The sequence below is a fragment of the Chionomys nivalis genome, chromosome 18, assembly GCF_950005125.1.
Source record: "Chionomys nivalis chromosome 18, mChiNiv1.1, whole genome shotgun sequence".
In the NCBI taxonomy this organism is placed as follows: domain Eukaryota; kingdom Metazoa; phylum Chordata; class Mammalia; order Rodentia; family Cricetidae; genus Chionomys; species Chionomys nivalis.
In genome coordinates this window covers 25068743-25645458 of record NC_080103.1, presented here as the reverse complement: position 1 = coordinate 25645458, position 576716 = coordinate 25068743, and the positions used below count along the sequence as shown (strand labels likewise).

Sequence of the window (576716 nt, the reverse complement as noted above, 5' to 3'; positions counted from 1 at the left end):
ATTTAATGTGTCAACTTAGGTAGGTTATAGTACTCAGTCATTTGATTATTTACTAATCTTGGTGCTGCTGTAAAGGCATTTTCTAGATGTGGATAACACCTATAATCAATTGACTTTAAGTAGATTACTTTCTACAGTCCTGGTCTCATCCAATCAGTTGAAAGTTTATAATTATAAAGCTGAATTTTCCCTGAGGAATTATGGCTCAACATGATAATATCACTTCCTGGCCAGATGTCTCTGGTCTGATAGACTGTCTTGTAGATTGATGTCTTACTAAATTACATAAACACATGAGCCAATCAATGGGTGAATCTGAATTGACTTACCTCTCTCTGTCCCCCCATCCCTCACTCCACACAAACAAAATCTAAACCATCATCAAAGCAGGTAGTTATTATTAAATAATTATCCTGTACTGGAATATATAGATTTCTCTTGTCACTTTTCTCTAAGCAATACAGTACGTTATTTATTTTTATGGAATTTACATTACATTGGATATAAGTAATACAGAAATATTTTATAGTATACAGGTGATATGCATAGGTTCCAGTATGTAGTGCATGCTTTTATAAATATTACAGGGGTTTCCATATTTTGATTTCCATGTTGGTGACTACAGAAGCTTCCCAAGAAGATAAAGGGGCATAATTATTTATATGTACTCTTCTCTTGGTTGTCTGTGTATTGAATGCTGAATGATACCCAGTAAAAGAGATAAAGCAAGAAGAGGAATATAAAGATAAAGATATACGACAAGTTACTTTCTCATATTTCTTTTAATCCTGTCCTCTGGCAAGGCATTGTGTTGTTCAGATGGTCTGCTCAGTCTACATTTCCACGTCTGGAGCTGCAATACAGCTGTAGTCATTTCTAGAATCTTCATCTGTTGTTTATAGGGAAAATGATTAGAGATATAGACAAAAGTATTATCTAAATGAGAAAATGTTACCTGGCTATCCCACTTGAGATTCAGATAAAGGCCTCTATGTCACTGTGTGAAGAGGGGCCAATTTGTATCTCTGTGTCTCTCCATCGGAGGCTCACTGTTTCCAGTGGGTGCATCCTCACAATGCCAGCTTCTGCAGACACAAAAACCCATTATAGCTTAGTTTTTCACCTATTCCCACACTTGATGTTGATTCAACTTGTTATGTTTTATTGAGGAATTCTTTCTTAATTTTGGTAAAGAGTAGGATGCCTATAGAACCGCATGTGACTTGCATTAACTTTTCATATAGAAGTAGACTGCATACATACCTTACTTCCTTTGTTTCTATATACCCAATTTCTTTTAATGACTGTTGTTTGTTTTATTTTGTTTTTAATTTTGATATGGAGCAGTAAAGATGGTAAGAACCAGAAGGGATGAATGACACCAAAAATTAAGAACTTCCAAACACAAGAGGACCAATGCACATACAGACTCAAAGAAACTACAGCAGCATAAATAGGACTCACATAAATCTAAGCCAGATGGGGCTTTGGAACTGAGAGGGAAACTGGATGTTAGACCCCATACCTAACTTAGAAGATAACTATAATTGAAAACAGCTCAAAAAGGAAATATCAGTCAATGTGTTTTCAGATTTTGTGATTCTGTGGTGTGCATGCACAAATATGCTTGTGCAAGTGTGTGTGTGTGTATGTGCAGGTATTATGTTTACTATTCTTTTTATGTCTGTTTGCTTTGTTTTATTTTGGTTATATTTGCTTGTTTTCTTTTTTGTTTTCAAAAGAGAGCAAGAATGAAGGCATATAGTAGGATGGTTAAGGATGGTGAGGAGAATCTGGGAAGAGGTAAAAATTCTTATAATTGCATACATAACAACATATACATATATTCTCCTTTAAAAATTCAAGACACAGCAGGGTAAAATCCATTTTATTCAATTTTAAATTAAAAATATTGTGTCATTTTAAATTAAATTGAAAAATACTGGGTATTTTATTTTTATTGAGATTATAATTACAGAATTTCTATATGGGCACTCTTCAATATTTCACTCTTCTTCTTCTTCTTCTTCTTCTTCTTCTTCTTCTTCTTCTTCTTCTTCTTCTTCTTCTTCTTCTTCTTCTTCTTCTTCTTCTTCTTCTTCTTCCTCTCCAGCTTCTCTCATATCTTTCTCACCCCAGTTCAAGATATTTTATTCTTCAGTCATGATTGTTATGCACACACACGAGAGAGAGAGAGGATTCTATGCATATATCTACTTTATTACTCTACTTTGTGAACTAAGTCACTCTTTCTAGGAAACCTTAACACTTAGCCTCTTTAACTACGAACCTTCTACCAAAAGTTTGCTATTACAAACTTAGTACTTCAAACACTCCTTTTAATGTTTTAATATATTTCTTTAAACAGTTATCTATTAGTAAAGATGCAGCTTTTAAAATACTTTGAAAGTACTTTCTTGTAGCGTTATGATGGTTAAGCAGGTGAAGGCACTTGCTTCCAGGCCTGAGGCTGTGAGCTCTCCTCAATGTTTAACATGAAAAAAATGCAAAACTGATTCCTGATAGTTGTCTTTTACCTCCACCCACAGAACAAGTCACACTCATGATCACACAATATAAATACAAAAATTTAGCACAATTAATAAATTAATAAAAACTCAAGAGATGAAAATTGGTGTTAAGCTGTTGTTTTGGTTTTCAGATATTCAGGTTGAACTCAAATTTCTCTCTCTAAGTGTTTATTAATTATACTTCAACAAAATATTAAGTAAAGTATAAAATGAAAGTTCTTTCCTTATGTGAGAAAATTTATCCAATATATAGCCTCAGTTATCTTACAAAAAAAATACAGATGCAATTGTTATGGAAAATATACATATAAGTGTTGCAGGAATTAATATTTAGTAAAATCATAAGAAAGCATACCTCAGGAATATAGTAGGGATATTTTCTAAGCACGTTGTTACAAAAAGCAAAATTTAAGACACTCCCAAATTGCTTTATAGTTTGAGCTTCATATTAAGAAGAGTCAAATCCTTATAGTTTTCTAAGTAGAATAATTAGGCTCAGGAAGTTGAGTACATAGTAAGCTTGTGTTGGAGTAGGTGACAGAAGACACACACATTGAGTTTCCAGAAGCACAGAGGACTAATTAAAATTTCCAGCCTCAAAGAAAACTGAGAGCATAGCGGACCATCACTCACCCATAGAGATATGCTCTGAGAAAACAATCAAAATGAGTTAGAAATTGCAGAGACCTTGACCTCATTGTGTTTCACTTAACTGAGGACAAAGTATCCCTGAGTGCAAGGGGATGAACAGACATGACTTCACCTTTACATAAATCAATCTCCACAGGATGCTCACCTGCAAGAGTGAGAGTCTCTTGTGTGCATTCATGAATAAATGTTAATGCTAATGAGCACAGGGACAGTAGTAATTCCACATCTATCCATACTATCTCTGAGAAGTCCCTCGTAAGAAACATGGTTATGAAATTTGGGCTCGGCCGGGCGGTGGTGGCGCACACCTTTAATCCCAGCACTTGGGAGGCAGAGGCAGGCGGATCTCTGTGAGTTCGAGACCAGCCTGGTCTACAAGAGCTAGTTCCAGGACAGGCTCCAAAACCACAGAGAAACCCTGTCTCGAAAAATAAAAAAAAAAAAAAGAAAAAAAGAAAGAAAGAAAGAAAGAAAGAAAGAAAGAAAGAAAGAAAAAAAGAAAGAAAAAAGAAATTTGGGCTCACATCCCAGTTTGAAAATGAAACATATCAGAGGGTCAGCACACAGTAGCTCCCTTCCCTATTGTGTAAAGATGCTCTGTTTCTAAATACTGTAAGTCAAACTAATATTTTCCTAAAGGAATCTCATAGTCACAGTTTATGTTTGTCATACAGAGGAGATATGGAATGGTCACAATCAATGCTGCCTTGGCATGCAACACAACTGTCATTGTACACAACATGCAAACAAATGTGAAGCACTATAAACTTATTTAATATTTTGTATAACAAATTTGTATATAACATTTTTCGATTAAATAATATCAAGAAAGGCTCTTCTAAAATAAAAATAATCAAACTACACTAACATAAAGTAGACCTGTGTCTTCATTGGTGGATTCTATCAGTGTCCAAATTAAGGGAAATAGAAATTCTCTATTATATCTTCCATGGAACAAGAAAAGTACAAGGTGATTTTTCTGACTATTGCGTCAAGGCCAACATTTCTCAAAGAACTAGAGATGTATATTACTCAACAGAAATTATATGTTCCCATAATTCATAAACATAGCTGTAAAAAAAACCCTGACAGTAACCAATAGGAGATACATCAGTAACATATTATACATTCACCAGAAATAGACACATTGTTATCAGATGAAGAAAAGTAATTGTGTTTAGAAAAGTGAATCCTGTAATAAATGTTGCTGGAACACATGGACATTTATACTCACAAATGCAAAGGTTAATCACCAGAGATAAACTTTTCCCCCACAGAAAACTTCTCAAAATGTACCATTGACTAACAGGGCCTGCAGTTTTGGTGGGCTTGTTGCTGCTGCCTGTTGTGCAATTGCTATTTCTCCAGGGGTGGGGGGGGGGCAGGGGGTGAGAAGATGCAGAGGCAATGACACAGACTCTGAGAGATTCCAATGTAGAGGTTCTTTATTGTAAAAATGTCTGGGGGTTTTATGGGGTTAGGGAAATTAGGCTGCTGCAAGAACTTTTCTGGTTGGTCCTTTTGAAACTGACAGCCACTGCTGGTGTGTTGCGATTGTCTCATAGTGTGCATTATTAGTTACCAAGCTTTTGGTCTGCTAACAGGTTGTCTTGGTCAGTTTTGCTTACTCATTGTGATTTTGCATGCGCTTGCTTGTGCTTGCGCTATTGTCCTGCCTCATCTCACTCTTTTTATTTTATTTTTATTATGCACCCTAGTGGGAATTATGGATGTTTATATCCTCATGAACCACTTAGTATTTTGTGCTGTGCCTTTCTTAGGTTGGTCTGCTGGACAGTCTGATACCCATCTTTGACTACCAGTCTTCGAAGAGCTGTTTCCCCGAAGTTCTCAAAAAGTCAGAAGCAATACTTTTAGGCAAACAAGGGCTTTAAATGTCCTCCTACATTTGTGTTAGTCAAGCACGGACCATCTCCTTTGGAGGTTTTGGTCCAGTGTGCTCCATAACCACTAACACCTGGGGTGTTGCCTTTTCACCTGCTGTAGTCAGGATCGTAGCTGTAGGAGACACTTAAGCAGAAATATGAGAGCCACCACCACCCCTCCCATTAGGCACCATGCAACAAGTTTAGAGGTGTCCAGCAGGAACACACACACACACACACACACACACACACACACACAGAGAGAGAGAGAGAGAGAGAGAGAGAGAGAGAGAGAGGACATATCTGAGAAAAATAGTAATTTGTGGCAACAAAAGTGAGTTAAATCACTTAGGAATCATCTCCTCTATATGCTATTATCCCTTCCCTTCACTGCTTATTCATGGCAAAAATATTTCTTGAGTTCATATATTTCTTCACCATCTTTTCTATACTCTTACAAAAGCTATATTTATGAAACAATAAGTAATTACTTACCATTATGTATGGTATTGTAAACAATGCCACATCTATAGTAATGCCATGGGTTGTCATTCATTTTCTAAGCTTCAGGCAATTCAGAAAGACAAAGTCATATGATGGCAATTTTCAAGCAACTTCAAAGATTGTATAGCCAATCAGATTATCAAGCAATGCAAAATATTTTTGAAAAAATGGATGCATAATAATAAGAGCAAAGCCTAATACAGCCATAAACATCTTAAAGTATCTTGATATCATAAGCTAATTATATAATCATCTTCCCTTTCTCCCTCTAATATCTTCCAAATTCAATATCTGCCCTTGTTACTTTCCAAATTTATGGCCTTTTCTACTTTAAATGTTGCTAAATATATATGTTGTGCGTGTATGTGTGTGTGTGTTTATGTGTGCAAACAAACCTGCACAATTCATATAATGTTTCACACATATATTCCAGGGAAAACCATTTAGTATTGTAAAACCAATTTGTTTGCTTTTCCTATGGAAAACCATTTTTTTCCTGTCCTCATCATTTATTAGCTGCCTCTAGTTCTTCCTTCTGGTTTGTGGCTAGATGAACTTTCCCCCTTCCACATTAGCATTTCCTGTGGTGTCCTCCTTGTTGAGCTTATATTTGACAGGCATGTTAGTGAGAATCCTTTGTATAGCTTCTTAAATCCCCAGAACACACAATGTTGCAAGCTTCTCCCTTTTCTTCTGGCTCCTGCAATCTTTCTGCCTGCTCTTTCTCAATGATTCCTGAGAATTATTAGCATCTCTATACTTGGATCTAAGATTTGTTCAATAAAAGGGAAGCCATACGTGATACTTTATATTTAGTCAACTACCATAAAGTCATGGATCTTGGAGGAGAACCTGCAATCATCATTTTACTATATCAACAGAATGTCTTACTATACTCTAAGTATTTGTTCTTATATTCACAGAGAAGTGTCATTCTTACCCCTCATTAAAGAAACTTTTATTTGAAGCAGACAGCTTAAACTTTATTGTGCATCAGTACAAGGGAATACAAGATAACAAATATCACAATCATAGGCAAGATATTGACACTGGTAATGACGATGTAGAAGAAAGAAGAATCAAAGGATTTGCTGTATTCAAATTCAAACGTTTGCTGACCATAAAAGTATTCAAAAGTTTTAACTTACAAAAGCTTAGAAGTAGATCGATCACCTCCCACCACTATTAAATTAAGAAAATTTACATACATACTAGATTATGCCCTTTCTTATAAGTCTATATACTAATGTTCAAGTAATGAGACACCAAAGTGATGATAAGCAAAATATGTTTTACCAATTCTATGAAAACTGAATACTAAAAAAATTGTTATTTCTTTTCATATTTTCCCTTTAAAATTTATCTCATTCATATACAATTTCTCATTGTTCTGAATTGTGCTGCTACATTATTTTTGAGCACTATCCTACTTGGTAGGTGACATATAATATTGTCTTTCTTTGAACATTTTTTGTAACAAAAACTGAATGAATACACTTCTGGAATCTACTTCTACAGATTCTTTGTCTCTAAAGTAATGCTCATTCACCAAGACAACAAAAAACACTGAATCTGGAAAATTGTGTTAATGGATACTAATGGATTATGACATTATTCTCCTAAGTAACAAAGCTGCTTTTGAAATGGGTCTGTCTAAAGATGCAAGGATATGTGGTTTTAAGTGTAGAGAAAAACACTGTGGAGAATAATTATAGCTGGAGGAATTTTATACAATGACTGTTTTTTCTTCCCCGCCACCACCAAAAAAAAAGAAAAAAGTTGACCTTTGAGGGCAACTTTTCTAAGAGAATATTTGGGTAAGGAAAACAAATTTCTTTGGTGGTGGAAACAGTGTGACAATAAAATTAAGCCCACATGTCAAGCCTTGAGACAAACTTTGAAAGCATTACTCTCTATTGGTATATATTCTATACATGCATATATATGTTCTAGTTCATCTGTAAGGTAATTAATGAAAAACATAAAAGTGTTACTAGAAGTAAAATTGTTACAATTTTTATATTCTATCATGCTTTTCTAGAAAATGTGTTGAGATTCATTTCAACTTTTTTATTGGAATGCTTGATTTTTCATGTAGTATTCTTTTTATATAGTCATATTCCTACTGTGAAATCAATGGTTAAATGTTTTATACAGAATCATTAATTTCTTTCAATAATTTACTCTGACTTTGTTTCACAATTTGGATATTTTGAAATCCCTACTCTTTGACAAGAAGCAGTTGGAGTGTCCAGCTATGTTGCTGGTTTACTGCATGCCACATACGCTTAGTAGCACATCTGTCTCCAATCCCTAAGCTTCTATCAGTTGTCTCTGCAAAGAAACACATGCTTACTGTTTTCTTTGCACTCATACTGTGATTATTTTCAATCCTGTGTCTGAATTATTTCTCAGTTTAGAGTGGATTCTTTTATATCCAGACAGTTGGAGTTCGGATACTCTACAGTTCCTAACTTGACCTCAGACACTGAACAATGTGTGGCTAATGACTGTGGAACTTTGCAAGTAAGAGACAATGCCCAAGATGAATATCCTTCAGAAAAAAAATAACTGAAGAATTTATATAAAAGGTCAAAGATAATGTGTGTTTTAGCTCTATTGTAAGTCTCATCTCTAGTAATTATTTCAACAATATATAAATAGCAGTGGAAAAAATGTTCATTCTTTTTTTTAAGCTTTAATATTTCTTTAATTTAGCAAATATTGATAAATTTCATCCATGTCCAAATACTACATTCAGCTTTTTATTATGGCCCACCCATGTGCTCCTTGTAGCAATAATGTAAGGTAAATGCTGTGTTGTTTTCTGGATCATTCAAACGGGAAAATTGAAACACTAAAGAAATTACTTGGACAAATTTACAAGCGACTAAATAAAAAAGCCAGGATTTTAAAGTAGGCAATCCAGTTCCTGAGCTATGGACTTAGCATTGTACTATTTTAATGATGCTCAGCTCAGAAACAAAAAGTCCAGTTTTTAGGTGTGCATTTCTTTTTTTTTATTATTATTAATTAATTTATTTAATTATTAAAGATTTCTGCCTCTTCCCCGCCACCACCTCCCATTCCCTCCCCCTCCCCCAATATAAGAAGGTGAACCCAAAGAAAAACATATAAGCATCCCCCTGAATATTAACCTTCATCAGGCGATGAAAGAAGACAGAGACAGAGACCAACATTGGAGCACTGGACTGAAGTCTCACGATCCAAAGGAGGAGCAGAAGGAGAGTGAGCACGAGCAAGGAACTCAGGACTGCGAGGGGTGCACCCACACACTGAGGCAATGGGGATGTTCTATCGGGAACTCACCAAGGCCAGCTGGCCGGGGTCTGAAAAAGCATGGGACAAAACCGGTCTCGCTGAACATAATGGACAATGAGGACTACTGAGAACTGAAGAACAATGGCAATGGGTTCTTGATCCTATTGCACGTAATGGCTTTGTGGGAGCCCAGGTAGTTTGGATGCTCACCTTAATAGACCTGGATGGAGGTGGGTGGTCCTTGGACCTCCCACGGGGCAGAGAAACCTGCTTGCTCTTTGGGCTGAGGAGGAAAAAATATTCATTCTTGAAGTGAACCCAGAATCTTGTGTTAATATTCTCCCCTACAGGTCTCTGTGATATCCATTACTGGTACAGCCATGGCAGGTGACACTGACTACATGGTACTGGTGAACATTTTCTGTAAATAAATTGTAGGAACTTGTGCTCTAACTTTTCCTGATCAGACTTATATGTGTCATTTTTTTGTTGTTTTACATGTAGTTTTTATCAAGTCAAAAAAGAATTTTAAGTGCAATGTTTATTACTTACTGTCAAATAAAATTTAACAACTGAGAAATATTAATGTTTTCGTTGTACGTATGTAAGACAGTAGTTACTATCCTTCAATGCTGTCAGGGTCATGGGATACAAACATATGACTTTCTCTTGTTTAGTCCAAGTACACTTCATGTGAGATAAATTATGTCATATTTTGACATGAAATAAAACCACCTAGGCAGAATTATCTTGATTAAGTTCTCATGTTATACCACCAAGTTTTTATGTGACAAACACCAAGCCAAAACATCCACCAAAAGTAACTGAGTGATTAAAACATTGAAACAAAAATTCTCTCTTTTATTGAGGCTGTGCATCCATAAAGAGAGTACTAGAGGTTAGGTACGTGGTGAGGGTACACCCTTTGTTCATATATGGTAGCTTATAATAACTCCTTTTTCATTGTAGAAATGACAAATGCTTTAGCCTACAGAAGGAAGTGCTAGTCAGCTCTTCAGTCCCTGTGTAACAGCACAAGTCTACCATGTACACATGTAGTGTACAGACATGCATGAGGCAATGCACCCATTCTCATAAATAAGTCAACCATTTCTTAAGTCTCAGGGTTCTACAGTTTAAGTATCAGTCAACGGATGGAGAAAAAATCACTGTATTTATACAATAAAGTTTTATCCAGCCATAAAGAAGCAAATGATAACATATACATCTTAATCATCATAATCAACTTCTTCAGCTTGCATAATGAAGAGTAAGGTGCCACATAAAAGAGGAATGTTTATGTATACAGCATATGTAGTTAGGCATAAAGTGATACAAAGAGATAGATGGTTTATTCAAAAACATTCAACTCACTTCATATGCATATATTGCATGTTAATAAAACTTTGCTTACTCACTGAAGAACTAGTTGTCAGAGTGTGACAAACTTTCAGCATACTGTCAGAAGCAAGATGACTGTATAAATTCCAGGGATCTTTAGATTGTCAATGGATTTCCATGAGGATACACGTGTGAGCAGGAAGCCAACTATGGAATTCATATTTTTAACCAAGTCATCTCACATATTCAAATCTCAATAGTATAATTTAAGAGGGACTAAGTTTTTGATAAACTGATACAGGTTTCTGAAGACAAAATATACAGAGAGCAGCACAGAATGGAAATGTCCACATATTTGAACAATTAATCTCAAAACAATTATCAGTGTATTTTGCATTCTTGTAAAAGATAAATCCAGAAGAACACTGGCATTGTACGAGAGCTGACACCAGCTATATAAATTGACCTAAGATTTATAAGGATTCTAAGAATCTCAGATGTAGAGATGGCTTAGAGGTTATAAGCAGTGGCTGCTCTTCCAGAGGATTAACTTTTTGGTCATAGCACTTACTTGACCCCTCGTAACTGTAACTCAAGTTCCAGGGCATCTGATGCCATCTCCTGAGCTCTACAAACAATGTACACATGTAGTATACAGACATGCTTGAGGCAATGCACCCATTCTCATAAATAAAAATAAATCAACAATTTTTTTAAGTCTCAGGGTCCTACAGCTTAAGTCAACAGATTGATGGAGAAAAAAAAAACACTGTGTTTACACAATAAAGTTTTATCCAGCCATAAAGAAGCAAATGATATCATATACATCATAATCAGAAAATAGATGCAATTATTGGTATATTAAATAAAAAAGTCAGATCCCAAATGACATATATTACATATTGTTTTTCAATGTTGCTTCTAAGTCATGTGTGTATATGTGTGTGTGTTCATTTGTGTTTGTAAACCTGTATTTGTTCATAAATGTGAAAAGGGGGCTATTTTAGGAAGGGTACCAGTGAGAGGTGGATAGGTAAGTAATGGGAGAAGATAAGGGGATAATTTGGTTTAAAATCATATTATACATATATAAGAATGCCATAATAAAACTAGTTCATTACACTGGGCAGTAATAAATATAATATAATTAAAAATGCATTGATTTGCACCAGATCCTATGCATATATGTTCTAAATATTAGCTTAATTGTGCGAGGCAATGGGTCTCTGATTCTTTTGCCTACTCTTGAGACTCTGTTTCCTATTGGGTTGCCTTGTCCAACATTAATACTAGGACTTTTGCCTTGTCTTGTTGTCTCCTGTTTTGTCCTATTTGGCTGTCATCTCCTGGAGGCTTGCTCTTCTCTGAAGATGAAGTGGAAGAGAGGAGGACCTGAAAAAGACTGATAGTTGGGTGTGGGGAGCTACAAGGAGTAGAGGGAGAGCAAATTGTGGTTGAGTTATAGTGAATGAGAGAAAAAATTATTTTCAATAAAAAATATGCTGTGACAAAATTATTTTACTGAATCATTAACAAAAAAGCAGATAGAAAGATATTCTGATTGTACTTCACAACACCTATATTGAGCAGAATTCAGCCTCTGTATGGAAACATCTTCTGTCCTCTGAGAGCTGTATTTAGGTACACATAACCAAACGCAGGAACACAGATATAAACACATGTCTAAAAATGGAATCATTAAAATGTACTAATTGAAGAAAGACATATGAATTAATGCAAATGCTTTTAGTTTTAGCAGAAAGATATAATATGCAAATTTAGCTAAATTTTGTGAAATTGCTAAAGAGAAATGAGGATTCTGTTAACAGGTTTCATTCAGTCATGATGTTTTGGTTTTCATATCCCAAGAATGTGTCCTTTTAATGATATTCAGAATTAGTGTTTCAGTTGGGAACTTTGATCTCAATCCTATAATAAGTTAGAATCACAAATTCATCTGCAATTTGTCATGTGTCAGCCATGAGAATTTCCCATACTCCTTACTGTATTCCTTCCTCCGGAGATGCAATCACAATCTTTATTGTGTGACTGACAACTTTGTTTTACCCTTTAATGTTTATCATTGAACATCTTCCATTAATAATTGAGATTCCAAGTTTTTATTATCATGTGATTCGAATTTTAACAATTTTCTATCATCTCTGGCTATTTTCCTGAATAATAATTACTCTTCCTTCTATCATGTGTGCTCTTTGATATTAATATAATATTTTATATTAGTGGTTTTATTATTCTTTTTAAAAAACATTTTTTTCTTTTATAATTATTGTTATTATTAAAAATTTCCACCTCCTCCCCTCCTCCCATTCCATCCCCCATCCCCCCACTTCCCCTCCCTCTCCCTCTCCAGTCAAAAGATCAGTCAGGGTTCCCTGCCCTGTGGGAAGTCCAAGGTCCTCCCCCTTCCATCCAGGTCTAGGAAGGTGAGCATCCCACAATGCCTAGGCTCCCACAAAGCCAGTACATGCAGTAGGATCAAAACCCAGTGCCATTGTCCTTGGCTTCTCAGTCAGCACTCATTGTCCGCCAAGTTCAGAGAGTCCGGTTTGATCACATGCTCCATCAGTCCCAGTTCTACCTACCCTAGGCAGAGCTCTACATTAGATCAAAGGATTTGCTCTACCCAGGTCTAATTTGGTGAATCAACGAACTTGCTGTGCTTTCTTATAAGTAAATTGGTGAAGAAGCCTTGTTTAGCGTTGATGTAAAGGAGAGAAGGTTGATCCTTCCTCAACTTGATGTGTCAGGCCTTGTTGAATGCCTTTGGGAAACTTTATCCTTTCTGAGGTGTGGATGGGGGAGTAAGAAGGGAGGTGGAACGAACGAGATGAGAGAAGGAAGGGGAAATTATGGTTGATATTGAAAAAAAATAAAATTATTTTTTAATTAATTAATTTATTTATTTATTTATTTATTAAAGATTTCTGCCTTCTCCCCGCCACCGCCTCCCATTTCCCTCCCCCTCCCCCATCAATTCCCCCTCCCTCATCATCCCTAAGAGTAATCCGGGTTCCCTGCCCTGTGGGAAGTCCAAGGACCACCCACCTCCATCCAGGTCTAGTAAGGTGAGCATCCAAACTGCCTAGGCTCCCACAAAGCCAGTACGTGCAGTAGGATCAAAAACCCATTGCCATTGTTCTTGAGTTCTCAGTAGTCCTCATTGTCCGCTCTGTTCAGCGAGTCCGGTTTTATCCCATGCTTCTTCAGACCCAGGCCAGCTGGCCTTGGTGAGTTCCTGATAGAACATCTCCATTGTCTCAGTGTGTGGATGCACCCCTAGCGGTCCTGAGTTCCTTGCTCGTGCTCTCTCTCCTTCTGCTCCTGATTTGGACCTTGGGATTTCAGTCCAGTGCTCCAATGTGGGTCTCTGTCTCTGTCTCCTTTCATCGCCTGATGAAGGTTAATATTCAGGAGCATGCCTACATGTTTTTCTTTGGGTTCACCTTCTTATTTAACTTCTCTAGGATCATGTATAATAGGCTCAATGTCCTTTATTTATCTCTAGAAACCAAATATGAGTGAGTACATCCCATGTTCCTCTTTTTGGGTCTGGCTTACCTCACTCAGGATAGTGTTTTCTATTTCCGTCCATTTGCCTGCAAAATTCAGGAAGTCATTGTTTTTTACTGCTGAGTAGTACTCTAATACGTATATATTCCATAATTTCTTCATCCATTCTTCCACTGAAGGGCATCTAGGTTGTTTCCAGGTTCTGGCTATTACAAACAATGCTGCTATGAACATAGTTGAGCATATACTTTTGTTGTATAATAGGGCATTTCTTGGGTATATTCCCAAGAGTGGTATTGCTGGGTCCAGGGGTAGGTTGATCCCGAAATTCCTGAGAAACCGCTACACTGTTTTCCAAAGTGGTTGCACAAGTTTGCATTCCCACCAGCAATGGATGAGTGTGCCCCTTTCTCCACAACCTCTCCAGCAAAGGCTATCATTGGTGTTTTTTATTTTAGCCATTCTGACAGGTGTAAGATGGTATCTTAAAGTTGTCTTGATTTGCATTTCCCTGATCGCTAAGGAAGTTGAGCATGACCTTACATGTCTTTTGGCCATTCGAACTTCTGTTGAGAATTTTCTGTTCAGCTCAGTGCCCCATTTTTTAATTGGGTCGATTAGCCCTTTACGGTCTACTTTCTTGAGTTCATTATATATTTTGAAGATCAGACCTTTGTCAGTTGCGGGGTTGGTGAAGATCTTCTCCCAGTCAGTGGGTTTCCTTTTTGTTTTAGTGACAGTGTCCTTTGCTTTACAGAAGCTTCTCAGTCTCAGGAGGTCCCATTTATTCAATGATGCCCCTAATGTCTGTGCTGCTGGGGTTGTACGTAGGAAATGTTCTCCTGTGCCCATGTGTTGTAGAGTACTTCCCACTTTCTCTTCTATCAGGTTCAGTGTGTTCGGACTGATATTGAGGTCTTTAATGCATTTGGACTTGAGTTTTGAGCATGGTGATAGATATGGATCTATTTTCATTCTTCTACAGATTGACATCCTATTTTGCCAGCAGCATTTGTTGAAGATGTTCTCTGTTTTCCATTGTATACTTTTAGCTCCTTTATCAAAAATCAGGTGTTCATAGGTTTGTGCGTTAAAGCTAGGGTCTTCTATTCAATTCCATTGGTCTACTTATCTGTTTCTATGCCAATACCAAGCTGTTTTCAATACTGTAGCTCTGTAATAGAGTTTGAAGTCAGGGATGGTAATGCCTCCAGAAGTTCCTTTATTGTATAAGATTGTTTGGGCTATCCTGGATTTTTTGTTTTTCCATATAAAGTTGATTATTGTCTTTTCCAGATCTGTGAAGAATTTTGATGGGATTTTGATGGGGATTGCATATGATAGTATACATAAGCGATCCCAAAAACTCTACCAAAGAACTCCTACAGCTGATAAACACCTTTGGGAATGTGGCAGGATACAAGATCAACCTCAAAAAATTAGTTGCAGGAAGCAGAGAGGGATATCAGAGAAACATCACCTTTCATGATAGCCGCAAATAGCATAAAATATCTTGGGGTAACTCTAACCAAGGAAGTGAAAGATCTATTTAACAAGAACTTTAAGTCTTTGAAGAAAGAAATGGATGAGGACACCAGAAAATGGAAGGATCTCCCTTGCTCTTGGATTAGGAGGATCAACATAGTAAAAATGGCAATTCTACCAAAAGCAATCTATAGATTCAAAAATAAAAATTATTAAATAAAAAGTATGTCTCTTTGATTTTTTTATAATTATTCCATCTTCACTAACATCTTTTTGTTAATGAACCATATCGTTTTCTCTTTCTTCCTTTCTTCCTTCCTTCATTTCTTTCTTTCTTTCTTTTAATTTATTTTGTTTGTATTTTCTTTAGTAAACAAATTAAAGCCAGTTGCTTCAGAGTCTTTGGTAATATTGAAGCATGGTTTTATTTAAGATTTGGCTCTTGTTATTTTCTATTTTCTAGGTGGGTCATGATCCTGTATTTTATTTTATTTCATGTGCTTCTGTTAAAATTTAGAAAGTGGAAAACTGTCAAGCACTTTCAGATAGTTTATGTGTAGAAGAATATCTCTGTTAACCAGATGACAAAGCACAATCTTGGTTCTCCCAGCAGTCCTGTGGACACAGAATCACTGTATATGTGCATTTCTTTTCTTCCCTCCTGCTGTTTGTAATTTTTTTTGATTTCATTGAGAAACCCATTTCTGATACCTCTCAGTGTTTTGTATTTCTTATTTCTTGTTTTTTTGTATTCATATTCACTTTAATCTTCACACAGCAAAAAAGTTATCAAAGATATATTCCACTAAAGGTCAGAGGTATAATCAGCTCAATACTTTTTCATACAAGTTCCATGTCACAGGTTTCTTCCTCTGTCATGTACCATAGAGCCCAAAGCTGTTTTAATAATTTGTAACTTGTTATCAAAACCATGATTGGGTTCCTGTCAATCCCCACCAGTTTCTGAGGCAGTAAAGATAGCCAATGATCATTTAAGAAATTCCCAAGTAAGTGAGAATAAGAAAAGGATCCAGTTGTACTGTGAGAAGAGCTAGGAATCAGCTGTGCCCACATCCTTGCATTGGTGAGTCACTTGGACTGCAGGTAAGAAAAGATGAAAGAGCAGTGGTTGAGAAATCAACTGGTTTGGGTGAAGTTTCTTGTCAATTGGGTGTTTGTTTGCTGTGCCTTCTTAATTGGCATCTACTGTATTCAGAAATGATTTTGAGTCCTATTTTGCTTATCATTTCAGTTCTTGTATTCCCTATTTACACCATTCAAAATACACTCAATAGTTCTTGGTGGACAGGAAGATTATGATACACTAAAGCAATCTTAAGAATGCCTGCAAAATGTGAAAGGCTTTGTACAGTTGTAGCATGCCACGGCTCTGTCAGCTGTCATGTTTTCAGGGTCTGGCACTAAGCCCGTTGCCGCCATTTGCTAGTTGTCCCTAGTTAGTAAACAACTTCTGCGCATGCTTGCCACTGGCCCAAGAGTGGTTTGAATTCCACTTATCAATTGCTCACACGTCTTGCTCACGCAATCACATCAGTGTGGGCCGAGCCAATCAAGGAATGACACATCATAGGCGGACCAGCTTGGGGTCTTTTTGCCTCCATCTTATCTTCAGTCTTCTGCGCTCCAATAAAGTACGTTTCAAGAAGAATCCTGTTGTGGTCGTCTTCTCTGCTGGCAGAGTTGCGCGCCACATACAGTATTGTATGTAAAATTCTTTCATTCTCCATGGTTTTGTTTTCTACCTAACTAAATAAATTATTTAATGTTGCATGTTCTGCCATATTATTTAATCTTAATTTTGTAAAACTCTGAAATTCTAGAAATTATTCAAATTTATAGTACACAATTTATATAAGCATTTAAGGTAAATTTTAAACTTTAGTACTACTAATATCATCTTTATGGATTATAAATATTGTCATTTTATTGATTATGCAAAGAACAATTTGTCATTATGCTATTGAGAAGAAATGAAAGCAATGTAAATAAATAAAAATGAGATTTTTTTACCCAGTAAACTTGGTTGCCACATTGCTGTGCATTTTTGTTTTATTATTTGAGTTGTAGAGTAAAGTACTTTCTGACTTTTTTCCAAGTGTTACTGAGAAATCAAGGCCATAGTTTAATTCATTGTCAATCCTGGATTTCCTCCAAATCAAACCAGAGTGTCAAAAAAAGAGACATGTGACTACAGGAAGACAAAAACAGATGTTTATGGAAGAATTTTTATCCTCTAAAATGTTATACATTTTCTAAAATGTTTCTTCTCATTAATATCATTTTATTACCAGTAAGACAAGAAGATAAAGTTTATGAAATCATAGATAGAATAATCTCTCTAAGGCAATGGGTGGATTTTCCTGATGAAAACAAACATTCGGACCTTTACAATTCACCACTAAACAACATAAAATTATAGGTTCCAGCATGGTTATCCAGTAGATTTTTTTACAGGACTACAAGATATTCAAGTAACCTTCACTAGGAAGGCCTATATTAGTATGAACAATAATGTTGTGGGATAAATGCTCTTGTACCCTGTAGATCTGTCACTTGCATTGGCTTAATAAAACACTCATTGGACAGTAGCTAGGCAGGAAGTATAGTTGGGGCATCCAGACTGGAATTCAGGGAAGAGGAAAGGCTCAGTCTGCAGTTACCAGCCAGCTACAGAGGAAGTAAGATGAGTATGCCTCACTGATAAAAGGTGCAAAGCCATGTGGCTAACATTGACAAGAATTATGTGTTATTTTGGGTTGTAAGAACTAGTTAATAATAAGCCTGAGCTAAAAGGCCAAACAGTTTATAACCAATATAAGCCTCTGTGTATTTTGTTGGGACTGAGTGGCTGCAGGACAAGTTAGGACAGAAGTTTGCATCTACACAATAATGTCACACAAGACACTTAAATGCCTTAACTAATTTTGACCTTCTATAAAATCAGGTATTCCTGGTTTTATACTATTCCTGATTTTATACTGAGAACAAGGCAGTTGATGGACAATAGTGAATGAGCAACTAGAATCTCATTTGAGGGTCTGGCATTTCTACCTCTCTCCTTCTGGAAAGAATGTTGACAGCATCATCAAAGTGCTAACTGTCATTGTATAGCTGTTCTTACTGTGTTCTCATGGATAAGGAGCCAATGTAATTTACAGGTTTTTATGTTCTTTCACTAACATGTACAAGCTGTATCAAAACTTGATGATATGCACTACAATCTACGTGTTTCTATTTTAATAAAAAATTTAAGCAAAACCATTTAACATGTTTTTAGTAATTGTTTTTAACCATTTAACCTCATATTATAGATTACATATTATTTTCAAGACTAAATACATAGTGAGCATGACTTTCATAGTTGGCTCTCAATCATTACATATACTGATTCTTCAATTAAAACGAATAATATTGCTTTAGGTTTTATTTCTAAATTACTGCACATTATTTTCTATTTTTCCCAGATTCATAAAAATGAATAATGCGTACTTTCAAAGAATACATTAAGTTGAAATTGGCTCAGCTCAATATGTTAAGGAATATATAATTTAGTACCAATTACATTAAAACTTAAAATGTGATAAAGCAGAAATTTTAAAGTTTTAGAAGATATTTTGTTATCGGTTACTTTCTGTTTTTTTACAGCTTTTTCATAATTCTAAGATATATATATATATATATATATTCCAAAAGATAAAAAGTAATCTTATATTATTTAAGCACAAAATATGTTGACATATTAAAAAATAAGTTATTGATTAAAATATCACAATTATATTTCTTACCACTTTACTCATTGCAAACCCTTCTATATATCTCATCTTAATTGCTTCCAAATTAATAGCCTCCTCTATCATTAATTGTTGTAATCTGCACATATGTGTATGTACATACATGTATGCTCCTAAATATAATGTACTCTGACTATATAATGTTACTTGTATGTATTTTTTTTCAGGGCTAACCATTTGGTATTATATAAACAATTGGTAAACTCTTCCTTGGAGAAGACTTTCTCCCACTGTCATTATTCCTTAGATTTCTGTAACTTATCTGTATGTGTGTATATGTGTGCATCTCTCTCTCTGTCTTTCTGTGTCTCTGTGTATCTCTGTCTCTGTCTCTGTCTCTCTCTCTCTCTCTTGTGTTTATGTAGTATGGATGTCTGATGGACTTTCCCCTATCAACCTATCAACTTTGGCACATCTAGTATTGTTGTTCTTGATCCGGAAAATATAAGGTAAAATTGTCCAGTGTTTGGCTGGGAGAGAGAGGCATCAACAGTGAGGAAGAGGCAGCTATTCTGAACTATATAAAGAATTGTTGAAATAAGAGCTGTGCAGAATGTGAGTGAAGTGTGTGTGTGTGTGTGTGTGTGTGTGTGTGTGTGTGTGTGTGTGAAGAACTAAGGAAGACTAAAAAATGTGAAGAACTAAGTGGGCAAAAGAATGAGTTAGTGGAGATTGGGTGAATCATGTACAAGTATTGTTGAGTGTGTGTGTGAGAGAGATGTGTCAAAGAGCTGCTGTTACACAGAGAAAATGTGTAGAGAGTTGTGTGAGAGTGTGTGAAGGAACTGGATGAAGTACACAGCTGTGTGGAATTTTGTGACTTGTGGAAGCAAGAGATATGAAACTGTATAGAAAAGAGATGTAGGAAAAAGATTTTCAAAATGAAATAAAGAAAGTTACCATCAGAAAGTGTGGGTATTTCCTTACTTTTCCTTCAGATAGGAAAAGTCCAGCAATCAGATAGATAAGAATTTTTCCTACCATTAGCTAGAGAAGCTCAGTTTACATCATATTCATGTTTTTTTGCATACCCTGGTACAGACTGGGGAGTGGGCCCCAAGTTAGTCATAAGTTTCCATTATAGATTTTCAGCACTCTTCACACCCTAGAGAATTTTTTAACAGTTGTAGGCTTCATGGAGTTGGATAGATAGATCCAGATATTATCAGGGCTCCTGCATAAAATTACACTAATAATTCTTTTTCTATAAAAGAAAAACAATTTTGGTATAACGCTTTAACTTACTCTGGGTTCTGTATAGGAACAGAACAAATTCATATTAAATGGGAGATTAATTGAATATTGGGTAATTAAATATGATTTGGCAATGCAGCCATGGCTATCTTCACTGTGGAGAAACTGAGAATCAGTAATTGTTCAGTCAGTGAGAATGAAACATAAAACCCTAATTTGACTTTAATGCCTTAAAAATTTCTGAACAACAGTTGACATCACTTAGGTTGGTTTTTCCATGTCAATTAATCTAAAAACAAACTCTGTCAAACTTATGCCTGGAGTTTTTTCTTTTAGTTAATTAAAAATTCAGTGAAGTGTGGTTCCTAAAAGGAGGGAAAAAAATCAAGATAATGTTCATTTCAGTTTTGCAACTATAGAAAAGCCATCAAGTGTGAAGTTTTATATTTTAATTTAGAACAGTAAGGTAAATGTCAGAATGAAATTAAAAGACTAGAAATAAAATTTAAATTTTCAAAGGCAAATCTTAAAAGAGTACCAATAAGAAATATAAAGTAAGTATGTAGTTTCTTTTCTTAACTAATTTAGGAATACCTAAACCCATTTAAAAGTAGCCCTGAGGAAGATTTTGTGCTTTTATGTTTTTCTTTATGCCATAAATGTTTGAGAGGGTATAATAGTTTCGTGGAAGAAAACATAAAATATAAGGATTAGAGTTTAGAACATAAACACAGTGAAAACATACATTAAGGTAAACCTAAATATTTTCTCCTACAAAACAATAGCAATGGAAAAGATTACTGGGCCATTGTACTTCCTACAAATAGAAACCAAATAAACCACTAAAAGTTTAGATGTTTAATTAAAGGTAATGTTCTATCCTGTAATTTAGTGGAAAATTAACCATATCTGCATCAACTTAAATGTTTTATATAAAATTCATTAAAATTTCTTATTTATAAGAAGAATCTGAAACATTCAAATAATGTGTCCCTGTCATTTGTATTACCAGCCAAAGTATGTTCTGAAAAGTTTCATATGAGTATCACGGTTACTGAAAGCTGCATCAATTATTAAATTAACAGACCTTTTTTTAGAGTTATTATTAAAATAATCTCAAATTATATTCCTTCAGTAGAATGGTATCAGAATTTTTACTTGGCATGGATAAGCAATTTCTTTCTTCTGAGTATTAAGGTTTACTTTGTTGAAATCATTGCTTCCTATTAACAGAATCAGAGATGAACAGGGAAACACTACCTCAGGCACAAAGTTAATTCAGAACATGTAAGGCAATTTTTTAAAAAGGAAAATTCAATTAAGTTATAAAATCTAAATGAAATGTAGGAGTTTCTAGATACATTACAAATAAAGTTTGTATCAAAATGTTATCTACTAAGATCATATTGGCTTTATCTCAGAGATACAATAATAGTTTTAAAATCTTGCATCAGATTTTTTTTTATTTTTTTGGTTTTTCGAGACAGGGTTTCTCTGTGGTTTTGGAGTCTGTCCTGGAACTAGCTCTTGTAGACCAGGCTGGACTCGAACTCACAGAGATCCACCTGCCTCTGCCTCCCAAGTGCTGGAATTAAAGGCGTGCGCCACCACCGCCCGGCTAAAATCTTGCATCAATAAATATAATAATTCATAGAAATTAACTTAAAGACAAAATTATCTTACCAGAGCTAGAAAAGTCAAAAAAAGACATATACACAAATCAATGGAAGCTGTATCCATGGGATTTCAACAATATAGTTGCCTAAACAAGATCTACATAATGACAACCTCAGATAGAGGAACAATAAATCCAAGGAGAAAATTTCATGAGGCCCAGATAGATGAAAAACTACAGGTAGTCAATGACTTCATAGGGAGACATCAGGTTTCTCCAGGGTTGAGTCCCCTGAGAAGTTAACTAATCCCAAGTATTTAAGAACACATGTACACAAGAGGAATACTAAATGGACTTTGTAGAATGTATATGGGGATTGTGGGTGCAAATAGATATGTGTGTGTAAAAATCATAATTAAAAAGACGTAAATTTTAGATGACATGAGGGAAGACACAGGAGTTGGAGGGCTGAACACATATAAATGAGTACTCATTTATGTAATTGAAAAATAAAAACATTAACGTAAATAAAAATGGAAAGCTTGTAATCCATTCTTGAAAAAAAAAAAGGGTATAAGGAAGTGATCAAGTGGTCCTTTAATGAAGGAATCATCACGAGTAGGCTCCTCTTGGTACTATTTATTCACAACAGAGCACAGTGACATCTTATATTTCAAGCCTCTGTCCGTATGATAGGCTCAGTGCTGGAAAGAGCAGCATGGATCCCAGGATGCCTTCTGGATAGCCCTAACAAGCTTCCCATGTGGTAACCCCTGGACTCTACCTCCTATACTCCAGAGCAGTAATCAGTCCCTGTTGCAGTTCCCATGAGCCCAGGAGTAGACTGGGTCTCTTCTCACGTGAACACTGTAAGAAGGCTTGTCTTGGACATGTGGGAAGCTGACTGACCTAAATCAATTTATTCTGGGATTCATTTGTACTTTTTATGTTTATTTCCATTTCTGGAATATACACTTCAATTCTGAAATCACATATATAATTTCTAGCACTGAGCCTATAGTGCAAAAAGTGGCCAGAAATATGTGATGTCATTGTGTTCCCGCTGCTTTGAAGAAAGCACTAAGATGTTACGCATCTTGATTCCTTCATTGATGGGTAACTTGGCCACTTCCTTGTAATCTTTTTTTAGTTATACATCTTCCATTTTCCATATTGTATCTTTATTTATGTCTACTAACAACTGTAGTCCGTTATGCCATGTGTGGTTTGAGATAGCCTGTAAGATTCATTATTAGAACATGGTAGCTAGGATTGATAGTTTTCCCTGTGGTTGCTGTTATTTTTAAAGTTTACTTTAAATAAAGGTATGATAGCTACTATTTACACTTAACTATTATTTGGGTTGTTCAAAGTTTATCCATCATCTCATGAATACATTATTGAATGCAAAGACTCCCTAAGAAATCAAAAGTACAGAGGAACTGATAATAAAAACAACCTTTGGGGGGGGGGTGGTGAGTGATGGATACTACAGTCTATTTTAATGCTTAGAATTTAAAAGATAGTTTGAGACCTATTACACAGTATTTATTTTAAGAAACTTGTTTGACGGACTCTGTGATCCAGAAACTATATAAAAAACTGAAAGTATGAATAGGGAGTACATCTGAAACTCATGTGCCATCTGGAGAAACAAGCTTTGTGGATGGTTTACTGTTAAGGGTTTGATTAATTATGCCACTGAATTGGAAAACAAATTATTCCATGGTCTTCATCTCTATATCTAGGGGTCTCTAAATTAAATGAAGGAACATGCTAAATTGTAGGGTCTCAGAAAGTTTTGATGAATAAAGAAGAGCAATGTTCTCTTCTCCCTTGATATTTCCACTACAGTTTCCCTTATAAAAGGAATGGGTGCTTTGAAATACAGACCCCAAATTGGTTCTGATATGATAATATTGCATTTCAATATTTTTTATCTTTTGTGTACTCAGAAATACTAAAAATCAAACACTTTTGAGTGCTTTTTTCCCTATTCCCACAACGAGGCTTTAAACTGTTTAGTGGTTTCTAAGCAAGGTGGTGTTGCGGCTGCTTTGTGTCATAGCCTTAGGCTGCAAATGCTCAGAGTTCCCAATTTTATCCTTCAAAATTATTCTGACTGCTCTGAGCATTGTGGGGCAGCAGTACAGACACAGACATTTGGGTGAAAATAAGTGAACATTTGTAATAAATAGCAGTTGCCTTAACTTGTAAGTAACATACAGTCTGAAAAGAATGGCCGTGCTGAACTCGCACATGGGGACTTGCTGGGTACATGGGTATTATTAATTGCATATTATTTTAAATCTATCACCAACTGAATAATTTAAGATATGTGTAACTGGTCCTTTTAGGCTTTTTAAACGTATTTTTTCCCTCTGATGACAATTTTTTTTAATTTTTTTTTTTTTTTTTGGAAATGATATGTTAGAGTAACATTTTCTAGATTTTTCTATTTCTTCTTCAGAACATAATGGCTTGGGACATAGAAACATGCAGTCATGGAGACATACAGACACAAACACACACATACAACTAATATGTGAAAACCACACAAATACATAGACTAGTTCAGTATAAAATTATACCTGTAAATTTTATGGGATAAAGATTTCACTGGTTAAAATTGTTTAAAAATTCGATATAATATTTGGAAAGATTACAGTAAAAAAACATAGTCATTTTCTTATAGAAATAAAAGTAGTCAAAATGTTTAACAAAACTGAAATTTAGAGAAATTGCATTTTGTAGGGTTTTTTTTTTTTTTTTTTTTTTTTTTTGAGACAGGGTTTCTCTGTGTAAGAGTTCTGGCAGTCCTGGAACTTGCTTTATAGATCAGGCTAGCTTTGAACTCACTACAATCTGCCAGGCTCTGCTTCCCAAGCTGTGGGACATGAGTTTAATCCCCAAAATACATTTTTGGACATAGTAATTGTTATTTTTTCTTTAAAAATTTAATACATGTATGAACTGTATTTCTATCACATCCATTGCATTTCATCTTCCCAACTCTTTCAGGAGTCCATGAAAATATGTCACCTGCCCAACTTTATGTCATCCTTTAGATTGAGTAACACACGGAATACAATTAATGCTATTGGTACAGGGCCTGGGAATCCAGCCATACATTGGAATATGGTTCAATTATTAGTAGGCACAACTACAAAGAAAAATGACTTTCCTGCCTTCAGTAGCGTTAGTTTTCAAGGATGCTATATAATTGTAAACACATAGAAGAGCCATCAGCAATGTATATTTAAAGCTCTCCTAAGACTCTTTTGTCAATTCTGAGTGTTTATACATACATGCAATATGCATATATGTATAATTTACGATTATATTATGTAATAAACTTAAAATACAGTTATAATGTGTAAAATCTAAAACATATGCAAGTATTTAAGTATATATGTGTAATGATAAACATACAGAAGTAAGATATTCAATTTAATGATCTTAAAATGTTTATATTTTAAATTTGTAGGCATAGCTGTATATTATATGTATCTTGTATTTATATTTGTATGTTTTATAAATATGTGACATATAAGTTTGTCATATAAAAATATATAGTACTCATTATGTATACAATATATGTCTTATATAAAACAAGCCTGGTTTGGTGAAGATTATCTCTATGTTTAGTTTAACACAGTTACATATTTATCATTTATAGTTATAAATTATTGTTTGTCCAAAGAAACATTTTAGAATATTTTTAGTCACTTGTGTTAGGCTAACTTATTTAAAACAAAACTTGCTTAAAATATCTTTAAAAAAACTGTCAAATTCTGTGGATTATCTAATACTTATTTTTTAAATTAAATTGAAATACATTGACATACAAATACATATAGAGACCAAAAGATATTTTTATTTCACAAAGACTTACCATGCATATAACTTTTTTTCCATTGAACTATACTCAAACTGGCAAAAATGGTAAATATAACCCCCCCCAAAAAATAGACCAATTTGGAAAATTGTAGATAAATAAAATACCTAAATTAACAAATTTTGCACAGTAAGTATTCTGAATGTTTGAGTTAAACCCTCTTTCATTAATACTTGTAGGTATTTTGGATGCATAAGTTTCTGCACACCACTGTGTGTCTGGTGCTGTGCAATTAGCATATAGGCATAGGATTGCCTAAAAGTTTGTGTACTATCAAGTTTCTGAACTTAACCTTGTGTATATTACCTTTGTACTCTGGAAGCTCAGTCAGTTCTCTAAACCACTGAGCCATCTCTGCAATCCCATGATACTGCATAGTGTTTTATTTGAAAATGTTTTCTTTGCTGTGGAGAAAATTAATAACTAAAAGATACTTATACATGAATAAGTAACACAGCTTCTAAGACTTTAAATTAAATGTATTGAAAAGAAAGACATGGTATTGAGGAAGCTACATTCGTTCCTATATATAATGCTATATTTATGTAAACTTGGCACAACTTTAGTCATCTGAGAAGAGGAAATCTCAATGAACAAAATACCATTATAAAGACTGAACTGTTGGTCAGCCTGTAGAACATTTTCATAATTAGTGATTTACAGCCACTATAGGTGTTGCTATCCTTGGGATGTTGGTCTCAGGTTTTATAAAAATGCAGGGTGAACAAGCAAGCATCTGGAGCAATCAAGTAAGCAGTATCCTTCCATGGCCACTCCACCAGTTCTTTTCTCCAGGAACCTGCCATGTTTGAATTGCGGTCCTGGCTTTCTTCAGTTATGGTCGACAGTATTAAAGCATAAGTCAAGTGTACCCTTTCTCCCCAACTTGGTATCTGATAGTGGTGTTTTCTCATAAAAATCGTAACTCTATCTAAGGCTCTGTGTGTATACAGTTCAATCTTTATTCTTACTCATGTATAATATCTTTTAGTTATAAATTTTCTCCACAGCAAAGAAAACATTTTCAAATAGATTAATATTTGAATAATGATCATGGGGTTTCAGAGAAGGCTCAGTGGTTTACAGAACTGATTGAGGTTCCAGAGCACACAGAAGGAAATAACGTATTTTTTTTTCTCTCTTTTCTCCCTTCCTCCTTCATTTCTCCCTCAGTCATTGACACAGCATCTCATGTAGCCTTGGTTTTACTATATATAGACAAGGATTACCTTATTTTTGATTCCTATTTTGACACATCCACTCTGGAATGGAAAGACCCCAGGCACTAAGCTCTCCTTGATAATGTATTTTTTTCAAAATTAAACTTGAAATAATATTTTCAAAATAATTTAAAATAATTTTTATTTGCATCACTTCTCCCTCGACATTGTGTGATCCATAGTCATCTCTTTTCTGTTCTCCAAATTTTCAACTATAGCCAGGGATACCATCCTTAGATAGAAAATTGAACAATCCCTTATATTACATCATGAATCCAGAATGAAAATTACTCAACGATAACCTAATTCTTGCATGAAATAAGAAAGTTAGAGAAATAGTCATTTAACTAATGGACCATTTAGCAAATTAATACAAATTGGCCATTTAGTGAACTAACTGGCAAGAACTAACTTGGATCAATGAAACTTGTCCTGACAATTCTATAAACATAATCTCTTAACACTTAAATAGAGAAGAATTAATAAAATGAATAGAATTAGCACAAAATACACAGCAAATAAAAAAGAATGTGGATGCTATAAACACACATTCACTTAAAACAAAGACCTGTGATGAACAAACCATATGCTACAAACTAAAAGAACTGCAAATATTCTTGAAGTCTCAATCACTGACTTGAGATAAAACTGTCAAAGCTTTCTAAAGGATTCTCAAGGCTTAAACAATTCAATGTCTCCAATGAATCTAAAACACATTTTAGAATACTTCATCCCCCTGAATACTACACAGTTAACTTTGATAAAAATCAAGCCATAAAATAGACCACAAAATAAGGAACACTGTCTGAATGGAAAGTAATACAATATGATGAGAATACAATTATTTAAAAATTATCATTTATCATCATGTATGCCATGGCAATGCCTGAGCATGCATGGACATCCCATCTATGGCGGTTCTCCAGCTATTTCAATTCTGGGCAGTCCTAGATGTATATGTTATTATCATATCCAATGTTCCACCGTCATCCATTATTCGATCTAGGATTTTGGGGGCCGTCCTCTTTGTTTTTTTCCATGCAGTCCTCTAAACCCTGATATCTTAGGTTATTTGCTTTCATTTATTCTCATAACATGGCCAAAATATCTCAAGCACAGTTGCTGCATTCTATAGTTTACTTTCTTCTGTAGTTGGAGATATTTCTTAATGTTATAATTGCACAGTCTATCACTTCATGTGTCACTGATAATACTTTTGAGACATGCCATCTCAAACTTATTCAGCTGCTGTTCTGAGGAGCATTCCATTGTCCAGATTTTGGCATTATAAAGAAGGCACCTGAGGGCAAAAATCTCATATACTTGTAACTTTGTTGTTGTCGTTATGTCTCTTGCTGACCAAACCTTTCCTAGTGCCTGGAATGCAGCTATCCATAACTATTACTATTTGCCTTTTGATGTCTGAAATAGTTCCCTCCTTTGAACTGAGGTTTCTTCCCAGAGAGACAAAGTTGACTCTTTGCTTGAGGTTCTGATTCTTTATTATAGTGTTAAAATCCTTACGTGCCCTTCCTAAGTGTTTGTCTCAGTATTCTCAATGTTTACTTTCTTACCCATCCAAATTCTCATTCCCTCCTCCCATTCCCTCCACACACCCTCTACCCCACCCCATCCAATCCTAAGAGAGGGCAAGGTACCCTTCCCTGTGGAAGGTCCAAGGCCCTTCCCCAATACACCCAGGCTGAGCAAGGTATGTATCCAAAGACAATAGGATCCCTCAAAGCTAGTACATGCACCAGAGACAAATCCCATTGCCACTGCCAGTAGCCCTTCAGTCTGTCCCAGCCATACAACTATCAATCACATTCAGAGGGACTAGCTTGGTCTTATGCTTGTTCCTTCCCAGTTCTGCTGGAGTTGGTGAGCTCCCATTATCTCAAACTGCTTCAGTGGATGAACCTCTCACGGTCTTGACCTCTTTTCTCATATTCTCATTTTTTCTATTCTTCAATTGGATTTTGGGAGCTCAGTCCAGTGCTGTGCTGTGGGACTCTGGCTCTGTTTTCATCTGTTGCTTGATGAAGGTTCTATGGTGATATTTAAGATAGTCATCAATCTGAATACAGGGCAATGCAAGTTCAGGCACCCTCTCCACTACTGCCTAGGGTCTTAGCTGGGACCATCCTTGTGGACTCCTGGGAACCTCTCCAGAGCCAGGCTTCCCACCAACCTCACAATGACTCTCCCAATCAAGATATCTCTCTTCTTTATCTCATATCTGTCCCCACTCTATCTTGACCATCCCATTCCCCCAAGGTCTTCTCAACTTACCCAAAGGGAAGGGGAAGGAGAAGAAGAAAAAGGAAGGGTTAAGGATATATAATTTTATAGAAGCAGAATTTCCTTAAGAAGGTAGTAAATAACTTGAATATCTCTCATATTGACCACTGCACATGCTAAAAGTCTTGAGATTCCTGTAATAATTGGACAATTTGCATAGCTTTAATAATTACTAGGCATAGGTGCCTTGGCATCATCCCTTCCCATATATGTAGGGATCTTCCAATCATTATTCAACTTAATATCTGACAACTCAGTTCCAAAGTTCCATTGGTTTCCATTTGTCTAAGCCTTCTCTCTAGCAGCTATCTTCTATGTAAAATTGTTTATCATGTGAATGTGTGTTCATTATAAAGGAATAGCATGTGAGAGCATTAGATAAGGTTCAGTCTAACAGACAATCCATGGCCAGGATAGCCCTACTGAAGACATTATATAAAAAGAAATAATACCTATTTATGAGTTGTGTGTGTATGTGTGTTCAGTGTCATAGTTTTGTTTATATGCAAAGTGATCATACTATTAACACAATTTTGGGTCATATCCTGTGCCTTAACAACCAAGGTTTAGTTTCAAATCATTAATAAACAAATTAGAAGAGAAAAATGCAAGTAAAAGGTAGAGGGAGAACTTTTAAATTCAGACACATTGTAGAAAGACAATCATATGGAGTGACTATTTTCTATTCAACTTCTGGGTCTTGAAGTGAGGTTTACATTTAAATACAGAAAAGCAGTCTCTGTCAAGCTGTGATAATGCCTATCATCGAAGCAACATCATTTATGTAAGTTTGGAAATCTATTTCCTTGGGAGGAAAGTTTCAGAGAGAAAAATTTCCCCCTTTTTGGTCTACGGTTTTCTTCTTCCAGTGTGAGGTGTACAAAGAAATTGTAACTGTGGGGGATCCATTATTTAATAGGTTGATAGTTATAGTGTTGTTTTATAATGTATTTATTTCAGTCAGGCTGCTTACTTTAGCATCAATATAATGGTCACTGTGATTTTAACAAGAAAGAAGACTGGCACTATCCCGGATGAACTTAGTTGCAGATTAATCACAATGGTATACTTGCATGTTAATTAAAAGATGTATCAAAAAGATTATTTGCTGATATTAAATTGTCTTTTCTCAGAGATGAAGCAATGGTTCAACACCTAAGTAAATAAACATAGCAAATCAAATAAATGTCTTTAAAGATGAAAAAGCCTATGGTAATCTGAATAGGTGCAAAATGGGCAGAAAAAAAGACATGTGTATCAATGGGCACTGTATTAGTGGAATCTCAACAACATGGTTTTCTAAGCAAGACTTATATAAGGGAAAGATCAGTTAAAGTATATGCTGACTAGTTTCACGTCAACTTGACTCAAACCAGATTACTGGAGAGGAGGGAGCATTAACTGAGAAGAAAATGCCTCAATAAGATCAGGCAATATGCGGGCATGTAGGGTACTTATCAATTAGTTATTGACAGAGGAGTGCCCAACCCATTGTGGGCGGAGTCATCCCTGAGAAACGGTTGGTTTAATTTTTAAAAAAGCCACTCCAGCGATGCAAAGAACTCTAATCAAACCAGATTAGACTGAATTAAAATGCCCATATTTAATAAATGTGGCACTCTCAGGTGGACTGAAGCAGCATGGTAGGGAGGGATCCCACCTAAACCGGAAACCCTGTGTTCCTGGTGTGAGCCTAAATACCCAGTGGGATTGGTCCTGACCATCCGCGGGGAGGGGTCAGTACTTGGCAGGCTGGTATTGGAGTCCAAGCACACGGCAGGCTGAGAATTGGAGTCTAACTTAAAATGTATTCCAGACTCTTTGGATATAGGGACTGTTAGAGGGCTGGGGTCTCACTTTTGACCAAACATCCCAGAGTCCTTGTATATAAGGGCATTGGCTCAAATCTGGCTAGTTCCTGCAGGCATGAGGTGACATGGAAAAGGGGAAAGCTGGGAGTTCATGTGCTAACACTCAGTGAGAGGTGTGGCTGGAGCAGCATCTGGTTTGCTGTCATCCAGGTATATGAGAAGGCAGGTGGCTAGGAGAAAAAGATATTGTAATTATTGACCCCGTGAAATGGGGCTAGCCATTGGATGAGGCACAATAGCATATAACCCCTGGGTTTTTAAAAAACAGACTTTTGTTGGCAGGTGTCCTTAATCCAGAAATACTTTACCAATGGTGAAGTCCCAGGAGCTGGTTCAGGTCCTTTGGTGTTGACTGGGAAGCACTTTGTAGGTTGGTCTTCACTCAGGCAGCAGGAGTGGCCTGCAAAATATGCTTGAAACTGGCTGGGGTTGGCAAAGGCTTTGGAGACTGTTATTGTTTGTTTGCTTGCTTTTGTTTTTTTAATTTTTTCCCAGACCTGATTTTGATACAGCAGTAGAATTTTACCAGGAACCTGTGAGAGAAATGGAAGAGATTTACATTTTGGTGTCATAGCAAAAGGCTATTGCTTTAAGTTAAGACAATTAACGTAATCAGGAACCCTAGATTTTTAAGATATACCTGAAACTTGTTAGGCACATCTGTTTGTCTTTTAGTAAGAAACTTTATTAAATGCCATGGATGAAGTAATAAGTTAACAGTACCTTAAGTTATCAAATGTCATTAGACAGATCTGAGAGGGATAAATGAGCAAAAATAAGATAGCATTTTACTTATGCAGGCAATCCCAAAGTCTCTTCTTAGTTCTTGGAGAACACCAGTCTTAGAAGCTGTGCTTGCCATTAGCTGCTGAGCACAAGAGACCCAAAGATTTTTCCTGTGGAGGAAGATTTGGTCTACCTGTCTTGGCAGGATGAAAAGATCTATTTGCCAGGTGAAGAATCATCCAGGAAGCTGAAGAGGTGAAAGGCCGCTTTTTGCTGTGTGGGTTGTTTTACCAAACCCAGAGGCAAGGCCTGGCGGTGGAAGGTCTTCTGACTTCTCAGAGCAGCTAAAGGGTGATGCAGAAGCTGCACGTCTGTGTTAGAAGCTCTTGTTGTTAAAATGCCATGCCCTCAGATCTGTAAAGGCATTTGAGAACTAAGTACCATTACCTGTTATTTAAACCAAGCATATAAGCTAAGCTTAGGCATGTATTTTTATCTAATTAGTTACAGTTTATCAGTGCTGGTAGATGTAAGAAGATTAAAAGGAATATTTTAATAAGTCAAAGAACCTTAAAATGAGCACATATACACACAGAAACATTTATAAACTTACACAGACATACTGTGGGCACATCATTAGACAGACAAACAAAACATTTTCAGAAACCTGTGTTAGCTTACCAACTTAAAATTTTCATGTATTTATGTGTCAGAAGCCAGGAGGGTGGAAGGATGGGGGAAACTGATTTATTTTTTTAAAAAATTTTAGAGTGAGACAAACAGCAAACAGCTTAAGGAAGCAGAGAGGGGGTGGCAGGGCAGGAGAGTGTGGCAGAAACCATGAGCTTTTGGAGTCTTGCTAAGTTAGGTGTTAGTCCCAATTTAAAAGGATTTTTTTTTTTTTTTTTTTTAAAGGCTGCCTAAGCAGCAAACAGCAGGGAGGGGGTGGGAGCAGAGCAGGGCTAGAGTGATTCTGGCATAGGCAGCAGAGGCCAGGAAAAGAGCTTATGGGTGAGTGCTGTTCTGAGCGGAAGGGCAATGGCATCTTCTGCTGTCCTTGGCTGATGGAAAGTGAGTTGGATTTAGATACCTGAATCTGAAACAGGACAGGAGCTGGCCGCATTTCCAGGTGCTTCTCGGAGTTCCGGAGCCCCATGGGCTCCAGAGAGATGGAAGTGGGGGCAGGACAAACCACTGGCCATGAATAAGCAAAGAGACAAAGAGACAAATGTGGGGGCGGGATGAGAGCATTGTTAATTTAGGTTAGATAGTCCCAGTTTAAAAGGATTTTTATAAATGCCGTCTAAGGGCATTTTGGAATTGGATTGGAATCACAAGAAACCCAATAGAAACACATGCTTGTGTGACTCAAGCCTGTTGTCATGCATGCACCGAGCAGAGCCCTTGAGTCAGATTGGGGGTGCATGAGAAATGATTGAGGACATCTCCCCACACCCAAGTCCCATCTCAGTGAAAGCCCCTGACTTTTGCCTGTTGATCAGGCTTCCAAGCTTCAGCGGAAAATCCGAAAAGTGAATGGGTCACCGCAAGACCCTACCAGCAATGCAGTTTAAAAGAGGAACTCATCAAGTGAAGCCAATCTTGCCTGAGGAGGGCACACAGAAAGGGCGTTTTCCAGCAGGCAGAGGGGGGTGGGGTCTGGGACTGCGGGGGGGAGGGGGAACAGACCCTTTTTGGTGAAACCTCTATCTGTTTGGTTTAACCTTAAGAAAAACCACTCTTCCTATGCACAGAACGCCAGTCAAACCAGATTAGACCAAATTAAAATGCCCATGTTTAATAAATGCGGTACTCTTGGGAGAGGAGTTTAAGGAAACCTAAAACCACGTGTTCCTTTTTCCTGTGCCAGCCAAAATACACTCCGTGGAAGTGGTCCTGACCCTCCGTGGAAAGCGGTCAGCACTTGGCAGGCGGGAATTGGAGTCCAGGGCTTGGCAGGATGGGAATTGGAGTCTAACTCAATATTACAAGAAGGTGTACCTTGGTTTGGTAAGAAAGCTGAGCAAGCCATCAGGAGCAGGCCAGGAAGCAGAACTCCTTCATGGTCTCTACATCAGCTCCTGCCTCCTGGTTCCTCTCCTGTTTGACTGAGTTCTTGCCCTGACATCCTTCAATGATGAACAGTGATGTGGAAGTATAAATCTAATAAACCCTTTCTTCCCTGAGTTGCTTTGGCCATAATGTTTCATCCCAGCAATAATAACCCTAACTAAGACAAATATGCAAACATCAATGGTAGAAAATTCACAAGGCTTCACATCTAGATGAAATGTGATGAGTAATTGATATAAATAATAACAAACCTTACACACACACACACACAAACGCACAAGTTGTAGAGAAGATGAGATGATGTAGGTCAAGATCTTAATTACAATTTATCTTGTGCTATCTTTAGCAAACCAAGAAGATATTTCTTGCCCACCTCTAATTCTGATCTAATGTGACTAACATATAAGAACAATTGAAATGAATTAACTTATCAAAATTTAACGGGGTTTATTTTGGGGTTAAGCCCAATAAACCTCTCAGGGTCATGAAATATTTACTATGCCAGGCCAAAACCTGCCTAATTGGGTATAAGTGTAGAAAAAAAAAATCAGCTCATATACATTACCACTACAAGCTTCATTCCTTGGAAGGAAGGAGAAGCAAAAAGTAGCAGTATAAGGTATAAGGGGTGATCTCTACAAAGCTTTCAGTTTATATAGACATACATACAACTTCATAATCTCCTAGGCGGTAACAACAGTGTCAAGCATGCATTTTTATAGAGTCACAAAAATTCTGTGAATCTGATAAGGAGTCACCTTATGTCTGGAAGGGACATGGTTGTTAAGTTTTCCTGTTGCTGGGAACTCAGCGTTGGTAGCTATACTAACCTGTGGGCTTGATTTGCATTAGTGTGTAGCTGATTGAATTAAAAGGAATCTCTTTTGGAAATCTTGCTTTTGACTCCAGCAGGGTGCCAAAGTGATTTCTCTCTCTGAAGCTAGTTTAAGTGACGCAGGCCTTTTTCCTGTATAAACAGTTAGTTTCCTGGGTTATGATCGTATGTTGAAACCAAGGTGAAGGGTAAATCCATAATTTAGTAAACTGTCAAGTTAGAACAAAGGGTTAGTAGATTATACCTACCTGCATCTGCCTCTTTTCTTATCAGGGAGTTCTGTCAATAAAGATTTGTGGAGGACCCTTTTTTTTTTTATGCAGATCTTTGTCTGTGAGAACAAAAGGCTTGACTGAGTGAACCCTTTTCACACAGCTTTATGCTGTGAGGGAGGTATCTGGTTGTCCTACAGGAAAAGTCAGGTTTATACGCTGCTGAGATATTATAAAAGGGAGAAATGCCATGATTTCACAAGATTTCTACAGAATTGGCAGTGACTTATCCAAAGGACAGGTGAGCCCATAGCTCTGCAAAAACGGGTCAGTCCAAGTGGCTGTTTACATATACAATTTCCATTGATTAATCCAAAAGACCTGTCAGGTGTACATTTACTGTATAATTCTTGTGGGCTAACCACAAAAACAAACAAAGAAACAAACAAAACAAAACAGAACAAAACTCTTTATTTCACAGACTATAAAATCTTCAGGGAAATGTCCCCATGTTGGAACATAAATTTGAGGTAACCTAATTTTGTATTCGGGGACTGTAGTCACTCACATTTAGTTTCAGAATAAATTACTTCTCATTTCCTTAAGATACAACTTGTACTTTTTAACCAGCAGTGCTGGCACACAACTTTAATCCTAGCATCTGGGAGACAAAGGCAGATCTCTGAATGTGAGACTAGCCTGGTCTACAGAGTGTAGTTCCAGGACAGTCAGTGCTACACAGAAAAACTATTTCAAAATATAAATAAGCAAATGTGAGTTCTGTTTTAGTGCCTATATCATCCCTCATTGAGTTACATTTGCAGCCCTAATATTTTAGGGTTTTATGTTACTCCATTAAAATAAAATATGCAAGTGGATTTTTAAAATATTTTAATATTTGCTGCATTTAACATGCTTAACATTTTTTTTGCCATCATGACTATTTTTCTGTTGTAAGAATTTTTTTCTTTTGAAACTGCATACATTTGCTTCATATAACATTCTTCATTATTCTTTAATTGTTTAATAGAATAATAGAATGAGGAAACTAAGAGCCCACTGTAGTGTCTGAAGATTCTCCTGGAGATCTAGCATGAGACCCCATTACATGAGCGTGCTTAATAGGCAGTCAAGTGAAGAGTGTGGATTTTGCTTAGTTGACAGTGTTTAGGTTCTTGATTCTTTTGTAATTTAAATTCCCCCTGCATGTCTCTAGAGGACAATAACTCAGAGACCTCATTTCAGCTGCAGCCATAGTACCTTCCTGCAATCATTCAAGTGGAAGTGAAAGATGATGCCCCAGCTATTATTAACCTGATATTTTGTCAAATAAACAGACATATAAATGGTTCTACAGAGTATTTAAATAATAAATGAGATGAATTCTCGATGAATACATTGTCCTTTAAAGCTAGGTGAGTCTCCTTCCTTAGAGAAAATGTTAGGACTCTTCATATTAACTTGTTAGTGTCAACAAAAAACTGAGATTGTCGAACAAATTTTAAAAAAATACAGTTCACATGTGAATTATTCTAGCAGAACAAATGCATTATATACTTTATTTTGAGACACAGAGACAGATACACACAAACACACTCTGCCATATCAAGCACTTCAACAAATGTTCCTTACATATTTTAGGATAGTTCAAGTATGAATAATGATTTCTAGATTAAGTATCTTATGTGGGAACATCCTGCTATTTACTGAATAGTACTGAATCTTGAATTAAATGTAATCAATACACTTAATCTAATCTATCAGTCATTTAATTCTCCAAGTCACAGTTATGTAGGGTTTTGTTTCTTAGGTTATGTTTTCTCTCTCTTTTAATATAGAAAAGGAGTTAACAAATCAATGACAAGGGCTAAAATGAGGATCTTGAATCAATTTTACAAAAACATGAAATAGTAACTTCTTATGTTTATTATTCTTTCGGTTGAACGCATTTATTTCTTAGAAGAATTCAACAAAGCTAACGACAAGTTTTCATTGGGTTTACACAGCTCATACAATATAGATTCTACTTGGTCTTTTTGTTCAATGCTGCAACTAAGTTGAATAGGCAGCATCAATTTCTTTCAAGAATATCAGGCATTGAAAGCAAGGCAGGACCTCACGTCAGCTGTAACAGGGCTTCAACTGCCTCTTGTGTATTCATGTTACTCCTGACAACAGCTTTTGAACATAAACTCGCTTCTTGAATTAAAATTTGGGTCAAAAGTAAAATGTTTTAAAATCATGTTGCTCTTTAATAATGAATCGGTAGCTGGATGCAAACTCCACATGAAAAGCACATAACAATATCAATATATTAATTTTATTTTCATTAATATAATATTTTTCAGAGAAGAGATGTAGGTCAGTTGTCAAAGTGCTTTCCTTAAGACATGAGCTGAGTTTGAGTTCCAAACCCAGTAATGTGTATTGCGGTTCTTACCTATGAACGCTGCACTCAGGGGAATTAGTCAGGAGGACCACTAGTTCATGGTCATCCTTAGCAATATGTTTATTTCACAGTCAGTTTGCCCTAGTGATAACCTGTTTCAAAAATAGCAATTATTATTATAGTAATCTTTCAGCTCCAGTAAATAATGTCACCCAGTTAAGTATTTAACATCTCTGCTTTTGTAAACTGTTTTCCTAAAACTTATTGGTAAACTAATCAAAAAATGGTTATTTTATTATCATCTTTTTCAATAAAGATGTTTTGCTGGAAATGTTTAACATATTGTTTGGTTAATTTGCTGAAAATTTCTTAATGATTGAGTCTGAGATATGTAAAATTTTAATTTAAAGTAAATATATTTTAGATATTTCAAAGGATTGTTATCTTAGGACTGAATATTTTAAATTATGGCATCCATAAACTTTATAATGAAAGTGCATTGAAACTTCCAACCAGTCACTCTTTATTTTATACAGTTAAAATTTCCATTGTCCACTGTCACCAAACAAAAGTGATGAGGTGGGTAGGTTTATATATTTCCTATAAAAATCTCTCTCAGCTGGTATCTGTAATGTAGTGCTTATCATATACATTTCCCTCACAAAAATTTCTCTCATCTTTTGCACTGATATTTGTGAAGGTCATTCTTGTTTGTCAACTTGACATAGTAACCATAGCTGAGGAAACCTCAGTTGAGAAATTTCTTCCAAAACATTGGCCTGTGAGAATGTCTGTGTGATTTTTTTTATATATATAATAGATTCAGGAGGATTCTGTCCACTGTCATGGTACCATCTCTGAGCAGTAGGTCTGGGATATATAGTACAATCGATGAATTTTGCCTGGGAGCAAGACAGTGAGCAACATTTCTCCATGATTTCTGCTCCAGTTCTTGACTCTAGGTTTTTATCTTGAGTTCATGTCTCAACTTCTTTTGTTGATGGTCTGTGAATTGTAAGAAGAAATGAATGTTTTCCTCTCCCAATTGCTTTTAATCAGTGTTTAATGACAGCAATGAAAAGAAAATTTAAAATGGAAATTGCAACAGCAGTGGAAACTTGCTGCGATAGACCTGATCATATGAAATTTATGCCTTGTAAAGTTTTGTGGGAGGAAAGTGAAGGATTTGAAAGCTTTGGGCTTCAAAAGCCACTGAATACTAAGATCATAGTGGACTTATGTAGGAACTTGGGAGATAATACTGAAACCAAACCCCTAAGTAATGTTCCCTTGTGGATCTGTTTCTGTTTCCTTCCTAAGGTATTTCCCTTGAGCTCTTTCCTTGACCCTCCTATATGATGGGCTATAACAGGTGAACTGTCATAAACCAATTTTTTTTCCCAAATTAGTACCTCTCAATGTTTTACCACAGCACCTGAAACCTAGCTATGTAGAGGAAACATAAAGTCTTTTCATATCCCTGAACAATATATATTCTATCTTAAAATCTAGTCACATGGGTTTTAGTTCATAATATAATACTCTTTGTTAAAATCTGAAGATTTCCTCAAATTTCTGAGTCTTATCAGTAGCATAGAATGAAAGGCAACGAAATGTGCCTTGAAAAGATGTTGGTAAGACAACAAATTAATTTAATTAAAAGTATTATAGTGACACGGTGTAGCATGTGAAATCACATTCAGCCAAATCTAATGATCTGTGTTCAAATTCTAGAATACACATAAAGTTGGTGAGAGAGAATTAGTGCAACATACTTGTTCTTTGTCCTTGAGTGCCTTCACATATGCCCCTATATATAATGATGATGATGATGATGATAATAATAATAAATGTTTAATAATTAAAATAATAGTACCTAGGGAATTACATAGGATAACTTATACTATTCATTTTAGAAATTAATCTTAATTTGAAAAATTCAATCAATCTTATTCTCTGAAAGCAATGTTTTGTTCAAGTTTGACACATTTTGTGTTAGTCCATGGTTGTTAATCTAAATATATCTGACATTTTAATTTTATAGATATTCTCAGTTTAGTCTCAGAAGTCTAGTCTTAGCATTTAGTCTCAGAAGACACTCAATTTTTTAAGTAGTGTGGAAAAATTTAAAGACTGAGAATTTTAGAACTTGTGTTGAATGCATTTTACATCTGAATTATATCTTCTTAGCTTGTAATATTTTTCAGTAGAGGACTTTCATTGGAAAATATTTATTATTAACATTATAGTATCTAGGATTACTAGAAAAGGAATCCCATGTACATGTCTGCAAGAGGATTAGTTATATTAGTTTAAGTTGAAAAACCCACTGACATACATGCATGGTTTTATTTATATGAGTGTTTTTGCCTCCTCCTATTTTGCTTTGTTTTGCCATGTTTGGTTGTTGTCTCTTAAAGACCTGCTCTTTTCTGAGGGGAAATGGAGGGGGATCTGAACTGGAGGAAAGGAGAGATAAAGGGGAGCTTGGAGAAGTAGGGGTGGGAAATTGTTGTTAGCATGTATTGTATGAGAGATGAATCTATTTTCAGAAAAACAAGTCAAGGAAAAATGTTAACTCAATATAAGCAGTCATCACTCTCTGTTTCCTACTGTAAATGCATTTATTTGGGTCTTCTCTACTATTTTGTACTATTGTGTCCCCTTGAGCTATAAGCCAAATTAATCTCTATTTCCTATAATTTGTTTCAGGTAATATATTTTGCCACATTCCTGAAACAAGTAACTAACTTATCCCTCTTCATTTACATCTGATCTTAGATGAGCTTATTTTATTAATTGAGAAATCCACATCTTTTGTGTGTGTGTGTGTGTTTCTTGTTTCTCTATTAACTGCACTAGAGTTAAGCTACTTATGTAGAAAGCATACTTTACATTTCAATAGGTGGAGGACAGTGAGAAACACTAAGCAGATTCCCTGGATAATTTCATTTGTTGGAATGTCTTATAAAATAAGACAAATCATTCAAAGATGACATATAGTTTAGTTTATCCTATCTATGTTAGTAATGGAAAAGTTAGCATCTTTTCCTTTTTAGAGATTTATTCTTATTTTTGTTTATGTGTTCATGCTCTTTTTTTTACTTGAGCGATTGTGATATGTGCCTGGGAACCAGAGTATAAGGCCAAATCTCTGGGAGTTAATTTTACAAGTAGTTGTAAGCTACATAATGTGGGCTCAATAAACCAAATTTAGACTCTCTAGAAGAGTACCAGGTGCTCTTAACCACTTGAGCAATGAAGTTTTATCAAAGTATTTTATAATTGAAAAGTTGCATTTCAAAATGCCATTGCTTTGAGTGGAAAGTGTTCTAAACTTACATATTAATATTTAAATGTTTGCTCTAAATGGTTGTTTTTGCTACTTTTACATAATTACTGTGAACCATAGGAAAGAGGGTTAATATTTACGGGAAGCATTAAAATTGACGAGCTGAAGAAAATACCACAAAACAGTTTATCTACAAATCCCTTCTAAAGAAGTTCCCAGATAATCTTAAAATAATACAAGATGATGATAAGTAGTATTTTTTTTTTTTTGGTTTTTCGAGCCAGGGTTTTTGATAGAAATACAGTTATTTAAGTCACTATACAGGTAACAATGCTTTATTATTGAGCCAGGTAGATTTACATATACTCATAAGGTTATCTTTGGATATATCACGAGTTTGTTCTTAAATTGGTCTACATGAGATTTCAGTCTAAAGAAATTATATTTGATCATTCTACTTATTGCTCAATGCTAATATTCAATGTCTGTGTGTTATTATAGATTGAGGTAAAAATCTAACCTTTCTCCTATCCATCACTTTTTATAGTATAATGTGCTTATTCTGAGTTTCTTAACCTCCTAGTAATCAGGAACTTTCATTGGCTCCTTCTCAAAAATGTATACTCAAGTGACCTTAGATTTTCTTTTCTAACCTGAATCTCAGTTCAAAATGCCTAAGGCTAAAATATTACTTTCTGCCTGTAGCAATCCTCTGCACCTTGCCTCATCTTGAACCATCCTTACTTTCCCCATCTCCCAACACGTCCATATATCATGCTTGATTTTTTTTAAGCTTAATGCAAACTCTAGGTTAAGGTCATACTTGAAATTTTCAGTCTTTCACTTTCTTTTTCTTACTCTTTTCTTTATATAAAGAGACTAATAATTTAATTTGTAATGTGTTTTTTACTTGCTAAAGCCTCTTTACTATTCCCTTTAATGATGAATTCTTTAATGATTCTAAGATTGATGCCTTGTGGTTTGTTCATTATTCTCTGTAGAACTGTAAACCAAATAGAATTAGGTGACCTTCAACTTCAGATCAGCCAGAGTTACACTGAAAAGAGTAGCTATGTAATTCTGACAGTAAAGAGTTCTTAACACACATTTCCTCCATATTTAGATATTAAATTTTATATTTTATGTTTCCCATAACTTAATACCAATATTAAAATAACATTAACATATAGCTAAATGATAATGACAACATCTAATTTGATTTTGAAATAAAAATAATGACAATTACAACAAGACTATCTGGAATAGTCTTCAACAATTATTAAGGAAATAGTAGAAGTTATGGTTGTAGCAATTTTATAACAATCATAGCCTGCAGAAAAGCTGATTTCTTGAAAAACAATATTTAAATTTATTTTTATACAACAAAGGGAAAATTGTCAAAATTCATAAAATATGTAGTGAATATATATTGCTATTAGTTTTTCTTCTAATATGTTGTTACAACTGAAAACTACCTTTCTTGAAGACCCCGTCAAATACTATTACTGTATTTTAAAACAGAGTGTTGGAATATTTAAAATATACCTGTTACATTTCTATTTTAGCAGAAGGTGAACAAGAACAGATTTATAGGTCAATTCGTTCTTCAACCAAAGTAATTACAAGAAATATCAATACAGTCAATCAATTTGTAATTATATGTTTGTGAATTATCCAGTTGATTAATTACCAAACTGATTAGTTCAAATTTTTTTATCTTCTCAATTAGCTTGCCTCTAATAATCCTGGAAATTTCTGACTATGTCCTGGCTATTGCTTTATTAAAGGGATATTTTAAACCTTGGACTTCCCACAAGGAAGGGAATCCTGACTGCTCTTTGGACTGGAGAGGGAGGGGAAGGGGGATGGGGGGAGCGGAAGGGAAATGGGAGGAGGGGAGGAGGTGGAAAATTTTAATTAAATAATAAAAAAAAGGAGGAAAAAATGCCTAAGAAATTAACTCAGAGTTCACCTATTACTAAAGTGTGAGTCTCATAGTTTAAATACTTGAATATCTAGTGTTTTTAAGCACTGAGAAAAACAATGTTCCTTAGAATGCTATCTCTTCAGCAACAGAGTCCCATTCTCTACTACTGAGAGTCAATGCAAGGAATTCAGGGTCTGATCTGAAATCGGTTTTGCAGTAGTCTAAGTTTCTTGCTTCCAGAAAATTAAGTAATGAAATAAAACGCACAAAACTATGAAAGTTGACAATAAAGAGAAATGATTAAATAGTAAGACCAAGCTATAATACCGAAAAAATACACAACTACCAGCACTGCCAGATGCACATAGATGTTCAAGAGACACTCACAAACCATAGCTGTTTAATTGAACTAAACACACACTCACCAGGAGGGAAATCATCTCTGGTAAAATTCTGGCCAACTTCCCTGGGCTCATCAGGTTATGGACTAATTTGCTAGATCATGTCCTGACTACATTCTAAATTTTATCCTTATGCCCACAAACAAGTGCATTTACCACCCATTTTATCTTATTTTATTTTTTTAAAGATTTATTTACTTATTATGTACACAGTGTTCAGCCTCCATGTATGCCTGCAGGCCAGAAGAGGGCGCCAGATCTCATTATAAATGGTTGTGAGCCACCATGTGGTTGCTGGGAATTGAACTCAGGACCTCAGGAAGAGCAGTCAGTGCTCTTAACCTCTGAGCCATCTCTCCAGCCCCTTTACCACCCATTTTAAAGAAGCCTTTCTTCAAGCAGTAGGGATAAATCCTGGTCCCACTGCCAGTGTCCCAACAGACTTCCCCAGCCACACAACTGTCATCCACATTCAGAGGGCCTAGTTTGGTCCTATGCAGTTGCCCTGCTGTCAGTCCAGAGTCAGGGACCTCCCACTCTCTCAGGTCAGTGATTGGTATATGAGATAATATTGTTTTAAAAAATAAAGCCATAAATAAAGGACATTGAGCCTATAATTCGTGATCCTAGAGAAGTTAAATAAGAAGGTGTACCCAAAGAAAAACATATAGGCATCCTACTGGATATTAACCTTCATCATGCGATGAAAGAAGACAGAGACAGAGACCCACATTGGAGCACCAGACTGAAATCCCAAGGTCCAAATCAGGAGCAGAAGGAGAGAGAGCACGAGCAAGGAATTCAGGAAAGTGAGGGGTGCACCCACACACTGAGACAATGGGGTTGATCTATCGGTATCTCACCAAGGCCAGCTGGACTGGGTATGAAAAAGCATGGGATAAAACTGGACTTGCTGAATATAGTGGACAATGAGGCCTACTGAGAAGTCAAGAACAATGGTACTGGATTTTGATCCTACTGCACGTACTGGCTTATTGGGAGCCTAGGTTCTTTAGATGCTCACCTTACTAGACATGGAAGGAGGTGGGAGGTCCTTGGACTTTGCACAGGGCAGGGAACCCTGACTGCTCTTAGGCCTGATGAGGGAGGGGGACTTGATTGGGGGAGGGGGGGAAATGGGAGGTGGTGGCGGGGAGGAGGCAGAAATCTTTAATAAATAAAAAAAATAAACACAAAAAGAAAAGAAAAAAATTACAGTAAATGTAGAACATCACAAAAGACACACCTGGACATAATGCAAAGATGACAGCTAGACAAGAACCAGCAGAAAAATCTACATGGCAGAAACCACATCTATGGCTTGGTTTGCATCACAGAAGACAGGATGAAAGATTTTAAGAGCTGGAATACCAAGAGGCCTGTTTTTAAACACTCTTTCTTGAAATGGTTCACTTAACAAACGCAGCAAAATCAATGTCAATGGACATGTTAACATGAAAGGAGAAAAATCCCACATGTAACTTTGTACTGCTGGGAGAAGGAGAATTAGGCTCTCCCAGGAATGAGCCCCTTTATTGGTTATCCAAACACAGAGAAAGCAAAAATAGACTGGACAGAATATATACATATATGTGTGTGTATCTTCAGTATACACATACACACAATCTATATATGGTTCTAGCAAAAATAATCAAAAACAAGGAAGCTTTTAACTTGAGAGAATATGGGATAATGGGAGGTGTTTAAGGGAGGGCAAGTGGGAAAGACTGGATGGAGAAAAGTTATATAATTATATCTCAGTTAAAATAATAATAATATAATACTTTTAAACAGAAAGAAAGAAGGCTAAGCAGGTCACAAAGATCAAGCCAGTAAGTAGAATTTCTCCATGCCCTCTGCTTCAGTTTCTTCCTTCAAGGTCCACTTGGAGTTCCTGTTCTGACTTTCTTTAATGATAACTGAGACCTGGGATTTGTAAGAGAAAAACATCCTTCACTTGCTCAAATAAAATAAAATAAAAAAAAAGATGAGAAAGTTAATTTCTCTTTCAGATTAGTGTTGAACAGTGATGATCGAAATGTAATTTTATCTGAAATAAAGAATCCATCTTGTTTGTGCTTAAATTTAATCTAAAATTTCAAAAAATGCAGAATATTTTATGGGAACATTTGGGAAAGAAAAAAATTATTGTATGTTTCTACAACTATGTGACATTTTTCTACATACTGAAAATACAATAAGAAAATTCATACCAACGTATTTATTTATGATTATTAAATATGCACTATAATCAAGCATAGATATAACTATATTAAAATTACTCTAATGATCCAGTACATCAAATACCCATTTCCCTTACCACAGAAATTTAGGTTATATATTAATGATGTAAGCGATATTATCATCTTAAAATTTTATTCCAACAAGAAAGACCCCAGCATTTGACTCATGATCATTATATGCTACACTTTCATCATACACACTGAAGACACAAAGCATGAACTGTAAAAAAGAGGCATGTTTTCTTTTATTCTCCCTGGAATGTTATCTACATAAGGACTATCTCTCAGGAATCCCAACACTCAGAAATATTAGTATTAGCTTCATGTTTGTTGCAGTTAGGGGGAAGATGCAAGCATCATCTTCTTCCCAACCAACTTATGGCTCTCTCAGGCCCTCTGTGGGTCTTAGTTTCCAGCACTGAGGGAAAGCCAAGGAAGACCCTGAGGCAGCTAATCACTTTGTGTCTGTAACCATTAGGAAAGAGCAATGAATTTATGCATGCTATTGCACAATTCTATTTCTCCACTTTTATGTCCTTCAAGATTTCTGCATATAATAAGTGTCTTGACACAGTTGATTTGTTGATCTTCTCACATTAATTGTATTAATTAAGGAAATCCAAGCCTGGTGCTGGTGCTGTGTGAATACCTGCTATTCCAGCACTCAAAAGGCAGAGGTAAATATATGCATAGATTCAAGGTAGCATTATCAACAAAGACATTTCTTTTTTCTTTTTTTATTTTCCCACAGATCTTTTTAATATAAAACAATGATAAAACACATCTCAATTCTGCAAACTGCCAGCATGTCTTGTTTCTACAAGATGCACACTAGACTGAAGACTACATAGCAATAAGTCCGTAAGAGCATTTGGTTGGGAAAAATAGAAAAAGCAGCTCTCCGGGGTGCCTGGGTGCAGCCGACCACTAGAGCAGTCCTTGTCTTTTCAGATCCTCATATGTTTTCTTGTTCACAACATTTCCACTGGAGTCTTCATACTCTTCCTCAAAAAAGATATTTCTAATTAAGCCTGGGCTACATAACTATACACTGTCTAAAAACAAACAAAAGAAATGAAATATTACAGTGTCACAAGTATCCAGAGGCTCATTTTGTAGGTAACTCTTAGATTCTAGGTTGACAATACCATAAAACCTCCACCCTGTGCCAACTTGAATTCTCAACTGCATCACTTTTAAGCCATTATATATTACCCTTGGGGACACAGGTTTAAGTTCATGATGTAATATACATTACATTCACTTAGATTTTAAAATGATCTTTGCCGGGCGGTGGTGGCACACGCCTTTAATCCCAGCACTTGGGAAGCAGAGGCAGGCGGATCTCTGTGAGTTTGAGACCAGCCTGGTCTACAAGAGCTAGTTCCAGAACAGGCTCCAAAACCACAGAGAAACTCTGTCTCAAAGAACCAAAAAAAAAAAAAAAAGAGAAAAAAAATGATCTTTTACAACTTCAATAGTATATGAGTCTAAAGTGTTTTTACTTGAATTTCTATAAATGAAATATAAATAGAATATCCCCAACATATAATGACACAAATTACATTATTTTAATTTCGTTTATTACAAATAATGCTGCTATGAACATAGTTGAGAAAATGTCTTTGTGTTATAATTGTGATCCTTTGTATACAGGTCTGGATCTTGAGGTAGATTTGCTCCCAGTTTCCTGATAAAGATGAATTAATAAAGAAAATGTGGTATATTTATACATGGAGTATTAACAGCATTTAAAAAAATATTATCTTGGAATTTGCAGCCAAATGGATGGAACTGGAAATTGGCTTGGTCCTGCCTCATACTGGTATCCTAGACCTTGTCGATTCCCCAAGAAAGGCCTTACCTCTCTGATGAATGGATAGGGTATGGGATGGGGGAGATGGAGAGAGGAGCAGGGGAGGGAGGGTGAATTGTGGCTAGTAAGTAAAATTCTAAAAAATTTATAAAAATTTAAATAAAAATACTTATTAACAAAGAGTAATTTTATTTCAGAAGGAATGGTTCAGGGCATTAGAAAAATCTGAAGCAAAAGTCAACAGAACTAATTGTAAACCTTGCAGCTCCATGTCTTAACTCTCAGGATCTTATTGTAATTTTCCAGGCTTCTGATGGCTTAGGCATCTACACCTCTCAAGTACTGTGACCTTAAGCATACATGGCATCTTCTGTTAGTCTGATAAATCTTATACCTCAGTTACCTTAGTACACATTCTATGATTATCGTAGGAGATCACTTGTTTGATCCCAGCTGCTCAGCCCTAAAGTAATCACACAGAAACCACATTTGCAATAGTGTTAGTCCAACAGCTTAAGTGTATTTCTGGCTAACTCATATATTAAATTAACCAGTCTCCATGAATCTGTGTATTGCCACGAGGTTGTGGCTTACTTGGTAAAATCCTGTCTCCGGCAGGGCAACATGGCTTCTCTGTGACTCTGCCTTCTGTTTCCCAGCATTCAGTATAGTATTCCCCCCTAGTTTTATTTTGCTAACCTACTAGCTGAAACAACTTTTTTATTCATTAACCAATAAAAGTAACACATAGACAAAAGGAACTCACACACCATTTCTTATTTTCTGTTTAAATAAAAAAGAAAGCTTTTAACTTTAACATAGTAAAATTACTTAAGCATACATGGCATCTTCTCTAAGTCTGATAAATCTTATACCCTTAGCTACCCTCAGTAGACATTCTATGATCATGACATTTCAAGTACCTTAGAGTTTCTACCACAACCAAAGTCACATCTTCACAGAATCCAATAGCCTCTCAGGATCTTTCAAAAGGGCCACTGCCTACTATATACTACAGAGGTTCAGTTTCGCTCCACGACTTATTAAATCCTAAGATTTTCATGGCTATAAAAATAGTACAACTTGGTCAATTTTGTCAGTTTCTATTGTGATCCTGAGACATAGCCTGGCCCCATAGAATCAAAACTCTACCAATGTCTGCGTGCAGATGCTGGGAAAGCTTTTCCTTGCAATTGTTGTGAGAAGTAAACACTTTCAACAGGGCTCTCCTCTAAATTAAATTGAATTTTCACAAGATTAGGCCTCTGGTGGATGGTTGTTCATCTTCAAGAAATCACCTCTGTTGCGCCAAAAAAGATCCGGACATTTCTTATTTAGTGGTGGGTGGTTACCTCTTTAATCAACATAACTATGTTATTCAGAAACAGAGTGAATTCTGACCAGTAGTGAAGTTTTGCAAACCAAATTAGTCAATGATCTGTAAAGCTGACTTCATTCAGACTCTCAAGACATAGGCAGAGTAAAAGCAAATTCTGGTACAAACTATTGCTTGAATGACTGCCAGCCCAGCTCTAGGCAGAGACCCTGCTCTCCACTGAAACTTCCTGAAGAGTCTCTTCTAGTCACATTTTTCCAACCATTATTAAACTTTTAACCTCCTCCGTAGTAGCCCACCAAGCTCTGCTTACAGCATCCAACTTCATTTTCAGATCAAAGTTCCAAATTCTTACAAACTGCTTCCATAAAATAGCTCCAAAAGACTTAAGAGTCGCATGGTCCACAACAACACAGTCACAGCAAAGACACCATTGGTTCCACGTTATGTGTTAATTTTCCTTTTCACTATAATAAAATATCCTGAGAAAAGCAATTTAGGTAGAAAGAGGTTCATTCTATTTCAGTTCCAGGTTATAGTTCATTATTGCCAGGAATGCAAGTCATTAAAGGTTTGAGTTTCCTGAGTCTTACTAGCCAACAATCCTGGAAAAAGAGAAAAATTTTAAGAAGATAAAATAACTATACTCCAGAGTATAAATACAATACTCTTTTTGTTTTTGTCTATATAGACAATTATGAGAAGCATGGTAATGAAGGAATCTTTGTTATATAATAGCTGGATGGAATGTACATGCTCTTTTATTTTGGAATGAAAACTAATGCAATGGTCACAGTTTTGAATAATACAATGTTTTGATACTTAGAAGGGTGTGAGTATATGTATATATAATATTTGGATGAGAAATCTAGGCTTGGTTTAGCTGAGATCTCTGCACTTCAATATCCCTTATTCAGTTGTTTCCCTTATAAGGAATAGCTTGAAAGATTTTTTTTGTTGTTTTTCTGTTTACATTTTTCTCTTACTACAGAGCAAAATATAACTGAATACAACATAAAACACCCATTTTCTTTGCTTTGATCATATTTGCATCTTTCATGAATTTACCAAGAAATATAAATTCCCTATAGTTAGAACCATTCAGACCATCAGTAGGGTTTCTTAGTGTTGATGGAACTATCGATCATATAAACATTAAAATGATGTCTGCTGTAGCAAATGCCAATAAAGTAGTTGTACATTAATCAGAAAATCGATACTTTGGTCAATAGAAAGGTAACATTTGACAGAATGCTGCTGCTGCAAGACCTAGTAGCAAAGGGTCAGAAGCTAAATAACACAGCAAGTGACCCATTTATTTGGCTTCAAGCTGTTTTCAAATTGTATACAAAGAAAAATCAACTACTGAACCAAATCCTCAGAAGCTCTACAGTCATTCATTTGGAGTCTGTTTTGGCAAAGTAAAGGCTAATTTTCTGCTGTAGTATACTTTATTTGTTTAATTTCTAAATATTTATATATTTCTTATATTGTATATTATGGTTTAACTACTTACTCTAAATATATTACTCAGTTGGAAGATCAAGTAAATAAAAGTTTTTGAATAAATAGTCCTTTAGAGAATAGATGTTCAAATAATTCTTTTATTTTTATTATGGTATCTGTTCTGTCAGGGCTTATTAAAAAGAATAAGAAAGAATACATTTTTACAATAAAAGTCTTGAGGCTCTATTTCTTTAGTTTTTCTACATACTCTTAGAGTCTAAAACTTGATTGTTAGTGTATTGATATTAATGTACTGTATATAGGTGTGTGAATCCTATAGTCCGGGTCAGTTTACAATAATTGTTCTATTTAGAAACATTCAACAAGTATTTATAATGTAGCAACACACTTATTGTCTTTAAAGATTTGCTCTGTGTGTAGCAGAGTCCTTAGACTAGACTACCTTTTAAATAATATAGAAAGCATAGAATTGACAAAATTCCAGGTTTTTGTTTTAAGTGTCACGTGGAAATAATTGAAAATAAAATAATGTTTAAAATTATTAATCTTATAAATACATTATAAATAACATACAATTTTACCATATCATAATAAGTCTAACTATTTAAAGAACTTTTAGTTTTCAAACAATATAGTTAGAACCATCAGGCAAAATTTGTTATAAATAGAGGCCCATATAACTTCACACGGTTGGGCAATTATTGATTGCACATTACAAAATAATATGTGATTCATTACTTTTTATTCCCCTATAATATGGAAAAGGAAGCAAGGAAATATATGACAATTCAGTAAGGAAGTTGGCTTTATTGTTGTTAAAAATTATATTTTATTGTATTGTGACTGAATTACTTAAAATAATCACAAGCTTGTTAAAGAGATGGTTATGTGTTTCCAGAGAAATTTATTACATTTATATCTGTTCCTTTTTATTCAAAACAAACACTTTAGATTTTAAAGATCACAGATCAAGGATGACTTACCAATGACAATGGGAACAACTTCAACCTAGTAAATTATTATTTGAGAAAAATTATCATAATGATTAGAATGAACACTTACATCAATTTTTCAAGTTCAGATTGTAAGTAATAATTATATTCTACAAAAACTACTACTGAAAATAACTGGAATTAACAACCACTGGTCATTAATATCACTTAATATCAATGGACTCAATTCACCTATAAAAAGATGCATGCTAACAGAAAGTATATGAAAACAGGATTTAACCTTCTGCTGTATACAAGAAAGACAACCTCAAAGACAAACACTACCTTGAAGTAAAGGGTTGGAAAAAGTTTTTCCAACCAAGTGGACCTAAGAAATAAGCTAGTGAAGCTATCCTAATATCTAACAAAATAGATTTCAAACTAAAATCAATTCGAAGAGATGGAGAAGGACACTTTATTCTCATAGCAAGAACAATAAATCAAGATGTACTCTCAATCCTGAACATCTATGCCACTAATACAAGATCACCCACATATGTAAAAGAAACCCCCACACAATAATAGTAGGAAACATCAACCCCTCATTCTCACCAATGAACAGGTCAACCAGAAAGAAACTTAACAGAGTAATAAAAGAACTAACAGATGTAGTAAAACAATAACAGACATCTATAGAACATTCCACCAAAACACAAAAGAATATAACTTCTCAGCACCTCATGGAAACTTCTCTAAAATTGAGCACATATTCAGTAACAAAAAACTTCCACAGAAACAAAAATTATTTGGGAGGAGGGGAGGAGGTGGAAAAATTTCCCTCCCCCTCTCCCCTTCCCCTTCCCCTCCCTCTCCAGTCTTAAGAGCAGTCAGGGTTCCCTGCCCTGCGGGAAGTCCAAGGTCCTCCCCCTTCCATCCAGGTCTAGGAAGGTGAGCATCCAAACAGACTAGGTTCCCATAAAGCCCGTCCATGCAGTAGAATCAAAACCCAGTGCCATTGTCCTTTGCTTCTCAGTCAACCCTCATTGTCAGCCACATTCAGAGAATCCAGATTGATAACATATAACTCTAACTTCTTATCTGCTAACTTTTACATCTTAATTTAACTCACCTCCATTAGTCTGTGCATTGCCACGAGGTTGTGATCTACCAGCAAAGTTTCAGTGCATCTGTCTCCAACAGCAGCTCCATGGCTTCTTCCTGACTCTCTGCCTCATTTCTCTGAGAATTCAGTTTAGGTTTTCACTACCTAGCTCTGTTCTACCCTATCAGACCAAACCAGTTTCTTTATTGACCAATGATATTCACAGCATACAGTGAGGAATCCCACATCAAGAAGAGACTAATCTTTAACCTAGGTAGCAAATTAGAAGTCAGATCCTCCAAAAAGAAAATCCAGATGCAACTGGTGGTGGTGGTGCATGCCTTTAATTCTAGCACTCAGGAGGAAGAGGCAGGCAGATATCTGTGAGTTCAAGGCCAGCATGGTCTGTCTCCAAATCTAGTTTCAGAACAGGCTCCAAAGCTACAGAGAAATTCTGTCTTGAACCCCAGCCCCCCTAAAAAAATAATCAATAAAATAAGCCTAGATGCTAAGTCTGTTAAAACAATTGCAAACAAAGAAAGTAAAACGACATAAAAAACATAGAGTAAATTAAGTACACAAGAACCCATGAAAAGAGATATATAGGTCAAGATAATCAGCTTAGTTAAAGTAGTATTTTTTCTTATTTATATTTGTTTTTATTCCATAATTGGGATTATATTATGCTGACCTTCTTTTTAAAAATAAATTTATTTATTTATTTTTATAATTTTATATATAAGCACCATATTTATAGTATTTCTAATTCTCTCCCTAGTCTACAACCCTTTCACATTTTCTCATTCTCTCTCAAATTTATGATTCCTTATTACACAATTACTAACATTAAATATATGAATATGGATATATATGTGAAGACATACACAGTTTAATATATTTAAAACCTACTAAACAACTTATTTTTTCTCATATACATATGTCTTTAAGACTGGACGCATGAGACTGGATGACATAGAAGAGAGCATATCCCTGCAGAAAACTGTTTGTCTCTCTCTTAGATTGATGGTCCGCATCTGTCATGTTGGAGGAGGGCCTTGTGGGGTTCCACTCACCTACATGAAAGTGAGAGTTTTCATGAAGTGAGTCTTGTTTAGCTAACCATATTGTTGGTTGTTGGTTTCATAGGTACAGACATGTTATCTGTTATTTCTAGAAGATACTGTCTCACAGTAGGTATGCTGATCTTCTGCATCTTACAATATTTACTCTCATAACAGTTCCACAATTTCCCCTGCACCTTCAGTGTACGAGTTGCATTGCAGATGATTAACTTGTCCTGAACACTCCATAGTAACTTACTGGTCATTTTTTTCAATTGTTGATATCTGTCATGTTCTCTGTTGTTAAAAGATTCTTTGATTTTATGTGAAAGCCTCACATTCCTGTGAATGCAAGGTATTTTGAATACAGTTAGATATTTTATTGGTTTAGGAAGGTGACAGAAGTAGGCTCTTCTCTAGAATCTATGACCTCATCAATTACAGGTGGTTGGCTAGGTTTACGGAACAAGGCATGAATTCCTTTTTGTTGAGAATGTCTGAAATCTAGTTAGACAATTATTGGTCAATTCTAAATTAAAGTGCAACTGCTGGGAAATTTAGGCTTCTTGCCACTCAGGTCATTGTTTTGATTCTCAAACTTTATATCTGGATAGGATTGTTGCCTAATTTTTTTCTCTTGGAAATTTTCATATTATTTTTCAATACCACAAGAATTAATGAGAAACAAGTTTCCCTAGTCAGTTCCTGCTGGATTCTCACAAGTTCTATCTCTGAAGTATGTAGTACATTCAGCAATAGAATTTATCTTCATTTCCCAAAACACAATCAAGGGTGATGGTAATGGCTCATATTGTTTGTCGAGTCTTTTGAAATCCTCTAGTCAGCAATAAAGGGAGGTTTCCTTTATGTGACATAGGCTGAAGTTAGATAGTTTATTATGCTTGAAGGTTACAAAATTCTATTTGAACTATATATAACATATTATATAAGCAATTTTAAATGAGTTTCCAAAGTAACATTTTCTTATGTGTTTTTTAAACATCCTTATTGTTATTTACATCCTGACTTTGAACTAAACTGGAGTCCTGGACATTGATTTCCTCAGGCATATTTTTTTTCCAATTTTATCAACAGAGATGATTTGATTCTTCTTTCTTTAAACTTGAATATAACAGTTGTCCCTTGTCATATTATATACCAATCACATGCCCAGAAACTCTATGTCAAATTGTATATAACACCAAGTGGAAACCTGTAGGTATAATGGGCTAAACTAGTAATGGGAATAAATTGTAATAATGTCCAAAAAAAGATTTATGAGTTGCAACTTAAAGGAATTGTGCATATGTTAGCAAATAACATTGTAGAAAAGGTTGCATACAATTTTAGAGTTACTCTAATATTAATTATTCATTGACCATGAACAAAAATAAGGGGCTTTATTTATCATCAATATTAGGAGCATAACTATAGTTAGAAAGAAGTAAGTAAGGCAAATTAAAATGTGAACCATACACCACAAATCTAGCTATTCATTTACCTTTTTAATTGAAATACAGCAGACAAATTAATTTCACTGCTTAAAAATATATACACAACATTACAGTCAGCTTAAGGAGAAAACATATTTTGGGTCTCTTTCTTCAATTATGTCATGACTTTAAAATAAAAGAAATAATACTTATTAAAATATAGCTTGTACAAATGTTATTCCATTTAAATTCTACAGGAAATTTAGATTCATATGACATTATTTATTATAAAGAGAATAACTAACAATTCCCCACCAGTACCAGAAATAATATTTTAAAAAAAACTCTCATATTTTTGTATGGGTATAAACCTGTTATCTAGACACATTTGGGATTTATGTTTAGCATAACTCAATTTTCTACATCTTCACTTTTTATAAAACTAATACTACCAGGAACCATTTCAGAATCTGAATGACTGACAATCACATTCAGTAATATATATATATATATATATATATATATATATATATATATATATATATAGCTAAACTATGTGCTTACTACGGGGATATTATATTAAAATAATTTAATCTTGGCATTACATTTCCTCTTCTTAACTCTCAGAATTGTCCGTAAATTTTAGATACACATTTCCTTGTAATTATTTATTACGTTTGCAACTGTCCCTTATAACTAGTGAAACTAATGAACTTGTAGCTAAAAATATATGATATATTTTTACTGGACTGAAAGTAAATGTTACAACAGTACATTACAACAATAAAGTAGATAAAGAGTATTATTTTTCAGAAATGGCAAAAGTGCCAAAACATGCACACACATAAATGATGTAAATGAGTACTTTCATATTTTAGAGGAAACAATTATTGTCAATTATCAACCTGAATAATCTAACACCTGGGAGTTGAGCTTTTAGGCATGGGGAATTATCTTCTATTTATTAATTTATGTGGAAGCCCCACCTTGACTATGGGCATAACTATTCCCTTGGCAGAAGATCCTAGATTTAAAAAATGAATAAAGCAAGCTAAGCCTTATAAAACATCTTATGCTCTCTTTTTCCTTACAGCAAATTTGTAGAGAGTAGAGGAATTACTGACGGAGTGAAGTCCTAAATAAATTGATATTTTGACATGGTCGAAATCCCATGAGGACTCAGAGATCATTTGGCCCATAAATAAAATTATTAACCATATGGCCAAGGCTCAAGATAAATTCAAGAGTTCCTGCGAGTTTCTTCCTGCTCTCTGTGTCTGGCCTCTGGCCTCTAGCCACTTCCCTCGTGTCAGGGCCCCGAAACGGCAATCTGCGCTTCTGCCTCAGTCCAAGAAACCCAAATCGGCTCCTTCCCCGAAACTGGAGGACAAGTCTGCCTCTCCCGGCCTGCCGAAGGGAGAAAAAGAACAGCAAGAAGCAATTGAACACATTGACGAAGTACAAAATGAAATAGACAGACTTAATGAACAAGCAAGTGAGGAAATACTAAAAGTAGAACAAAAATATAACAAACTCCGCCAACCATTTTTTCAGAAGAGGTCAGAATTGATCGCTAAAATCCCAAATTTTTGGGTAACCACATTTGTCAATCATCCACAAGTGTCTGCACTGCTTGGGGAGGAAGACGAAGAGGCTCTGCATTATTTAACCAGAGTTGAAGTAACAGAATTTGAAGACATTAAATCAGGTTACAGAATAGATTTTTATTTTGATGAAAATCCCTACTTCGAAAATAAAGTTCTCTCCAAAGAATTTCATCTGAATGAGAGTGGTGACCCATCCTCAAAGTCCACTGAAATCAAATGGAAATCTGGAAAGGATTTGACAAAACGCTCGAGTCAAACACAGAATAAGGCCAGCAGGAAGAGACAACACGAAGAGCCAGAGAGCTTCTTTACCTGGTTTACTGACCACTCTGATGCAGGTGCAGATGAGTTAGGAGAAGTCATCAAAGATGACATTTGGCCAAACCCCTTGCAGTACTATTTGGTTCCTGATATGGACGATGAAGAGGGAGAGGCAGAAGATGATGATGATGATGAAGAAGAAGAAGAAGGCTTAGAAGATATTGATGAGGAAGGAGATGACGGCAAAGAAGATGAAGATGAAGATGATGATGAAGGGGAAGAAGGAGAGGAGGATGACGGCGAGGATGACTAGCACAGAAGACTGATGGATTCCGACTCTTTTTTATTTTCTTTTTATTTTTTAAATTTCTCCAGTCCCTGGGAGCAAGTTGCAGTCATTTCCCTCCTGTCCCCAATCCCTCTTGTGCTCAGTCGCCCTGTTTCTGAGGTCTCGCTTCTCAATACCATGGTTCTCAACTTATTTTTGGGGAAATGTCTTGAGCAAAATACAATGGGAAAAGAATCTCCACTACTCTGTTCTACATTCATTTTTATCTTTTCTTGTCTTGAACTGTGGATTCAACACCACCACCACCGTGCTCTGTGGGAAAAAAGAAAAGCCCTCCAGCCCCTTTGGCTCTGCTGGAGGCTGGGGGGTGCTAGGCCCCTGTGTAGTAGTGCATAGAATTCTAGCTTTTTTCCTTTCTCTGTATATTGGGCTCAGAGATTACACTGTGTCTATGTGAATACAGACAGTTAGCATTTACCAACATGAAAAAAAAAAAAAAAAAGATAAATTCAAAATTTTTTTTTTTTTTTGGTATTTTAAGTATAGGTGTTTATGGATTATTGGTCAGTGTGAGCTCCCATTAGTTCAGTCCCATTGTCTCAGTGAGTGGACGCACCCCTCGCGGTCCTGACTTCCTTGCTCATGTTCTCCCTCCTTCTGCTCGTCATTTGGACCTTGGGAGCTCAGTCCAGTGCTCCAATGTGGGTCACTGTCTCTATCTTCATCCATGGCCGGAAGAAGGTTCTATGGTAATATGCAAGATATTCATCAGTGTGACTATAGGTTCAGGCACCCTCTCCTCTGCTGCCCACGGAACTAGTTGGGGAAATCCCCTCAGATACCTGGGAACACCGCTAGAGCCAAGACTCTAGCCAATCCTAAAATGGCTCCCTTGGTCAGGAAATCTTCCCTGCTCCTATATCCACCCTTCCTCCTTCTCAATTATCCCCCTCTCCCCAATCCTCCCCTTCTCACTTTTCTTTCACCATCTCCCCTTTCCCCAAATCCAACCCCACCCCTCTGCTCTCAACTTTTGCTCAACGATCTTGTCAACTTCCAATATCCAGGAGGATAAATATATGTTTTTCTTTGGGGACACCTTCTTATTTAGCTTTTCTAGGACCAAGAACTATAGGCTCAATGTCCTTTGTTTATGGCTAGAATCCGCTTATGAGTGAGTACATACTGTATTCCTCTTTTTGGGTCTGGGTTATCTCACTCAGTAAAGTGTTTTCTATTTCCATCCATTTGCACGCAAAGTTCAAGATATTGTTTTTTAGCACTGAGTAGAACTCTAAAGTATATATGTGCCACACCTTCTTTATCCATTCTTCTATTGAGGGGCACCTAGATTGTTTCCAGGTTCTGGCTATTACAAATAGTGCTGCTATGAACATAGTTGAACCTGCTGCTCTTTTGGATCCCATGATTCAAGCGGTGAAGTGGAGGATTCTGATTTGTGAGTTTACCCTTTAAATAAATATCTCGATTCTGAGCTAGTGTGGGATTTCTTTTAAGCTTCCGACATCATAACAGCTTCCCTGGAGATGAGAGGGAGAGGGGAGCTAGCCACTAGTTAACCATAGAGGCCAGGGATTAATAACACATACCTTTAATCCCAACATTTGGGAGGAAGCAGGAAGATCAGGCGTTGAAGACAACCTTAGGCTACATGAGACTGAACCAGTATAAAAGAGAAACAGTCAGCCAGTGGTGGCTCAAACCTCTGATCCCAGCACTTGGGATCTTCTGTCTTTGATCCCAGCACATGGGAGGTACATGCCTTTGATCATAGTACATGGGAGGCCCACACCATTAATCTCAGCTTCCAGAGGTAGAGACAGAAATATAAGGAGAGTGGAGACAGGATCTCATGCCCATTCATTCTGAGGATTCATAGTGACAGGATCACCCCCATTCTGCCTGAGACTTCATAAAGATAAGAAACACAACCCAAGGAGATCCGGGGTTGGAAAAAAGGAAGAATTCAAAGTATTTTTCTTTGCAGATGATATGATGGTATACATAAGTGAACCTAGAAAATTCTACCAGGGAACTCTTACAACTGATAGCAAAGTGGCTAGACAAGATTAATTCCAAAAATGCAGTAGTCCTTCTGTATGCAAATAACAAACAAATGGAGAAAAAAATACAGAAAACAACCTTATCTTATTGATGAAAACATTTCCCATACTCGTGGACAATTAGGATTAACATTGCAAAAATACCATACTACATGTACTGGATGTCTTTGTGTGTCAACTTGATACAAGATAGACTCATCAGAGCCCCAGTTGAGGAAATGCCTTCATGAGATCCAGCTGTATTTTCGCAATTAGTAATCAGTGGGGAAGAGCCCAGTCCATGGTGGATGGTGCCACTCCTTGGCTTCTGTTCCTGAGTTCTATAAGAAGGTGGGTTAAGTAAGCCAGTAGAAGCAAGCCAGTAAGTCTATCCCCATACATGACCTCTGTATCAGCACCTGCTTCAGCGATCTTGCCCTGTTTGCTTTCCTGTCCTGACTTCCTTCAACTATTAACAACAATGCTGAAGAGTAAGCCTAAAAAATCCTTTTCTCCCCAACTTTATTTTTAATAACAGTATTTTCATCACGGCAATAGAACCCCTAACTAAGACACAGGTCTAATGAAACCTCCATTGACATTCCAACACATTAATTCAAAGAAGTTGAAAGGACAATTGTCAACTTCATGTAGAAACACGAAAAGCCAGCATTTTTGATCAATCCTGACCCTGAACTATAAAGGAACTGTAGGAGGTTTCACCATTCCTTATCTCAAGGTATATCACAAAGATAGAGTAATAAAAAAATGTTTAGTATTGACATAAAAACAGAAAACCTAAGCCTTAGAATTGAAGTGAAGAATTAGACATAAACCTACACACCTATGGACACATGATTTTTGATAAAGGAATAAATACACATTGGTAAAATAGAACATCTTAACAAACTTTACTTGTCAAACTTTATGGCTGCATATATAAGAATGGAAATAGGTCCATAACTATAACTTTTAACAAAGCTAAACTCTTTATGGACCAACGACTTCAACACAAAGCCAGGTACACTGAACCTGATAGAAGTAAAAGTAAGGAATGGCCTTGGACACATTGACCCAAAAGACTTCCTGAAATGAACGTGGTTAGCACAGCCCTGGGATCACTAATTAACAATGGTACCAGAAACCTTCTGCACAGCAAAGCACACATTATCCACCATTTGAATAAAGGGCAAACTACAGCAATTGAAAATACTTCCATCAACTCCTATCACACAGAAGGCAAATGTCCAAAATGTATAAAGAACTTATAAAATTTGAATTTTAAAAAGTAAATAAATGAATCAATTATAAATGGGATACTTAGCCAAACAGAATTCTTAAAAGAGGAATCTCAAATAGCTCTGAAATATTTAAAGAAATTTTCAACATCCTTATCCACTGAGGAAATCAAAACTACTTTGAGATTTCCTTCTTAAATCTATAAGATAGGCTAAGATCAATAACATATATGACAGCTATTTTTTACACATTGTTGGCAGGGCTCTAAACTTATACAGTAACTATTGAAATCTGTATGGTGGTTCCTAGATAGATAGGAATTAGTCTTCATACCACGAAAAGGATACTTACTCAACTATGTCAACTATAGCTCTATTTGTAATAACCAGAATCTGGAAAAATTTAGATGTCCCTCAGCATATAAATAGATAAAGAACATATAGTATATTTACATAATGAATTGTTACTCAGCTCTTAAAGAGAATGACATTATGAATTTTGCAGGCAACTTAGTGGAACTAGATAAAACTATCCAGAGAGAAGTAACCAATACCTAGAATAAAAATATTTTATATTTGCTTATATCTGGATATATTCCATTAAATAAATGATAGGCAATCTACAGTCTATAAACCCAGATTGTTTAGGTATAGCAGAATGGTGTAGATCAGGTTCCTTCTTTTATTCATATGGATGTCCCTGAGATGAGGAAATGGAAATGATTGTATGGATGTACTGAAGTGATTGAGGGAGATGAAGAAGGTCTGGATAATCAGGTATTTAGGGGAGGAGAGATGGTATTAAGGGTGGGTTTATTCAAGAGATAGCAATAATTGAATGGCATTTGAGGGTGGTATGGAAACTTAGGGCAATGGAAACTTCCTGTAATATATAATGTTGATACTAATAAGGGAGAGATAACCAATACAGGCTACCTCTTGTCATCAAATGCAGCTTCCAGAACTCGGAGTAAATTTCATGCAATTGAGTTGTTTGCCGAAGGGGTACCATGGTTATCCCCAAACAATTTAAGACAATGGGTAACTCTTCACAAACTGACAGCAAGTCCATGTTTTTGTAAATGACACCCCCCACACACAAAGTATTCAACATGAACAGGTAAAGCTGTTGCCTAAACTGAGGCTTTATCCCCATGTTCTAGGGTCTATGATACAGCAAGATATTCCCCAAGCTGCCAAAAAAGGAAAGAGAACATCAAGCCAACTACAAAACATTTGATATACAATCTGCCATGCCTGCAAACTATGCTAGGGCAATGATGGCACAAACATACGGGGTAATCAGCTTCCCTGATTTGAGTGAAGGTCTATTCCATGAGATGGAACCCGTACCTCACACTGCCGGAGTGACCATGAACAAGAGACAATAGCCCAAAGACCTAGATTAAACCCAAATATTACAGATCTTCATTAAAAAATGTAACAGTAAAAAGACTCATAAGACTGTTATATTCATAGATCAGAATCTTATTCAGAATTCATCAGAGAGGATTCTCTTTCAGCAGATTAAAAAACAGAGATACACACACACACACTCTCTCTCTCTCTCACACACACAGAGAGAGAGAGAGAGACAGAGACAGAGAGACAGAGAGAGAGAGAGAGACAGAGAGAGAGAGAGAGAGAGAGATCGTGCTCTTGGGACACACAGCTAGAAATGAGATGTCTTCACAAAACCCTTCACTTCAGAGCTCAGGGATCCCTGTGAAAGAAGTGGTATAATGAGGTGGGCAGAGAGAGTGGACATAGGAAAACAGGAGAGCAAAGCCCTCTAAAACAGCTGGTTCAAGCTCATATGAACTCAGAGGCTGAAACAGCAATCACAAGGCTACACAGGTCTGTACCAGTTCCTCTGCCTATATACTATAGCTTTCATTTAGTACTTTTATGGTACTCCTGAATGTATAAGCAGGTGAGTCTCTAATTCTTATGCCTTTCCTTGGGATTCTTTTATTTTTCTAGTAGGTTGTCTTCTCCAGTTTTCATATGATTTTTTTTAATCTGATTATATTTTATTTTGTTGTGTTTTGTTTTATCTCCTAGAGTCCTGTTCTTTCCTAGAGACTGAAAGAAAAGGAGCAGATCTTGATGGGAAAGGTGGTTGGGAGGAATTAGGTGGCATAGAGGGATTTTGTATGAGAAAATAATCTGTGTTTAATAAAGAGGGAAAATAAATTCTACCAATAATGAATTAATAAACATAAATATATATACAATGTATGTTTATACAATATATATATATATAAAATATAGAAGTCTGCAAATTATAATGTTACTTTTATGGTTCACAAGTTAATTATACTAATGTTGTTTTATAATAAATATGTTTAATTCTCTTAACTATATTAAATGCAAATGCACAGATTATTAATCATAAACAAATTTTATTTATAATATAACATGATACTAAGTTATACTTAACAATGTTGCTAAAATTATTATAATATCCTCATTCTGTGGTGAAATGCATTAGAAAACCTTCAAAGAATCTTTTATATTCTGTTATCTTCATTTAATTTTCAATATTATATGTAATTAAACATGTACCATTGGTGCAGGACAATTGTCTTTATTCTGTTAATTATGTTTTAAATAAATGCTGATTGACCAGTAGCCAGGCAGGAAGTATAGACAGGACAACCAGACAGGAAGTAGAGGCAGGTCTGAATATGTGTTCTTATGTGTACTGGGTTTTTATTTCAAATGCGGATGATTCGGTTTATTTCTCAAAGTGTTGTATTATACGAATATGTTAAAAGAGTCACTATTCTACATTTGGGGGAAAACTCTTCAATTTGGTATTTTGTTGTATAAAATGATATAATTTCTGGCTGTCACTAACCATTAAATCTAAGCAATGTACAACTCTACTTTAATCACTGAATATCTAACATACTGTAAAGCGCAAGGAGAATGGAACTAGAGTAGAAAAAGTTACCTTCACTGTAAAATGTCAGTGCTGTTGATTTGGTCTTTAGTGTGTTCTAATCCTCAATACCAATTAGCACATTTTATGACTCTATTTGGATGCTCTCCAAACTTGTCTGTGCCACTACTCTTCATAATGACTTTATTTAAAAAGGCTGCCTCAGCCTTTGCTGTTTAGAGGTGGTCTGCTATCAACTGCTGGAATTGCTACATATATTAAGCAGATGTCTCTACTACATATTTTTAATTAGTTGAAGAGTATTTGTAATTTTCCTCATATTTCCAATGATATTAGTCATTCATTGCCAGACCTCCAGGTCATCATTCAAATCAAACAGAAAGCACCCAAGGGAAGGCAGCATCTAAGGCCGAGCATATGTCTTGGTACTTTCTCAACTTAACAACTTATCAATGACGGTTCAAAAAAAAAAAAAGTAACAAATGAGAGGAAGAGGGACAGGAACAAAGGAAGGAGAAAACGAAGGAGGAAAGAAAAAGGAAGGAAGAACGAAAGAAAAGGAAAAGAAAGTCAAACATTTCATTCTCAGTTTATAGTTTATGAAAGAATGCTTAATAATCACAGTTTTCTGAGAATGACCCTTATTATCATTCAGCTATTCCAGGAAGAAAATATTGATAAAATATTTGAGTACCCAGATGATAAAAGTAAGATTTTGACTGTACAATTGGCCACAAACCACCTGGTTGAAAATGAGAGAGAGAGATAATATTTATGATCTACATGAAAGAGTGATCAGGAAGTGTTTAAGATGCTCATCGTATGTGAAATTAAAGATTGCAGAAGTACGTGGTAACTACATCTCCTAATGGTTTGGAATAGGGTGTGGCATGATCAGTCATAGCTTTTACTTCTTCCCATTGCCTTGTTTTATATGGGGTTATAAAGATCATATTATCACCTTCATGTGAAAATTTAGTGCACAGAAAGTACAAGCAAAGTGCTGATTGTTTAACATAAAACATCATAAATCCCCATTAAAATTTCCCCTATTGAATCTTTGTTCTTTGGAGAGAGTTGTTTACATCCATTTAAAAATCAATCTCTTAACCAATTGGTGACAGATTTTGGTAAAAATTGGCCAAAACATGATAAAAAAAATGCCAACACACAGACAATGTAGTACACCATACAAATGAACATGCATGCAAAATCTTTGGAAGAAGATGGCAGTTTTTCATTTTTCAATTGAAAAATTCCAAATCAGATTTTGCATATGATTAATCAGAAAATCATGTAAAATGTACAGCATAGTTTCTGACAAAATCAAATAATGATTTATTTTATTTTCTCTTGATGTAAATGCTGAAACTAAGGTTTAAAAATACTTCCACAGAGGAAACATTGGTAAATCTTGTCAAACTGATATTTTCTTTATTTGTTTGGGTATTACCAGTTTGGGAGTTCATAATATTTCCTAGTTTGCTTAGTGCATGTTTGGTATTTATTTTATTGATTTTATTCAGGGTTTTCTTTATTTTGTCAAGTGAAGATTTTTTTCAAGTCCAACCTACATGATGTTCCCCATGCTTCTTGGTCATTGTTAGGCTCCTTCTTTTTGTTGGGGTAATTTTTTTCTATAATTTTGTTGAAAATATGTCCTGTGCCTTGACTTGTGTTTCTTTTCCTTTTTCTATTCCTATTATTGTATATGTTTGGCCATTTCAGGAAGTCCAGAATTTCATGAATATTTTGTGTCTGGAATTTTGCAGATTTTACACCTTTTTTGACTGTTTTATCCACTTTTTTTTTTAAATCGGGGATTCATTACCTGATATTCTCTCTTTCATCTCTTGTTCTCTCGGTGAGGATTTTTTCTGAGGTTCCTCTTCGAGTTTCTAAATTTTACATTTTCAATTATAATTTATTTTGTTTTTTTTAGTAATATTATTTTTACTTTAATGTCTTAAAAAGTTTCTTCAATTCATTCCACATATATTTAATCACATCCACTTTAAGGTAAGTAAAGTACACAAACTAGCTATTTTGAAGTTCTTGTCTTGAGTTTCAACTGAAATGAATTTGTCAGAGGCAACTCTAATAAGGTTACTGGTTTCTGGTAGAGACCTGTTGTTCTGGTTGGCATTAATGGTTTCTTCACTAATGTCTAAGTATCTGTGTTTGGTATGATTATAATTCTACATTTTGTAAGCTTATCTTATGTTTGTTGAGTGCTTGTTCTGTTCCTTGATTTCTGTTGTCCTGCCTCATTCTTAGGAGAATGTGGTGGTTGTTGGTTACCTGGAAAAGAATACTTCTGAGATCTTGCAAGTTGTGTCACTTTGGGATTCAAAGTAGAATATATTTCTGGTTTTTGGAAGTAGACATGAAGTGATGAGAATGTGCTATAAGGGAGGGGGATTTAGTGGGTCCATAGGAGGGAAGGAAAGTTGCATCTGCTCCAAGGATCTACAGAGTCCCTAGGTAGTAGAAGAGAGAGAACACAAGCCCCTGTGTGTAGTCTATTATGAGGCTGGGATGGGACTGGGGATTTGTAAAAGAGGACCAGGAAGGAAACTGGGGATTGACTACCTCATTCTTAAGCCACTACTAGCTGATTTGTTTTCAGGATAGAGAAAGCCTCCAGTGAAAGACAAAAACTTGAATACACGTCCAGAAACAAAACACATTTTTTTGCTTCATTCTATTGTTCAGAATCCATTTTCCCTTGCTTCTTAAATTTGGCTTCTGTATAGAGATCCACATAGTGTTCAGTGGGTATCCTGCAGTTATAAGGAGTCACACACATCCCAACTGTCCATACCTCTTCATCTAGGAGCAGCACCTTGTTAACAACACCGTCACCCACACTGAGATATGAAGTAGTCTTTGTTTTATACTGAAATTGTTTAGTTTAAGTTTACAGCACCAAGCATAACTCCCCTCCTATTCATTTAATCTTGGATACAAGTAAACAGTTTGGATTATCTCTAAGGTAAAGGGCCACTATTGTACCATTAAAAATATTATACTGGGAATTTAATCAGTCAATAAATTTCATCTTTGCTTCAATTTTAGACTCTTTCCTATCTTGTAAGTAATTAGTTGGTGAAGAAAATTATCACATTCCGTTAGTGGCTATGATATACTGAAAATAACAAATAGTTTCTCTAAGAAGGATAGATAGAATACTTAAAAATAGTGATACATGCTGCACTAATACTGGCATGTCAAAATAAAATCAAGTTCCCAATAATTCTTTCTGCAAATTAAACAGGGGTCCACCTTACAAAACACCAAAAAGAGATAGGTAACTTGGTGATGGTATCAGCTAATTAAACATGCTTAATGGATTCTATATTCCCTTAGATTCTTGCCAGCTGCAATGATAAATACTCTGACTAAAGCTCATAGTTGAAGTTATAAACCATTATGGAAAGAAATTCATGTGAGTAGAAACTAAAGACAGCTAGCAGTTTTACATTCACGATTAATAAACAGATGGATAAGAGCTGTTTTGGTAATGTTCAACTCTCCTTCCTCCAAGATTCCAACCAAGTAAATGGAGAGCACTCACAAAGGACTGTTAATGAGCCTCAATTGATAAATTAAGATAAATAATAAGATAAAACTAAATAAAGATATTCTTTTACAGGCATGCACAGAGGTCCATTGCCTAGTTTCTGTCAAGTAGATAATAAACACTAACTATACTGTTGTCCTAAACAAAGCATTGAAAATTATATTGAAGGCTTCATGATTCTAGATACCTGAAAGAAAAACTTAATTATTTTTAAAGATTTTTGGCACTATTGGGAAGATATATGCATGTCATTATAACTACAATCTAGAGGTTATTTTCCCTTTAATATATTCCAATACTTTATCTTTCTTAGAAATGTTCTTTTGTGTTGTTTTGCTGTCTCTTCAATAATCTGTTGGGCACTGGAGTCTCCCCCCCCCTTCTCTCTCTCTCTCTCTCTCTCTCTCTCTCTCTCTCTATATATATATATATATATATATATATATATGTGTGTGTGTGTGTGTGTGTGTGTGTGTGTGTGTGTGTGTGTAAGTCCACATATACCGGTGTGTAATTTATATGGATTCTAGATACAAAGACTGATTCTCATTCCTCATCAGGAACTATCAACTTTACTTCCTGAGAAAAGATCACTTCCTGGGACTTGGAACTCAAGACTTAGTATAGGCACGCAGACTAGAATATGTGCAGGATCTTCCTGTATTTGTCTATACATAGTGATTGTTTTGCCTATTTTTTCCTTACTTAAGAGGTATGTAAATTTAGGTTGCCAAGATTTTGTGGTAAGCATTTTCCAGCTGAGTTATCTCTTCTAAACCCCTCATTGTCAATCTGAAATAATCAGTATGATCTTCTCTTACAGACTCACTCTTACACGCAAACATTAAATTGGTAAAGACAAATGTTTTTCGAGACCAGATGCAGTTATTAGAGAGCTATGCAAGGGTACCTGACAATGAGGTCATTGTTATCTCAGCTCTTCAAATTAAAAATATTGGTTTCTGCTTTGCATTTTAATCATGTGCTAGCATCATCATAGATTTCAGATACCTCATGAAAAAAAGCTCGTTTTTTGATGCCAAAATTAAGCATAATAATATGCTGTGGCATTTTTGTTGTTGTTGTCGTTCTCATGATTTGATATCCAGAGAAATGATATTCTGTCTTCCTGTTACCAAAAGAAAGAATTTTACCTTATTTCAAAATGATGGAGTTTTGAAATTTATGAAAATGATAAGTTTACTTAATCTCAATGATGTTTTTAGGCTGAAATTGTTCGTGCTTGGATAGATAGGGTGAGCTCAGAAGAAGTTATAGAAAACTGATCTTTAGTCACAATATCATAAAGTATTAATATTTAACTAAATACATTTAGTAAATGTCTTATTTTGTAGAGAGTGTTGGAAGAATGTAAATATTTAAATGTAATAAGAAAAATTTCTCACTTTCTGATTTCATTTGTAAAATAAAAGAAATACATTCTTTAAGCATAAATATACAAATATTTTGATATTACCAATTCTATTATTTTTCTAAAATATACATTACATTAAGAATTATCTTTTTGACTTTAAAATTGAGTTCTCTTTTAAGGAAATAAATATGCATAGAAAAATTTGTCATATTTTAGTGACATGAAGCACATATTGCTCTCATGAGATCTGAGCGTTTAAATTTCTGTCACTCAGTGGGTCAGCTAGATTTGTAGAAGATTCCCACCTTTAAAAAGAATAATAACATAGTGTCATGAAATAGTTTAAAGCTGTGTATCTATTATAATTCACACACACATATATATTAAAATGACTAAATGGTTCATTGTACCATTAAAAAATAACATTGAAGAAGACAACACAAAAACAGTGAAAAGTAAATTAAGACAATGAAAAAAATAAAAACAAATAAATTATATTAAATATTCTATGTTACAGTCATTGTGCTCTCTTGACATTGGGGCTCAATCCTGAAATTCATAGTTTCTTCCTATGAGAAGGCACTCTTGTCCTTGCCTTCATTTTTCCTGACATTTCATAATAATGTCCATTTGATAAAATGAGGATACATTGTGCTTTTAACCTCTAGAATCACTTTATCAAGTTTGAATAGAGATGAAATAAACAAAATGTCTATTTATGCATTTTATATATTTAATTCATAAAATATAAAGTTGGAACAAAAAATGAGAACTCAGACATCTCAATGCTTCTCCATATCCATAAAACTTAACACTTAAAATGTTAATTTAAAAGATTAACAAATGCTTGGATTCTCTATAACTGTTAGCTATGGACATTATACACATCGAATCAACTATTTTCACAGAAGAATTCTACAATTAATAAAATCCCACGAGTTTATTATAACTTCTACTTATTTTCATCAATTTCCTTCGATAGTTGTTTATATGTATTAGCTTAGTATATTAACAAAATTATTGATAACCATGAAAATAAAGTTAGAACTATATTTTATCAAAAATAGTAATTATAAAATTGTTAGTCATATCATAATAATAAATAATAAAGAGTAATAAAACCAAAATAATTTGCAAAATTGAAATCCCTATCAAAATATACTTAATTTTATTAAATATTACTTCCATTTTAAATAACAGCCTGACTTAAATTTCCATCTTTCAATTGCAAGAGAAGAGCTCTCTTTAGGGACTGGGTAATACATCTCCTTCCCTTCTTTCATAAAATTTTCAAGCAAAACGTACTGAAAATATGTTGAAATGCAGATGACTTATCTACAACAGATTACACTTCATTGTTATTCATTCTTCAGAAGAAAACCTTTCAGTCCTGAAAGTGAAATAATTTCTTGGGCACAGAAGCCAGGCTACAGTGTTTCCTGCTTCCCTCAGCTGGGAATCAAGCTTTGCAAAGGTCAGACCCTCCTTTCCTAGCTGTCCTGAACCTTAGAGGATTTGACTCTCCATGAACATTGGTTCCTAACAGTTTTTCTTGCTTGTCTGCTTGTCTGTAAATAGTACAACTTTTACTCATACCTAAGTGAACGAAGTGGTAATGCAAGTGATAAATGTATATTTGATTAGGCAGCTGGCTATGCTGTGAGATTCAAAGCTTTAGAAACTCTGATAGAATTCTGGATGCTGAGTGCATGCAATGTATCCTTTCAGACTTAGGAGTCTTTAGGAAGGCAAGTTACTCAGAGTCTTCCTCTGAGACAGGTAATTATGGGTTTTCCCAAGTGCTGATAGCTGTGCATGTATGCACTTCTACTAAACAGCAGTATCTCACTAAGTTAGGTACTTTCTTATTTATTTACTAGTCTTCGGATATTATCATACCTATGTTCAAGTTTCTACATGGTTTTTGATAAAGCATCTAAAATTGTGTAATTAACATGCAGAAATTTTAATTTCTATTTAGTCTAGAATTTATATGTTATTTACACAAATTGTAAATACATTTCAGAGCTCTGTAGCTACTATCTTTTCCTTCATTCATATTAGTTTCTTTGAGGAATGAAAAATATTTAATAGAAATGTAATATTGGCAATCATTTACAGACATATTTATTTTTCTGTGTGTGAAATAATTCGATGCTCTACAGTAACAAAACATTTTCCATATATCTTTGAAAATGCAATTGTTTTATTTTCACAGTTAGATTTTTTAATTACATTGCAACTCTATGTTCAATTGTGAAATTTGGCAGGTCTTTAGAGTGTTATTAAATTGTTTCGATATTTACACGGCAAAATCTATAGCTAATTCTGCTCCACAGAACTCAGCACAGCAAATTACAAGTAATTGGACATATTCCTGTGTGCTGGGATTAAAGGCTTGAGCCACCACTGCCCGACTATGATTACATCTTTTATTCCTGTAACTTCATCATTCTCTACATGAAATAAATTATTTCCTAATAAATTATTATGTCATATACTTATGAGGTCCTGCCAACAAGTGTTATTTAATAACATAAATTAGAGAAGGAATATATTTTATTAAAATTTTTAATACATTTTTTCTCATTTTACTTAGCTATCCCTGTTTCCACTCCCTCCCCTTATCCTTCTCCCCTGACTTTGCCATCCACTCCTCAGAAAAGGTAAGGCATCATCAAAGTCTGACCCCTCATAGGCAAGACAAAGGTTCTCCCACTTTCTTTAGACTGAGCAAGGTATGTCTCCATAAAGAATGTGTTCCATGATGCCAGTTCATACACTAGGGAGAAATCATGGTCCCACTGCCAGTGGACCCACAAACTGCCCAAGACTCACAACTGTCCCCCACATTCAGTGGGCTACTTTGGTCCTATGCAGGTTCCCCACTACCAGTCCAGAGTCAGTGTTCTCTCTCTAGCTCTGATCAGCTGTTTCCATGGGTATCCCCATCATGGTTTTGACGATTTACCTCATATTGTCACTTCTCCCTCTGTTGGACTGAACTCCAGTAGCTCGGCACTGTGCTTTGCTGTAGATTCTGTATCTGCTTCCATCAGTTGCTGGAAACTCTTTGTACAAGGAAACAGTTACCCTAGTATCCAAATCACATAAGAATAAAACTAAGAAAGAGAATTACAGACAAATCTCCCTCGTGAACATTGATGTGAAAATACTTAGTAAAGTACTGGGAAACTAAATCCAAGAATAAATAAAAAAACAATAGTCTACCATGATTAAGTTGGCTTCATCCCACAGATGAAGGGATGGCTTGACATATGGAAATGTATCAGTGTATTCCATCATGTAAACAAACTGAAAGAATAATACCATATGATCATCTTAATAGATGCTGAAAAAGCATTTGACAAATTCAGCACCCCTTCAAAATAAACGTCTTGGAGAGTTCGGGGATACAAGGAAAATCTTTTCTAATGGCAAGATATTATGGACACAGGTATTTTATTATTTTATACTATCTAAATATTTATGTCTGAAGTCAGAACAGACTTTTCCCTTTATTTGTTAGTTGATAACATCACTAGATTCAAGCACCCTTTACAGGATGACAAATGTATAGTGACATAATTTCTGCTAAGTTCTAGGATGGAGGACCCAATTATTTACTACACATATTTATCAAGATAACAACTTTTAATGATTTCTTTCCTTTTTAATTTTAAGTTTGTGTACATTGGTTTTGCTTACATGGATGTCTGTGTGAGGTGTCAGATTCCCTAGCCCTGGAAGTTACACATAGTTGTGAACTGTCAGTTGAGTTCTGGGAGTTGAACCTCAGTCCTTTGAAAGAGTAGCCAGTGCAATCAACTGCTGAGACATCTTTCTATGCCTGTTTACTATATTCTCCTGAAATTCATGTAGCAGGATTCTCTAAGCACCCATGTATTCTCCCGTAATAGGTCCTTTGATTGAAAGTCCTCGCCTCACCATTATTTGTATAATTTTAAGCTTAAATAGAAATATTAATTCTACCACTTAAAGTTTAAAATTCACTCCACCATCAAATGCATACATACATATGTCTGATGTATATGCAAATAGCATATGTAAGCAATATGGCTATATCACTCATACATATATATGTGTGTAAATATAATTTTACACCTATCATCATATGTTTCTGTTTATAAGCAACACCTCTACACACTTGTATCTTCATTCAGATTTTTTCCTTCTTGTACATGAATACATTGTATATCTTCCAATGTAGATTCAATTATTTTTAATTTAATTAGAATTTTTTAATGTTTTTTACACACTGACCATAGTTTCTACTCCTTCATCTCCTCCTGTTACTTCACCTCCTAACTACTCCCAAGTAGTCATCACAATCGACTCCTCCTCCCTTACTATTCAGAAAGGGACACAACTCCCATGGGCTCCAACAAAACATGGCACATCAAGTCGAGGCAGAACTGAGCTCCTACCGTTGTATAAAGGCTGGAAGAAGTCCTCCAAAGCCAACTAAGCTCCAGGGACAGGTCCTGATCTTACTGTTAGGAACGTTACAAACAAATCAAGCTACATAATTGTCCACACACATGGAGAGGGCCTAAGTTAGTCCCAAGCAGGCTCCCAAATTGTTGGTTCAGAATCCATGAGCCCCCAGGAGCTCAGGTCAGCAATCTCTGTGGCTTTCCCTTTCATGACCTTGACCCCTGACTCCTACAATCCCTCCTCCCTTTCTTTAGGAGGACTCCCAAGCTCCACCCAGCACTTGGCCAGACCTCTGTATCTGTTTCCATCAGTTACTGTATAAATGCTCTCTGATGGCTAGGATAGTCCCACCTGATTACAGTAGATGGCCAGTTGCTAGGAGAATTAGCTGGTGTCATCTTTGTGAATTTTTGTGGGTTTCCCTGGCACCAGGTTTATCCCTAAACTCGAAATGGGCCCCCTATCTCTTTCTTTACTCTCCCGCTTCATCTCAACCACAACACATCTCCCTCATTCAGCCTGCCCAAACTGCTCCCTCAATTTTCCGTCTCCCATCCCCCCTCCCCCATACTCACCCTCTGTTTTCCCGAATGATCTCTTTGATTTCCCCTCCCCAGGGAAATCCAAGCATCCCTCTTTGGACCCCCCTTATTGTCTACCCTCTCCGAGGCTGTGGAGTGTAGGTTGATTATCCTATAGTATACTCCTAATATCCACTTATGAATGAGTACATCCCATATTTGTCTTTCTGTGACTGGGTTAACTCACTCAGCATTAGTTTTTTTTCTAATTCCATCCATTTACCTAAACATTTCATGATGTCACTGATTTTCGTACAGCTGAGTAAATTGTTCACTGTTTAAATGTAGCATAGTTTCTTTATCCATTTTTTTTTCAGATGAGGGACATCTAAGTTATTTCCAGGATCTGGCTATTACAAATAATGCTGCTATCAACATAGTTGAACAAGTATCTTTGTGGTATGATTGAGCATCTTTTGAGTATATGCCTAAGATTGGTATAGCTGTGTCTTGAGGTTAATTGATTCTCAAATTTCTGAGAAGCTGCCATACTGATTTCCAAAGTTGCTGTACAAATTTGTACTCTCACCGTCAGCGGAGGAGTGTTCCTCTTACTCCATATCTTCTCCAACATAAGCTATCATCAGTGTCTTTGATCTTAGTCATTTGACAGGTTAAAGATGGTATTTCAGAAGTTTCTCAGCTTTAGGAGCTTCCATTTATTAATTGTCAATCTCAGTGTTTATGCTACTGGTGTTATAATCAGAGAGTATTTGCCTGTGCCAATGCTTAAATGATTTAACCATAAAATTTACAAAAACCACTTTCCAATAAATGTTTCATCTAAACACATTTTCAAGATATGAAGTAGAATATCTGTTTTCTCTTTCATGTAACCAAACATAGCCTGTACATGTAAGACAGGGAAAACTCATGATATCCAGGTTTCCTTTCAGGCTTTTTCTGCTTGTCTGTTGTAACATAACCTAACAGCAATAAAGTACTATATTTATCACTCTTCTTAATATCAAAGACCCACATAGATGCTGTGACTGCTGTAATACTTTGCAATTCAACTACTGAGAAGCCAAAAATAGGTAGTTTCTTGTGCTTTTTGTGTACAAGTCTAGCTAAGTTGTTGATTTCCATACTCAGTTAGAAAACCAGTGAGGAATGAGTAAATAGGAACACTGTCTTCCAAATAAACACACTGTGTGTATATACATTAGTGTGTTTACATAAAACTACTTTAATGGTCAAATAAATATATTTTCAATTTTATAATAACTTGTAAATTGAAAATTAACATTATAGGCATGTGCAAATTAATGGAGAGATTTTATTTAGCCTTAAAGCCTTCCTCACTAATTTTAATTTGCAAATCCATAGTATCTCATCTAGACCAGAAATGTAATGGCATCAGTTCAACAGTAGATCCCATTTAATTTTATCAGTTTCATAATTATTCATATATATATATATACATATATATATATAAATTTCCCACACATGCATCATTGTGAAAACATCTCCAGAGTCAGGGAATGGAACCACTCTATTTCCACTCTAGAAACAGCCACACATAGTCCATAGCTGCGCTCCATCTCTGCACTTCCATTGTCTTGAGAATTTTATGTAAGTGAATTGCACAATATGGAATATTTGTAGACAGGGTTGCACATTAATTTCTTTAGATAAGTGCAAGTTGGAACACTTAATAAGTTATTGTTTTTTATTTCTGAAGTGTTCTGTTGTAAACGTGTATCTCACATTAAGAACTGATGGATTTTGACATTTGTGTTATTCTCAATTTTGGATTAGTATGAGTCTGATTTTTCTGAATTAAAATGTGTCTGGGAATGTTATTTATATGTTGTATAGTGAGGACAAATTTTATATGTGATGATTTTCAAATACTTTTCAGAATGGCTTTAGTAACTCACTTTCTCATTAGTCAAGTGTGATTCATGTATTGACTGTATTTTTGTCAGTATTCAAATTATTTTATATAATTAAATTTAAAAAGAAACTTTGGTTTTTCTAAGACTATATAACCAAAAAATGGACCCATCAATTATTATGTTAATATTTGTGTACACACATGCACACAGATAAATAGATAGATAGAATTTAATAGATGATAAACAGTGTATATGTGGTATATAGCTATATATACAATATATATATAGAAACGCATGTATGCATGTAATAAAAATAATCAAAGAAAATAGTCTAATTTTTGAAAATACAGGGTAATGTCAGATTATTAATAAGCAAGACCTGGAAGAAGGAAATATTATTTAGGGTGAGCCCTTGACAATTATTTTCAGGAATAAACCTCTACATTTTCTCATTTTCTACCATTTGTTTGCTCTAAGGTAAACAACTTTGCTCCACTTAACTCTCACCCTGCCATGACATTCTGCCTCCCTACAGCCACAAAATAATGAGAATGCTAACCATGAGCAGAAATTTCAGAAATCATGAAACAATTAAGTGCTTTTTTTTTTTTTTCTCATACATACTCACAGTGACATAAAGCTAAACCAAACAGTTGAGATCTTGCCTGGCAGGTTTCTTCTCTGCAGGGTTACCCCCTTGACTTCTTAAAGCACCTTTAAAAAAGACAATAGCCATGCAATGTCTACAATAAAGGGATAAAGATTATGGTCAAACATTTCCTTTTGAGAATTTCTGCAAGGGAAATATGCTTGTTTTCCTATATATCATATGTTGTCATGCATACTGCACAAATTTATGTTCAAAAGTTTATTACATCAGTATGAATTCAGAGATGTATTTTACATTTTGGTTTTCATTACTATTGTGTTGTAAAAATGGTTTCAGCTACAGTTACAGAAACCTCTTTCAGGTGACACATAATTACACTAAATATGTCAGCTTCATATTATGCCTTTTTTTTCACTTCTCGTAGTCTGGGAGGCAGCTGGTTCATATCAAGTATTTGTTGATACAGTCTTTGAATGGGCCATGTCTTTAAGAAGTGCTCTTCAATTTAACTCTAGAATAGCTTTAGCAGACAAAACAGAGACTGTCAATATGCTTATTTGTACTAAAGTGTCAGATGTGGTCTCTTACCTGAAAGACCAAGCAAACGTGTTCTCATTTCTGTCAAAGTATAAACAAATGTAAGCACATCTATTTCTATATGTCATCTATAATTCTCTTATAGTATTAATGTAAGCATGTACTTACACTTGTATTTATAATTCCATGAAACATAATTCTGATTTCTAATATTTTATAGGCACTAAGGGATGCAAAACAATGAAACAGACATCATATTTTCAATATATATATGGATAGCACAAGCCATGGGTTTATTAGACTAAATATGATATATTGAAAAGACTATAATCTTGCCACACAATTTACTCGGCATTTCTATCAAAATAATCAGCCTACATATGTCTCACTTGTTTCTGTTTCTCTTTTTGTCCAATTAAATTTTTGTCTCTAATTTCATCGTGAGCAAATTATCATGACTAATATAGCTTCATATGAAACACATTGAAATGATGTAATGTAGGTCACTGAACTATGCTCTTCCCTTTACCAGGATTATACCTTTTACTTTTTTACATGTGCTTTAGAAAATATTTTCCCTATCACAAAAATAATATCTTAAGGTGTAATTGTCAGTATGTTCAAATCAATAAATAAATTTGAGTAACAATAATAACTTAGTAATATTTTGAAACATGAATATCTTTGATTTCTTTCACAATTTTAAACTTTTGGTATGTAAATACTGTGCATTAAATAAGTATAAAAGAGTCTTAGAATCCAAGATCAAAATAACATACTTAACTAAAATTTAGATATTAGCAGGGCTACATTTTGTCTCAGAGATCTAGGTTGAATATTATTTTTTCAATTTCTGGTAGTGACTTGAATTATTTTGTTACTGTTCATTTTTATCTTCATACCAACAACTGTCTATTGAGCACTTATGAGTTAGTAGTTCTTCTTTCTTCAATATTTTAATACACTTCTTTTTATTTTATGAATTAATATGACTGCATTCCTATAATCAAAATATGTAACAGAAATACCTTACAAGAAGAAAAGATTATTTTGCTCACAGGTTCAAAGATTTGAGCCAAAAGTGTGAAGAACCCACGGCAAAGCAGAAATGCTTACATCATGGTGGGACAAGAGACGGAAGGAATGGGGCTGGATGTGAAATAGTTGACTCTTCACATTTTAATGTGTCTGTACCCCTGCTTATGTGATAATGCCATAAGAAAGTACTATATAAATTTTGTTTTAAGTGAATATTTCTGGAAAAATCCTCACATATCCACCAAGAAATGTGTGACACACATCTGCTGAGATATTCTAAATGAAGTCAAATAGACAATGAAGAATAATAATCAGGATATTGACTCTGAGATAACCCAGAATAATCTATGTCTCAAACTCTTGTGAACAGTAATATGTATCATATTTTAGTTCTTTGATAATTTTATACAATATTTTTGATAATATTCACTATACAGCTACTCCTTGATCAATTCAAGCTTTTCTACTCACCCTACTTTCTGCCCTCCTTTATATTCCTTTATAACTTGCATGTTAATTGTTTCAGAATTTCACATTTAATTTCTCTCTCTCTTTCGCTCTGTCTCTCTGTGCATATGTATGTGTGTGTGTAGTTGTGAATTCAGATGTAGAAATTAGAGACTGAGTTCAAGAGGTTTTTATTATTATATATCCACTTAATTAGGTCTTGCCAGTTGGCTAATCTGACTGACCAGGCAAGGCTTTTGAACCACTCTGTCTTCATATATAAATTCTGAGATTACATAAATGAGCTACCCTGCTCAGATTTTTATTTGGACTATGGGTAATCAAAACACAGATCTCTATGCTTACAGAGAGAGAACTTTAATGACAGAGTCAACTCCCCATTCTTGATTTAAAATTTTTAAAATTATAATTATTTGTATATTTCCATGGTTGGAGAGACTGCTGGAGAACACACATGGAAGTCAGAGGTCAGGAGTAAGAGATAAGAAATAATCAGTAACAATAAATTTTGTTTGAGAACATCATTTTAAAACAGTGTGTGGCATGCTAAATAAAATGAAATAATTGAAAAACTATAGGAGATTTTTAACTGAATATTCTATTTTGAGGAATATAGAATTAAAATCTGCTTCTATTTGTACTCCCATTACTGAGTCCACTTGCTTATAGGTTAATAAATTCAGGATGAATTAAAATTATTATTATACTTACTTACAGAAAACTTCATAAGTCTATACCAGAGTTGGGAATATACAAATATGTATACATTTTCCATTCATCAGAGTTTTTTAAATCATACAGTTAATTAACAATAACACTATTTTTATGTGTGTGTATGTATGTAATGCTAATTAGTGGTAAACAAAGAAGCCATGGATTTGAAAAAGAGCAAAAGATAAAAATCTATTAAAACGTCACCATTTTTCTGGTGTACCTGTTATTATGTAATACATACCACTGCTAATCAACAGCAACAAAATTTATTATTATGTATTTGTTTCCATTTAGGTGACAGAGTGAAGATAACAAATCATGACACATTACAGAAAACTTAATGGAAATCTGTGGGATGCTAATTGTTCTCTGCTATTGCTATGTGATAATGTCTTACAAAAGCTCTTTAAAATGAGTCCAATAAGACATGGTGTAATTTTCTTGGTACTTTGGCTTCTATACAACTTTTCTAAATGCTCCAAGAACAGTTAGTGTTAAGAAGCATGCTGCTAAAAGTGTGAGTTTTCGTTAGCAACTTGTAAAGGGAAAGTAGTCACCAAAAATTACAATACATTTTATAATAATGTTTTACTAATTTGAGTCCATTTGTTCTGATTTTACCCGACTTCGGCTAGAAACATTCATACATATTTGAATACAGGTCTGAGTTCTGAAATGTGATTATCATGATTTTATTATTTTAATAAAAGGAAAACAGCTAAGATAAAAATCTACTGAAAGAAAAAGATTTGAAGTCACCTTTTCAATTTAGTGAACCTGGAGGCTGAAGAAAAGCAAGTAGGCCTGTCTCTATCTCCATCCATCGCTAGATGAAGGTTCTATGGTGATATGCAAGATATTCATCAGTATGGCTATAGGATAGGGTCATTTCAGGTTCCCTATCCTCAGCTGCCCAAGGAAATAACTGGGGACATTGCCCTGGCACCAGGTAGCCACTCCAGGTTCAAGTCTCTTGCCAACCCTTAGGTGGCTCCCTTAACTAAGATATGTGCTTCCCTGTTCACCTATCCAACCTTCCTTTATCTCCAATCATCCCATTTCCCCAAGTTCCCCCCATCCTCTCCTTCACACTTTTCTCTCCCCATCTCCCCTTACCCCCATCCCACCCCACCCCCAAGATTCCAATTTTTTGCCCGACAATCTTGTCTACTTCCCATAGCCAGGAGGATAACTATATGTTTTTCCTCGGGCTCACCCTCTTATTTAGCTTCTTTAGGATCACAAATTATAGACTCAGTGGCCCCCATCCACGGCTAGAAACCAATTATGAGTGAGTACATCCCATGGTCTTCTTTTTGGGTCTGGGTTACCTCACTCAGGATAGTATTTTCTATTTCCATCCATTTGCATGCAAAATTCTAGAAGTCATTGTTTTTTACCGCAGAATAGTACTCTAATGTATATATATTCCACACTTTCTTCAACCATTCTTCCATTGAAGGATATCTAGGTTGCTTCCAGGTTCTGCCTATTACAAATAATGCTGCTACCGGACTGAGCTCCCAAGGTCTTAATGAGGAGCAGAAGGAGGGAGAACATGAACAAGGAAGTCAGGACCATGAGGGGTGCACCCACCCACTGTGACAGTGGAACTGATTTATTGGGAGCCCACCAAGGCCAGCTGGTCTGGGACTGAATAAGCATGGGTTGATTCTGGACTCTCTGAACATGGCGGACAATGAGAGCTGACGAGAGGCCAAGGACAATGGCACGGGGTTTTGATCCTACTTCATGTTCTGGCTTTGTGGGAGCCTAGACAGTTTGGATGTTCACCTTCCTAGACCTGGATGGAGTGGGGAGGACCTTGGTCTTTCCACAGGGCTGGGAATCCTGACTGCTCTTGGGGCTGGAGAGGGAGGAGAAGAGGAGTGGGGGGAGGGGGGAGGGATGGGAGGAGGGGGAGGGAAATGGAAGGCGGGGAGGAAGCGGAAAATTTTTTTTTTAAAAAAATATAAAATAAAATAATTAAAGTTAAAAAAAAAGAAAAGAAAAGCAAGTAGAGAGAAACTATGTAAGCCGTGTTAATGCTGTATGAAAGCCAAAAAAAAAAAGTTCAAATGTATAACCTGAAAGAAAGAAGTCATTTACACTACATAAGAAAATTATTTTAAAGACAAGTTTATTAGCATAAGACATGAGAAAAAATCAAAGTATTTGGTTTTCTATTAAGTACATTTGCTTAGTTGAACTTTTATTTTTTTAAAGAGTATGTGTTGTTAGATAAACAATGTTTTTTTTAATTTTCAATAGTTAATATTGTTTTATAATCTTAAAGGTTAACTGAACTTACAATGACAATATGCTAAAAATAATACTGATAAAATCCATCTTTAGTTAAAATGTAGAATAGATCACACAAACATATAAATAAGTAAGAATCCTATATTTTTTAAAAATATTATTTTATTTGCTTTTTAGTTATAGTTACATCATTTCCTTTTCCATCCCTACCTTCGTCCCTCCCAAATACCTCTCCTTGGTATCTCATATTCATGGTGCCTTTGACAAATTGTTACATACATGTATGTGTATTTCAGAATCTTTACCTGTAAAATCTCACTAGCATGGTTATATATGAAAATAATCACAAGGCCAGCAGTCAACAAGACAAAGCTGACAGGCTAAAGCCTATGAGGCCTCAATACCACACAAAGTACTGTAGTAAACTGAGGAATGCCGAGCACAAGAATTGATCTTCCCTAGAAAAACTGTGCATCTATTATCAAAGGTCAGCCCTGAAAGCATGCATATTGGTAAAATCATATAAACTATGATGGTTTTATTTATGTATTATAGTATTTTTAAAGAAACATACATTATATTAGTATGAACTTTAACATATATACTTATAGGTATTTTATATAATGAAAACAATTTATCATAGTTGACGTTCAATTCATGGATCTCTGGTTAAAGTGGATTATAATTTTATTTTATTTTAACTGAGTAACTCTGGTTACTCAGTTTTCTGAGATAATATCTACAGATAATTTATCTTTTGGTGATATGTTCATCATTTCAGCCTTCCTGTGCTTCCATCCAAATATTCCTTCTTTCTTTCTCTTAAATTTATAGTCTTTTGTTACACTAATGGTTGCTATACACATAATCTATACATATTACTAATATATTTGGAAATACAACTTATTCAATATGTATAATTTTACTATTATGTATGTTTTCAAGGATGATAATAATATGATATTGGATAATCAGTTCCTTTGATTTTCCCAAGGAAGAATATTTCCCCCACTCCCAGAATTCTATTTTTTTTTTTTTTTGGTTTTATTTTGTTTTTGGTAAGAATGAGAAATTGTTGTCTTTCCTCTATCCATTTTTATATACCCATTGTTCTTGGGTTTATTTCATTTGCATTTACAATTTATTAGCTGTTACAGAAAGGTTCTGTAACAAATCCTTATTTTATTTTTATTAAATAGTATATAAGCCAACCCTATATTCATTTTGAACAATATGACAAAATTTGAGCTAAAATGACTTTGGTAGTTTATAATCCAAGATTAAGGGTAGACTGACTTTACTTTAAAAAAAAAAGTGGACAGAAGACATTTTGTTCTAAGAGACATTTTCTACTAGGCATATAATTTAAAAGTTATCTAAAGCTAAAACTACTTCATATGAATTAAATATTCTTAGGATTGCAGAAGGTAAAAAGTTTCCATCACTTTGAATATGTTTTTCTCCTCTGTTTACCATAGCATATTCTGGCAGGAATTGTTAGCCTTTTTAGAATGGGAGATAAGTAAATTTTGGGTGTGTTAACTCAGTGAGATTTTGAGGTAGTGTGTTAGTGTATTACAACACACTAAATCACAATATTGTATATCTTTAGTTACTTTAAATGTGTTTTGTAGGCACAAAAAATGTTAAAAAAACATTTAATTTGATCCTAAAACTTATTGTCTAGTTTATTTTTATTCTATTGATTATTGTCTGTATTATTTTCTCCATGTGGTACTCCATAATGAAAGTTTTTTATAACTTCATTGAAACACACATTCGATTGCAATTAAATAATTAAAATGAATTGATACCAATGTTTGGATTATGGAGATATTTTTCTTGAGTTTATAAAAATGTCAAGTTGGTATTATCATGTTGGAAATGAGCAACATAAAATCACAATGGAAGATAAACTAGAGAAAATAACAAGTGCTTCAGAGACACTTATACATTGAGTAGTAAAGATATTTCAAAGGGGAACATCATGGACTGTCAAAATTAAAAGAATAAGACATACAGAATTCTACGCATCAATTAGTGAACATTGAATTGGTAATTACACTCACTGCACGATAAAAGTTTCCATCATTTCTACATATTATGCTGACTCCTTGGTCTATCATACTAAAATAATACTACATCTGTATTACAATTATGATTTTTACACATTAAATATTTTTTGATTAATATAAGCCAAGAAAACTGTGAGGTTTGAAAAATAGGTCAGTGAATCAAGGTGTTTGCTGGGTAAGTCTGACAATGTGAGTTCAATATCAAGTGTTCAATTTAAGTCTGACAGCTTGAGTTCAATCTCAGGAACCAATGGTAGTATATAAGAACTGATGCTTAAAAATGACTGAACTTGATTAATTTTAATTTGGGATTGTTAAAGGGAAAAATTCAATACAATAAAACAGTAAATCAACAATAAAATATATTGTAAAGGAAAAATTATTATATATTATTATAGAAAATAATCATTATTACAGTTAATATTCCTCTTTTTCTCTATTGTTTTCCTTTTCTTTCAGTTTTCTTTTGAAAGGCAAAGAATTTAGACTGTAGTGTAAATGAAGAAGAGAAGACAAAGGGTCATGATTTCCACAGGAAAGTAGCTTTCTCCCTACAGAGACCAGTGTTCATCAATTGGGGTCATTTGATCATGACACTGATGCAGAAATCAGTGAAACAGAAAATAGTTTTAATGGAAAGGTGCTGCATTCTTAACAGTAGGATTCATTAGTATATCCCTCTAAAATTGGGAGGGCAAATTTCAGTTGTTGGAGGTTAATTAAAAAATAGATAAATATAGATATTTTCCCTAGAGCTGAATGTAATATCTCAAGTCTAAAATATTCAGATATTAAATATCCATACATTGACATAGATATTTTTATTATAAGTAAGAGAAAATAGTAGATATGGAAGTGGGATTGATCTTAATGTGTTTTTGTCTTTTTTATAGTTTGTGTTTAATTTGTCTTTGACATAAGTAAAATTAAACATGCTCATTAATTGCAGCACAAATAGCATATGTGTATTATGACAATATTTTGATAAAAGCCTAAATATTAAAGTGACATTTTACTAATAGTTGCATATAGTGAGTAATTTTCACTTTTATTAAAGAAACTCTTAAAAATATATAAGGTCTCTATATTCTTACCATAGCTAATTTTATTATATCCCTTTATTGTGTGATTATTGGAAAGTATATATTTTATCTGGCTAAATTTATAAATAAAATAATGGTTTTAGCCAATATTTTCTTGTTTCATTTATACTTATTTATATGCATGTGGTTGAGTGGGTTTTGCATGTGTATATAAGTGTCTGACAAGGAAAGAGGCACTGGATATTCTGGAACTAGACAGAACAAATGACCTGAGTGGTGGGTGGTGGGTGCTTGGTATTCTGGAAGAATAATATACTTGTTTAACTATTGAGTTTTTTTTCTAGCCCTAGTATTATTTCTTTATTAAAATGCATTTTGTTCATGTTTAAAAGTTGGTAAAAATAATAATACAAATATCTGTCTTGGTTTGGAAGAAAGTGGCCCCTAAAGGGAGAGGAAACTATTAGAAGGTATGACCTTGTTGGAGGAAGTGTGTCACCGTGAGGCCTCTTTTGCTTAAGCTTCCCTGGGTGTGACAGTAGGGTGGCTTTCTGTTGTTTAAGCTCTCAGATCTACCTTTCCATTGCCATGCTCTCTTCCATGATGATAATGGACTGAACCTCAGAACTGTAAGCAAGCCTCCTCAACTCCTCAACTAAATATTTTACTTTATAAGAATTGTTGTAGTCATGGTGTCTCTTCACAGAAATAAAAACCCTAACTAAGAGAGAAGTTGGTACTAGGGACTGGGGTATTGTGATAGGCCTGATCATGATATTGTTTGAAGCAATATGGACTTCAGTAGTTTGAGTTAGAAAGACAGGTGAATGGTTTAAACTCCACTTAATGGACCATACTCGTAAGAACATGGAAGACAGTGGTGCTGCCTTTAATTTGATGAACTTTTGAAGGTCGAATCAATAGGATTCAGAGAAGAATTTTATTATGATGCCTAGAGATCATTCATACGATATTTTGTTGAAGAAAGTGGCTGCTTTTTGCCCTTGTTTGTATGAATCTAGCTGAGGTAGTGAAAAATTTTGGATTAATTACATTGGCAGAAGACATCACAAAAGAACCCAGAATAGACTCTGTCATGTGGATATTAGTAGTAACTCTAATGAAGATTTATAGTGAAAAGTAGCAACATCATCAGTGTAAATTACAAAATAATAATTTTTATGTGACAGAGCACTAGGAAGTAGAATAGAGCTAACCTCTATGGTCAAGAAAATAAACTGATTAAGAAAGGGAATAATGGATGTAGTAACCTCAGGACAAAGTCATGCCCATCTATATTTCCAGTTATTGAAAAGGAACTAAAGAAAACCTTAGAGGCAAGTGTGGTAGGGCACACCTTTACTTTCAGTATTCAAAAGGCAGAGGTTTGTGGACCTCTGAGTTTGAGTACAGCCTGGTCTACAGTGGAGGTTTCAGGATAGCCAAGCTTAGGCAGTGAATGTGAGTAAGCTGGTGAAGATACAAGTGAAACAGGACCAAGTTCCAGCCCCAGTAATCAACAGAACTTGGCAGCTTTGGCCACATGTTTCTGATTTTAGAGTTAATGATAAAAGAAATGGGCCCATTTTTAAGGAAAATTACTAAGGCCAGGGATATTTCAGGGGTGCCTTTGAATGCAAGCTTCATATAGAGGTCATCTCCTGAAGCTGTGAAGTTGAAGCCTGGATTAGAAGATAAAGAAAATCTGAAAAAAAAAAAAAAAAAAGGATCACAGAATTTTAGCATGATGATATAATCTAGAATAACTTCTTTTTTCTTTTAGGACTGTGTTGCTGTGTGATTTGTCTCTTAAATTTTCAGGGATAATAAAGGAAATGTGGTAATACAGATCATTATTTGTGTAATTTTCTCTCATTTATGCAATTTGCATTAGCTTTATCCCTTTCATATAGACACTATACTGACCTGCATTCCATCAGAGAACAGAGAGCTCACACTCATTAAGACATGTGGAAGAATACAATAAGGAGCTACTTGCAAAGCTTTGCACATCATATAGGCAAGAACACAAAAGAGGGCTGCAGCCATGGAGTTACATTAGTTTTTTAATTATCATTCCAATGCCCATGAGGGATAAAAAATGGTGTAGATTACTGCTACAGGAGAGCATTTTGTACAAATGTTATTTTGTAAGGGTAATGATCTTCAATTAAAATGAATAACCAGTCAAAATGAATCCCAGAGAGAGAAGATATAGATTATTTAAATATCACTCCTCTCTTTCCCATACCATTTTCCCTTTTCTGTTTAAATAAAAAGGAAGGTTTTAATTTTAACATAGTAAAACTACATATAGCAAGAGAGGTATCAAGTAAAATTAAAGTTACAATATTTATATCTACTTTATATTTTGTCATAACTGAGGAAAATTATGATTATAAGTGTCTATTTGTTGACACCATCAAAGACTCCAGAAAGATATATTACCTAAGTTAACCAGAAGTGCATTATAAGCAACTTCCAATATATCTCTCTGGATATATTCAAGTACAACAAAATTGAACAAGAAGGCCACTAGTTCATTCTCCCCTGCCCAGACCATAAAATAATCACTGAGAAACTTTATTATTAGAAACACTGTTTGGCCAATAGCCTAAGTATATTGCTAACTAGCTCTTATATCCTAACTAACCAACCTCCATTAATCTGTGCATCACCATGAGGTTGTGGTCTACCAGCCACGTTTTGGTGGGCTTCAGCGAAGACATTTGACTCCAGCAAGGCTCCATGGCTTCTCACTGACTCTGTCTACTGTCTCCCAGAATTCCACTTAGTTTTCTTGCCTTGCTCTATTTTACTCTATCACAGGCCTAAAAAGTGTCTTTATTCATTAACTAATGAAAGCAACACACGTAGATAGTTAGAATTGAAAGGGAGTGCAGGGTTTGGGATGGCAGGATTAACTGAGAAGGAGGAGAGAAGAGGTGTATAAGGGAATGAATACAGGGAAGAACAGCTAAAACTAAGGGCCATTTGTTGGATGATATGGAAAACTGACATAACCAAAAATTTTAAAAATTTATACAATGTAATCATAATCATCAAATAAGGAGCAGAGAAAAACAAAGCTCCAGATAGACATTTATATGTAACTGTCTGCTAATATTAATAATAAAAAGATCTAACCTTCTTCTCTAGTCTCTTACTCTATACCTAATCTCTGCATGGATTTTATCCTTATTATCCAAAATTTAACAGTTAACATTCACATATCAGCAAGCATGTAACAAATTTGTATTTTTGGGTCTGGGTGACCTCACTCAAGATGATCTAGTATAGTTTCATCTATTTACATGAAAATTTCATTTTGTCATTATTATTATAGCAGATTAATATTCCACTGTATAACTGTACCACATTTTCTCTATCCATTCATTCATTGATAGACATTTGAATTGTGTTCATTTACTGAATATTATGAATAGAACAGCAATGAACACCAGTGAGAAAATAACTCTGTGGTATAGTAATTTGTCCTTTGGGTATGTGTCTAAAAGTTGTATAGCTAGATCTTGTGTCAGATCAATTCCAAGCTTCCTGATTAGTCATCATACTGATTTTTCATAATGGTTGTAAAAGTCTGTGCTCCCACCAGCAATAATTCCTTTATTGTAAAGTAACAGATATTAGTTGGTGAATAAATTAATTTGATTAAAAAAATAAGCTAATGTAACCATTTTACTTCTGATAGTTTTGAAAAGCTAAGAACAATCCTAGAGGATAGACATTAAGCATTATTCTATTTTTCTACTTGTTTGACTTTTAATGAGATAATTATTCCTTACAATAAAGGCTTTATTTTACATCCTTTCCTTGAGGTCATGTTGGAAAAATCTAATTATTCTTGAATTTGTTAATTACATAACTTTAGTATATTTTTCATTTTATAACAAATAGAAAAATTCATAATCATAAGGATAGTCAGTATAATTTAATTTAAAGTTATCCAGGGATTACAAATTATAGTTCTGAAATATGTGTCAAATTTCAATTCAGTCATTATATTTATACATTTTTGTATGAAAAGATAATTTGCATTTTTAAATGAAGCAAAATAGCCAAGTTTCTTACTAACTTGTTTGCATTCTTACTTTTGAAAGCTATTTTGAAATTTTTTTTTTCATGGGACCTCGCCTTTTATTCCTCTTTCCTTTTCAAATTTTAAATTTTTCAAAATTTGCAATATATTTTAATCACAATCTTTTCCCTCCCCAATTCCTCCTACATCCTCCATACCTACCCAAGCCCCACTCCCCTCCCCCTCCCTCTCCTGTCAAAAGAGCAGTCAGGGTTCCCTGCTCTGTGAGCAGTCCAAGGTCCTCCCCCCTCCATCCAGGTCTAGGAAGGTGAGCATCCAAACCGGCTAGGCTCCCACAAAGCCAGTTCATGCAGTAGGATCAAAACTCAGTGCCATTGTCCTTGGCTTCTCAGCAGCCCTCATTGTCCACCATATTCAGAGAGTCTGGTTTTATCCCATGCTTATTCAGTCCCAGTCTAGCTGTGAGCTCCCAATAGATCAGCCCCGCCGTCTCAGTGGGTGGGTGCACCCCTTGCGTTCTTGACTTCCTTGCTCATGTTCTCCCTCCTTCTGTTCCTCATTTGGACCTTGGGAGCTCAGTTCATTGCTCCAATGTGGGTCTCTGTCTCTATCTCCATTCATCGCCAGATGAAGGTTCTATGGTGATATGCAAGATATTCATTAGTATGGTTATAGGATCGGGCCATTTGAGGCTCTCTCTCTTCAGCTGTTCAAGGACTTAGTTGGGTACATCTCTTTGGACCCCTGGGAACCCCTCTAGAGTCAAGGCTCTTGCCAACCCTAAAATGGTTCCTTTAATTAAGATATATACTTCCCTGCTCCCATATCCATCCTTCCATTATCCCAACCATCCCATTCCCCCAAGCTCTCCCCATCCTCCCCATCTCACTTTTCTCTCCCCATCTCCCCTGCCCCCATTCCACCCCACCCCCCAGTTCCCAATTTTTGTCCAGCAATCTTGTCTACTTCCAATATCCAGGAAGATAACTGTATGTTTTTCTTTGGGTTCACCTTCTTATTTAGCTTCTCCAGGATCGCGAATTATAGGCTCAATATCCTATATTTATGGCTAAAACCCAATTATGAGTGAGTACATCCCATGTTCATCTTTTTGGGTCTGGGTTACCTCACTCAGGGTAGTGTTTTCTATTTCCATCCATTTGCATGCAAAATTCAAGAAGTCATTGTTTTTTACAGTTGAATAGTACTCTAATGTGTATATATTCCACACTTTCTTCATCCATTCTTCCGTTCTAGGTTGTTTCCAGGTTCTGGCTATTACAAATAATGCTGCTATGAACATAGTTGAAAAAATATTTTTGTATCATGATAGGGCACAGGAGATCACTTACTATGTATAACCCCAGCAGCACAGACATTAAGGACAACATTGAATAAATCGGACCTCCTGAAACTGAGAAGCTTCTGTAATGCAAAGGACACTGTCACTAAGACAAAAAGGCAAGCCACTGACTGGGAGAAGATCTTCACCAACCCCACAACAGACAAAGGTCTGATCTCCAAAATATATAAAGAACTCAAGAAACTAGATTTTAAAATGCTAATTAACCCAATTAAAAAATGGGTCACTGAACTGAACAGAGAATTCTCAACATTAGAAATTAAAATGGCCAAAAGACACTTAAGGTCATGCTCAACCTCCTTAGCGATCAGGGAAATGCAAATCAAAACAACTTCGAGATACCATCTTACACTTGTCAGAATGGCTAAAATCAAAAACACCAATGATAACCTTTGCTGGAGAGGTTGTGGAGAAAGGGGTACACTATTTTGTAAATTTAAAAGAATAGACATTTTAAGAAATAGCTATTTGTAAAATGGTAAAGAATATAATTGCTGTGGAGGAAAATAATTTTGAATAAATCATTATCAGTTGATATTTCAACCAAATATCTTATATTTAAATAATTAAGAGGGACACACATTGAGGACCCCAGGAAGGAAGATAGTTAAGATTTTCTGTGTTACTGGCAGAATGGTAGAAGGGAGGGGGTAGGAGCATGAGGAGTTAAGACTGAGTAGGAGGAGAGTCAGAAAAGGAGAGCAATGGGAAAGATATCTTGATAGAAGTAGCAATTATGGGCTTAGGGTGAAACATGGTGTAAAGAGAAATTGTCAGGGGGGTTGGAGAGATGGCTTGGAGGTTAAGAGCACTGGTTGCTCTTCCAGAGTTCCTGAGTTCAATTCCCAGCAAGCACAAGGTGGCTAACAACCATCTATAAGTTCTGGGGCCCTCTTCTGTTGGGCAGGCATACATGTAGACTGAACATTGTATACATAATCAATAAATTAATTAATCAAAAAAAGAAATTATTTTTTTTTTAGAAAAAGAGATAAATTATCAGGAATCCACAAGTATGACCCCCAGCTAAGAATCTTAGCCATAGTAGAGAGGGTGTCTGAACGGTTCTTACCCTTTAATCAGATTAGTGGCTATCGTAATTGTCATCATAAAACCTACTTCCAGTAACTGATGGAAGCAGAAGCAGTGACCCACAGGCAAGCACTGGTCTGAGCTGCTGAAGTTCAGCTGAATACAAGGAGGGGGGATTATATGAACAAGTTGGGTCAAGAACATTATGGAGAAGACCACAGAAACAACAGACATGAGCCAGTAGGAGATTAACGACTATGGACTGACAACTGAGGAACTGGCATGGAACCGTACTAGACCCTCTAAATGTGGGTGACAGTTGTGTTACTTGATCTGTTGGGGAGGCCCTTGCAATGGCACCAGGACCTATTCCATGTGCATGAACTGAGGTTTTGGCATCCTTTCCCTAAAGTAAGCTACCTTGCTTAGCCTTAATAGGGGGTCATGACTAGAGTTCTGTCTCAAGGTGGTATCCCAGACCTTGTTGACTCCCCAAGGAAGGCTTTATCCCCTCTGGGGAGTAAATTGGGTATGGAAAGGGGGAAGGTGGGGTTGAGATAAGGGGAAAAATTGGGGTTGTTATGTAAGATAAAAGGTAATTTTTTAAATAAAAAATGAAAAAAATTCACTTTGCAAACCAATGCAAGTTACCCCTTCCTCCTATTCTCCCATCCACACTTCCCCATCCCACCTCCCATCCACTCTTCAGAGAAGGATTAGTCATGGCTACATCCATATTTCCTCAAATTTCATAATTTAACTTTTATAGAACAGTGCTATTCCATTGTATATATGTGCACATGTTCATAGTCTATTCACCAATGATTGGAATCTTAGACATTTCCATTTTGGGGGCTCTTGTTAAGAGAGGAATAAATATTGTGAATATTTATTAAAAAGTCAAATTTATGAGAATCTACCTATAAAAAGAAAGAATTGTACCACTTCTGAGAACAGTCTCTAAAGACTCCATATTATACTAAGCACTTCTTAAAAACTTCAGCTGCACCATTGCTAGGGATAACACGGTACTTTCTGCTTGCCTGTCAAGTCTAAAACTTAAGCTGTGTCATTACTATTATATATGCGGTACTTACTACTTCCGCTGCCTAGTCCAGCATGGTGGAGCCTCTGAGAATCACACACACCATCCCAGTCTCAGGCACACAGCCAGTCCATGTTGCCATTAAGGGAGCTGCAGGAGTCTGCTCACAAACCCCATCTCAAGCTCCATCTCATGAAAGAGCCAGCGGTCATGCTAGCATCATGGCCCATGGCCAAGAAGCTGCTGTTTTGAAACCATGTGGCTTCTACTCCTGAATCAGTAAGACCTCTCTTAAAGGAACTGCAGCACGATGCCAGTACTTGTTCTTCCCTGTCACATGGATAGCTTAGACCTAAAATAGTCACACAGAAACTTTAATAATTAAATCACTGCTTAGCCCATTAGCTCTAGGTTCTTATTGGCTAACTCTGACATTTTAATCTAACTCATCTCTATAAATCTGTGCATCACCACAAGGCTGTGGCCTACTAGCAGAGTTTCAGCACATCTATCTCTGGCAGAGACTTTATGCTTCTCCTCTTTCCTCCTTCTTCTCCTATGCTATAGCCTAAGTCAGTTTTCTTTATTCATTAACCAATAAAATCAACACATAGACAGAAGGACCACCCAAACCATTAATATAAGTTATATGTTCTTGAGACATTGGCAACTTCATATCCTCACATTATGCTAGTGACTTCAATTTTCTGTATTTTACAATTTTACTCTATATAACTATTAAATTATCTGAAATAAGTCAACCTCATAGGCTGATTTTTTTTGTCCTGCAACCACTCACAAATAATCATTCATTGGCCTAATATTACTTTCAAATGCTTGGCCAATAGCTTAGGCCAATAAAATCTAACTCTTTCATTTAAATTAATCCATATTTCTTGTGTAGCCCATGTTTAACCAATCTTTCCTTTCTACCTTCTGTCATTCTGAGTTATCTTTTCTCAGTAAAACACGCTTATCTCCTACTTCTTCTGTCTCTGCTGGTGGCTTCTCTCACTCTGTCCTTCCTCCTCCCAAGTATTCTGTCTGTCCCAGAGTGTCTTACCCAATCCCTTCCTGCCTCGTCATCAGCCACTCAGCTTTTTATCAATGACATTTATTAACATTGAGATACATATTTACACGTTTCCACAACACAGAGTCTTATGAGTTTTTTATGCATTGCTGTAATACTCGGCTCTGTCAACAATAACTATTACTGCAACATTGTCAAAGACAAAGTTAAAGGATGTAACATTTGCAGAATCATTGTTGTTGACCTAAGAAATACTAACATTATTATCATGCCTTTTATGCATCAAATTCATTTTCCAAACAGGCCATTTGCCTTCATTTTATATTTGAAAAGGTCAAGTCCCCTGCTTTAAGAATTATGAAACAATAGCTGGTGTAGTTTAAATGTTTCTAGGCAACAAAAACTGATGCCTGAATCAAAGGAAGGACGAGTCTTTTAAAACAAAGATAACATAAACCATGAAGGACGAAGTGACAAAGCAGCTGGCCTGCTATCCTCTGCTGAATCAGTTCTTGACCTATACCCTGTGTTTTTAGTAGCCAGATGGTCTGAGAATTATTTTTAAGTGTGTGATATCAAATAGAAGTCAAGAAGGAATAGGGAATTACAATAATACCTATACAGAATATTGAAAAAATTGGGAAAATAAAAGGAAAAGTTGGATTTGATACACAAAATAATAATTTTTAGCAACTCCTTATGGACATTACAACTTAAAAATTACTATCATTTTGCATCATATTGGTCTCAGAAATACTAGAATTTTTCTTTTTAATAACTCTTTCAATGATAATAGCTTAATCGCTTGGCAAATATGAACTATCAGTAATCTCATTTATATGCATTTTGCTCTTCTCCCAAGATCCTGTTACTAAATTAATAGATTTTATTGTAATGAATCTGATAATAAATCTCTCTTTGTTAAAATGTGAATTTCACCATATTTTAAATGAATAAACACATGTAATAAAATTTTGTTGCGAGATCATTCCACTCTCATTAATATTAACGAATTTATATGTTAAATATTGTGAAAAATCAGTTGGAAAAACAGTTTGCACTCAACTTTATTCCATTCCCTAATGCATAGTAATAGTCTTACTTGACTAAAATTTATTCTGATGAACTGAATTAATGGAGAAAACAAGATGTTTAAATACAACATGAAAATTTATAGTTCACAAGACAAAAACATTTTTATGATATTTGATTTGTTAATTTATGAAATCCTCATTACTATATAAATGCTAATTAGTCACTGTTGTTATGAGACATAAAGAAATATTAGCATTAAATACACAAAACTGTTATTTTCTGTAAAACTAATTGGTACTTCTATATTTATTTCTGTTTTTCTAAAGAACACTCCCATTTGAATAATAAAGTTGTAGAATATTACACTAGACTCCATTTCAAGACAATATGTATAAATTAAGCAAATGAGGTCTATTAATAATTAGTACTCTATAATCCTTAACCATCAATTTGGGTTCCAAATACCACACAACAGATTATATACTTAGTTTAAAGTATTGATGTAACAAAATGTTTGAATATGACAGTATACATCTTTCAATCATCATGTTCAGAAGTTCTGTTAATGCTGGGGCATGAATGAGACCTCTATTGAAGGTCTAATTTTCAATGATCAGCTCTAATGTATACATATGATGCACTTTGACCTACATGTTTGTATCCCATGAAGTAAATGCAGCTAGAGAGTATGACAATATTAATTAACACTACACTAAAACATTTAAATAAATAAAGCAAGTTATATGTAGTATTGCTATACATCACTCAGAATTTCTAATTTTACTGTACCAACTTTTTAAAAAGATGAGACAACGCTACGGCTACCTGAACATTGAAGTATAGTACATGACATGGATTTTATCTACTGTTGACTTTTGTACTTGGATGCAAGTGCAAAAGAGAACACTGAGTGACAATCAGGAAGCTATGACTACAGGTTGTGAAAGGTTGATATATGAATGATTGATACTCCAGGTAGGAGAAAGGAAAGTGCGAAATTTTATACTATTATATAAAGCGACATAAAATTTGAATGTTTACATATGTATTAATTTTTCATCTTTCTATTTAAAATTTTGTACTATAGTTCTCTGAGTAACAGAAATAATATACATTATTTCTTGATAACAGTGAAATACAGATAGGATCAAAGACAAAAATTATTTTGTTGTATGAAATTATGTTGATTTACCAATTTAGTGCTTCTAAGTAAATCATGGGAGAGCATTGTATAATCTGTATTTTTATATAAATATATGTATTTATAAACCTATTTTTAAATAAAAATTATGAAAAAATGTAGAACTCAGCTTGTACATAGTGTCAATGTTTTATGTGATATTATATCTAAGTTATATATATATATGTATATATATATCAGTTTCCTCTTAGAGACACATTATGTTTGTATTTTGTATTATTTATAGTGATTTTATTGACTAATTTTATTATTATTGTGTTTGTATAGTTTAATGACATTCTTACATTAGCTTGCTTGTTTATCTATTTTCACTCCTTTGCCATTTTCCTGACACCAGTGAGGATTTTGATTTGTCTAGCCTCACATGGTAGTACATGCACTTAAAATCAGAACTGTCAAAGCAGAGAAAGAGGAATCTCTGTGATCTTGAGGCCAACTAGGGCTAGATAGTAAGACCCTTTATAAAAACAAAAAAATCCCAACAATTTTAAATTGCTATTTTGAAAATACATAATAATTCTTGATTTTTTGATTCTAAGACCTATAATAATTATATTTCTATATATCTTTTTACATATACCTATCTGTGAATGTCTGTGTATATATGTATGTATGTGTCTATCTGCCTTTCTATCTATATTTTCTTTACCTATGTAAATGTTTAGAACTTCAAGTAATATATCTCAATCATATAATTCTTAGTACCAGTAATTTATGATATTTATGATACATATCATATAAAATACAGTAAAATTCTTAATTACTTTATGATACATTTAATACATTTTATCAACAGGTGTAAATATTTAACTAAATAGATGGTAGGTTTGATATCATACTTACCCTAATTCTGTCCTTCCTTCTCTAAAATGCATGGTTTTCTGTGCTATAATTTGTCTTTCCCTTAAAGGAAAAGTATCTATCATTCGTTTTAGAGCCAGTCTGTTTTTCTCTTAGTGTTTATTCATTGGGTAGAGTTTGTTTCACTAAAGGAATTTAATGAATATGCAATTGTCTATTGATGTTCATTTTCTTTCGATAACTTAATGATATTCCTTTAACTCTCAGAGGACAACAAATTTGTCCACATTATTTGTGCACATGTGAGTTCTCAAAACTTGGGTTTCAGTATCCAGATATTCTTCTTAACTTGAAGAGTAAAATGATGCAGTCCATTTCTCACCTTACACCCCAAAGTATGCAGATATCAGCTTTAAGTTATGACTCATCTGATACTATATGTATAAGAAACTAGATATCTCCATATCTGGCTCTTTATTTTAAAGGAATTTCTTCTCCATGGCCTGCTTTTGCTTGTTTGCTACCAGAAAATTAAGACTAATTCAATATTTATTATTCAACATTCCAAATACTATGTATGACTTGGTATTCCTATCACTATTAAGCAACAATAATGAAAGCAGAATTAACAAAGTAGTTTTCTCCATATTCTGAGTCTTCTCTTCACCACTTTTCTGTCTCCAGCACTTTCAGTGCTTCTGTTCCTGCACATCAGCAAAATGACACCTTGAACAGATCTAGAATTCATACATAGCCACAGGAGAACAAAGAACAACTTCTCTTAAAGGAAGATATGTTGTAAGATAATATTCTCTAGTTGGTTTTGCTGACGGTGTCTATTACAAAGTTTCACTTTCAAAGAGTTTTTTGACCAGTGCCTTCGAGACAAAGCAGAAAAAGGCAGTAGATTCTATTTAGATTTATTTTCAAATTTTCACTAGTCTTCCTTCCACCCTCTATTATTTTCTTTTTGGAGTACTAAGGAGGCATTTATTTTTTCATCTATATTTCACCCAGAGTTTTTCTATCAATAACTGAGAAAAATAAACTGTAGCGGTTTCAATCAATCTTTGACAAAATCAGAATCTTATCACCATTATTATTTAATGAATAACTATTACAACCAATCAGAAATCAGTTTTTTTATCTTATAATTAATGGTTGTTTGAATACATCCAGCGTTTCTTTCAGTTGTTCAGTAGTCTAAAATAACTTTATGTTCTGTCTGAAAAATTAGTATTACTTTTATCTCACTAAAATTGAAAAACTGGATTTTCTCCTTATTTTAACTAAGAATAAGGTTTATATGCTACCATATTGATTAAGACTAATTAAAGTTTACTTAATTGCATATGACATCTACATAAACCACTAGACTTCTGAAATATAATTGTCCCAACTGCAGTAATAGCTAAATATTGTGCAACTGATTGCTTGTAATTGAGACATTCCTGCTTGGAAGAATTTCTAGCCTTCAGAAAGTAAATAAAACATTTTTTTTTGAACTTTAAGACACCTTTTCAAGAGGTTCCTGAAATTTATAGGATGCACAATTTTACTTCTCAAAGTAAGTATTTGTTGGGAAAAGGAGAAGTTCTTATTGGCCAAACTACCTGCAATTTTATGTGGAGATACAGAAATGTAAGTTGTCACCCATGCTGACATATGTGTTTTTGGCTATGGAGTAGCTGTCACCAATGCTTCTATGCATAATCATCATACAAGCCTACCCATGGCTTGATTGTACTTCCTGCCTACTCAAGTAATATTATCTCTCCTCTCAGTCCTTTGATGGATTAGATAGTCATAGTTATCTTTCTCTTATGACTTAGCTAAGCCATTTCCAATGCAAGACTTAGATTCCTTAGGATAGAATATTTATGAAAACATATACCATGTGTTTCTTCCTTAATATTTTTAATACTGGGTGTAATTCTAATTTTATACTTGGTATATGTTCCTAGTGTATATAGTTTGTTACTGGTTTTGGAACTCTCTTATTTACTCAAAAGGGGGAAGTGATGGGGAACCTCAGTCAGCCAATGATGTTTAAAAGGTTGGACCAGGATAGGGTGTGACCTTTGGGTACCCAGAGAAAACCCCCTATCTTCCCAGGGCTTGCTTTCTCTAGTTCCCATGCTACAAAACTGAGATTGGACTTTTTGTTCCTGTTTTGTGAGTTACCCCTTAAAATAAAGAAAATATAACGAGAATATTTTGGAGTTAGATTGGGATTCTTTGACCTGCATCCTCACCCCTCAACAGTTGGCCACTCTTTTTAATCAGATCTTACTCTGGAGAGACTATAGTGCTGTATAGAATTTATTCTTGAAGACATTAGTGACACAGATTTGACTATCATTAGATAAGAAATTATAATCACTGTCTTGTAACCAGAAAGAAGCACAGCAAACACCCAGGATCCCTTTCCTCTCTCTACATTTGACCTAGGTCTCCTGTCCATGAACAGTCTCTTTACAAGACAGGTTTCAAGTGAATTTCTTTCTTTTTTCAGGACTGCAAGCAGAGAAGCCTGAATAGCTCTTTACTACATTCCTCATTTGTACCCCATGCCAAAGTTACACGAATTAGTGATGAGCTATGAGAAGAATCCTGCCTCAGAATTTTGCATGTAATGTTCTTTTCACTCTTCTTGTAGAGCCAGGAGAAGACAGCAGAGTATTTAAAAGCAAACAACAATTCAAATGTGCTCCCTAGTCAGTATTTCTCTGGGATGGAGTTTATTGTCTCTCTGTTTATGGAGAGGTTATTTAGGTAACTGGTAAAAAATATCACACTAATTTTTGCTCTTTGAGTAACTAAGAATAAAAATTAGTCTGGCAATTAACACTCACACAATCACACACACATATGTGTACCATAAATCTTATAATGAATATTAGCATGGAGATTAATTGCTTTGAAAAAATATTGGTTTTTTAATTTTATTTTTTTTTAAGAATAGCTCATGTTTTGAAATTTCTTCCTCTTTGGATTTTTCAATCAATGGTTTCAGTGAAGAATATCTTTTGTCTTCTTTTTTTTTATTTATTTTTATTTTTATTCTTTTTTAATTAAAATTTCCACCTGTTCCCCGTTTCCCATTTCCCTCCCCTCCTCCCAAATATTGCCCCCTTCCCCCGGTCCCCTCCCTCTATCCCCACTCCTCTTCTCCTCCCCCCTCACCATTCCCCCTCCCTCTCGATACTGAAGAGCAGTCCAAATTCTCTGCCCTGCGGGAAGACGAAGGTCTTCTATCTACGTCTAGGAAGGTGAGCGTCTAAACAGGCTAAGCTCCCACAAAGCCAGTTCATGTATTAGGATCGAAACCTAGTGCCATTGTCCTTGGCTTCTCATCAGCCTTCATTGTCCGCCATGCTCAGAGAGTCCAGAATCAACCCATGCTTATTCAGTCCCAGACCAGCTGGCCTTGGTGGGCTCCCAATAAATCAGTTCCACTGTCCCAGTGGGTGGGTGCATCCCTCGTGGTCCTGATTTCCTTGCTCATGTTCTCCCTCCTTCTGCTCCTCATTTGGACCTTAAGAGCTCAGACCGTTGCTCCAAATTGAGACTCTGTCTCTACCTTGATCCATCGCCAGATGAAGGTTCTAAGGTGATATGCAAGATATTCATCAGTATAGGATAGGGTCATTTCAGGTTCCCTCTCCTTAGTTGCCCAAGGTACCAGCTGGGGACATATTCCTGGACACCTGCGAACCCCTCAAGAGTCAAGTCTCTTGCCAACCCTAAGATGGCTCCCTTAGATAGGATATACACTTCGCTGCTCCCATATCCTCCCTTCCTATATCCCAACCATCCCAATCCCCCGAGCTCCTCCCATCCTCCCCTTCTCATGTTTCTCATCCCATTTCCCCTTTGCCCCATGCCACCTCACCCGCAAGATCCCAGTTTTTGCCCTGCAATCTTGTCTACTTCCCCTCTCCATGCGGATGACTATATGATTTTCTTTGGGTTCACTTTCTTATTTATCTTCTCTAGGATCACAAATTATATGCTTAATGTCTTTTATTTATGGCTAGAAACCGATTATGAGTGAGTACATCCCATGTTCCTCTTTTTGGGTCTTTTCAATTATAATTAAAAATAATTACATGATATTCCTTTTAACTCTTCTCTCTTCAATAGCTTTAAATCTTTCCATTAATTTTCCTTTTCAAATACAGAACTATTAATGTTTCATCTATCACCTATCTACCTATCTTTCTTATCTATCTGTCTATCTATCTATCTATCTATCTATCTATCTATCTATCTATCATCTATCTCTCTATAAATTTGTATATATAGCTATAAAAATAAATATATAAATACAATTTTCAATTACCCTTAGTGTTCTTTTACATATATATTATGATTGACAAATTGGGATTGGGCCAATCTCTGGGGAAGACATTATCTTTTCTCAATGAAATTAAATTGCCTGTAGCTTCTTTCATAAAACTTTAATTTGTTTCATTCTTTAGAAGGTTATCTCAAATGTTCTCTCAAAACTGTTTTCTTTTTTTTTTTTTTTTGTAGACCAGGGTGGCCTTGAACTCACAGAGATCAGCCTGCCTCTGCCTCCCGAGTGCTGGGATTAAAGGCGTGCGCCACCACTGCCTGGCCTGTTGTGTGTTTTCTGTTGAGAACTTAGTACAATCAGTTCTTTTGTGAGTTACGGGCACTCAGAAGTATCAGAGTCTTTGGATCTTTAGAAATAACAAACATTGTTTGCTAGTTTGCAAATATCATGAAAGGAAGATCTGGTTCCCACTCCATGTTTTAGTAACAGCATAAAGAAATTGACCGACTGGTTTGGGTGAAATAATAGTTCTCTAATGTCCTCTATAAAATTTCATCCAACTCCCAATATCATATATATTAGTAAAATTCTAAGTGATGTTTAGAGTCTAAGTATTATGTTCCCATTCAGCATCAGTTATAATTTTAACTTCCTAGTTTTCTCTAGTTCCTCAATTTAATCCAGTTCAATAGATATTACTGTTAACTAATATATTTTCTCTTTATATCTGCTATTTTCTTACATTTCTGTTTAGTTAGACATGTGCTAGACATTTTCTAAACATTGCTTAAGTTAAACTGCTATATGTATCATTTATTTCAGAATTGGAAATAGTTAATCTTTTTTTATTATTAAAATAAATTATTAAATCTGATTGCTATTGTTCCTTTAGGAGGAAAATGACCATTTTCAATGAACAAATATCTAGATTTTTCCCAATTGTTCAGTGAAGTGAACCTTCTGGGGGATAACTGCATGCAGACAGGTGGTGCTGACAAGGAAGGCACTTAAAAATGTAAAACAGCTTCTCAGAAGAATAAAAGATATTAAATTTTTGAAGGTCACATCTGTACATTCTAATAGGAGGGCAGATTGCACTTCCTCCCATACCCCTGAGACTAGTCTGTATCAAACAACAGCCATTTTCTCCTAAACATATTTTATTACCACTCTATACATTAATAATTCTTCCTCAATAAAATTATGCATTCGATTGGAGAATATTTCAGTTTGAAGCATTGCCTTTTACTTTTTTCCAGGTTGTGAATCTGGATATCTCAGGCTATACAATTTGAGTTCATTTTCCATCATGATTTCTTTTTGAGGCTTACCATGGCAATGGTTCAATTATGAATATGCAAACAGCATGAGCAATGCTTTGCCCTTGCAAATATTTCTGAGAGTTGCTGCAGCTGATGTTACCTTACAAGTACTATTACTTTTTACTTTAACTATTCTATTGAATATAGAACTTTAAATGCTTAATATGCATTAAATCATTTTGACTGTATTGTATCTCCTTTAACTGTTTTATTGAACATAGGACTTCAAACGATTAATAGCTATTAGAACATTTTGACTATATTGCATCTACGTTAACTGTTCTATTGAACATAGGACTTTAAATGATTAAATTAATTAGAAAAATTTGACTGTCTTGCATCTACTTTTACATAATTTATATATAATTTCAAGGCACTCAAAATTTGTGCTATCCAGTATTCTGTTTAACATTTCTCAATTTTTAATGAGATAGTCACCATAGGTTTATGTTTGAATACTTGGTTAAAATTCAGTGGAACTATTTGGAAATAATTAGGAACTTGGCCTTGTTGGAGGAAGAATTTTGCTGGTGATGAGTTATGAGGTTTCAAAAGCCTACCCCAAACCTTGTCAGTTGTCTCATTGTTTGGGCCTTCAACCTGTGACTCAGTATATCTACTCTCAGATACTATCCTAATTCTATGTCTGCCTGCTTCTATACTATCCTATGATCCAACAATCACATAACCTAAGCCTCTGGAACCATAATAGCCAATAATATTTGTATCCTTTATAAATGGCTTTGGTCATTTTTAAGTAGCTATGAATCCAGTAAAATGATTTAAGTCACTAATTCTGTGTATTTGAGGGTATTAGGACCTCAGTCTCAGAGTCTTCCTCTTTTATTTTCTAATATGTGCATAATTTTCTCTATCAGTCTTTTGCCCCAACATCATAGTCCAAATGCAATAGGCCCAAGTGTTTGATCATTCACCAAAATTTTAAATCCAAGATAAAATAAATTTTATTTAATTTGGTTTCCCAAACAAAGACTTAGCTGACACAGTTAACTCTATTTGTGTTTTATAATGTTGTACGTTCTCACAACTTATGGTTCTTCTCAGTAAAAGTGAAATATATTTCCCTTGTCTTCATTTTAAATCCCATGTACAGAATCTAAATAAGAAGTGAATATCAGGTCTCTTCCCTTGGGCTCCATACTAGGTCTTAAAACAACAATAGCCATATGGGAGACCAGGTTGATCTTAGAAATTTCTCATAAGACAACGTCCACTGCCCACATAACCCATTTAAAATCTTCCCAACAATCCTAGACTGCACATCCTCCTGTGTCCCCATCTTCTCCACCTTTGGCTCCATGTCCCAGTCTGCAAGACTTGAAGAAGTCTTCTGCTTCATCAGACGCCAGACTCTATCAAGTGACCCCGCAGGTCTACAAATTTAGAATAGTTCTGCTTTACCAGAGGCCAAGCTGAATCTAAGGACCCTAACAGCAGCAGTTGTCCTGGAGACCAGGCTAGTATTACAGACCCCAGAGGCCAGAAAAGATCTAGGAGCCCCAGTCTGTACCATATCTTCTTCTACAACTTCAGAAGAAGACTTTGGCTTTACCAGAGGCCATTCCAGATACAGCGATCCCAGCAGACTGAAGACAACCTAGTCACCAGATACCTTAGCAATTTAGGCAAAATTTTCAGATAGTAGAGAGAAATCAAGGAACAAAACAACCATATGCAATGACAGTCACAAGAATCCATATCTAGACTTGTAACCATCCAAAATCCAGATGTTTAAATGGCAGCATAAGAACACAATAAATTACAGAAAAAGCAAAACTAGGAAACAAAAGCATCACTAGAGCCCAGTTATCCTACAACAGCAAGACCTGAACAATTCAACTGATGTAAAAGAAAATGACCCTTAAAATTACTTTAAGAACATAATAGAGATCCTTAATGAGGATTTGAAAAATACCTTTAAAAAATCAAGGAAAACACAAAATGAAATTGGAAAATGGCCTATCCTCCTGTAACCTCAGTGAAACTTTGAAACACAGCTTGCTCCAATACTGAGGGGACTTAAGAGGTGAGTGAACAGCCACACAGCAGGATGTCCCACCCTCGAGGTCCTCCCCAGTGGGACAAAACTCTGGCCAGTCCCAAAAACTTCCTAGGTTTTTCTAGCCAGCCAACAGGGAGTTGCCTGCAGACAGGCTCCCCGAAACCACAAACCCCTACAGCCTACTAGCCACACCCCGCTCCCAAACCCACCTATCCACCTGCAACCTAGGTGGAACTCTGAAGCACAGCTTGCTCCAATACTGAAAGGATTTAGTTGAATGAGCTGTCACAGGGTGGGATGCCATACTCTCTAGGTCCTCCCCAGTGGGACAAAACCTCAGGCCCCTCCCCCAATTCCCTCAGAGTTCTAACCAGCCAGCAGGGAGTTTCCTATGGCTAGGCTCCTGCAAAACCCAAACCCATCCAATAGACACCCTAAGCTAATAGCCACACCCCACCAAAAGCTGAGAGCTTGCTATAATACTGAGGGAACCTAGATCTTGCTACAACACTGAGGAGATTAAGAGAGAGCACCAAGACAGCACGAAGATCAAGCAAGCAGGCTTATAGAGACCTCAGAGGCTTTCTGAGACAGACATTGACAGTACAGAGCAGATCAAGAAAAACTCCCAAACACTTAGACAACCACTGCAAAGATTGAACAAAACAGTTATAGGGAGAGGGCAAAATTCATCAGTCATTTTTCTCTGTGTCTTGCCAAATACCTGTCAGAATCTTTTGTGAAGCAGGAATCCTGAAGGACCATCCCACCTTGTATTGCAAAGTTCAACAGTCACTTTCCTGAGATTCCTGCATGTCCAGTTTATACAGCATAATGTCAAGCAGTCAAGGCAAAAACAGTTTCTTGCCCAAATGGCTACTCTTGTCACACTGAAAGAAACTCTTATGAAGTTTCCTTGACATCCATCATTTTCTCTAAAGTAAATTTTGTTGTGCCGTGAGCATTTACGCCTCATTGTCATAAAAATCTTATAATAACAAAATATTTTAAATGTCATATTCTTTTTGTTTTTTTAAAGATTATTGATTTTATTTTCAAAAATTACAGGACACAGTAATATCCAGAGTTAAGTAAATATTACATTCCTAAATGCTTTCATTATGAAGCAAAGTCACCACAGCTGAATACAATTTCTGTTTAGGTTCTTTTCTTTTTTTAAAAAGTAATTTTTATTGAGCTTTATATTTTTCTCTGCTCCCGTCACTGCCTCTCCCCTACCCCCTTCAACCCTTCTCAAAGTTGCCATACTTCCAATTTACTCAGGAGATCTTGTTTGTTTCTACTTTCTGCTTCCCATGTAGATTAGATCTATGTAAGTCTCTCTTAGTGTCCTCATTTTTGTCTAAGTTCTCTGGGACTGTGGTTTGTAGGCTGTTTTTTTGTTTTTGGTTTATATTTAAAAACCACCTATGAGTGAGTACATGTGATAATTGTCTTTCTGTGTCTGGGTTACCTTACTCAATGTTTTCTAGCTCCACCTATTTTCCTGAAAAATTCAAGATGTCATTATTTTTTTTCTGTTGTGTAGTACTCCATTGTGTAAATATACACATTTTCCTTATCCATTCTTTGGTTGAGGGGCATTTAGGTTGTTTCCAGGTTTTAGCTATGACAAACAAAGCTGCTATGAACATACTTGAGCACATGTCCTTCTGGCACTGTTGGGCATCCTTTGGATATATACCCAAAAGTGGTATTACTGGGTCTTGAGGAAGGTTGTTTCCTAATCTTCTGAGAAATTGCCACACTGGCATCCAAAGGGGTTGTACCAGCTTGCATTCCCACCAGCAATGCAGAAGTTTTCCCTATTCACCACAACCTCTGCAGCATAAGTTGTCATCACTGTTTTTGTTAAATGCCATATTCTATAGAGAAGAGGTTTCAAGAATGGACTGGATGGGTTAGGATGAAAATCTGAGAGATCAGGTATTGGGAACCAATGAGGAGAGTACTGAAAGAGACTATTGAAATGGGGACAGATTTCAGAATTAGGTAAAAATCTAGGCCAAGGGAATCTCCCAGGAATCTACAAGGAAGAGGAAAGACCAAAGCTTAGACTCCTAGTCATAGCAGATAAGTAGCCTGACTGGGCATTTCATCTAACCAGATTGGTGCCTAGCCCAAATATAATCAGAGACATGGCATCTAGCAACTAACAGAAACAGATGTCAACTCATAGTCAAACATTATGTGAAATTTGGTCAACCTAAGTAACAGGAGGCAAAAGGATTGTAGGAGCCCAAAAGGTCATGGACACCATAGGAGAATTCACTGAATCAGCTAATCTCGGCTCATCAGGGCTCACAGAGACTGAACTGACAAAAGGGGAGCCTGGACCGGTCTTACCAAGGTACTCTGCATATATGTTATAGTTGTGTAGCTTGGTCCTCTTGTGGGACTCCTAACAGTGAGAAGAGAGGCTACTTTCGACTCTTTTACAGGCCTTTGGTACTCATATCGGGCCACTTTGCTCCACCTTAATATGTGGGAAATTGTTTAGTCTTATTACATCTTGATTTACTAGGTTCGTTGAAACTCACGAGACACCTGCTCTTTTGGGTTGCTGGGAGGAATAGAGGGGAAATGAAGGATAACGAACTAAAAAGAGAAGTGAGAGGGAAATCTAGGGTTAGAATATAAAATAAGTTAATACAGAAATTTATTAAAAGAGTGAATCCCCAGTATCCCTGGTCATTAGGCCACACATTAGTTTAGATTTTAAAAAGTTTCCCTCCAGACTTCCAGCACTGGATTTATATCATTAATTACATTTTGTGTATAAAACATAATTTTATATGTAAAAAAAATAGTTCATAATTGACATTTTTCTCAGTTTATTTAAAGATAACATAACATGTCTTTTACCTAAATGCTTTAATCTTTAATTCCAACTCTAATAATATCATGAAATTTGAAGGCAAATGGATAAAGCCAGAAAAAAATTTTTGAATTAGGTAACCCAGACCCAGAAAGGCAAACATGGCGTGCAATTGGAACACCAACCTAACCACATAAGCTTTGGTCCTGCTTGTGGAATGTGCTAGGATAATGGTGGTACAGAGGTTAAGGAAGTGGCCAACTAGTGACTGGTCCAGGTTCAAATTTATGGCAATAGAATGAACCCACTGCTGACACTGCCTGGACTGCCAGAACCCAGAACTTGGATGGTCCAGAGACCTAGGATAGAACCAAGCATGATAATAGAAGAAGAAATAAAGTCAAGTTGATAAAGCCTAATGATATTCTGTTATACTCATAGATTGGTGACTACTCCAATTATCATCAGATAGGCTTAATCAAATAACCGACAGAAACGATGTAGAGACACACACTCAAACATTAGGTCAAGCTCAAAGAATAGTGATGGAGATAGAGAGGAAGAATTGAAGGAGACAGATGGGTCAAGGTCACCACAAGAAACCATACAGAATTAAATAACTTCAGCTCAGAAGAGCTCACTGAATCTGAAACAACAACCAGAGAAACTGCATGAGACAGACTTAGGCCCTCTACATATATATGAAAGGTTTGTAGATTGGGCTACTTACAGGACTTGTAGCAATGGGGGCAGGCATTATCTCTAACACTTTGATTCTTGGGAAACTATTCCTTGTATTGCCTTCCTTTGCTCAGTCTTAATAGAAGCAGAGGTGCTTAGTCTTACTGCCACTTGTTATGCCAAGATTTTTGCTTTCCATGGGAGGGCTCCCCCTTTCTGAACAGAAAAGTAAGAGAAGATTGGGGTGGGGGAAAATAAGGGAGGGACAGGAGGGAATGGAAGAAGAGGAGAAAGGGGATATGCAGTTGGAAGTATAAGAAATAAATAATTTTAATTAATAAAAAATAAGCACTTCTATTTATACAGTATGTGCCCTTGTGTTCTCAGAGGACTTAATTTTCTCCTGTAAAATGCAGTCAGTTAGGGAGAAGCTACACAAGATACATGTGATACTTAAATACTCAGATTTAAAGGGGTGCTTAAATGCCTTTACATGCAAAAATATTGTCTTAATTGAAAATAATTTCTCTCAGCAGATCTATTAGTTAACAGTGTGAAGGGGTGGTGAGATAAGAGTGAAAAGTGGCCAAGATGGAAATTCATAAAGTGACACATCTTTAGGTGACCTACACAAGACTCACTTACCTCTTTTTATGACTTGTTTCCAATAACAATGTTTTGCATTCCTGTTACACCTCCTGAAACGGAGCATCTTATTGCCTGGAATGCATCAATAAATGAGGGACTTGAAAATATTCAAGTTCATCCTGCAAATGCGTGTTCTACTGCATGTTTACATAGAGATCACAATGTAGGTAACACAGACATTGTTTGAAGGATATATTGATGTGTTCAATACTCCAAAAGGTACAGAAAATCCCCTTCTGGGAAAAGAATGAGCTACTTTTAGTGTGCACAGAAAATGCAGAATGAAAAAATAGAAAGGAACAGTCCCTTTACTAAGGGAGTAATTTTAACTCTTCTATATTTTGGTCATCATTTCAACAAACTGAAAGACAATGGCCAAGGCGAAGCAATACACGATGTTTTCGCTTGTAATACCTACCAGTTTTGGTTTTTGCTTTTGTGCCATTGTGAAGTAAAACAAAATTACATTCGAGTAATTACGTAGGTGTGTGTGTTTTTAGCCTTCATATTAATTTCCAATAAAATAAAATATTTATCTATGACAATGCCAATTCAGAAACTTTTATCACTTTTGAGGTATGCCAGGACTCTGTCCCTGGAGTACAACTTCTAATCTTGCTGTTTTCAGATGTTAGATAATGAGCTGATAGGTTCTAATCAACTTGTAAAAGAGTAAAATGATTGTTTGCACTATTGTTTTATGAGAAAATTTTTGAAAAATATTATGGAGAAAATTTAATTTGCTATCATAAACATATTTATCATTCCTATCCAGATGAGCAAAACATAAGATTTGTGCATATATTTGTGGATTTTATCAATATTTACAAATATATCCAAGATTATGGAGGTTTATATCATACTGATAAAGGGTTACAAATAACTTTAAAAGTTACATAACATTTTTTAGTACTTTCATTCTCAACACATATGATCTAAAATATTGTCAATTTAATAGGGAAAGATGTATGACTATCTCAAAAACATATCATAGAATTATACAAGATATAAAATACTTTCAAAGAATTTAAAGAGTAGAACTAGGTAAATATTGGCATTTTAAATGTTCATGAAGACTCAAATTATTTCAGCCTATTTTGAATATAAATTTAACATTTTATCAGAAACTATAAAAAAGCTTGTAAACATATAATCATTCTTATCTGTTTTATATATTGGTCAAATTCTCATTATATGTACACAAAATTATATTATATAGGCAAAACTTACCTATTTATTAAAACTCATTCCAGGCATATGCAACATCTCCACAAATATCTACAAATGTTCTCAGAGGAAGTTTTGTTTCTGAGAAGCTATAACTCTTTTTTAGTTAACTGACTATTTATTTATTCTTTATTTAACCTTAAAACCACATATTCTTGACATAAAAGTACTCTGAAAAGCAGAGAATGAAAATGGCTATTATTATGCACTTGTTACAAAGTTCAGCATGTAGTATAGTCAATGAATACTAAAGAAGAAGAAATAACTTTGCACACTAAATTTTCAAGCAAATTCTTAATTTGTAAAGATCATATTTACTATCTAGCCTAGACTACCTATCATGTAGGAAGGGAGAAAGGATGGAAAAGATGGAGAGACTACAGGTAGAATGGAAATACTTACATTTCTCAATTCTAGTAATATTTTAAGAATGTTAATTCATATATATAGTATAATAATTTATAGTGATAAATTAATAACCATATAGAGCAAATTATTTGAATAAGTCACCAAAATTATAAAAATCTTAAGTATACTACTTGCTACTTTTAAAATCAAAACAATGAAATCACTTTGATTTCAAGTAATAGGAATTCCCTAAAAAATAAAAAAAGAACTGTTTATGTCAATTCAATCCATAAAAATAACCTCAGAAATTTTGTACAAAAAATGAACTTGAAGGCACAGTTTATATCTGGATTCCTAAGGAATAAGCGTTAAACTATAGTATGACAGGGAAATAAATATTTAAAATCCATATAAAATTTCATTTGGTTAACCCCTCCTTTACAACTTTATCAAGAAAAAAATCCACAGTGAAACTGGCTTATAATTAGAAAGAAATATTAGAAATTAGAGTTTCTTTAAGAATTATGTGTACTAATATAAACTTTGGGCATGTGATTAAATTATGAAACTATATTTTGTATATGAAGATGCAGGAAAAGGCAGAGTGTTTCTAAACTAAGATTATTTAAGAATATCAAATCATGAAAACAGTGTATGTAAAAGTCATACCTTTTGGCTCTCCACCCTTCTTTCCAAAAACCAGAGACAACAGATTGGAAACTGTCAGAAAACTCCATATTTTTCTTATACTTTTTTCCAGTTATGAAAAGACAGAAAAATTCCTAAGTGTGTCTACATTTGAAACCCAAACAATCATTAAAATAACAAAGACAAAAGTAAATATAATGGACCTTAAGGAAAATAAAAACCATGTTAGAGGTTAGTAGCTAGATGTGACAGGTAAGAGTTTATTTGGCTTCTACAATCTCAATAAATCAAAGCATGAAGTCTATGCCACGGGATAATTATCGCTGATTTGCTGCTGAAGGATTATTCATGATTTTCTATAAAATATGCTGTCAAAAATCTCAGTAGTATTTATGGAGTAGCTTGACTTTTTAAGTGCCTTCTGCTAGACAAAATTTTTAAGTAGGGAAAATAAAGTATGTTCAGCACTTTCACAGTCAACAGGTCTGGTGCAATTTTTCATTGATGTGAATAATTAAGGAATGTGTGAATGATGCCTAGACTTATTATTTGTTTACTTGTAAACAATATTAACTAGACTTAACTAAACTATCCCATTCATCTTGCACTCTTCATAAGCAAAATTATATTCAGATAAGCTCATTGAGAAAGCTGTTTGGAAATTATTTAGATATGTGGATGACATGAAAGTTGGTTTAATGCTAATAAACTTATACATAATTTACTGATAAATATTGTTTTACAATATTTCAAATATAATTGTCATTGTGACTGATAAAGTTGTTTCTATAATGTGTAATTATTAATTTTGCTAATGCATTGTCATTCTTTTAGTTAGAAGAGAGTTGAACTAGAAATTTCATTTATTCAATGAATTTGTGACCACCTAGAAAGAAATAATTGTATTTCTATAGAAATCAAACATGGAGAATGCCAAAATATTGGTGTAATTTATCATAATTAATGGCAACATATAAAATAAAATCATAGAGCTAGTGACTTTACATATTATATAAAATTGTCTTATTCTTTACAAACAAACAAATAGGAAACAAAATAAAATGAGTAACTAAATCATTTTTTATTTTTATTTAATTTGTGTATTTTTGCGTGAGTTTCTAAAAGAGTTTTGTCTGTGATTTCTTTCTCAACTTCTTTATCATTTCTATATAGGAGGGATATATATATATATATATATATATATATATATATATATATATATATCCTTGATGTTGAAGTGTGTCTCCTTGATGTATCAGAAGAAAGAATTCTGTGGTTTTATCCATTTTTTAGTCTATGTAATTTTTTTTTTATTTTTGGAGAATTGAAACCATTGATTTTGAAGCTAACTATGACTAATGATGCATGATTACTGTTAAATTGTTATTGTTTTTGCTGCTGCTGCTCTGCTAGTGATAGTGGAAGTTGTGGTGTATGTGTGCTTTCCTTCTTTTGTTTTTGCTGTTGTGAGATTATTAATTTCTTGTGTTTTCATGGGTGTAGTTAACCTCTATTGGTTCTAGTTTTCCTTCTAGCATCTTCTGTAGAGCTGGATTTATAGATAGAGAGTGTTTAAATTGAATTTATAGTGTAATATCTTATTTTATCAATCTATTGTGATTAAAATTGTGCTGGGTATAGTAGTCTATACAAGAATCTTCAACCTATTAGAGTCTCTACTGAAAATTTGAGTGTAATAAGGTGGCTTTCTTTTCTGGTCCAATCTATTTGTTGTGTCCAATCTATTTGCTTCTTCTACCTTCATAGACATCTCCTTTATGTTATGAAATTGTTCTTTTGTGATTTTGTTGAAAAGGTTTTCTAGATCTTTGACTAGGGATTCTTATTCTTCCTTTTTTTTTGTATTACTCTTATGTTTGATCTTTTCATATTGTTCCAGATTTTCTGAATATTTTACATCAGGAATTTCTCACATTTAACATTTTCTTTGACCTATGAAATTATTTTCTCAATAATGTCTTCAGTGCCTGATATTGTCTTTTTCATTTCTCATTTTCTGTTGGTGAACCCTGCCTTTGAGTTTTTGTTGAAACTATTACAATTTTCATTCCAGATTTTCCTCTGTTTGTGTTTTATTTATTGCTTCTCTTTCCATTTACATATCTTCAGCAGTCTATTAATTCCCTTCCATTGTATGTTTGAATTTTCATGATTTTTCTTTAAGGAATATATATATTCTCCTTTGGGGAATCTATTCAGTTCCTTTCATTGTTTGTTCTTTCCTGTATTATAAGCTAATTATTAATTTAATATTTAAGGACCTATATAATCTTCATAGAGTTTATTTTATTTATTTATTTGTTTGTTTATTTATTTATTTATTTGTTTGTTTGTTTGTTTGTTTGTTTTTCAAGACAGGGTTTCTCTATGACTTTGGAGCCTGTCCTGGAACTTGCTCTGTAGACCAGGCTGGTCTCGAACTCGCAGAGATCCGCCTGCCTCTGCCTCCCGAGTGCTAGGATTAATGGCGTGCTCCACCATCGCCCTGCTCATAGAGTTTATTTTAAGGTATTTCTTTCTCTTGTGTTTCAACTCTGTTGAAATATTCAGAGTTTCTGTGGTATGACAGCTGAGCTGTAGTGGAGATATATTTACCTGACTGTTAGTGATTGTTTTCTTAGCTTTGCATCTAGGCATCTGAGTTTGAAATAATCAACGGTCTTGGTGCTCACTTCTGGGTTTGCCTTTTGTGAGAGTGTTTTGTTCCTTCTTTTCTTTCTCGTTTCTTTCAGAGAAAGTCCTAGTGATATGTCTCCTTCTCAGCTTCTCTGTTCACAGGGAGTTTCCTCTGGTGCTGGTGCTGGTGTCAGGAATGAAGCTATGAATGGGAGGTTTGGAGTTAGTTGCTCTGGACCTCAGAGGGACAAGGTTCACCAATGTTATTTTACAGCACTAGTGAGGAAGGAATGACTGCATCTAGGGAACAGAGAGGAGAGAGAAAGACAGAGAGAGAAAAAAGAGAGAGATAGAGAGAGACAGAGAGAGAGACAGAGAGACAGAGAGAGCAGGTGTTTCCTTGGTTTGGAGGCTGAGATAAAGGGATGAGTGATGGAAGGAAGTTTAAGAGGGAATGGTGTCTGTGATCCACAGGAGATGTGGACATTAGAGAAGGGAGACTGCAGCTGGTAATCTCTTGTATCACTAGGGATAAGACTGAATTATTGGGCTCCAGGAACAGAAAGAATTCTGTAGAAAGTGTTTTCTATCCTTCCAAGTCCTGAAGCCACAACAGTTCACTTCCAAAGAAACACACGGGGACCTACATTATTTATAAACTGGTTGGCTAATTAGCGCAGGCTTTCTTTTTAACTCTTTTATCTTATTTTGACCCACAATCCACATGGCTTAGAAACTTTTATCAGTGAGGCATTTTCATCTTGCTTCCTCTGCATCTGGGTAAAGACTGCAGACTGAGCCTTTCCCAGAATTCCCCCCTTTCTGGTTGCCCAGTCTATATGTCCTGCTGTGCTACTGGCCAATCAGCATTGTATTAAACCAATACAAGAGACAGATCATTACAGGGTATAAGACCATTGTCACACAATAGAATTCTGAAGAACATTTAAAAACACTTTACAGTAAGATGCAAATATTTACAATAAATAGAGTTATTTGCATAACATAGTAAAGTCAGTTTTCCTGAAACAGTGTATATGCTTAATTTGTTAGCACAAATCAACCTAAGGATTTTTACTTGTATTAAGTTATGCTGTGATCATTGTTATTAGTTTAAAATATAAAGAAGTAGTGAATATTGTACATATTTAAAATACTCTATTGGTTATGTATATGCAGGTGTTTGTACATGAATGTTTGAACACACACATACATGCCTTGCATTGTGGAATCCAGAAGAAATTCCACGGTGTTAAACTTCAGCTGTTATCTGCTTTTCTTATTAAATTTTTATTAAAATATAATTATATCATTTCCTTTTTCCCTGTCCTCCCCTAACTCCTCTTTCCATTTAAAAATAAAGTTTTCTTTAATTATTATTATTATTATTTACACACACATGTAGACAAACACACATTTATCTACGTTATTATGAAAATACAGCCTGATGAATAGTATAATGTGACTTTTGCATATATTATTTTGAGGCTGACTACATTTTATTAGATAGCTAAGTATGGGCCTCATCCTGAGTCTGGGCTTATTATCTCTCTCCCAGCTGTCATTTACATTTAATTCTTTGTCTGTGAGCAAAAAAAAAAAAATGATGACATTTCCAACTTGCACATTAGCATGACTATTGATTTTTTCATTGTTTAAATTTTACTTTGTCTACCGTATTGTTGAGATCATGGTTGTAGTTTCCCTGCTATTTCTAGGAGACACATTCACATGGTAGATTAGCTGGTCCTCTGGCATGTAAAACTATCTGACCTACTCTTCCTGGATGTTCCTAGAACCTTAGTGGCATGAGTTGAATTGGAGATGTATCTGTTGTTGTTGGGCTTCCCAGAATTTGTTGATCTCCATAGAATAGTCATAATATATGTTTTGTTTGTGTGTTTATTCTTGGTTTATAAAGGACTTCTTAATTGGCCTGAAATTTCAGAGTAGACATAGTTGAACCCCAGTCCCAGAAATCTCCTGATCTCTGCCTTCCCATTTTGGAACTGTAAGAAAGTGCTAATTTAAATGACTTTTTCCCCACATCAGATTTGTATCCTATCAATGTATATGAATTATAATTTTAAAAATCATATAAAAATTAATAATATAATTTTATCACCATTATAGAATTATATATTTTAGAGTTCCTTGGAGTCCAAAACAAGAAGTTAAGTTACATACCATCAGCTATATAATGAGGTCTTAATACTTTAAAAAGAATAAGTAGTCTGACAGAGAATGCAGTGTACTGTCATGCTATATAAACAAATATTTTAGAAGTATGTTATTTATATAAACTGGATATCTTGACAAAAATCTTTTTGCATCTCCATTGTATAATGTGTAGTAGATGAATAAAGAGGTTCTTGAGTTTAATCCATACTCCACTGTGCTTTCAATCAATCCCTTTTAGATGGCAATCCTGAGTGGGCTATGAAGATATGAGGAGTCTTAACCTGAATAACTAAGAGTTAAGAGGAGTCTTAACTTGGATGCTAAGCTGGTCTATCAGGTAGTATCGAGAAATGCTCATGACTAACATGTCTAACAGTTAGTCTCCTCCCCTTTAGTACTTCTGTGTGTAAGAAAAAGTCTAAAGCAACAGTCTCACTTTCACTGTTTTCTTTAGGTAATAGGAAAAATTGATAATCTATATACAAATATGCCATGGGATATAGAATTGTTTCATCTCACATAGAATTAGTTATACAATGAACTGTTTTCAGAAGTTTATTTAAAATATTAATATACTTTATTTTAAAAGAAAAAATGTGAACAAAGGAAATGAAAACAAATTATTCTGAATTATTTTGACATACAACATATTTTTTCTTGTTATAAAACAACCAAATGATTTGAGAAATGGCTCTCAGCAAAAGTGATAAATATATAATATTGGTAAATTTTCTTTAATATATTAATCATATTTTCATTTCAACCTTTGTGACATACATATATATGTATGTATAACAAAAAATAATTTTTACTCTGGAATCAGAGTTAATCTGTTTCTTTGGAATTATTTCAAATTATTATAATAAATGGTATTTGATAAAGTCATCATGTTTTTTAATATAATTATTAATTTTAGTATAATTTAAAAACTTGCTACTCACTGAATTTCATTTGTTTTACTGCAGCATTATGTATTTATAGTAAAAATGAATATAACTTTAAAAATACAAGTAATTATCTCTTTTTTCTCATACTGTATATTTATATAGAAATGTGTGTGTGGATGTATATTTATGTTTGTAGATAGTTCTCTACAATGATTTTAAATAAAGTTTCTATGAGGCTTCCTATACTGTAATAATTTTTCTATTTGTAATTTGCAAAATGTATATTCTTAGTAAATTACCAAAATATACATCTTGAAAGCTACATGAAGATTAAGTGTCTAAGGTGAGCTTCAACATATTTAGTTCCTATAACAATACATACTGTACACCCAGATTAGAGAAGAATATAATATTATGTAACTTTGATTTTAAAATTTTATGCTTCATACAAGGCAACCTATGAAGACGATAGAAAGTATTTTCAGGTACTAGGAATATTTTTCTTCTTTCAATGATACATTTTAAGCTAATGATTTTTTTCCTTCTTCAGTCAATGCAACCCTGGGTGTTTTAGGAGGACATCATAGTGGTTAATTGATTGCCACAAAGCCTCTCATACACTAAAAGCATGGTGTAATAGATTGGGAACTTAAATCAGATCTACACTGACTTTAACTTTGCTTTCATCCTTGTAGGTGGTCTAACCACCTTTGTGCTTTAAATATCAGCTTGGTAAGGCAGAATTAAGATAAACTCATTGGACAGCATTATTGATTGATCTCATTTGGGAATGAAATTGAGACAGAAAAGTTTTAAATGAGACATTCCTTTCAACAATTTGCTTGAACATACATAGAAACACTTTTATACAGCACAAAATGACCTTTGGAATAAAGAATTCAACATGCTGTGTGAGTTTTCTTTTTGTTAATATGAATCATGCGGCTGCATGATGCAATTGACCTGAAAAAGTAACTCAGAGCTGTGTAGAAATAGCAATTCAATAAATTTGTGAAAGAAAAGCATATGAATTTATTTTAAGTCTATTACTTAGCACTTTTCTATGTATGAAATTTCAGATTTAATGTTAAATTTTTATGATATTAAGTTTTATGTAATTGGTACTATTTTTCATTGAAATTTTACATCAACAATAAAAATTGTTTGAACAATAGATGTTTTCATTTATTAATGGAACTAAATTTGATTACAATATTCAAGCCAAAATAGTAATCAGCCCACAATGTATACTAAACATATATCATTATATAATATATACTAAAACAGTTATCCTTGAAATTTTCTGTAGCATTCTCTTACAGTCTATGTCATAATTTGTGTTCATTTCATAGACTTAATCACAAACATTTCCAATATGTCAGTCTATAAGAATACATTTGTAGCTAATGATTTAGTGCAATGAAATAAGTAAATTATTTTGAAAAAAAAACAGAGCTGGAGAGGTTGCTCAGAAGCTAAAAGTACTTGTCATTCTTATAGAATATCCGAGTTAAGCTTCCAGCTTTAACATGATGCCTCATAACTCTAAAAAACTAAGGTTTACATGCTCAAACTTCATTTTCCAAACTCTCCATGATCCTGGCACAAATGTGATCCATGTACATATAAGGAAGAGAGCATTCTTGACATGAAACTAAATAAAACATCTTGAACAGCAAAAGAATGTTGTGCACATATTTTGTAGGCAGAGACTGCTTTTTTATTTCCCGACTGCACAAATTGTAATAACCACAAATAAACTAATTACAAGACTGTTTGGCTAATAACTCAGACATATTTCTAGCTAGCTAGTATGTTTTTAATTAACCCATTTCTATTAACCTGTGTATCACCATGAGGTTGTGATCTACCAGTAAGGTAAGGTTATGGTGGGGGTCTGTCTCCTTTGGCAGCTACATGGTGTCTCTCTAACTCCGCATACTCTCTCTATGTATTGCTGTACTGATTTCCATCCTAGATTTACTCTGCTAAGCCATTGGCCAAAACAGCTTTATTCATTAATCAATAAAATCAATACATATACAAAAGGATATCCTACACAATCTCCCCATTTCTGTCTAAATAAAAAGAAAGGCTTTAACTTTAACATAGTAAAAATTACATATACATATACAAACCAGTTATAAAGCAAGAACTACAGTTATAATATTTCTTTGTGAGTCTAAAATTTTATATTTAATTTATCTTTTTATCATAACTAAGAAGCTCTATAACTGTCTGTCTTCAACTCTTCAAAGACCCCAGAAGGAAATAATATGACCTAAGTAAGCAGGAAGTACAATGTAAGCATGCTAAAGCTCTAGAAATGACTGAGATGTCACCCTGCCTAGACAGTTACCCAAAATTCTTCTATTATTTTGGGGCATCCATCTTCAGCCTATAGATCCATAGTATCTGGCAGGCTTTTTCATGAAGCAGGAAATATGAAAAGTTATTTCACCTATCTTGGCAGAGTTCATCAGTTGCTTTCTTCTGTGTATTGCAGAATGTCTGGAAAATTCTTTTGTTAGGCAAGAATCCTCAAGGACCCTCCCCCCCCCAACTTTTGATGAAGCCGTCACTTTTCTATGGGTTCTGTTTGTCCAGTTCATACAGCATACCATGAAGCAGTCCAGGCAAGAGCAATTTTTTTTCCAAAATGACTAGCCTTATCATATTTAAGGCAAATTCTATAATGATTTTCTTCAATGCCCATCAACCTCTCTGAAGTAACTGATGCTGCCAGATGTAGACATGTCTCACTGTTGAGAAAAGTCTAAGTTCCTAAAACATTTTAAATGCCATAGTCCATATAATATTATAATAATATTCATAATCCAGACTCACTATGTATTTTTCATCTTTATGTGGCTCATTTTTTACTCCTTTAGTCTATGACTATCTGTACTCTTTTATATTACTTTTACTGTCTCTTTAAAGACTTTTATTCTTTAAGCCTATTCTTTTTAATAACTGTCTGCACTCTTTTACTTCTTTCTCCTAAGCCTATATACATTTATCCAACACTCTGACCCATTAAGAGGTTTATTTCTGTCTAAATCTGTATTTATAATGTATCACTACTCATTTTCAGACCAGAAGCTAAACTTTTTTAAATGCTAATCAGGCATGGCTAACACCAATTTCACCGCCCTGCCTGTTTATTCTAACATGGTGGAGTTATGTCCATTTGTCAGATCTGCGAGCCATGCTCACCGCTCCAGCTTCAGTGACGCAGTGTGTCTATGTCACCATTAAACAATTTGTAACAAGTTGTTCACAGATCCCATTTAAGTGCTGGACCTCTTAAAAAAGCCAGAGTTTACTCTCTCAGCACTAGTAAAGAAACTGGATCTTAAAGATGTCATCATTTTTTTTTACCACTAACAATGAGTTGGGAAGATTTCTCTTAAAGAAGCCCTGCCTCTGCTTTCTTCCAGCAAACAGAGTCTATTTGAAAAAATATGGCTACCAAAAAGCTGTACTTTACTCTGTTCTTTCATTTCTAGGATTCCTTCCCAAGTTATCTCATGTTTTATGTGAATGTAGTTTCCCCACGTTTGGGCACCATTTTAATTATATCACTGTTCATCCAATAACTAAAGCACATTTCTAGGTAGCTCTTACATCTTGAATTAACCCATTTCTGTTAATCTGTGTATCAATACAAGTTAGTGGCTTACCAGTAAGGTAAGGTTCCCATGGGCATCTTTCTCTTTCTGTAACTACATGGCGTCTCTCTGACTCTACCTACTCTCTATATATATACCTTTGTTTGGAATTCTCACCTGGTTTTACTCTGCTAAGCCATTGGCCTAAACAGCTTTATTCATTAACCAATAAAAGCAACACATATGTGAAAGGGAATACCACATCAATATTTTAAAATTCAGCCCCAAAAATCAACAGCTAAGAATTTCAGTGAACACAGTAGTAAATTATATTTTAAAATACTACTGAAACCCTTGTCAATCCTTTTCCCATTTCACAAAATGACAGATTTAATGACTGTGTTTGGATCCATTGCTATGCCAGAGAATTTGTATCATGATGTATTATTTCTATGTAATCTTTTCTGAAAGTAATTTTGTTTACATAACTTCTTATTCCATGTAACTAAGGTGTTTGAAGAAAAATTGATAATACAAAGAGTGAGTTAGGTGCGAATTTTGTGAGGATCAATTTCCCAAAGTACTCTACAGTTTGTATGTGTGGATTATTTCTGCCACATATTTAGAACATCAAGTATAATTAGTGACACCAAAGCTTTACAGGAAAAGACCATGTGATTCTTTGTTTACCTAGTTGGAGAGTTAAATGAAATGAATGGGTGAAAATATAGGTAGTAATTTGTGAATTAAAACAATAAATCACCATTATCTAAATAACTGTTAAATCCTGAAGCCAGGAATAGCTTGAAGAGAGGGAGGAATCAGCTGTCCTAATAATATGCACAGGAACAAGTGGCTTCAGTTTTGTGCAACATTGGTTAATGGATACTGAAAAATGGCATGTCTCATAGTTTGATGCTGACTGAAAAGGAATTTGCTTTGTTCACAGACATTGGCCGTTCTGTTACTAGTATATGCACAGTTGTTTATGCATTCCATTCACAGATGTATTAGCATTAAAGTCATATATTTATCTTAAAGTTCTCCATGGTGTGGACTTTGTAAATTCTAGAAAAACTTTATGTTTATCCCTTAAAGTTGGTATATTCAATTATTCTTTTATTCTCTTACAATGAACATGTTTCAAAATTATATGCTAGAAAGATTTTCAAATTAAGACAACCTTTACAAAATTATATTAATAGAATTATTACAATCAATATGTGATTTTTAAGAAATGCAAAGCAAATAGATATTTCCTGGAGACTAATACATGGGAGTGTTTAAATACAGCACGTATCTAAAATGTCTCATCTGTAACTTATATTTGCTCTTGAAATAGCATTTTCTGCTATCTTGCTAAGAATAAACTATGCATCAGAAATCATGTACCACACACACAGAGAGTTAAGGTAAATATCATCCTTATTGGTTATTACTTTCAAACAAAATGAGAATATGATCAAGAGGAACAAACAAATTGAGATTATTTTAAGCTTGTATTATTGCTTAAAATAAAATTTATATAAATAAGTAGAAATAGTTAATTATTTTTACGCAAGTATTTGCATGTATATCTTCTGCTTAGGACATTTAGTAAATGTTATACTGGATCATACATCTTAACAGATAAGTACAATTTTGTTTGAGAGGTTTCCTCTATAAAATACACATGATTTGTTTTCCCTCAATGCCAATCAGTACTGATTTACTACACAGATAATTATGGATGAATGTGTGAAAAGTCTGTCTAATAGAATTCTGTCAATCAATGCCTAGTCCAACTTTCTCATTACATGTTTGCCAAAACTATATGATGGAATTTGCCTGGTGACATTTCAGGGATAGTGACTTTGATATCGAAGGAAATGTTTCAGGTTCATTTCATTACCTTAGAAAAGTAAAAGCAAATTTGCCTTATAAAAAGCAATTACTTCTTAGCTGACCAGGGCACAATAGCAATATAAGAGAGATTTCTCATTCCACTATTCAAATCCTGAACCAGCAAACTACTGTTTGATTTTGCTTTAAGCCAATTTTACCATGTTTGAATTGCAAAAGCATTTAATCTTCATAAAGTAGGTTATTATAATGGAGATCATATTGTATTGGAAGGGAATACCATCGAGGAGGCAGTGGGTATTGGGATAATTTTAGTATTTGTCACATTTTAAAAGCATTGTTAGCTAAAAATATTTATGAACACTTCGAGTACTTATTATAAATTGGCACTGCACAGTTTTTGAAGACAGGCTTCTATTTCAAGCTGTTAATTATACATATTTTAAATTAGATTAGCATTAAAATATTTTAAGAATTCCACCAAACAATGGCTATTCTGACCAAGATACTAGAGATATATTATTAACAAGTTATATATATTCACTTAGCTGCAGTCCTTTAATTTTACACTTCATAATATAAATCATTCATATATGCTAATTTGAGGGTACATTACAAGTTATAGAAATGTGGTAGGTAGGGTGTTCTATACCATTAAGTACTTACTATATTCAGTATGAAGACTAAACAGGGACAGGTGAAATTTTTCCATCATATATCACCAAAAAAAAAATCGAAAAACCTAAAAGTTGAGATCATGGGAAGAATTGTGAAATTTAGGTTAAATAACAGTTTTTGTTTGCTTTTAATCTTGATTAAGCAAACCTTGTAAACATATTTTTTTAAGTAAAGCCCTAGTGTAAAGTCACAAAGCAAAAGAGAAGATGTTGTAATGAGTGCATGGAATGTAGAGAATGTGGTTTTTGAATTTCCAGCAGCATTAGAATTAGCAAAGATAGCAATAAAAAAAAAAGGTAAAGTTTAGGATTTAAAAATTGGTTTCTTTGATTTTGTGAAACAGTTATATTCTCTATATAAGGCTGGCTGCCCTCACACACACTAAATTATACTTGCCTGTGTTTTCTAGACTTCTATGATAATGGCTATGAGACATCAAGCCTGTAAATATAGATTTAGATATAGATATAAATATAGATATAAATGATATAGATCCAGATATAGAGTGTTTTAAAATTTATAATTTATAACACTAAAATTAAAGATTTAACATTACAAAGATAATAACTTTGTATTTGGGATTACTACAAAATGAGAATGTTAGTATATGTTTACAACATTAGGAAGTTTGTCAATCACTGCTTTACAATGATTGTTCACTTAATTACTTTACCCATTCTAAATATTTGGTGCTCTTAACATGTTCCCTCTTCTATTTGAAAATCTCAAGGCATAAAACACATTACCTATATGGGTTTTACCAGGTCTTCTGTGTATATGTTATAGCTATTAGTTTAGTATTTTTATGGGACTCTTGACCATGAAAAGAAGTGGATCTCTGAATCTCTTGGCTGCTCTTGGGAATATTTTCCTGCTGTGTTGTTAACATCTGCAACTTTGATATGATGGTTTTTGGTTCATCTTATTATATGCTATTTAGTCATGTTTGCTTGTTGTCTCTTAGAAGCCTGTTCTTTTCTAATGAGGGACAGAAAAGAAGTAGACTTAAAGGGATGGGGAGGTGGGGACGAATGGGAAGAAATAGAGGGAAGGTGTTGTGAAATAATCTTTTAGTACTTTGTAAAGACACATTTTTGCCGAGGCACCTTTGGACTGTCTTAATAAAGTGCTAAATAGCCAATAGCTAGGCAAGAAGCATATACAGGACTTCATTATTTTGTACTGTTAAGTCCCTAAGACAAAGAACAATTACATATGTCATCTAACATAGAGGCTCAAAAATTTGCTTAAGGCCTGAGAAGGTTTTCTGATGACTGTGGTCTCTTAGTTAGGCTTGCCTACAGAGGTGTGGCTCGTTTAATAGGCTTTGCCTAGCAGAGGAGCAATTGAGCAGTCAACACCTGGTACATATATCTGCCATATATGGACTCAAATTCTCATACTAGGGCAGATAAATATACTGCCAGGGTCTTTACCTGTCTACAGGAGGTTAGGCTATCACAGATCTGAGTGGTGGGGGCAGTTAGCCATCAGCACCTCTATATGTGGCAGTCTAGCTTTCTAAGGGTTGTCCTCTATGTTCAGAGGATGCTACAGGTGCACAATAAAGTGAAGTCCAGACCGAGAAAACCTCTAAACAGATAATATATGTTTAAAATGTGCTTAGATGCCCTTGCTTTGACTGCTCACAGTTTGCTATACAAACTGGACAAGCAAGACACAAAGAAAATTGTCTACCACCTTTGTCAAAACAAGGTATGATGGACAATCAAAAGCCACTTGATCAAACTTGAATACTGCGTTGTTGTAGAAAAAATTTGGTGAAACATTCTAGTCTGCCATGTGTCTTTGACATTTTTTTGTTTTGGAAGTTGCTTGCTCAATACTTCCTGTTTAATCGGGTAATTTTATGTCCTTCTTGACTCTTTGACGAATTTAAATTTGGATAGTTGGTGTTAGTGCTTCCATAATTTTGATATAGTATAAATCAGCTATAAAATTTTGTAGTCATCAAGATAGGATAGATAATGGAGTATTTAATTTAAAAATGTCAAATATTAATGGGCTAAACATTGTGAATGCATTTTCTTCTTCTTCTTCTTCTTCTTCTTCTTCTTCTTCTTCTTCTTCTTCTTCTTCTTCTTCTTCTTCTTCTTCTTCTTCTTCTTCTTCTTCTTCTTCTTCTTCTTCTTCTTCTTCTTCTCTTGACCGTGTTTCTCTGTAGCTTTGGAGCCTGTACTGGAACTCAATCTGCAGATGAGGCTGGCCTCAAACTCACAAAGATATACATGCTTCTGCCTTCTGAGTACTAGGATTAAAGGCATGTGCCACCACCACCCTTAATTAATAATTTTTCTTATATTATAAAATTTTACAGTATTAGAGTTAAAACATTTTCTTTTTATCTAGACAAAAATGTGGAAATGTTTTAAGAATAATCTTTTTGCACACTCTGAAAATGTGTTTTTGCTAAGGTGCCTTCTGATTAGTTTAATAAAGAGTTAAATACTCAGTCTCTAGGCAGGAGGCACAGACAGCACTTCCAGGCACAGAGAGGAATCAGGAATGACATAGGGTAAAGAATCCAGCCAGATTTGGAATGGTTTGGACACACAAAATGAAATAAAAGTAAAAGTCATACTATGGCACATTAATAAAAATATGGCTTAACTTAAGTTGTAAGTGTTAGCTAACAACAAATCTAAGCTATAGGCTGAGCTTTCACAATGCGTAAGAAGTCTGCATGTCATTATTTGTGGGCTGGAAGTGCTGATGAGAAGTCCAGCTACAGGAGTGGAAACTGTTATCAAGATGTATTATATAAGGAAATGATATATTTTCAATAAAAAAAGAAAATCCCAAGGTGAATAGAATTGCTTTGCAATATTTGTAAAAACTTGAAGTTATAAATAATCTCACAAAGTAATTAAATTAAATTCATTATTTCCTTTGAGTATGAATGCACTGTTTTGTATGCATTAGGAAAGTTTCATTTCTGAGCTAGGAGTAGCTCATCTCTCTCTTTTTCTAGACTCTTCAGGATAATTAAATATTATTTAGTACCATTTATAGAAAACTGGAACTTTAGGGAAAGTATAACCAAGTGATGGAAGTTTCTTACAGAAAATTAAATTTACAGATGGCATGTGAGCACAATTTAACTATATTTGATCCAGGTTTGCATTATGTTTTCAATTGAAAGGCATCCTAATATTTCATGTGCTAAAAGCTTGGTTGTTAATACAGAAATGCTGGAAAGTGGACATTCCAGGAAGTGATTGGATAATGAAAGATATGACTTCATATCGTGGTTATCTTATTGATAAAATTTTAAAGTTGTGAACTTAGATGAACTTTCAAGGTAGTAAAGCCCAGCAGATGCATGAGTATGTATCTATAATCTATCTATTCATCTATCTCTCTGTCTGTCATCATCATCAACTAATCACCTGTGTATCTTTCTATTTCCATCCAGTCTAGCCTCCCCACTCTTTCTCTCTTACTTGCTGTGTTATTCCATGAGGTTCTCTGCCTCTTCCGACCAATGTACCAGTCACCAGAATGATATTTTCACATTTTTATAGGCCAAAATATAACTCAGAAGAAAAAATCAAAATGTGAACCAAAGTATTTATTTCTCATTCAACAACTTATTCCCAGACATATTAGCATAGAGCTGAATGACAACAGAGTCAACTGATCATGACAGAAAACTGCAAAACCTATGAGGCAAAATATATATATTTCTTCTCTTAAATTGCTTCTTTCAAATATTTCTCCCAGCAACCAACAATAGGAAAACTATACCATTTTCTCTAATAATATTTTATATATAATCTGCATTATTTTATTTCAATTCAGACCATCTTTCTTAAAGACATAATTTATAATACCAAGAATATGAATGTTGAATATCTGAGAGATCAAGAACATGAAAACATATTTCTGAAGAAAATTATTTTGATTTAAAATATTGTTGTTTACAAATTTATTATGGTATTTTAAAAGACACTATAACAACACAAAATACTTTAAATACCACATAGCATGAAAAATAATAATAAACATTGATGCATTTAAAAGCAGTGAGCTATAATAACAGTAGCCACCCAAGGATTTTATCACTACTCTTCTTTCCATCCATTCTTTGGAAGACTGAGTGATTCAAGTAAGTGTCATACAATATCTTTACTTTTCTCAGTGACACCTTTGGTTTACCATCACTCTTATATTTCACTTATTCGATGATATACCTCAACATTTTTCCTAGTACATCATTTTTTTTATTCTATCTTGTGTATATGTCATCTTTTGCTTATTTATTTGTGTACTAATGAATATTGATAAAATTTGCATCTTTTAGATTTATTAAGTTAGGGTGCATTGTATGTACTTATTAAAAAATTTCATAGGTATGACAGTATAAATCTTGGAAGTAATAATCATCAAAATTAATTCTGTTTTTATATATTAAAAGAAATGGTATACTGGTTTCCAATGTCACTCTGCCACTTTATTCTTCTCCCAAGAATTCTAAGCTTTCTAATATCTCCCCATCTTTGTAGAGAGCTATTTCCTAATTTATCTTTTACTTACAATTGCTCTCATGGGTTTGAAGCTACATGCCACTTTTGTTTGGCTTTGTTTTGTCCGATGATGGGTGACACTGTGCAGGATTTTGTGTTGTCACTATCAATTAGAGATCTTTAGAGAAATGTCTTTTCACTCCTTGGTGATTGTTGATTTTGATTGATGTTTTCACATTGTGGAGTTTTGTTTTAAATATTTTTTGGATCTTTCTTCTGTAGCAAATGATCTATAGATAGTTTCTCCTTTTCCGTGTGTATTTGTCCCTTTTAAATACCTATAATCACAATACCTAAAAGAAAAATTCGAAGAAGGGGAAGGTATATGGTGTCAAAAAGTTTCAATCCATTACAGAAGGAACAGCATTTTAAGATAGTTCACGAAAGAAGGAATGTGTGAAAGAGGCTATTTCTATCACAGCAGAGAAGAATACAGAAATTTCAGAAAGCAGTGGGTCACATCTGTTTAAAATTTTATCGTGGTTACCTAGTTATGCTGACCTGGCCATTCTTACAGGTGTAAGATGGAATATCAGAGTTATTTTGATTTGCATTTCTCTGATGATTAAGGATGTTTAACATTTCCTTAAATGTCTTTCAACCTTAAATGTCTTTCAACCTTAAATGTTTTTCAATTTCTCTGTTGAGAGTTCTCTGTTTAGGTCTGTACTCCATTTTTTATTGGATTATGGGTCTTTTTTTTGGATCAGCAATTAATTTCTTGAGTTCTTTGTATAATTTGGAGATCAGACCTCTGATGTGGGGTTAATGAAGATCTTTGCCCATTCTGCAGGCTGTCTTTATGTCTTGTTGACGCTATCCTTTGCTTTACATAAGCTTTTCAGTTTCAAGAGGTCCCATTTACTAATTGTTTCTCTCAGTGTCTGTGCCACTGGGGTTATATTTAAGAAGTGATCTCCTGTGCCAGTGCATTCAAGAGTACTTCCCACTTTCTCATCTAAAAGGTTCAGTGTAGATGGCTTTATGTTGAAGTCTTTGATCCATTTGGACTTGAGTTTCGTGCACAGCGATTGATATAGATCTATTTTCATTCTTCTACATGTTGATATCCAGTTATGCCAGCACCATTTGTTAAATATTCTTTCTTTTTTCCATTTGATATTTTTTGCTTCTTTGTCAAAAATCAGGTGTTCTGAGGTGTGTGGATTAATATTCGGGTCTTTGATCTGGTCCCATTGGTCCTCCTGTCTGTTTTTATGTCAATGCCAGGCTGTTTTCAGTACTGTAACTCTGTAGTAGAGTTTGAAGTCAGAGATTGTGATGCCTCCAGAATTTCCTATAGGAACTTGTACAGGATTGTTTTAGATATCCTGAGGTTTTTTGTTTTTTGTTTGTTTGTTTTTTTTGTTGTTGTTGTTTTGTTTTCCTTATGTAATTGAGTATTGCTCTCTCAAAGTCTGCGAAGAATTTTGCTGGTATTTTGGGATTTTGATGGACATTGCAATAAATCTGTAGGTTGCTTTCGGTAAGATTTTTATTTTTACTATGTTAATTCTACCTGCCCAAGAGCATGGGAGATCATTCCACTTTCTAGTGTCTTCTTCAATTTCTTTCTTCAAAGATTTAGAGTTCTTGTCATATAAGTCTTCTACTTGTTTGGTTAGAGTTACTCTGAAATATTTTATGCTATTTGTAGCTACTGAGAAGTGTGATGTTTCTCTGATTTCTGTTGGTTATACTTGTCTCTGTAGTTCCTGTTTATTTACCCAGATTTTTCATTTTCTGAGTTCCCTTGGTTTATGTTTTCTTTATTACCTCTATTTCTATCTTCATGTCTTGAACTGTTTCTTTCACCTGTTTGATTGCTTTTGCTTGGTTTTCTCTGAGTGATTTATTAATTTTTTCCAGCTTTCTGTTTGTCGTCTCCTTTATTTCTTTTAGGGAGGGCTAGAAGGCAGGCTCTCTGCTGGCAGCTCAAAGTGCTGAGGGACTTTGGGAAGGGCCCCTGGCTTTTCACCCACAGGGAGATGTTAGGGAGTTGGGGGTCCAGGGCCATAGGACCCCTGCCTACATGCCTCCTATGTCCCCCAAGTTTGGACGCAGGACGTATGGGAAGGGTCCATGAAGCTCACAGGAAACGGCCATCCAGAATTTCTTTTTTACTTGTTATTCACATCATTCAAATATATTCAGATCATTTTGACATTCTTTTCACCAGTTAAAAATATTATACTATTTTACTATCCCACAATACTCAGGTTCAGGTTTCCTCAACGCTGAAGTTTTTGTTTTTTTCTTGTTTTCTGTTTTTCTGGAGTCTTTCCAACTTTATTACCGGCATATGCCTACTATAGACCCTAAAATATCTTCTTAAACCAAGTAAATAGCAAAAATTAATAAAGCACTACATCAGAGTTTTAGATGTTTACATTCATAATTTTCTCTGTTATTTTTTTAGAAGTTTTAGTCATATTAACTTTAGCATGAGACCAGTTCAAAGATTTAGAATATTAACACAATCTATGATTAAGACTCAAGACACTTGGGAATGACTGGGGAATAAACTTCTAAGTATCTTTAAGTTGTGTCTTACATGTACGACAAAAAATCATGTTCCCTAAATTAAGAAAAAAAATGACTTGAATAAATATTGTTTTCCCTTCAAAGTACATGCTTGTTGTTATAATGAGTCATGTGCACAATTGCTTAGGATTCAGAATGGTAGCTGAAAATACACCATGCCACAGACGCTAGTGTAGAAGAAAAAATGAAAAAGCAAATGTTATGATTTTTATTTAGACTCTTTTCAAAGGAGAGATGAGACCCAATTGAAGAAAAGTCACAAGACAATTAATAAACACTACTTTTCATCTCACTGCTTTGCAGTTATTACCTCATTTTTTATAGCTTTATGGGTTTGTTCTTGCCACCCTAATCTTTCCCTCTTGCAATTTTGTGTTGATTTAAACTCTGCTTTGCGATGGCTCTTTTAGGCTAGGGAGTTCTCCATTAATAGTGTGCTTGCCTAGCATTTTCTCTATATCCTTCGCTGCTCTATTTAAGAGTTAAAAGAGTGTGTGATAAAATTGAAATATGTCTTTGTAAAAATGAAATAGGGAACTTGTTGTAGTATATTAAGAAGATTAGGCAACATTAAGAGAGTTCTAGAATGTCCAGGTTTTAGCGACTGCTTGCTTAATTGCACTCATATCTATAAAGACACTTGGTGATACTCGATTGCATCCTCCCTCAAGGTCATATTGTCCTAATACTGCAGGTGACAAGCACAAAAGAAATTCATGAGGCAGTACTGTGCCTGCATGCATTTAGCTTTTTCTGTCAAAACATCTAGGAAATGCTTGCAGACATGCTTTTAAAAGGTCTAATGAATTATAAATGATAATAAGTCTGTCTTGATTTCAAAGGGATAAGCCTTTTACCCCTCACAATTTTACTTGGAATTTTAAGGATTTTTTTTTACTTAAGTATTTTAAGTTTAAATATATGATGCATTGTGCCAAAGTAGTATTAGCAGGAGTCAATATAGCTACTAAGTTTTACAAATCACATATAAGATAATCTTTTTAATAGAAAAAAAAACCCACAAACACACACAGAATTGCACATAAACACACAAACACACATCCCTACAAAACCATTGGCACTGTCTTAGTACTGTTATATACATATACAATAAAATTTTTACTTTGAAATTTTCAAATAAAATTTGTAAAATCAAGGGCATAATCATCATACAATGTGAGAAGTATTAATAATTGATTTTAATCTCTCTATATATAATTACTCCAAAATGAGATGACACTATATATATAATAGAAAACTGAATATCTGAGTTAACATGATTATTATACTTGATGTGGGTTAAAAATAATGCTTAATTATTAAAGTATATATCATCATGAAATTGCATTAGAAATTAATAAGTGGTATACATCTCCATCTATTTTATTTGTTCATTTTATGAACTGTACAGGTGTGATGGCTATCCTAGGTTGCCAACCTAACAATATATTAAATTAACTAAAATACAAATGGTTGAACACACCTAATAAAGATTTATCCTCCAGTAAATTATTTGAAGTGGAAAGACCTACTTCTAATCCAGATATTGGAGTTGGGAAAGTACAGTTTTAATCCAAACCTTTTGAGGGAGGAGTATGCCTCATACATATGATAGATACACTTCTTCTACTCTCAACATGTATAAATGATATGGAAGAAGGAAGTTGGCTTTCTTTTTACCTAATTTTCTTTTTTACTTCAAAGTCTACTCCACCCACTCCTTCCTTTACTGCCATTAGAACCTACCAGTGGGATTCCAACAGATAATGAACAACAGTTGAGACATCCGGCCTCAAGGACTGGGCAGCTACTGGATTCTTGGAACTTCCAATGGTAGGCAGCAATTGTTGGACTAACTGGAGAACAGCCTATAAGTCACTCTAATTATATATATATATATATATATATATATATATATATAGAGAGAGAGAGAGAGAGAGAGAGAGAGAGAGAGAGAGATACTATTTCTATGATATAGGCTCTGCTAGAAAACCATGACTATTACAATGGGGAAAGTCACCAATATGAATCTTCTGATTTCAGCTTATGTTTGAAGTTACCATGATTTTTCATATTATGAAACATACAGCTTTTGAGAAATCTCAATTAAGTTACACACTTGTTCAGCCCATTTTCTATACTGTAGCATTATATAGCAAGCTTTATAAATTTATAATACTCTGCATCATTGGGAATTACTATAAAATGAATGGGAATTATGTATATTAATATAATTTTTACTCTTGGCATTTATTTAGTATGTAAAAACACATATGCTTTTAAAGTGATTTATATATTTTCACATTTTAACCTGTTTTAAAAAAATCTATGTAAAGGCCTTCTATATACAGAAAATATTTTGTAAACAAAAAAAACGCCTAAGAAGTCACATATTAGTATAAATTCCCAGTTAATATTGAAGAGGGTAATAAAGAGATTGTATCTTTGTATTTGATTTGTATTAATCTCATTTCTCCATGAGATTGTGATACATTAAATGTCAAAGAGAAACATTAATTACTATAGACCAGTGTCTTTATGCTATGATGCATAGAGTTGAAAAATATGCTTTCATCCATAGTCAATTGACAGGCTTTGTTCTGAATAGCTTATTATTTTGACAAAAAATTTTAGTTAATATCTCCACATAGTCATTAAGTAGCAACATATTAAACTTTCATTTGAACCACATTTATGTTTTTTGTGTCTTTAACATTATTTTACATCTAATGAAAATAGAAATGATAATGATTTTAATTTTTTTATTTTAAATTTCAACTTGCTGATGATTCTTATCTGATCATCAAATACACACCTGCATGAAAATATGATAATATCTAGAGAAAGTGGGAAGTGCCCTACAACATATGGGCAGAGGAGATCGCTTCCTATGTATAACCCCAGCAGCACACTCATTAAAGGCAACATTCAATAAATGGGACCTACTGAAACTGAGAAGCTTCTGTAAAGCAAAGGACACTGTCACTAAGACAAAAAGGCAACCTGCTGACTGAGAGAAGATCTTCACCAACCCCACAACAGACAAAGGTCTGATCTCCAAAATATATAAAGAACTCAAGAAACTAGACTTTAAAAGGATAATTAACCCAATTAAAAAATGGGGCACTGAACTGAACAGAGAATTCTCAACAGAAGAAGTTCAAATGGTCAAAAGACACTTAATGTCATGCTCAACCTCCTTAGCGATCAGGGAAATGCAAATCAAAACAACTTTGAGATACCATCTTACACCTGTCAGAATGGCTAAAATCAAAAACACCAATGATAACCTTTGCTGGAAAGGTTGTGGAGAAAGGGGTACACTCATCCATTGCTGGTGGGAATGCAAACTTGTGCAACCACTTTGAAAATCAGTGTGCTGGTTTCTCAGGAAATTCGGGATCAACTTACCCCAGGACCCAGCAATACCACTCTTTGGAATATACCCAAGAGATGCCCTGTCATATTACAAAAGCATTTGTTCAACTATGTTCATAGCAGCATTGTTTGTAATAGCCAGAACCTGGAAACAACGTAGATGTCCTTCAGTGGAAGAATGGATGAAGAAAGTGTGGAATATATACATATTAGAGTACTACTCAGTGGTAAAAAAACAATGACATCTTGAATTTTGCATGCAAATGGATGGAAATAGAAAACACTATCCTGAGTGAGGTAACCCAGACCCAAAAAGACGAACATGGGATGTACTCACTCATAAATGGTTTCTAGCCATAAACAAAGGACATTGAGACTATAATTTGTGATCCTAAAGAAGCTAAATAAGAAGGTGAACCCAAAGAAAAACATATAGTTATCCTCCTGGATATGGGAAGTAGACAAGATTGCCGAGCAAAAAATTGGGATCTTGAGGGTGGGGTGGAATGGGGGTAAGGGGAGATGGGGAGAGAAAAGTGAGAAGGGGAAGATGGGGAGAACTTGGGGAAATGGGATGGTTGGGATAAAGGAAGGGTGGATATGGGAGCAGGGAAGTATATATCTTAATTAAGGAAGCCATTTTAGGGTTGGCAAGAGACTTGACCCTAGAGGGGCTCCCAGGTGCCCAAGGCGATGTCCCCCCAGTTAGTTCCTTGAGCAGCTGAGGATAGGGAACCTGAAATGGCCCTATCCTATAGCCATACTGATGAATATCTTGCATATCACCATAGAACCTTCATCTGGCGATGGATGGAGATAGAGACAGAGACCCACATTGGAGCACCAGAATGAGCTCCCAAGGTCCAAATGAGGAGCAGAAGGAGGGAGAACATGAGCAAAGAAGTCAGGACCGCGAGGGGTGAACCCACCCACTGAGACAGTGGGACTGATCTATTGGGAGCTCACCAAGGCCAGCTGGACTGTGACTGAAAAAGCATGGGATAAAACCGGACTCTCTGAACATGGCTGACAATGAGGGCTGATGAGAAGCCAAGGACAATGGCACTGGGTTTTGATCCTACTGCATGTTCTGGCTTTGTGGGAGCCTAGCCAGTATGGATGCTCACCTTCCTAGGCCTGGAAGGAGCGGGGAGGACCTTGGACTTTCCCACAGGGCAGGGAACCCTGACTGCTCTTTGGACTGGAGAAGGAGGGGGAGAGGAGTAGGAGGAGCGGGATGGAAATCGGAGCCTGGGAGGAGGCAGAAATTTTTTTTCAATAAAAAAAAACGATTATATCTCATTAATATCAGCAATTATTTTGTACTGATAAAAGCTTTAATTATTTGTAATAGCAAAATAAAATAAAAATGTGAAATTTATACTGAAATCATTATCTCTAAAATATTTTTCCTTTAAATTTATCATCAAATTACTTATTTATAATATTAAAAATTTTTGTTTTCTGTACTTTAATTTAAATAACAGGTTGGAAAATGTGAGAGAAAAGTAGCATTGCTAAAATGTCGCTGGGGGGGGGATTGTCTGTACTTCAAAATATTATTGTTAAGAAATTGGTAGGGCTTCCCCAGGGATAGTTGGACTCTGCAGCAGGGGATCTGATGCTGTCCCTCTTGGAAGAGAACTCTAGAGAGATGGCCACACCCCTCACCACAGGTAGAGGAGAGTTGTTGCCAATTACCTGGAACTGAGACATCTGGTTTTGCCCTCTCCTAATGGCCTGGAAGAACCAGTTCAGGTACCACCCAGTGATTCATTGGAATGAACATTTTGTGGGTGGGACTGCTTGGATAAAAGGTATATCCTGCATGACACACAGCAACACCTGATTCTACTAATGAATGAAGAGGTGTTGAGAAGTTGGAGGAGCGAGATTTTTTTTGTTTCTTTGTTTTGTAATTATTTAGTTTGAGGGGATACTGCAGAGTTAAAGGTGTGTATGGAGAGAATGGGAGATGAGCAGGATCGGGGTACATGATATGAAATTTCTAAATACTCAATAAAGAATTATGTTTAAAATTTTAAAAAAAGGGAAGGTAATGGGGAGAAAGACTTCCCTTCCTTCCTTCCTTCCTTCCTTCCTTCCTTCCTTCCTTCCTTCCTTCCTTCCTTCCTTCCTTTCTTCCTTCCTTCCTTCCTTTCTTTTATTCTCAATTCCCCAAACAGAGCTTTCTTGGAAGTAAGGCACATTTTTTGACTTTTCAATTTAAGTTTCTATGTCATCTTTTCTCAGAAATCCATATTTCATGCTAGCATGCTACCGCTGCTTGGTAAATATACAAAACCATGTATCATTGACACTTCTGGCAGTAATTGTTTTACTTTAATAAGCTAATTTATGGAATTATGGGTATTACCTAGATTAAAGATGGTTTTATTGAAAAATTAGTATTATTCAAATTTAGTAGTATTCAAATATGTCTCAAGATGGGACAATCACGTAGGTAACCTTTTTAGACAGAATTTTAATGTAACTGCTACAATATTGATGATTCCAGAATATCATCTACTTATATTAATGGACATTTGACTGAGCACCATGGGGTAATTCTATTCATTTTTACAAGGGAAATATAATTATTTATGGTTTTATTAGTTTATTCATGTTTAATCAAAATGGATTCATTTTTCTGACGTTTTACAGGTTATGTTTAGTAGAAGTACCTGTTAAATATTTTCCAGTGAATACCAGTGGAAGGATGGAAGATTTTAAGATTATTTTGCTGTTGGTTAGAGAGTGCTATTAGTAAGGTTCTCTCCTAAGACTTTTCAGTTTCTTTTTTAATTTTCTCATCTGTATAAAATGGTCTGATCACATTAAAAACAAGGCGACTATTTCTTACCATGTCACTATTAAACCTCTGTGTCAATCGTTATGATGAATGGGGTCAATTTACATTATGATTTTAACTTTTTTTTTTTTTGAAAAAAAATTTTCCGCCTCCTCCCGCCTCCCATTTCCCTCCCCCTCCTCCCGCCCCTCTCCCCCCCACTCCTCTTCTCCTCCCTGTCCAGTCTGAAGAGCAGTCAGGGTTCCCTGCCCTGTGGAAAGTCCAAGGTCCTCCCCCTCCATCCAGGTCTAGGAAGGTGAACATCCAAACTGGCTAGGCTCCCACAAAGCCAGAACATGAAGTAGAATCAAAACCCTGTGCCATTGTCCTTGGCCTCTCATCATCTCTCATTGTCTGCCATGTTCAGAGAGTCCGGTTTCATCATATTTAAATATAATTCATCAGAATATATTGCTAGTTGTCAGAGTGGAAATGATAAGTTTTAATCTGTTCATTAAACAGTGACAACTCAACTTCAAAAAGGCAGCCAATCACTTGAGGACATATTCTGAAATTCAGCCAATTGGTAGCTATTCTTTAATGGTCAATATTGTCTTAAGATCACTCTCCTAGACTCAGATAAATTTGATATAAAATAGAAACTTATATAATTCATGTTATGAAGACTGGGATATACTTACCTTTACTGCAGTTTCTACTTTTGCTGGTACCATAGCACTCCATGCCTTTATTACCACCTTTTTTTAAATAAGCAGATAAACATTTTAATTACCTCTAATACTCTTTAGTATAAGCAAATAGAACTTGTATTAAGGTGTAGAGAGATTGAAAGTTCACCATTTTTTTTTTAATTACCATGTTTTTACATACTGAAAAAGTTGCATTTATTTGGGTGGTGGTGGCGCACACTTTTAATCCCAGCACTTGGGAGGCAGAGGCAGGCGGATCTCAAGGAGTTCGAGGCCAGCCTGGTCTACAAGAGCTAGTTCCAGGACAGGGCCAAAGCTACAGAGAGACCCTGTCTCGAAAAACCAAAAAAAAAAAAAAAAATGCATTTAAAACAAGTCATACAATTACATCACATATGGACACTAACCTCTAGTATCTTTCAGCCCATTCAACTGTTATCATCCAGCAACACATTTTAAAAATTAAATCTTTTTTAGTTTCATCATATTCCCTTAACTCAACTCCCAACACTTTTCTCATCCACACCCTTTACTATCTACTAAAATTGTAATTCTCTCTTTCCCATCAAACCATTTTTTCTTATTGAAAATACTTCTTTCATATAATATATTCTGATCATGATTTCCACTTTACTTTCTCCCAGACCCTCCCCAAACTTCCCAAGTTTATAGATGCATACTCTTCCACTGGAGCATGTTTGACTTACAAGTGATGACACACTTAGAAAAACATGTCTCTCATTCTACAATGTTATAAATTTCCAATAGTTATGAATTTAGGGATGGAATTTTATACCAAACTCCACTATCTATATATTCGCTTTGCCTTGAATTTAGGTTTTGCACATTCTGTCACTACCACTGTGAGTCTACATGTCCATTCATCTTGAGATGTCCAGAAGACATCTTTACTTATAATCATCCACCACTTCTGCCTCTTATACTATTATTACCAATCTTCTGAAATGGTTTCTAATCCTTAGAAGAATGAGTTGTATATATTTTCCATTTAGAGCAGGGAATTCCTTTTTTTTTATTCTCTGGAAATTGATAATTTGTAGGCTTCTGTGCTATCAGAATCTAATATAAATAGAAGCTTCTCCTCTGAGGATTGACAGATATATTGATCAATGAGCATAAAGTCATAACAATAAGTTTAATTCAGTGCTGAGCTAGCAAAATAATAGTATGTTATCTCACTGGGCGGTGGTGGTGCACGCCTTTAATCTCAGCACTCGGGAGGCAGAGACAGGCGGATCTCTGTGAGTTCGAGGCCAGCCTGGTCTACAAGAGCTAGTTCCAGGACAGGAACCAAAAGCTACGGAGAAACCCTGTCTCGAAAAATCAAAAAAAAAAAAAAATAGTAGGTTATCTCCTAGGACATATAAACTGTATCCCCATAGGGTTTTGGCAAAGTGATGTTGCCAGTTACAGGTTTTATCTTGTGAACTTTAAATTCAAGTAGAACATAGTTGGTTACTTCCATAATGGTGTAGCACTATTGCACAGGTAAGTATGTCTTGACAAGTAGTCATTATTGTAGCTCACAGGTGGTCAGGTGGTACACATGATAATTACTTCTCTCTTCCAGTAGTGCGCATAGTATCGTCTAACTTCTTTCAAACAAGTCAGATCAGGGTGGTAGTGGCGCATGCCTTTTTAATCCCAGCACTCAGGTGGCAGTGGCAGGTAGATCTTTTGAGATTGAGGCCAGCCTGGTGTACAAGAGCTAGTTCCAGGACAGGGCCAAAGCTACAGAGAAATCCCGACTCAAAAAAATTCTATAAAACAAAAAAAACAAAAAAATAAATCTAGTCAGTAGAGATGAATTCCAAAATATTCTCTACTTACTATTTTCAGAGAAACATAGAATCACAAAGATATTATTCTAAACAGCTTGAAAATATTACACAAATGTGAACTCCTCCAATACTTTGTTAATAAAACTATTAAAGATAACAAGACAAGTCAGAAAATTATTTTAAAGTGATACAATTGATGTATTTAAATAGAAATAGTATATGTAGATAAATATATATTATATTTTGAAAATCATTTTCAAAATACAGATATATTTCCAAGGTCATATAGTTTAATTGTTTGTCACAGGTGTTTTAGATGTGCTATTTCTAAGTAACTTTTAAATATTTTCACTTTATTCTGTATTATTAGTTTATAGAAGCATGAGCATATATATGTGAGTATTTATGTGTGTATATATGTGTGTGCGTGTGTGATTTTTATCATTTATTTGAAGATTTTGTAGTTAGGGAAAAATAAAAGGTTTGTGAAGCTACATTTATGAAATATGTATGTATTTCAAAATAATTCGAAATTATTTGTTTCAATTTTAAATAATGCAGTGAGTAGGTATGTGAGAGTGATAAACTTTACAGCCTGTTTAGGTGGAAGGATGCCATTCTGCATTATCATCATCATCATCATCATCATCTTTCAACCAGAATGCTGTCTCCACTTCTTCCTTTCCTCCCAGTCCTTCCTCCACCTCCTCATTAATTCCTTCATTTGTGCTCAGAAAAGGGCAGGCCTTCTATTGATGATGTGGAATGTTCTTCTGTGTATGTGTTGCTCTTATTGCTTAACGAATAAAGCTGATTTGGCTGATGGCAGGGCAAAATATAGCAATATTGGAAGAGATATAGAAAGAGAGTAGGCAGAGTCAATGAAACACCATGTAGCTGTCAAAGGAGGAAGATGCTAGAACTGTGCCCAGTAAGTCACAGCCTCATGGTGATGGGTAGAATAATAGAAATAGGTTAATGTAAGATGTAAGAGATAATCAATAAGAATACTGAGCTAATAGGCCGAGCAGTGTTATAATTAATATAGTTTCTGTGTGATTATTCAGGTCTGGGAGGCCGGGGATTGAATGAACAGCTTCCAATTATACATGGATATCAATAAGCATTGCATATCAAGTTGCAGGAAGACTAGGCACCTCTCTTCCTATTAAGGCTGGAAAAGGTAACCAATTATGAGGAATAGGGTGCCAAAGTCATCAGAATGGCCATAGATGGGTCCTGGTTCCATTGTTAGGATTTCCACAAGAAAACCAAGATATACAACTGTCACATATATGCAGATTACCTAAGTCAGTCCCATGCAGGCTCCCTAGTTGTCAGTTCAGTCTCTGTGAGTCCTTATGAGCCCAAGTTAGTTCATTTGGTTGGTTTTCTTAAGGTATCTTGAATCATCTGACTCCTTCAATTCTTCCTCTCCTTCTTCCTCATGATTCAGGAGCTCTACCTAATGCTTGACTGGGGAGGGGGAGGGGTCTCTGCATCTGTTTATATCAGTTGCTAAATAAAGCCTCTCTGATTACAGTTGGGATAAGCATTAATTTATGAGTACAACAAAATATCAGTAGGCACCATTACATTAATATTTTATTTTTCTTTTCTTTCTTCTTCATGTTTTCTTTCTTCCTTCCTTCCTTCCTTCCTTCCTCTCTCTCTCTCTCTCTCTCTCTCTCTCTCTCTCTCTCTCTCTCTCTTTCTTTCTTTTCTTTCTTTCTTTTTTATTCCAGCTGTGTGTGGTTCTTTTTTTTTTCTTTTTTTTTCTTTTTTTTTTACTTATTTATTTATTTTTATTCTTTTTTAATTAAAATTTCCACCTGCTCCCCATTTCCCATTTCCCTCCCCTCCTCCCAAATATTGCCCTCCCCCCACTTCCCTCCCCCTATCCCCACTCCTCTTCTCCTCCCCCCACTCCATTCCCCCTCCCTCTCGATACTGAAGAGCAGTCCAAATTCCCTGCCCTGCGGGAAGACCAAGGTCCTTCTATCTACGTCCAGAAAGGTGAGCGTCCAAACAGGCTAAGCTCCCACAAAGCCAGTTCATGTATTAGGATCGAAACCTAGTGCCATTGTCCTTGGCTTCTCATCAGTCTGGCCCATCCATCCTCTGGGTCCCAGTGTTCCAGGCAGCATCAGTAATGGGCTCCCTCTTGTGGCATGATCAAGAAGTATGTTTTTTTGTTGTGTTTATTGTTGCTGATTGCTGTTTTATTTTGTTTTATTTTAATTCTAATGCATATTCCCCTTGTCATAAAGTAGCATAATAGTAACATTATGTTACATAAAGTAATATAATAGAAGCTCTTTATTAGTCCTGCCAACATAAATTTAAGAATGCTATTTTAAGCAAACTCAGTAAACACTGGCTCCAGTAACAAATGCATTTCACCTTTATTATTGTAAATTATAGTTTTGTAGGATAGTGCTGTGCCTGTACACTTACTATTCCCTCTGTATTCCTTAATTTTATTTTTACCACAACACCATATGACTCTCTAGCTTTAAAATATCTTCTGTATGATAGTTTATAGGAAGTCAAAAGTTTTCCCTGCATTAGTCTAACCTTAGTTTAACAAATGCGACTTTTTGTTAATTTTCAACACACTGCAGACAATTAATTTTCTAAGTACAGTAAAACAAAGTTACTTTATTGGAAATAAGGCATGCATGTAACTGATTCATCAATGTCACCTTCATATTCATTAAGGCTTCGACATCTTCTAATTCATTTGTATCTGCCAGTGAAACAATTGTTATTTCATAAGATTATACCTAAGGCATTTAATAGATCCAGTGGAGATATGCATATACATATATATATATTATATATGTATACACATACACACACACATATATAGTCACACACACACATATGTGAATTTGAAAGGAAATGAGCTGTATAAGAAGGATTGGGGGAAGCAAAGGAGGAGAAATTAAGTAAATAAAGTAAACATATGTTGCAAGGAACCGCTTGTTTGTCTCAGCCTCCCAGCTAGCTTAGCCCCGAAATAACCACACAGAAACTGTACTAATTAAATCACTGCTTAGCCCATTAGCTCTAGTTTCTTATTGGTTAATTCTTACATCTTAATTTAACCCATTTTTATTAATCTTTGTATCGCCATGTGGCAGGGGCTTACTGGCTAAGTTTCAGAAGCATGTCTTACTCTGGCAATGAATCTATAGAGTTTCCCAGACTCTGCCTTCTTCATCCCAGTATTCAGTTGCATCTTTCCCGCCCACCTAAATTCTGCCCTATCAACAGGCCAGGATAGTTTCTTTATTCACTAACCAATGAAAGCTGCACATGTACAGAAAGGCCTCCCACACCACACATATTTTAAATAAAAAGAAAAAAATACATGAAACCAATAATTCCCAGGAAAAGGAGATAATTGGAATTGCAGCTCCCTAACCATCTGTTAATAATTTGTCTAAAACATGTATGCCTTTCTTTACTAAAATTCTGATTTGGAAAGGAAAATCTATAGTGATAACATAATAATAATTGTAGACAGCTTGAACTTAATTAAGATATAGTGCACTTAGAGACTAGTACCTATCATTAGTTTATAGACAGAAGAAACAACTTTACTATCCATATACCCAAATATCAATCATTGTGGCTTCTGAATTATGAAAAATATAAGGTAATTCTCAATAATACTGGCCATGAAGAATTCTAAACATTCTTAAACCAAACCTAAAAGTAGTCCTTAAACAATTAATGCATCTTTCAATGATGTTGCTCTCTAAATTTAAGCCATGTTTTAAAATTTCCATTCACAAATGAAGAACATATAAAAGCAAGGATACAGTGACCTTTAAGATAATTTGCCAGACAATAAACTGATGCTTTGCTCAATACACAATCTTCTCGTACCAGCCGCCTTTCAGAGGTGAGTTTCATTTATGGGGTATCACAAAATATTACAACCATTGTAATTGAGATAAAGTTTATAACACCCAAAAGCCTTAATGCAGGTCACTTGTTTTCAACCTCATCTGCTTTTGTTTGAAAAATACTCTTTTTTTTAATCTTCTACTTTGTAAAAGATTTAGAAGTCCTTCACGAAGACAAACAAGAATTTTAGATATAAGGTGTTGGGGACCCTTCGCCAACTTCCTCGGTTATGGATGACCCTGGGTAGTTCCACAGAGATCAGGACACAGGGGATGCAGAGTAGGAGATACAACTGCATTCTTTGTTGCAAAGCCAGTGCTCTTTTTATAATACTCAAATCACGATTCAAACTAGGTTCCCATAATACAGGAAAATAGTTTCATAAACTAGTAACTTGGTTGCAAATAATTTCAAGAGCTTTGTGCCCTAGTTAATCTAACCAAAAAGCCTGGTGTTATGGGAATAACTCTTGTTGTAATATAACATGTAAAAACATCTCATTAGAAGGCAAACCACAGCCTAATCAGAGCCTTTGAACTACAGTGCACATCTGTGTTCTCAAGGACTGACTATTGGCAAGGCACTCTACTGATGGGAGAGGTTTGCTTCCTTCCATCTTGGTTTGCCAAGCCCATCAGAAAGAATGCTACCTCAAGTCACCCCTACACGAGTTCCTATGCAGTTCAAATCTGGCCCTCTACAATAAAGTAGTTGAGTCTACATTATAATCTGTGTAAAGGGAATCATGTAAAATTTTGGAAACACAGTTTACGTGGACCCAAATACTACTTATTTACTGGGGAAAATATCATCAAGTGACTGACATCTACAGTTATGTATATTACTTATGTAAATATTAGTTATTTCCTATTGAAAATCTATATTTCGTTGATTAATATAACAATGAATATTTTTATTTATCTATCAAAATAGGTTTTATGTAATAAACCTAAAAACATATTTTCAAATAATTTTAAAATTAACTGAAATTGATTAAAGGACAAAGTTGAGTACTTACAGTAGAATCATATGAATATAAATAAACATGAATATGTTTTGAAGTTGTTTAACAACTTAAAATGACATTTAATCCTGTCTCTTATACCAATTAGTAGTGGCAATCGTTTAGATGAAGTCATGTAAGAGAGTGAGCTTACAGAGGGACTTAAAAAAATTAACTTACAATGGCATTGAAAAACTATTTATCAACATTCAAGTTTCCAAAATTAAATTATAGATTGTAGTCTAGATGCTTTGAAGTAGTTATTCTTAGAAGGGCATTACTGCCAGATGGAGTCCTAGAGGTAAGAGAAGAAATGGACACACACTCCCATTCCTAACCAAGAAACTGTCTCCAACTGATAACCACTTGCAAATGAAAATTTACTTTCTTCTAAGTGATGCCCATTGGGGAGACAAACCGCTCTTAAGGGTAGGCCTCATGCACATTATACGACCACCACCACCACCACCACAACAAATTCGACATCTTCTTTTGTGTTTCTTTTTCTCATTAAACATAAGGTATTTTCATTATTTTCATATTTTTATTTTGGAATTATTCTCTTCCTCCCTCTCTCTGTCTCTCTCTATTGCTCTCTTCCTCCCTCCCCCTCTCTGTCTCTCTGTTAAACATAGAGATCCTCTGAGTATATGTTTAGTCTTGCAGTTTTGTATATTTTTATGACATTCCTGAGTGTGCGAATGAGTGGATCTCTGTGTCTGTATTTTGTCTATATGTTTTCCTTGTGGAACAATTTAATATTTGAGAAAGATGACAGAATGATTGGGTCAAATACACCAACATGAAAGCCTAGGATGGACCGCCTGAGGCTCTAAGGACAAAGCATGCTCATGACCAGTGATGATAGACTGAGTGGGACAAATAGATCCCAAATCAGGTCCAAAGTGGACCATCGTGTACTCTGAGGAGAAACCATGGTCCTTTTCAGCACCATGATGGACTGACTTGGGCAACTAGACGTTCTGCTCTGTCTCTAGTGGAGAAACCCAGCCTTCCCTTGTGGCACTAGTCAGACATGTCCTGTGCCCTACTACGGTGAGCAAATGTGTTGCGGGGAGGGGGGGGCGAGAGAGAGAGAGAGAGAGAGAGAGAGAGAGAGAGAGAGAGAGAGAGAGAGAGAGAGAAATGGTTCGTGTGCTATGGACAAAGGTATATGTGAAGAGGTAAAAGCAATGAGAAGCGGGCTGAGATGGATAGCTTAATTGCTATGTAGGGCCATGGTATATCTGGGCCTGGACTACTCTGCCAGATCCCACATCTGGGTTTGTGGCCCTGGTGTAACAATGGCCTGTGTTGCAGTCTATGACTCTTCATACCACCAAAGGATGAGAGGATAGGGCTATATAGAGTTGGCCCTACCTCTCATTGGCAACAACGCAACTCTAGTGAAAACTGGTCCAGCCCCTAACTGCCTGAGGCACTCGGGAGAAAGGTTTTATACCTCCTGTTCACAGGGGCATGGAAGAGTTGGTCCTGATACATGATAATGGGAGATAAGATCACTCCACTCTTGGCTGCCAAGAGGAGGCATGGGTGAGGAAATGATGCACTCTTTCCTGTGCCTTTCTCAAACTGAAGCAGGTGGGGATCTAAAACACCTTACCAGGTGAATCACTCCAGAAAATGGGCTATGAGATTCACTTGGTCACGGTTATAGAGTTTACCCTACAGACAAGGGTGCAGATGACTCAGCCCTGAGGGTGTAAGAGGGTCTTAGCTGGTACCGTCTTCTTTATTTGTGGTGTGGTGTAGCAGGTGATCAAAATATGCCCTCACCCTGCTCTTGCCATCTCTACCTGGTGAGGCAGCTGACACTACCCACTAGGAAAAGTAGGCCCTGCCCCTCATGTGGGCAGCACAGTGGAGATGACCGTGTTGACAGGAAGGTGAGCTGTCCCATGAATATGAGTATGAGAGGTCTGCGTTGCCCCTCATCTGTCACGTGGTGACATGGGTGGGGGAGAGATCCTACACCCCTCTGCACATGGCGTGGGTGGTATAGCTGGCCCTGAGGTCATAAGAATGGAAGAGCTACTCCTACCCCTCATCAGATGCAGCACTCAGGAGAGCAGGCCCTGCATCTTGCCTGGGCAGTACAGTAGAATTGATCCCCTTGTTGGAGGTGTGGGTGGGCCAGCCCTAAAGTTTTGTGTATGGGAGAGCTGTCCTCACTATTATTTGTCATGTGGACATGTGGAAGATGAAGAGGTGCCTCCTTACTCCTAGTCCATAAATGTTTGTGACTGACAAAGGAATGACTATCCCAATTACCATTTACAACACTCAGCACAGAAATAAGGGCCCTGCTCCTTCCCTGGGCATCAAAGTACATCTGATTCTATTCATGAACTAGATGTGAGAGTGAGATAACAGGCAACACCCTTCTTGTCTGCCATGTGGTGATGAGGGTAAAAGAAAGATGCCCTCTTTCTTTGTTCCTCCTTTTCAACCCTTCTCCATTTGGAACTCTCAGGTTCCAATCCTACATCCTTTACCTTCTACTCCCCTTTCCAGATTACCAAGGAGATCGTAATTAATTTTCTCTCAATGGGACATACATGTTTGTCTTTCTTAGGGTCCTCCAATTTACCTGACTTTTCTAGGCTTGTAGATTTTAGCCTGGCAATCCATTGCTTTACATCTAATATCCACTTCTCAGTAAGTACATACTGTGTTTGTCTTTCTGGGTCTGGGTTTCCTAACTCAGAAAGTTTCCTTCTTGTTCCATTTATTTGCCTGAAAGTGTCAATATATTTTTTTCATCACTGAGAAATACTGCATTGTGTATATCTACCATGTTATTTTTTTCTAATTTTCAGTTGAGGGGCATATAGTTTTATTTTTCCAGGTCCTGACATTTACAAATGATGCTGCTATGAACATACTTGAGCAAATGTCTCTGTATATGATGTTGTATCCTTTGGGGATATGACCAGTAGTGGTATTTCTGAATCTTGAGGTAAATTGATTCTCCGTTTTCTGAGAAACTGCCATACTGATTTCCAAAGTGGCTGTTCAAATTTGCCTCCCACCAGCAATGGAGAAGTGTTCCCCTACTTCACATCCTCTCCAGCATAAGCTGTCTTCAGTGTTTCTTATCTTAGCCATTTTTTAAAAAAAATTAAATATTTTTGTATTTTTGAGAATTTTATTCATGGGTGCTGTATTTTCTTCATATTTACCTCTTCATTCATATTCCAATCTGTCCCATTCCCCTCCAATAGATATTATTAAGTCTTATATTTTTAAATATTACTTTTATTGTACTGAATCCTGGGTACTCTAACATACTAGATAAATACTTTAACTCTAACCTACAATTCAAGAATTGTTATCTAAACAGTATTGAACTTTTCTACCTTGATAATGATCTATGTTTACATTTTATTTACAAGTTCTTCAAATCCTTAGAGATAATAAATATTTTTTGTGTTATTTTGTTACCCATTTTGAATGTTTAAGATTTTGGGTAAGTTGTTTCTAATCTTGTCATCAACTTTTAATGCTATTTTAGATGATAATTATTTTCATGTACTTATATAATTAGTAGTTATCTAAAAGCATCTGCTTTTCCAAAAGTCATCTTGTAAACATAACAAACATATTTTTGCTATTTACTATGGAAACTCATTCTGCTATAATGATATTTGAAACAATAACATTAATTATTGATTAGGTAAATGAGCGCTACATTTATTAGGCTATATTTAGTACAAGGAAACCTTGAATGAGTATCATTGAACATCAAACAGTTTAAGAAAACTCCTACTAAAGTAGTATGCTTACCTTTGGTATAGACCACACAAGTTTAGCATACAACATATACAGAGATATTTCAGAACAAGGAAAATGATATCTTGTGAACACGTGTGTGTGTGTGTGTATCATGTATTTTTGCACTATTTCTCAAGTTCTCAGGAGTATATCATAAGAATTAATTGAAGTGGCTATATCACTGCTGCTCTTAAAGTGGAAATGGCTAATTATGGGAAACAAGACCTGAGGTTGCTAGGTGCTTACAAAGGACAGCAACATCATTTTGATACAAAGACAAAAGCTGTCATAATGTAATGAAAAATATCTAAATATATTTAAATATATAAGATAAGAAATTCTCATGTTTTTGATTCAGTTGGAAGAAGCCTTGAGGGACTTTAGGGAAGGGGCAAGTCTTAAAGAAAATCAGCGACTCCAGTTACACAATAGTCCTACAGAATATGATGTCTTAATTTTTGACATAAATAACATATCCGAGACAGGGTCAGATTTATAATACAAAGAAAATACAGTCTAGTGGATGTGATCAAAGTGTATGTGACACCTAGTGGTGAAAGACGCGTTCAGTCTCTTGAATTTTTGTTGAAAGAGAACTTGGCAGTAATATTTTCTAATCCAAGCAAATTTGAATGAAGAATCATTGTGGAATAATAAAACATAAACAAAATATTGATATTACTTTGATATTCTTATCAGACATCAAATAGCAATTGTAGATTAAGTGACAGATTCTCAAAGTCTTGGTGTCCTAGAACAAAAAGAGCTTTCTGTCTCAGCTCTGGTGATCAAAATTCAAAATGAAGGTGGCAATAAGGATGTGCTCACCCCTAAGTATCTGAACTTAGCTCTATACATCCTAGTTGTTGCTGAGATTCTTGAGCTGTGTACTTGACATGAAAGTGTCTGACATTAACTTTACAGTATTGTCTATGGACACTAGTCTTCATATATAAAAAACATCTGTAATTTGATTTATTATCCACTCTACTCCAACATAGTAAAACCCTGTATGTCTAAAAAAATATTGGCTGACGTTTAGATATCTTGAAAAGGATAAAAGATTAATGTCTAAAGAACATATCTTCAGTCATTATCATAGACTATGGTTTTCAATGAGATTTCCTAAGACAAAATTATATATCCAGTGAAAATAAATCTCAGGATCAAACCCCAAGTACCCCAATATTTATAAGCCATTAGTTGAGAAGTAAGTCAATCAATCTCTATGGAGACTAGAGAATCAGAAACAGTTACAGAGATAATCTGAAGAAAGCTGGAAAATGGCACAAGAAAATAAATCAATAATCAACTCTGTTAAATGCATCTAGTAACATACACAAAATAATAGAAAAAAATAATCACTTTTTATTAATTTAATGACATATGAAAAATAAAGACATTCACTAGTCTGCACTAATATTTGTACATCACTGATTGTTTTGACAAGACTAGTTGTCAGGAGATATAAGACAAAATATAACAGTTATAAACACCAAAAAGAGCATCCATTTAATAGAAATAGCATTAAGTCAGCAAGTTTATAAATAAAGCATATGGATCAACAGTAGAATAATGAAATGGGTTTTACTTTTTTTCTCTCTCTAAAAGTTGATAGGATACAGAAACAATTGGGTTCAACCAGATTCCAGAGAGCCCATACAGAAAAAAATTACAAATGGCTGGATGGAAAGTATAATCATCATTTATTTTTTCTTCACTAAAGAGAATATATAATTTTATATTAATTGAGTGAATTTGAAGAAGATGAGAAGTAACTTACATTAAATATAAAAATATAATATTATTTGAAAAATAAAAGTCTCTACTCACAATGTAAGTTTGAAAAGAGTAGGAGTCCACCCAAGACGTTAGAACAAAAAGAAAGAAACGTTAAGCAGAGGTGTTGGTAAATATTATACTTAATACTTTGACGACCGCTTATCGTTTTTCCTAATTAATTTGCACAGCCTAGTATGTGTATTTTACAGTTCACATTTCCCATGTCATATGGAGACATATTTCGTCGACAAATATTTCATTTTTAATGAAAACAGTGTAATCAAATTTTGCAGTTAATGAGTAATCATAGTTCAGTATAAAACAAAATATCAGATTTCTAACTGTTTGGATTATAAATTTTCAGTATAGTGTATAGTGTATTTACTGTTTGGCATTTTTTCATATCAACATCTACTAATCTCCCTAAGTATCACATAACTTATGTATGTGTTATTAAATTCTAAATTTATAAGCATCTGTCTTTTAATATGAAAACAACTAGCAAAATTTAACCATTTAAAGATAGAATGTTGTTTTGTGAAAAGTTGCAAATAATTGATATGTTACTGGAAAAGTTGATATGTTCATTGGTACTAATCATTCAAAAAATATAATCTTTTTCCCCCAAATAACATCAAAATAAATCAATGCTTTACATGTTTTGCAATAAGCTATTAAAAATAGATGAAAATATCTTATGAATAATGAAAATAGTTTCAAATAACAAGTATTGTTGTTAAAATGATTTTATGCTTATGATATTTTTCATTTTTCTGTCTCTCTCTCTCTCTCTCTCTTTTTTTTTTTTTTTTTTTTTTTTTTTTTTTTTTTTTTGAGACTTAGTTTTCTCTGTATAACTGCTCTGGCTGTCCTGGAATTTATGTTGCAGATCACACTGACCTTGAACTCACAGGATGCTCCTGACTTTGCCTCCCAAGTACCAGAATTACAGTTGTGTGCCACCAGGTGTGGCACACACCTTTAATCCAGGCACTTGGGAACCAGAGGCAGGCAGATCTCTGTGAGCTGTGAGTTCGAAGCCAGCCTGGTCGACAAGAGCTAGTTCCAGGACAGGCTCTAAAACTACAGTGAAACCCTATCTTGACAGCGGGGCTAATCTAATGGGAGCTCACCAAGGTCAGTGGGACTGGAACTGATGGAGCATGTGATCAAACTGGACTCTCTGAACGTGGCTGACAATGAGGGCTGACTGAGAAGCCAAGGACAATGGCACTGGATTTTGATTCTACTGCATGTACTGGCTTTGTGGGAGCCTAGTCTGTTTGGATGCTCACCTTCCTAGACGTGGATGGAGTGGGGAGGACCTTGGACTTCCCACAGGACGGGGAACCCTGACTGCTCTTTGGACTGGAGAGGAAGGTGGAGGGGTAGTGAGGGGAGGGGGAGGGAAATGGGAGGAGGTGGAAATTTTTAATAAAAAAAAACAAAAAAGAAACCTTGTCTTGAAAAATCATAACAACAACAAAAAAAGTTATGTGGAACCACACCTGGTGACGTTTCTTTCAATGTAGATATGACTTTAATATGTAGTGATCTTTTATTTGTATTTTAATAAATAAAGCTTTCCTGGAGATTAGAGAATAAAACAGCCAGACAGGTCAGTGGTGACATATACCTTTAATCCTAGTAGCTACATTAGTTTGCCATAGAAACCCGATGGTAATGTGCACATCTTTAATCCAAGCACTAGAGAGAAATATAAGATAGGAGAAGACAGCTCTTGCTCTCAGTCAGTCTTATTCTGAAGATTCCTGGAGACAGAATCACCATTTGGAATGAGGTAGAAGTAAAAGCCTGGCTGCTTTGCTTTTCTGACCTTCAGGTTGAACCCTGATATCTGTCTCCAGGATTTTATTAATTCATGCTACATTTATATTCAATCTATAGATTTAATAAAATATATTTGAACTGATCTGATTTAAGACCCACTCCAGATACAGAACTTATACCTGATATTGCTAAGGTGACCAAGAACCTAAAACTAGATAGCCAAGGTATGTAAAGCGTACATACACGTTATTTCATATATTTTATTTATGAAATCATATTTTCAATATTTTATTTTAAAGTGTGTTAAATTTATTATATTTTTATGCATGGTTTAAAAATACTCACTGAGGTTAATTAAAGTTCATCTTGTATTTTAATTGAAATTTTTATAACTTAATTGGAAACTTTATTAACTTTAAATTTGCAATTTCAATTTATTGAAAAATGAAAACATGACTGAAATCCACTAGTACATTTAACAATTGTTTATAATCAAAATTTCCTAAGGCATAAATTATTGTTTCATCATGACACTTTGTTTATTTCTCTTCCATTATATTATATTTTTATGTATTTTCTCACTTTAGTATCAGGTTATTATACAAACTTTAATCGCACAGTACCAGTTGTGTCCATACCTTTTAATTACTAAGGAAAATTTCTCCCATATCTTTGTTCAGGACGAGTTGTGTATGTGTGTGTGTGTGTGTGTGTGTATGTTAAAAATAACTGCAAATTTTAGGTAAAAGCTAATCCTTGAGACTCACAAATAATTTAGATCAAATAGCTGTTTAATTTATAAACCAAAGAAAGCAGAATAAAATTAATGTATAAGACACATTACCATGCTAAAATAATATATTTATATTTTGATAAGATTTGGGTGGTCCTTGGACTTCCCACAGGGCAGGGAACCCGGATTACTCTTAGGGATGATGAGGGAGGGGAACTTGATGGGGGAGGGGGAGGGAAATGGGAGGTGGTGGCAGGGAGAAGGCAGAAATCTTTAATAAATAAATAAATAAATAAATAAATAAATAAAGATTCATGTATATCCATGGGGAATGGTAATTTCAAAAGAAATTTTCAGGACATTTGAATTTATTTCCATAAAAATTTGTTATGAAAGACAGACTGTGACATGCCTTCCTTCCTGTGTCTGCATATATTTGATCGTGTATGTATCTGAGCACCGGCATCATATCTGATCTAGCACAAAGCTGGTAATGCCTCTGAAGATTTTTCAAAGCATGGCTTAAAGTGACTGCCACAATGACAGGCTTCATTTTCTCACAAAGCTTTCCAGAGCCCTGTAAATGCTCAGCTAAATGTTCGGAATTTGACAGACTGCACCTGCAAAGGGGATGTTTTATTTCTCAATTACTGTTCTGTAGACTCTATAATATTTAATCTTTTAAAACACAAGGGTAATACAGAGAAGATAAAGTTGAAAGGCTTATTTTCCAAAAGGCAGGGACTAAAACCTATCAAGCTAGAAAAACTAGACAGTTAATTTCCTCCACCCTTTGCAAAGGGAAGTTTGCCACTCGCTTGTGACTAGACCTTCCCCTACCATAGACAACTTGAGACTGGATGTTTTCCAGACATCATTTCCTGGCTCTGTCTGTTCGATAAGACATGATATTGTTGTGATAGAATGTACTTTTTAAGGAGCAGCAAGGTATTCCTGACTGTGCAAAAGAACTAATCAGCATCTATGAAAATAAATATGATATATGAGGCTGAAATAAAACTTAAATGTTTTAAACCTTCTAGCGAAATCTCTATCAACTCTGAATTAAAATATCAAACTGTTAAATAACCTGAAAATAAATTACTGCAAAGCTGTTTAGTCATAATTAATGTCAATATCTCTTGACTGCTTTGGTTTAAGAAAGTTTAGACTTAATACAAATAAGAACAGATACGGTGTTTTCTTTAGGAAAATTAATAAGTTGAGACTGTAAGATTTAAATACAAGACTGTTTGGTAGGAGATTATGCCTTCAATATATAAAAAGTAAGCTGCACCTAATCAGATTCTCTGGGTTCAGTCACACACAGAGACATTCAGTAGATCAAAATTACATGTAACTTAAATTCAGGTAACCTCTGCTGATCTTCAAGAGCACCTGTGATTTTTTTATACTTATGTATAAAATAAAAATATGATTTAATCAGCTTCTGTGATAAGTCATCTTAAAAGTAAGTACTAATAGGTTTTGACTAGTGCCCATTTTTATTCTCTTTTGGCAAAAATGTTCATTAATTCAAATTTTTTATTAATTTACAGGACAGTGGGCAGTTATCACATATATTAACAGTCCAGATAGTATATATACAATATTATATAGGTAGAAATTTGCCTTGCCTAGTAATATAAATAAACTTATATTCACTAATAAAGTGAAACTAACCACTTTCTTTTGATTGGGTAATGGGAAGAAAATAATAAATCATTTGGAGAGTGTCTTTATATTTTCATTGGTTTTACATTTAATTTTTGATAATTTCATCACAATCCATTTCCTTTCCAAGTCCTCTACTGCCCTATATTCCCTCTCAAATTCATGACCTATTCTCCTATAATTATTGTTACATACTTACAGACAGACATGTGTATAAAAATGCATTTCTCATATATGTATTTATTTAAGGTTTCCCAATGGGGAATCTATAATATTGAGGTGTTCATTTCTGGTGAAAACTGACTCTAGATCTCTCAGAAGCCATTAATTTTCTGTTTTTTAATTAATATTACAATTATTTATTTTCTTTACACACAACACACACTCAATAATATACCTATGGAGATGAGACAACAACTTACGAATTTTGATTCTTTCCTTCTACAAAGTAAGCCTCAAAAATTGAACCCCTGGTGTCATTATTGGAAGCAAATACTATCATCCACCAAGCGCTCTGGTTGACCTTTATTTTTTTTTATTAATATACAAACTAAAGGGGTTTTATGCAAAATTCCACATACATTTGCTTAGTATGCTATACTAACTGATATAACTAACTAGAGATTTATTTTCCAAAAATATATTTTTATTTCATTGGGTTATGTTTTAAATATTTTTTTGATTCAGAAAATGATATTTGACTTTTTCTGTATTTGCACAGAAAAAAAACCACCAAAGATAATACTCAAAGATAATTTTTCTCTAAGTCATAGGTCAGTTCCTCTACTGCTAATGCCATCAATTATTCCATCCATTAGCATTCAGATACCATATGGGGGTATACATCTCACTTCTTACTGTTTGAATCTCCCACTTCAGCTTTATTCCAATTGATTTCCTCATATACATCAAATATAGATACTAAATCAGAATGCTAATAGGTTCCAAATTTGTGATGTTAACATCTTTTCTTTCTGTCCCCTAGACACAGGCACTGTTACACATTAGTGAGCGAGCAAGTTTATCTTTCTACCTTATTCTCTAAACATAATTTCTTCATCATGTTTTCTTAACTATGGGATTTATTTGATCTGCGATGTTATTTTTATGATTCATTTAGTCATATGTGATTTTTTAATAAGGAGAGGATTACTTTTCATGAATTTGCTTTAGAGTTATTACAGTACCAAAATTAGAGATATCAAATTTGTCTAATATAGTAATTTCTTTAAAAGGAGAGAAATATTGGCAGCTGTGTTATTCCAGAGGCTCAAAACACAGTATGAGACAATTTCCAGTTCAGCAATCAGAAGCTTGTTAAGACATCAGGACTAGAAAGTAAAATAATTTATTTTATCTGACAATGATAGATTGAAATTAGACTATAAATGAATTAGAAAAGTTGTAGATAATTAGTTTTCAAAATTCCACTTAACTGAGGTGTCAGGATTGCCATACAAATCACATTTAAAAAAATTATTTTCTGATTTTCCATGGCAAACTGATGAGCCACCATCAGATAAATAAAATTACAAAATATAATTTAAAAATATATTCTTTGTAGTCTTTAAAACATTATAAGCCAATTTAAAATATTTTAATCTGACAATAGAATAAACAATAACTAACTCTGAAATATGTTGACTCTTAAACCATGATGGTCCACACAATGTCACAGGGCCTTTTGTGTCCTTAAAATTTTATGTGAAATTAAACTCTCAAATCATTTTGAGACTACAATCACTTGCATTAAATCCTTATAATTTAATTTAAAATGATATAATAGCTTTTTAATTGTCTTTAAAATCAATGAATTTAAGATTCTCAGTTAATATAATAAATCTAAATATATGAAGTATATTACTAAAAATTTATGGACTTTTTTAATAAAAATTTTCACAGGTTTGTCATAAATAGTCATAAATACATGCAATCCTTGTACTTGGTAGGCAGGAGATAAAAAAATTAGAATTCCAGACAAATACTCCAAGTTATAACAATGCTGCCACGAGCCTGAGCTACGTGAAACTCGCCTCCTACATATCTATCTATTTATCTATGTGTGAATGTATAGACACATGTAACATAGTGTGAAATATGAAGACAAACTATAGAAATTTTAGGCATTCTTCTCCTTCCATAATATGGATATTGTAGCTGGAACTCAGGTCAACAGGTTTGGCAACAAATACCCTTACCTTCCATCTTAGTTACTGTTCTGTTGCTATGAAGACACACCATGACCAAGTCATGTTTTATAAAAGGAAGAATGTAATTGGGAGCTTGCTAGGCCTGATAGAAGAGTATGTAGAGCCGCAGTCACATAGATCAGACAGTCTCTAGATCAGCTTCACTTACCCAAAAATTTACTTGTCGGGATACTGTTGCCAATACAGTTGTGAATAACCGAGAGAATGCCCTGTTTCGTACTTGCCCTTCCCCACTAATATTCAGTTATCATCAATATCATTTTTAGCCAAATCAAGTGTATCAGTCAACCTGCCACAATTACTTGTTGCGATTTTTTATCCATAAAATTTGACATTAGAAGAACACATGCTGTAGGTGATGGTCATATACTTTTTGTGAAAAAGAAACTATTCTCATACTTTTTGTACGACTGAAGCTATCTCTTGGCTTCATAGTCATGCAGGTGCTGGAATTCCCAACTCAGACCCTCATATGGAAAGAGAGTAGGAAGCATTCCAACTGCTGTTTTCCCTCCTTTCTCTAATCTCAGTCCCCAACCCCCAGCACATTTCCTGGCCTCCCTCTCCATCCGCTCCTCTGTTTCTCTCCAAAAAGCGGAGGCCCCACAGGAATATCAACAAAACATGGCATATAAAGTTGCAGTAAAAGCAGGCACATATCCTGATATTAAGGCTGGACAAGGCAACTTAGTCAAAGAATTGGGTTCCAAAAGCAGGCAGAAGAGTCAGAGACAGCCTATGCTCCCACTGTCAGGAATTCCACAAGAAGACCATGCTGCACAACTGTGACATAAATGCAGTGGGCTTTGGTCGGTCCTATGAAGGCTCCCTGGTTGCCAACTGAGTCTCTGTAAGCCCCTACGAGGCCACAGTTTAGATGATTTTTTGGCCTTTTTTTTTTGTGTGTGTGTGTGTGTGTGTGTGTGTGTGTGTGTGTGTCTGTGTGCTTAAGCCATTGGTGTCCTACAATCCAGCAGCCTGCCTGAGTTCCAGAGCCCTAATGTTTGACTATTAGTCTCTGCATCTGTTTCCTTCAGATGTTGAAAGAAGCCTCTCTGGTGAATATTATAACTGGGCTAGGCACCAATTTATGAATATAGCAGACTATTGTTAGGAATCATTGCACTGATTTTTTTCCAGTCTTGTTTGGTTCAAAGACTAGACTCACAACCAAAAATACTGTTTTCATTTTAATTAATATTTAGTTTTGTCACCTTTTGTTCTCTGTCTCTCTATATTACTGTCTTACAGTCTGCCTGTCTGTGTGTCTCTCTTTGGTGTGTGTGTATGTGTGTGTGTGTGTCTCCCTGTCTATCTATATGCCTCTGTGTGTTTGAATGTTGACTGTGAAAAATATCAATCTAATAATTACATTTAATACCTGTAAAGAATGGGGACATAGTTCAACAGAATATAGATAATATAGTTTATCACAATAAAATTAGATTATATGAATTTAGATTGTTCACTTCATAGTTTAAAGCTAGTATATATGCATTATATATGGGGGTTAGTTGTCACGACCTTTACTAAATGACAAAGCTGGGCAATGCTCAGAGAGTCTTTCCACAGAATATTCTCTCCTATTTGTGCTGTAGACAAAATGAGTACAAGACATTGAAATGTAAAGATTTAGTTCGTAAGTGTCATTCTGGTTAACTTTTTGGATATAGGATCCCATGAGGAAGTTGTAAAAACACATCACTCTGCCCTGTTTTGAGTTACTGATTTGTTGGTCTGAGATGCAGGTGGAGAACATTTCTGAAGGGATTTTTCAGGAACATGCTGGAAAACTAAATTGAGAAATAAAAAAATATGACTTTTTTATTTTATTTTACCCCATGTAGCACTTATATAGTTGCTTAAATCTCCTGCATTTATAGTATGTTTAAAAACTTTAAGACTTTTGCCTTCAAGTTTTAAGTTTTGCTTTGTTTGTGCCTTTCCCTGAAATCTCTTGCATGTCTTAATAGGATTTAACCATGGTTTCTCTTATTGTCCTCCACGTTTGTTGTTGCCTTTTCTGTATTAATATCCGCTCCTTCTCATACTCAATTCGTACAGTCCCTGCTCAGCATCTTTTATTCCTGGTGACAGCAGCTCTTAGCTCATTCATGTTGAGTTGGTGTATCTGACTAGTGTTTGTGATTATGGAAATACGCTGCTCTCACCAAATGCTTGCAGGTACAGAAACCTAAATCAAAGAAGAATGCTGTCTACAACTCAGACACAGTCAGACAGTACAGGATGCAGATACACAATATACATGGCTAGGAAGATACAATCATTGACTGATGATAAATGAACCAAGTGATAGAAATATATATATACAGACATCATCCTTCTAATGAAAATTTTCCACACAGCTTCCTTTTCTCAGAATATAAATATGAATGCTTTTAAATGCCCTACAAGTCCCCAGATGTTTCACATTCTCCAGCCATATGCTTATATAAGTCTCATTCCACTTCCCTCTTTGTCTTATTTTGCTTGAAGACCAGATGCTTTTCCCAGCTTCTACATTTTAATGCTGTAAAAAGTTTTGCTCACTGGATTCCATTGATTGGATTTGTAAACTTCCAGTCATTATTGTAGTGGACATTTTAAAATTAGCATTGATCTGTTATTTCTCACCTTAAGAGAAGACTTTCCATTCCTTCTAATTTCCTGTCCATCTCTTCCACTATGAGTGATCAGCTTCAATTTTGTTAGAAGGAACCCATTACTTATGCATTCCTCCTTGCTATGAATTCCAAGCATGTTTTGTTTTATTTTCCTCAATCTGAAAGCACAATTACTAAGTAAAAATACCGTCATAAATGCTTCAGAGACTAGGCTTCCTTTATATGCAACCGTGATGCTGCTATCTCCTTTCTACTCTCTTACTTCCAATTTCAGTGAGATTACTAAAATGTTATCTATATAATGATATGAAATATTTTATTATACAAACAGTATAAAAATAATATTAAAAGGTATCAGATATTTTCCTTTAAGTGGTTATTATTGCTTCTTGAAAGTATATATATATATATATATATATATATATATATTAAAGATTTTATTTATTACATATACAATACAGTGTTCTGCCTCCATGTGTGCCTGCAGGCCAGAAGAGGGCACCGGATCTCATTTTAGATGGTTGTGAGCCACCATGTGGTTGCTGGGAATTGAACTCAGGACCTCTGGAAGAACAGTCAGTGTCCTTAACCTCTGAGCCATCTCTCCAGCCCCCTGAAAGTATATTTTTAACAGAGCAAAAAACATATATTACTTATTTTGTCTTTATCACTTAAATAATATGTTTGAATTATTGGTCTATTTCAATTACCGTGCAGTTATTTTATGCTTCCTTTTATGTATCTGTATGCACACATGCACACAGACACACACATATACAATGTATATGTTATTACCAATTGTTATTTTGGATCATTTGCCTTTTAACCTTCTCAAAACTTATTACAAAATCATGAAGATTTATTTCTGCAATTTCTCTAATTTTTAGAATTGATATTTTAGCTCTGAATTAGAGATTCTGTTATCTGTTTTAAGTTCTGATCATGATTTTGTAAATAGTGAAAGCAGTAAATGTGTCCTTATCTCTCTTATATCACATGTAAGCCTTATTAAAAATAGATGAATAGGGAGTAGAAGATGCTACTGAAGTTAATAAAAATATGAATACATTTTTCTGTTCTTATTTATTTATTTATTTTATAATTTCCTTTCTCATTCTAATCACAGTTCTTTTTCTTCCCACATTTTATGTTCCACGATGTAAAAGAACTGAAAATACTTTTGTTGGACAAAGCTTTCATTCTTTATTTTTAAATCTTAATCTAAATACCGAGAGAAATATTGTTTGAAGGAAATTGCATATGCTGTCAGTTGTTTTGTGATAGGTGCCTAAAATTACTTCTCAAAAGTTTAAGATTATATGTTCTGTTTGTTTAATATTCATTATAAAGTGATTTTAATACATATGTGTATGAATGTGTGTTAATTTTCTCTTAATTTGTTTAATAGTCCGCGAATGAGGAAAACATTTCAACATTAAGTGTTGTTCATGGTATGAACATCTTTTCCTATGGTTTTCACTTTTAATTTTATTTCATATTATTCAATGTCTATAACTAATATCCCTGCAGCTATTATGTGAACCAGATACGTGTAGGAGCTGTGGAGGCCTAAAGAGAACACTGAGCTCCCTGGATCAGGTCTTACAAAGGACTATAAACTGACATCTGATACTGGAATGAACCCAGGTAGTCTGGAAGAGTAACCAGTGCTTGTAACGCAATCTCTTCATCTTCAGGTTTTTCCTTTTTACTTCTTTTATTTCTGGGGTTTACAACCAGCCTATAATGGTCTTGTAATTGCTCCATTTAATGATGATGCAGCCTAAAAGGGGTGGAATTCTCAGCTCTGTGGTGAACTTTTTATTCCTAATGGTTGTGATGTTTTAAGTAATAGATAATCCTTAGCACTAAAATAATACTGACTTTCAGATTTTATTAAGCTTATATTCTCTTAATTTTCATCACATCTTTATTTTTTTGTCAGAGCACCACGTATCCAACACTAGTTTCTGCTTTCTACATGCTCTGCTTCTAATGGAAATTCTTTGTTTTTCTGTATATTGACAACACTGCTCTCATGGAGGTAATTTCCAACTGGTATATGTCTTCTTTTTCAAATTCTCTTGTCTGTATTGTACAAAATGTGTTGTATCTGTGTTTCTCACATAGTGTTAATAACTTTCCTATTTATCAGTGATGTTTGAGTGTTCTCCATTGTATTTGTTATGTTCAAATACCAATGGATATGCAAGTTAATCAGAACTGAAGTCATTAGGTGTCTACTTACTGAATAATAGCACCTGAAATTATGGAAATCTGTCAGAAGAATAATATTATAGATTTGTCTCATGGTGAAGACATGTGAAATATGAAATATCTACTTTTATTCCTTTCTACATCCTACCTAATGTACTTTCTATAAATAGTAATGTCTATTTATCAACTAGTATCTAATGTGTATTTGAGATTCATTGAGAACTTGCTTATATTCTCATAATACTTGTATAATCCATCTAACTTGTTAAATAATATTTTCAGGAAAATATTTGGGAAAAGTTATAACTTCAGCTATTTAAAATGTTCATATTATGAATGCGGTAAAAATAAGAATTCTCACTGATTATACTTTCTCAGGGTAATATTAAAATAAACTAATTATTTTTTTAAATATTAATGATGTATACAAAATTAATTTAATTCACCTCAATTTGTTTTATCTTGAAGTATTGTAGATCTCATATGCACTAATGCCTCTAAGAAACTATAATAGTAGAACATAACAAAAATATCTATATACTGAATTTATGAGCCATAGGAATGGTTTATGTGATGCCTTAATATACTCCTCCTCCAAAATACATATGCTATGAAAGGTAGTAAAAAAAAAAAAAGAGAGAGAACGTTCTAGCTTCACTCTCAGAAATGAGAAGGCCATTGCTGCATACAAACAGACCTTTTAAAACGAAACACAGTGTTTTAATTGAATGGCCTGCTGAGCCGAACAAAAATCAAGTCTCTCCCAGACTCTAACTGACCGTCATACACTTTAAGTAAAAGCAAGCGAAATGCCACTCCATGATTCCAGAGAATGTTTTGGCTCTCACGGTGCTTTGCAAAAGCTTTCAGCAAGGTTTTTTATAATTGTATTTTCACTCCGTGTTAAAAGAAATCTCTAATCAAAGTGTTTTTCTAATCTCTCAGGTACTTCCCTACCTGGGCTGCATGGGAGATCACTGTGACTCAAAGGGGAGCCTTCGGTGTAAAATTTAAACCAATTTTGGCAAAGTTCAATGAAGCAGTAGATAATTGAGTTTCTTAAGTAGTGAAACTGCCTTTTAAGAACTTTCCTAAAAAAATGCTTAGTTTTTTATAAAATATTTTAAGCTTTGTAACTATCACAATAAAATCTATGCTGTATAAATGTTGCATTTACACATATATTAAATAGTTTATTGGACATGTATGCAATAGATAGTTCTGAGTACTATAAATGTAACAAACTCGGGAATAATTAGAGACAATTTTAAAAACTATGCTAAAATATTTAATGCATAAAGAATAATATTAAATATTTTTTAAGATACGAAGGAGTGTAATTGACAGATTTCAAGAGAGGATTCATGTCCTCCAATCATGGTTAGAAAATAGGACGTTTGATCGCCTGGTGAAGGTTAATATTCAGGAGGATGCTTATATGTTTTTCTTTGGGTTCACCTTCTTATTTAGCTTCTCTAGAATCACGAATTATACAGAGACAGAGACCAACATTGGAGCACTGGACTGAAGTCTCACGATCCAAAGGAGGAGCAGAAGGAGAGAGAGCACGAGCAAGGAACTCAGGACAGCGAGGGGTGCACCCACACACTGAGGCAATGGGGATGTTCTATCGGGAACTCACCAAGGCCAGCTGGCCGGGGTCTGAAAAAGCATGGGACAAAACCGGTCTCGCTGAACATAACGGACAATGAGGACTACTGAGAACTGAAGAACAATGGCAATGGGTTCTTGATCCTTTTGCACGTAATGGCTTTGTGGGAGCCCAGGTAGTTTGGATGCTCACATTAATAGACCTGGATGGAGGTGGGTGGTTTTTGGACCTCCCACAGGGCAGAGAAACCTGCTTGCTCTTTGGGCTGAGGAGGGAGGAAGACTTGATTGGGGGAGGGAGGGAATGGGAGGTGGTGGCGGGGAAGAGGCAGAAATCTTTAATAATTAAATAAATTAATTAATAATAAAAAAGAAAATAGGACGTTTGTACATATTTGCACATCTATTCTTCATCATAATACAGATCGCTATCTTAATGTCAAAATTCCTTTATGAATTTTGGAGTGAGATTTATGTTACTTTTAATCTAGTATGTTGTATATAAGTTTTAATACATTAAGGCTTCTTATCATTTTTGAAGTTAGAAAAATACAATACAAACATGCTAATCAGAGCATAAATGAAATCCATAATAACATTATGACTCTCATTTCCATTAATATTTGGATTGGCTCATTAAATGTGAAAATTCAGATAATATTTTAAATTTTTTAGGGAAAATGCAAGTTTGTTTCCACAGAGATTTTACAATATGACCAAATGTGTGCTATAGGAATCATATAAAAGCTATTGCTTAAGTAGGTGGCTGTCTCCCTTTACGCAAACAATATTTTTATCATTCTAGCATAAAACAATTCTCTTATCCATCTTCTGACAAGAATAGTCAAAGGGTCAACCTAAATCATAACTCTAGCTCAAATCTATTCTATTGTATACCATTTCAGGATCCTATGAGTATTGTCTATATAACTTTCATTAGTTTAATAATTTACAAATAAAATATCTTAAAGTCCCTGTATATACCCTTCACTGTAATAATATAAAATAAAGATGGTAGTGCAATTGTATTATTAAAAAAGAAAACTGTAAAATCTTAATAGCGATTTGCACATTGTCATAGAAAGATTATGAGACAAGAATTGCAAAGAAAGGTGTCCTGTAGGTACATTAATATACTTGGCTTCATAAAGCAATTATTTGAAAAAAAGATACTTTAAAATTAAAAACATCATTTTACATATTTACAATAATTTTATAGAAGGACTGTTACTGTGAAATTATATTACACCCTTGGAAGAAATTTCCAGGAAATTTTCTTCAATGAGTTTCTAGTAGCACACCACCATAGTACTTTTTCTCTTGAGAATTGTCCCAGCATTTGCCATAATACTGATATCTCTGTTGCAAAACTAAGTGCATCTAAATGTGAAATATATAAATGAGCAAAATTTTCTACATGTTAAATTTAAAATATATAAATGTAATGCATGATATATAGAATAAATTATATAGGGTATATCTATTATATATGTATTCACAATGCACATTTGTGTATATGAACACACAATATTTTATACATATAAATACATATATGTATGTATATGCTGTTCTCATCCATTATTAATCATATGGAGTCTAATAGATAAATGACAACATATTAAGTTGTCTGCAACCAATGAAAATTTGATGCCCAACACCAAATAATATAACTATAAAAATGACATTGATATATATCAATGAGAATACAAAATAACATGTTGGTAGGGATGGGGTAAAAGTCATAAGACTATTGAAAATAATTTATTCTGAGCTACAGATTATCAGGCTTTTACCAGGTCTATAATCTCTAATGAGTTATCTAATCGTAAGTGGCAAATCCTACACACACACACACACACACACGTAAAATGCAGAGTCCGTTTAATGTTTTTAGTGTGAAACGTATAAGCGCCTATCTATTTAAATATATAGACAATTCAAGAAAAGATTTTGAATTTGAGAGTAAGTAGGGAAAATACAGGAGGATATAGAAAAGGGAAAGAAAGAAGTACATAAAGCATGATGTATAAATGTACTCTATGACTATATACATAAATTTTACATATATAGTACTCATTTGTGTAATTCTCAAAAATACAAAAAAATTCTTAAAAAATAAAAAGGTGAATATAATAAAAGAAAATTGGAAAATAAATGAGTATACATACTTACCAGAAAATGGTATGTAGAAGAACTAAAGTCAGTAGATCACATCCAATTACTAGTATTTAATTTAAGTTGTTAAAAAGTATTAGAAATAAATAAGTGATACATAAAATTAAACTTAAGGCAGAGTGATACATTTACTAGTTAATATGTTTAATTATATGAAATTTTAGTTTTGTAACTAGAAAGATCTTTTTTAAAAAGATAATAAAACATGTCATTAAAAACAAAAATCAATTGGGAAGCATAATTATAGCTAATTGTTTAAAAACATGTAATAAATGAAAAAATAAAAAGTATATTAATTGATAATTTCAGTTTGGTAATATATACTTTATACATATTTGTATTTAAGTACAATTACCTGATAACACATTATAATGTTTCCAATGAAATTTATTAAAGCAAGGAGAGCTAAGTGAAAAATTTGCAGGGAGAGGAAAAAGGAGAAATTATTTAACTATATTTTGATATCAATAAATGAATTTATAATTCAAAGTTTTTTATTAGATTCATAAAATAAATATCAGGTGTAATCTCAGATTATACCACATATCTATATACCACTGATGGCCTGTGAATAAATGTTATTTTCCTTAAGTAATCTAAAATATTTACAATTCTAATGAAAGTTGTGATATCATTTCTTCCACAAACTTATTGTGAAGATGTCATGATTTGGGTCTGTAAAATTTCCATAACATAGCCTCAAGGGCATCATGGATTTAACTATCTTTAAATACATACTTTAAATTAATGTTATAACCAAGTTAAAGAAAGGTTGATTAATAAGACTATGAAAAGTGATGTCATTCATCTTTAACCCATTTTCCTCTTATTTCTAAGTAAATATATGAGACTTATATTCCAAACCCACATTCAGAATTCAAGAAGTCTACAAAATACCCAGCAGTAAAAAATGCATTAACCTCATGGATGTCTGTGAAAGAACTAGGGAGGAAAATAGGTGATAAAATTATATTGCCTGTGCCTTTCAGTTTTAGTGTATCCATTACTGGCATGGGACTAAGGTTCTTATGGAGGGGGCATTACAGCCAACTATGTTTACACTGAGGTTGATAAATCCATATTATCAACTACTTATAGATAATAGTTTAATACAAAATAAATACACCTTTAAAAATATGTTCAGTAAAGTATGTTTCTTAAACTCTAAAAATGAGTAATTCGTCACGGGTAGAATATTTGTATTTTTAAGTCCTATTCACGTTGCTGATGAGAAATCCCCAATGAAGACGACTAAGAAATAAGAAAAACTAATGCACTTAACATTTAATATCTTACATCATTGGAAACATTATTATGTGTTCTGGGCTTTTGAAAAATTATATATCAAGTGCATAGTCCACACTAATGTAGAATCTAAAGACAACTTCAGTCGTTAATCCACTAAAATTTCATTTTCTGATTGATTCAAAGTAGGCAAAAATGATGATAACAGTAGACATTTTAGAATCACAAAGAAGCAGGTAGAACCTAACAAAGCAGTGCTCCAGAACAGGTGACACCTCCCAGGAAAGACACCAAGTGGAAATACCTGACATTCCAAACCATTAGATAAAGTGACTAAATGTCCCGAAAACTTGGACTCACCCACACCCAATTGATAAGGGCACTGACTTCCTATTTTTTTGAAATTCCTTCATGGTCTGATAGCTAAAGTAAATGTGGGGTATTTACTATGTAAATTTGACTATTGGAAGAAAGCATGAATGTTATCACTATGAGGTCCATGGAAGGTCCATTGCCTGTACAGGAATATTTTGGGAAATGAATCCCATTGTGCAGGGAAGAATCAGGACTAAACAAGGTTTTTACAGATTTGACAGTGACTTTTCCAAAAGACAAGTGTTATCAAAGCACTGCTGAATGGGTTTTCCATGTGGAGTGTCCATACCGAAATTACTTGGCGTGAGTGAGAAGGAACCACAAAACATGCCGCAAACCCACTTAGGAGTTTATTAGACAGAGTGCGCACAGGCCTGTGGAATTGATTTGCAGAGAGAGAGAGAGAGAGACAGAGAGACAGAGAGACAGAGAGACAGAGAGAGAGAGAGAGAGAGACAGACAGAGAAAGAGACAGAGAGAGAGAGAGAGAGAGACACACGGAGGGAGCATCCAGCTTTTAAAAGCTGCCTAGCACGTGCACACAGGGATTGGTGTGACTACATCATACACAGATAACGAAAATCACTTATTTTCGCGAGGGCATAGCTGAGTCATACAGGGATGTAACTAAACATGCATGCATGTGGGTCACGCAGGGGTCGTGCTTTAACATTCAGGCACTTCTGACTGAGGGCTTGTCTGCACGTGCCTGGCTTAGAACCCCGAAGTGCAGGCTTACTTGTGGCTAAATAATTACACATACTCCCATGTATTAGTCTAATAAATCTGTGAGCTGTATATTTACTGTATAAAACTTGTGGGCTCACCCCAAGGACTATTACATGTTTGGTTAATGATGAAGGTCTCAAAAAATTTTGTCCATATTACCAGGATTTTTAGCAGATATCTGAAGTGGGAAATCAATAGATATGAATTTTGAAGAGTCAAAGTCAGATTTAACTAGCCAACGAATGATTTAGTTTCTCTTCTCAAATCTCTCTCTAGACTCTCAGCTACTCACTTTATCCTAACTACTCTTTATTTTGATATTTTAAAACATGTAAATATGGCTATGGTCTTGAGTCTTAACAATACTTCTAATACTTCAAGTTGGTATATTGTCCAGTTATAAAGGTTTCAGGAATTGTCATTGTAACCAAAGAAAACTAAATAGTGTGTCATTTTCACCATAAAAGGCATTTTTAATTATGTCCCATAGGTATCTACATATTATTAGTACTATTTCTTTTTTTTTTTTTAAATATTTATTTATTTATTTATTTATTATGTATACAATATTCTGTCTGTGTATGCCTGCAGGCCAGAAGAGGGCACCAGACCCCATTACAGATGGTTGTGAGCCACCATGTGGTTGCTGGGAATTGAACTCAGGACCTTTGGAAGAGCAGGCAATGCTCTTAACCTCTGAGCCATCTCTCCAGCCCCATTAGTACTATTTCTTATACTATGTTGTTTGTTACTTAATTGGAATTTTTCTACCTTCTGTTAGAAAGATATGAAGAGACTTCAGTTACATAGAGCTCCTAAGTAATTTCAAAAGACTTTGTATTTCACTATATATAGTAATGAGCCCATTAGATAAATTTCTTAGAGATAATATTTTTCAAGTGTGTGATTATGGTTGATTGTGATGTTGAATCCTCATTGAATGTGATGATGAATCCTGAATAGAGGACAAGTCAAAGCAATGTTGGTGATAAACTGAAAACTGAAGTTTGAAATTTTTGAGGTATCACTACAGATAAATAAAGTTGTTTTGGATTAAAGGATAATTAACATTAATGATAATACATGGAAACTGTGAATAAACAATTGGGTGATACAAAACATTTAGAATTGGGAGAAAAATACAATTGAAAATACTTATGGCTAAACATCGCAACAAATAACTATGAGTAGTAAATTTATATAAGAGTTTCAAACTGGCCTTCAACTCATTCTATAGTTTTTCCCAGCTACAAATGTGCAGTCCTTCTGCATTTGCCACTGTAGAATGCTAAGCATGCATATGGCTCAGTTTGAGGTAGTGACATTAATGGATTATTTCAAATTTTAATTTTATGTTTGATTGTTAAAGTACAACTATATATATGATGTACTTAATTCTCAAGGAACTTCTTGAAAGAAGGGGAAAGATTGCAAGTCAGAGGACTAGGAACTCTGTTGATAGACTGTGTCTCCTAGAAATTGCTGCATAAACAAGATCTGCACACTTACAGTATTAAAAGACATGTTACTGCAGAAGGGGGAAATCTCTATGTGGCCAACTGTTATATAAAATTATAAAGGTAGAAATGCTGAGTGTGAGTGTATTGGTTTTCATCAGAAAGAGGACACCCCAATGGTTATCCAATGCAAAGTAGTCAACTAGAAATCATATATATGCAAACAACAAAAATAGATTCGGCAGGTTTCATTTACAAATTTGTATGCATATGTATGAATAATAAAAAAAAGAGAAAGTGTCAATTTGAGAGAGAATGAGAGGAACTAAATGGTGAAGGGGTTGGAGAAAAAGAAATTATATACTTAATATAATTTATACAAACATATATATTAAAATCAATTTTGTATACACCTTATATAGGGAATTCACTTCAATGTCATCATTTATGGAAATGTTAATATATTTAAAATTTAAAATATTTCTTTTTTTCCTACAACTGTTTAGGCTCAATATTGCATAAAATTTCTAATAGAACACCAATAGGAAAACTCTTTTTACATTCTATGTTACTTAATTGTTAATATTTCATGTGATATTTAGCTTGAACTAATCATATTTGGTTATAGCCAGAGTCTCGGGTAGTCACAGGCTGGCTGAAAATTCACTCTCTATGGATGGAAGTATGATGACCATGAACTACTCATCACTCTCTTTCTACCTCCTGAGTTCTGGAGTTACAGATGTGCCTGCATCTCTTGCTTTTATGCACTGGGTGGAATGAACTGAAAGCTGCTCAGGCGGGCAGTTATCCACTGAGCTCAAGTTCCACCCTTTGGGTATTTTTATCTGAGTAATTATAGCAAATATTCTTCACTATTAACAATTTGCTATGCTTAATCCAGGTAAAATTTTTATTTATATCATATTATTAATTTAGATTAGGACAGAAAATTTCAAAAGAATAATTTAGTTTAGATCTTTTCAGATCTCAAAATTAATTAGTAGAATTTAAGATGTGTCTCCACAGATCACCTAGGTATTGAATATTTGATACCTGTAACTATTGCAAGTAATTGAGAATTCAAACTAGTTAGTGACTATGAGAAAATTTGCATTCATTTTAATATATTAAGACTTCAAAATTAACATTTAATGTTCAGAACGGAGACTTACAATGTGAGTGTGGAATCATGATTGTGGCATTTGGACTTGATTAGTTGAAGCAAAACTTCCCTAGAGCCCTTTTCATTACACCTTTCTAAGGATAGTTATACATTTTTGATTTCCAATTTCATGGGAATCAGGATCATATTTTAACAATTTGTATTCATTTTCCAATGTAAGAGTTAGCAATACACAATAAATTGCATTAAATACATTATTTTTAATAATAAACAAAGGCTGCTTAAGTGGTATTTAAAATTATTTTTTATATTTGTAAAAAGTTAAAAGTACAGAAAATAATAAAAAGTAATGTTTAATTAAAACTTTATCATTTCCTATTAGAAAGTTTCCTTAAATTTTAACTCAAGTATTTTAAGCTTTGAAGAATGTCCTTGATAAAGAGAGAAGGATGGTCACAATGAGATTAAATATGCCAAAGGGGCAAATTAAATTATGTCTCCAGACCACTTTGAACAAAAATATTTACAAAACAAACATGTCATATTGATTGTCTTTGCAGAAAATCTTTTTTTTATTAATTAATTTATTTAATTATTAAAGATTTCTGCCTCTTCCCCGCCACCACGTCCCATTCCCTCCCCCTCCCCCAATCAAGTCTTCCTCCCTCCTCAGCCCAAAGAGCAAGCAGGTTTCTCTGCCCTGTGGGAGGTCCAAGGACCACCCACCTCCATCCAGGTCTATTAAGGTGAGCATCCAAACTACCTGGGCTCCCACAAAGCCATTACGTGCAATAGGAACAAGAACCCATTGCCATTGTTCTTCAGTTCTCAGTAGTCCTCATTGTCCGTTATGTTCAGCGAGACCGGTTTTGTCCCATGCTTTTTCAGACCCCGGCCAGCTGGCCTTGGTGAGTTCCTGATAGAACATCCCCATTGCCTCAGTGTGTGGGTGCACCCCTCGCTGTCCTGAGTTCCTTGCTCGTGCTCACTCTCCTTCTGCTCCTCCCTTGGATCGTGAGACTTAGTCCAGTGCTCAAATGTTGGTCTCTGTCTCTGTCTTCTTTCATCGCCTGATGAAGGTTAATATTCAGGAGGATGCTTATATGTTTTTCTTTGGGTTCACCTTCTTATTTAGCTTCTCTAGAATCATGAATTATAGTCTCAATGTCCTTTATTTATGGCTAGAAACCAAATATGAGTGAGTACATCCCATGTTCCTCTTTTTGGGTCTGGCTTACCTCACTCAGGATAGTGTTTTCAATTTCCGTCCATTTGTATGCAAAATTCAAGAAGTCATTGTTTTTTACTGCTGAGTAGTACTCTAATATGTATATATTCCATACTTTCTTCATCCATTCTTCCATTGAAGGACATCTATGTTGTTTCCAGGTTCTGGCTATTACAAACAATGCTGCTATGAACATAGTTGAGCATATACTTTTGTTGTATGTTTGGGCATCTCTTGGGTATATTCCCAATAGTGGTATTGTTGAGTCGAGAGGTAGGTCAACCCGACTTTCCTGAGAAACCACCACACTGCTTTCCAAAGTGGTTGCACAAGTTTGCATTCTCACCAGCAATGGATGAGAGTGCCCCTTTCTCCACAACCTCTCCAGCAGAGGCTATCATTGGTGTTTTTGATTTTAGCCATTCTGACCGGTGTAAGATGGTATCTTAATGTTGTCTTGATTTGCATTTCCCTGATTGCTAAGGAAGTTGAGCACGATCTTAAGTGTCTTTTGGCCATTTGAACTTCTTCTGTTGAAAAGTCTCTGTTCAGCTCAGTGCCCCATTTTATAATTGGATTGATTAACCTTTTACGGTCTAATTTCTTGAGTTCTTTATATATTTTGGATATCAGACCTTTGTCAGTTGTGGGGTTGGTGAAGATCTTCTCCCAGTCAGTGGGTTGCCTTTCTGTCTTAGTGACAGTGTCCTTTGCTTTACAGAAGCTTCTCAGTCTCAGGAGGTCCCATTTATTCAATGATGTCCTTAGTGTTTGTGCTGCTGGGGTTATATGTAGGAAATGTTCTCCTGTGCCCATGTGTTGTAGAGTACTTCCCACTTTCTCTTCTATCAGATTCAGTGTGTTTGGACTGATATTGAGGTCTTTAATCCATTTGGACTTGAGTTTTGTGCATGGTGATAGATATGGATCTATTTTCATTCTTCTACAGATTGACATCCAGTTTTGCCAGCACAATTTATTGAAGATGCTCTCTTTTTTCCATTGTATACTTTTAGCTCCTTTATCAAAAATCAGGTGTTCATAGGTTTGTGGGCTAAAGTCAGGGTCTTCTATTCTATTCCATTGGTCGACTTCTCTGTTTTTATGCCAGTACCAACCTGTTTTCAGTACTGTAGGTCTGTAATAGAGTTTGAAGTCAGGGATGGTAATGCCTCCAGACGATCCTTTATTGTATAAGATTGTTTTGGCTATCCTGGGTTTTTTGTTTTTCCATATAAAGTTGATTATTGTCTTCTCCAGATCTGTGAAGAATTTTGATGGGATTTTGATGGGGATTGCGTTGAATCTATAGATTGCTTTTGGTAGAATTGCCATTTTTACTATGTTGATCCTCCCAATCCAAGAGCAAGGGAGGTCCTTCCATTTTCTGGTGTCCTCTTCAATTTCTTTCTTCAAAGACTTAAAGTTCTTGCCAAATAGATCTTTCACTTCCTTGGTCAGAGTTACCCCAAGGTATTTTATGCTATTTGTGGCTATCGTGAAAGGTGATGCTTCTCTGATTTCCCTCTCTGCTTCCTTATCCTTAGTGTATAGGAAGGCAACTGATTTTTTGGAGTTGATTTTGTAACCTGCCACATTACCAAAGGTGTTTATCAGCTGTAGGAGTTCTTTGGTAGAGTTTTTGGGGTCGCTTATGTATACTATCATATCATCTGCAAATAATGAAAGCTTAACTTCTTCCTTTCCAATATGGATCCCCTTGATCCCCTTATGTTGTCTTATTGCTATTGCTAGAACTTCAAGCACTATATTGAAGAGGTATGGAGAGAGTGGACATCCTTGTTGTGTTCCTGATTTTAGTGGGATGGCTTTGAGTTTTTCTCCATTTAATTTAATGTTAGCTGTCGGCTTGCTGTAAATAGCTTTTATTATATTTAGGTATGACCCTTGTATCCCTAATCTCTCCAAGACCTTTATCATAAAGGGGTGTTGAATTTTGTCGAATGCTTTTTCAGCATCTAATGAAATGATCATATGGTTTTTTTCTTTCAATTTATTTATATGGTTGATTACATTGATAGATTTGCGTATGTTGAACCAGCCCTGCATCTCTGGAATGAAGCCTACTTGATCATAATGGATAACTTTTCTAATGTGTTCTTGGATTCGGTTTGCCAGTATTTTATTGAGAATTTTTGCGTCGATGTTCATGAGTGAGATTGGCCTGTAATTCTCTTTCTTGGTTGGGCAGAAAATCTTAATATTTAGCACATTTAGATTATCTTTTAAACTTCTTAATCATGAACCTTAGTAGTCATCTGTGCTAAACAAGTGTTCAAATATTAACATATCAACTCTTAAGCTGTTGCAGATTTGGAGTTTTTATATTTATGTATTAGTGTTTTGCCTGCATACGTATCAGTGTATTATCATGTGAGTGTCTGAACCAGAGAGGTAAGTAGAGGATTTTAGATGCCCTGAAATTGGAGTTACAGATGGTAGTAAGCCAATATTTTGGTCCTTATCATTGAATCTGTTTTTTTTTTTTCAGATCCATAGTGCCCTCAACCACTGAGTCACCTGACAACCTAATCCATAACATTTCCACTAAATGAGAAAAAAAAATACGTAAGTATTCCAACTGCTTTCTTGTTTGGATAATGATGTATATATCTTGACAATAATGTTCTTCATTGAATTTTGCTGGGAATCTAAGAAGGAAACATTGCTGTCTCTCATTACAGAGGTTCTTTTTAATTGAATTTTGTTTTTATACAATAAATTCTAATCATGTGTTTTATATTTGCCAATCTTCACTAATCTTCTCCATCTGCCTACCCATCCAACTCCACTTCATTTCTTTCTCTAATAAAGCAAGAAAAACACAGACCAAAAAAGCAAACAACACACATGCCACACATAAAATCCAAACAATCAAAAAATTAGTAAAACAAGTAAATGTATGCAACATCCCATATAAGATAAAGAAACCTACACAATACCATTACACCATTGAGTTTGTTTTATGTTGGTCATTCTCCTGGTGTGGTATTTAATGTACATAATAAGTCACATTCTAATTTTTTTTATAAGCAGGTTCCAATTGCAGGTAGATTCTTAAGGATGGAAAACTACGCCAGTTTGATGCTCTTAGTGCTGGATACCATCTGGCTTGGACCTGTGCAGGCTTTGTGTACACCCTGTGCATGCTTCCACAGTCTTTGAATTCATATGCACATGAGTCTTACTATGTCTGGAAGACACTATTTACTTGGAATCACCCATCACTCTGGTTCTTAGCAATCTTTTTCCTCCTCTTTTTTACAGACCTAAAAGACCTGAGAGTTTGATGAAACATTGTTCTTAGGAATGAGTGTTCCAATACCTTTTACTTTATACACATTGCCCATTTCTAAGCTATGCTAGTTCCCATCCAAGAGAAACTTATCTACTGTGGGTTTAACGATTCACAAGAAAAAGGTTACAAAAGCTACAGATGATGCCTATACACCAGGAACCTTGAGATCAGGCATTGCCATGGTTACTCATACACCTCAGATGAAGCTTTTGTAACCTTATTATTGAAAGAAGTTTTTTGTTGAATGTGTATATATAAGCTAGGTGAAGGAAAAAGTGAGAGAAAATTGGAGTAAGAGAATTAGAGCTGGAGAATTGAAACTGGAGAATGAGGGCTGGAAATAAAATGAGCTTTATCCTCAGATTGCATGTGCGAGTCTTTTTCTCTCAGATAGAAATTTATTCCTGAAGACCTTTAGATGAAAAATATCCTAAGCCCTGATGCTCTAAAGGCGTTCTCTCTACTGCTCTAGGTGCTTCCCTCGGATCTGGACTCACAGAATGTGGTATTAATAAACAAATATTCAATGCCATCTCATGAGAAGAGAGACCATGTCCCTTCCTTGTTTTAAAAAATAGATACTACACACGTGCACACACACACATACACACACACGAAAGTATAAAATTCTTAATGCATGTACATACATCAGAGGGCTACTTTGAGACTACTTTCACCTCTAAACAATTGCCCTTTGTTACTTAATTCCAAACTAGCTCCTTCTTCAAATATTACCCTCATATTCAAACACACCCTTGTTTAATAAATTTCCAAATAACGCAATTTTCTGTCTAAACTATTTGAATAATAAAATACTAGGTGTCCTTTCATTTTATAATCTTTTTCAGCCATCTCCTTAATCTTACAACCATCACTTCCAGCAGTATAAGAAAATATTCAGTTCATTAGACCTGGCAGTCAGGAGCTTTCAGACCTTTGCTTATGTTCTGGTTGCCTTCCTGTTATAGTCTCTTCTATTTGTGCAGAAAGTCATAATTTCATGGTTAACCAAATTAACTGTGTGGAAACCTGCAATGTTAATTTTCCAGTTAGCCATTTCACTTTCATGTTCAAGTTCTTCTTAAGCATATTTCGTATTTTAACTGTGGCTCTTGTAAATGGGTCATAAATCCCACAGAGGCACGGAAGGTTACATCTCTACTTAAACCTGCTATTTTAGTTCATTTCTGGACTATTCTACTCCTTTCATTCTTATATTTTCACAAAGTGGGAGAACTTACAACAATAATTGAATTTTTTCTCTACTTAAAACATTAGACTAAATATATTTTAAACTATTTTTCAGTTTGTATGGGGAAATAAAATTTTATGTGTAAAATAAAGCTACTCATTTAAAGCCATGCAATACTACAGAACGCAAAAGCCATACTATACTCTCACTTATGCCATTACATAACATTAACTTCATTGCAGTTGAAAGATTACGATCGATGAGAATTAAATATTAATAAATGTATTTTGAGTATAATACATCTTCAAAATTTAAAAATGAAATTTCAGGATAAGAGACAATTTTGAATATAGTTAAAAGGAACAGGAGTATTTTAGCATCTTTGTGTGACATTTTTGTAGTAATTCCTCCCCTGTGGTTTGTATTTGCTTGTTGCTGTAGTAGGTACATTCTTCTTCCCATAGCTGCATAGATTATGTTTTCCTTTTTTGCTTATCTCTGCTAAAATTGTAACACACAGCTGAAGTCACCTGTGTCAACTGCAGGCCACAGAAACTTGGAATGGCCATGTAGGTAAACCTCTCACACGTGATTTGAAGAGAATAGAAATGCCACAAAAATTTTTCAAACCACGGTTTATTGCATGAAACACACAAAAAGTTTACAGCACGAGGAGTTCCTTTCTTACACCAGAATGATTGCTCTACACATTGAGAGACAAGTCCAGGCAAGTTAAACTGTCTACCAGGAAATGCTAGTAACTGTTCTTATCATCATGTTCTCAAATACAGACCCAAGAACAAGATAACTTCTGTCCCAATAACTTACTGCCATACTTTCCTAATAAAATCAAAATCTTTTCTTTGATCTTAGAGTATAGTAAAGACCAACTTATCCTGAATATGTTTTCCAGACTGTAATCCATATTTCTGTTCAATTTTATTTTATCTTATGTTTAATTAATTGGCCGGGCGGTGGTGGCGCACGCCTTTAATCCCAGCACTCAGGAGGCAGAGGCAGGCGGATCTCTGTGAGTTCGAGACCAGCCTGGTCTACAAGAGCTAGTTCCAGGACAGGCTCTAAAACCACAGAGAAACCCTGTCTCGAAAAACCAAAAATAATAATAATAATAATAATAATAATAATAATAATAATTGTAAGTAAATAAATATCTTCCCAGCATATATCTATATGTGTTGGGTGTGTGTCTGGGGCCGATCGAGGTCGGAAGAGGGCAACAGATCACTGGAACTGGAGTAAGAATTGTTGGAGACATCCTGTAACTGATCAAAATAAAATTTGTATCCTCTGCAAGAGAAATAGTTAATCTACATTACTCAATCATCTTTCCAGAAGTCATTTTAAAATAAATGATACTTTGTTGAAGTTCAACTATGCATTATTCTGAGAGATCAATTCTTAAATTGAATATTTTTTCCATTACTCATTATTTCTTTAACATGTTTAATTTATTTTACGACCTTGAAGTGACACTAAAATAGATGATATTTAAACATTCTAAATGTAACCAAGAATATTGTAAGCATGGAAATAAAATGACTCTTCTGTTTATTGCTTCACACTCAGCAGCAGCTAGGATATGCCCAAACAAGCTATGTCAGAGTGTTATTTGAAGAGGTAAACTGTCTTCAATTCACAAATTTTGGTTCATTAGTATTGTTTGGAGTGCCGAAATTCCTTTAGGCTTTAAAGAAAATAATGTTGAACAATTATTTAAATGTCTTTCCACCATTTGAGATTTTTCTGTTGAGAATTCTATATTTAGATCTCTACCACATTTTTGAATTAGATAATTCGTTATTTAGATGTCTCATTTCTGGTGTACTTTATATATTTAAAGGTCAAACCACTGTCACATGTGGGGTTGGTGAAGATCTTTTCCCATTTTGTATTACTGATACGTCCCTTGCCTTACAGAGGCTTTTCAGGAGTTCCCATTTATTGATTATCAATCCCAATGTCTGTGCTACTGGTGTTTCATTCAGGAAGTAGTCTTCTGTGCTACTGTGTTCAAGGTTACTTTCCACTTTCTCCCCTATCAGCTCAAGTGTAAATGGGTTCATGTTAAGGTCTTCAATCCACTTGGACTTAATTTCTGTGTAGGGCAATAGATAAAGGTCTATCTGCATTCTTCTACATGCTACTATCCAGTTATTCCAGTATTATTTCTTGAAGATGTTTTCTTTTTTCATTGTATATTTTTACTGCTAGAAATAAAATAGTACCACACTAGCCTGGAATAGAGTATAATAAAGGTTTCTTTACTTAGCAGTGGACACACAGATCATCAGTTCTCTGTGACCATGACAAAAGTAGGCTAGTATCTTAAAGGTTATTGACTGAAAAAGTTTCCTAGCGTGTCTCCCTTTTGTCTAAATAAGAGAGTTCTAAGCCCAAAACAAAACTATATATAATAAAAAACAAAAACTAAGTTAAAAAGTTAGAATTGCAACCAGCATAAACAATATCAAGCAAGAAACATATGCTAAATGTTTCAATAGTTAACCTATCCAAAGGAATCTTATTCATATATGAGAATTGACTTAGATAAGTCATCAGAGGAAAGCAACTATATCTAGTCTTCAGACTTATAAAAGACCTGAGAAGAGAAATAATAATATTTGAGCAAATAGGAAGCAAAAACAAGCAACTTCCAAAAGGTGCAATAAATGACAGAGATAACTGGCAACCTGAACAATCATCCAAAGTTGAGGCAACTAATTTTGGCTAAGGTCTAGAGTAACTGACAGACCATTTTAGAGGCAGGAAAAATTTCAAACCCATCGTAACCTGTCTTGGCAAGGTTTGGCAGTCTTTTTCCTTGTATCCTACTTTTCCAGTCTAGATAGCATGCATTTTTGTCAGTGGTCAAGGAATGAGCACTTCTTTGACCAGAGGTCAGTTTTGCCAAGAATAAAGCAAGCTCCAAGTGGAGTATCTTTGGTGCCCAACATTTTCTTGGGAATAGATTAGTGCTGCCAGGAGCAATTGTGTCTCACATCAAGAGAATCCTACAGTTCTTTGAAGTGAATGAAGATTACCTATCATAGAGATTGTATCTCACAGTCTCTGTGCACCTAAAGAACCTGATTAGACTAACTATGACAAACACGGATGATTATTGACCTCTAATTCTTAACACTTAGTTTAAAGACTAAGGCTTCATATTAGAATATTAAACAATCTTCAAACAACTGTGCAGCAAATGAGGACAGCGACTTCAAAATGTAAACAGTGTTTAAGTATATTGATCAGAGGTAGAAATGTATAGTACAATATGATAAATATATCCTAAAACTGAATCAATACAGAAAATATCTTTTTTTTTTTTTTTTCGAGACAGGGTTTCTCTGTGGTTTTGGAGCCTGTCCTGGAACTATCACTTGTAGACCAGGCTGGACTCGAACTCACAGAGATCCGCCTGCCTCTGCCTCCCGAGTGCTGGGATTAAAGGCATACAGAAAATATCTTAAGAAGAGGTAGAAACATGCATGTATACAATGTGACAAAATAACTTTGCATAGGTCACAAATATTCTAGACAAAAATAGGAGCATATTCAATACAACAAATATAATTTGAATTTGTTTCAATATACATGAATCTATACCAACATCATTTCTCCAAATTGATTGGTTTATCACCTTGTGGATTGGAGCTAACAAATATCACTTTTAGATACCATTGCCATCATTTTTATAACTTTGAAAATACATGTTGTTAAATATTTAACAGTTACTAATATGATAAAATATATCTAAATTTTAATTTCTTTCCAAAGATGAAGACTGCATTTCCCAACCACGCAGACCTGAATAATCGCACATGAAATTTTTTAATTCCAACACTGTTTGTTCAAAGTCAGATGATATTCTAGATAGCTCTCATATCATAAATTAACCTATTTCTATTATGTTCTAATTTTCCATGAGATTTGTGGTTTGCTACCTCTTGGGGAGGGGGGGCAGCTACATGGTATTTCTCTGACTCTGCCTATTCTATCTGTATATTTTTTCTGCCTGGCTATATTCTGCCATGCCATAGGCCAAAGCAGCTTCTTCATTAACCAATAGTTAAGAAAACAAAAACAAAAATAAAATCATAGCTTACAGAGAGTAATCCCACATAATCTTACCTTTTCTGTCAAAATAAAATTGAAGGTTTTAACTTTTGCATATTAAAATTACATGAAACAAAATAGGTCAAGTAAAAATTACAGCTACAATATTTAGTCTATTTGTATCTGGAAAGTATTATATCTAATCTATCTTTTATCATAACTAAGGAAAACTATAAATACAACTATCTGTGTTGAACTCCATCAAAGACCCCCTAAGGATATAATAATTGCCTTTTCTTACACAGACCCACATACTGCAGAAACAGGAATAAGTTTTCAAACTAAAACATCATGTAACGTATCAGGATGTGAAGATGAACATTTACCAGTCATATAACCTCAGTAGCAAAGACACTCAGAGCAACTATAAATGAATGGAACCTCCACTGAGAAGTTTCTGTAAAACAAAGGACACAGTCAATAAGACAAAACTTATACACAACCTAAAGAATGATATGCTTATGAAGGTATAAGAAGCTTACAAAACATCAAATAGATTGTACTAAAAAGACAATACCCTTGCCATATATTAACCAAAACATAAAACATAAAAAAATAAAGAATATTAAGAGCTGCAAAGGAAAAAGGCCAAGTAATACATAAGAAAAACCTACCAGAATTACTGACTTCCCAATGGAAACAATGATAGTCAGAAGCTCCTGAAAAGATGTGCTGCAGACACCAAGACACCACAGAAGCAAGCCCCGTCTACTATACCTAGCAAAGCTTCCACTCACAATTGATGGAGAAAACAAGATATTCCATGGCAAAACAAATTTTAAATACTACTTACTCACTAATCAAGCCTTACAGAAATTACTAGAAGGAAAACACCAACTGAGGGAAGCTAACTGCACCCACATAAACACAGGCAACAGACATCCACACACCAGAAAATCCCAAAGAAGGAAAACACACAAAACATCAAAAATTAACAGGAATTAACAATCACTGGTCATTAATATCTCATAATACCAATGAACTCATTTCATTTAAAAAAAGACACAGTCTACCAGAATGGATACGAAAGTAGGATCCATCCTTCTGTTGTACAAAAAAAACCACACCAACACACCTCATCCTCAAAGACAGACATTGTCTTAGAGTAAAGGGATAGGAAAAGATTTTCTCATCAAATGGACCCAAGAAACAAGTGGGTGTATCGATCCTAATATTAATAAAATAGCTTTAAACTAAAATCAATTAGAAGTTATGGAGAATGACCTTCATACTAATGATAGGAAAAATTCATCAAAATGAAGTCTCAATCCTGAACATTTATGTCCCAAGTACAGGAGCACCCACATATGTAAAAGAAACATTACAAAAACACAAATTGCACATCAAACCCCACAAACTAATAATAGGAAACTTCTTTCCCAATGGACAGGTCAACCAGACAGAAACTTAACAGAGAACTAAGAAAATAACAGATGTTGGCCTATCCTCCTACAACCTCGATGTAACTCTGACACATAAATTGCTCCAATGCTGAAGGGACTTAAGAGGTGAGTGAACAGCCACATGGCAGGTCGCCCCACTCTCTATTACCTCCACAGTGGGAAGAAACCCAGGACCCTCTCCCAGCTCTCTCAGCTTTTCTAGCCAGCCAGCAGGTAGGTTCCTGTGGCTAGGCTACCACAAAACCCAAACCCAACCACTGGATCCCCCAAGCTACTAACCACACCTCACATAAGAGCTGAGAGCTTGCTATAATACTGAGGGGGCAACGAGCTTGCTACAACACTGAGGTGATTAAGAGAGAGCACCAAGAGAGCAAACCAGAAGAGAAGATCAAGAGAGCAGACATATAGAGACCTCAGAGGCTTTCTGAGACAGACATTGACAGTACAGAGCAGAACAAGAAAAACTTCCAAACAGTAACTGCAAGGATTGGATCAAGATACAAAGACACTGTGGCCTCGTTTGAAGAAAGAGATGGGTAGTATTGTGCTGAACTTTGGTAACTCTGAGGAGTAGATGGGAGGTGGAATTTGGGGGATGGAGTGGGAACTTGGATTGGTCTGTAAAATGAGAAAGGATAGTTATTTTAAAAATAAATATTTAGAGAAAGAAACGAAGAAAGGAAGGAAGAAAATAAGGAAGGAAGGAAGGAAGGAAGGAAGGAAGGAAGGAAGGAAGGAAGGAAGGAAGGAAGGAAGGAAGGAAGGACAAAAAAAAAGTAGGTATGCGAATCAATTGATATGTCATTCTCTGAAGTATTTGTTAAAGGATAAAGTGTTGGTTACTTGCTTCCTGAACTGCATTTCAATCAGTATTCCAGGTCCACTGATTCGGAACTAAGTACTTGACATACAGTACAGAAAATTTAAGTAACATTACCTAAGTACATTAGAGCTTTTTCTAAAACGCAAACCTTCCTAAGACCTTCCACTCACTGATTGTAGTTTAGCTTACTGTTTATTATTCATATTTCTTTGTCTTTTTGTGATTGATTTTCTTTTCAGGGACAGCACTTCAGCTCACCAACTTTCTCTTTTATATTTATTTTAAGCTATTCACATGCAGAGATGCTTTGCAAGTCAAGTTATTCTTGACTTAATTTCTGGGGCTAGATTTTTCAGTCTTTTAAATTCTGATTATGCTGTTTTGACTAAAGAATTATTGAGACTTTTAAATACTAAAAATCACATTTTAATATATCTCTCTTTCTCAATATATTCCTTCTTTTCTAATTTATATTTGGCATTTACAAGGAAAAAATCATTAGCTGTATCTTTTCTGTCCTATGTCCATCTTGAAAAAGCTAGTGATTTTGCAATAACTGTATTCTAGTTCCTGACAAATTTGAGTTCCCTAGGAACTTAATTTACCAATAATTTGTTGCTAGTTTTATGATATTGTACTTTGCACATGCATATGGAAATCAGAAGACAACCCATAGAACTTACTCAGGATTAGCTGAAAGTTTTAAAATGATATTCATAAGTGATTGTGTTAAATTTTTCTTCTAGGGGAAACCCGAATTATAACATTCATTTTCCGGTTATATCTTGAACTCCCATGCATGACGGTGTAAAATTGTTCAAATAGGATTGGTTTTATATGTGATCCAGTTTTGCTCCATTGAAGACATTTTGAATATAAAATATTAGGTAGTAAAAGTAGTAAAGTATTGAATTTATCATGTTTACTAGCACTGAGTGGGAGTCTATATTGGATAGATGTAGAGAAAATATGACACTGATTCATTCAAATAGTACTCGAATCAAAAGCTTCACTTACCCATTAAACCCAAATACATACACATCAACACAAATAAGTCCTTCAAGAAAAGCACTATTCATATTCTTACTGTAACCCCACTCAAAACAGCAATTATTACAAATAATGGTACTGTTTTAAAATAGTTCCTGAAAATGATGTAATTAGAAACAATCAAATTAGTGCTTAGTGAGGTACTGTTAAAAGATTCATGACAATGAAAGAGCTTGGTCAAAAGGACAGAGTTTTCTGGCTTGGTTATTATCTACTGTGTAAGACTGACTGCCTCTTCATTCAGGACACACTGGGTTAATTATTCTAAATGCAGGTCTTATTGAGTGATATTATTCCCTATTCTTTGTGACTTGGAATGTTCCTATTACTCTTTCCCCTTTCTGCAATCAGTTGAGTCATCACAAAACCCGCATCCAAAATATTGAGGCAGTAGTTTTAGGTCTCAGCCTCCAGAAAAATAAATGACATAAACGTTAAAAAAATAAATAATTAGGCTGTGAAAGGTATCTTATGTGCAATTATAATGTCATTCATATTATTAGTGGCCATTTAGAGCATGGCACCATTATATCCTTAAAGAGTTCTGAGAAAAAAAAAACTCCCTCTAAAGTCTTATATAAAATGCTACCTTATTGTGGTAACAGAGGGTTAAGAAAATTGATTTTCACTTGTAGGTAAGTAGATGGGGTAAGTGGATGTATTTAATTTTTGAAATTAAATACTCACATTAAGAGCAGCATGTAACACACTTACGAAGGAAGACTAAAACTGTTGGTATAGCTTAGCCATAGTACCCTGCTAGCTTCAAAGGTAAGTATTAATCAATATTAATAATATTTTATCATTAACAATTATAAGAAATGCATTTCATATATAAAGACAAAATATGTAAAACATATAGTTGTTTTCCATCGAATGAATGAATATAAAAAATAAAATAAAACAAATACTTCAGACATACAGGAATAAAAGATATGCAAATGAATGTTGTTCCCTGTTCTTGTAGAACCTGAATGGTCAGTGACTGTTCTTTACAATACCATTAATATTTTACCAGAAACATTCATTAGTTTATGGTTTGTTTCTCAGATGGAAGGAATGCTAATCACATCTCCATAAATTTGTTTCTATGTAAGCCAGGTTAGGCATGATCAGGACCTATGACAGCTGCAGGCAGACACTTGGTTGGATCCTTTTGGCCTGGTAAGCCTTAACTTCCTACATATGCATCATTTTTTTATTTTTTACATGGTTGCTAAGCTGGAGCCAGAGTTGTTTGCTCAGATTTTATTAACCTCACTTCAGGAGGGCTCAGCAACTGGACGATTTCTGTTTTAGTATGGCCCGCCTAACAAGTTTTTACCTGTCATTGACTAACAGCCCTGCATGAGCATTCATTCCTGGAGAGCTGCTGCCAGGGTTGGAGAACTAGGAAGTAGCCTTTTGAATTTCAGATTAACAGACATGCATAATCTCCTGCAGAGGACTGCAAGAAGGATGCCTAAGAGCCATTCCTGAAGAGTCACCTTAGTTGCTACCTGCTGATGTCAGATCTGCTGCAGGAAACATTTAAAGAGAATAAGGATTAACAATGCCATCAACCAATTAATGCATATGTGAGCAGCTAGGAGGGATCAAATAGCCTTTTCATATTATGACAAAATTTTTCAAAACATGAAGAGTCAAAAGCCTTAACCTCTGCTTTTAATAAATCATTTTTGCGGGGAGGAGGCAATGAGAGCAATAAAGGGGAGTACATACATTACCCATTCTGGGTGATTTTCTCCTTCGTGGAAGCTGGCTGATCCATGGTCGGGTGCAAATCTCTTACCAGGAACCATATTGGCAATGTTGTAAGGGGGAATTCAGGTTTGGTTAAAGACATTTCATCCCAGGTTGACTAGGAAGGCTTCTGCTGGCCTTCCAGGAACGAGATGGAGGTTGCTGCATCATTGGGGGTTATACCAAAGTGTGACAGAATTTCTGCCTTCAGCTGCAAGTGGACATTGAGGCTCTTTACTCCAAGAGTCTGGTAGTGGAGGGGTGGAGGAGTGGAGTGGAGTGGCAGGAATTGAGCTAACAGGGAAGCTACACAGGTGATCTTAACTGTGGCTTCACTCTCCTCAGCATATTTGGTTGAGTTAGAGCTGTCTGCTCCCTTATCATCTGTTGCAAAGAACTTCTTGTTCATCCTGGCCACCCAGAACTAAAATAACCACACAGATTCTATACTAATTAGATCACTGCTTGGCCTATTATCTCTAACTTCTTTTTGGCTAACTCTGCCATCTTAATTTAATCCATCCATTAATCTGTGTGTCGCCACATGGCTGTGGCTTACTGGCAAGATTTGGCATGTTTCACTCTGGTGGCGGCAGCTCCATGGTATCTCTCTGGTTCCAGGCTTCTTTCTCCCAGCAGTCAGTTCTGTCTTCCCTGCCTACCTAAGTTCTGCCCTATCAACAGTCAAAGGCAGTTTCTTTATTCATTAATGGTAATGACAGCACACAGAGGGGACTTCCACATCATTCATCAGATGTCATAGAGATATAAGACACAGAAGTGGTGAAGATAATGGATTGGTTACCCATTTTGTAGAGGGAGAGAGCAGGCAGGCAAGAAGTCAAAGAAAATATGGCAGTCAACAGGGGTGGAAAATTGTCTCAGGCCTTCATGTTTTATGCTTAGTAGAGGCACAGGATGAACCCAAACAGAAAAATGTGCTTTGCCAACTAAACAGGCAGAAAACACGAGAGACAACACAAAAGAAGGAAAGGATTGGGTTCCAATGCTTACCTGTCAAAGGGACCGAGAACACATTGAGGGGTCTTCTCAAAAAAATACAATGTACTGGTGGTGTTGTTCAGCACCACAAGTAAGGAGAGGGAGATGACTAATACCAGTTTCAGGCACAACCCAAAAATTATAGCCTCAATGAAGAAAGGACTCTGACCAGGCAAGTTCAAAACCTATGTTAGAAGTCACAGTTCTGGGTACCAAATATTGCTGGATCATAACAGTTTCCTCAGTGGAGGGGTGAGAAGTCTCAGCATCCAAGTCACAGATGCAGGCAGTCAAGTGAAAGGAGAACAACAGACTCATTTATTTATTAATAGGCAGAACCTTATATACTCTCCCAGCACCCAAGTGTTTTGACCTGTTGACATTGCATGTTCACCCATCATTAGTTAGGCACGCTCAGGATCTCTGACAATCCTTAGGCAGCATTGTGTGGTTGCTACCTATTGGGTAGGCATGATCAGGCCCTCTGATACCAACAAGCCGGTTCCAGGTTGGCTCTTTTTGGCTTTATAGGCCTTAACTCTCTTCAGGGCTGCAGATGGATTTTCCTGGGAAGGGAAAAGAGATTTTGATGGTGTTCTGGTCACAGATCAGGGGGGAAACTGATGGCTGTGGGTGGAGGGATAGAGGACTGGGACAGATGACTGGAATTTGGGGGCATTTTGGAGGTGAGGTAATAACATAGTGCAATGGGACTCCGTAGAAATCTATAAAAGTAACTGTAGTGAAAAGTCTTAGTAATGGGAGATAAACAGCCTGAACTAGCCATATACTGTAACCATATGAGACTTCCAGTAGTATAAGACTGGAACCTCAATTCATCCGTGAAACCTTAGATCTTCAATTTGCCCTGACTGCAAGATGTGCAGGTAGAGCAGTACTTGTGGGTGTGGACAGCCAATGACTGGTCCAGTTTGAGAGCCACACCATGAGAGGTGGTCCAAGTCTGACACTATCTGACTGGCTGGGAACCAGAGCTGGATAGACTAGAGATATAGGATAGAACCAGACATGTCTGACAAAAAAGGTCAATGAAATAATTCCTAAAAATACCCTGCTATACTTGTAGAACTAAGCCTAGAATAGTCGTTATCAGAGTGGTTTCATTCAGAAACTTATGTGATCAGATGCAGAGACCCAAAGCCAAACATGATGCAGAACTTTGAGAATGGTGTAGAAGATGGGGAAAAACATATAAATATAAACCACATGAAAAAAATTTACAACCAGAGAATAAATGGTGCACAAACATCCTGCCTCAGTTTCGGAAAGGAGACAGAGATGGAGAAGAGCTTAATTGCTATTCTAAGTGATAAATTCTATTGACAGATACAACGGGCTTGTCACAGAGCACAGAAAACCCCCATCACTTCAAAGATAATGAAAATGAGAGAAGTGGTATTTAAACTAAGTATCCTATTTACATGTTAACTTCTTTGAATGCGCTCATATTTACAGTACATATGTCTTAAAAAATCTTAAAAGTCAGGCTGCACTTACTGAGCAATTTGCAATTTTTTATACAAGAACACAGCAACAATTATAGCATGCATTTTTCTTGAGAAAAAAGTGTACTCATGTGAATTTTGTGACCTGGTTTTAAGCTTAATGTAATATATTGTAGTAGAGATAAAGCAAAGTTCTTTTCACTGGCATAAAAAAAACGTACTTGTAATACATTTAACAGATTTCTATCCCATTTTGAAAATAATTGCATGTTTCAATCAATTTCCCTTTGCATATGAAAAGAAAAAATCACTTGAAATTTATTTGAAATGGAACCAATCTTAAAGCAGTGCAAGATAGTCATTTGTTTAGGAATGGTTGCAGTAGCAAGAAAAAAAATACCTAAGATGCTTATTTAAATATGAAATTACTTTAAAATGGTACATATAAAATCAAAGTTTAAATTCCCATAGTTAAATTTAGTAGTACATAAAGGATAAATTTCAATTAATTAGGTGGGTTGTTTTAGTAACAGGAATACATAAATGAACAAAAGTAGAAATAGGAATATTAATGTAGTTCTTAGTGGAGACATAAAACCACAAATTGGATTTACTTTGTTGAATTCTGTGATAATCATTAGCCTATGTCATCTAGGATATAAAAGAACTAGCATCCAAGAGGAAACTGGTACTATGAGCATGAGAAATTTCAAGGATAACCAAACCATGACATACAAGTGTGTTCATTTGTCTGTAATACATTGAATGAAGCCTGCCAAAATATTACTAATCCAATCCCTGTCTTCTCTCAACCTAAAATGAATATACAAGCTTTTAGTTTCTGAAGATTCTAATGACAACTAAGGTAAAGGATAGATGATACCTTTTACTTTTTTCCTTGAATTATACTTTTGAAGATCCCATAAAGTTATTTCAAAAGAACATATGTTATTTCAGGTATAGATGGGAGAGTGAAAATCATTTTCTTTGATTTTATAATTACAAAATAATAATAAATATAAATAAATAATTAGCAGATGCTGTGGAACTCACATTGACAATTTCCTCACTTGATCATTGACCAGGAAGGTTAAAATCTGGGCTATAGTAGCAACCTCCTAGATACTTTGAGTATTGTGAACACATTTTTTTTTTCTCAATTAATCACATGAAACAATAAACGCAAATGATTGCAATACAGCTAAAATATATTCAAATGCATAGCTCAATGTTTGTTATTACTTATTTTATGTAATTACTTATTTTAATAAAGAAGATTGTATGTGCAACAAGAGCATAAATTTAACAACATTAAATAAGTTTAAGTATTTAACCAGGCTAAAACTTTTGCTATTATTGTTAGTGCTGTGTCAGGGTCTTACCATTTTGTAATTATCATGTCTCAGACTCATAATCTTCTGACTTCTGCCTCTAAAATGCTGAGGTTACAAACATCTAGCTCTTCCTGCCTTGAACTTTAATAGGAATGAAAGTCTAACGACATCTCCAATGATATGAGTGACACAACCTCTCCTATTTCATGTTGAAGGTTTTCTTAATGAGTCACAATTTTGTTTATTTCCAGGAAGTTTGAACATCTTTAATCACTACACACTGAGTGTCTGGAAAATCTGAGAGTTTAGAACAAAGCACTTAAACACGGTCTCTATTCTCAAAAATCACACAGCTGTATCATGATAATAAAAGAGCTGCCAAGTACTGCAGGTCTCAGCTTTGTAGAGGATAATAACCAGCTGTGGTGGGCTCATGAAGCACGTCTGTGGGGATGCTCTGTCTAAGTGGATTTACTTAGAAAGGTGAATCTGATTATCCATAGGAGGCTAAACAGTAACTTCAAATTCAAAGTTCTGCTGCATGCTTTTAATTGTGTATCAAAGTTAGTCACTTGAAATGAATCTTTATGAATTAAATTAAATTATATTACTTATTAGAAGTTATTAAGCAATAAAGGTTAGGATTAATAAGTAATTACATTCAAAAGTCTTAGAGAAGACTTAAGCTGATTGTTGAATAATAAAACAAAATGTTAAATAACATTTTTAAAAAATTCATGTAAATTTAGAATTTGCATTTGGGGTCAACACTGCCTTCAAACAAGACATGCATTACATTGTTCACAAATGGAGATGTCATGTTGCCAAGGTCAGTTAAAAGTTAAAGGTATTATAAAAAGTGTGCATTTTTAATATAATATGCTATAATCACCATTATATAGTTTTAATATATATATATTAATTAATAGTATTCATATTTTAAAAGTTGAATAAAATATGGAGTTATGACTTGGTCTTTTAAAAATGTTAAATTAATAAAATGAATATAATGTGTAAATAAATATGTATTTTTTGAACGTGAGTTTCAACTTCTAACTAGCTTACATGTCATATTTATATTAAAAATTATCTAAGTATATATTTGTATACATATATATGCATAGGTCAAGTCAAAGTAATTATATTTATATCTCCTTAATCATGTTTAATGGTTCTATAACGGTATAATAATTGTAATTATGATATAAAGCAAAGACATGGATTTGTGAAATGTCATGTTAAGAAAAGAAAGAAATATGATCCTTGCTCTTCATGTTCCCTCAGTCTGCTCAATAACAAATAAGGTGTGTGCTTATGCGTCTCTCTTCATCACATTGCAGTGTTGTTTTTTAATATTTGGAAGACAATAATTTTACAGTGACTGAACTTGCAATACACGCAGTGATGATTTATAAGTGCTTCCCTATTAGAGTGGTCTTTCCAGTGTATTTAACTCTGTCTATTTTATAATAACCAACTAAACTTTCAAATAGCACTATGATTTGATTTGTATCTAGCAGATGAAATGTAAACTTTGCTTATTTTTATACGGATCGCAATATTTCAATGAGTAAACATTATAATGGTAAGAAGAAACTTTAGCAAAACTATTTTTGTGCGTAAGAGGAAGCAACCTTTTGTGATTTTATTTGTAGATTCAGCATTAAGGGGCTCCTTCTTTATTTTGTACTGAATATACTTTAACTTAGAACAATAAAACTTGAAACAAACGAGCTTAATATTATCAAGCACAAAGATAATGAGATAAAATTACTAGAAGGGTTTAAAAAAAAAACTTTGTGGCACTTTTTTTTCAAATTTCTTTCCTTTTTTTAAAAAAAAAGAAAGCAAACTATCTTTTTCATTTTACATAGCAATCCCAGTTCCGACTCCCTAACCTACTCCCATTTTGTCCAACTAACCCCTACTCCATCCAACGTGGCACTTTTTTTATGAAGCTCTGAAATGAAATACATAATGAAAAATACCTACATATTTGCTTATACTGTTAATTTCAATGGGCACAGCTTTCTAGGCCTGGATAGGCAGGAGGACCTTGAACTTCCCACAGGACAAGGTTCCCTACCCTCTTTCAAGCAGGAAGGGGGAGGGAGGAGGGTGAGTAGGAGAGTGGGAGGGGAATTGGAAGAGGGGAGGAAGTGTAAATTTCTGAATGGAAAAATAAAAATAAATAAAAAGATGATTCTCTTTTTTGGTAAGCAGGGAAAGCTTATTCATCTAGAATATTTTAGAAATGCCAGTGTATGGTTTTCAAAGATAGATTTCAGTTCACTTTTAGTTTATTTTCCTGCAGATGAGATTCTCAATGTGTATATCATAAGCTTGCTGCTGACTTATTTGATAATTGTCATTTTTGTCCTTTTCATTTCTAAACTAAAGGAAAATTAGCTGTAAATATTTCTCTACAAGTAAGTGCATTATCATTTGAATTTATTTTTCTGGTTAAAGACTACAGCACTGAGTAGTGGAAATTGCTGCAGGTATATGTTTAATCCTTTTTTCCCATAATAGCTAAAAGGTTATTCAACGAATTCATGTCATTTTACATTGTATTCATATATACAAGAATGGCATTGTGCTGAGAACACCTGTGGCTGTGTCCAAAAAGTAGAACTTAGGTTATTTGTTGTATTTTTAAATAAAACTTTTAAGTAAAATAAAATATCTTAGACTCCAGGCTGAAGAATATTTGTTTTATTTAAAACACTATGTTTTGTGACTTCTAATTGGTTTTTAAATAAGAAAACAGGTGTCAGATATTAGGGGGTGAAAGCTGAAAGATGAGAGAAGCAGAGCAGCCAGTCACTAGTTGTTACCTCTATGAAATTCTCAGACTGAATGGGGTTCCTCTCTCTAAAAGTCCTCAGACTCAATGACATCTCTACAAAACCTCAGAATGAAACTTCAGCTAATGTCTCCTTCCAACTAATATTCCTCTCCCCACTCAGCCATATCCCTTAACTTCTCTACTTCCCCAGTGCTGGGATGAAAGGTATGAGCCACCACCATCTGGCTCTGCTTCTCTTTGAGACTGATTAATATTGAATAACCCATTGTGACTTTGAACTCACAGAGATCTGTTTGTCTTTGTCTCTCAAGTGTTGGGATTAAAGGTAACTACCAACAAGGTGCTATGACTAACTAGTGTAGCTAGCTCCACACTCTGATCTTCAGGTAAGTTTTATTTCTTAAATCAAAATCAAAGTATAACCACAATACTATCAGTTAAGTTTTACATAATAATTCTGTAATTTAAAACTAAAATTTTATAATATACGTAGTTTAAAAGTGATTACATTTCATTGTATTTCAGCCAGCAATGATGGTGCATGCATTTAATCCCAGCACCTGGGAGGCAGAGACAGGCAGACCTCTGTGAATTCTAAGTCAGCCTGGTCTACGGGAGCTAGTTCCAGGACAGGCTCCAAAGCTACAGAGAAACCCTGTCTCAAAAAAGAATCCCCCTCCCCAAATTTTTTCATTGTATTTCAATTTCATTAAAAATGCATAATCACAAAATTTATGAAATGATGAAAGTATAGCATGTTACATAAAATGCACAAATAATAATTTTAATTTAAAATAATAGTAATTTATAGTTTATGATTACAGCAGTATGTGATCTTTAAACATGTTTCAGCCTATTCATTTTGTCTGATAGCTGTCAGGCTTCTGTGGGGTCTGAGTCCTACTACAGATGATGTTTGCCCCTAGCCAAACATTTTAATTGGTATCTGGTCCTCTTGTTCTGAAAATGCATAAACTTTTAAAGGTAACATACAAGGAAATATTAATGTAAATACATATTTAATTATGTCTTATTCACAAGTTATACAGAGATAATTCTTTGGTTTTATGTTTGAGCATGTAAAATATATGTCATGTATTTTGTAGTTTTCTAGGTTTATTTCTTCATGTGTGAAGTCAAAAATTTCAGAATGTCTTTTTGTGGTCAACATGAGAGACATGAGACTAGTCAACCACATTTGACCCTATTTCTGTACATTTAAACCTTTGTATAAAGCTTTCTCAGGTTTTATATCTATGTATGTGGCTCTAGATATTGAATGCCATTCTTGTTCATTAGTTGTTCTCAAATAAACACACTGAAGCTTATATTAATTGTAAATGCCTGGCCAGTAGCTCTGGCTTATTATTAACTAACTGTTAAATTTAAATTTAGCCTATATTCTTATTTATGCTCTGCCACATGGTAGTACCTTTATTAACATGATGCATTTATCTCCTGCTCCCTAGGTCTGGCTGGTGCCTCCTGACTTTGCCTTTCTTCCTTTCCACATTCTCAATTTAGTTTACCCTGTTCAACTGTTGGCCAGTCAGTTTCTTTATTAACCAATGAAAGTAATTCACATTCATAGTGTATACAAGGATCATTTCATAGCATTCAAATTTCTTTTTAGATAAGAAATATAGGAGAATCCAAAGGACTAGTCGATTCCTCAATATGTTCAGAATTTAACTGCTCGTGTACCAGCTCTTCCAGTGCCTGGAATTTCTCTGAGTTCAAAGGTCATTTTTGTTAGTTAACAATTTATAGGTATGGCTGTTGAAATCTTTGAAAGACCAATGATTGCTATGAACTGCTTATTTTATCCCAAATGATAGGTGGCATTCTTGACAATGCCTTTAATAATTCTCTCAGAAGCATTCTTTATTTTATGTTTTTTTTCCTGAAATTGGAAGAATGTTAATCTGTGTTTTCTATTCCTGCAACAATCTATGTCCCCATAAATTCATTACTATGCTAGCAACAGGCTAAACATGGCTTTAAATTTCCTATTATTCCTTCTCCCCCATACACTCAATCCAGCTTGTACTTTGTTTTTACCTGAAATAAAGTTCAAATCTGAGAATCTGAACATTAACCTCCTGAAGGGGCCAATCTGAATGCCAAGACTTTCCTGAAACCGTTGTTACATCTATAACTGTGTCTACCAAGTCTTCAATTATAATACTATTTATTTGTATTTTTAACTTTAGTCTTTGATCATTTCTATAAGTTTGTCACAGTACTTGCTCTATAGTATCTCCTGAAAAAATTGCTTCATCTGCTAAAGCTGTTCTGTCATCCAGAGCAATATAGATTTAATAACTTTTAATTAATTAAAACTTTTAATTGCTCTATGAATGAGCTTTTCCAATATTTACAATGAATTATTGAACCAAATTTGATATTAGAATCTTCAGAAAATCTCCTAATGCATACCACATGAAAGGACTGTTTTCTTTTTTTTTAATTTTTTTTTATCAATTTTTTATTTATTTTACATTCCAGCCATCGTTTTCCCACCATCCTCTCATCCTGCTTCCTTCCCTCCATCTCCTTTCTACTCTTCCATTCACTCTTCAGAATTTGAGTTCTTACTTATTTTTATTAATTTAAATTTTTATTTAAAAATATTTTTTTTTTCATTTTACCTACCAGTCCAAGTTCTCCCTCCCCTCCTCCTGCTCTTTCACCTTCTGGATTCTCCACCTCCCATCCACTCCTAAGAGAGGGTAAGTTCACCCATTTGAGTCAGCATAGCATGGCATATCAATTTGAGGCAGGACCAAGCTCCTCCCCTTTGTATCAAGACTGAGTAAAGCATCCCACCATAGGGAATACATTGCAAAAGGCCAGCTAATGAATCATGGAGAAATGCTGGTCCCACTGCTAGAGGCCTTACAAACTGACCAAGCTACACAACTGTCACCCCTACATGCAAAGGACCACAGTCAGTCCCACACAGACTCCCCAGGTGTGGATCCAGAGTCTGTGTGCTCCCATAAGCTTGGTCACCTGTTTCTGTGGGTTTCCCAGTCATGATCTTGACCATCCTTGGTCATATAATTCATCCTCCCTCTCTTCACTTGGATTCCCGGAGCTCAGCCCAGTTCTTGACTGTAGATCAGTTACAGGGTGAAGTTTCTATGAGGACAATTAGGGATATTAGATATAAAGCAAATGATAACCAGTCTAGAATCCACAGCCATGGAGAAGCTAGGTAACAAGGACATACCTAAGTAGGACACATGGATTGGCACTGAGATGGGGAAATAAAGATCTCCTGGATGAGCTAGGAGCAGGTAGGGAGAGGGAAGGGCTTGGGGATGGGAAGATGGCTGAGTTGGGGGATGGAGAGGTAGAGTAATTAAAGTGATATCTTGATAGTAGAGCCATAATGGGATCTGAGAGTAACCTAGTTCCCAAGAAGCTTACGGGAATACACAATGACTGTTTTCTTAAACGTCTTTAGATTTAATATTTCCAAAGGATTAAATTATATTTCTGCATAACCTCCAAGGTACCTACTGTCTGTTGGCTGTTCTTGTATAATAACTGGATAAGCTAAGTTTGGTTTTCTAATAACCTTGGGTTGCCCCTTTTCTGTTTCATCATGCAGTGGTATGGTAGGTTATTTTCTAAATTCCTCTGCATTTGGATATTTTTCTTATTTATATTAGTAGGTCATTCTGAGGCTGGTATCTCATCATTATTAAGTCAAATTTTCATATTTGACACAGTTATCAAACCACCTTTTTAAGGATAAAATATTAGTTATCAAACTTAACTGATATCAATTATTATTAAATTGACAATATATCAATTTCAGCTAAGTCAGTTATCCCAACATTTATTTATTTTTCTTTTGCATGCCATCCATTGTGGCCCTATGCAGAATCCTAACTCCCTGAATCGTCATATTTCCATTTTTGAATGTGGTAAACATTCATCTCTGTACTTCCCAGGTATCTTACCAAATCTGTTGACATCTTTGTTTGTCCACTGCCGTGGCACCTGAAACATGAGTGACAGATGACACAGGGGGCACAGCCTACACAGGGTACTTGGTCTCCCCTAGATTCTCAGGCAGTCAGGCTGTCCTGGTGGATACAGGGACACATATGGCAGAGGTGTGGCATTATGTGAGGGCATTACTACACAAACACAACCTAGGTGACAGAACCAGCAGAGGGCAGCTATACCTGATTCCTCAGCTGTATATGGGAACAGAGTGCGCTTTGTGCATGTCTGGAGGGTTAACTGCTGCAAAAGGCCAAGCCAGCGTTTTAAAACAAGTATAGTGCAGCAGTGTGAGTTTCTTAGAACCAGGGAGCAAATGCAGTGGTACCACACAGGAGAAGCCTGTAACCAACGGGGAGGACTGGGGGGCTGTGAGGGCAGGAGTGCCTGGATAAGGAGTGACTGTTGCAATGGGAAGAAGAGGCAGTTTTAGAAGCAACTGCAGTGATCTCTCATAACACATGGGATGCAAAATCTGTTTATTTAAGTTGTCATATTACCTTTATAGACTAACAAGTTAATTATTGGCGTAAAACCCTGATATATCAAAGAAGTGGTTGAGAAGCAACCAGCTGATCTTCTCCACACTTACAAGAATGAAGAGATCATAAAAGTCTCTAAGTCCCTCCCTACTACTGTCTGTGCGTCTGCTCTGCAGGTATTCCTGGCTTCTCTATGGATAAATCTAGTCCTGTAGTCACTGGTTCTGCCCCTGAGTTACAAATTAACTTGATTAAGAGTCTGGGGTGTCACTATGTGATCAAATGTACAGCAACAGGAGGCCTGCTCATTTCTGAAGGGAATGGATTTTGCAAAGAGGAACTGGAAGTGGGAGACTGAGGGAGGATGAGGTCAGGATGTAGTTGTATATGAGGGAAAAACAAAGAAAAAGAAAAAAAAACAACATAAAGAAAACAAACAAATATGGGTAAAACCTCAATTGGATTAGTGAAAAATTAGAAGGATCAGAAATTACTTCATTATATGTGGTCAATAAATTCTTGACAAGTGTACCATGAATAAAGATATAACAGGAAAATGTTAATATTTTCTTTCATTTTTCAAAATTAAGATTTTATTAGGCTTAAGCCTCAATTATAGAAGAATTATATTTACTTTTATTCCTATTTTTAACTTTACAGGTATTTTTTCTAATAGCTCATGATTTTTGAATCCTATTTATTATTTTCTTGCATGTCTACCACTGTCTATATGTGTTTCTCCTACTCTTTCATTGACCTCATGTATTTTTTGTTGTTTGTTTGACTTATTCTATTTTTAATGCAAAATATTCTGGTAGTAGTTGGGGGAGGATAAATTATATTTCAAAATATTTCTATGTATACAAAGTATACATATATATATATATATATGAGGAGAAATAACATGTTTTCTTTTTTCTAAGTGGAAATTGGAAATGCTTTTCATCATTTTGATAGATCAGATCCTCCCAGGTCCTCCCCGTCTTCCCACCCCCTGAAATCCACACCATTTTGGCCATTTAGTTCTTGTTCTTTTTTAAACCAATTAGGTGTTTTAAACAGGCAAAATAACACAGCTTCACAAAGTAAAACAAAAGCAAGATAATAGAATACAACGTATCTTTACATCATTAAACAAATGATTCACAGCATAAACAATTGCAACACATCTTAAAATAATACTATGTAACAACAGGTATATTTTGGAAGGTTAATACCCTAGCAACCAACAAGATAGAAATAAAGAGCAATATGAGTTATCATCATATACCAATTTTGATGACTGCTATAAAAAGCAGTGGTGACTTCTAAAAACGAGGTACCAAGTGTTTGAATGATTATAAAAAAGGAAATGTATATTACTGTGAAGAATTTAGATTATTGCATAAACTATAGAATGATTTTCATAAGAAATTAAAAGATGTCTTATATGGAATATCATCTTTTCTGAGGAATTAGATGTCAAATAAGTGAGATTTACTCCTGAAAGAAGCCCATTCTTTCATCCTATGTAATTATTCTAATATATAAAAAGTACAAGTAATCTCAATGAGATATTTCAATGATATCTCAATTGAGTACAATTAACTCAATGATAAGTTATCACACATACAATCATTTCTAACATGCATCATGAGTCTTTCCAATTATGAATCTAACATCATCATACAAATGATTCATACATGTCTATATGAAATATGCTTTTTCAAAATAAAAGTTACTTCATTAACTTGTACAATGAAACCAAAGATACTAATTTAAAATTATGGTTAAACTAAATACAATGTTATCTACCAACTACCACTCAGGAATACTATAATTTTTATTGGAAAAATCAATTAATTACTTTGACTTTTGACAAGACACTAAAGATAAACAGTTAGCAATAAATGTCCTTAAAATAGTTCACATTTAGTTTGTTTGCAATATTCCTATTGACAGATTGAATTAATTAGGCATTCAATGAAATTCATGACTGTATTTAATCTGGTCCACTGAAAGACATTCTGCTTGTTAAGATAATAAGCTCGTACTTTTGCAAAGATTGTCTTCTTTCTTTTTTTTGTTTTCAGCTATGCAAATTAATCATTCTATGATTATTAAATTTTATTATCACAGCAAAATATTTTAATATTTTAGCAAATTTAATGATTTTATGTTTGTTTCATCCAAAAAGCAGATAAGAGAAAAATATTTTTTCCTCCAGAATAACACATATCAATTACCATACTAGATTTTTTTGTTTCTATATAAATTATGTTATTAATACACATATCTAAAATACAACAAGAATGCACATTATGAAACTGAGAGATTAAAATTTTTGCATTATCTACAGAAAATCTGGCTGAAAGTCTTTCCTTCCTAGGACCCTAATATCTATAAATTTTCATTTAAAATCAAAAATATAAACATCTCATAAAATGACAAGAAGTCATTAATTATCACCCAAATAAAAATTTAGAAGTATTAATATCATCATAATGCTCAGGAAAAAGATACTTTAAGTTTTAATAATGTTGTTTGGTGTGTTCTGACAGGTTGAAAATACACATAAACACACATACACAAATGTATATATGTTTGTATATGTAGCCCAGTTAGTGGAATTATATTAGTGAAGTTGATATTCAGAACTTCTTCCTTGATGTGGGAACTCCTTCAGCCAATGGCCTTTGAGATGCTGGACTACTTTGGGCATGGCCTTGGGGTACTATAAAAACAGATGTAGAAACATGTGCTCTCTATCTCTGCTGTTGGACTTGTTTCCTGCTCCCTGCTTGTGCAGAGGACTGTTGATTTGTGAGTCTACCCCTAAATAAAGAACCCTTTATTATACCCCATTCTGAGCTAGTGTGGGATTACTTTATGGTGGTCATTTATATTGGGTGCCCACATGGATCCAGTCTCCATTAGTATTGGTAGTGGCCCAAAACCCCAGAAGGGCTCCCACTCCTTTCCACTCTCCCCATGGTGATCACGCCTCTGCAGCTCACTCACCGCGCATGCGTTGTGGTGACTTATATGCTTACTGCCCAGAGCAGAGACTTCTCTGGTTTGTGTTATTGTCTTGTGAACACTGGGTTCCCTGATAGGCTGGCCACCAAAAAGCCTCTTTGTGTATGGAACCAGATTAATTGATTTCATTACGTAAAACATATTTGGTAGTATTTGAAACTGCTGACAATGTAGAACCAAGTGAGGTCACAGGGGAACCAAGCAAGACTGTCACATCTCTCTGCCATGTGTACCCACAATTGCAACACCTGCTGGCCAATAAAGATTATTATACCTACAACAATTTTCTGAGGAGCCATAATGAGTTATGTTCATTTGATTAATAATTAAATCAGTAAATCTGAAAATTATTTAATGACAGACAATACCACCACCCAGGAATTTCATAACCTTTTTGAATATTCTATGGACAGTATTATGCAAGGCTTATATAAGTTTTCTGCTACATCCATTTTTTTCTTGTATTGGGACATAGTTTGGTCCGTCTTATTATCTCTCTTTTTTTTTTCCCCCAAAAGCACAGTTTTATTTATACAGTCCTAACCAGCTCAGTAGAAGGAGGAGTGGGAGAGGGTTCCATCTTCAACCCAGGGGCCTCTGGGATGTTGGTTTGCTGTCACCAAACACACAGGCAAGTGGCATCCTGAATTTGTTTGGTAAAGTGATGACAACGTTTAGTCTCTCTCTGCTAGAGCAACAAGGTGAGCGTCGATCTCTGCTTCTGAGAGAATCCTGAATTTAGAATTTTCGACTGTAACTACTCCAACATCTATTTCTGAAGGCTTGAAGTCAATCGACAGAACAGTAGACAGAACAGTAGACAGGCATGTGATTGCAGTTTCCACTGGTTGTTCAAATGTCCAATCAAATTTCTTCTTCACTTTTTTTTCGAGGAAGCTGGTTGACTCTGTCTGTTTGACGCCTTCTGCGGTGGCTTTAAAGCCACAGTAGTAGCCTGCAGGGTCACACTTGTACACTTGAGGACCTTGTTCTTCATCGATACCAATTTAAATCATACAACAACCGAGCGGCCTCATCTCCGCATTCTGTGTGTAGACCTGAGAAATATCAGCGATTCTTTCACACAGCATGTCCACAGGAATCTCATAGCCATACTTGTATTGCCAGTTAGCTGCCTCATAGCGTGCCCTCTGTACCTGGGATCTGCTGTCAGCTGTCACCTCAGTCATCACACAGCCAATGTTCTTGGTTATCTTGAACAAGTGGGTCACTGTGCTGGAACCCAGTAATTTGTCGGGTACTTTCTTCTGTGTGACAATTACTGCACAGTCTTTTCCTCTGACAGCCACAGATGTGAGTCCACTCTGGTTAATAGCCTTAAAAGCATATTCTACTTGGTAGAGTCGGCCCTCGGGAGAGAAAATAGTAATGTTGCGGTCAAAACCGGTGCTGGACCCACGGGACATGGCGTACCCCCTATTTCAAACACAAAATGTACCCCGTAGCACACACCCCAGGCACACAAGTCCCTCCTGGAAATAATCTCATATTATATCTTTAAAAGGATGGTTTGATACCAGAATCAAGAATGAAGATTTATTTTAGGAATGATACAGTCTGTACAGACTAATAACGAACAGCTAGCTGACAAGATTTATACCACTGAAAATCAAAAGTTAGCTGAAAAAATTAATAACATTGTGAAGGATAACAGCAACTTGATGGAAAAATTCGATCCATGTCACTGGGTTATAAGACCTTACAAAAGGGTGCTGAGAAAATATCTGTAAGAATTCATAATATTGAAATTGACAGTAAAGATCTGTCGAAAAGTTATGATAAGTTAGCAGATAGAGTATCTTTCCAGGAAGGCACCCTGCATAATATTCAGATATTATCCAAGGATGAGAAGTTATCATTAATGGGAAACTATTATAACTTGGAATCATATGTGCATAATGAGGTCCAGAAGTATTTGTGTTGATGAAATCATTAGAAATATTCACAGGTTAAGAGATTTAGGCTTTCAAAGTCACAGTGGTAAAAAGATTTGAAAGATTGAGGAAATTATTGGAACTGATGAACATAGAGAGAAGGTACAAGGAAAGGATGTAACCTCATCAGTATATGTCAGAGATGACTTACCAAGAGTTTTAACTACTTACCTCATAATCAACACTGACAAATCATCAGTTAGTAAATACCCCAAATGAATCAAAGAATGTAAGTGGAAACCTATATATATGAATTATCTAAAGGAAAATAATTAAGCAGTAATATCTTAAGGCTTGCTTTCACTTAGGAAGATGGTAAAGATGTGGGCTTCAAGCAATAAGGCAATATCAAGTGATTGGCTTCAATTAGTCTCAGCAGATCTTGAAGTTGGACTAGAATTACCATGGAAATGATACTAGGGAGAAATGAAAAAAAAATGAACTACAGGGAAGAGCCAAAGGATTTGAGGCGTCCCCAGATCAGAATATTGGCTTGCATTCTGAATTTGTTAGGAAGATTGTAAAGACATGGGCTTCTAGTGTTAAGGCAATGCCACATGACTGACTTAAGTTAGTTTCAGCTGTCTTGGGTAATGGGCCTCAACTGATTTAGAAATGTTATTTCAGGGAAGAGGCAAAACCTTTAGAACAACAGGGAAGAACAAACGGACCTTTGACTTCCCAAGATCAAATTCTTGGTGACGGCACTTATGCTGACCCACAGGCTCAAGTTCTTTGTGATGAACAAATCTTGTCCTTTTGCCACAAAGCAGACTTAAATGCTTGGGACAGGATTCAAGAACTAAGAAAAATAATTAAATCATATACCAGGGTTAAAAAGGATAGCCTTTGCTGGAGAGGTTGTGGAGAAAGGGGTACCCTCATCCATTGCTGGTGGGACTGCAAACTTGTGCAACCACTTTGGAAATCAGTGTGGCGGTTTCTCAGAAAAATTGGGATCAACCTACCCCTGGACCCAGCAATACCACTCTTGGGAATATACCCAAGAGATGCCCTATCATATGACAAAAGCATTTGTCCAACTATGTTCATAGCAGCATTATTTGTAATAGCCAGAACCTGGAAGCAACCTAGATGCCCTTCAATAGAAGAATGGATGAAGAAAGTGTGGAATATATATACATTAGAGTACTACTCTGCGGTAAAAAACAATGACTTCTAGAATTTTGCATGCAAATGGATGGAAATAGAAAATACGATCCTGAGTGAGGTAACCCAGACCCAAAAAGAAGAACATGGGATGTACTCTCTCATAATTGGTTTCTAGCCATGGATAGAGGCCACTGAGTCTATAATTTGTGATCCTAAAGAAGCTAAACAAGAGGGTAAACCCAAGGAAAAACATATAGATATCCTCCCAGCTATGGGAAATAGACATGACTGATGGGCAAAAAATTGGAATCTTGTGGGTGGGGTGGGATGGGGATGAGGGGTGATGGGGAGAGAAAAGTGTGAAGGAGAAGATGAGGGGAACTGGGGGAATCGGGGTGTTTGGGGATAAAGGAAGGTTGGATAGGGGAGCAGGGAAACTCATACCTTAGGTAAGGGAGCCACCTAAGGGTTGGCAAGAGACTTGACCTTGGAATGGCTACCAGATGCCCAGGGCAATGTCCCCAGTTAGTTCATTGGGGCACCTGAGGATAGGGAACCTGAAATGAACCTATCCTATAATCATACTGATGAATATCTTGCATATCGCCATAGAACCTTCATCTAGCGATGGATGGAGATAGAGCCAGAGACCCACACTGGAGCACCGGACTGAGCTCCCAAGGTTATAATGAGGAGCAGAAGGAGAGAGAACATGAACAAGGAAGTCAGGACCATGAGGGGTGCACCCAACCACTGAGACAGTGGGGCCGATCTATTGGGAGCTCACCAAGGCCAGCTGAACTGCTACTGAAAAAACATGGGATAAAACTGGACTCTCTGAATGTGGCAGACAATGAGAGCTGACGAGAGGCCAAGGAGAATGGCACAGGAAATTTCATTTGGCGATAGATCGAGAGAGAGACAGAGACCCAAATTGGAGCAACGGTCTGAGCTCTTAAGGTCCAAATGAGGAGCAGAAGGAGGGAGAACATGAGCAAGGAAATCAGGACCACGAGGCGTGCACCCACCCACTGTGACAGTGGAACTGATCTATTGGGAGCTCTCCAAGGCCAGCTGGACTGGGACTGAATAAGCATGGGTTGAAACTGGACTCTCTGAACATGGCAGACAATGAAGGCTGATGAGAAGCCAAGGACAATGGCACTAGGTTTTGATCCTAATACATGAACTGGCTTTGTGGGAGCTTAGCCTGTTTGGATGCTCACCTTCCTGGGCCTGGATGGAAGTGGGAGGACCTTGGTCTTCCTGTAGGGCAGGGAATTTGGACTGCTCTTCAGTATCGAGAGGGAGGGGGAATGGACTGGGGGGGAGGAGAAGAGGAGTGGGGATGGGGGAGGGGAGTGGGGGGAGGGGGCAATGTGTGGGAGGAGGGGGAGGGAAATGGGAAACGGGGAGCAGCTGGAAATTTTAATTAAAAAAAGAATAAAAAAAAAAGAAAAAAAAGGCCAAAAAAGCACCCTTTAGTTTTTTTTTATTTATTTTATTTATTTTTTTTTTTAACAAAGATTAAGTAATGCTGTACAAATAGGAGTAACAGACCCAGAAGATAAGTACTTATTGAATCTCTGGCTTTTAAAAATGCCACCTTAGAATGCAAAAAGATACTTGGGCACTTAAACATTAGATTGACACCAATGGATGAATGGATCCTACACACAGTGAACATTGAGGCATATGAGTGTAACACTGAGGTTTGGATAGGAGAAGCAATTCCCAAAAGTATGAGGAGACATCATAATGCCAAATGTCTTAATTGTGATATAATAGGACTTCAGAGAAGGGATTGCAGACAAGGCATTCCTAAAAATAATTTCTCCTCTGGGACAGCAAAAATAGAAGGTTTCAATCTTCTGGATTATGTTGGAGATATGGCAAAGGCCTATATTAGAACAATGAACGTAGATCGACAAAAGACAAATAACACAATCCAATATCATCAGAAAATTCCTTGGTGAAATTCTTGCAGGCCCTCAGGTCAAATATGGTCCAATCATTCCCAGTCACTTATGTAGGACATGTTGAATTCACACTGTATACTTTTGAGCTGTTCAAGACTTCTTAAAATTTCACCATTTTGTAAAATGACATTACAACACTGTGGGAGTGGAAGTGTATTTTGCATCTTCAAACACCTGGGCATGGTAGGGGGGTGGATTTAATGACCTCTCACTACATGTCTTTTGCTTATAGACAGTATTCATAAGCAGTTACATAGTTTATTTATTTATTTATTTAAGATTTCTCCCTCCTCCCTGCCACCACCTCCCATTTCCCTCCTCCTCCCCAAATCAAGTCCCCCTCCCTCATCAGTCCAAAGAGCAGTCAGGGTTCCCTGCCCTGTGGGAAGTCCGAGGACCTCCCACTTCCTTCCAGGTCTAGTAAGGTGAGCATCCAAACAGCCTAGGCTCCCACAAAGCCAGTACGTGCAGTAGGATCAAAACCCAGTGCCACTGTTCTTGAGTTCTCAGCAGTCTTCATTGTCCGCTATGTTCAGCGAGTCCGGTTTTATTCCATGCTTTTTCAGACCCAGTCCAGCTGGCCTTGGTAAGTTCCCGATAGATCATCCCCATTGTCTCAGTATGTGGGTTCACCCTTCGCAGTCCTGAGTTCCTTGCTCGTGCTCTCTCTCCTTCTGCTCCTGATTTGGACCTTGAGATTTCATTCCAGTGCTCCAATGTGGGTTTCTGTCTCTGTTACCTTTCATCGCCTGATGAAGGTTAATATGTTTTTCTTTGGGTTCACCTTCTTATTTAGCTTCTCTAGGATCACGTATAATAGGCTCAATGTCCTTTATTTATGGCTAGAAACCAAATATAGTGAGTATATCCCATGTTCCTCTTTTTGGGTCTGGCTTACCTCACTCAGGATAGTGTTTTCTATTTCCGTCCATTTGTATGCAAAATTCAAGAAGTCATTATTTTTTAATTCTGAGTAGTACTCTAATATGTATATATTCCATACTTTCTTCATCCATTCTTCCATTGAAGGGCATCTAGGTTTTTTCCAGGTTTTGGCTATTACAAACAATGCTGCTACGAACATAGTTGAGCATATACTTTTGTTGTATGATAGGGCATCTCTTGGGTATATTCCCAAAAGTGGTATTGCTGGGTCCAGGGGTAGGTTGATCCCGAATTTCCTGAGAAACCACCACTCTGCTTTCCAAAGTGGTTGCACAAGTTTGCATTCCCACCAGCGATGGATGAGTGTACCCCTTACTCCACAACCTTTCCAGCAAAGGCTATCATTGGTGTTTTTGATTTTAGCCATTCTGACAGGTGTAAGATGGTATCTTAAAGTTGTCTTGATTTGCACTTCCCTGATCGCTAAGGAAGTTGAGCATGACCTTAAATGCCTTTTGGCCATTTGAACTTCTGTTGAGGATTCTCTGTTCAGCTCCACTTCCTACATATAACCCCAGCAGCACAGACATTAAGGGCAACATTGAATAAACTGGACCTCCTGAAACTGAGAAGCTTCTGTAAAGCAAAGGACACTCTCACTAAGACAAAAAGGCAACCCACTGACTGGGAGAAGATCTTCATCAACCCCTCAACTGACAAAGGTCTGATCTCCAAAATATATAAAAAACTCAAGAAACTAGACTGTAAAAAACTAATCAACCCAATTATAAAATGGGGCACTGAGCAGTTACATGGTTTTATCTTTGCAACATTAAAATAGGAAAATAAAATGAAATAAAACCTTCTACCTGATTTTTCAGGATTTAATCAATATCTTCTCAAAATGTACTAAAAAAGTAGAGTATTTGTTAATTACTTCAAAAACATTGTCAGATAATTACTATTTTAAACATCTTAATAAATTGGTCTGCTCACATGATGGAATTAGTAGTTTAAGGTTCTAGAATATTTGTCACTGGTAAACTTTCTTATGCTTTTTGTTGTTGCTGTTTCTCAGAAATTAGGGATAAAGACTAACCACTATTGTGACTTCAGAGAGTTTATTTTAGGTCCCATATGATTCTTATACAGTTTCTGACTCACATGAAAATTATAGGGCATTTTTTATTTTCATATTTCTAGATATTAAGAAAAAACTGGAGGATATAAAGTCACTGTCAGAAAATTGGCGCTACAGTGAAGTGAAGGGTGGACTCATGTGGAGTAAGAAACTACATTAAATAAAATTACTGTTGATACCAATTTAGAATCTAAAATTGTTTAGAAGGTTTTATTGCATATAAATTTCTTGGTAAGTGAGAATATATTAATATCATCTAAAAAGAGGTAGGAAAAAAATTCACAGAGATTTACAAAACTGGCTAGGGTTATTGCCCTAACAGAAACTCCAATTCAGTTTGCTGCAGCACTTCTGGCAACTCACAGTCACCACTAAGTCCAGAGCCAGGGGAACTGATGTTCTGATCTGGTTTTCAGTGCACACTCCACTCACATATCCAGACCCACAATTGGGCACACTTAATGCATATACTTAATAATAATAAAATAAATACTTTTAAAAGGAATGCTGTTTAGGACCACCTAAGCACTGTCAAAACTGACCAACACATCAATTTCCACTAAGGCACAAATGTAGAATTTAGATAAAAAGGATTTTCCTTATGAGGGTTTGGAAACCTATAATGAGAAATCAATGTGCAAAGAGAATGAGTTTTGTATGACTATATTTTTTTTTGTCCAAAAAATACTGTGTCATTATTATACTCCATTATTTCTTTATTGAAATTCATAAAACTGTCTGCCAATAATTAATGAGTATACTGTATATAAAAGCAGTTCAGTAAAACTGATTATATAATATAAATTCTAAAAAGTGGTCATATTGTTCATATCGATATTTTATTAAAATTTAATATAATGTGTCACTCTGAAGTATTAAAGTGTTGATAGACAATGATTACTTTATATAAGTAAATAACTTGATAAATTGATTTATAAAATTAAATAACTCCACTTGAGAATTAAACTTGTATTTTGTGTATTGAATTATTTTTCTTTTGCTATATGATCTCTTAAAGGATTTTGGAATAATTTAAAAAGAATAAATATTTAATGCAATTTTGATAATAATTTTGTAGGTAGTACTTCCCACAACAAAGACAAAACAATTTGAATTGTTTGATTTTTCAAGTTATTTAATCCTCTACAAAAACAAAACATAAACTTTATGGGTATATGCTCTGGACATGGCTGCCTGTATTTATGACTACAGGATTGACTAGCAGAAACAGGCGGAAACCGGGTTTATCCTAACCTAGCTTGTGGAGGCCAAATCACAAGATTCAACTTCGTTGAGAGAGCATCCAATGGCATGTGAGAGAGCTAATAAAGACCTCAGTTGTCCTACTGTACTTTTTATATATAGACACACTCACTCATTCTGCCACAATCCTACATACAGTCACACAAACACAAACACACTCACGACACTCACACACAGAAATGCCCTATATACCAATATTTATTAAATAATTAATAAAAGTATGTTTGCTTTTCTGTCAAAGCATTTGTGCATGGAATTTTATACTAAGTGCAAGAAAAGAGTATCATTACACAAAATGATTTTAAAATAACATTTCTTGTGACAATAATAAGCTATTTGCAAAGATAACATATTATGTCAGCCCATCAAAAATCAGACATAAAAGAAATTCAGATTCACTTAGTAGCAAAAGGACATTGTTGTTTTGCTGGAAATATGATTGCATTTTTACCTTTGTAAAGCACCTATTTGTCTTGAACTTGCTTTGTTCCTTTATTTATACTTGTATTTACTATGAATAGCATATTAAAAGGTGATTACAGAGGATAATGTTTATTTAATTTGGAAATTAAGATGAGGCTTTCTCTATGAATGGCAGACAATTGGGATTTTCCCTTCAGTTTTAAAGAACGACAGAAAATGCACCTTTATCTGACATTTAGGATGATTAAATTTTGAAAAATCACTTGACATATTCAGAATGATTCCACAGGGTACTTGAGCTGTATAAGGCGATGGATCATGTTAGTTTAACTTATAGCTAAGATTTGCTGGCCTGATATTATTGTGTTAGGCATTATTGCCGAAATGGAAACATAAAATTTGCTGCTAGAGATCAAGCTTGTGCCTTCCCTACACCATAAATTAGCCCCATCATATTTGAAAAGGCAATGTTCTGCTTTAAGTAGTACTGTGAAATAGCAAAGTGAATTTACATACATAAAACAAAACATACTTTGCGTGAAGCAATGTTCTTTTTTGTTATGTATCTTTGCATTTCAAGGTTAAAGGTTACTTGAGCATCAAGGTTTCATATAGGAAGTTAAAACAAATAAAAGAAAAAAGAGTGGGAATTTTCATTTTTAAATCGAGTATGCCCTTTAGTCAATGATGTCTGCCTGTTTTTCTTTTAAGCCTAAATATATGGTGGTTACTATTGCAGCCTCACAGAGAATATAATGAGACATAGAGAGAAGAATAGTGTTAATACACAATGTTCAAAAAAGCATGCAACATCTAAGATATCCCTACAGAAAATATATTCTATGGTGCATTTAATAAAATTAAAGTGTCTAACTTATTTTGGCTATTAAAAATATAACATCATTTATTATATTTGTTAAATGATATAAATAACAGATTAGGTAAAAGTGAGAATGATGTCATTGTTCAAAAATATCTTGGTAAACCTGACTGAGAAAATACAGCATTTAGAGAGACAAAATACAAAGAAAAACAACATACTTTTTAAAATTATTAAATTCTTTTTTGATTTTTATTGATCTCTACATTTTTTCTGTTCCCCTCCCTGCCTCTCCCCTCACCTTTAACCCTGTCCCAAGGTCCCCATGCTCCCCATTTATTCAGATCTTCTCTTTTTCTACTTCTCATGAGGATTCGATCTATGTGTGTCTCTCTTAGGGTCCTCATTGTTATCTAGGTTCTCTGGGGTTGTGATTTGTGGGCTGGTTTTCTTTGCTTTATGTTTAAAAACAACTTATGAGTGAGTACATGTGTTAATTGTCTTTCTGGGTCTGAGTTACCTCACTCAAAATGATGTTTTCTAGCTCCATCCATTTGCCTGCAAAATTCAAGATGTCATTAATTTTTTTCTGCTGTGTAGTACTCCATTGTGTAAATGTACCATATTTTCCTTATCCATTCTTTGGTCAAGGGGCATTTAGATTGTTTTCAGACAACATACTTTTATCAGGGACTTAGATATCCATGATGTAAAAAAAGGCAAGAGACGGTTTCTATTTTTAGTATAAACAAATTACAACTGGAAAGTGTAAAACCTGGGAGCATTTCCTCCTGTCTAGAAATTTGCCATATCATCACTCCTTAACAAGATTATACTAAAAGAAGACTTAACACTCATATATCAAAAAACACTTACTATATCAAAATTAATGAATTTTTAATTACTTATTTATCAGTTTTATGCAGAATCACCAAATTTTTAAATTTGTTTCATAGAAATGGCTTATTTTATTTTTAATATAAGAAACTAAGAAATAGCCGGGCGGTGGTGGCGCATGCCTTTAATCCCAGCACTTGGGAGGCAGAAGCAGGCGGATCTCTGTGAGTTCGAGACCAGCCTGGTCTACAAGCGCTAGTTCCAAAACAGGCTCCAAAACCACAGAGAAACCCTGTCTCGAAAAAGCAAAAAAAAAAAAAATAATAATATATATATATTAAAAAATATATATATTAAATAATATATATATATATTAAAAAAATAATAATATATATATTAAAAAAAGAAACCAAGAAATAGTTTACTAAGGGTAAAAGAATAAGAAATCATGTCATAAATTACAGTTTTAGTTTCAATCAATAATTATGTATTTTTGTCTAATTTAGTAGAAGCATGAAGTTAAGTGTTTGTAGGGAAATACTTGCAATATTTTAATTTTCATCGTTCATTTGAAACTTTTATAAGTCTTTGAAGACAACATAATAGAAAACATGTTAGCTATAAGATTATTGATGAATTTAAAATATTACATGAAAAATAAAACAATACATATACTCAATTATTTTTCTAGCTTAAAAATATTGGAGCAATTTTTTCTGATCCTTTGGTGTGATATAATACAACTATTTTGTAATATTAAACTCCAGCTGCCACCAAAACTCCGGACAAACCTGGGGCACCAAATGCCACAGGACTTACCTGCCTTAGACCATCTACCACTGCCTTCAGGCAGCCCCTACCACGTGTTTTTTCTGCACAATCCCCAATACCCTTTGCATTTTACAGACAGTTCTGTCTCTGTCTCTGTCTGTGTCTCTGTCTCTGTCTCTCTCATTTTCTGTGGGTTGCAGGCTTTCATTGTTCCCAACCTCCTCATGCTGCTCATGGCTATACACTAGAAGTAGCACTCAACTTCAACCAGGCTGCTCACTAAGTGTGTTCTCTGTTTAGATGTCTACATTTTACAGTTCACTAACATTGGGGGAAAATTTAGTAAGATAATTATTTTCTTATCTTTTTTTCCGTTTTTTTTCCTTTTTTTTAAATTTTTTTATTTGTTTAACAGGCAGTATTGTCACTGCTCTCTAAAATGTTAGTAATCTTATTGATCAAGTTTTCATGAGATATATTAGTTTGTCCTGAAGGAAAAAATTGTTCTTTTACAGGATATGATACTCTTTATCCTAAAGTGTAGGAGACTCTAGCTAACTTCATTTATGTAAAGCCTTTATAAAGTGTAGAGATCAAATGACTATATAATTCATGCTCAAGGCTATGTTACTTTTATAGGACCAGGAATAAACCATTTAAAATCTTGTACCTTGGATATTTAATTTTGTTTGTTTCAGTGCAGAATCTAAAATAATTTCTAAAGGAAATCACACCATTAAGCTACAATAATTCATTTTTACAATGTCCTTCACAAAGTTGGGAGATTTCCTTTAACTTCAGAATGCATATCATTCTTTTGCTTTTCTCACTTTTAATAGACTCACACCGTTTATAAATGTAAGTCTTTAGAAATAGCCTAAAAATTTGGCCATGATTAAGAGTCTCTGTAGAATTCAACATTAAAATCATCTACTAGTGTATCTGGCATTCCAGTTTTGTACACAAGGATATAATTCCTGGTAATCATACTTGTTTGAAACTTTAAAGCAAATGTCAGTTATGTGTCTAAATATGGCTATTAGATTTCTGAAAATGTTGTATATGAAAAAGCAAAATGTCACAGTAAAAATATCTATTCCCAAATTAAATGATTACATTTTCTTAATACACACAATCCTTTTGGACATTTTCATGGAAATTAATAAATATTTATTGAAAGTTAGTACATATTAGTCTGCCTTCTAAAGAGTCATGAAAGAATATACAAGTCTTCATGTAAAATTCTGAACAACTGATAAAGCAATCCACCTCATTAGCCTGAATATCATTTGACCAGAAATGTTTATACTGCTGAGTGTGTTTCACTAATATATTATCTTGCAATAACACACATTATGTGAGGACATCAATAAGATGGAGGTCTTGTATATGTACGAAACTCTTTCAGGAGCTTTATTGCTCTTACAATTGTTCATCATATCAGAGTAAATTTTATAAGTGATCTATCCATAAATCATTTTTTGTTAATACAATGTTTAAATTATTTAACAAATTGGGTAAAGAGTAAGCCAAGGAATGACAAACTGATCAACTTCTTTAATTATTGAAGATAAAGTCTCTTCTTCAAAATTCATATTTTATTGTACTCAATTTAAACATAAATAATACATCATAGTAAGGAAACCACGTACAAGTCTTGTGTTCTAAATAAGGAGCCTGTTTCAATAAATGAGATCTGTTGTTTTATGCTGGGAGCCCTTTTATTTGGTTATAATGTTGCTGTTTGATTGTTTCTTCTCCTTATGTAAATATTTAATCGAAGGTTTTATCCATCCTTTCCTGAGGCTTTGATGCATAACAGCAAAACTTAAAATATTGAATAAGTAAACAAATGTCATAATACTGAAAATCTTGGGATATGCAAAATATATTAAAAGCCTAATTTTAATAATACAATAACAAATTCCACTTTTCTCTTGAGATGATGAAACATAAAAAATGGGATTCAATAAATCTAAAATACTTTACCGTGTAGCTAGGCAATTTTGCTTTTCATAAATGTGTCTGTTGCAGTGTCATCTTTATATTTTCAGAAAAGATTGAAGTGATGATAAGTCCTGGTAAAGAGTCCTTAATAATATTACCATTTTTTCTCCTTTATAATGTCATATAATATAGAAATACTAGATTGAGGAACTTTGAAATATGGTTATGACAATGAAATATGTTTTAAAATCATAAACACAGTGTTTAATTTTCAGTATTTTGTCTAAATTTGTGTGGTGTCTCTTATGTGTATGCCGGTAAATGCACCTGCATTTATGTATGTAAAGACCGGCTTTTGATATCCAGCATCTTTCTCAATCTCTTTCCACACTATTTTATAAAAATGTGATTCTTGTTAAACTAAAGGTTTGTGGTTTGGCTAAAATGACTTCATTAGGGAAAAGGTATGACGATAAGCAAGGGAGAAACTGAGTTGAGGGAAATGTAACTGTAAGAGTGTCTGAAAAATACTACTAACCTTTTAAATCCCCCTAAAATACAACACATGCAAAGCTGTGTATAAATACACATTTAACTTTTAAACGAAATGGTCTCACTTAGATTGACAATCCTCTATCTGGAAGCCAAATAATTTTAACAAAAAACGTATCCCCATCCCTAAGAAGTGTTCTTTAGGGCTGTTGATTAGAACTCTCCAAGAGAATCTATAAGTATTGAAATTATCCTCGAATTTCCCCTAGAAATCTATGGTAAGCTCCTAGTGCTGAAGAGAGCATAAACTTTAGACACTGAGTATAAAGAACCTGGAGCTGTCACTGACCTGAGTGCTTCCTTTGTGAGCACTAGCTTTCCTAGTATCAGAAGGAAGCATGCAAGCTTCTAGGGGAGGGAAGCAAGTACACCCTTATATCATGCCTATGAACTGCAGCAATGACTGGCACAACACAATAACCCAAAGAGTATAATAGTAGCACAATGCTCTGCAGATTACCAACAAGTCTCAAATTTGCTTAAGACCCACTTAAAAATTAGGAAACTATGCTTTGTTTGGGAAACCTAACTACGCAGGGATGGTGAAGTGAAGAAACCTACAGCTTCAACATTGACTAAAGCAATATAATTTCTACCCAATTTCTAAATATTTCTACTTTTACCCATACATAGGTAAGATAACTGTAATCAGTCATGTCACTCAAGAATCTCACTGCAACAGGAGACCATTAAAAAACAATGAAACCAATAAAAATGCAAATATAAAGTCCAATATAATGTAAACATCTACGGAACATGCATTCTTAGCATCCACTTCTTGTATTACACTTTGGTGTAAGATATGAATAAATTTATATTCACTGGGAAACTACAGATGAATATATGGCTATTACCATATATGAATATATGGTCCAATTAAATTAACCAATAAGTTTTTTGTGTGGTTACTGACAGGAATATGAATTACAGCATAGATGCAGAATTTGCTCTCCACCACTATCCCATACACAGCAGGAGTTATTGGCAGTGAATAGCTGTCAGGGACAGATAATTATTTTTCCATATCTGTCTAAGGATAGATAATTCATTTCCTGAATATGGCCCTACACTTATACACAAGTGGTTACAAGGTTTTGGGATATAAATGCAGAAATTTGAGGGTGTGATGTGGAAAAGACATCGGTGCAGATGTAAGATAAAAATCTGGTAGATATGATTATGTTTAATTGTAAACCTATGTAGCATTCTCAAGTACAATTAATATTAATATTAAAGGAGAAGATGTGAATTTGAGACGGTATTTTTTGAGGTCAATTTGGTAGAGTTAATTGGGAGTACTTGAAAGTGGTTTAAATCTTATTTCAATGTATGCACATGACAGTTTTGAGGATAACAAAAATAATATTAAAATATAATATACTATATCCCATTTATACCAGTCACCTCTGTTATAAGAAATAAGATATTGTATATACTTTAATTGTTTCTAAGTATTTGAAATAAATATTAAATCTAGCTTACAAACTGTACAAAAGCACAATGTTTTATAATGCATTGCTGGATTATTTGGTTTTGTTATTGTTTTTGATTTATTGTTTAATTGGTTGGTGGTGCAGGAAAATACTCATTTGAAACATTTTTTATGTTAGTGGATTTTGCAAACCCAACAACAAAATCTTAATTATAAATTGGAATTTGCATGTAATTAAGTTAAGTATAGAAAAATTTCCTAACGTTTATATGGCTAAAGTGAGTAAGAAATAGTTCATATTATTACAGTATACTTTCCATTGGGAAAAATCTATCCTAATTTTCTCACAGCACTGAGTCTAAGTGGTGTGTTTCTGTGTGTGTGTGTATGTTCATTTTTTGTATATGAGATCTTTGCATGTGATTAAGATAGAGACAATCAATAGATAGATACATAGATACATACATAGATTCATAGATAGATAGATGGAGACAACTGGATACCTGGGCAATCACCTAAAGTCTCATCTGCCATGTTGAAGCAAGCAATTTTGTCTAAGGCCTAGAATAACTGACAGACCCTTTTCTAAGGCAGGAAAAATTTCAGAGCCATTTTACCCCATCTTGGCAATATTTGGCTGTCTTTTTTCTTGTATCCTGCTTGTTCTGTCCAGACATCATGCATTTTTAAGTTGTTAAGGCATGGCAGATCTTTGCCCAAAGGCCAGTTTTGCCTTTAGAAGGAAACAAGCTCCAAGTGAAGTGTCTTTGATGATGAACATTCTCTCAGGAATAGATTACTGATGCTACGAGAAAACATGTCTCACATCAACAGAATGCTGAGTTATTTTAAAGCCATGTACTACAGCTCTTTGAAATGGTTGAAGAATGCCTATCTATGCAGAATAAAAATCTCTGTGTATCTAAAGAACCTGGCTAATCTAACTATAAGTATGACAAACATGAATGACTATTAACCTATAATACTTAATACCTACATAACTTAAAGAGGTACGAAGGGAAGACTTTATATTAGAATATTAAATAGTCTTTAAACAACTGTGTACTAATTGAGGACAATTACCTTAAATATCTTAATCATAGGTGGAAATGTATAATGCAATATGATAAATATATCCTGAATTGTATCAATATACAAAATGTCTTAAACAGAGGTAGAAATATGCATGGATACAATCTGACTAAATAATTTTGTATAGGTGTACAAATATTGTAAACAAAAAGGAGCATATTCAATATAACAAATAAAATTTTAATTTCTATCAATATACAAGAATCTATACCAATGTAAATTGCCTATAAATAATATCTCACAAGTATTCATTCTATTACTCACTGTGATTCTTAGTGTGAATAAGCTCACACTAATCTATTATCACATCCAATTTTCCTTTTTATTTCAAAGAGATACCTGAACCTATTAAGCTTCTTCCCTAACCCTCAAACTTATACCAATTATAATGAACACCGAATAGATGTCTCTAACCCTGAGGAAAAACTGTTTGAGGAGAGGGAATGCCATCTTCTAGAAAAACTTCCAGTTGTCATTGGGGCAATATTCTTTCTATGGGATCCTGTAAAAGTAAAATGATAGCTAATTTTCAAGATTACTCTCTGATACTATTGCAAATTATCAATAGGGTGGGTTTTTCTGAAGTTTCTATTTGGAGTTCTGTCCAGAACACTGTAAGAATGTGCACCATTTCAGCTAACAAATTTGAAACCATCTTGGGAAGCTGGTACCCAAAGCCAGTCTTAATGTAGCGCTATCAGCATCATGGCATCATATTAACCAAGTGAAATTGTTTTTGTGGGGCACCATATTCTTCCTAGAAACTTGAAAGTTTACCACAGGAAAATCTATCGTTCATTGGGGAAAATATAAACATTATTCATAGAGACATACATTCAATAAAAGATACAATATAGATAAAATTGTTATGAGAAAAGTAAATTTTTTTCCTAAGAACTTTGACAAGATAGAAACTCTGAGTTTTGTACTAGAGTCTTCATTGCACCAAATATGAAAACTATAATATTTTAACTTAACAATTATGGGGTAATATTCTATATTACATTTGCTAATAAAAACCCAGAAAATTAAAAGAAAATATCCTTATTTAAATATATTTGTAAATAACACAATACTTTTGTAGTATCACAGGTAAAGTAAAGTTGCACAAGAATCATATTTTATTATTAATACTCTGACAGCTATTGCAGTACAATGAAAATACACCACAATAATAACCAAAACAGATATAGTTAGTGTTGTTTTTATATCCTAAGAGGAATAAATATATCATTACAAGAAGAAATATAGAAGAAAAGTCATTGAAGTTGACAGAAAATGTTTGCATATATTTTTAAATCTTTTATTGTCAGCACTTTGGAATCTGACTGTTATTATATTCTGTAAAAAATCAACTTTTCCATCTCATATAAACTAATTTCCAAGAAGTACCCATATATCATGCTAGTATTCCTCAGAGGAAATAAGATTATAGACCTACCAGCTGCAGAATCAAAGCTTATGATGTTTATGTGTACTTTCCTCCCTACTAAAATTGTAAAACCTATTAAAATGTCTATGTACTTAGAAGTGATTCAAGTTTAAAAGATAGGATCACAGTCTTTATCATCTATTAATGTAATTTTATTATTTACAAATTAATTATCATAAAATATCTTTCTGTTTAGCTTAGTATATCCTTTATGTTTATAAATATATTTGTGCTTGTGAATGTGTATGCGGTTTTATATGATGTGTGTAAAGCTAAAACACATAGTGTACCTACAGGCATACCTCTCCTAAACTGATCCCACAGTTCCACTGTCATAACTCAGTTATCAACAACACATTGTTCTAATGAGTTTGTCTCTATGCTTTCTGCTGTGAAAGCTCACTTGAAAAATGTAAAATGCCTATGATCATGTATGAGTAAGAGATGTCTGAAAAAAATTGAAAACAACTTTTCTTCATAAGAATTACACTCATTACCATCATATTTTCCTAACATTATAGCTGAAAGTCAGTTTTATTTCCCAACATTAGCTATATTATTTATCTTTTTTTAATGTAACAAGAGGAAGCTTTAGTGTTCTTTTGCTTAAACAAAGTTGAAAAACATGACAGTACCTCCAGGAGTGAATTGTGAGAATGAAATGGTCTTGTAAAATGTTTTTGCATTATTATTTTATTCTTCAAGAGATATATATTCAATGAGGTAAAACTGCCTAATTGGAGGAAAGTTCTGGTTTTGGTTTCTTTTCTTTTTTTTTCTTTTTTGGTTTTTCAAGACAGGGTTTGACTGTATCTTTGGCACCTGTCCTGGAACTAACTCTTGTAGACTAGGCTGGCCTCAAACTCAGAGATCCACCAACCTCTCCCTCCTAAGTGCTGGGATTAAAGGCATGTGCCAACACTTCCCAGTCAGGATATAAGTTCTTTAAGAAATAAGTCTTTTATTTTACTTCATTTTGTATTCATTTTATGTACCAACTACAGTTCCCCCTCCTTCTTCTCTTCCCCTTTTCTCCCTTCCCATCCACTCCTCACAGAAGGTAAGGCCTCCATGGAGAGTCAACAAAGTTGAGGCAGGACCAAGCCTATCCCCTTGTATGAAGACTAAGGATGGTATCCCACCATTAGGAATGGGCTTCGAAAAGTTATTTTATGGACCAGGGATAAATTCTTGACCTACTACCAAGGGATCCACACAGAAGCCAAACCACACAACCATCACCCACGTTCAGAGGACTTAGTTCAGTCCCATGAAGGCTCCCAGGTTCTCAGTCCAGAGACCATGAGCTCCCACTAGCTTGGGTCAGCTGTCTCTGGATTTTTCCATCATGATCTTGACTCTTGCTTGCTCATATAATCCCTCTTCCTTCTCTCCTACTGGACTCCAAGAGCTATGCCCAGTGCTTGCATGTGGATCTCTACATCTGCCACAGATGTGTCTTTAAGACAGGAGGTACCCCAGCATGAACAGATTCAATTCACTAGGACTCTTTTTCCCTAAGCAAATATTTGGCAGTAAACTCTACTGAGTGACACTCTTCAACATGCTGAACTTTCTAGAAATATGCAGACTAGCAGGGCCACCTAGATCAGATGAGCCTTCTAAAAGAAGCAAAGACCACCCAAGCTACTTGCAAGTGGCTCAGAAAACTAAAATTCCTAGAAATGAAAGCCTTCATCCCTGTGGACTGCCTGCCAGTTATTGGATTTCTCTCCAAGTTTCCAACTTATGTGACCTGTCAAACATGCTGGCATAAGAATTTGGTGATTCAAATGCCTTTGTGTCATTTCAACTCCTGTACCACCTCTTCTGTATTCCTGCAATGAGTCCCCAAAAAACTCATTCAGAAACAAAATACACATTATTAAAAATTGTTCAAATATATGCATAACTCTATGAACAGACCTATAGCTTTGTTTTAAAGTATTTTCTCCAAGGCTTGAAATATACTGGTAAATCTCTGTCTTCCTTTATTAGATGTTTCCATTCAAGAAATTGACTTCTTAATAATGCGCATCTGTTGTTCTGTGTGTGTCACTATCTCAGAATTGATTTGCTTGATTTTCTCTTCTCTCACTTCACATTTATGGGAGGCCCCATCACTTTTGTCACAGTTGACTCATCTTCACTTTTGGTCTTTAACACTAAGTTCTTGTTTCTTGTATTTTACTTTTTTCAGAATTCATTACTAATAACACAAAGTTTGGAAATACAAAAAGAAGAATAAGAAAAGGTAATTATATGCTGCCCTTGAAGAATAGCCTTTATAACATTAGACATATTAATATTTTATGAAGATATTTAAATATTATTTTATCGTATTTGTCTAAGCAGTATGAAAAACGCAAACCAATTTGGCTATAATGGAAAAGAATAATTTTTTTATGAAATAGCTTTTGCTTTAGGATACAGAATGATCATATAATATATTCATTTTGGATGTATTTTTTAACTGTCTCCATACACGGTAAAACATTTATGTAAAAATAATCACATGCATACATTTTTTTGCCATATATGATACTTAAGAAGAAATTTTTGTATAAATATTTCTCTTTTGTCATCCTTCATCTATTCCAAAAGAATATCGGGTCTATTGGCTCATGTCCCATATTTGGGCACTTGTCTACCTCTTATCATCCAATGATCTCTTACAAATTTATTTTATTTTATTTTAGAAAGAAAAAAACTACCTGTATTCATTTTACATATCAATGCCAGTTCCCACTCCCTCTCCTCCTCCCATCCCCTCCACCTATCTCCCCCATCCGCCCCTATCCACTCCTCAGAGAGGGTAAGGCACAGGGATGGTCCAGAGGACACTCTACTATATCTAGGATGGGCAAGGTATCTATCCAAAGAGAATTGGTTCCCAAAAAGCCATTACAAGCAGTAGGGAGAAATCCTGGTGCCACTGGCAGTGGTCAGATAGTCTACCACAGCCATACAAATGTCACTCACAGTCAGAGGGTCTAGTTTGGTTCTATTGCTGGTTCCTTCTCTATCTAGCTAGAGTTGGTGAGTTCATATTAGCTGAGGTAAACTGTACCAGTGGATGTCCCCATTATGGTCTTGACTTCTTTGCTTGCTCATATTCTCACTCTTCCTACTCTTCAACTGGACATTGGGAGCTCAGTTCAGTGCTCTGCTGTGGGTCTCTGCCTCTGTTTCCATCACTTGCTGGAGCAATGTTCTATGGTGACATTTAAGATATTCATCAATCTGACTACAGGGAAAGGTCAGTTCAAGCAACCTCTCCACTATTCCTTAGGGTATTAGCTGGGGTCATCCTTGTGGATTCCTGGGAATTTCTCTATTGCCAGGTTTCTTGCTAGCCATGTAATGGCTCCCTCAATCAAAATATCTATTTCCTTGCTTTCATCTCTGTACTTCCTCCATTCCATCCATCTCATCCCCTCAATTCTCCTAACCTCTCTTCTCCCCTCCTCTTCCGCCGTCCATTCCCCCCTACCCCCATGCTCCCAATATTTCCAGTAATATTATCTATTTTGTCTTTCCAGGTGGATCCATGTTTGTTTATCTTAGGGTTCACCTTGTTACATAGTTTCTCTAGGATCATGGACTATAGCCTTGTTATCCTTTGTTTTACAGCCAGTGTCCAATTATGAGGGAGTACATACCATGTTCACCTTTCTGGATCTGAGTTACCTCCCTTGGGATTTTTTTTTTACTTTTATCTATTTGCATGCAAATTTCAGAATATTTTTTTTTCCCGCTGAGAAGTACTTCATTGTGTAAATGTGCCACTTTACTTTATTAATTATTCCATTAGTGGGCATCTTGCTTGTTTCAGGCTTCTGGGTATTACAAATAATGCTGCTATAAACATAATTAAACAAGTGTTCTTGTATTATGATTGAGCATCCTTTGGGTATATGCCAAAGAGTGGTATTGCTAGATACTGAGGTAGGTTGATTCCCAATTTCTGAAAAACTGTCATACTGATTTCCAGAGTGGTTGTACCAGCTTGCATGCACACACGCAGTGAAGAAGTATTCCCCTTACTCCACATCCTTTCCAGAATAAGCTGTCATTTGTGCTTTTGAACTTAGTCATTCTGACTGGTTTATGATCGCATCTCAGAGTCATTTTGATTTGCATTTCCCTGATGGCTAAGGATGTTGAACACTTACTTAGGTGTTATTCAACCATTTGAGATTCCTCTGTGGAGAATTCTCTGCTTAGTTCTCTACCCCATTTTTTAATTAGATTATTTGGAATTTTGATGTTTAAATTTCTTAAGTTCTTTATATATTTATATCAATCATCTCTCTGAGGTGGCATTGGTGAAGAACTTTTTCCATTCAGTAGGGTATCTTTTTTGTGTTATTGATTGTGTCCTTTGTGTTACAGAAGCTTCTTGGTTTCAGGAGGTCCCATTTATTTATTTTTGCTTGCAGTGTCTGTGCTACTGGGGTTATATTTAATAAGTGGTCTCCTGTGCCAATGCATTCAAGTGTACTTCCTAATTTCTCTTCTATGAAGTTCAGTGTGGGCGAATTTATATTGAGAACTTTAGTTCATTTGAACTTGTGTTTTGTGCATGACAATAAATATGGATCTATTTTAATACTTCTACCTGTTGACATCCAGTTATGCCAGCACCAATTTGTTGAAAATGCTTTCTTTCTTTTATTGTATAATTTTAGCTTCTTTGTCAAAAATCATGTGTTCACAGGTGCATGGATTAATATCTGGGTATTTCATACTATTTCATTGTCAACCTCTCTGATTTTATGTCAATACCAAGCTGTTTTCATTACTGTAGCTCTATAATAGAGCTTGACATCAGGGATGATGATGCCTCCGTAAGTTCCTTTATTGTACAGGATTGTCTAGGCTTTTCTGAAATTTTTGTTTTTCTGCATGAAATTGCATACTGTTCTTTCAAGGTCTGTGAAGAATGTGTTGGAATTTTGATGGGGATTATATCGAATCTATAGATTTCTTTTGGTAGGATTGCCATTTTTTATTATGTTGATCCTAACTATTCAAGAATATGAGAGATCTTTCCATTTTCTAATATCTTCTTCAATTTCTTTCTTCAAAGATCTGTTTTGCCAAACAGGTCTTTCAGTTCTTTGGTTTGTATTAACCAAAATATTTAATGTTATTTGTGTCTATTGTAAAGGGTGATATTTGCCTGATATCTTTCTCAGCTTCTTTATTATTTGCACATAAGAGGGTAACTGATTTCTGTGAGTTGATCTTGTATTCTGAAACATTTCTGAAGTTATTTTTCAGCAATAGGAGTTTTCTGGTAGAGTTATTGGGGTCACATATGTATACTGTTATAGCAGCTACAAATAGCAAAACTTTAACTTCTTCCTTTCTAAACTGAATCCCCTTAATCTCCTTTTTTGTTTTATTGTTATAGTTAGAAGTTCAAGAACTATGTTGAATAGATATGACAGAGTCGATATTCTCGTCTTCACCCTGATTTCAGTGGTCTGTTTTTAGTTTCTCTCCATTTAATTTAATGTTGCTGTCAACTTACTGTATATTGTTCTTATTATATGTAGATGTGTTCTTTGTATCTCTTATCTCTAAGATCTTTATCATGAAGGGGTGTTGGATTTTGTCAAATGCTTTCTCAACATCTAATTAGATGATCATATAGGTTTTTCTTTTATTTATTTGGTGGATAACATTGAGAGATTTTCATATGTTAAATCAACCCTGCATCTCTGGGAAGAAGCTGACTTGATCATGGTGGATGATATTTTTGATGTGTTCCTAGATTAGGTTTGGCAGTATTTTACTGAGTATTTTTACATCATGTTCATGAGTGAGACTGTGCGTAATTCCCGTTGTTGTTTGAGTCTTTGTGTGATTTTGGTATCAGGGTAACTGTAGCCTCATAAAAATAGTTTAACAATATTTCTTTTGTTTCTATTATATGGAACACTTTGAGAAAGTTTAGGTTTACTTTTTTGAAGTTCTGGTGGAATTCCACACTGAAACCATCCAGTCCTGAGCTTTTTTTAGTTGGGTAGCTTTTGATGACTTCTATTTTCTTGCAGGTTATAGGTTTAACTAAATTGTTCACCTGGTCTTGATTTAAGTTTGGTATATGGTATACCTATCCAGAAAATTGTACATTTCTTTTATTTTTTCCCATTTTATGTAATACAGTTTTTGTAATATGAATTATTATTCACTGGATTTCCGTGGTGACTGTTGTTATGGTCCCCTTTTAATTTCTGGTTTTTGTTAATTTGGATGTTCTCTCTCTGAATTTTGATGAGTTTGGATAAGGGTTTTTCTACTTTTTATTTTCTCAATATTTCATTGATTCTTTGTATAGATTTTATGTTTCTCACCTATTAATTTCAACCCTCAATTTGATTATTACCTGCCTTCTACTCCTTCTAGGTACATCACTTCTTTTTGTTTTGGAGCTTTCAGGTGTGCTGTTATGTCACTAGCATGAGATTTCTCCATTTTTTTTAAAAGTTAGGCACTTTGTGCTATGGACTTTCCTCTTAGCATTGCTGTCGTGGTGTCCAATAGATTTAAATAAGCTGTGCCTTCATTTTCATGGATTTCCAGGAAGTCTTTAATTTATTTCTTTATTTCTTGACCTAGGGGTAATTCAGTTGAGCATTGTTCAATTTTCATGAGTTTGTAGGCTTTCTGAGACTAGTTTGTTGTTGTTGTTTTTAAATTCTAACTTTAAACCATGGTGATCTGATAAGATATAGGGGATTACTCCAGTTTTTTTTTTTTTTCATATCTGTGTAGGTTTGCTTTGTTACTGAGTATGTGGTCAGTTTTAGGCATACTTCCATGAAGTGCTGAAAAAAAGGTATATTCTTTTGTGTTTGGGTGTTCTGTTTTGAAGATGTCTGCTAAGTCCATTTGAGTAATGTTATTTGTCAATTACTTATTTCTTTGTTAAGTTTCTGTCTGGTTGACCTGTCCATTGGGGAGAGTGGGATGTTGAAGTCTCCTACTATTATTGTGTGGTGTTTGCTCTGCCATTTAATCTTTAGTAATGTTTCTTTTACATATGTGGGTGCTATTTTATTTGGGGGATAGATATTCAAGATTAATACTTTATCTTGTTGGATTGTTCCTGTTATGAGTATACAGTGTCTTTCCCCACCTCTTCTGACTAATTTTAGTTTGAAATCTATTTTGTTAGATTTTAAGATAGCTACACTGGCTTGTTCCTTAGGTCCATTTGATTGTATAATCTTTTCCCAATCCTTTATTCTGAGATAATGTCTGTCTTAGAGATTGAAGTGTGTTTCTTGTATATAGCACATGAATGGATCCTGCTTTTGTATCTACTCTCTTAGCCTGTGTCTTTTTATTGGTGAATTGAGTGCGTTGATATTTAGTGTTAAAATGACCAGTGATTGTTAATTCCTGCTATATTTCAGTTGCAGTGGTTGTGTGTTTGCCTTGTTTGCTGCTGTGGAGTTATCTGTTGCCTATATTTTCTGGGTGCAGTTAACTCCCTCAGGTTGTAGTTTTCTTTCTAGTACTTTTTTTTTTTTTTTTTTTTTTTTTTTTTTTTTTTTTTTTTTTTTTTTTTTTTTTGGTTTTTCGAGACAGGGTTTCTCTGTGGTTTTGGAGCCTGTCCTGGAACTAGCTCTTGTAGACCAGGCTGGTCTCGAACTCACAGAGATCCACCTGCCTCTGCCTCCCGAGTGCTGGGATTAAAGGCGTGCGCCACCATTCTAGTACTCTTTGTAAGCCTGGATTCGCGAATAGATATTGTTTAAGTCTGGTTTTGTCATGGAATATCTTGTTTTTTCCATCAATGCTGAATGAAAGCTTTGCTGGATATAGTAGCCTGGGCTTGCTTCTGTGGTTCCCTTAGTTCTGCAGCACATTTGTCCAGGACCTTCTGGCTTTCCTGGTTTCCTTTGAGAAGTTAAATGTAATTCTGATAGGTCGGCTCTTATATGTTACTTAACCTATTTCCTTTGAAGCTCTTAATATTCTTTATTCTGTATGTTTTCCATTAAAATTTATTGGATTTAATGTTTTCTTTGACCAATAAATCTATTTTATGTAAAATATCTTTAACATCTGAGATTCTCTTTTCTATCTTTTGTATTTTGTTGGTTATGCTTGCCTCTGTAGTTCTTGTTCACTTACCCATATTTTCCATATCCAGATTTCCCTAGGATGGTGTTTTTTTTTTTATTGCCTCTACTTCAGTCTTCAAGTCTTGAGCACTTTGAACTGTTTGTTTCACCTGTCTGATTGATTTTGCTTGGTTTTCTTGGGTTTCTTTGAGAGATTTCTTGAGTTCTTCCAATTTTTTGATTTGTCGTTTCCTCCATTTCTGTAAGGAATTTTTCATTTCCTCTTTAAATGCTAGGATGGTATACTGAAAGATGCTTTAGCTGACATTTAATCTGTTTTATTCACTGACAGGTTAACTTGTTAGCATAACTAACACAAATAAACTATGACTAGTTTCTTAAAGTTATGCAAATATTGAGACACAATATGATGTATGAGGAGTGGCTGTAGACATCATCAGCTTCTCGCTTGTACCTCTGTTTGAACAAATGTGCTGCCCTAAAAAGCTCCAGTGAAAGTTTCACTACTATACATGGGCTCCAGCCTTTGACATGATGCATAAGAAAATACAAAGTGATTTACCTTTTCTTTTCTTTATTTAATATTCCAAGCAGAGTTCACCCTCCCAAACCCCATCTTGCCTTCCCTCATGTGTCCCCCAACCCACCACTCATTTCCTTCTTTTAATATGTAAAGGTTCTCTTGGAAAGTCAACAAATTCTAAATCAGAGTAAGTGAAGCTAAGCCTTGATGAAGGGGGAGGGGCTTGGTCCTACCCTAATTTAAAGTGTTTTCTCCTTTAATCAAATAAATTTACTGCAACAATTATTATTTCAGATGTTTTCCTTAAAGTATAGAGGGCATCCTTTCAATAAAAAAGTTCTAATTTAGCTTATTTTTTTAATTAAGTAGTGATTGACAAGTACAAATTGTATTATGATGCATGACCTAATGTAGACATTCTAAATCAAGCTAATTAAGATGCCTAGTGCTTTGTATGAGCTTCTTTTTTATGCTGGGAAATTACACTTAGTCCAAGTTCAGCAATTTTAAAGAAGCCACTGTTTTTAATTTTATCTACTGTGTTATAATTAGATCATTTGAACTCAGTTCCCCCAACTAATTAAAACTTTGTGCCATTTTTATTATGATCATTTTCCCAATTCCTGGTTACCAGAACTGCCTTCTACCTTAGAGAGACAGGTTTTTTAAAACATAGATTTATTTGAAATTACTTGGTATAGGGCTGTGTATAACAGATTTAGTTCATTAAAAATGACATCTTTTAAATGTAAGGCCTCTTTTTTTCATTAATTGCTGTGGGTGTATATTTTGAAGATGAAGGAGTATTTAGGAGGGTTCAGAGGAAAGAACAAGAAGGGAAATGATATGGCTATCCTATAATTTTCTTCAAGTTGTCGTTATTTGTGTGTGTGTGTGTGTGTTCCCTTTACCCCATAACCTCTTCTGCATAAGTTGTCATCAGTGTTTTTGATCTTGGCCACTCTTACAGGTGTAAGATGAAATATCAGACTTGTGATTTGCATTTCTTTGATGGCTTAGGATGTTGAACATTTCTTTAAGTGTCTTTCAGTCATTATAGATTCCTCTGTTGAGAGTTCTCTGTTTATGTCTTTCCTCATTTTTTATCGGATTATTTATTCTGAGTAGAGTTAGAAAACAACATATTGAATGAGGTAACTTAGACCAGAAAGACAATTAACATATGTACTCACTCCTAAGTGGCTCTTAAACATAAAGCAAAGAAAACCATCCTACAAGTCACAATCCCAGAGAATATAGACAACAATGAGGACACTAGGAGAGACATACATGGATCTAAGCATCAAATTATTTAGATTCATAATTAGTAATGACATTTGGGGACACTGTGATTTTATATATATATTAGAGGAATGTTTAATGCTGTTTTTTACTAAATCCATAGTATTAAAAACAGTGAGAGAATATTCACATTCTCCCAGTTCCTTACCTTTGATCCTAGCTATCCTGCTTCAACTCCATGAAGGCAGATCATAGGTTTGATTTTCATACTAGTGATGGGTAATTTTGAGCAATTTTATAAACCTAATGGTTTGTGGGGTTTTTTTTTCAGATTATTGGCCTATTTTACAATTTTTTGATTTGAGTTGATTTCTTTATGAGTTTTTTTAAATTGTTTTTATTGAGCTATATATTTTTCCCTGCTCCCTTTCCTTCTTATCCCCTCTCTTTTTGCCCCCCCATTATTCTCATTCTCCTAGTTTACTCAAGAGATCTTGTCTTTTTCTATTTCCTGTGTAGATTAGATTCATGCATGTCTCTTTTAAGGTCCTCTTTGTTGTCTAGGATCTCTAGGGTACTGAATTGTAGGCAGGTTTTTCTTAGTTTTATGTCTAAAAGCCACTTATGAATGAGTACATATTATTTGTCTTTCTGCGTCTTACTTACCTCATCCAATATTATGCTTTCTAGGTCCAGCACTTTGCCCTCAGATTTCAAGGTATCATTATTTTTTTCTTCTGTGTAGTACTCCAATGTGTATTATATTTTTCTTATCAACTCTTCGTTGGAGGGACATTTAGGTTGTTTACAGATTCGGGCTATGACAAAAAAAAATGCTGCTATGAACATATTTGAGCACATGTCCTTGTGGTATGATTGAGCATCCTTTGTTTATATACCTAAAGTGATATTGCTGGGTCTTGAGGTAGGTTGTTTCCTAATTTTCTGAGAAATTACCATACTGATATCCAAAGCAGCAGTACCAGATTGCATTCCCACCAGCAACGGACGGGTGTTTCCTTTCCTCTAATCCTCTCCAGCATAAATTGTCATTAGTGTTTTCAATCTTGGTGATCCTTTCAAGTTTAAGATGGAATTTCAGACAAGAGGACCAATGGAACTGAAGTAAAAACCTGGATATCAATACACATACCTACGGACACTTGATTTTTGACAAAAAGCAAAAATATAAAATGAAAACAAGAAATATATTCAGCAAATAATGCTGGCATAACTGGATATCAACATGTAGAAGACTGAAAATAGATCCATATCTATCACCATGCACAAAACTCAAATCCAAATGGATCAAAGGCCCCAATATAAAGCCAACCACACACTAATTTTATAGAAGAGGTAGTGTGAAGAACACTTGAATTCCTTGGTACAGGAGACCACTTCCTAAATATAACCCCAGTAGTATAGACACTGAAAGAAATAATTAATAAATGGGGCATTCTGAAACTGAGAAGCTTCTGTAAAGCAAAGGTTACAATCAAGAAGTCAAAACAACAGTGGACAGAATGGGAAAAGATCTTCCCCAACCCCACATTGGATACAGGTCTGATCTCCAAAATATACAAATAACTCAAGAAATTGGTCATCAAAAGAACAAATAATTCAATAAAAAAATGGTGTACAGACATAAACAGAGAACTCTCAATGGATTAATCTAAGACGGCTGAAAGACACTTAAGGAAATGTTCAACATCCTTAGCCATTAAAAAATGCAAATCAAAACAACTGTGAGTTTTTTATGTTTATTATAAATGCATCTATTACTGACATACACACTGTGAAAATATTTCCCTAACATTGGGAAGTTGTCTTTTCATTTTATTTTTCATTCACTGTGAAGAATCTTCAAGTTTAAGTCAATTCTTTTGTTGTACATTAGATAATTTATGGACAAAATTTAGAAGTTCATACAAAAACATTCTTTTAGTTATTTTCAATACTTTTGCTCTATTTTCTTCTATAAATTTTATATTTTCATATTATTTTTAAAGATATTGTAATCTGAGGACCACGATTTCACTGGAACCATTCTTGTCTGACTAGGCTGTGTTACCACCTGGGGCCATGGTAACATCTGAAAACCTGTTACTGCCAAGGACCATGTCTAGGTGCGTCCTGCTGTAGGTGGGGTCTGTGTTGAAGTTCATGGCCCATGTTTCCACCGAGGGCTGGGTGAATGAATAGGGTAAGGTCAGCCACCTGAGTTCATGTTGGTGGCTAAAAGACATGCAGCAGCTAGGGCCATGCTAATCTGAGTACTGCCCCTACAGAAATGGTGACATCCAGACCTGACTGATGAAGAGGACCATGTCTTAGTAGGTGATACCACTTCTTCTGGGGTCTATGCTGCCACCAAAAGTTACATGGAAGCCTGTGGTTGGGCCTTTAACCTGTGGCCTTGGTGTTCCAGAGCTGTCAATCACTAGAACTAATGTCTTCTGAGTAGGCTGTGTTTTGAACAAGGAGCCAGGATATCATTCAGTGTCTGTGGTCCTGCATAAGTTGGGTCTGTGGCCCCATTTTGCCTCTTGGGGCCATAGGAACCATGTATGATAAAATTAGTGCAACAGGCTGAGCCAGTCATGTCCTTTCTCTGGCCTCGAGATAGCTGGTTCTGCCCCTCACTAGACTCTGTATCAAGAGTGCAGGCCCCATCCTTAATCCTGACCGCTCACCACAGGGAGGGTAGATCTGACCCTGATGGCAGGAGCTAGGGGAGGAAGCTCTGTCCCTTTCCTGAGAGGAGTACCACCAGTGGTCTGAACTTATCAACTCAATTACAACCCAGACCTACAGTGAGGCCTGAGGTTTGCCAACCCTAACATCTACCTCTAGGACCTGCTGTAACTTTGTGAAGGTACTAGTTCTGTCAATGAGAAATGCAGGATCTCCATAAATTGGGACTGGGGCTGCTGTGGGTTATTTGAGAGGAATTGAGGCGAGGATTCAACCATGATGGCGTACCAGAAACCAGAGGCACACACTTTTAATCCCAGAATTAAGGAGGCAGGAACACGAGGATCTGTTGAGTTCAAGGCAATCCTGGTTTACATAATGAGTTCCAGATAATCTAGGCCAAGATAATAAAATACAAAGAAGACGAAAATGAACTCTAACAAAACAAAATAAAAATCTTATACATGAACAAAATAAAATCATAACAAACATGGAGGCTCTTTTGTGTTGGCTGTCTAATTGTCATGAGTATGGTTGATATTGGTTTTCTTATTTTATCTTGTCATTATTGATGCTCTGTGGCAGATTTTGACAGAGGAGGAACATGAGTTTTTAAGGTCAGGAAGGTTGAGAATTTATGAGATTCTGGACAAGGCTATATGATACAATCAAAATGTATCATATAAAAAATTAAATAAAACATTTAATTGTCATTTATTTACTTAATTAGAAGTATTGCAGGGTTTTGGGCTTTTGGAATGTAGTATGAAGCTGTAGCTCTTTATTCAACTATGTTTGATTCTCTAGAGTTTTCAAAATACATGCTGTTGTACCTGTAAATGGAGATAATTGAAGTAATTCTCTGTAATTTGGATCCAGGCTTATTTGTCTTCCCTAATAATTCTGACAATGACTTCTATCGTTACTGTAAATAGAGTAAATTTTTAGAAGTTTATAAACTATCAAGATTGAATCATGAAGAATTAGAAACCATTGGCAGATTCATAAAGTCGAGTCAAAACACACTTCTTTATCTTTTTTGATTATATATACCAAGCCTAGTTCCCACTCCCTTCCTTGCTCCCATTCCATTCACCTACCTGCCTCCCTACCTCACCCCTCATCTACTCTTCAGAGAGGGTAGGCACATTGCTTTGTGGAAAGTTCAAGGACCCCTCTACTTTATCTAAGCTGAGCAAGGTATCCATCCAAAGAGAATGGGTTCCCAAAAAAGCTAGTAAGAATAAATCCTGGTGCCACTGCCAGTGGCCTAGTTGTCTGCCTCAGCAATACAACTGTCATGCATAGTCAGAGGGTCTAGTTTGGTCTTATGTTGGTTCCTTCCCTGTCCAGTTGGAGTTGGTGAGCTCACATTAGCTCAGGAAAACTGTTTCAGTGGGTGTCCCAATCGTGGTCTTGATTTCTTTGCTCATATTCTTACTCCTTCTATTCTTCAACTGGACTTTGGGACTCAGTCCAGTGCTCCGCTGTGGGTTTCTGCCTCTGTTTCCATGAGTTGCTGGATGAACGTTCTATGGTGACATTTCACCTGACAATTTTGGGTACATGGGGATGGGAGGAGATTAGAGGGTATAAGGGAAAGAGAAGGGCAGAAGGGGAGGGGGGAGATAAACTTGAGCTAATGGAATATTCAAGGTAGATGAAGGGCAGAGATGAGAGCAAGGAAAGTGATATATTGATTAAGGGAGTCATTATGGGACTAGCAAGAAACCTGGCACATGACAAGTTCCCAAGAATCCAGCTAAGACCCTAAGCAATAGAGGAGAGGGGGTCCAAACTGTCATTCCCCTGTAGTCAGATTGATGAATATGTTAAATGTTACCTTAGAACCTTCATCCAGCAACTGATAGAAGTACATCTCTTTTTAAAACATAAGTCTGTCAAGTCATTTAAGGAAAAATAAATATCAATATTCTTCTTTACTTAAAGTACATAATCCTGATGCTAAATAAAAAGATACAAAATGAAAATGACTGAAATATCACTGATGAATAATATAGTATGATACCCTCATACTATATTAAAGATATTTGTAAATAACATCAAAGAATGTATCTGTAAGGCATCTGGTCATTGTAAAATGTGATACTTATCCTGCTGATGCAAGAATTGATAAAAAATCAATAATTATGATGCACATATTAACAACTTCAAATTTAAAAGGGAAAAGTAGCAACCTCTCACTAGAGGAAATAATTTGATATTGTTCTTGAAATACATTCCCTGAATTGAAGGATCTTATTCTACCATATTAAAGACTATCTATGACAAAAACATACCTTGTAGCATATCTAGCCATTAAAAATTACATTTTCTTCAAACCTTAGAAATCGTACTCAAAATTTATATACATATTTTTATTTTAAAATGTGGGTATTCTAAAGGTTTAATGTTTACATAAAAATTTTAAAAGCATCAGTATAATTTCTAAAATTTGTTTTGAGTTTAAAAAACAGGTAACAAAACCACAGAGAAACCCTGTCTCGAAAAACCAAAAAAAAAAAAAAAAAAAAAAACAGGTAACAAAGCAAAATTCAATATAATAATTACATATAATTGTAAATAAAGTAAAGGGTCAGTATATAATTAAAAGTGATTTTGTAGTAAATATTGTACCAAATTACATTTTATTTATATTCTATTCAAAATGAGAGTAGTTGATTATCTCTAGTAATTTTATGACATGGTAACTTGTTTGAAATTAAACAAATTTTAAGAGGTAAAGATATTTTAATATTCTACAGTAATGAATTTCTTAACTGCATCCACAGGATACTGAAAAATGGCTCTAAAAATATTAAGAATCAATGATGTATGAAATGCTGTCATTTTTCCTGGTTTAGCTCACACTGTTACACCATTTGGAAGATCATTGCCTTTGGGATAAATTTTCTGTCACTTTCTGTCAAAATTGAAAAATTTAAGTAAAATTCTATGTGTTGTCCTAACAAACTATTTATGAACATCTAAACAGGTATAATTATCTCCTTGATGTTTAATAATGCTTTTATTAAAACTCACCAATAACTTTTACAGTTATTGAACTCATTTTATATTCTAGATGTAAAGTATGAAACTACTATATAGTCTATAATATGTAATATGATACATGATATATAATAAACATATAAATATGTTGTAAAGATCATTGATGGAAAAATATGCAAGTACTCTTAGGCTATTGTGCCTAACTTTTAATTTATAACATTGAAAATAAAAATTTTGGCTGTGCATAGCTTCATTTTTCTCATAGTGAATGTCTTCCCAGACAACAACCGGAACAAAATGCATATGTCAAATGTTAATTTCTGTTAGACATTTTTAAAGAGTTGTCTTAAAATATGTGACAACTTTAATAAACAAAATACCTCCTGTGTAGTAAAATAGAATAAGTAAGACCCAAATGACAGTGTTGAAATAGTTTGTGTTCTCTATCCATGATAAGCATCACACACACACACACACACACACACACAAACTATATGTAAAGAAAGGTTTTGACTTTTACATCCAGATCCCAGTCTATCACTGAGAAAAATCAAGTCATGAACCAAGGCAAGAACAATCAATAAAAAGGCCCCACAGCCTTGCTCACAGGCAAATATGGCAATGAAAATTCTTCAGCTGAGGTCCCCTAAGGTATGTCTAAGCCTATTTCTATTGAAAAAGACCTACAAGCATGAGGCTCAAAAGTGGGAGATATCCAAGGTCATGCAGAAGATTCCCCAGCTCAATATACTTTAGTATCACTCCATCTCCATCCCAGAATAACTTGCTGTTACATCCTGAAACAGATGAATAATATATAATATAATAATATAATATAATATAATATAATATAATATAATATAATAAAAAATATCTACAGACCAGGAGACATTTTCCCAGAATAAAGAAAGAGGTGAAAAATCTGTTAAGCACAAAGAACGAGTTGTCACATTACTATCTCATTTCTTAAACCCAATCATGGATTATATATTTAAGAAACAATTTGAACAATAAAGAAGAATTATCTTTGAGGGACACAAAGTAAAATGTCATAAAACTCCTAAAATAAAACATTTAAATGCAAACACGTAACACTGACTTGGAGATAATCTTCTGTACAACAGGGAAGAATATGGCCAGAAATGAGAGACATGAAAAACTGGACTTCATCAAAATTAATACATGTATAGTTCATGAAAAAAATGCCAGTAGAATAATAAGGTTAAAATTAGATGAATAAAGTATTATTATAGAGAACACAAAACACCCTAAAAACCAAATATTGAGAAAGAAAATAAGTTCATTAAAGACTACTCAAAAACCATAACAGAAATTTCCAGTACATCTTTCAAAATCTCACAAGATGCACTTAGTGCTATGCTACTGAAATAATGAATAATTTTGTGCATTGGGCTTAATTAGTAATATTCAGATATTAATCAGTGTTACTGATAGTTTAAGTAAGATACATTTATATGCCAAAAGTATTATGCATAGCGAAAAATGCATTGTAGTTCCAAGAGAAGAATTACACAGTAATATGAAATTATTTTAAACTGAAAATATTGGAATAGTGAAGATTAATATATGCATCATAACTGTTTCTCACCATGCTAGATATCATAACAGCAATAGGAGGGATTTATGGAATTAATATCATAATAAGAGATGATTACTTTTAATAGTTTCAGGAATATTTTAATAATAAACCTTAACATTTGGACATTGAAAGGCACCTCTCTCTCTCTCTCTCTCTCTCTACACACACACACACATATATATATATACATGCTGTAATATGAGCGGCGGGGCTGCGTCCCCGGGCACCCAGCCGCCCGCATGGCTAGCTTATGCCCCGAAATAATTACACCGGAATTGTATTCTTTTAATCACTGCCTGGCCATTTAGTTCCAGCCTCTTATTGGCTAGCTCTTACATATTGATCTAACCTATTTTTAATATTTTGTGTAGTACCATGAGCTGGCTTACCAGGAAAGATCTTAACCTGTGTCTGTCTGGAGTGGGAGAATTATGGCGACTCCTGACTCAGCTTCTTTCTCCCAGCATTCTCTTCTGTCTACTCCACCCACCTAAGGGTTGGCCAATCAAATGGGCCAAGGCAGTTTCTTTATTAGTTAACCAATGACCTTCCTCTATCATATACATATATACATACATACATATATATATGTTTTGAACATAGTGCCATGGCTATGAAAACTCAAATTTGTGCTCTTTCTAAAAGAAAAATAAATAATAGTTTATATTATATTTTTGTACCAAAAAGAGACAGGAGTCTTATTTGTGAGTATGTATGAGTGTATTGTGTGTGTGCGATAGAAACACACACACACACACACACACATATATATATATATATATAGTTTATTGTGGTTTTAGGGGTGATCAGTCACAAAACAACAAAGTATTCTGAAATTATTTAGAGCACAGTAATACTATGACAAGGCTTCAACTTGATGTGAATGTGTGTTCCTTCCTCTAATAATTTTGAAACATGAATTTATTTAAAATCCAAAAATGGAAAAGAGATTGAAAGCATTTTCTCTATGATAATTAGACTTACTTGATAGTTTAAAATCCTTGGTTTATTCTCAATTCTCATCCTATGGGTCTCAGATATTCTGTACCCTCATCAAGGTATGTATGAATCTTGAATGTTACAGAGGCAAGTATTAACTCTGCTAAATGATTATGGTTTTGTGCATTTTGATTTCACTACTTACTTTTTCCTTTTTTCTGTCATAATGTCTTATTTAAAATGTTGTGTCTCTAAAAATTATTCATAAATATTAAGTGTTTTAGGTGAAAGCTTTCTGATGAAATCATTGGCTATCAAAACAAACAAACAAATATCCAAAATATACAGCATGATTTCCTTAGCAAGTCTGAAATAAGAACCTTCATATTCATATTGCTAGCATGAATGTTAAATTAAAGCATACATCATATGACTATCCATATTATTCACATGATATTTATGTATTTATAATTTTCTTAAAAACTAAACCATCTGATAGTTATTAATAATCTAAATATGTTTTCAGCCATGTATTTTTCTATAAAATAAATGAAGCAATTTTTATTAGTTTAATCTTTTAAACTAACATGAAGCTTTTAAATAACCATGGTGCTTTGAAGCATGTTGTTTCTGAACTACTTCTTTAATGAAAGTTTCAAAGTGTTTAGTATTTATTTATAAATAATTAAATATCTCACCTATAAATTAAATAAGTGGAGGAATTTAGATAACTACCACTATTACTCAAGGACACAAATGGTGATATTTAGCAAAGATGAATTAATACAAGACTGGCAACATTATTTGGCTGCAGTTTAAAACAAGTGTTATCATCATCCTCACAGATCCCAAATAAGAGTGAATATAAGGAAGAAATCAGTAGCAGGATGGAGGAACTGTGGGAGTGCAGACAATATACCTGGAAAGTTTGATGCAGGTTCAATTTTTTTCCTTCCTTCAATGAAATCATATATTACCTTCTATATTAAACCAGAGTTGTCTTTTAATAAAAGCATTATATTAAATTCTTTCCCTGCTGAGCACTTCCTGAAGGACAAAAGCAGTGGCAGCATGCTCTTTTTATACAGTTGATGTATTTATTTGTGGGTGAAAGTAATTTTAGTAAGAATGACTCATGAGTCACTCTATCACATGCTGAAAACAGAGAAGTTTTATACTCCTGACATGGTAGAATGTTGAATAGTTACTTAAGCTTATAAAAGCTCCTGGGTCTTAATCAGAGATGTGTAAACAAAGAATGCTCATTCATTTCCCAGCTTCCGTGACTCAAACAATCACACAGAAACTATACTAATTACAACACTGCTTGGCCAATAGCTTAGGCATGTTCCTGGATAACTCTTATATCTTAAATTAACCCAATTATATTAATCTGTGTGTTGCCATGAGGCCTGTGGTACAATGGTAAAGGTTCAGGTCATATTTCTCCTATGGCAGCAACGCAATGTCTCTTTGACTCTGCCTATTCTCTCTCTCTTTCTGTTCTCATTTTCCAAATGTTTTTACTCTGCTAAGCCATTGGCCCAAACAGCCAAACAGTTTTTTCATTAATCAATAAATGTAAGCTATATACAGAAGGATATCCCATATCATCTTCCCTTTTATGTTTAATTAAAAAGAAAGACTTTGACTTCAACACAGCAGAGTTACATAGACAAAACTGTTATAAAATGAGAATTATAGTTACAATATTTGGGGGGGTGGGTTGAGACAGGGTTTCTCTGTAGCTTTGGAGCCTGTCCTGTAACTAGCTTTTGTAGACCAGGCTAGCCTCAAAAGCAAAATAAAAAACCTCTTACTGCATTCACCCAGAACACAGTGTTCATTCCTTATTTCTCATTCATTTGATACCTCTATTTTGTTAAACAGTAAATGATACAGATTCCCAAGTTAAAAACACCTATAAAGTATCTCCATCTCTTTTCCATTCAACTACTACACTGTCAATAGACTCACAATTGGTTATTTTCTCTGCACCCCCCCCCAAGAAGAGATTACTCTCATACTCACTACACACAAAAAGTACTTCTTTAAAAGGCAAATCTGATTAACTCTTTCTCCACCCCAATACCAACCCCTAGATCTTCAAGTTCTGCAGAAGAAGTGTCAGTGTTGTATATTGAACTCCAACTGATGTATCAGAATAATCTCCCTACCGTTTCTGTTCAACAGAGCACATTGGTACACCTATACACACATTCACCATACAGAAAATGTACTACTAATGTTCCTGTAATGAACTCTTCTTCTTTCCTCAAGGTTCAATTACTTGATTACTTTTGTTGTTGCTCAGATCTTTTTCTATGGATTGCTGTTTTATTTAGTATTTTTCTCCATAACATTTGTCATATATGATTTTTCTTTTTACCGTTCAGTTATTTCCTTCAAACTATATATTTTAGCTCTTTATTGAAGTGTTTTATTTTTAATTCATTCCCAAAGCACAAGAAAAATATCAGAGCCAGAGTTTTTTTCTCCTTTTTCAATGACACATTCCTGTGTGCTGAAGATTGCCCAGTACAGAATAGTGATTGAAAACACAAATGATGAATGAATGCATGAATGATTTTCAAATTGGAAGGGAAGTTATCTCCTTAGAGTGATTTAATTCACTTATAAATCTTTAATTCACTTGGCATTGCAAACGTCTTCACAGAGTTGGTCCTGCCTCTTTCATAGAATTAGTTTTGCAGCGAACTCTGATTTTTCTTTTAAGTACTTATAAACTCCATTTAAATGTATTTTCTTCATATTTAAAATATATAGAGCCCAATTATTCACAACTAGAGTTGAACTATAATCATCCTGAAGGCATTAATAACCAATTTCATCTGTTTTAGTAAAATCCATAAGGCAACTAATTTCATCTATACATTATTATTGTTAAATACCAAAATAAAATTCTGGTGCTAGATATCTTAACTTAAAATTTGTTGTTCTTTTGCTCTTCAATTTCCATGTTTTCATTTTTTACCATGGTATCCTACTTATAATATACTTAAAATGTAAATAAGTTTTGTCGGTCACATGAGCTTTATATAATATGCAAAGTGCATAAATAAGTCCTATTTTGTTGATAACTTGTGTGATTTAACAACTATTATCTCAGAATTGTGGCATGTCAATTGTCATCGATTACTTAAATTAAAGGGGGGAGCCATTTTATCTTGATGTTGTCTTCCAGGAAACATAACACAAAAATTGTATTTGGGGGGATTTTGACCAAGTCAACATTATGGAATTTCAAAAATTATGAGCATACGCTATTTCTGCAAATTATTAATTTAATGAATTTTTCTAAACCCTACGTTTATATAAATATCTCTGTCTATTTTGTCATAATTTATCAGAGACACTGACCACTATGAGGTGAGAAACTTTTTTCTCAAGTGCTCCTTGGCATACTGTGTTGAGTAATCCAGACCCTGAAGTGAGAAGGTGAACAAACTGTCGATTGATACCTTTGAAAGAGAGAACAAGATAAATCTTCCTCTCCTTTCATTTCCTTACTTTTGCAACTGACTGAAAACCAACACTGAAGAAACAAATAACATCAATTAGACACACTTGGAAAATAATGATGAATTCCTAATGAAACTTCTAGCCATTAATGAGTTGAATGATAGTGTTTAAAGAATGATGCAACATGCTTGTCTAGATGCATTGTATTTAAAATGGAGTGTGTGAATTGAAGAGGCATGGCTGGCTTAAAAATGGAGAGAAAGCCTGTAAATACTTACTACTCTGTACAATTAGCAGTGCATAAAATAGAAAACTGAAAACCAAAAGAGTAACCCTCTGTGACCAATCTATTAGTACATATTATCAAAACCCACTTATTTCACATGGAAATGCATGTTAATATAGGAGATAATTCTATTTTTTTTTCTTTCTTGAGACAGGGTTTCTGTGTAGCTTGAGAGCTTGTCTTGAAACTAGTTCTTTTACATTTGGTTGGCCTTGAATTCACAGAAATCTCTGTCTGCAGCTGCCTCCTGAGTGCTGGGATTAAACATGTGTGCCACCACTGCCCGGCTATTGTATTATTTTAGTTACTATATTTGTTTGACTGGGGCTTTTTCAAAATTGTAATGCTTTACCTACATCCAATATTCCCTTGAATTGTTCAGACTCACTTATCTTTGCGTTACATGAGAATGTCAGATTGCTTGACACTACTCTTATTATTAATCAATGTTTTTTTATTTTTAATTTTGTTATTCTACTTTTATTGATAAAATGATTCAAATTGTTAGTTAGCATGAAGATAACAAAGATTATCTATAAGTACTTAGTATTATTGATAGCAATTTGAGTCATCTATTATGAGATCAACATTATTAAAACAATTTGCATGAATAGGATATAACATTGTCACAAAATAATCGAATTCTATTATTCACAGCTCAAAGGTAATTTCACTAATTATAAGTAAATATTGAAGCTGAGCAGCACAAATCATTATAATTTTCTCCAACTGCACAGGTTAATTAGATATAACCATGAACTATTCAAGTGTATTTCAGTGCATTGTAGGTGATGGATAGAATTAGGAAACTCCATTGCCTTATGTAGAACAATAACTGAAAATACATTGTGCTGCAATGCACTATGAATTGTAATTCTCAAAAATTAAAGAATTAAATTTGTTATGACCATGTTCTCAGTCATATTTTAGGAGTAAGCTGAACATTATTTTATTTGGCTACTGTTTTAACCAAATGGATTATATTTGCAATGGTTTATTATAATACCTCAGTGCAATTAAAAAATCAGTTGAATCTTTGTCGGTTTTATATAAATGCATTATTTTGTAGCACTTATGTTCTAATAGTAAATACTAACATAAATTTTAGTACAAATTACAATTATAAGTAACATTTTTATAACCTTTAAGATATCTTTTAATGTTTCAAGAGCACATTATAGATGTGAAATAATTTTATGGGTCTCTTTTTATTTCTGGCTACTTTGTGAATAATAAATCTATTATTTTCATAATTTTGATAGATGATCAAAAGAATAAATTATATATTTTGTAAAAATGGGTGCATAGATTTTTTTAGTAATTTTCAATATGATGAAGTTAGCTTTGGAGTGATTATTTTTCTCCCTGCATATTGAATGTCTTCAATATACTCATTTCTGATATTATGCTCTTATTAACTCTCACATTACTTAATGTAACTCACATTCATCTTGATTTTTTTATGTTTAAAAAGACAGTCGGGAATTAAGGCTAACAATTGAAAAATGGGAAATCATAAAACTGAACTGATTTGTATACAAGAGAAAATGCAATCATAAAATTTGTAGATCAATGGACAAGACTAGGAGATAAATCAAACCTACACACACACACACACACACCATGTGTTTTATATTATTGTTATTACTAGGTCTTATTTTAGGTGTTTAATATGGAACCCTTATAGAATTCAGAAAACAAAAAAGGGAATGTTTTGTGTACTGCTTATATCTATTTGAATTCTATTTCAAACTCCTCATGTCATGGAAGATGAACCATTATTATAATTTTTCTTTAAGATTAGTTTTATTGTTATAAATGTCTATTTGTCTATGTTTCCTTATGTGTACATTTCTCCAGGGAATCCAGAAGAGAGCATTTGATTCCTTGGAGCTGGAGTTACAGGCACGTTAGAGCCTACACCCCCCAATTGTGGTGCTGGGAAGCAAAATTCAGCCCTATAGTCATGCAATTTTTGTTCTTAACTGCTGAGACATCTATGGCATTTGCGGATACCAGTTTATAATTTTGCATATTGTTATTTTTTCTGATTTACTTTAAATATAATTTACATAAAAAATAATTCATCAAAGCTCAACTTGTAAAAATATAAAAACAATAACTAAATACTTCTTTAGACATATATATATATATAATGACTGATTTCCTGTTTAAAACAAAGAATTGCATTCTATAAATAAATAATTTGGTAATAGTCAGTTTAGGACAAAATATATAACAATAATTTAATCAAGTTGAAAAGTGAAACTTTACCCTTGTGATTAACCAAAATTATACATAATTATCTAAATTGCATTTAAGTTTTATTATTAATTATGTATTTAAGACACACTGACTAAACACTTTGAAGTATAAATAAAAAAATTAATTTAATAAATATTTTTAATTCAAGATCTGAGACATGTACACTCACTCTATTATTTTGCTGAGAGTTACATGCATATTTTTATTGGAAAGTCCTAGAATATTGCTTTCTTCAATTTGTAAAATTCTTTTTAAGTCAATTTTTTTTTTACTTATTTATTTATTTTTATTCTTTTTTAATTAAAATTTCCACCTGCTCCCCATTTCCCATTTCCCTCCCCTCCTCCCAAATATTGCCCTCCCCCCACTTCCCTCCCCCTATCCCCACTCCTCTTCTCCTCCCCCCACTCCATTCCCCCTCCCTCTCGATACTGAAGAGCAGTCCAAATTCCCTGCCCTGCGGGAAGACCAAGGTCCTTCTATCTACGTCCAGAAAGGTGAGCGTCCAAACAGGCTAAGCTCCCACAAAGCCAGTTCATGTATTAGGATCGAAACCTAGTGCCATTGTCCTTGGCTTCTCATCAGTCTTCATTGACCGCCATGCTCAGAGAGTCCAGTTTCAACCCATGCTTATTCAGTCCCAGACCAGCTGGCCTTGGTGGGCTCCCAATAAATCAGTTCCACTGTCACAGTGGGTGGGTGCATCCCTCGTGGTCCTGATTCTTTGCTCATGTTCTCCCTCCTTCTGCTCCTCATTTGGACCTTAAGAGCTCAGACCGTTGCTCCAAATTGAGACTCTGTCTCTACCTTGATCCATCGCCAGATGAAGGTTCTAAGGTGATATGCAAGATATTCATCAGTATAGGATAGGGTCATTTCAGGTTCCCTCTCCTTAGTTGCCCAGGGTACCAGCTGGGGACATATTCCTGGACACCTGCGAACCCCTCAAGAGTCAAGTCTCTTGCCAACCCTAAGATGGCTCCCTTAGATAGGATATATACTTCGCTGCTCCCGTATCCATCCTTCCTATATCCCAACCATCCCAATCCTCCGAGCTCCTCCCATCCTCCCCTTCTCATATTTCTCATCCCATTTCCCCTTTGCCCCATGCCACCTCACCCGCAAGTTCCCAGTTTTTGCCCTGGAATCTTGTCTACTTCCCCCTCTCCATGCGGATGACTATATGATTTTCTTTGGGTTCACTTTCTTATTTAGCTTCTAGCCGTCAGCTAACATCAAATTAAATGGAGAGAAACTCAAAGCTATACCACTAAAATCAGGAACACGACAAGGTTGTCCACTCTCTCCATACCTCTTTAATATAGTACTTGAAATTCTAGCAATAGCAATAAGACAACATAAGGGGATCAAAGGGATTCAAATCGGAAAGGAAGAAGTTAAACTTTCATTATTTGCAGACGATATGATAGTGTACATAAGCGACCCCAAAAACTCCAGCAAAGAACTCCTTCAGCTGATAAACACCTTTAGTAGCGTTGCAGGATACAAGATCAATTCCAAAAATTCAGTTGCCCTCCTATACACAAAGGATAAGGAAGCAGAGATGGAAATCAGAGAAGCATCACCCTTCACGATAGCCACAAATAGCATAAAATATCTTGGGGTAACTCTAACCAAGGAAGTAAAGGATCTATTTGACAAGAACTTTAAGTCAATGAAGAAAGAAATTGAGGAGGATACCAGAAAATGGAAGGATCTCCCTTGCTCTTGGATAGGGAGGATCAACATAGTAAAAATGGCAATTCTACCAAGGGCAATTTATAGATTCAATGCAATCCCCATCAAAATCCCATCAAAATTCTTCACAGATCTTGAGAGGACAATAATCAACTTTATATGGAGAAACAAAAAACCCAGGATAGCCAAAACAATCTTATATAATAAAGGATCGTCTGGAGGCATTACCATCCCTGACCTCAAACTCTATTACAGAGCCTCAGTATTGAAAACAGTTTGGTATTGGCATAAAAACAGAGAAGTCGACCAATGGAACCGAGTAGAAGACCCTGATTTTAACCCACAAACTTATGAACACCTAATTTTTGATAAAGGAGCTAAAAGTATTCAATGGAAAAAAGAGAGCATCTTCAACAAATGGTGCTGGCAGAACTGGTTGTCAACGTGTAGAAGAATGAAAATAGATCCATATCTATCACCATGCACAAAACTCAAGTCCAAATGGATTAAAGACCTCAATATTAGTCTGAACACACTGAACCTGATAGAAGAAAAAGTTGGAAGTACTCTACAACATATGGGTACAGGAAATCACTTCCTACGTTTATCCCCAGCAGCACAGACATTAAGGGCAACATTGAATAAATGGGACCTCCTGAAACTGAGTAGCTTCTGTAAAGCAAAGGACACTGTCACTAAGACAAAAAGGCAACCCACTGACTGGGAGAAGATCTTCACCAACCCTGCAACAGACAAAGGTCTGATCACCAAAATATATAAAGAACTCAAGAAACTAAACTTTAAAATGCTAATGAACCCAATAAAAAAATGGGGCACTGATCTGAACAGAGAATTCTCAACAGAAGAAATTCAAATGGCCAAAAGACACTTAAGGTCATGCTCAACCTCCTTAGCGATAAGGGAAATGCAAATTAAAACAACTTTGAGATACCATCTTACACCTGTCAGAATGGCTAAAATCAAGAACACCAATGATAGCCTTTGCTGGAGAGGTTGTGGAGAAAGAGGCACACTCATTCATTGCTGGTGGGAATGCAAACTTGTGCAACCACTTTGGAAATCAGTGTGGCGATTTCTCAGGAAATTTGGGATCAACCTACCCCAAGATCCAGTAATACCACTATTGGGAATATACCCAAGAGATGCCACATCAAATGACAAAAGTATCTGTTCAACTATGTTCATAGCAGCATTGTTTGTAATAGCCAAAACCTGGAAACAACCTAGATGCCCTTCAATGGAGGAATGGATGAAGAAAGTGTGGAATATATACATATTAGAGTACTACTCAGCAGTAAAAAACAATGACTTCTCGAATTTTGCGTGCAAATGGATGGAAATAGAAAACACTATCCTGAGTGAGGTATCCCAGACTCAAAAAGAGGAACATGGGATGTACTCACTCATAATCGGTTTCTAGCCATAAAATAAAAGACATTAAGCATATAATGTGTGATCCTATAGAAGCTAATTAAGTCAATTTTTTTAAGTTGACTAATCACATTTTTTTATTTTTATTTTTTATTTTTTTATTTTTTTTATTTTTTAATTATTAAAGATTTCTGCCTCTTCCCCGCCACCACCTCCCATTCCCCCCCCCCAATCAAGTCTTCCTCCCTCCTCAGCCCAAAGAGCAATCAGTTTTCCCTGGCCTGTGGGAGGTCCAAAGACAACCCACCTCCATCTAGGTCTTTTTAAAGTATTCTAATTTAGAAAAATCCCAAGCACAAATCTATTATATATATATATATATATATATATATATATATATATATATATATATATATATGCATTTTCATTTTATTATGAGTGCATATGTTTATATTATATGTTAATTCAAGGTCATACAAGTCGTGTGTGTGGAGATGTCTCTGTCATATAGTAGTTTCCATCCTACCGTTTTTAATTTTTTAAAAAATTTATTTATTTTACAACCAAACATAGCAATTAAAGTTCTCCTTCCCTCCCCTTCTCCTGCTCCCCAAGCTTCTCCTACCTACCCCTCATCCACTCTTCCAGCGGCCCCACAGACTGCCAAAGCCACAAAGCTATCACCCACAGGTTAACAAACTAGGTTAGAGAATGTAGTTTGATCCTATTCAGGTTATAGACAGTAAACTCCCACTAGCTCATCTTAGCTGTTTCTGTGGGTAGCCCAATCATTGTCTTGACCTCTTTGCTCATATTGTTACTCCTCTCTCTCTTCGACTAGACTCTCGAGCTCGATTCAGTTCCTAGCTGTTTATCTCTGCATCTGCTTCCTTCACTTGCACAATGAAGGCTATATGATGAAACTTAAGGTAGTTGGCGATCTGATTACAGGGGAAGACTAGTTAAGGCACCCTCTCCAATATTCCTTAGGGTCTTAGGAGGGTTATCCTGTGGATTCCTGGGACTTTTGTTAGTTTCAGGTTTCTCACTAACTCCATAATGGCTCCCTCAATCAAAACAACTCTTTCCTTGATCTCCCTCTCTGTCCTTCCCCCATCTCTACCATCCTGTTCATTCCTGTTGTCCTTCCTCCTCCCCTTCCCCCTTTCCTTTCCTTTCCTTTCCTTTCCTTTCCTTTCCTTTCCTTTCCTTTCCTTTCCTTTCCTTTCCTTTCCTTTCCTTTCCTTTCCACCCTTCCTTCTCCCCACCACCACAACTCCAATTTTCTCTGGAGATCTTGTCCCTTTTCCCTTCACAAGGGGATCAAAGTATGTCTCTCTTAGGATTCTCCTTGTTACCTAGCTTCTCTGGGATCATAGGCTATAGTCTATTTTGCCTTATGTCTTTGTCTTACTTCTAATATCCATATATGAGTGAGCACATACCATATTGGTCTTTTGGGGTCTGTGTTACTTCACTAAGGTTTTGTTTTCTAGTTCTATCCATTTGCCAGCAAATTTCAAAATGCCATGGTTTTCGCCACTGAGGAGTAAGTACTCCATTGTATAAAAGTACCACATTTTTAAAAATCCATTCTGTGGTTAAAAGGAATCTAGGATGTTTCCAGAATCTGGTTTTTATGAATAGTGCTGCTATGAAAACAGTTGTGCACATATCCCTGTGGCATGAGTGTGCATCATTTGAATATATGCCCAAGAGTGGTATTGCTGAATCTTGAAGTAGGTTACTTCACAATTTTCTGAAAGATCACCATACTGATTTCCATAGTGGCTGTACAAGGCTGCACTCCCACCAGGAATATAGGAGTGTTCTCCTTTCTCTGCATCCTCTCCAGCATAAGCTGTCATTGATGCTTTTGTTCTTAGCCATTCTGACAGGAGAAACATGGTATCTCTGAGTCGTTTGGATTTGCATTTCTCTGATGGCTAAAGATGTTAAGCAATTTCTTAAGTGTCATTCAGTCATTTGAGATTATTCTCTGTCTAGATCTGTACCTTATTTTTAATTAGATTACCTGATATTTTAAAGTCTAGTTTCTTTTGTTCTTCATATACTTTGGAGATCAGTTTTCTGTGTGTTGTGGGATTGTTAAAATCTTTTCCCACTCTGTAGACTGCTGTTTTTCTATATTGACTGTGTGCTTTGCCTTACAGAAGCTTCTCAGTTACAGGAGGTCCCATTTACTAAATGTTGCCCTTAGCATCTTTGCTACTGGTGTTATATTTAGAAAGTGCTCTCCTACTGGGTGGTGGTGGTGCATGTCTTTAATCCCAGCACTTGGGAGGCAGAGGCAGGCGGATCTATGGGAGTTCGAGGCCAGCCTGGTCTACAAGAGCTAGTTCCGGAACAGGCACCAAAGCTACAGATAAACCCTGTCTCAAAAACAAAAAACAACAACAACAAAAAAGTGCTCTCCTGTATCCATGCATTCAAGGCAACTTCCCACTTTCTCTTCTATGAGATTAAATATGATTAGAGTAGGTTTTCTCCTTCGACTATATGGGTCTTTGGATTGTACTCAGGTGGATCAGAGTGTCAGCAACACCTTTAAACTTTAGGTATCTCTCTTGCTCTAGTTTTTACTCCTTGGTCTTGATAATTGTATGTACTAGAACTCAAAATTGTACGTTAGAAATAGAAAACAATGGGTATTCTTTCCAAGTCTTAGAACTTAGATGTAAAGTTGTTAGTGTTTCCCAACACAGTATAATAATGTTGTGAAATCGTCACATGCATCCTTTATTAAAGTAATGTGTTCCTCTTGTATTGAAATTGTTCCAGAATTTTCATCAAGAGATATTCAATTTATTTATTTGTTCTACAACTGTAGATGTGCACATGATTTTTAACCCTCATTCTTGTGGCATAGTGCATAATTCATTTATTAACTTCTTGTAACAACTCCACATGCCTGAGTTGAATCCAACTTTATCGTATAGGACAATCTTTATAATGAACTACTAAATTAAATTTCTTGGTATTTCTTTTATAATAATAGAAAGATCTTGTGATACACAGAAACATCCATGTAACTAGAGAGTATTCTATCAAATTAAATTTAAAAAATAAATATTTTATTCTCTCTCATATCTAGAAACATCAATAATTTGATATGAATGGAGAAGGGATATTTCAAGAGCCTTTAATAATTTTGGTGGTATAAGACAAAGGGAGAATAAAGCTTTCCAAAAAAGGGGGGGTTAGTAAGGAGGATCAAATACATGTTAAGGAAATAAAGGCAAATGGTTGTATGGAGGAGAAAAGAGATGGCTGATTGGAGGAAGTTTTATGCAGGGTTCAGAAGAAAGAGTTTTTAATCAATCCGTTATATGAAAAACTTCTTCAGTAAATATTGATTTCTAGTAAAAATTTCTTTAGTCAAGTTTGTACACCACTTTCATAGAGGATTCTGTCCACCTCTAGATGATTGCTTATTACATGTAGTTTGCTTCCTATGCTTCAATCAATCATACTGCAACATAGTATACTTTTGGCTGTTGAAACTCACTTTGGCATTATTTATTTGTGTAATGTGTAAAATAGAGTCGTGTGCATATTTTAATAAACAAATAATTTTATTTTGAGGCCTAATATCATTGTTAAACGAACAACAATAAATTTTGAAATGCATTTACCAGATTAAATCTATTTCTATTAATGGAACAGGTTTCTGATTCTTCTCTTAGAAAAAAAAATATTCAAAGAGAATTTTATATCCATACATGTAAAAACTCCTAAATCCAATTAAACTGAAAGTTTTGTTAGTATAGAACTATGGTTTTAATAATGGATCTCCAGAAAATGATATACAAAGAGGATTTAAGGAAAATTACAAATTATCACAGATAAATGTGTTAATGCATAAATTGATGGTGTAAGGTATATTATATGTTATTTTAGGTATAGCTTTATCTATTATATTATGATATCATTTACCAGTAATAGCTAAAGTAATGAAACATGATATTTTTATATACATTTAGAATGCTGGCCACATTAAATTGAATAGAAGTGAAATTCCAGAGTTCTGAACAAAATAGCCTATATAAATGGGAACTATCTAAAGTGAAACAATGCAAATGTCCATTAACATGTAATGTATATGGACATATGAAGGGTGAAACTAATAATTGAAAGAAAATCTGAGCAAGTGCTTCATTATCAGTACATATGTTTTCCAAATATCAAAATGAATTTCCTACAAAATTGAAAAATATGATGGACAGTTCTCCAGCTTTCTTTGCAACATTGCAAAACTTTGAGTCCCTTTAAACCTGAAACTTCTAAATATAAAACTTCAGAATATTTCCCTTATCATAGAATGCTTCCATGTTTTAAGAAAATAACTGCTCCTTACACGTCCATTGGGAGACTCTGATTTGAAGAATTTTCCAACCGAGAGAGGCATTTGCCAAAATCTCTGATCTCAAGATTCACAAGCAAAACAGCATGCCAAGATTCCTCTCTAATCTAAACCCAAGTGAGCATTTATTTTGAAGGAAGCAATAATAAATTCAGATGACATAATCCATAGGGTGAGAATAAAAGACCAACATCTGTTGCCAGTCTTCTTGTTCGTGGGTATCCAGGCAATTACACAGATCCAGCAACTGAGAATTAGGTTTTACGATCTTTTAGCAAATTTAAATAGAACTGAGAAGCTGAAGTTGTATAACTTCATCCGTGTTCCTGTTAAATCCTGTCCCCTGAATCCTCCAGAGCTGGTTATTCTCCAAATGTCATGTGTGCCTCAGGCAGCATCCCACTATCAGGACTCTGCATACCTAGGAGCTAATTGGTGGAACCATTTTCCATCAAATATTCATAACAAGAACTATTTTTAAAGTTAATTTCAAATCTGCCCCTCCTTTCATTTTAAGCTCCCACATGGCTGTTGAAATTTCATATGATATCTCTCTACTTACAGACACCCCAAAAGTTATTGCATGTTGTAAACTTTCCTCAGCAGAAAAAGGAAGGTGACTACAGAGTCCAGTCCACATATTGTCCTTTTACAAGCCACTTAGTTTCACTGAAATTAGGCCTGTGCCAGCACCTATATAAAAAAGACAATACCGGGAATTATACATTCATTGGCTTTCAAGTTCAATGATGCTCTCAGTAAAAACATATATATTCTGCAAATTTTGTAGTCATAAACAAAATATTAAAAATTATTTTCCACCACTACTAAACTTAATTGTAATTTTGCTCATTTAATACAATATTTTACTAATTATAACATCTCATACTTCTAACATATTTTTCCATAAAGAAACATACATTTGAGGAGCCCTTGAAGTTGCTATAAATTGCTTCTTTTTTTTAAAAAAAGAAAGAAATAGAGAAATCATATCCAATTACGCTTCTTAAAAAATTTTCTTCATTTTAAACTAAATTTTACTCAACGTGATTAGAAAGAACATCAAAATGCAGTTCTCTTTAATTTGCCTGTATGAGCACTTAAAGCTTAGTAAAACTGCAATTCTCACTTTTTTCCAAGTAAATATGATAAAATGTCAGAAATGTAATGAGTTTTATTCATCTAATTGAATTTTCAACTTCTTGTCATGGCTCTATGTCTCTTTTTAATACATTATTATGTTTGGCTATATAGACTATATATATGTGTGTGTGTGTGTGTGTGTGTGTGTTATGTGCATCTCTGTGTCTATGTGCGTTTCTCTGTGTATGTGTCAATTATCAAAGTACATTGCATTTGAATTGAAATTTTAGGTTTCATTCTGGTGCACCTCAATGATACTGAGATTGAGTTTTACCCAGTTTTGTTTTCTGTGACAGTGTGCTGCTCCTATTTTGAGTTATGTGACTTAAGGGTAATGTGAGAGCAAATGCACCAAATGTCCTTATATTTAGGAGATAGTCACAGTAACACATACTATTTCTGCCTATATGCACATGCATAACAATCTCCAATATTCTTTGTCTCCTGTACTAATAATTTGGGAAATATTACTTTTTGTCCTTCTTGCTGGTTGTCTCTTTAATAAAGTGTTTTTCACTAATACAGGAAATACAGAAGCCTCACACTTTACCCAAATATCATTTTTGTTCCCCTCATGCTGTGTTTACCTCCCCAACATCTGTATGATTGTCACAGCTCAGGGCCTTTGCAATTGACTATGTTAAATATGATATGGCTTCTTGAGAGATATCAAATAAGAAATTAAAACTCTAATGCCCACAGCCTCTCCAAAGTTTCCTAGTATATCAATAGCTTCTTGCTGGTCCTTAGTAGTAACTACATTATTAAGTGCAAGAAAGAATTTACCCTCTCTGCAGGCATTAGCTTTCCAAAGATTTGGGGCTAGAAACTTACGAGTACACTTTTGAAATAAGTTTAAAATGACCCACTGTTAAAGTAAGGTCTTTTGCCTCAAAGAAGCTTTTCAGCTTTAGGAGGTTCTCTTTATTAATTGTCATCATGAAATTTGCAGGCAAATGGATTAAACTAAAAAAAGAAAAAGTCATCCCAAGTGAGGTAGCCCAGACCCAGAAAGACAAACACGGTATGTACTCACGCATAAGTCGATATTAGATGTAAAGCAAAGGCTAACCAAGCTACAATCCACAGTCCAAGAAAAGCTAAGTAAGAAGAAGGACCCTAAGAGAGATGCTTAGACTGCCCTGGAAAGGGAGGTAGACGAGATCTTCTGGGAAAACTGGGGGTGGGCGTAGAGAGAAGGGGATAGATGAAGGGAACTTGAGGGATCCAGATGGTTGAATTGGGGGAGGGATGGAGGAGAGCCCTGAAAGAGATATCTTGATAGGAGTCATTACAAAGTTAAAGAGAAACTTGTTGCCAGTGCAACTCACAGGAATACATAACAAAGGTTTCAGCTAAGACTCCTAGCAGTAGTGGAGAGGGTGCCTGAACTGACCTTCTCCTGTAATCAGATTGGTGACTACACTAATTGTCATCATAGAACCTTCACACAGTAAGCAGATGCAGATATTTACAGCCACTGGGTCAAACTCTAGGATTCCAGTTGAAGGGAGGGAAGAGGGGTTATATGAGCAAGGAGCGAATCATGATCACAATGAGCGAATCATGATCACAATGAGCAAACAGCTGAGCTTAACTCCTGGGATCTCATGGACCTTAGAGAGTTAGGAAGCCTGAATGGGACCAACCTAGGCCCTTTTCACCTGGGTGACAGTTGTGTAGCTCGAACTATTTGTAGAGTAGTGGGACCAGGATCTTTCCTTGGCGCATGACCTGGTTTTTTGGAACCTGTTATCTATGGTGGGATATCTGGCTCAGTCTTGATGCAGAGGGGAGGAGCTTGGTTCTGCCTCAACTTGAAATGCCATGCTTTGTTTACTTCAATTGGAGGCCTTAGCCTTTCTGAGCAATGGACAGGGTTTACAAAGGAGGTGGGGGGAAGAAACAGGAAGAGAGAAAGAAGACGAAACTGTGAGTGATATGCAAAATACATAAAAAGATAAAAAGAAAAAAGCTTTTACTCACAAAATATAATAAAGTCATTCATACTCAAGCAAAAAAAAATCTAAAAAAATAAAGTAAGGTCAGAATTTTTCCATTGTTAGAAACTGGAGATTCTGCACAGGATACTAGATGGATAATGGTTAATTATAAGTTTTACATACTTACCTTGTCCCAGCAATACATAATATACCATATTACATATAGCACTTGAATTAAGGTTTTCTAGAGATTTCCTAAACCATTTTATAAACTATCATTGCTAATTTTCCTTCGTGAAAAAGTATTCTTAGAGCTATTTATTTAATCAACAAGTAGTTTGAGTAGTTAAATATAAAACTTTGAATTATAAAGGAAAAATTAATTGTTGATATTAATTTATGAAATATTAGAATGCTTTGTATAATAATTACATTTTATTGAGCATACTCAGGTCATTATTAAATAATTAGAAAAATATGCAGTTTACCTAGATCATAATCATTATTATTTAGAAATTTCAGCATAAATTCTAGTGATGATATTAATTTAATAATAAAGGTTCTGTCTTTTTAGATAGTACAATTCTCATTTTTAAATTGAGACCATTAATGTACAATGGCAGAATCATAATGCTTAGCTCAAAATGTTCAAAGGTATTTCACATATGGTTCAAAAATGTTTCAAATATATTAACCCTTAAAATTGAGCAAATTGCTTTTGGGACCCTTTCCTGCTATTGCATTGTCTCATTCTTCCTTGATATGAGGGCTTGTGCCTAGTCATGATGTAATGTGTCATGGCATGTTCAGTTGATATCCCTGGAAGGGGACTGCTCTTTTCTGAAGGAAAATGGAGGAGGAGTGGATCTGTGGATGAGGGAAGGTAGTGAGGGAGGGACTGAGAGAGTTGGAAGTAGAAGAAACTAAAGTAGAGATGTAATATATGAGAGAAGAACAAGCACACAAACAAATCAATAAAACAAAAACCTGAAACTTCTGATATCCAAGTCTGGTAGAAATATCAGGTGTCACAGAAACATTACTACAGCAACATGAAAATCAGAGAATATCCCATCTAAAAAATTCCCTTATTTTTAAAATTACCTAAGTATATTTTACATACTTGCCAAAGAATAAAGTCACAAAAAAATAAGCATTGATATTTGTCCATTTTAAAAAGTTACCTAAGTGTATTTTACATACTTGCCAAAGAATAAAGTCACAAAAAAATAAGCATTAATATTTGTCCATTTTATTGACAGTAAATATTATGTAATATTATGTAATTTTTCTTGGTTGCACAAACTGCTTTTGTGCATATTCAAATAATTCAATTCTGTGCAAAAAAAATTCCATACTAACTTTGAGCTATGATATTAGGCCTTATGACAGAAAAGATGAGTCATCAGTCCAGAGATCAGAAAGCTCATTAATAGGAGAAATATAGGGGATAAAATAGGATTCAGTGGATTAATGCCCATAATTGAGGTATGACCAGAATAATTTGGATATGTCTTAAAAAGATTATTGCTTGTGCCTATGACGCCTAAAGAAAGCCTAAGGTAGATGACATTATAATAAGACTATGCACCATCATTTCAAAGAACATCACAGAGTAAGGAATACACATGACTTATGTGGGGATAACTAAAATATTAGAATTTTGAGTACATAGGTCCCAGGTTTAAATGAATAAGAATATAGCCGTAGGAAATACAGGAAAACATCCCATATGTAGCATAACAAAACAACACTAAGTAGCCTATGTTATTGATGTAAATATATAATGACAATCTAGGAACTTTTTCCTTTATTGACTCAGACTATACATAAATTTTGAAAACCCTACTCTATCACTGCAAATTCTCATGAAATTTTTTCTTTATATTTATTTCATAGTATCACAAAATGATATTTTTGTTATTCGCAGACATATTGATCTGGTTGAAAAATTAACTGCTTGTGATTATTTACTGAACAATCAGAGCTTGATTTAGAGGTAAACTAATAATAATCCTAATAAATATGTCCAATCCCTAATCCCTGGAAAATGACTCTGTTAAGCTCTGTGGTTAAGACACTTAAAATAAATAAAAATAAAGTGCTTCTAAAATGAAATCCAAGAAGAGTCTCTGTCTAATTAAGGTGTGTTTGATATTTTCACAAGTCCACAGCTGAAAAGACTGAGACAAGAGCCTGAATGCGGGGAAAATGTTCTCAGGAAACACTTTGAGATTTCAAAAGTACTTGATTATGGTCAAATGACAAAGGATGCATTTAAACAATAGACATGATTGGCAAGGAAACAAATTTTGTTTTCTTAGAAAGAAATAAAGTTTTTGAAAAGATTTTTGATTCAGCCCAGTGCTAGTTACATTGCATTTCTAAGTTGTATAATACTATATCGTACTGCAAATATCATATTGAAAGTGCCATGAGTAATTGTTACCATATGCAAACATATTAGTTGTAATTTTGAAAACTTTATAATTGTACTACATACTAAAAAATACCCCAATTATATTCAAAAATTGACTTACTCAATGGTGCACTATGACATAAAAGTACTTTTAAAATTTTAGTACTCCATTGTAGACAAATATGAAAATGGTATTATTTTTTAAACAAAATACAGTTATCAGATTACCAGTCATCTTTATTTAGTCATGGCATGTTTTTCACATAAGCAAAGCTTTCTACAATTTATTTTATATAAATTACAAACAGTTGCGCCCAATTGAGATTATTCTATATAGTGCTTGAATTGATTTCCTAAAAATAAGACTCTAGTACTTCCAAAAGCATGTCTCTAATTATTTTGGGGGCTGTTAATGTCCGTAAAATCCAATAGTTGACGAAAAGGTCACATGCTATAAGGAAATTTTCTTGCTAAGTTTACTGTCAATTTATTAGTATTGAGAACATTACCTCAAAAAATATTAGAGAGATGGCATGCAATAAAGACTTTGGAAAATAATTCAACTTAAACATAAGCTGTAAGCTATCAATGAAGCAACTACTTCACATGAAATAATAATATACAGTGTGGATAACTATATTCTAGTCCATACATTTGGTAGAAGACACTTACTCTACCAGAGGCCAGAAAAGCAACCTGAACCTCAAAGACCAAGATAGCGTTCTTTTTATTTTTTTATTTTTTTATTGAAAAAAAATTTTCAGCCTCCTCCCCGCCTCCCATTTCCCTCCCCCTCCTCCCGCCCCTCTTCCCCTCCCCCCACTCCTCTTCTCCTCCCTCTCCAGCCCCAAGAGCAGTCAGGGTTCCCTGCCCTGTGGAAGGTCCAAGGTCCTCCCCACTCCATCCAGGTCTAGGAAGGTGACCATCCAAACTGTCTAGGCTCCCACAAAGCCAGAACATGAAGTAGGATCAAAACCCCGTGCCATTGTCCTTGGCCTCTCATCAGCTCTCATTGTCCGCCATGTTCAGAGAGTCCGATTTTATCCCATGCTTTTTCAGTCACAGTCCAGTTGGCCTTGGTGAGATCCCAATAGATCAGATCCACTGTCTCATTGGGTGGGAGTACCCCTTGTGGTCCTGCCTTCCTTGCTCATGTTTTCCCTCCTTCTGCTCCTCGTTAGGACCTTGGGAGATCATTCCGGTGCTCCAGTGTGGTCCTCTGTCTCTATCTCCATCCATCACTAGATGAAGGTTCTATGGTGATATGCAAGATATTCATCAGTATGGCTATAGGATAGGGTCATTTCAGGTTCCCTATCCTCAGCTGCCCAAGGAAATAACTGGGGACATTGCCCTGGCACCTGGTAGCCACTCCAGGTTCAAGTCTCTTGCCAACCCTTAGGTGGCTCCCTTAACTAAGATATGTGCTTCCCTGCTCACCTATCCAACCTTCCTTTATCTCCAATCATCCAGTTTCCCCAAGTTCCCCCCATCCTCTCCTTCACACTTTTCTCTCCCCATCTCCCCTTACCCCCATCCCACCCCACCCCCAAGATTCCATTTTTTTTTTTTTTTGCCCGGCAATCTTGTCTACTTCCCATAGCCAGGAGGATAACTATATGTTTTTCCTTGGGTTTTCCCTCTTGTTTAGCTTCTTTAGGATCACAAATTATAGACTCTGTGGCCCCTATCCATGGCTAGAAACCAATTATGAGTGAGTACATCCCATGATCTTCTTATTGGGTCTGGGTTACCTCACTCAGGACAGTGTCACTAAGACAAAAAGGCAGCCTACTGACTGGGAGAAGATCTTCACCAACCCCACAACAGACAAAGGTCTGATCTCCAAAATATATAAAGAACTCAAGAAACTAGACGTTAAAATGCTAAATAACCCAATTAAAAAATGGGGCACTGATTTGAACAGAGAATTCTCAACAGAAGAAGTTCAAATGGCCAAAAGACACTTAAGGTCATGCTCAATCTCCTTAGCGATCAGAGAAATGCAAATCAAAACAACTTTGAGATATCATCTTACACCTGTTAGAATGGCTAAAATCAAAAACACCAAGGATAGCCTTGGCTGGAGAGGTTGTGGAGAAAGGGGTACCCTCATCCATTGCTGGTGGGAATGCAAACTTGTGCAACCACTTTGGAAATCAGTGTGGCGGTTTCTCAGGAAATTTGGGATCAACCTACCCCTGGACCCAGCAATACCACTCTTGGGAATATACCCAAGAGATGCCCTATCATATGACAAAAGCATTTGTTCAGCTATGTTCATAGCAGCATTGTTTGTAATAGCCAGAACCTGGAAGCAACCTAGATGTCCTTCAATGGAGGAATGGATGAAGAAAGTGTGGAATATATATACATTAGAGTACTACTCTGCGGTAAAAAACAATGACTTCTCAAATTTTGCATGCAAATGGATGGAAATAGAAAACACTATCCTGAGTGAGGTAACCAAGGTTGCTTTCTTAAACCCAGGCAGAAGCCTCCTATCCCACCAGAAGCCCAGTGTTTTAAATGCCAGAGGATGCCTGGACAGATCTCATGCCATGCACATCAACAAAACTTCAACACCATTAGATAGCAAACACAGGCAGAACTAGAAGACATACAGGCCATCAGAAGTCCAGGACCCATCTAAGGCAAAGACCCTCTATTGGACCACAGACAACTCCAAAGAGAAGACCAGAGAGGAAACAGAAACAAAGCAAATAATGTATCCATTCAGCAAAGAAAAACATAAAAATAAGTGCATAGACCTATAAACACTCTAGATCCACATGACTAAACAACATTCTTAGCTGGAAGAATGTAGAAGTGGGTTGACCTCTGGATGGCCCCAGGAAAGCCTTAATTCCTGGGATATGTGTGCCTCTGTACTACATTCAAATTGAGCTGAATAGAATGACCAACAGAATATAAATGAAGTAAATCTTGGTTTTGTAGATAATATTGTAAAAATCATACATCCTGGCTAAATTCTGATTGTACAGTCTGGTTAAAGCCTTTGAACATGTCATTCTTAAGGATGCCTCAGGAACTTAGAATGAAATTGAGTGCCACTCCTTAATTTTCATTTAAAATTTGCCATTTGTCCAGGTGGTGGTGGTGCACGCCTTTAATCCCAGCACTCGGGAGGCAGAGGCAGGTGGATCTCTGTGAGTTCGAGGACAGCCTGGTCTACAAGAGCTAGTTCCAGGACTGGAACCAAAAAAAAAATAAAAAAATAAAATTTGCCATTTATCAGCATATATCACTGTCTACTCTTCCATCCTTCATTTCAAAATATGTATGAACTATTTGAGATTCAATTTGTAGGATTATAAGTTTATACTCCCAGAAAGTATTTGTTTATAACATGATAAAAAGTTTTAAGCTAGAATCACTTAACTAAATTTCTAACTAATTTCATTGAAAATTGCAAAAATAAGGATGTCACTTAGCAAATAAATTATTAATTAATTTAAAAATGGTGTGACAAGAATATATATGTAATAAGTTATAGCATAATACCCTTTTCTATCTACTTTCAAAGTATGTTTTAATAAAATAATCTATGAAGAATGGAAATTGTCTTAAGAATATAAAAATGCATGCAACATATATTCTAGCAATTCATTTAGTATTATCTATGTGATATGTTTATGACAAAAATAGTGTATCTTAGGCATAAAAAATGAACTGCCTAATGACAATGAAATAATTCATAATGAAAGAATATAATTCTTATCAGTGAAAATAAATATGATGTCATGAAATAATTTTCCACACCTAAGCAAGATACAAAATGAAATAGTTAATATCAGAATATGGATAATTAGCTGTTTGGCAATTCCACCTAAGATTAATGAAAATATTAATAACTTAAGAAAATAAGTCAAATATGTTGCTGTATGGCTTTAAACCCAGCATTCTGGAAGTACAGACTGATGGATCTCATGAGATTGAAGCCACCCTGGTGTACAATGCGAGTTCCAAGAAATCCAGGGCTTCTCTGGAAACCCTTGTCTTGAACAGAGGGGGTGAGGAAAAAATAATATTACTCAAATAATTTTTAGAAATTCCAGCAAGAGATAAAGAATTAAACATTGGGGATATGTCTAATTTTGACAGATGTTTCTTGCAACATCTGTCTACGCAGTTGCTTTGTGTCACATAGTTATGGGGATGCTACCTTTATGTTAATCTCTTAATCAGTGTAGATATTCTGTGTATTTTTTTTATTATTTTTATTCTTTTTTAGTTAAAATTTTCACCTGTCCCCGTTTCCCATTTCCCTCCCCCTCCTCCCACATATTGCCCCCTCCCCCCACTCCCCTTTCCCTATCCCCACTCCTCTTCTCCTCCCCCCACTCCATTCCCCCTCCCTCTCGAGACTGAAGCGCAGTACAAATTCCCTGCCCTGCGGGAAGACCAAGGTCCTCCCACTTCTATCTAGGTCCAGGAAGGTGAGCGTCTAAACAGGCTAAGCTCCCACAAAGCCAGTTCATGTATTAGGATCGAAACCTAGTGCCATTGTCCTTGGCTTCTCATCAGCCTTCATTGTCCGCCATGTTCAGAGAGTCCAGTTTCAACCCATGCTTATTCAGTCCCAGACCAGCTGACCTTGGTGGGCTCCCAATAGATCAGTTCCACTGTCACAGTGGGTGGGTGCAACCCTCGTGGTCCTGACTTCCTTGCTCATGTTCTCCCTCCTTCAGCTCCTCATTTGGACCTTAAGAGCTCAGACCGTTGCTCCAAATTGAGTCTCTGTCTCTATCTCGATCCATCGCCAGATGAAGGTTCTAAGGTGATATGTAAGATATTCATCAGTATTTTTAAGTTATAAAACTAGTCACTATTGAGTGAAAGAGGCACATTGTATATTCCCTGTTAAACGATATTGCCATTATGTAAGAATAACAGAATTCTGTAGATCTATATATGGTAGGTCAGACATTTGATATGACGTGTTCATGTAAAAAATGAAACACAGCTTTCATACAATGAGACACTCCATGTATAACATGGGATATCATTGATAATGAGTAAAACATTGCCACTCTTATATATAGAACCATTCATTAACTAAAATTTCAGTATGCCTGAAAGACTGTCCCATATCATAAATTCATTTATGAAACACTAGTAAGACCCTGTTGTATATAACAAATGTTTTAAGCACATTGTAAGTTTTAAAATTCTGTTTCTGTAGCATTAATTTTCTATGTAAATAATATGCACTGGATCTGGTGTATGGAAGTGTGCAAACAAGATACAGGGACTCCTTCATAATTTTCAACCAAGAAAATACTTTGGGAAAATGCAAACTTTAAAAGACAGAGCAAAAATCCAATTTCAGACAATTTAGGTTATTTTCTGGTTGCAGCTAAATTATGTTATTTTCTGGTTGTAAATGCCACAGTTTCTGGCTTGCACACTGATTGCTCAATCTGACAAAACCTTTGGACATATCTTTCATAAGGGTATCTAAGAAATTGATACAGGAATTGATTGTCACACCTACCAAGCCATGAAATATGTGTTCTTAATAATCCTAATGTTTTTGTTTGTTTTGACTGGTTTTGTTCTTCTTGTTTGTTTGATTTGGATGGTTGGTCTTAAGTGAATGATTTGATTCAATTCAAGAATTTCTGAGAGAATGTTATAGTTTTATGTGGTTATTGTGTTTTAATCCTGTAGTTCCATGATAAAATGTGTCATTTGAAAACAATAAGTAGTTTATTAATTTCACAAATCAGTAGACTGTAGGAGAGCCACTAAGAAGTCAGAAAAAAAATGTGTCCAGCTTGAACCACCAAAGCTTAGTAAAATATCACCCAAAACCTTTTCTACAGGGAACACCTAAGCACATAGAGTATAGACAAAAACTCACTTATCTTTATATTATTAAATTATAATGCTATAAAATATAGGTGCTGATTAGATTTTCCTGTCTCCCACACAGAGGTCTAAGTCACTATTTTACTACTGCTCAATATTTTACACAAGGTACCTTTGGTCACTTCAGCCAAATTCTTTTCATAGCTCAGATATGAAGTAGCCTTCCCCTTGAAAGCTCATGTGTTGAAGGTATGGTGAACAGATAGTTATTTAGAGGTCATTGGACCAGGAAGTAACTAATGTATTCTAAATATGTTTTCCTCTGGTAGGTATATAATTTGATGACATTTATTGTAAGTCATAACATGTTTAAAAATTTGACTCAGGAGTAGGTCAGTTGTGATGTACCCTTAGGTTCAATATATTGTACAAGTTCTATCTTTGTGTTTCTTCATCTTTGATTCTGGGAATTCAGAAAGTAGACATCACATGCATGGTGCTCTCTATTCTTCAGGCCTGCCTTACTGCAATGAAGTCCACTAGCAATGGACTATAACCCTGAAATTCTGAGCTAAAATTGATCTCTTTACATTGCCCTTGAGGTGTTTGACTCAGTGCCAAAATTCTCACTAGGTATATACAATCTTTGACCCTAAATCTAACTAAATACTTATGTTTTTCCTTAAGTTTGAAAGAAGAAAAACATACAGGTCCAAACTATCCATACAGTGCAATAATCTTTAAAATAATGTGTAAGTAAATGTAAACTGTCTGTATTCTTTTTTTTCCTTTTTACTAAAAATTACCACCTCCTCCCATTTCCCTCCCCCTCTCCCCATTCCCCCTCCTCCTCCTTCTCCAGTCCAAAGAGAAGTCAGGGTTCCCTGCCCAGTGAGAAGTCCAAGGTCCTCCCCCCTCCATCCAGGTCTAGGAAGGTGAACATCCAAACAGACTAGGCTCGACTGTCTGTATTCTTTTAGAATTTTAGGAACTTTTGAAAACCGTAAAAATAACAGCAGATGTATAAATATAAGTAAATAATCTTTCCATATTTGGGGAAATAAATTTTTTCCTACAGAAGCAATATTTTAATTCACGAACAATTCCATATGAGAGAAAAATTACTATTCAGTAACCTGCTGGTAGAAGCAAAGAAAATGATTTGTGCATCTTACTGATCTAATGAGAAAACAGTAAGAAATATTCAACCCTTTATATTAAACCCGAAACCGAACACATGAAAGAGAGTTCACAAGAGACAGTCTTACAACCTTGCAAAGAAACTTCAAATTTTCTAGCAGAAATGAAAAGAAAAAAATATGTGAAAACAGTAGCTTTGGTGTGCTCAGACCACAGAAACTTATAGCATCAAGAGATCTTTTACAAATTAGAACTCAAAGAAGTAACAATATAAGAGTAGTACAGCTTTCATAAAATATTCTTATTGTTGTTTTCAAAAATGCTTGCACCTGCTAAAACCTGATTCTGGTGCAGATAAAGCAAGAGACTGATGGGGAGGATAGCCTCAAAATAATTTTTTTCAAACAAGAAAATATAAGAAACTTAATTTTTATCAAGATATATATTCTTAGAGAAACATAAAGACTCTGAGAATTCGTATAACAAAAAAAAAAACTTGTTCTTACTGTAAATAAACACACTTAAAGTATACATGCTACACTAACCCCCCAGTGATACACTCAGAGTTACAAATCTCTTGGGACAGAAAGTAACCTCCTTGATGTTTCCACAAAGTTCTGGAAAAATTAATACAAGGTACTTTTTTTATATTAAATATCTTAGATATATTATCCTGAAAATGTATTATTGATTGATGCTTGTTTAAAATTTATGTATGAGAACATACTCAACGTCAATTAATAAGAGAACATGTGATTCTACAGATATATCAGCTATTGATTCCAATGATAAATAATGAGGGGGAGAAGTATACAGTATTTGAAATGTTAACAATTTTCTCAATGATTGCAGTAATGCCCATTAATGTTACTGAGTTACTCTTTTTTGGATATATTGCTCCAAGGAGCATAAATGAGAATATAGTTTTGTGTAGCCCTGTCGGAACATATTGGAGATTGATATACTGATGACTGTACATCATTGTGCTATGAACTCACTCTTGGTAAATTATTTCTGTGAAATACTACAATTGGATTTGAGCATTGGAAATATTATAAATGACTGCTGTGTGTTTATGAGTTTTCTAAGTAAAACTAATTGAAATATTTTGTCTTAGAATTAATAAAAGTAAAATACTGACAATATCTTAATGCATAGAAAATGCAGTTAGCTCAGTTTTATTTTTAATCCAGAAGGATTAAGGATCTAATAAACCTGATTTTAAAAGTAAAGGAATTGCTATGTATGGATGAATGTAAAGGATCCTCAATATTTCTCATAACTTTATCATTCCTGTGGGTTATCTGCTCCTGTGCGAATTTGTTCACACTTTGCTTTGCCTAGTAAACTTTTTGTTTAAATAATCTGTGTCTCTTGGTTGAAGTCTCTCCTGGGAGAAGACAGGATTGAGGATGCAAACTTGAAAATAAGGAGAAAGAACTGTAAAGCAAATAATAGTAAAGACAGGGATTCTTCAGAATTTACAGCATGAACAGCAGAGATTATTAAAGATTCCCTCAGCTTCTTTATCTTATTTAATGCAGTTAAAAATAGATAATTGTACAAAACTATTTTTATCTGTTCACAATTCCTAACCTCTGCCATCAGAAAGCTGTGACTACTGGAAATAGCATATCTAGGCTCTCTGGAAATAGGTTATGTGAAAAATTGCATACCTGTGAAATGTATTAACAATAAATAGCAACTGCTTAATATTAACCATGTAATATATCATTATTGCAGATAATGCACAGAATTTTTCCTTTAATTTTTTTCCGTTTATTACAATAAATCTCTGCTTCGTGGTTATTTTTTTATTGATTTCTATTGAGACCTACATTTTTCTCTGTTCCTCTCTGTGCCTTTCCCCACCACACTTCAACCCTCCCCCAAGGTCCCCATGCTCCCAATTTACCCAGGAGATCCTGTCTTTTTCTATTTCCTATGTAGATTAGATCTATGTAAGGCTCTCTTAATATTCTCATGTTGTCTAAGTTCTCTGGGATGTGGCTTGTAGGCTGGTTTTCTTTGCTTTATGTTTAAAAACCACCTATGAGTGAGTACATGTGATAACTGTCTTTCTGTGTCTGAATTACCTCACTCAAAATAATGTTTTCTAGCTCCATCCATTTTCCTGCAAAATTCAAGATGTCGTTATTTTTTTCTGTCGTGTAGCACTCCAGTGTGTAAATGTAGCACATTTTCCATTCTTCAGTTGAGGGGCATTTAGGTTGTTTCCAAGTTCTGGATATGACAAACGAAGTTGCTATGAACATAGTTGAGCACAGGTTTTTGTGGCATGATTGAGCATCCTTTGGGTATATACCTCTAATCAAGGTCTCCAGGATCATCCACATTGTCTCATAAATCTGAATATTTTTCATACCAGCTCTTCAAAAACATAACTTCATCTTCAAATCAACCTCACAATTTCCTACAAAACTATTCTGAAGGTCCAGAATAATTTGTCTTTTTTCTACATTTTTAATATAAATCTCAACATCATTGGCTCTAAGGGAGTACTGATCCATATTCACTTTTGTGAAACTGAAGATGATGAGGTGGCATTTGCTTCCCACACAGCAGTTTCTATGATTTCTTGAAAGAGCTTCTTCATAAATTGACAAAAAAGGGCCACGTGTGCTTTTCTGTCTTATGTCCATTCTACATCTTCAGTGTCTGGAAAATGAATCCAGGTGTGCAAATTGCAGATGTAAATCCCCAGGCACATGGCCCACTCCTTGTCCTCCAATAGTCCTAGTGCACGGCACAGGCAGCTGTCCTTGAAAGCTGTTGCTCCAGTAATACCAAGTGAGAAGCCCAAGTGCCAGCAGCAGCCAACTAAAGATCAACCCAGGTAACTAAGTTTGTACACTGGCAGCAGAAGCACAAAGGTGTATGCCAGCTCACCCTAGCAAGTCCACACTCAATGTGCTGCCCAGGGCCTCAGGCTCAGGACCTGGCCAGCACTGGCCTGAAGGTGCTCACTCCTGTGCTACTCACTGCCAGCCACACAGCAGCTCAATCTGTTGAGACGAAAGGGACACTTCCACAGAAAGAAGGTTTGCTCTATGCATCATCACCCCTCTGAGAGGGCAGCTGGTGATCCTTAGACAACAAGGGTCGAAATGTAATGGACATTTATGTCTTATCATTAGTGGAGAATGTCTGTGGTTCTTTAGGCCACAGCTGTATGCCCACAGAGTGTCTCTGGATGACGGAAGGCATTTGGGAGCCAAGACTGTTCTGTTTCTTGGGGGATCAGCCCTTATGTAGATATGCTGAGCAAACCAAACCAAAACAAAACAAAACAAAAGAAGAAGCCTTCCTAACTGGATGGTCAGAAAAACAGACAGAAAGACAAAAAGAAGAAAAGGATAGGGATCCCTAAGCTTACCTGCCAAAGGGACTGAGGGGCATTTTTCACTGAAAATATAGTATCATGGGGGCACTGTCCAATGCCACAATTAAAGAGAGGAAGATAACTAACACCTGCTCTATGTAAACCTAGAAATTAGAGTCACAATAACAATACAAAAAGACTGACCAGGCAATCTCAGAACCCTTGTTAGAAGTCCTTGTAACATGTACCAGATGTTGCAGGGCTCTAATGTTTGCCTTGGGGAGGAGGTGAGAAGTCTCAATGTCTCAGGCACCAGGAGTCGGGTAGAAGGCATGCAGCAGACTCTTTTATTTAACAATGGGTAAAAACTTATATATCCTCCCAGCTCCCAGCTGCTCTGATCCATTGACATTGCGTGGTCAGCTCTTAATGGCTAGACACTATCAGGCCCTCTGACACCTGTTGCTAGGACCTCGGGTAGCATCTCATGGTCAACCTTCATTGACTAGACATATATCCGGACCTCTGTCATTGCCAGGTTGGTTCCTTTCAGCCTGGTAGGCCTTCACTTCCTACATATCCATTCATTTTTATTTATAACATGGGCACTTATTGGGATCAGAGTTCTTTGTTCAACCTTGCAGATGAGCCAATACACAAGTACATATTGACAGCACTGTAGGGAAAAATTGAATAAAACAAGAAAACAATCAAGCAAAAATACAGGAAGATGTAAAGGAAAAGTGGTGGGATAATGTGGGAGGTTTTGAAACAGAGGGGCTTGACCAAAATATTTTATAGTTTTGGTGCTTGAATGAGAGTGGTCAGTATAAACCTGGTATTTTTATTTAAGTTGTTCTATTTATCAATAATGACTCAGGAGTCAGATGTTGGGGTAAAAATATACTACCTCAGATAAGCAAAGAAATAAGCAGTCAACCTTCCTTTATGGCCAAAGATCCATGAAGAGAGCATATCTCTAGCTGTTTCAAACAAAAAATGGCCCATGAAAACTTAACTCCCTCCCTCCTTTCTTTGCATCACTTGGTTCATCTTCTTGGGTCCTCTGTACTTTCTTTTGCGAATTACTATCAACTAGTTGTTGACTTCACCATCTGATCCAAGGTTAATTTTATTAACACAGTCAGAATTCTCCAGTATTATCACAGACTCCACAACATTTATGATTTTTTTTCTAAATAAAAAGGAAAGGTTTTACTCTAACAGTATAAGTATATAATGAGAACAAATATCAGGTATTGCCTAAATAAAAAGGAAATTTGTTAACTCTTAACAGTAAAACTAAATACAATAGGAACAATTATCAGGTAAATACTACATTCACAATGTCTAGCCCACTATTATTTGTCAAACTCAGAGAAAGTATTCTATTTTCTTTTCTACTTTTGGTGAACTCAAAGTTTTATACCTCAAACACTTTTTATTATAACTGTATGACCAACCTGAAAAATATTCTTAAGAGCTTGAAACATTTTCTTATATAAACAACTTAAGGTTTTATGTCTCTAAACCTTGTTTCTCGTCTTTCTTGTCTCTTGCACATCATTATTCTCTCTCTCTCTCTCTCTCTCTCTCTCTCTCTCCCTCCCTCCCTCCCTCCTTCCCTCCCTAACTCTTCCCTCTCTCTCTTTCGGTGGTTGAACTTTCTATAAACATATCTTATAGCCTAGGTAATTAATATACTCTCCTCTATTTTTTCAGGAACAATTTGTGTTTCCAAATAAGGTCAAATTTTCTTTACTTCATCAAATATGTTTTCTAAGGTATAAACATCTGAATTGGACAATAAGATATCATCTATAAGATGGTAAATTATCCATTGAGGATCCTGTTTATGAATTATTTCTAACAGCTATTATACAAAATATTGACTCAGCGTGGAGATATTTAATATTTCTACTGGCAAGGCCCTCCATTTGTATCTTCTAAAAAGTTGATAATTATTACAAATGGTAACTGTGAATGTAAATTTTTCTCTATCCTGATTATGTACATGTATAGTAAAATAAAAAAAATCTTTTAAATCATTCACTACAATAGAGCATCCTTTAGGTATTAAAGAAGGCAAGGGTCTTGCATCCTGTAAAGAACCCATTGGCTAGATTGCCTTATTACTAGCTCTCAGATCTGTTACCATTCCTTACTTTCTATATTTCATTATAATGATAAACACAGGAGAATTCCAAAGAGTGTTTGATTCTTTAATACGTTTAACATTTCCCAGCTATTGTACCAGGTAATCCAGTACATGTAATTTTTCTGATGTCAAAGTCTTTTGTTCTATAAATAACAAGCCATTTTAAAGCTTTTGCTACTTGTTATTTAAGTCCAGCATTCGTGACATAAAGGCAGGTGGATCTCTATGAGTTCGAGGCAAGCCTGGTCTATAAGAGCTAGTTCCAGGACAGGCTCCAAAGCTATAGAGAAATCCTGTCTTGAAAAATAATAATAATTATAAAAGACCGATAGCTGTTGTGCCTTGCTCATGTATGACCACCTGAATGATCTGCAACTTTTCTTGATAATACATTTTAATAGTTCACGCACAAGAATTCTTTTGATTATGGTTTGTTTCTTAGATTGGAGAAATGTTAAACTGTGTTTTCCATTGCTGTAACAAGTAACACATCCATAACTTCATTGCTATGGCATTCACATATGGTTTTAATTTTCCCTACTGACTTTCTGGTACTACAGACCTACTCCACCTTGTACTTTGTTTTCACTCAAATGGGAGTCTGTTGTTGAGGTGAAAACTTAATAAATCAGAGAAGTTGAGAATCAATTGGTTACCCTTCATTTTGGGATAGAGACACAGAAAGAGCACATCCCTTCATGGGTCACAAACAAAGAAAGGACCTGGAACTCCTAAATCCCTCCCTACTATTTCCTTTGCATGGCTCTGTCAACTTGAGTCCTCTGCACTCTTTGTAACTAATAACTACAAGCCAGTCACTGGCCATAACCTATGTCCCAAGGTCAATTTTATAGTGCAATAAAATATACTAAACATAAACTCATGTATTTAAATTCTTAATCTTTATTAGAAGAAGTGTTTGGGAAGTATTAGAAGTTACTGTGAAGTTGTTGACCTAGGCACAGCCTTGTTGAAGGATGTGAGTCATGGGGGTAGTCTTTCAGGTATCAAAGCTCATGCCACACACATGTGGTCTCTATACTTTTTCCTCTTTCTCTCTCTCAGTGACTCTTTCTCTGTCTTTTTCTCCTACATTGCAGAAGAAGAGGATATATAAGGTCTCAGTCCCACGCCTGCCTCATTCTATCACTTCAATTGATGTAATTATAAAAAATTCTTTACAGGTGTACCTAGCCATTTGAGTTTTATTTATTTATTTAATTCCAGAGGTCATGAAGTGCACAACCAGGAACAGTCATCACAACCAATATAAAATTGGCTATGCCATTGTGCCATTGCAAAGTCTAGGTTCCAGTTATGAATAAAGTAGGGAAAAGCATCTGTGCACATTCCTAACTGCAGATGCAAAATACAAAGCTACCTCAAAACTTCTCCTATATTTACTTTCCTGCTGTGACCAACTGTTCACTTTAACAGTAATTCAGAATAAACCACTATTTTATTTGTAATGTTGCTTTTGTCAGCTTTTTTTATTGAAACAAAAGAAAAAATAACTAATACATACACATAATCTACATATGTTTTCTTATTTTCTGCAACATGAGGGACTCATTGGATTATGGTGCAAATACAGTGTTGAACTGCTCTATATAGTACCTTTTTCCCATTAGCTTTGTTGTTTGTAGTAATTGGCATTAATAACCTACATTATTCATATGATTAAGTAAATCTATGTATAAATGTGCTTAAGGAATACTAAAATGTTAAAAGCAAATAATAGTATATTTCAATTACAGATTTGTGAACTTAATTGTATACATCATCATTATATTCACATCAGTTTATCTTAAGTGGAAAGAATAAAATCATAAATCATGAAATTACGTGCATGGTGATATCCTAAAAAATCACATAGTACTATTAGTTTTAATAAAAGTTATTTTTTTTAACTTTTGATATTTCCTACTCAAAATGATTTATTACATTCATGTTTACTGAGTATAATAGAAATGATTCCACCTTCCCTCATTCTCCAGAAAAATACAGAACCTTTGAATGAAACAATAAGAGTTGGTAAGAATCAATCTTAACCTTGTTTTAGTTTTCTTTGGAAGCACTTCTGTCTTGTTCAGACTTTGTAGGCTAGACAAAATAACTGTCACCATCTCTTCATCTTCCCTCCTCACTCCAGAAAAGCAGATAAGCTTTTAATAGCAAAAACAAAACTGTATTTCAGTATCAAATGCTGCTATTCCACTTATCGCAGGGTAGGAGAGCTTTGTTTTCCTTTGAAGTCTGTGATGGTTTCTTTTCTAGGTCAGTGGTAAACCAACAGATTATCCTAACATTGTCATTCCTTCCAACACCATCTTTGAATACTCTATAAATTCTAATCTTAATTTATATGTTTTAAGATTATTCATTCCCTTACTTTGGTATATGGTCACAAACACTTTAAGCATGTCACAGACAATAGCATGTCCCTGCTATCTCCCCAATTTTTTGAATTCTGGCCTACCTGAAAAAAAATTTCAATTTACATTATAACCTTTCTATGCCATAATTTTATCTGACATTTCAATTGCTTTGCTCCCACTCAAAAAATTTATTTTTTGAAGAATGAAATAAATATTTTCTATATAAAGTTAATTGTCAGTAATCTTTCCCTATAATAGCAATGAATGACATACCTTCATTTTTGTAAAGAAAGGCTGTGATATCCTGATAAATAAATGGGGTCAACTTTCTCATTGATTTTTGTAAAGATACAAACTTACTTAATTACCATAGTTTTTAATTAATCTCTGTTTTAATATATTCTATTTTAGAATATATTATTATTAGAATATATAATTATTAGAATAATTTGATAGTGAAACTTTAGAAAAAATCCAATTCCAAAAAAACTCTTCTTTACTCTATAATATATCAATCAAGTTAGTGTTAATAGTTGTTGAACATAATGTGAGTAATTTACATACCTATATGTTTAAATTATCATTAAAATGCAATGTTCTCTATTAAAAAATAGATAAACTTTTGAAATTAAAACCAGTGGAGTTCTATAGTTATAAGAATGGAATATTTATAATTAAACGGAAGTATATAACAAAGAATATATGTTATACAATTCAATTTCAACAACTCATTATAAATTTGAGTACAGAGTCTTTGAAATTCAGTCAGTGGACATAGCACATGCTATGGAAAAAATAGATACCAAGCACCTACTGTAAAAGTATATATGTAATTTATGACTTCCTTGGAATAATATGAATTTTATTTTGGACTTTGACTCACTATTTATAACACCTTATAGAGACTAAACCCATAGATCAAGTGAATTCTGAAAAGCAAGAATAGATAGGGTGGTCTCCTGAGAATCAGAATGCTTTGCTTAATGAATTGTATGTGTTACTTATAACCTCTTTGTAAAACACTGATATTTAATTCACTGAAAGCTTTAAATGTAAAATTGGATGTAGTGTTGGCAGAACAAAGCTGTGTAATAAAATAGCAAGCTTTGAGTTTCAAAAGTGTTGAATACACACTCAAAAATTATTAAATGCTTTGTTCCCGAAATAGCTCACTTATTGACTTTGAAGCATCTTTTTTTGTTTGTTTAACTTCTAAGAAAGTCAAGAGCATAGAAGACACAGGATGGCTTGGCAACCTGATATATTTTTCTTTCTTGCTGTTTTTAATAAGAAATTTTATATATTTTAAAGTCATGACTTTATTATTTGCTTGAGAAGGATGGTTAGATAATATTGGAAAACCTAAGTTCAACACGTTTTTTTCTAGGGTTTCTCCCAACATTGATAACCTTTCTAGTCGTTGGAGTATTAATCAGTCTGGCTTTTGTAGTGTTGCTGCTCAGAGTTCTCAGTGCTGAGGACCTATGCTTCACAAATCCTACTACATTCTCCATGAATCCTCTTTAAAAGATTATTCAGTTTTAGATATCAAGAGTAGTAGGACTATGATTACTAGGGTTTATCTATGCTCCCCTACACTCCATAAGACAATATTGAAAATAGTCCCCTACAGCATATAAAACTTTCCAAGACTTGGACAAACAGAATTGAAGATAGATGCTTAAAAGAAATCTCACACTAGCTCAGAATTGAGAAAAAAAAAAAAAGGATATTTATTTAGGGGTAGACTCACAAGTCACAAATTCTCTGCTAGAATGGAGAATAGCAACTGAATTCCGCAGCCAGAAAAGAGACTGGAGGTTGGTTTTACATCAGCATAAATAGTATAAGATGCCACACCCAAGTGGACAGGTAACATAAAGGTTATTTGCTGTAGGGTTTCCTACAGCACTTCCTCTTTTTGTCTAAATATGAGTTCTAACCCTAATACAAAATTATATACAATAAGGAAAATATATCAAACAAGAAAGATGTGATAAATGTTTCAATAATTATCCTATCCTAATAATTTTAAGTCTTATATAATAAACAAATTGGCCAAGTCATGAGAAAAAAGTAACTATAAATATATAGTCTTCAACCCCTTTGGAGATCTGAGAAAGGAAATAATATTACTTGAGTAAGCAGGAAGTGCAATCTAGCAACTTCCAAAAATGTACAACAAACGACATAGACAACTGGCTATAAGGGCAATCACCCATTTACTCATTTGTAAAGTTGAAGCAACCAACTTTGGCTAAGGCCTACCATAACTGACATATGATTTTCAGAGACAGGAAAGTTTACAAAATCATCTTACCCTGTCTTGGAAAGATATGACAGTCTTTTTCCTGCTTATCCATTTATGGATAGCAAATACATTGTCAGTGGCTGAGGCATGGGCAGTTCTTGCCCAAAGGCCAATTATGCCAAGAAGAAAACAAGCTCCAAGTGGAGTATCATTGGTCCTCATCATTCTCTCAAGAGGATCAGTGCTGCCAGGAGCAACTGTGTCTCACGTCAACAGAACCTTAACTTATTGAAATGCCATATTCTACACATCTTTGAAATGGTCAAGATTACCTGTTAATTCAGAATACAATCTCTATGTTTCTAAAGAACCTGATTAGTCTAACTATAAGTATAACAAACATAAATGACTCTTGATATATAATTCTTTTTTTAAAATTAATTAATTTATTTAATTATTAAAGATTTCTGCCTCTTCCCCGCCACCACCTCCCATTCCCTCCCCCTCCCCCAATCAAGTCTTCCTTCCTCCTCAGCCCAAAGAGCAAGCAGGTTTCTCTGCCCTGTGGGAGGTCCAAGGACCACCCACCTCCATCCAGGTCTATTAAGGTGAGCATCCAAACTACCTGGGCTCCCACAAAGCCATTACGTGCAATAGGATCAAGAACCCATTGCCATTGTTCTTCAGTTCTCAGTAGTCCTCATTGTCCATTATGTTCAGCGAGACCGGTTTTGTCCCATGCTTTTTCAGTCCCCTGCCAGCTGACCTTGGTGAGTTCCCGATAGAACATCCCCATTGCCTCAGTGTGTGGGTGCACCCCTCCAATGGAAGAATGGATGAAGAAAGTATGGAATATATACATATTAGAGTACTACTCAGCAGTAAAAAACAATGACTTCTTGAATTTTGCATACAAATGGACGGAAATTGAAAACACTATCCTGAGTGAGGTAAGCCAGACCCAAAAAGAGGAACATGGGATGTACTCACTCATTTTTGGTTTCTAGCCATAAATAAAGGACATTGAGACTATAATTCGTGATTCTAGAGAAGCTAAATAAGAAGGTGAACCCAAAGAAAAACATATAAGCATCCCTCTGAATATTAACCTTCATCAGGCGATGAAAGAAGACAGAGACAGAGACCAACATTGATATATAATTCTTAATACGTAAATAACTTAAAAACTAAGAGTATATTAAAAGTTTTTACAATAAACAACTGTGTAACAAATGAGGACAATGATGTCAAAATGTAAACAATGTATATGTATCTTGATCAGAGGTAGAAATGTACATTGCAATATGATAAATGTATTCTAAAATTGTATCAATATACCAAATATTTTAAGCAGAGGTAGAAGCATGCATGCATGCATACAGTATGATAAAAATAAATTTGGCTAGGGAGCTCAGTCCAGTACTCCAATGTGGGTCTCTGTCTCTATCTCCATCCATCGCCAGGTAAAGGTTCTTTGGTGATATGCAAGATATTCATCAGTTTGGCTATAGGGAAGGGCCATTTCAGGCTCCCTCTCCTCAGATGTCCAAGGACCTAGCTGGAGACATCTCCTTGGACACCTGGGAACCCCTCTAGAGTCAAGTCTCTTGCCAACCCTAAATTGGCTCCCTTAATTAAGATATATACTTCCCTGCTCCCATATCCACCCTTCCTCCATCCAAGGAGCAGAAGGAAGGAGAACATGAGCAGGGAAGTCAGAACTGCAAGGGGTGCACCCACCCACTGAGATGGTGGGGCTGATCTAATGCAAGCTCACCAAGGCCAGCTGGACTGGGACTGATGGAGCATGTGATCAAACCGGACTCTCTGGGCATGGTGGTCAATGAGGGCTGACTGAGAAGCCAAGGACAATGGCACTGGGTTTTGATCCTACTGCATGTTCTGGCTTTGTGGGAGCCTAGCCAGTTGGATGCTCACCTTCCTAGACCTGGATGGAGGGGGCAGGACCTTGGACTTTCCACAGGGCAGGGAACCCTGACTGCTCTTTGGACTGGAGAGGGAGGGGGAGGGGTGGAGGAAGGGGAAGAAGAATTAAGTAAGGTGGAACAAAGCACTTATAAATCTGTCCAGAAGGCAGAATTATATGCTATTCTCGTGGTGATAAGTGATTTTAAAGAACGTCTTAATATAGTTACTGATTCACAATATGCAGAAAGAGTTGTCATGCATATTGAAATCACTGAATTTATAGAACTAAGAATATTTAACAGTTTTTTGCTTATTATAATATAAAGCATATTACAGGTATAGCACACAATCCTATAGGTCTGGCAGCTATAGAAAGCTCAAATTAAACTATAAAAGATACGTTAAATGAAAAGAAAGGGATGGAAAATACCCCCAGAAATAGATTACATAATGCTTTATTTACCTTGAATTTTCTTTATGCTAAATAGAAAGGGACAACAGCAGCAGAAAGACATTGGAAAATAGAAAAATCTTCAGAATTAAATAAGCCAGTGTGCTGTGCCTGCACAGCCTGGAACTGAAACTGAGTGAAAATCGTCAGAATTGAATGCACATACATCTCTCAAGCTGCTGGCAGAAGAAACCCCCTTATTGAACAGCACCACGAAGGTTTTATAACTAGCACAGTGAGGTGGACCAACAGGTGTTTATACCTAAGCAAGCCCGGTGGGTCAACAGGTGAAGACCTCATTGCCCGATACTCCTCAGGAAGCAGGGTTGGAAAACAAATTTTGACATAGCTCTCATCTCTCCCCTATATTTTTGTAAGACAGAAAACCCTCCTGTCTTAGGACTTCCTGTCCCCAAAATATTGCCCGTCTGTGGCTACCGCTTATCCAGCATTTGCAGCCGAACTTGTGTGGATTCAGGTTGTGCAGACATCACTAGGAGTCCCTGTCGGGTGACACTTATCTGATTCTGACATCGGTGGTGGAACGGACAGAGGATCCAGACACATAACCCTAAACCAATTATCCCCAGAATTGACAGCACCAACAAGCCAGTCCCGTGCTGCAACCATCCTTCTACTTTAGCCATCCAAGCCCATCAATCATTGGCCTGGAGAGCCTCAACCTGGGTGGAATTTATGGCTTAAATAGATTTTACTAACTGGTTAGTAAAATTAAGAAAAGAAGTATTCCTAACCCCTCTCACATGATGGTTGAGTTCCATAAGAGTAGCAGAAGCATGTAATACAGTGCCAGGAGTAACACACATAATATAATTAACTGTTGAAAAGTTCAAAGATAGTCCACCTGCTTCTGAAAAAGAGCCACTTGTTGGTTCAAGGTCAATATCAGCTACCTGGTAGACAGTCTCAGCCATCTGCACACTCCGAAAGAGAGCAATTCCGGCACCAGTAGCTGTGGTGGCAGAGATAGCAATAATGGCAATCACGGCTGTGGTGATTCCAAAATCTCTCTCTGATGATAATTTTGACACCACCGCAGTGTCCCCCAATCGGGCACTGACTGGGCCAGGGCAAAGTGCCTTCTGAGCAGCCACGTACTAAAGCTCTGCTCCAGCTGCCTTCTGGCCCCAGCCACATTCGCTCTGAGTCCAAACTGGTGCATGGAGTGGAGAAGAAATCAGGGAAGCAGGCTCACTGCCTCTGAAATACTGAAGGGGCCCTACTTTAACAATCTTTTAGAGAATTGGGATGTTGTCAACATGTGTGGCTACTTCCTGCTGAGCAGGGGTAATGCATTCTTGAGGGTATTTTACAGCAACATTTCAGGGGGTCTCTGTCTCATCATCTGTAGAGACAAAAGCAGAACCTCTTTCCCAAAGTATTAAATCCTTAGGCCTGTATTTTAAAGTCAGAATACCCAAAATTTATATTCTGAGTCCTTTTTTGCAACTGAACAAGGAAGTCATTAGAAGTGAAAACTTAGACCTTTGCCAAATCCAGTACTTGAACCTCCGGGAGAGGCATCACCATTGGTCATTCGTCGCTTTGAGGACAGCCAAGACCATGGGAAAGTAAATATCTCAATGACTTGGAGGGATCATAAGAGAAGGTAGGTCACTCTTCAAAATTCTTTAAGATAGGGTAATGGTTACCTAGCTGAAACAAGTGTTAAGAAAGTATTGAGTATTTAAAAATCAATATAAAAATGAATCCTCAAAAACTGAAACATTTATTTATATTGTCCTTTAGCTTCACCTGTGCACTTATTTGCACAGGTATTTACAGTGCTACTTACAATAAATTTTTCTGAATGCATAAATTTTCTCTAGTGGCATTTATTTTAAAATATCTAACATACTTTTATTACTGATATCAATTATCAATAACATGTTTAGCATATTTTTGTAAAATACTTGTACTTTGGAGTTGCTAATTTGAATAAAATAAATATACACTAATGATGCAATACCTCAAGTGAATATATCATTCATATTTTATTTTTTCAAGCAAGAGCACTATATTACAACATGTCAATGCAAAGCTACTCTTCATGTTCTTGTCTTCATGTTTTACTTCCTGTCAATTAAATACAGAACTAAAAATGAATTTATTGGTTAATGGAAAGGAGAAAATTAATTTGTTTGAGACATTTTGATTCTAAGAGAAAAATGGCATAATAAATTCTGAATTAGACTCTGCCTCTTTCTGGGTTTTTTCATGCCCCAGGATTATATTTTAAAATTTGATACAGAGCCAAAATCCCAAACCACAAAACCATAAAATATAATTAAAAACTGACTCTACCTTAAGCATATACATAAATATCTTTAGCTATTAATATCAAAAAATAATATTATAGTCATGTCTACATAATCTATCATTCTGCTTATTCTAAAATGCCCTTGACTATATAAACCACCATTTTCGTTTAATTTAAATACAAATGGCAGACTGAGATGCAATTCTATATGTGTTAACTTATAAAACAATAACAAAACTTGCCTCTGCTGTTTCTGTCACTGACCAAACAGACTTTTACAGTTGTACCTTGATTTGGAGTTCATGGAATTTTACAACATAACATGTTTCAATACTCAGGGACTATTTGCCTCATCTACATCTGAATTAGACCATTCTTTATAGTTTTTTTTAATGGATCCCAATTAAATTAGTAGTTGATTTTCAGTAGAAACTTTAAAAGCAAGAAAAGAAATGTGTCTAAAATTGTAAAAGACTACTTTGTGAACATAGACCATATTCCCAGCAAAATTATTTCCTACACTTGAATGGTCTAAGTTAGGATTTTTATTGCTATGAAGAGACACCATGACGACGGCAAATCTTATAAAAGAAAACAATGGATTGGCTTACAGGTTTAGAGATTTAGTCCATTATCAGGATGGTGGGGCATGGTAGTGTACGGACAAACATGGTACTGGAGAAGCAGCTAAGAGTCCTACATCATGCAGGCAACAGAAACTGACCTGGGACACTGGCAGTGGTTTGGGCATATATGAACTACCAAACTCAGCCTCCACAGTGACATTTCCTCCAAAGGCTACACGGACACCAACAAAGCCACATTTCTGAGTAGTGCCACTCCCTTTGGGGGCCATTTTGTTTCAGAACATCACAAAGGGGAGAGAAAAACTTTCCAATACATAAACAAACTCAAAGAATCCACATTCTACAAACTAGCCCTATAGAGAATAGTGGAGGAATTTCTCAGGCTAAAGAGAAGGTAATAAGCATACCCAAGAAGTTACAGGAAGAAAACCATTAGACTTATAAATACTAAAACACAAATAAGACTTAAAACACAAACAATCATGATGAACAACAAAAGTATAATAATGTAAACCTATTCATAGTAACTGAACATTAATTGTCAAAAGTCAAGAGACAAAGGTTACTTGAATGACTTAAAAAGAAAACTTATAATTTTGTTAAATATAAGAATTTTTTCTTAAGAATAAATACCATGTAGAGTAAAATAATAAGAAGAGTATTTTAAGTAAACTGGAACATGAACCAAATATGTAACCCTATCCTAATAGCATACCAAATATCATTGAAACTAAATTTAATTGAGATAGATACAATGCTCCATTCTGATCAAAGAAAGAATCAAAAAGGACCAGTAGTTCTGAAGATACTTGAGAAGGAACAAATTTAACCTTAAAAGAAACAATAAAGTATGGTAATTGTTATTTCAAATTTTAATAATGTAGAAAAAGTCTGATATATTACAATGTCATATTTTCACTCTCATAAACAAAATAACCAGTGGAAAAGAGCATGCACAGGATGAATAGAATGTGCATTCCAAAAATATCTTCTCAGAGAACTTATTTGGAAGCTTAATAAGAGAAGGAAACAATACAAAAAAAATGGCATCTGACAATAAATTCCAAAAGCAGATGATAATTTCTGGACAGACTGAACACAATCAAATGCAATCAAGTCTCCAGCATGAAATTAATGAAAGTAAATATATTAGAATACATTAAAAACTATCAGATTATGGCATTATCATGATATCAAACTATCATTATGAACAGATTAGTTGATGATAACTGATCAAATTTGTTGTGCTATGTTTTGAATGTAGGGCCTTATTTCTACTAAGGAAATATTCACTCACTGGCAATTTGATAAAAGAAGAATTTGTTTTAGCAAAACTTAGTAAGCTTAGTAGCCATGCTTCTTAACAGAAAACATTTCCAGTTGACTATTCTAAAAAATTTAAAATACACATTTCAAAATAGAAAGTGGTATAAACAATGACCAAAATCCTAGAGAAACTGAAAGAATTTTTATTAAATCAAAAATTTAGTGGATAGTACTAAAACTTATAATTAGCGAAATAAATTAGCAGGATTTCAGAGAACAGAAAGTATGTGACACTTACACATAAGACATATCTGGGAAATATATCCATAATCAGTTATAATTTAAGTCTGTTCAATTTTTAGAAAATAGAGATGTTGGTGATATGAAATATTAGAAACTATTGATTCATAGATGTTATAAGAAGAACTGTAAAGTAGGCTATATACAACAGAAAAAATTCCCTTCTTTTAAATTTGTTGCATGGGTATTAAATAATAATTTCACTTTTAGGAGCATGCTTTAGCTGAAAATATTGCTTATTTTCAATGACAAGCATATATTAAAATATTAAAATTACTTATAAGTAGAAATGAGACATAAATTTTAAACTGTATATTGTCTAAAGTTTGTTATCAGTGAGCTGTTTGAAACTTTTTTGTGTACATGCTAATACAGATAGGTTACCTGCAGCTCAGTGTCAGAGATTCTGATCTTAGTCAATTGATGAAACTGTTGAGTTTTCCATAACAATTCTGATTCAGTAGCATATGTTAAATATATCCTTCTGTCATTTGGATATGTTATATATTTTACACGAGTAAAGTAATATGTAGATGCCCTAATATGCAATTTTGGATTAATCAATGAAGACATATTTTATTTCTCCAATACAAAAGAATTAACCAGTTTATTGACTTATTTTTAAACCATGATCAATTTAAAGAATAAAGAGTATTTGTGTGAGGAGATCCACCTATAAATACAACACAGAAATTAATACTAATGATTATGATTCTCTCTATTTAAAATTAGCATTATTTCAATTTGTATAAAATTAAGTTAAATATGCATGTCACATTTTACTTTGTATCTTTACAAAATTTTTTCTTTAAGGTTTTTTTCATTTAATGCATGATAAAATGTAGGCTTACTGTGTAAGAACTATAAAGAAAGTAAAGCATTTAAGAAAATAATTTGAATTTTCTATTGTTTAATTATTTTATAATTTTGGTTATTTTGTACCCACTTAAATGGGGTAGTCTTTAACTCTGCTTCAACCAGATTCTGTGAAACAATATGTATAATAGAAAAACTACCAATAAAAGCACTATGAGAAAATGAGGTTACCTTGTAGAAGGAAGATGAATGAGCTCATGTTTGGTCTCACCTCTGCTTCTTCCTCTTATCCATCACTATAGTAAATAATGGGAATGCTGTTCAGCACTGCTTATCAATGTCAGATGTCCTAAAGAAAGTGTTTGCTAAGGACTTAGAAATCTCTGAGTTTCGAGGATACTATGAACTGAATAGTGACTTTCAATTCAGTCTTGGTTAATTGCTTTCACAAATAAACAAATAAAATAAATGCCCTGATGATTTGGGTTTTTTATATAATTTACCTTAAAATCTGGGCTAAGAATTATTCAGAATTTCAATTGCAAACACTAATCATTAAGATTAAAATCAGTACTACATTTTAAATGATACAAAGTTAAAATTCAAAACACTGTTGAGTATAACGTTACATTCCCTAAGCCACAGGTATCAAGAAAATTGTGGATTTTGTGAACAGATTTGTTGCAGAATGAATTAGAAATTTCAGGATTGATTTGTCTTTTAAATGATTCCTCTACCTATTATATTAAGAACACGAAAAAAGGAAATATTTTTTATTTTTTCAATGAAAGATAATAAAGACAATTTGTTATTTTTTTCTGTAACTAAGAAAAATGTTTTTGGATCAAAAATCTCATATTCTATGCATTTCCAGACCTATAAACTATTTTTATGATAATGGAAAAAACTTTCATATACAATACATTTTAAATATCTGATAAAGCATACAATATATGAATATATTTGTAGCTGGATGTTTCTTTCCTACCCACCAGGTCTGGAATAGCAATTCTGAGACTTAATATTAATTACAAGCTGTTTAGCTTTTAGTTCTGGCTTATTATTGACTAGCTCCTGTTGGAGAAGGGCTCCTTGTTGGTTCACAGCCACCTGACTTGCTTTGACCCAAAATAATCAACAGAAATCATATTATTTTTATCACTGCTTGGCCCATTAGCTCTAGCTTCTTATTGGCTAATTCTTACATATTAATTTAACCCATCACCATTAATCTGCATAGTGCCACATGGCAGTGGCTCACCAGTCAAGTTTTGGCATGTCTGACTCTGGCAGCAGCTCCATGGCATCTCTCTCCTCCACCCTACATCTCCCAGCATTCAATTTAGTTTCCCCCACCTTCTTAAGTTGTGCCCTATGAACAGGCCAAGGTAGTTTTTTTATTCATTAACCAATAAAAGCAATACATGGATAGAAGGACCTCCCATTTTTATTATTGTTTGTTTTACCACAAGGCTTGTGAGTTGTTACTTTATTTCTTTTTTTCTTCGGTGAACATTGGTATCTCCCAGATTCCAACTTCTTTCTCCCTTCCTCTTTCACTTGGTTTCCTTACTAGCTATAGTTTCCTCTGGTACAGGCCAAAGTAGCTTTATTCATCAATCAATAAAAGCAACGCATATTTGAACTCTGTAGAATGGCATCCCACAACATCTATTGAATATAAGTTGTTCACTCTCTATATATTTAAAACTGTGTGTAAAACTGCCACTCATTCTCTATAGAACTAAAACTGCATGGACAACTTCCATTTTTCCTTGGAACTAAAGTGTTTGTTTTTGACAATACCATCATTAAGGGCGTACAATGTTCAAATCCTAAATAGCTATTAAATGTGGGTGAACACACTATCATTAAAGAACTCACATCCTAATAAAATACATGCTTCCTAACTAATAACTATTTTAATGACAGGAAATTGAGATATATATTTCCTACTGTGGTTATTACTATAAGAAAAAGTTCAAACTTTGAGAACTATTTTGAAGAAGTATTTGACCTTTACTTCAAATCTTTGGCAATTCTTTATTTTGGTTTTCTTATCAATAAAAGGCTAAAAAAAAGTCCTAACTCATCATAGATAAGAATCAGAATTTAAAGATAATGTGAAATAATTTTTTGATTTTCCTATTGCTAAGGGAAAAAGCTGAGTAAACTAACATCTGCACACATAAATATGTCTAAATATTAAAAAGACAAGGTAAAGAAATAAAACAATTAAAATATGTGTGCCTTGTTTAATTACTGAATGGAATGATTAATTCCTACAACATATTAAGTTTGTGTTTAGTATAATAAAGGAATAATTTATTCATGCATTTTCTCATATTTAATAAAACAGCAAAAGAATGACAAGATCAAATCTTTTGGCTTCCTCTGTCATAATGTTCTCTAAACACTAGCAAGGGGCTGATGCCAATGTCCTATTTAGGAATGAGCAATAACAGACTCTTATTCTCAATACTTTGAATGGTGATTAGTCTATTATGAAAGCAAATTCCATCCATCCAAGGTTGAAAGTATCACAAATATATATGTACATATATATATTTAGAAGGACGTTACATAATGTGACTGTTTAGAAAAATAGTAACAGTAGGTTCAACTCAAGGACCTACATCTGCCTCATCATGCACTGTTGACTACATTCACAGTACCAAGCACACATTTCCTTCACTGGATCAGACCTCAAATCCAAACAGAAGGCAGCTGATTATCTCATAAACATCTTCCTATTGTTGCACCACTTAAACTAGCCTGTCTGAAAATTTAGTATTGTGTCATGCAGAGTTCAGCACTTTTAGGACTATGGATGTTTTTTCTCTTTCAACAACTTGTATAGATCCTCTGGCATTATGAAAGATACCCAACAGGGAGGACGTTTTCCAGTCAGTTTGAGATTAATTTGTTTATGTCTCACAGTCAAAGTGGATGGTATCATCAGCCATATGGTCTACGGCAAGAAAAATCATCAAATGAATCCAGAGGCAGTGCCCAGAGTAGGACAGTTTTTGCCAACTATTCCTCTGACAAATGATTAGATTCTAAAATTTTTAAAGGTATTAGACTTAAGGATTCTTTTTATAAAAGACATTTTAGAAAACATGCTTATACTATTGATATTACCCATTCTTTATTTCCCTACTTGATATCTGGAAACATATGAATCCAAAATTCTCATATGAAGCATGAGCTGTAGTATAACATATGTTTTTCATATCCAAGTTAGAGATATCTCTTCAGATCATGGATGATTGGAGGAAAATCCCGATCATTAAGTCTTGAAAGTGCTAATTCATTCAATGAAAGTTGGAAACTAGTTTTCATATTGAGATTTGAATAAATACCATGGTTCCTGACAGAAGGAGAAGGTGATAAACAGATAAACAACTTCTAAAGGTTAATTACAAATAAAACCCTTATGTAGTATGCATAAAGTTGATAGTGGAGTTTCTTTCTTTTTATGAATGCCTGAAAAAAGAACTAAACTCCTTCCATTCAAAATATATTTGAAATCTGGGAATATGCCAGATTAGAAATGAGGTTTTGTTGGGATGATGATTATCCAGTCTCCAAAGGACACTGGGGTTAACACCCAACTCTCCATAAATGACAAATAGTGGTGTAGCTAGTAATTTGCAGGAAAAGGTAGAATAGTTGTTAATATTATCTTTAACTATATATAACACATTTAAAATAAATTTAATAAGTAACATAAAAGTATTTATATTTGTATGTAGATTGCAAGTTTATATTTGTGAGTAACATATTACCTTTTGCAATACATATGCATTAGATAAGTGTAAATCTAATTTGTGGGGATTATGTGTTATGAATATTCCCAAGAGCCTCTCTGCTAACACAAAATAATTCCAATCAGACCTGATTAGACCAAATTAAAATGCTCACCTTTAATAAATGCCACACTCCTGGGTGGACCAGGACAGCATGGCAGGGAGGGGAACCCACGCAAACCCTGACAACCATGTGTTCTTTTTTCAAGCTTGAGCCTAAATACCTTGTTGGAGTGGCCCGGACATTCCCCAGGGAGGAGTCAGCATTCGTCAGGCTGGGAGTTGGAGTTAATACCAAAGCAACTCCTAGACCGGGACTGGAGTGATGCTTCCAACTCAATATTAACACTCAATACTATTTAAATATAGGAGTGTTAGAGACGTGGGATCTCTCTTTTGGCTAAACATCTCAGAGTGCTTGGATATAGGGGCATTGGCTCAAGTCTGGCTAATTCCTGGCATGGCTTAAGTCTGGCATGGGTGACATATATTATTCATATTCTCTTTATTTGACTATTCCATGTGTTAAAGATAAAGTTTAGAAAAATAAAAGCAGGTAGCTTTATGTCTTCGGCAAATCATTCTGCTGTAATTTTTATGTGAGCAAGTCATTAACTCCTTTTCATCTATCTATTTAATTAGAGTGCTTTTAATCAAAACCCAAGGTGACACATGTATTTGTTTACTCAATAGATGCTCAAACAACACTTGATTTGTAGTTTACCCCATTCTGTATTCCTAAATTTAATTGTAACATGGACACTCTGTATATAAACTCCTTCAAGATGCATTTTGTACTCTTAGAGCAGACTGTAGATTGCTCAGTGACTTATAGGAAGCTTCAAAAAATTATCTCTATAACCAAGGGTAGATGGTTATCTTTACAGTTTCAGAAATTAATTTCGACCGAATTAATAATCTTGAAATACAGTTAAACAGTTGTTGGTTTACCCTAACATATTAATGACATAATTGTAGCACACATGGATGCAGGTCTGTAGGAATAGCTTCCTCCCTTGAGAACTCACATAGCAACTTCTGATACTAAGTGACCTAGGCTCTAGTCAGATGGCTTCCCGCTTACATATTTCATCTTATAAACCCACGTCCTGTGTCTGCATTAGTATAGTGCTTTCAGTAATACAATATTACCTTCAGGTTCTCAAAGGAAACCAACAACATGCCGAAGAACTACAAAGTTTTTGAAGTCTCTTTAGTTTCTTAGATCTCTCTGATCAACAACTCAAAGCTAAGTTTTTCTTTCAAGGCACTGGCATTTCTTGTAGAAACTCTAAGACTATTGATGATCATTGTCAACAACTGTGGTGTAACTCTTCTCTCTCTGTCATCTATCTATCTATGTTAGATAGATTATATATAAGAGAGATAGAGAAAAAGGCAAAAAAGAGAGAGTGGGAAGAGAGAGAGGATAGTTTTTCCTCCATTCTTACATCCTCTTCTTTGAATTTTCCCTTAAAGAGAGAGAGTGTGTGAAAGAAGATTGAAAAGATATAAAAATAAATGACTCCAAACTACAAATTGCACCTCATAGTATTTTATTTGTATATTTACATATATGTACACAATTTAAACATTTGTACATTTATATATACAAAGTAGCTTGAATTTTATTTCTCTTGTTTTGTACATTTCTGTGTGGAAATAAAGGAAAAAATTAATCAACTGCTTGAATCAATATCTTCAGCCAAAATCAAAAATTGCCTTTGTAAAGAGGAATTGAATTTGTATGTGTATTAATTATGGAATTAAGATGAGTACCTGTATGAGAAATTTGAACGTTACTAGAGGAGCCAACAATACTTCCCTACAAAATCAATGACTAATTCTCAAAATAGTCTAAAACTGAAGACGAAGCTGAACAGTACATTATAAGAAATGGTCTGTGAGTCAATCACACATTTAGCTTGAGTCGGTTAAGCATGGAGGAGGTGAAACGAAATCCAAGTTATGCATAAGTTTACCAACAATGCCTTTCCTGATATTCTGAAATGTTAGTGTTTTGTCAATTCATACTACTATTTAATTGAAGAAGCTTATACAAAATTTTCTGAATGTATACTACAGATGCCATGGTCTGTTAAATTTAACAGAAGAAAGATTTAGCTTTTCATCATAAGAGCAAAAAAGTGCTCACAAATATGCTCTGAGAATGCCAAAATCTTTATTGCTTTCATTTATTTTTTGGTTGGCAATGGGTCCATGTATCCTAATTTATATTCTGTTCTCTTTGACAGTGACTGGAAGTTCTTGAGGGAAAGGTAACCAGTTAATCAAGACATGTCCATCTTCTTATTTGAATTAGATTTATTTTAAAGTTTTTCCTTTTCATGTCAGTGAATATTGAACATTTACAAAAATAACAAATATTTTATCACCCAGCAATAGAAATCATTTGACATGAACGTTTTAAGAAATGCACTTGTTTATGTCAGAATACATAAACAACACATAACCCACAAAGATGGGAGATATAAAAATGGTATTATACATACATAATATGGTACAAAGATATAATAAAGATGCAATATATAAACAATTATGTTTGCCATCTCAAAATAATAAAAGAACACAGATAATAAATGAATTAATAAACTAACATACTGTGTATTCATGTTGTAAGTTTCATCTACTTTCTTGAGCCATATTTATAATTCCTCTTTCCAGATGTGCACAGTTACCTCCCTTTATTTTGGAAGGAACAGCTCCACGTTAAAGGCTGAACTCAACTCACAGCACTATAGAGATGGCTCAGAGTTCATGCTGCTCTTCCAGAGGACCTGGGTTCAAGTCCCAGCACACATGTCAGCTCAAAACTGTATCTAGCCGGGCGGTGGTGGCAGACGCCTTTAATCCCAGCACTAGGGAGGCAGAAGCAGGGGGATCTCTGGGAGTTCGAGGCCAGCCTGGTCTACAAGAGCTAGTTCCGGGACAGGCACCAAAGCTACAGAGAAACCCTGTCTCAAAAAAACAAAACACACTTTCTTCATCCATTCTTCCATTGAAGGACATCTAGGATGCTTCCAGGTTCTCGCTATTACAAATAATGCTGCTATGAACATAGTTGAACAAATGTTTTTGTCATATGATAAGGCATCTCTTGGGTATATTCCCAAGACCTTGGACTTTCCACAGGGCAGGGAACCCTGACTGCTCCTGGGACTGGAGAGGGAGGAGAAGAGGAGTGGGGGGAGGGGGAGAGGGGCGGGAGGAGGGGGAGGGCAATGGGAGGCGGGGAGGAGGCAGAAAAATTTTTTTTTCAATAAAAACAAAACAAAACAACAACAAAAATACTGTATCTAACTTCAGTTCCAGGGAATCTGGCACCTTCACACAGATATACATACAAGCAAAACACCAATGTGTAAAAAATAAAAATAAGTAAAACTCAGAAAAAAAGATAACTCAGATTTCTCTTTCTGCTAGCACATGGTGAAATCTTTCTCATGTTTCTGACAATCTATCCAAAAATCAGCCATGATAGTGGGATCATTCAATGACTGTTAAAACTTAGCTCATGTTTGATTTGTAATTTAAGTCGTCTTTTCCGATTGTCATATTGTAACATTTTAAGTGCATAAATCACAAGGATTTTGCATGTTCTGTGGATAAATTGGCAATATTAGACTCCCAAAATTTATATGATATTCACTGAAAGTGTTGAGGGAATGTTTCTTGCTAATTATATTTAGGAATAAATTATAAAATATTTAGGTCATAAAATTTTAATATGCAATGGATATATTATAAAATGGATACTGTATATATGCCTATCATTATATGTATATTTATTTAACAGCATTTAATGAAAATTGATCAAGAAGACAAACCATAAGAATTAACTCATATCATTTCTCTAAATATTAAGTAAAGAATGTAGATAAATTTGTGTGTGTGTATGTGTGTGTATTTATATATGTATATGCTATACATATATGTTATACTTAATATATTTCAAAATGTAATAGTCAAATACAATGGGATTTCACCTTTATTTTATTATCTTTACTATTCCTTAAACTTTATACAAAGTACTACAGATAACTAAAACATGCTGAGAGTTGGATAAGTAGTTTGACTCAGGAAATAGCACACCAACTGGTTATTCAAAACAAATGGATAGGATTATACAGACTGAAGAGGTAGGATTTAGGACATATATGCAATTCAATATATATGTACATATATAACACTAATTACACATATATGTTCGTATATATGCATATATCTTTGCATTTAACATCAATTAGTGAAGAAAGATGCCATAAATTTGAAAAAAAAAAGAGGATGCAAGGGTTTATGGTAAGGTTTGTAAGATGAAAATGATTAAAGGAAATGAAATATATATATATATTCTATTAGAAAATAATTCAAAAACAACTGAGGGTAGAGGTCATTAATTTTCTGTTTATCTAGAAATTCTTACGTTCATTTTATAGCTTCTCTTGTTCAATCCAAAAAATGTTTTGAAAAAGATATTATGATTCAATTTGAACATGTTTCTTTTGTCTCACCTCTCACACTCTCTTTCCAATATAAAATATGAATAAACACTAACTCCAGGGCCAAACATGGTGATATTTCCACTTAATATCAATAAAAAAAAAGAGAGGACAAAAGAATTCTATGAGTTTAGCCAGTCTGATCTGATCTGATCAGGTCAGTCAGGCCTACATAGTAAGACAATCACTAAAAAGGTAAAAGAACTCCCAACACAAATTAAATTAATTAAGAAGTTGTTGAATTAATTAATAATACTGACTCAAAGCTCAAATGAGAATTAAGACCAAATTTCTGAGGTAGATTTTGCTTTTTAGAAGTGACTCAGAGTCTTCTCTGGGTGCTTATTTCTCCTTTAAATAAAATATTCTTTCGTCATGATAAGAAGCTGCCCAGAACCAAAATGATCACACAGAAATTGTATTAATTAAATCACTGTTTGGCCCATTAGCTCTAGCTTACTATAGATTAAATCTTACATATATAATTAAATTACATATATTCTTTAGTTATGATAAGAAACCACCTGCTTTTCATAATGCAAATGTTTGTGCATTATATGGCCACATATCTTAACAGCTATTTATATTCTGTCCCTGATTTCTACCCAAATCTTTTTATTAATTATAAAATCACCTGGTTCTTACATATTTTAAAAATATACAAAACTTATCTCATTTTCCTTAAGCTAGAACAAGTTAGCAATGCATAAACCTAGACAAAAAGAACGGCTCATATTTATTGGAATTTTTATGTATATTAAATAATATTAATATATAATCCATCTTATTACTTTCATAAAAAATAACTAATATTTATTAAAAGTGAATTTAATGTGTCAGGCTCTTTGCCAATCATCTTACTCATATTACTCTAATTAAACTTCCTAAGAATTCTTAAGATCATCCTTATTCTTAATTTAAAAATGTGTTAAACAGAACGAGTAATTAACTTGCCTCAGGCTACCTAGGACGCCAGGAGCATGCTACAAATCTAGGCATTCAGAATGAGATTATGCTACATCCTAAGAAGATTTACATTATCTTATTAAAACAAATCAGCAGAATGCTTAGTGCATACCATTTCCCTGTAATGCTGACTAGTACATCAAACTCTTTCAGGAATCTTGGGGATACATTTGCTGTTCAATGTATACATTTGCATTTAAAATGGAATTAAAAGTTATTGTACTGACTAATGCTATTAAGAATAATTTTGTCAGGCTTTGTTTCAAATTGTAATTATAAAACCAATATATTTATTATTTAAATTGAACAAGATAAAAATTCAGAGAGCAATTACTCAAAAATATGAACTAGCATATTCAGAAGGAATGCCAAAAAATATTTGACAAGAATATAGTTGCTTCTGTGGTATGTTACAGACTGAAAACAACTAATTCACTGTACCTGTTTGTATTTTGTAAACTAAAATAGTATCAATTATTATATTCCCAAATTAGAATAATCACAAAATAGAAGATAAAAGGATCTAGTTCTACTAAAATTAGACATTTTTATTTAAAGATATGTTATCCTTTATAAGAAACTTTAAATAAACAATGACACAAGCGAATGTAATATACAATCAACAAGAATTATGACTTCAGTTAATCTAAAAATGAATTCTTATGTTTTCAATATAAACTTGTAGCTCTTAGTTCAATAAAGTTAAAATGAGATGCAGAATGAAGTAACAAATAAACCAGAAAAAGTACTGACTTGCCAAAATATTCCAAGTACCACAGGTACTTATTACCCAAACTACATTTCAGTGTTTGTTGTGAATATCATTTGAGTATCTTAGAAGTTCAACACTCATCAGACTTTTATGGAAAATCAATGTAAGATTAATTTTGTATAGTTCCAAAATTTTGTAACCTTTAAAAGCAAAAAATTATTCAGACAGTATATTTACCTCTGAAGGGTCATTTTTAATATTGGAGGTTAATTAAATTTGCTGTTCCAAGCCATTAAGCACCACATCAGTAATATTTTTAGAAGTCTATTTCTTTATATTCCCAGAAGTATGGCATCAGAGAGCATCAGTAAAAGAAAAAAATCCATACCTATAACAAAGAAAAGCATAAATATTTGTTCATTTTATTTGAGGATTTGTGTTCAAACCATTGTCAAAAGAGGACAAATCACATCTCCAGACTAGGGAATTTATTTATGTTGAAAGAGTTATCAGGTTATCAAATTATTTTTATTTTCAGATTTAGACTCTGATAATGTAGGAAAAATATTGTCTGACCATCTTTGCCTTTTATGAAAAATATTAATATATAAAATTCTATTTCTTAACCTAAAATCATTTGACTTTACAATACTGAATATGTCCATATTTGAACATACTGATAAAACAAAGAATAGGAAAAAAAATTGGATTGTGCTTCCATGTAGGTAAAATTGGACGAAAACACTTCTTATAGTCTCTTTAAAGAACAGTTACATTGTTTTTACTTGCGACTGAGTCTTAAAAATATTATGTTAGTTCAAAAAAGTCTATTACATACTTAAAATGTAAGTATTTCATAAGTAATTATTGGATTCCAGTATCTTCTTTAAGGTACGTGAGCAAAGTGTGGCATACCTCAGTGATAGAGTCTCCAGGTCCAGCTGTCACTGAAGCAAGGACCCCGCAGAAGCAGGTCAAAGGCCTTTTCTGGTTGTTCAACTCATGTATTAATCTTTTCATGCTACAAATTACTGTTGTTATGTTTAAAAAGAGTATTCTCCGTGTGAAAATTATTTTCTTCAAATAAATATTAAGTAATCTGCTATTTCACACTGTAGTACACTTTTATTTGGGGAGAAGGATCTTACCTCTATGTTGTTGTCTACTCATGATAAGGACATTGATCTCTAAGTTTGAAGAATAAGTGATAATTTTCTGAAAACATTGCGGTATGCAAGAACAATTTTCCTGTGCCATTTACCAATTTATTTTTTGCATTTAGTAAAGATTCCTTTATACTTGAGTCATCCACTTCAAACATTTCCTTTGATTTAAACATTAATTTTCTATAAAACTCTTACTGGAATTCCAAGGGCACTAATCATAACTCCATGAGAAGATTCTATCACACACACACACACACACACAGACACACACACACACACACACACGAATCACATCCGAAGGCAATTCATTAGAAGCAAGACAACTCTGAGCGTTGTTGTTTTTGTGCTTTTTGCATGATTGTTTTTATGTTTCATAAGTGCTTTGATCATATTTGCCCCCCACTCCTACTTTTTCTTCAGTTTACATCCAGTTTGACATTACAATCTATTCAAGTTGTTGTTCTCTTCCTTTTCCAGCGCCTGTGCCGGAACCCTGCACAGCACGTGTAGAAACTTTATTTTCATCTACTAACACTGAATTTCCCTCATTCTAAGTACCTATGAAAGGTTGTGTTTTGCCACCCTCCCATGTAGCACCTATGCTCCTAGTGTTGGCTAAAATGATAATACTCTCAAGAATATTTTAGCATACTTTGTACAGACCAATTCAAATAACAATCTCTTATAGCAAGTAGGATTTTATGAAATGAATTTCTGGTCAATGTACTAGATGACTTGAGGGGAATAGGAGCCAAGAAAAAATATATGAAGAATGAATTATGGAAAGAAATCACTTATGGACATCAAAACAGATGTGAGGATTTTGTCTTCTTTTCTCTAGTAATGTAAGGTGCTATTTTTGTTTGTCATGCAATTGTTCAAATTAAATGGAAGAGTAAATTCCCTGACACAAAAATTATTGTTGTTTGGAGTTTAAATAATTATTACAAGATGATTATTGTATATTATATATGTATTAAATTTTAATAAAGTACCCCTCAAAGATTAAGAGATATTATTCCCCAAAAATTATTTCTAAGAGTAGATTAGTTGAATGTTGAAATGATATATTAAATAATGGGTTACAAATGAACTTCTAATCAAGGAATAAAAGAATCAAATAACTTAATTGTTCCTTTCTATTAAAGCTCTATATAATTAATTATGTTTTTAATAAACAGTACTGTTTGTAAATAAACCATTTTTAATTATAGTTCTCAACATTGGCTTCAAAATCATAATTCACACTCTAAAAATGTACTTTCATTAAGGTTACTGATTCTAATTTTAGAAAAAATTAGTAGGGTATTTCACATGATAGAACTGATCCTATGTAGTTCTTATTTCTCAATGAGTATTGGTTTCAAGTTCAACTCATCAACGTTCTTAGTCTGTAGTATAAGATGAAGCTTGTTCTTTGAAGGCATTCATGGGCTTGTGTCTACATATGAGAACCATAGAGATCTCTACTTTTAAATCATGACATCAATTAATAGACATAGAATTTCTCCTCCTTTTTCTTCAGTATCATATTCATTTATCCTCTTAGTCTGGTTGGCATGCTAGAATTTCAAAAATACTACACAGAATAAACCTTGATGTACTGACCTTCTAAGAGAGTTGTGACCATGAGAAAGGAATACATAATTGTGTATTAAGGAAAAGCATTCTTTAAAACAAAACATAACTAGTTGTAAACTTTTGGTATATGACTTTTCTCAGCTAAAGAATTACGTATTTTAAGGTTTTATTATAAGAGGATTGTTTATGTCAAACATCTCTGAATTAACTGAAATGCAATGATTGTTTATTATAAAATATGCTTGTACCCTGAATTACAAAATTGTTTAATTATGGTTGTTCAAATAATAAGTGCATTTAAAAATGAATTGCTGGATTTGGTATGGCCATAATTTGAAGACAAATTTGAGGTATTAAAACTAATTATCTCTCTCTGTTTGGTTTACCTCACTCAAAAAAATGTTTTCTAGCTCCATCCATTTTCCTACAAAATTCAAGATGTCATATTATTTTTCCTGCTGTACTCCATTGTATAAATGTCCCACATTTTCCTTATCCATTCTTCGGTTTAGGAGCATTTAGGTTGTTTCCAGGTTCTGACAAATATTGCTGCTATGAACATAGTTGTGCACATATCCTTGTGGCACGTTTGAGCATCCTTTGGATGTATACCCAGAGTGGTATTGCTGGGTCTTGAGGAAGATTGTTTCCTAATTTTCTGGGAAATCGCCACGCTGACATCCAAAGGGGCTGTAACATTTTGCATTACCACCAGCAATGCAGAAATGTTCCCTTTTCCCCACAACCTCTCCAGCATAAGTTGTCATCAGTGTTTTTTATCTTGGCCATTCTTACAGGTATAAGGTGATCTCTCAGTGTTTTGATTTGCATTTCTTTGATGACTAAGGATGTTGAACATTTCCTTAAGTACCTTTCAGCAATTTTAGATTCCTCTGTTGAGAGTTCTCCATTTAGGTCTGTACTCCATTTTTTTCATTGGATTATTTGTTCTTTTGATAATCAATTTCTTGAGTTCTTTGTATATTTTGGAGATCAGAACTCTGTCTGATGTGGGTTTAGTCAATTATCACATGTACTCACTCATAAGTGGATTTTAAACACAAAGCAAAGAAATCCAGCCAACAAATCACAATCCCAGAGAACTTAGATTAACATTGTTAGACAACAATGAGGACCCTAAGAGAGACATATATAGATTTAATCTACATGGGAAATAGAAAAAGACAAGATCTCCTGAGTAAATTGGGAGCAAAGGGACTTTGGGGAAGATTGAAAGGGAGGGGAGCAGAGAAAAATACAAAGCTCAATAAAAAAAAAAAAAGACAGCAATGCTCAATAAATATTTATTTCCAATATTCACTCTTGGTTATTGCTGTTTGAGCCATTTACTATAAAGATATGAATAATGACTTTAATTACTTATAAGATATTGAGGAGTAAAATATTTGCAGGAATATAGATGCCTTGAAGACAGTTGAATCATCAAATAACCCATGACAGCTACATTATTAAAGCTTTCTGTAGAATTTTCTTGCCATAGGAAAGACCAGAGAATCTAATCTCATCATTCCTTGTTCCTTAAATATTCTTTGGAAGGGAGAGGACTTGGAATCTCTTAAGTTCTTGATACTTCCTCAGATCTACAAGCTGTTTATTTCATCAGTTATAAGGAGTTTCCTTCGAAGATGCACTATTCCAAATCCAAGAGATTTGCTAAACACCAATCATTCCCCAAAGTTGAAAGGATCCTTTGTTTTTCTTTTAAAATAATATCTCACGTTTTAATATTCCTACGTGAATTTTCTTTGTAAATTCACATTTTACTAAAATACAAATCTTAATTTATATATTTCATGTACATAGATGTTTTGCTTGCATATATGTATGCACATCACATCTTATGAGACTAGTTATAGACAGTTAGTTGTGAGGCATCATGTGGGTGCTGGGAATTGGACTCAGGACTTCTCCAAAATCAGTCAGTTGTCTTAACCATTGAACCATTTCTCTGATTGAATTTTAAAAATTTTACTAGCAAAATAGTAGAACTTTGAATACATACTTTAAATTAATATTCAAAAATATTTAATAAAAATATGCATGATATTTCAGAAATTAAACAGTTTGTATTGCTATAAAAATAAATGCAACAAAAATAATTTTCTGGCTCAGATAAACATTTTAACTTAATATACAAAGTGGTAAATTAAAATATATTACAATTTTAAATTACTTCAAATATCTTAATAATGTAATATAATGAAATTCTACATATGCTTTAGTACATTTTGATTATGAATGCTGAAGGACAACATCTCTTTAAACAGAAAATATAGCAGCAACCCTTCAAGTCTCCTGAAAAATCACTATTGGCAAATAAATGCAATTTTTCATCTGAAATGTTATCATCTCCGTCAATATCTGAAAATTTTAATAATCTTGCATATCACCATAGAACCTTCATCCTGCGATGGATGGAAATAGAGACAGAGACCAACACTGGAACACTGGACTGAGCTCCCGATGTCCAGATGAAGAACAGACAGAGGGAGAACATGAGCAAGGAAGTCAGGACCACCCAAGGAGAAGGTGGGACTGAACTAATGGGAGCTCACCAAGGCCAGCTGTACTGGGACTGAACGAGCATGTGATCAGATCATACTCTCTGAATGTGGCTGACAATGAGGGCTGACTGAGAAGCCAATGATAATGGCACTGGGTTTTGATTCTACTGCATGTACTGGCTTTTTGGGAGCCTAGTCTGTTTGAATGATCACCTTCCCAGACCTGGATGGAGGAGGTGGGGCTTGAACTTCCCAAAGGGCAGGGTACCCTGACTTCTCTTAGGACTGGAGAGGGAGGGGGAGGGGAAGGAGTGAAAGGGAAATGGAAGGAGAGGAGGAGGTAGAAATTTTTAATAAATAAATAAATTTTAAAAAAAGAAAAAATAAAATAATTCACTCAGAAATAAGGATCTTGATTTTACTTTTTGTTGCTTGTTACTTTTTGTATTACTGTGTCAAAATGTCTGGCACAATAATAGAAGGAAAGGTAAATGCATATTTTAGTACTTTCTGGAAATAAACTCCCTCATGGGTATTAATGAATGGGAGCAGATCAAGAGGCAGGTGATCACATTGCATCTTCATTCAGGAAACCGAGAGAAATGAATGCTTAAGTTCATGTTTATAACCTCTTTTTATTGAGTACAGAATCCTCCTTGAATTATATAGAAAATTTTGAGTGGGTCTTCTTGTTTCAGGTTAAAAAAACCTACATGATATCTCAGTGGCATTTGATGTTCTTCAAGTTCCTCACTAATAATACATGTACTCATCATTTTAAACAGCAAACATTTTATAGCTTAGTTTCACCAAATAAAAAGGTGACATGGAAATATAATAAAACTATTATTAATTTTATTAAGAGGCACTGCATGGCTGTCCACGTGACAGATGTCTTTAATCCCAGTATTTATGCAGTAGAGGCAGAAACAACTCTTCTTTCTGAATTCAGCTTAGAATACACAAAGAGTTCAAAAGCAGCCATGGCTACATAGTGAGATACAGTCACATACACATGAACTACAACATCATAAGTATAAATGAATAATGTATTGAATTATTCAATAGTAAAATTATTTTGATTATTATGAATATGATATTATATGGTTTGACGGTATCCAAATTTCAAACAGACAATAAATGTAATATTTTAAATGCAACACTCAGGGAAGTACAGAAAGCTTTATAATTTTGATGTTTTTGGAGTTACTATGAAACATGAATTTACATTAGGTTATCCATTTGGTTATGCTATTGAAAAAGAAGTTCCAAAGACCTTAAAATATTTGCATATTTTCTGGGAGTTCTAAAGAAAAGGAGAAAATGAATCAAATACCAGACTAAATGTTACAAAAGATTATTTCTGAGAACTTAAAATATTTGGTAATGTGATGCTGTTCTTTGAAACACATTGAACAATAATAAATACATGTTGTTTATGAAATGAGGGTGTTTCTGTCATATTGTTGGCAAGATCAATAAAAAAAATTCTCATTTATATAAATTTCCCTGAAATTTTGTTATAAATATAAATAACCTTCCTGGAATAACCCTGCAAGGAAAGAAAGAATCCTTTCTCCACAGCACTGAATACAAAAGAAGTAATCATATAATTCTAGAAATGGGAAATATTTAAAACTCATTTTATGAAATGATGGCTTTTGTATTATTCTCTTATACAAGGGAGTACAACATGTGGGAGAAACCCTGTCACAGCATTCTATTCTCAATATGTTTTCTGAGTTCCTATGTGAGAACAAATTATAACCAATAAACCACCTTCCTCCCTTCCTGCTCAAAGACACAGTACTTTTAAAAGATGAGACACATCCTTTTAAAAGATACATCCTTTTAAAAGATGAGCCTCTTATCTGCTGCCACATTTGGATAGATAAATCATCACTTACCTCTAGATACAGGAATCAGATTTTTGAGTTGGTTTCAAAAACCAAGTTTTCCTAAAATCAGCTTTGTCTTTTATTAGTTTATGTTGTATGCTTATTTACATAGCCCATGATTTGGCTATAAGTTAAATAACAAAAATCATGTGCTGGAATCTTGGTGTCTCTTGTAAAGTCACTGACGTGTGATGACAGTGATTTTGTCAAAGGATTGTCTTTATCAATAGATGGATGTGATTCTAAGAGAGTTGACTAAAGCTCTGCAGACTTGATCAAGTCAGAAAAGAGTGAGTTAGATGTCAAAGGACAGAATCAATAACCATGACAATTTGTTGTGTAAAAGCAGAACAACTTGCCCTGTTTTCTCAAAGGAATGCCCTTCGATATGTGCCTGCTTTCTCTTTGCTCTTTAGCCATGAATACAGGCAGCATGAGACCCTCACAAACAACCCCATTCACATGTTGGTGCCATAGGAGGCAATCTCTGGAGCTAAAATTAGAAAACTTTCTTTTCTTATAATTTGCCATATCTCAAGTAGATTATCATGACAGTTAAAAAGTCAATGGCTCTGACCAGCAAGCCAAAGCCCCTCATTTGCCTTATCATTTCTTCCATATCTATTGATCTTTGTTAAGATACTATATATGACTCCATCTCTAGAAGCTCCTTCATTTTTTTGTTATTTTGTCTATTTTCCATGCCTCTTATTTACCCATCAGTTATGTTTTATTTGTGACCCCTGAATACTGTTACCTAAGAGGGTAGAGAAAGTAGTTTTACATAATACATGAGTTTAGAGTCAGAGCAATCATGAATTCAAATACTAGATCTGATATTTATGGGTCAGATAGCTGCAGGAAAATAACAAAGCCTCATTGCACTGTTCCCTTATCTGGAAGCAGATATTATAATAATACCACATGAGGTTGCTGTGAGAATTAATAAAGAAAATATTTTTCAGCATAGTTCTTATTGTACAGTTGGCATTTAATTAGTTTTACCATTTATTATTTTACCCGAAAGCAGGAGAAAACCATTCTCTGTATCAAATGACCTGGAAAAATGGTATCCTTTTAAAAATTGAGGCTAACTAACATCAACAAGATTGAAAAGTTAATTAATACTATGTCTCAGGAAAGAAAATTGCATCATAAAACACCAAGAATACTCGTTGAAAACAATTTAGGTGCTCAATATATACCAGTTAAAACATAAACTATTGATGGTAGAGCTTTGGTATATGATGTAGAAACTTTCCTTGTAAGATAATTAAAATATTCAAGCTTAACATTTTTGAAGGCATTGAGCTGCTTACTCATTATGGAAAATCACCTTTGCCACAATGAAATGACTTTTCACATGTAGGCACATTAAAACAAGGGTCTTAAAAGTATTTGAATTGAATTTTATTTCTTTGATGTATTCATCAGCTATTATTAGATCAGGAAATATCAGGTGATATTGCCTAGGTGGAACTTCAACTCATATTTACTTACTTTTTAGTGTTCAGGGTCCATCATACCACAAGGTGAAGCAGGAAACAGCGATGTATAGCAGCTGAGTACCTTCTGCTGCTATAAGCACATGGGCAGTGAAAAGCAGTTATTCTTGGCGTTGTCAAGGTGCTACTGCCCTTGGAGCTCAAGTGTCTCTGAAGACTGTAGTAAATAAAGTTCTCCTTAAGGACTCTTTAACATGTTTCATTATAGAAGCACCCAGAATAATAAATATTTTTAAGAGTTGTATGGTTACTAAAACAATAAAATATTAGATTTTTAGGAAGAATCTCATTTTAAAGAAAATGGATCATATATATGAAGCTATGTTTTTAAATTATGGGCACACATGGTTCAAATTTATCAGTTATTTTAGATTTTAAAGGACAAAATAATCATGTTATAGAAACTCACTAAATATAATATGAAGGAAGGGAAGAATTTTACTCATCTGATTTTGAAGTCATTAATACTCTAAGATCCAAAATATAACATGTATAATACAATGAACTTCAAACATAATTAAAACTCACTTATGAATAAATGACTGAGAGACTCTAAATGATGCAAGAGCATTAAATACAGGATCACATTAGATGTAGGCAGAGAATAATGCAGACACAAAAGAATGAATATGCATTTCCCTTGGTCTCTTATGCATCCTTCTTAGCCTCTATGGGCACTTTGGTTGCTATCCCAGTATCATCCTAGATAGAGGGACAAAATAGAGCCGGGCAGAAGAAAAGCACTATTGTAATCGATAAGACAAAGGAGCAGCAATCATGTAGGAAATATCAAAGAAAAAAATTGTCAAACTCTGCCCATGAAAAGTGAATTCACTATTTCTGAAAAAGCCTTCATTTTGTGTATTTTCAATAATAAAGCTAAAGAGTTTTGATAAATATTCAGATGGATGATGAAAAGTGAAACAAAATTATCTAAATGGAACTACTTCTCTACCTTTTCATTTACAGATGACAGTCTGCTGTGGGACAATGGTGAACCTGTCATTTGTATTTTAATAAAATGCTGATTGGCCAGTAGCCAGGCAGGAAGTATAGGTGGGGAAATGAGAATTCTGGGAAGAGGGAAGTTTCAGTCTGCAATCCTCACCCAGACACAGAGGAAGCCAGACACACAGGAAGCAAGATGTGACTGCCTCACCAAAAAAGGTGCCAAGACAAGAATTATGGGCTAATGTATAAGAATTAATAAGAAGCCTGAGTTATTAGGCCAATTCATTTATAATTAATGTAGGCCTCTGTGTGATTCTTTGGGATTGAATGACTGCAGGACCAGGCAGGACAGAAACCTCTGTCAACAACAATCTGTTTAGATTTATTGATAACCAATTAGCAAAAGAGTGAAAACTGTATAGAAAATATACAGCTCTGAGGGAGTCATACTGAAACATGAATTAATGGAATTTTACAGACTCAATTACAAAAAAGGCAGACTGCTAAAACATAGAAACTGACTATTAAATTTGATTTCTGAGTTATTGATAGAACATTGTGGGCAGTGGGAAACTGGCCACAGACAAACACACACACACACACACACACATGCACACACTGCTGCATTAAAACACATGTGAAAATAAAAACACATATGTACATGCTCAATGGCACACAGAAAAACATTATAAATGCATTAAAACAAACGTGAATGCACCTGGACTTGACGTAAGAAAAGAGGACATCAGAAGTCAGTTTAATACTAAATTTTAAATATTTTAGTTAAAAATAGGACAGACGGATCTAACTCTGCATGTAAAAGTGAAAGAAATATGACAAATTTTTGAAAGTTCACCTTAACCACCTGAAAAGGAATAAAGGACAGCATAGAAAAGTAAAATAAAGCATTCAAGGAAACAAGGTCATGGCTACCTACAGGACTTAGGAATGGAAAAATGTTTCTGTTTCCATTGATGCTTCAAAGTTACTCAATGCTGAGTTGAACAAATCAGAACAATACAAAACATAAAGAACCCTTTTATTTATATAACAATATTACATAATTTTCCAAAATTCTTCAATTTCAAATTTAGTAAGCAAAGGAAATAGGTCTTGAGTGTTGGGTCTCTGAGAGAACTATCTGTTCACAGTCCCCCTGCTAAGACTAAATAGTGGTAGAATAAAGCTGGCATATTTTTGTATATGAGTTGGAGAGTTATAGAGGGAATGTTATGAATCAGCTTTAGTAGAAACTAAATGGCCTTTGATCCTCTTTACACAATTATATGTTGTCCTTATACATTACTCTACTTCTTATAAGTATCATATAGTTAAGTACTGATGTTCTCTAAGGATATCTAGTAGACATTTAGGTCACTATGAAAAGCCACAACAAGAAAACAAACCTTGCGACTGACAATTACAATAATACTGATTTCTGTGTTTTGACAGAAAATAATTTGAGAAATGCTCATTCATATTGCTATTCAAGGATGCTTTTTCTGTTCAGCTGTGAGAAGAATGGTTTCTGAAAGCCTGAAGCTGTTAATTACTAAATCCATGCCCACACGAGAAACAAGGTCATATACTTTTCAGGGTGTCTCTAAGCCAATGTCAAAGAACTGGGTACAGTCGAGAGTGGTTTATCCTCAATGCAACCAGTGCAAGGGCATTCCCATGTTTTTAGAACACTGAACTTCTCTGACTGACCATATTTGTTTTAGAATCTCCAAATCACTGCTGAGGATTTGTTGACTTACAGGGATTGCACTTTCTTTCTTTCACTATTTTGGAACTTTTACTTCATTTCAATATCCGTTTCCATCCAGATTCAGTGAGCTCCCACTAGCCGAGATCAGCTGTTTCTGTGGGTATCCCCATCATGGTTTTGACCAATTTGCCCATATTATCACTCCTCCCTCTCTTCAACTGGATTCTGGGAGGTCAGCTCCCTGCTGGCTGTGGATCTCTTCATCTACTTCCAGCAGTTTCTGGATAAAGTTTCTATGGAGGCTACTAAGGTAGTCATCAATCTGATTATAGGGGAAGCCAGTTCAGGTACCCTCTCCACTATTGCTTAGGGTCTTAACTGGGGACATTCTTGTGAATTCCTGGTAATTTCCCTAGGGCCAGGTTTCTTGCTAATCTCATAATGACTCCCTCAATCAAGATATCTCTTTTCATGCTCTCCCTCTCTGTCCTTTCCTCATCTGGGCTATCCTGTTCCTTCATATTCTCCTATGCCCTCCCATTTCAGCCCCCCTATACGATACTCTCAGTTTTCGGAGAAGATATTGTCTATTTCCCTTCCCAGGGGGATCCATGTATGTCTCTCTTAGGGTTCTCATTGTTACCTAGCTTCTCTGGGGTTGTAGATTATATGCTGGTTGTCCCTTGCTTTATCTCTGACATCCATGTATGAATGAGTACATATTTTGTTTGTGTTTTGGGGTTTGGGTTACCTCACTCAGGGTGTTTTCTTTTTCTTTTCTTTTTTTTTTTTTTTCTAGTTTCATCCACTTGCCTCTGAATGTAGGTGAAAGTTGTGTGTCTGTCTGGTGCCACTGGCTGTAAGACAATGATGTGTCCCTAATGCTTTAATTGGCATTTTAGAGGCCATTCTCTTTGGAGGGATACCTTGACTCAGCCTAGATAAAGGAGAGAGGGCCTTCTTCCTGCCTCAAAGAGAAATGCCATACTTTGCTGACTCCCCATGGGAAGCCTTACCCACTTTGAGGAGTAGAAGCAGGTAGGGGTGGGTAAAAGATGGAGGGAGAGGGGAGGGAGGGAAAACTGGTATTGGAATGTAAAATAAGAAAATATTGTTTTAATAAATAAGACAAAAATATTCATTTCATGGAGAATACAACAAAACTGAAAGACCTTAGAGAGAAGATTCAAGGGTTGACAGGCAAAATGGTGAACTTAAGTGGGAGGACCTTGGTCTTCCTGTAGGACAGGGAATTTGGACTGCTCTTCAGTATCGAGAGGGAGGGGGAATGGACTGGGGGGAGGAGAAGAGGAGTGGGGATGGGGGAGGGGAGTGGGGGGAGGGGGCAATGTGTGGGAGGAGGGGGAGGGAAATGGGAAACGGGGAGCAGTTGGAAATTTTATTAAAAAATAAATAAATAAAAAAAATAAAAATAAATAAAAAAATGCTGGGATTGGATATTAATTGTGAATAAGTAATATATAGCAAATCTGATTTCTTTACATATTAATTATCTCTGATGGTGACTCCATGTCATTATGGGAAATAAGTTTCCATGGGATAATCAAACGCTTTATATACTGGTAGCACCACAGTAGATTAATTAAGTAAAATAAATTAAATGTACTACTTTAATTTAATATTTCTAAGTACCTTTAAATTGTGTCTACTTTTGTAGCCATGATAATGTGTGAAATGGGTTTGAGTTTTCTTAGTTTTATAGAAGTTTTGAAATTTCTTGATCTTCTTGAACAAGAAACAAGAGTGCAGATAAGAGGTTTAGACTCTGCAAAATTTACGATGTAAATCATTTTATGATCTCTATGGAAGTTGACTTTTAAGTATTCAAAAAGAACTTTAAGAATTCTAGAAGTCAATTTGATCAAATGAACAAAACAAGGGTGACCTTGAAAATGAAAAATATCTGTATCCATTTTAGGAAATTTACATTCTCCTTGGAAAATAGGGAAAAGAGGGAGAGAGAGAGCGAAGAAAAGACATAGAGAGGAATCAATTTATTAGATAGGCCAGATTATTCAAAAATGCCTAAGAATTATTTAGACAATGGTGTTTTCCTATTCTTATTTAATATTTACTGAACCTGAATGATTTATTGTCTGTAAATTAGTGAAATGTATTTTATTTTCTTTATTTCTTCTGGCAATGATATTTATAATAGCTGATATTTGGGAGAATTTCCAAAAACCCATGGAGAGAACTAGTACATGAGAAAGATGTTCAGATGGGAAAAGTGAAATTGAGTAAATAGACACAAACCACCCCACTAAAAATGCCAAAAAGAATTGCCAAGGCACTTCTTTTCTTGCTTTTTTATGAATACATTGGCAGATTTTAAGCAATGCATTTTAAGGAAAAGCTTTAAAGCCTAATTCTTACGATTGGGGTATGTTTAATATCTTGCATGTTCTGACAAAAATAGGGTCTCTTTCTTCTATATCTAATGGCCACTCTAAAATTTGTCTTTGGTTAGTTTGCTTACCTCAAATTATTGAAATAATAACTAACTTTAACAAATTTTTAATCTCAAAGCTTTTAATCTTCAACACTGACTTTCTTTAAAGATCTTGATAAAATGTCATATAGTTAGGTTGGTGTGGTAGCTTTAATAACAGCACTCGGGATGCAGGGGCAGAGGTACAAGGAAATGCATGTAGAACTCTGAGTACTAGGCCAGCTTGTTCTACATAGGAGACCTTACCTAATAGAGAACGAGAGACAGTTAAGTTAAGGAGAGACAGACAGACACGCTAAGAGTGACAGAGAGACATACAAAGAAAAAAAGGATGAAACAGAAAATAGTCAAACAGTCAGAAGAAATTAATGAAGACTATTGTGAAGTCATTATCCAACATCAAAAAGTTACAAGGACATACAACACATAAACGTAAGAACAATGAAGGTATTTGGATAACAAATAGGTTTTTAAAAGTAAGACAGTTACATCTAGAGTATATGTTTACTTTGCTTTCATGTTGAGAGTACATTTCATCAACTTAATTTACTTAACAAAATATTGAGATAGGTTCTTCATACTTGTGACACTAGTTTATAATTTCTACAAGGTTAACTCTCTCGCGCGTGCTATATATATATATATATATATATATATATATAATTTTTTCAACAAATATAGTCATACATATCTTCCTATACACAGGCAAATACAAGTAAATATTTAATTACATAAATGTGATAGCAAGTAGTATTAAAATGTATCCTGGGGCTGGAGAGATGGCTCAGTGGGTAAGAGCATTGCCTGCTCTTCCAAAGGTCCTGAGTTCAATTCCCGGCAACCACATGGTGGCTCACAACCATTGGTAATGAGGTCTGGTGCCCTCTTCTGGCCTGCAGACATACACACAGACAGAATATTGTATACATAATAAATAAAAAAAATTAAATAAAAAAAATAAAAAATAAAATGTATCCTGGAATCCTCCCATTTAGGTAAAGATTGATAGTATAATACTCTTTATGTTAAAAATTACACTTATCATGAAAAGATAACATAAGTAACAGAAGCAAAAGACATTGAATCTGGGTAAGTGAAAAAAGGCTTTGCTGAAGTATGCTGGATAGCACTCAGCACTTTTCTCAGAGAGCTGAAGAACAAGAAATGCAGAATTCAGAACTATGAAGTATTATTCAGAGTATCATGACAAAGCTGATACTAAAACAATAAAGCCAGTGCGACTGTGTTGGATGGACTTAAACCATGACTTCTTTTGGTAGTATTACTAATGCTCAATGCAATATTCTGCTGCTATAAAATGACTTCAGAAATAGTGGATATTCAAAACTATGATGCTTGTAATGATTGTATAATTTTACCTTTGTCAAAAATCAGGATGTTTATAGATGTGTGGATTAATATCTGGGTCTTAAATTCCATTGGTCAATCTGTATGTTTTTATGCCATATACCAACCTGTTTTCATTACTGTAGCTCTATAATAGAGCTTGATGTCATGGATGGAGATGCCTGTGGAAGTTCCTTTATTATACAGGATTGTTTTGATGATGCTGGGTTTTTGTTTTTCCTTATATAGTTGAGTATTGTTTTTTATGTTATGTCTATGAAGAATTGTGGTGGGATTTTGATTGGGATTTCAATGAACTTGTAGATCACTTTTGGTAGTACTACCATCTTTATTAGGTTGATCCTACCTACCCATGAGCATGGGAGTTCTTCCCATTTTCTGTTACCTTCTTCAATTGTTTTCTTCAAACACTTAAAGTTCTTGTCAACAGGTCCATACCAATTTCCCTCATGAACATTGATGCAAAAATATTCAAGAAAATACTGACAAATTGAATCCAAGAAAACACCAACTCACCATACTCAAGTCAGCTTAATTTTGGATACAAATGGGTAGTTCACAACCCAAAAAGCTCATTACAATACGTTATATAAATAAACTGAAAGAAAAAAGCATATGATCATCTCATTAGATACTGAAAAATCTCTTGGAGAGATCAGGGAACAAGGAACATATCTAAACATAATAAAAGCAATATACAGCAAGCCGACAGCAAACATAAAATTAAATGGAAAGAATCTCAAAGTGATTCCACTAAAATCAGGAACAAGACAAGGCTGTTCACTCTCCCCAAATTTATTATGCATGTTTCTTGAAGTTCTATTTAGAACAGTAAGACAACAAAAGGAGATCAAGGAGATACAAATTGGAAAGGAAGAAGTCAAAGATTCATTATTCACATATGATTTGATAATATACAGTAGTGACCCAAAGAATTTTACCAGGTAACTCCTACAACTAACAAACACCTTCAGTAATGTGGAAGAGCACAAGATCAACTCAAAACATCAGTAGTCTCCTACGTACAAATGATAAAGAAGCTGAAAAAGAAGTCAGAGAAACATCACCTTTTACTATGCCACAAATAACATAAAATATCTTGGGGTAACACTAACTATGCACTCTTTTAATGTGAAAGTTGATTGACTAGGGGTGTATGACTTTCAGCTGAGCCATCAAAGTTTGAGGTGGATACCTACAGCTTGTCTGTTACCAAAGAGTTAGGACAAGACCTCCACCATGATCCGATCTCCTAATGAAATCTGATGTGGAGAAAAAATTTAGTGAGTGAAGAAAAAGTGAACATTCTAGGATATGGAGGAGCATCACTGAATATTTGTGAAAAATTAATGGAAGATATTGAAGGTGAGGGTCACTTAGTTAAAATCTAACCAATATTTTGTAATTTACAGACAAATTAACAGTTTATAACTATAGCATTAGCAAATGAAAGCACAGGGCAAAAAAAGAAAAAGTGCATTATGAGTAGGGAATTCATAAATCTACTTGTCAACTGATTTCAGACGGCCCATATTTCTTTATGGTGAGGCAGGAAGGCTCTCTCTATGTTCTGGTTGCAGATTTTGGTTGCTGATCTCCGTTCCAGCAGAGTATTCTGATGTGTGACTTTACCCCTAAATAAATAATCATCTATTTCTCAATTCTGAGCTAATGTAGGATTTCTTTTAAGCGACCGTCTTCAAGCATGAATGTTAAGGGAGATGAATGTTTCCCAAACTGTCCTACATATATGACTTATTTAGCTTCTACCAAGACTAGGTACACAATGCTATACTTACATACATTCAGGAAAATACCAATGCTCATCATGTTTAAACAATATTACCATAACATCAAAAAATCATTTAGTAAATGTAAAAATGATCATATCTGATTTTAGAGCATATATATTAAATGTTATCAAAATTGTTAGGCTGAAGTTGGGCAGTTGGATTACATAATCCAATAAAAAAAATGAAGTACAGAAGGAGGGAGAACATGAGCAAAAAATCAGGACCACGAGGGATGCACCCACCCACTGTGACAGTGGAACTGATTTATTGGGAGCCCACCAAGGCCAGCTGGTCTGGGACTGAATAAGCATGGGTTGATTCCGGACTCTCTGAGCATGGCGGTCAATGAAGACTGATGAGAAGCCAAGGACAATGGCACTAGGTTTTGATCCTAATACATGAACTGGCTTTGTGGGAGCTTAGCCTGTTTGGACGCTCACCTTTCTGGACGTAGATAGAAGGACCTTGGTCTTCCCGCAGGACAGGGAATTTAGACTGCTCTTCAGTATCGAGAGGGAGGGGGAATGGAGTGGGGGGAGGAGAAGAGGAGTGGGGATAGGGGGAGGGAAGTGGGGGGAGGGGCAATATTTGGGAGGAGGGGAGGGAAATGGGAAACGGGGAGCAGGTGGAAATTTTAATTAAAAAAGAATAAAAAAAAAAAAACAAAAAAAAAAACAAAAAAAAAAAAATGAAGTACAGACCTCAACAGAGTATTCTAAACTGGCTGAAAGACATGTAAGGAAATGTTCAATATCCTTACTCATCAGAGAAACACAAATCAAATCAACTCTGATATACCATCTTACACCTGCAAGAATGGCCAAGATCAAAAACACTGATGACAACTTATGCTGGAAAGGTTGTCGGGGAAAGGGAACATTTCGGCATTGCTGGTGGGAATGCAAGCTGGTACAACTCCTTTGGATGTCAGTGTAGCGATTTCCCAGAAAATTAGGAAACAACCTTCCTCAAGACTCAGTAATACCACTTTTGGGTATATATCTAAAAGATGCTTAATCATGCCACAAGGACATGTGCTCAACTATACCCATAGTAGCTTTGTTTGCCATAGCCAGAACCTGGAAACAACCTAAATGCCCCTCAACCGAAGTATGGATAAAGAAAATATGGTACATTTGCACAATGGAGTACTACACAGCAGAAAAAAAAATAACATGTTGAATTTTGCAGAAAAATGGATGGAGCTAGAAAACATTATTTTGAATAGGTAACCCAGACACAGAAAGACAATTATCACATGTACTCACTCATAGGTGGTTTTTAAACATAAAGCAAAGAAAGCCACCCTACAAACCACAATCCTCGAGAATTTAGACAACAATACGGTCACTAAGAGAGACTTTCATAGTTCTAATTTACATGGGAAGTAAAAGGTAGAAAAAGACAAGATCTCCTGAGTAAATTGGGAACATGAGGACCTTGGGAGAGGATTGAAGTGGGGAGGAGAGAGGCAGAGAGGCTAGCAGAGAAAAATGTACAGCTCAATAAATGCCAGTAAATAATGTATAAAAAATTGTTAGGCTGAGAAGTTGTTTTGAAGGTAAATCAAAATTTAAAATTCTGTAGTGATTGGATAAGTTAAATTATATTTCTATAATTAAAAATCTGAATACATAAAATAAATAAATACCAAATGTTAAAGAATAAAGTAGTCTATGAAGAACAAAAAATAAGCTCATTTAGTAAATAAATTTATGTTACTATTATTTTAGACTTCATACTTCAGTCAACATTTATTTTTCTTAAAAATAATACAATACAATGCTAATAATTCTTTTCTGTTTTTATAGGATTTGCTTACCCAACCAAATAAGGAAAGGCTGCATATTTATAACTTTATGGAAAAGAGTAAAGGTTACTTTGAACATTGAACCAAAGGCTCCTCAAAAATTTATGATGAATAAGGTGAGTGCAATTTAGATTCAATTATAACTTAAATTAAATTGGATAGAGAAACAAAAACAAAAGGTCAAAACATTACAGAAGAAACAGCGGCATCTTTCATGAAGGAAAAAAAATGGTAGGTCAAAAGTACATGAGGCAAATTGATTATCATAGGTTTAAACTTTTTAAATTGGCTAATATGTTTATATTTAGTGAAAACGCTACCGAAGAACATGCATTATCACTAACATTGCTGAAACTCTCCATTAGTGAAGCTTGTTAAAAATGAAAGCAACACTGGGAATATCAAAACAAGATACAGAATAGGAAACATTTTGAAGCAAATCTTTGATCATAAATGAAGTGTAATACAGTCTGTTAGTTAAACATTATACTGAGAACCTATTAAAATGAAGGCATTAACAGAGAAAACCAAAGTGAACAACACCTACTTTGCTGTTAATTAAAACATCCTGATTAACAAAGCAAAAATAAAATTAATGAAGTAAAAAAATCAGTGTAGAATTTATAATCATGCAAAAGAAAAAACATAACAAAACAAAGCAAAACAACAAAAACAGTAGTGGGTATTCATCACTGAATTGATGCCCAAGTTAGTAAACTTTTGTTTTAAAAAAGAAATGGGACATTAGCAATGACTTAATATCAAGGGTTATTTTGATAATTATACTCAGTTCATAAATGGCAAATGATTTTAGCTGATATGAATCTACTTTATTTTACAGTATTTAGAAAGTATACGTTTCTTCATATATTCACAGATGGCTGAGATTTTCATAGATTTATAGATATAATTATCAAACTATATATTGGTAATAACATATATTTAGTATATTCTGTTTTCAATATATATTTTGTTTGTTTGCTTTTGTAGTTAATCTTATAATATACAGGTTCTGTGAACTCAAGATTTGGCTAAATTCTCTTCTCCATAGTGCCAGAACCTGACCCTTTTTTAACACATTGGTCCATTGAGGCAGACCTTTACTCCTCTGCGTAAATGCAAATCCACTGAAGAGGTAGAAAGGGCATGGTAGATAAATAGCAGACATTTTCCTGATTGGTTGAAATTATGAAAATAACAAGTGAATTGTTTGACTTTATTTGAAATAATATCCACTTTTTAAAATGAAATTAATATACTATATTTTTGAATATTGTTTCAGGTGAAATAGTTCCCAAAATTTCTGTTAAGATTACATGACAAGATTAACAATAGGGGACACAGGTAAAAGTATTTTCCAAACCCCAAAGCATGATTTCAAGCTACAAGACCCAAATAAAGGTTATTGGATCAAATTTACTATGCAGAATTAAATAGCAAACTCTTCACATGCAGTGGCATAGGTGACTACACACAAGTATCATGCATATACACATTTACAGTTTCATTATAATAGCAAATACATTCATTTTTAAACACTAAGTAGCATTTTAAAATGCATATGCCATAGCTTTCCATTTGAAGAAAAACAGTAAGCAACCAAAATTTTAAAATAGAACTAAGTTAAACAGCACAACTTCCCACCAATGCCATAATGTTTATATTTAACTGTTAACTAAGAAAATATCAAGTTTTCTTTTTTTGAATGTGCACCTGAAGACATATGAGCTTTATTGGCTTTCTTTCAGATATTCCAGAACTCAAGTACAGGAGTAATTACAGAGAACAATAAAAATTAGGTAAGCAGACAAGAAAGTAAGAGAAACAGAGATATGATGAGATGGAGAGAGTGGGAGAGAGAGAGCCTTCAATTGATTCTCAAAAAGTTTCATTGTGCACATGAAAGGAAATATTTCTCAGAATCATTAGATCGAAACAAAAGAATTTGCAGTCTTATGTTGGACCAAAGTAAACCAAAAATTAGGGAAAATAATCTGATTTTGTAAAGTTAATAATGCTAAAGTTCTTGTCATGATATTGATCAAACTTGCACTAAAAATGGAAATTACTATTACATGTTCAAATCATTCCAACAATGCAGTAAAAAGTGATTTTTTTAATGATAATCAAACTCAATGATAAACTCTAGAAGTAAGTGTAAGTTTCTTTATGAATTAGGTATTCAGATTGACATTAGGGTAAATGTATTATACTGTGTACTTGGTTACACATTAATGTGAAAACTAAGTATTGCAACATATTATTTTTCTTATTTCCTATGATTAAAAATTTATGGAAAATGGAATTAAAATATGTAATTTTTTATTATGGATTAGTAGGAAAATCACTTTTAAATTATAAGACATCAATTAATATTAACTGGAAAAACAAAAAATATTTTGCTAAAATTGTGAATGAGGGGTATAGTTAATTAACAAAAATAAACATGAGCTTCCAATAAGAATATGAATTATTTACCAAAACATGTCAAAGTCATGTAAATATGTGAAATTATCTATGCCTAAAAATAGAAATTTACAATAAATGGTTATTGCTTGTGCATTGGAAAAATGAAGACAACTAGTATAGGCACTCTAACTCATAAGAACCTTTGGGAAAGTTTACTTGTCAATATCTATCATACTCTAGAAATCATATTCTTAGTACTACAGAAATTTCAAAGAGTAATTACACCTTGCCTAATCACCAATAGTTAATAAATGCTAAATTATATCAAAAGCATAGGGTACAGTCCTAAAAAGAAAACTCTCAACAGAGGGATCTAAAATGTTTGAAAGACACTTGAGGAAACACTCAACATTCTTAACCAACAGAAAAACGCAAATCAAAACAACCCTGAGATTCCATCTTATATTAGTAATGACCAAGGTAAAAAACACTGATGACAACTTATGCTGGAGAAGATGTGGGAAAAGGGAACACTCCTCTATTGCTGGTTGTAGTGCAAACTGATACAACTGCTTTGGATATCAGTATGACATTTTCTCCGAAAATTAGGAAACAACCTACCTCAAGAATCAGCAATACAACTTTTGGGTATATACACAAAAAATACTCAATCATATCACAGGGACACATACTCAACTATGTTCATAGTAGCATTATTTGTCATAGCCAGAACATGCAAACAACCTAAATGCTCCTCTACTGAAAAATGGATAAGAAAAATGTGGTACGTTTACATAATGGAGTATTACACTGCAGAAAAATAAAATGTCATCTTGAAATTTGTAGGCAAATGAATGGATGAATCTAGAAAACATCACACTGAGTGAGGTAACTCAGAGCCCAAAGGATAAATATCTTATGTAATCACTCATATTTGGCATTTAAACATAAAGGAAAGAAAAGACAGCCTACAATTACCAATCCCAGAGAACCTGGACAACAAAGAAGACCCTAACAGAGACATGGATCTAATGTACATGTGAAGTAGAAAAAAGAGATCTCCAAAGTAAATTGGAAGCATGGGGACCATGGGACAAGGTAGAAAGGGAGGGAAGAGGTAGGGAGGGGAGCAAAGAAAAATAGCTCAATTAAAAAATTAAAAACTAAAGACAAATATGACATTGATATAAAAGATTTCTAAATAAAAAGATCAATAATACAACAATAATAAACAAGAAGTATAAACTCCCAAAACATAATGTTACCTAAAAGCCATCTTTTACAAAAAGACAATTCAACATAAAGTCTGTCTTATTTTAATTTATTGTAGTTTAATTAACATGGTATATGGGTTATTTAACCAACTGTCTTCTTTGTATGCTTTAATTCAAGGGCATTATAAATGAATAAGTTCAAAGAAATATTGAGGCCATGTATATATTTGGTAGCCTTGGATTTTTAGAACAAAGCCAACATTAATTCAAATGATAAAATCAAATTTATGGATGACTGGTAAATACCTAAAACATTTAAGACAAATATATTACATGCAGTGATAGCAGTAACTAATGGGTTCTGTAATGTTAATCAAAAGATATACTGTGAAGGGAAAGCATGGCCACGGCAACTCTTATAAAGGAAAACATTTCATTGAGGTTGGCTTACAGTTCAGAGGTATAACCATTATTACCATGATGGTGCACAGAAAGACATAACTTTGGACAGGTAGTTGAGCATTCTACATTAGGATCAAAACACAGCAGGAAGTGATAGAGCATAGGCCTGGATTCAGCACTTGAAACCTCAAAGCCAACCCATAATGACACACATCCTTTAACAAACCCACAACTTTTAATAGAACCTATGGGGCCATTTTCGTTAAAACCACCACATATGCTAAATTATCTCCAAAACGTTAAAGATCTAAAAAGGTAGCTCAGCCATTAAGACCATTGGTTGCTCTTACAGAAGACCCTTTCAAGTCCCAGCTTCCACGTGGCTGCTTCCACTATAACTAAAATTCAGCAAAATCTGACAGCATTTTCTGGCCTTTAAGGAGGACATCAGGTATGCATCTGGTATACATTCATACATGTAGAAAGTTCCTTTATACAGGAAACAATACAAATTTTCAAAAGCAAGTGTCAGGGGCATGAGTGTTACAACAGGTAACAACTAGTGTTTAGCTGTCAACCTACCAGAGGAATGAGTATCTAGTGGAGATAAATCCTGTTCAGAGAGGTCTACAGGACCGTTGGCTCTGGAGATTGTTGCTAAATATTGTTAAAGCAGATTGGTATCTTCCCAAAGCTTGCATTGTTGTGTGTAGTGTCATGTGATGTGTATATGCAATCTCATGATTACATCTCAATCTTAGGAGAACGTATATGTGTGGATGGTCAGAAAGATGATGTTTCAGTTGCATGTATAATTTTGATATATAGGATATTTATTAGAACATACTTGATAAGTAGATCCACGAAGACTGTAGACACTTAAAAGCGTACTCTCCCCCTTTTAAATCAGACTAATATCAAAAATTAACAGTTTTCTGAGTATAACAAAAGCTTTTACTTTTACCTCAGAGCAAATTCGAACTAAACTAAAGACTTTTTGTAAGTAGATCATTAGTTTAAGACCTTACAGCTATGGGCAACATCAGAGTTGCAGGTGTCATCCAAGGTAACCATGCAAAGCATCCTATGAAAACCATGCTAATTCTTCACTTCCCAGTCTATTAATAATAGATGTATGTCTCAAAGTTGTCATGGGGCATTGTGCTACCCAATCCTGTTTCATCACAGTCTTATTGCTGTAACCATGGAAACTTGTGTTACCATCATAATGGCTCAGCTCTTTATTGCTTATGCTAAAAATGTACTTTTGACCAATGAGAGGAAACTCTTGTAATTTTTTTTATTACTTCAAGATTCCTGGAGGGGGGAGAGGAAAGAAGCTAGGGGGAAAGCTAGGAAAAATTAGAAATAGGACTGGAGAATTGAATTAGAAGTAAAGGAATAACAAAACTTATTTGGAAAAGCACATGACACAGCTTGTTTGTTCATCCTCCGATAGCCTGAGAAAAAGTCCTTTTGGATGCTGGAGCATCCAATTATGAGTCCTTAAGAGGGCAATTGGACTGTCCTCAAACACTACTGTTAAACAAGGAGATGCTGCTGGAATAAATGTACAAAACAATGTTTATAAAAATGCTCATAAATAAGTCAAAGTTCAGAGAATAGGAGACTGTGGATTGCTCATCCCCAAGCAAGGCATTTATATCACATCCCTTTTTCCAAGGTTCCAAGAACTTTAAGGAAGTAGGGAGGGGAGGAGACTAGAAAGACTGTTAGAGACAAGTGGTTGGGGAAAATTCAGGCAGATAATAGCTTCTAGACCTGCATGGCTATTATATTCACTATTGAAAAAGAGTTATGCTTTTTTCTTAAGATGTATTGGAAAGACTTCTATGGTTTAACAAGTTAAGCAGTTGCAGAAAGTTGATGCTTATTTGACAATGAAAAAACATTTTCATGTTGATGTGTTCTCACTGTAGATTCCCCACAGTCTTATGGGGTGTTGTACAGCCATTGAATATCAGAAATAGGAATTGGATCAAAAGGTTATTTAAAATTTACATAAATATAAAAGAAATGTAAAATTGACAGAGGGAGTTGGATGGATTATCCTGACAGAATTGAAGGCAAAGGGAGTGATTAAATAAAAGCATTCTATACATACATTATTTGAAAAATCAAAATATATGCTTAAAATGATAGAATAAAAATAAAACAATAAAGATCACAGCACTCAGGAAGCAGTGACAGACAGATCTCTTGAGAGTTTGAGGCTAACCTGGTCTACAAAAGCTAGTTTAAGGACATCCAGGGCTGTTACACAGAGAAACCTTGTCTCAAAAAATAAAAACAAAACAAAACAAAAACATTATGAAATTGAAAATTGGCATGCTAAATTTAGACTTGAAAATATAATCTACTGATACCATTTGTGTTTCTGAAAGTTTATAAAGTTATTTTTTCTCATGTGAGAATTTTTGATAATAACTTTCCTCGGGCTTAGGAAAGCAGTTGCACTGAAGTAGCTAAGATACGCTGATATGAATTTATTGACTGTATGTCAAAAATGTAAAATAAAAAAGTCATTTTTGAATGTTAAATGGTCTTTCCTTTCTGCACCTTGAGATTCGCGTCTCTATTCTTTTTCTGTATTTCATCTCTGTCTGTACTTTCAACCCCCTTGGAGCAAAGCCAGGCACTGGAGCCCACAGTGTGAATATGCTAGCTATATTCCTGTTTGATCTTCTTCCCTTGATGTGTCAGTTTCTTTGTGGGCTGCCTACTTGTCAAACCATTTTTATTCTTCAAAACTTTATACATAATTTTTAAATAAGCTCTGCAGATCTGAGGATGCTTGATGAATTTTTCACTAGTTAATCATACCTAGAGAACATAAACACCACCATTTATACGTAAACATTGTAAAAGCAAACAAATGTTTACTGACCACAGCCAATTACATGAAAATACTCAAATGAAAAGTTAAAGAAAATTGTCTGTACTCTTTTCTGGAATGATAAAATAAGTAGATATAAAAGCCTGTGAAATCATATAAAAATATAGACAGACATAAAAGTAGATGATATACTATACTTCTCTGAAATGTAAAAAAATAATTCAACACACAGAATTTAATGCTTGGCACATAGTGATATAAAAACCTTAAGACCAATATCTGATAGTTATATAGTCAAATTGTTCTTCAGGTTTTGGAAAATGCCGGACTTGTCTTTATTTATCTTTACCCACTATAAAGATAAATACTATAAAATATAAATATATAAAGTTATATACAGAAGATACTTTCTAATCAGATATTTTGCAAAATTTTTCATTTGTGTGGCAGAGGATGAACTTTAGCTCTGTGTTTCAGACTGCCTGGGGTCAGGGACATGAAGTAATTGCAAAGGAAATGTAAAACTTACTGCATCTTGGAGCATAAATCATGCGCAGTGAAACTCTACAAATCAATGAAAATAAATGCATTCAAAATGTATATTCAGCACATTATTGATAATGCTACTCTTGAGAATTTATGTGTGTGTGTGTGTGTGTGTGATTGTGTCTGTGTGGATGAGGACATCTTAGGAGTTAACATTATTCTTCAAGTGAGAGCAGGATAATTCATCTTAACTCAGTCTAGTAAAGGTCAGTTAAAGAGAATTTAAACAAACTGTACAGCTTCATAAGCTGTTGTTAAGGTCAAACCAAGTTAATATTTCTTTGTCCTGAAGTAGCAAGAGTAACAAAGGACAGATATGTCCAGAAACAATAAATAAAATCCTTTTATCATAAGCCAGAAAATGATATATTTTCATCCTCCAGTGCTTCTTCACTAGGACTTTAAAATCACTCTGCAGCCATTTTAATTTCTAAGTCCATGTCAAAATAGAAGATATGACAGATACTTGCTTAAAACTATGAGACGTTTGGAACTTTAAATCAGTAAATCTTTGGAAGAACTGCCACTTGCTGAACATCCAACTGTGCTGTGCAGAGACACTGGGATAAGGTGAGTGCAAAGACAGGATTCAGAAATCATCAACACAGCATGCCTCTATGCAGAAATGGCAAGGCATGGGGAATTCAAACAAACTGAGCAGCACCTTGTTTATAGGAGTGAGATGGCTTCTGAGAGCGACTTGTAGTAAATACTCAGAACATCAAATAAAAGAAGTAAGTTTCATCAAAAATAAGCAGAGATATTTTCCAAGAAGACTGATTCTAAAAGGAGAAATAAAAGAGGATTCTACTTCATTGACAGAATAAATCTGCTAATTTCTCTCATTTAGAAGAAAAAACTAAATATTATTTTATTACTTTATATATTTATATTACTTTATTACTTAATACATTATCTTACTCAGATACACATACAGACACATAGAAGAATTCAAACAAACCCACATACACATGTACTTATATACACCTACACATTCATATAAAACATACAACTGTATAAAAATTACTTTTTTCTTGGATTCAGGAACAATTGTGGCTATTCTTGGAAATAACTCATCTATGACTACTAATATTTGATCTATACTTTCTTGCTTACCCAATTTTAGATGATGTTATACAGTCTGTATGACTCTTTAAATAACATTTTATTTTATGTCTGTGTGTGGCCATGCATATGCCAAAGCATAATTATACTTATCAGAGGACAACTTGAAGGAATCAGTTCTCTTTAATCATGTCGGTCTGTGAATTGAACTAAGATCATCAGGATTGGTGACATGTACCATTTCCCACTGAGGCTAAGAAAGGGTGTTTTAAAATACACTCTTATATTGTAATTTCACACTTAGAATTGGTCTTTTTTTTTCTTCATAATTGGGCTATTATACTGAATGTGAAACTCACTATGAGTTATTCATAAGTATCTCACATTTAATACCTATCAAAACATGTTCTTAATTTGTCCTTTGTAAAACTTGATCATTTCTTCTGTTTCTTATATTAAGACGAAAAAGTATTCTTTTTTTATTTACTCTTAACAAAAACCTTAGAATCTCATGTTGTGAAACAATATTCTCTGAATTGGATATTACAATTCTGAATGCTTATGAGGTTTAAAATATAAATAACTGATATTTCTAGATTTTCCTGAAACATATTAGATTCAAAGTCATCACTATGCTGGTATTATATGAGCATTAACACCTGCCTAGGTGAGGGAATGTTTCAACCTGTCATTTTTTCCTGTAAGTGATAAATAATGCTTCAAGGCTGCAGTATCCACAGACAATATGATTTTTGGAGTGGGACTCTTTGTGGTTCAACTGCCTTTGAGATGTCCACATTCTAATAAATAACCCCTAATCAATAGTCTTGAGAAAAACTCTAGGGACATTATCAGTACAAACATTTGGACATTTCTATAATATATTACTTGACCTGTGTTGAGAAGTTTATTTGAGATTTCCCAGAAAAAGTCATGCAACACAATTTTTATCTGAGCAGGAATGGACAGAATCAAATATGAGTAGGGAGAAGTGGTTGGATAGGCACCAAATCAGTTCTGTGATATACAAAAGAGAAAAATCTATGTAAGAATAAAATACCTGTTGAGTAAATACCATAAATTACATTGTTGCATGTGATATGACATAAGTATTTCACATGTGATGTCCTACCATACTGAAATGGATGCCAAGATGTGTAATGAACGCTGAGATATATGATAGTAGAATATCCTGAATGAGAATTCTAGGGTAATGATCCACTTAGTATAGAGTAACATGTCTACTTGAGGAATGAAGATATTTACTGAGAAAAGAAATTTTTCAAAATGTATTATGTATGGAATATTATATAATGCATTGAATGCCTATTAGTACTATACTGAGACACTAACAATCAATAAATGATATAATATGAATATAAAAACTTCTGATCGATTAGCACACAAGTATTTGAGCAAAATAGCAGCCTGCGAAATGGGAAAAATCTTTATCAATTACACATTTGATAGAGTATTATTATCTAGAATATAAAAATACTACAAAAAAAATAAAAATGAATGAAAATCTAAGCAGAAATTTCTCAACAGATAATGTATAAATGCTTGTGAAACATGTAGAATATTCTCACCCTCCTGAAATTAAAATTTAAACTACTTTGTGATTTCATCTTATCCCAGTCAGAATGACCAAGATAAATCAAACAAATGACAGAGATATTCGTGAAAATTTGAGAAAAGAAAAACACTTCTTTATTGATTATTAAAGTATAAATGGTACAATCTTTATATGAATCAATCTGATCATTCCTCAAATCCTGAAAATTTGTCCAGCACAAGATCCAGCTATATGATGCTCGGGTATATATATACCCAAAGGACTCTGCAATGTCCTGTAGAGAACATACTACCTGTTAATGATTGTAACTTATCTGTTCATGATTGCAATTACTTAGAAACATCTTAGATGCCTATCAATTGATGGATGGATAAGGAAAATTAAGGATAAAAATTTTGTAATATTATTCAATTGTTAAAAATCATAATATAAAATTTGAAGTTTATGCATGATGCTAGAACCAATCCTTGAAAATGAAGTAACCAAGACCCCAAAAGGCAATTATTATATGGTTTCCCTTATATGTAGATTTTAGCTTTCACATCTATATAAGGCTTATCTTTTCTTTCATAGCTTTAGAAAAATTATAATAATTTATATGAATTCATAGGTTAGTTTTGTAAAAAACTGGAAAAGTTATAGTTAAAAATAATAAGGTTATTCTTTTATTAATATACCCCATAAATTTTGTTTGGCTTCTCACATTAATTAAACTTTATTAGTGCCTAAGTTTCTTCATAGAATACATTTATAGGCAATTTTCTGTTATATTAATTATTATACATGTTATATCTATGGTTCCTCTGATAACTATAGCTTATATGAGTTTATGGCAACAAAAGCTCTCTCTTGTCTAGAACATACCATGTCACAACGCTCCTTTTCATTCTCTGTCTCCTATATTTTTCCTGACTCTGTTTCATTGATATGCCAGATCTGTGGTGGAGACAAAAGTGATTATTAAACTATAAGTCCCCCTTATGACTTTGTATTAGGCTTTTATTCTCAAAACTGACAAATTGTACATCTCTGAATATACTAATGCAATTGCAAAATGAAATTTCGTTAAAGAAGGTGAGAGTAGCCTGGGACTTTGAGTAGAGGCAAAAATATTTATATAGTTAGTAGACAACATGAACTACAATCAGAATAACTAATACTTATCTAGCCTAGGGGCTAAGAACCCATACCCATGACCTATCATTAGAGTAATATTACCTGCCATAAAATTCTCTCCTGTAGATCAATCCTAAAATACAACTATCAAAATGTTAGTCATCCCATAGAGATGTGATATTAATACATCAATAGGCACATCTTGCCTGATAGGTAACTAATATAGAGTCAAAGTTCTGGTACTGATTAAGAACTTTGATTATTTTTTCACCCCTCTTACTCTGAAGAGCATCTTGTGGTACTTACTATTAATGTTAACCAGCATGGAGGAATTTACCTTATCAATTGAAATTTTATTTCTCTGTATCCTATAAACAAAGTATATGGTTTCTTCAGCAAGAGTGTCTCACCATGTAGTCATTGTGTGAAACCAAAGGACATAACAAATTTTTAAAGGAGAGAGAAAATCTTGGTACTTTTATAATCTCAGACTCATCAATCAGTGGAATATAATTGAGGATACATATATAACTTAATAAAGCTATAGTTACCTGATAATTGACAAAGATATCTAAGATGTTCACTGGAAAAAAAGACAATATCTTCAACAAATGGTGATGGAACAACTAAAATTCAGCATGCAGAACAAATGCAGTATTATCTTTCCCTTTGCACAAATTCAATGGCAAATGAATAACCTCAACAGAAGACCTTATGCCTTTAACATTCTAGAAGAAGCACAGAGAATGTTTCAATTTATAGACACAGGCAAGGACAATTCTATGATTCTAGTAGTACAGTAAATAATATCAAAAATCAACAAATGTAAGACCATGAAAAAACAAACAAAAAAATCTGTGGAGTAATGAATACTGTAAAGCAAATAAATAGGAAGACCACAGAATAGGAAACAGTCTTTGTCAACTATTTATCTGAAAGAACTCAAAAAAATATTAAGAAAACAACAATCAAAGAAAACAAAAGTTAAAAAATAACAAGCAATAGAACTGAAAAGAAAATCTTCTAAAGAAGAAAATCAAGTGATTCTAAAACAGTTTAAAATATGCTCAACACCAATAACTATCAATACAATGAAAATTGAAACTTTTTAATTATTACATCTCAATCCAGTCCAAATGATCATCACCAGGAACAAAAATGACAACAAATGCTGGTGTGTATGTGGGAAAATGGGATCAAATATACAGTCTTGATGGAAGTATATATTATTATGCAGATCATGTAAATAATTCTAATAGTTACTCAAAACAGTAGAAACAGAGTTGCCAGATGACCCTCTTCTACTACTCATGGGTCTATCCAACAGACTGTATTTCTAATGACAAGAGAAGCTTACAATCCATATTCATTGATGCTATATTTATAGTAGCTCATAAATTAAAACAACATAACTGTCCATCAAGAGATTACTAAATAAAAAAGTCACATGTACACAATGGGATATTATTCTCCTTAAAATAACTTAAAATTATGATATCTAAAGGCAAATGTGTATAAATGAAGAAATTAGATTGAAGAACCAATTCAAGATCACAACACCAAACGCTTGTGCTCTCACATATATGAATGAACCCTAGCTTCCAATATTAATTTGAATTTAAATTTTTAATTTGGAACCTAAGTGAAAGCCAGGAATGTAGAGAGTTACATTTTAATGGGGGCATGTTAAAGGAGTATTTGACTGTAGATTATAAGGACAAAATTAATGGGAGAAAATACTGGTGGCAGGAAGCCTTAATCATGGAGTGTTGAAAGAGTATGGACTAAATCAAAAGGAAAAGAAGGGAAAAACCAAGAGATTGGGCATATAGAGCCGTATGGCAGCCTACTACTATCTCATAAACCAATTTGGAAAAAATAAATATATTTTCAAGAATAGTATGTCTCATGTGAAAAGAAAAAAGAGATAGTACTTCTGAATGTTAAAGAATTACTCATGGGGTAGGAAGGTAAGGGGGTGAGGGAATGGGTTAGCCAAAACTAAGGGTGTATGAGAAACCCTGTGTAAACCCAGTGCTCATCAAATTTCAAAATAAGACTTTAAAACTGAGAGGGTTTGAATAGACTATGCCTTTATTGGGGGGAGGGGGAGAACGCAGATCCTAGAGGATACAGGTTAATAAGAGAAAAATCCCAGCTCAAGGCATGTGATCCATCCTTAGCAGTTATTGGTCAGGGAGGCCCCAAAGATACTCAAATCCTCAATTTTAAGTGTGTCTTCTGTTGGTAAAATTATTTGTTTCCTTCTTGGTATCAGTATCTTTTCTTTATTGCTTGGAAACCTGCACTTTTGAAATTATATTCCTCTAATTCTCAGCTGTCTTTGTTCTGAATTATTACCATTGCTTCATCGTTTTTCATATACCTTCATTGTCCATTTGTAATTCAAGTGTTGTTTCTAGAGAGAAATTGCTAAGAAGTGGCTCCACATTTGGGAAATGGCACTCAGTAAATATCCACTACATCAGAAGGATATTGTGTGTTCCTCAAAAGGTTGAAGGCACCTCATCGTCCTTGTCACCTTCTCTTTCAGCAACTTGCTCTTTGATAACATCAGTGATTCTACAGAGTTTACTCTGCATTAGAGAGTGAAGGGTTCAGACCAGGGTTCAAGCATGCTGTTAATTTTTTCTACCAGCAGAATATTTAGCACCTTCTGGCACTGTGCAAGTGAGTCAGCAAAAAATAAATCATCCCTGTTAGTTCAGGTTGACTTCTCTATATCAGGCATTAAAAGTGAGTATTGTCTTCAGAAACTGTATCTTGATCTGAGACTTTATTTTTAACTGTTATTATTTTAGAAAATATCTGAGGGATATATTATAATTTATTATGTGTTTGCCAGTGTTACAATACTGTAAAATGTTCTATAAAATCATAATTATATATAAAAGTGTATATGTGTACAGAAGAAAAATTGATATGTGATATTAAATGTTATATAAGTTAGAACTATATCTGAGATTAAGAATAATCATTACTAATTCTGGTCTTTCATGGTTCAGTTCTTATTAGAAACCAACATCTACTTAATGTAGAAAATTATAATTCTTTATAAATATTAGAAAAGGGACTAGAAAGAAGTTTCAGCAGTTATGAAAGTTTGCTCTTCTTACAAAAGACTCAAGTTTACTTGCTGGCATCTTCAATGTGACTCTGAATGTCCTGTTTTTTGTCTGAACCTACTTTCAAGTTTAGACACTTTCCCATGGCCTCTGGAGCCACTGTAAAATTATGATGCCCATACATATGTGGTGACAAAACACTGATCCAAATAAAATATAATGACAAATTTAAAAAAATATCTTAAAGCTTTAGAGTATGAAAGTATAGACTATGTTAAATCACTAGAATTATAAATTATATTTTATAAATAAATTTATAAATTATATTTTATAATAAATTATAAAAAGCAAAACTGCTATAAGTAGGTCACTAGATAACAAGGACGTCAACATTCTATGTTTATCTTTATCCTTATGTCCCTGAAGAATGAGTTATAAATTAAGAGTCTGTGATAGCTGCTGACTTTAATATCAATTCAGGGATGAATATCACAAGAAACTTACGGGTTTCGCACAGGAAACAGATTGCATTAATTATCAACACATTTCTTTCCACTTTGCCTTACGTAGCTTTAGACAGAGACCCACATTGGAGCACCGGACTGCGCTTCCATGGTCCAAATGAGGAGCAGAAGGAGGGAGAACATGAGCAAGGAAGTCAGGACCGCAAGGAGTGCACCCACACTGAGACAATGGGGCTGATCTATTGGGAACTCACCAAGGCCAGCTGGACTGGGTCTAAAAAAGCATGGGATAAAACTGGACTCTCTGAACATGGCGGACAAGAGGGCTGCTGAGAAGCCAAGAACAAGGGCACTGGGTTTTGATCCTACTGCATGTACTGGCTTTGTGGGAGCCTAACCTGTTTGGGTGCCCACCTTCTTAGACCTGGATGGAGGGGGGAGGACCTTGGACTTCCCACAGGGCAGGGAACCCTGACTGCTCTTCGGGCTGGAGAGGGATGGGAAGGGGTGCGGGGGAGAGGGAGGGAAATGGGAGGCGGAGGCGGGGAGGAGGCAGAAATTTTTAATAATAATAATAATAATAATAATAATAATAATAAATTAAAAACAATTTAAAATATAACCATAGAAACACTTGATATTTGGAATGCTGTTTATTTTTTATTATTGTGATAATCATCACTGGCTTTGAGAAATTCAAACTAAAATTGTCTTACAATGTGATTGTGAGTTATCAATACTGTTTCATGAATGAATAAAAATAAATTTATAAACAATAAAAAAAGATTTTTATTTTAGTTTGATAAATATTACCCATTTGGGATTACCAAAGGTTGCTTGATTATTGCTGCAATTATATCAGCTTTACTTTGCTACATATTAATATTTCTAGACACTCTATATCAAACTTTTAGTTTTCATTTTAGCATAAGATATGGATAAGATTATCTACACTTAAATTTATGATCATTTTATGTCTAATATTTCTAATAAATTGTTCTAAAGATCAAGTTAAACACAATTAGAATAAAATTTATTTTGAACTATACATTGCATATCAGTGGATATTGTCTTTGTGTTTGAGAACCATAAAAGAGTACATGTGTATATTACTAAGTATTTCTAAAAACAACGTGACCATGTATGAATATAGTTTCAACTTTGACGATTTTCTTCAACTCTTAAAACTAGTTAGTTAAAACAGATTCTATATGTATACATTATTATTGCACCAATTCCTCAATTAGGATTTTCAATAATTTCGCAATTAATAGTGCACCTTATAAATTTTCTAGCCTTAATTTATCATCACTCAGGATCAAGTAAAATATATCCCAGGCAAATATGGCAGAAGACCTCTAAAATCAAATAAGCATTCAAAAGAAACAATCTGTTACTGTGGCTTTTCATCCAGAATCAAGCAGTAAACTGAGAGACTGAGAATATAAGTCCTCTTGTCAATACCAACTTGCATGTTTTCTGTTCTTGTTTAAAATATTGTAGTCATACAATATATTATAAACTACTGAGGGAAACCACAAGAAAGATTTTGGTTAAGCATTTTTACATTGTCTGAAAAGTGAGAAAAACTTTGATAAGAGTTTTTATGTTGTCTGAAAAGTGATAAAGACTGTGGTAAGAATTTTTCTGTTGCCTGAGAAATAAGACAGACATTGGTAAGAGTTTTTCTGTTGTCTGGAAAGCAAGGGAGGAAACAAGAGTCTGAAAGAATGAAAACAGGAAGACGTATATAAAAAGTTATAGAAGGCCAGAAGGGGATTTGAACTATGTTTGCTATGATTTCTTATACCTGTAGATATTGACTATGCTTATTTTGTTAAAACGTTTTGTCTACATAAGTTTTCTTGCAAGCATGTGATTTCACTCTGTATGCTGTGATTACCATTAATGAATAAAGAAACTGCTTTGGGCCTATTATCGAGTAGAACTTGGGTAGGCAGGGAGACTAAACTGGATGCTAGGAGAAAGAAAGATGGAGTCAGAGAGACACCATGAAGCTGACGCCAGAGATAGACATGCTGGAATTTTAGCCAGTAAACCACTGCCACATGGTGATACACAGATTAATAGAAATGTGTTAAATTAAGATGTAAGAGTTAGCCAATAAGAAGATAGAGCTAATGGGCCAAGCAGTGTTTTAATTAATACAGTTTCTGTGCTGTTATTTTGGTTCTGGGTAGCCAGAATGAACAAGTGGCCTCCTCCTACAGGCATGAAGCTGAGACAGAAATGGTTTGGATAACTTTTCTGTCTCGGCCACCCATCAGTGCTGTGGCCACATTTATGGGCCTAAGGTCAAAATTTATCTCTGAACTCAGGTTACTAGATTTTCATTAGCAGAAATTCAGATGAGTTTTTGAAATAGATAATGTTAAAACTGTTCTGTGATGCTCTTTATTGAAAAGCTGGCTATAGAGTTGGATTATGACTTTTCCTTCACTAGTCCAATGATTATTTAAAATGTTTTTCTGATACTCTGTTATCTGAGCCCTGACCACATTGATAAGGAGAAGAAAACAAAGCAGAACAGTCAAAAAATTGGACTTGGTTTATGTGATCATTTTGTACCTTCAGACTTATAAGCTTATTTGGTTAGATATGGTCAAAATCTGTTAAAATAAAAAAAAAACTAGTTAAAAGTTAATTAGTAACACTGAGAATTGATAATCTAAAAATAATGGATTGATAATTTTAAAGAAACCAAAAGGCATGATTCCATTTTGGATTTTGGATTGTCATTGTGCTAGAGTACTTGATTTCACTGCCATCTTGATTAAAGGTGACCACATGGAATGGGCCTAAATAGGAGGCAACAACAGATCTCCAAGGTAGTTTGGATTGGGATAGGTTTTTATGATCACTGCTGTCCCATTCTGAAAACTAGGATTCAAAAGTATTAAAGCTGCACCTCAGTGTTCTTATACTCAAAAATGTACCTTAAAGCTTTAAAGTATTTAGTCTGCACCTCAGTGTTCTTATGCTCAAAAATGTACCTTACTCTGCCAGCTACACTTTGTTAATTTGAAAGTCACACAGGTGATAATGACTATAGAGACATAAATGGATCATAGGAAACAGTTGAGCTTTACAAATGTATGGAAGGACTAGAGTCCCAAAGACTGTGCAGTTGCAAGGATGGACCTTAGCAGTTTTAAAAATGCCAACGTCAGATGATACTTTCTAGAAGCACCGGCTACAGTGAAATGGAGCAGGTTGAGATCTAAAAGGCAGGTTATGTATATATCTTCAAAGGTGAGTCAAAGAGGTACTTTATTTTTGATATTGCAGGAAGGCATTTAAGAGATTTTAATTATTTTTAATAACAGTTAAGTATGTAGGACATTTGTGATTATAAAATATTTTACATCATTAATGTTTGGACTTAAAATAAGAAGCTAAAAGTTAGGGTCACCGACATAAGCACTAGGTGCTACCCTGAAACTGGGATGTTCCTTTTTTGTGACAGCAAGACAGTGATCTAAGCAGTTTGATAGAGGGCTTGGAAAACATCCAAGCCTATTGGTCTTAATCTTTTGAGGGTTGTACAGGGGTAACCTAGGACTATTTGCGTGTCAGATATTTGAATTAAGATTCACAACATTGACAAATCTGCAAATGTAAAATCATAGCAGAAAAAAAATTGTAATGGGTGAATCACTACAACATGGGAATCTATATTAAAAGCCAAAGCATTAAAAAATATTAAGCAATGGTTTAAAAATTGCATTTCCTTGCTCAAGGTCTATTCATGTTTAAAATATATTTTTAGCCTCTTTGTCTTTGCTAACTTTGTTGGGCTTAAGTTATTTGAATAAACTGAGTCATAATGTTTTGTATTGATACTAAAAGAAACATAAATTGAAAAATTGCTTTCTAAGGCTCATACTTAACAGAGATATAACTACAAAGTCATTTCCCAAGGTCAAGTATTCAGATAAAATTCCCATTCCCTCAAGTTACTTGAAGAAGGTTCTAACTCCCTATAAATAGTGTTACCCTCCTTATCTCTGGCAAAAGGAACTTGTAGCACTTCCATTAATATATGGCAGTAATGCCTTAGACTTGAAGGGCAATGCTAGTCCCTAGGCTCCCTCTTGTTCACATTTTGCCCTGGAACCTTTTCCTTGCCTTCCCAGGAGAAAGCATTAACAGCTGGAGACAAACTTGTTTTGTTTTTACCCTCTGAATGACTAATTTAGTTTCTTTATTAGCTTCAATTCAAAATCATTTTTTAAAGCTAAACCTGACAGAACATAAATTTCTAGTCTTATGAAAGCTATTAAATTCTTACAAACAAGTTGTAAATACAAGTTAGTTAGTCATCCTTAAAGTACTGATATAATTAATTACAAGGATAATCCTTATTTAGGTCCCTGTATATGTTTTCAAAGTGGAACTTAAAACAAGTAACTAGAAACAAAGTTTGTCTAATCAGATATACATAGGCAGCCCTCATACTTCAGAGATATACAGAATATAGCATTTAAAATAGTTATTTTAAAGCTTATGTTTTAGACAGAGACTCTGAGATCCTAGCAGTGACCCAATGTCTTCAAAGAATATTTAGGGACACCATGTTGTATCTGCCTGTATTAGTGTGGTGCTGACCACTGGGCAAGATGCCCCAGTGCAACACCTGCTGCCCAGACTTGGTCCAGATTGTGCACAAACAGTAGGACATTGGAGAATTGATTGTATAACTTTTACCAAGGCAAAATAAGGTCAGTCTTTTTTTCCATGTCCCTCTTCCACAGAAAAAATATCACCTTATGGGGCCTGACTAAGACTGTAAGATTGTTGTACTAATATTGGTGCCTTCAATGGCATAAAGACCTAGATTTGGCTAACTGTAAATTAATTCTGGTCCCTGTCATTTTTAATAGATTTGGAAGCTAATCAGTCTGTACTCAGGTATACTTTATTTATTCTTCTAAGATTTCTGATAGTATAGATAGCTAAGCTAGCTATAATTTTGTTAGCTAAATTTAGCAGCAGCAGGTATCCAAATTCTTCCACAAAGCTAAAGCCAAGTTTTCAGCACATAGCTAGGAAGAAATTAAGTCTTGCTTTTTCTAAAGCTACTAGGTCTTTTAATTTTTTTAAAAAAATGTTTTAAAATATAAAAGTTCATAAGCTTGCCGGGCGATGGTGGCGCACGCCTTTAATCCCAGCACTTGGGAGGCAGAGGCAGGCGGATCTCTGTGAGTTCGAGACCAGCCTGGTCTACAGAGCTAGTTCCAGAACAGGCTCCAAAGCCACAGAGAAACCCTGTCTCGAAAAACCAAAAAAAAAAAAAAAAAAAAAAAGTTCATAAGCTTGAGAGTCTAAAAATTATTTAAGACGTAAATACAGGTTAAGATATGGAAAATGTTTCTGATTTCTTTCCCCTTCTATGGTGTAGTTCTGATAAGCTGATAGAGCAATGGCTGCCTACTGTCTGGGTCATAAGCTCAAGATTTTAGATTTATTCTGGTTACCATCTAAGCATGAACGTGAAGGTCTTTCTCCTCAGGCCAAAGACATCTCTGTCCAATCCATACCTGGCTCTCTGGACAGTAGAAAAATATACATGCTTCTAACCCAAATCTGTAATTTTTGCTAGGACTCAAAAGTATGAGTCTATTCCTGCTGTTTTATAGATACTCATTATGTGTTTTTTTCTATGATATGGATTTTAATATGGGCCTGAAAGTTTCAAATGTATTATGTTCCTTTAAGTACATAAATTTTAACTTCTGTTTCCAGTTTAAACTTGTCTCGGTTTCCACTTGGCTGACAAGTACATCTAAGTATCAGTTTCTGGCTACAACCTGCTCCAAAAAAAATGTGAACCCTGGATTTGCTTAAAGTTTATGTGGACCAGTCCAGCTGATGTGAATGTTTCCTATCTTTTCAACAGAGTCAGTCAACCAGATGCTTCTGATGAGTGTCCGATTGCCTGAATTCCCTCCTTAGCTGTGGCTAATCTTTTAGCCTTCTTGGGCCCTGATAACAATGTCCCAATGTCAGCTCAAAGTGGTTATAGGAAAAAATACACATCCTCCCAGGATCCCTGCCCAAAATAGTTTGAAATGCTGAGACAAGGGGGAATTCCCTGGCTTGGTGGACACAAATGGTTCTGTATAATGACCTTTGACATACCAAAAAAAAAAAAGTTGGCCAACTAATATATTTATTAATGAAAATGGTTCTACAATGAGAAGATACCTTAGTTCTTTATGCAGAAACACAGAACCAAAGAGCACAATCAGGCTTATAATCACAATTTGGTTTTGCTCAAAGATCAGAGGTATAGGGCCTGGTAGGCTGGCCACTGCCCTGGAACAAATGTGTTACCTAATTAAGCCCCAATAATATCTCCTTAAACCCATGGACAAGCAGGACCCATGATTGTGTCCTGTCATTGTGTTATGCCCAAGTTGAGACCCCCAGAGAGACCACCAGAATCCATTCAAGTCCAGAATGTGAGAACAAGGTTTATTCAGCATGCATATTCCAGCTAGCTGGGAGCTCAAAGCCACCACCCACAATGCAGTACAGTGGGGAGAGCTCCCATTACTCATTTGGGGTTGACATATATAGGCAAAAACCACAAGCCAGGTTCATTTATGGTAAAGGGGGGTTGGTCTTGCTAAATGAAGGGTGTGGACTACGTCTGCATACTCCCTTCCTCCTTTAAGTGGCTACATCTGCTTCTGTGCATGCCCCTGCCATCCCCCTGAGCAGTTTCTTCTGCTTCTGTCTAGACCATAAAGCTGGGTGTTGACAGGTAGCTAGCTGCTAGCAACATTTTGTGCTTTGTGCTTTGAGCTCAGTGTCCTATTTAGACATCCTATTTTCAACTAGCTCTAGATGTCTTGCATTGAACTCAGTATCCTAACCAGCTCCTGATCAGGCAACGTGGCAACGTTTCTTAAATTTTTTCATGTCCTTACAATTGGTACATATGTAGGGGGAAATTTAGGAGCCAGTCATGACAAGCTAAAGATAGGCCTAAGTCTCAGTTTACCCTAAGGCATTACCTGTTTCAAAAAAAAAAAAAACAAACAAACAAACAAAAAAAAAACAAAAAAAAAAAAAACAAAAAAAACTGAGACTATCCAGAGACCACTCAAGAACAGACAATCCACAGGAAATTCCTAATGTTCCAACCCTTGTAGATAGGATCACCTACAGCACACACCAATCACCTTTTACCAAGACACACCTAGACAAACGTCAGCCAATCAGAGGTCCTGAACCTTAGAAATCTTTCACCTGCACCTTTGCTACTATAAAAACCCAATGCTGTTGGGCAGTGGTAACACACACCTTTAATCCCATCACTCTTGAGGCAGAGGCAGGCAAATCTCTGTGAGTTAGAGGCTAGCCTAGTCTACAAGAACTAGTTCCAGGACAGACAAACTACAGAGATACCCTGTATCAAAAACAAAACAAAAGAAAACAAAAAACCAACCCTAACTGAGTTCAGGACTCTCTGTTCACTCCAGTATACTGGACACAGGGAGAGTCTGAATCTGTGAACTTGTATAAAAATAAAGGCACTTTGCATTTACTTACATACAGGACTCAGTCTCCTAGTTGGTTTTGGGGGCACTCTGTGATCTGGGCATAACACTTCCCATTTGTTGATTGCCTATCAATTTAGTCAAAGATCCATTTTCTCCAGATAATTTGTTTTAAACGATGAATTAATTACTATGTAAACCATATATTCATAAGTTGAAAATATGTAGACTATCTAGGTTTCATTTAACTAGAAATGAAAATTTAAATTATCACGAGGCTCTGTCAAAATGAGAGAATTTACAGTTAGAAAATGCAAAAAGAAAATGGATATTTACAAAGTCTTATACATTTTTTAATAAACGTTTGAAGATATGACTTTACAAAAGTACATAATTTTAAAGGAAAGCATGAGTGACCAAAAAGTTAGAGGACAGTAGAGTGCTATATTTTACACAGAAAACATTGAAAACACAAGAAGATTTTGTGTAATGATACCAAAGCTTCAAGGTCAATATTAGATTGTTTTCTCCATGAATACATCCTAGAGCTTGTGGTGCCTTAAGCAAGTGTATGTTGTAAGGAGGCCTCTAGTTAGTTCCCAGCCTCTTAGCCCCAAAATAATCACACAGAAACTGTATTAATTAAATCACTGCTTGGACCATTAGCTCTAGCTTCTTATTGACTACCTCTTACATATTAATTTAACCCATTTCTATTAATCTGTGTATCACCACATGGCTGGGGCTTGCCAGCTAAACTTCCTACATGACTTCTCCTCGACTCAACCTCCTTTCTCCCAACATGTAGGTTAGTTTTCCCTGCCTAATTAAGTTCTACCTTGCTATAGGCCAAACCAGTTCTTTATTAACCAATGGCATCTATAGCATGCAGAGGAGAATCCCACATCTAGTGCATTATCAACAAATTATTGTGGGAAACCAAGATCAATGACAATAGCCTGCATTATTTAGTATCTTTAGAAGAGTAACTTAAGGGAAGTTATAGTATATTTAAAATTAATGTTTTCATTTGACTATTGCTTTTCAGGGAGCATAACAACATGTGTAGTACAGCTTCAAATAAGTTCATGTTTATGTGTTCAACCATGCATGACTCTTACACATTTTTCAATTTACATACGACCTTTTAGAACACTCAGTGTTAGTGTTCTTTCCCCTCTCCCATCTCCTTCCCACTTAAACATTCCACCCCAATATATTCTTTTCCCCTTTCATATCACTGAAAAACAAACTCTAGAAAAGATAGAAATTCATGTCAGATTGCTATAGACATCAAATGGATTATTTACATGTGCTATCCTTACATATGGGTCTCAGGTATGTGATTTCATGAATCATAAAAAAGGAGGATTTCAGTATTAATGAATGTTACCACAAAAACATTCATATACTATACTCAGTACCATTCATGTGAGAATGAAGGGACCGCATTTTAAACAGAATGTTTGTATCCACAGAGCACAATCCATAATTTATAGCTAATCCTCTTCAAATGAAATATATAGAGAGATCTCATTTAAAAGAGGAACAGAAGTAGAATGTGCAAGAGCTGTGAGTGATGTTAAGGAGCTATGGAGTAAATGATTCTCATAGGAATGAAAACACATTTTGTTTTTAATTCCATTTTTTCTTAATTAACTGAAAATATTAATTTTGCATTATGTTCATCTGATGATATATGGAAATATTATGTTACATCTCCTTCTTGAGAAATATTGGTAGTAAAGAGAATAAGAAAAAGAAAAAGAAAGAAGAGGATGATAGGGAAAAAGATAAGTATTTGATGGATTGAGAGTATTTGAATTTGAATAACACATGTCTGCTGTTATTTTTTTTAGCTGATCTTTTGGACTGACTGTGTGGGTGAAGGAAGACATTGCTTGGGGACAGCCAGCTGTCACATACCGTTTTTTTCTTATTATTTATAATGTGACAAATTTAGCAGTCACTAAAAGAGACAACCAGTAACCCAGAAATAAAAATCAGTGTATATCTGGTTCCCTTTATGAAACTTGAGCATAATTAGTAATTTATAATATTATAATTTATAGCTCAAATATACAAAATTCCTTTATTTTAACAATTACTATCTACTGGAATTTAAATATTTTATTATGTAGCCATAAAATTTAATGAATCTAAAACTATGGGAGTCATAAAAAAAGTCACAAATCTACATTTCTGAACCAATTCATAGTTTTTTTTTAGTTAGTATTGCTTTATATAAATATGAAACAACCTTGATATATAACATGGATTCAGAACTTAGGCTATTTAATATATAAAAATCATGATGAGCAGTATGAGCAAAATTAATGATAGTGCTAACTTAAAGAGATAACTTCTAGCCTTAATTTCAAATACTACCCTAAAGTCTATTACCTTTTATAATAGATGTTTTATTAGTATATTGATATTTACAATGAAAATACAGGTTTTTATGTTTTATGAATGTGTATAAATTTAAGATGTTAATATGTCTATATTACATTTGCAATTTTCTGCTTTAAAGTTTAAAAATAATAATTAAATTATTTCCTAACTATTATAACAGCAAAGTCTGTTTTCTTATAATACTGACACTCATTTTGATGGCTGACTGTTGACTTAATTATAGCTAAGCTTTTAACAGATCATCAACTCAGCATTCCCTTTCTCAATAAATTACCTTGTCCAGGTCTCTGCTATTTATCAATTTGAGGTGATAAAAGAGTTTCTGCTACTAGAGTGTAAGATTGCTGAATGGACAATCTCATTCATGTCTAAAATAGATGCCCACGCTGCAGTCACAAAGAAAATTCTCATTTGTAAAATTCCACTTACCTTTGCTTCAGTGAGAATTCTTACAAATTATCAACATCTACTAAAATCAATTAAATAATAAAAAATTTCCATATGCTATATGTTATGTTTCTGTTTACATACAACATCTGAGGTCTTCAGATTAAACAGAAATGAACGGTTTTCACCTTGTCACCCCTACTTAATAGAACACAGAGGTTCTTCTTTCAGAAAACTGGATCATAGAGGAACAAGCAGAAAATACTCAAGAAAGCTCAGGCTTTCCTCATTTAAAAATTATCTAGATACATTATATATGCCTGGCTGCTACATTTCTGTTTTCTGAAGATAAACTGCAACAAACATGTAACCAAACCATTAGTAAGAAGACTGTGTGTTGGAAGCAAAATAATAGTTCTCTAGATATGCTTTTTCTTGTTATCAAGAACGTATGTCTTTATTACCTTATATTGGAAAGGATTATTAGCCAATGTAATCGAAGTTAAAGGCCTTGAAATGGATTCCTATAATGACTCTAATCTAATAAAAAAATAAATAAAACCACGGCAGTTAAAAGGGGAGGGAGGAGGGTGACTGGGGGAGTGGGAGGAGAATGGGAGGAGGAGAGGAAGCGGAAATTTTTGAATGGAAAAAGAAAAAGAAAAAAAAGAAAAAAGTTCTACCCAGATAATTCAAGATATGAAAATCTTCAGTAGAAGTCAGACCAGAGAAAGAAATTGAGAGAAGGACTCAGCATTTTCATGTACTGTTAAGGATGGACAAAACGATCCATGAGAAAAGCAACATGGGAAGCATATGGATACTGGAGAGGATCAGGGCATATTTTCCCTCATATCATGAATATGCCAGGCTTTAGACTTGCATGAGTTTAAAATATTAAACTAGAGGCAGACTATGGTGGTACACACTTTTACTCTCAACACTTGGGAGGCAGAGGCAGGTAAATTTCTGAGTTTCACACCAACAAGTTCCAAGAAGACTAGGGCTGCACAGAGAGACCCTGTCTTGAAAAAAAAAACAAAAACAAAAACAAATAAAATTGGTTAAATTAATACTATTATACAGCTGTGCAGTGATGGTGCACACCTTTAATAATGGCACTCAGGAGGCATAGACAGATGGATTTCTGCGAATTTGTGGCTAGCCTTGTCTACAAGAGTTAGATTCAGGACAGCCAGGGATGCTATACAGAGAAGCCATGTCTCAAAAAATAAAAACAAACAAACAAACAACAAAAACCCAGGTTGTGGCGAAGCCATTAATTTCAGCACTCAGCAGGCAAGAGCAGGTGGATATCTACGAGTTTGAGGCCAGCCTGTTCCACAAGAGCTAGTTCCAGGACAGGCTCCAAAGCTACAGAGAAACCCTTTGTCACATAAACAAACAAACAGCAAACAAAAAAAAAACCCAAATACAATATAAAAAAGTACTATTTTTCACTTAATAAGTTTGAATAAATTAGTAACTAATTCACTGAGAAATATGTTATTTGAATGTAGACATTTAGTGTCTTCTCAATGATATTTCTTCTAGTTAAGAAATAACAGAGAGCAGCTATTGGATATGCAATAGTCCAGTGTTAGTCCTACTAATCTTTGTTTTCCTACCATACCTATACAAAGCAAACTACATCCAATATGCTAGAGTGTCATTCAATCAATAATGTTACTAATAAAGCAATAAATTGCTCTACAAACTAGATGACATCATTCAAATGCATTTTGTGTACCATAAGTTATATGCACAAAATGAATATGTTATTGCTTCAACATTCAAAGATCTGCATTAAAACAACCAGACACAACACTGTCTACTGATTCCTTAAACAGATATTGTCTTGCCCAAGATACTTGAATGCCTTACTTTTCTTAATTTTAAGATTTTTTTCAAATTATGTACTCATAACAGTGATACTTATTTGTCTTACTGTAGGATTTGTGTACATTGTTCCAGCTATATTACTAATAATTGCTAGAGTATGTGATTCTGTTGTTCATTGACTGAACTTCTGATGTACATTTTACTATAATAACTGTAAGAAAATGAGACTCAATGAATTAAATGTATAACCTTTTATTTAATTTCCATATCTCTGAAAGTTGGCACACAGCAATTACACAGTAAAATTTCTTTAATATATTTAAAACCCAATGTATATTAGGCTCACACAACAAATGACCACTAATTAATCTAAGTGCAATGAAACTATACAGCTGGTGTATTCATAAGAGAATCTTTTGTTATGTTATGATGGAATTGCAATAAAGATAAATGCTATATGCAGTTTTTCATATGTGAATATTATTCATTAACTGAATGATAACTAGAAAGGTTAGGCACAGAGGAAAAACTTAGGTGTGGCAGGGGACATGGATCTCCGTGAGAGGGTGAAGTAGAATGGGTTTTATGGATGGACTGGAGTCAAAACAGGGAGAAAGATTGGGAGAATCCTTTGAAGAGAGAGAGAAATGATAAAGTTGGGGGAGAAACTGCAGAAAGAAACAGAAGTGAGAGCCAACTGGAGGAATGGTATGGAATCCTAGTGCAGTGAAAACTTTGTAAATGATATGATGATGATACTAATGAAGCCTCCAAATAATGGAGATAAAGCCTCAACAGACCATCTCTTGTTACCAAATAAAGAATTCAATACCAGAGCTAAGATAACATCAATTGAGAATTTGGACAAAGGAGTCTCATGGAAATATCCAAAAGTTCAGGGTGTTGTCAAGGCAATATAGGATGTTTTCCACAAACTGATAGCAAGGGCCCACTGAAGCAGACAATACCAAAACAACTTAATGAACAGGAAAAGGTAAACTCGTCCCTACGTAGAAGCTTAACCCCCATGTTGTAATGCCTTTGGTATGTGAAAGTACACTGCAGGCTATCAAAAGACAAATGTAAACACCAACCAAGTGAAAAATCCTTTGGTCCACATCTGTCCTGCCTGCAAAATATGTCAGTAGTGTCACAAAGCTTGTGTGAGTAACCAACCAATGTATGATTTGCCTTAATGTCTACTCCATGAACTGGAACTCAAACCCAAAACTGTGTTGGTGACCAAGAATCGGTGATCTCCCACAGACATAGGTTAAATCCTATTTTTCTAAAAATAATAATACTGGTCTAAAAAATAATTTTAACAGCAAAATGGCACATAATAATAGTTTGCTATACATATACATCAGTGTCTTATACAGTCGTCATCATTAGTGAAGTTTCCTTTTGAAAAAGATGGGAATAAGTACAGATAACCTGAGCCAGGCATTATAAGAGAAGTGGAGGGAAGGAGAGGGAGAGAGAAAGAAAGAGAGAGAGAGCTTGGAATGTACAACTCTAAATAAGATTTCTTCACTAAATTCTACTCCTCAAAGCCCAGGGTACCCAATGGAAAAAGTCTTGTAGTCAGAGTGGACAGAGAATGGCAGGAAAAAAAGATATTCTTAATTAATTGAGCAAGGCTCATATAAATCCACAGACACTGAGTCGAGGCACAGGGCTTGGCCTACACTGGTCTGCATGAGAACCTTTGTATATTTTATAGCTTTCAGTTTTGTACTTTTATAAGAATGCTGAATATATAAACAAGTAATTCTCTGATTCATCTACCTTCTCTGGACTCTTTTTTTTTTTGCTTGTTTGCCTTGTCCACCTTCACTGTGATGTTTTGTTTTATCTTATTATAGTTTATCAGTTATGTTTTATTGTTATTTCTTAGAAGTCTGTTCTTTGATGAGGGACAAAAAGAAAGTAGATCCAGATGGGATAAGAAAAGGAGGAGTAAAGAGAGGAAAAACTCTAATCATGATATACAGTGAGAAAATAATATTTTTTTTGTTGCTTTGATTCATAGACCAGGCTGTCTTCAAACTCACATAGATCCTACTTCTTATGCCTCCCCAGTGCCAAAGTTAAAGGTATATGCTAACACTGCCCAGCTGGAAAATTTCTTAAAATGAAAAAAGTAAAAAAAAAAAATGAAAGTAATTTAAAACATGGGAAGATGAAATGACTAAGAAAATACCATCATGTGCCAACTTTATTTTGTTTCTGTCTAAGCACTTCTTAGGCTTTCATCCTCCAGGAGTTTTGCTAAGGTTTTTTGCAAGAGATCATGAAGTTCGCTATGGTCCAAACATAGTATGTCATGTCCAGAATATACAGATGAACATCATAAAGAAAAGAGATGTGTCTAGGCCAATTCAAGTCCCTCACAAATGTTTTTCCCACCCTTTAAGCACTGAAGTAGTTGTGGCTTGTTTTAAAAACACTGTAACCTGGATTTTGTATGCAAAAAGACATTGCAGTGACAAAGACTGCTCTTGGTCAGGCTATTAGAAAAACACACTCCAAACTTTTCATTGAATAAAAATTATAATCTAGAAATATCATGAGGCAGACCAGAATTGATAATGACACATTTTAAATTGGAAAAAAATGTACACAAAGCATAAATATTCATTTTATTGATTTCTTTCAAATTAACATTTATGAAACAGTACAATTTTTTGAACAGTTAATAAAAGAACTAACATACAAAACTACTATTAAAAATACAGAATTACAGCACAGAGACAAACAGTAAAGATATTAATACCTTCCTAGATATCAAATAATTCTGACATTTGTTACAATAGTACTGGAGCTAGACATCAGTGGGATCTGAACCCATAGAAAAAAATAGTAAATCTTAGGGTGACAGGTAAGACCTTGTAGGATAAACTAAGCAACATGGAATAGGGTTACATCAAAGTCATTTTAGTTAAAAATTGCCACCTTGAGAAGTGTTCACATGCATAAAAAACATTTACAACAATACTCATGAAAATGAATAATTTAAAAAACTGTAACCTAAATGTTAATAATCAGAAAGTTAGATTCTACTGAAAAAAAGCAAAACATTGTGGAAAAACTTGGATATACTTTAAAATACATTGGAATGAAAAACTACAAAGGAAAAGTAGTGCAAAATCTGAAATTATTATAGATTTTAGAATATCTTTTTTTGTTTGAATTTTTTTATTGAAAAAAATTTCCTCCTCCACCCAGCCTCCCATTTCCCTCCCCCCTCTCCTCTCCCCCCACTCCTGTCCCCCTCCTTCTCCAGTCCCAAGAGCAGTCAGGGTCCCCCGCCCTGTGGGAAGTCCAAGGTCCTCCCGCCTCCATCCAGGTCTAGGAAGGTGAGCATCCAAACAGGTTAGGCTCCCACAAAGCCAGTACATGCAGTAGGATCAAAACCCAGTGCCATTGTCCTTGGCTTCACATCAGCCCTCATTGTCCACCATGTTCAGAGAGTCCGGTTTTATTCCATGCTTTTTCAGTCCCAGTCCAGCTGGCCTTGGTGAGCTCCTAATAGATCAGCCCCACTGTCACAGTGGGTGGGTGCACCCCTCGTAGTCCTGACTTCCTTGCTCATGTTCTCCCTCCTTCTGCTCCTCATTTGGACCTTGGGATCTCAGTCCAGTGCTGCAATGTGGGTCTCTGTCTCTATCTCCATCCATCACCAGATGAATGTTCTACGGTGATATGCAAGATATTCATCATAGGATAGGGTCATTTCAGGTTCCCTCTCCTCAGCTGCCCAAGGAACTAACTGGGGACATCTCCCTGGACACTTGGGAGCCCCTCTCGGTTCAAGTCTCTTGCCAACCCTAAGATGGCTCCCTTAATTAAGATATATACTTCCCTGCTCCCATATCCAGCCTTTCTTTATCCCAACCATCCCATTCCCCCAAGTTCCCCTCATCCTCCCCTTCTCAATTTTTTCTCCCCATCTCTCCTTACCCCCATCCCACCCCACTCCCAAGATCCCAGTTTTTGCCCGGCAATCATGTCTACTTCCAATATCCGAGAGGATAACTATATGTTTTTCTTTGGGTTTACCTTCTTATTTAGCTTCTCTAGGATCACAAATTATAGACTCAATGTCCTTTATTTATTGCTAGAAACCAATTATGAGTGAGTACATCCCATGTTCATCTTTTTGGGTCTGGGTTACCTCACTCAGGATAGTGTTTTCTATTTCCATCCATTTGCATGCAAAATTCAAGATGTTATTGTTTTTTACCACCGAGTGGTACTCTAATATGTATATATTCCACACTTTCTTCATCCATTCTTCCTTGAAGGGCATCTAGGTTGTTTCCAGGTTCTGGATATTACAAATAATGCTGTTATGAACATAGCTGAACAAATGCTTTTGTAATATGATAGGGCGTCTCTTGGGTATATTCCCAAGGGTGGTATTGCTGGGTCCTGGGGCAAGTTGATCCTGAATTTCCTGAGAAAGTGCCACACTTCTTTCCAAAGTGGTTGCACAAGTTTGCATTCCCACCAGCAATGGATGAGGGTACCCATTTCTCCACAACCTCTCCAGCAAAGGCTGTCATTGGTGTTTTTGATTTTAGCCATTCTGACAGGTGTAAGATGGTATCTCAAAGTTGTTTTGATTTGCATTTCCCTGATTGCTAAGGAGGTTGAACATGATCTTAAGTGTCTTTTGGCCATTTGAAATTCTTCTGTTGAGAATTCTCTGTTCAGTTCAGTGCTCCATTTTTTAATTGGGTTAATTAGCATTTTAAAGTATAGTTTCTTGAGTTCTTTATATATTTTGGAGATCAGGCCTTTGTTGCGGGGTTGGTCTTCCAGTCAGTAGGTTGCCTTTTTGTCTTAGTGACAGTGTCCTTTGCTTTACAGAACCTTCTCAGTTTTAGGAAGTCCCAATTATTCAATGTTGCCCTTAATGTCTGTGCTGCTGGGGTTATACGTAGGAAGTGATCTCCTGTGCCCATATGTTGTAGAACACTTCCCACTTTCTCTTCTATCAGGTTCAGTGTGTTCAGATTGATATTGAGGTCTTTGATCTATTTGGACTTGAGTTTTGTGCATGGTGATAGATATGGATCTATTTTCATTCTTCTACAGGTTGACATCCAGTTGTGCCAGCACCATTTGTTGAAGATGCTTTCTTTCTTCCATTGTATACTTTTGGCTCCTTTATCATAAATCAGGTGTTCATAGGATTGAGGGTTAAAATCCGGGACTTCTATTTGATTCCATTGGTCGACTTCTCTGTTTTTATGCCAATACCAAGCTGTTTTCAATACTGTAGCTCTGTAATAGTTTGAAGTCAGGGGTGGTAATGTCTCCAGACGATCCTTTATTGTATAAGATTGTTTTGGCTAATCTGGGTTTTTTGAGTGACAAAATACATGTATCTAAATAGAAAAACAAATAGAAAATGTACTTAGAAATAACTAATACTAGCCAGGCGGTGGGGGCGCACGCCTTTAATCCCAGCACTCGGGAGGCAGAGGCAGGTGGATCTCTGTGAGTTTGAGGCCAACCTGGTCTAGAAGAGCTAGTTCCAGGACAGGAACCAAAAAGCTATGGAGAACCCCTGTCTCGAAAAATCAAAAAAAAAAAAAAAAAAAAAAAGAAAAAAAAGAAATAACTAATACTAATTTCAAAAAAGTAAAACGTTGGCAAGACACCATTTTGGAGAAGACAAGAATATTAGAAGAAAATGACATGGAATAAATGCCTTTAACACCACACTTCACATAATTTACACAGGCAGACACATGTATAGGCTCTCTGTTTCTCTTTCTCTGTCTTTGAAAATATTTATTGGTACCGGTTGATGGCTCATTTAGTAATGTGCCTGCTATACATGAAATCCTGAGTTTACAGTCTCATCAATAAAATCATGAAAACAATATAACTCCAAGATAGACTGATTTGATGCTTATAAGGGAGGAATTACGGTAGTAAATATGAAATGCCATTGTTTTCTATATTAAGATATTATGCTTTTCCAAAAGCCAAAAACATTTTATGTATAGTAAATTCCTGGCAATTTACAGCAAACTATAGTCTCAAATCTTGTCTAAAATGTTTCAGGCCACATTCTTCAGCCCCACATGATAGTTGACCATGTGTACTAAAAAATTCATTCTTTAGATAACAAACACAGGATAACAAACACAGGAAATAGTGAGAGCACTTGACAAAACTTCTGTGATTCATTATGTTGTTCTTGAATTCATTTGAGGGTCATTGTGTACTCAGCGACTTTTTTTTTGATGCCAAATTGTCTCAACTCCACATTCAGTTATGTGACTCTATATTAGGTCATGCCCAGCAGTTTAAGAAGTTGTGTTCTGTATGAAAGTGGGTGAAAACACTGGTGATATGTAGCAAAATGTTTCAGTTCAGTATTTTATAAATTCTCAAAGCAGAGTACAAGATCGATATGAAGAGAAATTCTCTCATATGTTACAAGCTCTATTAAATTTCAGGTCAAGAATATAGTATTGTAAAATAAGAAGGTTGGTGCTGAAGTCCAGTTTAAATCTAAAGAATTGATGTAGAGAGTACAGTCAATTAAAACTTTAACACTTCTATGATAATATGAAAACTATAGTGGCATTTTATTTGTATTTTAATAAATAAAGCTTGCCTGAGGACCAGAAAATTACAACAGCCATTCTGACCAGCCTTACGGACCAGGCACCAATGATACATACCCTTAATCCCAGTAGCCACAATGACATACACTTTTAATCCCAGTAGCCACAGTAGCTTGCTGAAGAAACCAGGCAGTAGTAGTACACACTCTTCATACCAGAGCTGGAGAGTGGTATAAAATAGGAGGAGAAAGCTCTGAGTCTCAGTCTGCTCTGAGGTTTTCTGGAGGCAGGATCACCATTTTCAGATTCAGGTTGAGGTAAAAGCCATGGGCTGGCTGCTTTGCTTTTCTGGTCTTCAGTTTGAACCCCAATACTTGACTCTGACTTTTTATTAATTTTACTTCAGAAAATCATGAATACAGTGGTGTTCCAATGCAATGATACTTACCCAAAATAGCTAAAATGTCTCAGTGCCTGTGTTTGCCAGTGTTCTGAGAAGTTGAATCACAGAAACAGAGAACAGTATTTGATCATACAATAATAGGAAGATAAGATTGAAACTCTATTCTATTGGTAAAAATAAAAAAATATCTCTATGAGTTTCTTGAAACAACAGATATAGAATAGTTAATATACAAACTAATTTACTAGCATCATTGAAAAATTCACTTGTGTGGAAAGAGAATTGTTTAAATTATTTTTTATTGATAACCAATACAGTAATTTCACTATTGAAAAAATTCTTTGACAACTGCCATATAAAACTGAAGAAATATATAATATCTAAAATAGCTGTTTAATGGATTCTAAAACACACTAGTATAAGTACAGTTCAGTAAAATAAACTTATTACTTCTTAAGAATTTATACACCATAGAAAATAAAGCTTCACTTCAAATGTCTTGTGTATTTTTCTTATATCTTTTTTAAGAATGTTGTCTCACCAACTTAAGTTTTCATGTCTTATTCTAATGATAATTTGTCATCACTTAAGCTTTAAAATAAAACAAAGTATATTTTGGCATATGTTTCTTGCCTTTCATACAGTAGCTTTTGATAATATATTTCTCTTTGAAGAGAGTTTAGTCTTATTCCTTTAGATAATATAACTCAGTCATCAATTTTATAGGTAAGTAAAATAGGAAATGAACTAAAGGCCACATATGGAGGCTGGTAATTCCCATTATTGTCCACTTGAAGATTACAGAAACAGAGAGCTAAATGTTTAAATAGAACAGTTCATGCTCAGGGAGAAATTTAATGCCCTGTGTTCTACTAATGCCATGACCTTGAAAAATGGTATACTTCATTTCAGATGGTAGGGGACAGAAAGCCAAACATAGATACACACACACACACGCACACACACACACAAACACACAGAAGGAGAAAGTGGGGAAGGGAGAGGTACTCTGACTCATAACTTCTAAAATAACTTTTAAAATATTATCTCTTTAGGCCCTAGTAGGTTTATGTCTGTCACATTAAGGAAAAATAATCTTCAGTGAGTCTACTAATTGAGATTCTAATTTCTCTAGAAAACATTCTAAAATGCACAACTTGGGAAAAAATTTTAATATAGCTAATCAGCACCCACTAGATGCATAAAAATCACCCACACCAACTGGAAAAATAACTGAGCAATTGGTTCCTTAGTTAAACTGCCCCATTCTCTAAGCCCTAAAACCAATGGCACAACCTGTGCCCCTCCCTCTCCCATTTCATCCACATCAGCCAGTCAGCAGGGAAGAATCCTATAGAAACGTTCTGCAACCACCACTACAACCCATTTTGCAACCTCCAAGACCCATTCTGCCAAACAAATCCACCTACCTTACTGTTCTCTACCTGGATAACCATGCTTTGAGACATCAGTGGCTTCCAGAGGCATGAGTGCAACCTACACTGATTAGAAGAGCCTCCCCATGAACAGCCCTCTCCGGCAACATTAGCAGATCCTAGAGCCACAAACAACATGCATACTAGTTGGGAGAAAAGGCACAGGAAAACCCTACAACTTTTGGAATAACAGACTCCTTAGGAACAGGTTCAATCCTTACCAGTTGCAAAAACAGATCCCCTAGGCACAAGTAATGTACACACCAGCAAGAAGAACTGGACATTGCACTGGATCTAGGTACCCAAATCCCCACAAACTTGAGCTTCGACAACCCTACTCAACCCGACAACTATTCAGGCCAAAAGGCAATAATGGAAAGAGACAGTAAAGGAACCAAAGATCCACCTAACTAAGATATCATCAGAGAGATCATCATCATATGAGAATAAACATTCATGCCTATAATTATTCCAAACACAGATGGGTAGATGGCAGTGAAAGAATACATTCAACAACAGAAAAAAAAATATGGCACCACCATTGATTAATAAAGAAAACTGCTTTGATCCTACAGCAGGGAAAAACAGGTATAGGCAGGGAAAACTAAACTGAATGCTGGGAAAAAAAAGAAGGCAGAGTCAGAGATATGTAATGTAGCTGCCAGAGGGGAAAGATGCAAGCCACCAGTTGGAATCTTGCCGTTAGGCCACGAGTCTCATAGTAAAATATAAAATAATGGAAATGGGTTAATTATAGCTGTAAGAGCTAGCTATCAATACGCTTAAGCTATTGGCCAAACAGTATTGCAAATAATATATTTTCTGTGTGATTATTTTGGGAGTCTGGGCAGCTGGGAAATGAACTAGCAGCCTTCCTACAACAGAAAGCTTATTTCTACATTCCGTAGAACAAAAAAAGTTACATTGCAGCTATTGCTTTACCATCACCAACAAGGAAAGGAGGTAAAACCAACTGGCAAGTCCACTGTCAGGTCACTTATTGTGGAAGGAAGAGCTCAGACTGATCACATTTCAATTCATGAGTCATCTTCCATGGTATGTGTACATGCTATTTCACACACTTGTTTTCAAGCCTGGCTCTTTGGCTTAAGAAGCTGTCTGGTTCAAAATAACCAAGAAGGACAGCAAACACCATTTCTGAATGGTACCTTAGAACACAAGATAGAAATATCATTGAAAGAAAAATATGCATTTGTCAAAAAAATAATAGTAAAATACAAACAAATAAACTCTCTTCGTGAAATGGTTTCTTCTTATTTTATGTAGCTATACAATACTCATGAAAGGAATTGCAATAGAAAGTAATACTAAAGGTGACTGTAGTTATATTTCTTATCTTTTCCAGTTCCATATTTAATTTACTCTATTAGCACAGAGAAAATACATATTTCATTCTATAATTATTTATTCCTGCCTTTATTTAAGGTTTAGTTTATAACAGAAGGTAATCTTAATTGCCCATAAGGAAAACTATAACAAAATGAAATAAAGGAGCCTAAAATTTTTATCTACAGTTCTAGACCTTGGGCAAATACAAAAATAAGATAACAGAAAAAAAAGAATTATTTTTTGTTTTCTTTAGGTATTCAGATGTATAGGTTTATTTTAATATATGCATTTTAGAGAATTCTCAAATGTCCTACAAATATTTGTGATAATTTTATATAATGTAGAGTTAAAAAAAAATAATGCTGATCATCACAGTAATAAGTTAATATTCAAGCACTCCTAAAGTAATTTGGGAGATGGTGATGAAGGAATCCTCTGAAACTTGCAGACATTCACCAATGAGTGCCAGAGTTTTATATCAAATAACATAGAAGGTGAGAACTCAAGGGATTGTTCCCACACTTATCACATACCAAGTACCTTGTATGTACCTACAATCACAGATATGATCACACACACACACACACATGTACATAAACATACAGACATACACTTAAAATTAAAACTCGATCAAATTAATTTCACTTCTTAACTTGTACACTATATCAGGTATGAGATTTGTTGTCAGGAAAGACTGAATTGTGAAATGGTTTACTTCACTTTGTGATGTTGTACTTCCATGGTCATGAAAGTCTCAACTTTATTCACTATTATTCAAAACTTCTTTTTTTGCATTTTTGTGTTAAGGTAATTATTAGTGAAGAAAAATATCAGGTGAAACTGGAAAAATTAAGTTAAACTGATACAAGTCTCTCAAAATAGAAAATAAATTAATACATTTCTTTAATAAACCAACAAGTTTATTTTCTCAACAATGCCAAAATTGAAATAGCTGCCCCATAGTGAAAAATGACAGAATTGGTGTCATAAAGCAAAATTATTAAAGGCATAGAAAGAAGTTACCTGGGGTGTTTGTGTGGGTACAAGGCTTATATAATGCTGTAGACAATGTACCAAGTTCTCAAGTAGACAAAACATTTGGGAGACTAAAAAAATTAACTAAACTTGGCTAAGACATTTGGGTGAGGGGAAGAAGAGAGCTTGTGAAGAATCTACAGGATAAAGGGAGGTGTTGAGAAAAGGCATCTTGTATGTGTATATTGGCTGGGCAGAGGGATAACTTAACCGTTGATGTTTGAGTGCCTAGTGCCTAGGCACTAAGTGCCTAGGTCCCTTTTATTCTCCTTGGATCCAAACACTTAGGGAATTTGCCTTATTTCACACTAACTGTTGACATTTTTACTGTAGCAACAGGGTGACCAAAATGAGTTGTGGGCACTAGATGCCTGAAATAGAGAGGAGGTGGGGAGTGGGCAGAAGTCAGAGAGCCTGTTACAGATTTACAAGCACATCCCTGATGTGATGCAGACTAATATCTGTAAGCCTGCAGTAGGAAGTTGTCTGAATAGCATCTAGTTCAAAAATAACATGAGAGAGGGAAATTCTGGAATTTGGATGCATTTTATTTTAGTTTACTTTGCAAGTATAAAAATACACTGTGGTATAAATTACCAATAAATACTGATTTGAATAAATGAATGAAAGGATTATATACTCAGGGAGTTAGCTGATGACAGTAGCAGTACATTCCTGTTAGTAATGCACTTACTGTCTCTAGCCAGCTTGCTCTTCATTTTACAAGAAAGGTTGCAAATGGGAATGTTTACAGGCTTATTCAGAACATTTGCAAATACTTCATAGTCCAAGGATATATTCCCTTGAGTAAGATTTAGCTAGCTGACTGCTGATTCAACATTGCTAAGTGGAATTACTGGTTCTCAAAATGAGCACACAAAGCTTTGAAGAACACTTAGGGAATTTAAAATTTAAAATACTTTTAAAGTCTAAATTTTTGAAAACCTTTTAATTAGATTTTTTCATTAGAATCTCTGGGTGTGTGGTACATACACACATATATGTATGTATAAATACATGTGTATACATACACTCACAAACATAAAAACAAACAGCCTAGAATTAAATGGTGCAATAGGACTGAGACTTTTTAAAGTTACATCCAAGTTTTGTTTTAAAATATACTTTATTATACAGAATTAATTGGGAATTCAAACAAACTTGCAATGCAGTTTTAGGACTTCCAAACTAAAGGCACATTTCACTAATTAATTAATGTTTCATCTTGCCTTTTATTAATCTGTTATATTATGCCAATTCACCTTGTTGATCTGTATTTACTGTAGCCTTTGTTTGTTTGGCAAAATTTATATTTATTGTTGTTCATTCAACTATTTGAGCATTATCCTCTACAAAAGCCATCCAATCATAGCTTGGCACATGTAACTACTGCTGTCACTTGTTATAACACATTATGATGTGAAATCATTTCACAATATACTTAATATGTGAATAGATTATTTAACATTCAGTTATTTCTCCATTCAGTAGTAAATTGTAACTTGTGCTAAAGTGTGTCAGTCAGTCATTGGTGTAGATGATGGATATATAACAAAAGACTTTCCTTTCTCATTCAGAAATTAAAATCGTATGGGAAGAAAACCACAAGTATATGAGCATGAATGTGTGAATGAGTGAGTGTGAATCTGTGTGTGTGTGTCTGTGTGTGTGTGTGCATGTGTGTACTGAGTGTTAGAGGTAGCTGATATCAAGGAAAACAAAGAGAAGCATATGTGACTGACAGGACAAGGCAATTTTCTGTAAAGTAGGATGATCAAGGATCAAATTTTCACTTCAATACTCAAAAAAGAAGCATAATTTATATAAATTATGAGAGGGGAGAATATTCCAGAGAACATGAAAACAATTTATGCCAAGGTAGGAAGAATATATATGTAAAACCAAGAAAAGGCAAGTAGATAAAAACATGCAAGTCAGGACTATTAAATAGTACAAATGCAGACTAAAACAGTTATGGAGGTTCAGACACATGTCTGGCATAAATAAATAAATATGATGACACAATGGAAATAAGAAGAAGAATATTGCTTTGGATATCAGTGTATTATTTTTGAGAATTCTGAGATAACCAAACTAGGCTTGAGTTCATAGATACTTCCTCTTTGACTCAATATATATATTTGAAAAATGCAAAGTTGATATATGTAAATATGTTTACTGTAAGATCAGTGTGTAACTTCTTCACATACATTGGGTATTTGTCTCCTAGTACCAAATTCAAGTCTTGAGGCTCAATACTCACAGTGAGATTAAATGAGCTGGACTTTTGTGTGGTGTTAAAGATATAAGGGTAGAATCCACATGAGTCGCCTTTTTCAAAAAGAAATCCTGAACTTTCCTCCAATTATATCATGTTAAGTCACAGTGAAATCTATGACTCTCTATGATTCAGGAAGAAGGAAATCAACAGACACTGCAACTGTTGTGTTTTAGTCTAGGACTTTTCAGGCCATGGAAGTATGAAAAATAAAATTTCTGTGCTACTGGGGTTATATTTTGGAAGTGATCTTCTGTGTCAACATATTCAAATGTACTTCCTATTTTCTCTTCTATGGGGTTCAGTGTGATTGGCTTTATGTTGAGGTCTTTGATTCATTTGGACTTGAGTTTTGTACATGATGAAAAATATGGATCTATTTTCATTTTTCTACATATTGATATCCAGTTGTGCCAGCACCATTTGTATAATTTGCATGGGAAGTAGAAAGAAAATAACATCTCCTAAGTAAATTGGGAGCATGGGGACCATGGGAGAGGGTAGAAGGGGAGGGGAGAAGAAGGGATGGCATCAGAGAAAAATGTATAGGTCAATAAAATCAATAAAATTTTAAAAAAGAAAAAAGTGAAATAAAGCCTCCCCCCGAAAAAAAAGAAAAAAGAAAAATATTTGCTAAAACCATACAGACTAAGGCAAGTGCTTTATCTTATTAAAATATAAGAAAAGAAATGAGAGAAAAGATTAGAAAGATTAGGAAATAATGTCATTATCACAATCCTATAAAAAAAACCCTAAAATAATGAGTACTCAACAAGGAAAACTATTGAAGGGAATCAAACACCCTATAGTCTGATTGGAAGACTAGAAAAAAAGTTACTACATTGCTTTAAAAATCTGGAGGAGTCCCAATAAATCAGTTCCACTGTCACAGTGGGTGGGTGCACCCCTCGTGGTCCTGACTTCCTTGCTCATGTTCTCCCTACTTCTGCTCCTCATTTGGACCTTGGGAGCTCAGTCCGTTGCTCCAAATTGAGTCTCTGTCTCTATCTCGATCCATTACCAGATGAAGGTTCCAAGGTGATATGTAAGATATTCATCAGTATAGGATAGGATCATTTCAGGTTCCCTCTCCTCAGTTGCCCAAGGTGCCAGCTGGGGACATCTCCCTGGACACTTGCAAGCCCCTCTAGATTCAAGTCTCTTGCCAACCCTAAGATGGCTCCCTTAGGATATTTACTTCGCTGCTCCCGTATCCACCCTTCCTATATCCCAACCATCCCAATCCCTGAAGCTCCTCCCATCCTCCCCTTCTCATGTTTCTCATCCCATTTCCCCTTAGCCCCAAGCCACCTCACCCGCAAGTTCCCAGTTTTTGCCCGGCAATCTTGTCTACTTCCCCTATCCAGGCGGATGACTATACGATTGTCTTTGGGTTCACTTTCTTATTTAGCTTCTCTAGGATCACAAATTATATGCTCAATGCCCTTTATTTATGGCTAGAAACCAATTATGAGTGAGTACATCCCATGTTCCTCTTTTTGGGTCTGGGGTACCTCACTCAGGATAGTGTTTTCTATTTCCATCCATTTGCATGCAAAATTAAAGAAGTCATTGTTTTTTACCGCTGAGTAGTACTCTAGGCCAGCTGGACTGGGACTGAATAAACTTGGGTTGAAACTGGACTCTCTGAACATGGCGGACAATGAAGGCTGATGAGAAGCCAAGGACAATGTCACTAAGTTTCGATCCTAATACATGAACTGACTTTGTGGGAGCTTAGCTTGTTTGGACGATCACCTTCCTGGACCTAGATAGAAGTGGGAGGACCTTGGTCTTCCTGCAGGGCAGGGAATTTGTACTGCTCTTCAGTATAGAGAGGGAGGGGGAATGGAGTGGGGGGAGGAGAAGGGGAGTGGGGATAGGGAAAGGGGAGTGGGGGGAGGGGGTATATTTGGGAGGAGGGAGAGGGAAATGGGAAACGGGGACAGGTGGAAATTTTAATTAAAAAGGATTAAAAATAATAATAAAAAAACTTTAAGTGAAAAAAATCTGGAGGAGTGTTATTAAAAGATGGAAGAGTGAGGTAGACAAATTATTGAGACTGATTAGTGGAAGAAATTATTGAGATTGATTAGTAGAAGAAAAAGAGAACTGTAAAAGGGAATTGAACAGACTCATTGTCTGAGATCACTGTGAATAAATTTTTACCTCCCATCATCCACAGTCCCCATAGATACACTGTCATCTAATGGAGTTCTCCTGTCTTCACCCAGTCTTCACCTTATATGCATAAAAGTCAGACATCTGGGCATTCTAAACAATCCAATATGCTCATTTCCTCAATATTTGGTCTTTAACAACTCTTATCCTTCTAATTTTCAAATATACTTCACATATCTTCCCTTCTTTGTATTGGTATATCACTGTCATAGCTCAAGGTCCTATGGTCTTTTGTTCAGAGGACGCCACCACCTACATTTCTACACTTGCGTCTGCCTAGTTTCATTTTTTTGTAGTCCCACATTATATCTATTTCTTATTTCATAACATTCTGTAACATAATATAATTTGAATAAAATTCATTCCCTTTACTATGCATCATATACACACACAAAGCATCATCATATAGCTGTTCTTCTGAGCCTCCCAAACTTCTCTCATATACCCTTTTCCTATTGTGCTTGTTGTTGCCAAGTACAGAAAGCACAATCATCTTATACTTTTGCTATTGTGTATCTTTTCCATTAATATCTTCTTCCTTAGATATGACTGACTTTGTTTATGATCTGAAAACTCTTCTCACATTACTTTATAGAAAAATTCCATATCACATTAGCTTTCTATATCAGTCATTAGCATTTGGGGGAAATACCTTTGAATTATCTTTCCAAAATGGAGTATCAGAAGCATTTGTCATCCTTTAATTATTAGATCCCATGACTATGTAACACCATCTGGATAACTAATGTTATTTATTTATTTATTTGTGGAAATAAGTTAATTAGAGTGGTTATAACAAGGACATTGGTATATACTCCATGTTGGATCAGCATGATATTAAATGATTGGTAATATGTGTTTACGCAAAGGATACTTATGAAGTAGGAGGGACTAGAGATTGTACTCACTGGTTAGGCAAGCTTCTTTCTTTTCTAGAAAAACTGGAAGTCTGGACTGCAAAGGGGTTGGTTCACCCGCTGAGACAGTGTGACTGTTCTAATGGGAGCTCATCAAATCCAGCTGGACGGGACTGATGGAGCATGTGATCAAACCAGACTCTCTGAATGTGGCTGAAAATGGGGGCTGACTGAGAAGCCATTGATAAAGGCACTGGGACTTGTTTCTACTGCATGTACTGGCTTTTTGGGACCTTAGTCTATTTGGATGCAAAGCTTCCTAGGCCTGGATGTGGGGGTGGTGGCTTGGAATTCCCACAAGGCAGGTTCCATGCCATCTGTTAAGGAGGGAGGGAGCGGGAGGAGGGTGAGTGGGAGAGTGGGAGGGGAAGGGGAGGAGAGGAGGAAGTGTAAATATTTGAATGGTATAATAAATAAAAATAAAAGAAAAAATGTTAAGTTAGCACACACACACAATAAAACCTAACCTTGGCTCCTAGTATCTATATCAGGTGACTTTCATCAAATTGTATTCTATTTTCCACAGAGCTAACACCTTCTGCTGACCTGCAAAGTCACAAGCGCACTTATAATATGCATACAAATGCTCAGGCCTGCATTTACATGGAGTATATAATTAAAAACATGAAGAAGCAGAGAATAGCATGGTTACCCTAAAAAACTGCATTGACCAAGAATATTTTTGTGTTCTATTAAGGATGATGTATAGAAGAAAAAGAATACATACAAACAGGCATTATTGGATATTATAAAATTGCTCTGCAAGCAGGAGTAGCTGAATTAAGATACCTGTAAAATGACTAATGATCGACACAAAGATTTTTCTTTTATTAAACGTTAAGCATCCAAATGAGCAGGCATTATTGCTCTGCATGTTTCCTGGCCATTTTAGCAAATTGGTTGGGGAGTGATCACACTTTTGCGTCTTACCTCTCCTTTCCATTTTTAGCTGGAGCTCATAGTAAATCCATCATTAGAAAATTTCAAATTGATCATTTCAGTTCAATAGGTTAATGGGAATTGCTTCCATATATTATACTGAAGACAACTGCATGAAATGCTGATATTAAATTAATGTATGGCTGTCCTGATTCTTATAAAATATGTCTTTTCCTACACATTGGTGTCACAATACTGTTGTATGTTAATAACACATTAAGAAGCATTAAATTCTGGCTAAATTTTAAAGTCATGTTAATTTTCTGCCTACAATTTCTACTGCTGGTCCAATCACTTTACGAACTAAGTTTTATAAACTAGCTCTTGCCAAAAATAAACTCATAATTTTTAAGATAATGCATGTTTATGTCTTCCATACTCATTAATTCATGTCCACATAATCTTAAGCCTTAAGACCTCAAGAAATTCTTAAATGAGTGTTAATTTATCTTAACAATCAATGAGTACTTATACCCTCAATTTCTACTAACTAGCTTGTAGGAAATAGGTGAATGGGTTATTTTTTAATGTTTGAAAGTTTGTTTATGTGCCTGAATAAGCTTCCATGTACCATATTTGTACAGGAATCCAGAGGTGCCAGAAGAGGTTTCCCAGAAGCTGGAATTATAAATGCTTGTGAGCCACAAAATATGTGCTGGGAACTAAACCAAAGTCTTTTGAAAGATCAATAAGTATTATTAGCCAATGAGCCATATCTCTAGGCAAACTAATTATACTTCTCATTTTAATTTGTTTTTTAAATTCTGATAATATTTTCATCATGTATCTCTATTTCTATAAGGCTATGATTATGTTCATTTACAGACTCATTTTTAGCTGACCTCTGTCTGTCTTGCTGATGAAACAAAAGCAGGACCTATCCTTAGAAATATTTTATAGACAAAATATATATTTCCTACATGAAGAATAAAGAAAATGTGTATGTATACAAGGAAGTATAAATGAAAGAGCCATATATTGGACAGTTTACTTATGACATACGATTTTTCTTACTAAAAATTCATACAATTGCAAGCAGTAATATATTAAGAATATGACCACTTAAGAATTATTGACTTCAAGTTATTAAAATAACTGACTTCATTGCTTGGGCAGAAATTCTTTCTTCTTCATACATCCAAAATAACCTAAAAAAACAAACAAACAGAAAACAAAGCAAAAACCCACAAATTTTGACATCCAGCAACCGATACATTCTTTGATGGCTACTAGCCTTTATTATAAGAACTCTGATCTATTTGTCAATACTTAGTAAATCATAAATGTGTATCTGGTAGTGTGCTTATTTGAAAACAACCACACTGTCTTAAAAGTGAGAATTTAAGTATAGGTTAGCATTTTAGTAACAAGTGACAGGGAAGTTTAAGTATTTAAAATATTATTTTAAAATGTGTATAGTTAGCCGGGCGGTGGTGGCGCACGCCTTTAATCCCAGCACTCGGGAGGCAGAGGCAGGAGGATCTCTGTGAGTTCTAGGCCAGCCTGGTCTACAAGAGCTAGTTCCAGGACAGGAACCAAAAGCTACGGAGAAACCCTGTCTCGAAAAATCCAAAAAAAAAAAAAAAAGTGTATAGTTAAAAAGATATTATATATCAATGTTTACATGTTAATTTATATTAAAATTCAAATCTAAATACTGAAGGAAAATATTATTATACAAAATTGTCTTTTTGAGGTATTTTTTTGTCATTCATATATCTATTAGAACAGAAATAATTTGTTCTATAGAACTAAAATAATAGCTTTCTGTATATAAATGTGTTCATTTATATCTATATAAGCAATACACACATACATACACATATAAACATATATAAATATATAATTGAAAACAATTAGATTTTTTTCTTATCTTTTGTATGACCAAAACAACGTCTTTCTGTATATATCTATTTCTTCTGTATATATTTATTTTGTATATCTTTCTGTATATATCTATATCCTCTGTATAAAGTTATTCCATATATCTGTTTATATCTATTTCTTCTGTATAAATTTATTCTGTATATCTTCCTGTACATACCTATTTCTTCTGGTTGTCATCAGCTGCCAGCCAGAACCTTACTGGTAAGCCACAGACTCGTAACAATACACAGATTAATAGAAATGGTTAATTTAAAATGTAAGTGTTAAATAATAAGAATTCTGAGCTAATAAGTCAACTGGTTTGTAATTAATATAGTATCTGTGTGATTATTTGTATCTTGAACAGTAGGGAACAAAAGAGCAGTCTAAACCTCCAAAATGGCACCCAGTGACTGGGGCTAATATGCATGGCCTACTACCCACTTTGGACCTTGTCCTTGTATACCTGCTTAGCTTTAGGAGGAAAATAGGAAATCAGCTGAGAGCAGGTCAGCAGCTCAGCACTGTCAGCAACTTCCAGGTTGGGTCTTCTAGGTATGCATAAGCAGGAGAGCATGGCAGATTCCCATTGCCATACACATAGAAATTTCCAGACCACACAGTGTGCTGCATAGCAGATTTACCTTTTACTCAGATAAAAAGAGTTTATGTGCTGCATACTCCTTCACAGAGTTGAGGTGGTGAGTGTGGCTCCTATCCAGTGGTCCGAGAGCTGGCAGTAAAGGTGCCTCTACCATAGTAAAAGCCTGAGAGAGGCAGAGCTAGCATTCTGGACCACTGCCTACCATTTTAAAATGCTTCTTGTCAGAAAAGTATTTCAGACATGCAATAAAGACAGATTCAGACAAAAATAAACCTCTGAATGGGTCATAGTGTGTTTAAAAGTGTACATAGACTTGGGAGACAGAGACAAAAAGAGTACAGTCAGTTATAAAATTAAGTAAAAGTAATATAAAAGAGTACAGATAGTCATAGATTAAAGGAGTAAAAAAATAAGCCACATAAAAATGGAATATACATTGAGAGTTTGGATTGTGAATATTATTGTGTTTTCTTTGAAGTTTTTGAGTACAGAGAGATATTTGATTATATGGGCTACTAACTTAAATCAACATAAGGGTATCTTGACTGCAAAATCTAGTCTCAGAGTATATTAAGTTGGAAAAGAGTTTCTCCTTTTGTTTCCACAGAAGATGAGAACCTGTGAATTATTTCTAGACTAATGAAGTTTGATGGAACAAGACCCCCAAAAGTCTCTGTGATCCCCTAAAAATGCTTCACTCAACAAACAGTAGGAAGCAGTTTGGAGAAAACAATGCCCAAATTTCCAAAATGATTGCTTATAAGTGTTTATTTTCATCTTAAAAGGGTTGGTTATAAATAGTTAATGGAAATAAGGAGGATATGATATAGAGATGAATATTTTGCATTGGTATGGATCTTGGTAAATTGATACAAATTTAAGATATATGTTTTCTGCTCTTATTTAAAGTATTGTTTGAAACATATTTAAGATGCAATATATAGTTAAGAAATACAGATTAACAGATAGCAATTGATAATTGTCAAACTGTAGTCTTGTTTGTTGGGGTTTCCAGATAAACAGAGATATATTTCACTTAGATATATAATCTCCAACATTCCAAAGACCTATAGAATATGCATTTAAAATGTTTTAAGAACTGAGACTTTTCTCGACAATGAGACACATCTGCTCCTGGCAGCACCAATCTACTTCAATGGAACAAAAGGCATCAAAGAGGCACCTTATGGAGGTTTCTAACCATTTGGGCAAGAAACTGCTCTTCCCTGTACTGCTTGATGGTATGCTGTATGAACTGGACAAGCAGGATCCACAGAAAAATGACCACTGAACTTGCCTATAGGTGAAACAGTCCTTCAGAGTTCTTGCTTCATGAAAGAGACTGCCAATCATTTTGTAGGATACAGAAGAAAGTGACTGAAAAACTGCCAAAAACAGTCTTTCAAATTTCTTGCTTCAAGGAAAAGTCTGCTGGATAGTATGTGCCTGTAGCCTGAAGATGGATGGCCCAGTGTTACAAAAACTTTGAGTGACTGCCCAGGCAATGAAATGTCTCTGTTAATTTTAGAGTTTTGGAAATTGGTTAAAATGTACTTACTGTTAACTTAGGTAATATTATATCCTTCTGGGGTCTTTAATGGAGTTGAAGAATAGATATAATTATAGTTTTTCTTAGTTATAATACAAGATAAAGTAGATATAAGTAATGTAACTAAGTCTTGCTTGATACCTGATTTATTATATGTAATTTCACTATGTTAAAATTAAAACATTTATTTAGACAGAAAAGGAAAAATGATGTGTAATTCCCCTCTGTATGCTAAATATAGGTTTTATTACCATTGGTTATTAAAGAAGCTGTTTAATAACCAAGTAGAGTAAAGCCAGGTAGGAAATCTGAACAGAGATATAGAGAGAAAGTAGGCAGAGTCAGAGAGATGCCATGTAGCTGCCAAAGGAGAAAGACACCAGATGCCAGTCAGTACCTTACAGGTAGGCCACAGCCTTGTATTGATACACAGATTAGCAGAAATGTGTTAATTTAACATGTGTGATTTAGGTACAAACATGCCTAAGCTGTTGGTCAAACAGTGTTGTAATTAATGTAGTTTCTATATTATTATTTGTGTCCAGGCAGCAGGGGAATGAATGAGCAATCTCTGCCTACGTAATTGCTTATACTTCTGTTTGGTTCAGGAAATATAACCAAATAAGATACCAACACTGACAAAAATCATGTCCCATCTCTGATCACTTCAATTTTTTGAATTTTTTTGAGTTTTCACTTCTACATTATTATTATTATTAACTCGGTAAAATTAGATTCACTTTTCCACCTTTGTATTTATTTTCTTGCCCAAAGTGTATCAGATGGAAGAATTTTGTGTAATTGGAAACATTTATTCATATGTCTTTCAGCTAAGATGTATTATCAACAATATAATTGTACTTTCTTTTGTATCTTAGCAAATGTTATCTTTTCTTTTTATGTCAAGCCACATGACTCTTTTTCTTATCTATTGTTAGAATGTCATGCTATATGACTTTTCAAAATAGCCCTTCCATACAGTGCAACATACCTTCTTTCAGAAGTAAGCCACCTATGAGTCATGTTGACACCAAGTACCAAAAAAATTAACTCCAAATTAGCCACACAGCCAATTGGCCAAGAAAGACATGAAGAAACAGCAAACTGGAAAAGGCCTGATGCTGTTTTCTTAAAGAAGAGAACAGTTTAGAGCTGAGGGTTCCAGAGTCTTGCACAGAGTGCCCTAAGAAGATTCCAGTCAGGGGGTTTGGGCAACTGAGACCTCTGTGCATGAACTTTGGTGGGCGTGAAGGAGTAAAGCTGGCTTTTAGAACCTTTATCTGGTGATGGATGGAGATAGAGACAGAGACCCACATTGGAGCACCGGACTGAGCTCCCAAGGTCCAAATGAGGAGCAGAAGGAGGAAGAACATGAGCAAGGAAGTCAGGACCGCGAGGGGTGCACCCACCCACTGTGACAGTGGGGCTGATCTACTGCGAGCTCACCAAGGCCAGCTGGACTGGGACTGAATAAGCATGGGATAAAGCCAGACTCTCTGAATATGGCAGACAACGAAGGCTGATGAGAAGCCAAGGACAATAACACTAGGTTTCGATCCTACTGCATGAACTGGCTTTGTGGGAGCCTAGCCTGTTTGGATGCTCACCTTCCTGGACCTTGATGGAGGGGGGAGGAGCTTGGACTTCCCACAGGGCAGGGAATCAGGACTGCTCTTCAGACTCCAGAGGGAGGGGGGATGGAGTGGGGGGGAGGGGGAGATGAGTGGGAGAAGGGAGAGGGAAATGGGAGGTGGGGAGAAGGCAGAAATTTTTTCAGCAAAAAAAATAAATTAAAAAAAAAAAACAAGTAAGAATACCTCATGAAGCAAAAATGCCAAGACACAAATCACAGAAGAGCATTCAATGTTGTAGATTCAGTGCCTACATATTCACTGCCCTTCCAAGTAAAATAAGTTTCTCCGTTTAAGTCAAATTTATGCACTTTTTCATGTCCCTATATTTGACATAATGTATAGTTCTAGGATTATGATATACCCCTGAAGGTGAATACCACTCCCTTATATAGTTGTAATTGCAGTCTCTGTGGATTAATGATTCTAGGTCACGAAGGAAGGGTTCTTATTAATAGAATGGAGCCTATAGCAGGTAGTCTCCACAGAGGAAATTGATGCTAACAAAGTGGCCATTTAGTAATAGCAGTCTTGTTGAGGGGCTTCTGGTTTTGAAAGATAGAATATTTAAACTTATCTATTTCAAATTATACCTTGGAATATTTAGTCTTATACTTGTTATTCCTATCAATTTTGTACAAGGAGCTTCTCTCTAAAGAAGAAGTTTGTCCTTCTAAAAATGAGGAGTTTCCAAAAAATATTTTTTAAGGGTGAATTAATATGTTTTTAGAAAATAGAGCTAGCAAAGAAGCCAGGATATCAATACATTCTATTTACAGGGTCTTTCAGACTGTCATCCCTTTAATTGGTTGCAGAGTCCAAGTCAATAAAACACATGCAGCAATAGGCAATATTTCTTATTTAGAGCTCAAAGTGTATTTTCAGGAAAATATAAAGGGTAAAGCTATAGATGTTGCTCAGTGCTTAAGAATGCTTACTGCTCTCACAAAGAAAGAGATTCTGTTTCCAGCTTCACATCAGTCAATTCACAAATACTTCTGACTCCAGTCACAGGGGATAAGGCCATTTACCTTCCAGGTACCATTCATGTGTATAGCACACATAAACTCATACAGATATTCAAATATACACAATACAGAAATATAGATAGATAGATGATAGATAGACAGATAAATATCTTGTAGACATATAAATTTAATTAGAAATAATTCAAATTGTGAAAATAATATAAATAACTAACTTAACTTACATTCAACAAACAATGGAATTAAAATTTTACAATACCTGCATTAAGTTGCATAATTTTACATTATCATAGATAATACTCAAATCGCCTTTTAAAATTAGTGTTAACGTTGCCACTTACATATAAATTCAGGCTCATAAAAATTTACTAACAAACCCGAGGTTATGCAGTAATTAGAGGTCTCTGCAGAGCAGAAAATTTAATCTTTTCCTCACATATTGTGAAATTCGTGGGTAGTAACCCTCAAACAAACACAGATTAATAACAGAAAAAAAACACTTTTATTTAATAATGATTATGTTTTTCATGGTAGCCTTAGAACAGAAAGACAAAAATACCCCCTGAAAACTGCACTTTTATCAAAAGTTGATCCTGGGAAAAGTAGCATCACAGTATTCTCTAAAGATAAACTTTTGTAAGGCCACAGGTTCAGGTTCTTTTGAATTTGGGTATAAATATTCAAGAATAAAAGAGCCTTAAGACCTGTGTCAGGGAGTTTATGAGAAAAAGATCATATAGTAATCTTCCTGGTTTTGTAGGTTTTCTCATATTTATTTTCTAAAACAACCGGCATAATGAAACTATGGATTCAGTTTTCACTGTGGTTCAGAGATAGAACAGTTTCATCCCAAAGTTCCTGCTTTGGCTGAAGTGAAAAATATAGAAGGAAGTTGAAACTATTTGATTTATTTAAAAAATAACAATTTGATCAAAGAAAAAAGATCTCAAGTTAAAAACAGAAGGAAAGACTGCTGACTTGGAGACAAGAAAACTGAAAATACATTTATCTTGTGTGCATGATTTTTATCTACATGTATATAAACACTTCCGCATATGTATGTGTTTACACCTAGACACATACATACATCAACTTTTATCTTTTTTAAAAAAGAAAACAAACTATCTTTTATCATTTTACATATTAACCCCAGTTCCCACACACTCCTTTCCTCTCATTTCTTCCACGTACCCCTCCAACCACCATCCACTCCTCAGAGTGTGTAAGGCACATTGCTTTGGGAAAGGTCCACAGCCTTCCCTAGTATATCTAGGCTGAGCAAGGAAACCATCCAGAGAGAATAGGTATGAAAAAGTCAGTACAAGCAGTAGGGATAAATCCTGGTGCCACTGCCAATGGCCCCGCAGTCTGCCCCAGCCCTACGACTGTCACCCACATTAAGAGGGACTAGTTTGAACTTATGTTCTTTCCTTGCTTGTCTGGCTAGAGTTGGTGAGCTCCCATTAGCTCAGGTAGACTTTTTCAGTGGATGTACCCATCATAGTCTTGACCTCCTTGCTCATATTCTCACTTCTCTCACTCGTCAACTAGATTTTGGGAGCTCAGTCTAGTGCTCCAATGCAGATCTCTGTCTCTGTTTCAATCAGTTGCTGGATGAAGGATGTATGATGATATTTAAGTTACTCATCAGTCAGACTACAGGACAAAGCCAGTTCAGGCACCTTCTCCTCTATTGTTTAGCACTAAAATGTAATAACTATAAAATCCTAGGCAAATTAACTAATTCATCCATTCTTGTGTAGTCTTAAGCATAATTTGGGAAGAATACTTAATTATACTCTTTAGTATAGAATGTTTACCTAAATATTTAGCATATGTTCCTTGCTTAATATTGTTTACACTGACTGTAACTCTAATCTTATACTTGATATCTGTTCCTAGTGTATATAGTTTTTTCTTCCCTTGGGTTTAGAACTCTTTTATTTAAACAAAAAGGGAGGTACTATGGAATGTCTTTCAGCTCTTTTAGCCAATAGCCTTTAAGATACCAGCCCATTTGGGTGTTGTCTCTAATTCTATAAACACAGCTTTAAAGCTTGTGCTTGTTCTCTTGTTTCCAGATCTTGCTTCTGTGTGCTAGACTCTGTTCTGTTTTTCATTCATGCAGAGGATTCTGATCTAGGACAGTAATCTGTGAGTCTCCCCTAAATAAATAACCATTTATTATACATAATTCTGAACTAGTGTGGGATTATTTTGTATCTTCTGCCATCATTAAGAGAGGAAAATATGAATGAGCCAGCTATGGAGGCCAGAACAGTCCTGAGGCAGTGAACTGCACAGAAGAAGGACTTAGCAAGTGACCTAGGGCAGAGCAGGCCTGAGAAAGCCAATTCCACAAGAGCAGAACTGAGCCAGCAACCTGGACTGGAGTGGGCCTGGGACAGTGAACTCCAGGGGAGCAGGAATGGATATAGACCAGGACATTTGCAGAGTCAGCTGTTATAAAAAAAACCTCCCAACCAAAAAAAGCCCAGGACCTGATGGTTTAAATGCAGAATTTTATCAGAATTTCCAAGAAGAGCTGAAACCTATATTCCTTAAGGTGTTTCACATAATAGAATCAGAAGACTCATTGCCAAACTCTTTTTTTATGAAGCTACAGTCACCCTGATTCTAAAAACCACACAAAGACCGAACCAAGAAAGAGAATTACAGACTAATCTCACTCATGAATATTAATACAAAAATTCTCAATAAAATTCTGGCAAACAGAATCCAAGAACACATTAAAAAAATTATCCATTACAATCAAGTAGGCTTAATCCCAGAGATTCTGGACTCATTCAACATAAGAAAATCTATCAATGTAATTCATCATATAAATAAACTGAAAGAAAAAAAAAAACATACTTTTAAGAACAAAAGTCCTCCACCCAGCCTGGAGCTGGAAAGACTGTTGACACTAAGGCGTCTGTTTGGATTTTCTGTGGTTTATTTGGTGGGGAGGTGAATATTTACATCCTGGTTATTTTCTTCATGTATTCTCTTGGTCATAAGGGGTCTATGATTTCCTTCCTGTAAAAAGATTAGGGACCCTGGGTATTCCAGAAGCACAGAAATAGCAGCACATTGGTAGGAGTCTACCACCAATCTGGAAGAACGCCTAGACCTATTCATAGTGGTTTAATAAACAAGAAAAAAAATTAAGGAAACAAAGAAGGAATGTTGACTCATGTAAGATACCTGTGTACTGAATTCTTTCTTATGATAAATCATTACAATCTTAAACATTGCATGTAACAGAAAAAAGGTATAGTCATAAATTGTTCTATAGATAATAATACCCTATAAATGACAGTAGATGTCAATGCTAGACAAATACACTTGACAGGTAGTCTCCCATTTTCATCAAAACTGTGAAAATTGCTTACTTTAACTCAGAAATTTGTGGTGGGTTCTAAAGAAATGACTCAAAAATATAAAAGTAACATACTTTTTAACACCTTCTTTGAAGAAAATTACAAAATAACAGTTTATGGTTATTTTTCAGTTCTATTCTTTTGTTTCCAATACACATACATTGGACATAAGCATTATGAGTGCTGACATTTTACAATTTTTATCTTAGATTATAGAGATAATCCATGGCACACCAATGCCTTGGATTTAACAGAAGACCAATACATTCTGTGAAATTCACAGAAATACACATTTTCTTGTAGTAAAATAATGGTAGGGAGATTTAGCAAATGTGTGGCGTCCTAAAGTAGGTTGAGAACAAGTCAGGTTATAATTGTACAAGTGCCAAATATGTTATAAACAATGATGTCACAACCTGTTTCTAGGAGCCCTCTGATTCTGAGTCCTTCAGAGATGGCCTAGATTTTCTAGTAGAAGCTTGTATATGCCGGTTTACCTACCTGTTCTCTCTTGAGTATCAGATATGCCTGCTCCTTGTAGTTGCCTGTTTTTTTTTTTTTAACAGTGATTGTTTTTTTGTTTTTTTTTCCTTTTTGAATAAGTGTTTACAGAACAGTGGATGACTGGTGTGTTATGTTATCAACACTTTACGAAGAGAGCTACAGCAAACACTCCTTTCATACTCATAGAATCTGCTTGCCATTTAATTTTAAAACTACCGCCTGGCCTTTAGGACCTGCCTAAATCTGTCTGTCACAAAGAACAAGGTGCAACATCACCTCTTCTCAACCACCATCACAGTTAACACAGTTGGTAGCTGGAGGCTGTGTGATACGCTCACTCAGCCTGTCTCCTCAGAACTCACTCTGCCTCTCCTGTTTCCATTTTTCTACTTATTTATCTCTCAGAGCACTGCTGTACTGGGTGTATGTGTGAGATTCAGGCCTGGGGCTCCAATTAGAAATGGTTGAATGAAACTAGAAGTTTCGGGAACTGTAATCTGTGTGCCACTAACATTTTAGGCTCTGGGAGTGCTCAGTGCTGAACAGGTGAAGGAATCGAAGAAAAATGTGCAAAGAATTTTTTAACCATCTTTGTTCTATGTAGGCAAATTCCAGGACCCTCTCATTTCCCAGAAGCAATTTGGCAAAGACCCTCATTCATTTCCGTGTCAAAACTACATTTTTATTACAAAATATTCCTCTTACTGGTAGTTTTAGTGCTTAAGTCTCTCAAAGTTAAAAGGCACATCCAATAGATATGACAATATCATTAAAACAACAAGGGACTTCTCTAATGAATATGAATTGAAGTGGTACTTGCTACCTTGATTTTCAGTTCTAATGCTCAAATAAATAGGTCATAAAATCAGTGGCTTTTACTCTTTATTTATTCATCACATTTCATTGCTCTATGTACAGGTGTAAGGTTCCGGCTCATTGGGTTATGGCCACCCTCATTATGGATAGTAATTTGTTATATTCAGAACATTGTGAATTTATTTTTCATCTTCTTTTCAGGTACCTTCACAGAAATCTTTGAAATGATGTCTGACTAAATACTTACCAATACCAAGCCCATTTGACAGAAAGCAAACATCATAGTAACTATGTACTATACACAATTAAAAATACAATCTTATTCATCAGTAGCTCTAGTTATACTATTTAATAACTATACTATTTAATAACTATAACAAAGTTTTATCCTTAACTTTTGCCTTTTATCATAGAAATATGTTTTGTTACTTTATATTCTGTGGCTGTTTTAGCTCGCTTCCTATAATTTAAACATATGCCCACAAGCACCATAAGGGAAAGTGATAGTTAATATTTTCATTATTGGGAAGAGAGAATAAGTCTATACAATTTGGCAAACAGAAAAATGCACTGAAATATACTTAGACATTGCTCAAAATCTTGATTCACTTAGACCTACACTGTTTTACAGTCTTCATGAATGAAACAAGAGAATTTAAAAGCTACCTTTGCGCTTTATATTAGTTATTGTTATTGATTGTTTTGATTAATCTTATTCTTTTAATTATTTATTTTTAATATTTTATACAATATATTTACATCGTGTTCTTTTCCCTCCCCCTAACCACTCCTAGATTTCCTCATCTTTCCACTCAACTTCACGGTCTTTAATTTCTTTTCTATTAAAAACAGAACATAACAGCAAAAACAAAATAGCATATACATATGCAAGTCATATTAAGTCCACTTAGTGTTGGCCACCTAGTCCTGAGCATTTGCCTGCACAGGGCTGTGGATTGTAGATTGTCACTCCGTTGAAGATCACAGACATTCTCCCTCCCAGCATCTATCAATTACAAATAGATTTTTGATGGGAGATGGTACTTTGCTGTTACTTCCCCTTCTACATGTTAGTTTTGTCTTTCTTGAACTTTTGTCGCCTTGTGCATGCTACCATAGTCTCTGAATATTCATGTGTGTATCACCCCTGTTGAGTCTGGAATTTTTTTCCTTTACATTATCACCTTCTTAAATATCTTCAATCTTTCTATGTAATTTTCTATATATACTCTTCTGAGTTGAGGGAGGGGTTTGATTAAAATAAAATCTGAAGTGATGAGTGGTCAGAACAGTCCATGTATCGTGAAGAGATTTCTTAGATTTTAGAAAATTGCAATTAAAAAAGACAAATACTTTATAAACTCTGTTCTTCTATAATGTGGATATGTCTTGAAATGTGTTTTCATGCCTCTTCCAGGTGAAAATAGAGTAGGTTAAGTACAGATTACCCATTATTTACTATTATTATTTGGATAATGTTTCTAAGCATAGGTTGCCCTCCTGACTGTATACGGTCATAACTCATGTGACCTTGCCCGTCTTTCTATATACAGTTTGTACTTAAGTGGACTTTGCTCACATGATCTTGCTTAACCTTCAGAATGCCCTCAGAATATAAATTGTCTGATGCCCTGAATAAAGTTGACTACTGTATGAGGCTTTAGTCTACCTCATTTATAAGACCCCACTCTCCCAGGTCCATACTGTCAAATGTGGTACATTTTATAGTAACATTTTATTCAGATGTTAAGAAAAAATTGAAATTCTGAGATTTTAGGAAAAATTGATCAAGCAAGACACAATCATCCTAAATGAGGTAACTGAGATACAGGACAAATATTGCATGTTGTCTCTTATATGTGGATATTAACATTTAAGCTTTAGATATGGGTGTTTTATTTATAATATCCACAGTTTAAGTTGATATAGTGAGGAGGGTATCGAATGAGAAGGGGATATTCCAACAAAGCAGAAATGGAATATAGTGTTATAAATAGATAAAAAGGAAATAAATACAGGAGAATTAAACACTAATGAGACTGAGGGTAAGGTAGATGTGGGGATATGGGAGGGAATAACTAACCCTAAATATCATTTTAAGATAAATAATTTCTTTTAAAAAATTATTATTTTTGAGAGCATGTCACATCTTTCTTTAGTATCTGTCAATTCTCTATACCTTCCCATGCATTCACTTATTCTCATTTAAATTCATGACTCTTTTCCCTTTGATTTCTGTCTATCTATCTATCTATCTATCTATCTATTTATCTATCTATCTATCTATCTATCTATCTATCTAATCTATCTATCTATCTTTCTATCTGTCTGTCTATCACATATGTTATATATATATATATGCATACACAAACATTTTTTAAATGTATAACTACAACTTGTTCATTCAAAATATTGTTACCTGTAAATAATTGATTTTAGGGCTGACCATTTGTTATTGGATGAGTAATTCATCCTCTATTGTGGAATATTAATTTATGATCTGTTACATGCTGTGGAACATTTATTTAATGATGAAAAGTTGTGCTGCATTCTTTTCTGTTGGATTTCTTTAACTCTGTAAAAGTTGTGATACACCAGAGGGACTATTAAGGAGATAAACCATCAGTAATTAGGCAGGAGAATAAAAAGGCAGGCCTGGCAGGCAAAGAGAATAAATAGAAGGAGAAATCTAGATAAGATCAAGATGCAAGAATAGGAGGAGAAAAAAGGGAAGGAACAAGAAAAGGAGGGGCCAGCCAACCAGCCACACAGCTAGCCAACGATTAAGAGTAAAAGTAAAATATATAGAAGAAAAAGAAAGTCCAGAGAGAAGTGGTAGATGGGATATTAAGAAAAGCTGGCAATCCAGCTGGTGGTGGCTCACATCTTTAATTCCATTACAGGTGAATCTCTTTGAGTTCCAAGCCAGCCTACTCTGAAAGAGCTAGTTCTAGAACTACTAGGACTATTACACAGAGAAACCCTGTCTCGCAAAAACAAATAAACAAACAAACAAAAAAAGAAATACATAAAGGAAGGAAGGAAAGAAAGAAATAAAAAGAAGGAAAAGAAAGAAAAGCTGCCAAGAAATAAGAAAAGCTGATACTGGTCAACTCTAAGTAAGAATAAGCCTCAGTGTGATTTATTTGAAACTGAGTAGCAACCCCTCCCCCCCCAAAAAAGAGAGAAAAAACAAAAAACAAAAATATAAACAATAAACAAAAAACAACCAACTACAGTTTGATTTTTCTCTACAGAAGACTATTTTTTCCAATATCAGTATTGTTTAGTTGCCTATAAGACTTTACTGGGGTTGAAGCCTCAGGAGAATATTCAGAAGCTACCCGAAAGGGCTTTTTAAAAGTGATATGGAAATATATGTTACAGGTTTTCTAAAATATATGCATACATATGTTAAATGACAACTCATAATATATTTTCACTATATTACCATTGTCATATTCTTTATAGGAAGTAATGATTTTATTGAAAATCATTTTGCAGTCACATTGTAATTTGGTAGAAAGTGATGTGGTAATCAATTAGACATATTGTGTTTCTCAATGGAGGAAAGATTTTAAATTATAGAGAAAATAGTAATAAAAATGTTTTTATATTATTTTCAATGTGTAGGTTTCAAAGTAAAACAGGAAGTAAATTGTGTTGTCTACTTTAGTAAATACAAATAATCACATTCAGATTTCTTTTACTTCAGTATAAAGTAACTAAAAGAAACAAAAGGGAAGTTAGCTATAAGAGAGTACACAGGCCATTGTTGGATGTCAATTCCCAAAGGATGTCTAATTTCTAATTATCGAGATATCTTAATAAAGGAGTTTCATAATAATATTTACTGGTGTAGGAGGTCCTTTTGTTTATGTGTTGCTCTCATTGGTTAATTAATGAAGACACTGCTTCGCCTGATAGGGAAGAACTTAGGTAGATGGAGAATACAGATCTGAATTCTGGGAAGAAGCAAGCAGAGTCAGAGAGAACAGCCATGAAGCTGCCAGAATCAGACATACTGAATCTTTCCCAGTAAGCCACGACCTCATGGTGACATACATATTTAATAGAAATGGGTTAAATCAAGATGTAAGAGTTACCCAATAAAAGGCTAGAGATAATGGCCCAAGCAGTAATTTAATTAATACAATTTCTGTGTGATTATTTCGGGTGTAAGCTAGCCGGGCAGCCTGGATGACAAGCAGCCTGCTCCTCCTGTTACAATTTACTTTTAGTAATGAGGCTAAATCAAAGAGCCATGCAATTACATTCAAAAATAAATAAGACTAATACAATTTTTATTACAATTCCAATGGTTCTATGAGAATGCTAGTTCTTATGATTTATATAAAAATCCTAAATACAAAAATCATACCAACCACTCTAATGAGACTAATAAAGCTTTCCATTACTATTATTAACAATGCATAACATTCTTGGCACCGTGCTTTCGTGATCATGGATAATTGTATCCATCTGATAATTTTAATAAATATCAGAGCATATATGCATAAATTAGAGGAAAAATATTTAAATTTTTTATTAGAATACAGTTCCAATATAAGAGCTAAGTGAGTTTATTATACAAATATATTTAAAACATATTAATGATTACTATTTTACCTACAGGTAGGCTCATCCATCTTAATATTCCAAAGGGATATTGGTGAGGATATAATGATTAGTATTCATAAAAATTAAAATATATGTAGTTGCAAAAATGAAATAAATACATCAATAATGACGAATTTTACTAGCATTAAGATAAATAAATAAAGATAATAATATGCTGTAGTCAGGTATTTCTAGTGGAGTATATTACCCATTTGGAGTAAGGCAATGTTTTTGACCATTGTATATAAATGTCCAATAAGTTCATTTGACTTGAAATTCATATGAAAGGAAAAAGTCAAGATAGACTTGGTTAAGCTGAGGAGCCTGTATCTTGGGACATAGTATATCAATTTAGGGGCATAAGTGTGTTTTCTATGTTCACACAATATTTACCCAATATTGTGGAAGTTCTCACAATTTGAAAGTACATATTAAGAATTTTTAAATTTCCAACTTTAGAACACCAGATCTATTCATCAAAATCTATGTTACAAGCTAATTATTACAGACTATTTGTTAAGGAAATTGTTTTAATTGAAAATATATGGGACAACAACATCTGAAGTATTGAATGTTACATACTGCAGAGAATAATAAAATGAACCTAAAATTATTACTAAAAACATTAATTAATTATATTACTGTTAAAAGGTGATATTACTTTAAAAATTAGAAAATGCATACTTGTATAATTAAAAAATATATGTATTTCTGTACTTTTAAATAATATGAATTATGGCATGAGAAGGTACTCTGTGGGCTATGATAAAAGAATCCTGGATAACAACCTAGACACAAAAACATCTACAAACTGTCCTGTATGCAAAATATATTAAAATATGGTGATACATAACATGTAAAAGTAACCATTGAAAGTTTAGTTAGCTTGATATCCAAACAACAAGAGGGAGACCATGCCTTACACTGTCTGGATAGCTAGAACATGGAGACTGAATAGATCAGAGACCTGACTAGGACTCAAAAAAAAAAATCATTGAAATTATTCCTAGTACTACCTTGCTATCCTCATAGACCGTGCTTTGTACAGTTGTAATAAGACTGGAGCATATGCAGAGACCCACAGCTAGACATTAAGAAGAGAGGGAGTGTAAATTATGGGTCTATAATGGGTCCTTGCCTTCAGATATTAGGGAAACCCAGGGAAGGGTGGGAGGAAAGATTGAAGGAGTCAGGGGCATAAAGGATGACAGGACATGGCCCAGTGAATTTACCAAGCAGGGCTCACAGAGACTGAACCAACAAGCATGGGGCCTACATCGGTTTGCACCAGCTCTTCCTAACAATTGGGGCTAGTGTATGCAAATATCTCTGACTCTTTCTTCTACTCTTGAGATTCTTTTTTCTACTTACTGAGTTGCCTTATCCAGACTCCAAATGTGAGCTTTTGTGCTTTATTGCTGTATCTTGATTTGTTTTGTTTGGTTTTTGTCCCTTGGAGAATTGTTTTTTTCTAAAGAGAAAACCAAGGAGAGAGGGGGGTGGTCGATCTGGAGAAGATGGGACAGTGGGGAAACTGGGAAGAGTGCACAGAGAGGAAACCATGGTTGAGATGGATTATATCACAGAAGACACTGGTTAAAATGAAAAAGAAAAGTTTACAAAGAAGAAAAATGAAACATAAGGAACAATATACTAAAACAAAAAGAAATGTGAATTATTCATTTTGATATAAAATAAAAATAATGAAGCATGGAACACTGCACTAAGTTTCTTCAAATAATAAGTTGAACTGAAATAAATAGTGAATTTGGAGATGTTGGCATATTAGAACACATATACATATGCTCGTACACAAGAGCCATGAAATTGTATATTTTGAAAAATATCAAGATGCGTGGATATGAGCACTGGATGCTATATGGTTATGAAGTGCATATTTGTTATGCTAATACTCTAGCTAACTGTTCTATATCACTCAGTCTACTCATCACATATAGTTTTTATATATGTGATAATTTTGATAAAACATTGCCTATTACACAATTGCTTATAGCTGTCCAAACTGCACACTTGAGCTCATAGCAGCTAATTAAAATAAAATACTAAATCATTTATTCAATTATATGTTTGCCTATATATTTAATTGATGGTGACAGATTAATACCAGCCTTCTATTACTGACTCATAATTCTTCAAAAATATGCTCATTTTCTACTTATGCTTCATTTTATTTTAAACAAAATGATTCAAGGTGGACAAGATTTATACTTCCCTGATGTAAATAATTTCTTTCACACATTATAGTTTTAGTGAAACATCACTTGTAGTCTGATTTATTACCAAAATAAATGTTGCACTCTGCTGACATGAAAATTTCAATGGATTCCCCAAGAATATGTCAAAATAACATGAATATATTTAAAGTAACATACTTTAGGACATTTTAACTATGTGTAGCTGAATAATTTCTGCACTATGAATATGAAGAAAAGAAATCAATAATATATTTATAATGGGGTTTATACTGATATATATTTATATACTCATCAATATGAAGCAATACTTGGCATAAACCCATGATGAGAAGAATCAATTTATCCTTAAATGCTTCAATAATTAAGACAGAATAAAGGAAAGTATGAACCATTAAAAGGTACTATAACTAGAAAAATACATCACCCTCGTGCAATTACACTAAAACCTATTGAAGATAGAATAGAAAGTAGAATATAATATCTGAAGAAAAAAGAAAGCAAGATATACAATAATGAAAGGGAGAAAAGTAAAAAATTTTTGCAGAAAATGTCATATTATTTTATAATATATTTAAAAATAATTAAAATAGCAAATGTTTAAAACAGTCAATGAGAATCACATAGCTGTTCAATAGTTAAATTACATAAATGAAAAACAGAAAATTTGGGCAAATTGGCATAGGATGTTACAATACCAGAAGTTCAAAGTAATCCTAGGTAATATGACAAACTCCTGATTACCCTGGGTTACATAATATCCTGCTTCATGAGCACAATCAAAACAACCAATTAATGAGAAAATAAGAAGTATATTTTAGAAATTTTAGAAATAAACAGTTCAGGGAAACAAGTGTAAAATGTTATTATAAATATAAGTAGCATAAATATGTTCTTTGATAAAAGTAGATAGCTTTATTAAAACTGATTTAAGCATTAAATATAAGTATGGAATAAATACATTAACTTTAGAGGTTAGGTAATAATACTAATTAATATTTATGAGCATAATACTATTAATATTTATTTATCAGTAGACTAAGGTAAATGTTTTTTTAATAGCCATGTAAATCTTAATAAATTATTTAAAATTTTATTTTAATTTGCTTTTTAAAATAAAATGCTTATTTATTGAGAAAAATCATAGATAATTTAGCATTCTATTTGTTATTTTGTTTGCTTTTGAGTCAGGTTAACACTCTTTCGCTCAAGCTGTCCTCACTGTCTCTATCTTACTTCCTCAGGTTCTCCTGTGAGGATTATAAGTATTCAGAACAATGTCGGTCTTAACATTCTTTTTCAAAATACAGAGAATATTGTCTTTAAAGGAATAATATCAATGAATAAAATTAAAATACAAGGAAATTTAAAAAGTTAACGATTTTGAAATACGTTTTTTATGATATTAAATAGCCAAATGTAATGTAACAATGTAACACATGAAAAAACTAAAATGTGATATATATATATATATACATACATATTTGAAAAAAGAATATGTATGTAAGCTAAAATTGTCATGATTTACAGGTAATTTCACAGCTACATTCAGAAATATGTATTAGAAAGAAAAGTTAAAGTATTGAGGGAGGTGTAAAGCTGAATGTCTTCCAGGAATACAGGAAACAAGGAAGTGTGGTCAGAGAGAAAGAAGACACCTCAGGGCAGTCTGAGGCTGTGAAAGAGGAAAGCAACTAGATATGAAGATTGCTGGGCTCTAATGCTGCTCCAAGAAAGTTTCAAGAAAGGACCTGAGAATTTTGTGAATCATCACTTCAGGTTCAGAGTCTGTGATAGTTTTTTCTGTTGGTCAATTTGACTATATCTGGACTGAACTATAATCCAGATATGAAGGGCACATTTATCATCTAGGTCTGGAGGCTGGAAGGCACACCTTTAATTTGGGCCACACCTTCTGTTGAAATAATATACAAGGACAATGGAAGAATGAAGTGTGTTCTTTACCCGCTGCCCTTACCTCTGTCAACCCCTTCATTCCTTATTCAGGATCCCAGCAGACCCAACCTTGTGTGACTGAGCAGCTCCTATATATTCTTGGACTTTCCATTCATATCTAGCTGTTGTTGTACTGCAGCATATAAGTCATTCAAGTAACTTCATATATATATATATATATACATATATGTGTCTGTATGCATATGTACATATGCATACATTCCATATATTGAAATATATGGGGAATATATATATATATATGTATGTATACACACACACACACATATATATATATGTGAAAGAGAGAGAAAGAGATTCATTCCAGAAGTTTTGTGATTCTAGAGAATCCTGACTAATACAGAGTCCCATAGCAATGGACTGACAAAGGCATCCATCCCTATTCGCATTAGACATAGACTAACAACAAGCCATCTATATCTGGCTCTGAAACACTGCTGGAACTATCAATCACTGACACCGCCTGTAGCACTTTCCCTTGGAGCAGAACCAAGTGCACATACTTCTTGCTTTTATTTTGAAAGGGAGATTATCAGAAAATATAAAATAAAATAGAAAATATGGAAAATAAGGAATATCATATTGCTGAGAAACACTTAAAGAAATATTCAACATCCTTAGACATCAGGGAAATTTCATCTTATTCCTCTCAGAAATGCTAAGATCAAAGAGAAAATCATTCTGATGAGGATGTGGATAGAACACAAGGAAAACTTCCCCATTGTTGGTAGAAATGCACACTTTTTATGGGCACCTTAGAAATCAATATAGCATGGCAAGAAACATCGAATTGAATTTACACAAGACTCAACTATAGACCATTTCACCACTAAGATGGCCTTCTTCATTTTAGAGCTAGATATAAAAAAAGGTGGTTAAAAAAAAACTTTTCCTTTTGTGGAGGTGAACCCACTCGATATTTAAACTCCTTCAAGTAGTAAGTGAATACTTATTTGGTTGAGAAAGTTTTAAGGCAAGTTTGGGCCCTATGAAGGCACTAAGAAACATACCTCAACCTCAAAGACAGACATTACCTCAGAGTGAAGGGGTGGTCCAATTAAATGGACCTAAGAAACAAGTGGGAATAGCTATCCTAATATCTAACAAAATAGACTTCAAACTAAAATCAATCAAAAGAAAAGGACAAGGACAGTTTATGCTAATAACAGGAACAATCCACCAAGATGAAGTCTCAATCCTGAACATTTATGCCCCTAATACAAGAGCACCCACATATGTAAAAGAAGCATTACTAAAGCTTAAATCCCATATCAAACCCCATACACTAATAGCAGGAGAGTTTAACACTCCACTCTTGCCAATGGACAAGTCAACCAGACAGAAACTTAACAGAGAAATAAGAGAACTAACAGATATCATGACTCAAATAAACTTAACAGACATCTATAAGATATTCACCGAAACACACACACAGAGAATATATTCCTTCTTCTCAGCACCTCATGGAACCTTCTTTAAAATTGACCACATACTTTGTAACAAAACAAACTTCCACAGATATAAAAAAAGTGGAGTAACCCCCTACATCTTATCAGACCACCATGGTTTAAAGTTAGATTTAACAACAACACTATTCTCAGAAAGCCTACCAACTCATTTGAACACAGAACTATTTAACCATACCTGGGTCAAGGAAGAAATAAAGAAAGAAATTAAAGTCTTCATATAATTCAACAAATATAAAGGCACAACTTCCACAAACATATGGGACATTATGAAAGCAGTGCTAAAAGGAAAATTCATAGCACTCAGTGCTAAGATAAAAAAAGTGGAGAAAGCTCATACTAAGGACTTAACAACAAACCTGAAAGCTCTAGAACAAAACGAAGCAGACACAACCTTGAGAAGTAGAAGACAAGGATAATCAAATTGAGGGCTGAAACCAATAAAATAGAAACAAACAAATATTTTTACAAAGAAATAATGTAACAGGGAGCTGGTTCTTTGAGACAATCAACAAAGTAGATAAACCCTTATCCATAATAATCGAAAGAGAATGAGAAAACATCCAAACTAATCACATCAGAAATGAAACGGTATAATAACAGACACTGAGGAACTATAGAGAATCATTAAGTCATGCTGCAAAAACCCGTATTAAACAAATTGGAAAATGTAAAAGAAATGGACCATTTTCTGTATAGATATAATATACCAAAATTAAATCAAGACCAAGTGAACAATTTAATAGCTCTATAAAGTGAAAGGAAATAGAAGCTGTAACCAAAAACCTCCCAACTAAAAAAAAAAAGTGCAGGATTGAATGGTTTTTGTGCAGAATTCTACAAGATCTTCCAAGAAAAGCTAATATCTATACTCCTCAAGGTGTTCCACCTTAGAGAAACAGAAGGAAATTTAACAAACTCTTCTTATAAGGCTACAGTTACCCTGATACCAAAACCACATAAAGACTCAACCAAGAAAGAGAATTACAAACCAATCTCACTCATTAACATAGATTCAAGAATACTCAAAAAAGTACTGGCAAACCAAATCCAAAAACACATCAAGAAATTATCTACCAGGATCAAGTATGCTAAAAAAAAAATTGACAAAATCCAACACTCTTCATGATAAATGTCTTGGAGAGATCAGGGATAGAAGGAACATGTTTAAGCATAATAAAAGCAATATACAGCAAGCAAACAGCCAACATCAAATTAAATGGGAATTCAAACAGATTCCACTGAAATTAGGAATAATACAAAGCTGTCCACTTTCTCCATATCTCTTCATATAGTTCTTGAAGATCTGGCTGTAGCAATAAGACAACAAAAGGAGATCAAGAAGATTCTAATTGAGAAGTAAAAAGTCAAACTGTTGTAATTTGCAGATGATAATATAATATATAAGTGACCCCCAAAACTCTACCAGGGAATTCATACAGCTGATAAATACCTTCAGTGAGGTGGCAGGATACAAGATCAACTCAAAAAATTCTGTAGCCCTCCTGTACACAAATCATAAAGAAGCAGAGAAGGAAATCAGAACATCACCTTTCACAACAGCCACAAATAACACAAAATGTATTGGGGTAACACTAACCAAAGAAGTGAAAGACCTGTTAACAAGAACTTTAAGTTTTTAAAAAAAAAATTGAAGAAGATAACAGAAAATGGAAATATCTCCCATGCTCTTGGATAGTTAGGATAAAAAAAATAATTGGCAATTCTACCCAAAGCAATCTATACATTCAATTCAATACCTATCAAAATCCCAACACAATTCTTCACAGATTTTGAAATAACAATAATCAACTTCCTATGGAAAAACAAAATACCCAGGATAGCCAAAACAATCCTATACAATAAAGGGGCTTCCTGAGGCATCACTATCCCTGACATCACAGCTAGAATAATGAAAGCAGCTTGGTTTTGAGATAAAAACTGACAAGTTGACATATGGACTTGAATCAAAGAACCAGATATTAATCCAAACACCTATAAACACCTGATTTTTGACAAAGAAGCAAAATTGTACAATGCAAAAAAGAAAACATTGTCAAAAAATGGTGTTATCATAACTAGAGGTCAATATGTAGAAGAATAAAAATAGATCCATATCTATCCCTATGTACAAAACTCAAATTCAAATGGATTATAGACCTCAATACAAATCTGACTTCAATAAACCTGAGAGAAGAGAAAGTGGAAAGTAGCCTTCAATGCATGGGCACAGGAGATGACTTCCTAAATATAACTCCAGTAGCACAGAAATTGAGAGCTACAGTAAATAAATGGGACCTCCCTAAACTGAGAGGCTTCTGTAAAGCAAGGACACAATCAATAAGACAAAAAGACAGCCAGCCTACTGATTAGAAAAAAAAATCTTCACCAACCCCACATCAGACAAAGCACTGGGCTCCAAAATATACAAAGAACTCAAGAAATTAGGCATCAAAATTCCAATTAAAAATGCAGTACAGAATTAACAGAGAATTCTCAACAGAAAACTCTCAAATGGCTGAAAGACACTTAAAGAAATGTTCAACAACCCTAACCATCAGGGAAATGGAAATCAAAACAACTCTTAGATATCATCTTACACCTGTCAGACTGGTTAAGATAAAAAACACCAATGGTACATTCTACTGAAGAGGATGTGGAGTAAGGGGTACACTCATCCATTACTAGTTGGAACACGAACTTGTACAACCACTTTGAAAATCAGTATGATAGTTTCTCAAGAAAATGAAAATCAACCTACCTCAAGATCCAGCACTATTACTGTTGAACATATACCTCAAAGAGGCTAAATCATACTACAAAGTCATATATATGTTCAAATATATTCATGACAGCATAATTTGTAGAAACCAGAACATGGAAACAACCTAGATTCCCCTCCACCAAAGAATGAATAAAAAAATTGTGGCACATTACACATCAGAGTACTACTTAGTGGTAAAACCATGACATCTTGAATTTTGCATGCAAATGGATTAAATTAGTAAACACCATCTTGAGTGAGGTATCCCAGACCCAAAAAAGGATGAGTGTGGTATGCTCTCACTAATAAGTGGATACTAGCTATAAACAAAGAATAATGAGCCTGTATTCCATGATCCTAGAGAAGTTAAGTAACACGCTGTACCCAAAGAAAAACATATATAAATCCATCTGTAAAATCAAAATAAACAAGATTATCTGACAAAATTGGGAACATAGGGGTACAAAGGGAAAAAGAAGGGAATAGGGGAGAGGCAATGAGAATTTGAGTGAATGGAATAGTTGAGATGAAGGAAGAGCATAATGAGAGCAAAGAAAGAGATAATTTGATTGTGTGAGCCATTATGGGATTAGCAAGAAACCTGGTTCCAAAGAAATTCGCAGGAATCAACAAGGATGACTCCAGCTAAGACCCTAAGCAATAGATGAAAGGGATATCTATCTTGACTTGCCCTGTAGTCAGACTGATGAATTTCTTAAATATCACCACAAGACCTTCATCCAGGAGCTGATGGAAAAGAATCAGAGACCCCCATCGGTGCACTGGACTGAGCTCCCAACGTCCAGTTCACGAGTGGGAGAAGTAAGGTAAGTGGTCAAGACCATGATAGGGGCACCCACTGCAACAGTCTACCTAAGCTAATGAGAGCTCACCAATACCAGTCAGACTAGGAAGGAACAAGCATAAGATAAAACTAGACCTTCTTAGTGTGGTTGGCAGTTACAAGGCTGGGGAGATTGAGGTGCCATTGCAATTGGCACCATGATTTATATCTCCCTACTTCTTGTACTGGATTTTTGGGAACCAATTTTGTTTTGATGGGTACCTTGCTCTACCTAGATATAGTAGGTGGGCCTTGTACCTTTCCCAAAATAATGTGCTTTATTCTCTTAGAGGATTGGATGGGGGAGGGGAGGGAGGCGAGAACTTGGATTAGATATGTATAATGAAAAAAATATAGTTTATTTTCTTTTTTAAAATTATAAATAAATATCAAAGAAGGAAAGTAAATAATAGAACAATAAAATTACACTACTACGTGTATGAGTGTGCATACAATTTATAATATTTCAAGATTTCCTATGAAAAATGTTTCCATTAAATAGGACTAAAGAATTATGAAGAACAGGGAAGTAAAGCTGAAAAGTTTTCTAGTCTATACTCAAAGTTCAGATCTGCTGTGCACTACTGGTTCCATTATAAAAATCTCACTCACATTTAACTAAACACATTTATCATACATTTTGTATAACTACATGCTAAGTGGAGTTAGATTTTTCTTTTTTTTAAAATCCATTTTGAAAAGAGGTTTAATTTTCTCATTATTAAAGGAGAATACAGATACTCTTGACTCACTTTTCAGGTGCATGCCACATGTTTGGATCAAGCAAGAGGTCAAAAAATAGAGGTTTAAGAGTATCTCTTTTCCCAGCATAAAATAAATTGTGATTTATCCAAATTCTATACTTAACTACTTAAGATGACTAGCATCCATTCTTCCAAACAGCACTACTAATCTCTATTTTTTTCATGCCCCAGTTATGAACACTGTTCCTATTGCTTGTTTCATCCTCCACCTTCCCTGAAGCATTTGTAAACAATGAGTCTCTCATCATATTTTAAACTTTTTGTTTTATAGTAAAGTTTTGCTTCCACTTGGAAAAAAATTTGGGGTTTTCTCCCAATTGTTTTTCACAGACATTTAAAAGGACCTGGCCATGTCTCACAGCCATAAGGAAAATAAAACAGTGAGAAGCTAAAAGGGTGTCTGACAATATTGCTAGATTTCTATATCTACTACCTCCTAGTCATTGTTTGGGTAACTAAGTTATACTGAAAAGTACACTGTAAAATTTCTACCCGCCGCCTTTGTTTCCCACAATTTCAAGATTGAAGTTCCAGTTTATTTCGGGTATTTCAAATAAAAAGCATCAAATATAAAATAAGAAGAACTAGAATTGTTGGAAATGAAGCAGAAAGAAACTTTTAGCACAAATAAATGGTATTCAGTATAAATATATGTGTTTTATGAAACATTGATATTAGTAGAATTAAATGCATTATAATTGAGCAGAGGTATTACACTTGCATTCATTTTAATTCTTATCAGAATACTAAATTTCATCTGAGGTCAGAGATCACTCAATCATATAAATATTCACAGGCAGATGTAGGCTGTGCTTCTGTGATGTGATGTGGAAGACAACATGATATGAACAAAAATGTAGAGATAAAGAATAGTGGCATAGCCTGGGTTATTTACATCAATGATAATGAGTGATTTGGATTCAGTATTTCCTGCATTATGTAGGATTGTCTTATCAATACCCTCTATCTTATTATTACAAATTAAATGACATTATTCCATCTTAGTTAAATTCATAAAATGCTTATACCTTGTTTTATGTGTGCATCTCTTTTTAATATACAAAAATAATATTAACATAACCCATATAAAACTCTATCTATTGAGATAAGCATATATGAATTATATAGGAACCTGGGGGTACTGGAAAAACTACAAACATGCAGACATGTTTGTAAAGAAAATGGTATTATTAACTAGGCACTATAAAAGATATGAAAAGACTAATATACTATTGTCATGTCATCATATAACTCATGGTTTTTAATAAGTATAAATTATCAAAATCAAACATGTACTCAGATTTAATCACTATCTACAAGTGTACTTTGCATTTCCCGAAAAGATTTTTTGAGAAATATGCAAGCTAATGCTTGAAAATAAATTAAAGTTGGGTGAGTTACTGATTTCTGTCCTTGTTACAAAATTACAAAATCTTGTATACCCAATAAGGGATAAACTCACAGGATATATTTAATCTGAGAATTTATATAAAGAATAATCTTTGTTCATAAATACTTGAAATTTCCAAGAGGGACTATATTTTTGTGATTTTTTTCATATGTTAGAAAAGTGTCAAGATGGATGTACTCAGGACTTTTAGTGGGAAAAAAGAAATAGTAAAAGAAATCTAAAATATCTGCAACAAAGAAAACTATGACTGGCAAGCAAAGTCTGACCTTTTCCTGCGGTGCTAATGCCCCTGATACTGCACCTTGGCTGGCATTCTTCAGATCATTGCCAAGTGTCTCATTTAAAGTGGAGCAGGTCTAAATCAATGACACATAAAATTTCTCCTGTAAGTGAATTTTCTGGTCACTAAGCAGGTGACCTTTAAGCCTAGTCTGCACAATTGTTTTCTTCCATATACAGTACATATATGAAATCTGGAATTTAGAAAGTCGAAGAAGAGTTTTATGTTTTAAAAAGTAAATTTTAGAAAAAAGTATTTTTCCTATTGGTTATATCTTCCTTTCAAAAACCATATTTCAAATACAATAACAAACATTTTATTATTCAAAACATCTCTATTTTTGTATTTTTTCTTTTTCTATTCTCTCCTCCCTACTGCTTTATTTATGTATGAATTTATTTATATTTATGATTGGGATGAGTTTATGGTTGAGGCATCCTAACCACATATTAAATATCTCAGCTATATATGCTCATCCTAGTTTTACTTTCAGGTAGGATTTATTTGACTTTTCATGTCTTTTTCAAAGTTGTTGATATTTTCTTATTCTTCTCATATATTACATGCTGACTATATAGTTCTTTTCCCCCATCTCTCTCCCATTTCTCCTCTCCTCTATTTCCCTCTCCTCGGATCATGCCAAAACTATCTCCCCTAGCAAAAAAAAAAACAAAAAAACAAAAACAAAAAAACAAAACAAAAAAAAAAACAACAACAACAACAAAAAAAAAACAGGCCTTTCAGGAACATCAAGCAAACACACTGAAACAAGTTATAGTATGTCCAGGTAAAGACCATCACATCAAGATTATACTAGGCAACCCAGTGAGCGGAAATGTGTCCCCCAAGGATGCAAAGAATCAGTCACAGTACCTGTTTTCACTGTTAGGAATCACTTAGGAGTACCATGCTGTTTAGGCATAACATATATTAAGGGGATCTAGGTCAGACCCTTACAGGTGCTGTGATCTCTTTGAGCCAATTGATGCTGTGGCGTTCTGGATACTGCAGTCCTCCCTTCTCACCCTCATCGTCATCCTCTTTCTCGGGACTCTCCAAGCTCCCACCTAAAGTTTGGTCGTTCTCAGGGCTGGTAAATTGATTCTGTTAGGTCTCGTAGATGAGAATTCTGCTCGGCTCTGGTCTCAGAATCGTCTGCAGGCAGAACAGACAGTCGATGGTTTTGTGGTTGGGTTAGTAGCCTTATCCCTCCACTTGAGGCCTTGCTTTGTTGCAGAAGATGGCTTGTTCAGGATTTGTGTCCCTGATTACTAGGATTCTTTGAAAGGGCAACTCTTGTGGATTCGTGGAGTTTCTGTTGCACTAAATTTTAACCTCACAAGAGAAATGCCTCCCAATTCCAGTCATTTCTCCCAGGATTCCCCTCCACATTTGATCTGACTTGTTCCCAGTCTCATATGTCCTTCAATCCAAAAGCAAAATCTGTATTTCACAAGAGAGATTTTAGGTCTTTATTTATATTTTCCTTGTAACTTTGCCTTCCTAAGTCTGTGGACTTTACTGTGATTAGTTTTTACTTTACAGCTACTGTCCACTTATAAGTAAGTATATATCAGATGTTTCTTTCTGGGTGTTAGTTACCTCATTCAAGATGATTTTGCAAGTTCCACTCATTTGCCTGCAAATTTGAAAACTTCACGACTTTGAAGAATAACGTTGAAGAAGATATAAGAAGATGGAAAGAACTTCCATGCTCATGGAATAGTAATATTAGCATACAAAAATGACTAGCATACTCTAAGTAACCTACAGAGTTAATGATTTCTCCATGAAAATCCATCATAATTCATTATAAATCTTGAAAGAGTAATACTTAACTTCATATGGAAAAATTGAAAACACAGGATAGCTAAAATAATCCTATACAATAAAATAAATTCCTGAGGTATCACCATCCCTGATTTCAAGCCATATCAAATAACTCTAGTAATAATAATCACACAGAATAGGCAGAAAAACATTTTGATAAATAAAATGGAATTGATAATCCAAATGCACATCATGACCCTACGGACACCTGATTTTCAATAAAAAAACAAAAACTGTACATTAGAAAAATGAAACCATCTTCAGCAAAGGGAAATGGTCCAACTGGATGTCTCTGTGTAGAAGAATGCAAATATATCTGTATCTATTACCCTGTACAAAACACAAGTCCAAATGGCTCAAAGACCTTAACATAAAACAAGATAAATGGAACCTAGTAGAAAGGAAAGGGGTAAATAGCCTTGAACACATCGGCACAAGAGACAGCTTAGGAGAACCAAACACCAAGAGCACAAGCACCAGGATCGACAATTAAGAAATGGGATCCCATGAACACTGGAAAGCATCTGTAAGGTAAAGGATACTATCAATAGGACAAAACACCAGATTATAGAATAAGAAAAGATTTTCAACAACTCCACATCTGATAGAAAACTAATGTCCAAATGTATATAAAAACTCAAGAAACTAGATATCAAATTGGTGAGGGCAACTGCTGCAGGAGTTTCTTTGTCCCTCTGAGCTTGCACCCAGAAAGCCCGCCCTTTTGTCTGCGAGGTTCCTGGCCAGCAAGTGGTTTGATCCTGTACCAGAAGTTCCATCCCTCAGGAGGGGTAAGTGAGTGCCTGACTGGCTGGTCGGACGCCCTGAGAACGGAGCACAGGCACCCCACAATCCCCTAAACTTTCTGACCATTCAGCAGGGCTTCTCTCTGGTTACAGCAAGACTCTTTTTTTTTTTTTTTTTTTTTTTTTTTTTTTTTTGGATTTTCGAGACAGGGTTTCTCTGTGGTTTTGAAGCCTGTCCTGGAACTAGCTCTGTAGACCAGGCTGGTCTCGAACTCACAGAGATCCGCCTGCCTCTGCCTCCCAAGTGCTGGGATTAAAGGCGTGCGTCACCACCGCCCGGCTACTGCAAGACTCTTAATGATTATTAGGAGAGATTTCCAATTTATAGATCACTATTGCTATAAAACATGATGAACTGGTTACTTTATACAAAATTTTAGATGATGGCAAGGTCTTAAATAATCCTAGGAATTTATCAGGTTAAACTAAGAGAAAATTGGCTTTGGTGGAAGAGAAATTACAGAAAAAACTTGTGGATCCTGTAGAACCTAAGCCTAAATACATACTGATCATATTACTCACTGAGCATTTCCCCACAGGAATTTTAATATAAAAAAAGAAATTATCTTATAATGAATCTTTTAACACATAAATCAAGTGAAAATTTATAAGATTAATATATATTAAACTTTCTGTCATGAAATATCTATATAGAATACTAACTAATTCTAGAAAAAGGCTTCATCTACCTTCCTGTACAAAATTTCAGGTTTGAATTTCTGTCAGATTTTTGCAGTGAACCATGAACATGCCTACCAGTGACTTTTCAAGTCTCCAAAAGAAGAATGGGACCCCACGATGATGATTCTTATAAGACTAGTATAACACCATTAACCTGAAATACAGCATCTAAAGTTTGGCTTAAGATTAAAAATTGCTCATAACAATTTCAAGGTGGTTGACTGAGGTGACCCAGCCTCATAGACTATTCTAGCCAGGACTCGAAACAAGCCCTGAACTTGTCCATTCCACAGAGACTGGAGACTGGACAACAAATGATAAAGCTACTTTTCCTAGGACTTGACAGTTAACTCCATATTTTACTGGGTTATACTTGTCATTGTTTAGGAGTCTTGGTCATAAGGTAGGTGTCTTTGGTTTTCGTCAGAGAAAAAGTTGAACAAAGGAGATTAGGTTCAGAGTTATTGTTTTAGAAAGAAAAAAGTGGATACAGATATGATAGTATAAAAGGGTAGACTATTGAATCTGCTCTGAAAGGAAAAAAAAGGGGAGTATATAGACATGATATGATAAAAAGGTAGATTATTGAATCTATTTTTTTTTTTTTGATTTTTCGAGACAGGGTTTCTCTGTAGCTTTGGTGCCTGTCCTGGAACTAGCTCTTGTAGACCAGGCTGGCCTCGAACTCCCAGAAATCTGCCACTACTAGGTTTAAATATTTTACTTTGGATTGGACTTTTGTACATTATATAAAATTTTGCACATTAATACAAATTTTAGATTAATTTTAAAACATACTGTACATACATTTCTAATTTTGTTCAATGTATTGTACTTACCCAGCTGGACATAGAAAAAGCAGGACATTCAGGAGGAGAGGTAAGAGTGAAGAGCCACATGATAGCATGTAGATGAATAGAAATGGGTTAACTCATAAAAGTTAATCAGAAACAAGCTTAAAATAAGGCCAAGTTTTCATAATTAATAATAAGCCAGCATCATGATTTTGGCACTTTCAGTTCAAAGACAGCTGTTACAGATCTCCCTGGAAAAGAAAAATAGAATAAATTTTTAGGATAGATTGGGATCAGGTGGAAAGGAAATAGGAGGAGTAATGTCTGCATGAGTGATAGAGGGAAACAGAAAAGGTGTAAATAACTGGAATTGGAGGGCACTTGGGAGGCAACAGGAAAACCAGAAACAATAGAAACTCCCTGGAATCTATGAGGGTGACCCTATTGAGGACTCTCAGTAATGTATGGGAGGTAATCTGAATTTGTAAACTTCTGTAACCAGGCAAGCCTTCAGTTGGTGGGACTGAGTCACCAACTAAGCCACAATACCTTCAATCTACAATTCTTTTTGCCTGCAAGAAGAGTCACCAACTAAGCCACAATACCTTCATTCTACAATTCTTTTTGCCTGCAAGAAGTGTTGGGGCAATGACGGAGCAGAACTTGAGGGAGTAATCAACCAATGACTGTTCTAATTTAACTCCTATGCCATGAGAAACCATATGGTGGTGTCTAGTACAGTAGTTACCAGAGCACAGAACAGGCTATGGGAGAAGATGTGAACTACATCATGAAAGAGTGGGAGGCGGAATTGTGGATGTGAAAGGGTTTGAGATGAGAAAGATTAGCCTGTCTAATCAACTAAGCAGAATTCATAGAGATTCAAGTGGCAATAGTTGAGTTTGAATGGTTCTGTGCTATTTTCTCTACATATATGTTATGGTCATTGGCTTATTGTTTTGGGAGGGACATTTGAACGTGGGAATAGAGAGTGTTTCTGATTTTTTTTACTTTTTTGATAGTCCAATTTTTTTCCTACTGATTTGCCTTGTCCAGCTTTAACATGAGTATCTGTGCCTGGTGTTAATGTATCTTATTGTGCTGAGTTCAGTTGATGTCTCTGGGAATTCTGTTCCTTGGAAGGAGATGGAGTTGGGGAAGAAGGGAGGGAGGGTTGAAGGAGTTAAAAAAGGAGAAGCTGCAGCTGTAATATACTGTATGAGAGAAAAATAAATAAAAAAAAATAAGACAAAAATACAAAGTAAATTGACTTCCTGTTGCCTCTGAGAGAAGATGTAGAATAGGAGCCTGAGCTGCAGTATCACAACAGCATGTATACTGCCATGCTCCTTGCCATGGTGAGAATTAAATCAACCTCTGAACCTGTAAACAAAACGCTTAAATTAAAATTTTTCAAGTATAAGAGTTGCTGTTGTCATAGTGTCTATTCACAGCAATAAAAACCCAAGCTAAAAGTTGGTACCAGGGATGGAGGTATTGCTGTGGTAGGCATGGCAATGATATTGATTGGATTAATTTTGACTTTGGTTTTTTTGGTTATAAAGAAGTAGATTGCTTTATGTAGTACTTAATGGGCCACACTTGTAGGAGCATGGAAGACAGTAGTACTGAGAGTGATGTGTTTAACCTTGGGATAGCTGGATAAAGAAGTTTTGGAGGAAAAGAATTTTAGTAATGTTGCCTAGAAAACATTCTTGTGAAATTTGGTGAATCTAGTGTCTGCCTTTTGCCCTTCTCTGAAGAGTATGCCTGAGGATAAATTGAAAAGTTTTGGATTAATACTGTTGGCAAAAAAATAAAAACTAAAAACAGCCTAATGTAGACTCTGTTATATGAATTTTAGTGGTAATTCTAAAAGATATATAATGAAAAGAAGAAAACTGAGCAAGGAAAAATATTTCAGAAGAAATAGCATATCAGAAAGTGGAGTGGAACTATATTCTTTCTTCAAGGAGATGAATGAAATAAGAAATGGAATAAAGGGAGTTGTGAACTCAGGATATAGCCCACCAAGTTAAGTTACCAACTTTTAGAAAAGAACTAAAGAAAAGTTTAGAGCAGGAACGGTAGGGCAAACCTTCAGCCCCAGCACTGGGAAGGCAGTGGCTAGTGGATCTGAGATTGAGGTCAGCCTGGTCTGCAAAGTAAGTTTTAGGACAGCCAAGCTTTGACAGTGAAAAACGGTAATCCATTGAAGATGTAATTGAATAAAGGGGCCATGTTCCATCCCCAGTTAGCAGCAGAATTTGGCATCTTTGACCGTGTGCTCCTGGTTTTAACATTATGGATAGAAGAAATTAGTTATGGAATAAAGTCACTGGGATCAGGCATGTGTCAGGGGTTTCTCTGAATGGAGTTCTAATAGAGAGATCATTGTATGAAGCTGTAAATGTGAAACCTGGATGTAAATGTGAACCAGCGATGTTAGAGTTGCCAGACTCATGGGACACCTGCAGAAGAGAGCTGCTGTCAGCGGGAGGGACAAGCCCAAGAGAAAGAAATCTGTTGCAGTCAACAAAGCTGAACGGAGTTTGAGACCTGAAGAGCATTTAGACGTCACACATGGAAAAGCAAAGTTTGGAGATGGATCATCTGGGTTTTGATCTTGCTTTGGTCAATTATTTCCTCATTATGCTCCCCTCCCATCATTTTGGAATGGTAATGTATATGTGCATCATTATATATTGGAAGTATGTGACCTGTTTTTTTTTTTAGTTTTGATTTTATTGGGAACTACAGCTAAGATATTGCTTGCATCCCAAAAGAGACTTTGAACTTTAGACATTTAAACATTGCTGAGACTGTGATAGATTATGGGGACTTTTGAAATTGGACTAAATGCATTTTGCATTATGGTATGGATATAAGTCCTTGAGGGCCAGGAATTGAAATGTGGTAGTATAAAATGATCCCCAAAGACAGTGGCACTATTAGAAGGTGTGGCCTTGCTGGAGGAAGTGTTTCACTGTGGGGGTGGGCTTTGAGGTCTTTTGCTCAAGCTTCAATCACTGATCACACCACCATGCTCCTTGCCATGATGATAATGAACTGAACCTCTGAACAGCTGAAACTGTAAGCACACCCTTTCAATTTAATGCTTTCCTTTACAAGAAGAAAAGTTAAAAAAAAACCAGAAAATTATTAATATATGTAGTATAAGAAAATAGCAATGTGTAACATACAGTTTAAATAAAATACTGTAGATTATTCCAGTGATTATAAAAATGCACAGCATATACCTTGAAAAAAGTATTTTTCATATGTTATCTCACAACACTTGTTTTCTCCTGTGCCTGAACTATTTCACATAGAATAATGCTCACCTGTTCTAGGAACCCTTTTTTCATTCACTCTAGTGGTACATAGCTCTCTATTGTGCCACCATTCATTTTTTTTTAAACTTATCCAATTATAGCACTGGTTTTACTTCAACATCTTGGCATTTTGAGTAATACTGAAATGAACCTTAAAATCTGGCTCTCACTAACAAACCAATTTCAATTACTTTGGCTACATGCCCAGAAACTGAATTTCTATATTCTATGATAATTCTACTTTCAGTTTTCTGGATAACCTCAGTATCATTTATACGAATGACTGTACTAATTTAAATTCACACCAACAATTTCTGTCTTGACAAATGTGGTCCCACAACTGTGGTTTTAAGTAAGTGGTGATTAAATCTATTTGAAAAAGTATCGCTTATTTACTAAAAACATAGACACTTTTTGTCACTTCTCCTTCAACAATATAACATAATCACTGTTTATAAATCATTATAAAAATATTTTGCAACACAGTCTAGAAATGAATGGAAAAATAGATGAAATCGTGTACAATTTATACAAGTATTACTATAATTACTAACATGATTTTCCACTTGCAAATTCAGTTTGTTAGAAGGGATACCAGAGGTCAGGTTGAAATTTGAAGAGAAAGAGCAAGGGAACAGATAGAGTGAGTCTCTCCCTTATGAACCTTTCAAACAACTTGTAGAGGAAAGAACTTAGTCAAAGAAGGGAAACACTTGCCCACAACCCCATAAAATTAATACCATGAATCTTTTCCCTTTGGAAAATGTGAATTGTTTTTCTTTGAGATGGCCAGTACAATCTCTGTCATTTACCCAATCAATAACTCATACAATGCTAACTCCTACACAAGTTGTGTCTCCAGTTTGTTTTAGTATAAGTGAATAGTAATGGTACATCAGAATGGGGCAAGAGGTACATATGATTCAATATTTGAGCTCAAGGTAAACTTTTTTACTCAAATGCTTGTTTGTGCTGTATTTACAACTACTTGGGTTTTTGAAATAATTGCTTTTGTGTTTATTTAAACACATTTGATTGTTATCAAAGCTGTATAATTTGATATTTGCTGAAATGTTTTCTTTGTGTGTCATGATTTTTTTCCTTTTGATGGCTACATCTCAGTTTTCAATAATCACTTATATCATTACCCTTGGTATTTCTTTGCCTATGAGAACCCATTTTCATTTTAGACTTACTTATACCACTGTGTTTTTCTGAGATTTCAAGAATGTAGTCTTTTTTATATTCTTTAGAATTTACAAAATTCAATATCATTTTATATTTCAATACGCTTGGAAATGTCCTCTAATGACTAAGAGATAGTCTTTCTCTTTGTACTCTGCATGTGTTTTACATTGCATGTTTGTACTATTCCTTTTGATATCCTACCATTATCAGAGATCACGTGCTTAGCATACACTTTTATAAATATTTTAACCTCAGTCAGGGGAGCAGAATGGATGTTGAGTATATCTAATGCAAAGTCTCAAAAAATTAGCCCATAAACAACAAAGTAGTCAAAGAAAAAGGCTGGGAACCTTAGGTAAACAAACAGCCTATATCATTGGGCCACTTTCATGAGTATAAAGGTACCTATTAAAGGCATCCTATGCCTAATCATAATGGTAAAACATACATAGCCTTAGATAGAGATTTAGGAGCTAATGGGTCACTTGGCAGAAATGCATTAAACAGAAAGTTTAGCTACAAGAGTTCTCAAGTGGTTAAATTGTTCTACCTTAATTGAATAAAAGTTTCCCTTTTTACTTTGGAAAAATTTACTGATTATCTACAACTCCACATCCTCCTGGAAAGTGTATTTTTTCACTACAAGTTTCTATGTTGCCTATCAGTATATTTCTCTGCCCAAATCTTTTGCATACAACACGAGAGCCTGGAGCCTTCCATAGGTATTCTCTGAACACCTGGGATGAGCTAATAACAAACTGGTATATAGAATATAAAATTGTAAACACTGACAAGTTGTTCTGAAACAATCAAAAAGAAAAAAAAAACATTAAAAATAATGTTTCTTTAACTCTGGATGCTTTACTCATCTGTCTCCTAACTGTTATACTTTATGTTTGCTTGAAAATCCTCTGTACAACATGTCCTAATATTTAAATTGCCCTGCTGATCTTTTAAAGAACCTTTTAGTTATATCAAAATAGGTTAAATATATTAGTTTCCTATTTTAAATTTTATTTTATGGAAAATAGAATTTTTTTCCATATGCTTAGAAAGGATAGTTAATAATATTTCTTGAATGTTTGTTGAATATTTAAAAGTTTTAAAAAACACTGTGTTTTAATATTTACATCCCAGATAATGTTTATTTGTATTTATTTAGTTAGTTACTATCAATACATATATGTGAGAATCGGCTACCACCATGGAAATATTTTTTAAAGATTAAAGATTTAGGTTTATTATATTTACATTGTGAGGTTTGCCTTCATGGGGGTAAATGCACATGACTGTAGGTAACCACTGAGACCAAGGTACCTGGAGCCAGTGTTCAAAGACACTGTGAGCTAATTGATGAGGGTTTTAGGAAGAAAGCTTGGGTCCTGTGCAAGTATTCTCAAGGATATTAACTACTGAAACATCTCTCTAGTCCCATAAAGTTCACTTCTATATTCCCCTTAATTTATTCATTAGTAACTTAATACTGACATTAAATTATTTTGGCTAATTCCAAAGAAAAACATATAGGATTTATGACAGAATTAAACAGAATTTATTTTAAGTGTGGAAAAGAGAAAAGATGATAAGGATAATGAAGTTATTATTAAGTTCATTATCAAGTTACAAACATGAACCCCCATAAATATGGCTACCTATGCATGATCTGAACTATGGCACCAGCAAATTACATAACAAGAAAATCAACTTTTTATCTTTATAAGAAAAACAAATTAAGAAGAATTTAGTATTCATTAATTTTTTATGGTTCCTATTCATAACAGATGAGAAGCCTATTATGCATATTTTATTTTTAAGAAATTACTTTTCCGTGTATCTGTCTGACTGTGTGTCTTTGTGTCTTTGTTTGTGTAAGCAATCACTGACTACAACATTCTTGTGTAGATCAAATTAGAACTTGTATTTTAGTTCTCTGCTTCTACCTTGTAAGTCCCAAAAACTGAGCTCAGGTCATCAGGACAGACAGCAAGTCTTTTTATTTGCTAAGTTAGCTCCCTGGCTCTGAGTGTCATGATTTGTTTATTATTTTAATAGGGCTACGTTGGAGCTGAAATTTTCCAGGATATTGATTTACCACTGTGATCACCTCTACATTCCTTTTCATTAGAAATAATGATCTTTTTGAACTAGGCTCTTCTAACATGAGTAGCAGTTACTACTGTGTTTTTTCAATTGTTGTACTCATAAAACAAACAAACAAACAAAAAACAAATAAAAAAAAAACCATTGGTTTCCAGGCCTCAAATACTAAATGCTAATAGATCCCCAATAAGCATGTATCCTTGTAGTTTATGAGAATAGAAAAAAATGTGTTGGGAGCCTTAATTATTTGCCTTAAATAATTGAATTATTTTCATTATATTAAATGAATTAATTCAGCTAATTCCACAGTGAGTTTTTCACTTTTAGATTTTTTTGGTGCGTGAATGTAGCTAACAGAGGGCTAAGATTACTGACAAGTTCAAATTTTGACGCACTATAAAAAGGTGTCTTCTGTCGGGAGCACCATCTGAAACATTTACTTCTATTGCTTTAATGGCCCTTATGTTACTATCTCGTGACAATTAATGCTGTGAGAATGTCTTTATTGCAAAAAAATTCTGGCGACCCATGCTGTTCTTGCCAATTTCGGGATTGAGATAAATGCTATTAATGCTCACCATATGGCTCTTTTTGTGAATCAGGTGACAGAATAAGGAACTTTGTTGATATTGTGTGTAAAATGTTTAGACACAGATTAAAAGAAAGAAATGAAGAACAGGTTTCCATAGAATTCTAGACTCCATGGTGCAGACCAAAATGCAAAATTTGAGATATAATTTCTAGAATGAAGAGTCCCTAAAAATAAATATGTCTTTGTAATTTAACATAAATATTAGTGGCAATACATCGTACAAACCTTAGTAGAATTAGGTATGAAATGGGGAATATGGCTAGGATAAAAGTTTGTGCTGAGTTACAGCAATAGTTCTAAAAGACTCTGACATTAGATTCTTTAGTATAGCATTTTAATTGAGAGTTGATTTTTATTTTCATTTCATCGCAGTTATTTCTTTTAGAATAATGCCAAAGTCTTTGTTCTGATCCATTTAAAAGGTCAGAGAAAGCAGATAAAATCATTGAGGAAAATTCTACTTAGATCAGGTACCATGTTGCATTTTCAATACTGGTAAAATACAATAAATCTAAACTCCCTGTGATAATTACAAGGTCAAACAAATGTTCAGGCTGGATGAAGTAACTTCTTATCATTTCTGAACTTGGAAAAGGTACAAAATTTTAATTGACTAAAATGATATCATTTACCTTTTGCACGAAAGCACAACTCTCTAAAGTCTTACTATTTTACTGAAAAAAATCTTACTTCCAAATTTTTAATGTAAAATTGCTTGTGGGAAAGTTATCCATAAGTTATGAAGTTAGCATCTTTTTCTAATACTAAATACTTCATTTTATTTGTATGGAATCCACATAAAAATGAAAGCACACAAAGAAGTGATTATTTCATAAATATTAATTAATTTTTGGAATGAGTGTTATTCCATGTAGCCCTGGTTGTCCTCAAACTCGCTTTTAGGCCAGGCTAACCTTGAATTCACAGATTTGTCTGCATTTGCCTTCTTAATGCAGGAGATAAAGGTTTGTGCCACAACCACACAAGAGGTGGCTAGCTTGAGAACAAATTTACTTTTTGATTTACTTTAATTTTTGGACAGCAAGATGTATAAAAATATGATACAAGGAATAAGAACATATGGACCACCTGTCCATAATGCCTCTGATGTGCTAAAATCTAGGAAAATAGATGACAATTAGTCTGTATACTTTGTACAGTTATTGCATAAGAAATAGTTTTACAAAAAAGTATATTTCTATCCAAATAAATACAAAGTGGTAAGTAAAGTGAGCATTACATGTAAAAGCCTCACATACCTTCATATCTTACAAATTATGTCTATATTATCATGCTTGTTTTTTATCAATATATAGTCCATATTTCAAGAGTATTAAATTTGATATTAATTTTATTGTATGAGAGGTACTTCTGTCTGTGTGTTGCTTTTCTTGGTTAATGATTAAAGAAACTTCCTTGGTCTGTTGATAAGGCAGAACTTAGGTAGGCCGAGAAGATGGAACTGAATGCTGGGAGAAGGAAGGCAGAGAGAGGGACGCCATGGAGCCACCGCCACTGGAGACAGATGTGCTAAAACTTTGCTGGTTGTGGGAAAGCATTCTTGCTGTTTCCTGCTTATGTCCCACAGATTCCTGGGAACAGACATGTAGATAAAAAGCACGATCAGGAACCAACTATAAGTCATTTTATCTGTGAATTTCCTTGCTAAATTTTTGAGGGAAAATTTATCCAAGTAAAAGTAATTCGAAGGTCATAAAAAAAGAGGGTAAAACACAAACTTTCCCAAAAGCATTGACAAGGCAAGAAAGGGCACAAGAGGAAAGGGCAAAAGTTCTATGCATCAAATTTTTCTTGGACCAAGGCTGTAAAAAAAAAAAATCCATGTTCAGTTAAGGGAGGAGTTAAAGTACAAAATGAAAGTCTCCACAATAAGATTTTCTGTAACATCTTGGCATCACCTGATATACAATCCTTGTCGATGGAGTGTCAGTACTACACACACACACACACACACACGGTTTGTAGTCCTCAGTACCCTAGTTAAACTTGTAATAACAATTCAACAATTTTTAATACTATTTTTAGAAAAATTAATAGATTGCAATCTGCAACCTGTCTTAGTTTTCTTTTGCTGTGAAAGGACACCATGCATAACCAAGGCAACTTTAAAGGAAAGCATTTTATTGGAGGCTTTTCTATAGTTTCAGAGTGAGCCCATGACCACTCTAGATTGCAACTTGGTGACAGACAAGCAGCCACTGGAGATGTAGCTGTGAGTTATATCTAATCCACAAGCAGGAAGTAGAGACAGGTGTGTGTGTGTGTGTGTGTGTGTGTGTGTGTATGTCTGAGAGAGAGAGAGAGAGAGAGAGAGAGAGAGAGAGAGAGAGAGGATAGAGAGAGATAGAGAGAACTGTATTTAATGTGACGTACTCCATGTGTTCCCCGAGTGAAACACCTCTTCAATAAATATATACTTCCTAAATAGTTCCACCAATGGGTGGTCAAATGTTAAAATATATAAGCCTATGGGGCCACTCTCATTCAAAGCACCACACCACCTTTTAATTTTTTTCTGGAAAGCTTTACTATATTTTTATATGAGACAAAAGATGATGATTAAATATACATGAAAAATAGATAGTTATAGTTTTCCTTAGTTATGATAAAAGATAAAGTAGATATAAATATTGTAACTACAATATTTTTACAACAATTTTTTGATACCCGTTTTGTTTATGTAATCTTGCTATGCTAAAGTTAAAGCCTTCCTTTTCATTTAGACAGAAAAGGGAAGGTGATGTGGGAGGGGATTTATGCTATAAATATATTTCATTGCCATTGGTTAATAAAGAAGCTGCTTTGACCAAAGGCTTAGCAGAAAAGTAAAGCCAGGCAGAAAGAGATATAGAGAGAGTAGGTGATTTAGAGAGAAGCAATGTAGCTGCCACAGGAGACAGATGTCTCTGCTGGAGCCTGCCAAATCTTTGCTGGTAGGCCACAACCTCGTGGTGATGCAGAGATTAATGGAGATTGGTTATCTTAGGAAATAAGAGCTAGCTAGAAATATGCTTAAGTTATTGGTCAAACACTATTGCAAATAGAAACAATGTACACAGAAGAGATGAAACTTAGATGGCATTCTCCTCACTCAAACCCACTAGCTAGTACAACTGAAATGTGTTTTCACAGATTAACAAGCATGTTTTGCTAACATTAAAAATACCCACTTGTCCCCCCACTCCATTCCCCCTCCCTCTCGATACTGAAGAGCAGTACAAATTCCCTGCCCTGCGGGAAGACCAAGGTCCTCCCACTTCTTTCTAGGTCCAGGAAGGTGATCGTCCAAACAGGCTAAGCTCCCACAAAGCCAGTTCATGTATTAGGATCGAAACCTAGTGCCATTGTCCTTGGCTTCTCATCAGCCTTCATTGTCTGCCATGTTCAGAGAGTCCAGTTTCAACCCATGCTTATGGAGGAGAAGAGGAGTGGGGATAGGGGAAGGGGAGTGGGGGGAGGGGGCAATATTTGGGAAGAGGGGGAGGGAAATGGGAAACGGGAACAGGTGGAAATTTTAATTAAAAAAGAATAAAAATAATAAAAAAAAGAAAAAAAAATACTCACTTGTTAGTCAAGTTGAAATGGATCTTCATGGATTAACAATTATATTTTGTTAACATTAGAAAAACAACATATTCACCAGTATTGACCCTGTTCTTTGAAACCATTTTCTCCCAGTCATGTTTTCTATGAATTCAGCTCCTTTGTTACCTGAATTTATGATACTTGTTTTACAAAGTAATTCCACTGCATATAAAATTTGGATATTACTTTTGTCATATAATAGTGTATGCGTGGTTTTCATTATGGTTGGTGCCCCTTAGCACTACCACTGACACATAGCTTTGATTCCTTGTTTATCTTTTGGATTATTATTGAATAGATGTGCCAAGTTGTAGAATTAGATCATTATGATAATAAATAAACACGGAAATTTGGAATATGTTTGCCTACTTAAGGACTTTAATGTTAAAAATAACATTTTCTCCCACTATATGAAGTACTTCTCTCTTGGAGCAAGCATTCACCTCTCTCAATCCTGACTAACTGTTTTTGGTAGATTTTATTTTCCTAAAGTCAAAACATTGTGTTATTTTCAACTGACATTCATAGTCAAATATAAAAGTCACAGGAAAAGAATGTGTATTAATCAACTCCTCCATCTAAGCAAATCAAGAAGCCTGGACTCAGGGGAAAAAAAATCAGTAAACTTCGCTATAAACTTGGAATGGCTCCTAGGATTAGAAGTTCATTCCAGTTAACAAATTAGACAACTATAACTGGGAAGAAAGTTGGTAAAACCCACTTTTCTAAGAAACTCCAGAAGTGAAAATCCTCTGTGCCCATGAAAGATGAATTCATCTGGGCAGTGTTTTAGTTCCACTAACGGTGCCTTCAAAGTGATGAAGTGCTTTGTTTACTTCAAAATTTCAGGTAATTGTTTCCATGCCTTTTGTACATAATGAATAATGACTAATTTCAGTGATTGCGATTTTTTTCTTTTTCTCAATAAAATGCTCTTGTTTCCTTATTTCTTATTTTTTTCATCTAACTGAATGATGCACTTCACTTTTGTCCAGTCTATTGTTGGTATGGAAGTTTCCTCTGAAGTCAGGTATGTGAAGCAGATCACTGAGACACACTTTCATCAGCAGCCATCCGCAGGCATTTATAATTCTTTAAATAAAAGTCGCTACTGTCACCTATTTGTGTCACACAGATAGACAATTTTGTGTTTTCAGTATCAGTTTGCTTGTGATTCTTTTAAAAATGTTGCTATTTGTTTTATTGGTCTTTTTAAAATTTAGTGGCATATTTTTATGTAACATGTAATTTCTTCAAACACCTGTTTAAGACTAAATATTTCCTAAAATATATAATTTAAAAAACAAAAATGTCTAAGGATGCACATGATAAATAATGATAAAAATAGGTGTCCTACATATGGATAGCACAAACAAACCAACAAACAAAACACGGGGAATCTGTTTCTATGTATGTAGATGGAAAATGTTATTGATTTAAATTTCTGTATGTATTTTGTTTGGCTTGTTCAGTTAAAGGAAAAATCAAATTATAGGCTTGCTTAAAGGTAAATTTTTTTCTTTTTCAGATCAAGGGTTTTGGGTATACATATGACCAACATTTTAAAAATGGTGGTTATTTTATCAAAGGAAATATTAAACAGGTACCAAACTTTTGAAAATATCTAATTTCACACAGCATTGGTGGGAAGCATAATATATATTTCTATTAAATATCAAAGTATTCAAATGCCATTGTTTCAAATTTAACAATTAACTTACTTCAGAAATTAATTAAAAGAAGTTACTAGTATCCTTGGATTTCTATTACTTTTAGCTTCATTTGGCTCTAAGTGGTGCTACATAAGAATGATTCATCTCTGAACAAAGAATTACAAGCAAATAAATGATAAAATGGGAGTAATAATCTTCCCAGAGAAGGACACAACAACTGGTTATCCAACATCAAATTGTCAGCATGAAATCATACATATGGTTCACATTTTACAGATTTGGCATGTTATATTTTTCAATAGATATGTATATACATATGCATATATATTTGAAAAATCAATTTATGGATAAAAAGTCAAGAAATTTGAAAAAGATTAAAGAGGGAGGAAAGGGAAGTGGGAAACACGTAATTATAGTCTCACAAATAATGTAACCATAAATGTTTCTTAAAAATGTGACTACTTATAGATTGAGATAAAAATGCAGTAATAAGTAGTACAAATATAGATTTGTACGTCTAGATAAGGCAATATATGTAGATATGCACAACATTAGTAACAGCGTAGTTGTCTCAGCAAACTGAAATTCTCAATCATTATATTACCAACAGACAACATCTTATAGTTATTATTACTTTTTCTTAAAAAAGCATAAAAAAATAAATATAATAAATATAATTAAAACAATTATAAAATACTGGAATGATACTGTGAATATAAAAAAGCACTAAATCAAAGAATAATCACATAATTTCAGGTTTAGCTTGCTATGGTATACAATATAAATCATCACTTCAATGCTTTTCTTTATTATGAAGTAAACGACTTGTTATATACTCAAGTTGGATTCAAGCAGTTAAACTGATGGTAAGGTACCTGGGTCTCTGGTCTAAAAGAATTAGTGAACTGATTCTGTATTCCACACAACTAGTACTTTTGAAGAGAAGATTGCCATGGCAACTGGTTAGCACTTTCTGAAATCCATGCCTTTTGATGAAAAGTTCTAAAGATACACATGCACAAACACACACACACACACAGAGAGAGAGGGAGGGAGGGAAAGAGAGGAAAAGAGGGAAAGGGAGAAGGAAAGAGAGAGAGAGAGAGAGAGAGAGAGAGAGAGAGAGAGAGAGAGAGAGAGAATAACATCAATTGATAAAATGGGACAAAAAAGAAAGATTCTACCTAAGAAAAATATGCAATTGAGTTCAGATAGTGAATACCTTCATGTAACTCTGATTAGAAATAAGATGTGGATTTGAAAGTAGTGTAGAAACATTGAAAGCCAAAGTGATACATTTATAATTAATTTAGTGTACAGGAGGAACTGGATTTATTTTGATGTGGCAGAAGGTCTCCTAGCAGAGGACACTTTGAAAACAAAAAGCTTAAGAAACAATAAAACAATTAACTCAGGACCCATTCACTGTATCATTAACTCAGGATCTATCACTTTAACACGATACATCAATTTATCTTCAACTGGTATGCTAAGCACCATGACCAAAAGAAATTTTAGGAGGAAAGTATTTATTTCAATTTACACATGACAATCCATTATGAAGAGAAGTCAGAGCAGGAAATTGGAAGTTAGAATGAAGCAGAGGCCATAGATGCTCTCAAGACTGGCACAACTCACTTTCTCACACAGCCCAAGACTGTCTGTCCACCAGTGGCATCATCCCTAATAGGATGAGCTCTCCTACATCTGCCATTAGTCATGAAAATGATCCACAGATTTTCCTACATGCAATCCAGTGGAGGCATTTTCTCAGCAGATTTCCACATTCCAAATGACTCTAACTTGTCTCCAGTTGCCAGAAAACTTACCAGGACTTAGAGAACAACAGAAATGGACATAAGAAAGGAGCAATGATGTTTTTGATTTTAGCCATTCTGCCAGGTGTAAGATGGTATCTCAAAGTAGTTTTGATTTGATTTGCATTTCCCTGATCGCTAAGAAGGTTGAACATGACCTTAAGTATCTTTTGGCCATTTGAACTTCATCTGCTGAGAATTCTCTTTTCAGTTCAGTACCCCATTTTTTAATTGGATTAATTAGAATTTTCATGTACAGTTTCTTGAGTTCTTTATATATTTTGAAGATCAGACCTTTATCTGACGCTGGGTTGGTTAAGATCTTCCCACTCTCAGTAGGATGTCTTTTTGTCTTAATGACAGTGTCCTTTGCTTTATAGAAGCTTCTCAGTTTCAGGAGGTCCCATTTATTCACCATTGCTCTTGTTGTCTGTGCTACTGGGGTTATACATAGGAGGTGGTCTCCTGTGCTCATGTGTCGCAGTCTATTTCCCACTTTCTCTACTATTAGGTTCAGTGAGGTCGGATTTATATTGAAGTCTTTAATCCATTTGGACTTGAGTTTTGTGCATGGTGATAGATACGGATCTATTTTCATTCTTCTACAAGTTGACATCCAGTTATACCAGCACCATTTGTTGAAGATGCTTTCTTTCTTCCACTGTATATTTTTAGCTCCCTTGTCAAAAATCAGGGGTTCATAGGTTTGTGGGTTAATATCCGGGTTTTCGATTTGATTCCATTGGTCAGCATCTCTGTTTTTATGTCAATTTCAAGCTGTTTTCATTACTGTAGCTCTGTAATAGAGTTTGAAGTCAGGGATGGTAAAGCCTCCAGAAGTTCCTTTATTGTATAGGATTGTTTTGGCTATCCTGGGTTTTTTGCTTTTCCATATAAAGTTGATAATTGTTCTCTCAAGGTCTGTGAAGAATTTTGTTAGGATTTTGATAGGGATTGTGTGGAATTTATAAATTGCCTTTGGTTGCCGGGCGGTGGTGGCGCACGCCTTTAATCCCAGCACTCGGGAGGCAGAGGCAGGCAGATCTCTGTGAGTTCGAGGCCAGCCTGGTCTACAAGAGCTAGTTCCAGGACAGGAACCAAAAGCTACGGAGAAACCCTGTCTCGAAAATAAAAAATAAAAAAAAATGCCTTTGGTAGATCTGCCATCTTTACTATGTTGATCCTACCCATCCAAGAGCGTGGGAGATCCTCCCATTTTCTGGTGTCCTCTTCAGTGTCTTTCTTCAAAGCCTTAAAGTTCTTGTCAAATAGATCATTCACTTCCTTGGTTAGTGTAACCCCAAGATACTTTATGCTGTTTGTGGCTATCGAGAAAAGTGAATCTCTTCTCTGAAAATGGAGTCCTCGGGTTTGGCTGTATGAAGTCTACAATGGCAGCCCTCCAGATTTCATGTTCTTCTGCTTCTGTCAGCAAGGATTACAGAATCTTGCAAATTGTCCAACTTTTCTGTGGATGCTGGGATATGAACTGAGGTGCTCATGTTTGCACAGCAGACATATCACATATCAGAATATCGGTATATATTTTTATTTTTAAATATCTATCTATATATAAAAATTATATATATATATTAAATCAATACTAGCAATTCTAATGGGTAGAGATACTGATATGAATCTTACTCTCCAATTAAGTTTCTATGGAGATAGTTTACAAAATTAATATTTTTCATTGCAAATATATGGCATAGAATATAGTATTAGGTATAATATTTATTAAATCATTATAATTTTACATACACATAATTATCACTTAAGTTAGTAAGAAAGCAGTGTGTCACACTCTTCATATATATTTGCTATCATTGCAGGTAAAATAACAGTATTTAGGGAAAAGAAGAGCAACTTAATGATTGATAATTTTAGAACTTTGAAGTATGATACGAACAATATTTATACAGCACTAAAAATAGAGTCTAAGGAGACAAGAGTCTTGTCATTCATATTTCCTTGAGATCATGGTTAGCTTTGACAGTTAACTGCATTTTCTCAATATTTTCTAGAGCAAACATTCAGGTTTCATTTTTAAACAAATCTCATCAAGTTGTTTCTGTGCAAGTAGTTAATATATTATGTAGGTTGATGTATTAGCCTGCATCTTATGTCAATACATCATTACAATTGAAGAGAATATCTAATGACTGAGCATGTAACTACATGCTATTGGAATGTTTTGGCATAAATATGAGTCATTGATTAAAAATCTTTTCTAATGCTACACGTACTATAATGTCAAAGACTGTGAAAGAATCATCTGTACACTCCATAAATTTCATTTGAAACATTAAAAATATGTGTTAGTCCATTATAAGAAATAGTTACAGCTAATGTGGTCTATTTTTTATACCCTTTTTGAAAAAGAATAACTCCTAGATAATGCATGAATTTTAAATTTAGTTTTAGAAAACTGCTTATTGGAAAGCAAATTGTAGAAAGTTGGGGAAATGATGCTATTGCTTTTCTTTTTAATCATAGGGTAACCTCCATTTACAGAATTTCTTTTCCCTATGGGATTTATGTTTCTCTTTCTTTGCGAATATATGTACCTATGTGACTACATATGTGTATATGAGGCCAGGTATTTTCCTTTCTCTGTTCACCTAATGTTTTGGACACTGAACTTAGAGAGCGTCAGTTCGAGAGAAGGCTGGCTAAGAAATCCCATGAATCTGTCTTTCTCTACTTTCACAAGTTTTGGGATCAGAGGTGTACTTCCAGTGCCCAGGTTTATGTGGAGAATGGTGATCAGACTCAACAATTCATATTTGCACTACAAACATTTCTCTCATTGAGCCATGTCCTCAGCCTGACTTTTATCCGACTGACCCCTCTCCTGTGCTTCCCACTAGTGCCTTCAGACATGCAGCTTTAATAGAGTCCAGAGAGGTCTAGAGACTCCAGAGAAGACACTGCTCACCAGCCACTAATCTTCTATAAGCCAGTCCAACAACCCCAGAATGCAACCCAACTCCTAGAATTCATATCCTGGCCTGCTAAGTGAAAAGTTTTTGGCTTTACCAGAGGCCAGAAAGGATCTAGTAACCCCCATAAGACACCACACCTCTAATATTTCTTAAAACCTGCCCAAACCAAAGACTGCACCTCCTCCCCTGAGCTTGATACTGGAGCCACAGCCTTTGCAGCCTTATTGGAGGCCAGGCTAGTCCTAGGAACCTCAGGGAATATACTCACCACTGTCCACAAAACATATTAACCTTTATTTAGGCATTCAGTTGTACATATGAGCATACTGCTTTAATTAGTGTAGTATACCAATCCCACATAAACCTGCTTTCAGTGTGTCATATTTTCCTCTCATAATACTCTGTATTTTCTATTTCTTGGCATTCTTATTTTAATGTTTTTATTTAAATTTTTTACTTATGTTTGTTTTTCTATAGATATAATTTTATATTCTCTTTTATTACATTATAAACTGTGTGCCTCTCAGAAATAAACATCTATTTTGTTCCTATACCCAGCATTACTGAATGTTTGTCTCACAATTGGATGTAGCTTGTTGCCAGGCACAAGTCATATCTCTAGAATTATACTCTAATCTTGATTATTTTAAATATGTAGTGTTTAATTTATGTTTCTAATAACTCTATATGTTAATCATTTTTTTTTTACCTTTGGTTCACTTAGGTTTGTTTGCCTGCTCTCAAATGTTCCATCTTATCACAAATGAAAACATTGTCATATACCTGATTTATGTGGTCAGTTTATGTGCAAGCAAAGGTGCTAACAAGAAAAGCAATTCCAAGGACTATGCAGTATTTCAAGTGACAAGTTACAGTGGAATTAATCTGTTTCAAGCCTACAGAAACAGATATTTGGAAAATTTCATATTTTGAAAGTTGAACGAAGACAATGATGTTTTTGGGAGGGTACAAGAAAGGCATGTCAGAATATTGAAAAGTTGAATCCTGAGAAAACTGTAGCGAAAAACAAGCTGGGAGGCAAGCAGACTTTGATTTAGGGTTCATATCACTGCCAAAGTACAAAGAGAATTACTGGACAGGAAGTTGTACCTATAAACCTGGAATACAACAGAGAGATTTAAATCTAAAGAACTACAGAGATGACATCTTAATACTAGAATACCAATCAAGATGCTAAAAGATTATATATATATATAATATGTAATATGTGTATATTATTTATATATATATATATATATATATATATATATATATATATATCCAGGAACACAAAACAACCTCAGAAAGATAGTGAATCAGAGGAGAACAAAACAAAAGTATAAATTATAGATGACAATTCAATGGCTGTTTCTTTTTTATTATTTCTCTTTTAATTGAAAATAGATGCTTCTCTCATGCAATATATACCAATCACAGTTTCCTCTCCCTCTACTACTCCCAGTCCAACTCCATCTCTCCATGCCAGTCCCTCTGCCTCCCTTCAAAAGTGAGCAGGCCTCAAAGAGATAACCACCAAACATAAGAAAACAAAATAAAATAAGACAAGGCAAGAGCCCTCACATGGAAGATGGACGAGACAATCCAATAAGAGGGAAAGAATTCCAGGATTAGACAAAAGAGTCAAGGACACACCTGTCCCCACAGGAGTCCTACCAAAACACCAGGCTAACAACCACAACATACACACAGAAGACCTGGCGCACACTCAAGTAGGTCTTAAGCTCAGAGCTTCAGATTCTGTGAGACCTATTGAGTCCTGGGCTCAGTCCTCGATTCAGTAGGCCATCTTGTCCTGGTGTCCTCCATCCCTTTTACTCTGACAACCATTCCACCCCTGTCTTCTGGTAGATTCTCCAAGATTGGAATGGATCAAACTTGTGGAGACCTACAAGTTGGACTCTATCTCTGCATAATGTCTGGCTGTGGATCTCTGTATCAGCTCCAATTTACCAAATCCAATTTGGCCATAATACCCAGTCTCTTTCATATTAAAGTTGACCTGATTTACTTTATTAATCTATAGCCTTTGATCTCTTTATACATATTAATTCATTCAGTTAAAAATATCAGACATAATCTTTTTTCCTCCAGTTCAGTAATATTAGAGGTTAACCTATATTATTTTTCAAATGTATCCTATGACTCTTCTTAGGCCTTGATTTTCTGTTTTATCTACAAATTTTAAACAAAATAATTGTGTAAAGGGATTCATATACATTTCATTAGTTAAGACCTCTTTTGTATGGTATGCTAAGTGCTATCTTTCCTTTTCCTGTATATATGTATTCTGCGATCCTCATTCAATACATTAGTAATAACTAAAAATTGTCACTAATGTGGTCTTCCTTGATAGCATCTGGTTTAATAAAACATAAACAGAAATTCATTCTTGAACTCATATCTGCAATTTGTGTCATATCCCCTCCCAAGGAGTTATATCTCTCCAGATTCCAAAATGTTGGTTCTGATTTTTTAAAATCAATAATTTTTCTAACACTTTATAAAGAGAAATCACTCCTGAACAAAGTTCCATGTTGAGGTGAACAATACTATACATGTTGTATAAGATCTTAAATTCACACAGTAGACAATGATGTGATTCAGAGGGTAAATTAAACAAAAATGGGTACAAAAGTTCTTTCTTAGATAAGTTAAAAAACTGAATATCTGATTCATCACAATCTGTCACTACGTTTATGATCCAGAAAGATTAACAAATTAGTTAATGGGAACTTAGCATGAAATATTTACATGTATACTAAAGATTTTTCTGTGGGTCATTAATTTTCAAATATATTTCAAACCATTTTAAAGACCATATTTAAAATTTAGTTACATAAGAAAAGAGTAGGTGCCTTTGAAAGTATCAAACACAATTTATAAGTGGATTAAGATAGATACTAAACATAAAATATGAACATTTTTATATTATTCAATTAAATAGTGCTTCTGTTAGTAGGAAAGACAGTTAAAACCTCAATTAAATGAGAGTTGATAAAACAGGGATGTGGAAAGTTAAAAAATAAATATTTGAAATCACTTAAAATTTTGCCATAGTATGATTTTCATAAAGAGCTGGAGATTCATCTTAGTGTTGAAGAACTTACCTAGAACGTGTGACTCTAATGGTTTATTTCCCAGCACTTCAGGTGAAAGGAATAAAAAATGCATAATCATTAACTTTATCTTATATCTGAGAAAGACACATACACTTGAAAGATAATGTCCTCTGACCGCGAGTCTGGAACCTCCAAGGGAGTGGGCCCAGGTCAGGGACATCTAAAGAAGCAGGTATGAGCCAGATACCTATGCCAGAGCAGTAAATTCCACAGGAGCAGGTACCAGGGAGCAGGCCCAAGTCAGAGACCTCTGCCAGACTGGTCTTGAATTAGTGACAGCTGAGGTAGCAGGCCTGAGCCATCAAGTTGAGCCAGAGCAGACCCAAGGCAGCAACCCCAGCAGAAACAGCCCCAAGCAAGCAATTTTCATGGGACCAGGACCCCCAAAATGCCTGATATTGCAGAGTGAACCCTGGGAGTGCTGAGCAACCTCCAGGAACATAGAGTGAGCAAAGGGGTGATTGGAACTATGGCCCTGACTGCACCATGAGGAGCAAACATCCGAGCCTTAGATCCACTGGCACCTGGAAGATTGATCACGAGAGTCACAGATAAACCCAACTACACCAGAGGAAAAGATGGGTAGACAAAATAAGAACACACACAACACCACAAAGAGCAACATGACTCTCTCCATATCTATTCAACATAGTTCTTGAGGTCCTAGCTAAAGCAATTAAGACAACATAAGGAGATCAAGGGGACAAAATTTGGAAAAGAAGAAGACAAAATCTCACCATGTGCAGATACAAGATTAACTAAAAAAAATTAGTAGCCCTCCCTTACACAGATGATAAATGAACTGAGAAAGAAATCAAAGAAGTATCATGCTGTACAATAGCCACAAATAGCATGAAATTGTTAGGATTTTTTTCCTAATGTGAGCTCTCTGCCGACACAAAAATCCCAATCAAACCAAATCACAACAATCAAAATTCAAAATATATCCAGGTTTAATGGGATTCCTTTGCTCTCCAGTGGTCCTCAGGGGGAACCAGAAGGCTGCTAATGCGACCACTGAGGGGAGAAGAAAGAGACCATGTGTTTTTCCTCTGGGAGCTCACTTAAATAATTAGGGAGAGGTCAGGACCAGGCAAGCTGGGATGTGGAGTCCAGACCAATACAGTTCCCAGGCCTAGGGGCTGGGATGGATGCGAGGGGCTGGGGGCTATGCTCCCAACTTAACAAAAAATATCTTGTAATAACTCTAACCAAACAAGTGAAAGACCTGTATGACAAAAACTTTAAATCTTTGAAGTAAGAAATTGAAGGAGACACGAGAAAATGAAAAGATTTCCCATGCTCTTGGGTAGGTAGAATTAACATAGTAAAAGTGGTAATATTACCAAAAGCAATCTACAGATTCAATGCAATGCGCATTAAAATCCCTGCAAAACTCTTCGCAGACATTGAAAAAATCAGTTTCAACTCTATATGGCAAACCAAAATCTCAGGATAGCCAGAACAATCCTGTAAAATAAAAGAAATTCTGGAAGCATCACAATCCCTGACTTCAAACCTTATTACAGAGCTACAGTACTGGTATTGGCATACAAACAGACAGAAGGACCAATGGAACCGAATCAAGGACCCATATTAATCCACACACCTATGAACATCTGATTTTTTCACAAAGAAGCAAAAAATATCAAATGCAAAAAAGAAAGAATGTTTAACAAATGGTGCTGGCATAACTGAATATCAACGTATAGAAGAATGAATATAGATCCATATCTGTCACCATGCACAAATCTCAAGTCCAAATGGATCAAAGACATCAACATAAAGCCAACCACACTGAACCTCAGAAGGTGGGAAGTACACTAGAACTCATTGGCACAGGAGAGAAATTGGTCATCAAAAGAACAAATAATCTAATAAAATAATGAAGTATAGACCTAAACAGAGAACTCTCAACAGAGAAATCTAAAATTGCTGAAAGACAGTTAAGGAACTGTTCAACAACCTTAGCCATTAGATAAATGCAAATCAAAACAACTCTGAGGTTACATCTTACACCTGTAAGAATGGCCAAGATCAAAAACACTGATGACAACTTATACTGGAGAGGTTATGGAGTATAGGGAACATTCCTGCACTGCTGATGGGAGTGCAAACTGGTATAGCCCCTTTAGATATTGCTATAGTGATTTCTCGGATTCTTTAAAAATAACCTCCCTCAAAACCCAGTGATACCACTTTTGGGTATTATACCCAAAGGATGCTCAATCATACCACAAGGACATCTGCTCAACTGTGTTCATAGCAGCATTGCGTGTCATAGCCAGAACCTGGAAACAACCTAAATGCCCCTCAACTGAAGAATGGATAAGGAAAACATGGTACACTGACAGCAGTAGTACTACACAGCAGAAAAAATGAGAACTTGAAATTTGCAGGCAAATGGATGGATCTAGAAAACATTATATTGAGTGAGGTAACCCAGACCCTGAAAGGCAAATATCATATGTATTCAGTCATAAGTGGCTTTTAGATATAAAGCAACAAAAACCAGCCCTCAATTCACAAACCCAGAGACCCTAGACTACAAGGATAACAATAAGAGAGACATTCATGGATCTAATATACATAGAAAGTAGCAAACAACAAGATCTCATGAATAATTTGTGAGAATGGGGAACATGGGAAAGGGTTGAAGGAGAGAAGAGAGGAAGGAAGGGGAGCTGGAAAAAATGTATAGCTCAATAAAATAAATAATAAAAAGTCCTTATATATCACAGTACAATATACATAAATCTACATGAGAGCATATAATAAAACTTAAATTATATATACATATGTTTGTATTATTTGATACTCATTAAATTTTATTTTTTAACTTATCAAAATATTGCTAAAACGAAATGTAACTGAAAGACAATTTTGAAGAACTATTTCTTCTCTAAAGCTTATTACTATAAGATTCTTTGTGCCCATTTCGATATAATATATATATGTCAGTAAATATACATATATTTGTCCATATATATGTATACACACACATATAGAGAGAGAGGGGGGAATGAGAGTATGGTTTTGTGTGTTAATTTGACACAATTTAAAGTCATCAGGAAAGGCTCAGTTGAGAAAATGCCTCCATGGGTTCTATATATCCTTAGGAGAGTTTTTCAATTAGCAATCACTGGGAAAGACTCAGCCCATGGTGGATGGTGTCACACCTGGGCTGTAGTCCTAGGATCTATATTTCTTATAGAAATCACCTGAACAAGCCATGTGGAGCAAGCCAGTAAGCAGCACCCATCCATAGTCTCTACATTAACCCCTTGCTCCAGGTTCCATCCATGCTTTAATTTCTGTCCTGACTTCCTCTAATGAATGGCTGTCATTTGGAAGAGTAAGTCAAACAAATCTTTTTCTCTATAACTTACTTTTTGGTCATGGTATATCACTGTAACAATAGAAACACTAATATGTATGTGTATATGTACATTATATATGTATATTATATATGTTTTTTGATTTATATATACATATATTATAATATGTGTATAATACATGTCTGTAAATTGATTTTCAAGGTCTCCAAGGCTTGAAGAGCAGCCTAAAATTGTGGTGGTATGTAAGAATCAGAAGAAAGGGTGATGGGTTATATAGAGATTTTCTCTTTAGTGAAACCTTTTCTCCTTGGGGCAGGACACAATCTCCCAAGATACATCAAGTTCAGTAAGTTGAATGATTCATGAGGCCTATCCTCCCCAAAGCTGCTACAGCAAAGGCTTCCGCAATGGAGGAAAGATTAATCGTGCACTACCTTCACACTGGGAAGAACTGTAAGCAGCTTGTGGGAGTCAGCATCCATTCCTGGTGGGCTTTCAGGGATTTGGATGCCTTTGTGCCACTCATTCTCCTGAAAAATATGCCTCCTCCATAGTCCTGTGAGTAATTTCTCACCTGAGGACCCATAAGGACCTAATAATTTAGACCTAAGTGGGATCATTTCCTTGTTCTGTTTTGAGTGCCCTATCTGTAAACACGAAAGACATGTGTTCATGTATCCTCAGAAAATCTTACAGTACAAAAAGGAAATAAAACAGTTGTTTACAAACTTTAGCAATCATGTAACACAAAAAATGATTATTATGCAACCCAAAACTGCTAGAAAGGTACTGAAGTTTTTTCATCTCTGAGTCATTTGAATCCTTTCATACTGTATAAATGTAGAGGAGCAGAAATACAAAAGCATATTTAAAATGCTTTCATCTTATAATAGATTCATAATTCAAAATGTTATATATAAAATGTCTAAATACTTCCTTTCTGCACATTTTGAGAAGCTAAAACAAATGTAATATAATCACTGTATGACAAGAAGTTAAAGAAATTATACTAATCTATCTTACTGCTATGGAACAATGTTTATTTTCATTTCATTACCTCAAAAATAAATCTCATTTTATCATTTAGAATTATTTGTAAAATATTCACTTCCATGAATACATGATAAAATCATCCAGTGGGAAATGTCATTGCAATAAGTTGTTTTGGATTAAAGGTGTGTATCATCACTGCAGGGCTGGAGAGATGGCTCAGCGTCTCTAAAGGCTAGATTCACAACCACAACTCTCATTTCAATGGGAAGAGACGTAATTATTTTGGAGCCACAATGGCCCAGAAACACAGGCCTCGATTACGCCAAATTCCGTGTTCCAACATAGAAGAAGTTTCCCAAATTTTTATACTTTTACAGAAAAATAAAAGTCATAAATCAAGGAAATTTAAAATGCATGGTGGGTACAGTGAAATGGGGAGCTTTCCTATGTCCCAAGATGTTATATGATAGTCTTTGCTGTTAGCATGATGGAATCCAGTATTCACTGAGTTAATGGCTTCTAACATGTTTTTATTTATTTATTATGATATGATGTTCTTTCTGAAACAGAGAGAGGCAAGGAATGACTGTTCTCAAAAGCTAAAACTAGCCTAAGAGATAGTAATTAGGCACAAACCTAAAATATTCCAATCTTTCCACAGTACAGGAATACCAAATGGTCCATCAATCTCTGCAGATACAGAAACTTTTTCCAGGTTTTTTTTTCTTTACAGTCAGACACAGAGCATTTTTTGCAATTTAAATTTAAATTCACATAACCAAGTAAAAGTTGCCCCCCAACTCCCACAGCAGATTACCTATATTTATATATGCTATAGGCTTATGCCTTGAATCTCACCCATAGGATTTCAGTATAAAATCCCTTCCAGGTCCTTGCCCCAGGTCAAACTTTGAACAAATTATAAACAGAAACAGCAGACTCCAAGTCTGGCCACAAAGGTAGATGGAAGATGTACATAGCAAAGGCATTACATAATGCCAGAATTATTTTAAATACTCCAGTAATGTTCTTTATTAAGTACTAGCTACTTAATAAAGTGTCATCTTGCTCACCCAGTGGAATTACAGTTTTTTAAAAGGCACACAGGTATTTAACTTCATACCAGGACATAATATAATACAAGCATATTTGTGACTCTACACTGCCACCCCAGAGATGTCTACTAGAGGTATGTCTTTGGTATTGGAATCAGGACCTAAGGTAGGCCATCCTGATGAATAAGCATTTACATCTTAACATCCTAAATTTTTCATATATCCACCAGGTCTGGTTAGCATACTGCTTATCTTTGGTGTGTTTTGGAGGTACTGTTCATTTATCTAAATCCCACTGGTGTGAAATCATGTTTCCTAAGCAAATCTGTATTGTTATTTCACTTGGGTTTTAATAAATAAAGCTTGCCTGAAGATCAAAGTATAAAACAGCACCACTGGTCAGCCTTACAGGCCAGTCAACGATGACACATACCTTTAATCCCAGTAGCCACACTAGTTTCCCTTAGAAACCAGGTGGTAGCAGTGCATACCTTTATTTCCAGCCCTAGATATGAATATAAGATGGGAGGAGACAGCTCTCAAACACAGACTTATTCTGAGATTCCTAGGAGCAGGATTGACATTTCAGACTGAGGTCAAGGTAAGAGACAGTAGCTGGATGTTTTGTTTTTCTGACCTTCAGGTTGAACTCCAATGTTTGTCTCTGGGTTTTCATTAATCATATTACACAAATATAGTAACATTAATTCTTTGACGTTGAGACTTCTACATTTGTATATGAGTATGTTCATTTAAGCACAGATGCCACTGGCCTTCTATCCCTGAGAGCTGAAGTTACAGATCGCTGTGAGCCAACATTGTTGGTGCTATACATTAAACCCTAGTCCTCTGGAAGAGAAGGAAGTGATCTTAGTCACTGAGTCATTTCTCTAAGCTGCAACAAGGAGATTTTTCTTGGCTTGTTGTTGTTATAAAACTAACATCACACTGTTTTAGAAGACAGTATAACTAACATAGGTGCATTTATTATTGTTTAAAGAATAAAGTTTACATTTATATACTCAGAGTATTTACATTATTATTTTATTTATTTTGTTTAAATTTTCTGGTACTCTAAGACACAAGCAAAGCTATAATCAAAAGGTTTTGTTTTTTTGTTTTTGTTTTTTGTTTGTTTGTTTATTTTTTGAGACACGGTTTCTCTGTAGCTTTGGAGCCTGCCCTAGAACTAGCTTTGTAGACCAAGCTGGCCTTGAACTCACAAAGATCCACATGCCTCTGCTTCCCAAGTGCTGGGATTAAAGGCATGTGCCACCACAGCCTGGCTTATAGTTGATGGTTTTAACTATAAGTTTCAATGTTCAAACTTAAAATGTCGTTTGTAAAGAACAAGAATAAGAGAATATGATTACACTACTGAAATATAAGTTTAATCTCAGGTGTAGACACGTATAAATATGATGATATTCAAGGCTACTGAAGAAATTATAGATCTCACAAACAATTCTATAAGTTTTTAAATAAATTAAATCACAGAGAAGATATTGAAAGAGGCTGTAATATAAATAAAATATTTCAAGATTAAAATTTATTGATCATATGCACATTTACAAATTATCACTCTCTAATGATATCAGTAGATTTCTGTTTGATGGGTGGCTTCTCACTTTGATTCCTGTACTAGACAGAATGTTTCTTAATTACCACAAAATGTGAAAACTTTATTGCCCGTATAGCATCATTGCAAGCCCCAGCCTTGGCAAGTGATCCAGCATCAAGTGAATAGCTCTTACAGATGAAAATCAAGAACAGCTTCCATGCTGTTTTATGTGAGGACAGAGCCAGAATCAATCAGAAAGCACTTACTCCTCATCAATGACCACTAGTGGCTTATTATTGGATATCCAACCTGTAAAATTTTAAGAACTAAATAGCTAGATTTCATAAACCTGACAGATCTAAAATATTCTATTACGATATAAAAACAGTGATGATCATTTTTTATTATTACCTGATAGGATGTAGAATCATTCTGGAGAGAAACCTCGGTACATGACTGTGGGGAAGTTTCTAATTTGGGTTAACTGAGGTGGGCTGACCCAGCCAGTATTCTCCCATGGGCTAGATTCCTATTCTGAATATAAGAAAACGTGACCTGAGAATCAACATTTCTCTCTGCTTCCTGACTCAAACACAAAATGACTAACTCTATCTAATTTCTGCTAAAATTACTTCCATTTTATGATAGATAGTTATCATTTTATGATAGAAGTTTAAGTTGTATCCACAACTCACATTCCATGTTAGAATACAGCTAATTTAATTCCATGTGGATTAGACATGTATTTTTGTGATAATTTTAGGACTACTTGTAAAAGAAACTATTCAAACCAACTGAAACAAAAGTCAAAGATGTGCTTTTCTCTTTGCATGAACATATGTACAGATGCTGAGAAAGTCATGAGTAGTTTAGGATGGATATTAAGTAATAAAATTAGACTATTACTGTCAAGAAAATATTCTGTATTAATATTGTATTGTGAAATATCTCCATCCAATATGAATACATGCATATCAATGAGTTATTTCAAGCTTACACAGCATATATAACATGGTTTACAGATTTTATAATACGTTCTCTAAAGCACTTTTCAAAGTCCTGCTCTAAAATACAGCAAACTGTGGACAAATCATATACTTGGCATCTCCCAAGTTGCTTGCTATTTACTTCACTTATTTCATGTTCTAAACTGATCCTTGGGTGCTTTTATGGTTCTGGGATTTATAATTTATTGTTGTACAGGGAGTGTCTAAGGATTTGGAATTACCTAAATGAAAATCAGCAGGGTTGTGGGTCTGAATCAGTCTCATTAAAGCTGAGTAATGTTGGGTCTACTGAGTAGGCAGGCAACAGTAAAGTCCTGGGAGGGTTATTTGTAGTTTTCCTGGGAATGCAGTTCATGAAAACTGAAAGAAAAAAATCAATAACATTGTAGTAGAATATTTTTAAACCTCAAAGGGCAATATACCTAAGAAAGCAGATTGCTTTCTTTACCAAGACTGTCTTCATCCAGAAATGTGAGTGGAAAGTAAAACATTATATTCTTGACCCTTTAAAAATAGTTTGAAAATTGTAGGTCCATTAATGTACATTGATAAGGGTACACTCAACTCTTAATATTAATAAAATGTTGCAAATACTCATAAGCTTGTAAGAACTCACAATCACAATTCAAGTTTAATACTCACAGTAGGTTAGGTTTTGGCTGCCCCATTGAGCTTTTATCCCTATCTTTGTGATTGAAATCACAGCATATACCTGGAATATCATGTATATGAGAAAATAATGGAAAAAAGCAATACTTTCTTTACATAGTAACAACTTTGAGGTGAACAGAAACTCTTATCTGGAAGATCCTAATTTAACAATATGGAAGAAAAAGTCATTCCTTCAGACAGGGACAGTAATAAGACTTTTATAGCTATCTTCAGGGATAGATACAGAGTTCAAGTATTTTTAACTGTCAAGTTTTGAAACAATGAAATAAAAGATGACATTGGAATGTAAGTAGATTTGTCCGGATATGTAGATGAACGCAATAAAGTAATCCCACACTAGCTCGGATAATAGGTAGATTAGTGTAAACTTACTATGCATTGAATAATTTTTAAAACTTTATATACTTGGTTAAAAATTGATCAAATATTGAAATAGGAGAGAATACTTAAACTAATAAGCAAGCTATCTAGAGTTAATATAATCACATTGAAATGTGATATGTAGAAAATAGGATATATATATATAATATATATATAAAGCATATATATATAATATATATATAAAATAGCAAAACCCCTAACTTAATAATTATGCTTGACAACATCATCACCCTGAAGTCACAAAAGCTATGGATTCCTTCATTTGGTCTGCATAAAGGGCAGCTGTCAATAGTCCTGGAAGGAGGAGGAACTCAGGGGACTCTAATCCTCACTACTGAAAATTTTGCTAATGATTGATTCAGGAAAAGTAGGATTTATTCATTTATATGCTGCTTGTGACCCACAAACCTACAATGAATACTTATAATTCAAAGGTCACAGATTGGCCCTATTTAAAACAAATTGAAAAAGATGAAGATACAGGTCATGAATCCTGGAAAGGGACTGGTAGGGAGAAGAGATATAAGAGATCATAAGGATAGAATAATCAGATTATGTTATATATGAAATTATCAAAGAAAAAATTAATTTTAAATTAAGCTAATATTTAAATTGTACTTATTAAGAGAGTTAGTATCATTGCCTTTTATTTTAATTTATAAATTTATTTGAATTTTGATAAAACCATAGTCAGAGCTGAAGATACACTTTAAATTACATGATGTAGCTCCTGTGTGTAATTTTAACTGTCTTATTTTCAACTTCCTACTTGAAGAAAGTAAATGTCACCCTCTTAATAGAATTATGGAATTGTACTGAGGAAACTTTTTAATTTTTTTCTAGTATTCTCATGAGAGAGAGTAGATATCTTTAAAACCTTTGGCAACTTTCTAGACAAATGACCATACATAGCATATGTCTACTATCTCTTGAAACTGGAGGCATACTGAATTCATTTAGAAGAATAGGAAAATCACATATATCAAAGTTAGTCATTAGTGTAGAAAGTACTATCTCCTGGATTTGAATATGTGTTAACAAGAACACTAGGGGTTAAATATCTTCTTATTCTATCTATCTATCTATCTATCTATCTATCTATCTATCTATCTATCATCTATCTATGTATCTTCTGTGTATCTATCTATGTATCTATCCATCTATCCATCTATGTATCTATCTATGTATCTATGTATCTATCTATGTATCTATGTATCTATCTATCTATCTATCTATCTATCTATCTATCATCTATCTATGTGTATATGTTTGTGTATGTGTGTATATATATATATACATATATAAACATCTACATATGAACAGAGATAGGCTAATAAGGAAAGGGAAGAACACAAATGTGCTAATAAGTACAAAGAACACAGATATGCTAATAAGGAAAGGAAAGAGAGACATAAATCTTTCAATAAGCAGCACATACAGACTGTTGAGAAAGATAAGAACTATGACATGGAAAAAAGTTAATATCTTCTTTAAAACCAGATAAAATATCTTGTTGATTAGCCCTTTGTAGATAACTTGTTATGATTTGAAGAACACTAGTCATTGATAGTGATGCTGTATTTTTTTTTCAAGTATTGAGCACTTTTCAGGAAGAGTTCAGTAGGATAAAAAGAAAAATGCAGCCAGGAAGTTTAACTCAATTGTCAGTGTGCCCACAAAGATGAGTGGTCTGTCCAAGGAAGCATCAACTTAAAGGGTGAGATGTCCTATCCTTTTATCACTGTGTTCTCTTTTTTCTATATGTCCGGGACCAGCCTTGATAGGAATAACTCTAGCCAGGGTAAAGGCATGGGGATTTGGAAATATAGTAAAGTATATGAAGATGTGAATGAAAATAACAAAACGGAGAAGCATATAGAATAGTATCGGGAAAAAATACCAGTGAATACTGAAATTTTCACCCATGTCTAACTGCTTAAAATACCCCTGGCCCCAAAAGGTAGGAGTAAGAGAAAAGAGTGCATTAACATGATACAAGGAAATGAACATATCAATGAAAGTCATGGTCTAAATTTATAGTTAAACATTCTGTTGCTAGAACAAAACAAGTCACATTTACACCGTAGACCAAAACATTCTATAGGTAAACCATTCCTTAGGTGGAATCCCAAGTAATTTCCATAAACAGAACTGGAACTTAGTTGGATTTTTAGACTCTTGTTTGAGGTAGGAACAATCTACTTCCCTATTTTGAGCACAAAATATGACCATTAACCACACCTGTTGATAATAACCTAGAGAGAGCAGAACTCTCTGTTCAATATCTAAGTGAGACCTTTGAAGTAGAAGCACAATAGTCTTTTTTTTTTTTTTTTTTTTTGGTTTTTCGAGACAGGGTTTCTCTGTGGTTTTGGAGCCTGTCCTGGAACTAGCTCTTGTAGACCAAGCTGGTCTCGAACTCACAGAGATCCACTTGCCTCTGCCTCCCGAGTGCTGGGATTAAAGGCGTGCGCCACCACCGCCCGGCAAGCACAATAATCTTGAAGGAACTAGAGGGACATCCCAACTCTCTGTCCTTTGGTCAATGTGGTACTAATATTTTCAAATGTCCATCAGTGCAGTAAGCATGACAACAGGCAGGCGTGTTTAGCACTGGAACAGTATTTGAACTCACATACAACCACAAGAATGAAAGTCCAAGAATGGAAGAAACTTCTGAAAGCTGGATGCTCCTTGAAATGTCTTGCAAATCTACCCTGTAGGAATTGCCAGTTACTTATTCTACTAGTTATTTGGGAAAATATTTCATGGGGTTCATGGGGAGTGTTTTTTATATGGAAACAGAGTGTTGCTGAATATAAAATAAAAATAGAAAAACTAGGAAGCATGATGTGAAATACATACTGAAAATTCAATATACATAGATAATTAGTTAATAGAACATACATAGCAACCTGAAATTATTCACAAAGCTTGTAATGGACAGTGAAGTTTCACTCTTGAGCTCTATGCCCTTAAAATTAACTATTCTGATCAGTGTCTTCAGTGTAGCAGAGTGATTCTTCATCTATGAAATGTTTGACAATCTCAATCTGTGCCTTTAGTTTTATTTTATTTTATTTTATTTTTGGTCATTTTCCTATTTACCATAAGTTTGGTGCAGGAGAACTCTTGAATATGAGGAGAATATGCTTAAATCTTATCCCAAGAAAAATAACTAAATGTTGAGCTTTCAGATGAGCTGTAGAAGACTCATAATGTGAGTTAGGGAGTTTAGTGTGCAATATATAAAGACCAACTATGTAAGCATTCCCTATACCACAGGCTCAATAATTCTTGCTGAGCAGATTGTACTAAAATATAAAGAAGTTTGATTGCAAATACCATTGTACGCTGCAGTTAAGGCACACTCTGTACTAAAACTTGCATTATAAATGCCTCGATTTTAATCCATTTACTCTTATTCTGGACTTTTAATCATCAGAAATGTAAAATGATATGTTTACATAAGTTTTAATTGGTATTTTGGATGACATGTAAAAGCAAAATCAAGTCACTAAGCTAAAATTTGGTTACAATGAAATTTTCACATCAACATGTGAAGAATGAGTCCTAAATACAGGGCAGCTGTCTTATTTCTCTAATCCTTATTTTACTTAGATACCTCCTTATGTATTTTGTGCCAGTAGCTGATCTGGCAAAACTTTTATTTAACTTAGTCCATTCCAATGTCTAAGGGTTAGTTCTCTAACCAAGTCCTTGAGTATCCATATTCAAACACATGTATTAAGCTACTCAAATAATTTCACTGAGTATAAAAAGCAGATCAACATGTGGTATTGACAAATGGAGTAAAATAAAGTACTCAGGAATATCTCCGTCAACCGAGCATATCAGGAGACTCAATGGGGAAAAGCAAATCTGCACTTAAACATGAGCCTGGGGGTAGCTGTGGTGAATTTGTGAGAAATGTGCTCTATGGTATAGGGAAAGCAGCTTATGGGAAAAATAGGGATCAAAGAGGATTTGAGACAAAGCCATTGCCAAGGGGGACCAACTATTTGGTAGTTGTTGGGCCCTCCGGAATGGCCAGGGCCAGACTGGTCAGAACTATGAATACTACTAAAGTGACTCACTATTGGAAAATTCTAGATATGCTGAAAGAGTCGCTAAATAGTAGAATAACAAGACATAAAATTCACTATTCTTCATGTCTTCCAAAGTGTCTACTGACAAAACTTCATTGCCAGGTGTTAACTGAATAATTGGAGAAATCTGATTCATTTTCACATAGTGGAAAGAGGGTGAATTTATAGCTTAGTGACGATGAAAGAATAAGTGAACAAATCTTTAAAATTCTGAATATGAAAAACCATGAGATGATTATCACAAATTTAGATTGGTTCCCATTATTTTTTCAGTTTAAATTCTTACAAGGCAAGTTAACAAAAACTAGAAAAATATAATCCATATTTATATTAGTTTTATTCAATAAGCATATTCTGCCGCCTTGCTGTGTGATCACAAAAGAAAGAACTGATGTTAAACAGGTCCTATTGTTTTTCTTCACTAAGAATTGAATTCACAGCATTTACAAACTTAGAATGCTTTTTCTTCTATTTGTTCTGCTATTTCTAACTGTAAACTTGATTTTAAATTGGAAAAGCATGCTTATATAAGAGTTATGAAATTGTACTTGCAGATCATCCAGCACATTTTTCATAAATCAAAATAAGAATACTTTTAGGAAGCATTCCAAAACACACACATACAAAAAAAAAGATTGAATCTGATTAGGAGAAAAATCTTTGGCTGGAAAGGAATTACTATATCACACATTGAGCTACAAAAATTTTATACTCAGGTATTTATTAATAAAATGTATATGATTCATGCTAGAATGGTACAAAAGACAACAGCTAAAACGGTTTATAGAGAATATGCAGTTGTTTACAAATATAAATAATCTTAGCAGTGCATTTTTTATTTGTGAAAGTTCTTGAGGTTCACAAACAGAGTTCACTTTTCTCCTGATAAAAAAAGTCATGTACATGTATATATAAAGAAACATTAGGGAGAATAAATACTAAAATGACTAAACAAAGGATGCTGTTCCCAGATGAGAGGACAGACTGATTTGTAACCAAATGCTAACCATGTAACAATAGAAATGGCAAAAAATAAAAATAAATTGCAAGGTCTATGATCTTGAGAATAAGCCTAGTGTAGCAGATATACTCATATCAAAGAGCAACTCAGTCATAAAATCATAATAAATGACAAATATTTTGTTATGATATGTTTATTTTAACTTGTTTGCAGTCCCACCAGCAATGGATGGGGGTACCCCTTTCTCCACAACCTCTCCAGCAAAGGCTATCCTTGGTGTTTTTGATTTTAGCCATTCTGACAGTTGTTAGATGATATCTCAAAGTTGTTTTGATTTGTATTTCTCTAATCGCTAAGGAGGTTGAGCATGACCTTAAGTGTCTTTTGGCCATTTGAACTTCTTCTGTTGAGAATTCTCTGTTCAGTTCAGTGCCCATTTTTTAATTGGGTTAATTATCATTTTAACGTCTAGTTTCTTGAGTTCTTTATATATTTTGGAGATCAGACCTTTGTCTGCTGCGGGGTTGGTGAAGATCTTCTCCCAGTCAGTAGGCTGCCTTTTTGTCTTAGTGACAGTGCTGGTGGGACTGGAAACTTGTGCAACCACTTTGGAAATCATTGTGGCAGTTTCTCAGAAAAATTGGGATCAACCTACCCCTGGACCCAGCAATACCACTCTTGGGAATATACCCAAGAGATGCCCTATCATATGACAAAATCATTTGTTCAAGTATGTTCACAGCAGCATTATTTGTAATAGCCAGAATCTGGAAGCAACCTAGATGTCCTTCAATGGAAGAATGGATGAAGAAAGTGTGGAATATATACAAATTAGAATACTACTCTGCAGTAAAAAACAATGACTTCCCGAATTTTGCATGCAAGTGGATGGAAATAGAAAATACTACCCTGAGTGAGGTAACCCAGACCCAAAAAGAAGATCATGGGATGTACTCACTCATAATTGGTTTCTAGCCATGGATAGGGGCCACTGAGTCTATAATTTGTGATCCTAAAGAAGCTAAACAAGAGGGCAAACCCAAGGAAAAACATATAGTTATCCTCCGACTATGGAAAATAGACAAGATTGCCGGGGAAAAAATTGGAATCTTGGGGGTGGGGTGGGATGGGGGTGAGGGGAGATGGGGAAAGAAAAGTGTGAAGGAGAGGATGAGGGGAACTGGGGGAAATGGGATGATTGGGGATAAAGGAAGGTTGGATAGGGGAGCAGGGAAACTCATATCTTAGTTAAGGGAGCCACCTAAGGGTTGGCAAGAAACTTGAACTTGGAGTGTCTACCAGGTGCCCAGGGCAATGTCGCCAGTTAGTTCCTTGGGCACCTGAGGATAGGTAACCTGAAATGAACCTATCCTATAGCCATACTGATGAATATCTTGCATATCACCATAGAACCTTCATCTAGCGATGGATGGAGATAGAGACAGAGACCCACACTGGAGCACCGGACTGAGCTCCCAAGGTCCTAATGAGGAGCAGAAGGAGGGAGAACATGTACAACGAAGTCAGGACTACGAGGGGTGCACCCACCCACTGAGACAGTCGGACCGATCTATTGGGAGCTCACCAAGGCCAGCTGGACTGTGACTGAAAAAGCATGGGATAAAACCGGACTCTCTGAACATGGCGGACAATGAGAGCTGACGAGAGGCCAAGGACAATGGCACGGGGTGTTGATCCTACTTCATGTTCTGGCTTTGTGGGAGCCTAGACAGTTTGGATGTTCACCTTCCTAGACCTGGATGGAGGGGGGAGGACCTTGGACTTTCCACAGGGCAGGGAACCCTGACTGCTCTTGGGACTGGAGAGGGAGGAGAAGAGAAGTGGGGGAGGCGGAGAGGGGCGGGAGGAGGGGGAGGGAAAAGGGAGGCGGGGAGGAAGCAGAAAATTTTTTTTTTCAATAAAAAAAAATAGAATAAAGTACCATTAAAGAAAAGAAATACAGGAAAGTGGTTGTTATAAAATAAATATTAAACAATGAGATGAGATAAATGGGATAATTGGTATGAAAAAGAGGTTGCCTACAAGTAATCCAGACCAAAAACTGAAAAATTTTTATAGAGAATTACTTGATAAGAGTCTGTAATTTATTCAGAATATATCACCATTGTAGGTGCCACTGTTCACAGTCCTTACAAATATCCTCCCACAAGCTCCATAGTGTACAAATGTTAGGGATTGAAGATCTATTTATACTATATCTAAAAGCAGATCTTTTAAATGGTGATAACAATAGCCCTTGCAACATAAGGTGCTTGTAAAGATTAAAAATCTTAAGTCCTGAAAAGCACTCATAACTGTACACTCAATACATCTTAACACATATTAACACTAATAGGATTATGTCTGTCACAAAACCCACAGCATCAGCCAGATAAGCCCTGTAAAGTTCACCTGAATATATGATTTGACTTTTGCTTCCACATTTATATTGAGGCTGTGTTCTGCAAGTATTAAACCCTTCTTTTTCAACTACTATAATATCATATTTGTCTTCCTAAACCTAAATAAATTAGATCTACTCCAAATAATTAGAACTCGTTTTTATATTACTCATTTGACATTTTAATTATCTTTTATTGCTTTTATTGTTAAAATCATTTGTGTATTTATGGCCTAGCTCTTAAAGTAGTCACAGCTGGATTATGAATAGCAGAGGTTTATTCAGGGACCATTCCATTTGTGGAAAAGTTACCAATTAGATAACTTAGTTTAGTTCTGAATATATAATGGACTAATTAGTATGTACAGCCAAGGGTCAAGTTAGGGATCAGTAGATAGAAAATCACCAATCATGAGCATAGAACATAAGGTTGACTTTTGGCTAAATTGACCTTAAAGTATTATTGCTAAAAATAGATCAGAAGGATAAACTGGGAAAGGATAGGAGACAAAGCATTTTGTCAAATAAAAAAAGTGATTATATATGAAAGATGGAAAAGATCTGCTCAACAGAGATATTACTGCTAAGACTGGGAAATGAATATGTAAAAAAGTCTCTTATCTCAGATAATAAAGTGAAGTAAAACTTGATTAAATTTTCTTGAGACTTTCATGGATCTTGAACAAGTTCCATATATATTTTTTAAAGTTTCCTACACTCTATAGATTTTATTTATCTTTAATAATTACATAACTTTCCATATTCCTCATTATGAAGTATGTTTTTAAATTGTACTATTATGCTTATCTCCATTCTGTAGGTATCCTGACAAGGGTGAGTACATTTTTAAGAAGAGACACTTGTACTCCCTTTGAGTATTGAACTATTGAAATCACAGTTATTACGTAATGCATTTCCTAGGAATGTCATGTGGGTGAAGGTAAAGGTCTTGTACCAAATAAAAATAGAACAGGAAAAGTTCATACGTTGTAGGCATGATGGGTCATGGAAAGAACCACACTCTAACTAGGATAGCTAAGTCACACAACTATCTTGACTCTTATTTAAAGCAGAAGCCTTGAAAAAAGACACAGCGTTCACCAGAATTCCTTGCTCCTTTTGTTACACTTCCACTTCAAATAATCTACTTCTTGCTGCTGTTCACGATTGGTATTTACTTAGTTGATATATTGAGATTTGTGGCAATGCATAGTGTTGAATTGAGAGAGGGTCCCTTTGTTTGTCCTGGCTGCCCTGCTAGCTTACACCCAAAATAATCACACAGAAATTGTATGAATTAAATCACTGCTTGGCCATTAGCTCTAGCCTCCTATTGGCTAACTCTCATATCTTGATTTAACCTATTTCTCTTAATCTGTGTGTTACCATGAGGTCGAGGATTATGGGGAAAGAATCAGCATGTCTGATTTTGGCAGCTCCATGGTTCTCCCACTCTGCTTTCTTCCTCCCAGAATTCAGTTCTGTCTTCTCTGCCTACCCAAGTTCTGCCCTATCAGGCCAAACAGGTTTTTTTGTTTGTTTGTTTGTTTTTTATTGATTAATCAATGAAAGCAACACATAAACAAAAGGACCTCCTACACCAGTATAGCTTCTTAGATCTGATGTCAAGAGCCTAGACTTTATTAAGCTTGGTGATAATACCTATCACAAACTACATCTGTAAAGAGGAGGAAAACATGTCTTCTAAAGCTCCAGGGGCTTATGAGTTGTCAGTATTAAAACCTAGAAGTCTCTAATTAAGTCAATTGAATAACCTAGTAACACTTAGCCAACAGATTTCATAAAGCTACCCTTGAAAGTCAATGAGAAAGAGAAAGACTCACTTTTTCAGCATAGTTTTCTGAATAAAACCCATTTATGTATATATATATATGTATATATATATATATCTGTGTAAAGTATAAGCTTATTATTTATGGATGATGAAGGTAAAAATAAAATGTAAATTATTTTTAAAGGGTTGACAGTCTGATATATTTAAACAAATTTTTATGTTAATAAGAAATATGTTTGAATTATATAATGCATATGCTTGGGTTTTGTATAGGATGTGTGTACATGCATGTGTTGATGTGTGTTCCTTTGGGCATATGAATTCAAGCATGATTTTGCTATGATATTGTGGCGAGGTTAAAGCACAGCCTTGAGTGATGGTTCACATTACAAACAATGTTTGAGACAATCTTATCTTTGTCCACAGAGAGTTATACTGGAATACTTAGGACCTTTATTATTTCATGCCTTTATTTTATGCTTTAAAATATGCTTATAAAAATAGCATAAGTAGAACAGTTTAGAGAGAGGTTATAGTATTGAAATCTCACTACAGTAATTTGACTATAATTAGAAACCTAGAGCTATAATTACTGCTCTAATAATGACATATTTTCAGAAACACCATACTTAAAGAGAGGTAATTATTTTTATTTTCAATTTATTGTTATAACAACATCATCCTTCCAAAGTAAACAGTTAGGTAGTTTGTCTCTATTCTATTCTTATATTCTTCTTTAAAGTCAAATGTCCTTTTCTGCATCTCTATTGATATGTCTGATAGTGATATACAGGTCAATTAAGTTCAATTTAATCTGTACGATAAATACAAATTAGAAATAGAAGGCTTAATTCTACTGGTTTTAAATAAGGAAGGGAACCTTGCCTCTACCTTTTCATTGGAGCATTTTCTAAGAAATTTTTTTTCTTAAATTGAAAAAAAACATAATTACTTTAAACTTATATAAACTGATAATAAAAATGACCAGTTATGAGCAATTGTGTCACTAACAAGGCATGGGGTTCAGTTCCCAGTATCCAAACTGAATGAATCAAAACTCTTCAATACTGAAGTAATAGGGGTTGGGAATCTGATTTACTCTTCCAGATTTCTATGATAGCTGCAAACATGTGCATGTGTACCCATACACACATACATATTCACATGCACACACACACATACACAACAAACACACCACAAATAAAATTTAAGATACATCTTTTTTATTTAAAAAAAAGTGTTGTTCCCAACACAATCCCTTAGGATTCTCCCTAATGTGTCAACAGAAAACAAGCTGATGCCTCCTTTTTCCTCTTCTTGCATCTCTTGTGGATCCCACAGACCACCTGTCCTAAACTCTGTCTGCCTAATTAATGATATGTCCCAGCCCCCAAATCAAGCAGATGTCCACTGTTCAGTTGTAGGTCACACTTGTCAGAAAACCAGTTGGGCTGCCCAAAGATATTCTGCCTTCTGTTCCTACTGACCCAATTTTCTGTCTTCTCCTTAGCAGTACAACAAATCGCCAGCTGTGGACTTTCTTCTGTATTGTTCATGTAGGTCCCACTAACCATAACTTCCTGATCTCCCTCTCAAAGCTAAATAGCAGCCCAACACCAGTAGGCATTCCCTCTGAACATACCAGCCAAGTACATGAGTCCCACCAGGCTCCACATGGTGCATTTGGGTATTTGTGCAGCATCCCTGGCAACAGTTCTGAGTAGCCACTCTAAAACAGCCTCTGGTCTCTGTAGCCTCATAGAGCTACTCAGGGTCCCTAGACAAAGCAGACTGCATGACTGTGGCAGGGTGGTTTCTGGGTCCAGCTTTCCCAGCATGACACAGAAGATCAAGTGGGGTATGGGTTTCCCCTGGTGTCTCTGTCAGTGTTGCTGCCTTGCTGTCCCTGCACTGCTGCTCACCAGTCAGGGATCACCACCAAACATACAGTCTGTGATTTACACTGGATAACTGCTTTTAATTTGAACATATTTTTTCAGTACCTAATGTATACCACAATTAAAACATTTGGCATTTTGGTGTCTCCTCCAAAGAAATTGCCTTTTCTAACAAAACTTCAGTACTATATTCTAATGTTTCAACATTCATTATATGTAACATTTAATCATTTATAGGTGCTGATCTGGCCTTTAGAGGCCCAAGGAACTATTTGCATTCTAGATTGGCATTCTCAAAAGCCAAAGATTCAATGAGTACAGGTCGATTTTCTGGGTCTATTACTCCTATTTGTATAGCTTTAGTTAATCTTTGTAAAAAAAAAAATCACTAAAGTGTTTTCTCTGACCCTGTTCAACCCTAATATATGATTCAATCCACTTTTCTTGCTTACTGAATCCTCTCCCAAGCATTTAAAGCTGTTGTGCTACAGAGGGACGAGGTTGTTTATCATAAAGATTCTGATGCTGAGGATCAGAGTAATGTTCCTCACCCAGATTTTGATCTTGTGAAATCACAAGTCCTTTTGATTTTCCATGTTGTTTTAAAATTCTTGCTTCTTCTCTCCAATAACATTTCCAAAGAAGCTGTGGTCTATTTTCTAGGACAGCTGAGGTTAATTGAAGCCAACCTTGTGGGGTTGACCTATTGCTTGGAGCCTATATTTTGACCAATTCCCTAGTGAAGGGTAAATGTGTTCCATAATTAACTATTGCTTTTTTAAACATCCTTTAGATCACTCATATGATGGGTTCCTATGTATATTCTTTGACTATCTTAGAGTACTTGGTGCTAGATGGCCTTTGTGATGATATCACTGGATACGCAGTTAGAACTCTGGGTAAGCTATCCTGGAGTTTGGTATGTACTGATGAGGCTAAATTCTGTCTTTGTACCTTTTGTCGTTGGTTATCAAAATTAACAAATTCTTCAATCTTTTCAAATCTTTTTACCATTGCCTTTTGTAAAGTCTGGATCTCCTATCTGGTGTTTTGTTTTAGTACCTTGGAGCATGAGGTGACAGGTTCAGTCTGTTGTGGCTGTCAGATATCCAGGGAGAAAGATAACTTCTAAGAATGACAAAATGGGAGGTTCGAAATGTGATAAGCCACTTTATAATGTGTCTTCCTGACTGAATGTGAATAGTTCTTTCACGTCACTTTTTGACACTGCCAAAAGTGTTATTAGCATCTCCAACAACAGCACTTTCAGGCACAAAAAGGGTTTCCTGCAAGATCCATGGTCAGACGGGAGGATATTTATATTTCCACATTTTCCTTTTTAAATTTACATTAACAACTCACATAATTGTCTTATGAAGTGCAAGTTAAATGTTATTGGATATCAAATATCAATATACTACAAATGGAAATTAGTTAGCACAAAGGTATATAACTGTAAAAAGTCTATTTCTAAACTTTTCAACTTAATACATATAATTACTATAAAATAGTGGGTTTCATTATGATATTTTTATTCAAAGATAGTGATCTTTCTTATTCTTATTTATATCTTCACTACTTTCTGTTGTTCCCTAGATTTTTCCTCATACATTTTCCTTTTTCTTGCCTTCTGTATAGTTTAAATTATTATTTAAACTTATATTTAGGTTATGAGATATTTGCATATTATAGAAACTAATTATTTGTTTTATATATATAGCAATGATTTTATATGTACTATAGGCTTCCTGTTATCAAATATTTTCCTTCACTGTAACAAAAATTTTAAGTTAATCAAGATCTGTTAGTCAATTTCAATTGCATTTCCTGAGTGATTAGATTTATGTATGTGAAAATATATACACTCTGATAACATGAAAGTAAAAGGGACTATTTCAGGAAAAAATGGGGGATGATTAATGAGAAGGAAAAGAAATGAGATAAGGGTGAGTGTGTTATGAGAATGAATTTGATCAAAGCACATTGTATTTCAAAATAAAAATTATTTGTTACAGAGCTGAAAAAGTGAAGCTGTGATTAGGCTAATAATATATACTGTTTGTTTTTTTCAAAATACCACACCTCAAATACTGAAACCAACATTAAGAGGCTCACAAATGCCTTCAACTACATTTATAGGCAATTTGATACCCTCTTCTGGCCTCCAAAGACAACTCGATTTTGATTTTTGTATACCAACCAACCACACACACACACACACACACACACAGACACAGAGACACATATATATACACACACAAACAAAATTAAACATAAGGGAAACAAAGAATCACATACAACCTAACGTAAGAAAATCAAAGTAATGTGTTTTGCCATTTTCAAATGTGTAGACATGAAGAAATTATTTACTAAACTGAATGGGAGGTTTATTAGATATAAAATGGTAGGCTTATTTGTGGAAGAGGAGGGACAAGGGGGAGTTGAGTGGAAACATGGAGATAAAGCTGAAAGTAATGTGCCTTTGAGAACTAGTATGGAAAACTAACACCACTGAAACTTTCTAAAATACATATGTACATGAAGGTTATGCTAAATGAAATCATTAATTAATGGGTGAGACAAACTCCAAACTGGAATACTCTTGTCACCAAATGAGGCTAAGTGTCCCAGGATTAGGTTGCATCTATTTGAATTGTTGACCAAAGAGGTGATGTGGGATTCCCCTCCGTATTATATGAATATGTTTCATTACTATTGGTTAATAATGAAGAAACTTTGACTATGGCAGGACAGAATAGAGCTAGGCAGGAAAACTAAACTGAATTCATGATGAAAATGCACAGAGTCAGGGAGATGCCTTGGAGCTGTTGAAGGAGACAAATCCCAGAACCATCCTCATAAACCACAACCTCGTGGTGATACACAGATTAAGTGAAATAGGTTAGTTTAAGATATAAGAGCTATCTAGAAAAATTTCTGAGCCATCGACCAAATCGTGTTTAATTAATATTGTTTCCCTGATTATTTGAGTCTGGGCAGCTGGGAAACCAAAGCAGAGTCTCCATTTACAAAATGGAACCCATGTGTTTGGGGCTAACCTGCATGGCCAGCTACCCACTTTGTTATGGGTGATTGTATGCCTGCTCAGTGTCAGGAGGAATGTAGCTGAGAGCATGGCTGGGTGGCTTAGCACTCTCTGCATGGGAAAGTAGTGGGATTGGGTCTGCTAGGCATGCACAGGCAGGAAACCATGGCCTATTGCCATTGCCAAACACAGAGGCATTTCCAGGCCATACAACATGCTGTATGGCAGATTGAGCTTTTAATTAGACAAAATCAAATTTAGATTCTGCATGGTACGTCACAGAGTTGAGATATGATAACAGCTCCCACCCAGGAGTCCCAGAGCTGGCAGTAAATGTATCTCCATCGTATTGAAAGGCTAAGAAAAGTGGAGCCAGCCAGCATCCAGGGCTAATGCACTGTTTACCATTTTAAAATGCTCTTTGTCAGAAAAGGATTTCAAATACACAATAGGATAGATTTAGACAAAAAAGTCCTCTAAATGAGACATAGTGTGATTAAAATATATACATAGGCTTAGGAGATAGAGGAAAAAATACAGACAATTATAAAAAGAAGTAAATAGTTTTAAAAAATAAAACAAAGTCTTTAAGGAGACAGTAAAAGTAATATAAAAGAATACAGACAGATATAGGTTAAATTAGTAAAGATAACAAATATTATTCTATCATTCTCATTCGAATGCATTTATTAGGTGCAGTTACTTATATAAACTATATTAAAATTCCTTTCTCAAGAACAGCTAGCAAACACCATTTGTTGAAGATGCTTTCTTTTTTCCATTGTATAATTTTAGCTTCTTATAAAAAATCAGGTGTTCATAGGTGTGTGGATTAATATCCAGGGCTTCAATTTGATTCCATTGGTCAACATTTCTGTTTCTATGCCAATATGAAGCTATTTTCATTACTGTAGCTCTGTAATGGAGCTTGATGTCAGGGATGGTGATGCCTCAGAAGTTCCCTTATTGTATAGGATTGTTTTGTCTATCCGGGTTTTTTTTTTCATATGAAGTTGATTATTGTTCTCAAGGTCTATGAAGAATTGTGTTGGGATTTTGATTAGGATTACGTTGGATCTATACATTTAAACTTTCTGTTTTGTGGATTGCCTGCAGTCGATTCCATGAGAAGATGAACTTCATTTATTTGAATGTATGTCCTCAAAATCTATCTCATCATTTTTTAGGCACAGATGAATAAATGTTTCTTAAGAATAGTGAGATTATATTGTTGAATGCTGAAAAGTTCACTTTTGTTTCTTTTTCTTTCATACTAGCATTGTAAATCAGTAGCCAAGGGACATCTTTCTTAAGAATAAAATAATATGCCACCACTTGACAGACATGAACGTCTTCTTTACTTCTGAATCATTCATTTACTGAGTCATTTTATTTTTCTCTTGATGATTTATGATGTCAAGATATGCTATGCAAAATCTTTCAAAATTTCTTTAAGTCAATATAGAAGAAGGATCTATAGAGCAAATGTTTAACTCTATGAACAAAACTGCTCTTAGCAGTATTTTAGAAGAGAGTTAGGCATTAAGAAATTTGGTACCTTAGTTACTTCTCTATTTCTTAGATAAGACACCAAGAACAAAAAAACTTATAAATGAACATGTTTAATTGTGTCATTTCAAAGGGTTCGAGTCCATGATGGTAGAATAAATTTTGTCAGGCGCAACAGAGAGAACATATCTCAATCTACAAAGAGGAGGCAGAGAAAAAAAATGTAAACATTGAAAATGACATGAGTCTTTTGATCCCTCAAAGTATAGTCCCAGTGACATACACCTTCAAAAATTCCACACCTACAAATTTTTACCAAACTGTTCCAGCACCTTGGATATAAGAATTCAAACAGAAGCCTAAGTGGGCTATTCTTACTTAAACCTCCATGGTTGGTGGTTTGTTTTCTGATGAAGATCACTTATTGTATCTTATTATCACATTTTCTTTCAGATTAGTACAAGTTTGACATGTTCTAAACATCAGCTGTAATTGAAAAATGGGTTTCGATTTAAGCCATATCACTTTATAGAAGCAGTTAATATAATTTTTGTAATTTTGATTTTAAACATACTTTTTATAGATGATAAAATAAGTAATATTCAACTATAATTAAACAAAAGCTAAATCCTTCTTCTTGCACTCTGTTCTCTGAATTTTCACTGAATTAAATATTAGAAGCTGGTGATACAGTGTCTGAAGCCATCTGCTACACTGGCAGAAACTCAACATTGTGACAACGATGTCATAGCAAACACAAAGACAGATAGGTTTAGGGAAAATGAAATCACAGAAAAAAGGAAATGTTTAAGCAACTAGAAAATGTGTCAGAGAACACTTACTTAAAATGTGAAAGGTAAATGAATCTTGGCTTTAAGTATGTTAGAATTTTGAATTACTAGAATATTTTTATTCAATGACAGTATTTAAACTGGAATTGTTCCTATCTCATGTAAATCAGCATTGAAATAAAAATAGTTTCATTTTTGCAGCATGTTCGATAGCTACTCTGTGCTCCTCTACTGTTGTCCTTTTAGGTATTGTTTATTATCCATTGACAATATGAATATCATTGTCACTACTGTATATTTAGATCATTAATAAAATCATCTTAAACATATTTCAGTAGTAATTGTGCACTTGATAGAATATTTCAAGAAAGAAACAATGAGTAAAGACGCTGTAGTGTTTGTTAGAAATAGTATTGTAATGTCATAAAAAGCTGACAAACTATTTCAATGATTTTGCATTCTTTTCATACCAATTAGAAATTAATTAAAATAACGATCATTTTACATCCTTGTCATATTTACAATTACTAATAATTATAATTTACACATTATAATAAAAATATTGTGGTATCTCATTATTGCATGAACACAAGTCCACAAATGAAATATAGCACTGAATATTTTCATGTTTTAATACATTATCATAATTTCTTTAGTAAGAGATTTGATAATTACTTATCTACTTATTATTAAAGTTTTATATTGTATTTATTTTTATTGCATACATATAAATGTTTTGACTGAATGTATGTTTATGCCACACATGCCTGAAATATTGTAGAACAGAATAAGGCTTTGATTCGCTGGGCACTGAAGTAGGAGACAGTTGTAAACAATCCAGTAGATGTGGGAATTTAAGTTCAGATACTTTGGAAGAGTAACAACTTGTATTAACTGCTGAACTATTTCTCCAGAAGCCCTTGGTTTACCTCTTAATAACGGATTATTAGATATTATTATTGATATATGAGATATTTTTATATTTCGATAACTGTCATTTACGCGGTGTGTTTTTGTAAATACTTTTTCCCTAGTTTTGGGTCTTCATCTCATTTTTTTGTCATTGCCTTTACCAGAGAGAAGTTTCTCATCTTGATAAAATTGATCTTTTTTTATCAATCTCATGTTTATTATTGTATCACAAATTCATTGCAAAAAATTTACTGTTATCATTAAAAAGATGGCATAGAGTTTAATTTTTGCACTTTAATCTCATTCAAGTGAGTTATATTTTATGAATGTTTTAAGACACAGAACTTAATTTATTTTAATATGATGTAGTTTCCTATAGGGATATCCTTTTTTTTAAGTGCTATATATTTAAAAAATCACATTTTCTCAATTAAAATGTCTTATAAAATTGTCTTCCACCTATACCAAAATCAGTAAATTATGATTTTTTAAAAATGAATTTCTGGGTTATCTTCTCTGTTCTTTTGCTTAATTATTTGGCATTTTTGAACTGAAAAACTATTTATATTACTTATAGATTTGTTGTATATTTTTGGGCAGCCTAGTAGAGGTTTGATATTCCTATTATTTGAAAATAAGATAGCTATATTTCATCTCTTACCATTATGTAAATTAAATTTAGTTTTCACAAAATATCCTGGGATTTCTGTTTTTTGAATGAAGACATAAATTTTTGACAATGTTGAGGATTTGTAACCAGAAACATAGAAAACCTCAGTGTATTACTAAGTTCTTTAATTTCTTTCACTTCGATTGTATAACAATCCTTACATATTCATATCTTGTTTAAAGTATAATTATTTCATCATTAATTTTTAATGTATTTTATGGTTTATAATCAAAGTTCTACTTATCTATTGATTTAGCATGTGAAAATGATATTTTTATTGATATGCTAATATTGAATACTGAAATACAATCTTGATGTAACATTTTACAAGTTTTAGCAGATTTATTGTTATAAATTATTTCAGATTGCCTTAGGGAAAATTTTATCATGTGCAGGAGAGACAGGTTTATTTCTTTCTTCTACATATAGACAACCGTTCCTATCTTAATTTTTGTAATAGCTAATTATTTTCGCTTGTACAGCATCATGAAACTGACGAAATAAGTGACAACTCATGACTTGGTTTTTCTGATCTTGTAAGAGAAACACCAACTCTCTCTTCTGTAATTGCCCTAATAATGGAGGGCTTTGCAGATATTCTTTGACAAGGTGAAGTAGCCATTCTGTTTTTACTGTTTCGGGAGTTTTATTTTACATGTTGATGTTCCAGTTTGTCAAATGACTTTTCTGTAGCTATTGATAGGACCGTATGACTTTTCTCCATTTGAAGTTTTGTGTGACAGACTACATTATTTACTTTTATAGTACAGACTATAATTGATTTTTGTTCCACTTGAATTCTTGGTAATTATTTTTCATTATTTTCCACAACATTTTGATTTCTTCTAGGATTTTGTTATGTACCACGATAGCTAGGATCTTCCATACAAACTTAAACATAAAGCATGATATTAATCTTACTAGTATGGTTTGAAAATTTAGGTGGGCACATTAGGCCCTCCACAACATTTTTAAATTAGGATTTTTTTGTAATTCTTGTTTGTGTTTCTGTGACTATGAGAAGAGTTTTGGGGACTTTATTAATTACATTTTCTAAGTATGTCAATATTACCTTTTGTCTTTATGTTTTTAATATGCAATAATCAACTTATCTTTCAATTATATCATTATGCAGTATGTTTAATTATATACTATTATTGATTATTTAAATATATTTGCCTATAAGTATATATCATATATTTCTATTTTCTATAGACTAATAGATTTTTTTGTTTTAAAACTTATTTGTTGGTACACATGCAGCAGTAATATTACACTCAGTAAATGAACAGATATGCACATTTTATTCTATTCTCTAAAATTACTGTATCTATAAGAGTCGCCAAATTAGAAAATCACCACAGTAACATTTTTAAGAGAAATTTTTAGTTATCCTTTTAAATTTTAACAAAAAAGTGATTTCAGAGTTGTCTATTTTCAATAACAAGCTAATAATCACTATTTTTCAAAAAAAACCCCTTTGTTTCTACAATGTTCCAAGATTTTTAATAATTGAACTAAAATTCTTCAGGGCATTTTCTTTTTAGTTAATGTCTACAAAGTCATTATGATGTTCCCCATATCTTCCTTGACAGTGACATCCTTACACTCAGAAATTCCAAAGAGGCAAGAAAAGCTCTATTTAGAATCTACATTGTATAGATACTTTGACATCAGTCTTATCATATCTTAGCTAAAATATATTGTATTTAGTTTTTATATCATGAATTTGTGGAGGTTTGGTATGGTAATCTAAGGAACTATTACATAGTGGTAGAGGAACTAGAGATAATTTGTCAATGTGTAGATAAGTAGAGCATCTTTGAGTGTGGATGTCATAGTATCTGAAATCCTGGAACTTCCACAAAGCCTGCAGAGAATCTGTAAAGTTTCTTGCCAGAAAAATGTTGAGAAAATTTCAGCTGCATGCCAGTGGTCTGAGGAATAATCAGTTCACCATCAACTGGGTGAGAAATTGGTTCTAATATATGTTTGTATGAGTACACTCTGTGATGCTGATGGTACCCCATCACCTGATCACAAGCTTCTCATTGTCAATCCCTATTATTAGTGACATCAATGATGGGCATGATGACACACACCTGTAAACTCAGGGCACTGAGGCAGCAAGATTCGTGATCAACCAAAGTGATCCAGGCACAAAATCTCTTAAAAAGAAGGTGAGCTATACTTTATACATGTGGGTTCCATCTTTGATAGAAATAAAACAGGTGTTAAAAGTAATATAATAAAGAAATTAAAATATTATATGTAAATCAGTCTAATTATTGCTCTTGCTTAATCTAATATCAGATTTAATCCCTTAAAAAAGTAATAGTACCTATGGATTTGTTCATCAAATAAGTATATATAAAGCATAATATATTCTATTTAATGTAAATATCTCTGCACATATTACACATATTGCAGACCAGTGGTATAAATTGTATAAATAAGTACATAGATAACTATTATATATTGCTTGGTTAATGTTTTATTGCAGTAAAGAGACACCATGGCCGAGCAACTCTCACAAAGGAAAACATTTATTTGGAACTGCCTTACAGTTTTAGAGGTTCCATTACCATGGTGGGAAGGATGGTGGCATTCAGACAGACGTGATTCTAGAAAGGTAGCTGAGAGTTATACATGCAGAGCAATGGGCATCAGAAAGAGAGATTGAGCTACTGGACATGGCTCAGGATTCTAAAACTTCAACCACCAGTGACACATTTTCTCAAACAAGTCCAGATCTGCTCCCACAATTGCTCTTAGGTAATGCCCCTCCCTGATGTATTCAAGTTTATGAATACATAAAACCATTATTATTCAAAGGACCACAACATACAATATGTAGTGTGTAAAATAATGTGTATGTATGTATGTATGTGTGTGTGTGTGTGTATATACAAACACATTAAATTTGTCCAAATGGTCCAGGATAGTTCCAAAAATGAAAAAGAATAATTTCAACCTTACACTGATTTTGCTAAAAATAGGTATGACTGTTTTAAGGAGAGATTAACTTCTTGAATGACTTAAAAGTGCTCAAGGAAAATTATAAAAGAAGATACAGTTTGATAAAATTTAAACTTGCCCTATTAGTACCTTCACTACTGTCCTTCTTGATTAGTCCCTTTATTAATTCCAGTTATGTCTATGCTACAAAATATCCATGCTTACATTTTCTAGCAACATAGTGACAATGAAAATCACACTATCCAGGCATGGTGGCACACACCTTTAATCCTAGCACTCAGGAAGCAGAGGCAGATGGGGATATCTGTGAGTTCAAGGCCAGACTGGTCTAAAAAGTGAGTTCTAGGACAATTAAGCCTATTGAGAAAGCCTGCTTTAAAATATATATATATACTAATATAATATATATTTATAATATTGTTGATATTAATGATAATAATAATATAAAATAAAATCATGCCAACTTAGGTGAAGAAAACTTCTTACACATAAGTATATAAGTGTCTGTGTGTATGAGTGTACGTCTATGCTTAATGCTACAATCCTTTACACTTTAAACTCTCCAAGATGTCACATTTATATTATGTGTACTTTATCACAGCTGAAAATAAAAAAGAAAGAAGCAGCATGTTCTGACATTCTAGAATCTCCTTCTTCTGTAATTGCACTAGTATAATTAAGAATCTGAAACTGTTTGGAGGAGATCCAAGTGGCCTAGAGGGCAACTGCTAACCTTTAGTCCCATGGATGGGACTTGTGCAGTGCTGTGGTCAACCTTGAACACATAATTTCAGGTAATATAATATTGACAAAACAGGTGATATGTAGGAACACATGTGAACACATGTGTATATACATGTACTTACGTGCATGCAATAGCAACTAGTTAACAAAGAGGCCATGAATTTGGAGGAGAGTGGACAGAATGGTAAGGGAAAGTTCGGCAGTAGGATAAGGAAAAGCAAAATGGTGTAATCAATTTAAAATATAAAAATAGAAACTAATTAATAAATGAAGAAGAAGTGCACTACAAAATTTCTTGCAGACAAGTCTTTTGGAGATATTTTTCTCAATTAAGATTTCTTCTTTCAAGATGACCCTTACCAGCACAAGACTGAAAGAAGAGACATATCACAATTATTTTTTGTTAATATTGTCAACTTGCCAGAATCTACAGAATCTAAAACACTTGGGTAATAATTGGCAGCTAAAATAAAAAACAGGGGTAACATGTGTGGCCCCTGCCCCACCTGGAACCATGGTCGGGCAGAGGCCTGGGGATTAAAAAACACACAGACTTGGGTCACTCTTGAAGCAAGAATGCCAATTTTCTTATGTTCCCAGGCAGCTTATATAGTGTGCTCCTTGACAAGTGGTCATGCACTGCAAGCCCAACAGAAACCACTTCCTTGTTATCAGGAACTCATGAAGGTTCTGTTCTCAGAGCAGCTGCAAGCATAGAAAAACATGTTGTTTAGTCCAGCAGGCAAGAGGTTATGGGAAGTTCTGGATCTGAGGGTCTGCAACTCCCAACAACCATGGAAGACAACACTCCTTGGCTGGATTCCTGTATTTTGAAGTTGAAAAATGCAGGTAAGTAACAATGAACATTCTGTTCGATGAGCGGAAATGTGGTTTGAGCCCTGAGCTTTCTGCTCCTCCACCAAGACTCGTATAAGCTGCAGGGTCTTCTCCATGGTTGACTATAACCCTGTAAGGACAAGCAACTAATCTCTTCCTTAATTTTATATTTTAAGAGACTGCATTACAACTAAGAAAAAAGTAACTAAAAATCAAATCAAGATACTATAAGTTTCATTTCAAACTTTTAAATGGTTTTGAAATCTAAACAGATTAAAATGCCTTAAAATACAAGAGGAGATGATATCAAGCCCCTTAAGAATGCTCAGTTAGGGGGTGAAGACACAACTCAGTGGTAAAGTGTGTGTCACAGAAAATGTTCAGTTAATAAAGCTATCATAGACACAGTTATCTAAGTTTTGTTATGGAATTTTCAAGCAACATTTGTTGTCTATTGATTTTATAAATTTTATTTTAAAATATGCAAATAAACAATAGTGTGATACATAAAACATTAAGGTCTATTTTCATCCTTACTAGCTGTATCCTTCAAACAGATTAATTTTTAAAAGATAGAAATAATTGTACTAGTTTTGAAGACTATCATGCCAAAGTGTCACAAACTGCATGCCTTAATCAACTAAAAGTCTCTCAGTCATTTCTGAATGTGGGAATCTGAAATTAGCCATCAGGAGTGTTGCTTCTTTCTGCCTTCTGTGAGGTAGGTTCAGAGCCCACTTTCTGACTTAGATTTCAGTGATTTGTATTCCTGGCAAATAACACTTTTGTATAACAATAATATAATATAGTGTGATAACCCTTACTAAGCAACAAGATTGTAATTGCATTCATACATTAAAATGAGTAAATAATGCAGTTGTAAGTTTTAATTTATCATACCCACTATACAAATGCTATTTAAATTCATGACAATTCTCATCATGTTTTGGCTGCTTTTTGCATGGTAATAGTCTGGTATAGCTGGAACATTATGAAACCATAATTAAGATTTATTTTTAAACTCACATTTGTAATAAAGAAAAACATACTGAAGAGGTATTAAATCTGAAAAGAGAAATCAATGTTCTGAATGCTTTTTAATAATGATTTTGCAAGCTGATGCAAGGTAAGGAAATGAACTAATATAAGGTAAGAAAACTGGTCTTTGTCATATATACCATTCCCAAAAACCAGAAAAATAAGACATGTTGTTCTTTCTAAAGTACTATATGAATTCACTTTAATTAAGATATATATTTATACAATCTATTTTGTGTATATATAATACATATATATATATATATACAGAATCTATTTAAGGCAAAGCACAACTGAATCTTTCAGAACATATTGTGACCAGTTAAAAAGGAGTAGGTATCTAAAACAAGGGAGAAGAAACAGAAAAAATATTTTATAAAAAGATAAATTTAATATAAAGAGAAGAGAATTAAAAATAGTGGATGAAAATGAGGCTTTTTTTTTTTTTTTTTTTTTTGGTTTTTCGAGACAGGGTTTCTCTGTGGTTTTGGAACCTGTCCTGGAACTAGCTCTTGTAGACCAGGCTGGTCTCGAACTCACAGAGATCCACCAGCCTCTGCCTCCCAAGTGCTGGGATTAAAGGCGTGCGCCACCACCGCCCGGCAAACTTTTTTTTCCCCCAGATTTATGATGACAATGACGCATGCGCACACAGTCAGTCACAAGCACACAGACACAGATAAGCCGGGATTCGAAAGAACTTTCCATTCTTGAATACTTAGAAAATCCCCACTGAAGAGACTCCAGTGAAAGTTGAATTCTAAAAATTAGAATACCCTCTTGTTTGCTCCCTATTGTACTGAGTGGATATTTGTTTGTGTGGTATTAGAAAGTTACATAAGAGTGCTGTAGATTTATAATCCCAGAACTCAGGAGAATGAGACAGGAAAATTTTGATTTGGCAATAGCCTAGTGTACAAAGCAATTTTAGGTCATTTGGTATGGAAACACAGAGTTATTCCTAGTAAATTGATAAATTAATTAATCCAACAAGCTAAAAACCTCAACTAATAAGATCCTCTGTAATTACTAGAAGAAGGAGTGGGGAATGTAACAAGCATCTTGGCAAATTATTGGTTCAACGTAGAGAGGTTTGTGGGTATCACTATGATATCCAAATCACATCCTAATGTCCTAAACACATTTTGCCTAAACATCATTTTTCTATAATCAATACCTGGAGAGAAAAATTTTGAATATCTTTGGTATTTGTTTCTTTAATTTACAACACAAATTTGTATATATGTAATCATATATACAAATGAACATGGCATTAAAGGGGATATATACATTATGGAACTGGTAAAGCAAGCTAATTAACATTCATTTTATCACACTTTTTTCCTGTGTGAATTTGTATTTGTTAATGTATATATTTTGAAAATCTATTCTTTCATTAGTTGTAAAGGTCTGTAATTATAGCAAATATGTTTCAAGAGATATTTCCTCTTCTTCTAATTAAAGTTTGTAGATATTTTTCCCAACAGAAACAAAAATTTAAAAGATGATTTTATTGTTTCCCATATAATTTATGAGAATATTTAGTGCCGTTTGGAGGTGGCAATATTTTAAACCATAAGCCTGCTGAAACTCTAATTGACAGCACATCTGTTGTTATCTTTCACCAAATACTTCAAACACTACAATGATATGTAGAGCATATATTGAGCCAGATATACGGCCAAAAGCCAGTGTTCTAAAGGGTTGTTTCATTTACTATTTCTTTGCCAGAAAACATAAGGTACAAATAAAACAGTGTTTTAGTTAAATATCAAAGAATATTGAAGTCATAAGATTAATATAGACCACACGTAGTTCCTGTGAAAAAACTTATGGAAAATGTGTCATGATAAATTTTCTAAAATACATTGACTTTATAGCCTTTGTCCACATGGCAAATCTTCCCTTTTGCAGCCAAACTGTTTCATGTAGAGATTAACCCAATGATCCCACACTTGAAAGAAAATGTTTCAGGACTTCATTTATATTCCAGGCACACTGTTCTTTGGGGAAAGGATAGGTAATACATACAAATTGCCAGTCCAGGAAGCCACAACAGAAGTAAAAAGACATAACTATAGTGAATAATTGTTTGAAATATACAAGCTTCAGTTAACTCATTAACAATTGCAGTTAAGAGATACAATGTTGTCATAAAAATAGAAATTTTGGCTGCTAGATTAACATTTTATTATCATAGTATCTTGCTATTATATTTCCAGTAGGTAACTGTGATTATATTTTAAGTAAATAAAAGTACATGTAACAATATTTTTAAATTACTGTGTTTAAGAAAATTCTGAGCTGGGCGGTGGTGGCGCACGCCTTTAATCCCAGCCCTCGGGAGGCAGAGGCAGGCGGATCTTTGTGAGTTCGAGACCAGCCTGGTCTACAAGAGCTAGTTCCAGGACAGGCTCCAAAACCACAGAGAAACCCTGTCTCGAAAAACCAAAAAAAAAAAAAAAAAATTCTGTTAAAAAGTAGTGTACTTAAATTGTACATAATCTATGTTATATATATATGTAATACAAATTCAAAGGGGAATATGTAGTCAACATATAAAATGATATTTTGAAATATTACCCATTTAAAAAATAACAAATCAAATGCTTCAGATATTGAAAAGTATAAAATATGAATATATAAAGTATGCTAAATACCTCAAACTATGAAGAATTACACACATGTAAAATTTATCCAAAAAGGTGTTACATTTCTCCTTTTCTAAAGTACCACTTTATATGTTATACATTACTGAAAATTAAATATATTTTATAATTTTAAAACATATTGTCTGATTTTGGATAATATTGACAATGCATACATAAAGAATATCTAAATTCCAAGACACATGAAAGAAAATAAAGAAGTTACTTCATCATGTATTCTAAAATTCTATATGATAAAAACATGTTGTATGATGAAATGCAATCTGATTGATGAGATTATTGACATTAAATAAAAATAAATGTGACAATAAAAGCAAAGATCAGTGTAACCCAGGGTGAGAAATTGTTAAACAGATTAAAAGATTTTCAGGACTTCATTTAGTTATGTTTACATGTACATATGCATGTGTGTATAATGAGGTCATGTGCATTGATTGAAATGAAATAGTGGTTGTTTAAGGGTTATTTTATTATTTAAAATACTTTAATTTCATATATGTCCTGAAAATAAGTTCCTGCAAAATGCCTACCAAATTATCATCCATAAAACTTTGCAATTATAACTATACATACTGAGTGCCCTGTATCATATCTGCTAAAAATGTAGATTGTGCATGCTTTATAAGCCAACCAAGTCTTTATTTTCTAGGAGCTATATGTAATATATCCATTTAAAGAATCTATAAATAGATTCTATACAGAAAAGCCAAAATGAATAGAAGAACAGATTCTTCTGGTTTGGAAAATCTACAAACAATCTGTTCAGATGCTGTAGGGCAAATCCAGAGTCTTTCATATGCAGCAGATGGGGGTAATCAAGACAAATGTTTTGGAGCATTAGATGAAAATCAATCAATTTTGTTTAAAATGGAAATATAGATAAGATTTTATCTTTATAGTGAAGTAACTTTTCAAAAAAGAAATTCTTAATTATGAACTCATATACTGAATCGTGATTGAAAAATATATTGGATATTAAATTCTCACCAGAGCCCAGATTTTTCACTTTCTCCTCAATAGACATTGAGAAAAATGTCTCCTCAATAGACATTGAGAAAAAGCCACAGAAAGACATCCACTTTCACACATTTCACAGATTGCATTATACAAGACACATGTTTAGCATTCATTGAATATATCTGTATCTTTGGCAGTATGAGATCTGGAACCAATATTTCAGATTTTGAGATTGGGATCTTGCCAATAATTTGTGTTTATACTGAGAAAGAAAATTAAAATCAACAACTTTAGCAAATCAATGTGAGATTGCCTAATTATATAATTATAGAAGTTATTTGAAGCATGTAAATTACCAAAGTGATCTCAAATGAAAAAGTTAAATATGAAATCTCATGCTGGCTAAATATAAATAAGCCCATTTATTTATTTAAAATAAGCATTATGAATTTTCATTGGAAGTATTCAAAGTATGGGTGATATGGGTTAATTCTCAAAACAATATTAAAAGCAGACAGAAATATTTTTGATTTTATTTCTATTTCTTTAAAAGAAAACAATTTTTCTTAATTTTACATACCAATCACAGTTCCCACTCCCTCCACTCCTCCCATTCCCTTCATTTACACTCCCACCCCAGGCCATATCCACTCCTTAGAGAGGGTAAAGTACATTGCTTTGGGGAATGTCCGAGAACCTCCCTACTATCTCTAGGCTTAGCAAGATATCCATCCAAATAGAATATGTTACACACACACACACACACAAAGAAAAAAAAAAACTAACAAAAAAAAAAAACAAGCAGTACAGATAAATCCTAGTGCCACACAAGTGGCCTGGCACACTACCCTAATCATTTACCTGTCACTCTCATTCAGAAGGACTAGTTTGGAGGCAATTATGGCAATAGCAAGAAACCTGGCACAAAGGAAATTCCCAGGAATTCAAAAGGATGTTCCCAACTAAGACCCTAAGCAATAGAGGAGAGGGTGTCCAAACTGACCTTGCACTGTAGTCAGAATGATGAATATCTTAACTAACACCATAGAATCTTCATCCAGCACCTGATAGAAACAGAGGCAGAGCTTTGCATCAGAGCACTGGACTGAGCTTCCAAAGTTCAGTTGAAGAGTGGGAGGTGTGAGAATATGAGCAAAGAATTCAAAACTTTGATGGGTACACCTACCGAAACAGTTTACCTGAGCTAATGGGAGCTCACCAGCTCCAGCTGGACAGGAAAGGAAACAGTATATTTAATTTTAATGTAGTATTTTTATGCACACATTTTATTCCACACTAACTAGTAAGCATAAACAAAATAACCTAATATACTTTATGTCATGGTTTTTTTTTTTTTGTTTGTTTGTTTTTTTTTTTTTTTTTTTTTGGTTTTTCGAGACAGGGTTTCTCTGTGGTTTTGGAGGCTGTCCTGGAACTAGCTCTTGGAGACCAGGCTGGTCTCAAATACCTGCCTCTGCCTCCCAAGTGCTGGGATTAAAATTTCAAACGACAGCCTCTTTCTAAAATGATTATACTGAAAATTTGTTTAGAAATAGGCTGTCTTTCCAAATTTTTAGACATATTTTTCAAAAACATAAGAAAAACAGACCTGGTTCTTCATAGGAGTAAAGGAAGTTGTCTTTGGAGAGTTGGGGGATGTATCCAACATTTCACAGTTACTTATTTAAATCTTGATATAATTCATCAAAGTGCAAATTTAACTTTTATTATGGGATATGGGAGGAGGGGAGAAGGTGGAAATTTTTAACTAAAAATAATAAAGACAGAAAGAAAAAATAAAATAAAATAAAAATTCCTGTTTGAAAGAGAACATGGCATTCTAAGCATGAATATACATTTAACAATTCACTGAGTAACAACTTCTTAACAAGGATTTCACTAGTAATGTACCTGGTGAAAATATATGATTGTGATTTTTGTCCCTCCATATCTTCATAAGAATTAACAATAAATAAAGACAGTTTTCCCTTTTAGTTAATGTACATCACGTTATAGATTAACCATTAGGTAAAAAAGATGATTCATGTTATATAATGCTTATATGTTCTGTAAGGAATATGACACTGAACTACAGCTGAAGAAATCCTTCAGAGGCTCCATATACTAAATACTGCCTCATTATTTTAGAGTGAGTACATTTGCATCAGCAATTGATTAACATCTGCTAGCTATATATTTATGCTCACAACAATTTTAATACATATGAGAACAATGCCAGTTGTATTTAAAAGTTAAAAAACAAGTATTTTATAGAGCAGGAAGAACATCAACATGCTTGAACTCAGGACTTTATTTACTACCAAACAACATTCAAAGTGTGAATGATAAAGACATATTGAAGGAGGTCTTCACTAACTTTCCTTGAACTAAAGCTATGACAGCTTTAAATAAATTATAACACTCAGTGAGCAAATCATGAAAAACTTCATAGATAGATAGATAGATAGATAGATAGATAGATAGATAGATAGATGATTGATAAATAGATAGATGATAGATAACATAGGATATAGATCCAAACAATGAATTTTAAAATATGGCATTTTTAAAGATAAACATTTTCAACTTAGTCCAGATGACTAGATTTCCAGTAAAGAGAATAAAACATTCAACGTTTATCAGGGGATAAAAATGACTATATAAGTGGGATGATAAAAGGACACAAAATCAGAGCATTTATATGCCAAAAGGGCAGGTAACTTCATATGATCTCATATTAGAAAATATACGTTAACTCTGAGTTTAAAGTATGACTAGACAGAAAAGCATTCTTACATGTATTTTATTAAGACCATTTATATTTTCTTTAGAAAAAATCTATTCAAATTAGAATGCATAAAAGTACAATGTAGTGTCTCTGGTAAAAAGAGTTATATATTATAACTACAAATAATTTTTAATTGCAGAAATAAAAGATAAATCCAACACTTAATTAATCAAAATCAATTAAGCTAAAAATTCTTGCTGAAGCTAACATAGACTGGCACTACTGACTTTTACCTTTAATTGGAATTACCTATCTGAGTAATGACAAATTGCACACTAATTATTTATAATAGAATGCTATAAAATTGTGAAATCCTGTCTTTCAGAAACAGTGATTGCTGACTATTATGTAAATGTATATTTAGAAAAAATGTGTTCCCTATATACATATCTTATATAGTTTGCTTATTTCATATATATGTGCATGTATGTATATATGTATGTATGTATATGTGTGTGTTTCGAGAGAAAGACAAAAAGGTTCACTTTTTCTAACATGTATTAGTATTGTTTCATTATTTTTATTATCCTAAACTGAAGGCATTTATGCATGTTAAGAAAATGGTTGCCGGGCGGTGGTGGCGCACGCCTTTAATCCCAGCACTTGGGAGGCAGAGGCAGGCGGATCTCTGTGAGTTCGAGACCAGCCTGGTCTACAAGAGCTAGTTCCAGGACAGGCTCCAAAACCACAGAGAAACCCTGTCTCGAAAAACCAAAAAAAAAAAAAAAAAAAAAAAAAAAAAAAAAAAAAAAAGAGAAAATGGTTAAAAGTTAAAATATTTGGTGGTATGTTTTAAAAAGCAATTGTGGTCCTATGGTATGGCTCAATGGTTAAAGGTGTTTGCCTCCAAGTCTGATGGCATGAGTTTGTACCCCTGCACCCTCTTGTGGAAAGACAGGACCAACTCATTTAAAGTATCCTCTGACCTCCACATATGCATTCATTCCCATGTGTGTAAAATCGAATGAAGTACTGAACAAAGAATAAACATCAGACCCTAAGAAATGAATAAAAAATGATAAGGTCCTTAACAGTATATATTTCAAGAATAATATAAAGTGTTTATTCTATTATTAAACATAATTTTTAACAATGATTTTAATTAGTATTGAATAGTTTCATATGAAGTATTTTGATCATATTTATTGGCCTCCCCAAAGTCATCTCAGACCATTCTTCACCTGCTTGGCCACCCAACTTCATCCTCTCTCTTTCTCTTTCACATAAAATTGTAAACAAAATTACAAAGAGCATCTCTGTAGTCTAGTTTGTGTTGCATGATTAAGTTTGTAAAATTTTATGTGAACTCAGGACACTGAACATGCTTAACAAGTGTTAAGAATGCCCTAATGATATAATGATACACACATAAATTTAGGAAATGTTTTATTGTCTCCAGATAAAATGGATAAAATTGAGTGTGTGTGCAAGTACTTGTGCAAATTTGCCTGTCTAGCACCAAGTGAGCTTTAAAATCAGTGAAAAAAAATCCAGAAAATAACATGGAGATTAATAAAATAAATCTAATTAATCTCTGTCCACCCACACCCCACACACATATATACACCAATGCTCCCCTGGGTGTGGTACAGGACATGGACAACAAAATCTTTTAAGCAAATATGTTTGGATCTTCATTGAGTTGGAGTTTTCATAAACTCTATGTTTTTGAATTATGACAGACACTACAGTTCCAATAACTAATTTAGTGAGACTTAAATGAATTATAAATACTGGTTGTAAAATAAGTCCTTTAAACATCAGAATAAACTTAATGGTGTTTTCCCTTTCCCTAATGTGCCATACATGTCAAACAGAAGAAAAACTGTTTAAGAATCAAGACATTTTTCTGTGTATTAGTCAGTGACAAACTTGAGCAACAGCACTTGGTAAAGTAGGCTGTACAAAAAGGAAGATAATAACTTGAAATACAGGTCATGATTTCTATCAGATTTTCTTAAAAATGCTAAATATCTGTATACACACACACACACAATTCGAAACAGGAATGGTAATCACAAAGTCACTGTAAGAATTCGGCTCTGATGGTCATTCACTTGAAGGAAAAACAGATTAGGAACTTAAAAATATCTTAAAACACTGGAGACCAAACACTACACATGTGAATCTGTCTTACATTTTAACAAGGACAAAGTCAACCAGTCGGCCAGCAGTATAATTTCAAGAGTCAAGATTCCTCTTTAGGGAATCTCAAGGGTCTGTCTTAGATTTTCAGTAATTTAGCTCTGAAAAGGAAGAACTATGAACTTTAACTCACAAATCTCCATACTATCTGGATAAAAGTTATTACTCTCGAGTATATGAGTACATTTCTTTAATATAAATTTCATCAAATATAATATCAGGATTGTTTGTATTTTCTGATTAAAAGTAAGTATGCATGATTCTTATGAATCCTATCTGATGTGTATTTTATACAACTTCAATACACTAGATATTGACAAAATGCTAGCTGATATTAATTCCAACGAACATTTTATATTTACTATTCCAGGAAATTACTTCTTCAGAATTGTATCATGACTAAATTAATAAAACTAAAATGCCAGACTCATTGTCAGCAAATGTCTACATGACTGTTAAAATCTGTACATGTTTAGGACAGCATTTCCTAATCTTCTTTTGTCTGAAATAAGATTTGCCAGAATTTTCACTGTGTATCTTGAATTTATTTTTAACACAATAACTTATTCTCTTTAACAGTTTATTTTGAAGTGCTCCCTGAATTTTAAACAAACATAATGTTACACTGTGGGAGATCAGAAACTGCGTTATGATACTCTGGCTAATGCTTCTGTTCAGAAGTTACTTGTTGGGAGTGAGGTATTGAATATTATATAGTCTAAAACAGTCTTTTCCAGTAAGAAAGACACAGAGACTACGTAACAGAATGTGTGATCCAAACATGAAGAAAGGTAGTCAATGAATACACCAATAAACATTATACTTATAGACAATTAGGGCTTAGAAGACTTATAACAGATTTGATATATATACATACATTTATAGTTATATATATCAAATCTGTTATAAGTCTTATAACATACATTTATATGTATGTATATATCAAATATATTACATAACACAATAGAATAAAAATCAGAATATTTGTGTATGTATTCATATATGTACATATGTATGCATATATGTATGCATGTATATAAATAAATAATGGCCAAAATTACCCCTCTTCTAATGCTGATATTACTGAAAACAACCTTGCTTTGACAAATAATAAACCACAAACTATGGAAACAACCTATATGTATGAAGTTAATTTCATCTACTGGCAATTTTCTTCTGTATATTTATGGAATACAGTGGGCCATGCATTTCTAGGAAAATATGGTTGAGAACTGTTTAAAAGAAGGCATCTTTGCAAAGATATTAAATTTTCCTACTCTCATAGTAGTTAGTGGATCAAAGAACAAATACATTAAAAAAGGAACAGAAATAGTATTGTGGTGGATCCAGATATTAAAGATGTCTAACATCGGATTTTGATTCTACTGCATTTACTGGCTTTTTGGGAGACTAGTCTGTTTGGATGCTCACCTTTCTAGACCTGGATGGAGGTGGGGGGGGGGCTTGGACTTCCCACAGGACAGGGCACCCTGACTTCTCTTAGGACTGGAGAGCAAGGGGGAGGGAGAGTGGGGGGAGTAGGAGGGAAATGGGGGGATGGGAGGAGGTGGAAATTTTTAATAAATAAATAAATAAAATAAAAAAGAAGCTATAAAAAAAGATGTCTAACAGAGGCAAAAGCCTGAAACCTGGGTATATGGTGATGTTACATAGTGTCATGGTAATTGGTTCATGAAGGTTATATGGCATACTGAGCATCATTTTTGAATGAATTTTTTACAGAAAGTATATACCAAGTCATTTGGAAGTTTAGTGCATATACAATAAACCTGTTTGCTCTATAAGTTAATTATGATTATAAGAGAAAATATTGAACAGGGATTCATTTTCTAATGAATTATATATTAGCTTTCTAAAATGCTGGTGTTTTGAGTTGAGTCTTCAAAAACTAAGGAAACACACATTAAGGTATCTAGATTAAAACAATCAAATTTTATGTACCATTTGTAATGAGCCATACTCAATGTTGACCAACTAATTTCCTAACACATTTTCCAAGGGCATAAAGTTGAATTTAGTTTAATCAACTTGTGTGTAGAGAAGTGTAAGATGCAGAAATAAATTGTCACTTTGAAAAAATTCCAACAGACTTTTATATTTAAATACTATTTCTTTAGGTTCTCCACAGGCCAGTCATTCTATAGAGAATTAAGCGGATGCCTTTTAAAAAATATGAACCAAACGAAATTAAACAATTATTAATTGATTTTTATTAATCAATATTTTAGACATCAGTTTCAAAATCAAGTTAAACAGAATTGAAAAACATTTAAGATCAATGGGCATAACTTAAAGATTGTCTAAAAGAGGCAACATTGGCAGGACAATATTAAATTCTAAGCTCTAGGCTCCATTTGTATGCTGTAATCTATATCAACTGACTGCTTGGATTTATCACAGGTTAATTTTGGTAAAGTTCCTTTATTTCCCCTCTGATTAATATTCCTCATCTCTATAGTGGGAGCCAAGAACATATATGTAGCTCACAACCATCACTAAGTGGGTATACAGCTCCTGGAGAAGTTCTAGGTACCTCAATGACCAATATCTGTAGCCCTGTAAATGGTGAGTTAGTAATATATAGAGACATCCAAATGTAATGTGTGTACCTTTAGAGTCCAGATTTCAAATAATTTCTGGGAAATATTTCCCTAACTCAGAATTCTTAGCCTCGTGGTTTCTTTTTGTTTATATAGTTATCAAAGTTGCATCTCATTACAAGTCAGATATCTCTGTGTCTACCAATCATTTTGTAAAAATTTCTTAAGCTGTGTATTTTCAAGCTCTTAATAGCTAGGCTTGTTTTCTCATTAGTATAATCCTTAGTGTACATATAATAGTTGATTAAGTATAAGCTTCTACAGAAATAGAAATGACCCCAATGACCCAAAGTTTGTCCATGACAACTTACTAATTTCAAGTCCTTGTAGGATTTAAAATATGACTCATCCAAATGAACACTGGGTTTGAATACTGTGACTTTACATAAGCCATAAACATACCTCCCTGAATTTCATATCTTGAAAAAAACCAGGTCAACCGATACTTATTTTGAAATAGCACAGAATTTAAGTCCTCACTGAATAGCATTTCAGAAATGATCCCTTTGATTTGGTCCAGGAAAGAAAGGCCATAACTTAGAAACAAAACCTACAGTTGAGGTTAATCGTGACCTGTGAGGAGCTGTTCCATAAGTAGATGCCTGCTTCATACTATTTTATATTATCTCTTCTGGGTGGAGAAGCTGTGAGGTTTAAGTCAGGTCAAAAAGCAAAAGGAAAAAAAAGAAAACTTCTTAAAAGGAAGAGAAAAAAATCTAGGCCACATTTTGCTTCTAAAGCTGCTTTGCTGATTTATTTGATTGTAGTCCTAAAATCTAAAATGTCAAATTTCAAATAAAATAACTTTCCTTTGTGTTAGTTTTGAACTACAAACGAGAACAAAAAGTAATGTTTGAGTTTTTGTTTTCAAGCAGCTTTTTCAACTCCAGGGCTAGTTGTACAAACTCAGACTGCAAAGCCCTATGCTGAAATGTAGTTCCACATTTTGGGCCTAGAAATACTGAATTTATCATGAAATAATTAATTTAATGATCATTATTTTCATTAAAACATTACACTGATTATAAGTCTTGAGAATAGGTCTAAAATACAGATCAACTAAGATAATTTAACAACCCCAAATGTAGTAGGACACTCACAATATATTGCTTAGTAGATTAACTAATCTAGTAAAATGCTATGAAATATCTCCATTATTCTTCCAAAAGACTTCACAGTTTTGCTTATTAAGTATTTAAACAAAATTATCTCATTAGGTGAAAAAATAGATGTTCTTTTTCCTTAACTTTAGGGAAAATTTCTAATAATCATTTTCTAAGAGTTAACAATGTAGAATACAGAATAAAATGTAAAAAAAAAAAAGACCCACATATCTCTTCAATATAGTTCCTGAGGTCCTACCTAGAGCAATAAGACACCAAAAAGAGATCAACGGGATACAAATCAGAAAAGAAGAAATCAGACTCTCACTATTTGCTTATGATGTGATTGTTTACATAAGTGATCCTAAAAATTCCAACAATAAATTTCTACAGCTCATAAACACTTTCAGTAATGTATCAGGATACAAGATTAACTCAAAAAATCAGTAGCCCTCCTGAACACAGATGCTAAAAGGGCTGGGGAAAAAAATCGGAGAAACAACCATGCTCTCAATAGCCACAAATAGCATAAAATATCTTGGAATAACTCTAACCAAACAAGTGGAAGACTTGTATGACAAGAACTTTAAATCTTTGAAGAAAGAAATTGAAGTAGACAGCAGAAAGTGGAAAGCTCTCCCATGCTCTTGGGTAGGCAAAATTAACATAGTAAAAATGGCAATCTTACCAAAAACCATCTACAGGTTCGACACAATGCCCATCAAAATCCCAGCAAAATTCTTCACAGACCTCGAAAGAATGGTACTCAACTTTATATGGAAAAGTTAAAAAAAAAAAAAACAGGATAGCCAAAATAATCCTTTAAAATAAAAGAACTTCTGGAAGCATCACAATCCCTGACTTCAAACTCTACTACAGAGCTACAGTATAGAAAACAACCCAGTATTGGCATCAAAACAACAAGAAGATCAATGGAACTGAATAGAAGATCCAGATATCAATCCACACATCTTTGAACACCTGATTTTTTTACAAAGGTGCAAAAAATATCAAATGGAAAAATATTTAACAAGAGGTGCTGGCATAACTGGATATCAACATGTAGAAGAATGAGACTAGACCCTTAATCCACATCCTCTCTAACATAAACTATCATTGGTGTTTTTACATTCTGACTGCTGTAAAATGCTATCTCAGAGTTGTTATGATTTGCATTTCTCTGATGGCTAAAGAAGTTGAACATTTCCTCCAGTGTCTTTCTGCCATTTGAGAGTCTTCTGTTGAGAAGTCTGTTTATTTCTGTAACCCATTTTTAAATTGGATTATTTGGAATTTTGATGTCTAATTTCTTGAGTTCTTTATATATTTTGGAGATCTGTCTTTTATCTGATGTGGGGTTAGTGAAGATCCTTTCTCATTTAGCAGGATTCCTTTTTGTCTTATTGACTGTGTCCTCCTTTTCTCTTTTGCTAACATACCCTGTATATCACAGAGATAAACCATAAATCAATACAAAGAGTCTGAGGCAATCTTATAATTACAAGTTAAAGGAAAATCTGTTCTAAGCAAGGAGCTAGAGTTATAAACTATAGAATTAGACCTTTTCTCAGGACATGAAAATGAGAGTTTGAAAATGATAATGGTGAAGTAACTAAATACACATGAACTTTTGATTAATCAAGACAGAATTGGAGTCTCGGAGTTCATATGTCTCTAATGTTTCCTATAGTAGATTAGGAAAATTTTTGATTGAAGAGCTTGTTATTTTAAAAAGAATTTTACCCATTTTTTTCTTAAGGAGGATGGTTCTACAATACACAGTTAGCACTCTCTGCCCTTAAGGGGTTATTGGGAGAGTGACATGAAAAGGGATCTTGAAGGAGGTGAAGGGAGTAGGAGGATATATTAAAATATATTTTAGACACTTATGAAATAATCAAGTGACAGAAAACAATATATTAAAATTAATGGAAATCTGAGTAAATTTTTAGTTGGGTTTGATTCTTCCTTCTAGTAATCACATATGATTTTATATTTTCTGATTTGTTACTTAATATTAATAAATATTAAGAATTATATTTCAGCTAGAAGCTAAACATAAACAAGAAGTCTACTTATAATCACTAACATTAATGCTATGGAAGAGTCTATCACATGAAAGATATCAGAAATGAATTGTACATTGCATTACAAGCAACCCTGCCACCACTGACATCATTTATTCATCTTATGTTTTATTGTATGTTGCCTTTAGAGAAGAGGGAAAAATATGAAATAGTTAGAAAGAAATATAAAGTTGACTATTTTAAAGAATCATTTGTGTGTATGTATGTTTTGCCAGAATCTACACATGTGTATCCTGTGTGTGCCTGGTCTGAGAAGGTCAGAAAAGGCAAATCTGATCACCTGTGATAATATGTCCAGATAATTGAAAGTACATGACACCTCATCTGTTGTCAACTGAGCTGGCTAATTAATGAATTAATTAAATTAATTAATTGATAAATAGATGATAGTTACACAGATAAATAACACATGAGAAAAAACTTATATTTAAAATATGTAATATGGATTTTTATGTTCTATCTTTCAAAGATTTATTTGTAGTTTTGAATGTATATATATGTGTGTGAACCTTCATGAGTTATGTGCAACAAGGAAACGCAGAGCCTGTGGAGCTCATACTAAGCCATCGGATTCCCTAAAACTTGAAGCAGGTGCCAGTTGACTTCATCTTCAATTTCCCAGGCTTTAGAACTGTGTTCTAATCAATTTATGTTTATTATAAATGGTTTACTTTGTGGTGTATTCTCCAAGTAATACAACATGGCCCAAAATATATAATTGATACTGTGAAGAGCTTTTAGATACTATAACAAATCCTTAAAATTCTGAAATTTGTTTTGGAGTTGGGGAATTTTGAGGGTAAAGTTTCAGCTTTCAGAATTTGGACAAATAAATTACTCAAAAAGTCTTTGGAGCTTTAGAGAGTTTATAACACTCATAACTTTTGCAGAAGATCCAGCTTCAATTCCCTCAACACACATGGTGGTTATTGTAAAGATGCAGGAAGAGCAGAAAACATGCATAAGACCAGGCATGCACACTTTGCCACAGGTTTGATGCAAACATTTAGGATTTCTATAATTTTAGTTAAATTAAGACAACAAGAAATGTCCTGAACTTGTTTTACACATTATAGAGACTGGCTTTTCCACCAGAAAATGAGAGATCTAGAATGTCAGTATGTTTGCAAAGGATAGGCTCATTACGAACTTCTGTAAGAATGATAATGGTAATGAAGGTCTATTCCAGACTCTATTTCCAAAATACCAGTAGTCCTTTTGAATCAGCTCAGCTTATTAATCAGGAGAATATAACTGATACATTATGGAAGTGTCTACACGGTGTAGATTCTACAACATGCATGAGTTGTTGGTTTGTCGAGGCTTCCACTTGAGGACCCAGGAAGAAATAAAGTCATAGATGAGTAGCATAGTCATCAATAGATCTACACATAGTATATACATGGGGCATATTTTATTAATGTAAAAATAATATTCTTCTTTCTCATTTTCTTTCTATTCTTCCTCTTTTTCTTCTTCTTTTACTCTTCCTTCTCCATTTCCTTCTCTTTTCCTTCCCCATCTGCCTAAGGCCCTCTCACTTCCATCCTCTAAATCTCCCTCTCTGTTTTAATAGTGTACAATGAAGCCACATTGCAACATGAAATTCCTGAGCAGAAAGCAGTCCATTAATGCTTGACTTCCTGCATACTGGAATTATGAGCTCATAGCTTTTTCTTGGTAAATTACCCAATCTAAGGCATTTTGTTGTAGTATTTCAAAATGAACACAAAACACAGAAAAGGGAAATACTGACACAACATATCTTGTCACATACTTTTAGGGAAAATCATTTGGCTTGACATATAACATAAAACACTTGAGAATCCATTTCAATGGCAGATAATGTCATGGAAAAATTCTGTGTTTTGAAATTATATGTAATTTAAGCTAGCCATAAGTGCTTACTTCAAATCAAATACTGAAAATATTTTCTATTAGAAAACCTCCAATAGCCAAGAATTTGCTTAAAAGCCTGTATTTGGAATGATAAATATTTATTTGTCAAAAATATCATGAACTTAGGCAAAACTAAATACTATGTAGAAAATGTGTTTCAAGGTAAATGATTTTCTATTTATTTATTTATTTAATTATTAAAGATTTCTGCCTCCTCCCCACCACCTCCTCCCATTTCCCTCCCCCTCCCCCAATCAAATCCTTCTCCCTCATCTGCCCAAAGAGCAGTCAGGGTTCCCTACCCTGTGGGAACTCCAAGGACCTTCCACCTCCTTCCAGGTCTAGTAAAGTGAGCATCTAAACTGCCTAGGCTCCCACAAAGCCAGTATGTGCAGTAGGATCAAAACCCATTGCCATTGTTTTTGACTTCTCAGCAGTCCTCATTGTCCGCTATGTTCAGCGAGTCCGGTTTTATCCCATGCCTTTTCAGACCCAGGCTAGCTGGCTTTAGTGAGTTCCCAATAGATCATTCCCATTGTCTCAGTATGTGGGTGCACCCCTCATGGTCCTGAGTTCCTTGCTCATGCTCTCTTTCCTTCTGCTCCTGATTTGGACCTTGGGATTTCAGTCTGGTGCTCCAATGTGGGTCTCTGTCTCTGTCTCCTTTCATCTCCTGATGAAGGTTAATATCCAGGAGGATGCTTATATGTTTTTCTTTGGGTTCACCTTCTTATTTAGCTTCTCTAGGATCACGAATTATCAGCTCAATGTCCTTTATTTATGGCTAGAAACCAATTATGAGTGAGTTCATCCCATGTTCCTCTTTTTGGGTCTGGCTTACCTCACTCAGGATAGTGTTTTCTATTTCCATCCATTTGCATGCAAAATTCAAGAAGTCATTGTTTTTTACTGCTGAGTAGTACTCTAATATGTATATATTCCATACTTTCTTCATCCATTCTTCCATTGAAGGGCATCTAGGTTTTTTCCATGTTCTGGCTATTACAAACAATGCTGCTATGAACACAGTTGAGCATATACTTTGTTGTATGATAGGACATCTCTTGGGTATATTCCCAAGAGTGCTATTGCTGGGACAGATCTGGAGAAGACAATAATCAACTTTGTATGGAAAAACAAAAAACCCAGGATAGCCAAAACAATCTTATACAATAAAGGATTGTCTGGAGGCTTCAAACTCTATTACAGAGCTACAGTATTGAAAACAGCTTGGTATTGGCATAGAAACAGAGAAGTTGACCAATGGAACCGAATAGAAGACCCGGACTTTAACCCACAAACCTATGAACACCTGATTATCAATAAAGGAGATAAAAGTATACAATGGAAAAAAGAGAGCATCTTCAACAAATTGTGCTGGCATAACTGGATGTCAATCTGTAGAAGAATGAAAATAGATCCATATCTATCACCATGCACAAAACTCAAGTCCAAATGGATTAAAGTCCTCAATATCAGTCCGAACACACTGAACCTGATAGAAGAGAAAGTGGGAAGTATTCTACAATATATGGGCACAGGAGATCGCTTCCTACGTATAACCCCAGCAGCACAGACATTAAGGGCATCATTGAATAAATCGGACCTCCTGAAACTGAGAAGCTTCTGTAAAGCAAAAGACACTGTCGCTAAGACAAAAAGGCAACCCACTGACTGGGAGAAGATCTTCACCAAAACCCGCAACTGACAAAGGTCTGATCTCCAAAATATATAAAGAACTCAAGAAACTACACTGTAAAAAACTAATCAACCCAATTATAAAATGGGGCACTGAGCTGAACAGAGAATTCTCAACAGAAGAAGTTCAAATGGCCAAAAGACACTTAAGGTCATGCTCAACTTCCTTAGCGATCAGGGAAATGCAAATCAAAACAACTTTAAGATACCATCTTACACCTGTCAGAATGGCTAAAATCAAAAACACCAATGATAGCCTTTGCTGGAGAGATTGTGGAGTAAGGGGTACACTCATCCATTGCTGGTGGGAATGCAAACTTGTGCAACCACTTTGGAAAGCAGTGTGGAGGTTCCTCAGGATATTCGGGATCAACCTACCTCTGGACCCAGCAATACCACCCTTGGGAATATACCCAAGAGATGCCTTATCATACAACAAGAGTATATGCTCAACTATGTTCATAGCAGCATTGTTTGTAATAGCCAGGACCTGGAAACAACCTAGATGCCCTTCAATGGAAGAATGGATGAAGAAAGTATGGAATATATACATATTAGAGTACTACTCAGCAGTAAAAAACAATGACTTCTTGAATTTTACATGCAAATGGACAGAAATAGAAAACACTATCCTGAGTGAGGTAAGCCAGACCCAAAAAGAGGAACATGGGATGTACTCACTCATATTTGGTTTATAGCCATAAATAAAGGACATTGAGCATAGAATTCTTGATCCTAGAGAACCTAAATAAGAAGGTGAACCCAAAGAAAAACATATAGGCATCCTCCTGAACAGTAACCTTCATCAGGCGATGAAAGGAGACAGATACAAAGACCACCATTGGAGCACCGGACTGAAATCTCAAGGTCCAAATCAGGAGCAGAAGGAGAGAGAGCATGAGCAAGGAACTCAGGACCGCGAGGGGGGCACCTACACACTGAGGCAATGGGGATGTTCTATCGGGAACTCACCAAGGCCAGCTGGACTGGGTCTGAAAAAGCATGGGATAAAACCGAACTTGCTGAACATAGCAGACAATGAGGACTACTGAGAACTCAAGAACAATGGCAATGGGTTTTTTGATCCTACTGCACATACTGGCTTTGTGGGAGCCTAGGCAGTTTGGATACTCCTTTTAATAGACCGGGATGGAGGTGGATGGTCTTTGACTTCCCACAGGGCAGGGAACCCTGATTGCTCTTATTGCAGACGAGGGAGGGGGACTTGATTGGGGAGGGGGAGGGAAATGGGAGGTGGTGGTGGGGAGGAGGCAGAAATCTTTAATAAATTAATAAATAAATAAAAAGGAAAAAAATAACAAAATAAAAAAAATAAAAAAAATATTCATGAAAAGAATTTCTCATTTTGGAAACTGAATCTTTGTGTGTTTTTTTATGTCAGGATGATTATGGCCTCATAAAAATCATTTTGCAACATTTCTTCTTTTTATTATACGGGATAATTTGAAGAATATTGGTAATAGATCTTCTTTGAAAGTTCGGTTTTCCACTGGCCCTTGAATTTTGTTGGCTGACTGGGAGACTTTTAATGGCTGCTTCTATTTCCTAAGTGATTTTAGCTCTATTTATAACTTTAGCTCTATTTAAACAACCTGGGTTGATTAAACTTTGGAATGAGGTACCTAACAGGAAATCTATACTTTTATTTTTGATTATTATGTTTCAAGGGGACTTTTTTTTTGGTCCAGCAGTTTGGTGTTTTGTAAGTTTCTTGTGCCTTTACAGGCCTGTCTTAATTTTCTTTAAAATTTGTTGAATACAGTCTCTGTGCTTTTGAACTGCGATTCTTCTCTTTTTATCCTATTATTCTTAGATTTGGCCTTTTCATAGTGTCCCAGATTTCCTGAATGTTTTTCATTGGGAATCTTTTAGAGTTAGCATTTTCTATTACTGATGAATCTAAATTCTCTAGTGTATCTTCAATACCTAATATTGCTTCCTCCAGCTCTTGTATTCTGTTTGTGATGCTTACATCTGTAGTTTCTGTTCACTTACCCAGATTTTTCATTCCCTCAGTTTGTGTTTTCTTCTGATTTATTTTACTCTTTACATCTTCAACTGTTTTCTTTACCTATCTATTTTATTTAGGCTATCTAGGCATGGCATTCTTATGGAATTTACTGATATCTTCCGAGTCCCTTTGTCTTTTTCTCAATTTCTATAAAGAAGTTTTTAATATTCTATGAGAGACTCTATTATTTCCATAAAATTACTTTTAAAGTTGTTTTCTTGTGTTTCAGCTGCATTGGAATATTCAGGACTTGCTGTTGTAGGATTCCCAGGTTCTCATGATGCCACGTTGTCCTTTATGTTAATGAATGTGTTTTTACACTAGAATTTAGGTACCTGGCTTTGGAGTTATTATAAATATAGTTGTTGATATATGAATTTGTCTCTGTTAGATCGTTGTTTTGTTCTTTTGTTTTATGTTTTCTCTCTTTTCTTCTTGCTTAAATGGCCAATGGTTCTGGTGACTGACACAACTTTTAGGTATAGTAGGAAATCTTCACTGATGTTTGCGGGTCTTGGTTACATAGATCCAGCCTGGCCTATTATAAAGTTTAAATCTTCTTCCAAAATAGTAGACCAGACTATGGAGCCCTGTGGAGGGGGTGCTGTTTTCTGACTGATGTGGGTTGTATCCATGCCTATGGAGTCTTCTGCAGTAGCTGGGAATTGAATCACTGTCTTCATGAAGGTCAGCTAGAGCTTTAAAACTGTTGAACCCTTTCTGTAGTCACATCAAGTCCTGTAGTAGAACAAACGCATAGAACTTAGCATAATATTTACAAAATGATGTGAAAGATTGAAAAGAAACTAAATTCAAGTTTAATTACTTCATAGTTTTACCTCTACCCATCAAAGGCCTTTGTAATGATGGGAGAAGCAGCTCACCTATTCTTTAAGCACAAAAAAGTAATGTGGCACATACGGGACTCAACAGGCTACCCAGAGAAGTGTTGGTGAAGGATATGGAAGGAAGCTGGGTTAAATCATTTTAGAACATTGTACTTTTCTGTGAATGACAAATATTTATTTAATTATTTATTTAATTTTAAAAGCTGAAGTGGAAAGAGGATTCCATTAATGAATTTAACTCATAATATTTTTAATTAGGTGACATTTTATTTTACTAATTTGTAAGTGAATAGCTTGAACAAATTTTATTTTAAATTACTTTTTAAAGTATGTACATTAGTTGTTGCTGATTATGCTTCAGTTTTTCTAATCGAGTAGTTTTGCAGCAGTAAAGGAATATTTTTAGTACAATTTACTATTTATTAATAACCACTAGAGGGCAGGGTTATTTCTCAATATTACTAAAAATTGATACATTAGCTGTTATTCAAATGATATAATGGAATCATACTTACAATATTTTTAACATTTTGATAAAGAAGTTTCTGTACATTACTATTTCAGATTCATCATAATGTAGTTATTTATCAAATTGCCCTCATATTTAATACACAGTTTCTATTATACTCAATGTATCACCTTATAAATTAAGGACATTCATAGACCATAAACAATTGCTATTCTGAACTTTAACCATCCCTTATTAACATGACTATATTGTAAATAATTATTAAATTAAGAAAAACAACAACTAATACAACAGTTATACTAGAACAGGTTTCATTGCTAAGATAGTACCTTTGATACAACACCTTAACAAACTTTTCTATTAACAGTGACTTGGTTACATATCACTCTGTGGTTTTGGAGCCTGTCCTGGAACTAGCTCTTGTAGACCAGGCTGGTCTCGAACTCACAAAGATCCTCTAGTACTCAAATTTAAAATCTTCCCTGTTCTTCTACCATTATTTCTATCTCAGGATGTGGGTTATGCTCAAATAGCTTTTATATTTTCAACTCCCTAGACTTCTTAACTCCTTGGACCCTGATCAGGAATCGTGATAATGCAATACATGAGACACTGAAAAAATCTTCTTTATAATAGAGACACAATCAAAAGAAATTAACTGTAGCATTATAATATTGGCAGAAAATAAAGGAACAATTATTTATTTAGCATGATAATATCTGTTATATATTACTTTATCATATTTAATACCTATTCATACAATGCTAGTTTTAAAATACATATTTAGCCAACAATCACGAGAATATTTTCAAATAAGTTCAATTCTTAAAGCATTTTTAATATGTTTGTTGCATTGGGTTCAATAAAAAACAAAATTGTCAGAACCCTTAAAAGACTGATTAAATTGAAAGCATAAAATACCCACATATTTTATCTTATTTTAAATTATATTTAAGCATATGTGTCTGTGTATGGATGTGTGCTCCTCAGTGATTGGAGGCCTAGGCACCAGATCTCTGGCACTTACTGACATGGTTGCTGGGAATAGAACTTAGGTCATTTGTAAGAATGGCAAGTTCTCTAAATTGCGTAGCTATTTCCACACACCAAAGCAAATATCAACATTCCCCTCGCCATGGTTCCTTCATTTAGCTTCAAAAAGTAAAATTTATTCAAAGGGAAAGAGAGAGACAGAGACAGAGATAGAGAGAGACATACAGAGAGATGTAAACAGAGACTTCATAATTTTTTTCCCAGCTGCACAAACCAAATAATCACATAGAAACTATATTAACCACAGCATTCTTTGGACAATAGCTTAGTCATATTCCTAACTAGCTCTTACATCTTAAATTAACCAGTTTCTAATAATTAATATTATTTCACTAGGTTCATGGTTTACCAGTGAGGTTCCTGTATCTTTCCCCTTTAGTAGCTACATGACATCTCCCTAACTCTGCTTTCTTTCTCCCTGAATTTAGTTTAGTTTTCCCTCCCTAGATCTATTCTGCCCCTGCCATAGGACAGGTTCTTTATTAACTAATGGTAATAAAACATATTATCTGCGTCCAGGAAGGAATCCCACATCATCTCTCCTTTTGTGTCTAAATGCAAAGGAAGGTTTTAACTTTAACATATAATAAAGTAAATATAAAACAAGAATTACAATTATATTATTTCTTTATGAGCCTAAGGTTTCATATCTAATTTATCATTTATCATAACTAAAGAAAACTATAATTATATATCTTCAACTCCATCAAAGACCCCAGAAGGATATGTTACCTAAGTAAACAGGAAGTATATTGTAAGTCACTTCCAAAATCCTAGAATTGACAGAGAAATCGCACTGCCTGGACAGTTACCCAAATTTCTTCTGTAACATTGGGGCATCTGTGTTGAGCCCCCAGGCCCATAGTATCTGGCAGATTTTTTCATGAAGTAGGAAATTAGAAATATTGTTTTGTCTCTACCTCTTTTGGCAGTTTGTCAGTCAGTTTCTTCTCCATCCTGCAGACTATCTGGCAGACTCTTTTATGAAGCAGGAACCCTAAAAACTGTCTCACCTTCTTTAGGCATGTTTAACAGTCTTTTTTTTTTTTTTTTTTTTTTTTTGCTTTTTTGAGACAGGGTTTCTCTATGGTTTTGTTTGTTTGTTTTGTTTTTGTTTTTCTAGACAGGGTTTCTCTGTGGTTTTGGAGCCTGTCCTGGAACTAGCTCTTGTAGACCAGGCTGGTCTCGAACTCATAGAGATCCGCCTGCCTCTGCCTCCCAAGTGCTGGGATTAAAGGCGTGTGCCACCACCGCCTGGCTTAACAGTCATTTTTTGTGTGTTGTGCATGTCCAGTTTGTACAGCATACCACCAGCATTACAGGCAAAAGCATTTTTTTTTTTTTGCCCAGATGGCTAGAAACTCTATAAGGAACCTCTTTGATACCCATCATCTTCTTGAAATAGTTGATGCTGCCAGAAGCAGACATGTCTCACTGTCAAGAAAAGTCTAAGTTCTTAGAACATTTTAAATGTCATATTTTGTAAATCTTTGAAGTATTGAAGATTATCTATCTAACTGAAATATATCTCTTTATATCTAGAAAACCTTACTAACGTGACTATAAGTTTGATTATTACAAATGACTATCTATTAGTATGTGTTTCTTAGGTATGTATTACATTTTTAAGTGAGCTTCACAAACACAATACCTTAAACAAGAGTAGAAATACATATAAACACTGTAACAAATCAATCTTTTTTTAAATTTATTTATTTATTTTATTCTTTTTTTTTTTTTTTTTTTTTGGTTTTTTGAGACAGGGTTTCTCTGTGGTTTTGGAGCCTGTCCTGGAACTAGCTCTTGTAGACCAGGCTGGTCTCGAACTCACAGAGATCCGCCTGTCTCTGCCTCCCGAGTGCTGGGATTAAAGGCGTGCGCCACCACCGCCCGGCTATTTTATTCTTTTTTAATTAAAATTTCCGCCTCCTCCCCGTTTCCCATTTCCCTCCCCCTCCTCCCACACATTGTCCCCTCCCCCCACCCCCCACTCCATTCCCCCTCCCTCCCGATACTGAAGAGCAGTCCAAATTCCCTGCCCTGAGGGAAGTCCATCCAAGGTCCTCCCACTTCTATCTAGGTCCAGCAAGGTGAGCATCCAAACAGGCTAGGCTCCCACAAAGCCAGTTCATGTATTAGGATCGAAACCTAGTGCCATTGTCCTTGGCTTCTCATCAGCCTTCATTGTCCACCATGTTCAGAGAGTCGGGTTTCATCCCATGCTTATTCAGTCCCAGTCCAGCTGGCCTTGGTGGGCTCCCAATAGATCAGTTCCACTGTCACAGTGGGTGGGTGCACCCCTCATGGTCCTGACTTCCTTGCTCATGTTCTCCCTCCTTCTGCTCCTCATTTGGACCTTAAGAGCTCAGTCACAAATCAATCTTAAATTTGTATCAATAAACCAAGATCCATACCATGCAAAGTATTCATCTTTATATCATACCTCCCCCATTTTTTTTTTTTTTTTAGAAAGAGATTGACTGTGACCACTTAGCCACCCTTTAACGAAAACATTTGTAAGCAACCATTTAGGGAATTTAGGCATAGTTTTTTTCTAAATTGCTTGCTGCTGATTGTTGGATAAAGTATTTTTAGCATTCATGGAGACTTTTTGGGGGGGATCTTGTTTCATCAAATCAAATTAGCCTGGAAAGAATTCATAGGTTCTCATCTTCTCTCATCCTCTGTGGAAACAAAAGCAGAACATCTTTTCAAAAGAAACATATCCTTAATTTTGTAAGTCAAGATGCCTATATATATGTTCTTTTAGCTCAGCAGTTGCCAGAATTAAATGTTTCTCTGCAGTTAAAAAAAAATCAAATAAAACAATAATATACACAATCCAGACTCTCTGTGTATTTTCCATCTTTCTGACTTCTTATTTCTATATTACTTTTATTACTTTTTAATATTTATTTTATTATCTTTACTCCTTTGATCTATGGCTGTCTGTACACTTTTATATTACTTTTACTGTCTCTTTAAAGACTTTGCTTTATTTTTTAAAGTTATTTCTGTAAGTTCTTAGACCTGTTTTCTTTTTTTAAATCTATGTACATTTTTAAACATATTATGATCCATTCAGCTGTTTTTTTTGTCTGAATCAGTATTCATTGCATATCTATAACCATTTTCTGATCAGAAGTGCCATTTTTTTAAAAAAAATAATCCAAGTGGGTATGACTAGGACCAACTCCTTAGCCCTGCTTGTTGGCCCTGCCCAGCCCAACATGGTAGAGATATCTTCACTGCCTCTGCAAGCCATACTCACTGCTCCAGCTCCAGGAATGCAGCAGGTCTAAGTTGCCATTAAGCAACTTGCAGCACTCTGCTCACAAACCTTAAGTGCTCCTTAGCTGGACCCCGTGAAAGAGCCAATGCCATTTGTGTTGCCAGCATGAACCAGAAAGTCATTTCCTAAAGAAGCCTTGCCTCTTCTTGCAGCCAGCAAATAAAGCCTATCTGGGAAAAAAAATGTGGCTACCAAGACCTGTACTTGGCTCCTTTTTTTGTGGGTCTAGAAGCCCCCTTTTTTTCAGATTTTTTTAGGTCTTATGTGGATCGACACCCCGGATACATGCAAGAAAAAAGAAAGTGAATTCTACTTTAAGGTTCATCAAATATGTTAAAATACTAATTTGTAGTTTTCATTTATTAGTTTGTTATTAGTCTTGTAAAAATTTACCAAATGTCTAGCTAGTATATTGCTCACATCCATTCCTTAATCCGATTATAATTAACATATATTAAAGATTCCTGTGCTTCCTTCCTTCCGCATCCTCCTAAATACTACCATTCTTTCTCAAATTCTCTCCTTTACCTTAATCCATAGCCTCCTTGTCTTTAATTTAAAACACACATATTCATATTTATATTCATATATATATATATGCACAAGTACAATCTGCTTAGTCTATATAGTAGACACTGTTTGTATATGAACTCAGGATTAGCTCGGTATTGGATAACTAGGATATCTAGTTGGAGTCTGTGCCCTAAGAAAAACTATTTCTACTACTCTGTGTGTTCTACAACCACTTTAAGTATTTTAACTAGGGTTGAGGTCCCTTGAAGCTTTCCCATTCCCAGTGATCATGTTCACTGTTTTTTTTTATTATTATTTATTTATTCATGCCTAGTTGAGTAGCCACACTAATAAGAATTCATAGCTATAGTCTCTGACATTTTTAGTCAATAAATCTCATGCCAAAAATCTTGGTTTTCTGGCTCTCAAGTCTTTCCAGTTCCTATTCCAAAATGATCCCTAAGCATTAGGAAAAGGAATTATGTTATATATGTATAACTTATGACTGAACACCATATGATTTCTTCTCTTCTGAATTTTGATTAGTTGTGGTTTCTGTTATGATCTCTTTCATAGAGAAATTTATGAGGGGGAAGAATTATACTTATCTGGTGGTGTTGTAAGAACATAAAAATTTTAAAAAGCTTTGATTGGTCAGGAGTGGATTAAGACACTGGCTTACAACTCTTTGTATCATTAAGAGTCAGCTGAAAACAGGGACATTTGCAAAAGTGTCCTAGCAGCTAGCCACTTAGCTTTATGGTCTAGACAGGAGCAGAAAATAACTACTTGGGAAGAAGGTGGCGAGTATGCACAGAAGCAGAAGTAGCTGCATAAAGGAGGAAGAAGGTATACAGAAATAGTCCATACCCTGTACTCAGCAAAATTAACCCCCTTGACCCTAAATAAACCTGGCTTGCAGGTTTTGCCTGTGTATGTCAACCCCAAATAAGGAGTGGGAACTCTCCCCACTTGGTGGCTTTGAGCTCCCAGCTAGCTGGACTATGTGCATGTGCACTGAATAAACCTTGCTTTTGCATTCTGAACTCAACGGGATTCTGGTGGTGTCTCTCTGGGGGTCTCAACTTGGGCACAACAGTATAAAGAAAAATATTTATAATCTAGCTAGGGATTCTGCTATCTTAGTAAAGAATTTGGCAAAGTGACTGCTGTGGGTTTTTTTCTTCAGTATCATACCTTCATTCGCTCTGTGTAGTTTGTTAGCTTGCTAATACTAGGCATTGCTTCTCTCCTGTTGCACAAGCTATAAAATCAATTAGAGAGATGTTGGTTGCTGCCTAGGTACTCATGCTATTATTGTTCACTTAGAGTCACTGTGTTTTATTGATAGTGGTTGTGGTCCATAGGTGCCATAAGTAAGTTTTTAGGATTGTCTAAGAGAATCTCAAAACATTATAGGCCATTGCTCTTGCCCTTTGCTGCATCCGAAAAGTGAAAGATAAGTCACATGGCAGAAGATACCATACACTTCAAATACAAAACCCAGAGACCCTTGAGCTGGAACTCTGAATGTCTTCTCCCTAATATCTAGATTTTTATGGTTCTAGAAAGTACCATGCAAGTTTCCAAAAGAGGAAGGAAATGCTTGTGAACCACTTTAATGCATCTTTGTCATCAATGACTTGGCCATTAAATGGCAAATGTGTGTGTGTGTATGCCTAATCATGAAAAAATAATATATAACTAAGTATATCTATGTGTAAAACAGGGCTTTATAACAAATTCAGTTTTGTTTTACTTAACAAAGAAAACAACAATTGTCCTTATTGAAGTGACTATTCTTATTGTTTGTGAACACTGAGAGTGATTGTGCATGTCCTTGAGTTCATTTACTAACAGAGGAATGTAAATATTTAGAGGTACACATAGGGATTTCTTCTGTAATTCCCAATATTGTAAAGAAAAATAAATATTTACAATATATTCATCCCATGATATCTGTTGTGGTCTTGGTATAAAAAAACCATAGTGACTATTTTTTTTAAAATCCTTATCTGCAGTCTTCAGTATATTCAAATTTTGACAACACAATAGAGAAGACATAATGGCTTCCTACTCTCAGAATTCAGAAACACATAATCATTCTAAATATAATCCACATTCCTAAGAGACAGACAAACTTAAAATTAGTGCTATGAGTAATTTATAAGTGGCTTAAAGAATATGAATATTAAAAAAGCATAAAAAGAAAATTAGAGAAGTAGTTAATTATAATTCTCTTCCCAACTACATCTGCATAGCAAGGTTGGATGGTGCATTTAACTGATTTTTTTCACACAGCATGTTGCATACTCTGCTAGTGAAGAAATACAAGTAAATTAACCTTAAATGATTTGTTCTAGAGATGGATCAGAAACTAAATATAAGTTACTGCAGCATAATTTCTGTTTATATGCTAAGAAATTATGTCATTTTTGTTTTGTTTTATTCCTGTGTTTGAATTTTGAGAAAAGATTAAAAACTCTTTTTAAATATTTTATACACACACACATATATTGTATTAATTTCTTTAGGATAAGGAAATATTCCTGTAATAGAAATATTGATGTTGGGACTATGCTGCATAGGAAAGGTTTCTACTTGCTGTTCTTAGTCCAAGGAAGACAATAAGAGTCCTGTTCTAACAAATATGTACCCTGTTGACTGCTAGAAAAGTTTCATAGTGTGTTCCTCTCTACTGAAGCTTTTCACAAAGTTAAAACATAATATTCTTAATGATGAGTACAGCTTGGCCTATTGTGTAGACATAGATATTTAGAAGGTGATTTTTCAGCATGACCATTTAGTAGAATTAGCAATATCAGATTCTACACCAGAGCCTGTGATATACTAATCTGTGGGATTTGGAGCATGATTACAAATGAGGCATGAAATTCTCATGTGGAACAAACCTCAAGTCCAGTAAAAGAAAAATATGCTGTTAGATACTCCATAATGGAAGCTTATGTTTGTGGTGAACAAAATTCAATGGAGAGACCGATAACTTTACAACATTCTGTGAATCAATCATTGCCTCTCAGCCCTAGTTGATACATTTTTTTAAACTCTTGTAGCACTAATGCTCAAAGGCATATAGTAAAAGATAAGGAGGAAGAAAGAGTGTAAAAGCTGGAGTATGAGGAAAAATATTGTGAAATAGTTTCTTCTAGACAGTGTATGACTTTCACAGCCAAGGACTCACTGAAGCAGTGGCTTCTGTGCAAGATTAAGTCAGCCCAAGTCAAATATTTGATAAATTAGTTGATACCTAATCTGCACCCTTAACTGAAAAGTTATTGACAATAGATAGTTCTTGGGAAAAGAAAATTATTCTAACTTATGAATGTGAATGTGATTACTGGTATGATTTCCATGTTCAGTGGATGGGCTCACATGCATACACATATAGTTAGCACTAACTGGAATTGGTGGGCTATCAAACAGAAAAACACGACTTGAGGACTGGAAGGGGAATGTTATGGTAGAGAGGAATGTGGTGAAAGTTGGAAGGCAGAAATGATGATATTCATTAACATATTTCATTATATTTATGTATGAAATTTCTGTTAAGATATATTTATCATTTTAGATAGAAACTTGAAAAATAGCAGGTAAAATAAATTTTTGCTGTCCTCCTTATAGTTCCTTAAAAGTATAACATGGAACACAAAAAGTACAAGCGACTAAGGAGTAGTGAGACCAAAGAAAATAGTTTTCCTCAGGGAAAAACCTACTAATTTACTAATATAAAATTGTCAACCCTGGAAACAAACATGCAAGTAACTATGCAGTAAGTATGTAGTCTAAGCAGGTTATATTTAGGAATATCTATGTATATACGCATAGATCTATATGTATATATCAACGAGTAATGAATAAAGAGGTTGTGTATTTATTTTATTTATTAAACATTTATGTATTATTAAAGAGAGCAAGAAGGAATATATGGGAGATAATTTATTAACCCTCATAGAAGTAGCTTTCATGCCCTCTAAAGAAAACAACCCTTTGAAACAGATGGAGACTATTACAGGAAATTATACACAATCAATATTCAGAGTAGCAGAGCCAAGTACTAAGAGATACATCTCCAAGGTACAACATACCTAATGCTCATGGAACTGAAGAAGAGAGGGACACTGGTTATAAAAGCAAGGATATATGAGAGTTTGCTGTGAGATATGTTTCTGAGTAATTCTAGGATTTGCACCTATAAAGTCTCTCCATGATGACTGCCCCATGTGGTTGCCCAAGGACAACACAAATGAACATGCCAAAATTGTTTAAGAAAAGCCTACAGGGCCTCAAAGATCTATAGGCATCTAAGAAAAGCTGGGAGCGGGAGAGGTTGTTTTCCCAAGGAAGAATACACAAATTGCATATTTTTGCTTTTATATATCTATACCCATTGTATATTATATAATTATTTAAAATGTATGAGTATGTTAATAGCTCTTAAATTATTTGTATATTAAATATTGTTAATGAATTATAGTGAGATATATTAACATATATGAATGTATATCATATTAATTATAATTTATATTTATAAATATAAAACATTAACATATTTGAATTAATATCTTATATATTTGACTATGTTAATATATTTAATTTTTGTCTATAGAAATATATTTATTTATAATAAATATATAGGCATACAATAACAATCGGGAAAAAAAAGAGACCATGAATCACAAAGAGAACAGAGAAACATACATTTGAGTATTTAGAGGGATGAAAGGGAATAGAGGAATGTAATTATAATCTCAAAAATAAAATAAAGTCCTTCTAAATATAATAAAGGGGCATGCAATACACTTATTCTTGGGAAGAGAGTCATGTGGTGTGTATAATAGATGCCTTCTTTAAACTGCTACAAAGCTATTGTGAAATTTTTAATTTTAGTTGAGCTAAAATGTTCTTTATTTACAAATTCATATTGTGGGTTTGACATATCCCCAAAGAAATAATGTAAAAAAAATCTATAGCATGCTGAATTATTTTGATCATCTGTGTCAGTTAAATTAGTAGTTTTAATAATTTCTCTGTTTTAATTTCATTTGGGGGGGTAGAGAATTTCCTTGAGTTTGTAGACAACAAAATCTTAAAGAGGTGGGGAATGTTCCTTTCTCAGTCTCTTAGTCTCTTCAAGAGCTAGAATCATATTAGCACAACATCGGGTCTAGTTCATTTTCCTCTTCTTTGGTATGACTTCTGTTAACTTTAGAATTATACAAATAAACTCTCATTGTAATTCTACCACACAGTTCTGCTTTGGAAATTAAAAGGTGGATTCTGTTATTAATTAGCATTTATCTTTCACTGGGGAATTCAAAGCAACACTTAAGCACCAGAGCTAAGACGATAGCTTTGGTGTCGACTCTTTAATTCTGTCTTTGTAAACTGAAGAGTATTTTCCTTCATATTAGCTGTATTTGTCTTATCTTTAAAAGTCACTGTGTTCTCTGCAAACAGGCAAATAAAGAGTGTTTTAAACTTTCATTTTCAGGGTAGGTTATTGTCTACTTTAAGTAGAAGCTGACCCCATTTCTGTCACTCAGGGAAATTATAATACTTCTCTAAAGCATTAGCAAAATTCCACTTGTGGGGGCCATGGAAGAAATCTTACAATTGCTATCCCTATCATTGTGACCACCAGCATTCATATTTTCATCAGTAAAGATACTAACAATATATTGAATATTTAAGAAATTATATCCTAAGTTTTAGGCCTGTTATTTCATATTATTTTACAAGATGTCTGTGTTGCTAATATAAATCAGAACACAACTTGAAGAATTTGTATCTTTCACTAAAAGTCACAGATTCAAATAAGAGAATAACCTAGTCATATATACCCTGACCTTAACACCTATGACTTATTATTCAATATTATCACGGCAAAGAAGTGAAATATGAAGTGACTATTCTATTTGTAATATTTAATAGTAAAGTCATAACTTCTAATTGTATTTTATTGGTAATGTTTAATTATGTATTGATGATATAACATTTTCAGTCCATTTCTTTATGAAATACTATTCTATTTTTTCAATATATTCCATATTTATTCATTTATTTGATCAACTAGGTTGTTTTGAAGGCTCCATTGTCAGAACAGTGTATGCTCACTTAGCCAGTTCCCCATATGGATATTTATCATTACAGTTCCTCAAAATTCATTCATCTAGTGCTTAACTGTGTGAGCTAATTTTTCTTCATGAATTTCAATATATCCTGATAGCTGAAAGCATGATAGAGAACCAGGATGTCGGTGATTGACATAGACATCTGATTTGATTCATATGTAAGTCCTTATATTTATAATCTTGAAATTATAGTTTCGCAGATGGGTACAATCTTAAATGTCCTTAATTTTTATTTCACAAGATCAATTACTATTGAAACCATCATTGTTTTTGTTAGCTATTTATCTGGATTCCTGATTGTTTGTTTTGAAGCAATTAAAAATGCGAGGACAAATTATAAGAACAGGTCATTTCCATATTTCGAGGGACATATTTTCAATATAATTCCCTACCACCTCTGAATATTTAAGAATCCAGATTTACTTACAAAGTTATGAAACCATGGCACATCTATCAAAGTCAGTTAATTATAATTACACAAGAGGCAAATTTTATTTTCTCACAGTGAGATATCTGCATCTCAAATGTTCTACTTCATAGCCTCTTACTAAGTATTTTCCATACTTTTCATAGCAAATATCTGAGTTTGGCTTGGGGAAGAAAAGGCAAAAAGGATTTGATACTCTGTTCTTGAAGCTAAATAGCTTTGTTACTTTTCAGAAACGATTTAAACAGTGATAGATATTCTGTCTTCTTCTCATGGACCAGCCAATATTGGAACATAATAGCCTTGCTGTAACACAATTCATGTTTTCCAAGTCTGCAGGCAATGGGAAATACAAGACACATAGTTTGAAAGGTTCTGGGTCATTCCGTGTCTCAGAAATCAAACTTTTTCTATAGAAGAGTCTTCACTTATTATAGAAGAGAAATGACCATCTCCTCTGAGTTCTATCTATCATAATCCATGGGATCCAGAAGGAAAAACATCATTATTGTGGCATTTCTGTAAATTGGGGATTCTTTCACATGTAGAGATGGAGAGCTATAATAAGTTAGTTATTAAAAAACTCATTCAAGTTATACCATTACCCCTTTCATCCTAAAACCCTCAAATAATAATCCTTCATAGATTTTCCAATAAGGGAATCAGTTTAAGATTCCTCAATTTAATTCTCTGATATTCTTCAGTCTTACATCCTTTCAGTCTTTACTTTATGACTTTGATACATTTGGAAGATGAAAGGCTAGTTTGAAATGTTGTTAGATTGACAGTGGAGATTTGATTACAAATAGGACTTTAATTTCTTCAAAATTTTAGGCACTCTGTTACTACATAACTTTTCTATGTTAGCAAAATTTTCTTTTAACCATTTTCATTGACCTTATATATCATATTCTCTTATTCTCTGTGTGACTAATGCTTTCTTTTTTTCAGGTTTGAAACCAAATAAAATTTATTGCCTCAATATCCCTCTGGGACTCCTAACAGATTTCTTCTGTTCTGAACCAGTGGAGAATAACAGCACACAGTATCATCCCTCTGTGTCAGAGACTATCCTTACTTATTCTGCTGTCTGCTGTAGAGCTATCCTCTATCCAGTGTCTCATTGCAATGCCAAAAACTTAACAGTCAATAGAGTAACAGTCAATGGACTTCACACTTTCTTATTCAGCCAGGATTCCTGAAGGTAATAAAGTGTTTCTATTGTACCTTAGCAATGAACTACAGTTTATTTTAGTACAATGAAACAGATAGCTCTGCCAAAACATAAACCCGCTTTGAGGCCTTGCCTAGCTCATGGCAACATTCTTGTCCTGCCCCCTTTCTTATTAATTCATGACCCTTCCCACTTGTGGAAATTAGGGGTATCTCTAAAATCTGTGTTAGATTAACAAAGCTTTTTCTATTAGCAAAGCTTCTTTCTTTCACAGCCAACATATGACAGACTTTTCAAATTGATTACATTTTGTTTAATTTTTCATACAATATATTTTTAACACATAAGCCATCAGTTTTCTTGTTAAATTTTGTTGAATTGAATATTAATTTTGTTCAAAGTGGGTAAAGGATTAGACAGCTACTTTTATTGTTTCACTCAGATATGGCTGGCACAGATATACCTTGACAAAATAGTCTGTGTTCGTTTGAAAGAATATGTCCCCCACAGACTCCAGCATTAGAGTACTTGATCCACAATTGGTAGCATTTCTTTAGGAGGCTCAGAAGAGGTGGTCTTATTGGAGGAAGTGCATCAGTGAGAGCAAGGTTTGAGATGCCAAAGTCTTGATTTATCTCTTTCTAATCCAAGATGTTAGCCTGCAACTATAGCTGTCCACAGCCTGATACTGTGACTTACAGTAATGATGGACTGTTACTCTTCTAAAATCAGAAGTGCAAATAAATCTTTTCTTATGTAAGTTGCTTTGGCAGTATTATTTTATCACAACAACAGAGTGCAATCTAGCACAATATCTTCTTATTTTAACATAAGATCGGTGTTAAGTCAATACCTATTACACCACTGGTTTGAATATTTTTCAGTAAGAAAATTATTCTGTTCTTTATAATTCCTCCTATTGCTTTTTGGTTTACTTAACAAAAGATTTAAATACAAGAATTTTTTTCTGAAATTATAAGATCCTTGATATATTTTGTATTGCAAATATATTTCTATGACTATTATACATACTGATTGTTTGGAATACAGTAGTTAAAGTAATGATCAATGGGGGTTGCCACCATGAAATGAGTTAGTGAATATCAAGTGTGCTCATGATTGTTTGAATGGTTGGAAATGATAAACTCAGTGCTCTATTACAGATGGATAACAGTAGCAATCTTCTCCCAATGGCTCAGATAACCTCTTAGAAGAGAGAGAAGAAATAACTTGAGAGACAGATTAGAAGTGCACTGAAATAATGTCTTCTAGACACAAAACAGCTGCTGTGCACATGAACCCACAGCATCTGCACTTTCTTGTAGAAGCCTTACACAAAACCAAAACAGTGAAGAATTCTAGTATGCCTAGTCAACCACTCACAACTGTAGAGATCTTAGACCCATGAAGAAAATCTACTATTGCTATTTTTCTAAAGCAATATAATTTATTACTATACTCTAAATAAATACCTTTAATTTATCAGACAATTGTAGCATTCATTCAGCATTAAGGGAAATCTCTTTTAAAACAGACAGAAACAAGTAAAGAGATCCACATCTGGGGAAAATAAAAGAAAATCATGGGGAGTGAAGCCGCAATGCCCAGAAAATTATGAAAGAAGAGAGTAGTAGAATTGTAAGAGTGAGATAATCAGGACAATATTCTAGCTGTAGCATAATGCGTACTAATAAATCATGTATTCTAGATATGAAATTCAAACTGTACCCATGACATCCCAGGAGTATGGTAGCCTGAAAAAACCTTGGCCAATGTAATCCACAGATGATAATTCATAGGAATAATTTTATAAACATACCTTCTCAGTGTAGAGGGGCAGGCAATTAGTGACTGATCAGTGAGGGAGAATAAGAGCATGGTCCAGAAGAAAACTAAACAAACTCTTTTTGGACAGAAGTCTGAATTAGCGTAAAAACTGATTTCTGTTTAGAGAATTATTTATGTGAGGTACTTAGGTATTAGTATAAAAGATCAATCCTCTAAAACATGAAATGGGAGCCTATTAGGGCAGAGTTTTATTATGCTTTTATTTTATTTTATTAAGATCCTTACATCTCTTTTGTTAATTAATTTATTTTAAAAACAATCTTTTTTTTAATTTTACATGCCAAATCCAGTTCCCACTCCCTCCCCTACCTTTCCCCCATCACACACCCCATTCACTCTTCAGAGAGTGCTCCCTTTGCTTCACGTCCAATACAGTATAAATAGTAATTAATGTTTTTTTATCTTAGGCATTCTGACAGTTGTAAGATGGAATCTCAGAGTCCTTTTGATTTTCATTTTCTTGATGGCTAACGATGTTGAACATTTCCTTAAATGACTTTTGGCTATTTGAGATTCTTCTTTTGGGAATTGTTTGTTTATATATGTACTGCATTTTTAAATTGAATTATTTGATATTTTGATTCATAATTTCTTTAGTTCTTTATATATTTTAGAGATAAATCTTCTGACAGGAGACCGCTCCCTAAATATAACACCTGTGGCACAGACACTGAGAGCAACAATAAATAACTATGACCTCCTGAAACTGAAAAGTTTATGCAAATCAAAGACACAGTCAATAAGACAAAAAGGCAGCATACTGAAAGGGAAAGATCCTTACATCTTTGACCTGTGCAGAACCGTATGTGATAATCATCTTTCTAATCATTGTAAGTTTGACTTCCTTTTCCTGAAGTGTTTGTGGTGACCGTTTTAAGGAATTGCTAAAGGTGCTCAGGAGGATGATAGCTTCTAGACTTGTAACTAGAGTTTAGACCCAGCTCACCTTGCTGAATTGATTGCTCAATGAACAATTTTTGCTATGACTTAGACCAAAATCACATCATATCTTTGTTTATATAGACAGAATCGATAGGAATAATATATGGTTACAAGTTTTCAGTATGGTAAGGTTAGTTGGGAAGACTATAATGCTTAACAGAACTGAATTGATTGATGTGAAATTATCAGTTGAATCCACCAGTTCAAATATTAAGTAGAGATTCTAAAGTTTGTTGCTGACTGATGTACAGACCCAGATAAACCTACGCATCCATAACTGAAAATGCCAGAATTTTCTGAATATACTATATAGGAAGTATTCCAAAAGTAAAGAGAGATTAGAAAACCACACTGATTGATTGATTTAAACTGTTTTCTTCTGTCCTTTCCATATTTCTATTTGAATAGTACAGACTTTACTTGTTCACAAAGACCATGATAAAATTCATAGAGGGCAATTTGTAGATAGATATATGTCATGGTTCTAAATTCTTGAAGATCAGTGTTGTAACTATCATTGTAGGCTGGAAATGAAATGAAACTGCTGTAATCATGCTGTGGTCATGCAATACAACATTGAAGAAGAGATGGCAAGGTTGGGGTAGCCAAGTACAAGTTCCAAATTATCAGGTATATGAGGTTTGTTATCTTACTGAGGAAATAAACTAAAGGATATATCTGATTACACTCATCTGTAGACATTAAATAGTAGGTAATCTTACTCCTACTGTTACAGCCTAATAAACATATTCCAGATTTGTAAAAATTGAAAATCCTTAGATTTTATGAACAAAAGTTTTACATTAATCAACCAACAAGAGAGACTTCTGTTTTCTCTAGTATTTTCTTGATTATGTCATTTCATATAATAATGAACTTTGTAAAGACAAAGTTATTTGTTTGTTTGTTTTACATTATGCCTAATTTTCCCCCTTTTTCCTCTACTTCCAGTTCTTCCCCCATGCTCCCTCTGTTATCACGCTCAATCCACTCCTCCTTTTCTATTTAGAAAAGTATGAGTATCAACAAAACATAGCATATTAAGTTGCAGTATGACTAAGCACCTCCACAAAATTAAGGCTGGGCAAAGTGAGAACAATAAACTTAAAAACTAAAAGCAAATTACAGGACTTAGATAAAGGTACTTATTTTGTATATTAATTATGTTGCATAATAATTCATGCAACAGAATTATTATGAATATTCTTTTTAATACTTTTTCAATTCCCCTGGTCTCTGCATTGGCATATTGAAGTAGGGATATCATTAGAATTTACAATTCCCACAAAACACAAGTTTGGAATTAATATTGATTACAGAGGACCAAAACACTTTGTTATCATCAGCAAGGCACAGGAGCAGTTGGTGGAAGCCAAGGTCAATGAACTTTGGGATTTAGAGCATGTGAAAAGGGTAAATAGTAATGAAATTCTACAGACGATCTCAGCTTTGTCTTCAACAGCTACTTGATAGTATTTAAAACATGCATTTCTGTTCAAAGGTAATAATTTGAACTACATAAAGATAGATATGGTCAATACAATATCTGTTCTAAGGAGGTGAAAATTTTGGCAAAAATCAAGTTTAGTATAGTAGTACATCGTGGATTTAGCCAATTTTCATCCCTCCACATTCTTTGACATTTATTTTCTATTAGTGCTTTTGCAAGAATCAATTGAATACTTTTTAGAAGACATGTTGTAACTGTCACTTTCTTTCTCAAGAAATAGTTCAATGTATGAATGAGGCCATTTTAGAAAAAAAAAATCAAGCAAAATAAAAAGAATTTTAATTGACTAATAAGGAAGAGTTTAACTCTAAAAACAAATGGTGCTACAAAAGTATATTAATATTTTACCAATCTGAAAATTCACCTTGGCATGAGACTGCATAAACAGCCATAAATGCTACCAAATATGCTTCATACTTTTATCCAAATGTCTGAAAAGCCAATTGGAGAAGAACTGCACATTTCTTCATCTTTCTATGTCCATACATTTGTATGGGAATCCTGAAGTTTAGCTTTTGGATTTCAGTTTTTTCTTATGACTTTAATAATATTTTAATATTATTAAATGTTTTAATAGCATTTCCTTCGTGTTTTTTTTTAAAACTTTTGATTAAGTAAGTGACAATAAACATTAGGTTCACTGCTGGATACAAAGATCACTGGCCAAAACACAGTTACTTTAAGTGCAGTCTTTTTAGTCACTTATCAGAATCAGCCTTCTATTTTCTGCTTCTCTTGGAACCATGGGTCATATAAATATTATGTGTAAGTCTCTGAATGCTCTATCTCTGAGCTTCAGGAAATTTAGATGCATGACACACTAATGTCATTTTCAGCAGAATGGTTGGTGCTGGATTCTCAAAAGGTTATAAAAAATGTGGTAGAAACAGGAGATAGAGAGATTAGTCAACAGTTAAGAGTGCTTACTGTTCCAGAGTTTGTTATTCAGAACCCACTTGAAATTCTTAAAGCTACCTGTAACCTCAGTTACAGCAAATTCAGTTTCCTGATTTTCTCACAAAACAATGTGTGTGTGTGTGTGTGTGTGTGTGTGTGTGTGTGTAGAGAGAGAGAGACAGAGAGACGAGACAGAGAAAGAGAGGAATTCAACACATTTTACCAAATATTAGATACAGAAAGAGAAATATCACATTCTTTTACTTATGCATGGAGAAAAAAATGTGCAGATGTTAAATTTTTAACTTAAATTAGTCACACATTGACAATGACTAGGGGCATAGGAAACAATGAGGGACATTGAGGGAAATTGGATAAGGGATACAAAATAGAGTTAAATAAGTGAAACAAAAAAGTGAACATTTTTCTATTATATTTTCTATCATATTATAGCTGATCTATTTTGTTACATTTCATCTACTATACTATAGTTTATTTCTGTAATTTATTATATAATATACTATATTTCATGCGAAACTCGAAGGAAAAATGTAAAAATTCTAAACACAAAGAAATTATAAAGATGGTAAGGATGAGGCAGAGTAACATACATTTTTACATTTATGATATGTCAGTGAAAAGTATAAAAGGCAGGACATTTAAAAGTAGATGTTCATAACCTCCGTTTTGCCTTAAAATCTTTGCTGTGTGCTATTAAATAGTACAATGAAAGAATAAAATCAGACTTAACTGAATTTGCCCTTGTACAAACATATAGGAAAAAGAAAATTAAAGAAAAAATACTGAAAGTAAAAGAATAGATCTGGGTAAATATCTTTTAGCTAGTTTGTAATCTGTAATTATAATACTTTCTCTGTCTTACTCTTTTTTCATTTTATTAAGCAACCTCCTATCCATCAACTTCTTGACAACAAAGGAAAAAAATTAATTATACTTTTCAAAATTCTCTCGTTCTATGACCACAAGTTAGATGTGCCTATTCTGTTCTTTAGAGTAGCAATTATAACACAGAATAAAGAGCTCAGCAGGACTAGTTTACAAAATCATAGTAAAAACATATGCACACATGGGATGCACTTACAGTAATAAAAATACAATATATATACATATCTCACTGATAATTTTCAAGCTGTTCTTCTAAATTCTTAGAGATGCTGAGATCACTTTTTACCTATTCCAGCTGATATTGGCATGTCAGCTCTCATTTCAGGAGGAAGTGAGACACTCTGTGCTTCATCTGAGAAATTTGGGTTACTATTGTTTGATCTTATTATTATCGCTCCTCTTTCTTTCCTCCTTTGTTGGTCTTTTATTATAGGCTTCCAATAATGCAGTAGAAGCCTTCATTTTATGCTTTTGATTTCTTTTATTTTCTTGATAACTTCCACAAAGTATTATTTTTGTACACAAAATATATTCTATGATTTTAACTCAACACCTTCATGAGATAGATAAAGATGTTTAAGTAAAGAGTAGAGAAAACAATATGAAAATTGACTGGGTTTGTGTGTGTGTGTGTGTGTACGTGCATATGTGTGTAATTTCTACACATACACGTTTCTGCCAGGGATCTTATATTTAAAGATTAAGGTTCAGGTTGCACCAACAAATCTCAGACTAATTATATATCTCATAAACTGTTCTTTGTGTCTTATTATTTTCTTATACAAGAAGTTTCAGACAATTTTTTTCTCATGCTTTTCTTTCTTTTTTTTTCCTTTTTATTTATTTTTTATTCTTTTTTAATTAAAATTTCCACCTGCTCCCCGTTTCCCATTTCCCTCCCCTCCTCCCAAATATTGCCCCCTCCCCCCACTCCCCTCCCCCTATCCCCACTCCTCTTCTCCTCCCCCCACACCATTCCCCCTCCCTCTCGATACTGAAGAGCAGTCCAAATTCTCTGCCCTGCGGGAAGACGAAGGTCTTCTATCTACGTCCAGGAAGGTGAGCGTCTAAACAGGCTAAGCTCCCACAAAGCCAGTTCATGTATTAGGATCGAAACCTAGTGCCATTGTCCTTGGCTTCTCATCTGCCTTCATTGTCCGCCATGCTCAGAGAGTCCAGAATCAACCCATGCTTATTCAGTCCCAGACCAGCTGGCCTTGGTGGGCTCCCAATAAATCAGTTCCACTGTCACAGTGGGTGGGTGCATCCCTCGTGGTCCTGATTTCCTTGCTCATGTTCTCCCTCCTTCTGCTCCTCATTTTGCGTGCAAATGGATGGAAATAGAAAACACTATCCTGAGTGAGGTATCCCAGACCCAAAAAGAGGAACATGGGATGTACTCACTCATAATCGGTTTCTAGCCATAAATAAAAGACATTAAGCATATAATTTGTGATCCTAGAGAAGTTAAATAAGGAAGTGAACCCAAAGAAATTCATATAGTCATCCGCATGGAGAGGGGAAGTAGACAAGATTGCAGGGCAAAAACTGGGAACTTGCGGGTGAGATGGCATGGGGCAAAGGGGAAATGGGATGAGAAACGTGAGAAGGGGAGGATGGGAGGAGCTCCGGGGATTGGGATGGTTGGGATATAGGAAGGGAGGATACGGGAGCAGCGAAGTATATATCCTATCTAAGGGAGCCATCTTAGGGTTGGCAAGAGACTTGACTCTAGAGGGGTTCACAGGTGTCCAGGGAGATGTCCCCAGCTGGTACCTTGGGCAACTGAGGAGAGGGAACCTGAAATGACCCTGTCCTATACTGATGAATGTCTTACCTATCACCTTAGAACCTTCATCTGGTGATGGATCGAGGTAGAGACAGAGACTCAATTTGGAGCAACGGTCTGAGCTCTTAAGTTTCAGACAATTTTAAGATGCTTTATTGCCCCTGTAAAAAGGTTGACTTATTAATTCAAATTCAGTCTTTGTGACCTCTGTAGAATATTTCACCACTAATTTTGCAAAAAAAAAAAAAAAAAAAAAACACCTAATCTTTTAAAACTAAAAAATCAATTATTTCTGTCTTCTGAGTCTTATTCCCTAGCTTCCACTATAAAGAGTGATAATCATATAACCAATAGTTCAAATCAGCACTTACTACTATGGATGTTTTGATAGTATTTCATGATACTTACTGATATATTTAAATTTGAAACTTTAAAGTCTTTTATATCACTTCTATAATATTATAATATATTATGTACTATTTTATGTTTTGCATAATTGATCACTACAAGAATTGTTTCTGAATATGCAAAACTAAGACAAAGGTAGACAGAAAGACCAAATATAACAATGCATGCTTACAATGGTCAAGTTTCTGTTCCCTTATAGGCTGTTGCTTGGGAATACTATTGGTCAAATACATGTGTGACAAAAAAATAAAGGGATTTTAGGAAAAAGAAGATATTACTGACTGTTACTTTCACACATTTGGCTAAATCAGAAACTTGAGGGTCAGTGATACAAAAGAAGACATTTATTCACATAATAAAGACTAGAGATTAAGGATTCTATTAGGAGTAAATCCTGCTTTGGTTTGGCACACTGCATGAAGCAGAACTAGAATGGCTCTGCTATTTATATAACACAAACCCCTTATTGCTTGCATCAATGGCAAAAACCATCAAGAAACTCTCTTCCCAGACAGATCGCTGGCTCATGTGCTTTCATCTCTTATGGACATGAGGCAAAGAGGAGAAGTGATGGAGGAAGGTCATTGGTTAAAAAATAAAGAAACTGCTTGGCCCTCATAGGTTAGAACATAGGTGGGTGGAGTAAACAGAACAGAATGCTGGGAGGAAGAGGACGTGAGCTCAGACTCGATAGCTCTGTTCTCTGGGGCAGATGTGATGAAGCTCCGACCCAGGATGGACATAGGCTAGAATCTTCCCAGTAAGCACACCTTGGGGTGCTACACAGATTATTAGAAATGGGATAAATTAATACGTGAGAATTAACCAAAAAGAGGCTAGATATAATGGGCCAGGCAGTGTTTTAAAAGAATACAGTTTGTGTGTTATTTCGGTGCATAAGCTAGTCAGACGACCAGGAGCTGGGGCGGCAGGAACACAGCCCGCAGCTCCCACAACAGAGAAGAGCTGGAATTTTGCTCTATGTTCTCAAAAGAGAAGCTGTGGCAACACTGGAGAATATACCTCATGTTCCTCAAAGCATGAAAATTATCTACAAAAGAATTTAGATACAAGTTCAATTTATTTAAAGGAATGGTTCTCTTAATTATAGTCAGTGCTGGTTAACATTTCAATTTTCTAAAACTAAATACTTGCAATTGAAATTCTCCATGCACTCAGAGGCAAAAACCAAGAAAATGAATAAATAACCAAGAAAATCAAAATAATCAAATCTCAACAACATTTTCAAATTTGGTTCCAATAAAGGACCCAAGCATAAAACTAACAGGAAACTCCACCAACTCAGTAACACTAAGCATAATCTATTTAAAATTACAAAAGAGACAACTAGGGAAATGACTCATTTGATAAAGCATTTTCCACATAAGTGTAAGGAATTGAGTTCAATCTTTGGATTAACATTGAAAGTGGTGGAATATAGTTGTACTCTCAGTACTGGAGCAGAGGAGACAAGAAGATAGCTTGGGGTTGCTGGCCAATTTAGCCAATTGACTGAACCCCTTGTCCATGTGATACAATATTTAAAATAATAAAAGTCTGGTTTCAGTGCATGTGTATTTACATACATAAAACTCACACACAAGATGAGTGAATATTTATCAAATAAACTACTAGTCTATATCATTGAAAATCCTGCAATCTACAATGATACCCTTGTCTGCAAGATGTGCTAGCAAAATGGTGGCATAAAGTTTGTGGTAGTAATCAACAAGTACCTGATTTGACTTAAAGCACATTTTACTTGTGCAGAATCAGAGTGACACTGCCTGGGTGTACAAAAATCTGGGACTAGATAGCACAGGGATCTTGGATAAAATCTAATACTACTGTTTTATTAAAATAAAGCAACAAAAAATGATTCCTCAAGACATTCTTTTGTAGCCATAGATTCATCTTCAGAAAAGCTTCCTCTTAAAGCAGACAGGAACAAATACAGAGACTCTAGCCAGACCTTATATAGAGTGAGGCATCTTGGGACACTCTAGAACCAGAAACCATCTCTCACTGATGACAATTTGCAAATAAAATTTAGTTATCTGCAATGGAATCTCACTGGAGAAACAACTCTTCTTAAAGGTAGGCATCACGTGCAGAAATAAATGGTCAAAAGAAAGAAAATGTAATATGGATCCCAAGGTAATCGATGCAGTCTGGGGCTGTTGGGTTGGCCTTAGAGAGTATTAGTAGGCAATGTGAGGTATCTTACCTGGGGTCCCAAGACCAGTCTTGCCATCAGTTAAGCCTGCTTCTGAGGATGTAGGTAAGATTCTAGAGTCCACAGGAAAGAGTGAGGTCTGGGTGTGTTGAGTGAACTTCAAGGAGTGTTAGTCAGTAGTGGACAATGTCTTACCTGGGTCACTAGGATATATCTAATCTCTGATTAAGCTGTTAGGACCAGCATGCCACAGTCTTCCACTACATTAGCAATGGCTCCTGCCTCCAGGTTCTTGCCCTATTAGAGCTCTCCCCCTAATTTCTTTCAAGGTTGAAATGTGATGTAGAAGCTCGTTTTTGGTCATGCTGTTTCTTCATATCAGTAGTAACCCTAACTAGGGCAGTGCTTGTATCCATGATCTCTCATGTGTAGAAAAGTTACACTGGAAGTAGATTCTGTATCCTACTACCCTTATGATTTAGGCAACTGTTTCCAGATTTTATTTATGATACAATATTTAGCTTTCTAAAATCCTAAAAGCTAGCATCATGTTATCTGAAAATAGGGATATACTGCTATGTCTCTACTTGTATCCTCTAAATTTTCTTTCTTTCCTCATTGCTTTAGCTAATACTTCAATTAAAATATTGAAGAGAAATAAAAAGAAGAAACATGTCTGCCTTGTTCTGAACTTCAGAGGGATTGCTTCAGGCTTTTCTTCATTTAGGATGATGCTGATTGTACATCACCAAAATATAGTTTTAATTATGTTGAGCTATACACCTTCTAGGCCTGTATTCTTCATAACTTCTGTCATGAATGAGTGTTGGATTGTGTTGAATTTTTATGTAAGGTTTTTTTCCCAATCCACTGAGATTACCATATGATTTTTGCCTTTAATGCCATTAATGTGTTTAATTGCATTTTTTTACTTCATTATGATTTACGATCCCTGTATTTCAGGTATAGCACCATTTGATCATGGTGGATAACATGCTTGATGAGTTTTTTCTTTGTGTTTCCAGGAAACTTATTGAAAAATTTTGAATCTATGTCCATCAAAGACATGAAATATGCTGTTGTTTCCATGACCACTGGAGGATACTTGTAAATTAACCGACACAGTGCTTTCTTCACCGATTCCAGCCTTACCACAAGATCTTGAGCCTCAGTTTCTTTTAGTGACATTTTTGTACCTTCAAATGTAGGCCATGGTACTCCTCTTATATTTTCAAGTTTCTGTAACCAGGCCACCTGTGGTCATACTTGTGTCTGCTTTTTTGGGTTGACCTTGGAGAAATACTGTTCAGTTTTCACAATGATGTACAGAATTGTCCAATCCTATTGTGCAGAGCAATCAAAGCTAATTGTTCAGCCTCAACTGGATTAATACTTCATTGTCCAAACAATGTACAGAAGTTGTGTTATCTCAAGGATGTTGATATCTTTGACAACCACCATTGTTTCTTCAGTTCTCTCAAGCTTAGCACACACATATTGTTAGCCAAATTACTGTCAAATAGCCCATAACTCTGCTCTATTGTTTCAATAATGATCAGGAGGTTTAATTTCAATGGTGCTGATTCCTTTGGCAATCAGACCTTCTTTTCAACACTAGCATCACCAGCACACTGATTCTAAGGCAAAAAAAAATTACTTGGAAAACCCCATGACTCCAGTTACTAGCAAAGTTCTTGATTTCCTCTGAATTATGATCTGGTCTTCCACTATCATGTTACTCTCAGAATTTCTATCTTTCAAACTCCCACAAAACACCCCATCAAATTCTGCCTCCAGCACTCTATGGTTTTGGCAGCCCAGTTTTCCAATTGCTTTCATGTTTCTTCTACTGAATGATCCACAGCATAAAGTAATGGTCATATCCATCAGAGACACTATCTCTCTTCACTTAATATAAAATTACTGGTATATTTTCACTTTGTTTGCTCTGATCAAATACCATGACCAAAAGCAACGGAAAGTAGAAAGGGTTTATTTGGCTCACAATTCAAAGCAATGTTCCATTATTGTAGGAAGCTAAAGGCAAAACTCATACATCACAAAGTCAAGGCTTTGGTGGATAGATGCATAGATCCTTGCTTGCTCACTCACTTCCATCACTCTTATCCAGTACAAGGCTAAGCTCATACAATGTTTCTGCCCATATACAGATAGGTCTTCCCACCTTAATTGAGCATCCATATAATATACTACATATGTATTAACAGGCCAAGCTTGTCTACATGGTTCCACATTTGAGGTTATTTATCCAGGTTGTGTCAACTTGACAAATATTTTCCCATCAAAGTTATTCATCTAGATACTTATATTCCCTTTCTTGAAGATCTGCTCAGGAATAGAAAACACCCACCCATGACTAAGTATGTGTGTTCTAACTTCAAAAGTTAATGTAATACATAACTCATTCAAAATGAACAATTATTATGCTGTACTCTCCAAAGCAGTAACTTGTATCAAGTTTGTTTGGAGCACTTCCTGTCCATAGAGACTGGAGTATACTTGGGGATTTATGTAAGAACTTTCCTTAAAATATGATACATGATAATAAACTGGTTCTTCTGCATTCTTCTTTAGCTTATAAAAAAACTTGTCAGAGATTCAAAGTCAGAAAGTAGAAAAAAACTTCAGGAATTCTACTATTTGTAGTTAAAACACTTAATCACATTATAAAATCTTGACAAATATTTCTATGCTAATAAAAGTATATACACATATATGCCTATGTGTATACTTAATAAAATCTTAGAAATCCTTCTCATAAACTGACTTTTTCAACAATGAACTCTCAGCCTTGATTTCTTTCTTAACCGACTATAATTACTTCCAATACTTTTAATAGTCAGATCAGTACCTATCCATCTTTTTATGTCTTAACATCAAACTTGACTTGATATAATCCCTTTGTCCTTTTATGATATTATTACTTGTGAATCTTCCCTAAATTACCCAAAAAAAAAATAACTTGAAGAGACAGTGATTATTCTGGTATGCCTTGGGAATTAACAGTTGTGAATACATTAGAAAAAAACTTCAGAAAAAGAAAATTCATAGACAGATGTGAACAGAGTCTTAAAGAGTATAAGTAATTCCTAAGATGTGTTTTCCATCAATGATATCATATAGAGAGACAGATCTTAGATAAGTAGATAAATAGACAGAAAGATAGATAGATAGATAGATAGATAGATAGATAGATAGATAGAAGGATAGATAGATGATAGATAGATAGATAGATAGATAGATGATAGATAGATATGATAGATAGATGGATGATAGATAGATAGATATTATAGATAGATAGATAGATAGATAGATAGATAGATAGATAGATAGATAGATAGATAGATAGATAGATGATAGATAGATGATAGATAGATACATACATAGAAAGATATAAAGGTACTTACATACAGAGACATAAGATAGAAAGATAAATAGATAGATAGATAGATAGATAGATAGATATAGATAGATACATAGAAATATATAAAGATACATACATACATAGACATAAAATTAGATAGATAGATATATAGATAGATAGATGAATAGATAGATGAGAGATAAATAGATGGATTTCAAAAACTCACAGCTATAGCAGATCTTAAAATGGTAGTGAAAGGCTTTCTTAGATAAGAAATTGGTAAATGAAAAAAATACTTTTTATTTGCAGAGGATAATATTCAGAAAGATTGGGACTACAAATAATACCAGAGATGTACCTGAATGTCAGTCATAGGAGCTTGAAATTTACTTTTCAGGTGTGAGAATGCCATATTGATAATGCTCACATTGCATTACTCCATAAAAGAGCCTATGGTGTGTGTGACTGATCAGTAAAATGTCACAAGCAATATTCTGCCATAGAAAGAAATTAAAGACTGAAAATAGAGAATGCTTCTGTAAATATAAATGAATATATATGATAATTTTTTGTAAATAAAACATTATCCACATGTTACAGTAACACTTTTAATTGGATATCCATTTACTGCATACATTATTTTTGTCAGTGGGACTCACATTCATTTATAGTGTAAATAAAATAAAATATAGAAGTTAAATCTACGAAGACACAATGAGATCAATTGCTGCCAGCAGTAAAAGTTAATAGGTGTAGGAATATCAAGAATGTTTAGAGAAGTGAATATATACTACATAATATTATGGCAAAAATGTCTGATGAGATTTTTCTAAGAACCTCTAGACTGGAAGAAGTCAAGAGTAAGCCTGAATATACACAAAACATCTTTAGTTGTAATGTTGCTTCATTGTTGTTTTACCAGTTTTAACAAATATTTGACTCTTGGGGGGAGTCTGAGATTTAAAATAGAGGAGGCTATGCATGTGATGGGATCTGAGAGTATACAATAAATCTGTGTACTATTGTAAACCTTGTGCTCATTGTAATTTTGCCATATAAAGAAGAGCTGCTAATGAATCAACTAGGATCTATCATCAGTCTATCTATATGTCTTTCTGACATCTATTTGTATCTATCTAAACTAATCTACTTATTTATTTATCTTCATTACCTTAATTTCTTTTCTTTTTAAAAGTTTATTTAATGTACAAAATAATAGGTTTCCTTCCGTCATTTTCTTATATATATATATGGTTACAGTCTGTTCCTTTTTAGCTTCTAGTACACGTCCTCCTTCTCCCTCTTGGATTAAATTTATTTTAATAAAACGTTCCTATTTCTTACATTGTATCATGCACTCAAGGACACATAGAAGCATGAATACATATATTTAAGTGTATATTTTGCATATGAAATCATTGGGATTTTTTTTGGTTTACTCTCTCATTCACACCTTGTTCCCTGATTTCACCTCCTTTTTTATTTCTTATTCTCCCTTAGTTGTTCATACGTTAATATATTTTCATACCTTATATTGATATAAATACATACAGAGAAAGGGGAAAATATTTATAACTAGTTTCAGCATATAAAAAATGTATATCTAACTTTCAGAGCCTGATTTATTTTGCTTAATATGCTCTTCAGTTCAATCCATTCTATTGCAGCTGACATAGCTTCATTCACTTTTAGAGTTTCATAAAATTCTATTGTGTTTATATTCCAGATTTTTCTTATCCATTCATTTACCGAAGGACATTTAATATGTTTCAATATCTTGGCTGATGCAAGCAGTACTGCAGTGAAAATAGTTGTACCAGCATCTTTTCTTTACCCTGAGTTGAATAAGAGAATATTAGCTGTAAATTAAAGGATAACCATGCTACAATATACAAATCCCAAAAGCCTAGGTAAAAAGGAGGGCATACAGAGAGAAACATGGGTCTCACTGTGAATGGAAAATTACAAGAGATCTTCTGGGTTGACTGCATTTGGGTGGAGATGGGAATTCAATGGATTTGTTGTGGGTTATATGGAGAGAGATATTACTGAAAGAGATGACTGGGAACAAGGCATTTTGGGATCAGGATGAAGCCTTATGTAAAGGATACTCCCACAAATCTACAAGGACAAACCCAGCTAAGACTCCTAGCAATAGTGGATACATAGACTGAACTGGAATTCTCTTGTGGTCAGATAGGTGACTACCCCAATTGCCGTCAGAGAGCTTTTGTCCAGCAAGTGATAGAAACAGATGTCAAACGCTAGGCAGAATTTCAAGAATATTGCTGAAGAGAGAACCAGGGGGGTCAAGGACATCGCAAGAAAACCCACAGAAACATCTAACCTGGATCATAGGACCTCAAAAAGTTTGCACCAAAAACCAAAGAGCCTGCCTTGGACAGACTTAGGTCCTCTTTCCATGTGCAATAGATGTGTAACTTGGTCTACTTGTGGAACTCCTAATAATGAGAACAGGGGTTATGTCTAATACATTTTTTTTTTAAATTTTTATCTCACATCGGAATGCCTTTTCTAGTTATAGTACAAGGAGAGATGCTTAGCCTTACTTTAACTTGATATGTCATACTTTGTTGATACTCATAGGAGGCCTTCCTTTTCAGGAACAGAAACTGAGGAGGTATAAATTGAGGGGTATATATGAAGGGGGAAACGGGAGCAGAAGTGTGAGGGGAAACTATTGTCAGAATGTAGAGTATATAAATAAATAAATGATTATTTAAAAACCGATTGAAGACCAGAATACAAACTTTTAATATTAATTTATGAATATTAACTGAAAGAAAATTTAAAACTTAAAAGAAGGCTTAATCAAATCTTGTCTCTATATTCCCTGTAGTCACATCTAGGGAACTATTTTTTCTCTGTATAAATACGCAGAATAGAGTCAAATCCTTAATTTTTAAGAAACAATTCATAAATATATTATAGTATTAGTCATCTTTGTAAATATTAAGAAAATGACAAAATAGAACTAACAGTGGAGAAAAATATGTAAAATATCCCCTGAGTTTTTTAGAATTATATATATATATATAAAAGAAAATGTCATTAATTAATGAATATAAAAGTTTTTTATTTTAAATTACCATGCATGATGAGATTATGAAAAAACAAAGCTTATATGATCCACACAATCACTCTCAAGAGCATCTTTCAGTTACATGAATATCACTAGACTCTCCCTCTTAAGGTTCCATTGTTTCCTGTTAGCCTCACACTGGAGGCCAAGTCTTTTAACACATGGCTATTTTGGGAATACTTAAGAATCTACCAGAGCAGGTAGTGTTGGCTTCATGTGAACCACTTTGGTTATATGATTCTATTTTCATTATTTAATGATTTGCAACAATTAATTGCATGATTACTAAGTTGTCTCATATGATTTCTGCTAGATAAAAATTGTTAGAGTTTGGTGTAAGGAAGTCAATAGTGGAGAGAATGTTGTAGTTAGAGGTTAACTTTAACTTAATAAAATGAACATTGAAGAAATATCATTAAAATATAATATACCTTCTTGATTTAAGTATATATTTAGAAGAACAAATACTATTGACAAATGCACAACACATCTTAATTTTTCTCAAATCAACCTAAATATTTTTTCATACTTTTATCTTTAAATTTTGTTTTGGATAAATAATGTTAGTGTAATTGATTTGAATTTTGAATATCAAAAACTGTTTTTTGGTAGCTCTTTATTTTTTTAGAATTTAAAAGGATTTGCTGTGCATCATCTTGATCACATGATTAAGGCCTATGAACAAATCCCTTGCGTGCTTGCTTTATAGCATATGGATGGCAAGATGACTGGGTATTTAAGAAGAGCTACGAAGTCTAACTGTAAAATAACTTTGGCTTTGTATTGCCTCTTCATCAGTCATTCCCTGAAATTTCAAGGGAGAATTTTGAAATTCTACTAATATTCATTGATTTCATATGGGTGACAAATAACATGTATGAAAAATATTTCAGGTTTATTTTTAATATTATCTTGAAAACATCTTTGGTTTAAATATTTTGTTTTCCTATTTCTTCTGTCTGCTAGGCACAGCCATAGGTGAGTTAATACCAGAAGATTCAGTATGGAATTATGTTCCATTACACTGTGATCTGTATCATGTGTAATAGTAGGTGATATTTACTACAATCAGATAATAAATGGGTTGTAAAATCTTTGAATCATAAAAATACAAATTCAGCAACCCAACATTTAACAGTTAGGATTGACTGCAAGACTATATGAGTACACAATATTGTTTTTCACTTTCTGTACTTGTTTACAGAAATCTGAATGTCAATGAGATGACTATAAAGAACACAGCAAACATTTCATTTCTGCTGTGAACAACTTTCATTGTGAGTCAAACATTCATTCAAAAACACATCTGGAGTGAGGTTTTGCTTTTTAGAGTGAAGTAACAACATCTAACTTCATCAAAAGTATGCACAAACGAAATTGTGTAATTTGCATTTTTAGATTTCATATAATTACACCGGGTTTTTGAATGTTGTAAGGACAACATTCATTAGATTTCAGTTGTTCAAAAAAGACATTTTCACATACCTACATCTGGCATACACAAAAATGGAAGCTCAAATCTATGATTATGATTTTTTAACAATAAATACCAAAACATTTGGAAGCTCCCCCTACTATTTCTGCTTTGGGTAGAGAATAGGTTAAAATAAAGGATAGGTGTCTTGGGGGATGATTCACTTATTAATGAGCTTACCATGAATATAAGCAAGAAGAACTCAAATTAGATAGAAATGTGAACACACACACATACACAAAAATCAGGTTTCTTTACATTTATAAGCTAGCCAGCTTTGCCCAGTATTTATGTTCCGATCTTTATGACAGACACTTAATAGAAAACAACATAATAATCATGTTGCACCTATAAAGACATACAGCCAAATACAACAAAAAGGTAGTTAATCCTGGTGTCAAATTAATTGTAGGTAAGTTACAATAAGAAATTTTGTTTTATTATGCATTTGCATGCTTTATTTGAATTTTGTTTATAAATGTAGACAAAAATGTATTCATTTGATATAGTGTATGTATCTGTAAGAATATTGTAGTGCTTCATATGCTTACATAATTTATATAGCCAAATACCATGGAGAAAACAAATATTATGCCAATGAATCTATTAAGGAAAAAAAAAAACAAAAAACAGAGAAAGGCTTTGTGAGAGCCACTAACACTGGAGCAGGAGAAGGTAAGTCTTAGAGCCTGAAACTGAAAACCTCCTGAAGTTTGTGTTCTGTAGGATTGGTTTCTCGCTCCTACTATTCTTCAGAGTTGATGGAAACTTGAGAAGGCAGGCTTGAAGGGAGTAGCCCCATTGTGTGTGTGGGGGTGTGACTGGCACATTAGAAATCTGGCTTTTTTTCCTCTTTCGCTCTGTTTTCTGGTCATAAAGTGTTCATCAGTATTGTGTTCTAATCAATGTGTGAAGCATGAACTTAGGCCGAAAGTGATAGGGGCAACACCAAGGACTGAGACCTCTGAAAACCATAATTTTAATGAAACTATTCTTTAAAATAAATTATCCATTATAGGGTTTATTTTTCATATAATGTAAATATGATTTATTAAAGCACCTTCAAAATAAAACAGATTCTGTGATGCTTCCCCTTTCTCTTCTTTGCAAAACAGTGTTTCCTCTGTTCTCCAAACACCAGTTTCACTAGTACTTTTTCAGGATGTAGTTCTCATATTTACTTTTTTCTATTCTGTACAGGTTTGTTCATTGAGATCCTTGTTAACTTGTTTGACATATTTTGATTTTCTTTTTTCCCTTTGTGCAAGTTTTTATTTAAAACTGAACATCCTCATTAAAAATGTACATAAATAATTTACGAGACTGTGAAATTATATTTCAAGTAGAGGTAATGGTATGGTTGCAGATCAAAGCCAAAGCCTGAAATTCAGGAAACCAATGATATTAAACTTTAGTCAAGGTCTGTCTCTGGGCTTTAAGATGTGAGAGGACAAAGTATCAGTTCAAAGACTATCTTGTTCAGAGAAAGAGTTTTCCCTCTGTGTACTTGTCCTAATTATGACTTAGTGGTATTGATGTGACTCAGTCATGTTGAAGAATTTGAGAAATTCACTAAGTCTGTTGGTTCAAATGTCAACCTCATCCCCAAACATACAATTTAGAATAAGTTTTCATTGAATAAGTGGGACCACATAGTATAATGATATTGATATGTTGATTTAATAATCACAGATACTTAAGAAAAAATTTTCATCATTTTGGTAATCCTACCTAAAATGTTTTTGTTCCCATAATGATTTAAATATAAATGGGATTTTCTTCAGAGATTTACATATCATATGTTTTCTACATTAAAAAATGCATATAATATTGATACTATAGATTTTCAATAATAGAAAACATATAGACAATAATTTTCACTATTTTGTTTAACAATATGTAGTGATTATGGTTTATTAATACAAGTTGTTAAAATGGGTCCTTATAATTTTTTTTTTTTTTTTTTTGGTTTTTTCGAGGCAGGGTTTCTCTGTGGTTTTGGAGCCTGTCCTGGAACTAGCTCTTGTAGACCATGCTGGTCTCGCGGGTCTTTATATTTTGAATAGCTCAAAATGTATACCTTATTATTTGCAAGATGATTTTGGTAGTAAAGAATATTTTTTAAAATATGACTGTTCACATTTAAACATGCATTAATTCATTACAATGTTATTCCAAAAGTAAAAGAAAATAAGTTAAGATATACAAAGATAATTTATGTCAAATTTTATACTAGGGATTTATACAATAACAAAATCTTTATTGGCTTCTTTTGTCATAATGAGTTTTTTTTTTTAATGTTTTCCTTGTGAACTGGTTCCCCAAACACAAGACTTTCAGTGAACATCAGAATAACCCTAAACACAGTGGCTAAAGAAGAAAACAAATTCTCATGCTCAACAATTATACATAGCTGCTAGATGCTCTGGAGTAAAGTCTGGGCTTTACAAAAAATTGTGTTATTGCTATTATAGATAATTTCTAAACAAGATTAATTAGAGCAATAAGGCACAGTACACTGTGCTATATAAGGATAATCTTTGAGGACTCATCAAGGACAGAGAACACAGCTGACCAGAATCTCTGAGGCACTAGAGTAAATGCAGAGAATAATCAGAGGAAATATTACTGTGCTAGGTGTTTTAATTCCATTGCAGACTTGGAATCAATGGATGGCATGCATACTTACTGAAAACCGGAGACTTTATGTTTGACTAGTTAAAATAAAGCAACCTAGCCACATCTTGAGATCGCAGAACTCTACTCTCTGCTCCTTCATAAACTGTGGGTGGGTAGGGATTAAACATTGAGTAAATCATTAAAGACTAGGCATACTACCAAGACAGGCAGACGGACGGACGGACGGACGGACGGACAGACAGACAGACAGACAGACAGACAGATAGATAGATAGATAGATAGATAGATGGATGGATGGATGGATTAAATAAATGGAGGGAATAATTTGACACAATTAGAAAAAATGAACACAAGTCATCAAAAAGGAGTCAAATAAAGAAGAACAATATATTCTTCAAAATTCTAACTAAGGATGGTCCTTAGCAAATGTAAAATGCTCTAGTCTGCATATAGTCTTCCAAGTAGCAATTTAAACCATCATGAGATAGCACTGTGCACTGACTGACATGGTGGAAACCTAAAGACTAAGGGCAATACATATCATAGAACACTAAGTTTGTATCAAATATTTCCAAGTAAGTTAATCATATCCTTACTCATAATCCAGTAATTAATTTATATACATATATTGGATGAAGTGCACAAAAACTTCATAGTAGCATAATGTATGCATGATGTTGTAAACCAACCAAGTTGAATAAAAAAAAATGATCACCAAAATAGAGCAACATGTATGAAGGGGAATTTTTCTGGACTTCATGGAACAATGTTCTGATAAATGCAGCGACACTGAAGATATTGACGTTAAGAGTTTTGCTCCAGGACTAAATGTGTTTGTGATCTTCCAGGCACATGAAAGGTGAGGATATACTTTTGCATAGACTGCTTCTTAGAGAAAAGTTATCTTCACAGCATACATGGCCACAGCTTTATAGACACACAATATAATTTTCTGGAATTGATGATTTTCAATGAGTTGCATACACCTAGGTCATCCATTTTCACTTCATATCTGTATTTCCAGAGGTATCCTTAGCGATACCTTGATTGAGAAGCCAACAAAATTTAGCTTTCTTTCCATTGCCCCTACAAACATTTCCTGGTCTACATAATGTAAATAACTAATCAAGAGGCATTCTTCATGGATTTTCAACACGGGGTGTATGATAATTACTCCCAGTTGTGTTGACCTATATGAATCTCGATGCCTCGAGAACAACGGGTCAAGGTGAAGGCCTAGAACTGGGCTGTATATACACCTCTCTAATTCTTTCTTCTCACTCTTTATTTCTTTTTCTCTGAGAGCAGCTACAGAAATTGGACTTCTCTCCCCAAGTTGTACTGTAGATTTAAAATGCCATTCCCCCAAAGCTAGTAATAAAACTTGAGATTTTTCCATAGCTTTCCCAAATCTGTCTGTGTAAAGCTGATCATAAAAGTATTTTATTTGCCTTGTTTTATTACAGTTAAAAAGACCTTTAATCCACTGAGGAAGAAATACTATACACTACTCAAGAAGATTATGAATAAAAGGCCTTGACGATTTTTCCTTCAAACTGCCTGTTACATCATAACATAAAATCCTGGCAATTACTATATGAGATGTATGGCTGCTCATATTTAATTGAACTGAACTATAAAATAGATGATCCATCTCTGATCTTTCAGTCATCCATCTGAATGTCACAAAAAATGTGTGATAATTCAGAATTATAATATGCTTTTCTTATTAACCCAATTTTAGCTATTGGGATGTTAGTAATAATACTTTTACATTTTTAGCAACAGATTCTTCATTCCATCTTCCATTGCTGTATCCTCTTTAAGTAATAATATACTAGGTGGCATTTGGAAACAAGGAGGCACGTTTGGCCTTTTTCTACCATTGCCTTGTTAACTTTGAGCTTGAATATCAACGTAGCCCATTGTACGCGTAGCCAGGTTTTGACACATGAATCTCACAAATGCCATGCTATAAAGAAGTGATGCACTGACACATGTATGCATGTTTTAAATTATCGGAAGCACAATACAGTTAAGATAAACTTGAAAGAAATTAGAAAAATGTATTTCTCTTGTCTGGGCAAGAGTAAAGATGGTGGTGAATTTCACAGGAAGGAGTACAAAAAAGCTCTCCCATGGTTTAGAAATGTCCCGTCTCTTAGTGACATTAGAGTCTTCTCAGCAAAGAAAGCAAGGGTCACATTAATCAAATTATACATGTGATACTTGTTCATGTAGTTAGACAAAATATTCACCTCAAAATTATAAATAAAATGAAAATGACTCTAAAAATTTTGGGAAATTCATCAATATATCTTAAAATCATCATTTAGAGTTTGCAAAAGTTAAATTCAAGTGAAATATAGTGACAACAGATAAATTGAATTTTAATATGTGCAGGTTTCAAAGTTTGTACAAATGAGAAACATGCCGACTTCTCTCCTGGCTTTCACTGTAATTATAATCACCTTTGTTTATGCAAAGTTTATTATTTCTAAATTGCTCACAGGGGGCCTGATTAAAAATGATGTGCATGCCCCTCATTCTTTAGTTCAATAATGGTGCCTCAAAGAAGGGGAAAATGCTTATCGTGCACCCAAATTAATTGAATTTTATAGGCTAGCTGTTCATTAAACTGCCTCGAATAGTGCAACTCTATCCATTTTAGTTTTACTACTGGGAGGTGAGGAATGTAAGGAAGGTCTGAAGAATGGAAAGTAAAATCACAGTGAATTAATACTGCCCACTGTGACAGAACCACGGGCACGGCGTCCAACATTGCACACACAACAGAGAGAAGAAACATTCCCAAATCAGGAAACTTCCTATTTAATGCTATCCAGCATACGTTCCTTGTAACAATCTTTGTTTAGGAGCTTCAGTGCATGCTTTATCCCTGATTTTCTAAAATACTTTACATATTATAGCGTAGATAGCAACTTAGTAGCTGTTTCCAATGTTCCTTCAGATTCAAACAAGCATTATGCAAAATAAATGAGTAACATCACAAAATAAAGTTGCATCAAGGTCAACTTCACTTATTAACAATTCTTATAAAAACTGTAAGCCTAGTTTCCTTTGATGTCTTTGTTTAAACTTGTAGGAAGAAAATATCTTCTAGTGTAATGGTGGATTTTACTGCAAGGCCAGGTCTTAGATGGACCATAAAGTATAGACAAAAAAGCCAGGGCTATTTTCAACACTAATATGTGTGTTAAATCAACATTCCAATATATAGATAAAGAAATAGTAAGAATGATGTGAAGAAGAATAACTTTAGGAATAGATATAGGTAAAGACATAGAAGATTCTATAGGTGGTATGAACTGCAAGTGTGTGAGGGTGTAGGATTAGGTAGGTTAAGTATCAAGACAGCTATGAGGCCTGTTAAACACGCAATGAGAATGAAATATAAAATAATAGGATTTATAAAAATTAAGTTAATAAGTTATTCTCAAAATAAACTCCCTTTAGCTTTTCATTAACTTTCTAAGTATTTTATCTCTCATGATAATTAAATTTAGCATCAATCTAACAAGGTAATAATTGGCAGGTAAAAATTTTAGAAAAACATCATTTGAGTTAAAGAAAATAAAGTTATTTTTCTTATCCTTTTTAAAATTCTATATTCCATGGCTGTTCAGCTGTGTGGGTCTTTGAATTACAAAGTGAATTACAAAATATACAAAGTTTGTACATCAGCTCCACAGCCTCATTTTTATATCAACATCTAGCAAGTGATGCCACAGTTATCAATAATAGAGAGTCTTCAGACAATGAACCAGTTGTCAAGATGCATACAACCAATACAACTTCTATGGACTTAGAGACCTACACAAATACAGACTTTAAGATAGATAGATAGATAGATAGATAGATAGATAGATAGATAGATAGATAGATAGATGATAGATAGATAGATAAAATTTTTTATGGAAATATGTTTATTTAAATTCAAAAATATTGTAAAAACACAAATCATTAAATACCAAGACAACTTTTGTAAATCAATGTAGTAGAAGTATATACATCACTTTGTAACAGGTGCAGACAGACTTGCATCAAATCATTATTAAAGGCAATAGAAAATGTAACAACACACATATCTGTCACAGAAAAGTATCAGAATCCAAGGAATTCCAGACATAAATCTTCTGCATCAATTCTGAATCACCTTGCTCTCTCTGAAGTGAACAGCTCTATAAGATGAGTTGTCTTAGATTTCCCCATTCATAGACAGTCTTAGGTCATGAAATTAATTTGTGTATTCTTCCCCAACCACTTCTACTACATATACAGTGTTTGTTATATAAAAACAATCTTCAAGTGATCAAAGATGACAGTAATTTCAAAATATATCAGCAACATCAGGGATAACTATTTAAGTTTCTTCTGAATCAGAAGAAGATTCCAGTTATGAGAATTATTCTCTGTTATAGGAATGACATAAATGAAGAAAACCTTAAGATATAAAAACACAAGTTCCCTCATTTATAATTCACATGACCTCAGTATTCTTCCCCCAAAGACTCACATTTAGATATTAATATACGCTATCCCAGAGAGGTTCCGAGCATCTGCCTTTACAGAAAGTAGTGAGGTACATGAAATACAAAACCCTTGCTTCTGATTTCTGTAAATCCAGTTTACATTATTTCCTCGGTAGATTGTTGTATCAGGAAGAGATTATATAGTATCCAAGTTACAGGACATTTATATAAATCTATGCATAGCTGTGTCTTTCTGCCTTTGGCAACACCTCTTCCTTTCACAATCACTAGTGGACAAGGAATTGTACCTTATAATAGTATTTTTATTTCTCAAGTGACATTGAGACATTCTACTCTACAAAAGACATGGATTATATATGGCTTCTTGTCTTCAATCACAAAGAAGATGCCCAAAATATACTTGTACATTCAGTACTTGCAAAACATTACCTTCATTAAATTGTTATTTAATCTACTCTGCATCTAGAATGTCATGTCTGCTTTCACAACTGGCATACTTTAACACTTTAGATGATATATATATATCATCTAAATATATAATTTTACTGCATTTTGAGAAGAAATTAAGCAAGTCCATTTCCCAGGTAAATAAGTCACACCGATGGAACACAATATTTAAATACCAGACTTGTTGCAAGTGTAGGATAATTGGCATATAAAATTAATGAAATAATATAGTAATTCCTGGGATTTTTAGTTAAAAAAAATGCTGCAACATTTCGAAGTCAGCATCTCAGAGGCTTATGAAAATATTTGCAGGCTTGTGTTTCTGAAGTCATTGAACATTTACTGCTTCATGTTTATTACTTGGTTTGCTTAACTCTTGCCATGTCTTCTGATTATTCTTTATGATCTTATATATAAATACTTTAATAGGTAGCAAGAAGATTTAAAACCTTGATAAACTTACAAAATTTACACACTTCTAATTTTACCATTTCATTTAAAATCTATGAGAAAACTGAATTCCACAGTCTCTAAAATTATTGTAGCAGCTTTATGCTGATATGTAAAATTTGCTTTAATAGGTCATGTTAGCTAGGTCCTACATAAGAGAGACTTTCATATTTTTAATCTCTACATAAAGCAGATAGCAGTTAATATATGCTCCCATAACAGTGAAATTTGCTGAATAGTTATTTTAATAAGTTTCTTTTTATTTCATTTGCGGGTACACTATTTACATTATTTCCCCTTCCCTCTGTTCCCATAAAACTCTTCTGAGTCTTTCACTCCTCAAATTTAGGGCCTCTTTCTCTTTATTATTGACACATAAACACACATGCACATGCATATGAAAGTATATATATTTGAAATATTTGAAATTTATGCCCTGGCAATGCTGAAACATGCATGAGCAGCCCATATATGGTAATTCTGTTGAACTTGTTCATACTTGGTTTCATGGTCCAGCTTGATGAGGATGACTAACTAAGTCTGTTCCTCATGTATATAAGTACACACAGACACAGACACACACACACACACACACACAAATACATATTTTTGAGACTTGACATTAGATAGCCAATTCGGGGGCTCATCACTGGGGAAGACTAATTTGTCTTTTGTCAGCATTTATTTATTGCCTAGAGCTCTGTGAAGTTTTCCCATCAATTTTGGTATACCAACTGGTATTGGAATTATTCAAGTCTTGTTTATGAATTGTTTCTATCGATCCTTCATAGTTGCAGCTTCCCTGTCTTATAAAGAAGATACTATCCCATGGTAAACACTCTAGTCCTTTCATTCTCCGAATCCTTCAGCTTCCTCTTCAGTGATGATACTTGAAGGTTTAGAGAGGTTCTACTCTAGATGTATATATGGGAGTTGGACATCCCGACTCTACTTAGCTGATATCTGTATTTTACCAGTATTGGCTTCAGTAATGTAGTGTCTTTGAAATGAGTTAATTTCATGAAGAGTATGATTTACACTTATCTTTGTAGATCTACACATAACATAAGTACTTAGAATTCAGTCTCTTTAACCCCCTTAACCAAGAACACGAAAGGAATTTTAGAAGTTGTCGTCTACTATGGCCTGGCAGCTTTCTCCAAGATAGGCAATATAAGGGACTCCCTTCTTGGTAAAGACTTCTACTCTCCTACTCTCTACCTGCCTTTAACTGGAGAATGTCTCTAGGCTTGGAGGACTGACCTTGCCTGAAAGCTTTCTCTAGGTCCAGATGCCTGTTTTCTTTCTAGCATGACCCTTAGCATGATTGCCTGCTAGATTTTCCCTGTTGCCCACATGATAACTAAGACTTGTACTAGGAGCTTTACTATAGGACCCTACTGTCACATACAATGCATTATAATAGGAACATGCTGTTTAATGCATACTAAGATTTGTCCCAAGGCTTCCCAATCTTATATATTTCCTATACTGGAATAAATACTGGAATAAAGTGTTGTGCCACTGAAGTTATATCCCAGAGGACTATCTCCATAATTTCTACAACTATCTGCATCCTGTTTCCTGGTTCTACTCCCTCCACCCTCATGAACAATTGGCCAATTATCTCCTAGGGAGAAGGAAACCAGCAGCTTTTTCATGCCTGGAAATGAATATTTGATTATATTATCTACATCACATATGGATAGTATTAACACCACAAGTGACATAAAAATTTACAGATATATGTAAGCAAGTACATTTATATAATATATGTGATTTTGTGTACAAAATGATTCCTTATAGCTCTTTCAAATTATTTTAATGCTGTTTTATCTCTTCTAGCTCCCACTCGCAGTTAAAGCTCCCACTACCCATTCCCTCCATTATAGCACCTGTATCCTGCTTGTCCTCTGTAGTGCTCTTCCGCCAACATAGGCTTTTCACTGCCCTTGATTCTGTAGTTATCCCAGATTTTAAACTCACATCTGAAGAGGTGTATCTAGGAATAGGAAATGGGCAAGAATATACAGCTTTTGTCTTTTTAGACCTGGGTTGCCTTAAAATTCGAAAGGAAAAAAAATCCTTACTGTCAAATAACAGAAATCTTTTAGGAGAACTGTAAGTCATATTTTAACCTCTACTCTTGATAGTATGTAATTCAAATGAGTGAATATTTCCTTAATGAGCAGAGTAAATTGCTCAAAGTGACTGACAAACATCACAGGGCTGTTTAGATTGTATATAGATCTTTTACACATGCAACCAATTCTACTGCAAATGTCCATCCATTCACAGAAAGACGCAGAGGTGAGCAACCTCTCCATGTGCATTCCACTTCAGTATGACCTCTTTTAGGGACATCTGTTATGATATTTGACACATTTCATTCCATTTGCTCAAAACTGATTCTCTGCCTTCCTTACCACCTTCATGTTTATGCAGTTAGGTTCTAGTGAAATGTCCAGATGTGTCCCACTTTATGCTGAATAATTTAAATTTAGTTTATTTTTAGAATGTTGATATTTAAGAAATCTATAGTCATTCTGAATAAAGAAAATATTCAAATATTCTTTTCTTTAATTATATTTACCTAGTTACACCTTTTAAAAATAATTTAAGACATAACAGGAATTCATAAATTTGTTTATAAACCCAAATTTAATGTTTCTTCATATTTTTTCTCTTTACTTTGCAATTCTTCTTTCACTTTTATATTTCTAATAACAAGTTTATATTAATATGAGAAAAATGAATGAATCCATGTCCATTTCTGAATATACAAAGTAAACATGGTATTTATGGTGAGTAAATGAGACAATGTTTGGATTTTTTTAACTTGTTATGTAATGTCTCAAATCCAATAATATATAAAAATCAGCCATCTAAAACTAATGAATATTTTGTCCTATTCCTTAAAGATTAGTTTAACTTCATTTAATACATTTAAATCTGTTATTTGATTTGACTATGTAAATATTTATTGCAATAATATCTTTATTATTATTATATCTGTTTATGCACATTTGTATGTATATACATGTAATTGTATATATGACACAGAGAATATGTGGAAGTCAGAGGACTACTTGAGAGAACTGATTCTTTTCTTCTACTATGTGGGTTCTGGGGTTCAAACTCAGGCTTTCGGTTTGCTGATAGACACTTTTATCCACCTAGCCACCTCACCTGTATACCAGTGATGGCCTCAATGTTGAAGGTCTGCACTATTTTCATATAATGTTTAGAAAAATTCATTGTATCATTTCACAAATATTCTGGCATCTAAACTAAATACAACACAGAGTACAAGAGAAACATTAAGTTTTAAACCTGTCATATAAGGAATATGTGTACCCCCTTCAGATTCATACACTCAGTCAAAAAATGCCAATGGTGGCACAAGGAAATCTTTTCTTTGGGAGGTAATTAGTTTAAGATGAGTTCAAGAATATGGAGTCCCATGACAAGATTAGTTTCCCTGAAAGAAATGACTTAAAGATCAATGTTGTATACCTCCATGGTCACATCAAGGATCAAGTGAAAAATTAGGATTGTAACAGCCTAAATGCCTGTAAGAGAAGAGGCCTCAGAGTATACTGAATATTGCTGAGACCTCATGGTCTTATAACTATTCAAAGCTGATTTCTTTATTTCAATCCACCTAGCTCATGATGTTTTGTTATTGCCATCCTATGGAAGAATGTAGGTTAATACAGCATAATTTCTATTCTATGTAAAAAAAATTTACTCTAGTAAGACATTTTATACCCAACACTCTCATTCTCTCACTATCATTTTGTACATTTCTTTAAGTAGTACAAAAACATCCAAATGACTTAATCAGTTTGCTTAAGAAAATTTGCCCTAAAAGCTAGATGATGTACAAAGTTTCAGAAAATAACATACTTGCTACCTTTAATATGTGAAAACAATCAGTTACTAGTACCTTCTAAGCATCTCCTGAAGTTGAGATGATAGAAATAGGACAAGTTAATATGCCAGAAAATTTGAGGTCATCATTAAAAGTCAATCATATTCCTTAAATAAATGGTCCTCAGATAAAAACCGAATTTTAATTAATATTCAGTGCTATACAATAACTGACACTCATGACTTGATGAGAAAATAGTTTTTTTACAATTTATTATGCTGTGGAATTGGGGATAAACTTATTCTCCATTCCAAAAATAATATAAGGCATAGTAACAGAAAACGCATCCATGTGAAGTGTAAAATTAATGTTATATTTTCTGAATATAAAAATATTACAATTATATCAATATATAATAAAACATAGGATGGCTTTTGAATGACATGATTAGTGCTTTGAAGTGGTGGAAAGATAATTTTAAGACAAGGTTAGAAAGAATGCAACATTGGTTGCATTTTAAGAGTATTGGACAGCTTTCTATTTTAACTTTTCTTAGAATTCTAACATATATCTCTGTATAATTACGCCTACACTGACACAATAGTGTGAATATAATTGAAATTACTTTATTTTCTTGAGAAAAGAACGCTTGCCTAGGCTAAGTCCGAGAACTCAAAGTGGAATAAGAGGGCTATAATGTTTCTGCACTGGTAATTAGTAAGTATATATTTTTTCAAGGTTGCAAATCAATTGTCTAATCTACAAAACTGATTTGATATTAAAAAACTACCTTAAGCTGTACCTAAAAAAGCTCCGCATATCTGAAGATTTGCAAATACATGCCTTTATACAAGACGTGATTGAGATTATACCTTTATATAAAAGCTTTTCATAATGAGCACCGTCTTTAATCACCTAACACCCTACTCATCTTGCCTGGCTCTACTTATCCTGACGCTAGTCAATCAACCTGTGATCTGATGCTGCAACAAAGGACACAGAGCAATACATACAAATTGCTTCTGAGATCACCGGGCTATGGTAAATACATAACTTGTACCTAATACACTCATCGGCACACAGTAAATACCCTTTGTGTTTGGTCCAGTTCCTCTCAATAATCCAATTCACCATGTTCGTTCTACTACTAATAAGCCTTCTTGGTCAGAACAACTGACCACACACAAAGATTATGAGAGCCTGCACCATAATATTCTAATAACATTTTTTTTCTCTTGCATGCAAATCCCCAAAACTTTAATAATATATCTTGAATATGTTTTATATATCTTTGTAATAATTGGTCTCAATCCATTCCTCCAAGATTGTTTTCCTCATAGCTAATATGCCTAATTAAATCATTTACTTCTCAAATGATCTAGTCAGCATTCTGTTTAATTTCAAGATTTCTCTCTTATCTCTACTTGAAGGCAAGGTCTCTCAAATTAGTGGGAAAATATAGTGTTCTCTTTACATTCTATAACTTCCTTACTGGGGTTCACTCAATATCATTCTGTCAGGAAATATTTTTTGGGGAAAAGGAATATCTTTTAGTTGTTTGAAGAGGTATGTTCTGCTTCATTATTTATTTATATAAATATAACTAATTCTTTAACAGTAGCCAGTAAGTATTGTGACTGATATTAAGTGATTGTACTACATGGAATTTAAGAGATCGTTGTTGTTGTTGTTCCAATTAAGAGATAATTTACTATTAATCATAGAGACATCTGTGAGAAACGAATTGTCCTTCAATATGACAATGAGATACTATGTTTTGTGTAAAGAGGAAGGAGCCTAAGCTTTCCTACATAGAAAGTTTTGGAATATGACAAATCTGAAGTATATATGATGGATAAATATTTTGTTGCATGAAGATCTCCCACTAACTAAAACATTGCCTTTAGGAGGGAGGAGATGAGTTCTTTCTTTTTTATATTTATTAAAATTAACTTTTTCTCATTTTACATATCTATCCCAGTTCCCAGTTTCTCCCCTTCTCCTACTCACTGCAACTTCTCCCCACCCTACCCCCATTCACTCCTCAGAGAGCATAAGGTTTCCCATGCGGAGTCAAAAAAATTCAGACACATCACCTTGAGGCTGGACCAAATCCCTCCCCCCTATATCTGAGGATGGGGTCCCTCCAAAGAAAATGGGCTTCAAAAAGCCAGTTCAAGCACTAGTTGTGTGGCCCCACAACACAATGACTACCTAAGCCACAGAACTGTCACTCACAGTCAGAGGACCTAGTTTGGCCATATGCAGGTTCCTCACTATCAGTCCAGGTTAGTGAACTCCCACTAGCTCAGATCAACTGTATCTGTGGGTATCCCTGTCATGGTCTTGATCCCTTTGTTCATATTATTGCTCCTCCCTCTCGGGACTTGTCTCTGGGAGCTTGTGTGAGTTGGATCTCTGCATCCACTTCCATCAGCTGCTGGATGAAGTTTCTGTGTTTACAATTAAGGCAGTCATCAATCTGATTACAGGGGAAGGCCACTTCACTCCCCTCTCCACTATTGCTCACAGTCTTAGCTGGGGTCATCTTTGTGGATTGCTAGAAATTTCCCTGGTGCCATGTTGTAAGCTAGCCACATTATGGTTCCCACAATCAAGATATCTCTCTTCTTACTCTCCCTCTCTGTCCTTTCCTGATCTCGATCATTCAGTTCCCTTATGCTCATTTTCTCCCTCTTCTTCCTCTCCCTCTCCCCTTCTACCCTTTCTTCTTTCCATCCCCCAATACTCCCAGTTTTCTCTGTTCTTGTCTATTGTCCCTTCCCAAGAGGATTCATGTGTGTCTCTCTTAGGGTTCTTCTTGTTAGACCGAGAAAGACAAACTCGGCATGTATTCACTCATAAGTAAATATTATATTAAAGAAAAGGATAACTAGCCTATAGTTCACCTCTCCAAGGAAGCTAGGTAACAAAGAGATGAGTTCTTAAATTAAAGAAACTAAACCACCTTTCAGATACAGAAGAAAGGAAATAAGATTCACAAGGCCCCTCTCAATGCTATATAGGCAATGAATATGTAGTTACTATAATAGAAAAATGTATCTTTATATATATAATGCTATATATGTGCATATTTCATATTACATTTACATTAATGCATAGTAAAATTTTTGAGGCATGAATTATATCTGAAGAAAAAAACAACAGGGATGGATATTTAACATAGAGTTAGCTTGGAAACTTCCTCCTTTCATTTTTATTTTTAGCATAATTTAATTTTCAATTTATTAATAGAAAATACTGTATTTATCACATATTATAAGCACACAGTTCTCACCTATGTAAACATATGTATGGATAACACAAATGTACTTATAAATAGCAGTGAGTCGAATGAATATTGTATCAAGTGTTTTTTATCTGTAAATGTGGATGTATCTTTAAAATTACCTTCCATATTTGAAAGTTTAAAAATGGTAGAAGTCAAAACCAAATATATAAAAGTAATTATATAATTTTCTCCTTTTAATGTTTCTAGTATTTCATATCCATGTTTCAAGGCAAAATAGTCACATTCATTTAATTTAGTACTAGATACTTCTCTGTAGCTGAAGTCAAATGCTTAATAAGGTTCTCTTTAATCTCTATAATGCTAATTTAGCTTTTAAAATGTAACCTATCTGACAACTTTTATCTCTTAATTTAATGCACTGGCAGTCTGCTAGACATTGCTGACTTAGTTCTGGCCATTCTCAGTCTTATCATCTGTGAGCATCTTTCTGTCTCTGCCTTATCATACAATTAAACAGTCGTTAGTGGTTTCATTTCTCTCTCTTCACAGCATAGCACTGATGTGGGCACATCCATGGAAAAGGCAGCACATCTCTGAGAGGAGGGGGATCTTCGTGACTCTGAGCCTGACCGTCAACATCAGAGAAGTATCTCATGTCAGACTGTGCTAAGAAAGTGCTTCCTCAATGCTGGCATTTATTCCAAATAAGTAAATCTTCAAAACACATATAATCGTAGAATCCATAATTATGAAAGATGACAACAACAAGAAAAAATGATAATTTGTATTCTACTAAAATTGTGGTATTTTAAGATATGTGAATCTTCTTCCCTCCCCATTCCTTGTCTGGGAATAAGTGAGCCTGATGCAGATTCTTGAATAATTCATAAGAGAAGAATAAAAGATTCATCAATAAAAACAGGGTCAAGTTTTCCGGGTGAGTCTTAGAAGATAAATATATGTGAGAACAGCATCAGAGGAGAGCTGTGTATTTTGATGCCCAACTTAAATTTCTTCCGGTTTGGATCTTCATTAATAACATAATAGAGTAAATTTCAAGCTCAGCACAATGCCCACGATATTTCAGAATTGCTACATTTAGTGTTTTGGTTTTTTTAAATATGGCTCTTGGGAAAAATTTTTTCCTGCCTCTGAAATCATTTTTCACTATATTATTTTATAAGAACCACTCAATTACCATAATAAAAGCAGCATTGGTTGTGTCAGAAGGTGCAGTAATGACGCCATTGTAAACTTGTCTTGTCAATTACCTCCCTACCAAAAACAGCCCAGGTCCAGACGGCTTTAATGCAGAATTCTACCAGAACTTCCAAGAAGACCTAATACCTATACTCCTTAATGTATTTCACAATATTGAAACAGAGAAGTCATTGCCAAATTCCTTTTATGAAGCTGAAGTTACTCTGATACCAAAACCACACAAAGACACAACCAAGAAAGAGAACTACAGGCCAATCTCACTCATGAACATCGACGCAAAAATACTCAATAAAATACTGGCAAACCGAATCCAAGAACACATTAGAAAAATTATCCATTATGATCAAGTAGGCTTCATCCCAGAGATGCAGGGCTGGTTCAACATACGAAAATCTATCAATGTAATCCATCATATAAATAATCTGAAAGAAAAAAACCATATGATCATTTCATTAGATGCGGAAAAAGCATTTGACAAAATTCAACATCCCTTTATGATAAAGGTCTTAGAGAGATTAGGAATACAAGGGTCGTTCCTAAATATAATAAAAGCTATTTATAGCAAGCCGTCAGCTAACATCAAATTAAATGGAGAGAAACTCAAAGCTATTCCACTAAAATCAGGAACACGACAAGGTTGTCCACTCTCTCCATACCTCTTTAATATAGTGCTTGAAATTCTAGCAATAGCAATAAGACAACATAAGGGGATCAAAGGGATTCAAATCGGAAAGGAAGAAGTTAAACTTTCATTATTTGCAGACGATATGATAGTGTACATAAGCGACCCCAAAAACTCCAGCAAAGAACTCCTTCAGCTGATAAACACCTTTAGTAGCGTTGCAGGATACAAGATCAATTCCAAAAAATCAGTTGCCCTCCTATACACAAAGGATAAGGAAGCAGAGATGGAAATCAGAGAAGCATCACCCTTCACGATAGCCACAAATAGCATAAAATATCTTGGGGTAACCCTAACCAAGGAAGTAAAGGATCTATTTGACAAGAACTTTAAGTCAATGAAGAAAGAAATTGAGGAGGATACCAGAAAATGGAAGGATCTCCCTTGCTCTTGGATAGGGAGGATCAACATAGTAAAAATGGCAATTCTACCAAGGGCAATTTATAGATTCAATGCAATCCCCATTAAAATCCCATCAAAATTCTTCACAGATCTTGAGAGGACAATAATCAACTTTATATGGAGAAACAGAAATGTGCTTTTGACCAATGAGATGTAACTCTCATAATTTTTTATCACATCAAAGGCTCCTATAAAAAGAAATTTTAGGCTAAAGAAGAGGAGAAAAATCTAAGAGGAATCAGAAGGAGGAAAGGAGAAGTGGAATAGAAACAGAACAATAAAGAAATTGATTTGGAACAGCATGTGCAAAAGAGTTCCTTTACTCTCAGATACCCAAAGAAAAAAGTCCTTTTGCTTGTTGTAGATTTGAGTAAGAACCCTGAAAAGAGTCTTGGGCCTGGACCCCAAAAGCTCTTGCTAAGTATTAATTAAATAAAGAAAAATATTCACAATCTTAGTCCCCAGATCAGCAAATTTTATGAGCATTCTAGATACTTTTCTTAAGTTATAAACTGATTGACCCATTAGCTCAGGCTTCATATTAGCTCTTATAACTTCTAATAGCCCATCATGCTTATCTATGTTAGCCACATGGCTCAATACCTTTTTCAGCGGGGCATTTTAGATACTTAACCTTATTTTTTGTGAGGAAACTTATTTGTAATTTGGAACTGTTTTTAACCATAACCTGTTGAGTCTGTCTAAAACAGATTCCAAAAATATTTTCCATCTTACCAAGAGTAGGACACTAAGTTTAGTTAATCACAGAAACATATACCAAAATATATGATCAATATTGAAGCATTTATCACTGGAAATTTACTGTTATGACACATATAGAAATATATATATAGAAATCCATAGGCTGCTATTTATAGTAAGCTTTATTGTTTCTTGATAATTTGTATTTATTCTAGGACATTTAAGGTTTTCTGACACAATCTTGCTTCATTTAGTTTGTAATGCATAGGGATATGACAAAAAAACATTTAAGTTTTGTATTTAATGAAGAAATGTACAACCTAAATGTCCCTCAACAGAAGACCAGATAAAGAAAATATGGTACATTTATACAATGAGCTATTACTCAGCTGTTAAAAATGACATCATAAATTTGCAGGCAAATATATGGAACTAGAAAATGTCATTCTAAATGAGGCAATCCAGACTTAAAAAAATATAGTATATATTCACTTATATGTTGATACTAGTTGTTAAGTAAATAATAACCAAGCTGCAATCTGTAGACCCAGAAAGCTCATGTATAGTGGAAGTTTCTAGGATGGAAACATGATTGTAGGAGAGAAATATAGAACAGTTTTTATGCATGAGTTGGAGTGGTGAGGACTGGAATGGGAGAATTGGGGGAGTAGGAACGGATATGTGGATGAGGGAGAGAATGTAGAGAGACACAGCTGGAACTGAGGGATCTCTGGGGGGATGATATGGCAACACAGTACATTATAAACTTTCTCAAATATATGGCGTGGTTCCTACTTTGGTTCCCTAATAATAGGTAATAGAGAGTCTCAACTGGTCATCTCTTCGTGACCAAAGGAGGCTTACAGCAGTAGGGCTGCTTTCAATAGAGTTATTAGCCAACGTGGTCACAAAACAATTCCCAAACAATCCAGTGTGCTGCTAAGACAATGTGTTGCTCTCTTCAAACTGACAGCAGGGCCCCCTTTTTAATGAAAACACTCATAGAACTCATTGAACATGAAAAAGTCCATCTGGTGCCTACGTGAAGCCTTCACCTATACAGTCTAATCTTATGATGTAGGAAGGTACTCCTTAGGATGTCAAAAAAAAAAAAAAAAAAAAAAAAAAAGATAACCACCAATCCAGGCACAAAAACTTTTTCTACAATTTTTCATAACTGCAACTTATGCCAGGGCAAGTGGTTACACAGAAGTTGTGCAAGTAGCCAACAAATGTTTGGTTTGACTTTAGGTCTACTCCAGAAGAAAGAACCCATTCCTAAAACTGCCTTGGCAAGCAAGAACCAAAGATTTGATAGCCAGGAGAATAGGATTAATCCAAACACTACTGGTCATACACAAACACACACATATTTATATATACATATACATAATGATTTAATATAAATATTAACACACATATTTAATTATATAATGTTATGAAAATATGAGTACTGACAAACCTGAGATATTCTTCTCTACTCATAGATCAGTACCTTATTCAGTCATCATCAGAGAAGCTTCCTCTGGCAGCAGATGCGAACAGATGCAAAGAAACATAATCAGATATTATGCTGAGAGATAATCTAAAAGAGATGTCTCCATTAAAGATGTCTACTCAGAGCTCAGGTAACCCCAAGGAAGAGGAGACAGAAAGAGTGTACACGTCCTCCATCTTCAGAGGAAACAGAGAACACCAGAAAAAACAAGATCCTCTAAATCAACTAAACAGGGTGCACAGGAACTCAGATAAAGTGAAGCAGCCAGCATAGGGCCTACCTACAGTTCTGCTACAGGATCTCTCCATACATGTTATGCTGAGCTTAGTATTGTTATAGGACTCCTGATTGTGAGAACAAGTGGGTCTGTGGCACTGTTGTCTGCTCTTGAGAACTTTTTCATTCCATTGGATTGTCCTGTGCTGTAGGGATATAGCCCCACCCATTGGGGGCGTGATCGCCTCGGGCTAATGTTTATGGATAAATCTGCCGGGCGTGATCCCAGCAGCCCTCTTTCTTTTGCTCCGCTTTTCCTGTTCTCCGCGGGAATCTGTGGTCCTGTAAGTCTATTTCCTTATTAAAGCTGTATACATCTATATAATCTGTCTGCATTCATCTACGCCGCCACACTGTGCAACTTTGATGTGTTAGCTTTTGTTTTATCTTACTGTATTTTATTTTTTCATGTTTCTTTGGTGTCTCCTTGAAGTCTGTTCTTTTTGAACGACAGACAGATTCTGAGGGGAAAGGAGGTGGGAAAGAACTGTGAGGAGTAGAGGGAGAGGAAACTAAAATCAGGATATATTTTGTAAGAAATGAATCTATTTTCAATAAGAGGGAAGAAAATGTAAAGACAAAAAAAGAAAACAGAACTCTGTATCTCAACACATCCCTCTACAAGTAATATCAGGAACATGGTGAGATTTGAAACTGGAGGCCAGGTTCTTAACAGTAATTCTTATACAAAGGGATATCTCAAAGAGTTATTGTTATTAATTTCTTTTTCCTTCAGTATTTAAAGAAACAGTTCCATCAAATTCCTATTATATAGACTATTCCTTACACTTGCCACTAGGAACATGAATTGTTCTATGGCCAATAGAGTACTTCTTTATATAAAGGAGTTCAAACAGGTGCAGAAAAGAGAGCTGGGATGAGAGGAAAGAGGAAGGAATACTGCAAGTTAAAACACTGGAAAGCTGAATGTGCAATCTCTGTAACTTTTTCTACTTGGATAATTTTTTATTCACTCAACTGCTCTACTATGAACCAAAATTTGTGCAAACTAAAAAATAAGAAAGTAGAAATCATTGCATACCTACTCATGAGAATTGTTGTTTTCAAATTCAAAAATAAGCAAAGAAGTAAATATCTTGTTACTTTAAAATTTCTTACTCCTTGACTGAACATTCTTTGAGTATTTGTTCAAGAGTGGTAGAAATGATTTTGAAGTAGATTGATTCCCAATTTTCTGAGAAGTGCCATTTTGATTTCCAAAGTTGGTGCACTCCCACCAGCAAGGGAGAAGATTTTCTTTTGTACCACATCCTCTTCATCATAAGTTATCATGTGATCATGTGCATTTTAGATCTGACATGCATAAGAATCACAGAATCACTCTGATTTGCATTTCCCTGATGAAAAATGATGAACATTTCTTTAAGTGTTTCTCAGCCATTTGAGTTTCTTTTGTTAAAAATTCTGTTTAGATCTGTACACCACTTTTAATAGAAATATTTTATTTGTTGATATCTAGTTTCTTGAGGCCCTTTTTATGTTTTGGAAATCCACCCTCTCTCAGATGTGGAGATAGTGAAGATCTTTCCCCATTCTAAAAGCTGCCATTTTTCTGTATTGACAGTGTCCTAATCCTTACCAAAGCTTTTCAGTTTCATGAAGTCTCATTTACTAATTGTCAATCTTAGTGTCTGTGCTACACTTGACCAACCACGTTCATAGCAGCTTTATTCATGATGGACAAAATCTGTAAACCACCTAGATTCCTCTCAACTGAAGAATGGATAAATAAAATGTGGTACATTTACACAATGGAGTATTACTCAGATGTTAAAAACAATACCATCATGAAGTTCAAAGGCAAGTATTTGAAATTAGAAAAGATCATCCTGAGTGAGGTAACACAGATACAGAAAGATAAACATGGTATGTACTCACTTATAAGTGGATATTAACTGTAAGATAAAGGTTTATCATGCTACAAACCACAGACCCAGAAGGGCTAGTTAACAAGGAAAGCTAAAGGAAGACATACTGATCTCCCTAGAAAGGGAATTTAAAAGAGATTTTCTGGGTAGACTGGGGACAGATGGGAATTGGATCATGAGGGATCATGGGTAGGGCTGGTGTGGAAAGGGGAGTACTGAAAGAGCCAACTGAAAGGGAATCATTTCAGGGTCAGGTCATTTTAGAGATTGTGGGAGTGGTCAGTCAATGAATGGTCGAGCCTAAGACCCAGGTCTTGAGAATGATTCCACCCCTGACACTATGTGCAATGCTTGGACCCAAAGGCTGGATGGCATGAAGACCTAGGATAATTCCAAACAAGATTGGTGAAGAAACATTTAATTTAATGATGCCTAGTGGTATTCAGCTATACTGATAGATTGATGCCTAGCCCAATAGTCATCAGAAAGACTTCCACCGGAAAATGGTGGAAAAAGGTGCAGACACACAGCCAAACATTAGACTGAGCTCAGGAAATCCTCCTAAAGGTAGGAACCAGAGGGGTCACAGACATCACAAGAAAACTCACAGAATAAACAAACCTGGGCTCATAGAAGCTCACAGATACTGAACAGACAACCACGGGGCTTGCATGGGACTGACCTGGGCCCTCTGTATATATGAGACAGCTGTGTAGTTTGGCCTACTTGCAGGACTTTTAACAGTGGGAGCAGGGGCTGTCTCTGACTCTTTTACTGGCTTTTGGGACCCTGTTTCTTATACTGGGTTGCTTTGCACAGCCTTGTTACAAGATGAAGTGCTTATTCTTACTACAGTTTGACATGTCATGCTTTATCAATATACATGTGAAGCCAAGCCTCCCCTTTTTTGAAGAGAAATTGGGGGAATGCAGGGGGGAGGAAGGCAGAGGGAATGGGAGGAGAGGAGGGAAAGGAAGCTGGAGTCAGGATACAAACTAAAGACAGAAATTTAAAATAAATACATAAATGAAAAAAAATGGTTACGCCCATATACCATACCACTATTAAACCACTGGTCATATCTTGCCAGTTTAGTCATTGTTGTTCACAGGATGAATTGGGATAAGATTATTGTTTACTTCTCTCCTCCAGTAATGTACATGCCACTTTCAGCAGGATAAAAACAAGATGCTGGGGATGAAACTTTCAACTCAGTGTTACTGTGACTTTTCCGTTTTCTATACTTCAATTAAGGATGTCTTAATCAATAGGGTATTACATCAAATGGGTAATTGTATTGGTTTTAATGAGAAGATCGCCATAGGCTCTTGTGTTTGAATGTTTAGTCATCAGGCAGTAGAACTCTTTGGAAAAGATTAGGAAGTGTGACCTTTTTGGAGTGAAGGTTGCCATGTTAGAACAGATATCTCAATGGTACTGGGTTTTGAGGTTAAAAACCCCATGACAGATCAAGACTCTCTACGTCTTCCTGCTGTTTGTGGATCAGAATATGAAACTCTCAAATGCTTCTCTAGCACCATGGATATCTGCTTCCCACAATAATAATCATGGGCTAATCCTCTAAAAGGTAAGTACATCCCTAATTACATGATTTCTTTTATAAGAGTTGTCTTTATCATGCTATCTCTTCCTAGGAGTAGAATAGTAACTAAGACAGTAACCAAGAGAATTATGACATGTAATGTCTATGGCATCTATTGAGCTGTGTTGGTTAACAACTTCAAAAAAGACAACCCATTTCTGGCACTGAATATCTTCTAATAGGATAACTCAATCTAAATATTTTATTTATGTATATTTATATAGTTCCCCATAATATTAGAAATTGTACATGTTGAAAGCTCCAGGCTCTGGAATTTCCTCTATTCCAGATATGCTGGTTAGCAATGGAAGAATAAGAGTTTGGTTTCTTTTTTTTTGTTTGTTTGTTTTTTTTTGGTTTTTCGAGACAGGGTTTCTCTATGGCTTTGGAGCCTGTCGTGGAACTAGCTCTTGTAGACCTTTCTAAAAAAAAAAAAAAAAAAAAAAAAGTTCAGCTTCTATTCAGAAATGATGTGTTGATTTAGAAGAACCTGTCAGAAGCTATAAAATTACATATTTTTAGATAAGCAGTGGGTGTTTTTCATAGATCCAAGTGTATATAACAGTACTGAATCAGGCTAAGCTATTATATAAATATTCAGAAATTATGGTGCCATTGCTCTCAATTTTCTTTCAACAGTGTCTATAATAATAGTGGATATTAAATTTTCACAAATTTTACGTGCTGAAGACTCTGCTAGTTTCTTTAGTATACAAACATTTAATTGCTTACAATAACGCTCTCATACCATAGATATGTTCCCTTATTGATCTGGAGAGGTACATGCTGCTCAAAGCAAGAGAGTAGTCATGTTTAAACTAGAATGTGAATGCAAAGTGGAATAATTATCCTTTGAAAACATAGTCATGGCCATAAGTATAGCAGCAGGTATTAAAATAGGTTAAGGCTTAAATAATGATACAACCAATGTACCATTAATTCTCAACTGTAATCAAATAGAAAGACTTGTATTAATATGATGAAAGCTTGGATTCACAGATGGTTTATGGGGAAAATAGTCTACTTTAAATATATCAGTGATTGACCTAAGGGCATCCTTATAATTAAACACCTGCTCACCTTACTATTACATACATGAGCCCTAAAGGATAAAAGAAAGAGCTATTTTAGTCTTGTTTGAAGTATTTTTCTTTAAAAATTAGATTCCTGAAAAGTTTTAAATAAACAAAATGTGTTAAGAGGCTCATTTAATCAAACAGAAATATACCAGGTATGTTTAATGTATGAACCATAACACCCTATTGAAACAAACTTATAAATAAATAAAATTCTTTAGTCACATATCCCTCAAGTTATAGAGAAAGACAAATAAAGAGCTACAAGACAGATTGATTTATGTTTGCTTACAGGTAAAGCCACACACTCTCAAAGTAGGAAATACAAACCTAATCTGCCTTTATCCAAGTGGTTTGAACATCAAGGCATGCTACTAGGAAGAAAGATCATATCACATCATTGCTGAAGTAATGATGTACATGAGAGTGTGAAGTAAGGAGGACTCTGGATGTGAAATATTCAACTAGATCTCCTTAGGACAGGCAGAGATGCAAGCCTCTTAGCACTTTGAAGCCCTAAACAAACACTGATGATACTTAAGAGTCTGTGTTAAGTATCTACTTGACCAGGTAGTTAGCAAGCAAGGAAAACAAGGTCTAGACATGGATAAAATAAATTCCATGCTGCCCTAGACTAACACATTGAGGTAACATCATTGAAACCAGGGATCTCTCATGTGTGTGACAATAGATATTCCATGATCTCTTTTCTCCACACATAAACAAATATATATTTGCAACACAAAAATAACACACCTACACACAAACCTATTTACATTCATAGATTATTGAATAATTTTCAATTTTTTGTTTATTTCAATAGTTCATTGAAAGTTTGTACAATGTATTCTGATTATGCACACCTCTCCCTCGTTTCCTTCCATATTTACACATATCCGTATCTCCACTACCCATCCAACTTTGTGTCCATTTTCCATTTTTAAAACAAATCAATTCCAATCTATAGGACCCATATGTCATTGGATGTAGAGCCTCCAAATGGAGCATATTTAACATAATGCAGGGTATACCCTTAAAGAAAACGGACTTATCTTCTTATCCCAGATCTCAGTTTCATTGGAGAAGCATCTTTTCACAATAGGTGATAATAAACATGGAGACACACAAATGATGAATCTAAGGAGAATTAAAATAGCACAGAGTTCTCAGTCCTAAATGGGACTTCTATTTTGCATTCCTTCATCCCAGTTCTCAGGAATCTTTGCCAAAGAGGGAGGTGGGAATATTATGAGAGCCAGGAATATTAACTGTCTACAAGGAAACAGTGTTGTCTAGACACATGCAGCAGCTGTGACAGTGTGTACGAGACCTGTGCAAATTCAACCCAAAACAAATCTCAGCGTCCAGAGCAATCACACAATAATCCAAAATAATCACGCAGGAACTATATTAATTGCAATACTGTTTGGCCAGTAGCTTATGTGTATTTCTAGCTAGCTCTGACATCTTAAATAATCCCATTTCTATTATTTTATATTTTACCACAATGCTTGTGGTTTACCAGTACCAACACACAGGTGTCTTTTTCCTCCAGTGGCTACATGGTGTCTCTTGACCCTGCCTACTCTCTCTCTACATCTCTTCAGATTTTCTGCCTGGCTTTAATCTGTTAAGCCATGTCTGGGATATCAATTCATACAGGATTATACACACACATAAACAACAAATAAGTAAATAATTTAAACATAAAAATTCAATAAAATAATGTTGCTTGGTGGTGCTCATTGTTGCTCTCAGATGTACAAGTCAATACCTTGGCAACTATATCCTAATATATGGTAGTTACAATACATTAAGGCACAGACAAGTTATAACTGAAAAGTTTAAGCCTGGTGTAGAAGAGAATGCATTATAATAGACTTTGTGATGGGAGTTTGTGCTGACCTTAGCCGCATGTCCATTATGATTGTGCTGTCTCGGATTTATCTGTTATTTTAAGTAACATATAAATAAAATATTTTATATAAATTGGCTGAATTCTTAACATAGCTGTGGAAATCTGCTAAATATTGAATTTCAAACCTTAGTAGATTTGAACAGAGCCCAACCAGAACTCATCATGGAATAATAAGCATTGTAGTTAATTTGTTTGACCTCTAGCCCAAACAATTCTGTTATATTGCTTTAAATATCAGTTTCATTCATTCACTCTTTTTATTTTTTTTCTTTGATTATAAGATTTATCTCTGGTGTAGCTCTAGCTGTCCTGGAACTAGCTTGTAGACCAATTTGGCTTCAAACTCACAGAGATCCACCTGCTTCTGCCCCGCTAGCCCTAGGATTAAAGCCATGTGCCTCTACCACCTGGCCTTAAATAGAAGTTTCTATGTATCCCAATTTTAACCAATTTAATACTTCATGTACCATGCTGTTGCACTGGAACTGTCTGAGGTAACCTCACATAAAGATCTCTGAGTTTTCTATTTTCCCTTGTTTCATTAACATTGCACTCACAGCCAAGCAATGTTACAATCATGCCAAAGGCAGTAATCATGACTCTTCTATATTTTTCTTGTGTTTTTAAGACAGGGTTTCTCTGTAGCTTTGGAGCCTGTTGTGGAACTTGCTCTGTAGACCATGCTGGCCTTGAATCCACAGAGATTCATTCACCTGCCTCTGGCTCCCGAGTGCTAGGATTAAAGTATGTGCCATGACCACACAGCTTATGACTCTTTTGTAATCATTCTCAGGCAAGAATATAATAGAAAGATTGTAAGCCTAACTTATAGGATGAATGTTCTTCTAATGTTGATATTTTAGCTAATAATAATGTTAATCTTTTGTGATTTTTTGTAGAAATATTTAATCAAAGAAGAATTTTATATGAAAAAAGGATTTATTAGCCAGGTGTATATCCGGGAGAATAATGAGTGCACTGGGCAGAATATTTAGTTCATGTAGTGTGGTGATAGAGAGAGGTCACCTCATCCTTGGTAACCAGGAACAGAAAAAGACTGATAAGGAGTATCACTTTGGTAGTTCTGACTAAGTATGAATGAGTTGTTTGATATTCCTCCAAGCTAGAGATTTAGAGTTCATTGCTGACGAACGTGAAATCTCTGAAATCCCAACTAAAAGAAATCCACAGCTAGATCCCTCTAGTAAGGCAATCATTATACGGGGACTCCTAAAATTTGTAGATATATCTTCCTCTTGTACAGATTATGGTGGAGTTGATTCCCTACTGCTAACATTTCAAGGCCAGATAGAGCAGTAACCAATCCATAAGCAGTCTTTAAAACATTACATGGCTAAACATATAAGAAAATTTCACCTTTAGAACTTGTGTACTTTTATCTTATTAAAACTTGCTTATTTTGTAATTATCAAATGGCGTATATAAAAACTTTCAAAGCAAAATTAGTTGCTTTGAGTTTTTATAAGACAGTGTAAATATTTTATTTTATTTATTTCATTTTTCGTGTGTGTGTGTGTGTGTGTGTGTGTGTATGCAGGTAGCCAACAGATGCCTTGCAACTATGTTTATAGGCATTTGTGGCATGATTGAAGTAGGTGCTAGGTTCCGAACTGGATCCTCTTAAAAAAGCAACTGATATTTGGGCCATCTTTGAGCCCCAAGAGCATACTGTTCAAACAATTAATATGATTGCACTAGTTTGAAGCTAATAAAAAATAACAAACGAATGTAATGTCAATGGAGAATATCTTATGCAAAAATCTACTAGGAAATCATTTTGGAGAAAAAAATAAAACACTTCCATTGACCACTGGCTTACATTTTAATACTGGAGCTAATTTTCCTTCAGGAAGCACATTTTTTTAAAAAAAAATATTTATTTATTTTAATAATTATTATTTTAATTTCATTTAACATTTCAACCAAAGTTCTCCTTGTCAACCCTCCTCCCAATCCCCCCATTTCCCTGTAGCCCACTCTCATCCAATCCCCTCAACTGGTAAGGGCTCCCATGGGAAGTCAATAAAGTCTGGCACATTAAGTAGAGTCAGGACTTAGCCCTTCCCCACTGTGTTAAGGCTCAGCATGGCCTCATACCAGATGGCTCAGCTGTTAAAGGCTAGGCTCATAACCAAAAATATAGGAAACACATTTTTAATGCTCAGGTAAAATTTGTTGCATAAAACTATTCTTAGGAGAAAAAATGAAAATAAATAATTAGAAGAAAAATTTGGGAAAGCAAATTTCATGTGTGTTTTCAAATTTAACAATAATCACCTCAAATACTTAAATACTATGTAAATATCTTCTTTAACACAGACACACCTGTAATGTCTGCTATGATTCTAAAATCTTTGTTTTCAGAATAACATTTACAAAAGTTAATGTCTTTGGCATGTCCATTGCAACTCGTCAAAGATTTTCTGTGAGTACAAGAAATCTTTGTGATATGGAAAGTCAGGCATATCACTCTTCACTTGGGAATTTAGAATAAACTTTCCATCTTCCACAATGTTTCTGTGAGGTGCAAATAGCTGCATTCTGAATTAAGTTCAGTTCAGTTAAAAGAACACATGTAAGAAACTGTGGGTAAGTAATGATTAAAACATAGGTTTTAGAACCTGAAATCTTAGTCTGGCTAATTACTACCACTGTGAACCCGGGGAAAAATTGACCTTTCCTTAAATTAGTTTCTTGAGTTATAATATTAAATAATAGTAATATTGACCAAGAGTTTTGTGTATATTTAATGTGAACTGTGCCTAACTATATTGAACTACTGTAAAGTATCAGGTATTGCAAAATTATAATGAATTCCTGTGCAAGAAAATTTAAGGAATATAATCACAAATTGAATGAGTTTAATACCTTTTAATTTACATTTCTTTCAAAATTGAATTTCATGTGCCTAGTTCTACTGCATGGATATCATTTTCTCTTAGGCGTGAACAAATGAAAAGTTGGATGCATAAGTGAAAAAAAAACCAAAAGCCCCGCCCAGGTTTATACTACTCATTTCTGGCACATTAAGTAAAGAAATTAGATTTTTATAACTAGTAATTGTACAACATTTTCATTGAACTTAACTGCCTTTCACATGCTTCAATATTCACATGTTGATCCTCTAGCAACCGAAAAGCAAGACACTATGAATAAAAGGAGCTAGGAAATCAATTTTCTATTATTTTAGGTAATGCTATGTTGTATCATGAAATATTTAGATCTTCATTCTTTTTTAGCATTGAAACATGACAGTGTGGCAGTCTACTATGACCCCAGAATCATTTCATGATCAAAATTCTAGACTGTGAGCCCTACATTCTCCTAGATTGTGTTTTTGCATATATTACTTATTAATTAAGTTACATTTAATATTCTGCTATCTAAATTTTCTTTCAAACCATGGATAGATTTAATTTTTATAATTATTAACAATGACAAGAGGATATGAATTTTAATTCATATATATATATATATATGAGATGTAGTTAGTCATCTGATTAGTCAATATAAATAATGTGTATTTCAGGTTATGTTAACTGATTCTAATACTTTTCAAATTATTTAGACAGAGTTCTCTATATGTCAGATTCTTTAAAAGTAATTTTTTAAAAATTTACTTCATAGCCGGGCGGTGGTGGCGCACGCCTTTAATCCCAGCACTCAGGAGGCAGAGGCAGGCGGATCTCTGTGAGTTCGAGACCAGCCTGGTCTACAAGAGCTAGTTCCAGGACAGGCTCCAAAACCACAGAGAAACCCTGTCTCGAAAAACCAAAAAAAAAAAAAAAAAAAAAAAAAAAAAAAAAAAAAAAAAAAAAAAAAAAAAAAACTTCATATGGTATAGAAGGAAAAATTTTACAAGATTTTATTTTTTATGGAATTAAATGGATACCTGAATTATAGAGTAACGGTGACTCTGCCAATAGAGATTCAGGTAAATCCACAACGTACTTGTATATATAATACAGCTTTACAATTTAAAAGTCAAAGAGACAAAACCAAATCTAATAGAAGAATTAAGGCATGTAGGGACAAAGTTATTGGAACATAAAGGACAAGTGTTGGGTGATTTGGGAAGAAAGTGTTGGAAAAAAGCAAGGGGATTACTATCACCAACATACACTGTATTTATTTATGAATTTTATTAAAACTTTTAAAAATAAGAAAAATATTGAGTTAAATATTTAATGCCTCATAGGATATAAAATACTTTTTAAAAATTATTTCTCTGTTCTTGACATCTGTGAACGAAACACACATGTATCATCCTATCATCTTTTACTCATGACCTCTGAACACTTAGTGGGTGAAATCTTCTATTTCCGCATAAAAGAACGGAGACTCAGGGAGATGAAAGTGACTGTTCATATTCACGGGATGAAGTGCCTGCCTCTCACTGGGGTCCCTGTCTGTCCCCACCGCAGGCGCTCCCAACAGCCCAGCCTTGACCAAGGTGAGTCACACAGAGAATGAGGGCTGAAGTCAGCCCTAAGTGGGGAACTGTGGACTTGTGGGATGCCATCCTGTCATGCTTGCTTGTGCAGAGAGGGGGTGCAGCAAGCTGGGGGCTGCCGTGGCGTGGGCGGGGCCTGACACTGAGTAGGGATGCTGCCTCCTGAGGCGGGCAGCTGGTGGGTGGGTTCCCAGAAGGATCTCTCCTCGCAGGAACACTTACTTTGCTGTGCTTTTCCTGGCCTTTCTGGTAGCTAGCGAGCAAGTGCTTGACTTATAAGGGAGCTGGGTGTGGTGACATGCCTTTCTTTAATCTCAGCACTAACTCTCCATGAGTTCAAGGTCAGCCTGGTCTATGTGTTGAGTTGCAGACAAGCCAGACTAATGAGAGACGGCTCAGTGGTACCCATAAAAAGAGCTACAATAAACATCTATTGAAACTGAAAAAAAATTATTTCTCTGAAAGTTTCAAATAATGTGTTTTCTTTTTTTTTTTTTTTTTTTTTTTTTTACTTCTCCCATCATGACTTTCCAAATCCACTCCTCTATACAAACATACATAATTTTAAAGCTTTTTAAAAATTGTTTGTTTTACATCCTGGCTGCAGTTTCCCTTTTCTCCTCTCTTCTTAGTCCCTCCCAATGATTCCCAATCTGTTTCCAGCCTGCAAATCACTCCTTCTTTGTTTCTGTTTGCAAAGGGCGGGTATCCCATGAGTATCAACAAAACATAGCATTTCAAGTTGCAAAAACTAAGCATTTTCACATGTACTAAGGCTGAGCAAGGTGACCCAGTATGAGGAACAGGGTTCCAATGGCCTGAAAATGTCAGAGAAAGCCCCTGTTCTCACCTTTAGGAAGACCACAATAGGACCAAGCTATACAACTCTAGCATATATGCAAAGTACCTAGGTCCCTCCTATGCAGGATCTTTGAACATCATTTGTGTGAACCACTATGAGCCCAGGTTAGTTGATTCTGTGAGTAAAATTTTTAACCTTTCCAGAACAATTTTTGTAACCCAAATATATCAGTAGTGTGTGATTGACATTCTCTTGCCTACAATCGTGGAGAATATTATTTCTCCATCTCCCAGGAGCTAATATTTGTGAATATACATATATATACTCATACACACACATTGTGTTCAAATCCTCAAAAATAATCTAAAATGATTGCATACACCCTCACTCTCAAACCTACTTTAAGAGCAGTCTATGACAAGTGAGAAAAAGAGAGCCAGTTTCCCAAAACTAAGCTTTCTATTAGGCTGCTTATTTTCGAGTGGACAAAAATAAAAACCTATTTAATACAGGTAACACTCTAAAGTAGAAAAGGAAGGGATTTGAGGTGGGTCACTGAAAAAGTTGAGGGGTTGATATGTTGAAAAAGCATTGTACTCAAGTATGAAGTTCTAGATCAAATTCTAAAATTATAGTTCCTAAATATAAAGCAATGAAAAGACAAGTATGTTATGTATTTACTTATATGTGAATGTTACCCGTTAATCTGTGATAAACAGTCTACAGTCCCTATAACCACAGAGGTTAGATATAGAAATGGGGTTAGAGGAATGGATCTTCCTAGGTAGAAAAATTGAATAGATAGTTGTGTATGGACTTTGGTTGGGGAGACAGAAATTGATGATTAAACTAAGACAGGGTTAGAAGAGATGGGAAAGGGATGGAATACAGAAAATATGGGAAGAGACACCTAAAACTGATAGGATCCAATAGAAACCTACTATAATAGAAGCTTCTTAAGTATTTACATGTACTTAAGAAAGTGGTGGCTCACGCCTTTAATCCTAGCACTCAGGAGGCAGAGGCAGGCGGATCTCTGTGAGTTCGAGACCAGCTTGGTCTACGAGCTAGTTTCAGGACAGGCTCCAAAACCACAGAGAAACCCTGTCTCGAAAAACCAAAAAAAAAAAAAAAAAAAAAAAAAAAAGAAAACTGTATAGAATAACTAAATAATGGAAGAGGCAAATACCTCAACTAGACAACTTTTTTTAAAAAACCGAAATAAACTCCTTCCTCCAGGAACAGGTTATTTCTGTTATATCTGATTGAGCTATTGGCCAAAGAGGTGCATAGTGACATAAATTCTAGGAGTACCAATAACTGCCTGATTTAAGTCCTACCCTAGGAGTTGGAACAAATGGCTAACACTCCTAGGTGTTTGAAAGTCTGAGACTAGACAGGCCATGGACCTAAGAGAAAACTAACTAATACTGTTTTTATTCCCCTCTTAAAAAACAGCCCAAACAGAGTTTCTTCTCCTTCCATTTCTCCAGTACTCCCTCCTACCCTTTTTCCCATAGATCCACTCCCCCTCTGTTTTGTTTGGGAAAAGAGCATGCCTTCAAAGGATATCAACTGTACACAGCATAAAAAATTACAATAAAACTAGGTACAACCCAAAATATCAAGGCTGTGCATAGAAACCCAGTAGGAGGAAAATTGTCAGTTCACAAGAGTGGGCAAAAGAGTCAGAGACTACCTCACTCACGCTGTTAAAAACACCAAGCTAATAAACATCATATATAAGCAGAAGATGTAATATGGACACGTATAAGCTCTAGCGATGTTTCTTCAGTATCTGTGAGTCCCTATGAGTACTTCTTAGTTTATTATTTGTTGCTTGTTTTCCTGATGTCCTTGATCCCTCTGGCTCCTACAATTTTTCTTACTCTCAATTGTTCTATTTCCCAATCTCGGGGAGCAGAGAATCAATTGAGAGCTCTAATTTGGGCTCTCTCTCCACCTTATGTTTGACTGTGGATCTCTGCATCTGTTCCCATTAGCTGACAGAGGAAGCCTTTCAGATGACAATTTGCTTACACAAATCTATGAGTGTAACTGAATATCATTAACAGTATTTTTATTGTTTTTTAAATTTTTTTCCCTAAGTATCTGGGCTATCCAAACTCTGGCTCATATAGGCTGTGTCAGGCCAAGACTCCCTCTCATGACATCAGCCCCAATAAAATAAAACCAGACATTGATTGACCACTGCCAGAATTTCTGTGCCCTAATTGCCTCACCACATCTTATAGGTCAAAGGTTTCACGACTGGGTTGGTATTTGAGTTCCACCAATGGACGTTGCCTGGTTACAGAAGATGGCCAGTTCCAGCTCCATATCCTTTACAATGAATCCTGGAATTCACATGCAAGTGAATGGAACTAGAAACAATCATCCTGAGTCAGTTAACGCAGACCCCAAAATAATAATATGATATGTACTCAGTAAGTGGATATTAGATGTTAAATAAGTGGTAATCAAGCTACAATCCACAGGCACAAAATAGGTAAGGAAAAAGGAAGGCTAAAAGGGGGACAAATGGATCTTTCTGGAAGGAGAATTAGAAAAGGTTTTGTGGGAGGACTGGGAGGTTCATGGGAGTGGCAATAGAAGGTATCATGTTGGGGAGGAAGAGAGAATATGGGAAGGAGGCATGACTGGAATTGGGGTCGTGATTTGGGGGTTGATCTGAAAACACAGTACATTAGACTCTCCCGGTATTTTACAAGAGCAACCCTCCTGTGGACACAACTGTTCTTATGTCAACTACTTTTATATAACCATTACTTCATAAATATAAAAAGAAAATGGCTTGAAACAATTTGTTTAACATGACTCTAAACGAATAATCTTTTTAAAGACTATTCACTTTTTAAGAAAAAGTATATACAAAAAAAGCAAATACCTTTTAAATTTCAGCATTACTTTTAAAAATTAAAAGATATTATATTTGTGCATTTTTAAATGAATGTGAACTTTCTATTAACTATAAAAACTTAAATTCTATTTATATTTCTATTGAAATAAATTTAGCATATATATATATAGTCTTTATTCTAAATTTCATTTTATGCAAAATGTTCTCATGTAGTTTTACAAAAGATATATTTCCCTAAGATCTTCCACACTAACTCCATTTCCATTCAATACACATGCTAGTGTTTCTAAGCCTCCACATACAGTGCAATGGGACTGTATTTGGGATGCATAATGAGTTGTTTTGGAGGGGGTGTGATTTTGATTAATACAAGCTTTTTAATTAAAGAAAAAGTAATCATCACTATGGCTTTCATTCTATATATAGGCCATCCTTCCAATTGATATGTAACATAGTGCCCAAGCACAGAGCCTCCCATTAGAGGATTAATAGCTTGGCCATCTATCCTTGCCAGTGCCCATACTGGAGGTGAGCACCCAGGAACAAAACAACAAAAAGCCAAACACAAAACACAAAACAAAAAAAGCAATGATAGAGTGCCTTGTTTCCTTTGCAAGGAAACTGATTATTCTGTAACAATTTATAGCAGTCTAAATACAATGAAAGATTAATATCGCTATTATAACAGTGCTTTTTCAGCTAGAATGTAATGAAACCTAGTTATAAACTGAAAAATACCCTCTATATTCCGATGCTTTCTCCACTCCCATTTTTTTTGTTCAAAATATAGATGGAATATTCTTTGAAAATTGGCCACAACAATATTTTTTAAAAAATTCTCTTCCAAATATTCGGAAAAGTGTGAAACGAGCAGAAGTGATCTGCTACTGAGCACAGGGAGTCAAACATGAAGAATGATGATGAGTTGTTTAACCTATATGCAGTCCATCTTCACGGGAGTTTCTAGTTGCTGACCTTTGGAAAGGATACTCTTTAATAGAACTGTCTAACTTCACAGGAAGAGTGTAACTTTAAAAACATTCACAAGTGATGGATACCTGGGTCTACTACCAGATAGTGTACACATCTTATGTCAATAAAACTTAATTTCTGCCATTCATACTTCTCAATTTCACTCATATTAGAATACTATATTGAGTCTTCAGCTTCCACAATACACGCAAAAATATTCAATACTTCACCAATTTTATACCTGAGTCCAGAAGATTTCTCAAGTAGACACTTAAGAAATAAGAAATATGTATGTATCGTGTGTTTCCTATACCTGTGTACACTTAGGAACATGTTGTGTAAAAAAAAAAAAAAACAGATACATGTATGATACAAGTAATTTATTCTTTAATTGTCTTCAAAAATATATTGAATTAATTTACAGGATAATCACACATTGCTTTATGGAAGGTCCAAGGCTCTCCCTACTATTTCTAGGCTGAGAAAGGCATACACATTCAAAGAGAATAGGATGCCAAAAAGCCAGGAAATGTGTGTGGTAGAGATAAATCCTGGTCCCACTATCAGTGACCCCACACTCTGCCCCAGCAATTCAAATGTCAACCACATTTAGAGGGACTAGTCATGTGCTTGTTTCTTCCCAGTCCAGCTGGAGTTGGTGCATTCCTATTAGCTCAGGTAAACTGTTTCAGTTGATGAACCTACCATGATCTTGACCTCTTTACTCAGATTCGCATTCCTTCCACTCTTCAACTATACTTTGGGAGCTCAGTCCAGTGCTCCAATGTTGGTCTCTGCCTGTGTTTCCATCAGTTGCTGGATAAGGTTGTTTGGTGATATTTAAGATATTCATCAGTCTGACTACATGGCAAGTCAAGATCTGGCCCCCTCTCTATTGCATATGATCTTAGCCTGGGTCATCCTTGTGGATTCCTGGGAATTTCTCTAGAGCCAGATTTCTGCTAAACTTACAATGGCTCCCTCAATCAAGATATCTCTTTCTCGTCTCTGTCTTTCCTGCATCTTGAATATCACATTCCCTCAATAGATAAATATTTATCACCACAAAACTCAAGTAAAAAAGGGATTAAATACCTCAATATAAATCCAACCACACTGAACCTGATAGAAGAAAGAGTGGGGAGTAGTCTTCAATGCTTGGGCAAAGGAGACCACTTCCTTAATATAACCCCAGTATCATAGACGCTGAGAGCAACAATAAATAAATGGAACCTTCTGAAACTGAGAAGCTTCTGTAAAGCAAAGGATACATTTAATAAGACAAACATGCAGTATGCTGAATGGAAAAAGATCTTCAGCAATCCCACATCAGAAAAAGGACTGATCTTCAAAATATATAAAGAACTCAAGAAATTAGATATTATAATTCTAAATAACAAAATTTAAAAATGGGATACAGGATTAAACAGAGAATTCTCAACAGAAGAATCTCAAATGGCCAAAAGATACTTAAGGAAATTTTCAGAACCACTAGCCATCACAGAAATGCAAAACAAAACAACTCTGAGATACCACCTTACACCTGTCAGAATGACTAAAATCAAAAACACCAATGATAGCTTATGTTGGAGAGGATGTGGAGTAAAAGGAACACTCATCCATTGCTGGTGGGAATGCAAACTTGTACAACCACTTTGGAAATCAGTATGGCAGTTTCTCAGAAAATTGAAAATCAACCTATCTCAGGATCTAGCAATACCACTCTTGGGCATAAGATGCTTAATCATACTACATAGGTATTTTTTCAACTATGCTCATAGCAGCATTATTTTTAATAGCCAGAACCTGGAAACAACCTAGATGCCCCTCAACCAAAGAATGTATTTGTAAAAACGGGTTGCACATTTACACATTAGAGTACTGCTCAGCAATATAAAACAATGACATCTTGCATTTTGCATGCAAATGGATGGAATTAGAAAACACTATCCTGAGTAAGGTAACCCAGACCCAAAAAGATGAATATCATATGTATTCACTCCTATGTAGATGCTTGCTGTAAACAAAGACATTGAGTCTATAAATCATGATCCTAGAGAAGCCAAGAAATAAGGTAACATATAGAAAAACATATATAGATCTACCTGGAAATTGGAAGCAGGCAAGACTGACTGATAAAATTGGGAGTGCATGGGGGTGCAGGGAAAAGGGAGGAGAGAAAGGGAAGAGGAGGAGAAAAGCAGAGGGTTGAGGAGAACTTGAGCAAATGAGATATAGTGTTCCTCTCTTTCCTTTTCACAGCCTGAGCCTAACACAAAAGCCATTAAATAAATATTTTTGAATAACCGAATAATTTGAAAATTAAATGAGTATATAATAGTCAAGTTATTTAAACTCTGTGATAAAGCAATTATTAAGTAGAAAAACTGAGGTGTGGGTTGGTTGGTCAGTTTATGCTCTTCATAACAGGATGCTGAACATAAAACCTTGTATCATTTTTTTTAATAAACTGAAGACTTCTCTGTTTTTGCGATATTAATATAAGTAGATAATCATATAATTAAGAAAGTTTAAGTATCTCTAGCTAAACCTGCTGAGTGAAATGAAATGACCCAAATAGACAAAGTGGTATTGTGTCAATTTTAGAAATTTATATGTTAATCTCATTATATCAGAACAGAGATTGTACCAATAACTTTCAGATACATGGCAAATGATCTTATGACGTTAAAAGATGAGTAAAGCAAGACCACTATTCAGGTGCTTCTTTTCAACAAGCATTCTTTAATGTTCAACAGTCCATTATGTTCTAAATACCTTCTGCTGCCAGAATTTGATAATTGTAGGTGATAATCATACTGAAAATAAATGAACAGGAGTAACAATTTGGCCCATGTTTTATTAAACTCCATAAAAATTAAACTATCAGAAAAAGCATACTTAAATTATGCTGTCTCTTATCAAAGGTAATATACCTCACAAATGGTTTAACATAAAACATGCTTTCAATAAACCGATTAATATTAAATTATGTTATATTAATATGTGATTTCTTTTTCTATGCACAAAGCTACTAAGGAAGGAAAGGCAGCAAACCCCCAAAACAGACACACAATGATGAAGAGAGTTATTTGTGTGTAGATTTCTTAATTTAAGTCCTTCTATACTGTATTGATTTCAAATAGTGTTTGAGAGAAATCGTATTGCAAGATCTTGTCTAATTGTCTAATTGATAAGTGAATGTATTCTAGTTTCCTCAAGCACTGCCATTGGTCTTCATTGTGCAAGTTGCTATAAGTTGCTGGATTTGAACATCTACATTTTGCTTACTCTGTATAAATGTGTCATCTACATTCAGGGAAAAGGGACCCAAACCAAATGTAATATCTGTCTCTGCATCTTAGCCTCCTCCACCTACAATAATTTGAGAACTTGAGTATGGTTGTTTATCCAAAATTTAGTTCCTGTCATTGTTTTACAATAGGACAAATGAACATTGTATTTGCTACTTGTGAGTATGTAGTTTAGGTCCATTAGATAAAGCGTGCACTATGTATCTTTCAAGGAAGTCAAACAGAGCAAAGTTTAAAACCAATTTCACATGGTGACTGAGCATTGCTTATCTTATATTTTTCAGGCTAAAACCTTTCTGTGGGACATGTTATTTTCCAGTGACTGCTCCAAACAGCCTAGCTGCATTTCACACTTTAGAAAACATTTAAATGAAAATCAGGAAGATTCTCTAAAAACAATGTTTTCCAAAAGTTATTTATGAAAATACAGGTTTACATTAATGTTTAAATTTTTCATTTGCCTTATGTAATGTTTTCCAAAAGTTATTTATGCAAATACAGGCTTACATTAATGTTTAAATTTTTCATTTGCCTTATGTTACCTCACATCAATTTGGCCTCCTTTCCCTCATATAAAAAATGTTTTTTAAAGAATGGTTTCAGTAAGTATTGCTTCGTTCATCACATGTGCTTCCAGTTTGAGATCAGACTTTCTTATTTTTTTATATTTATTTTCTTATCAAACTTTAAATCTATTCAAAAGTATCCTGCTTTCTACCTACTAGATTGTGAGTTTAGGATAAATTCAAGAACATTGATTATTGCTGAAGAATCTTAGTATCTTATAATGAAATTTGGAATTTATACTTTTTTTTTCTTGGTTTTTCTCAACAGGGTTTCTTTGTAGCTTTGGAGCCTGTTTTAGAACAAACTCTTATAGACCTGGCTGTTCTTGAACTCACAGAGATCACCTGCCTCTGCCTCTTGAGTGCTGGGATTAAAGGCATGTGCCACCACCACCTAGTGGTAATTTATACTTTTTTAAAGATCATGAATTCTGTTAGGAAAACTAGTATATAGAAAGAATTCAGTACTCATTTAGTACTAAACAAATATAACGAAGCATCATAGCAGAGATAAGATGCATACCAAATCACCCTGATAATGAAATATCCACCCTGAATAAAATGAAAATTATATATAAATTCACTTTTAGTTATAAAAATCAAGTATGTATCATTTATGTCTTCATTGAAACAAACTAAGAAAGAACAAACAATTTTAAAGGAAACAAAATATACTTTTCATTATACGTAGCAATCCAAGTTTCCATTCCCTTCACATAACCTCCCACCCTAATCCACTTTTCTGAGAGAATAAGGCACATTGCTTTAGGGAAGGTCCAAGGCCCTCCCTACTATATCTAGTCTGAGCAAGTTTTTATTTTTATTTATTTATTTTCTTAAATAACTCTGGTTGAGGTTAGAAAATTATCCAAACTAGCACTGAAAATATTTTTCAGAATTTGAATTTATGAAAGGAGATTTTATAGGTATCAAAAACCTCAATAACGTTTCAAGCTGAATTTTAAGATTGTATGAGAATAGGGGGAAAGAAAATGTCACTGGAGGAGAAAGAAACATCCATCTGTACCCTCTAAACATCTAACTTAATCATCAATCCTGTAGACTGTAGTTCTCTGTTTCCAAATCTGCATCACCAAGTAAATATGAACCCACATATTTTCACATTAAATTTTAAGACATAAAACAAATTTGTTTTTTTCACAGTTTTAAGTCCTAAAGAAAATTATAGTAGGTAAGTAAGTTATTGTTCATTTACTATAATAATTTAGCTGAGTCTGGATAATGATAAATAAAAGAGTCTTACCAAGAGAGAACTTTTTATTTTTTAATTAGTTAACTGATTAATTAATTTACTTATTCAGTATTCTAGAAAATAAATGTCATGATGATCCTTTACATCCAGTTCTTGTGAGAAACTAAATGCTAATACTGTTCTAGAAGGGGCATATGCAAGTAGACCTCATATTTGGTGACAAGACTATAGACCTATTAGGAGAGGTAAAAGTAAATTTTTTTTTCTGACTGGTTGCGCTTCCTTACCAATATAATTCCTACAGCTACACATTTTAATTATGACTAGTAAAAATGTTAAATCCCCACAGCAAAAACAACTGAATGAAATCCAAACTTCCCTGACCTGAATGTGTGCTTCCAAATTCATGTACTGAAATGTAGTTATAGTGTAATAGAATTGAGAGGTTTGAATATGAAGGGATATTTAAGGTATAGGAGCAGAGCTCACATTAAGATCAACACTCTATAAAAGGACTTGAAGGATTGGGTTCTCTCTCATCAGCTTTTCTAACCTGTAGATAAAGTGTTGTTCCCCATTGGCAGTTGTTCCCTTCTGTGGTGTTGATTCAGAAAAAAAAAAAAAAAAAAAACCAGCCTCACCAGAAGTCAGGCACCATTGCTGTGATATTGGACTTAGCCTCTAAAACTGTGAAAAATAGGTTTCCATTGTCTATAACTTACCCAGACACATGCATTTATTTACTAGAAAAATTGAGTAAGAAAATAACAGAGTGTTACCATAGTAAATACTTGAAAATGTGCAGTATCCTTCAAACTGGGTAATTGGGAGAAACTTGGAGAGTTTAAAATATGAAATAGTAAATTTCTGCCATGTTCAGGGAATTAAGAGCAGTGTAAGTGGGCTCTCTGCAGAACAGGAGAAACAAAGAAAGAAACTTAACTTTCTTAGTAGTTTTCTGAATAGTCATAAAACGGTGAAGGACTCCGAAAGGAAAATCTTTAGAGAATAGCTGATGAAACTGAGGAGTATTTATTAAAAAATGAGGTCAGGACCATTCCTGTTACAAAGTAGATAAGAACTCAGCTTTATTGTGTTTATATATGTGCTAGTTAATTTTCTTCTTTTAAGAAGTACCAGTGAGAAACTGTGAAAGAGGGAAGGTGTTTATTTTTCTCTGATATAATCTGGGGGTTTAGTCTGTCCTAGGGTTGAATACAGGGTGGAATAATTCCCAGCAACACTACAAGGAGTTTGTGTCTGCTGCTGCTCCACGCATGAAAACCATATTTGCATCATTTCTATCCCTTGGTCTTCCCCCTCTGACATTTCCCCTGTTCTCTCAACTTCCTCTCACGTTCGCTACCTCTTCTTTAATAACGATGGTTGAATATATAAATATGCGTTCACCGTGGACTATACTATGAATTAACAAAATCCCAGAACAGATGCTATTAAGGTTCAATGTGAAGATCAGAAAATCAAAGCTCCCAACCACTGGCTGCTACTTCTACTTCAACGTGGCAATCCTGATTTCACAAATCCTCAGAATGAGACTGAGCATGAAACCTGTCTTCTCCCATCTTACATTCCTCTCTAACGCTAGGATTAAAGGCGTGCACCACCACTGCCCAGCTCTATGGCTAACTAGTGTGATTGCTGGGATTAAAGTGTGTACAACCACTGCCTGGCCTGTATGGCTCACTAGTGTGGCTGCTTTTTGTTGACCTTCAGGAAAGCGTTATTTATTAAAACACAAATAATATGCCACTATAATAGACATATATTTGCATGTATGTACATATAAAACCTACTGATTACATTTCATGTTTTGTTCACGGCTTTGCATGTTTAGGGCTAACAATTTGTGATTGTATAATCTATAAAGGTGATCATCCGTAGAGAAACTTTATTCTTCCTTTCTGAGTAAGTAATGACGGCCTGTGACTCTTTATAGAAGGCTAAAGTCATCTGAACCACCACACCCTCCATGATCCACTTTGAACTGTTAATTGGTTTGGTCATTATCAAATCTTGTTCAGGCAGCCATGTTGTTGAGATTTCAAGAGTGTAGTTTCACTGCCGTGTCTATAAGACACTGTATTGTAGGAAATATCCTGTTCTCTGGCTAGTCAAATATTTCTGTACCTTCTTTGGAATTTTATCTGAACCTTAGATGAAGGGTTTGCATTACATGGCCAGTGTATCATGTGAGACAGGTCACGTGACAGGAATATATTCTCTGTTTGTTTTTTAATTATGCAATATGAAGATAAAAGATCAGAATTCATTTAGCTCTCCCTCTTTCTCTCTTAACTCTCTCTCTCTTTCTGTGTGTGTGTGTGTGGAGAGAGAGAGAGAGAGAGAGAGAGAGAGGAGTAGGTGGAGTCAAGGAGATGCCCTGTGACTGCTGAAGGAGGTAGAAACTGGAGAATCTTATTGGTAAACCACGAATCTCGTGGTCAATTATAAAATAATAGGAATAGGTTAATTAAAGATGTAAGAGTTAGTTAATAGGCAGAGCAGTGTTTTAATTAATATAGTATCTGTGTGATTATTTAGGGTCTGGGCAGCCAGGGATGAACAATCTGCCTCTGACTACAAATTATAATGTTGAGATATTCATCGATACTGGTAATGTGGCATCATGCTGATTATCAGACTATTATCTGGGTATTGTATATTAAAGTCTGTTTCAACAATGTTGCATGTATATGGACTTTTCATTAGCTATTGTGCACAATAGTACATATTATTGCTTTGGGATAAAAACACACATTTCCTCTGTTTATGAAGCCACTTCACGTCTGTGAAAAAGCTGTGATCCCACATTAATAAGCAAGGCATGTGCTCAGTAAGGTGTTTGCTGACAAAAAGGGAAATAATATTCAATTACTTCCATGCCAATAATGAGTCCCACAGTCAAAGTTCTAAAATGAGAAAACTGAAGGTGTTTGATATATTTTAAGGATGGTAGATGTGTCCTTTATAGCTAAAATAGATAAATATCTTCCCTCTGATGATAGGGAAGGATTTGCTGAAGAGTAAATTCTTTTTGAAAACCCCACGAGTGTTCTCAATTTTCCACCTGAAGTACTGTTCCCATTTCTTTCATTGATAGTCCATAGTTCTTGGAATGTAAAAATAAATAAATAAATAAATAAATAAAGTCTTTAAATTATTGATTATCTGAGTTTGATATGAGCTCCTACTGTCTCCTTAGAAAATGAGTTTAACCCTCAGACATTCCAATAATTTACCTGTATTTTAGGACAAACTGCTTCAAGAAATGTTTAAGATTTATTCTAAGTGCTTTGGTCAGTCACCATGGGATCATATACTTACTGAGTACCAGTGATATAAATAGAGCTCTCCAGGCTTTGGCTTCATAGGACAATTTATATATTAAAAGCATGCTTAAACTACTTATTAAGATGGCACATTTCTCTACCTTAAATGACTTAGAAATAACAATACTGTTATAGATGCACAGCACCACACATTTAACGAGATTGATGATAATAGTGATATGGAAAAAGTGTTATTTTTTTAATCCTGAAATTGATGCCATTCCTTCTAAATTTTACTAGTAAGTCAGGTCTCATGAACATCATAGCAAAATAGATAGCTAGATGCTTAGTGATAAATGTGTGCTAAAAGTTTTTGAATCCTTTTTTTCAAAATGATATTTAACTTTCCAAAGAAAAGATTAATAAATTTAAATCACAGCAAAATATTTTATGTAGGTCTATCCCTCATTTTACCATATTACCCCTTAGAGGTTTAAACAGAATTTTCTCTTGAAGAAATCAGCCTATCCCAGTCGATGACTTTAGAAGTTCTATAAGGGAGCAGGCAGAAGATTCATAAATGAACCCTGATTTCTGCACGCCTTCTTAGCAAGGAAGGATTATGCATGCCATAAACACATTTGAGCCTCATCTGCAACACTACATTAAGCAGGATATACAATTTGCACCTTTATGGACTGATATACTTAGAATTTGTGAAGACTCATTTTTCTATTGCCTGGAAAGAAACAATACTAATAGTGTGTGCAATTAAGAGCTCCCAAGAATAATGGAAAAACTCTTGACCTGTAACCACTTTAGTACAATGAGCTGCCTTGAACGCATAATGAATTCCTCTTTATTATCTTCGTAGAACATCAATGCAGCTAAACAACCTAAAGGACTTCAGGGTAACCCAGGAAGTGATGCTAGGACAGTGACTGAAGCAGCCTCTAGTGATGCACATCTGCTCCTCGATGACTCTCCTGGCCCCATCGCTCATGCCTATGGAGAGTCCAATAAAGTCTGAAAACATTCATTAAAAATTGTCTTCTCTGTTGGGGCCTGTGTAGATAGACTAAAGTCCTTTATCTCCAGGATTAATAAACACAAAGGAGAAAAAGGACATGAGATAGGTAAATTTCATTAAATTTAAGAAGTAGTGAGTTAAAAAAATAAAATAGTGATAGAAACAGTATAAAATTCCAAGAAATATGTAATCAAAGAAGCATGTAGAAAATGAAGAGTCAATAAAATGGGGTAAAATGTTAGAATAATCTATCCATACCAAGATAAAGTTCCAAAATGATAAAAGAATTGAAAATGATTTAATAAAATGGACTTCATTTTTTGTGTGCCTTTGAAATGATTTTTCATGTCAGTTTACATATTCTCTTTCAAGAAAAACAATAAAACCAGAGAGAGAGAGAGAGAGAGAGAGAGAGAGAGAGAGAGAGAGAGAGAGAAGAGAAAACAACACAATAAAAATAAACCCATGGCTCAACATAGAAGGTGTTATGCCTGTGTGCATAGAAGACAGAACCTGAGAGTAAGTACAAAAGTTAAATGATGCAAAGTTTCATTTTAGGAAAAGTTCAAGTTCAAAAGGAAACATTCTTCTTCATAGATTAAAGAAAACAATTTTCCAAGAAAATATATGTAGTTGTTATCTCTGCTATCACAAGGAAATAGCATATCATATTTATAGTAATTTTCATTTTGAACCAAACCATTTAGTTATTATATATTGGAGAAACAATAATTAAAAACTGTTATTCTTATTTGATTTCTACTTTAGACTTAAGTTTTATTAAAATTATTCTCTACCTCATAAGAAATTTTAAACACTCGATATCATGTGTGGGGGGTCAACATCTTTCTCTACATATATTATTCAGTTTAATCAGCTAATTTATACCATAAAACACTAATTTTTTGTCTTACTAGTGTTATCTTTACAAACTATATGTGTGGATATAAAATATGCAATAATATTGTAAAATAAATATATGATGAAGTGACATTCTTGTACTGACTACCATACTGATCAAGTGGAGACATAAAAATAACCTTGTGTCCTATTCTGCCCCCGTTTTGCTTATGCGCTATTCTATAAATCATTGTGCTGAGGTCGTTGAGTATGTCTTTCAATCTAGTTTAAAAGTGAGTTGGATTTCTTGGGAAAATAAGGTTTCTTGTTCAAATCTTACTAAATAAAATTTTGGATAAATTAAAAAATAATATGTTCTATATATTCTCAAGGCATTTTAAAGATGACTCACACAGTAGGCAGAAATGCGAAGTAAAAAAATTAAGAGAATATATGACATATGCCTTGTATTCTATGCTTAAAGAATAAGAAGAAATGTATCTACATTGGCTGTTCAGAGATATCACTATTTTTTAATTCAATTATAGTGACTTAGTTTCATATCTCATAGTATGTTATAAACACTTGAAACAAAGATGCATTCATACTTACTCTAGGTATTTCCTATTATACACGGAAATTTTACACACAAAGTCACATGCGCTAACTTACAGGTACACTTGGATTTAATAATTATTTGAAAAATGATATTTTGTGAACTATTTCATTATTAGTGCTAGAAATTCTTTGAGATTAATCATGGCAATTCTGTCTAATAACCCAGTCTCCTTTAAATAAACAGGAAAAAATCAAGAGCCATTTCTGGATTTCTCAGGTTTCTTTAGATTGTGGTTGACTTTCAAAAGTCTTCATTCTTAGAGAAAACTGACTCCCCTAGACCCTGAAAATTCTCATAGCTCCACAGATATGAGTTAACTTGTGTGTTCAATTACCATTGCTGTGGAGGGATTTGTGTGATTTAGGCTTAAACAGGTCATGTGCATGGTTTTACAACAAATATATGCTACTACCCTGCTGCATTCAACTACACTATTTCCTTATAGTTATAGTTCCTCTGTGGTAGACAAGTCATAGGCCATAGGGATTAACCTACTACTGTTATCCTAGTAAATGTATATAATACCAATCTGATTTCTAATCACTTTCTTTTATACTCATAGATCAGTCTATTTCCATCCTCACCCAAAAAGTATATCACGATTAACTCATAGACCCAAATTGGCCAAAATAGAGCGAATAAGAGACTTCAGAATGCTCAATCCTAAATAGAACACAATATTAAATTCTATGAAATAGCAGGACTAGCATGGTTCCTACAAGATGAGACCACATACTTAGTTTTAGAAACTTTAAAGCTTATGAGTTTGTTGCCAGGGAGGTGTAATTTAACCTTCAGAGTCCCTGATTCCACTGAAGTCAGGTCAGGGTCTATCAGCATGTTCTCTATCCAGCTGAGAAAAGCAGAAATGAAACATTCCTAATACACTGGAAATAAAGGCAATGTCCTGATTTTACCTGCTGGCAGCAAAAGTAATTCAGTAGATTGGTGTTTGTCTTCTCCAGGGAAATCACAAGAAGGCTGCTGCCTTCATCAGTGCTCCTTTCCCACACCTCTCTCTTCCTGCCATGGCTCAGTGACAGGCCTCTTGAAGGATGGTAATGCAACAGGACTGCTGTGGAATTAAAGTCCAGGCTGCTTCAGCAAAGCAATGTATTCAGTTAGATGTCCTGCCTGCTGCGGTAGGAGAACTAAGAAAGAAAGCCTTGATGCTACTGGATACCCTCTCAAAATTGATAGGCCAATAGTTTACTTTCTGTCCATGTGATGATTCCTTTAAAAAATAAGCATGATCGTATCTCAATATGCCTTTATAATACAATGTAAAATGATTATAATTTATCTTCCAAAAAATTTACTTTTTCTTTCAAAATTTACCTTGCAAATATCTTAATAGCAATAGTGTAATATATACTTCAGAGATTTTTGTTTGTTTGTTTGAGACAGGGTTTCTCTTTGTAACAAACTTAGCTGTCTGGGAACTGACTTTGTAGACCAGGATGGCTTCAAACTCACAGACATCGACCTGGCTCCATCTCCTGAATGCTCAGATTAAAGACTTATACCACTATGCCCAACTTTAAAATGCTTTAGTGATTTTAAAACAGAATATTAATATTGTGTGTGGCCAACATTTACTATATATACTTGACATAATGGAGTAGAGGACCAACATGAGAAACACTCTTACCTTTCAGATAATTTCCTTACCAAAAGGTAGCGTTCTGTAAATGAGAATCCAAAAGGCTGAGTCTCCTCTTAATTTTACATTTATTCAAACTTAATGCTCGTCAGACACTTAAGAGAAAAAATGAAAAGCATACCCAACACTTCAAAAATATCATCTGTTGGTTTTTCTTATTTCAAATTCTTATAGAAATTATAGTCACTGGTTGCAAACCATTTCTGCTGCATATATGCCCTTTCTATGTGGGCATGGTTAATATTTAATAGAAGGAATATGTGAGAGTACAGCAGTGAGTTAGGTAACCCAACAGCTTCAAATACTTCTCTCAGACTTTACATCCATACTGAGCACTGACAGAAAAATGTTAAATTTTCTGCATATATCAACTTTTTTGTTGACCTTTTGTCAGAGTTTTAAAGAACATCCTCTCTAAACTAAAGAATGCAAAACTAAGTTGGAAGTATGTATGTCTTCTATAAGAAGACACATACAATTTTATATCAGTAGTCAAAGTAGCCCACAGTGAAACTAATGGACTCCTTTATTTTTTGAAACTTAAGAGGGACAAAGGACAGAGTGTGTTTGGGCTGATTAGATATGAAATTGTTGAAGAAGGAAAATAAGTGTAACGAAGAGATGTAGTTTGTTCAAATCTTGGGATACAGAGAAGGAGTTAGGCAATTGGAGAGAAAACTCTAAAGGCACATAGGATTATGGGTTATGTTTTGTTGGTGAGGAATTGTAGGTAAATAGATGGCTATTCTGAGAAGTTCCAGATTGTTTACTTAGAGAAACACAATGTGAAATACTTTATGAGCTTTGATCAGTTCATTTTAGTTGTTCTGATAATATAGTTACATAAATATAAGTAGGTTTTAATCAATATTTTGTCACTGACAGAAATCAATATTTTTCTACATATTATCAAATACTTTCATTCCTAAATCTGAAAGAAAACCAATGTCTAGGATAAATAATTGAAATATATAACCCAAATTTTAAGTTCTCCATCAGATAACATGAAGATTTCACAGGTGATAGCTTTGTTTTGTATTAGTGCCACGATCCATATTTTTCTCAACTTATAGTTAATTTTCAAACTTAGTTCAAAATAATGAAATATCATAATTGCATGGATAATACAAAATAAAGTAAATTGTGAAAATTTTATTGAAAATGTGCACATCAAAGGGAAATGTATGTGTATATATATCTGTATTATTTGCGTATGTTATATATGTATATGTTATATATATTTAAGATCTTAATAAAGTACTCTTCATTAATTCATAATCTTTATGAGCCAAAAAAGTATTCCAGTTAATAGAGATTCAGGATTTTTGTCTCTATAAAAAAGTTAGGTTTAGGGTCTTACACCTTTAATAGTGGGACTTGACATTTGGAAACAGGAAGGTAAAAGCTCAATGTTATCCTTGGATAACAGCAAGATTGAAACAATTTGGACTATGCAAGACCCTTTCTTTAGCTAGATGACAGATAGATAGATAGATAGATAGATAGATAGATAGATAGATAGATAGATAGATGTTAATGTTTTATTTCATAGTTTGATCAAATATATAAAATAACAGATACTATTAAAAATATATTGCATTATTTTTTTCATGAGACTTCCAGTTTACAGAGATTATTATTATTGCCTTAATTTTAACTGTGTAATAACATAATTTTCAAGTTACTTACTTTAATGATACTTATTTGTATCTTAAATTTGTTCTATATCTGTGAAAATATAAAAACTAGTATGCTCCTGCTTATTATTTCATAACACAGCATGTGAAACACATTTGTGCTTAAATTAAACACATACACACCACCATCACCCCCAAAACCCACAATAAATAATGCAGATGATATCATGGATCTAAGTGGTAAAAGTTTCAGTATTAAGGACCACCTGTTCTCTGTACTCACAGGATTCCCATGGCACAGACAACATGAAATTATATTATACAAAAGTTCATTGAATTGTATGGAGTCCTGAATGATTTGCTATAGTGCTTTATCAAATTTAAGATTCTTCATGAAGCCGGGCGGTGGTGGCGCACGCCTTTAATCCCAGCACTCGGGAGGCAGAGGCAGGCAGATCTCTGTGAGTTCGAGGCCAGCCTAGTCTAGAAGAGCTAGTTCCAGGAGAGGAACCAAAAGCCACGGAGAAACCCTGTCTCGAAAAATCAAAAAAAAAAAAAAAAAAAGATTCTTCATGAAATAAAAAAAAATTACTATCAATTATTCAATAACCAAACCAAAATAATAACAACATAACTGATGTTTACTCACAGATACAACACTGTCTATTTATGAGAAACTATGGAGAACTATTGGGATATGAAAGCCTTTTGTTCTATCTTAGCAGGCTAAGAAGTGTAAAGAAAGGACTATAGGAGTTGACACTACATATGCTTACTCGTTCAAGGTTTATTAAATGTGCAGATATGGAATATACAGATACAAATAAAGAAAGTTGACTGCTGGTTAATACAGACATTAATACAGACATTCTACACAGATGAACGTTTTAGGAGCACACAGGAAAAGGACAAAAATGGGAGATAATGCAGGTGAGATATCTGAATAAATGTAAATAATACAAAAAAAAGATGTCAAGTCTCTAATAAAATGACTATCGTAACTACAAGTAGAACTCAACATAAAAAATAGATCTGTAACTGGTGAAATTAGTCAATGTGTTGAGTCATTTGCTAGGAAGCCTGATAACCTGAATTTGATCCCATGACTTACAGGCTGAAGGAGAAAACCAATCCCCTAACCAAGTGTCCTTTGACCTCCACACAAGTTAGTTAGCATGTTTTCTTCCAAAATGAAAATAGAGTAAAATGTTTTTCATTCTTCTATAATAGTACTGTGGTTGTTTTAACTATAAATACAGAAAATACAATCATGTCTTCTCACTAGCATGAGCTGTCATTTGCTTTATTGATATTAGACATTCTGGTAGGTTTAACATGAAATCACAAAATATTTTGGATTTGCATTTCCACGATGACTAGTGATATTGAACATTTCTTTAGCTGTTCCTCAGTCATTTGAGTTTCCACTTTTGGGAATTTTCTGTGCAGATCTTTACTCGTTTTCTTTTACTGAATTGTTTTCTTGTTATCTAGATTTTTGCATTCTTCTTATATCTTGAAAATTTGTACTCTCTCAAATGTGTAGTTGGTATAAAGCTTTTCCTATTCTATAGGCTAACACTTTGTCAAATTATAGTATATTTTGAATTGTAGACGCTTTTAAGTTTCACGAGGTACCACTTATTAATAGCTGATCTTAGTGTCTGTGCCTAACGTGTTCTGTTCAGAAAGTTTTCTCCTGTGGAAATGAGAACAAGAATTTGCCCCACTTTATCTTCTAGCAAGTTTATTGTCTCTAGTTTTCAAGGATGTGAAGTAAGGGGAACATTTATCCATTACAGGTGGATGTACAAACTTAAACAGACACTACGGAAATCTGTTTGGCAGTTGTTCAGAAAAACAAATCAATATACCTCAAGATCCACTATACCATTACTTGACAATTACCTAAAGACACTTCATCACACCACAGAGGCATTTGAAGCTCTATGTACAATAGCTAGAAACTGGAAATAGATTAAGTAACCCTGACCTGAAGAATGAATGAAGGAAATGTGGACCATTTACACAGTGGAGTATAACCCATCTGTAAAAAATTGGAATCATAAAAATTTGTAGGTAATGGGTGGAACTAGTAAAATATCATTCAGAGTGAGGTAACTCAGATGTAGAAAGACAAATATGGAATGTTTTTGCATATATAAATATATATTAGCTTTTAATTGAGTGATAGCCAGGCTATAATCCATAGAAACACAAAGGTAAGTTACAGTAATGGATTAGGGGAAGGCAGATATAGCTCTCTAGGAAATGGAATTACAATAAGTAGTTTTTGATCGACAAGATCATTTCAGGAAGGAAAGGAGATGAGAGAGGAAGGAAGTAGGGAATATGAGGACAGAGAGTTAAAATTAAAGCAAATCTGAGTGATAGTGTGGAAACCTAGTAGCAGATTCTTTCTAAATAAAGCCCCAAATAAACCTAGTCACCAGAAGAAAGTGCCAGTACTTGGATTGGGTTACATCTGACAACGTTATTGGCCAAGAGCAGAAAGTCAAACCTATTGGAGCATTTTTGTTTGTGGCTTTGGGAATTAGACAGGGAATCTTGCCATTGCTAGACAAGTGCAGAACTACCTGTGGGGATCACCTTTATCTAACCAAGAAGTCATCTTCATCTGATGACTTTAAGTGGTCATTTTTTTTCCTTTTTGATTGGCTATGTCTACTTGACGTTAGCTATTGTTCTCAATAATTGGGAAAGAACACAGTTACAGTCATGCTCATGACTTGAAAGCAGGAAAACAGAATTTCTTGGATTCCTCAAAAATGTCTTCCCCGGGAGGTGTTGGCAGTGAAAGACTTCATTGAAGAACATGCTTTACTGAGATTTGGTGGTTGATGATTTTTTTAAAAATAGTTCTTGAAATTGAAATTGTGTGAAAATTTTAGGATTTTCAGCATAGGTTGATATTAATTTTTAGAAATTTTTCTCATCATGTGTTGTCTAAATATTAAGGACTCAAATGGTAGCATGCCAGTCAAATTTTTTCCATTGACATGATTTAAACAATGTCTCAAAAACTAATGATTTCTTTTATTTTTCCTAAATTGCTTGTACCACCTGCATAAGTAGGTATTCAAAAAAATCTAAATCTTCAAAAGTAAAAATTATACATTTTAACATTTTACAAGGAAAGATGACCTATATTAAATAACCAAACTTTGGATAATGCCTGTAACTTTTGTGAATCAGAATACAAATTAGGATCTCCCATAAGATAGAACAGCAAAGAATATATCAAAACTGTGAAATTAATGAGTTATTATTATTCTAAGTATTTTTTATTACTTGGAAAATTGTGAATAGGACTTATATTAAGCAATTTGACAATCAACATTAATTTTATTTACTAGCCTGACTCACCCTTACAAGCAATTTTATTCCCACTTTGTGTATGATTTTTGCCATTATTTCAAAATGTATATATATATCACATATATATCAGTACATGATTTAATCTCAATTCCTAAAACTCAGGATTTAGGTCGTGTTTTGTGGAAAAATTCAGCCAGCTAGCTAAAGAATGGTTTCTAAACCTGAGTTACCAAATTATAAAGTTTAATGAGTTCATTCTTAAGATGGTGCCTACTATAAGACTTTGAGGAAAGTGAACCTAAAGAAAAAAGCAGAGGAAATAAGGACTTTCTCAGAGAGGCAAACCAGAGTGTGTCTCTGAACATGATCATTCCTTCTAAAGAGGAGGCTCTCCTCAATTGCTAATAGCCTCAGTTATGGGTGCCTTCAAATGCTTTGCCAATAGAAAACATAGCTGTAGGAGGCTAGTGTCTGTATTCCTATTACCTAATGTATGTTCTTACTTTAATTTTGTGAGGCCATTTTGCCATTTCTTGGCATTGACCTGGAGGAAAGAAAGTCATGAATTTACCTTAAGTTCATGAGCTTTGTAAATTATCCTTTGAACATTGATCCCAAACCCAATTAATGAGAGAAACTTTAATTTGAGTTTGCCAATCACTTTATTCACTAAACTAATTTACATTATACTTGGTCGTCTTGGTCTTTATGCTTAATGGTGTTATTATTTTTTTTTAATATTTATTTATTTATTATGTATACAATATTCTGTCTGTGTGTATGCCTGCAGGCCAGAAGAGGGACCAGACCCCATTACAGATGGTTGTGAGCCACCATGTGGTTGCTGGGAATTGAACTCAGGACCTTTGGAAGAGCAGGCAATGCTCTTAACCTCTGAGCCATCTCTCCAGCCCCCTGGTGTTATTATTTTAATTCATAGCTGAAGAACACAACTGAAAATTTTTAAAGGTGGAAGTAGAAACACAGATAATGTTCTAATTACAATGGGAACTCTGAATCATACGACTGTAAACTTAATATAATTAACTGAAAATGGTACATAATAATTTACAAATTAAAAGTGTACAATATCTTCATTTGAGTCTCATTTTTTAAAATAAACTTTAACCACTTTGATCATAGATTACTTAACACAAGAATTTCATTTCTGATTTTGGAATAGTGGCATCTTAAAATAAATCAAAATAAAATTTCCTTTTTTCCTTTTATTGAAAATATTTTTTTTCACATAATATGTTATGACTACAGTTTTTCCTCTCTCTTCTCCTCCCAGTTTTTCACCACTTCCCCTCCCATTAGAATCAACCACCCTCTGTCTTTCTATCTCTCATTAGAAAATTGGTAGGCATCTAGGGGATAATAATAAAAGAGAAGAAAGTATATAATAAGACAAAAATTAACAGTCTGGAATATGTAAAGCAAACCAAAGTAGACTAAGAAATAACTAAAGAAGCAGAGATCAACACAGATGTGCCATCAGAAAACCAATAAAACAAAAATTGGTAGGCATAATATATATGGAAAGGATCTGTAGGGTTAAAATAGAGAGGAATAAATAAAATGTATAAATAAGCTAATAACATTTGATAAATATGTTTCCTTTAAAAGGAGCGGCGGATCCATGACGCAACATTAGGACACAAGAAATCTCCAAAGTTGCCTTGGAATTCATTTTCTTTTGTCCACCTACTTCTGGGCATGTAGCTGCCCTTAAGAGCAGTTTTCTTACCAGTGAGGCTTCCGTGGAGGAGACCTCACTTTAATTTGAAAGTTGTCAAATAAGCACTTCTGGATTAGGGGAATGGCATTTGGTGCAAATCCATGCAGACCCTGTGAAAGTTATCTCAGTCACTACACGTTTTTATATGCAGCCATCCTGTTGTTATTGAGGAATTTATTTCCTTGGTGTTTTCATCCTCTCTGGAACTTATATCTTTAGGCCTTTTTTGGCAGGCTTTCCTGAGCTCTGAGGGAAGGTATTTAATGGAAACACTCAATGTAGGGTTGATATTTCATTGATCTCTTACTCTCTGCATATTTTCCAGCTGTGGGTCTCAGGATTTATTCCCATCTGATGCAGGAAGAAACTTTTCTGATAATGGCTAAGCAAGGTACTTAACTATGAGGAACTTTGAGTATCAATGACTACCCTTAGGAATCATTTTATTTGCTTTACCTTAGAGCTCTGAATTGTCTGTCTAGTATAAGCTCTCAGTCACCCTAGATCTATTGGGTTGAGAATGGGATTGGATATCTTCCTGTGTATTGGGCTTTTGTCAAATCAGATATTTGTTAGTTACCCGACAAGCTTTGTGTCACCTTTGCCCTAGCATATCTTCCAGGCACCATACCATTGGGATCACAGGTTTTGCGGATGCCTATGTGTTGACATTTCCCTTTAGGAAGGCTACAGATAACGTTTTTGTATCAAAGATCCTAACTCAAAAAGTAAAGGGTGTATGTAGGCACCAAATTGATTTCTCTACATCCAATGATTATGTAGGTGTTATCTTTAGCAATGGGGCCTTGCTGTCAGTTTGTGGGAAGAAAGTCTTGGAGGTTTCAATGGGACTCCTTTGACCAACAACTCAAATAGATTTTACCCAACTCTGGTAATAAAAGCTTGATTTGGTGAAATGAGATGTCAGTTGGCTCCCCCTCCACCTATTTTGGCAAGTTTATTTAGATATATGTACATATATAAAGTTCCTATACTGCCACCTAAATGAGCCTTGATTTTAGCTGTCTTCCCTTGTGTGGAATATATACACATTAGAGTACTACTCTGCGGTAAAAAACAATGACTTCTCGAATTTTGCATGCAAATGGATGGAAATAGAAAATACTATCCTGAGTGACGTAACCCAGACCCAAAAAGAAGATCATGGGATGTACTCACTCATAATTGGTTTCTAGCCATGGATAGGGGCCACTGAGTCTATAATTTGTGATCCTAAAGAAGCTAAACAATAGGGTAAACCCAAGGAAAAACATATAGATATCCTCCCAGCTATGGGAAATAGACATGACTGATGGGCAAAAAATTGGAATCTTGGGGGTGGGGTGGGATGGGGATGAGGGGTGATGGGGAGAGAAAAGTGTGAAGGAGAGGATGAGGGGAACTGGGGGAATCGGGGTGATTGGGGATAAAGGAAGGTTGGATAGGGGAGCAGGGAAACTCATACCTTAGGTAAGGGAGCCACCTAAGGGGTGGCAAGAGACTTGAACTTGGAATGGCTACCAGATGCCCAGGGCAATGTCCCCAGTTAGTTCATTGGGGCACCTGAGGATAGGGAACCTGAAATGAACCTATCCTATAATCATACTGATGAATATCTTGCATATCACCATAGAACCTTCATCTAGCGATGGATGGAGATAGAGCCAGAGACCCACACTGGAGCACCGGACTGAGCTCCCAAGGTTATAATGAGGAGCAGAAGGAGAGAGAACATGAACAAGGAAGTCAGGACCATGAGGGGTGCACCCAACCACTGAGACAGTGGGGCCGATCTATTGGGAGCTCACCAAGGTCAGCTGGACTGCTACTGAAAAAACATGGGATAAAACCGGACTCTCGGAATGTGGCGGACAATGAGAGCTGACGAGAGGCCAAGGAGAATGGCACAGGAACTTTCAACTGGCGATAGATCGAGAGAGAGACAGAGACCCAAATTGGAGCAATGGTCTGAGCTCTTAAGGTCCAAATGAGGAGCAGAAGGAGGGAGAACATGACCAAGGAAATCAGGACCACGAGGCGTGCACCCACCCACTGTGACATTGGAACTGATCTATTGGGAGCTCTTCAAGGCCAGCTGGACTGGGACTGAATAAGCATGGGTTGAAACTGGACTCCCTGAACATGGCAGACAATGAAGGCTGATGAGAAGCCAAGGACAATGGCACTAGGTTTCGATCCTAATACATGAACTGGCTTTGTGGGAGCTTAGCCTGTTTTGATGCTCACCTTCCTGGGCCTGGATGGAAGTGGGAGGACCTTGGTCTTCCTGTAGGGCAGGGAATTTGGACTGCTCTTCAGTATCGAGAGGGAGGGGGAATGGACTGGGGGGAGGAGAAGAGGAGTGGGGATGGGGGAGGGGAGTGGGGGGAGGGGGCAATGTGTGGGAGGAGGGGAGGGAAATGGGAAACGGGGAGCAGTTGGAAATTTTAATTAAAAAAGAATAAAAAAATAAAAAATAAAAAAAAAGAAAAAAAAATAAAGAAAAATCTTAGGTATCTATAGATTTCTATGTGGCTATTCAGCCTGACTTCACTTATCAGTCTGTCAGTTTTTTGTGCCAATACTATGCTGTTTTCATTTCTATAGCTCTGTAGGACATACTGAAATCAGGATAGTGACAACTTATAGATTTCTTTTAGAATTAAAGTTTGTTTTATCTGGGCTTGTTTGAATACAAAAATCATCTTTTCAATTTTTCTAAGGTAGTCTGTTAGAATTTTGATAGGAATTAAATTAAAATTGTAGATTGCTTTTGGTGGGATGGACATTTTTATTACATTAGTCCTGCCAATCTATGAGCAGTGAAGATCTTTCAGTATTCCTATATTTTATTAAAATTATTTCCTTCATATCATCAGGTTTTGTCATATAAGCCTGTTAAATGATTGGTTAGTGTTTCCCCACAGTTTTATATTATTTGATGCTATTTTGAAAGGTGTAATTAGTTTATAGAAGAACTACTGAATTTTGTCAATTAATTAGGTATCCTGTTATTTATTTTACAGTGTTTATCAGTTGTAGGAGTTTCCTGGCGTAATTTTTTAGGTCACTTATGTATAACATCATATCACCTACAAATAAAGATACTTGGATTTTTTATTTACAATTTGTATTCCCTTGATCTACATCAGTTGTGTTATTGTTCTAGTAAGTACTATATTGAATAGGTATGGAGAGAGTTGACAAGCTTGTCTTGTTCCTGATTTTGATGCAATTACTTTAATTTCTTTAAATTTAAGTTTTTATTTGCTGTGGGCTTGCTGTAAATAGCTTTTATTATGTTGAGGGGTATGTGTTTTAGATATTTCTAATTTCCTCCGAAATTTGATCATGATGGAGTGCTGGATTTTGACAAAGAACTTTTCTACATCTAAAGAGATGGTCATGTGGTTTTTGTCTTTTCATTGATATGTTTCATTGCATTTATCAAATTACATATATTGAAACTTCCCTACATGTCTGGAATGAAGTCACTTGATAATTTTTTCTATTGTGAATGAAGGTTTTACTTGTTCTTATAGTCTAGGATAGCATCTATGGTCTCTTAGAGTTTCAAACATCTTTCCAGTCCTTCTGACTTTTAAAGTGTCAATTGAAAAATTACATGTTATTCAAAAGTTCTATGTTCATACATTACTTGCTCATCTTACTGCTTTTAAAATCCATTTTTTGATCTATATAATTAATTTTTAGATTATTTTACATGGAGAACAATTCCTTTTCTGTTTCAGTGTGTTTGGTGCTTTGTATGCTTCTTGTAACTTAATAGGCAATGTCTTCTTTGAGTTAGCAATAGTTTCTTCTATTATTTTGCTGAAAATATTTTCTGTGCCTTTGACATGAAATACTTCCCCTACCCTTTTCTTCATTCTTTTTCTTTTCATACAGTCCCAAATTTCTTAGATGTTTTGTGCCATAATCTTGGATGATATTACAGAAAACATAAATATCTGGATCAATGGGAAAATATTTCAGGCTGGAATTTTTTGTTATTTTTGGTAACCTGAAGCTTATATGACAATTTAGAGTTTTTCAATTTGATCCAAATATTAATTGAATTTATAAAATAGTAAATGAAAGTCTGAACTTTGGATGTTGTCTCATTGTTTTGTTTTATGAAAATTATACAATGTTTAAAATAAGTCAATTCCTAAAAATATTTTATTAATAAATATGTTGGGAAATAATCCTCTCATACGCGGTAAAGATTTGTCACTCAAATTTGTTTAATATAATGCTTATTGGCCAGTAGCCACGTATGAAGTATAGGCAGGGTGGCCAAACAAAGGATAAGGAGAAGGGTGGAATCAGGAGAAGTCACTCAGACAAACAGAGACCAAGATGGGCATACCATACTAAGAAAAGGTATCACTACCTGGCAGAGAGTAACTAAGGAATGTGGGTTGACTCAAACATAAGATCTAGTTAATAATAAGCCTGAGCTTTTGTTTGAGAATTTATTAGAAATGTTAAGCCTCTGTGTGACAATCTGGTTGGTAGCTGCAAGGTATTTAGAAGCAAGCAGCTCTGAGAGAGAAAACATCCACCTACAAAGTTCAATTTATTTTTTAATTTTGTCATTTAATTTTATTTTGTAAAGTATATTACTTTACTCGAGTTTTACAATTCTCACCTGTGCAATGAAAATGAAACACTAACTGCAAAGTTCAAAATAAGTTTTAGACACATATAAACAGTATTCTTCACAGAAAAATAATAATTGAGGCACATTTTCAACTATGATTTTTAAAATCCTCCTTTTAATTGTCTGCATAGCATCACTGTTATATTTTAATTGGTTCATGTGAGGAGTTTCAATCCAGGTTCATTGATCTGCATCATTGACTCATTATTTTACTACACTGTAACTTGGTTATGTCCATTGTACACTTGTGAGTAAACATTGCCTGTGACTATCACTAATTATTACCAATTAGTTAGGATTCAACTCTTTCTAATTTACCCTTTAATACTGTCTAAATGATGTTATCAATAAGTTTTCCTAGTATTCTCAGAGAGGAAATTACTTACATGTAGAATGAAAATAAGTTATTTTGTATTTTTGATTAGTGTATACTACCAACAACACAAATATTACCAGAATCAATCTCTGGTTTGATTTCTTTTCCTCTAAAGGTCATGGGGACAACTTCCAATATGTTTGAAAGTTAACAATCAACTGTAGTGAGAAAAGGAACTGAAATATGCTAGCATAAGAAGCATCTGAATTGTCTACATCAATGTGGCCTAAATTGTCTGTAAGAATTCAGATACAGTATGTTTAATCCATATTGTTGAATTAGATTTGGGTGATACATATCCAGTATTATCAATTTTAATTATTTATTTTCACAAGCAAAAACAAGGAACAAATTCTAAAAACAGATTGTGTATTGGTCAAGTACCTTGGGAGGAGAACATACAAATTAAGGGTAATTTCCGAGATGACTGAGATACACATATTATCAATCACTACGTCTGGGAACTTTTTGACCCCTTTCAACCATATATACTGTGAATTGATGCTTATTTCTGGATGCACTGGGAATAGAGGCTTGATTTCTTTTCTTGTCATTTATACTAAATCAAATATATTAACTGTACAGCTACAACAGGAAGATAAAATTCCGAGGACTGAAAAGAAGAATAAAGTAAATCCCAAAATTGTTAAACCTGATATTTAAAAAGGAAACTAACCATACAAAATAATGAGGTAGTTAAAATGAGACCGTGCCTTAATATTTTCAGAGGAAAATAAAAAATACTGTAATGTATAAAGTGCCTCATATTGCTATATGTCACAGGAATAGTAGTCTGAATAATACACTCTACAATGTTTGTACAATAATAATATCCCCCAGTGACACATATCTCAGGATATATCCTTATCATTAATGCATTTGAGTACTACACTGGATTTTTTAATCCAAAACTGGGTGGCATTATAGTAAACAACCGAAGGGAGTCCTTTTTTTGTTTGTAGCTCTTCTTGCTGTGTTCTAAAATGGGAAAGTTCTTTAAATTCATTGGGACGAAGACCTGTGTAACGTTTCCTATGACAGTTGTGACATGGAGTTTGCTCTTATTTTTAGGCAAAACTAAAGAAGAGGAGATAATATAGATGTTCTGGGGAGAATATAAAAATAACATATCCATGAATGTGAATTCAAAATCTACTCAGTCACCATATGATTCTTTTTCCTTAATTGTGTTATATTGACTAGTTCTTTCAGCAGACAATTCAATTTCTTCTCACTCTAATGCTAGAATTTCAAAATGCCTGAAAGAGAGCAGTTAGTGTAGATATTTCAGGAATATTCCTACACGAGTAAAACCATCCCATATCACAGTTAGAAGAAAAGATTTTATAAACCTTAGGTTTAGAACTTTAAAGTATTAATGAATTCTTTTTCTCAGCATCAAAACCGTTTTTGAAGAACTGTGGGTATCACAGAACTGGGCCAGTGCTGCAGGGAGCAGAGCTGACAGGAGCCAGTCGTGATTTCACCTGCTTATCCAGCTGTAAGTATTTCATACATTTGTTTAAAAAACACCAGTTATAACTCACATTTCATGCACTGAATAGATGTAAAATTTGGTATGCTATGCTTACAAGTCTTATTGAGACACCTGAACATTTGTAACATAACGTCGCCAGAAACAGTAATTACTTGGCACATCTCAGTTCCCTGGGACAAGCAATTTACATTGTGTAATTTACCTTAGCAAAAAAAAAAATACTCCAAGAAAAGTATATACATTTTCATAGAACTCAAGATCAAGAATTAATTTTATTTTTGTTGCAGTGACGATTTGAATATCAATAGGGAAAAATAGACATTAAAAAGCCCAGGTTCTCATATGTACCACAGAACAAATTTATGACATAATATTTCCTTCCAGTTACTTAAAATGGTAAATTATTACAGCACTCAGTTCTGTAAATTAATTTATGTATTATTTCATGTTAAGGAATTACAGAAATAGCTAGTCCTGGGAATAGTCACTTGGCTCTACAAATATACATTAAGTATTTAAAGTCTTCCTACTCACCGATTGCTTTGGTCTTCATCTTTAGAGAGGCCAAATGCTCATGGCACTCTTATCTCAATTAGAATTCCTATGTCAGGTAGAGTTGAGGATGCAATGTGTATCATCGGGAGGAGAAACACCTTTTAATAAATTTCCCTGAAAACATTGCTTATGTAGTCACTTGTTTTAGTCAATTTTCATCATTAAAATGAAATTAAGATATAAAATATGAAATACACACAAATGATACACAAGTAGTGTGGTCTCTCAGAAGTAAGAAAATGGTTGACATTTTCACCTCCTCTCCACACTTGCTTCTCATTTTGTTGTTGAGCCACTTGGCAGGAATGTGAAAAAAAATTGTCTTCCTATAAGTACTGGGGAAAAGGTCCAATATTCAGAAGTTCACCAGGGCTAAATAAGAACTGTTTCCAGCTGTGATATGTCTCACACCAGGTTTACTATTTATGTTATATATTCAATAGAAAATGTCTTTGTTCTTGACAGTTTATCGTTTTTTATTTCACTTGGTCCAGAACAAAGTAAATACATCAAAAAAAATAAAACTTCATTTAAAATGTGCACAGTGCATATCTGTTGATTTGTAGCCAGAAAATATCTGTATGGTTATATATTTCACTCAAATTTATAAGAAATAAGATTATATTAGGGATAATAAACCCAGAGTGTTTCATTCAGCCAGAGTATTTTTCAATAAAAATGAAATTTCTTTTTTCTGTCTACAATTTATATAAACAAGATTGCACTTCAGAAATCACCTTGCATACAGACTGGTTAGGTTACATAAGCATTATAAAAAGTAGATAATCAGTTTTAGAGTATCTGTTTAGAATTTGCCCATTTGGTGTTCATGATTAAGACTATCCAAATGGAATAACAACAATTACCAACCTTATTGATGACTATAGTTAACCCAGATGTAAATTCATACAGATTAAACAATTGATGTTTTCAAAATAACAATGTTTCTAACAATGTCTGCTCCTATGAAGAACCTCTGAGAAAAATACTCTAACAATAGAAGTGTATACAGTATCTCCTGCAGACTAATTATCCCATGTTGCTCCTGAAATGTGAAAACCGAGCACAGTGGAAACTCTGACATCTACAGGGGTAACCTTGAGAAAACTCCTATTAGTGGGGTATCCAAGACCTAAACTGCCCACATTCTGTAACCAGACAAGGCATTCACCGCTGGGACAAGGACATCAACTCAGTCATAAAACCTTTGACCTACAGTTTGTCCTGTAAGCATAATCAGACGGCGTAATGGCGTTGCAGAATTTGTAAAATTTACTAATGAATGACTGGTCCAACTTGAAGCCCGTGACTTGTTATGGAGTCCACAATTTTAATTTCTCGTCTTCACAGGCTTTTCCTTTTTTTTCAAAACCAAATTACCACTACTTCGGGGAAGGCTGAAGGAAGGAAGCTGAAAATTACCCCTGTAATTTTAATCCCTTGACATCCTCTGCCCTCTTCTGGAGTCCATGGGTACTGCTCACGTGTGGTTAATAAACACATTCAGTCAAACACTCAAACACATTAAATAAAATTACTTTTCTAAAAAACTCAAAAAATGTAAAAAAAAGTGAACAAAAAATTAAAATTAAAAATACGTGATTACATTTTAGATTCATGCATTTATTTCTGTTTTTCAGAGATATTTGAGATTTAGTTTGAGTCTGATGTTTCTTTAATGAATGTGTTATTTAACGGATTTTGAATGTTGATGGCTCCACAGAGAATGTTTTTTAATCTCCATGTCTTATTAATAAATTTAGAAGTAACTCAGATAGCAAATTTCAAAGAAGTTGGCAGCCCTTGCAATGTGCTTAAAATGATCTGTTTGGTATTTGTCATAGTTATATAATGTTAGCTGTCATATGACTTCTGTCATAGGAATAATAACATCCCTTTTATGGATCTGTTAGGGTAGCTTCATTAGAAAAGAAGTATTAAACTCTAGAGCAATGTTCTTAATGAGTCCATCTCTCAGAGATGGAGGAGGTAAACCTAGGAGATAATGTCTGCAAACAAATCAAGCAAATTTAGAATATATGGCCTAAATGAGGGAATACTGCTACAAGAAAACCCCCAGATATTTAACATTAGCTATTTAAAAAAAAAAAAAAAAAAAGCAGGAGCGACACAGAAGCTGGGCCATGTCTCGAGCTCTGGTGGAAATGCACTACCCTGGTGCAATCCCCACCAGTCTGCAAGCAAGTGTGAGACCTTCCTCCAGGCTGGGTCCATCCTTGGCACACACTGGACTCTGTCCCTCCAAGACCTACTCTGCTGCCCAATCCCATGCACCTGAACACCTTTTAGCCAACCCTCTAACGCAACTCCAGTACAAGATGTAAGTAGAGGTGCAAACCACACCAGTTGGAAAGGCAACGGACCACATAGGCACAGGTATCAACCAGTATTTTTGGAAGAACAAGCACAGGCACAGGCATAAGCTATAGCAGTGGGAAGAAAAGATGAGTAAACAACAGTGTAAGAATACATTCAACAACCCAAAGAGCAATTTGACACCACCAAAACCCAGTGACAGCAAGACCTGAATATTCCAATGCAGCTAAAACACAAGAAAACAAACTTAAAAATTACTTTATGAAGATGATAGACACTTTCAGAGAGGAAATTAAAAATTCCTTTAACGAAGTAAAAGATAAGATAAGCAAAAGTTTGGGAAAAATCAATAAACCCATTAAAGAAAGCAAGGAAAGACAAGAAAAAAACGATCGAACAGATGAAGGAAATGATTATAAACTTGAAAACTGAAATACAAACAATAAAGAAAACAAAAATCAAAAACACATTTTTGAGGCAGGACCAAGGTGCTCCCACTATATCTAGGCTGAACAAGGTGTCCCTCCAGAGAGAATGGGTTCCAAAAAGATAGAACAACGATAGGAATAAATACTTGCCTACTGTCAGTGGCCCTACAATCTGCCCCAGCCATACAACTGTCACCCACATTCAGAGGCCGAGTTTGGTCCTATGATGGTCCATCACTATCAGGCTGGAGTTGGAAGGCTTCCATTATTCTGTCAATAAAAATACATAGGCCCCATCCTTCTGCTGCATACATGAAACATGCCTTAACTTCAGACAGACTTTACCTCAGAGTAAAGAGTTGGGGCAGATTTTCCAATCAAATGAATGTAAGAAACATGCCGTTGGTGCTATCCTGATATATAACAAAACAGACTTCAAACTAAAATTAATCAAAAGAGATGGAGGACATTTTATATTCATTAAAGAAAAAAATATTTCTCAAAGATAAAATCTCAATTCTGAACACCTATGCCCCAAATACAGGGCATAATGTAAAACATTACTAAAGCTTAAATCACACATCTACAATGGAGACCCCCAGCTAAGACTCTAAGCAACAAGGGAGAGAATGCCTCAACTGGCCTTCCCCTGTAATCAGATTGATGACTACCTTAATTGTCATCAAAGAACCTTCAACTAGGAACTGAAGGAAGCAAACACTGATGCAGTTTGTCCAGCTACCTGAGACTAGCCCAAGAGAAAGAGGAGAGATAGAATGAGCAAAGGGGTCAAGACCATGATTGTGATATCCACAGAAAAAAACTGATCTGAGCTAGTGGGAGCTCAGTAAGTCTGGACTGAGAGCAGGGGTACCTGCCTAGAACCAAATTAGGCCCACTGAATGTGGGAGTCAGTTGTGAGGCTTGGGAAGTCTGTGGATCCACCGACAGAGGGACTAGGATTTATTCCTAGTGCTTGAACTGGCATGTAGGAGCACCTTCTTTTTGGAGGGGTACTTTTTTCAGCCTAGATATAGGGGGGAACGTCTTGGTCATGCCATGAAGTGAAGTGTAAAAGTTGTTGGCTCCACATGGGAAACTTTACCCTTTCTGAAACTTAAATGTCAGTTAATCAAGGTCAAGAATGTAGATTTTGGAGATAATGTATCATTTATTTTGTGCTGAAAAGTCAGACCATAAGGTAAAGTAAATGATGCTGAAGAAAGGTTATAGTTTAGAAAATATCCTATGGATTCTATCGAAAGCTTTGTTTCTCAGTTTGTATAGTTCTGAAGGAACAATGCTCATGGTATGCTAGGAAAAATCATCTTCAAATTTTAACACCTACTCCTTACAAAAACTTTCCTTCAGCTGCTTCTAAGAGAACTTTCCGATTTCTGTACAAGAACTTCTCGGAGCATTTAAAGCAGTATCGTAAGTGTACTTTTTAAAGAAAAGAAACATTCATGCAAATTCAGGTGTGTGTATTTGAACAAAGACTGTTATTTAATTTGTGTTATCACTGAAGCAGCCAACTGAACCTCAGCCCTACTCCAAAAAGTACTGTTTCACTGTATGTGTAAATCATATCTTCAGGTCGACCCAGAAATCAGACACTCCTCAAAATATTATTAAACATATATAAACAATATTGAAAGGGACTAATGCAGGTTGCACAGTTTCTGGTTTGATATCATAACTACTGTTTCCATACCCTTGTCAAAATCACATAGTGATGCATATGTTGCATGATTTAGAGTCATTTCTTTCCTCTTCAGGGACAAAAAATTGGCATGAAGGCCAGATGTGGCACCTCACCTATAGTCCCAGAAAGCAAGGGGCAGAGGCAGATAGATCTCTCTGACTATGGGCCATCTTGCAGTACTTAGATAGCTTCAAGCCAGTTGTGGCTTAATAATGGAACTCTGTCTTTTTAAAAACTCGCAAGAACCTTGCAAATGTGTGAGTATGCCCAAATTTCACTCCTCCAGAAAAAAATATAAATTAGAAATAACTCTGAATTTGAAACCTTAGATTATGACAAAGTTTAGAGGATGCCTATAACTCTATAGTTACAGCTTGAATATATATGGAGATGCTGAGCCATATGTTCTTTTTTAGTTATTGCACTGTGGGTTCTGCTCTGCAAAGTTTTCCTTAATCTCTGCAAAGAAAGCAACACATTCTAAAGACTGAAGACTGTAATTAACCATTAAGTTTGGGTATCTCTTAGCCTGTAAATAAAAGATACATGTCTGTGGCTTTGTTGTTTTAAAAAAACATTTTATGAAATTATTTTTTCTAATACAAGTACATTCATCTTAAAAATATGTCTTACAATGACACCCATGAATTTCACTTTTGAACTTTAAGTTTTATTTGTGCTGGTTATTGTAAAAATATACATAATTGGCAGTTTAAGCTTTATAAACTAAACTGTAAATCGGCTATTGTAGAAAATAACAAGGAGAAAATCAGATTTTTTGTTTACACAATTTATACAGAAATGCTAGACTATTGCCTATATAATGAAATAATAATTGTAAGGGATAATGAAAAGTATTTAGCTGAATATCAGATACTGTGAAGCATATATAAATGGGGGAATGCCTGCTGCATTTACTGACCTATAAATAAATAGAATTTTTGCTCAGGCTAGCAGGTTTCTATTATAGCTTCCCTGAAGACTCTGGGAACAGTTATCCTACATCCTCAATATGGTCCTTTGTAACTCAAACTTAGATGACAAGAGATCTTGATGGCCAGCTTTCAAATACTTAGGAACATTGATTAAACTTCCAACCCAAAGCCATACAGATGGAAACTAGCAAATAATTGTGTTTACTAAATGGTTCATATCAAAATTATTAAAATTTATTTTCCAAGTTGGACTCCAGCGAGAGTTTTCTCAAGTTATTAAAACAGTAGCAAAGTTTATTATAGCATTAGAGTCATCTTAATGTGGGTATTTAAAGAGAAAGGTTCACAAAGCTGTAAGCAGGAATATACAGCAATTAACTATCCAGCATTGCCTTCTTCAGAACTAATTTAAGTGAATAAGAAGGGCTAGGTCTTATCCTGACATTTAGATCTCAATGAAAATGGACCTCGCATATACTCTTTCTTATTATATATGAAATATTAAAAATATAATTTAAAAGGAAAGTCTCTGTAACTATTTGGTTTTGTTTAGTACTTTGAACAATGAGTCATGCATGTGTCTATTCCAATGACATTGTAAATTTTGAGATTTGAGATTATTTAATTATTCAGTTTTTCCCATCCCTTTTTCTTCTAACCGCTATTCTGTATCCAGACTTCCCTGGTTATCTCAAATTAGTGTTCTCTTTTTTCACTAATTATTATTCCAGGCATATATGTGCCTGTAGAGTACACAAAGGTGCAATTCTAAAAACATGTCTTCTATGTTCACAAAGTGTAAAAGAAATTATTGAAAAACTATACACAAATGCTTCAGGCACCTAAGGTGGGAAACAGTTGTTCACCAATAAAATGGACATGTTATGCATGTCTTAGGATAGCTATTTAAATTATTTCTTTGTGTAACTCTTGAATTTTGGAGTAGTCTTTATTTTCAGGTAAAAAATCAAAATAGTATTAGAGGAGATGTCCAGCTTAGACAACAGAAATATTCTTATCATTTTTTCCCCTGATCTTTGAGATATTGATTGAAGACACTGATGCTAATGTTATTAAATTCTCATCTTAGAGATCTATTCAGGCAAATATTTCTTATAGAAACATTCTATCCAAACAGTGCCTTACTTTAAGATTTTCTAGTCAGAAACAAGTATTTAAATTGCATTCATAATTAATTTCCCAGCATGTTTCCCACCGAAGATACCTTGTCCATTGATGTGGGATTTCCCTCTGTATGCTGTGAATACCATTGGTGAATAAAGAAACCACTTTGAGCCTATAGCAGATCAAGGCAGAACTGAGGTAGGCGGGGAAAACTAAACTAACTGCTGGGAGAAAGGAGGCAAAGTCAGAGAGAAGCCATGTCTTTCCCCTCCCCCCACAGTAAGCCACAGCCTTGTGGCAATACAAAGATTAATGGAGATGGGTTAATTTAAGGTATGGGTTAGTCAAAAATATGCTTAAGCTATTCGCCAAACAGTATTGCAGATAATATGGTTTCCATGTGATTATTTCCAGATTGAGCAGCCAGGAAACAAGAGACCTCTTAAAACAGTTCATACTGAGTTTTTAGTAAGCCCCTCTTGGGAATCTATTTTTTTCTCTTTAGTCATTTGACAAGTCCCTCATCGTAGATAGGTGACTAACTATTATCTTTAGAAATTCAAAGGTGTTATTCACAGGAATAAGTCAATTCAAAGCTTTTTAAAACTTTATTATTTATGGTGAAATTAATTTATAATTAATTAGTTAAATAAGCCAAAGATTTTCTTCATTCTCCTAGTTTCTAGGTTGTGCTTAGACCCCATCTTTTCTGGAGCTGTTCCTCTTTTCATTGGTCCTTATCCGACACGGTCAAATATATAACCATGATTTTATTTCAATTCTCTTTCATAATTTTCTAAGAAAGTCTGGTATTAACAATTGAAAACTCTTTGCTCATCCTTTTTAAAAAAAAATTAGATTACTGTGGGATTCTTTAAACCAATTATCTGGAATACCAGTATTCACTATTCAAATTAGCTTTCTATGCTATGAAGACTGATAAATTCCTTATTAGAGAACCAGAAGAAACAAAAACAAAAAGAATGAGGTAATATATCATAGAGCTATAGGCGAAAATAGACATACACTTGCCTTAAGTTAACTACCTTGAAATAAATACATTAAAATCATTTAGAAAGTCTTTGTGTTTTCTCCAAAATCCTTCACCCTAGAACTTTTGAAATTTTTATTTTTTTTTTATTTTTGTTACATTATCCTATGGATTTTAAATAACTTCACACTTAGTAATTTTAAATGATGTGTAGTTAATTACACTGTTTAAATAAAACAATTGATATTAAATAAATAAACTAAGAGATTTGGGGATGTGGAATGGCAGGTATTTAATTCATTCCTGACTCCCTACTGTGATGTATACAGTTATGTCTTACAGGTGTATCCAGTCTTTTGACATTGCAGTAAGATATGTCCTCTACAGAAGTCAGGCTTTATACATGCACTATTTTATCCCTCCCCCAAAATACCATATTTATTTATGTATGTTTATTATCACATACTGAGCTATATTGAAGATTAACCCTACTCATACAATGCCATGGGACACCGGTTGAATATTATTGGAAAGTATCATACCTAATGTTGGAATTGTCTGTTAGTTTCAAAATGTCTTTGGATAAAAAAATGACCTTTAAAGCCAAATAATTTAAATTCAAATGAATAATTATCACATAACCTTCAGACAATGAATATTAATATATAGAATTTTTATATTGTGAAAATATGGTCATCTTAATCTTAAAACTTTTGTACTATTTACACATCATTTTCTGGAGTATAGTATTAAATATTGGTAGACAATTAAAAACATAAATAGTCCTCTTACACTGTGAAGTAATGCTAAAATTTAATTATTAGGATGTTGAATAGTGACTTGAAGACTATTCAAGAACATCCTTATGACTAAGCTAGATGCAATGCAAAATGACACATTGAGGAAAAATTTCCCACTTGCTTCTTTGATAACAGAATGCTTTGTGAATAAAGTTCTTGACAATAATTCAAACACATGCAATTCAAAATGTGTTAAAAGCTTCATCAGGGACTGTGAAAATAACACAATGATTTATATGTGTGTGTAACAATTTGCAAAGGTTTTGCTAATAAAAGCAAGGATTCAACATTGCCTAACAAAAAAGTAATTGAAGAAATGATTCCAAAATCCATAATGGAGTGCAATCAAAAACTTGCCCAACCACAAGTCATTTTTCTTGGAAAATGATGATTAAGTCTTACCAACAATCACCCTAATTTGTGTTTGCCAGAGAAACTTGAGCCCTGAGGCTAAGGTTAGGAACAGTTTTTGTTTCCTATTAGGAAGATTCATGAGCAATTTAGTTATTGAAAAATGCTCAATGGAATAAATGATTTCCCACTGAATAATATGATAATAAAGCATCCACTAGAAGCACCCCAGATGCAGTAAGTGATAAACTATGAGAAATATACTCTATGGGTATTACTAATGAATAAAAATGAATTAAACGTTGATGATCATTAGTTATGGATTGCTTTTACAGTGAAAGAGATGCAAAGAAAATAATAGTTTTCCCACTTGGTATAAATCTTACTTTTGTCATTCATTTTGCTCTCAGATCAAATATTGCAATTTTATCAGGATAATTTCAAACTTCTTTATTGAACTATTAAATAAACTATCAAATATTTCAAAATATATCTGAAAGGATATCAGCAGGTTCCTATTTGCTTTTTATTGAACAAACATTCATTAATAGCATTCTAAATCAAATTGTATTATCAGAAAGGCAAAACAGAAATAAACACAGTTTTCCTTATGTGAAAAAATCATTTAAGATGTACAAATACATACATCATTTTTATATTGCTTTGAACATTTTATCTAGAATTTTAAAAGACCTATTAGACATAAATAGGAAGGAATATAGAAAATTAAAATATGCAACTCTGCTTTGTATAGTTTTACTATTTACTTTTGTCAGTTCTGTGACCAAATAATTGATCAGAACAACTTAAGAGATAAAGTAGTTATTTTTTTCATGGATTTGGAGCTCTCAGTCCATCACAGCCAGGAGAGGACAGAGGAACAGTTCAGGCAACAGCATGGTGGACATAAAATAGAGAAACCATCAACAGGGCAAACACAGAAAAGATAAACTTGGCCAAGTATAAGCCTCCAGTGACCAACATCCCTTTAGTTAATTATACCACACATTTTACCCACTCCCCTGAGTGCCATCATACTATAAATCCTTTAAAGCTTGATACATAAACACTGTAAGACCAACCAGCTAATAGCCATGCCCTAACACATGAAGTTCAGCAGGACCTTCTCTGTCTAATCAGTAATATCTGTACACTATCACTAAGAAGGGGTCCATTTCCCAGTGTTAGTAAATACTCCATTCATTGAATTTTAACTAATAATGTGACCAAGCACTGGACAGAAAGTTCAAGGGTAAATGTTTTTTGCCCTGTGATCTTTGAAATGGAATACAAAGTGGCTAATAAATAATTACATAAGAAGCACAGGAGACCATTGTTTAAGCAGCATTTAATTTTGAGATCTAAGCTCAAAAGTACAAAAATGAAACTAATCATGAATGAAAATATTTATTCTTTTATTGTGTGTCACTGAATAGGACTCTATTTCATATGTACACACATTTTCCTCATCCATCATGTTCTCTTAGTGTTGGTGCCAGATATTAGTTTCTGTGACTAGTAAAGTGATAAACAGGAGTGTTAATTGTGCTGATATAGATGTACTGTGGGTAGAAGACATGATAAAAAACATTTTTAATTATGTAATTATTTATTTATTTTTCTCCCAGTCACAGTTTCCTATCCCTCCTCTCCTCCTAGTTTTTATCACACACCCCTTTTGCCCCATGCCTAAATCCACTCCTCAGGGTAGGTCTCCCATGGATATCAACAAAACGTGGCATATCAACTTACAGTGAGACAAAGCACCTGCTCCTGTAGTGAGAGCAGACCAAGTGACCTAGTATGAGAATTAAGGTCCCAAAAATCCCATAAAAGAATCAGAGACAGCTTCTGCTTCCACTGTTAACGAGTCCCACAAGAGGACCAAGTTAAACAAACATAATATATAAGCTGAGTGCCTAGTCAGTTCCGTGCTGACTTAGCAGTTGTCAGATCAGTTTCTTTGAGCTCCTCTGCATCCAGATTAGTAGACTTTGTGGGTTTTCTTGTGGTATCCTTGACCCCTCTGGCTCCAAAATTCTTTCTACCTCTCTTATGCAGGATTCCCCTGTTCTTCCTAACTGTAATGTTTGTGTGTCTGCATTTGTTTCCATCAGTGGCTGAATGAAGCCTCTCTGAGGATAATTGGGCTAGGCCTCAATCAATTAGTATAGCAAAATATCATTAGGCATCCTTACATTAACCTTTTCCCCCTCTAGTCATGTTCAGTTCTATTCTAGGTCTCTGGGTCATCCAGCCTGTGGGTTCTGGTCCTCCAGGTGATGTCAGGTATGTGCTTACTCTCCTGGTATGTGTTTTAGGCTACACTAGTCATTGGTTGGCCACTCCCTCAATCTCTACGACACCCTTATCCCATACCATCCCATCCGTTGAAAAGGTTATGTGGCGGATTGGTGTCCTATTCTTTCCGCTTGAAGTTTTGCCTGGTCACAGGAGATGACCAGTTGAGACTACATATCTGCTATTGCTAAGAGTCTTAGCTGGATTAATTCCTGTACATTCCTGGGAGATTTTCATCCAGGTTTTTACCTAACCCCCCGAAACGTCCCCTATTTCTAGTAGTCGTCTTCAGTATTATCCCCAGCCTCAAGTTGTTTGCTCATGTTCTCATCTCCACCTGCCCGCTGCACACTAAGGAAATCTCTATTTTCCCTACTCAGAGAGATCAAGGTACAGCCTCTTGAATCCTCCTTGTTATCTAGTCTTTCTAGGTCTGTGAGTTGTGGCGTACTTATTCTTTATTTTAAAGCTAATGCCCACTTATGAGTGAGTACATATCATGAATTTCTGTTTGAGTCTGGGGTACCACAGTCAGGATGATTTTGTTTTCTAGTTCCAGTTGCCTGAAACTTTCCTGATGTCATTGATTTTAACAGCTAAGTAATACTCCATTGTGTAAATGTACCACATTTTCTTTATCTATTCTTCAGTAAAGGGACATATAGGTTCATTCCAGGATCTGACTAGTACAAATAAGGCTGCTATGAACATTATTGAACAAGTGCCCTTGTGGTATGACTGAGCATTCTTTGTATAATATTTAAATTTTTGTGAATCTCACATTTTTCTTAATAATTTACTCATGTATAGGCTTAACAACAGCTCAGAAAGACTCTTTTTTCTTCATAATGTTAACATTATCTCCTGTCTTTTTTCAAAGAGCAACTCTTCTACTAGAAGAGAGGTGATAATTTCCGTGGTTTTGATCATTTCCCTAATGTCTAGAGAGTTCATCTTCATAAGCTCTTGGTTTCTTGAATGTGGTTTCTTCATAAACATTTGTTTTGTTTTTGTTTTTCCTCTTTATCCCCTATTGGAACATTTGTTTACTAGCCTTTGAGCATCTAACATCCGTGTAAGTTTAGGTAATTAAACTTTTACCACATGATTAAATAGTTAATAAATAACTTTATTCATTTTTTTTTTTTTGCTGTTTGCTTCACTGCTTTGATTCTGTCCTTGGCAGTGATAAAGCCATTTTGTTTGTAGTACAAATTAATCTCTATTTTTAAAATGTGTATGTACTATTATCATCATTTCAGAAGACCACTACCCAAAATAATGATGTGGGTTTTGCTCTCTGCCGTCTTCTACAAGAGTTTTAGAATCTGGCATTAATACTTAAAGTTTGAAAACATTTTTAGTTAATTTCCATATGGTCAAGTAAAATTTAATCTGATCTAGCAACATATAAATATCTAATTTCCCCAATAAAATTTTTGGAGAAAGCTATGGTTTTACAATCTTTGTCAAAAGTTAGACGTCTATAAATGTTTCTATTTTCTCCTTCTTGTTCCATTATTCTAGGCATTTATTTTTCTTGCTGTTCCATGCTGTTCTGATTACTTTATATCTATTTTATAGATTGAGGATGGCAGTGTGATACCTCTAGCTTTATTATTTGTGTGAAAAATTTCACTGTATGTTCTGGCGTTTGTGATTTGAAAAATTGTTCAGATTACTATTATTTACATTTCTGTGAATAATTCCATTGAAGTTCAGTGACATGGTATTGACTCTGTATGTCACTTAAAATAATATCACCATTTTAATAATATTTATTTCTTCAACCTAGAAGTCTGGAATAGTGTTCCAATTATTTGTGTAATCTTCAGTTTCTTTCTTATAAACTGTATAAATATGTGGTGCTGTATACCTATTTTATAATTTTCTACTAACTTATTACTTCTAACAGTTTTGTGGAGTTTTTATAATTTTCTTTATGCATTATCATATTAAATAGGATTGTTTCAGTTTCTTACTTTCCAACCTTCATGTTTATTTGTTCTTTTCATGTTCAGTTTCTCTAACTAAGACTTACAAATACTATGTTCCATAGAAATAAGGATGGCAGAGCCAACCCTCTATTTTTCTTAGGCAAATCTGAAAATGTCTTTGAATGTCTTCCCATTTGCTATGTTGCCTGCTATGGATTCATGCATAGCTTTTTATAAAGGTAAACTGATTTTCTTACAAATTTCATTAAGTGACAAATTCTGTTTTAAATATTTATTTCTTACTTAAGTGTGTGTATGTATATGAGTGCAGATGCAAGCAGAGACCAGAGATATTAGATTCCACTGGAATGAGAGTTACAATTGGGTGTGAGTCATCTGGTATAGATGATGAGAAGCAAACTCCTGCATGCTCTAACAGAAATGTAGGTGTTTAACCACTAAGCCATCTTTTCATCAATGGTAGAGAACACTTCCTGTGAGGAATGTTTAATTTTTTCCAAGTTATTTTCCTACACTTAGTGAAACAAATGTGGAGCATAATTTTATTATCTACCTGCCATGCCAGACAATAAATTAGTGGAACGACACATTGCACTAAAATTGAGAAATGAGCTTTCATTCCTTTTGATAAATGATGTTCTTTGTGTCTTTATTCATAATAGCCAGAAACTGGAAATAACCTAGATGTTTCTCAATAGAAGAATGTATAAACAAAATGTGGTACAATTACACAATGGATTAATACTCAGATTTCTTTTTTTTTATGGCATTATTTTTTTTCAGAAATTAGAAAAAAATCATTATGAGTGAGGTAGCCAGACTTAGAAAAATAATTATGGTGAATTTTCACTTTAAAGTGGATATTAGTTGTCAAGCAAATGATAACCAAACTATAATCTGTAGACCCAGTGGGATTAAAGAAAGAGAAGGGGTGTAAAGGGGCTTGTGGATCTCCCTGGAAGGGGAATATAGAATAGATTTTATGGGCAAACTTGAGCAAGTGGGGATAGGAGTTGGGAGTTTAACTAGGGGGAAAAGATGAGGTGGAAGGAGAGAGCATGGGAAGAGAGAGCTGAAATTGAGGGACTTGGGGGACTTTAGGAGGAGTGACATGGAAACCTAGTGCAGGGGGAAACTGATGAAATCTATGTAAGTGGTCTTAGTGAGGACTTCTAGTAATGAGAATATAGAGTCTTAGCTGATTATCTGCTGTTGCCAGGCAAGACTGCTAGTTGTGGAACTGGGATGTAATCTATTGAGTTGTTGGCCATTGAAGTACCATGAAAATCAACAAAATACCCAGGCTGTTGCTAAGACAAAGGTTTGCTCTCCACAAACTAACACTGGGTCCCCATTGTTGAGGAAAATACTCACACAACTCAATGAACACAGGTATGTCAGAAGATGAACTGGTACCTACCTAGAACCTTCACCCTATCTTCTAGTGCCTTTGATGTGGGAAGGTATTTTTCAGACTAATGAAAGAGATACATGGACAACAAAACTTTGACGTAGAATCTGCCCTCTTGTAAAGTGTGTAGGTCAATGGCAGCACAGAACTTGTGGGTGGAGCCAACCATTATCTGATTTGACAAGGGACCCATATCAGATACTGCTAGGATAACCTAGAACCAGAGACTAGATAGCCTAGAGACATAGGGTAAAGTCAAATACTACTAGAAAAAAGTATACTATCAATAAACTGACTACTAATGATATTCTGCTATGCTCACAGATCAATCCCTATTCAGTCATCATCAGAGAGGCTTCCTCTGGCAGCAAATGGTAACAGATGTCCTATCAGAGACAAACAGCCAGACATTACATGGAGAAAGAGAATCTACATGAAAGTTCACTTTCAAATCCCTTTTCTCGGAGCTTAGGTAATCAAATGTAGATTGTCAGAGTCAGAGGGGATATAGGACACCTAGAAAATAATGCCCTCTGAATTGACTAAGAAACAGGCATATGAGCTCACAGCCACTGAACCAGCAGGCACAGTGCCTAAATGGGTCTGCACAAGGACCACTGTGTACTGTATATATTTAGTATTTTTAGGGGACTCCTGACTGAGAACAAGTGGGACTCTGATTCTTGAGTCTGTTTTGGGAACTCTTTAACTCCTGCTGGGTTGCCATGATAGTTTTTGTCCCATCTTATCATATTTTAAATTATTTTGTCATGTTTGGTTATTATCTCTTAGAAACCATTCTTTTCTAAGGAACAAAAGGGACTGAATCTGGAGGATATGGAAGGTGGGGAGGATTTGAGAATTAGTGGAAGGGTGAGCTATAACCAGGACATATTATATGAGAAAGAAATATATTTTCAATAAAAGGACAAATATAGAAAATATCAGTAATAAAAAAGAATTGACAATACCCGTACAGATTAAAATTCCTCTACTTTTAACATCTGAAAACATATCAGAAACTACTTTTTATTCAAATCATAGCAATATGATAAAGAAATTTATACAGTTATAGTGTGTAAATACATTTGACTCACACAAGTATAGATATACGCATACATTTTTTTCATATTGAATCTCACAAGGAAGGACTGGTGAGATGACTCATTTGGTTAAAGCACTTACCACTAAACCTAATACCCAGAGCTCAATCTTTGGGTCCCACATGGGGGAAAGAATGTACTAACTTGTCTTGTCATATCCACATGTAGTCTACCACATTCATCCCTACTACAGATAAATAAATATGTAAATAAAATTCACAAAGAAAACAGGAGTCAACTACTTAATAGTCATATTTATTCTTTTCAGATGCTTAAATAATTTTCAGTTTAATATCACTACTTGGTAATGACTAGCCTATTTATACTGGTCATTCCTTTAGGTTGTTTTATGGATTGAAATCTAACCCTCCCATGTTATGTGTTTGGAGCCTGGATTCAGAAAGAGACAACAAAAAAACGTCCAATTAGGTTGTAAAAGATAAAAGAAAAGAACATGGAACAATTGCTTGTAGTTAATACAGTACCAGTGTAAAGGAAACCAGAGCTTGGTCAGTACACAATTCTCCTGTTTATTCAACAAATACATACAATGAGCACTAACTATGTTGCAACCATGCAGAAAAGAATAAGCAAGCAGAGCTAGTTTCTAATTCACAGAAATTGCATTTATCCTTATCTATTTGAACTTTCACTTTAAAAGTTGGATTGAAAAGGCACGTTAGAAACAGTCATGATGATTGTCTCCTGAGGATGGGCAAGCTGAGGCACTGGCTTTGTACACAAAGGACTTTTACCTCCAAAGCAGGCTGAGGCTTTTCTGTCACTATTATTTTGAGAATGTCCTCAGAGAATTGGAAGAAGACAAGCCATCCAAGGATGATACAGATCTAAATATAAAGCAGTTCTATTATAAAAATGCTCTTTTGGAGAGGTGCTAAATATGAAACTGCATATGCTTGAGTTCTGGGCTCTATTATATAATTTGCAACACTGACCTTATTTTTCCCCACTCTCTCCCGAAACTGCTTCAACTAACCTTACCTAGAAGTGTCTTATCTTGGATTGATGGAAGCCTGTAATTTTTGAACAATCCAAATTGGTTTCAAAATAAGTAGGATCTCAGTAGTCTTATATGTATATATATATATATATATATATATATATATATATATATATATATATATATAGAGAGAGAGAGAGAGAGAGAGAGAGAGAGAGAGTAAAAGGGAAATGGTTTCCTCATATGGTCAGAAAGATTAAGAAATCCCTGACAAAGCATTGTTTTAAGAAACTATAGGAATTACCATATAAAATCCCCATGTTATGTTAACTTTATTTTCCATGTCGAAAAGTTATCAATCTATACAACAAATATTATCAAATGTGTAATTTTTTTGTACAGAACTAATTTCAAGAGTGTCCCTTTACAGTGGCCACCTTCTCTTCTTAGTTCATAGGGAGAATTATTTTAAGATGTTTCCTTCTCTGTGAGTTCGAGGGCAGCCTGGTCTACAAAAGCTAGTTCCAGGACAGGAAACAAAAGCTACGGAGAAACCCTGTCTCGAAAATCAAAAAATAAAAAAAAAATTAAAAAAAGATGTTTCCAAATATTATTCTGTGTACTTGACTGACAAAAGAGAGTACATATAACCATTTAGATTTATTTGCATTGAAAACATAAGAGAAACATTTAAAATTTAAATCCAAGTTTGTAATTACTGCAACTATAATTGTGTAAGATTCCATGTTTACTTTTCTCCCTTTCTTTCTGAGCCTTCAGACAGAGAGTGAAAGTGCAAGAGCCATTCACATCTCGGGCTAAAACAGCTGGACCATGGACATGGCGAACAGTGCTCTATCTCTCTATGCCTCCTGAGTTCCTACCATTGCCAAGTTTGTTTGCTCAAATTATCTTGTTACCTCTAGCATTTCATCTTAGGGTATATTGAAAAACAGAAGAAAAACTTTAAGGTGCACCTCCACTGCACTTTAATAGTCAATACACCTGTATATCCAACGTCCATGTGTGTTCTGTGACAGCAGATGCAAACAAAAACAGCGGAAGAAGGATGTTAGGTAATATTTTACATAAAATATTGTGAGAACTATAGGAAAATATTTCTGTTAGTTCTGCTGGCAGTTATAGTTATGGACTATAGCTTCACAGTAATTAAGGATTAAGAAAACAAAAACAAAATATACAAAGAAACAAGAAAAAAAAACAGAGTTGAGAGATTAGCATTAAGGATATTCAAAATTTCCTGCACCAAAATAAATTCACAAGAATCAGATTAAGGATTTAAAAACTAGTATTAAATCATTTTAAATTTATTTTACAGCAAATGGAATATATATCTTATCTCCTTTTTATAAATTATACCTTAGTTTGAGAGCCACAGCATAAAATTTTAGATGCATAAAATTTTAGATGATGAGAATGTCAGGACAAGGCCAGGTGTTAAGTAGTTATCGCAAAAATAAAAATTAAAAAATATAGAAAAGTCAGCCTTAGAAAGGGGAGAAAGTTAATGGGGATATGTGGTGATGTTGCATTTTTATTTTAATAAATAATCTTGCCTGAAGATCAGAATGCAAAACAGTCATACTATTCAGCCATACAGACCAGGCGGTGATGGCACGCACCTTTAATCCCAATAGCCACACTAGTTAGCAATAGAGGCCGAGCGGTGGTGGTGCATGACTTTAATCGCAGCATTAGAGAGGAATGTAAGACAAAATGAGACAGGTCTCACTCTCAGTCTCCATATCAGGATTCCTGGAGGCAGGATCGCCCATTATTGGTCTGAGGTAGAGGTAAGAGCCAGTAGCAAGCCGCTTTACTTTTCTGATCTTCAGGTTGAACCCCAATATCTGTCTCTGGGTTTTTATTATTCATGTTACAGGGATGCTCTAAAGGAAATATTTGTCTTTCAAGGCAATGCTATCAAATTCAATCTATTCTTTAATAGAAAGTTGGAAAAACATATATATTTTTTTTTGTAATCAGGATGGAGACAAATGGTTTAAGGATATGTGTTGATTTTTATAATAATAACAGTCCTTTAAAATAAAGGTGCAGCCATGAATTATTGGAAGTCATTTCAAAAGTAGCTGACCCAGAGTAGTACTGAACACAACTGGCTTGTGAATGTCACAACGCATTTTTGTGAGGCTGATGGATGAGGTGATTCTTAAAAATTGGCAAGCGGTTATCTAGAGATACAGTTAGACATTGAAGCTTTGAAATGAGAATGGAAAATGCTTGGAACTGAGGAGCACCATGAAAAATGCATCTCAGATGAGCACTAGAGTGTCTGGGTAATAAAGGCACTGCAGCTGCAGCTGCATATATTGCAGTGACATTCCGGAAAGCCGGGGTGAACGGTTTGGTGACTGGCTCAGATCTTGTTGAATAGTATGTAAATTTTAAATCGCAAAATTTGGAATACCCTAGTGCTTGATTTTGTCAGAAATTGTTGTTAAGGTATGACAAAACATGACTGTCTAAAAGGTACCCTAATTTTCTGGTCCCACTGATCATGCCCTCTCAGAATTAGTCCTTCTTACCTGATCTTAAGTGTTAAGCCAATGATTGTCTATATGTTGTGGGCTAGATACTGAATAAGTCAAGAGCCACTACTGTGACTAACAGCTTCAATACGGTATAATTAAGATAAAAGAGGTGGGAAATGGGGCGCATCATTCTATATGGTGACCCAAGAGCCCTTAGCAAAATGATGGCGCACTTTTGGAATATAATCAAAAATATTACTTTGCACACCTTGATTTTGGACTTATCAAACACACCAAGAAGAATATGAGGTGCATGTAGAAAGAAATAATAAATGAGATACACATGCAACAATGTCAATTGAGGATTGGAAATTGGAAATTTGAATGACGGTATACAGCATAGCCCATAGTTGTTTCTCTAACTTGGTTTCCCTCTTAAGCCTCCCCATTCTTTATCTTTCTGTCACACTATCTACTGAAGTTATAAACTTTGCCTTTGCCGGTCTTAGTAGCTGTCTTAGCTACTTGTTGCTCATATGTCTGGCCATGTCTGGTCTGTCTACTCTGGTTACTGCTGACATAATCACATTGAGATTTTTTTCCAATAATTATTGGTGCTGCTTCAAATTAGCCATGAGAAAGGTGATAGAATTTCACAATCCATTTTCTCTTCTTTCTGCTCAATTTCACATAAATTTCAGGGCTCCAACTTGGACTAACTGTGGAGAAAACTGCCTGCAAGGGACTCCTTTAAGAGAGATGAAATGAGAACAGTAAAAATATCACTAAGTCTTCAGTGTTCAACTGAATTAGAGTATGCTATGTTACTGGGGCTATCCAAAGAAATGTACAGAAACTATGTCCTGATCAGGGTTCCAAACACATAAAAGTCAAAACAGAAGCTATACATGTTATCATCATGTGAATCCAATGCAAACCAATTGAGCTCTCTCTCTCTCTCTCTCTCTCTCTCTCTCTCTCTCTCTCTCTCTCTCCCTCTCGTGCGCGCGCTTACTCTAGCACTAATCCCTTTAAATCACTCATGATGTCAGTTTTCCTATGCTCATTTCAGGTGTTTATTATTCATCAGAGTTAATTTTAATTATTTTTTTACCACTTTACCTCCCCTCCAATAGCTTGTTAAGTTGGCAAACATTAACTCTGGGGTGCTCTGTGTACTAGAATAGAAGGAACAAGAATCAAGGGCTTGATATACCATCGTTGACATCAGAGATTTTCTAGTGTAGGAAGAAAATACAATTTGTGTCCATATCTCTGACTTTGAGATATGGAGTCTGTGAACACAGTATTGTAAACTCAATTCAGCCCTCAATAAAATCTCATAAAAAATATTCCTTACTCAACTTAGAAAGAATGAACTGTTAGGGAAAAATAATCACACACCACCCATTTGGATTTTTCTCAGGTATCTGATTTAGCACAGTACAAACAGATATTAGTAGATTTTCTGGAAAATTGAGAACAAGACTTAGATATGATCATTGTAATAAATTATCTGTGGATTGTTATTTCCTTTTAAAGCATATCTCCCATTATTCTTTTATTGTTCCTCAACCTCACATAATTAGATTGACAGTACCATAAATATGTGACATGGTCAACAAGAATGAAAAATTCATCAGGGATTTACAGAACTGTGGCATGAATTTTTCTCAGATACCTAAAAGACAATATATCACAACTTCATAAATTTCTCAATGGTTGTATAGTACAGAATTATAATATATATGAATGGTAATTGTGTTTATATGTGGTTTTTAATAGAATATGGGAAGGATAAAATAATGTCAAATGAAAAAAATGTATATTTTCTTTGACACAATGACCTTGGGTATCCCAGGATATAATGAAAAAAAATTATTTAATTATAACAGTATGTTTTTCACTCTTCCCAGCTTCCAATTTAGAATAATAATCCCTGCTGAGGGGTGATGGTACACACATTGATCCCAGCACAGGGAGGCAGAGACAGGAGGATCTCTGTGAATTTGAGTTCAGCCTGTTCTACAAAGTAAGTGCTAGGACAGCCAGGGCTGTTACACAAAGAAATCCTATCTCTAAGAAATACAAAATAAATACTACTATTACAGCTACTACTACTACTACTAATAATAATAATGATAATAACAGTAATAATAATAATATGCATTATGTTCTTGTTACTAATTTGGATTTTTTTATTTTTAGTTTTACTTGTTTTGGTTTTTTTTTTTTTTTTTTGGTTTTTTCGAGACAGGGTTTCTCTGTGATTTTGGAGCCTGTCCTGGAACTAGCTCTTGTAGACCAGGCTGGTCTCGAACTCACAGAGATCCGCCTGCCTCTGCCTCCCGAGTGCTGGGATTAAAGGCGTGCGCCACCACCGCCCGGCGGCAATTAATTTTTAAAGTCACTTGTTCCAAAGGTGTGCTAATATATGCCTTTAATGCTGCTCTCTGGAGGCAGAGCTTGGCATATCTCTGTTTTTAAAAAATGTTATATGCTGTTATAAATTGCTTCCTTCTAGTAAACATAGTATAAAAATTAAAGAGTTTTGTAGAAAGGTATTCTAAACTCCACTTAATACTCAATTTCTTCTCTGGAAGTATGTAATATATATTTGAGAGTTCAATTAATGTCCATCAATATCTGTCTTTTGAGAAAAATATCATTCTCTATAGATAAAAGTTGGACATTAAATTTTACCAAACTATATATTTTTTATGTTTTACATTTTAGACTAAAATTATTTTGGGGGGTCACTCAAACATTTAGGTTTGCTTTCATACTATATAAACCTCATAAACTCTCTTAATCAGTAAGAGAGTATGAGAGACATAGTTTCCAACTTCTCATGAGACAGAGATTAGCAAAAATTGCAAAAGCATTTTTACAGGTTCGCCTAATTTGCATTTTAACATATTACTGAAACACAGGTATCTATTAGCTACTAAATTGGTCATGAATGGATGATAGTAAGTGTTTTATGATATAACACTTAAAATTTGTGCCCAACAGATACAAGAAGGAATAAAAATAACAACAGCCAAAATAAAAAATATCAAAATACAGCACATACATCTATATGATTGTTTTACTTATGTAGACAATTTCTGGTTTGTCTTCCCAACCTGATTCAACAGTTAATCTTTATATCTCAGTGCTCTGGATACAAATTCCTTTGGATTTTATAGGACATAAATATAAAACATTGTATTGGCAATCACATAACATGTTTGTTCAGTTTGTTGTATGGTCACAATTCTTAATATTAATAAAATAAGTTTTATTACAGATCAGTCCCTAGGAGATATGAGAACTACACCACGGAGCAGCAAAATCTTATTAAATTCAACAAGTCCACTGAATCACTCTGACTCTTAGATAGTTACAAATCCTGCTTGTCTTCTTTAAAAGCCAGGCTCTTAGCTTTTGTAGTATGACACCTATTTGATCACAGAATAGAAATAGAAAAAGTATATCTGAAAACTTAACTGCAAATCAATTCAATTTACTGTATATAATTTGGCTGATAAACTGCAGGATACAGCTTCAATTTATATAAAACACATTAACATGCTTGTACATTATCATCAAATTAAATTCTATCAATACTTAACCAATTAATAATTCTTTTATGGTAAATTTTTAATCCAAGATTCTTTTGATCAAAATTGCATACGAAAAGTTATTTGCTGTTCTGATTCACACTAATGCAATCTACATCTTTAAGATTCATTCTTACAGAACTTTTGCATGCAAAAAACTGATCACTTAAAAAGGGTTCAAAGAAGTATATATACATAGATTAATGTAATCTTTATAAAGAACAATAATAGTCTGTTTTGATAGTCTTGAAAGAAGATATTGTTTATTTATTGAGTTCTTTATTATTTAAAATGCTATTATATAATACCCAGGAAAAACAGCTCTAGGTGTGTATAGTCAAAATCTTGATATTTCAAGAGAAAAAAAAATGAAGAAATAGAGAGTTTGAGCTAGATTTATCAGCCACAGTGTTATGAATGCTTACTTAAATGATTATTTAGAGTTTGAGAATTCTTAGCAATTAACATTTCTTAGGGTACGTGGCAATACCTTGTAACTGTACATTATTCAGACCACTGACACACAAATAATGACACAGAGACTTTTTGTTGTTGATGATGATGTTTTCTGTTTTTGAGACAGGGTTTCTTTGAACTCACACAGATCCACCTGTCTTTGCCTTTCAAGTGCTGGGATTAAAGGCATGCACCACCACCACCCAGCAAGACTTCTTGTTAAGTGTGAAAACTTGGCCTTAACTTAGGCTAGTTACTTACCTTGGAAGCGCACACAAGAGCAGAGCCTGTGTTCGTGGACAGAATTAAGCCAAGCCTGATGGCCTGAAGGCATGAGAGCAGACCCCTGACTCCCCGCCCCATTAGTCATATGGTAACATAAGTGAAAGAGAGACACCCTCTCACCTAAACCCCTTGCTACCTGGGGCAGACAATGGAGCTGGCCCCGGTGGTCAAGAGAATAAGAGAAGCAGCCCTGCCCTACACCAGTTGTAGCACACAGGAGAATGAATCGGGCACTCTGCGTGGCAGCACAGGAGAGTTGACCCTGTTGTCAGGGGCCCAGATGAGCCAACCCTAAAGGCTTGAGAACAGGAGAGTGGACCTTGTATCCCCCTGTAATCCCCATCCCCCACACCCTATATTTCCCCAATAGCAATCAGGAGAGAAGGCTCTGCACCTTGACTGGGAAATACAGTAGTGTTGCCCCTGGTGGTACGAATGAGGGGGACCTGAATCTGAGGGGCCTAGAGCATTAATAGAGGTCCCACTCATTTCAGTAGGCTGCATCAGGTGAGCAGTGCTGGAGCGCTCACCCAGGGAGTGAAAATGAAGGAAATTTAACGAGCTGACCAACCCACCTACCGTACAGGCACAGACTCAGGGCTATGAGTTGGCACATCCCAACATCCACCTCCTCAATGAACTGTTGGAGCATGTGAAGGGTAAGAACCTACAGATCTCCACGACACAGGACAAGAAGAGGATATCCAAGATGAGCACGAATGAGAACCAATTTTTGGTGGTATAGCAGACAACAGAGGCCTGGAGTAAGACCAATGACTCATGGCAATGAACACTTGCAAGTAAGACCAATGACTCATGACTCATGGCAATGAACACTTGCAAGTAAGGATGAATGAACTACAGGGTGAACTGTGTGGCTCAATTGGCTGAACTAAAAAAGAGAAACAAGTTTTTTTTTTTTTCCTTTTTTTTTCTCTGTTTTTGTTTCTGGTTGGTTTTTTTTTTTTTTTTTTTTTTTTTTTTTTTTTTTTTTTTTTTTTTTTGGTTTTGATTTGGTGGGGAGGCTGCAAAGGCACAGGGCAACTTCAAGGAGATGGTAGAGAAGCAGGATCAATAAAAGAAAAAAGTTGCCTAGGAGCACCAAAGCTACAGAGGAAAAAAAAGGAAAAAAAATATTAAATTAACCCATTTTTATTAATTTGTGTTCTGCCACGAGGCTCATCACATATTCTCCATACTATAACTTCTTCCATGTCTTGATGAATCCTCATTTCTCTGATTCTTCATTTGAGTTACAAGTTTCTCTCTCTCCCCTGGAAACCCAATGATCTCTCCTGCCTAGCTATTGGCCATCCCATTTTTTATTAGATCAATCAAAAGGTGCCTTAGGCAGGAGAAGAAGAACAGACAATTATTCAAACAATATGATCAAATCAACAACAATATCATTTTTATCATTTGAATTGATGATGATAAAATGATATAACTAAAATTATATGCCCTTTAAATTATCATGTATATGTTCTAAGGAATAGAAATAAATATTCGATCACAAGCAGTGGAAAAGTAAAATTTTTATGGTTACCTAGATTGTCAATTCACATTAAAAGTGAATTGACACATTAATAAAAATGGATTAAATTAAATGGTTATTCAGGTTATTGCAAAAATTTTGAAATTTGATTTAAAATAAAATATAGGAAACAGCATAGAGATGAGAATAATGGGTCCAGTCATTTCATCTCTCTGTGATTTCTTCTTTAAAGTAAGGCAGAAAAATTACTTTGGAGAAAAAAAGAAAACAAGAATCATAAATACTCTATGTGAAGCCACTTGCTCTTGTTTGGTGGTTTGCTTTTCAACATCTGGTGGTAAAGGCCTCTAACTATAGCTGTTCAAGAAGCTGAGAAATATGGATAGTCAGGTTCAATGTCTATGTGATATATAAGGTGAGTTCAAGGACAGCATGGGGGTTTTATTGGTAACCTTTCTTAAAATGAAAATTGTAAATACTATGGGCATGTTTAGCTCTCAGAGGAAGACACTTTCCATGTTTGAAAATTATGGTTCGATCTTCAATATTTTGAAACATAAAAATATGTGACAGAAATAACATTTTTTCATCAGAAATACCTGTACTGAGTTAAATGTCAGAAATGTATGTCTGCTTTTATAACTATCTTGACATAATTTTTCCATATCTTTTATTCAATCATTTGTAATATCATCAAGTCAAAATCAAATTCCCTCAAATAATAAAAAATGTTATTTTTGTTCATCCATGTAATTACTATTTAATGCCTAGAATGTGCCAGTATAGAAGCAACTGCCATTACTTTGTACCTGTCTCCTGTACTCTGGGTCCTGCTTCACTCTGCAGGGACATGAAAATCTTTAAGGACTGTAGGTCTATCCAATTTACCTCAATATCTTTCAATGTTGAAGAGATAGACATAAGCCATGGACCTTGATCTTCAGTCTAGATTCCAGGAGTAAAGCTTATCAGGACAGAAGAGTACCAAGTTGAGGACAGATATGTGGCAATAGACAGGTGACACCAGGGAGGGTTACCTTGTGGAAAAAAGACTTGCATGATTCAGAGATGACAATGACTTTCAATTCATTCTTTGTCTTTTCAGAGTTGATGCTGTGGAGAGTCAGAAACACACCTGGAGCAGAAATGTGGAATGGTGCATGCCTCTGCCCTTGTGCAGCTAACCTTCACTGCAGTGAGTTCCTGAGCGCAGCAGCTATGTCATAGTTAGAGGGAATTTCACTCTTACTGAGGTGCAAGGAAATTGTTTTAAGATCGGAGAAATATAAGCTTTATATGTTTATATAGTGAGACCCCAGATCCTGAATTTCTTGACCAAATTCTTTCTGATAACTTTCAAAATGTTGCTTTGCTGCAACATTTCATGGGAAATATTTTGAGGAAGATCCTCAGAATCCACCACACCTCTAATGAAATTCAGATACTCAGGAATTAACTCCTCACAGTTATCCATGATGAAAACTCTGCGCACAAACAACTTGATGTTGTTCTTTTTCTTTCTGTTTTCAAACAGATCAAAAGGAGCGTGTCTTGGGACAAAAAGGAGGGCCAGGAATTGCAATTGTCCTTCAACAGAAAAATGCTTTACTGCCAAATGTTCTTCCCAATCGTTGGTTAAGACCTTGTAGATCTCTCCATATTCTTCATTAGTAATGTCGTCAGGATCTCTGGTCCAAATAGGCTTTGTTTTGTTGAGCTCTTCCTGATCAATGTACTTTTCCTTTATCTTCTTCTTTTCACCATCCTTCTTTTCTTCCTCTTCTTTATCGGAACCAACATCTTCTATTTCAGGCTTGTTGTCAGACTCCTTTTCTTCATTTTTCCTTTCCTTTTCTTTCCTTTCTTTTTTTAAAATGGTTTTTAGGGTTTTGGGTTTTTTTGTTTTGTTTTTGTTTTTGTTTTTTTATGGCTTTTCAAGACAGGGTTTCTCTGTGGCTTTTGGAGCCTGTCCTGGAACTAGCTCTTGTAGACCAGGCTGGTCTCGAACTCACAGAGATCCTCCTGGGATTAAAGGCTTGGACCACCACCGCCCAGCTGTGTTTTTTTGTTTTTATTTTTGTTTTTTCCCATATGCCACAAGAGGGTGCAGGAGCTCAGGACAGATGGCTGCGAGCCACCCTGTGGGAATCTGGAATCGAACTAGGGTCCTCTGGATCTCAGCACAATCGGGGCCGTGAACAGTGCTCTTAACCACTGAGCCATCTCTCCGGACATTTGTGGGTTTTTTGTTTGTTTGTTTGTTTTGTTTTGTTTTTTGACATCAAATTCTTAAGCCCATATTTTAAAATCAAGTTACCTTTCTTAGAAGTTCCTAGAATCAAATGTCTTTCTCCAGTCCAGAACACAAAAGACAACACAATCAACATATCATACATCTACACACATTTATCTTTTTAAACTATATACATTCTATCTTTTCCCAATACATACGTCCCCTCCGGCGGGGGACAACCCTGTTCGTTTACCCCTCTTTTTCGGTTGACTTCCACTTGCTGCCAACCCGATCCAAGGTCGTCAGGATTAACACATACCCCAATCCACCCTCACCTTCTGAGGGCGAACTCTCAGCGTTCCCTAGTTCCAAAAAAAAAAAAAAAAAAAAAAACAGCAAACAAACAAACAAAAAAGAGCAATTTCCATAGGGACATGATGAGCACTACTTGCCCAGTATACACAAGGCCCTGGTTCCATGCCAACAAATGAATGTGCCACGAAGGTATGGAAGCTGGGGTATGTTATTTAGGGGACTGCTGAAGGAGCAGTGGTTTCTGACTGCTCCTGGGGTCATGGCAAAGCCACTCCTAAAGGTCCCGAGTCTAAAATGGTCACACACCTCTGTTCATTTGAGGGGAAGAGGGTGTGTGGGAAATAGTATGAGGAACCAACAGTCTCTGGGATACTTGAATCTACCTGTCTTACAGGCTTAAGATGCTCTCTTGTGTTCCCTAAAAGCCAGTATTCTGAGGAGATGCGGTCTCCTGAGTACAGGTTCAATCAAAGTGACCAAAAGGCTGTGTGGTCAGGAGAGTCTTCTGCTTTTTAAAAAATTTAGGGGGGAGATGTTGGGAGCAGTGAGACCCCAGATCCTGAATTTCTTGTAATCCCCTGATCTGAGTGACTACAGCTGCTCTGAGCACGAGACCTTCAGGAGTTCCTGATGGCAGGAGAGTGGTTTCTGGTGGGTTTGGCTGGGGCGTGACTATCTCTATATAATCTGCCCTCGAACACAATAAAGGGGGCATTCTTGGGGAAATCAAGGATGACCGGTGTCGTTGTCTCTCTGTCTGTGTGTGTCTGTGTATTTTAACCTCCAGCCCCCTTGCCCGAAGATCATGAACTGGGTTCAAGCGCTCAGAGTGCAGACACGGAAGCGCGGTGCGCGGCATTTGGAGGTCTCCACCGAGATTTCGGTAAAATATATTTATATATAAATATGTGTGTATTTATGTTCTAAAACCAATATAAAAATTAAGGTATGAAGTGTTACATACTCCCAAAGCTACTTCACAACCACTCACTAATTCCTCTCTCAATCTCACACTCAAAGCCTCCATTAGAACTCAATATTTTCTAAATTTTAAAAAAATCAAATAACATATTACTTTTCTGTGCTCTTTCATTCAGTCTATCAGTTATTCTTTTCTTTTCAAGTTTTCTTTTTTATTTGATCAGGACCTCATAGTTATACTGACATCAAACATGCTTCATAGCCCAGGATAACCTTGAATTTCTGAACTTCTGATGCACCCAAGCCATTCCCCAAGTACAAAGATGGCAGGCGTATGTCCAAAGCCTAACTTCTTCTACTACATGTCCTAAGAAATTGTTGCTTTTATACTGCATATAGTGTATTTTTTTAATGTCAACATGACTGGGTCACAAGTTGCTGAGATAGTTGATTAAACATTGCTTTGGTACAAGTCATTTATTTAAAAACTGTATTTGATTTAGGATATCTAAATTTCACCTTACCATTTGTTGGAATTACCAATACATGCACTCAAGTACTGTTGCATTTGATAATACATTCAAATTATACACTTGTATTCATGTATGTGTCCTTTTGTTTGTTTCTGGATCCCATTTCACTAATATATTTGACATATTATATATATAATTTGGGGGGCCAAAATAAATATATAAATTATATATATATATATAATTTCTGAATGGCAACTAACAGAATCAGTATATGTACTTCAACCTTGTTCTTCCATATTCAAATTATAAAATTTCTTTTTAATTAATGATATTGCAAGTTACTTTTGAAAGTTCAATTGTTTTAATGAAAACACTCATTTATTAAACCATTAACAATGATATTTATTTAGAGAATCATATGATGTGTCAGCACACATACATTCATATTTGTTTCTGTGTACTATGAATTTTCATATAAATTTTA

General features: G+C 34.6%; 2 protein-coding genes and 1 pseudogene across 2 annotated transcripts; 1 reads left to right on the top strand and 2 right to left on the bottom strand.

Moving 5' to 3' along the window:
* The first annotated feature begins 55585 nt into the window (after window positions 1-55585).
* On the top strand, window positions 55586-56760 carry LOC130889344 (protein SET-like). Its single transcript, XM_057792993.1, has one exon. It carries the CDS (start codon window positions 55586-55588, stop codon window positions 56546-56548), a length of 963 nt encoding a protein of 320 aa, XP_057648976.1. The 3' UTR covers window positions 56549-56760.
* Window positions 56761-196703: 139943 nt separating this feature from the next.
* Window positions 196704-197517, bottom strand: LOC130890025 (proteasome subunit alpha type-6-like; annotated as a pseudogene).
* A 376073-nt stretch (window positions 197518-573590) lies between these two features.
* LOC130889343 (heat shock protein HSP 90-alpha-like) lies at window positions 573591-574154 on the bottom strand (the record flags this gene model as incomplete). The annotated part of the gene is made up of 1 exon (XM_057792991.1): window positions 573591-574154. A coding segment is annotated over one exon (564 nt), but the record flags the coding sequence as incomplete, so codon positions are not given.
* Between the last annotated feature and the right edge of the window lie 2562 nt (window positions 574155-576716).

What these genes read in the sequence shown, in the direction of transcription:
- LOC130889344 (XM_057792993.1), top strand. Translation starts at nt 55,586, where the DNA reads ATGGCCAAGGCTCAAGATAAATTCAAGAGTTCCTGCGAGTTTCTTCCT.